General features: G+C 43.6%; 1 protein-coding gene across 1 annotated transcript; it reads right to left on the bottom strand.

The window, feature by feature from the left end:
• Window positions 1-22,577: 22,577 nt before the first annotated feature.
• Window positions 22,578-457,567, bottom strand: MYO7A (myosin VIIA). The gene is made up of 49 exons (XM_069203910.1): window positions 457,306-457,567; window positions 414,908-415,021; window positions 407,796-407,948; window positions 394,938-395,122; window positions 363,545-363,666; window positions 358,225-358,367; window positions 350,412-350,525; window positions 348,502-348,655; window positions 345,190-345,266; window positions 343,341-343,460; window positions 342,456-342,598; window positions 336,446-336,656; window positions 334,603-334,738; window positions 324,087-324,193; window positions 320,972-321,028; window positions 310,744-310,881; window positions 298,173-298,331; window positions 296,441-296,533; window positions 286,442-286,536; window positions 280,367-280,451; window positions 272,954-273,172; window positions 270,512-270,619; window positions 267,384-267,593; window positions 264,818-265,027; window positions 256,166-256,342; window positions 255,986-256,075; window positions 247,716-247,843; window positions 247,045-247,171; window positions 241,165-241,284; window positions 222,464-222,637; window positions 214,218-214,445; window positions 209,265-209,435; window positions 175,576-175,693; window positions 162,144-162,270; window positions 146,571-146,740; window positions 103,120-103,310; window positions 99,305-99,429; window positions 80,249-80,406; window positions 75,659-75,812; window positions 70,727-70,882; window positions 63,608-63,713; window positions 60,204-60,317; window positions 57,087-57,174; window positions 47,579-47,685; window positions 43,536-43,721; window positions 35,420-35,536; window positions 34,455-34,538; window positions 26,511-26,630; window positions 22,578-23,613 (listed from the first exon to the last, which is right to left on the bottom strand). The coding sequence occupies exons 1-49, from the start codon at window positions 457,408-457,410 to the stop codon at window positions 23,524-23,526; spliced, it is 6,684 nt and encodes a 2,227-aa protein (XP_069060011.1). The 5' UTR covers window positions 457,411-457,567; the 3' UTR covers window positions 22,578-23,523.
• Between the last annotated feature and the right edge of the window lie 40,120 nt (window positions 457,568-497,687).

Raw genomic sequence — 497,687 nt, 5'->3', positions numbered from 1 at the left:
TGCGTCGTTTTTTCGACGCAAATTAGACGCAAAACTAACTCCATATTTATACTTTGGCGTTAGACGCGTCTAGCGCCAAAGTTCATGGAGTTAGCGTCATTTTTTGGCGTGAACACCTTCCTTGCGTTAATGAGATGCAAGGTAGGCGTTCCCGTCTTAAAAAATGACTCCCAGGCATGTGCGTGGTATTTATACTCCCGGGCAAAAATGACGCCCGGGAGTGGGCGGGGCAAAAAACCCCGCATTTGCGCCTCTTTTTAACGCCTGGGTCAGGGCAGGTGTTAAGGGACCTGTGGGCTCAGAATGAGCCCAGAGGTGCCCTCCCCTGCCCCCAGGGACACCCCCTGCCACCCTTGCCCACCCCAGGAGGACACCCAAGGATGGAGGGACCCATCCCAGGGAAGAAAAGGTAAGTTGTGGTAAGTATTTTTTTTATTTTTTTTTGTGGCATAGGGGGGCCTGATTTGTGCCCCCCTACATGCCACTATGCCCAATGACCATGCCCAGGGGACATAAGTCACCTGGGCATGGCCATTGGGCAAGGGGGCATGACTCCTGTCTTTGCTAAGACAGGAGTCATGTTAATGGCGTCTGGGCGCCCAAAAAAAATGGCGCAAATCGGGTTAAGACGATTTTTTTGCCTCAGCCTGACTTGCCCCATTTTGGGACGCCCAAACGCCATTTTTCCCTACGCCGGCGCTGCCTGGTGTACGTCGTTTTTTTTCACGCACACCTGGCAGCGCCGGTCGGCTAACGCCGGCTAACGCCATTCAATAAATACGGCGCCCGCATGGCGCTTCAGAATGGCGTTAGCCGGCGCTAATTTTTTTGTCGCAAAACTGCGTTAGCGCAGTTTTGCGTCAAAAAGTATAAATATGGGCCTTTATTTTTATGACAATATGCCAAAAGTATCTCAGTGAGTACCCTAAGTATGAGGATAATATATATACACACGATATATGTACACAAACCACAATTATGCAGATAATAGCAAAAGGAAGTAAGGCAAGCAATGTAAAATTACAGTAGATTGCAATAGGAGCACATAGGTATAGGGGCAACACAAACCATATACTCCAAAAGTGGAATGCGAACCACGAATGGACCCCAAACCTATGTGAGCTTGTAGAGGGTCACCGGGACTGTAAGAAAACAGTGAGGGTTAGAAAAATAGCCCACCCCAAGACCCTGAAAGGTAGGTGTAATGTGCACCTACTACCCCCAGAGAGCACAGAAGTCGTGATAGGGGGATTCTGCAGGAAGAACAAACACCAGCAATGCAACAACATTGGATTTCCGGACCGGAGTACCTGTAAGACAAGGGCACCAAGTCCAATAGTCGCGACAGTGTCGAGAGTGGGCAGGAGCCCAGGAAATGCCAGCTGAGGGTGCAAGGAAGCTGCCACCTGTTGGAAGAAGCTTGGAGTTCTGCAAGAACGATGAGGACTAAGAACTTCCCCCTTTGGAGGACGGATGTCCGACGCCGTGAAGAAGCTTGCAGAGGTGTTCCCACGCAGAAAGACCGCAAACAAGCCTTGCTAGCTGCAAGGGTCGCGGTTAGGGTTTTTGGGTGCTGCTGTGGCCCAGGAGGGACCAGGATGTCGCCACTTGGATGAGGAGACTGAGGGGGCGCCCAGCAACGTAGGGAGCCCTCACAGAAGCAGGCAGCACCCGCAGAAGTACCTGAACAAGCACTTGGAAGAAAAGTGAACCGGAGTCCACCCAAAGTCACAAAAGGGAGTCCCACGACGCAGGAGGACAACTCAGAAGGTTGTGCACTGCAGGTTAGAGTGTCGGGACCCAGGCTTGGCTGTGCACGAAGGAAATCCTGGAAGAGTGCACAGGAGCCGGAGCAGCTGCAATTCACACGGTACCCAGCAATGCAGTCTAGCGTGGGGAGGCAAGGACTTACCTCCACCAAACTTGGACTGAAGAGTCACTGGACTGTGGGAGTCACTTGGACAGAGTTGCTGAGTTCCAGGGACCATGCTCGTTGTGCTGAGAGGGGACCCAGAGGACCGGTGATGCAGTCTTTTGTTGCCTGCGGTTGCAGGGGGAAGATTCCGTCGACCCACAGGAGATTTCTTCAGTGCTCCTGGTGCAGAGAGGAGGCTGGCTACCCCCAGAGCATGCACCACCTGGAAACAGTTGAGAAAGCTGGCAGGATGAAGCGATACAAGGTTGCTAGTGGTCGTCTTGCTACTTTGTGCGGTTTTGAAGGCGTCCTGAGCAGTCAGCGGTCGATCCTTTGGCAGAAGGTGAAGAGGGAGATGGTGAGAGAGACCCTAAATAGCCAGAAAAGGAAGTTTGGCTACCTAGGAAGGAGGATTGGCTACCAAGAGAGGTAAGAGCCTATCAGAAGGAGCCTCTGACGTCACCTGCTGGCACTGGCCACTCAGAGCAGTCCAGTGTGCCACAAACACCTCTCTTTCCAAGATGGCAGAGGTCTGGGACACACTGGAGGAGCTCTGGGCACCTCCCCTGGGAGGTGCAGGTCAGGGGAGTGGTCACTCCCCTTTCCTTTGTCCAGTTTGGCGCCAGAGCAGGGCTGGGGGATCCCTGAACCGGTGTAGACTGGTTTATGCAGAGATGGGCACCATCTGTGCCCATCAAAGCATTTACAGAGGCTGGGGGAGGCTACTCCTCGCCAGCCTTCACACCTATTTCCAAAGGGAGAGGGTGTTACACCCTCTCTCAGAGGAAGTCCTTTGTTCTGCCTTCCTCGGCCAGGGCTGCCTGGACCCCAGGAGGGCAGAAACCTGTCTGAGGGGTTGGCAGCAGCAGCAGCTGCAGTGGAGACCCCGGAAAGGCAGTTTGGCAGTACCTGGGTTCTGTGCTAAAGACCCGGGGGATCATGGAATTGTCCCCCCCAATGCCAGAATGGCATTGGGGTGACAATTCCATGATCTTAGACATGTTACATGGCCATGTTCGGAGTTACCATTGTGACGCTGTACATAGGTAGTGACCTATGTACAGTACATGCGTGTAATGGTGTCCCCGCACTCACAAAGTCCGGGGAATTTGCCCTGAACGATGTGGGGGCACCTTGGCTAGTGCCAGGGTGCCCTCACACTAAGTAACTTTGCACCCAACCTTCACCAGGTGAAGGTTAGACATTCAGGTAACTTATAAGTTACTTAAGTGCAGTGGTAAATGGCTGTGAAATAACGTGGATGTTATTTCACTCAGACTGCACTGGCAGGCCTGTGTAAGAATTGTCAGAGCTCCCTATGGGTGGCAAAAGAAATGCTGCAGCCCATAGGGATCTCCTAGAACCCCAATACCCTGGGTACCTAAGTACCATATACTAGGGAATTATATGGGTGTACCAGTATGCCAATGTGAATTGGTAAATTTAGTCACTAGCCTGTTAGTGACAAATTTGGAAAGCAGAGAGAGCATAACCACTGAGGTTATGGTTAGCAGAGCCTCAGTGAGACAGTTAGGCATCACACAGGGAACACATACAGGGCACATACTTATGTGCAGGGTCCCAGTGACACACAGACTAAAACAACATATATACAGTGAAATATGGGGGTAACATGCCAGGCAAGATGGTACTTTCCTACATATGGGCATTTCATTTTAGTAATTAATGTGCTAACTTAGTGACTGGCTTTTTTATTTTTTTGCAATATCATTTGCCATCTTACCCTGGTTAATAGATTTTGCACTGTAAGGATAGTACACTAGCATTAGCTATGGTTTTCACTAAAACGTTTCAGAGAACTCATTGGGTTCTTGTGACTGCAACAGGGAAGTTATCCTTTCCACTGCAGATGTTATGTCCATCACCTGTGTATGACAAACATTAGTTTCACATCAGTGTGCAAATATGTCAACCTAAAGTGCACTTCTCTTTCCTCGGTTTGCACCGGCAGTCAGATATCTTAGTACCACCCTCCTGTATTTGTGAGGGAGCCTTTAAAACATTAAAGGGGCTTCCAGTGGGTGATGTCACAAAGGCCATAAACTCAAAACCCAAGCAGATGTCATCAAACAAATCAAAAGTCTAGAATGCTTCATGCTGGGCAGATGCAGGACTGGGTAAAGAGAACAGCTCTAGGCCTTCCAAGGGCTCTTTGGAGGGCTCTTTACTGCTTTAGTAATCGCCAATTCATCAATCATAATGAATTGTCTTACGAGTACAAAAATGTATCAAAGAGCTTTACCCATCATTTTTGTCTCAGTTGTGTGGCTTGTGGGTGTATTTGAAGTGACAAAATGATGAATTTCCAATCACATTTAATGCAGGATTTAACACCTAAGAAGTGTTGCTATCTTGGCCTATTATAACGAGAGTTAACACAATACAGGGAGTGCAGAATTATTAGGCAAATTAGTATTTTGACCACATCATCCTCTTTATGCATGTTGTCTTAATCCAAGCTGTATAGGCTCGAAAGCCTACTATCAATTAAGCATATTAGGTGATGTGCATCTCTGTAATGAGAAGGGGTGTGGTCTAATGACATCAACACCCTATATCAGGTGTGCATAATTATTAGGCAACTTCCTTTCCTTTGGCAAAATGGGTCAAAAGAAGGACTTGACAGGCTCAGAAAAGTCAAAAATAGTGAGATATCTTGCAGAGGGATGCAGCACTCTTAAAATTGCAAAGCTTCTGAAGCGTGATCATCGAACAATCAAGCGTTTCATTCAAAATAGTCAACAGGGTCGCAAGAAGCGTGTGGAAAAACCAAGGCGCAAAATAACTGCCCATGAACTGAGAAAAGTCAAGCGTGCAGCTGCCACGATGCCACTTGCCACCAGTTTGGCCATATTTCAGAGCTGCAACATCACTGGAGTGCTCAAAAGCACAAGGTGTGAAATACTCAGAGACATGGCCAAGGTAAGAAAGGCTGAAAGACGACCACCACTGAACAAGACACACAAGCTGAAACGTCAAGACTGGGCCAAGAAATATCTCAAGACTGATTTTTCTAAGGTTTTATGGACTGATGAAATGAGAGTGAGTCTTGATGGGCCAGATGGATGGGCCCGTGGCTGGATTGGTAAAGGGCAGAGAGCTCCAGTCCGACTCAGACGCCAGCAAGGTGGAGGTGGAGTACTGGTTTGGGCTGGTATCATCAAAGATGAGCTTGTGGGGCCTTTTCGGGTTGAGGATGGAGTCAAGCTCAACTCCCAGTCCTACTGCCAGTTCCTGGAAGACACCTTCTTCAAGCAGTGGTACAGGAAGAAGTCTGCATCCTTCAAGAAAAACATGATTTTCATGCAGGACAATGCTCCATCACACGCGTCCAAGTACTCCACAGCGTGTCTGGCAAGAAAGGGTATAAAAGAAGGAAATCTAATGACATGGCCTCCTTGTTCACCTGATCTGAACCCCATTGAGAACCTGTGGTCCATCATCAAATGTGAGATTTACAAGGAGGGAAAACAGTACACCTCTCTGAACAGTGTCTGGGAGGCTGTGGTTGCTGCTGCACGCAATTTTGATGGTGAACAGATCAAAACACTGACAGAATCCATGGATGGCAGGCTTTTGAGTGTCCTTGCAAAGAAAGGTGGCTATATTGGTCACTGATTTGTTTTTGTTTTGTTTTTGAATGTCAGAAATGTATATTTGTGAATTTTGAGATGGTATATTGGTTTCACTGGTAATAATAAATAATTGAAATGGGTATATATTTGTTTTTTGTTAAGTTGCCTAATAATTATGCACAGTAATAGTCACCTGCACACACAGATATCCCCCTAACATAGCTAAAACTAAAAACAAACTAAAAGCTACTTCCAAAAATATTCAGCTTTGATATTAATGAGTTTTTTGGGTTCATTGAGAACATGGTTGTTGTTCAATAATAAAATTAATCCTCAAAAATACAACTTGCCTAATAATTCTGCACTCCCTGTAGTTGCAGAATACTGGAACTCGAACAGCAGTGTGCAGAATGTATATTTGCTGCCAGTGACACACTGGCTGTTGAATGTCATTTCAGTTTGCGATTTCTTTTACAGCAAAATAATATACTTGTGTGAATCCTCACCTAAAGCACCATGAAACGAGCCAACCACATAATCTAATCTCTGAAACAATGGTATCCTTAACTCTCGTTTCTCATTATTTGTCAATATTAATTGTTGTCTGTGAAACGCCTCATCTAAGTGCTGACCCCGAATGTCACAGTGGCTTACTTGGTAACAGATACACGCTAACGAGGAACATTTGTGAAGGAATAGATGAAGCATATGTAGGAATAAAGCCGATCTGGAAGGAAAGCCATGGAGCATTTAATAGTCTTTGCAAATAAATGTTTTGCGGATAAACGGTTTCTTTTAATAGTGTTGCGCTATTTTATACCTGTTCTTGCTGCAAAACTAGTTTCAATTATGCTGCTGAGTTGGAAGGGTGGATAGAGAATTGGGGTAAAGTATGAACACTTAAGTAATTCATGAAAATTCAAAAACAGTTTGCGTATAGATCTCGGGTTTAGGCGTCAAACTCACTGCTATCTTGACAGATTTGTGTATCAATTTCTCAGATTTCTGGATGAAATTAGACATAGTCCCTTTGCAACTTAGACAGAATATATGTAGAAACACTTTGGGGCATATTTACAAGAAAGTGGCGCATCAGCTATGATGCCCCACTTTTCTTACGCTCCACCCTAACGTCACCATGGTAGCGCCGTATTAACAATATGGCGTACAATGGCGCACGTTAGCACAACAGTTGCAACATTTTTGATGCTGTTGTGGCGCATTGGTCGACTAGTGCCAAAAATGATGGTGCTAGCCCAGCAATGCCTTAGGCATAGGTTAAAAATGACGGCAAAAATGGTACAGTGAATTTTTTTAAATTTCACTGCGTCATTTTTCCGGGTCTCCTAAAGGGGGAACGCCCCCCTTGCATATATTATGGCTAGTACAGGCCTAAGGTGGCGCAAAGGGTTACAAAGTGGCACAATGCATGCATTGCGCCTCTTTGTAAATATGGCGTGGGGAAAAGGCTTGCTTGATGCCGCCTTAGTATTTAAAAAAAATTATGCTAGGGCGGCACAAGGAGGGTCTAGGGGCTTGTATGTATGTTTGTTTCTCCAAGTTGAAGGTCCACACATTGGGATGACCCTGGTCAGACTATCCAAAAGTGCCAATAACAAGGACGGCGTGGCTTCAATGGTCGGTGTATCACCCTATGGCAGGCTATAACACTTTGAACATCAAGATCAAGCATCCTAATTAAAAAAATCGAATGGGCTTATATTCTTAGGCCCGTATTTATACTTTTTTTGCGCCGCATTTGCATAATTTTTTTACGCAAGAACGGCGCAAACTTGCAAAATACAATTGTATTTTGTAGGTTTGCGCCATTTTTGCGTCAAAAAGCGGCGCAAATGCAGTGCTAAAAAAGTATAAATACGGGCCTAAGACTCCTCCAAGACTTCTCCTTCTTTACCTTAGCTCTCAACAGATTCTCCCTTCTTTCACAGCTCCTGCTGTTCAGCTTTGATAGTCAATGCTGGTAGAACAGCCACAGTTGACACACTTGGACAACAGAAGCTGAGAAAAGAGTGGGCAGTCTCTGCACCCCCTCATGCTCTCTCAGATCCTCCAAATTGCTTTTCTTTATTGGACAAAGCACAGAAGAGATAGGGATGTGGATAACTAGCCCTCCCCTCATTCTTCAACTCCAATGGCACTATTAAACAAAGGAGGCGATATGGGAGAAGCCTGCTATATTCCCTCACCAGCAGCCTCTTATTCAGTCATTCTCTGCACTGTTTACATAATTAACATATCCTGTAGAGTCGGGAGAGAGGGGAAAGTCAGAGGCTGTAGATTGGGGCATTGTAACATTGACTGCAGCATCCCTATGCCAGTGTTTTTATCCTACGTCTTCTCCATGTCAACATTCCAATATGCTGGATTCTGCAGTAGGGCTTTCATGTTGTCTATTCCTTGTCTGGTGCAGAGTGAAAAATAAATAAATGCAAAAAAATGGGGAAGAGAAGCGCTCTTGCTTCCAACGGTAAACACAATGGAGTTGGCAACAGGTGTACATGTGCATTGACTTTAAATATTGAGCAGTGTTGGCCACTCCTTGAAGGTATGTACAGCCATCTGTGAGCATTTACATAATATTTGTCCCTCTACAAATCACATATGTGTAATTATTATTTCTTCTATAGAACTCATGGGCGTTGGTCAATTTAGTCACTTTAAAAGTAAAATCTGCTTATTCTGTAATTTCCTTTGATTTATTTTTATTTTACTTATGAAGCTCTAGTGCTCTAACTTTTAATTGGGTAAGCATGTAGGAGAGCAGCAAGATGTTTCTTGCTCCTGTTATTACCACCATCTCATTAATTAGTTTTGTTCTCCCTTTTTCATAGTGTGGGTGGCAAGTACTTCTGCCTAATGCTTAATGTACACCCTTACTGGTCCTGATGAAGGCCGCTCACCTAATTAAAAAGACATACTGTCATAGAAGAGGTATGGGATTTCACCGGGAAAAAAAATACGATTGATTAAAAAAGGGCAGAACTTTTCAGGATTAATGGAAAACCAAACGTAGTCTTCATTAGAATTAAGCAATACAGACTTTCAAATGAAGCAGAGAAGTAATGAAGACTTTCAATGAACAAATGATAGAACAAGGTATTCGGTAAGAGCAGCTTGGTAGTGCTTGCTAACTCACCGATAATGGGCATAAAAAAAACAAGTGGTAAATGGAGAATAATGCAAAACCTTAGAAGAATAAATAAAATAAATCCCATGTTGTTCAGTAGTGCCAAATCCTGCAGTAATATTGTTCCAGATTTTAACATAAGCAGAACGGTATACAGACATCAACTTCTCCCATGTGTTCTTCTCCATCCTTGAGGATAGCCAATTTCCTTTTGCATTCCTGTTCCAAAAATAAGTTTTCGTTTTGTGTCAAATCCCACAGGGATATACTGAAAGTCGTTTGGTTTTTAGTCAGATTCTAAAGAAAGATCCGGAGAATCTATAACTGCCATGTAACGCAGGCATGGTTTAATGTATTGATGACCTATTGTTGGCATCAAAGGCATGAGAGCACTGTAACCTAGACACAGCTGTACTTCTGAAGCATTTAGCTGACAATGGTCACACAGTGTATTCCACAAAGATGCAATACTATAAAAGAAAAGTGTTTTGCCTCGGTCATCACTTTGAGAAAGGAGCAAGGAAAGACTTAAAAGAACACATTTCTCTAATTGTGAAGATAGGTACTCCAGTCTCCCAGAAGCAGGTCAGGATGTTCCTGGGAATTGTTGATTACTGTTGTCAGTGGATTACAAACCTTGGCCCGTATTTATACTTTTTTAGCGCCGCATTTGCGTCATTTTTTGACGCAAAAACGGCGCAAACTTGCAAAATACCATTGTATTTTGTAGGTTTGCGCCGTTTTGCGTCAAAAAGCGGCGCAAATGCGGCGCTAAAAAAAGTATAAATACGGGCCCTTGTGTTTACTGCAAAAACTTCTAATAAGGTTAACTCACAGTGATATCAAGGATCTGGTACCATTTGATGATGAATGTACGAAGGCCTTTTGAGATTTAAGAGAACAATTATGTAAAGCACCAGCTCTTGGAGTGCTTGATTATGATATAGATTTTTGTTTCATTTACCATGAGAGAGGCACTGTCAGTTCTGACCCAAACACATGGGATAGTCATGAGGCTAATAGTGTACCTGTCAGCCGTGCTGGATCCCGTAGCTGTTCCTGGTTGTGTGAAATCAGTTGCAGCTGTCTGCACTGAAATTGAACAAAGTGAAGGAATTGTGATGGGACAAATGTTAATTGTGTTTGCTCCACATTCAATTGAAGTTTTGCTGACCTGCACCTGAACTCAGCACATGACAAACAGATGCCTTACTATATATGAGCAAGTAATACTGAACGTTTCTATCAGAAGACGGAGGCCCGTATTTATACTTTTTGACGCTAAACTGCGCTAACGCAGTTTAGCGTCAAAAAGTTTAGCGCCGGCTAACGCCATTCTGAAGCGCCATGCGGGCGCCGTATTTATTGAATGGCGTTAGCCGGCGCTAGCAGACCGGCGCTGCCTGGTGTGCGTGGAAAAAAAACACGTACACCAGGCAGCGCCGGCGTTGGGGAAAATGGCGTTAGGGCGTCTTAAAATGGTGCAAGTCAGGTTGACGCAAAAAAATCGCCTCCACCCGATTTGCGCCATTTTTAACGACGCCCAGACGCCATTTACATGACTCCTGTCTTAGTAAAGACAGGAGTCATGCCCCCTTGCCCAATGGCCATGCCCACGGGACTTATGTCCCCTGGGCATGGTCATTGGGCATTGAGGCATGTAGGGGGGCACAAATCAGGCCCCCCGATGCCAAAAAAAAAAAAAAAAAAAAATTATACTTACCTGAACTTACCTGAATGTCCCTGGGATGGGTCCCTCCATCCTTGGGTGTCCTCCTCGGGTGGGCAAGGGTGGCAGGGGGGGGTCCCTGGGGGCATGGGAGGGCAGCTGTGGGCTCATTTTGAGCCCACAGGTCCCTTAACGCCTGCCCTGACCCAGGCGTTAAAAAGAGGCGCAAATGCGGGGTTTTTTGCCCCGCCCACTCCCGGGCGTGATTTTTGCCCGGGAGTATAAATACGACGCATTTGTGTCGCAGTCATTTTTTTGGACGGGAACGCCTACCTTGCATCTCATTAACGCAAGGAAGTCGTTCACGCAAAAAAATGACGCTCTTTCCTCATACTTTGGCGCTAGACGCGTCTAACGCCAAAGTATAAATATGGCGTTAGTTTTGCGCCGAATTTGCGTCGAAAAAAACGACGCAAATTTGGCGCAAACGGAGTATAAATATGCCCCGTAGTGTTCTGAATCCTGCAAAACTGCTTCCTGTCCGACAGCAATGAAGACAGATGGAAATTCTGACAATAATAATAATAATAATAATGATGATGATGATGATGGAGAACCAGAGCATGGCTGTGTGAGTGTAACAGAATTATGTACCAAACCAAGAGCAGACATCAGAGAAATTCCTCTTAAAATGACTGATCTGATTTTGTTTTAGAGACAATCATGTAGCATTAAAGGCTGCCTATGCCATGTGTTCCGTTTCCGAAATTGTTGAAGCATGATACCTGCCTTATGTAGCTTCAGCACAAGTGGCACAGTTGATTGCTTTGATAACAGCTTGTTGCCTTGCAAATAATCTGAATGTGACGATTTCTAAAGACAGCCAGTATGGTTTTGGAGTGGTCCACGATTTTAGGCGGTTGTAGTCAAAAAGAGGTCATATGTTACCATCTGGGACACCCATCAGGAACAGTTTCTATATTTTGTTTTGTTGGAAATAAGCAGTGTGAAAGAAATTGCAGTTGTCAAGTCTGCTGCCCATAAGGTTGCAAATGATTTAGTCACACTGGGTCATAATTATGAAGACCAGGTGGCAAGATACTGTGCGCTTGGCAATGAAAACTTCAGTTCAAATGAGCAGATTGAAATACAAAAAACATATTAAAATGAATCTAATGAAAGTTGTAATGATAATGTAAACTGTTTCTTGCTGAGCCAAACATAGGCTGCTTGAAGTGAATTGAGGGAAATCCTGGAGGAGCTACCAGAGGATGAAAGACAGAGGTGGGAAAGAGCAGGATGCTAATGAATCTATCATGATATTTGGGTCACTTCCAAACATGAATATATTCTCCCAGATCCTATGTTGAATTGCATGGCCAGATATTTACAAGGTCTAAGGCATGTGGGGAGAGATGCTATGACCAGAGCTTTAAAAACAGTACTGGCCCAATCCAAATACATAGTAATGTTGCAGAAGATTTGTACCAGAGACGTCTCATTTTGTCCGAAAAATAGTCGGGGAAGCATCATATTGGCAAATCAGAGGGCCCATTTTAGTGACTCCAGAAAGAATTTATTGAGATGCCAGTTCAAAATGGGCTTAAGCATATTCTCATGACTGTTTGCCTATTCTCTAAATGAGTTGAGGTCTATCCCACCTAGAGAAAAGATAGCATGACAGTTGCAAAACTAATGTTAAGGGTATCCATTCCCCGTTTTGGCCTACCGACCTCTATTGGGACTGTGGGACTCATTTTAAAAATGGGAGACTCAATGTAATATGTAAAGCTCTTCAGATTGATCAAAGGTTCAATTGTATCAATAATCTGGTCTAGTGGAGAGAGTCAATGGGACCATCAGAAACAAACTAGCTAAAGTTTTTGCATCTACTAGTCTGGAATGGAATGGCTATAGGCTCGTCCTCTTATTCTGATGAGTGTTAGTAGTACCCCAGACAAAAAGATTGGTCTTTCACCCCATAAAGTGCTAATGGCAGAGCAATGGCGTTGGCCCACATTCCTACCCTTTTGTCTATTGCTAATGATATCATGCTGGATTATTGCAAAGGTCTAGCTGATGCGTTAAAATCTAGTTCTTGACAGGTAAATTTGGCAACACCATTGTCAAGAACTCAGTCACCAAATTCAGCCAGGTGAATTGTTTGTTGTGAAGAAGCATAGCCGCAAGAATTGTCCTGAAGAAAGTTGGAAGGGACCTTATCAGGTCATACTTGTGACTAACACTGCTATGAAGTGCACTGGAATTCTGCAGTGGATCCACTCCACTCACAAGAAGAGTAAAGGCAGCAGATGAAGAGTTGATGACAGCAACCAGAGTCAGAGTCAAGGTCAAGTTTGCAACGTGGATGCAGAGGGGGGAGAATAATGTTTTTAAATTAGTGCAGAGAAGATCCTGGTGAATGTAGCAGTGGCCACTTTCAGTTTGAGGGTCAGCCTAAAGAGCTGTTGCAGTCATGAGTGGTAGGAGAAGAAGTAGTCTGTGATTCGTCCAGTGAAAAGTTCTTAGCTGAAATTTCAAGTATTGAGAACCGCCAGTGGGAGAAAGTGTTAAACGGTGAGTCAAGCTGCTGATGCAGATCAAAGAGAAAGGTCACACGTGAGAGAAGATTCAGAAATAGTCACAAGTGAAGATGTAAGAATTGAAACAATGAAGGCAGTAAAAATCTTACCTGTGAAAGAAACCACTGGCAAAATGAAAAGTAAGAATCCAATTAAAGAAGAACCAGATGTAGTTGAAATAGATTCAGAGGACAATGATTGTGAATCACCTGTTTCTAAAAAACAAACAAACAAAACGTATGTTTCAACTGAAGGGGTGTATCTTGCAACTGTGGCTGAAGAACAGCTAGATACAAAGATCTATAGTCCAATAAACTGAAAAGGAGTTGGAAGAAGAAGAGCCACCTGGAACATTTGACAAATGTTACTAGTGGTGAAATAAGTTTGAACTTTGAAAAAATCCAGATGAAGAAATAAAGCTTTGAAAAGTTGAATGAATGAACTGAAACAAAAAGCTTTTGAATTTTGATTTATTATTATTATTAAAAAGAAACAAAGAAGAAAGAAAATCCATTGTTTTGAGAAAAAAAAAAGGTTTCTTTAATTGGCTTTTAGGTGTTATCACGTCCTTTTAATTTTTGTGTTTGATCTCAATAGAAATGGCCTACAGCAGATGCAGTAAAACATTTAGGCCCATATTTATACTTTAGCGCAGGTTTGCGTCAAAAAGATTAACGCTGGCTACCGCCAATCCAACGTGCCAGCCAGGCGTCATATTTAAGGAATGACGGTAGCCGGCGTGCGGGCCTGGTTAGCATCAAAATAAATGACGCTAGCCGGGCAGCGGAGGCATAGGGAGGAGTGGGGGTTGGGCATCAAAGAATGGTGCAAGTCAGGTTAGCGTAAAAAATATTGACTCTAGCCTGACTAGCGTAATTTTTTCAACGCACAAACCCCATGGACATGACTCCTGTCTTAGCAAAGAAATAAGCAGTGTTCTTCAGTCTTCTGTCCCCTGGGCCTGGCCATTGGGCACAGTGGCATGTAGGGGGGCCCAAGTTAGGCCCCCCTATGCCACTTAAAAAAAATAATTAAAATATTTACCTGGATTTACCGTAGATGGGTCCCCCATCCATGGGTGTCCTCCAGGGTTGGGTGAGGGTGGCAAGGGTGTCCCTGGGTGCAGGGAAGGGCACCCATGGACCGCTTCCATGGAGTTCCACCATGGAAAGGAGCCCACAGGTCCCCTAAAGCCTGCCCTGACCCAGGCGTTAAATAATGACGCTAAACAGGATTAATGCCATTATTTAAGGCCCGCCTCCTCCCGTGCGTCATTTTTGCGCTGGAGGATAAATAAGGCGCAAATGCGTTAGAGTCATTTTTTGCCCAGGAAAGCCTACCTTGCATCTCATTGACGCAAGGTAGGTTTCCACAGTAAAAAAATGACGTTAACTTCATAACTTTGATGCTAGACGGGTCTAGTGTGAAAGTATAAATATATGGAGTTAACTTTGCGCCGGATTTGCGTAAAAAAAAAAGACAAATCCGTATAAATATGCCCCTAAGTGTTGTCTTTTTTATATTGATACTAATAGTCTTAATTGGTCTACTGTTGTGTCAGTGACATATGTCTCCATAGAGGTCAAATAAACCTCAATACAAAATGAGTTTGAATCTAATACACTGACATATAGGGAAAATTTTGTGGATTTGGACATAATGCATATATCATAGTGTTGGGTGAATATATTGATACCAAGGGGGTAACAATTGCACAATATGTACTTTTCTTCCTTCTTCTGCAGGTGAAGCTGCTTCTTACAGCTACCCAGCTACCAATGTCTTATGTTCTCTCATGCAATGTGCTTGTTTGCTATCTTAAATAACCAGGAGTTTCTATCACCATACTTGTTGGATTTCAACATTTCAGTGGAGAGTCTTCCTGTTTCTAAAGAAAATGCGAGTAAACTACCTTATAGTAAAGTTTTGAACACTATTGCACAAAGTAACCATAAAACTAAAAGGATTAAACAGAAGTATTTGTGCAGTGAGTGTAAAGAATTACATGAGTTTGTTAAAGAATATAATGAGAGGAGAATGAAAAGTTGTGGGGAGAGTGAGTGTGAAAGACATTATGTTGTAGGTGTTGATTTCTTGGTCGGTGAACAGAATATTGTGAGAGGAATCTATTATGTGTGTGACAAGAATGCTTATTTCAACCTGCCTTGTGGGTGGGTTCCCGCTACTTAGATTTAGTATTTCCTAGAGTCTATCAAATGAATGAAATGATTAAAAGAGTGAATCATGGTTTGGGACAGATAATTCAAGTTACATTAGAAGCTATGATTCCATCTAGGAGTGTCTACCACTGATGTGAAAATTAGATTATTCAGGCTCAGTGTGTCTACGTGGGTCTTTATGGGGCTAGGATTTGCGGCTACGGTAACACTGACGCCTTACAGGAAAAAAAAATGTATTTGTAGATGGATTTCGAGTTTGCGTTTTATTCTGCACACGGAACTTAAAAATCTGGATACTAGTGAGCTGGTCTTGCTGGTTCTGTTTTGTATTAAGGATTAGGATCTGGTCTAATCATGAGGCTAAGATAAATAGTGAAATCATTTTGGATTGCTTGGATTTAGACAAAGGATCTGCCATCCCATGGTTATCATATGTAGGTAAAATGTGTGATGTCTTAACTATGTCAATTCTGTTTGATCCCCCAGAAAGAATCAAGAACTCTGAGAAGTAAAAGACCAAACTATTGCTGTTAGACCACTATGACGTCCAGATACCTGAAGGCAAATTGAACAAAAGCAGTAAAATTGTATTTTGATTTCCATGAATTTAAATACAATGTTTTGTAGTTCACCGTTCCTTTGTCACAAAGGGAAAGACCTCATCTTTTCTATTGTAGGGCTGGTACTGTGGAGAGGCTTCTAAATTCGCTCAGGCGGCGGTGTCAGGAATAGTCTGGCCCTGCGATGATCACGCTGAGCAAACAATAATACATTTTATATTTTTTAGACTTTATTTTAAAGCTTTTTTGAAACAGTTGTATGATGGAATAACGCAAGTAAAAACATTGCATGCCTTTAAAACACATTTTTTATCCAGCATTTTTTAGCACACTAATGCTTTTACCTCAATTGCCATTACCACGCATTATTAGTCTAACTAAAGTAAGTATTAGTAAGGTAAGTAAATATATAGATATGTATATATATATGTATATACATATATAGATACATATATTTAATTTTGATCTTTTTTGGGGGAGAACCCCCAAACCACCATACTTACCTTAAATGCATGGTAAAGCCATGCATGGTAAAGGCCTATACGTGGTAAAAACTAGTGTGGTAATAAATGCGTGGTAAAGGCACTGCAATGTAAAAATGGCATTGTTAAGACTGTTTGCCTTCTGAAACCAACTTTAAAACATTTAGGTTTTAGGAAGAGTGAAGGTGCACTGTTTTACCTCCTTCTGTTAAATGCATATGACGTGTGCCAAGGGGTCTGTGCCTTTTTAAAAGCTGCTGTATGGTTGAGAAGATCCATGGAGGGTAAGAGGATGTACTATCCCTTTTGTAAGGCATTGGGAGCCCGTTTGTTCATTTTATTGGCTTACTGGCATGGGTGCCTTTCAGGTTGGGTGGTTGCTGCCATTTGGAAGAATCTTATTCTTTGTATTTTTAGATGTATTATTTATCAGTCTTTCTAACCCTTTGCTGTTCATTTATTCATGTGTCATTTATGGCTATCATGTGCTGAATATAGAAGTTTTGACTGCCTTATCTTGTGGACCGGCTTGCTTCTAATATTGCTGAAACCTCAACACAGAATAATTCTGAGCTAACAGCAATGTGTGCAGTGATAAAGCAAAACCACCTAGGGGCATATTTATACTCTGTTTGCGCCGGAATTGCGTCGTTTTTTTTTTACGCAAATCCGACGCAAAGCTAACTCCATATTTATACTTTGGCGTTAGACCCGTCTAGCGCCAAAGATTTTGGAGTTTGCGTCATTTTTTAGCGTGAACACCTACCTTGCGTTAATGATATGCAAGGTAGGCGTTCCCGTCTAAAAAATGACTCCAAGGCATGTGCGCCTTATTTAAACTCCCGTGCAAAAATGGCGCACAGGAGTGGGCGGGTAAAAAAAAATGACGTCCAGCCGCTTTTGCGTCATTTCTTAACGCCTGGTCAGGGACACCCCCTGCCACCCTTGCCCACCCCAGGAGGACGCCCAAGGATGGAGGGACCCATCCCAGGGAATTTAAGGTAAGTTCAGGTAAGTATTTTTTTTAAACTTTTATTGTGGCATAGGGGGGCCTGATTTGTGCCCCCCTACATGCCACTATGCCCAATGACCATGCCCAGGGGGCAGAAGTCCCCTGGGCATGGCCATTGGGCAAGGGGGCATGACTCCACCCTCCATGTCAATGGAGGGTGGGAGTAAAAAAAAATGGTGCAACTCGGGTTGAGGCAGATTTTTTGCGTCAGACTGACTTGCCCCATTTTTTGACGCCCAAGCTCCATTTTCCCCTACGCCGGCGCTGCCTGGTGTGGGTCTTTTTTTTTGACGCACACCAGCCAGCTCCGCCGGCTAACGTTATTCTATAAATAAGGCGCCCGCATGGCGCTTTGGAATGGCGTATGCAGATGATACAATAGACAGTGAACTTCGTGTTGCAGTTCATAAATTGTTTGATCGTGTACGTCGTTTTAGAGTTATAACAAAAGTTTTTCGTCTTGTCCAGGGCATAGCTGCAGATATTACAATGACCACACCTGTAAAAACCAGACGGTGGTGCGGGTAACCAACTCTCATTGGTGACCATTGGTAAATAGCTGTGACACAATTTATCTCTCAAAGTGCGGCCCCTACGGTGAATCATCTCAGGCTTATTCCTGAGGCCTCGTTTGAGGGTTTTGTCAGATAACAAAATGTGCCAGTTGTTGTTTAAAATCTACATTGGCAGCACAATCAGACCACTGAGAGAAAGACTGCAAGAACACATCCGGGCGATCAAAAACAACAGCAGTGACTACCCTTTTGCAGTCCATTACAACCAGGCACACCCTTTACACGAAAAACCAGACATAAAAATCCATGGCATTGCCACTTTGGGCAAATGTCCGAGGGGGGGTAATAGAACTCTCCTCCTGAGACAGCTTGAGAGTAGATGGATTGTCAGATTACGCACAGTGGAGGAGGGGTTAAACTCTCATAAAGATCTGCATGTATTTCTTTAGACTATCAACCGTTGGTTAATATAATGAATTTGTAAGAACAAAGTTTCTTTCTTTTCTAATATGCATTATGTTCCTGCATGTTTCTTCCCCTTTTTCTAAATTAATTTGCCGCAATCTACAGATTCGTAACAAATCACATCTTGTCGGAAGAATCATTTGATCAAGTTTGTGTTAATCTACCTGTTTTTTCTGTTACGCAAATGTAATGTTTGTAAATCCTGACGATTTATTTCATGTTTCCAATGAAAACGAATAATGGGATGCATCACATGCTACCATACAAATCGCCACGGGGGTGCATGTCTCTTTCCTTTCCTCTCACTGGTCATTTTTCACTTGTTGGCATGCCACGATCATTACTATTTCTAAAGGCCTACCCCTCTCTACTTGCATGCCCCTTTTCGTTACAACCCCTACTACTCCTCCCAAGATGGCGGACCACGCTATTTCAGGGTTCTTAGTCCATTTTTGTTGTGTACTCTCCATCTCCGGTTGCGGTCGGGATTTAAAATCCCAGCAACGGGTCGGCGTTCGCTTCAGATGCGACGCGATCCATAAACAGGAGTGACGGGAGACCGGTAACAGGTAATGGGGCTTCTGCCCATACCTTTTTAGTTTTCTTCATTTCTGATTTATTCTTAACAAAGATACATGCACTGTGACTGACGCTAGCGATTGCTTGCGTCACTGTCCATTCTAACACTGCTCCTCCTGGGACATTTAGTTTATTTATAAACTGCATAATGCGTTCGGGTCGCGCACCGTTCACTCTCCGTTAGACGCACTGTTAACTCCCAGAAAGACGCGCCACCACTATATTAATATGCCTTGACGGCTTTCTTCACCGGTGCTAGTTATGTTAATACCGGTAGATCAACTAGTAATCTATGACCAATTTCCATTCAAATGGTACTGAGACCCGGCCATGTAGCTTACAATATCTGCGAAATACTAACACATGGGCACAACTCGTTATGACTTGTTAGCTGAATATTGGCATTCACCATATAGTACATAACCATAAATCTGCGCAACTATAAAGTTATCTGCATTCATTAATCAGCTTTCGATACACAAGATGCAACTTAATCCTAGCCTCACTGCTTATTGCTGCTTACATGGCTCGTCGATCGTTTTGTAGATGTTCCTTTTCTCTAAAAAGAGAGAAAATATTTCCTTTTCCTTTTTTTTTCTCAGACGTATCATGGTCTACGGACTCCCCCTTTTAACGCATACCACACACATATCTGGTCTATATTCATGACCACTGGAGTATAATATACATTACCAATACCTCTAATCTACGAAAGGTATGCTCGTTTCTCTATCTTTCTTGTTCTTTCTTCTTTGTGCATGGTTTTATATGTAGACGAGTCGATTTCTTGTATACCACATGGGTGATTTCCTTCATTCACAGAGCAATTAACATTTCTCACTCACTTGATGTATGACACCCTCTTTTTGGACGTATGTTATTTACTGTTCTTTGGGACATTCTTGCTCATTCCTTGTCTGACGATCACTGCTTGGACTAGCGCACGGCATAGGTGTTTGTTTTCAGGTGTCTTACCACACATATGGGAAATAGAAGGAGATATCTCCCTTCGTTTTTAGTATAGCTTATGTTTTTTCACAATCACGCATCTCTGGCACGTGGTCTCTCTCTTAGACCCATTAATATTTGTTCTGTTCTATGACTGGCATCACTATTTGTTTTGCCAACAATCCATAGACAATTTTTGTTACTCACACATCATATTTGAATATGTTTACAGCCTTGAAAAAGTCCAGTGTGACGAAACACGTGTCAGCTGTTTTCTTTCACCAATTCTCTTGCTACAATCACCAAGGAATAAATGGCTTTTACTGTGACCTTGAGATGTGCCGTGGTTTTCTGTTTTACTTAAATGGACTGTGACCTACATAGGTTACGACCCTCACACCTTGTGGCTGGGTGTGGTACCACTGGAGCACTCTTCCTCACGAATAATGACTCAATCAGCATAAACTTCAACCATCCATTGTGGCAGACATATTGAAAGTGCGCACCATTCTTACACAGCCACATCTGTTGATCTTTCTGTTGAGGAAATGAGATGAGATGGAAGATGTCAAAGACATCCACTAGTGTTTATAACTAGCTAAAACTGATGGAATAATCAAATTGCAAGAAGTGCAAAGTGATGCAGACTCTATTATAACAGTTATATTAATGTTGGTTTGTAGTGATTATAAAACATAATTAGGGGGGGAGGTTGTCAGAGCTTTTGTGCCTTTCATATTTTTGTGCATTATTAACAACATGCTGAATGTGGATTTACTCTTGGTTTTACATATAATCACTGATATTGTGCTATCTTTGAAACAATTATGCTATGACTTTGAAACAATTTGCAATGACATGTCGAAGTGTGTTTTTCCAGCATATGTTAACCAGGCCTCAATTTAGGGCCAGCCACCATCTTGTTCAAAATGGATGTCTTACCCCGGTGCATTTCACTGACCATTTTTTCTACAGCATGCAATCAATCGGTGGCATGTTTGTTTCTTTCCTTTGACAGTGTCCTTGCTGTTCTTGAAAACTTTTCAGCATGGTCACAATACTGTATCTTACCTGAAGAACTTTCCACTAGCTCACTTTACCCCATTCATTCATAATAGTTTGCTGTTGTTCATGTATCTACTTTGTTTTGCCATCTTCGGATGACATCAGCATAGAGTGGGCAGAGTCAATATTCATGTAGTGGGATAGAGCTTAGGTGCTAAGGCAATATGGTGTTCTATAAAATTGTGCTCTGATTTGATGAGAGTGTAACACTTTTGCTCACTCCATGTTGATTTTACAGTTTATATTTTTTCCTATGTAGAAAAACAGTTTATAAACTCAAACTCCCGATTTTGGGGGCTGTGGGGATCGAAAAGACTTTCCAATGCTGCTCATTTGGGACTTATGATTTTTATGTCTCTACTTTATTCTCTATGCCTTGTTTACTGAGAGCCTTTTTGGCATTGACTTTTGCATTTATGATTTCTCTACATTTCTGAACTGCAACTTTTGAATTTTTGTAATAAATCTTGTAAATGCATCCTGATCTAGAACTCATTTATTGAGTGGGCCCTTTTCTTATTTGTCTGTATGTTTGATGTGTAGCAATGTGTGCCTTAATTTAGGGACACATTGCCTCATGAAATTGATGCTTACATTGCCTCGAATCTGTCAATCCTTGGGTGAGCTGCTGGGGTGTACAGGTTTTGGGGTTTCATGCGTCCATGCATGTACGAGTCAATGGTTCACAATAAATTTTTGAGCCACCCGTGCTGTGCACAGCAGCTTTTAAAATGCCAGTTCTGTTAGGGGGTTATCTGGAAAATGGGTATAAATTCAGTAACCAATATCTCAATATCTTTGGGGGCTGCTTACCCCCAAAAATTGTGGCCTCGGGAGGGTAGTATATTTCCAGCTAAGTGGTTGAATTAGAGCCTAATATTTGAATTATAGGAAGGAGACAAAGGAGAGGATATTTTAGATAGAAGGGGGTGGGGATCACCTGAAGGACAACTTTGAAAATATTATGGCCCAGAATCTCAAAGGTGTCACAGAATGCAGCGCAACAGCCAAAAATGCTGGGCTGTGTTGCGTGACAGGGAGAGAGCAGGAGAGCGCCATACTCTCCCCCTTCCCCCCTGCGCCGGTGCTGATTCCAGCCGCCGTGCACCAGGAACACACCTTAGCACCATTGTGCTAGGGTGCATGTCTGAGACAACCGTAGGTTTTGTACAAGAAGGGTAACTTTCCTGTACAAAATACTACGGCTAGGCAAGTGAAAAACCTTTTCCTACTTTGTAAGTGTGCTGTATAGTGCAGCACACATACAAAGTCGGACAAGAAAGGAGAAATCAAACAATGTCTCCTTCTAACGGCGGCTTTTCAGCAGCATTATCTTGGTTCTAAACCATGTCTACTAATGTTAGATAGGGTTTAGCGTCCAAATGCGTGGATGGTTAAATGGGATCGCCTATGTACCACCCATGTAAAGCACCTTTGACGCAAAGTAATGCAAAGCAACGTTTCATGCTGCTTTGTGTTACTTTCCAGCACAAAAGAAGTTTTGCACTGGAAAGTGAAATAGGAAAAAAAAAATTTGTGCCAGTTAGCGTCACTTTCGTGACATTGACCTAGCGCAAAATGTTTGAGAATCTCTCCCTTCAACTTCACTCAATGTAATGTATAACTTTCCCTTTCTGCGTCAAAATCATAACCTACCTAGGGAAACAGACCCCAGATAGCTCGATGATATTTAGCAGCCAAAGTACAAAATGTTTCTTTTAGTTTCTAGAAATGCACATATTTAATAGTGTACATGTTGATAATCCTAAATGCAGTGTATTACAAACAGAATGCAATCCTGTATTTTGTACTAGTGTGTATTTGATGTTGATTCGCAGGACAAAACGTGTAAACACATGTATTATTTTTCACTCATAGTATTTAATCAGAAATAATTTGTGTCAGATACCATCATCTGATGACAGAAGATGACAATCAGAAACAGGGCCAGAGAACCAGTGTGTAAATTGAAGCAACCTTTTATCCAAAATGTTTACTTTAATGCTATCACACCAAGGAAGCACAGCATTCAGGAGAAACAGGAGCAGAAGACATCTTTCGAGTGAATTTCGTGCAGTCCTTCTCCTTCCTGGACACACTCAAGGATCATTACTCCATGATAAGGCTCCAATCAGCCTTTTAAATTAAATAAATAAACACGTAAGTTGAGAATTTTTGCGCCTACGGTAAGTATCCGAAATATTTTCCTGGGATGTTATGTGTTTCTCATGATCTCTTCATAATGTGACCCTATGTTTTCTTTTTGCAATAAAAATGATGGATTTTAAAACACTTTTAGCAGCTTGTACAATCATTGTTCAGTTGTGTCCATATGTAAACTCTTCTCAACTTCCAGTTCAAGTTGATAGAGGCAGCTTCCACAAACCATTGCTTGTAGTACCCCATTGATGCTTGCAGAATGTCACAATTCTTCTTTAACCATCCAAAATCCTCAACCTCCCGAACAAAGCAAGGTAGTTCCACACGAACTTGGCCAAAACAGCTGGCCTAATTCTTTTGCTGATTACACTTCTTGTTTCTGTTTGTAAAGCTCAACTTGCCAAGAACATTTCCTTGTGATGCAACGTGAGGGTTCACAGCCAGTGTCACAGGTAATCGTCTTCACTGGAGGGAGAAGTGAGAGCCGGCTCATCAATGTCTGAGTCGGATGAGCTGCTGGATGGAGACCGGCTCGTTTTCCAGACCTGTGGGGAGAAGGTCTTTCCCCAGCTGCATGGATAGCCTACCGACCGTGACTGGCGTATCAGATCCACTGCCAAGTGCCAGTAGTTCTTATTCTGGTCAGTTCACTTGCTACTTCTTGCACTCCTCTGTTTACTCATTGTTGTCAACATCTGACTTATGTAGGAGGTCAGCAGGTCATCCATCTTGTAGCCCTGAAATATAAATGGTAAGGTCTAGATGAGATGAGATCCATCTGCAATTGGGGGATAGAACATCTTTGTCTTTCCAGGAACAGAATACAAATAAGGTTCATTTTATATAGTATACGGGTCACATCCACATGCAGAAAACATTATGCACAGGGAAAAGGCCTGTGTAAATAAAAAGCTCTTCTCATGAGTAAGGACAAACCCACTGCCACATTCAGTACCAAACTGAACAATTTGTGTTGCAACAACCATTGCTCTGTTTGCACAACCAGGCACACCAAATGTCAGTTTTAAAGATAGACCATAATGCCTTCAGATAAAGCATAGGAATTAACTAAAGAGAAGAGATTTGGGAACTTTATGAAGTTAGGAAGAGAGTAAAGAGATCCAAACAATAATTGAATTACGTTATTCGTCAAACAGAGCTTAAACCTTACAGTCTTCAAAGGTTGTGATGGGAGAAGATAATGTTACAAAATTCAGTATTAAACCACTATCTCTTCATATTGTTTTCACAACTGAGTAAAGATGGAATGCCTTTTTTCCATCTTGAGTGCTAAGTTGGCAAATTTTCTCACATCTGCCTTCCACCAAAGAAATGAGTGATAAAAGCTTTCAAAAACATAGTTGTTTGTAAACCTGTACCCATAATATATCTGGTTGTCCACTCAGGTTGATATTGTTCAGTCTTCCTGCAACCCTGGAGGCCAGATAGCCGACATATTGGCACACTATGAACTCTTTGTCCCTTACAGTCAATTTCCCACAATCTTTTGGAGTGAGAAACTGTTTGGCTGTAAGCAAGTTAGTAGCATGCAAGGGGATGAGAGGATGCAAATAGTACAGAATTCTATTCCACACCATATGCCCTGCCCAACATTAGCCAGTAATGCAGCATCATTTTGCTCATGTTTGGACTGCAGATATTAAAATGAAATCATCTAAAAAATATAACTGGAGTTTATTCCTTCTTGGCATCAAAAACCCTCAGATCAATAGTAGATATTCTGCATTGGAGAAAGGCTGCTTCTCCCTAGCCCAAGTCTTCCTCGCCCTTCAAGTCCCAGACAAATATCCTATTTGAAACATCCCCACCAGCCTCTATGATGTCAGTTATTGGATCAGAGGCAAGACTGATTTGCATATGGTTGGTTCTTGTTTATAATGGCCCAGACAAGCTACAATAATGAAATGCAATTTGCATAGTAGAGTAACTGACAGTGGTTCAGAATGATTGAAGTATATTCAACCATTTAATTTGGTTTGGTTTTATTGGAATGCTCGAAGCTCTATAACTGGTGGCTATGCTAGTGAGACAGACTGTACTTCAGAATTAGGTCAGGATGTACACATTGTGTCTACAGGTGAGTGTGCATCTAAAAAAATCTCATTTTAACTTGGCTTCCAAACTATGGTCCATTTCTGTCTTCAGACTCGGCTAACAATAACGTAGGTAGAATTAGGGGTTGGGAGGGATGCATCTTCTCACTCAGACAGGTGGTAGAACCAACACCTTTTCAGTGCGGCATGCTTCATCATGGGATTTTCCTGTCATTTCAGCTTTACTGTCAACCTGTCTGGTAATGTTGGACAATGGTTATTGGACGCCTCTATTTTTGGCAGGGGTCGATCAACAACCTCCGTTGGTGCCGCCCAGCCACAAGATTAAAATAGGAGAGTAAGAGCCAAAATATAAATATGGAGTTAAGTTTGACGCAATGACTCGAATCCGGCGCAAACAGAGTATAAATATGCCCCTGAGAGTTTCTGTGCTGCGTGGTGCTAAGAAGAGAGAGAAGGTTACATATCTACAGACATGGGGGGTCATTCTGACCTTGGCGGTCCATGACCGCCATGGCGGAGTGCGGCGGAAGCACCGCCAACAGGCTGGCGGTGCTTCCTGGGCGATTCTGACCGCGGCGGTAAAGCAGCGGTCGGAAAAGGGGAGCCGGCGGTTTCCCGCCGGTTTCCCGCTGGCCCAGGGAACCCGCCATGGCGGCGCTGCTTGCCTTATTCTAAGGTCCGTGAGAGGAATTCTTGTCACCAACCTATGTAAATCAAAGCTAGGGCACTGTTGTTTCGGTCATGGATTGCATGCCCTTTCATACAGTATGGAGCGTTTTTCAGGACTGGAAATAGGCCCTTTGCTCAAGCAGGTTAATGTGCTACATACATTTGGACATAGTTAGAAGGCCAATCACCAATGGCGGTGAACAGCTCCGGCCCAAATGGGAGAAGTACACTGCACTCCAACTTGAGAACAGGGGACAAAAATGCAGAGTAAATGCATCCCAGGAGAGGCATGGCCCCTGGAATTGTGCTATCATCTTCCCAGCCACTAAGGCCCATATTTACAAGGCCCTTGGCTACCGTAGCGCAACTTTTTGTATGTAGCACATGCTGGCTGTCAAGCTGGCCTAATATTCTGAAGTAATGTCCACTTGGTCAACAAAGTAACCATTTGTGTGGAAAAATACCAAGAGAAAATCTGGGGTTTTTGACCTGTGATTTCAGTATGAGCTGGCTCAGCCGGACCACATCTAAGTGGTGAACCTTGGTCAGCAAACTCAGGAAAACACTAACATATGGTCATATTATGAAGGCTTATTTTCAAAGAGGAGGAATATAAACCCTGCAATACATCATGATACAAGCAAACTCAATGTATCAGCGTTCAAAACCGGAATTTCTATGGGGAACAAAAATATTTCGAATTCTGTCGCGTAGGTATGGCAGGTGACTGTGAATCTCTTTAAAATACATGAGTTCTGTTTGATTGAAGCACCCTCCTGTCACGTACTCCACTTTCTGGGGTGTGAGGTTAGCATTCAAGTGGAAGAACTTTGAAGGGGTTCTTTTCCCTGCATCAGTCTGTGAACCTAGATTTTCCTAGCTCTTACCAGTGACGTTTCGCACAATAGTTTGCTTCCTCTCACCAGGTTACCAATAGTGATGTGGAAGTAGGTGTTCCCACTGCTCCAGTTGGAAATCTTTGTGAAGGGGTGAGTTGTGAGAATATCCTGCAAGTATAGTGAGAAGAACAACGAGTTAAATATGAGAGAGATCAAGATATTATTAATTGTATCTGTGTCTGACTAGGAAGTTGGCACGACACAAAGAAGGCAACAACCCTGTTCAGAACGCTTTACTTCCCTGAATAACCACAGGTGCCAGGATGCCATAGTGGGTAATAGTGCACTTCACACACACACACACAACTTGCTCTTTTAGAGTGTGACAGGAATGACATGCAACTTCAGAGTCTACTACAAAAATCCCAGGTTTGAAACAAATCATTTGCTCAGAGTGCACCAAAGAGAACATGATGAGTATTCTACTAAACATCACAAACAAACAACCAAACAAAGCATTTACCTTCACCATAACTAATTAAGGTTATTAAAATAAGTCATCGGTGTCTGCCACTTTAAAGCAAGTAACAGGAAAGATAATGCTCTGACCTAGTTTTGGCTCTTTTGGACATATATGTTTCAGTGTGAGCTGTCTTAACACTCTCAAGTCAGCGCATGCAGATAGGTTGCGTTGTATTCGAGAGTTAGAGCGGCATTTCTTTTGCACATGGTGGCACTAAAGGGTGGAGCATGAACAAGAGGACGTTTTTGGTGACCCTCCATAAGTTTACACACATATTTATATACTCCTTCCGTCTCACTTCTCATACTACCTTGGAAAATAGGGAAATAGCTGCACTGTGGATAAGAGTGGGTCTAGAGTATATTGCAACACTCACACTTCTTAGATTCACCTTTTCAAGATGGTGGCCTTTTTTAACTATATAGTTAAGATAAGTGATTCATAAGGAGGGGGGTCACAGGCACGATTCAAAGAGAGGGCCGCATAATGCGGCTACACTGAACGGCACATCTAAAATAAACCACAACATTGGTTAACTGGGTAGTACCTACATCACAGACATGGTGAGTGGATTGAGTACGGCACTGTAAGATTAGCTAGCGCAGTGGGTGATGCATTATAGATTATTACGAGTGAGGTGCACTTTGCAGATTACCACATGCTGATCACCTCACACATTCACCTCGGGTGCTAATGTATCACAGTAAAAATTTTGGCATTGTTCTGTGGCAGCGACTTAGGGGTTAAGGTGTGCGTTTGTATGCACACACAGCATGGAGTATTTCAATCACAGTGTTTTGGCTATAGAGACGCACATTCAAATCGCATCAAATCAAATCAATCTTTATTCGGATATTACTCCATAAAAGATATACAGTCCCTTTAAAAAGATAATATACAATAAAATACTTCAAAACATTGAAAATGAATAAATGAAATCCTTCTTTACAGCTAATTATTGTGCCATTATTCATTCTCATAACAGAGGGTTTCTGGATGCATCAACTTTTTCCTCTGTTCTATAGCATATAAGGTACATTTTATCACTGCATCACATTTCTTTTTAGTGTCCAATTTACAAAAATAGTTAAAAGCTTCTCTACAATAAAATAATTTATTAGTAACAAATAAAGGTTTTAAGAAATATTTCCTAATTTCAATCATACAAGCTACAAGATATAATAAAGTGCATCGTAGATTGTACAAATCGTCCCACACAGGGACACTTCAGTAGACTTTTACTCTATATCCTCATCTTTGGGAAAGCTACTAGAAAGTGCAATGTCCTATCTGTCCTGGATACTTACAACTGTCAATAAATAGTTTTGCATTGTATCATTAGCTTCAGTCATGTAAGTGCTACTGTCGATTTCCTACATTCTCTATTTACTCTATCACTGTCCCTCCATTCCATTAATTGGTTTTTCAATTCTTTTTTTACTAAATTGAAGAATAATACCCGGATTGTTTAAGTGTGAATCTAGGTTTATGCTTTTCAACAGATCTTTTAAATGCACAAACCATGGGATTGTATCCCAATGTTCAAATGTAAGGCAGTCTTTTATGATCTTTTTAGTAAATCGAATCCCTTCTTTAGACCAAATGCCATGCCAAGCCAGTAAGGCACTGGTATATATTAAATCTTCCACATAGGGGCAATCCAATTCCCTATGTACCATATAAGTAGATGTAGAGTTTGGGACTGCTAGTAGTCTACAGAGGAATTTATTCTCTAATGCTTGGAATGACTGTATCTCGGGCATTAGGCCCCAAAGGGCAGAACCATACGTAATGCTATTGATTGTCTTACTTTTATAAATTTGTAGCATTTCCCTAAGGGGGTTGTTACTAATTTATTTTTTAGAATCTAAAAACAGCCTCTGTTGCCCTGATGTACTTCATCTTAGTTATTTCTAGGTGTTGTTTCCAGTGGCCCTTATTAGAATACTGCACACCCAGATATGTAAATCTATTTACCATTTCGCATTTATGGCCATTAATACAATACGTTTTCTTTCTGGCATTTCCCTGGCCACAAATCATTACAACTGTTTTGTTCAGATTCAGATAAATATCTCTACCCTCCATAAATTCTACAAAAACCCTCAATCAGCCGCTGCAGCCCATTTGCGGTTTATGACAGCAGTACCGCATAGTCGGCATATAAGAGGACTGGAACAGGACATTCCCCTACTTTGGGTGTATCGTCTGCCATGTTTTTTAAGTAGGCATCTACCCCATTGATATAGAGGGAAAATAGAAGGGGAGCTAAAACGCAGCCTTGGCATATACCTCTCCCAATCCTAAAACCTGGGGTACATTCACCATTTCTTCCATATCTCACTCGCGCTGCTAGATTGTTGTACAATTGTGCCAAAAAACTAATTATATCTAGGGGTGCACCCAGATCAATTAAAACTTTCCACAACTTTGCATGGTTCACTAAATCAAAAGCACTGCTATGATCTGAAAAGCAGAGAAACATATGACATTTTTTTGCTATTGTGTATTTACTTATTATTAAGTTAAGATTTATACACTGTTCCATGGTACCAACCTTAGGTCTAAATCTCAATTGGGCCTCCGTAAGTATATGATTATCGGTTCCCCAAGACTCTAATCTTTCTAGGAGTACTCTCCTTAGTAGTTTGACTGAAGAGTCTAAAAGGGGAATAGGTCCGTAGCATTTGGGGTCACCTCTATTTCCTTATTTTCTATTTTTTTGAAGATGGGAACAATTATACTTTCAGTCCATGATGTTAAAATATATCCCCTTGTCACACTCAGGAAAACCTGGGTCAAAATAGAGCACCATAGATCCAGATATGTCAAGTAAGCATCTACTGGCACCCCATCAGGGCCCGGTGCCTTCCCTTTTGAACATCTTCCCATGGCAGATCTCGCTTCCTCTAGACTGATCGCTTTAAAAAAGGGAGGCTTAATCTCAATTATCCCAGTATTCAAGGAATGCATACTCATGTAATCTGGATTGAATATTATGCCAAAATGGGAGAGCCAATCCGCTGATGAAACATGTACAGTAATCTCAAGTGCATCTCTATTTTTAGGAATTTGTTGATTAATGGTTTTCCAAAATAAGGTGCCATCTCTCAATGTCACTGCTTGCTCAAGGATATCCCATGCCATAACTCTCAATTGTGCCTTCCTGGTCTCCAATGCATGTTTATAGCTGGAGCGTTTATTGATTACTTCTTCCCTGTTTCTTGGTTGGGCCTGCAGGGCTCGCTTAAGTTCCTGGCTTGCTAATGAGCAATTATGATCAAACTTTACAAATTTTACTCTCTTTTCATTCCCAGATGTTGCTTTTAGGCTCTCTGAAATGGCATTACTGAGTTGGTTAAAAGACACTAAAATCTCAAGTGGGCTTTGATTAAATTCTGTAGATGTTAAGATTTCTTGTCTATATTGGGTCACAATTTTTGTCATCAAGTCTGTTTCATTTATCCCAGTCCATTTTATGGCAATTCCATTTTCCCTTTTTATTCCTATATTCCTTGCTAATCGTTCTCCTATGTTATAGGGTTTGGCTAATCTCATAGTAAGAAGCAAAGGATGATGGTCACTATATATAGTTGGCTTAATCTCAATCATAGCTACATTGTTCCTAGAAATTAGTATGTGATCAATAGTTGAAAACTGTCCTCTTCCTATAAACTTTGGATGCTTCACTCCCTTGGCCCCCTCTTGTTCCACCAGTTCTAGGTCGTATCTAGATATCATTTCATTCAATACAATTCCCTAATTATTAAGTAAAAAATGAGATTGGGCGTTTCCCCCATCATCAATAAATCCACATATGTTTTCTATAGTAGTCTGGTACGTCCCGATGTTAAAATCTCTAGCCCATACTAATATATATGTTGATGTTATATCATTTAAAAATAGCTGTAGATCATCCTGTAGGGTCGATGCCACTACTTTTTTGGTATCATCAAATTTATTATTGTAATAATTAATTATTACAATTCCTATGATGCCGTTTATCCGGAAGTATAGAAACTGATAATAAGGGGAGTCAAGGAAGGATTCCGCCAATATAAATGAAATCAATATTGCTAACCCTCCCTTGGCTCTCCCACTAGGTGAGGTGGTAGCTGGTGTAATAAATGCGGAATATCCTTCAATATGGAATGATCCAGTATGCCATGTCTCTTGTAGACAGATAATATATGACAAATGTATTACAGTCTGCCATTCCTTATCAGCCAGTTTAGATCTCACCCCAGCTATGTTCCACAACATAAGAATAATTGAGTCCCCTATTCATATCCTCCTGCTGTCAATCCAGATCCTTCATGTTACTCAAGGTGGTAAATCGACTGAAACACTGTAAGTTATCATGCCTATCCAGTTTACTAGGTACTTTCCTTGTATCCCCTGTGTATCTTGCACCTAGAATATTCAGCGTTCTATAAAAGTATCCTAGAGGAACAGCCATAATCTCCCTTCTCATACTTTTGCAAGTTCAATGTCTTTTTTCTAAATCTAGTAATAATTTACTCACAAAGAGAGGATCACGGAAATTAACCACTATACAATCTCCCTCTTCTTCATCCAAGTATCCCACCCACTGGACTCGCCTTGCATATAAACTTTCACTAAATAGTATATCTGGAGTACATATATTCATCAACATCCAATGTACTACTTTATTACGTAATTCTGGCCAGGTTTCAACGATATTTGATCCCAATTTGGGAACGTTTTTTAAAATGATAGTATATGGAGCTGAATCTGGGGTAGTCGTAAAACCTCTTTCACAGGTCTATCTCTATTCACACTCTGCCATTTATGGTTTACAATTAATTGCCTCGCTTGGTTAGTAATATGTGCTTTGAGTTCAGATGGTTCCCTCTGTGCGGGGTAACAGCATTCTGTGCCTCTTCTATTAGAGTCCACATTCTCTGTCATTGTATTATTCCTTGTACCTATATCCACTTCATTTTCATTTGGGGTAATATCGCAGCCAAAGGACAAGTTTTCAGCATCACTGAGTTAACGCTTACTTCTATCTTACTTTTACGTTCTTTTATCGCCTTAATTTCTGACAATACCTTGGACTCTATATTGTCTAATTGCTGTGTAATTTCTTAAACAAAGTTTCCAAACTTTTTAATACAGGCCCATCGTGGCCTAATGATGCAACTGATGGGTGACCTCCATGCATTTCCGTAGTTATTTTGCCACCTTTGGGAGTCTGTGGTGGTGGTATGGAATGAGATTTAGTTATCTGTCTACTTCTCTTCTTCTTCGGTGGCGGAGAGGTTGGATCTTCTATATTATTCAAAGGTTCAATTTCTACTATTGTGTCTATGGGTGCTAATGGGCCTAAAGAAGACCTAGGGACCGCCCCAAAAAGACTTTCCTTTGGGGATTCTAGTTCAATAATCAAGTCTGCAGCCTCAGTACTCACTTCTATGATAAGCTCATGTGCAACATTTTTGGTTGCCACTAAACGTGCTTCAGAATTAATGATCTCTTTATTGAGTTTCCCCATTGCATCTGTAAGATAGTTAGTGATCATATTAGTGGTATTAGAAGTGTTAGTACTTATATCGTTCCCCACTTCCTTTTCCCCATTGTAGATATGCGATATACTTGCTATATCAAGTAATCTTCACTAAACTAGACAGGAATTATACAAATCCTCAAGCCAAATGAAAAAAAACAACAAAGTTTGCCCAGCCCAGCCTCCTCTGGGCTCTGATGGGCCCGCTACTGGCCCAGTCCTAGCCTGGGCAGCGTCCTTTTCACCATGCCTCCAGGTGCACAAAGACAGCTGGGCGGCTCTAGTGTCGCTAAGGAGTCTAGGGCTTCTGGTTCAGGCTCCCCCAAAGCAAGGAGAAAGTTTGTTCTGTGGAGCCGGTTTGCAGCGTCCTTTTCACCGTGCCTCCGGGCACATAATGGCAGCCGGAGGCTCTAGTGTCGCTAAGGTGTCTGAGGCTTGTGGTTCAGGCTCCCCCCAAGCAAGGAGAAGGTTTGTCCCGCTGAGTGGGTTTGCTGCATCCTTTTCACCGTGCCTCCGGCGCAAAATGGCAGCTGGCGGCTCTAGTGTCGCTAAGAAGTCTGGGGCTTGTGGTTCAGGCTCCCCCAAGCAAGAAGAAAGTTCGTCCAGCAGAGCGGGTTTGCCGCGTCCTTTTCACTGCGCCTCCGGGTGCAAAATCGCAGCTGGCGGCTCTAGTGCCGCTAAGGAGTATGGGGCTTGTGGTTCAGGCTTCCCCCAAGCAAGGAGAAAGTTCGTCCCGCGGAGCGGGTTTACAGCGTACTTTTCACCGCGCCTCCGGGCGCAAAATGGCAGTCAGTGGCTCCAGTGCCGCTAAGGAGTCTGGGGCGTGTGGTTCAGGCTCCCCCCAACCAAGGAGAAAGTTTGTCCCGTGGAGCGGGTTTGCAGCGTCCTTTTCACCAAGCCTCCGGGTGCAAAATGGCAGCAGGCGGCTCTAGTGCCGCTAAGGATTCTGGGAATTGTGGTTCAGGCTCCCTCAAGCAAGGAGAAAGTTTGTCCCGCAGAGCGGGTCTGCAGCGTCCTTTTCACTGCCACTCAAGAGCAGGTGTTAAAAGGGGACTTCAATTTTTTTAGAATGGACTTCTATGTACTCTGTAGGAGGAGCGCCAGTATTTTGGCGCTACTCCTGCAGAGTGCATCAATAGCGTAAAGAAAAATGACACTATTGCCCCCTACCCTGCGCCATGGTGCACCGTATTTTAAATACGCTGCACACATGGTGGCGGTAGGGGGGTGCTAAGGGGCGCAGCGCCACTTTCCATAAATCTGCCCCTATTTATGGGGAATTGGCGTACGGCAGCGCTGCAAGGCTTCTTTATGAAATACAGTGCATTCCTATTTTTCCCCCTGTCCTGGCACATGGGGGATTTCAATCACTGTGTTTTTGATTATCGAGAGTGGTTGTTTTTATCGTTCTTTCGTAATAGTGTTTTTTTGGTGGTTTCTTTAGCATACTATTTTCCAAACACTTTTTGCTCTTGATATATGACTCATTTTTTCGTTTCCACTTATTTCCCTGGACAAAGGGCAAATGCAGCCCGAAATCCATTAGGGACATTGGAATGTAAACCCAGAAATTGAAGATTTCAACAAGAATTACATTTTGAAATTATATCATAATTTTTGTCAGTTGACCTCCATATTTGCAATCAACAACTACAAATCCATTAAAAATATTTAAGAAAATATCCTTCATTATTTTTAATTGAAGGACAACAAGAAAATTGTACGTAACACAAACGTTTTAAACAAAAATCGTTTTTGTACTTGTGCCCATTTGAGATAAAGCTTAAAGAGACGATATGATATTGCACTGTGGGATTTTACCCAGTAATTGGAGAAGCTAATTTTAAAGCTATTACAGCAGTAAACATATGAGTATGAAATTAAGTTTTCAAGATGTTGTGAATACATCTGGTAGATGCTGCTTTAAATCCTGCCTTACCTTGGTTTTTGGATCAATTAGGCTGACCCCGTGCTTGTTGACAGCAATTATCAGGATCTCTGGAAAATTTGGCTCCGTTGTTTGCTGTGAAAAATTAAAGAAGAATGTTTTATGTACTTGGGGAACTAAAACACTGCACTTAGAAACCCTGCCAAGTTTCAGCACACAAAGTTAATTATATTTTCCTTGAGAAAACACAATTAACTTCTCCAGGTTTGTCAGATCACTGCAGGCCTAACTATGCTGCAAGATATTCAACCATCCGAGTTAGATTTAGGGGAACATTTATCAAAGGGTAGCATCACTTTTGCACCACACAATGGGGTGCAAAAGCAATGCAACCCTTAAAATGTGATTTATCAAGCCACGTTGCGTGGCCCTGACTGGCTTGACAAATCCAGAGCAATGCAATGATGCGCAAATTGCTGCATTGCATCACTCTGCCCTAAGGAGAGTTTCTATGGATGCTGTGTGGGTGTTCCCACGCATCACCCATGGATTGTGACGCATTCCCAGATTGACCATAGATGGTAGACCTGGGAATGTGCCAAAACTGCTACGCCTCCCCAGGTAAGGCGTAATGAGGAGAAATGTGTTGCTCTATGTGTGCTGCAAAATGCTTCAGGGAATTGTTTTTGTGCAGGAAGGTTCCCCGTCCTGCACAAAAACAATCCTGCTTACAACGCAGGCCCTCTTGCATGATGGTGCACCAGCGCAGGGAAAAGGCAGGAATGAGCTGTACAATGTTAAATAGAGCACTATAGTGCCCTTTCCCAGTCACAAAGAGCAGCAAGGTCGCTTGCTGTGCTGCATGACTTCTTAATAAATGTGCTCCATGATATGGGAGAGAGTTCATGCATGTTTGTCCAATTTTCACTGATGCAACAATTACACTTCATTTTACAATTTTAGAATTTTACAATCTACAACTTAAGAACAAATCCTGCTGTGTGCCATTGCCCTACCTTAACTTCAAAGAATGCAGATCCAAATGTAGGCCACTTGAAGATAATCTTCAGGAAGGCAAGCTTGGCTTCCTCTCTACTTTTCCCAGCATGCTTATTGAAATACGCCACAATGGACTAGAAAGGAAAACACACATTATTTACAAAATAAGGGCACACATGATATTGTACTCTAAATATCCCAGCTTGTGTAACTTTGTAACATGACAGAGTCACTCTGTCTTGAAAATGTCTTCTTTTGATGGCTACTGCATGAGAATAAGCATTCTAGAAAACACACCATATCACCTCCAAACATATGTGCCTCATGTCTGTCTTTTGTGGTTGAGAATCACATTATCCTGCTTTTACTTAACACCTTTTCCACTCCCAACACTTGCCAGGAAGTAATAATTCCATAACCACATGTAGACTTTGTTATTCTACAAAACAAAAAATCATTTTAGTGGTAGATATGTACTTGTATTCAGTTACCCTCACATTAGATTGCCTAACCTGACAATTATTTTCTTTAGATATGATGCATTACAAATAATGATATCCTTGATAAAACATTTATCCAAGCCCTTGTCATCTCAAACCTTAAAGAACAGAGCTGGTACTGGCTCCCTTTCCTTCTGACGTATGATGTATCTTTCAAAGAAATCTAGTGGCTGGATCTTCAGCATCCCTCGGCACACAACTCACAGGAAGCACCAATGCTTGCAAGGTGATGTAGACTAGTGATGAAGTTGCCAATCGTGGAACCTGGAGGCCTGGAATCTAATCCTGCCTTCAGTCGTAAAAAACCTTGAAATCATGGAGAAATCACTGGATGTCAGGGTGTCTCAAAATGTGAAATATTTAGAAAATACAACTGCACAGTCCTCCATCTAGTAGAGCACTGTCTAATATTGTCCCAATGAGAAGTTCTTGTCTGCTCCCCTGTAACCTGGCCTAAACCAGACAGTATTCAGAATTGGTTCTATGTACTATATATCATATTTGAGATGCTTTTTGCAGCAGAAAATGTCTTCCCTGCTATCTTCACACATTGGTTTGGGTCACAAGCAATCTGTAGCTACTGACCTATCAACTTCTTCTGGCTTCTCGTCTCAGGCCAAAATGTAGTTGTTTGTCCACTCTCTATCCTAAGCCTGTGTCACTGTTTTATTATAAAGAATAAATATTAAATGTAATTGTGGAATATCAACTAATTTACTCTCGAGTGACTACTAATCCTAAATACCCAAAATATTTGTCAACTGAAATGGCATTTTTCCAGTACCTAATGATAAGCCCAATTAAATCCACTCTATAGTAGAAGTCACCCCTTCAACAAAGCCAGGAGGAGGAAAAGATGCAGGAACTATCCAGATCATATGAATGGCTTTCAGCAGTCAGTGGAGAAAACAGATGGAATATATGCAAAATCTGTAATTTAACGAAGGTGAGGAGAGATAATTGTACTACAGAGTGATGGGATAGTCAGCTAGAACTGTGTAAGCTGCGGAGAGAATCAAGCGGAGGCAGAGTAAAACATGTGCAGTCTTGGGTCTCTTTTAGTTAGTCTTTCAATCTCTGCCTTTGTCATCACAAAGATTCTTAAAAATGTCAGCCTGACAAGTTCTGGCCTCAGAACATTTTGATGCTCTTCTGCACTTAAGACTGTCTGGTACATACCCAATGAGTTGCCTTGATACTTCGCTGGTTTTATGTGATTGTGTTTCTGAACACTTGGGTATTGTGTGGCCACCTGATTTCAAGGCTTTTTCAAATCTTTCTGTGAGCTTGTTGGGAATCCTCTGTGAAGTATTTTGGAGTAGCCCATCTGTTCCATCAATGGGGCTTTATTTATCTCCCTTGATTGTTTGCAGGAGTGGGAAGATTTCCCGTAAAAGAAATGTAGATTTTCAGCATTGCGTATTTGTACAAGCAATAGTTTTGTGTTTAATCTGATTCACAGAGTTCTTGCTTTTTGTGACATGAGTGCGGAATCACCTTTTTTGTTGTAGTAGAAAAGTCAGAGTGAAGTTCATCAGGTTCTGTCCCTTCCAGTAGCAGGGTCGTTTATCTGTTTAGGCAGATGAAGGTTTCTTTCACCAGTGGAACATGAAGTCTATGAGTCATTCAGTGATGTTTACCTGGTTCCCCAATGTGTTACTTAGTGGGATATGGACATGGTGTAATCAGCAGCATAGAAGCAAAACTGGCAAATTCAAGTATGTATGACAGTGGCAGCATATAACTATTGACACGTAAGAGTGGGAGTGGGGGGCATGTGTCGCACCACATGCACAATTTATATTGATGATTCCTTGAGTCTAAATCATGCATGTTTTCTTTGGATGAAAAATAAGATCCAGCCTAAGACGGGGCAACATCCCATCATTTGTCCATTGAGTGTTTGAGATCTCAAAAGTGGTATAGTCTAGTTAGATATTAAGGCATATTAGAGCAGCTAGTCTGCATTCACTAAACATGATGCCCAGTCTTTGTAGTTTGTCCCCTTCTGGGGCCTGAATCTTGGTTTTAGGTCTTGTAGGTGATGACTGTGCTTCACATTCTTTTAGAATTGCTTGCTCACCTGTTTTACTTGGATTTGACTTGAATAAGACAGTACCATTTTAGCTAATCACAAGTGTTTCCCTTAGATAGGGGTGGTTAAGGCATAATTATAGGTTTGGGAGAAAATCCTTTGGAGAGAGATACAATGATGAGGCTTCAGAATGTGGCCATCAGTGTAGAGGAGAATGTATTCATGTTGGCTGCTAGGCTTTGTTACCCCCAATATTCAAGGGTATTTGTCTTTTGGGCAATGATAATAACGTGGTCCATGCTCACTACTTCAAAGGACTCGATGAAAGCTTAGATGGTGTTGGTGGAAGAATACAGTGATAGTTCATGGTTGAGTGAGATGGAATGCCAGATGTCCAAGACGTCTTCCAAGCTCTTGAGACGTGGAAGGCTTAGAGATTCCAGGCCAGTAGGCATGAACATACTGATGGTTTTTTTGTCTGGTGCCTCAGTTATGGGCTTAGTTATAGATTTTTTACTCTTTTGATTGCTTTATGATAGCCCCTCCAGCATCTCGTGTAGGGTTCCTTTTCAATCCATGACTTGCACCACTCAATCAATCAATCAATCTAATGCTACTAGCAATCAATCTAATGCCACTAATGCTTCAAGTTGTGGTAGTTTGATTTCAGTTTGCCCACTGTTCCATGAATCATGGCCCAGACTTACAAAAACTATACGCAATACAGTGGAGCAACTAAGGTTGCTGTGCGGCATTGTGTGAAAGGTAGAGAGAACAGCGCCATATCTACTAAGATATGGCATTGTTTTCCTCTCCCCCTACATTGGTACACTTTAGTCTGCCATATGCCAACGCACACACCCTTATGCAATAGTGCAAGGGTTTGTGTGTTATGTACGGAATAGTTTTTGTACTGGAAGGGGACTCTTTCAGCATATAACTATCTAACACTTTCCTGCTTTGTATGTGTGCTGCACAATGTAGCTTGTATGCAGAGTAGGAAAATTGAGGGGAGATTAAAAGACTTCTCTTCATTACACCTGCCTCGAGAAGGCATAAGCTTTTTACACACATCCTTGTCTACAAATGTAGACAATGCCTTTGATGAAAACTAATGCAAACTAGCGCATAGCGTCAGTAAATCTGGGCCTTCCCGTTTTGGTTTTCAGCTCAGTTTTTTCTTTCCTCAATTTAAGAGGGCCCAAACTTTCAAGTGATAGTTATTCTGTGGTGCATATTATGATCTAACGTAATATGCAGGTCAATTCTGATTATGCTCTATTTTTTATTAGGTACTACCATGCTTACTTCCTTGTAGTACCTGCCCGTTATGGATGTGGTTTCTTCCTTGTCACACATGAAATAAATACAGTAACTTTATGGAAAATGCTGGCTTCCTAATGAGTACCATATGGATACGTTGTTGCTAGAAATACGGGAAAGGTGACGTGGTATAGAACTATGTTAATCTCTACATTGAATCTGCAAGACCCCAAGTCATGCCCAATACACAAAGGCCCTGATTCTAACTCTGGCGGGCGGCGGAGGCCGCCCGCCAGAGTTCCCCCCTCCAGAATACCGCACCGCGGTCGTAAGACCGCTGCGGTGATTCTGGGTTTTCCACTGGGCTGGCGGGCGACAGCCAAAAGGCCGCCCGCCAGCCTAGTGGAAAACAACCTTCCCACGAGGACGCCGGCTCAGAATTGAGCCGGCTGAGTGGGAAGGTGCGACGGGGGCAGTGGCACCCGTCGCGAATTTCAGTGTCTGCAAAGCAGACACTGAAATTCTTTGTGGGGCCCTCTTACGGGGGCCCCTGCAGTGCTCATGCCATTGGCATGGGCACTGCAGGGGCCCCCAGGGGCCCCACGACACCCCATACCGCCATCCTGTTCCTGGCGGCAGAGCCGCCAGGAACAGGATGGCAGTATGGGGTGTCAGAATCCCCATGGCGGCGCAGCGAGCTGCGCCGCCATGGAGGATTCTTTAGGGCAGCGGAAAACCGGCGGGAGACCGCCGGTTTTCCACTTCTGACCGCGGCAAAACCGCCGCGGTCAGAATGCCCTGCGGGGCACCGCCAGCTTGTTGGCGGTGCTCCCGCCAACCCTGGCCCCGGCGGTCCATGACCGCCGGGGTCAGAATGACCCCCAAAATGTCTTTTTAATGCAAAGGTTGCGTCACCCATTGCTTCAACTCGAGATCTTCCTAATTGCTCAGCACTGAGACAACATCCACATTCATGCTAAAGTCACCATGGATATTACAGCCTCAAAGAAATATAATGTTTTGGCCTGTGCCAGATATCTAATTCTATGTTATCCAATTTGAGGGAAACGAAGGATTAGAGAAGACCTTAGCTTCCCGAGGGTATATTGGATTAGGCTCACTAATTGTTTGAGCAGTAGAGTAAAAAACCTACACTGTCATAGCTACTCTGCAACAACACCCGCTAGGGTCTTTTTTAGGATCGCTCTCCCTTAGATTGAAAGTGACATGCTTCATCATTGAGTTCCTCATCCAGAATGACGGTACATAAGGATGGGCTCGGCCTTCCTCAGGTAGCTCCTGATATTGCTAGGGATCAAATATAGAAATAAAAAACCCCAGCGAAAAGAACTGGTCATATATTTTATTCATTGGTTTCCCTAGTAAGATTAGTCATACAAAATGTACCAGGAGGATGTGGGGAACGGATTAGTATCCTAGCGCCAGAGGGTCTACATGATATGGACGTACTATGCCACAGTGGTCAGTCAGCCTTTATTGGAACCAAAATGGATTCCTATCAATCATTCATGAATCCACTTGTGATTCACAATTTGTAATGTTTATGAGTCAGTGCACGCACACTTGTGCATACATACATATATTCCTGAGTCAGCATGCACAAACTCATGCATACATACATTTATTCCTTTGTTGGTAACCAGGTATAAATCTGTAAGGCAGGGATGAAAGACGCATAATTATTGTCTTCTTTTTCATGTTGTTAAAAGCACACCATGCGAGTTAAACACACAATAGTGGAACATTCTGTGTTCACATAGAAAAGTTTCACTCAGTGATGTGGTGGAATGTGGCAACACAATAAATAGGCAGCATTTCCATTTGTATTTAAAAAAATAGTGGTGGATACTCAAGACTTAAAATCCACATTGTTGAACTTAAAAATAATATCCTCAGATCCAGCCTCAAAAGTACCTAGATACCACGCTGTGGGAGCAGTTTCACAACAGATTTAAGCACTTGTTGAGACATAAGATGCTAGCGAAGTCAGAACATGAATAAGGAATAACAGTCACCCTGGCCAGTGCTTTTCCTTAGGTAATTATATTTCTAAAGTTCATCCCTAGCGATATCAAGAGCTCCATCAATCTGAATGAGAGACTCAATGATGAAGCACGTCACAATCTGTGGGTGAGAGTGCGTAAATAAAACCGTAGAAGGGTGTTGTTGCAGAGTAGTTATAACCGCATAGTGTTTTTACTCTACTGCTCAAACATTAGTGCTCCTTATCCAGTATACTGCACAGATATCGAATTCAACAGACCTGCAAACTCGTCTTAAAAATCTCTTAAGAGACTGAAGGTCTGTATGTACATGGTCACTAAGATCAACTCCATCTGTGCCATGACTGTTATCTTGAATACGATTGCCTCAAAAGATAATATTTAGGTTTTGTTTAATCTCTGTTGATACCCCCTTCCTATTTACTACGATCTCTACTCCTCCTGCATTTCCTGATTCTTTTGACAGATCGCAAATTTGGCTAGTACTATGGCATTCTCAACCATATTGGAATAGTGTATCAGCCTGACATGGCTAACACATCTATTCATCTCTGCCACCCCACCCCAGTGCCAATACATTTTAGCTTGTTCATGTGTTTTACAGCTAGTGGGTTCAAAAAGTTGCCATTTTGGTTTACACAAATTCAGTATTCTTGTCCTTATCTTACAGTGTACCTCTTCTGATCTCTACATAAAGGCACCCTCTTCTAGTCTTATCATCATATGAACAACAAATACCTATTGTAACACATTCACCACCAACATTCAAACCCATGAATGCTGTCCTACAGGACAGAAGGGTCAACAGTCTCTAATGTCAATGACACAACTAATGGGATTAAGTCCCTGACAGGTCATGAAGTACGCGCACCAAGACATACTTGGTCCCCTAATTGGTATAATATCCACCTATATGGGATCCAGCAAGGCATTTATTGAAATAAAATAGTCAAGCTGTTACTCTGTAGTAACTTTAATCAAGGTGCTTTGCTGTGTAAAACACAACTGATCCACATTACAAATTAGCTACCTGTAGGAATTACATATTTTCCTTAATTATGATGTGATTACAGGCTCCTTGAGTGAGAGGTAGCTCAGCCTTTTACTAAAATTGATAATAATTGATGAAGTCCATAACCTGAGTATAGACCCATGATCTCAGAGTCACTTAGGTGAATTCAACCTGGGAGCCTCACCATTTTTCCATTCCTGCTGTGTCTTCCATGTTTTTCACTGTTTTTCTATCTTCTTCCACCTGGGGGTGGTTGCAGTCTAATTGCATTAAAAAAAAGCTTGACTTATTTCGGTGAATGCGTTTGGTTTTGGACCCCATGCCTGCTGGCCTGTCCTGAACTGTACTTGCCCCACTTTTTGCTTCTGACTTTCTTTTAGGTACTCAGATGCAAGTAGGGGTGCCCAGGTTTTACTTCTTTGCTGATACTGACAGATAATCTCCAGGGTTCCTCCTAGTGCTTAATTTGAGTCGGTGGTTGGGGGTAATGGCCACTGGCAGATATTTTCTCCGGATCTGCACTTATTTTCCTGCCCAGATTTAGACTCAGAACAAGAGAGAAAAACAAACAAGAGGGAAAGAAGCTGTAGGAAAAAGGCAGAAAAAACATGACAGAAGGGAGACAGGAGGGATGATGAGGAACCTGCAACTGAGATAAAGGGTCAGTGAGTGTCTGGTGACAGGTTACAGAAGCATAAGTGGAGTAAAGAGGTTGCAGCCTTGGTATTCACTGCATTGACATTCAGTACAGTCGGCCGTGGGCTTCTGAGCAAATCTTTGAGCCCGACACTTACTCTTTCACAAATTAAGCACTGGGCCTCTCCCCCTCCATGCTTAACCCACTCTAGCCCCCTCTGTCCTATCTGCTGCTGCTGCCGGCAAGCCAGATGTGTGTGTCATGCAGCACTGGTGTGAAGTTCTCCTGCTTGGAGTTCATCACAGCAGCTTGGCAATACATGACCTGGGGATGTTTGACATTTTACAAAGCATAAACACAGAGTTAAGTCTAAGCACCAGCTCTCATGAAACAAGAGTTCCATCTGGTGAATTGCACGTGGGTTACAAGAGGCTTTGTATCATAATAGCAGAGGGGGCTCAGGGCCTTATACTGACACATTCCTAGGCGCAAATGTAATCATTGATTCAATCATTGCATATAATCTTAATGTTATAGAAAAAAATAAAAGGGAAGGTTGAAAACAACATGACAGAGACACTCTACAGATTTACAATGCATGGAAAGAGTTTCACACACATCAATCGCAAACATTTCCTTTGACTTAGAACAGTTACACTTACTCGCTTCCAGTCATCTGGGGTAAGCTGCCGAAGAAGATCCTGAGGCACTAACTCCTTCAACATCTTTGGGATGTTTGGGAAATAGGACTTGTCATCTTCAAACTTTACCCTGTAGATCAGAGCTCCTAGCTGGAGCACATCTTCCCGGGAGCATTTGTGGTAACCTCGTAGGTATTTCGGTAATTCCTGGACAGATGAATACAGAATTAAGAAGCACCCACAGATCCGCTGCAGAGGCGAGCACCACCCAAAGAACCAGATTGAATAAACTAAAATTGTTAAAACCTAGCAGGACCTCTGGTTTTAGTATAAATGTATTTATCACTGTATGTTGTGGTTTCTGCAGACTGCTATAAGTACCAAAATTATTGTAAGACAGAAAAATACAGATATGTCAGATGTTTATTTGATGTTTAGTCGTAAGAAATCAAAAAAGTTAAAAATATGGCAAGTTAGAAAAACACAGATATGCCAGAATATGTCAGATATTTGATGTTTATTCGTAAGAAATCAAGAAAGTCAGAAAGCAAATACATTTTACCAAGGGCATAACAACATATTTCAACTTGCACAAGGCAACTATCCACACATGTTCTTCACACAGTGCTTAATTCTTACCTCTGTTTGCTGGTGTTGTGCCCTGGAACATATTGTCGAGCCACAGGAGTTATTTCTATAGGACTTACAGATCAGACACACGTGGCTACAATAGCAGAGCCTATGCCATGTTGGAGCAGTGCTAGTCTACAAGTTTAACCCAGTTTCCTAACACCCACTAGAGCCAGAACTGTATCACCCATCATGGCCTAAACAAAACGTGGGCTCCATACAGAATCTCACCAGCTACATCTGCTAAAACATGTACAGTCACTTCTCGACTCCGAAATCTATCTTAATGTTTGTTAGCACTGCAAAAGTGTATACATCTGTCTCCCTAGTATATATTGCTCAAACCACCCCCGCAAACAGTCCAAAACTATGCAGCTCACTTATTGTTCAGATTGAAATGACAATAGTCCCATCACACCAGCCCTGAAATTCCTTCATTGACTTCCAATACAAAAATAACCTTCAAAACATTTAACATTGTACAGAAGGTACTCTATAGATGGTTACCAAACTAACCTGTGTGTTGAACTGACTAGGAACCACTAGCCACTCCCTATTTTTAACCCAACAATTTAGACACAAGAAATATCAGGGTCGAACTCTTAAAGTCAATGAATCCTCAGTCTGCAAATATCTACTACTACAGCTGAGACTGGAAAACAAACCCCTCAAATTCAGAAGGTCATTAAAGACCTACTACTTCATCTTGGCTTATGAATAATTATATCTTCTTCACAATAGCGTTCTACAGTTGGACCCTTAAGCCGGGCCTGGCCCGGAACCCAAGTCTGTCTTTGGCTAATTCACACAGGCTCTTAGACCACTTGCTCTTTTTTAAAGCTTTGTGATCATATGTGACATCTGTGCATCTCCTGGCATATTACATAGCTTCCGGAGGACTGACTGGTTCTCCAGTAGGAAGTTCTTGCAAATCTTTAAAAATTCATATATCCTGTTCCCCTGACTGGATTTGTCATTTTGATGCAATTTTACTCATTACATTTTTCTTTATTTTTAAAAAAATTGTTGTGGGATTTTATTGTGTTGTGTTTGACTTTTAAAGTGTTTTGTTACTACTGAATACTTTACATATTTTCAAAGGTAAGCCTACCTGCTGTGTACCTGGACCACTCAGAGGGTTGAGTACAGATTTAAATTATTTAAACTGTGCTCTATCTTTGCATGTTTGTGACCTTATTTAATGTGGTGGACTCACCCATCCATCCAAATTAATATTTCACTTTCTTACAGTAGGAAATTATCTCTAACCTTGAGTAAGATCGTAACTGCCTTTAATCCAGTGAGCTCTCAAGTGATTGCTTGACTCTGAATCCATGAGTAGGCTATTGAACGGTTCCTGACTATCTCTAGTCCTGAGTGAGCTATACCTATACCTGACTGAGATTCTGAAAGTCTCTAAACTTGAGTGAGCCTTGAGTGGTATCCTGACTGTACCTTAAGCCTGGATGAACTCTAAATAATGCCTAGACTTTTGGTCACTTCAGACATGGCAGGGCTGTTTGGCAATACACTCTTAATTCATCTTTTGTGGCAGTGCACCACAGAGTTAATACCACAAAAGTAAACCGTGAGTGTTGTCTCAGCAGTACAGGGTGAGTGTAGTCATAGGACAGTGTTCTGCATCATAGTCAAGGAAATGATGTCATAGCTCACTTAGGGACATATTTACAAACCCCTGGCGCCAACAGAGCGTATGTTTTTGTGACGCTCCTGCACTGTGCACTGCGCCATATCTACAAGGCATTGCTAAGCCACTGTTTGTGGCTTAACACCGCCGTGTGAACATGGGCCCCTTTGATTCAGTTTTCTGTGGCAGAGGGGTGAGAAATAGGTGTTGCTTTGGGCATTCCACCTCAACACCCACCGCTTTTGACTCCTTCCCAGATTTACAAGGAATCGTAAATCTGAGGCCCAGGGGTGGTGTTAGCATGGCACAACAAGGAGAAATGCTTTTATTTCTCCTTGTTTTTGCTTTTTGAATGTGTGCTGCATTCTGCAGCACACACAGAAAGAGCAAAAATCCAGATGAATGATTGTTTATGTACAGGAAGGTGCCCCTTACTGCGCATAAACAATCATTCAATAATGACGATTTGCTACTTCTATGTGTGCTGCATTCTGCAGCACATATAGAAGTGCCAAATCGCCATTGTAGATTGTTTATGTGCAGGAAGGGACACCTTCCTGCACATAAACAATCATTGCCTTCAACGCAGACACCCTTGCACCATTGTGCAAGGATGCCTGCATTGGCGCTAGCAGCTAAATTTAGCGCCACCCTTAGGGGAAACAAATGGGTGCACCATACTTTTGTAAATACGGTGCATCCTTGCATTTCAGAACTGACGCAGTATGGCACTGCTATTGTTGGTGCAGCACGGCGCTGCACCCGTTCCTTGTAAATGTGACGCTAAGTGCTGTTAAGGAGTGCAGATTGACTTACTTTGCACCAGTGCTGTGTGAATTCTGTCACAACAGTGCAATGTGCAGTGTGAGTGCTGCCACAGCTAAGAAAGTGCTGTCACAACATGGTAAGCACTGTCACATAAACGCAGATTGAATGTTAAGCCTGTCGATGGGGCTGACAAGATGCTCTGAAAATAAATTCCAGTCCTTCCCTTTCTTTTCAAAGTAAGCACAATCCTCTCATCGCTCCAGCCAAAATAGCCAAGGACAAAGAACAAAGCAAAAGGGCAAGCTGGTTCACCGGGGAACTGCACTCCACCAAATGTAAAGACCACACCACCTTTAGGACCACTCTCAACCAGTACCACCGCCTCCTGAAAGGAACCAAGAAGAACGCACTAGCAGATCGCATCAAAGCCAGCACAAACCACAGCAAAGAACTCTTCATCATCATGAAGGAGTTCACCAATCCCGCAACCACTGAGAATTACATCACTCCCTTCCAGGAACTGTGTGACAAACCTGTGGTCTTCTTCCAGGACAAGATCTCGACCAACTACGAAACCTCTGAATGCCAACGCTCTGCTGCAGATAGCATCAACCAGCTGACATCCATGAGCACAAACTGTTGAGCCAACAGCAGAGGATGCTCCTTCTTGCAACTGCCAGCCAAGGCATGGAACAGCCTCACCCTGCACCTCATAACTGCACCATCACTCCAGCAATTCAGAAGAGAACTAAAGACCTGGTTGTTCGAATGATCCACGCAGCAACATAGAGCTCCAGCACCTCGAGACCCTCACAAAGTGATTTGCCGTGCTCTATAAATATTTGATTGATTGAATTAATTGAATGTTTGAGATGGAGATGCACTGTAATCCTGTTACTATAACCTGGAAGCAATTTTCCACACTGACAAGCACATTTCTATTAGGTGAATGTTATGAAGTATTGAACACCAAAGTTATATTATTTATTTTTCTGCAGCTCTTCCTTTAAAACAATACCTGATAATAGTGGAAAATGGAATCTGCCATAGAATCCTTTCCAGGCACTGTATTTGTCCAGAGTTTCTTCATAAAGAATACCTGGTAGGTGAGGGAAGGCACTATACCTGCAAAAGAGAACACAACTCAGCACAGGTGGTCGTATTATAACACAGTATTAGGTGAAAGTAATGCAGCTAAAGGGCTTAAACCATGGATGTAAGAAATAATGACAATTTCAACATCACTGTATTTACTACTCATTTCTGATTTGAAATATTTAAATCCACCTGTGCTCTGTAAATTCCACATGTAGAACAAGTATTCACAAATGAAATAGGTTTTGCCTTGTCAAGCCATCTCTTCCAAATCCCAGGCAATGACAAAAACATTTGTTTTGGGTTTCAGAGAGGTTAACTAAGCATGTTCACTAACCAATCTGTTACATATATCTACTTTCAATGGTTCTTTTTTGTGGCTACTTTTGTGTCTTGGTAGTCTCATACCATGGCTGCCCGCCATAAACCAGTGATTACCACCACTGTGTCATGACAAGTATACCTGGAAGAGGGGGGAGCCATGGGGCTAGGCAAAGTGATGTGTGGGGAATATATGGGGAGAGTAATCAAGAAGCAGTGCAAGAGAGGGCTAAAATTCCTGCCTGAACATCAAGGGGAAACAGCAGACATCAGATGTTCCAAGAAGGTGGCCAGGCAGGCACAATGAAGTCAGTGGCATTCATTTCCCTTCACAAGTGCATCTTTACAGACAGGGAGAGACAGTGCAGGCTGTGCTGCACACCGTCTCTGCTGGAGGTAGGATACCCTTTTCAGGTCTCCCAACAGTGGGTTGTATGGTATGCTCAGTGAAGTGCCAAATGCACATTTCTCTATTTCTTATCAGTAGATTTCACTTCAATTTGAAGCTTCAATTTGGAGCATCAGTAAGGCAAAACCTAAAAAGTACATCAGAGATTTATTTAATATAAGTTTGTATGCAGTGCTAACGGGGCCATCTTATAGTCACTTCAGAGTGCTGACTTGTGTCTGATTAAGGGCAATACATCAGGATAGTTAGAGTCTAACTGAGTATGAGCAGATTCTCCATCCAATATTATTGCCATTTTGAAAAGTAAAAAAACAAATTTTTTCTATCATCAATTTCAGCAATCACCTTATGCATCTTGGAGTTGAAAGCTCTATGTCTCAAGACTCATGTGGACCCACTTTTGTATTTTGATCTCTTAAGATTCTTTGTTTAATCAGGTTGAAGGTCACCAATCAGAGCTCAGTTCGGGCAGGGGACTAGAATGAAGACAGATTCTGAAGGTAGCTTTGGTCTTTCTCCTGTACACCTATTGTACACAGCACAGAATCTCAAGTTTAATCCTTGACTCCACAATGAGGGAGTGCACGAATTTTCATTTCATAGAAAGCTGAAAGTTGATACTCTTTACAACTGCATTGATCTGGAGAGAAAAGCTGGCATCTTTGTTGAAGGACCTCCTATGTATACAAGCCATTCATTTAGACAAGATTCAAGAACAGTTTCACCCAGAATCTAGAACTCAGTGTTATGCATACTGAGAGAAATTAAGTTATCTTCATTCATTGTTAGATGTGATGCATCTGGTGACACTGATGCTTGCCTGACTGCAAGGATCATTCTACAAGCAGGTATAAATATGGGTATTATTTGTTATTGTCTCAGTACTGGTGTCACAATGCATGTAGAAGCTAAACTCTATACTGCTCTACAAGTTATCTTAGGAGCGGGTGAATCTAGAGATCGAACCCTCCCTGAAGGCTATGTGGTTGGAGAGGATGAGGTGAAACCATATTATGGCACTTTCATTCACTCCTGTCCAATCTTTAATCCTTTTGAGGAGAGTGGTGTGGTCAACTGTGCCAAAAATATCTAGAATATACAGATGGCTAGCTTGCATTCATCTAAGGAGGTTAAGACTTCCTCTCTGGTGTCTGAAAAGTGGCTTCATTGAGTGTTCTTGTTAATCAGATAATTGATTATCTTCCACTTATCTATGTTATCCATATGAATACAGCATGTGTTTTAAAGTGGTTTCACAGACCAACAAAAAATGGGATTGATATGTCTGTCTTCTCATTCAGAACCAAGGCTCAAATGTATACTTTTTCATGCAAAACTGCGCTAATGTAGTTTTGCATGAAAAAATATACCGCCGGCTAGCGCCATTCCAAGATGCCGGCCGGGCATCTTATTTATGGAATGGCGCAATCCGGCGCAAAGGGCGGGCTAACGTCAAGGAAAATGATGTTAGCCGGGTGGGGGTGGCGGTATGGGAGAAGGGGGTTTTGCACCAAACAATAACGTAAGGCTGGTTAGAGTCACAAAAGATGACTCTAACCATCCTAGCATAATTTCTTGATGCTAAACCTACCATACCACATGACTCCTGTCTTATAAAAGACAGGAGTCATGCCCACCACCCCAATGGATAGCACAGGGGACAAGGGTCCCCTGGGCATGGTAATTGCACCCATTGCCATGCATGGGGGCCCATTTTCGGGCCCCCAATGGCACTTTAAAAAATAAAGCAAAATACTTACCTCTACTTACCTGGGATGGGTTCCCCAATCCTCCGCTGTTCCTCTGTTGTGGGTGGGGGTGTCCCTGGGGCCTGGGGAGGGCACCTGTGGGCTTATTCCATGGTGTTCCACCATGGAAATAGGCCCACAGGTCCCCGAACGCCTGCCCTGACCCAGGTGTTAAATAATGGCGCTAAGCAAGCTCAGCGCCATTATTTAGGACACACTTAAAAAAGGTAAATGAAATACCCTTACAGAGGATAGACACTAGTTAAGTCTGGAAAAAAGACACCTACATTCTAGTTCCAACCTCCCCACTTGACTAAACTATAATTGTCTGCCAAAATTAGGTTAGGTTCTGATTTAATCAACAGGATATGTGGTTTCCCAGCAATTTGTTAACCACTGTTGTATCCTTTATAGGCTAAGTGCCTGATTTAGAGTTCGGCAGTGGGGGTTACTCGATATCCCCCACTGCCATTCGCCATAGTATGATCCCATAATAGCCTATGGAGATCGTATTATGGTGGACGGGATATCCGTCATGTTTGTGATGGAGTAACCCGTCCACCAAACTCTAAATCAGGCCCTAAATATCCTAGTTTAATGTTAGACACATCACCAGACACATCACCAGACTTCTATGTAATTCTCCTACTCCCAGACCATGTAAAGTTTCTAGGATTACCATGGTCCATCAATGAAGTCCTGGAATCTTCTTCGTCATTTGAAATTATTGTTTCTATCAGGCAGACCCATAAAACAGTAGAAAATATTATCTCTAATACATCCAATTGCCTAATCATAATTATTCCAGAAAAGAGAAGGCTAAAATCATCATAGAGCAAACAATGAAATACAAAACTCCAACAAGTTAAAAAATTAGTTAATCTTTTTGCCCTATATATATTTAATGTTAAAACCAAGTCAATAAAAGCTGTAATTGTGTTAATTTGTGCTCTTGAATCTCAACAATCAATTCAAACAACATCCATTTAGCATTCCTGAAGATGTGACCAATTGCCTTTTGTGACAGACACTTAGGAGTCACTTGGAATGTTCTACAGTGATTCCACATATGTCTTCACTGATGGATTTGACTTAACATGTTTGCAATAAAGTACAGATCTGAGAGGAAAAAATCTAAGATTTTTCTTATATACATTTCGTTTTACTCAGAAATTGAAGTAGTGGGTCTCATGAGATGTAACAACTTTCTATACAATTGAGTCTAAATAACATTTGACTGCTGACTGTGTGAAAAAGAAAACCAAGGTAGCAGGCCTTTTCTATCTATGCATCCAGAATCTAGAACAATATTACCCTATCCTTATGGACCACCACAACGCTGTTCCAGTTTACAACAGATTTAAAGACACACCTCCTTAAAGAACATTACAATGGATTAGCAGTCCACAAACTAGTTACTGCTCCTATCACTTGTTGACTTTAAGCTTGTTGTTGTATTGTCTAAGCATTTTGTACATTTTCCTTTTTCTCCTTGGGCTCTACCCATCACCCTATAGCCTTTCTTTACTTCTTTTCCTTCTTTTAACTTCTATCCATTTCTGTGGATGGGTGGCCTAAAGTTAAGAGTCTTGTTGGCTTACTTACTTCCTTCACACATGCAGCCTCTGCTTTATCTACTAATGGGGATTTTTTATTTTGGAATGACAAATGTGTTCCCCCAATAGGTTTACAGAACCACCTTCTCAAGATGTGCCACAAGGGACACATGGGAATGTCTGCATTGGAAAATCAAATACAAAGGGGCATATTTATGAAAAGTGGCGCTGCACTAAGTGCAGTGCCACTTTTCTTTGGGCCCCCCCTAACGCCACCATGGTAGCGCCTTATTTATAATACGGTGCACCATGGCGGTAGTTAGGGTGACTAACGTAATAATTTGTGGTGCTAGTCCGGCGCTTTGCAGGACTATCGTCACAAATTATGACGCTAATCCTGCAAAGCACCCAGAAGCCCATTGTAATCAATGGGAGCCTCCTTTTAACACATGCACGGGTGTTAAAAAATGCCGATAAAAATGGTGCAAAGGAATCTCTTCATCTGGCAATGGTATTCCCTTTGTCCCAGCAGGTCGCAAGAGGTTATGGTCATATAAAATCACGGCACACACTATCATTGGGGTTTCCCCTCTTGTGTTGATTTAACAAAGAAGACAACCTACATCACTGGTATTGTGTAAGCATTTTAAACATTTGCTTTCTTTTCCCTTTTCTCATTATGCTCTACCCTTCTCCCTATAGCCTTTCTTTCCTTTCCTCCTTTTACCTTCTACCATTTTAGGTAAAGCCAAGTGCTTGAGCTTATAATATTTAGGGATTAACCTTCAGGGTTTTTTCAGTTGGGAGATTCATTGTATGTGAGTTAAGTAGGTGGGAAGACGCTGAATAAGGTGCTCCTGATTTCCACCTTCTACTGCGTGTGATTCTGCTTACCTTTGCTTCAACACTTGTCTTTGACAATGTACATTCTCCGCTGCCTTTTAGCTAGGCTTTCACTACAGAAATAACATATATTTAACATGAAGACAAATCTGTCCCTAGCTTAGACCAAGATAGATATCAAATAAAAGAGACCACTAGAAAATTAAAACTGAGGTATTCTAAGGATTAAAATGTGAAAGAATGCTAACACATATGTGGATTGAAAGTTCAAAGTGTTCAGTAAGAAATATACACGATTTAAGAATTTTAGCGAGAAACTTCTGTTCAATATTTGTTGGCTGTCTCCAGTTTGCTTTTAGTTTGAAAACCTCTGATATATTACTACAGGTTGCATGGGAGCTCACCACATCTGGCAATCCAGATGGTTGTTTCCTACGGTGGAGCAGGATGGGACTCTGCTTTCACAAATACAGAAGATGGTGCTACCATCAATTTTTGGCAGATGCCCAGTTACCATCCAACTCTATATGAACCTGTAATTATTTTTTGTAAATCTATGGAGGCCCCAATTTCACATAAATTAAGTAGTTATCGCCTTACCAACAGTTTATATTGAAAGTATTGGTATTTGTATGCAGACTCAATAGGATTTTATACATGATTCAAAAAGGCACACACCTTCACCTCCTAATGCTAAAAGTTTAGGGAAGGGCATGTATGGAATGGAGAGGCTACCGAGCTTGTGGAATTAGACACCTAAAGTATTTTAAGATGACCCATCCTGCCATTCGCAATGTGCATTTTGTTGTACACAGATTCATTCCTCAATGTGTTCAGAATGCTTAATTTGAAAACACAAAATATAATTCCGTGATTGAATCTCAAAGGCAAATATTTTTCCACGTAAAGAAGTGTAAAAATGAGATTGACAGTTAACATTTACATATGAAATGTGTAAGATTTTGCATGCTGCAATAGTTCTCATCTTCAAAATGCAACCAGTTCTATGCTTGGAATGTAATTTATTTTGCAAATTATTTAGTAACCAAATCAAAAATATGCCATATGGATATATATCTAGGCAGCTCTCAAAATACTAGTTAGAGAAAATATCAGAATAACAGACATTCAGAAAGAGGTGTTAGGCCCCATGTGGACAATTCTACTATGAGAGAAAACCTGACACAGCAAAGTATTTAAGCGTTCTCTCTCGGTTTTCCCGGGAGGAGGTTTGTTTCTTCAAACTTGGTTCATTTTATTAACAAATTATAATAGCTGAACTTTATTGAAGGGCACAGATATATGGTTTGCCTATGGTTGAAGAAGGGAGTGTGTAAGATTGCTCTGCACCACGAATCAGACCAGTACTTCATTTGTGACAGTGCTGGCAGGTGGTGGCCACCAGAACTTAATTTGAATAGCTGGGGCTTAACTTTCAACATTAGATGTTGACAAAAAACAAGAGAATACAAAATGCACAACTGTTCTGAATATATTCTTTTCACAAAGCTATTCTTGTGCATCCCATAATCATAAACAATGTTTTTGCAAAATTCTTATTTCCTTATAAAATATATATACATTTTATATATATATATATATATATATATATATACATTTTATATATATATATATATATATATATATATATATATATAATGTGTATATATTCTCATATATATATATATATATATATATATATATATATATATATATATATACAGGGAGTGCAGAATTATTAGGCAAATGAGTATTTTGACCACATCATCCTCTTTATGCATGTTGTCTTACTCCAAGCTGTATAGGCTCGAAAGCCTACTACCATTTAAGCATATTAGGTGATGTGCATCTCTGTAATGAGAAGGGGTGTGGTCTAATGACATCAACACCCTATATCAGGTGTGCATAATTATTATGCAACTTCCTTTCCTTTGGCAAAATGGGTCAAAAGAAGGACTTGACAGGCTCAGAAAAGTCAAAAATAGTGAGATATCTTGCAGAGGGATGCAGCACTCTTAAAATTGCAAAGCTTCTGAAGCGTGATCATCGAACAATCAAGCGTTACATTCAAAATAGTCAACAGGGTCGCAAGAAGCGTGTGGAAAAACCAAGGCGCAAAATAACTGCCCATGAACTGAGAAAAGTCAAGCGTGCAGCTGCCACGATGCCACTTGCCACCAGTTTGGCCATATTTCAGAGCTGCAACATCACTGGAGTGCCCAAAAGCACAAGGTGTGCAATACTCAGAGACATGGCCAAGGTAAGAAAGGCTGAAAGACGACCACCACTGAACAAGACACACAAGCTGAAACGTCAAGACTGGGCCAAGAAATATCTCAAGACTGATTTTTCTAAGGTTTTATGGACTGATGAAATGAGAGTGAGTCTTGATGGGCTAGATGGATGGGCCCGTGGCTGGATTGGTAAAGGGCAGAGAGCTCCAGTCCGACTCGGACGCCAGCAAGGTGGAGGTGGAGTACTGGTTTGGGCTGGTATCATCAAAGATGAGCTTGTGGGGCCTTTTCGGGTTGAGGATGGAGTCAAGCTCAACTCCCAGTCCTACTGCCAGTTCCTGGAAGACACCTTCTTCAAGCAGTGGTACAGGAAGAAGTCTGCATCCTTCAAGAAAAACATGATTTTCATGCAGGACAATGCTCCATCACACGCGTCCAAGTACTCCACAGCGTGGCTGGCAAGAAAGGGTATAAAAGAAGGAAATCTAATGACATGGCCTCCTTGTTCACCTGATCTGAACCCCATTGAGAACCTGTGGTCCATCATCAAATGTGAGATTTACAAGGAGGGAAAACAGTACACCTCTCTGAACAGTGTCTGGGAGGCTGTGGTTGCTGCTGCACGCAATGTTGATGGTGAACAGATCAAAACACTGACAGAATCCATGGATGGCAGGCTTTTGAGTGTCCTTGCAAAGAAAGGTGGCTATATTGGTCACTGATTTGTTTTTGTTTTGTTTTTGAATGTCAGAAATGTATATTTGTGAATGTTGAGATGTTATATTGGTTTCACTGGTAATAATAAATAATTGAAATGGGTATATATATTTTTTTTGTTAAGTTGCCTAATAATTATGCACAGTAATAGTCACCTGCACACACAGATCTCCCCCTAACATAGCTAAAACTAAAAACAAACTAAAAACTACTTCCAAAAATATTCAGCTTTGATATTAATGAGTTTTTTGGGTTCATTGAGAACATGGTTGTTGTTCAATAATAAAATTAATCCTCAAAAATACAACTTGCCTAATAATTCTGCACTCCCTGTATATATATGCTTGTCCAACACTCCGGGTTGGAGAACATAGACAGACTGGTCTGTCAAATGAAAACAAGTAGGTGCTCATCACGACGATGCACTGAATAGTGAAAAAACAATGTGTCACGAACCACAATCAGGCATGAAAACAACAAATACAGATAGTTGGCATGAATACATGGGTCAGATCCAAGTGCAGAACTTCATGGAAACAATAAAAAAGATGATCAAATGTTCCCTTATGTTATAATCGGGGTTTCCTTGACCCAAATAAAATCATCGTTTCGATCCCAAATATTATGACTTTGCTGGGGGTCTTCATCAGGACCAAAGATGTCAGGTAAACACAAACCCATAATTAATCTGGGTTTAAACTTTCTCATATATCTCAGTTTGGGAATGCTTTGTGTCTGAGTCCACAGAGCAGGAGGTCACTACTGCACACTCATCAATGTAGCATGCCCTATGGGATCAGATGCAACGTAAAAGGACAGCAAGGCAGAAAAAGTAGAAAGGAGGAGAAAGATAGGAATACTGTGACAAAGGAAGGATGCAGGGATGAAAGGAAATTTACAAGAGTGAGGTAAACAGACAGGATGTGCTTGATGGTGGAAGAAAGGGCCTTTAGGTGGAATCAATTAGAGGGAGTCTTGGTATTTGTAGTCTAATAGTGTGCTTGTGAAAAAGTATCCTTTTGAGTGTGTTTCCTATTTTTAGGAATTCATAAAGATTTCCTTCACTATGCACGTAAATTTAGTGATGTGCATGGGGGAAGTTAAACACTGCAGAAGTACGCATGGTGGGAATGCACATTTAAATATCCATTCCTATGTTGATTTTTCTGAACAAAAGAAATATTTTTCCATGTGGAGAAAGCATTTCCCAAACACATCCTGCATTTTAAAGAAGTAGTTTTACATATGTTTCCATAGTAGGCAACTACATGAAAAACATTAGTGAATACCCATACACTTACAAATATTTGCAAATGGACAATCTATGGCCCCTTTCATGGACCTTACCCTAATTTTCCCTCCTCTTCAGTTCCAGGCATGATGATTTTCTGCTTAATGTTTGTTTGAATTTGGATGTCTCTGCAAGTAGGTTGAAAGCCGGCCTCTATTGTAGTGGTTGTGCCTAAACTCTAACCTTATTCACCTTCCTCCAGGGACTATAGTATTTTCACAAATAGATGAATAAGGACCAAAACAAACAGTTCATGACATTGCTCCCACCCATGGCACTGTAAAACAGCTGTCTTGAATATAAATCAATTACCATCTTTTGCCGGTCGCGCTTTCTTTATCCAGTCTGTGAGGTGTCTCACAAAGTCGAAGAAGAAGTCTCCTTCTGGCACACTAATCACCTGACAAAAAAAAAATTGTTTAGAATATAAAAGGCAGGGTTTGAGTTACAAAGTAATATTTTTTTTAGTTCATTTAATGCAGTAAAATATAGTTTGAAAGAATAACTGATATGTCTGCTGTAGGAGATCCAAAGAAAAATCAGATGCTGTTTTAGATTAAAGCGATTCATGGTCCTCAGTTACACTGAATTAAAAAATATGTGCTTTCCCAGTGCAGGTGTGAACTTTCAAGTTTGGGCTTGAACAGGAGAATGAGCAGTTGTGAAAATTAGAGTATCAGCTGGAAAGCACCACTCCTTTCATTGCCAGCGACCAAAACGTCTTTATGAGCAAGCAGGCCCCTTTTAGGTGGGTAGAGTGTATGCGGGGGTTCTCAGGGTTCCTGGAAACCTCAACGTCCATGCCACTTACTGTGCACCACTTCATATGTGGAGCACAGACACTGGACCCCTTGAAGGAATAGGCATCACCCTTATGCAAATGAGGGAACATCCCCTTGACATCATGTGGGTGCAAAATATGCGCCTTGATGAACGGTATTACAGAAAGGGCCAGTCTCTGGGACCCAGAACAACAAAAAAACAGATGCAAATTCATGTTACACCCCTGAGGCATCGCCTTAACCCAGCCTCAGGACCTGTTTGCATAAAACAGCAAACATTATATTTTGCGTGCAGCGCACATAGAAAAATGCATTTCCCCAGGTCTCCTACTTTTCTTTTGCATTGTATTAGAAAGATGCTACATTAAAGACTTGCCCTAATATATTAAAAATATTCGAAATATGGTGTATGCATAATTAGGCCATGCAGACTTTGCACAGATTTTAAGTAGATATTGCAACCAGGGCCGGACTCGAAACCTAAATCAGCCCTGGCAAAATGCACAAAAATTGTCCCACGCTGCAAGAGTCCGTGGCTAGAATCGGACTAAGTGGAATGGTTGAGTTATGGTGGGCCATCCTGCTCCTACAGCAGTCCCCGAGCCTGCAAACAACTGGAAATTCCCAGAGTGGATAAAAACCAAGGCCCTTATTTATACTTTTTTAGCGCCGCATTTGTGCCGCTTTTTGATGCAAAAGCGGCGCAAATTTACAAAATACAATTGTATTTTGTACGTTTGCGCCGCTTTTGCGTCAAAAAATTACGCAAATGCGGCGCTAAAAAAGTAGAAATATGGGCCCAAGTTCCTTCCCTGACTGTGACACTGCACTCTTTTTATAACTGCACCAAATCTGCAAAAGGAAGTAGTGGACTCCTAGTGATGCATCAAATAAATGGTTTTGTTTGGCGCCACTGAATTTATTGGTAGTACAGTACCTATCACTTAAACAGATTTATGTAGGTGGGATTAGAATATTTTTATGTTAAAAGCAAAAGGGCTTATTTAGAGTTCGGTTAACACACCACTCCACCACATTTGGAGTACCCTGTCTGCCAAACGTGTGGTTCCCCACTCACTTTAGAGTTGGCGGTATCTCCTTGGCTAGTGGAAACCTTTGACAAAGAACTTCATTGAAATTGGCCCCTTGGTCAAAGTATCTCGGACAATCCATCCTATTTAGGGAAGATGTTTCAAAATATTATTTTCCTGTTTGGGACCACCAAGAAAGGCTTGCGGTCCCGAACATAAATAAATGACACCCACAGGTTCAGAGAAATTTTCGAGAGCGCCAGGAGAAATATATTTTTAGTTTTTTAAATAAAAACCCTCTGACTTTGGTAGTTTGTTTTTGAAAAACAAAAAAAACTTTGCTATTCTGGAGCACCGAATGTGGTGGGCCTACATTAATGGTTAAGTGCCGTTAGGCGAGCTGCTGTGATGGCATATCCTCTGAAGGCACCTAGGTCTCCACCTGCCTGGTGGAGAACTCAAACTAGGGTGGGCTGTAGTTTGCCAGGGCGACAGAGACCATTCCTTTGCTGCTCCGGTGAAATGAAGTACAAACCCTCCATGTACCCTGTGGGCTGTATTCAAATTAATGTGGTTAAATGTTACCTATTGAAATAAAAATATCAACAATAAAAACGCGCTATACATAGTAATGTTATGTTAACACAAAGCACCAAGCAATTGACTGCTTACAAATTACAAACTGACAAATTCAAAACCTGAAAAGGCAAACCTGTTTACATGAAATAGCCAAAGCATCAGCAAGTTTGAGCTCTCGCCTTAAACAAAAGTCATAAAACATTAAAACTTCAAATGAACAGAAGAAGATATTGAAAACTGAAAATTAAACAAACACAATTGAATGTGGAATTTTTAAATAAGGCACATTTGAAAAAAAGAAACATTCTTACATGGCCTAAATAAGTGTCAAAATATTTCTAGCTGGCTAGTCCACTAAAAATCCCTTATACACAAGGGACCCTTATTGCTGTTTTGACTCCATAACGGTATGTAATCACAGTTTCTCCAATAATACAAAAAGTCATGACACTGTCACAACAATCAAGGACTGTTCCATAATAGGTTTCAATATAAGTAAACAATTTGAGATTAATACTTGTAAGATTTGGTATGAACAAATGCATAGCGGGGTGGTCTCTACCGTAATTAACATTTGATTACCACTTTATCCTCAGCTCTCAATACTGGTTACATTTTAAGATCTCAGGCCAGGATCTCTCTTCAGTCTTCATTTGCAATAGTCAGCATCCCCGGTTACCTCTCACTTTTCCTCCTTTCCTCTTTGGTGCCTACTTTTCACCTTTATACGGCCCTCTGGAAGGATATGACCAGATATTTAGGACTGACATGTCTTCCTATCTGACCACACCAGATTCACTACATTTGGCCCACCATCCAAGGCTAAGGTTGAATCTTTTCCTTGGGTTGATAATTACCTTCTATAGTCTAATTTTGATATATCTAAAGCATTGTCTCTTGAGTTCAGATTTACAGTGAAAGATGAGTGAACTTCTACTTGCATGCTGTGTTCGTATTGCACAGTCGGTATGGTATATTTTTGCTTTTGACATAATCCCAATAAAGCACAATTATATTCTAAACCATAAGTCTCTTACCTTATCAGAGATTTTCACAAAGAGGCTAAAGCCCTCTGGTGACTTCAGTAGCAGCCTGGTAGCGATGTCCTGGCAGAAGTCTTTGGCTTTCGTACTGGACTCTACTTCAAAAGCCTAAGAAAATATATGTGGAGTTATCAGTGTCGATTGTCAATAATGTTCTATCACTTCCAATCAAGAAATTTGAGGCAGGTAACCAAACCATTAAGCAGCAAGACTATGCCCCGTGACAAAGTTTGGCTGTATCACAAAGGAATGTCCTCATGATGTCAAGCGGCAGACACAGTTCACAAGTCCTTGTATTAATATTGTTCAAATGTAGTTGTTGCATCTCCACACATTTCTGGAATGCAAGTTACATTTATGTGTTTACAAAAGGTATTGCATGACTAAGGCTGATTTGCATATGGCTGGTTCTTGCCTGAGGTGTTATGGTGGACAAAAATAAGTACTTAGATGAGACTCTGGGATATTACCAGCAGCTAAGATTAATTCAAGTATTGTTTCGTCTGATGTGGAGAGTCAGTCTACATAGCATATGGAAGCTAAGTGTTTTGATGCGTTTTATGTATCCATGAGGAGCTGCTTGCATGCAAAGAGTTTAACAGCAAGCACTGGGAATATTGGCTAGACTTGTTATGACTGTGTGGAGATGCTTTGTATCACTTGGTCCTATTGTGAAACTTGGTCCCTCAGGCCTGGAAGATTCATAGCAGTTCTGAATGTCCTGCAACAGAAGTAGCCTTTTATCACTGGTAGAACTGTCAGTTAAAAGGTGTCTTGGGAGGACTTATAAGATATTGGTTTCTGTGAAAGAAACTCACCCTTTCCAAGAGGACTGCATCAATGGAAACCAGTTCAGAGGTAAACAAAAATAAATAATGCTTGAAAGCTACTGCTGCTAATAGAATACCAATCTACATATCTGATGGCTGACACAGTCTCGAAAAAGACAGTGAGAGAGAGCGAGGAAGCAAGAGGGAAAGAGCGACTGAGAGAGAGAGATAAAGGATCAGCTTGCTGTGCTGCTCTCTAGCGAGAGGCTTTTGATAACAGATTATTTTCTTAACACTGAATGTACAATACTTTCTATTGACTAGATGAGTAAAGAGTTACAGAGTTTTTATCCCAAAAAGAGTATTGTTATCAATACTTTTTAACACTTTTGATTTATATCCAACTAGAGGTATTCATTTCCTCAAAGTATGTATGTCCACATTTTTCTCCTTAACCATTTTCTTTATTTTTACCTATTTCTTTAAATTCTAATGATATCTTTTACTTACATTTGGTTTCTTACTCCATTGTTAGTTGGATAATTGGATAATTACAAGACCATTCAGCACACAGCACAACATTTACTTCTTCTTATTGGCACACAGACTGAAGATGGCATTATAGCCAAATAGTCAAGTAGAGACCTGAAGCAGTGACCAATAGTGCGCGAGAGACCGACTTAATGAGAAAGCACTCCATGGGAATGCAGATGGGGTCCTCTAAAGTGATACATTGTAATGGGATCCCTTTGGGCTGATCACCTTTGAATGAGGATAAGCAGAGTTCTTTGGTGTACATAGCAGTATGAGATAAAAAGGAATGTGGCCGACAGAAGCCGTTTTGGTTTGGGATCAGATGAAAGGGGTAGATGTGTGCAAACATGTTGGAGATGCTAACAACAGGTATGACTGGCAGTGGGTTACTCTCTTCCCATAGACATTGTTCACAAATCCAAACATAAGACAGAATCAGTTCCCCTGCACTAGACACATATAACAACATTGTGGCAAAGCCCTGATCAGGGTCATCCTGGTAGTTCTTTCACTGTTCTCATTGTTTATGCTTTTGAGGGTACCTATAGACCTTATATATTGGCAATTCTAGGATTGGGTGCCAATCTCATCATCTATTGAACGACGTCTCATCAGCTTTCTAGTTCTGTAAAGCGTGCCTCTTAGAAAGAACTAGACCCAGCCCTGAAAATGCCTGTTCTTATCTATTCTAATCTAAATGTTTAGGAGGGCATCTGGGGGTGATGGCAGTCCGTGGTTTCCAACAAGCACAAAAAGCCTGAATTACACATCCATTCCAATGTTTGCAGAAAAAACCTCCCTCTAGAGTATGTCTGTTCCACTATTGTCAGTACATATTTTACCTACCAGTAACCTCAACGATTGTGTTTCACCGAAATGGTCAATTTATGGTTTGTTCTTGAACGACACTCTTACAGGACTTTTTTATTCATTTTTCTTTCCCACTGTTAATTCATTACTCGCAGTTTTTCCTATAACAAACCTGTATCCTTATGTCCTCTGCTCCTTGTAGTCTACTTATGTTCTTTAGACATATTTTTTCTGTGTTCAGACAAAAACTTTCTATTTTATTGTTAATAATTGTTATCTTTGGTTTATGTGTTGCAGGTTTCACGCTGTATGCTTTTGTGATGTTTGCTTGTATTGTTATCTTAGGGTCTCATCACACAAGAGCACATCACACATGATTAAAGAAGCTCTGATGGTAGATCATCCGTTGGATGTGTAAAAACATGAAAAGAGCTAACTTTATAACTGGCTGCACCATCAGAGCAAGAAAGCAGGAAAAAGTTACTTTTAACGGGAGTATAAGTAAAAATGCCCCAACACGGCAAAAAAACAGCTGCCACCAAATATCAGTTTCCCCATCGCCTTGTGGGGGGTGGCAGCTACCATTCACTGTGGAACCAGCAGAGCATAGCTCTCTCTCTCTCTGCTAAGGTAGTAAAAACCGCCTGTATTTATACTTTTTTAGCGCCGCATTTGCGTCGTTTTTTGACGCAAAAACGGCGCAAACTTGCAAAATGCCATTGTATTTTGTAGGTTTGCGCCGTTTTGCGTCAAAAAGCGGCGCAAATGCGGCGCTAAAAAAAGTAAAAATACGGGCCGAAGTCTCTCCCATTGGTTTCCAGATGAGAGGCCACTAAGCAGAAAAATATAATGTAAGTCAGAATGCACAACAGAGGCAGATTGTTGGAGCTGACTCCCCATAAGAGACCTACTTCCCAACATATGGTGCTTTATGTTAAGGCTACGAGGAATTAGAAATTAATTGTATTGCACAACGTCAGTGTTGGCAGCATAACCATATATCATAAAAAGGCACTGCAATAAAAATAAGATAAACAAATATAACACAATTCATGAAAAAAATACAATAGCATCAGAATGATGATGAATAATGATGTTAAATGGTCATAGAATATGTTATACAAAACCTGCAGTGATGTCACAAGTTAATTCATTCAGAGCATGATGGTGACTGTATTAATAGCGATAGCATCTCATATAAAAAACGTAAATCATAAAATTAGGCAGACATCACCACTTTCAAACACAAATAGTTTAACCAATAAAAGTAAACACTAAGGTTACCTCGTCTGTGTCATCAGGGAAGTAAACCTTATGGAATATTTGTGTAGTTTTGTGCTGGATAGCTTCAACCTCGACCAGATGGGGTGGATATTTCCTTGAACCATTTCTAAAATATAATTGGACAGACAAAAATGTTAACAGAAACTATGTGCCACATTCCACTCAAGTATTCATGGATTGAAATAGTATATTTGAGTATTTTTTAGACTTGAGAGCAATGCAAAACGTTTGCCTGAATTGGAAACAATGCAACAGGAATTGGTCACTCAAATAAATTGATTCCAACTAAAAATAAAAGTTTGCCTGGAGGGCAGGGCCAGCTCTAGAGCGGTGAGACTGGTGCCAACGCACCGGGCGTGGACTTCAAGTGGGGGTGCTGTGTTCGCAAGTATCATGGTTTTAAAAGCACCTGCTGCCATGATCATTGCCTCCAGCAACTTTCAACAATTAAAATGTCAAGGTAACTATGATGACTAATGGAGCTTCTGGAGAGAGACTGAGTTTAGTCTAGTGGAAGTTTTAACTCATCATAAGGTAGCGCAGAGGGTTAATATGCCTACTGCAAAGAACGTATATCATGCAGATCACAAAGTGCATATAATGTAAATAGGTCAGTGGTTACCGCTTTTGTTGGAGATATCCTTGCGTTACTTGCAGTTTATAAGGTAAAACCCTAGCATAAAACATTGAGCTAGAAGCTGTCATCGAAGATCTGCGTGGAAACTGCAAGGTATACATTAGAGTGTTATGATTTGTTCCCCAGTCTTTCATTATCCAAATGTTGCAAAAAGGGTTAATTTGGGTAGAGATCTTATTTTTTAGGAAAGGCAACTCCCAACTATAATTGGCACTTTTAAAATTCTGAGTTTGTGCTTCTCCAGATCCAGCACTCTTAAACTATACTACCTACCAGTAAAGATGACATGACTCCTACAACTTGTAGTCCTCTGTCTTATGTAACATTTCCAATAGACTGATTTACACATGTATGATTGATTGTCTCTGTGTAATGTGTGCTCTGACACCCTACACTGGTATGAGTGGCTCTACAAAAATAATTAAATGCATCTGAGCGAGAGTGGTTATAGAGACTTGAGGACACTATTAAAGGGAGGTAGTGAGCAAATCCGTGGTGAAGGTGGTCATTGGGGGGTGCCAACAAACATTGTCTCACCAGACATCAACAGCGCTAAAGCTGGCCCTGCTGGAGTGTTCGAAACATTGCTTTATTCTTCATGGCAGCTATATATTCAGATATATTTAGTTCATTTATTAGTGTTTTTTGTCTAGTGCTGATTTGGCCACAGAGAAGTGGACTTGCTTCATCAATAGCAAGGTAGTTCTATGGTACCAGCAGAAGATGCCTTCAAGATTAAAAGTATGAATGAAGAGTGCAAGAAAGGCACAGGGCCTGGTGTTTACCCTTTGTCTTTCAGGGTTAAGGCAGTCAGGCCCTGGCTATGTTTCTGCATTGAGCAGCACCTGTACTTAAATGTGCAGGGCCTATTAGGCACTGTATGCTTGCTCTTGTTTTGCTTGAAGGACAGCCTTCTTGGTCCTCTCTGCAGTGGTGCAATATTTTCCAGGGGAAAGTGCTGGTACTTGCACTTTCATTTTATGATGTGCTAACACTTAATGTTCTGTTTGGCGCATCCAACTGGCTGGCCTGACAACCCTTGCTTCAGAGTTTCTGTGTTCAGCATGTTGTGTTTGACTCAGGTATTTTCATTGCTGCATGGGTGGGTGGCATCCAACTGATGGAATGTGGTCTTTTGATTGGCCTTGGTGGTAGTCAATTTTCTTACGCTGCTGAGAGAGCCATCTGTGTCCTCCCAGTTGGGTCTCTGACTTCCAGTTTATGGGTAGAGATTCATGCCCTTCTATTGCCTTGTAACAGTACCTTCTTAGATTGTCTTTGCAGGCTGGATGTTTGTCTCCTAGGTTTCCTTTTACTTGTTTTCATGTCTTATAGCAAGAGGACTATACCCGCTCCTTTCCCTGCTCTCTGAGACTCACAGTCCAAATCCCAGCCTTTTGTGTTCAGCTCTCACCTTCTTATGCTTGTGAGTCACCCAGACCTACCTGGGGCAGCCCTGGAGCTCGCTTGCCCCTAGGGTTCTGTAACTCCTTCAGTTTCTTTTTACCCAGCTATATGTTGGACTAAATAGTCTCAAAGGGTGATTTTTGATAGTTTGGGGCTGATTAGGAGTTTGGCAGATGGAAACAACCGCCTGCCAAATTCCCGATGGGGTGGTCACCACTGTGCTGGCAACCTCCCCGCAGGCCCCATTACGACTTTTCCACTGGGCTGACCAGCCCAGTGAGAAAGGTGCACAGTATTGTCACTGGCTCATAATAGAGCCGGCGGCAACACTGCCACACGCGGGGAGCACTAGCACCCTTGAAGTGCACATTGTCTGCTGTGCACAGGCATGGGCAGTGCAGGGGCCCCTCTGTGGTCACCTGCATTCGTTCTACGCAAGCTTTTTCATGGGGATCAAACCACTTTGCTGAGCTTTGGTTCATCCACTGAGTGGAGGTTGCACCACCGCCAATGTGGCAGTCCGCCAGCCACTTAACGACCGTGGCGGTCGCACCATTGTCAGCCGGCCATCACCGCTAGATTACGACTAAACGTCGGTCTAGAGGTTTGGCGGTGCTGGCGATACTAATCTGCCAGGGCAGCGCTGCAAGCACCCTGCCATGGGGGTTACTAGTACCTTCACTGCCGACGATAACATTGCGGTAGCCCCGCCTTGAAAAGGCTGGCGGAGACCAGGTGAGGGGGCCCTATGGGTCCCCTTGCACTGCAGACAGTGAAAAGAGCGATGGGTGCTAGTGCACCCTACGCACCGCAGCATTACCACTGGCTCAATTATGAGCCGGCATCAAAGATGTGGGCTGTTTACCGCTGGACCCATGGGGAAACCCGTAATGTGGCCCGCGGGAAGGGGACCGCACTGGCGGTAACCTGACAACGGTAGTTTGGTGGACGGCCTTTTCCGTCCGCCAGCTTGTAATGACCCCCAATGTCTTTGGTCCCTTGGAACTTAGGGCCCCGGGACCTGACTTCAATATGAGAGTGGTAAAACTGGTCATGTTGCGGACACCTGTGCATCAGCAACAGAGGCAGTGACCTCCTCTTATGGAAGTTACCTTTCAGCATTGCCAGACCACAAAAGAGGAACCCTCATGTGTCCAGTTACTCAGAAGTTGTTGGGGGCCAGAGTCACTGACCCTGGAGAAACACTTCTGGTGCCTTAAGAGCCAACTGGAGTCCAAAATGCCTTAAGTTCATTTTTCCAGTGGAGTAATGTGGCTCCTCCTTTCCGGTATTCTTTTCTATCATAGCTCTCAGGTAGTGAGTTCTCAACTGTCTCTCCCTTGTCCAGAGCTTTTAAGTGGTGGTGGTACATTCTGGAAGGTAAGCACTTCTCCTCAACCACTGTGTTGCACATCATCACTCTGCCCTTTCTTCAACCATACTGCACAGCATTCTGGGACATTAAACAACATGGCTTGAAAGGGTCTATGGGAAGATCTTCCTGGAGTGCTCCAGCTTCGCCCACAACACAGCTGCCTGATTCCTTTCCACCAAAACTTAAAAGGGGAGCATCTCCTGCATTTGGCACCAAAGGTCTGACCTTCCTCATTTCCTCATTTGTTCTTGGGAGCTTTGGCTTGTCCAGGCCAGGCATGGTGTTAAGAGGTAATTAGCACATGCAGATTTCTTTCCCACCCCTTCGTTTTGCAGAAACTAGGCTGAGCACTGTTAAATGGATCTTGTGTTGGGGGGACAACATTGATCATCTTACTAGCCTGCAGCTTAATTAAATTGGCCCCTTTGGGGTTAGGAAGGTATAGGCCTGTAGTCTCCTTATAAGCTGAGCCAGGGAAATATACAGTTCTCCAACTGACAGTGGATCTGCACTCAGGTACATGTTTACCCTAATACCGCCACCAGACCAGAATCTCGAATCCCTTGTAGAGCAAAACTGGGCTGTGGTGCTTCATTTGTAGGGTATAATTCAATAATGTACCCACTCTTTTGGATAAAGCACTAATATACCTACACAATGAATGCCCATTCACATTATAAGTCCAACAAAAGGTCAGCATCATTGCCTGATGGGTTCTATGTGCGACAGGCTACCTTTGCACAGATACTGAGCGGAGATAGATAGTCTCACAAACTCAGCCCGCACATGTTTGCTCATATTCTCATTTGTAACAAGACCAGGACCTCTCCCCTTACCTACGCAGCAGATTAGCACTCTCAGTTCATTTCCACAGAATGCCCTATGAATGAGACTAAGTTGGTGAGACTCACTCACTGTAGAAGTCCAAAATCAGTTTGTCAAAAAGCAACACATCCAGGGGTATTGAATGGGCTGAACCCATTTCCTACAGTATCTACACACATTTTGATAGTATATGCATCGCCTACAGCCAGAGTGGTGGTAATACAATAGTGTGTTTCAGTGTCCTCATTATGTCAATATAAACATGCATAGACAATAGGGAAAAATTATGTCAGGGAGAGAGAGTAGGACAGTATCAGTATAATTTTTTAACAGTATTTGTGTGCCGTGGACCTGGCCTCATGAACACTGGCACACTTTATAATTAACAAGGTAATGGTGCAAGGAGATTGGTAGGGCACATGACGAAGGCTTAGAACGAGAAAGGGGTAGCCATTCCTAGGAAATACAGATGGGACAGAAGGTAGAGATTATTAGTCTTTAAATGGGGGGTTCTAAAGAGGTCAGCCTCCAGGAATTTTTAGATGGGCAGCAGGTAAGGATCAAGGTTTATTGCCTCTGCTAGTGCTGGCACTGACAAGAAAAGGCTTGCTTGAGAGTTTGTTTCAGTTGGAGTTCAGGATATCTAGGAATTCTGTTTTCCATCTCGAATTTCTTGCCTCTCTAGTAGTTTGACGCTTTGTCTTCAGTTAAGTGGATGAACCAACGTTCAGATTGTTGCATCAATGTAAAGTGAATTAAGTTCCTGTAAAATGAGAGTAATGTGTTCCGCCTTTTCTCATAAAAGTGTCCAAATCTTTGTGTATGGATAAAACATGTAAGGATTTCCTAATGGTGATTTGCAATACATTCTTATTTCTCGAAAGGCTTATATGCACTCAGTAATGTGGCTATCAACATGGCACTTAAAATCACATTTCAGTATGTGCGCAGTGTGTCATGCTTGATTATGGATATGTGTGTGGATTTTAATGTGTTCCTGTTGGATTTCTGCCTCTGCTAGTTTTGTGCTTCAAGTGTAATTATTTGCTTGGCTCTTTGTGTGCATCACTGTCATCTTGAGAGTGTTGCAGTTAACATGGTCAGTTCAACACTGGATGGTGTCTAGTATGTTGTTTGTCTTGGTGCCAAGCATGCCTGCATCTTTTCTTGTTTGTGAGTAGCTAAGTGTGCTTGAGTAGCATTGTTTTTTTATTCCACTGCTACTCTTGTCAGTATAGTACTTTTTTGTTCTTTGACAAAGATTTCAATTTTTCTGTGTAGTGTAATAATTCTTCTGCACCTTTCTTATATGTTTTATGACTGTATTGAGAGTATATGATTCTTTACATACTTTTTCTACCTTAGTTTCAGGCTGTGGCATTTCAATGCTTGCTCCTTATACCCTTGACATGACACATAGGTCGTCATTATGACCCTGGGAGCCCGTAGACCGCCAGGGTGGAGGTGGCGGCCGCACCGCTGCGGCCCTGGTGGTGCAGACTGCCATATTATGAGTATGATGGTTTGATCACAGCCAAACCACCACAACGCCGCTGGTCCCGCTGGTACAGTTGGACAGGCGCGGCCAGCAGCATGCCTAATGCCGCCAGCCACATTACGAGGATGAACACGGCTTTTCAAGGTGGTCGCCCTGCCACTAAAACCCTGGCGGTAAATGCACCCAGTGACAGGCATCCCCATTCCTGTTGCCGGCACACACACCCCCCCCCACACATCCACACACTAGCTGACTACCACCCCCACTCGTTCACATGCATACATACACACCCACTCAACCGCACGCATCCATCCAGTCACCCCCATCCACCCTCTGCATCAAACACACACGTACACACCAGACACTTGCACACAACATCCCCCTACCCCTCCACCCTCTTTTGGAGGGGACATCTACCTGTCTCGGCGAGGTGGTCATCCGGGAGGGGAGGGCTCTCGGCATTTTCCACCGCCAACATCGCACCGCCGTTCAGGAAACTGCAGTGCCACATTACGTATCATAATATGGAGGACAGAGTCATGTTGGCGTAGTGGTGCTGGCGGTGGAAAACTCTCTCTTTGGCCGTCTTCCCAGACTAACGGTGTCAGATTTCCACCCGTAAATGGCGTAAATTTGACAGTATTCGTAATATGGGGGTCTTCGGGTGCCCGCGACCTCGCCGGTCTGTGAGAAAGACCTTCGAAGTCGTAATGAGGTCCATAGTGTTTGAGGAAATGGTACTGATTGAAGCATTGCACCAGCAGAAAGTCAAACTTTTCCAATGCTCAGGAAGGCCTATGAACTACTAATGATCATTTAAACACTGATAACTAAACTTCCCACTGAATTCTGTCAAATATTGTGAGGCATATGGTAGCCCTATCATTTTAGATTTCTGCAGTTTACTGGTCGTTGATTCTATGATCCGTCGGTTAGAACTTTTAGCTAATTGCAACCCAACAATAGTCTCACGACTTCATTTGTTTGTATGCATGCCTCTCTGATATGGCGGAACAGTGGCATGTTGGTGCATTAGAAAACACTGTAATTAATAAATACATTTGGAAGTTAATACGGAAATTGAAAGTTATAATTGTACTGCAGAGCCTTTTGTTACATTGATTTTTATCTTTTTAGTTAAATAAAATACACTAATCAAATATATAACACACAAAAGGTGAACTATAATTAAGGTTCATGAAGTAAAAAGTGTATGCCATGTGTGTCATCTAGGTGAGCAGAAATCGTATTGGGTATCAGACTTTTTTGCTAAAGACTTTACAATACCCAACAAGCTTAAAGCCCTACTGATATGGAACTGCCTCATTTAACTATTGCATTTCACCATCCATTCATAGGAAGACTGTCTTTATGTACCTCAGTGCTTTCTGTATTCGCTGCATGCAATCGTTGGCAAGTGGGTGCTGCTTCCGGGACTGAAGAAACCTCTGAATATGAGGCAGGAGAACGTTGCTCGGTGGGAAGAGTCCACTGCACAACCACAGCAACTCCCAGCCCTTCTCTTCACTGTACCTGTGATAAAAATAGTATGTGACATTGAAAAAGTGTGGGGCTCTTTACAAAGAATATAATGAATGACACAAAGTGAAAAACACTGGGGCAAGCCAGAGGGGCAGAAAAAATAGTTATTATTGTGTTAGAACAATTTTTTGTCATGTTCCAGAAAATAGGTCAGATAATGAAAAGATAGGTTTGGTTTAGCATGTATCATGTGCAACAAATGTGTGCAGTGTCTGCAGGTTTAAAGAAACACTGAGATAAACAGGTAATTAGGCTTGGGCGAAATTTAAACTAATGAGGCAAAGTCCACAAGATTCCTGAATTTCGCTTTATGTGACATTCACATTTTTTTTTAAATGTAACTTAAATATTATTTTAATTTTATGCCATTGCACATAGTTTCTCCTGGAGAAGACTCGCTCTTGCAGATGATGTCTTTCTTAGACACATTTTCTGAATAAAGCAGTTTCTTGGCGAAATCCTGCATGACATCTTTATGCAAGGTATGCCCTTGCTTTATAAAGATCAAATGAGATACCATTTTATTTGCAAATTATGGAATTTCAAACACCACTTCATGTAATCTGAGGAGTAGTTGGTCATCTGTAAAACTGGAAAACATTCAGGGGCATAGTTATAGGCCCCTAGCACCACCTTGCATCACATTAACGTAATTTACTTTGACGTTAATGTGGCCCAACGAGGCCAAAATACCCGCACCGGATTTACAGAGTGGTGCAATGCATGCACTGCGCCACTCAGTAACCCTTTGCGACACATTATGTCTACGCCAGGCATAATATATGTAAAGGGGGCGTTCCCCCATTAGGGGAGCCAGAAAAATGGCATAAGGAAATCTTTGAGATATCCTTGCGCCATTTTTACAGCACTTTTAACGCTGCTCGAGCAGGCGTTAAAAGCGGGGTTTCCATTCTTCAATATTTTGGCACTACTCTTGTAGAGTACATCAATAGCATCATAAAAAAAAAACACTATTGCGCACTACCCTGCGCCATGCTGCGCCGTATTGTAAATATGGTGCCGGTAGGGGGTGCTAAGGAGCAAAGGAAAAGTGGTGCTGCACTCTTTTATTAAACATTCTCTTATATTGAGGAGGTACCCGAGCCAATTTTATTTTTGATTTTGCCTCTCTCCAGCTGTTTCTTAGTAACCTAAGATTTTGGTACTGAGATATAAATAACTTTTATATGGCTAAATGGTCCCATGTAGGACCCCGCCAAACATTGCAGTGCCAGTCTGACACGAAGCAGAGCCCGATGATGATGCATGAGGGCTATTGCTTCTGAATGAGTGTGTGCCTGTGTAGAGAGGTTTGAATAACCTTCACCTTCTGGAACAGTGCACTCATTATTTTTATACTGTACATTGGGAGAACATGCACTGAATCAGTCAATCTCCCAGTCCCCCCTCTCCTTTTTTTCCTGGTTTTAAAGTGCCTGTCACTCAAGGTTCTGAAAGCAGCTCTGTTTTTGGATCACAATTCTTATTCTAGTGCACAAGAACTATGGAGCTTTCACAAAAACTGCCATATCTAATGCCATGTTGACTCAAGAGCTGCCATACTGCTATCTTACATTGTTATACCCAGCCTTGCTCTCCCTGCCTTTTTGCCTCTGAAATAGTTAACCACCTTTTCATGTCTGGCACTTTTAAGTGAAGATTCTTAAATAACTAGCTCAGTGTCTGGTGGATTATAGTTCCTGTATCTTTTTCAATGTATTTTTTCATTCTTCTCATAAAAAAAGCTCCACACTCTCTGAGTTTCGGTTTCTGTCACATTTACTCTCATTTGATTTACTAGATGACTGAAACCTATAAATATCATGCAAATTAGGGTTCGGCCAACATTAGATGCTCCTTGCTATGGAGGGGACATGCCTTTGATGTGCACAGCATTATTGCACTTTGCTTAATTTGCTAAAGAAACATGTGCAGACTTTACGTAGGTGTGCTTTATACTATCACTTTAACAATCAGGATCTTGGAGAAACGTTACTACTGCAGCCAATTCATAAAAAAGGCACTTAAAAATAACAAGGAACATATAGGCGTCTCACTCTTTTGGAAAGTGCGGTTAAAGTTTTTAAAAATATATTTATGAACAAACTGACTGCCTGAGTAAAAGAGAAATGCATTCTTCCGACTAACCAAACTAGGTCCATAAAAAATAATTTAATAGCAGATAATATATTTGCACCCACTAACTTCACATATTCATGTCAAGTAAAAACAAATGCTCCATTTTTTATTCATATATTTTGCATATATATATATATATATATATATATATATATATATATATATATATATATATATATATAGTTAAAATATGATTTCGACTATTTTTGGCTGAAAAGAATGAGATTTGTTAAAACTAGAATCAGGACCCACAAATCTACCACTTCTGCTGAATAGTTCATCTATTTGTTACTTGGCAAGAAAATGACAATTAGGGAAAGATTTATTTTGATCATTTATTGATTTCAAGTTGACTAGGTCTAATGGAAAACATAGGTAATCCATTGATGTAGAATTGCTGTTGAAGCTTGAGGAACTTTGGACTTTATGATCTGGGAAGGAGAAAGATTATACCATGTGTTCACTAAAGCAATCCTTACAGGACTTAGAGGGTCTGAGTAATCTTAATGAAAAACCTCTATAATAAACTGGGAATATACAAGGGACAATTCAGAAAGGCATCCATGTGTATGTGAAGTAGGACCCCTGAAGTATTACGCTTCTGAAATGTCACCAAAACATCTAAAATGGGAATAAAATGTGATATTCAAGTAATATTAATATACAACTAACACACACAGAAAGGACTGTGCCCTCTATGCACCTTTAATAATATGGAGTTACACATTCTGGGGCTGATTTATGAAGGTATTTTTCTGTTGTATGAGTGTTCATAAATTAGTAAATGCCTTTGTGGACTTGGATCCATATTGTACAAGATGCATCAAAGTTCTGTTTTGAGGAGAATGCGAATAACATTTCTGAAAGGGTGGTCAAGATCGTTTTGTTGGTTGCAATAAACTGGATACAAATATTTTTTGTCTGTAAAGGAAAAACAGCCAGGCAGTTTGCTAATGATAAGTACAATAATCTCAACATGTGGTTTGTTGACAATTCAATATTGTAATAACCTCTTGGCTCAGCCTACCTGAAGTTGCTTCAATCAAACTGAGGAGGATACAGAACTTCACAGCTCGTAGAATAGCCTGTTTGAGAAAGTTCAATCATGTTTCACAAGCCAAAACCCATCTCCACTAGCGGACCATCAAAAAGAGAACAAACTTCAAGTCACTTTGCCATATGCCGAAGGTTTTCTATGCAACATAGAAATCCTGTATGTAAAAAAGCTTCAGTCACTACACATGTGGTAGGAGCCTCTGTTTGAATTCTTTGGTTTTGTTCTTTGTCTCCTCACGCCAGACAGTGCTGATTAAGAGGTTCCGCTTGTCTCCTCGTTGATTCTTTGCTATGGAATACTTTCTTAATCAAATTCCAATCTATTTTTCCAGTCTCAAATTCAGTAAGGCTCCTAAAACATATTAATTCTGTTAGGACTTATTTCTTTTCAGTTTCTTAGCCTTCGACAACGTTGGACCCCATTAAGTTTTTTAATCTGCATCTTATCTGATAGTTCATTAATGCTAAGTTGCTTATGTGGGTGGATTTGTGCTTTATAAGAATAAATACAATCAAATCTAATCATATAAAATCATATTAGTGTGCTTATCCTTACAAAAAAGTAGGGATAGTTAATATATAAAATACAATAAATATTTGTATCTTATATCATTATCTCTTGTAATGGGTTGCACATGTATCTTTAAATGTATATGTAAAATGGAATAAAAAATCTGTACACAGCAGGTAGCCACCCACAGATTTCAGAAAAAGAGTGATGGAGGTTGACAAATGGAGGAATTTTATGTTATCTGCCAAATACAGTTTAAACAAGTGACAAGTGATGCAGAAAGGACAGGAGAAAGGCACAGATTTTTTATGCCAGTAGATAGAATGTTTACGCTGCATTGTATTTTATCATACTTAAGTATATTGCAGTTATTTCCAGAGAACTAAGAATAACTCTTTGAACCGGAGTAAACAACATTGATCTGGGCACTGCCTGCTTTATTTAAGTGACTTTGGGGACTTAGACCATCAATGCTTTCTGGTGCTGGTCAGTGCCCCTGCTTATTTTGACAAGTTTATTTACAAAGAAGTGTTAATTGTTTGAGTCTAAGCTGTTGGAATATATTTATTGACTGACATAGAGGTAGGTGTAAGGAGTAAGACAGGATTTTTATTTGCCTCTAAAGATTTTCTAGGCATCCTTTGTCTTCATTGTGAAGACAGTGTTAAGTATTCTGTGTTTAGGGTGTTGAAGTGTTGGAATTGTGTTGCATAAGATCACCTTCATCATTTTTGCTGCAGAGAATGAGGGTGTGCTTGTACCACTCACTATGTATTATAAACATGGCTACCTTGTGGAAGAAAGAGGTGGTGAAAGCATGAGTTTTCTGGCATGTAGGGATTAAAGAGTTAACTCTTTAGCTTGATGTTATGTGCAGCAGCTACCCATCTCTGAAATGCTCTGCCTCTGCAAACAGTCTGTTGCGTATTGTGGTTCAAAATAGCAAGAGAAAGTAACCAATACACTATGAAGTACACAGGGGCGAATCAGTCTGATAGGCATGCATATGCTACAAGAACATGGATGCTAGTCACAGTCAGATAAACCGCTATCAGCCTTACTTTATGTGGTTGTCGGTGAGCTGCTTCAGGATTTGGCTGAAGATCTCATCCTTCAGAGGCTCTGCTTTCAAGGCACCTTCAAATATTTGGTCTGTGAGCTCATTTACGGATCGCATCCTCTTTGAAGGATAATCCCCCATATACTTCAGTATAGGTTCAAAGTTAGTTAAGTAATAGCCACAAAACAAGAAGCACAGTATACCTAAACTTCAACATGGATATGTTTCATCATAATTAAATGTTCAAGCTAAGATTTAGCTGAAAGTTTACAGACCACTGCACATACATCCAATTTTGTCTCAATTAAATTTTGTAAAGCAGGAAGCCTCTTCCTATACATATTTAACTACTTTTTCATGCATATTTAAACACTTTGCTTTATACTTGATGTGCAGTGGTTTTCAAATGACACCTATACTTGGTCGAACCTCTTGTAGTCCATGGGAGTCCTCTTGGGGTTTTTAATGCCTCAAACAATGTGAATTTCATGGTTTGTGAACTTTGAACAAAGGTTGTTGAATAATTCAGTTAGAGTAGTTTTTTTGCAGGAGAAGAATTATAAAAAACAACCTTGAATGGAAAGATTTTGCTGCACTAAATGATTTCACACAAAACTGATACTATGGTTGAATGCCAATATATTGACTAAAGAAACATGGTACTACAGAAATATCTTCACTAAAAAAATCGAGGACCAAAATATCAAGAAAGTAAATGCATATAGTTAGGTGTAGATTTCCTATTTTTAACTACAAAGTGACGTTACAGTTAGGAATTGTAATCATATCTTAATTTAGAGTAAACAAAACCTAGTAATTCATTGAAAAAAAAAAAAAAACAGCCTGGTTTAAAACTCAACAGGTGGGTTACTCAATCACAACCGTGACGGATATCATGTCTGCCAAAATCTAAATCCCATAGAAGATAATGGGATTTAGATTTTGGCAGACGGGATTCTGTCACCGCTGTGATGGAGTAACCCAGCCGGTGAGTTCTAAATCAGGCCCAAAGTATTTGAACATGAATCTCTTAAAAAACTACTGAACAGTTTTACTTCAAATGTTTTAAAAAAACTAACTTTCTGGACAAAGATCTAGCTTTCTGTTAAATTTCATTAATATCCATTCAGCTGTATTGGCTGTAACGCAGTTCAATTTTCCATAAGAAATTAACATCGCCAAAACACGGTTTGAGCCCCCCCACTTTTTTATCAGCACCCAGTTGACAGATCACTTCTCATTATGAGTGCCCTAATAATTCTGAAGGGGGCGTTAATAAGAGAACAAGAACTGGCAAAAATAATATTTCTATCTTTAATAATGTGACAACTCATGTAAACACAGACATTCACAAATTTGTTTACAAGTATGGTATGATTGTTAAAGACAGCCCTGTTGATGTTGAAAGTCCTGGAAAAAGGATAGCTTTCTTTAAAGAATGCATGTAGGGGATATTAAATTGAATGTGAAAATTAGCATGATGATTTAATGTACTTTTCAGATGTAAATAGTTTTTGATGTAATCTAATGGAAGCACTTATGTAATGCAGAATGATACACCAAACATCCAAAGGTATGAGGTGAGAAAGACACACTCGTCAGGGTGCAGCCAAAGACCATTCTATGCACAATTTAGAGAATGGATAACAATAGGTTAAAGTCAGACGTGCTCTACGACAAACCTAAAAAGCACTATAGAGTTTGTTCTTATCAGCAATGTTCAGTTCTAGACATGGCTAGCCTATCTAGTTAGCTTTCTTAAGGGTTGCTGTGAGTTGCAGAGTAGTTATATCTCAGTCCTTCTCACTGTGAAACTCTGTGCCCCCAAATGTACAGAGAGTTGAGATCCACATGCTGTTATTAAAAACACAGGCTCTTATTTACTAAAGTATGGCACAGGGGCAAGCATGTTGCAACATGATGCAAAAACAGCATCACATCTCTAAACATCTTAAATGCTCACAGGTGCAGTACTAAATTAGATTGCATTCTCTGTGTGGCTGCTCAGCCATTAGTAAATATAGGCTTTACCCACTCATCCTTTAGTGTCACATTGTGTAATGAAGTCTGCTATACAAGCCACAGGATCCAACAGCAATTTTGATGATGAATGAGTCACTCTGGAACAATGAGACGTAATGATATAATATGCCACCAATTTTCCCCACCCTCACAATGAGACATTTACTAGTGGCTAGTAACCACAGAGTCTCTGTGCTGCCTCAAGTACTGCACACCTTTTCTATATACTTAGCCAAGCTTAAAATCAATGAGTGATTGGATACTAAGCTGGCAAATGGACTGTTCATACATTGTGATGTAGTTTTCTTGAAGAAGTGAATCTTCAACTTTTTCCTGAACTGGAACACTGTAAGAATGATCCTAATGTATAGAGGAATGTTGGTCCAGATCTTGCCTTGCGTTTTCATTTTCACACTTCTTAGACTCCTGTCTTATGGTGTTCTGGCTGTGGGTGTGCCAAGAACTACAGACAAGGTGAGCTTATCTGTAATATAAGCAGGAGTGCTGGTTGTGATGGCTTTGCAAATGATGCAGCTGGTTTTGAACACAGTGCAGGCCGCCAAGGGGAGGCATTGGTGTTCCTGGTGATATTTCTGCAGCCTTGGATGAGGCATACTGCAGTGTGCCCTCAAGGGGTGCCAGTGTTCAGTCCAGTGACCATGGAGCAGAGTGTTACCACCATTCAGATTGAGAGTACCAGGACTTGAACAGACGTTCTGAAGGCACTTTCTGCCAAAAATGGTTCACATTCTTTAAAAGTGAGGGCTAGTACCAGGCTGTCTTTGTGTTTTTTGGCAATGCATTCCTTGAGGGTGAAGTTGATGTCCAAGGTGAATTCAAGTGATAGGCATTCAGTGGAAGTTGGCGTTCGAATCTGTCAAGGTTCATGTCATTGAGCCAAGTTTGCACTGTTTCTTGTTCGTTGCTCCTGGCTAATAACAGAAATTCTGTCTAGGTTGGGTTGATCTTCAGGTAGGTGCTTGATATCTAGGTCTAGGTGATGTGCAGGCAGTGTTTGAGGTGTCAGATGCCTTCTTGTTAAATTTGATTTGTCAAGTAAGATGAGAATCCTCTGATATGAGTCTCTAGATTGTTGCACCGTGGGGTCTTCAATGATGCCCTGCAAGGGCTGAAAAGCACCTGCATTTGCTTATTTTACCATTCATAGGTGAAGTCTAAGAGCTCGGGATCCACTGTCACTATTTGAGTGCGGCCATGACTAATTCCAATGTGTCTGACCCCATTTTCTAACGCATAGCGAACTAAATAACAATGGAATGATGACCTACCCAGAGAAATTCAAAGAACACTTCCACTTATAACTTTTTTACTCGGTGAATTAAGTTTCTCAAGGTCTTTTATAAGTTCTGTTACTCACAGACATTACTATTTATGCATGTGTATGCACAAGCATCAATGTAATACACAACGTTTTTGCACTTTAACACACTGGAGTTATTTATCAGCAGCAAAAATATTCTTCCCATAAAGAAACCTGCAACCCTAAATCACCCACCAGTTTTGGGGATGCTCTCTATATATTCCCACCCTGGAAATACATTTACTTCTCTGTTTTTGAAACAGCAAACATATACTGTGTGAGAATGTGCTTCCTGTGAGCACATTTCCTGGCACATAGCTTTAGACCATGCTGTCATAATATTCCAAGTGCAAATCACGTCCTCTGGGTACAAAGTTTGAACTTACACGCACAACACAAGCCACTTGCGTACCTAAGGGCAACATAAGAAAGCACATGCTTTTATGTAACCTTTTAAATGCTGTCTCTCCACTGAGTTTAGAACAATACCTTTAAATTGTACTGATGTTCATGCAACAATTTAAACCAATGAATTGCAGTTGGAAACCACTGAGCCTAGATGTCTGCCACCCATTTGCTAACCAAAATTTGTATACTGCCCTTCAAATCTTCCTCTTTGTATTGCTGCATCAAAGGGGCCATCCAGTGTAGAGAAAAAAACTTCTCTTTACCGCATCTCTAACAATCACCACCAAGAGGTGTTCTAGAATGTTGCTTTGTTTGATGATCTCTGCTTGAGTTTTGAGACATACTGTGCCTTTATTCATTGGATGACCCCTTTTAACGCCATAAAACCTGCACCATCACACATGCTGACAAAAGCATGTGTGTCAATGAGCCTCTAGACTACAGTCCTGCTTCTCTTAATTACTCCTAAAACAGTGTCCTGCCGATGCTGTTGGAAGAGGTTCACAACCACCACCAGCTCTGTGTCACAGACATGAGGTGTAGAACAAACTAGCTCCTTAACATCAGGCAGGATGGTGCAAGCAGTTCAACTATGGGCCATAAGATGTAGAACAAACTAGCTCCTTAACGTCAGGCAGGATGGTGCAAACAGTTCAGCTATGTGCCATGTAGTGGGAACCTCAGTGACAGTCCATGCTTGCAGACAACATAAGTGCAATGGAAAATACGAACACATTTCTAAGATAAGATGGGTTAGTATAGAATCCTCCCATCCCCCACTTTGCACTCGGCCATGGATGACTGTCATAGATTCCCTTTAAAACAGCACTCAAAGGATATCGATAAATGCCATGCAAGCCTCCTGGGACAGCTCTTCACTGCTCAGGACCTTCTTCAGGAGGGCCTGCTTGATTGGGTCTCGAGTGTAGGACCAAAGCTTGTCTTTTCCTCGATTCTTGGTTATCATCACTCGACTCAGAGTATGCTTAGGAGGGGGCCTGGAGGGAATAACAGAAGAATTAAAGAGATGCTTATGTACTTGGATACACTGAACAATCGAAGGATCAAATCCTAGTTCTCCATTCTTTGACAATGGGAAACTAAAAGTATCTCTAGCTGCATCATTACACATTTGTTAAATAAAATATAATTTATTACATTACAAGGACTGGAGGGATTTTCATTTTGCTATCATTTTGTTAGACACTTGCTTTCATACTCATCATCCCAGCATTAGAAGACTGACATTGCTCTCTTAAATGAGGTGCGAAAGGCCTTAGGCATTTGAAAGTCTTCAGCTAAGTGGGCAGCAGGAATTTGTAAAGGGACCATCGTGTGAATGATGTCACAACAGATCTCGAAACCTGATCTGACATCATCAAACAAAGCAACATTCTAGAATGTCTGTTGTTGCCGATTGTTAAAGTTGCAGGACTGGGCAAAGAGAACTGTGGGTTTCTGTACATTGGATGGCCCCTTTAAAATTTTAACAGAATGGTGTACAGTGGAGATGGATGTCTGGCAAAAGTAGATTTCAGGTGTGATTTGCTACTCAAGAGCACAAGCATCACAAAAGCAAATGTCGTATTATAACACAATTGTTATGTTATGGTACCTTCTACTGATTTGTAAAGAGCACTAATCACCCAAGAGGGTATCCAGTTGCTTGGGAAGGTTTGTAGGTTTGTGGTTCCCAAAGTGCTTATACAAGGAGCCTGGTCTTCAGCTTTTGGCAGAATTCAAGAAGTGAGGAGGAGGCTCTGATGTGTTGGGTGAGGTTGTTCTATCTCTTGACTGACATGTAGGAGAATGAGCGCCCTCCAGTTTTGTTTTTGTGGATGTGGGCAATATGTGTGAGTGACAGTGAGACAGTGCATAGATGTCTGGCGGATCGTGACAATTATGTAACATGGTGCTTAATTTTACAATGGTGCAACTTCACCCCAGATGGAAAAACACTACATAGGTGTTTAACTGTGGTTCTTGTGGTGATTAATCTGAAAATCTGGATAACAGAAAGTTTGTTGCTCTTTGTGGCATTGAGAAAAAAGCAGGTTCATTTAGAATCCATTTAGTTGTAGGAATCTTTCAGCTACCCATGACAAGCAGAATCGTGTGGTTAATTGTGCTAAATGCTGCGCTGATGGATGAGGTCGATAAGGACTCACACGCTTGTCCCTCTTCCATTGGTTGTTTAAAGCCATTATCCAAGGTCATTCATTAAATATTTTGGTAGATATGGTACTACAGGCTGAGGAGTGTTAACAAAGGCTTGAGCAGATTACTTTTGTGTCAATTTCAGGGTTGGGGGGGTGTTAACGCTGAACTTTAATAATGAATATTCATGTATTTTGAGTGTTGGATTTGCGTAGAAAATGTATTAACGTAGACAAAAAGAATGCACGCACTTGAAGGTGCACCCACCAGAATGGCCGTCAATGGTACTTATTAATGGCTTATTAATATGACATTTTGAGCTTATGTTTAATTAATGTAGTAATATGTCATATTAAGGGATATACATTATGTTTCAGCTTTATTAATTGTAGGCATTAACTTAGCAAGGTCTTGGTCTTGCTGCACGGCCTCATGTCAAGCTGCATTTCTTAATCAAGTGATAAAATGTATACTTAGAGAATTAAATTGTGATTTTCCATTGTGCTGACCAAGTGCTCGTAGCTGAAGTTCGTTCTCATGAGAACTGCTTGCTAGAAGATGATGTACTTGCTAGTGAAACAATGTTTAATGTAGTATGTGAAAGACTGACCTTTCCAGGAAAAAACAATGGATGCACTGACTGGAGTATAAGTTGCAACAGTATTGATACCTGACAAGCCAAACGATGGGAATGAGAGAAGAGGAGCCAATCAGCGACATGTGAATCATGTACTAGTAAAAATTGTAGATTTGAGGTTTTAGTTTTATTGGACTAAAAGCCAACATTCGACTCTTTGACCAATAAGGATGTGGAAGTGGTTTTAGGGAATCTAACTTAGCCGGACTGCACCGAGAGAAGATAGGCCATTATTTACTTGACCGTCTTGAGAAGAGACATGCTTAACTTTACTGCTTGAAAAGACATTGCTTTTTTTGAACCTTAATGCTGAATCCTGATGCCTTCCTGACTGAACTGATGTCCTATTGACGAAGTCTGTCACAGCTTGCTGAATCATATTGAGGACAGGTATAAAATTACGTTACTGAATGTTATGTCTATTTGCTTTTGTTTGTAGGTACCAACCGCTATTTTGATAGAGCCATAGTTAGATGTTTTTGCAAATTTGTGTGACTAAATTGTTTTGCATGAAGCCCAAACATGCTATTCTAATATTATGTTACTTAGGGTTCTCACTGATGAGGTTTGCTACACGTAATAACAGTTGATGTCTTTTCTTTGCTGAATCTAAATGTATGTTATTTCGTTTGCACAGTTATTCCTGCTATTAATTTGTACTCTAACCTTAGAATGTGTAGTAGCTCAAGCTTTGATTAGATTGCGATTCTTTTGCCGCTTTGGTCAGGCAGTGTTGTTTTTGTATGTTTATCATCTGATTTTGAGACTAAGTTGCGTCACATTAGCATTGTTAATATGTTGAAATAAACATTGTAACTTTTACATAAAGGTGTGGTTATTCATGACTGAAAGGTCATGGTGTGTGGAAATTACTGACTCCTATTGATTATTGATGTTATTGATTGCTAAGGTTATTGATCTGTATTAGTACGGGGTTCATGGTGGGAAAAAACTCGAAGCGCAGTCAAAAGGTCCATGGGCCCAATAGCGTCTCCCTTGTAAGTTTACTTAATAAGGTCTGATGTGCTAACAGAGGTGGTAGCAGAGAATGGGTTGTCTCCTTAAGAGCCCATCATAGAGGCCCGGTACATGGTCTGTTTCCTTAAAAGCCGATCATACGGTCCAGAAATAGCTAGTAGAGTATTTGGCCCCAGAGATAGTAACCGAGGAATAAAAGGTGTTCCCAGAGATGATAGTGGGTAAGGATTAATATCCTACAGAGACTAAAATAATTCGTACAGTTGGAGAAACTGGTGAAAGTTGTGATTTTTCTAGATTTGATTTATACAAAGCGGAAAGAAAATGTGCCCTAAATATCTAAAATGATTTCCCCAGAAACTTATAGCATGCCAATTACGTTTTGAGGATGTCCTCGTGTGTTCTAGTGACTGTGTAAATGAAGTAGGTTTTGCGCTTGCACAGCTCATGCAAATCGCAGGTGAATTGTGATATTTGTGAGGATTTAAGGAGTTTGCGTACTCCAAATGAAGTTGTAGAAGGAGTGTGTGTACACTGAAGTGTGAGGGTACGGGAGTCGTCGAACTTCACGTGTGTGGTGCTTTGTGGTCAAAAATTGTCCATGGGTTGGTGGTATACAGACCCTGTGAGGAAATGAATAACTTTTGACATTCCAAATTTGGGGGCCTCAATGGAAGCCTGAGAGGCTCTTCTGCATGCTCCTCAAACCACTGACCTAGCAATTTCAGGCACTGACCAGGAAGCAGAAGGAGTATCAAGTTGCCACTAAGAGACTTAGCTTGAGAACTTCATGGTTGGGCAGCAGATTCTTTGTCTACAGTAGCAAGTGATCAGGATTTTGAACCGCACCAAGGTGGGTCTAAAATCTGACAAAGGTAGTGATCCAGTCCTTGTGCTTTGGCAAAGCCAAACAAGAAGATCCCATAGTTACATATAGCATTCTCAGTTGAATCATCTACATCAGGACTTTCAGACCCACTTGTCACCAAAACAGTACACTGCTTGCATTGATCTTTGATTGTGCTTTGACCTTCAGGTGCACCAAGAGCACATATCCATAAGCAAGTGCCAATTTTGTGAACACTCAATGAGTCATGCTAAGGGTGGGAAAACGTTATTGAACACTTCATACAACCAGGTGATGCTTAAGGGACCGGTGCCACATCCCCTGGACTTAAGTGTGAAGTTACCTTTCCTAAGGAGATGTAGCACCTAACTCACATGCTAACTAGGTTATGTTGATGTTGGTACAGTCCTTGAAAACCAAGACATTTTGTAACATCTTTCTATTTCTATTTCAATGAATGGCTCCTTGTAATAAACCATTTTTTATACTTGCTGAGGCGTATTACCTCAGAACTCAAGCAACCAAGGCAAAATAAAGGGCTAGAAAGCTTTTTCAAATTATAACCATATCAAAACTCAGGAAAGAGAAATATTATGAATTTGTTGAATATTTCTGAAACAAAATAAACATAACTAGAAGGCACTTATCCCTTTCTTTGAAATCTTCCACTATCATTATATCAACTACATATTAATGACCCTTTTTAAACAAACTGAAGGCTTCTCTAAGAGAGAAATAGGACACATATTATGTAGCTGACCCGCTACTGTCTAATCATACAAATTAAATCAGATAAAGATTGCTATAAGCCTGGTTTGAAAACATAAACTTATCCCTCACAAATGATATGGTACATAACTTCCTAAACATTGGACATATCAATTCCTTGGCCTTAAAAGACGCCTTGATTACCACCGCTTTATCATTAGCATGCCATTTATAACTAAACTATTGGTAAACCGTGTTGCTTCCAGCAGGAGGAACTGACACTTCAGAGGGTGGTAGCAGTGACTGATATTCCTTGGAAATGTCTGCTGGAATTAATATTGACTACAAACCATATTAGATGTATATTATGCCTTTGATACAGAGGGCCATAACATCTTCCTGTTCACTGTGAAAGAAGACCTTGTAGTTGATGATGTAGTAGCAAAATGATTCAAACCCTCCTTTACAATTAGGGGCTTATTTACAAGCCCCTCTGAGACGCCGGAACGTCACCATTAATAGTGAATCCCCTACTCTAGCAGATTGAATGAGGATTGCCACTGGGTCTAATGGGCTGGTAAGATGAGTTTCATTAGAACGTAATAATTTTCAATGAGCCTTTTTATTTGCATGCCCCGATAAAAGTTAATGGGAGCGCTTTATGGTAGAACCGTGTCACAGTTTAGGCTTTTAGGAAATGGCTGCCAAATGAGATGAGTACAGTGAGGGAGACAAAGAAAGAGAATGGTGCAAATCGGTAAAAAAAAGAACAGAGAAAAAATCAAAAATAATGAGAGAAGGGTAAGAAAAATAATATTGAGAAGAGAAAAGAAAGCTAGGTAGATGGAAAGGGGAAGAAGAGGAAAATGAAGGTGTGAAGTGAAATGAAATTAGGATGAAAGGAAGGGAAGCAGAATATGTAGAAGGATAGAAGAAAAGTTTCAAGGAAGGGTAAAAGGGAGAAAGGTGAAAACTAGGCTGAAAGAAAGGAAGAACAAAAACAAGGAAGAGTAAAAGACGAGTAAAAGAAAATAATCCTGAAAAGAAGTCAGAAAGTGAAACAATGGCTTATGGAAGAAAGAAAGGTTGGGGAGTCAAATAGAGAATGGATGGATGAGGGATGAACTTGTGGCTTTGTGAAAGGATGCATGAATGAAACAATCAAAAGATGGAGGGAATGATGAGAGGATGGTGGGATAGCAGACAGAAGAAAGGATACACAATTGAGAAGAACTCTTCTATAGAATGTTCAGAATATTTGCTTCACTGGTTTGATGACATTAGATGTATTGTTCAAAGTGGAGTGTGTTTTAAATTCTGGCTACATCCCACAACAATCTCTTATCTTGCCTCCATATAACAAACTTCTGCTTTTTTTGCAACACTCACAGTAAACCCAATGTCCGTCTTAACATACCCTTAGCCAGAAAGAGATGCATCTTCCATGAGGCTTTCTCTATTGAGTCCCCAAGTAATAGGACTCTCTTCCGTCAGAACTCACAACCACACTTCTAGCTTTTGGAAGTTTTTTTGTTCAAACAATTTCTTAATATTGTGTCAGCTCTATTGTTAATGACTACTTTTTCATTGATTGTTTTTTTGTAGGCTTGGTGTTCAGTCAGCCATCAGCAATTGCAAAGTTCAAGCAACAAAAATAAACAAATATGTAAGTAAGTAAATAAATATGTGGATGGGATCATACTTTGATCACTCATTCAAGAAATCCTGCTATACCAACTTACATGGAGGATGAAAATTACACATCTGAAACAGTTTTCTTCCTAATCCCAACTTCTGATTCAATGAAATATTGATACATGACATCTGGTAAACTGGTTTCCAGCCCTCGATTGTTGAATAACCCAGATTCTCAGGTTTTGTTTGGATAATAAAATCAACCTAGGAGAATCTAAAATTCAGATTGTAGTGATGTGATTTTAACTGCTTTATTTAAAACAAAATCTGGCCACTCTGAAAGCTGCGTTTTTTATGTTGCAGCCATTTAGTCTGTACTGTTCGTAAAAGAGATCACAGTATGCCTTTCCTGCCATCCCTAAAACGGCTGCTGGCAAGATGGCCAACTGGCCTGCTTTACCAAAAGGCCCTAGACCTATACACCCCAACATAATAATCACAAAAACTGACTATCCGTGGAGGCTCATGCAAGGTTAGAAGTAAAAGAAACCATACCCTACAAATCTAAAGCTTCAACTAGCGATTAAAGAGTATTTCACAAGGTTATGCATCAAAGTTATGGAACTCATTGGTCCTCTCTTTCTAGCATTTTAAGTGTACCTTTAAAGCACACATCAACATAAAATACCTGGGTTATCCTACATGCCTCATGCATCTTTACCACTGATTTATAGTTTGTCAAACTTGCTTTTGAGACTCTAAAAAATAAATGTGACCACTGATCATACGTGAGGTTTTTGCAAAAAACACCATTTGAATATAGTGACAGAGCTTTCATATTTGGCATGAAATTTACATGTGTTAAGAGAACTATAACATATGTTGAAATTAATATGATGCACTAAAATTACTGAAATTAATATAAAACTTTCTGAGGCTGGTCACACCCTGGCCACAATAATCAGAAAATAATCACCATTCTCCACTTGGCTTGTTGGATATTTAGATTTAGGTTGGCAATTAGAAATGAGCTAGCTACGGGTACAGACTGAGTTTTTATAAGCCCCATTTCTTGATTTGGTTGAGATCTAGGCTGTGGTAGTATGGTGTGGTCTTGAAAGGGGATATTTGGGGCTAGGCTGGAAGGTAGATTGAGTCTACCAAGGGCATACATATTGTAGTTATTAGATCTGTTTGTTGGTGAGTTTGTCTTAAATGTAAGACTGTTGGGGCTATTCACAAAAATAAATTGCACATATGAGCACAGCCGGCTTTAGGGGGGTGGAACTGGTGTGGGCGCACTGGGCACTGAGTTGGAGGGGGAGTACTGACCTGGGGGGGTAGCGGAGTAGGGGGCTGTGTTTAGCAATAACTTACAATTTAAAAGCACCTGAAACACAGTTCCATCTGCGTCCAGCTGTCAGGCAACAATAAAATGTCAAGATAGCTCTTGTGATTCATTTTTTTGAGAGGGAGATTGAGTTTTGTCCAGTGCCAGTTTTGACTCGCCATATAGTAGCACAGAGGGTTAATATGCCTGCTGAAAAGAACAGATCTATATTTTATGTAGATAGCCGAGTGGATTAGTGAAGCCAGTCTTTACCAGCACTTTAAAACACATGAAAAGTATGTGAGAGAGGAGCTATGGAGAGATGAGGGGCACTTTTGCCGGGTGGTAGTGCGGGAATCTGAGGAGGAGGCCCTGGGGTGGGGGGTGCCAAAATAGATCGTTGCACATGGTGCCACCAGCACTAAAGCGGGCCCTGCTTGTGAGTCATTTACACATGTAATTTTCTGTTACACTTTTGAGTAACCTTACTATTTTAGCTATTCAGACAAAAAAATCAAAGTGTAACATTACTCAAAAGTGTAGACTCACGTCTCCACCGACTGACAAAAGGTGTGGAGCCAAACTTAGAAGTATATTTAACTACTGCCAAAAAGGAAACAGTAGTAAGTCCAGCACCACACATGACCATCCCCTGGTATTGCAACACCCTCCCATAGAAAATAATGGAGGTAATGTCCTAAATTAAATTATTTTAACTAGGTAAATATATAAATAAGTATAATTTAATTTTATGCTGAGCTGAAGTCATTTACTACTGTTTGGGTCCACCTTTTGTCTCTAGTAACGTTAGACGTGCAGTATACAAACAGCAATAAACTTTTTCTGGGTGGTGCATGTCCCATCCTAAACCCCTCTCTACCCACACATACTCCTCATTATTCCTCCTAAACTTCTCATAAACTCCTCCCATTTGCTAGTAAGTAAACCCCTCTTTTCAGCCATTCCGCCTGGTCCATAACCTACTTACTACTAAGTAGTGCATTTACATGTATGAGGATCTCCTCATAGAAAAGGTAGGAGAAGTGGAGGTGGGGATCTACACTTGTGGGGTAGTGAATAGCCTTTTCCGGCACATTAGTAGTGCTATTGTAATACTACTAAAGTACTACACAATGCACTTTGTGAATAAGTACCAATATCTTCACACATTTCTAAATACACAATTTCATATCTAGGCTATATCACATGAGGTCTGGGCTTATGATGTTCTCATTTAGGAGCTGCATTCTGAGGTGCATTTTCTTATGTCGATGTAGTTGTCTATGTGGTGAGTTCTGAATATTTGCCTTGGAAATGTTATTTCTGGACACATTTGTGTCATTTACCATGATAAACTGCCAACCTTGAACAAGTGAAACATTTTAATGGTATTTTCGCCTGTCAGGCAGCTTCATCAGCAATGTCTAAGGAGACTTTTAAATCGGACCCAATATTACTTGTTTGGGCTGTGTAGTATCACAGCACAAAATTAGGCGGTAATACTGTTCCACTCAGCTTGAGGGTCATAAATTGTCTCAGTCTTTGTGCACCAAACGTCTCACACAGCATAGTCTTGTACCACAATCTCCTCATGCTGCATGTTCAAGTGTGTTAAAATTATCTATTCTCTTTTCAGTGCATGTTATATTAATTTCACAGCATGTCATATCCACTTTTGTGCATGTAATATAAAAGTCAAGAAACCACTCATTTTAAAGCATGTTATTATCATTTCAATGCATATCATATTAATTTAAACATGGGTTATATTTATTTCAACTCATGCCTTATATTTTTTATTGGATGGCACATTTATCTCATTGTGTTTCAAATTATCTTCAAGGATTCTCTTATTCATTTTCACATACATCATACTTATTTTTACCCAGGTCATATTCATTTAAACATGTGTTCTATTCATTTCAATCATTGTCAAGTGTACGTTACATTCACTTCAAAATGTGTCATATTCATTTAAATGAATGCCATATTTGTTTCAGCAAATGTTATATTTCAGTATAATTCTTATTATTCTTAAGGCATGCCAGATCCTTTCTCACTGAGGTCTTATTACTTTTAGTGTATGCCATATTCATTTCACCGAGTGTCATATTCATATAAGTGTAAGTTTAATGCCTGCTATATTCCTTTAAAGCGGGGCGAAACTCATTTCAATATGCACCATAATCAATTCAAAGTATCTCATATATATTTCAATATGGGTAACACTGATTTCAAAACATGTCATATTCATTTAATCATAGAGCATATTGAATTCATTTAGCAATGGACATATTTATTATAAAGTATTTCATATACTTTTTATGCATCTTATATTAATCTCAACACAACATACTAATTTAAAGGTGTGTTATGCTACTCTCAATACACCCCAAACTGATTTCAGTTCATGTCACATAAATAGTAATGGAAGTCATTTTTACACTTTTTCATACCCAGTTCAGCAAATTGCATATTCATTTGAATATATGCCATATTCATTTCAATGTGGCCAATATTAATTTCAACATATATTGTATTAAAGTTCACACATGCTATAGTTATTTTAAAGTGTGTCATATTTATTTTAATATGAGTCATAATCATTTCAAAATGGGCCATATTCATTTCAACACCAGACATATTCATTACAATGTGTTAATGTTCATTTCAGGTGTATCATATTCTTTCCAAATTGTATTGTATTAATTTCAAAATATGATATATTTATTCTAACATGTCATAGTAATTTCACTGAAAGTTATATTAATTTAAGCACATCATGTTTATTTAAACGTGTCATATATCTCTTAATGCATGCCAGTCACTTCAGCGAACATCATTCTTTTAATGCAAGTCATTTTAATTTTAGTACTTGCTATATTCCTTTCAGTTAGGGCCATAATCACTACAGTGCAGTTGACATGGGCAATTGAAGGGGGAAAATCCTAAACTGTTGAGGTGGTCCGTTTCCCTTCAGGGTATGGACTTTACAGTGGAACACAGACCTAGAACTGACCATGCCAATACAGACAGACTTTCCAGGTTTTTCCACGTAGACAATGAATACTCTCTTTGGAAGAGTTAGTCTCATTCCCTTTCATTTGGGAGGGGAAGTTTCTGTACGAAAGTTGTGTACGGAAGTGCCCCTTTTGACATGGTCACTGTAAGGAAATGCCTCCTTGGCATGGTTGCCCCCTGACTTTTTGCCTTTGCTGATGCTATGTTTACAATTGAAAGTGTGCTGAGGCCTGCTAACCAGGCCCCAGCACCAGTGTTCTTTCCCTAACCTGTACTTTTGTATCCACAATTGGCAGACCCTGGCATCCAGATAAGTCCCTTGTAACTGGTACTTCTAGTACCAAGGGCCCTGATGCCAAGGAAGGTCTCTAAGGGCTGCAGCATGTCTTATGCCACCCTGGAGACCTCTCACTCAGCACAGACACACTGCTTGCCAGCTTGTGTGTGCTAGTGAGGACAAAACGAGTAAGTCGACATGGCACTCCCCTCAGGGTGCCATGCCAGCCTCTCACTGCCTATGCAGTATAGGTAAGACACCCCTCTAGCAGGCCTTACAGCCCTAAGGCAGGGTGCACTATACCATAGGTGAGGGTACCAGTGCATGAGCATGGTACCCCTACAGTGTCTAAACAAAACCTTAGACATTGTAAGTGCAGGGTAGCCATAAGAGTATATGGTCTGGGAGTCTGTCAAACACGAACTCCACAGCACCATAATGGCTACACTGAAAACTGGGAAGTTTGGTATCAAACTTCTCAGCACAATAAATGCACACTGATGCCAGTGTACATTTTATTGTAAAATACACCACAGAGGGCACCTTAGAGGTGCCCCCTGAAACTTAACCGACTATCTGTGTAGGCTGACTAGTTTTAGCAGCCTGCCACAAACCGAGACATGTTGCTGGCCCCATGGGGAGAGTGCCTTTGTCACTCTGAGGCCAGTAACAAAGCCTGCACTGGGTGGAGATGCTAACACCTCCCCCAGGCAGGAATTGTCACACCTGGCGGTGAGCCTCAAAGGCTCACCTCCTTTGTGCCAACCCAGCAGGACACTCCAGCTAGTGGAGTTGCCCGCCCCCTCCGGCCAGGCCCCACTTTTGGCGGCAAGGCCGGAGAAAATAATGAGAAAAACAAGGAGGAGTCACTGGCCAGTCAGGACAGCCCCTAAGGTGTCCTGAGCTGAAGTGACTCTAACTTTTAGAAATCCTCCATCTTGCAGATGGAGGATTCCCCCAATAGGGTTAGGATTGTGACCCCCTCCCCTTGGGAGGAGGCACAAAGAGGGTGTACCCACCCTCAGGGCTAGTAGCCATTGGCTACTAACCCCCCAGACCTAAACACGCCCTTAAATTTAGTATTTAAGGGCTACCCTGAACCCTAGAAGATTAGATTCCTGCAACTACAAGAAGAAGGACTGCCCAGCTGAAAACCCCTGCAGCGGAAGACCAGAAGACGACAACTGCCTTGGCTCCAGAAACTCACCGGCCTGTCTCCTGCCTTCCAAAGATCCTGCTTCAGCGACGCCTTCCAAAGGGACCAGCGACCTCGACATCCTCTGAGGACTGCCCCTGCTTCGAAAAGACAAGAAACTCCCGAGGACAGCGGACCTGCTCCAAGAAAAGCTGCAACTTTGTTTCCAGCAACTTTAAAGAACCCTGCAAGCTCCCCGCAAGAAGCGTGAGACTTGCAACACTGCACCCGGCGACCCCGACTCGGCTGGTGGCGATCCAACACCTCAGGAGGGACCCCAGGACTACTCTGATACTGTGAGTACCAAAACCTGTCCCCCCTGAGCCCCCACAGCGCCGCCTGCAGAGGGAATCCCGAGGCTTCCCCTGACCGCGACTCTCTGAAACCTAAGTCCCGACGCCTGGAAAAGACCCTGCACCCGCAGCCCCCAGGACCTGAAGGACCGGACTTTCACTGCAGAAGTGACCCCCAGGAGTCCCTCTCCCTTGCCCAAGTGGAGGTTTCCCCGAGGAAGCCCCCCCTTGCCTGCCTGCAGCGCTGAAGAGATCCCTTGATCTCTCATTGACTTCCATTGCGAACCCGACGCTTGTTCTAACACTGCACCCGGCCGCCCCCGCGCCGCTGAGGGTGAAATTTCTGTGTGGGCTGGTGTCCCCCCCGGTGCCCTACAAAACCCCCCTGGTCTGCCCTCCGAAGACGCGGGTACTTACCTGCTGGCAGACTGGAACCGGGGCACCCCCTTCTCTCCATTGAAGCCTATGCGTTTTGGGCACCACTTTGAACTCTGCACCTGACCGGCCCTGAGCTGCTGGTGTGGTGACTTTGGGGTTGCTCTGAACCCCCAACGGTGGGCTACCTTGGACCAAGAACTGAACCCTGTAAGTGACTTACTTACCTGGTAAAACTAACAAAAACTTACCTCCCCCAGGAACTGTGAAAATTGCACTGTGTCCACTTTTAAAACAGCTATTTGTCAATAACTTGAAAAGTATACATGCAATTTTGATGATTTGAAGTTCCTAAAGTACTTACCTGCAATACCTTTCGAATGAGATATTACATGTAGAATTTGAACCTGTGGTTCTTAAAATAAACTAAGAAAAGATATTTTTCTATACAAAAACCTATTGGCTGGATTTGTCTCTGAGTGTGTGTACCTCATTTATTGTCTATGTGTATGTACAACAAATGCTTAACACTACTCCTTGGATAAGCCTACTGCTCGACCACACTACCACAAAATAGAGCATTAGTATTATCTATTTTTACCACTATTTTACCTCTAAGGGGAACCCTTGGACTCTGTGCATGCTATTCCTTACTTTGAAATAGCACATACAGAGCCAACTTCCTACAGTCACCTCAACCTTTTGCCACTGGTACTGAGGTTTTTCGACAGAAGGTGCACTGGATTCCTGCTAACCAGCTCCCCAGTGCCAGTGCTCTTTCCCTAAAAGAAAGTAGAAGGTCTAATTGTGTACAACTGGCACACACTTTAGCAACCCTCTAAGTCCCTACTAAAGGGTACACCTGGTACCTATGGCCTGGGTACTAAAGTGGGCCCCTAAGGGCTGCAGCATGTATTGTGCCACCCTAAGGGACCCCCCTACATGCAGCCTGCCATTGGAGACTGTGGGCCTGATTACAACCTTGGAGGAAGTGTTAATCCGTCCCAAAAGTGACGGTAAAGAGACGGATATACCACCAGCCGTATTACGAGTCCATTATATCCTATGGAACTCGTAATACGGCTGGTGGTATATCCGTCACATTTGGGACGGATTAACACCTCCTCCAAAGTTGTAATCAGGCCCTGTGTGTCTTGGTGCAAACCATGAGTTAAAACACAACATGGCACACTTATATATGTACCATGCTCAACTCACTACAGCTAACATGTGTAGGTCACACCTACAGCAGGCCTTAGAGCCCTAAGGCAGGGTGCATTATATTTTATTTAGGGACTTATCTGCATAAGCAGATATGCCCCTGTGATGTCTAGTTCAGTTACTAGATATTGCAGCTGAACAGGGAAGCCATCTTAAGTTACATTTTGGGCACTGGTCATTACGAGTTACCTAGCTAAATAATGACCACTGAAACCTATGGTGTTTGGTATCAAACAACTCTTCTTAATAAATCCATACTGATGCCAGTATTGGATTTATTATAATGTGCACCCGAAGGGCACCTTAGAGGTTCCCCCTTGAAAACTCACTAGTCCTCTAGTGTGCTGGCTGACTGATATCGATCAGCCTGCCATCACAGGCGAATTTCTGACGGCATGGAGGTGAGAGCCTGTACTCTCAGAGGCCAGACACAGTGCCTGCTCTGCGGGAAGGTGTTATCACATCCCCCAGCAGGATAGCCAGTGAATCAACACATCAAGGCCAGGGACTTTAAAGTCACTGCTGCCTTTCATATGTGATCCCGGCTTCCCCCTGACCTGGAAGATGCCACCCCTTGCCCAGAGGACAATTTAGAACCAGGACAGGCAGGAAAGTAGATATGCAAGTACACTACCAGGTTAGTTACATCCCTAAGCTGGGCTACCTGATGTGCTCCATGAAGGAAGGGTTCCACCATCTTGTTTTTGGTGGGATTAGGAATTCTGGGACAGGGTTATGCCCACTCCCCACAGGAAGTTGTCATGTAGGGGGTAAGTATCCCATTGACTACTACTCTTAGGCACCAAAATTCAGTATCTTCGTGACCCCCTGACAAAAGGACTTTAGATTCATCTGCCTGAAGAAGAAGAAGGACAAAGAAGAGCTGGCTAATGCAAGAAGTGTGGAGCAGCTTGGACTTTTGGTGCTGAACCCTGCCTACCTACTGCTGTCCCGACAATCGCCTGGACCTGTCTTTTCCTGCAGCTGTGCATCTCCCAAAAGCCTCAGAGGGATGTCAGCACTTCGTAAACCAGCCAGCATTTGACTCTGTGTGTTCAACAAATGCTAGCACTACCCTCTGATAAGTCCAAACTGCTTGCCCACACTACCACAATAGAGATCATTTAGTGTTTTTACTGTAACCTCTTTCAACCAGTAACCTGCACTATTTGCGCATTGTATCCCTACATTGGTACACTACACAGCTAGCCAGCTTCCTACAACATACATTATTAATTCTACTGTTTATCATATTTGTTTTGCTACATCGAATATTGATTCTGTCATCTGTAATATTGGTTTTGAAATATGCTATATTCAGTCTGGTTTGTGTTATATTCTGTTTGCTGTGTGCTATGTGTTTCAGGGGGTGTCATATTTGTAGAGTTGCAATTTGGACATGAGCATCTTCCCCTAATAGGGCTTCTGCTGAAACAGCAGGAGCACGCTAGGCAAAAATGATCATTGACAGCTTTCTTTTGTTTTTTTGGAACTCAAGTAATTTTTTTAACTAAAGTCACTAAATGAATTTGTTCTTAAAAAAAACCTACATATCAATGTCCATGATGATTCCAGGAGTTCTCCTGGAGAACAGTGGCTGTTTTTGTTTCTGATCAGACTGATATGTCAGCCCAGGCGAGAAAAAAAGCAGTGTCGGAAGTCCAGTTCTAAATAGGATAGTGTTGGAGGCAGCACGTTCTGGTTGGCTGAGGAGAGGCACTATCCAAGCAGAACCTACCACGTCCGTCAGATGTGGGTGATTACACCCACTGTCTAACCTGTGCTCACCCTTGGGTAGCTTGGCACAGAGACATCAGGCTTATCACAGAGGCAACTTGTAAAGCTTTGGCACAGCACTTCCACACAGAAATTACACTGAGTGCTGCAAAAGAGACTTCATGCAATGTGTATGTAAATAAAGTTTAAATTCAGCACACATCAAGTAACACAACATGAACATCATGTATATCTGGACATCAATCACATTTAGAAATATAACTAGTAGTAATAGGCCAAACTGTGTTAATACAACATCAGCAGTATGTACACTTGAGAAAAATAATACTTTCCCTCTCAGCACCCACATGCAGTGCAACCACGTTGGCAGCACAAGACCCAACCCAGTGACCATCCCAATTCAATATCAAACAGTTATAGGATGCATCCCGGTTCCCAACGATAGCAGCACTTTTGAAATGGCTCTGCAGCGAGGCTGCACCAGTAAACTTCAATCTTAACCACGATAGTAAACCAAGTGCATGGCAACGCTGCCGCATGGTGTTGTCAAGCCCTGACAATCACTCCCACACACTCACTGTGCACCGCTACGAGGTGCCACAGATATCAGTCAAGCTAGCATACACACTCTCGCACACACTTACTGTCAGCACCCTAATGCCATGCTCTTATGCCTTGCAGGTGAGATATACATGAGTTTGCAGACCCCTCTTGCACCCAAACCTTCCTCCTCCCTCCAAACAGTTCCTGCCCCCCTCAGATTTACAGGCGAAGCATCCTTTCCCCAGATAGTTGGCCACTCGCGGCCCGTGATTACACTTAGTCAGGATCCCAGGGCAAAGTTCTGGGGAAAAAAGAGAGAATGGCTGATCAGGCAACAGTCGGCAACTGGAGCTTTGGTCCCGACTCGGGAAGTTCACTCGGGAGACTCCAAACCTGCCTTCCGGAGCGGGCCCCAGTCTGAAAGTGCAGTGAAAAGGTCGCCTTGGGGCACACACTGTTCACAGTGGTTCCCAGTAAAATCAGATACTTCAATTTACCAATTCTGCACCTCCCAGGACACGAGGCACCACGTCTGGGGCGCAATGGCCTGGGCCGCCCCATGCGTCCTGGTTGTACATGAAGAGTTTACCAACCTCCATGCTCCCCGGGTATGGGCACAAGTTCTGGTGCGTGATTACCTGAGTTGCACCGGAAGGTTCTGAATGCACACGCAAAGTGATCAATGCACGGCCTCCCTGAAATGAAGCATGCTGACTTGAGTTGCACCAGACAATTCCTATTGTACAGGAAAAGTTGCCAATGCAGTGCCTCTCTGGAATGAGTCACAACATCTGGTGCACGATGACTTGAGCCGCACCAGACAAATCCTATCACATACAGAGATGCCAGTTCAGCGGTACCACATGAGGCAGAATGCGGCACTGGTCTTGGTAGGCCCCCACCTCCGAGGGTGGCAACTAGTGACAGAAAGCGCACACAATGAGCATGCAGTCAGGGGATGCACGGGAGAAATGTGGCACGCTTGACAAAAAAGTGGGCCATGCGGGGTGTGCAACCGGTGACTCTGCACACTACCAACGAAACACTTATGCGTGCCGTAGCCCAATGATGAACGGCCACACTACTTGAAGGCAGGCAGTAATTTGAAGGCACCGCACCAGGCAAATCCGGTCTCCAGGTGCAAATCCGGTCTCCAGGTGCAATACTTAGTTCTACGCTCACACCGCTGCTCCCAGGTGGAATCCAGCAGATGATGTAGACGCGTAGGAGGGCACCACTCTCCAGATGACATAGGTAGAAGGTGTAGGTCCCTCACAGGAGGTCTTGTCTATGAGGCCCCCACACAGACCAGAAGGCAAGCTAACATGCCCTTGGAGAGCACACTTCAAAGTGCCACACAGCAGCAAGCAATGTACCCAGGCCAGCCACAATGCAAGAAGGGCTCATGGTCCCTTCCTAGGCAGTAAATACTCCTGTGCACAACAGATTCCTCTAGCGGTGTGCACCAGTAGGGGAACCTGTTGTCCACAGGTCTCTATCCCACAATCCTGCAAGTGTATTTCTAAATTGCTGAATTGTGGTACCACTGTTTTTACTGAAGTGTGCGTTTGAACTGGGGGCAGTTCAAAGGGTTTCTCTTCGAACCACAGATAGCTCCCCTAAATTTCAGACCTATCTGCCATGGGGCCACAGAATGCAGACCTAAATCTTCAGTGGTGCCATGATCCGGTCCGAGAGGCCAGGTGTCAAAACCACTCCCTACAATCTATCCAGCCAGGCCCTCAAATGGCAGAGTTCTGTCATTTCAGCTGCCCAGGTTTTATAGCTGTCGCTGGGGAATACACAGATGTGTTTTCCCACAACCCCCAGTGGAATGAAACTTGAATTAAAAAGGCACACAAAAAGGATTTTAAAACATGGAAATGCCCACTTTCAAGAAGTGGCATTTCCAAGGTATTACTAACAAAGCCACCTTTACCATTGAAAAGCGTTTGTCCTTGTGAATCCAATGATAGTAAATATTATGAAGCTGCTCCACTGCAATCCACTATTGTAGCTAGGATTAATTTCAAACTTTCTCCATATTAACCTAGGGGCAGAGCAGCTCTCAACGGTAGTGAAAACATGCATGGGTGTTCTTCACTCTCTGAGCAATGTGCCCTGGTGCACACACAAGTCTGTGGGGGGGGGGGGTAGGTGGGGGGCTGGACACAAGCCTTTACAACACCACAAAGGTGCAAGTTCGCACATACAGTCAAGTTGCGGCAGGCTCACTATTCATATGAAAACACCAATGTGCAAGTGTGCACATACAAGAAGGCACCAATTCCTAGCAGATGTAGGAAGGGTGTGTGCACTTTCACAGTGTACTTACAGTGGGAAAGTGCTGAGGGCCCTCAAAGAGAATTAGCAAAGCCTCATAGAAAAAGCAAAAATGTTTGGGGAACCACTTCCTCAGCACATCGGGCCTAACAAATAGATACCATAGAGTCAGCTACTTTGCTGTGGTTAGCGGGCTCACCACATAGGTGTGTTTGAAGGTGGAGCCGGCTGAGTCTCTACCACCATAAAAACAGCAATTCTACCATATTTAAATGTGGTGGAAAAACTGTGAGATCAGCTGACGTGGCATTCACTGATATTTGGTGAAAGCTCTGATGCAACTCATCTATTAATAAAGGCCTATGTTTCTGCATCGTGTTTCTCCTTCACAAAGTCTAATTTTCACAACATTAGGGAGCATGTATTTATAATTATTTTTAATAAAACACTGTAGTTCACATTTGAATGAATCAAATGTAAAATTATAATATTGATAAGAGGCTCCTTTCTTCTTTCAAGTGCCTGATATTATCTAGCATACTATGGCAGAATTTCTAAACCCCATCCATCGGCTCTTCTACCAATAAATGTGTATTACAATACAACATACAAATATTTTCATATTTTCCTAAGTAAGTCATTGCTTTTATGCTTTTTACCTGAAATAGTCATAAGAAAACTCCTCTAGTGTATATGGCTTCACTTTTTCTTCACTCTCTGACAACGGCTGCTGGGATGTTCTGACCACATCTTGACGCTGGTCCGGTGTCATTGTGACCAAGGCCTGATGATCAAAGATTTGTCAAAGATTAAAGCACTGCTGCATGATAATGAATAGGCTCTTTGATATATACTATATGTAACATATACAGACATAGCTTTCTGAATGCCACACAATCCAGAAAATGGTTGAATTACATTAGGAGGCTCTAGTGACCTTACAGAGAACAAAGTCAGATGTAAGAGTAATTTGAGTTAGCTGAAATTGGCTCAGCAAATAAGAATGCTGGCACTAACTACTCTTGTTTGTCTTGATTCTTAGGGGCATATTTATGAGAGGCTTGTGCCACAGCTGAGTCACTTTCAGTAATGCAACAGTGGCACAAGCCTTTCAACCATATCTATGAGAGCACGCAGAGCCACTTAGCATGGCTTTGAATCGCCTCATAGATATGGAGTAAGACAAGGCAGTGCAAAATGCTGCGTTGCCTTACTCAGCTTTAACAAGGCGTTCCATGGGTGTTGCGGTTGGTGTTCCCATGCAACACCCATGGATTCTGAAGCATCCCTAGATTTACAAGAGCTTGTAAACCTGGGTTTGGGCCGAAACCATAAGCCTCCCCAGGGGAGGCACAATGAGGAGAAATATCTTTATTTAACCTCGTATTTTCCTCTTTTTATGTGTGCTGCATAGAGGAAAATGCCTCCCAGGGTTGTTTTTGTGCAGGAAGGTGCCTCTTCCTGCACAAACACAATCTTGCATGTAACGCAGACACCCTTGCACTATGGTGCAAGGGTGCGTGCGTTGGGGTTAGGGAGCCAAAACTGCGCAATCGCATAGACATGACACATTCCTACCCTTTCTCTTTGATGCAGGGCAGCAAGGTGACTTGCCGTGCTGCCCTGCGTCAAAAGCCTATAAATGTGGGCCTAAGTTTATTGTGAGAGTTAAGGAGGTACAAACACCTGACAGGGTAGATGGCCTCATAGCCGCACATCTTGAATGCCAATTCCTTCAAGCAATTATTTATTTCCAAAGCATTTATATCAACTTTCAGAAAACGTTTTATAATTATTTATCATAGGTAACACATTTAGCTTATTTTATATGTATTTAAAACATGCATATTTTACAGACTTCTTCAGGAAACATATTTTTCGAAATTTCTTCTCATATTTTCACGTACACTGCAGAAGGAAAGTGACACAATCGATGTTGCATCTATTTTCGTATATCTGTTTTAATGTACACCATTGTGCTGTTTATAGTACATAGATATAATGTACCAATACCATAACTACTGGCTGTGCAATGCTGCTCCATGCCCAAACACATGCAAAAAGGCTTTGCAAAGGCACATGTTAGGAGGATTTTGAGGCCAACTGAAGTATTTTGGAGACTTTCACCCTATTGCCTATTTCTGTTACTCAATCCTAGCCACTGACTAGAAATAGCAGCAGCTGCCTTAAATCACACCAGTGGAAGTTAAAATTACAAGCTTCCTCATTTGATAACGAGTATACTCACAGGTACCACACCTCCAGTAAACATTAATGGGATTTAAAATGTGTTTTGTTCGCCTCTCTGGACAGGGTCTTATTCATTGACTGCACTAAAAAAGAAATCTGCATACATGTGAGAATGAATGCTAAATTGCAACCCTGGGTCTGGGGGGGAAGAGGATACGTCAAATACTATGCTAGATGAATGAGAAGAAAACAAACCTGCAAGGTTTGTACGCAGACTGGTTTGGCACAAGGCTCTTTTTGGATAAAGAAAATTGCGTTTGAAATGATTGAGAAAGTTTGAAACAACAAATGAAATTAGAGAAGTGTGTTGTGAGTCTGATGGGGAGGTTCCAGGAGGAATGATGTATAGGTTTATAGGACATCTAAACAGCAGTGTTCATGTTCTTGTTGATGGATGCCTATATAAAGGGGTTTGCAATCACCCCTCCCCCTTCCTATTCTGCATTCTCTAGTACATATACTCAAGGCACAGAATAAGCGGTCACAAGGTGTTAAATATACTAGCTCCAAAGTCATTCAAAATTATTGGGAGTCATTCAAGAGCTATTCAAGAGGCTTCTACAGCTCTGCCAGCCCTGCCCCTCTCCTTGCATCTTCAAATACATCTCCCTCCAAGTATACTAATCAGATCTCCAAGTAGATTAATCAGAGCTCCACAGGAAAAGTTTCTACTAAAAATAAATGTGGATCTTACTGTGCAGTGCTTTCTATACCATAAGATGTATTCGGAACACGAACCCAGTACAGATGGCTGCCTCGTGCCCATGGAATAGTACCTAGCTGCACTCTAGATGGACCTCATAGGAATCCAACAAAAGTTCTGAACTAGGCCACAGCCCTGGAAGCACCTCACACAAAACTAATGGTTTTGAATCTGGTGCATGCTTGCAGAACCTGGAGCTGGCATAAGCTGTTTATGCACTTTTAGGTGAGTCAATCGATTTGCAAAGTAGTCAGGCTGTTGTCACAAGTTCGCCTAAGTGTGGTAGGAATGGGGTATAGTTTTGGCACGAGGACAATTGTGAAATCACGTATTTTGTATTTCGATGCACAGTGATTAATGCTCAATAAATGGCAACTAAAAAAAATACTGAGTTTAGTTTATTTAGATTGTCTATTTCCCTGTTGAGTGTAATAATTACCACTCGTCAATATCCGCCCATCCTCAAAATGCTTTTGAACTTGCATGCATGGACGTCGTTTAGGGGTCGCAGCTGAGACCCCTGGCTTGCCCCGTGCGACCCCTGGCACTGTCACCGCGACCCCTGGCCTCAGAGGTGGCAAAATGAAAGCCTGCAAAACAGGGGCAGCTCGTTCTCATGGACGTCGGTGAGAACCCACTTTCCTGGTTTTCTGTCAATGTTTACTACCCGAATGTTGAATGATGCTATTCACTATTAGTGTAATAAAAAAGCTGAGTCGAAATAGGTGGAAACGACCCTATCTGGCAGCTAAGGTAAGTAAATTTAAATGTATGTTGCATGGGTGAGAGTGTGTTTATGTGAAAGAGAGTGTGTGGATTTGTGTTTATGTGTAAGCATGTGTGAGTGTGAATCAAAGTAAAGGTCGAATGGTGTTGCGTGTTATGTCACTTCCGCTACCCCTGACATTTTGGTGAATTAGCGCCCATGCGTGCATGTCTGTCTGCTGTCGGAGATCTCCCACGCTTCTGGGTTCACAGCAGTTTTATATGGATGGTACCCAGTATAAGATCCACCTGGACAGTTAGTATCCAGCCTCTCAGGCGATGTTTTATAAGTATTTGTAAAGTGCAGCAGCTGCCACTGGGACCAGAATCTAAACATTAAAGTGCTACCTTCCTGATATACATTTCTTTGTGCTACACCTTTGCCTCCTCCTTTTCTTGCTGGATTAACCTATCTTTTCATTGAGTTGAGATCAGCATAACTGAATTGCTTTGTAAACAAAGGGGTACACTTATAACACTACTTTCTACAATTTGACTAGATCCTCTTGCCGACATATTTATTAAATATTTGCCTTCTTTGGTTTTGCTTTGCATATGGTTCATAAAAGAATGCATGCTTCAAGTTCATTCATGTAATACTATTTAACATCAAAGATTGCATTTGTATTTTTTTTTTTTTTTTTTTTACAAAAGGGGGCACTAGTTTGTTCCTATTATCAGCAGCAACCCCCCCCCCCCTTTATGAGGACCTGCTACACAATTATCAATAAGCAGTAACTGCATATGTTTACTTACCACAACCTCCATTGCTGGCATAGTGACTGAAGGCAAGACATACACACACTCAGTTGGAAAATCTCCCTTCTGCTTCGTCCTTTCATTCATCCCAGTGGCCCAGCCAGAGGACATGACGTGTTCTCCAGTATCGTGGTCTAGGATAATCAGGTCCCCTTTCAGGAAGCTGAGAAAACCGGAGTCTTCTCCCACTGCAAGTATGGAAACAAGGATATCAGGTTCTATGATCCTAGCAGATACAGATTATTCATGTCACTTGTGGCGTTATACTATCAGAGCATCACTGTCAGAATATCTCCTCAAAGGATTTAATAATAGAAAACTGAAACCAAATGGGATATTTTTGAAAAAGATATTTAAGACACAGTGTTTATGAGAGACGTCATGAATCACTTATATAGCCCATATAGCAAAAAAGATAATCAGTACTCAATACAGCATGCTATATTTAGACTCAGAAACTGATTGTTGTTGATATTATCCTTGTACGGGTTGACAAAACAGAGTTGTGGATGGATGGGTCTGCCGATTCAATCCAGGACATATTTAAAGAACAAAAGCAGTTTAAGATTCTTGACAAGGAATGTGACTTCGGAGTTTTTAGGAGGCAAAGATACTGCTCCAAGAACAGGTGATTTGTCAAACGTTATTAGAAAAAAATGTGCAAACTGATGGAAAACATTTAGGGCCATATTTATGGCCAAGTTGAGCGGCGCAGCAAGTAACCTTGCTGCCCTGCCTGACAAGGAAAGGGCAGGAATGCACCATATTTAAAACAATATGGTGCATTTGTTAGGGCATCAGACCTTATTAAGTAAGCTTACAAGGCAGTCGTATAGGCCGATGGACCTTTTGACTGCATTTTGAGTAGTTTCCTCCATGTAACCCTATACCAGTACAAATCAATTACAACAACAATCAATGACATCAGTAATCAATAGGAGTCAGTAATTTCCACACACCATGACCTCTCAGCCATGAATAACCACAACTTTATGTAAAAGTTAGAATGTTTATTTCCCTATATTAACAATGCTAGTGTCACATAACTTAATCTCAATATCAATTGATAAACATACAGAAATAACACTGGCTGACCAAAGCGGCGAAAGAATCACAATCTAATCAAAGCTTGAGCTACCACACATTATAAGGTTACAGTACAAATGAATAACACGAATAACTGCGCAAACAAAATAGCATACATTTAGATTCAGCAAAGAAAAGACATCAACTGTTATTACGTGTAGCAAACCTCATCAGTGAGAACCCTAACTAACATCAAATTAGAATAGCATGTTTGGGCTTCATGCAAAACAATTTAGTCACACAAATTTGGAAAAATATCTAACTATGGCTCTATAAAAATAGCGGTTGGTACCAAGAAACAAAAGGAAGTAAACATAACCATCAATAACATTGTCTTATACCTTGCCTCAATATGGTTCAGCAAGTTGTGACATTCTTCGTTAACAGGACATCAGTTCTGTCAGCAAGACATTAGAATTCAGCATCAAAGTTCAGAAAAAGCAAAATCTCTTCATGCAGTTCAGAAAGGCATAATTGAAAAGTGGGCTCACTGGGCAGTTCCAAAGAATAGAGCTAATAGTGTATCTTCTCTCAGTGCAGTCCGACTAAGTTAGATTTCCTAAAACTACCTCCCACGTCCTTATTGGTCAATGAATCGCATGTTTACACTTAGTACAATGAAAATAAAACCCCTAATCTAAAGTTTTACTAGTACACAGTTCACATGTCGATGATTGGCTCCTCTTCTCCCGTTCCCATCGTTCGGCTTGCCAGGTATCAATATTGTTGCAGCTTGTACTGCAGTCAGTGCATTCATTGTCTTCTCCTGGGAAGGTCACTTTTACACATACTACATTATACAATGTTTCTCTAGCTAGTACAGCATCTTCTAGCAAGCAGTTTCTCATGAGAACGAACTTCAGCTACGAGCACTTGGTCAGTAAAGTGGAAAATCACAATTGAATTCTATCAGTCGCCTAAGAAATGCAGCTTGACATGAGGCCGTGCAACTAGGCCCAAGGCCTTGCTAAGTTAAGGCCTATGATTAATAAAGCTAATGCATAACCCTTAATATGACATATTACTACTTTAATCAAACATAAGCTCAACATTTCATATTAATAAGCCATTAATAAGTACACTTCGTGAACAAATGGCGGCCACTCAACTGGGTGCAACTTCAAATGTGTGCTTTATTTTTCTCTAAGTTAATTCATTTTCTATGCAAACCCAACACTCAGAATACATGAATATTCATTAGTAAAATTCAGCGTTAACACGTTCCTGCCTTTCTCCCTGAGCTAGTGCAGTTTTGACAGCCTAGAGCCAACACATGCACCTTTGCGCCATGGTGCAAGGGTGCCTCTGTTGTAAGGAGGAATATATTTGTGCAGTAAGGGGCACCTTCTTACACAAGAACAAACCCCTGAGGCATATTCCTCTTTCTATGTTTGCTGCAAAATGCAGCAAACATAGAAAGAGGAAGTAACAAGGAGAAATAACGATTTTTCTCCTCGTTACTCCTCCCCTGGGAAGGTGTAGCATTTTGGCGCATTCCCAGGTTTACCAATTCTGGCAAATCTGATGATGTGTCAAATCCATGGGAGTTGCGTGGGAACACACACGCCACGCCAATGGAACACCTTCCCAGGGCAGAGTAACGCAACACAGCAATTTGTGCTGCGTTACTCCCGGGTTACACCTTAAGGTGGCCTTGCGTGGCTTCATAAATCTGCCTTAAGAATTGCGTAGTGCATGCACCACATTGCATGGTGCAAGCACAATTCAACTAGGGCCATAAATATGGCCCTGAATGTGTATGGGCCAGATTCACAAATATTGGTGTTTCAATTAGCGTGATATACATAGATAGTACTCCTTCTGGAGTGCAGCCAGTAGTCGTGGTTTACTCCAGGAATTCAGATTTTGACAAAACAGAATTGTGGCGGGAAGGGTCAATTGACATCAATACAGAAAAAATTTAAGAACAGAAACAGCTTAGGCTTCTTGAGTTTTTAAAAGACATCAAATACTATTCCATTCGCAGATAAAATGACAAATGTGGCTACAACGAAAGGTGCAAGTTCATGGGAAACCATTTAATGTTTATAGGCCCTTACATAAATATTGTATCAATAAAAGTGTTTTACTCTTGCAATACTCCTGGCTTATCCATGAATTTCTGAAGTAAGCCAGTCCTTCTGGCTTACTCCGGGAATTCAGATGTCTTACACTAATAAGTCATAGCAAAATGTTTGCATATCAAGCCCTGCGTTTTTCGATGGCATAGTTGCAGTGGAGAGCCATAATATTTACAGTGAGCACATTTCCCATGAAACTGTTCTGGCATAACATATGCAGGCTGTGGTATTGATGAAATCCTACTCTGACAAGTGTGAACAGAAGAAAAAAAACTGAGGAATGTACAACCAACTTATCTGCGATGTCTGCATTTTGAGCGCAATATGACAAGCGTGTGATGGATCAGTGAAAGAAAATACATTTTTTGCAACATTAATCCAACTTTTACTCTGTGGACTTCAGGTATTTGACCTCTGAAGAAGGCAGAGGGATTCAGGTGCTACCACTGTCTTGACCTTCAGTTTCTCTGGCACTGCCCTCCTATCCTTAGTCTCAAGGGTCATGAAGTATGCAGCACAAAATTAAGCATTCTTGTTTACTGTACTTTACGCTCTTTGCCCTAAGGCCTTAGCGCAAAAGAGAGGCTGCTGAGGGGGCAACCTGGTCGGATGATAAGAGGGCCGAAGGGTACGCAATGTTGATTCCTCTACCTATGGCATTTTAAAGAATCAATTCTGTGCCTCCTGTGACTTTATCAACTTGTTTGTGAAAGAGAAAGCAAACTTGGGTTAAGCTAACATCTCCAGACCTTGGATAGTATACCACTCTCCCTGGTCTGAGGATCAGTGAATACACAGGAGTTGTGCACGCAAGTCTCAGCACTTTACAGTCCAGATGGGGAAGTCCACCCAGCACTATTCATTCGCCCCCCACCCGAGAATAGAGAATTGCTGCCTATGACATGACTATGGCATTTAAATAATTCCCTGTTTTGCTTTCTGTTATAATTCTTGATTGGAAACATATTTCATAGCTGTCAGCTTGCCTCATGTAACATATGGCCACAATGAATCAGGAATTCCTGTACAGACAACAGCACTTTAGATGCCAGGAATGTTGCATCAGATATTCTATTTAAGCAATATTATCCAAGGGGGGCACTTCTAGGTAGTTATTGAGCACATGGAGTCAGAGGGCCCTAGGAGAACCAGGTCCCCACTAACCTGGTCAACAACTATCTGGGAGTGATTTCATCTCTGGATAATATTACTATTGTAAATCAGACTCTTAACATCTATGGTGAAATTCACAAATGTGTGTTTAATATCTGTTGGAATCTTTTGTGACATGGCTCCGCAGGTTTTGTCCTATTAAAATGATTGGGAGTAAATATCCGTTTTTGAGTATCATAGAAAGGAATATATAATAATGGGGATAACAAATTTTAGTCACAATGTGGATCATTGATTGGAAGTACCATACTCATTTTGGGAATTGTGTTTTGTTTTAACTTAATACAATACTGTGAAAAATTGTTATCCTCTGCCGCAATTTGAAGAATCAGTCTTGAAGAGAAATGTGTTGTCTCTCATAAAGTATTCGAGAAAATTATGGTTAGTGCTCCAGAAATGGGGATAAGTGTTCACCAAATTCTAAAATATGTGCCTCATCCATGTAAGGAAAAAGTTTGACAAGCTGAGTAAAAGCTATATTCCCAACAATAACAGCAATGTGTCAGTTGTTTTCCCATGTTGTACTACAGCCAGATCACAGAGTTCTAATGAACAATTAGAGTGATAACATTACATATACATGACAAAAGTAAGGCACTCCCGAACACCATGTTGCTGGAATAGGAGTTATTGAATTTACGACCTTTCCAGCAGTTCATGCTGATATGAAAACAGCCGATTAAAAAATGTTTTGTCGCAGAACTACGGGTTTTTAGACATTTTTGGCCTTTATACTTATCACTATGAATCTCCTGGGTAGATATCAACCAGCTAGGGGCAAATGCAAATGCAGCATTTTGGTACTGTACGTGTTTGCGATTTCTAATTAAATGTATAGGCCTACAAGATGCTCATGTAAACTTCTCAAATACTTTCTGGGTAGATATAGTCTGGGTAGGAAGCAATCGGTCATATATTTTTATATGTATATATATGTATATATATGTATATATATATGGAAAATTTCACTTACCCAGTGTACATCTGTTCGTGGCATTAGTGGCTGCAGATTCACATGCTGTGCACATCCCGCCATCTGGTGTTGGGCTCGGAGTGTTACAAGTTGTTTTTCTTTGAAGAAGTCTTTTCGAGTCACGAGACCGAGGGACTCCTCCCATTTCGACTCCATTGCGCATGGGCGTCGACTCCATCTTAGATTGTTTTGCCCGCAGAGGGTGAGGTAGGAGTTGTGTATGCTAGTAATAGTGCCCATGCAATGGAGTGAATGTGTATGTACATAATAAAGTTATAAGTAATATATTTACAAATGTACAAATGTTTAAGATCTACTTCTAAACGGCTACAGGCTCCCGGGGAGGCGGGTGGGCGCATGTGAATCTGCAGCCACTAATGCCTCGAACAGATGTACACTGGGTAAGTGACATTTTCCGTTCGATGGCATGTGTAGCTGCAGATACACATGCTGTGCATAGACTAGTAAGCAGTTATCTCCCCAAAAGCGGTGGTTCAGCCTGTAGGAGTTGAAGTAGTTTGAAATAATGTTCTTAGTACAGCTTGACCTACTGTTGCTTGTTGTGCAGTTAGCACATCTACACAGTAGTGCTTGGTAAATGTATGAGGCGTAGACCATGTTGCTGCCCTACATATTTCGTTCATTGGAATATTTCCTAGAAAGGCCATGGTAGCACCTTTCTTTCTGGTTGAGTGTGCCTTTGGTGTAATAGGCAGTTCTCTTTTAGCTTTAAGATAGCAGGTTTGAATGCACTTAACTATCCATCTAGCAATGCCTTGTTTTGAAATTGGATTTCCTGTATGAGGTTTTTGAAAGGCCATAAATAGTTGTTTTGTCTTTCTAATTAGTTTTGTTCTGTCAATGTAGTACATTAGTGCTCTTTTGATGTCTAATGTATGTAGTGCTCTTTCAGCTACAGAATCTGGCTGTGGGAAGAACACTGGTAATTCTACCGTTTGATTCAAGTGGAACGGTGAGATTACTTTTGGTAAAAATTTAGGATTGGTCCGTAGAACAACATTATTTTTGTGTATTTGAATAAATGGTTCTTGAATGGTAAATGCTTGAATTTCACTCACTCTTCTTAGAGATGTGATGGCAATTAAAAATGCAACTTTCCACGTTAAGTATTGCATTTCACAAGAGTGCATGGGCTCAAAAGGTGGACCCATGAGTCGTGTTAGGACGATGTTGAGGTTCCATGAACGAACTGGTGGTGTTCTTGGTGGTATAATTCTCTTTAGGCCTTCCATAAACGCTTTTATGACTGGTATCCTAAACAATGAAATTGAGTGCGTAATTTGTAGGTAAGCTGAAATTGCCGTAAGATGTATTTTAATGGAAGAGAAAGCTAGGTTAGATTTTTGAAAATGTAGTAAGTATCCTACTATCTCTTTTGCAGATGTGTGTAAAGGTTGAATTTGATTATTATGGCAGTAATAAACAAATCTTTTCCACTTATTTGCATAGCAGTGTTTAGTGGTAGGTTTTCTAGCTTGTTTTATGACCTCCAAACATTCCTGTGTGAGGTCTAAGTGCCCGAATTCTAGGATTTCAGGAGCCAAATTGCTAGATTCAACGATGCTGGATTTGGATGTCTGATTTGTTGTTTGTGTTGTGTTAACAGATCTGGCCTGTTTGGCAGTTTGACATGAGGTACTACTGAAAGGTCTAGTAGTGTTGTGTACCAAGGTTGCCTTGCCCATGTTGGTGCTATTAGTATGAGTTTGAGTTTGTTTTGACTCAACTTGTTTACTAGATATGGAAGAAGTGGGAGAGGGGGAAAAGCGTACGCAAATATCCCTGACCAGTTCATCCATAGTGCATTGCCCTGAGACTGATGTTGTGGGTACCTGGATGCGAAGTTTTGGCATTTTGAGTTTTCTTTTCTTGCAAATAGATCTATTTGTGGCGTTCCCCACATTCTGAAGTAAGTGTTCAGTATTTGGGGGTGAATTTCCCATTCGTGGATCTTTTGGTGATTCAGAGAGAGATTGTCTGCTAACTGATTCTGAATCCCTGGAATAAATTGTGCTATTAGGCGAATGTGGTTGTGAATCGCCCAATGCCATATTTTTTGTGTTAGGAGACACAACTGTGTCGAGTGTGTTCCTCCCTGTTTGTTTAGGTAATACATTGTTGTCATGTTGTCTGTTTTGACAAGAGTGTATTTGTGGGTTATTATGGGTTGAAATGCTTTCAGCGCTAGAAACACAGCTAACAGTTCTAAGTGGTTTATATGAAACTGTCTTTGCTGAATGTTCCATTGTCCTTGGATGCTGTGCTGATTGAGGTGTGCTCCCCACCCTGTCATGGATGCATCTGTTGTTATTACGTATTGTGGCACTGGGTCTTGAAAAGGCCGCCCTTGGTTTAAATTTATACTGTTCCACCATTGAAGCGAGATGTATGTTTGGCGGTCTATCAACACCAGATCTAGAAGTTGACCCTGTGCCTGAGACCACTGTGATGCTAGGCACTGTTGTAAGGGCCGCATGTGCAACCTTGCGTTTGGGACAATGGCTATGCATGAGGACATCATGCCTAGGAGTTTCATTACTAATTTGACCTGTATCTTTTGGTTTGGATACATGGCTTGTATTACATTGTGAAATGTTTGGACTCTTTGTGGACTTGGAGTGGCAATTCCTTTTACTGTGTTGATTGTTGCTCCTAGGTATTGCTGTGTTTGACACAGCAGGAGGTGTGACTTTGAGTAATTGATTGAGAAACCTAGTTTGTGTAGGGTTTCTATGACATAATTTGTGTGTTGTGAACACTGTATTTGCGTGTTGGTTTTGATTAACCAATCGTCTAGGTACGGGAACACATGTATTTGCTGCCTTCTGATATGTGCAGCCACTACTGCTAGACATTTTGTAAAAACTCTTGGCGCAGTCGTTATTCCGAATGGCAACACTTTGAATTGGTAATGTATCCCTTGGAATACAAACCTTAGATACTTTCTGTGTGAAGGATGTATTGGTATATGGAAATATGCATCCGTTAGATCCAGTGTTGTCATGTAGTCTTGTTGTTTGAGCAGTGGGATTACTTCTTGTAATGTAACCATGTGAAAGTGGTCTGATTTGATGTATGTATTTAATATTCTGAGATCTAGTATAGGTCTTAGAGTTTTGTCCTTTTTGGGTATCAGAAAGTACAGTGAGTAAACTCCTGTGTTTAGTTCTTATTTTGGTACTAATTCTATTGCTTCTTTTTGGAGCAATGCTTGAACTTCTAATCCTAGAAGATTTATATGTTGTTTTGACATACTGTGTGTTTTCGGTGGGACTGTTGGAGGGAATTCTATGCAATAACCATGCTGGATAATTGCTAGTACCCAAGTATCTGTTGTTATCTCCTCCCAATGTTTGTAAAATTGGCTTAGTCTTCCCCCCACAGGTGTTATGTGATGGGGATATGTGACTTGTAAGTCACTGCTTATTTTGAGGACTTTTGGGGCTTTGGAATTTTCCTCTATTTTTTTGGAATTGTCCCCTTCTATATTGCCCCCGAAAACTTCCCCGCTGATATTGGCTTTGGTAAGTGGGCTTTGTTTGAGATGTTGTGGTTTCTGTAGGTTGTCCTCGAAACCCTCCCCTAAAAGGTGTTTTGCGAAATGTGCCTCTGCTCTGCGGGGAGTAGAGTGCGCCCATGGCTTTTGCCGTATCAGTGTCTTTCTTGAGTTTATCAATAGCAGTGTCGACATCCGCCCCAAACAACTGCTGTTCATTAAATGGCATATTTAGCACGGCTTGTTGAATTTCCGGCTTGAAACCTGACGTGCGCAGCCATGCTTGCCTTCTTATTGTTATTGCAGTATTTACTGTCCTTGCAGCCGTATCTGCTGCATCCATTGAAGACCGTATCTGATTATTAGAGATACTTTGTCCTTCTTCCACCACTTGTTGTGCTCTTTTTTGGAACTCCTTGGGTAAGTGTTCTATCAAATGTTGCATCTCATCCCAGTGAGCTCTATCATATCTTGCCAAAAGTGCTTGTGAATTGGCAATGCGCCATTGGTTTGCTGCTTGTGCTGCAACCCTTTTGCCCGCAGCATCAAATTTGCGACTCTCTTTGTCTGGAGGTGGTGCGTCCCCCGAGGTATGAGAGTTTGCTCTCTTACGAGCTGCCCCGACAACTACTGAGTCCGGAGTTAACTGGGTTGTAACATAAACAGGATCTGTTGGCGGTGGCTTGTACTTTTTCTCCACCCTTGGAGTTATGGCTCGGCCTTTAACAGGATCCTGAAAGATTTGTTTTGAATGTTTTAGCATTCCTGGGAGCATAGGTAGTCTTTGGTATTGGCTATGAGTGGAGGATAGCGTGTTAAACAAAAAGTCATCCTCAATTGGTTCGGAATGCAAGGTGACGTTATGGAAAGCAGCTGCCCTTGCGATCACCTGTGTGTAAGATGTACTGTCCTCAGGAGGGGACGGCCTGGCAGGGTACGAGTCTGGGCTGTTGTCCGATACTGGAGCATCGTAAAGGTCCCATGCATCGGGATCATCTTGACTCATGGCAGTATGAGTCGGGGAGTGCATGAGTGGTGGAGTTGCTACTGGTGATGTGTGCACTGATGGTGGTGGAGACGGTGGTGGAGTTGTTTTGTTTTCCACCTTTGCCTGTGGCTCCTTGTCCTTTTTTTGAAAGGCAAGTTTTCTTTTTATTTTAATTGGGGGAAGAGTGGTTATCTTCCCTGTGTCTTGATGAATGTGGAGCCTTCTTTGAGTATAGTCTGGCTCTACAGCTCGAAGTTCCTCTCCACATCTATGTTTTTGCATTTGGTAGGACAATCCGTGTTCCTCTGTATAGGAACCTGTTTTCGGCTCCGAGGCTGGATGTTTCGGAACCAAAATTTTTTCGGATGTCTTTTTAGGCTCCGAAGAAACCTTTGTAATTTTCGGCGTGGAGGTTTCTCTGTGCCGAATTTGTTCGGTGCGGCTGTCACGGTGCCGAAATTTCTCTGAGCCGATGTCTCGGGTCCGAGATTGCTGTGTGGCGGTATCTCGACCGGAGTCGAATGACTTCGACACCAGTGTGCCCTTTTTCGGTGCCTTGGCTCGGTCACCTATTTTTTGGGTTAAGCCATGGCCTGTTGGCGGTGGCGTCCCCTGGGCTTTTGTTGACTTCTCGTGAGTCTTATGTTTTGACGTCTTACTCACGGTTTTCGGCATTTCTTCGGCCTACAGCTCTTCCGAGTCCGACTCGTGGATAGAGAAAGCTTCCTCTTCCTCTTCGAAAACCTCTTGTCCTGTCGGCGTCGACGCCATCTGCAGTCTTCTGGCTCTTCGGTCTCTTAACGTTTTTCTGGACCGAAACGCTCGACAGGCCTCACAAGTATCTTCCTTGTGCTCTGGGGACAAGCACAAGTTACAGACCAGATGCTGATCCGTATATGGATACTTGTTATGGCATTTTGGACAGAAGCGGAATGGGGTCCGTTCCATCAGCCTTGAAGTCGCACGTGGCCGGGCCGACCAGGCCCCGACGGGCGATCGAAAAAACCCCGAAGGGCCACCGGAGCTCTTCAAAATTTGGTGTCGATCTGTTGTAGCTAACCCGATACCGAACGCAAACAATACCGACGTTTTTTCCGAGATTCTAACTAACTTTCCGACCCGAAACACGGAGCGAAAAGGAACACGTCCGAACCCGATGGCGGAAAAAAAAACAATCTAAGATGGAGTCGACGCCCATGCGCAATGGAGTCGAAATGGGAGGAGTCCCTCGGTCTCGTGACTCGAATAGACTTCTTCGAAGAAAAACAACTTGTAACACTCCGAGCCCAACACCAGATGGCGGGATGTGCACAGCATGTGTATCTGCAGCTACACATGCCATCGAACATATATATATATATATATATATATATATATACAGGGAGTGCAGAATTATTAGGCAAGTTGTATTTTTGAGGATTAATTTTATTATTGAACAACAACCATGTTCTCAATGAACCCAAAAAACTCATTAATATCAAAACTGAATATTTTTGGAAGTAGTCTTTAGTTTGTTTTTAGTTTTAGCTATGTTAGGGGGATATCTGTGTGTGCAGGTGACTATCACTGTGCATAATTATTAGGCAACTTAACAAAAAAAAATATATACCCATTTCAATTATTTATCATTACCAGTGAAACCAATATAACATCTCAACATTCACAAATATACATTTCTGACATTCAAAAACAAAACAAAAACAAATCAGTGACCAATATAGCCACCTATCTTTGCAAGGACACTCAAAAGCCTGCCATCCATGGATTCTGTCAGTGTTTTGATCTGTTCACCATCAACATTGCGTGCAGCAGCAACCACAGCCTCCCAGACACTGTTCAGAGAGGTGTACTGTTTTCCCTCCTTGTAAATCTCACATTTGATGATGGACCACAGGTTCTCAATGGGGTTCAGATCAGGTGAACAAGGAGGCCATGCCATTAGATTTCCTTCTTTTATACCCTTTCTTGCCAGCCACGCTGTGGAGTACTTGGACGCGTGTGATGGAGCATTGTCCTGCATGAAAATCATGTTTTTCTTGAAGGATGCAGACTTCTTCCTGTACCACTGCTTGAAGAAGGTGTCTTCCAGGAACTGGCAGTAGGACTGGGAGTTGACCTTGACTCCATCCTCAACCCGAAAAGGCCCCACAAGCTCATCTTTGATGATACCAGCCCAAACCAGTACTCCACCTCCACCTTGCTGGCGTCTGAGTCGGACTGGAGCTCTCTGCCCTTTACCAATCCAGCCACGGGCCCATCCATCTGACCCATCAAGACTCACTCTCATTTCATCAGTCCATAAAACCTTAGAAAAATCAGTCTTGAGATATTTCTTGGCCCAGTCTTGACGTTTCAGCTTGTGTGTCTTGTTCAGTGGTGGTCGTCTTTCAGCCTTTCTTACCTTGGCCATGTCTCTGAGTATTGCACACCTTATGCTTTTGGGCACTCCAGTGATGTTGCAGCTCTGAAATATGGCCAAACTGGTGGCAAGTGGCATCGTGGCAGCTGCACGCTTGACTTTTCTCAGTTCATGGGCAGTTATTTTGCGCCTTGGTTTTTCCACACGCTTCTTGCGACCCTGTTGACTATTTTGAATGAAACGCTTGATTGTTCGATGATCACGCTTCAGAAGCTTTGCAATTTTAAGAGTGCTGCATCCCTCTGCAAGATATCTCACTATTTTTGACTTTTCTGAGCCTGTCAAGTCCTTCTTTTGACCCATTTTGCCAAAGGAAAGGAAGTTGCCTAATAATTATTGTAGGAAGTTGGCTCTGTATGTGCTATTTCAAAGTAAGGAATAGCATGCACAGAGTCCAAGGGTTCCCCTTAGAGGTAAAATAGTGGTAAAAATAGATAATACTAATGCTCTATTTTGTGGTAGTGTGGTCGAGCAGTAGGCTTATCCAAGGAGTAGTGTTAAGCATTTGTTGTACATACACATAGACAATAAATGAGGTACACACACTCGGAGACAAATCCAGCCAATAGGTTTTTATATAGAAAAATATCTTTCCTTAGTTTATTTTAAGAACCACAGGTTCAAATTCTACATGTAATATCTCATTCGAAAGGTATTGCAGGTAAGTACTTTAGGAACTTCAAATCATCAAAATTGCATGTATACTTTTCAAGTTATTCACAAATAGCTGTTTTAAAAGTGGACACTTAGTGCAATTTTCACAGTTCCTAGGGGAGGTAAGGATTTGTTAGGTTAACCAGGTAAGTAAGACACTTACAGGGCTTAGTTCTTGGTCCAAGGTAGCCCACCGTTGGGGGTTCAGAGCAACCCCAAAGTCACCACACCAGCAGCTCAGGGCCGGTCAGGTGCAGAGTTCAAAGTGGTGCCCAAAACACATAGGCTAGAATGGAGAGAAGGGGGTGCCCCGGTTCCGGTCTGCTTGCAGGTAAGTACCCGCGTCTTCGGAGGGCAGACCAGGGGGGTTTTGTAGGGCACCGGGGGGGACACAAGTCCACACAGAAATTTCACCCTCAGCGGCGCGGGGGCGGCCGGGTGCAGTGTAGAAACAAGCGTCGGGTTCGCAGTGTTAGTCTATGAGAGATCTCGGGATCTCTTCAGCGCTGCAGGCAGGCAAGGGGGGGATTCCTCGGGGAAACCTCCACTTGGGCAAGGGAGAGGGACTCCTGGGGGTCACTTCTCCAGTGAAAGTCCGGTCCTTCAGGTCCTGGGGGCTGCGGGTGCAGGGTCTCTCCCAGGTGTCGGGACTTTGGATTCAAAGAGTCGCGGTCAGGGGAAGCCTCGGGATTCCCTCTGCAGGCGGCGCTGTGGGGGCTCAGGGGGGACAGGTTTTGGTACTCACAGTATCAGAGTAGTCCTGGGGTCCCTCCTGAGGTGTTGGATCGCCACCAGCCGAGTCGGGGTCGCCGGGTGCAGTGTTGCAAGTCTCACGCTTCTTGCGGGGAGCTTGCAGGGTTCTTTAAAGCTGCTGGAAACAAAGTTGCAGCTTTTCTTGGAGCAGGTCCGCTGTCCTCGGGAGTTTCTTGTCTTTTCGAAGTAGGGGCAGTCCTCAGAGGATGTCGAGGTCGCTGGTCCCTTTGGAAGGCGTCGCTGGAGCAGGATCTTTGGAAGGCAGGAGACAGGCCGGTGAGTTTCTGGAGCCAAGGCAGTTGTCGTCTTCTGGTCTTCCTCTGCAGGGGTTTTCAGCTAGGCAGTCCTTCTTCTTGTAGTTGCAGGAATCTAATTTTCTAGGGTTCAGGGTAGCCCTTAAATACTAAATTTAAGGGCGTGTTTAGGTCTGGGGGGTTAGTAGCCAATGGCTACTAGCCCTGAGGGTGGGTACACCCTCTTTGTGCCTCCTCCCAAGGGGAGGGGGACACAATCCTAACCCTATTGGGGGAATCCTCCATCTGCAAGATGGAGGATTTCTAAAAGTTAGAGTCACCTCAGCTCAGGACACCTTAGGGGCTGTCCTGACTGGCCAGTGACTCCTCCTTGTTATTCTCATTATTTTCTCCGGCCTTGCCGCCAAAAGTGGGGCCTGGCCGGAGGGGGCGGGCAACTCCACTAGCTGGAGTGTCCTGCTGGGTTGGCACAAAGGAGGTGAGCCTTTGAGGCTCACCGCCAGGTGTGACAATTCCTGCCTGGGAGAGGTGTTAGCATCTCCACCCAGTGCAGGCTTTGTTACTGGCCTCAGAGTGACAAAGGCACTCTCCCCATGGGGCCAGCAACATGTCTCGGTTTGTGGCAGGCTGCTAAAACTAGTCAGCCTACACAGATAGTCGGTTAAGTTTCAGGGGGCACCTCTAAGGTGCCCTCTGTGGTGTATTTTACAATAACATGTACACTGGCATCAGTGTGCATTTATTGTGCTGAGAAGTTTGATACCAAACTTCCCAGTTTTCAGTGTAGCCATTATGGTGCTGTGGAGTTCGTGTTTGACAGACTCCCAGACCATATACTCTTATGGCTACCCTGCACTTACAATGTCTAAGGTTTTGTTTAGACACTGTAGGGGTACCATGCTCATGCACTGGTACCCTCACCTATGGTATAGTGCACCCTGCCTTAGGGCTGTAAGGCCTGCTAGAGGGGTGTCTTACCTATACTGCATAGGCAGTGAGAGGCTGGCATGGCACCCTGAGGGGAGTGCCATGTCGACTTACTCGTTTTGTCCTCACTAGCACACACAAGCTGGCAAGCAGTGTGTCTGTGCTGAGTGAGGGGTCTCCAGGGTGGCATAAGACATGCTGCAGCCCTTAGAGACCTTCCTTGGCATCAGGGCCCTTGGTACTAGAAGTACCAGTTACAAGGGACTTATCTGGATGCCAGGGTCTGCCAATTGTGGATACAAAAGTACAGGTTAGGGAAAGAACACTGGTGCTGGGGCCTGGTTAGCAGGCCGCAGCACACTTTCAATTGTAAACATAGCATCAGCAAAGGCAAAAAGTCAGGGGGCAACCATGCCAAGGAGGCATTTCCTTACACAACCCCCCCCCAAACGAAAGAGGATGAGACTAACCTTTCCCAAGAGAGTCTTCATTTTCTAAGTGGAAGAACCTGGAAAGGCCATCTGCATTGGCATGGGCAGTCCCAGGTCTGTGTTCCACTATAAAGTCCATTCCCTGTAGGGAGATGGACCACCTCAACAGTTTAGGATTTTCACCTTTCATTTGCATCAGCCATTTGAGAGGTCTGTGGTCAGTTTGAACTAGGAAGTGAGTCCCAAAGAGGTATGGTCTCAGCTTCTTCAGGGACCAAACCACAGCAAAGGCCTCCCTCTCAATGGCACTCCAACGCTGCTCCCTGGGGAGTAACCTCCTGCTAATGAAAGCAACAGGCTGGTCAAGGCCATCATCATTTGTTTGGGACAAAACTGCCCCTATCCCATGTTCAGAGGCATCAGTCTGCACAATGAACTGCTTAGAATAATCTGGAGCTTTGAGAACTGGTGCTGAGCACATTGCCTGTTTCAGGGTGTCAAAGGCCTGTTGGCATTCCACAGTCCAGTTTACTTTCTTGGGCATTTTCTTGGAGGTGAGTTCAGTGAGGGCTGTCACAATGGATCCATATCCCTTCACAAACCTCCTGTAATACCCAGTCAAGCCAAGGAATGCCCTGACTTGAGTCTGGGTTTTTGGAGCTACCCAGTCCAGAATAGTCTGGATCTTGGGTTGGAGTGGCTGAACTTGGCCTCCACCTACAAGGTGGCCCAAGTAAACCACAGTTCCCTGCCCTATCTGGCATTTGGATGCCTTGATAGAGAGGCCTGCAGATTGCAGAGCCTTCAAAACCTTCCTCAGGTGGACCAGGTGATCCTGCCAGGTGGAGCTAAAGACAGCAATATCATCAAGATAAGCTGTGCTAAAGGACTCCAAGCCAGCAAGGACTTGATTCACCAACCTTTGGAAGGTGGCAGGGGCATTCTTTAAACCAAAGGGCATAACAGTAAACTGATAATGCCCATCAGGTGTGGAGAATGCTGTCTTTTCTTTTGCTCCAGGTGCCATTTTTATTTGCCAGTACCCTGCTGTCAAGTCAAAGGTACTTAGAAATTTGGCAGCACCTAATTTATCAATGAGCTCATCAGCTCTTGGAATTGGATGGGCATCTGTCTTGGTGACAGAATTGAGCCCTCTGTAGTCCACACAAAACCTCATCTCTTTCTTTCCATCTTTGGTGTGAGGTTTGGGGACTAAGACCACTGGGCTAGCCCAGGGGCTGTCAGAGCGCTCAATTACTCCCAATTCCAGCATCTTGTGGACTTCCACCTTGATGCTTTCCTTAACATGGTCAGACTGTCTAAAGATTTTGTTCTTGACAGGCATGCTGTCTCCTGTGTCCACATCATGGGTACACAGGTGTGTCTGACCAGGGGTTAAGGAGAAGAGTTCAGGAAACTGTTGTAGGACTCTCCTACAATCAGCTTGCTGTTGGCCAGAGAGGGTGTCTGAGGAGATCACTCCATCTACTGTACCATCTTTTGGGTCTGATGACAGAAGATCAGGGAGAGGTTCACTCTCTGCCTCCTGATCCTCATCTGTTACCATCAACAGATTGACATCAGCCCTGTCGTGGAAGAGCTTAAGGCGGTTTACATGGATCACCCTCTTGGGGCTCCTGCTTGTGCCCAGGTCCACCAAGTAGGTGACCTGACTCTTCCTCTCTAGTACTGGGTAAGGGCCACTCCATTTGTCCTGGAGTGCCCTGGGAGCCACAGGCTCCAGAACCCAGACTTTCTGCCCTGGTTGGAACTCAACCAGTGCAGCCTTTTGGTCATACCAAAACTTCTGGAGCTGTTGGCTGGCCTCAAGGTTTTTGGTTGCCTTTTCCATGTACTCTGCCATTCTAGAGCGAAGGCCAAGTACATAGTCCACTATGTCCTGTTTAGGCTCATGGAGAGGTCTCTCCCAGCCTTCTTTAACAAGGGCAAGTGGTCCCCTTACAGGATGACCAAACAGAAGTTCAAAGGGTGAGAATCCTACTCCCTTCTGTGGCACCTCTCTGTAAGCGAAAAGCAGACATGGCAAGAGGACATCCCATCTCCTTTTGAGCTTTTCTGGGAGCCCCATGATCATGCCTTTTAATGTCTTGTTGAATCTCTCAACCAAGCCATTAGTTTGTGGATGGTATGGTGTAGTGAATTTATAAGTCACTCCACACTCATTCCACATGTGCTTTAGGTATGCTGACATGAAGTTGGTACCTCTGTCAGACACCACCTCCTTAGGGAAACCCACTCTGGTAAAGATACCAATGAGGGCCTTGGCTACTGCAGGGGCAGTAGTCGACCTAAGGGGAATAGCTTCAGGATACCTGGTAGCATGATCCACTACTACCAGGATATACATATTTCCTGAGGCTGTGGGAGGTTCCAGTGGACCAACTATGTCCACACCCACTCTTTCAAAGGGAACCCCCACCACTGGAAGTGGAATGAGGGGGGCCTTTGAATGCCCACCTGTCTTACCACTGGCTTGACAGGTGGGGCAGGAGAGGCAAAACTCCTTAACCATGTTGGACATATTGGGCCAGTAGAAGTGGTTGACTAACCTCTCCCACGTCTTGGTTTGTCCCAAATGTCCAGCAAGGGGAATGTCATGGGCCAATGTTAGGATGAACTCTCTGAACAGCTGAGGCACTACCACTCTCCTAGTGGCACCAGGTTTGGGGTCTCTGGCCTCAGTGTACAGGAGTCCATCTTCCCAATAGACCCTATGCGTTCCATTTTTCTTGCCTTTGGACTCTTCAGCAGCTTGCTGCCTAAGGCCTTCAAGAGAGGGACAGGTTTCTTGTCCCTTACACAGCTCCTCCCTGGAGGGTCCCCCTGGGCCTAAGAGCTCAACCTGGTAAGGTTCAAGCTCCAAAGGCTCAGTTCCCTCAGAGGGCAGAACTTCTTCCTGAGAAGAGAGGTTCCCTTTCTTTTGCTGTGTTGCAGTTGGTTTCCCAACTGACTTTCCTGTTCTCTTGGTAGGCTGGGCCATTTTTCCAGACTCCAGCTCTACTTTTTCACCCTGTGCCTTGCATTGTGCTCTTGTTTTCACACACACCAGTTCAGGGATACCCAGCATTGCTGCATGGGTTTTTAGTTCTACCTCAGCCCATGCTGAGGACTCCAGGTCATTTCCAAGCAGACAGTCCACTGGGATATTTGAGGAGACCACCACCTGTTTCAGGCCATTGACCCCTCCCCATTCTAAAGTAACCATTGCCATGGGATGTACTTTTCTCTGATTGTCAGCGTTGGTGACTGTGTAAGTTTTTCCAGTCAGGTATTGGCCAGGGGAAACCAGTTTCTCTGTCACCATGGTGACACTGGCACCTGTATCCCTCAGGCCCTCTATTCTAGTCCCATTAATTAAGAGTTGCTGTCTGTATTTTTGCATGTTAGGCGGCCAGACAGCTAGTGTGGCTAAATCCACCCCACCCTCAGAAACTAGAGTAGCTTCAGTGTGGACCCTGATTTGCTCTGGGCACACTGTTGATCCCACTTGGAGACTAGCCATACCAGTGTTACCTGGATGGGAGTTTGGAGTGGAACCTTTCTTGGGACAGGCCTTGTCTCCAGTTTGGTGTCCATGCTGTTTACAGCTATGACACCAGGCCTTTTTGGGATCAAAGTTTTTACCCTTGTACCCATTGTTTTGTGAAGAGGCTCTGGGCCCACCCTCCTGTGCAGGTTTTTGGGGGCCTGTAGAAGACTCTTTACTATTTTTAGTTTTGGTTGTCTCATCACCCTTCTGCTGGGGGGTCTTTGTGACCCCTTTCTTTTGGTCACCCCCTGTTGAAGTCTTGGACACCCTTGTCTTGACCCAATGGTCCGCCTTCTTTCCCAATTCTTGGGGAGAAATTGGTCCTAGGTCTACCAGATGCTGATGCAGTTTATCATTGAAACAATTACTTAACAGGTGTTCTTTCACAAATAAATTGTACAGCCCATCATAATTACTTACACCACTGCCTTGAATCCAACCATCTAGTGTTTTCACTGAGTAGTCAACAAAGTCAACCCAGGTCTGGCTCGAGGATTTTTGAGCCCCCCTGAACCTAATCCTGTACTCCTCAGTGGAGAATCCAAAGCCCTCAATCAGGGTACCCTTCATGAGGTCATAAGATTCTGCATCTTGTCCAGAGAGTGTGAGGAGTCTATCCCTACACTTTCCTGTGAACATTTCCCAAAGGAGAGCACCCCAGTGAGATCTGTTCACTTTTCTGGTTACACAAGCCCTCTCAAAAGCTGTGAACCATTTGGTGATGTCATCACCATCTTCATATTTAGTTACAATCCCTTTGGGGATTTTCAACATGTCAGGAGAATCTCTGACCCTATTTATGTTGCTGCCACCATTGATGGGTCCTAGGCCCATCTCTTGTCTTTCCCTTTCTATGGCTAGGATCTGTCTTTCCAAAGCCAATCTTTTGGCCATCCTGGCTAACTGGATGTCCTCTTCACTGGGGCTATCCTCAGTGATTTCAGAGGTGTTGGTCTCTCCTGTGAGGGAACCAGCATCTCTGACTATTATTTTAGGAGTCAGGGTTTGAGGGACCCTGTTCTCCCTAGATAGGACTGGTAGGGGGGAATTGTCCTCCAAGTCACTATCCTCTTCCTCTGAGTTGCCACCCTCAGAGGGGTTGGCCTTTTCAAACTGCCAAAAGCTCCTGGAGCTGTATTTTGGTAGGTTTGGGGCCCATTGTTATTTTCTTTAGTTTACAGAGTGACCTTAGCTCTCTCATCTGTAGATGGAGGTAAGGTGTGGTGTCGAGTTCCACCACATTCACATCTGTGCTAGACATTATGCTTCTAAAAGTTGGAATACTTTTTAAGAAACTAAAACTGATTCTAGAATCTAATTCAAACTTTTAACAAACTTTTAAACTCTAAAAGAAATGCTAAACAGGATCTAACACAAGGCCCTAGCAGGTCTTTTAAGAATTTAGAAAACTTTTCAAATTGCAAAAAGGAATTTCTAATGACAATTTTGGAATTTGTCGTGTGATCAGGTATTGGCTGAGTAGTCCAGCAAATGCAAAGTCTTGTACCCCACCGCTGATCCACCAATGTAGGAAGTTGGCTCTGTATGTGCTATTTCAAAGTAAGGAATAGCATGCACAGAGTCCAAGGGTTCCCCTTAGAGGTAAAATAGTGGTAAAAATAGATAATACTAATGCTCTATTTTGTGGTAGTGTGGTCGAGCAGTAGGCTTATCCAAGGAGTAGTGTTAAGCATTTGTTGTACATACACATAGACAATAAATGAGGTACACACACTCGGAGACAAATCCAGCCAATAGGTTTTTATATAGAAAAATATCTTTCCTTAGTTTATTTTAAGAACCACAGGTTCAAATTCTACATGTAATATCTCATTCGAAAGGTATTGCAGGTAAGTACTTTAGGAACTTCAAATCATCAAAATTGCATGTATACTTTTCAAGTTATTCACAAATAGCTGTTTTAAAAGTGGACACTTAGTGCAATTTTCACAGTTCCTAGGGGAGGTAAGGATTTGTTAGGTTAACCAGGTAAGTAAGACACTTACAGGGCTTAGTTCTTGGTCCAAGGTAGCCCACCGTTGGGGGTTCAGAGCAACCCCAAAGTCACCACACCAGCAGCTCAGGGCCGGTCAGGTGCAGAGTTCAAAGTGGTGCCCAAAACACATAGGCTAGAATGGAGAGAAGGGGGTGCCCCGGTTCCGGTCTGCTTGCAGGTAAGTACCCGCGTCTTCGGAGGGCAGACCAGGGGGGTTTTGTAGGGCACCGGGGGGGACACAAGTCCACACAGAAATTTCACCCTCAGCGGCGCGGGGGCGGCCGGGTGCAGTGTAGAAACAAGCGTCGGGTTCGCATTGTTAGTCTATGAGAGATCTCGGGATCTCTTCAGCGCTGCAGGCAGGCAAGGGGGGGATTCCTCGGGGAAACCTCCACTTGGGCAAGGGAGAGGGACTCCTGGGGGTCACTTCTCCAGTGAAAGTCCGGTCCTTCAGGTCCTGGGGGCTGCGGGTGCAGGGTCTCTCCCAGGTGTCGGGACTTTGGATTCAAAGAGTCGCGGTCAGGGGAAGCCTCGGGATTCCCTCTGCAGGCGGCGCTGTGGGGGCTCAGGGGGGACAGGTTTTGGTACTCACAGTATCAGAGTAGTCCTGGGGTCCCTCCTGAGGTGTTGGATCGCCACCAGCCGAGTCGGGGTCGCCGGGTGCAGTGTTGCAAGTCTCACGCTTCTTGCGGGGAGCTTGCAGGGTTCTTTAAAGCTGCTGGAAACAAAGTTGCAGCTTTTCTTGGAGCAGGTCCGCTGTCCTCGGGAGTTTCTTGTCTTTTCGAAGTAGGGGCAGTCCTCAGAGGATGTCGAGGTCGCTGGTCCCTTTGGAAGGCGTCGCTGGAGCAGGATCTTTGGAAGGCAGGAGACAGGCCGGTGAGTTTCTGGAGCCAAGGCAGTTGTCGTCTTCTGGTCTTCCTCTGCAGGGGTTTTCAGCTAGGCAGTCCTTCTTCTTGTAGTTGCAGGAATCTAATTTTCTAGGGTTCAGGGTAGCCCTTAAATACTAAATTTAAGGGCGTGTTTAGGTCTGGGGGGTTAGTAGCCAATGGCTACTAGCCCTGAGGGTGGGTACACCCTCTTTGTGCCTCCTCCCAAGGGGAGGGGGACACAATCCTAACCCTATTGGGGGAATCCTCCATCTGCAAGATGGAGGATTTCTAAAAGTTAGAGTCACCTCAGCTCAGGACACCTTAGGGGCTGTCCTGACTGGCCAGTGACTCCTCCTTGTTATTCTCATTATTTTCTCCGGCCTTGCCGCCAAAAGTGGGGCCTGGCCGGAGGGGGCGGGCAACTCCACTAGCTGGAGTGTCCTGCTGGGTTGGCACAAAGGAGGTGAGCCTTTGAGGCTCACCGCCAGGTGTGACAATTCCTGCCTGGGAGAGGTGTTAGCATCTCCACCCAGTGCAGGCTTTGTTACTGGCCTCAGAGTGACAAAGGCACTCTCCCCATGGGGCCAGCAACATGTCTCGGTTTGTGGCAGGCTGCTAAAACTAGTCAGCCTACACAGATAGTCGGTTAAGTTTCAGGGGGCACCTCTAAGGTGCCCTCTGTGGTGTATTTTACAATAACATGTACACTGGCATCAGTGTGCATTTATTGTGCTGAGAAGTTTGATACCAAACTTCCCAGTTTTCAGTGTAGCCATTATGGTGCTGTGGAGTTCGTGTTTGACAGACTCCCAGACCATATACTCTTATGGCTACCCTGCACTTACAATGTCTAAGGTTTTGTTTAGACACTGTAGGGGTACCATGCTCATGCACTGGTACCCTCACCTATGGTATAGTGCACCCTGCCTTAGGGCTGTAAGGCCTGCTAGAGGGGTGTCTTACCTATACTGCATAGGCAGTGAGAGGCTGGCATGGCACCCTGAGGGGAGTGCCATGTCGACTTACTCGTTTTGTCCTCACTAGCACACACAAGCTGGCAAGCAGTGTGTCTGTGCTGAGTGAGGGGTCTCCAGGGTGGCATAAGACATGCTGCAGCCCTTAGAGACCTTCCTTGGCATCAGGGCCCTTGGTACTAGAAGTACCAGTTACAAGGGACTTATCTGGATGCCAGGGTCTGCCAATTGTGGATACAAAAGTACAGGTTAGGGAAAGAACACTGGTGCTGGGGCCTGGTTAGCAGGCCGCAGCACACTTTCAATTGTAAACATAGCATCAGCAAAGGCAAAAAGTCAGGGGGCAACCATGCCAAGGAGGCATTTCCTTACACAACCCCCCCCCAAACGAAAGAGGATGAGACTAACCTTTCCCAAGAGAGTCTTCATTTTCTAAGTGGAAGAACCTGGAAAGGCCATCTGCATTGGCATGGGCAGTCCCAGGTCTGTGTTCCACTATAAAGTCCATTCCCTGTAGGGAGATGGACCACCTCAACAGTTTAGGATTTTCACCTTTCATTTGCATCAGCCATTTGAGAGGTCTGTGGTCAGTTTGAACTAGGAAGTGAGTCCCAAAGAGGTATGGTCTCAGCTTCTTCAGGGACCAAACCACAGCAAAGGCCTCCCTCTCAATGGCACTCCAACGCTGCTCCCTGGGGAGTAACCTCCTGCTAATGAAAGCAACAGGCTGGTCAAGGCCATCATCATTTGTTTGGGACAAAACTGCCCCTATCCCATGTTCAGAGGCATCAGTCTGCACAATGAACTGCTTAGAATAATCTGGAGCTTTGAGAACTGGTGCTGAGCACATTGCCTGTTTCAGGGTGTCAAAGGCCTGTTGGCATTCCACAGTCCAGTTTACTTTCTTGGGCATTTTCTTGGAGGTGAGTTCAGTGAGGGCTGTCACAATGGATCCATATCCCTTCACAAACCTCCTGTAATACCCAGTCAAGCCAAGGAATGCCCTGACTTGAGTCTGGGTTTTTGGAGCTACCCAGTCCAGAATAGTCTGGATCTTGGGTTGGAGTGGCTGAACTTGGCCTCCACCTACAAGGTGGCCCAAGTAAACCACAGTTCCCTGCCCTATCTGGCATTTGGATGCCTTGATAGAGAGGCCTGCAGATTGCAGAGCCTTCAAAACCTTCCTCAGGTGGACCAGGTGATCCTGCCAGGTGGAGCTAAAGACAGCAATATCATCAAGATAAGCTGTGCTAAAGGACTCCAAGCCAGCAAGGACTTGATTCACCAACCTTTGGAAGGTGGCAGGGGCATTCTTTAAACCAAAGGGCATAACAGTAAACTGATAATGCCCATCAGGTGTGGAGAATGCTGTCTTTTCTTTTGCTCCAGGTGCCATTTTTATTTGCCAGTACCCTGCTGTCAAGTCAAAGGTACTTAGAAATTTGGCAGCACCTAATTTATCAATGAGCTCATCAGCTCTTGGAATTGGATGGGCATCTGTCTTGGTGACAGAATTGAGCCCTCTGTAGTCCACACAAAACCTCATCTCTTTCTTTCCATCTTTGGTGTGAGGTTTGGGGACTAAGACCACTGGGCTAGCCCAGGGGCTGTCAGAGCGCTCAATTACTCCCAATTCCAGCATCTTGTGGACTTCCACCTTGATGCTTTCCTTAACATGGTCAGACTGTCTAAAGATTTTGTTCTTGACAGGCATGCTGTCTCCTGTGTCCACATCATGGGTACACAGGTGTGTCTGACCAGGGGTTAAGGAGAAGAGTTCAGGAAACTGTTGTAGGACTCTCCTACAATCAGCTTGCTGTTGGCCAGAGAGGGTGTCTGAGGAGATCACTCCATCTACTGTACCATCTTTTGGGTCTGATGACAGAAGATCAGGGAGAGGTTCACTCTCTGCCTCCTGATCCTCATCTGTTACCATCAACAGATTGACATCAGCCCTGTCGTGGAAGAGCTTAAGGCGGTTTACATGGATCACCCTCTTGGGGCTCCTGCTTGTGCCCAGGTCCACCAAGTAGGTGACCTGACTCTTCCTCTCTAGTACTGGGTAAGGGCCACTCCATTTGTCCTGGAGTGCCCTGGGAGCCACAGGCTCCAGAACCCAGACTTTCTGCCCTGGTTGGAACTCAACCAGTGCAGCCTTTTGGTCATACCAAAACTTCTGGAGCTGTTGGCTGGCCTCAAGGTTTTTGGTTGCCTTTTCCATGTACTCTGCCATTCTAGAGCGAAGGCCAAGTACATAGTCCACTATGTCCTGTTTAGGCTCATGGAGAGGTCTCTCCCAGCCTTCTTTAACAAGGGCAAGTGGTCCCCTTACAGGATGACCAAACAGAAGTTCAAAGGGTGAGAATCCTACTCCCTTCTGTGGCACCTCTCTGTAAGCGAAAAGCAGACATGGCAAGAGGACATCCCATCTCCTTTTGAGCTTTTCTGGGAGCCCCATGATCATGCCTTTTAATGTCTTGTTGAATCTCTCAACCAAGCCATTAGTTTGTGGATGGTATGGTGTAGTGAATTTATAAGTCACTCCACACTCATTCCACATGTGCTTTAGGTATGCTGACATGAAGTTGGTACCTCTGTCAGACACCACCTCCTTAGGGAAACCCACTCTGGTAAAGATACCAATGAGGGCCTTGGCTACTGCAGGGGCAGTAGTCGACCTAAGGGGAATAGCTTCAGGATACCTGGTAGCATGATCCACTACTACCAGGATATACATATTTCCTGAGGCTGTGGGAGGTTCCAGTGGACCAACTATGTCCACACCCACTCTTTCAAAGGGAACCCCCACCACTGGAAGTGGAATGAGGGGGGCCTTTGAATGCCCACCTGTCTTACCACTGGCTTGACAGGTGGGGCAGGAGAGGCAAAACTCCTTAACCATGTTGGACATATTGGGCCAGTAGAAGTGGTTGACTAACCTCTCCCACGTCTTGGTTTGTCCCAAATGTCCAGCAAGGGGAATGTCATGGGCCAATGTTAGGATGAACTCTCTGAACAGCTGAGGCACTACCACTCTCCTAGTGGCACCAGGTTTGGGGTCTCTGGCCTCAGTGTACAGGAGTCCATCTTCCCAATAGACCCTATGCGTTCCATTTTTCTTGCCTTTGGACTCTTCAGCAGCTTGCTGCCTAAGGCCTTCAAGAGAGGGACAGGTTTCTTGTCCCTTACACAGCTCCTCCCTGGAGGGTCCCCCTGGGCCTAAGAGCTCAACCTGGTAAGGTTCAAGCTCCAAAGGCTCAGTTCCCTCAGAGGGCAGAACTTCTTCCTGAGAAGAGAGGTTCCCTTTCTTTTGCTGTGTTGCAGTTGGTTTCCCAACTGACTTTCCTGTTCTCTTGGTAGGCTGGGCCATTTTTCCAGACTCCAGCTCTACTTTTTCACCCTGTGCCTTGCATTGTGCTCTTGTTTTCACACACACCAGTTCAGGGATACCCAGCATTGCTGCATGGGTTTTTAGTTCTACCTCAGCCCATGCTGAGGACTCCAGGTCATTTCCAAGCAGACAGTCCACTGGGATATTTGAGGAGACCACCACCTGTTTCAGGCCATTGACCCCTCCCCATTCTAAAGTAACCATTGCCATGGGATGTACTTTTCTCTGATTGTCAGCGTTGGTGACTGTGTAAGTTTTTCCAGTCAGGTATTGGCCAGGGGAAACCAGTTTCTCTGTCACCATGGTGACACTGGCACCTGTATCCCTCAGGCCCTCTATTCTAGTCCCATTAATTAAGAGTTGCTGTCTGTATTTTTGCATGTTAGGCGGCCAGACAGCTAGTGTGGCTAAATCCACCCCACCCTCAGAAACTAGAGTAGCTTCAGTGTGGACCCTGATTTGCTCTGGGCACACTGTTGATCCCACTTGGAGACTAGCCATACCAGTGTTACCTGGATGGGAGTTTGGAGTGGAACCTTTCTTGGGACAGGCCTTGTCTCCAGTTTGGTGTCCATGCTGTTTACAGCTATGACACCAGGCCTTTTTGGGATCAAAGTTTTTACCCTTGTACCCATTGTTTTGTGAAGAGGCTCTGGGCCCACCCTCCTGTGCAGGTTTTTGGGGGCCTGTAGAAGACTCTTTACTATTTTTAGTTTTGGTTGTCTCATCACCCTTCTGCTGGGGGGTCTTTGTGACCCCTTTCTTTTGGTCACCCCCTGTTGAAGTCTTGGACACCCTTGTCTTGACCCAATGGTCCGCCTTCTTTCCCAATTCTTGGGGAGAAATTGGTCCTAGGTCTACCAGATGCTGATGCAGTTTATCATTGAAACAATTACTTAACAGGTGTTCTTTCACAAATAAATTGTACAGCCCATCATAATTACTTACACCACTGCCTTGAATCCAACCATCTAGTGTTTTCACTGAGTAGTCAACAAAGTCAACCCAGGTCTGGCTCGAGGATTTTTGAGCCCCCCTGAACCTAATCCTGTACTCCTCAGTGGAGAATCCAAAGCCCTCAATCAGGGTACCCTTCATGAGGTCATAAGATTCTGCATCTTGTCCAGAGAGTGTGAGGAGTCTATCCCTACACTTTCCTGTGAACATTTCCCAAAGGAGAGCACCCCAGTGAGATCTGTTCACTTTTCTGGTTACACAAGCCCTCTCAAAAGCTGTGAACCATTTGGTGATGTCATCACCATCTTCATATTTAGTTACAATCCCTTTGGGGATTTTCAACATGTCAGGAGAATCTCTGACCCTATTTATGTTGCTGCCACCATTGATGGGTCCTAGGCCCATCTCTTGTCTTTCCCTTTCTATGGCTAGGATCTGTCTTTCCAAAGCCAATCTTTTGGCCATCCTGGCTAACTGGATGTCCTCTTCACTGGGGCTATCCTCAGTGATTTCAGAGGTGTTGGTCTCTCCTGTGAGGGAACCAGCATCTCTGACTATTATTTTAGGAGTCAGGGTTTGAGGGACCCTGTTCTCCCTAGATAGGACTGGTAGGGGGGAATTGTCCTCCAAGTCACTATCCTCTTCCTCTGAGTTGCCACCCTCAGAGGGGTTGGCCTTTTCAAACTGCCAAAAGCTCCTGGAGCTGTATTTTGGTAGGTTTGGGGCCCATTGTTATTTTCTTTAGTTTACAGAGTGACCTTAGCTCTCTCATCTGTAGATGGAGGTAAGGTGTGGTGTCGAGTTCCACCACATTCACATCTGTGCTAGACATTATGCTTCTAAAAGTTGGAATACTTTTTAAGAAACTAAAACTGATTCTAGAATCTAATTCAAACTTTTAACAAACTTTTAAACTCTAAAAGAAATGCTAAACAGGATCTAACACAAGGCCCTAGCAGGTCTTTTAAGAATTTAGAAAACTTTTCAAATTGCAAAAAGGAATTTCTAATGACAATTTTGGAATTTGTCGTGTGATCAGGTATTGGCTGAGTAGTCCAGCAAATGCAAAGTCTTGTACCCCACCGCTGATCCACCAATGTAGGAAGTTGGCTCTGTATGTGCTATTTCAAAGTAAGGAATAGCATGCACAGAGTCCAAGGGTTCCCCTTAGAGGTAAAATAGTGGTAAAAATAGATAATACTAATGCTCTATTTTGTGGTAGTGTGGTCGAGCAGTAGGCTTATCCAAGGAGTAGTGTTAAGCATTTGTTGTACATACACATAGACAATAAATGAGGTACACACACTCGGAGACAAATCCAGCCAATAGGTTTTTATATAGAAAAATATCTTTCCTTAGTTTATTTTAAGAACCACAGGTTCAAATTCTACATGTAATATCTCATTCGAAAGGTATTGCAGGTAAGTACTTTAGGAACTTCAAATCATCAAAATTGCATGTATACTTTTCAAGTTATTCACAAATAGCTGTTTTAAAAGTGGACACTTAGTGCAATTTTCACAGTTCCTAGGGGAGGTAAGTATTTGTTAGGTTAACCAGGTAAGTAAGACACTTACAGGGCTTAGTTCTTGGTCCAAGGTAGCCCACCGTTGGGGGTTCAGAGCAACCCCAAAGTCACCACACCAGCAGCTCAGGGCCGGTCAGGTGCAGAGTTCAAAGTGGTGCCCAAAACACATAGGCTAGAATGGAGAGAAGGGGGTGCCCCGGTTCCGGTCTGCTTGCAGGTAAGTACCCGCGTCTTCGGAGGGCAGACCAGGGGGGTTTTGTAGGGCACCGGGGGGGACACAAGTCCACACAGAAATTTCACCCTCAGCGGCGCGGGGGCGGCCGGGTGCAGTGTAGAAACAAGCGTCGGGTTCGCAGTGTTAGTCTATGAGAGATCTCGGGATCTCTTCAGCGCTGCAGGCAGGCAAGGGGGGGATTCCTCGGGGAAACCTCCACTTGGGCAAGGGAGAGGGACTCCTGGGGGTCACTTCTCCAGTGAAAGTTCGGTCCTTCAGGTCCTGGGGGCTGCGGGTGCAGGGTCTCTCCCAGGTGTCGGGACTTTGGATTCAAAGAGTCGCGGTCAGGGGAAGCCTCGGGATTCCCTCTGCAGGCGGCGCTGTGGGGGCTCAGGGGGGACAGGTTTTGGTACTCACAGTATCAGAGTAGTCCTGGGGTCCCTCCTGAGGTGTTGGATCGCCACCAGCCGAGTCGGGGTCGCCGGGTGCAGTGTTGCAAGTCTCACGCTTCTTGCGGGGAGCTTGCAGGGTTCTTTAAAGCTGCTGGAAACAAAGTTGCAGCTTTTCTTGGAGCAGGTCCGCTGTCCTCGGGAGTTTCTTGTCTTTTCGAAGTAGGGGCAGTCCTCAGAGGATGTCGAGGTCGCTGGTCCCTTTGGAAGGCGTCGCTGGAGCAGGATCTTTGGAAGGCAGGAGACAGGCCGGTGAGTTTCTGGAGCCAAGGCAGTTGTCGTCTTCTGGTCTTCCTCTGCAGGGGTTTTCAGCTAGGCAGTCCTTCTTCTTGTAGTTGCAGGAATCTAATTTTCTAGGGTTCAGGGTAGCCCTTAAATACTAAATTTAAGGGCGTGTTTAGGTCTGGGGGGTTAGTAGCCAATGGCTACTAGCCCTGAGGGTGGGTACACCCTCTTTGTGCCTCCTCCCAAGGGGAGGGGGACACAATCCTAACCCTATTGGGGGAATCCTCCATCTGCAAGATGGAGGATTTCTAAAAGTTAGAGTCACCTCAGCTCAGGACACCTTAGGGGCTGTCCTGACTGGCCAGTGACTCCTCCTTGTTATTCTCATTATTTTCTCCGGCCTTGCCGCCAAAAGTGGGGCCTGGCCGGAGGGGGCGGGCAACTCCACTAGCTGGAGTGTCCTGCTGGGTTGGCACAAAGGAGGTGAGCCTTTGAGGCTCACCGCCAGGTGTGACAATTCCTGCCTGGGAGAGGTGTTAGCATCTCCACCCAGTGCAGGCTTTGTTACTGGCCTCAGAGTGACAAAGGCACTCTCCCCATGGGGCCAGCAACATGTCTCGGTTTGTGGCAGGCTGCTAAAACTAGTCAGCCTACACAGATAGTCGGTTAAGTTTCAGGGGGCACCTCTAAGGTGCCCTCTGTGGTGTATTTTACAATAACATGTACACTGGCATCAGTGTGCATTTATTGTGCTGAGAAGTTTGATACCAAACTTCCCAGTTTTCAGTGTAGCCATTATGGTGCTGTGGAGTTCGTGTTTGACAGACTCCCAGACCATATACTCTTATGGCTACCCTGCACTTACAATGTCTAAGGTTTTGTTTAGACACTGTAGGGGTACCATGCTCATGCACTGGTACCCTCACCTATGGTATAGTGCACCCTGCCTTAGGGCTGTAAGGCCTGCTAGAGGGGTGTCTTACCTATACTGCATAGGCAGTGAGAGGCTGGCATGGCACCCTGAGGGGAGTGCCATGTCGACTTACTCGTTTTGTCCTCACTAGCACACACAAGCTGGCAAGCAGTGTGTCTGTGCTGAGTGAGGGGTCTCCAGGGTGGCATAAGACATGCTGCAGCCCTTAGAGACCTTCCTTGGCATCAGGGCCCTTGGTACTAGAAGTACCAGTTACAAGGGACTTATCTGGATGCCAGGGTCTGCCAATTGTGGATACAAAAGTACAGGTTAGGGAAAGAACACTGGTGCTGGGGCCTGGTTAGCAGGCCGCAGCACACTTTCAATTGTAAACATAGCATCAGCAAAGGCAAAAAGTCAGGGGGCAACCATGCCAAGGAGGCATTTCCTTACAATTATGCACACCTGATATAGGGTGTTGATGTCATTAGACCACACCCCTTCTCATTACAGAGATGCACATCACCTAATATGCTTAATTGGTAGTAGGCTTTCGAGCCTATACAGCTTGGAGTAAGACAACATGCATAAAGAGGATGATGTGGTCAAAATACTCATTTGCCTAATAATTCTGCACTCCCTGTATATATATATGGAAAATGTCACTTACCCAGTGTACATCTGCTCATGCCATTAGTCGCTGCAGATTCACATGCTGTGCACATCCCGCCATCTGGTGTTGGGCTCGGAGTGTTACAAGTTGTTTTTCTTCGAAGAAGTCTTTTTTCGAGTCACGAGACCGAGGGACTCCTCCCATTTCGACTCCATTGCGCAGGGGCGTCGACTCCATCTTAGATTGTTTTCCCCGCAGAGGGTGAGGTAGGAGTTGTGTATGCTAGTAATAGTGCCCATGCAATGGAGTGAATACGTATGTACATAATGAAGTTTAAAGTAATATATTTACAAATTTACAAATGTTCAAGAACAACTTCTAAACGGCTACAGGCTCCCGGGGAGGCGGTTGGGCGCATGTGAATCTGCAGCGACTAATGCCACGAACAGATGTACACTGGGTAAGTGACATTTTCCGTTCGATGGCATGTGTAGCTGCAGATACACATGCTGTGCATAGACTAGTAAGCAGTTATCTCCCCAAAAGCGGTGGTTCAGCCTGTAGGAGTTGAAGTTGTTTGAAATAATGTTCGTAGTACAGCTTGACCTACTGTGGCCTGTTGTGCAGTTAACACATCTACACAGTAGTGTTTGGTAAATGTATGAGGCGTAGACCATGTTGCTGCCTTACATATTTCGGTCATTGGAATATTTCCTAGAAAGGCCATGGTAGCACCTTTCTTTCTGGTTGAGTGTGCCTTTGGTGTAATAGGCAGTTCTCTTTTAGCTTTAAGATAGCAGGTTTGAATGCACTTAACTATCCATCTAGCAATGCCTTGTTTTGAAATTGGATTTCCTGTATGAGGTTTTTGAAAGGCGATAAATAGTTGTTTTGTCTTTCGAATTAGTTTTGTTCTGTCAATGTAGTACATTAGCGCTCTTTTGATGTCTAATGTATGTAGTGCTCTTTCAGCTACAGAATCTGGCTGTGGGAAGAACACTGGTAATTCTACCGTTTGATTCAAGTGGAACGGTGAGATCACTTTTGGTAAAAAATTTGGATTTGTCCGTAGAACTACTTTATGCTTGTGTATTTGAATAAATGGTTCTTGTATGGTAAATGCTTGAATTTCACTCACTCTTCTTAGAGATATGATGGCAATCAGAAATGCAACTTTCCATGTTAAGTATTGCATTTCACAAGAGTGCATGGGCTCAAAAGGTGGACCCATGAGTCGTGTTAAGACAATGTTGAGGTTCCATGAAGGAACTGGTGGTGTTCGTGGTGGTATAATTCTCTTTAGGCCTTCCATAAATGCTTTTATGACTGGTATCCTAAATAATGAAGTTGAGTGCGTAATTTGCAGGTAGGCTGAAATTGCGGTAAGATGTATCTTTATTGAAGAGAAAGCTAGCTTTGACTTTTGCAATTGTAGTAAGTATCCTACTATATCTTTGGCAGATGCGTGTAAGGGTTGAATTTGATTATTATGGCAGTAATAAACAAATCTTTTCCACTTATTTGCATAGCAGTGTCTAGTGGTAGGTTTCCTAGCTTGTCTTATGACCTCCATACATTTTTGTGTGAGGTCTAAGTGTCCGAATTCTAGGATTTCAGGAGCCAAATTGCTAGATTCAGCGATGCTGGATTTGGATGTCTGATTTGTTGTTTGTGTTGTGTTAACAGATCTGGTCTGTTTGGTAGTTTGACATGAGGTACTACTGAGAGGTCTAGTAGTGTTGTGTATCAAGGTTGTCTTGCCCATGTCGGTGCTATTAGTATGAGTTTGAGTTTGTTTTGACTCAATTTGTTTACTAGATATGGAAGGAGTGGGAGAGGGGGAAAAGCGTAAGCAAATATCCCTGACCAGCTCATCCATAACGCATTGCCCTGAGACTGATCTTGTGGGTACCTGGATGCGAAGTTTTGGCATTTTGAGTTTTCCTTTGTTGCAAATAGATCTATTTGTGGTGTTCCCCACATTTGGAAGTAAGTGTTTAGTATTTGGGGTGAATCTCCCATTCTTGGATCTGTTGGTGATCCTGAGAGAGATTGTCTGCTAACTGGTTCTGAATTCCTGGAATAAATTGTGCTATTAGGCGAATGTGGTTGTGAATCGCCCAATGCCATATTTTCTGTGTTAGGAGACACAACTGTGTCGAGTGTGTGCCTCCCTGTTTGTTTAGGTAATACATTGTTGTCATGTTGTCTGTTTTGACAAGAATGTGTTTGTGGCTTATTTTGGGTTGAAATGCTTTGAGCGCTAGAAATACCGCTAACAGTTCTAAGTGATTTATGTGAAACTGTTTTTGCAGTATGTCCCATTGTCCTTGGATGCTGTGTTGATTGAGGTGTGCTCCCCGCCCTATCATGGAAGCATCTGTTATTACGTATTGTGGCACTGGGTCTTGGAAAGGCCGCCCTTGGTTTAAATTTATACTGTTCCACCATTGAAGCGAGATGTATGTTTGGCGGTCTATCAACACCAGATCTAGAAGCTGACCCTGTGCATGTTACCATTGTGATGCTAGGCACTGTTGTAAGGGCCGCATGTGCAACCTTGCGTTTGGGACAATGGCTATGCATGAAGACATCATGCCTAGTAGTTTCATCACCAGTTTGACTTATATCTTTTGATTTGGATACATGGTCTGTATTACATTGTGAAATGTGTGAACTCTTTGTGGACTTGGAGTGGCAATCCCTTTTGCTGTGTTGATTGTTGCTCCTAAGTATTGCTGTGTTTGACACGGCAGAAGGTGTGACTTTGTGTAGTTGATTGAGAAACCTAGTTTGGGGAGGATTTCTATGACATATTTTGTGTGTTGTGAACGCCGTCTTAGCGTGTTGGTTTTGATTAACCAATCGTCTAGGTACGGGAACACATGTATTTGCTGCCTTCTGATACGTGCAGCTACTACTGCTAGGCATTTTGTAAAAACTCTTGGTGCAGTTGTTATTCAGAATGGCAACACTTTGAATTGGTAATGTATCCCTTGGAATACAAACCTTAGGTACTTTCTGTGTGAAGGATGTATTGGTATATGGAAATATGCATCCTTTAGGTCTAGTGTTGTCATGTAGTCTTGTTGTTTGAGCAGTGGGATTACGTCTTGTAATATAACCATGTGAAAGTGATCTGATTTGATGTAGGTATTTAATGTTCTGAGATCTAGCATAGGTCTCAGACTCTTGTCTTTTTTGGGTATCAGAAAGTACAGGGAGTAAACTCCTGTGTTTATTTGTTGTTTTGGTACTAACTCTATTGCTTCTTTCTGTAGCAATGCCTGAACTTCTAGTCCTAGAAGATCTATATGTTGTTTTGACATATTGTGTGTTTTCGGTGGGATGTTTGGAGGGAATTTGAGAGATTCTATGCAATAACCATGCTGGATAATTGCTAAGACCCAAGTGTCTGTTCTTATTTCCTCCCATTGTTTCTAAAACTTGGTTAGTCTCCCCCCCACAGGTGTTATGTGTTGGGGATTTGTGATCTTGAAGTCACTGCTTGTTTGGAAGAGTTTTGGGACTTTGGAACTTTCCTCTATTCTTTTGAAATTGTCCCCCTCTACATTGTCCCCGAAAACCTCCCCGCTGATACTGGCTCTGGTAAGTGGGCTTTGTTTGTGAGGTTGTGGCTTCTGTGGTTTGCCCTCGAAACCCCCCTCAAAATTGTGTCTTTCGAAATGTGCCTCTGCTCTGTGGGGAGTAGAGTCCGCCCATGGCTTTGGCCGTGTCAGTGTCTTTCTTAAGTTTTTCGATCGCAGTGTCCACCTCCGGCCCAAACAACTGCTGTCCGTTGAATGGCATATTCAGTACAGCTTGCTGTATCTCTGGTTTAAATCCTGATGTACGCAGCCATGCATGTCTCCTTATTGTTACTGCTGTGTTGACAGTTCTAGCAGCTGTGTCTGCAGCATCCATTGCTGACCGTATCTGATTATTGGAGATACTCTGTCCTTTTTCTACTACTTGCTGCGCTCTTTTTTGGAACTCCTTGGGTAAATGTTCAATAAGGTGTTGCATCTCATCCCAATGGGCCCTATCATATCTGGCTAGCAAAGCTTGCGAATTTGCAATACGCCACTGGTTTGCTGCCTGTGCCGCCACCCTTTTGCCTGCAGCATCGAATTTTCGACTTTCTTTATCTGGAGGTGGTGCATCTCCTGAAGTATGAGAGTTGGCTCTTTTGCGCGCTGCTCCCACTACAACAGAGTCTGGTGTTAGCTGTTGTGTAATGTACACTGGGTCTGTTGGTGGCGGTTTATATTTTTTATCTACTCTTGGAGTAATGGCTCTCCCTTTAACAGGCTCCTCAAACACTTGTTTGGAGTGTTTTAGCATTCCGGGTAGCATAGGAAGACTCTGATATTGGCTGTGTGTGGACGACAGTGTATTAAAAAGAAAGTCGTCTTCAATGGGCTCTGAATGAAGGCTGACATTATGAAATGCCGCTGCTCTTGACACCACCTGTGCGTAGCCTGTACTATCCTCTGGTGGCGATGGTTTAGCTGGATAGCATTCTGGACTATTGTCTGACACTGGTGCGTCATAAAGGTCCCATGCGTCAGGGTCATCTTGACTCATTCCTGTATGAGTTGGGGATTGCATCATTGGTGGAGCGGCTACTGGTGATGGTTGCGGAGAGTGATGTGGGGATGGTGGCGGTGTTACTTGTTTAGCCACCTTTGCGTGTGGCTGTTTGTCCTTGTCTTGGAAGGCAAGCTTGCGTTTCATTTTGACTGGAGGAAGAGTGCTGATCTTCCCTGTATCTTTTTTAATAAAGAGCTGTCTTTGTGTGTGATCTGGCTCTATTGTCTCTAATTCCTTTCCAAATCTATGTGTCTTCATTTGTGTGGACAGTCCTTGTTCCTCAGTGTAGGAACTTGTTTTCGGTTCCGAGGCCGGATATTTCAGTACCGAAACCTTTTCGGCTGCTTTTTTCGGCTCCGACGAAACCTTCTTTACTTTCGGCGTTGTGCTCTCTCGGTGCCGACCCGTTTCAGTGCCGCTGTCTTGGTGCCGAATCTTCTCTGAGCCACTATCTCGGGCCCGAGATTGCTGTGTGCCGGTATCTCGACCGGAGTCGGATGACTTCGACACCAGCTCGCCCTTTTTCGGTGCCGATGAACGGTCACCTATTTTTCGGGTTAAGCCATGGCCTGTTGGTGGTGGCGTCCCCTGGGCTTTAGCGCTTTTCTCGTGAGTTCTTGGTTTCGACGTCTTACTCACGGTTTTAGGCGTTTCCTCAGGATCGATCTCCTCAGAGTCCGACTCCTGGGTGGAGAATGTTTCTTCCTCCTCCTGGAAACGCTCTTGTCCTGTCGGCACCGACGCCATTTGCAGTCTTCTTGCTCTTCGGTCCCTGAGTGTCTTCCTGGACCGAAACGCTCGACAGGCTTCACAATTATCCTCCTTGTGTTCTGGTGACAAACACAAGTTACAGACCAGATGTTGATCTGTATATGGATACTTGTTATGGCATTTTGGACAGAAGCGGAATGGGGTCCGTTCCATCAGCCTTGAAGAGACACGTGGCCGGGCCAACCAGGCCCCGACGGGGATAGAAAAAAACCCTGAAGGGCCACCGGAGCTCTTCTTAATTCGGTGTCGATCTGTTGTAACTAACCCGATACCGAACGATTTTTCCGAGATTCTAACTAACTTTCCGACCCGAAACACGGAGCGAAAAGGAACACGTCCGAACCCGATGGCGGAAAAAAAACAATCTAAGATGGAGTCGACGCCCATGCGCAATGGAGTCGAAATGGGAGGAGTCCCTCGGTTTCGTGACTCGAAAAAAGACTTCTTCGAAGAAAAACAACTTGTAACACTCCGAGCCCAACACCAGATGGCGGGATGTGCACAGCATGTGTATCTGCAGCTACACATGCCATCGAACATATATATATATATATATATGGAAAATGTCACTTACCCAGTGTACATCTGTTCGTGGCATGTTGCGCTGCAGATTCACATGCTGTGCACTGTTCCTGCCTCAATATTTTTTGTGGAGGCGTCTAGTGGCGTAATCTGATTAGCCTGGCAGTAACAAACAAATCTTTTCCATTTGTTAGCGTAACAATGTCTGGTTGTGGGTTTCCTTGCTTGTTTAATGACTTCCATACATTCTTTAGAAAGGTTTAGATATCCAAATTCTAAGACTTCAGGAGCCAGATTGCTAGGTTGAGCGATGCTGGATTCGGGTGTCTGATCTGTTGTTTGTGTTGTGTTAACAGATCTGGTCTGTTTGGTAATTTGATGTGAGGTTCCACAGATAGGTCCAACAGTACCACGGCTGGCGAGCCCATGTTGGTGCTATAAATATTAGTTTGAGTTTGTTTTGACTCAGTTTGTTGACCAGATAAGGAATGAGCGGGAGAGGGGGAAAAGCATAAGCAAATATCCCTGACCAGCTGATCCATACAGCATTGCCCTTGGACTGAGGGTGTGGGTACCTGTACGCGAAGTTTTGGCATTTTGCGTTCTCTTTTGTTGCAAATAGATCTATGTTTGGTGTCCCCCAGTGGTAGAAGTGATCTTGTACAATCTGGGGATGTATTTCCCACTCGTGAGTTTGTTGTTGATCTCGATTGAGATTGTTGGCCAACTGATTTTGAATGCCTGGTATGTATTGTGGTATTAGGCGAATGTTGTTGTGAATTGCCCAATGCCAAATTTTCTGTGCTAAGAGACACAGCTGTGACGAGTGTGTCCCCCCTGTTTGTTTAGATAATACATTGTTGTCATATTGTCTGTTTTGACAAGAATGTGTTTGTGGGCTATAAGTGGCTGAAACGCTTTTAATGCTAGAAATACTGCTAGCAGTTCCAAGTGATTTATGTGAAGTAGTTTTTGTTGATTGTCCCATTGACCTTGTATGCTGTGATTGTTGAGGTGTGCTCCCCACCCAATCATGGAAGCGTCTGTTGTGATAATGGCGTGAGGCACTGGGTCTTGAAAAGTCCGCCCTTTGTTTAAATTTACCGGTTTCTACCATTGAAGCGAAGAGTGTGTTTGGCTGTCTATCAACACTAGATCTTGGAGTTGACCCTGTGCCTGCGTCCATTGCTTTGCTAGGCACTGCTGTAAGGGCCGCATGTGTAGTCTTGCGTTTGGGACAATAGCTATGCATGAGGACATCATGCCTAGTAGTTTCATCACAAACCTTACCGTGTATTGTTGGTTTGGTTGTATGCTTGATCTTACATTCTGAAACGACTGAACTCTTTGTGGATTTGGAGTGGCAATTGCTTTTTGTGTGTTGAGTGTTGCTCCCAAGTATTGTCGTATTTGGGATGGTTGTAGATGTGATTTTTGATAATTTATAAGAAACCCTAGTTTGTGTAGAGTATCTATGACGTATTGCGTGTGAAATTGACATTGTTGCTGAGTGTTGGCTTTTATGAGCCAATCGCCCAAATATGGGAATACGTGCATGTGCTGCCTCCTTATATGAGCTGCTATTACGGCTAGGCATTTTGTAAATACTCTGGGGGCTGTTGTTATTCCGAACTGTAGCACTTTGAATTGATAATGCTTGCCTTGTATTACAAACCTGAGGTATTTCCTGTGAGATGGATGGATGGGTATGTGAAAATACGCATCCTTGAGATCCAGTTTTGTCATGAATTCCCCTTTTTTTAGTAAGGGAACTACGTCCTGAAGTGTTACCATGTGGAAATGATCTGATTTGATGAAGAGATTCAGTGTTCTGAGATCTAAAATAGGCCTTAGTGTTTTGTCCTTTTTTGGAATAAGAAAGTACAGGGAGTAAACGTCTGTTCCCTTCTGGTGATAGGGTACTAGCTCTATGGCTTGTTTTTGTAGCAGTGCTTGGACCTCTATTTGTAATAGGTCTAAGTGTTGTGGAGACAATCTGTGCGGTTTTGGTGGAACATCTGGAGGGAATGTTGTGAATTCTATGCAATAACCATGTTGGATAATTGATAGGACCCACGTGTCTGTGGTAATGTGTGTCCAATTGTGGTAGTATTTGGTAAGCCTCCCCCCCACTGGTGACAAGTGTTGGGGAAGTGTGACATTGAAGTCATTGTTTGCTAGGGCTTGGTTTGGAGGGCTGGAATTTCCCTCTTCCTCTTGGGAATTGTCCTCTGTAGGAACCACAAAACCCCCCTCTTTGGTATTGCGACTGGTAGGTGGGTTTTGTTTGGGAGGTGGATGGTTCAGATGTCTGTTGTCGAAACCCCCCTCTAAACTGTGGTTTCCTAAATGTGCCTCTGTATTGTGAGGAGTAGAGCGCGCCCATGGCTTTGGCCGTGTCCGTGTCTTTTTTCATTTTCTCGATCGCGGTATCCACCTCCGGCCCAAACAACTGATGCTGATTAAACGGCATATTTAGTACCGCCTGTTGTATTTCTGGTTTAAATCCAGAACTTCACAGCCATGCATGCCTTCGAATTGTTACAGCTGTGTTGACAGTTTGTGCAGCTGTATCTGTAGAGTCTAGGGCAGACCGTATTTGGTTATTTGAAATGGCCTGTCCCTCTTCAACCACTTGTTGGGCCCGTTTTTGGTGTTCCTTGGGCAAATGCTGGATGATGTTTTGCATTTCATCCCAGTGTGCCCTGTCGTAGCGTGCAAGTAGGGCTTGCAAGTTTGCAATTCGCCATTGATTGGCTGCTTGTGATGCCACTCTTTTCCCCGCTGCGTCGAACTTTCGACTCTCTTTATCAGGGGGTGGGGCATCCCCTGATGATTGCAAATTCGCTCTTTTTCTTGCAGCCCCCACAACCACTGAGTCCGGAGGGAGCTGTTGAGTTATAAACACTGGGTCTGACGGGAGGTTTATATTTCTTTTCGACCCTTGGCGTGATGGCCCTCCCTTTTACAGGCTCTTGGAAGACCTGTTGTGCGTGCTTGAGCATACCCGGTAGCATTGGCAGGCTTTGGTAGGATGCGTGAGTGAATGCCAGAGTGTTGAACAGGAAGTCATCTTCCACCGGTTCCGAGTGCATTGTTACGTTGTGGAACATAGCTGCCCTGGCTAGTACTTGCGAATATACTGTACTGTCCTCTGGTGGTCAAGGCTTGGTCGGATAACCCTCTGGGCTGTTGTCCGATATAGGTGGGTCGTATAGATCCCAGGGATCTGCATCATCTTGAGTCATCCCAGTATGTGTGGGTGACTGCGCCGCCATTGGTGTACCCACTGGTGACAAGTGTGGTGATTGCAGTGGGGATGGTTGTGGTGAGAAAAGTGGTGGTGATGACTTGTCTCTAACCACTTTGGCTTTGGGCTGCATTCCAATGTCTTGAAAAGCTAGTTTTCTTTTCGATTTGAGTGGAGGGATGGTTTGTATCTTCCCTGTGTCATTCTGGATTTCTAACCTTGGTTGTGTTTGGTCATGTTCTTCTAAATCCAGATCTTGCTCAAATCTGTGCTTTTCTTTGAGCTGCATAGAAAGACCTTGCTCCTCAGTGTGGGAAGAGCGTTTCGGCTCCGAATCCTTTTTTTTCGGTACCGAAATTCCCAACGACAATGTCTTTTTTGGTTCCGATGAGCTTTTTCGAGGTTTGCTCGACTCGATGCCGAATTTTTTCGGTGCCGGATTCTCGGCCGGAGTCCGAAGTCTTCGGCAAATCTTTGGCCTTTTTCGGTGCCGATGTCATTTGGTCACCTTCCTTACTGTGGGTTGAGCCATGGCCTGCTGGCGGTGGCGTCCCCGTGGCCTTGAGTTTTTTGGTGTGACCCTGGGTGTGGGACGGGGCAGGTGTACTCACTGTTTGCTGCGCCGTCAAGGGTCGATCACTGTCAGATTCATCCGAGTCCGTTTCTTGGATTGAAATTATCTCTTCCTCCTCGACGTCGAGATGTTGTTTCGGCTTCGACGCCATTTGTAGTCGTCTTGTGCGTCGATCCCTTAAGGTCTTCTTGGATCGAAACACTCGGCAAGCTTCACAAGTATCCTCTCTGTGTTCGGGCGACAAACACAGGTTACAGACCCGGTGCTGGTCTGTATAAGGATACTTGTTGTGACACTTAGGACAGAAACGGAAGGGGGTCCGGTCCATTAGTGTTGGACGACGGGTGTGGTCGGGCCGACCAGGCCTCGATGAAGAGCAGGAGCCCCGAAGGGCCGCCAAAGCGGTCTTGATGTCGGTGCCGATACACTAAAACTAATCCGGTACCGAACGAGAATACAGACGAATTTTTTATTCTTTTCCAACTTTCCCGATTCGAAATACGGAGCGAAGAGGAACACGTCCGAACCCAAAGGCGGAAAGAAAACAATCTAAGATGGAGTAGACGCCCATGCGCAATGGAGCCGAAAGGGAGGAGTCACTCGGTCCAGTGTCTTGAAAAGACTTCTTCGAAGAAAAACAACTTGTAACACTCCGAGCCCAACAGTAGATGGCAGGAACAGTGCACAGCATGTGCATCTGCAGCTACACATGCCTTCGAACATATATATATAATAATGCATTTTTTGACTTGCCTGTTTCTTTGGGGTAGTTTGACAGATCTTAAAGAAACTTTCCAAAAAAAGTGTACCAGTGATTCTTGTAGCACATGGAAAGTTTCAGGATGATCCATTAACGCGGGGGGCTGGAAAAAGGGGGGTCAGAAAACCTGTATTCCTGATGTTAATTCCCATAGAAGTTTTGAATACGTCTACAGCCCAGAGCACTGGATGGAATTACACCAAATCTGCCAGAAAGCTAGATTTTGTTCCGCAGATTGTGCTTTTGGTTATTTGGTGCAAATTCGTTAACTAGTTTTTGAGATATTAAAGGGCAATAAATTTGTATATCTAGGGCCGCATATCCGTTGCAATCGCAGTGAATTTGCAGACGCATGCGCCAACAAGAAGGCTGTGATTGGCTGGCTCTAACCTGACCAGAAAGGTGTGGCCGCCATTTTAGGTTATGGGACATGATCCCCTGGGCTGAAAAATAATAAAACGTGGCAGAAGGGGTCAGTGTGAAGGTATTCTGACCTCAGGGGTGTGATATAGGGGTCTTTGAGGGTCAAATTATGATCTTAAAGTGATTTCTTTACATGACGTGCCATATTCGTGAATACGTCGCAATGCTCAGTGCGCACCCCCCCATGTAACGTTGCAATGAATTTGTAAATATTGGCGAATTTTTTTTAAAAAAATCTCATTTATACACTAAATCATGCACGAATAGAAGCACTCAGACACTCATTCACCCACTCACAGACCCACTCAGTTAGTCACCCACTTCCAGACTCACTCAGAACTCACGCACCCACTCACAGACCCACTCAGACATTCAAGCACCCACTCAGACAGTGCCATACCCACTCACAGACCCACTCAAACCATCACACAGCCACTCATAGACCCACTCAGACCCTCACGCACCCACTCGAAGACCCACTCACACACTAAGGCACCCACTCACAGACATACTCAGACACTCAAGCACCAACTCACAGACCCACTCAGACACTGACTCATCCACTCACAGACCCACTCAGTCACTGAAGCACCCACTCACATATCCACTCAGACCATCACACACTCACATATCCACTCAGACCATCACACACCTACTCACAGAACCACTCAGATCTCATGCACACATTCTCACACCCAGACAGAGACTACCACACTCTCACACCTATTATCACACCCAGAGAGACAGACTCTTCAGCCATGCGAGGTGTGGGATTGGGTGGTTATGTGGTTGGGTGTTTATAAGGGGTTGGCCGCAGGCCAGGTCCTGCGGCCAACCCCCGCCGTGTGTGAAGGTGGTTGGATTAACATATAGTAATTAAATTTACTTTACGTTAAAAAAAAACATAAAAAATTCACTGAAAAAACAAAGGGTACAGGGATATTATAGTTAGGAAATTTAATTAAAAAAACATAGAAATGTACTTTAAAAACCAAAGGTTTTGGGCATTTAACGCGGGGAGCGGGCCTTTAATAGCCGGTAGAGCCGGCTACGGCAGGTTCTAAGGCTATATTAACGCCCTAACGTAACTATAACTCATGCCCTCGCCATGCCCTGCTAATTACCCCGGATATTACAGCACTCATGACCTCATGACAACTTCTATAACTCCATTAAATATAAATGAAACATTAGCAGTCAAATTATCAAAGAAAAAAATGTGCATGACAGGGGCGCGAGTTATAGTTACCTTAAGACAGGAGTTATAGTTACTTGAAATAACTCTAACTGCTGAATTTCTATGGTTCTGAACGAGTAAATGCAGAACCTAACTATAACGTCCCTGCAATTTTTTTTACAATTTTTTTAAGTGAATATAAATATATATCTAGGCCTACCAGCATGCAAAGTTCTGTTGTCCAACAATCTATGTCTGGCTGAAGGATGTCTTGGAGCAAAGAAGTGATGTTGAAATTAAAATGCTTGGTACACACCTGTGAACTATTCTGCTCTTGGTAACAACACAGGAACAGAGCAATATTATGTGAATAACAGTCTTTACACAAAAATAAAAAAGCAATCCCATTCTCTTCAGTTATGGTAGGTTGCTAACTTGCTCACCTGGATTTGGGTTGTCTTGCAGCGTGACTACATATTTGGACCTTTTCCTTAGTCCTTCAAGAAAGGTTACAACCAGGTCACGAATATCCTCTGCATTGTTGGAAGTGAAAGTATACTCATCTGCCTTAATGGTAGCCAAGGTGAAGCTCTGTCCTTGCAGTTTACCACCCCTGAAGAAAAAGAATAGTGAGGGCATGTCTGTACACAATACTTACTCTAAACAATATGTATCAAGAAAATAAAATGGTCACAATTCAAAAAGTGTATTCCATGAGTGTTACTTCCCCAAACTTAATTGTGATTTATGTGTTTTATGACCCACATACTCTCAGATACAAGAGCATAAACCAGGAAATAATAAGATGTAGTGCCAGTGCCTAAGCTTTTAAAAAAAAAACTTTATGTTTCAGTTTTATCAAATACATCACAGTAGGTATTTGAGCATGATTTACATCTCACAGGAGGTGAAGCATGAGAAAGCACATATCCAACCACCCATCACTCACTCGTAGTATCAGTGTCCCTCATAACATGTTCCATTCGCTGGGCATCTGTAATGTCCCCCCCCCCCCACTGGATCAGCATCTTTGTCCACATTGTTATCAGGGTCGTCACTGTCTTTTGTTGCTATCAGCGTCTGGGTCTAGAAGTTTCTCATAGAGGCCTCACCAGATTATGGGTATCTCATCTACTTTTTTCATCTCTCCTACTGAGCTTCATATGGGTTCCTCTGCTAGTGACCATGTCCATATGCCAGTTATCAAGCTCAAGAGCCCTCTGACCCATCCAAGTGATGGCGACTCTGCGTCTCTCTAGCACCGGTGCTAATTGCAAGAATTTATATGCCATTTTGTGAACTTTCGGTCTTTTATTATTACCCAATAATGTGTGTTCTATTCTTGGGTGCGTAGCACGTTTTAAGTCATCCACCACCTGGTTCCAATAACTCTTCACCCCCCAGCAGCCCCAGGCCAAGTGTAGAAAGCCCGCCCCTCTAGCACCACAATGTGGACAGCTGCCTGGTCAGGTAGGAATTATGCGATGGAGGTTTCTGGGTGTTAAATAGATCCTGTACAGGAAACTATAGTGCACCAACCTAAAGTGGGTGTTGCCAGAGACTGTGCGAGTAAGTTTGCAGACACATGCCCAGTCCCTCATTTTCCAGGTCAGCATCTCAGGCTGTACGTGTCCATAGCTGCCTTCCTGCTGCATCAGCCCTCATAGCTTATATAATGATGTGAGCAGATGCCTGCCAGCCCAGCAAGACAGAAGGATCCCCAGACCAGTGCCTGAACCTTAACATAGCAGTACTCCATCACACCCAATGGACAGTGATTACTGCCCACCTCTTGGAATGTGTTTATCACCCACATAGCTGCACCTGGAACAGAAAGCAACCAAGTACCTTATTGCTTAGTTATTTTTACCTTGCTGAGCCACGACATGGTGCAGGCACATACACAAAGACATTCCTTAATTTGCATGTAGCCATGCTCCCATACAAATAATGATAGGTCAACTATTCATTGCATTGGCGCTAATAATGCTTGGCCTCATTTAAAGGGGAACAGTAACAGAGCATCTGCCAAAAACTGGCAGATGCTGGGTCAGGCCCACACTCGCTTTCACCAATTCATTAAGAGCCAGGGATTGGCTTTGTTTCTGACAGAAGAGCCACAGCATACTCTGCAGCCAAAAACTCTCTGCCTACAGTCCAGCCATTAGAGCACCCCATTGAAGTGCAACAAAAAAAAGGCAGACTTTCCAGCACTGCTTTTGTCTGCCTTGAGCTGTTTATGATGCATCACAGTCCCAAGCAGAAAAATAACATAAATATCCTCCATGTACTGGTATACAAATCCTAGTGCGTCAGGGGCATTTATCTTTTGTTTCTCAGAACAAACCGCATTTGTGGGGTTTATTTCTTAAAAAAAAAAATGTAGACTGCTTGCCAGACGGCACTGGATGTCACAGAAGGGGCGCACTTTGTGTCTGCAGGAGCACCTTTGCGAAAATTTCCAGCTCGAGCAGTAGGGAACTCTAAGTATGGCTTGTCATCCAATGCCGGGCTGCAGAGGTGGTGCCTTCACTGCCACAGCAGTAAGGAAGTTGTAGTAGGAGGGCAGTGTCGTCACACAGGATTGTGGAGCCATTTAGGTAGGAAATAAGGGCCACATGTACGAAGATCAGGTTTTGCGACTCGCAAATTGCGAGACTTAGCGACTCGCAATTTGCGAGTCGCAAAACCTGATGTACAACAGTGTCAATGACACTGTTTACGATTCATGAATATTCATGAGGTAGGTCGCCATTCGCGACCTCATTGGGAATGGCGCACTCACAGGGATGGTGGCCTGCTGGGGACAGCAGACCACCATGTTTGTGACTGCTTTTTAAATAAAGCTGTTTTTTTTTTTTTTAAATGCAGCCCGTCTTCCTTAAAGGTAAACGGAATGCATTTCAAAAACAAAAATGAAAAGTTTTCTTTTCATTTTTTCAGAGCAGGCAGTGGTCCCAGGGACCACTGCCTGCTCTGAAAATTTTTTTTTGCATGCATTCACAAAGGGGAAGGGGTCCCATGGGAACCCTTCCCTTTTGCCAATGGGTTAGCACCAATTTGAGACTGGTGCTAACTGCAATTGTTTTGTGACCGCATACGCAGTCACAAAACAATTATATATCAGACTGCGACTCGCAATTAGGAAGGGAACGCCCCTTCCTAATTGCGACTCGCAAACCCTTTTTGCGATTCGGTAAGTAGATTACTGAGTCGCAAAAATGGGTCTGTACATAACAAAATGATTTTTTCTCGTTGCAAACTGTTTGCGATGAGAAAAAAGGTACATACATATGTCCCTAAATTCTTTATTTCATATCAGGCCCTTAGGTTACAGCAGCAGCCGGATAGCTTCTGTTAGAGCTTCATCCTCTCTCTAACTGTAATCAACTTCCAAGCTTCCCCCAGCACACAAACATCAACATTCCATGCATCATCCCATTCTCAAAGTATCCACACCTAAACATTCTAAGACATACCCCCCTGCACATGTATGCACAGACACATCATATCATATGATCTTCTTTTCTTACACATAGGACAAAGGTCAAACCGATGCAACAATGACCCATAAGGAGGGTTCTCTGGCGTCGCTTCTTATCTCACTGAGATTCTAAGACACACTCCAAGCACCCTCCCTCTGAGTTCTTTGTGCAAGCTTGCTCTCAGAACATGCCTTCGTGCACCACATACATATGCTTAAAAGTATGGTGTGTGGTTATTCCTCGTGCAACTCAAGCACACCCTGCACTACAGCACTTCGAAAGGTGACTGCAGTTTAGCTTGCAGTGCCATGTACGCACTACTTAATACAATACTTGCCCAAGATCACACTGTTGCGCAAACACACTGACAAAATTGTTCCACCACAGCCAAGCCATCCACACTTAGACATTTACTTCACTGCCTCATCACCCCACTGTAAATGTAAACTCACTGAAATATAGACCTGCAGCACCTTCTTTCTGATTCAATATTCAATGCAGCTTAAAGCAGGTTTATGGCTTTGTTTCTCCCTGCAGTTATGAAGACAGTGTGCTGACAGGACCAGATCACGTTCTTTGCTACTGGTCCTCAATATGTGTCCACTGCTCACTGGCCAGAGGAGCTCAGTAGCTCATCTGACTAGTGTCCTTGCTCACCCTTCTCACTGGGCTACTCTTCCTTAGCAGCCATGCTGACACCAATTGTTGGATTTGACAGTGAGCGGCCCCAGACTATCCCCGTCTGTTTACAAGGCCTTTCTACAACTTTAGACATCCTCTTTCAGGAATAGCTCCCAACGGCCACAAGAGCCCTGCTGCATCTCCGCGCAGGTCCTTGTTCACAATTTGCCATCTAAATTTTGTAGAGTCTTAACCCAAAAGTCTGCAGCCATTCAGGTAGGACATACGTTCTATATCTATTTTAGGGTCTCAGATTACAGTAAGCTGGCAGGTAATGTCATGGCCCCATTGTCTGTCCAAATGTAATCAGCCCCCAAGCTTCATCAAGTACACAGACCACAACGTTTCATGCATCATTACATTCTCAAGGCATCCATACTCAACATTCTACAGCATGCCCACTCAGTCCATGCATACACGGACACATCACATCTTTACACTGGCCGGCACTACTAATGACATCCTAAGTTTGGAATGAGAACTACAAAAGTAGAGAAGCATATGCAGGAAAATTTGTGACCCATTTGCATAATTCAAAATTGCTTCTGGAACGGACAATCAAGCACAAACACCCACTGTACTCCTTAGGCAATTTCAGTTATTCAGTCTTAGGTGTACATAACAGATGTTTATTGTGGTCTCAGTGTGCTTAACTCACAATGGTATACTTTATTATTCATAAAAAGCAGTAATGCAAATGTTGATGATCTTTAAGGGGTGCATACAAATACAAATACAAAATTGTTCAATTAGCAATATCAGTACAAATATATTCAGTATATATGAGGTGTGCATATACAATAAATTATCTGAGCCTCGTTTCCTTAGTTAGAACAAATCAGTTAACAAACAGATTATATGAAATTCGGACCATTCCCAGATAAATACAATAATGTAAGCCAGTAGGAGACAGGATTAGTCTTTCTCCTCCAGATAGGTCTTCAATTAAATTTTAAGAAGAGGGAGGTGTCACAGCTTGACTCTTGCAGGTTAAAGTATTTACTGCTGATTTTTTCACGTGTACCTTGTTGCGATGAACTTGTGGGTATTGCTGGAGGAGAGCCATCTAATGGGTGTGTGGTGGATGATTAGGCCTGCGCACTGCTCAAGCACACAAGTCCTAATTAATTTCCACATCAGACAAACATTACTGTAGTAGATTTAGTTAAGGATTGCCTTGAAGCCCAATTGTAGGTGACCTTCTGTGATAACTCGGCCCAAGGAAAACTTTCATGGACTGACAGTAGGTTGGTGAAGAGTTTACTGAGTCTATTCCATCTGTGCACTAGTATAACTGTGATACAACTATATCTTGTGTCAGAAGCTTCCTCTTTTCAAATTGTAGTAGGAAGTGGAATTATGAAAGGGAGTAGAGATGGAAATGAGCTGACTTTGCTGCAGCTTTCACCAGGGGCCCGAAGGAGAGGATGCTGTCCAAAATCCCCACTAGATTCCTTACAAACTCAACAGTAGAAAGGGCAGACCCTAAACAGCTGAGATAGGTGAAAGGCAGCACTTATGGACTTTGAGCAGCCGAGGAGCAAAACTTTGCTCTGATTGACATTCAGGCAAAACACGTTGACCTCAATGTAGGACTGGACCATCCTCAAACAAACCTGAGCTGGGTCCTGAATCATCAGCATACAGCTGACACCATAGGCCACAGTCCTAAAAACAAAATAGGTCAGGGAAAGTAGAAATCATTTGAATGGAAGGGGGGGGGGGTTGCTAACCCCTGTTGGACACTCTAGGCTGCTAATGTGACAGAGGAGCAAAAGGTGCCAAAATGCTCCCAGTGGGTCTGTCAGACAGAAATGATTTAATAATTATCTAATCTACTGCAGGGCAGTGCCCCACATGCCTAGCAACCTGTTCAGTCAGTGGAACACTGTGTTGTATGATTTTAAGAACCGCATATTGGTCTAGAAGAGTCAGCACAGCAAGTCTCCTGTGGTCTCTTAGTTCAAGGTCACCAAAGCTTTGGTGCCCATGGAAAGTCAGAAAGTAGACTTAAGATGAGATAACAGTGGGTTATTTTCTAGATTGTTCCAGATAGCATTGCAGCTGATCATTGATTTTTGCTTCTATGGTTTTATCAAAGAAAGGTAGGGAGGATATAGGTCTGAATTTCAGTTGAATAGATAGATCTAAAGGAATAATTTATTTTTTAGTAAACACAAAATAATTATTTGCTGAATGGCTTGTGCCCCAATGCCCCTCTGTAGGGATGCCTTAGTTAGCATGCGAAGATCTTCTGTCAAGTCAGAAGCATCTAGTAGGGATGGGATCTAATCCTGATCTGGAAGGTCTCATTTTGCTTATTTGCTTTAGGGTGCTTGTACTTAATAACATTGTGAAAGTAGAGAAAAGTAGACTTGGCAAGCAGACTAGTGGGCGGCGTGGACGAAACTATGGTATGTACAGAATCTTGAGATAATCTGGCATTGATGTCACATGTTTTTAATGAAAAGCCTGTGAGTTACATAGATGTTGAGAAGGAGGAATGTATTTGTTTTCACTAGTTGAAGTATTAATTTTCCAGCTATCCTGGGTCTATTGTCAGCAGGTCTCTGATGTGGTTTCAAACACACCCATATGGAATACTCAGCTCCTACAAAATGTCAAATTTCCCTAATTTAGGGGTTGTCTCCAGGGCGCACAAAAAAGACAAGAGTTTTGCCATGCTGCTGACTTCCAGTTATGTTTTTTGCATGAAGTGGCTACTGCCATGCAAGGGAAAAATTCCGACTGCAGTAGCAAATATGAGCATCTTTAAGCTTGGTGCACTGGCTGCCATTGGCATTGGAAATGTGCTGCCTTTGTCACAACTGTGGTATAGTAGCTGGGCTGCCAAATTCTACATCCCTGTCTTAGGACCTGAATCAGAGTTTTGTAAATAGATAACTCTGCCACCAATATGATGAATACTATGCCACAAACATGACGAATATCCCATGCTCCATAATACAAGTGCCATAGGATATGATGAACTGGGAATACGGTGGATGTGATAGAGTAACCCATCCACCAAACTCTAAATCAGGCTCCTAGTCTTCTGACATTGAATGATTTACCTCTAACCCCACTTTCACTGCCACATTCTGATAATATTCACGTACCATGATCAGTAAACTGCCCCTCGTGTGTCCATCAAATCTTCAACTGATATTCATAGAAGACACATTTCATCTAGACTTTGGCCCACACAATTGCCTTTTTCTCTGCTGGATCACTTAATTACCTAGTTTACTGCCTAACATACATTTTGGAGACCCTAGACTGACCCTCAGAATAATAAGACTCAGATCCTTTAGATGCTGTGGTCCCACTTAACCAAATTTCTAAACCCACTGACCACAGAACCAAATGGGCCAATAAAAAATACTTTTAGGCTTGAACAGATGTGTGCAACCTACTACAGCTCTCTCTCCTGTGCACCAATGCAGTGTGGTCCCAATGTATGCAAGGACTGCAGTGGGCATTACCAGTAGACAACTCCACTTCTCCCGACAGTGAGTGGAACTCTAGTTTGATAAAATCAGGCACAAACTTAACCGTGAACTGAGAAGCATTGTTTTACACCCAAAGTTACTGGTACCAAGAACCCAGAGCAAAAGAAGCAAATTATGAAAAAACTATGGCAGCTATGTCTCTCACAGGAGCTATAATGCCTGCCAAGTAGAATAGTGAAAACAGGATTTCTCCTGTTAAGGAGGCAATTGAATATACAAACCTAGGCAGAGGGAGAAGCTGGTCCTGTATTTTCACACTATAAAAAGTAAGATGTAGCAAAGGGTTGCCTGTCTTCTAAAGCAGACTCACTTACTAACCTGAATCAAGTAATAAATGGAACAAAGAAGAGGGACAAAGAGGTCATGATACAAACGCAATCACAAATCCTAGAAATAGCGGCCACAAATGATACAACAAGCAAAGATCTTCATTGGTCAGTAAGAACACAACTTTCCTTTATGTATAATAATCTCCCAGCATTATTCTTCATCTTTCATTCTTGCTCTTTGTTTGGTATTACCTTTAGTAACTATATGCAAAAGTGTGCTCATGAGCTCAGATTTCTGCATTGCTCTGGGCATTGATAACCTAGTGTGAGAAACTGGGGCTGATTGCAGAGGCCCCATAACTTTTTGCCCCCATTTTCCACTTTATGCTGGTGTTTTCCTGACTCTGATGGTGCCCTGGGTACTGCTAACCAGTCCCAGGGCCTGTGCTCTGTGTAAAATGGATATGCAAATTAGGCTAATTATAATTGGCTAAGTTAACCTACCTATAAGTCCCTAGTATATGGTAGGGCATGTAGGTTTAGGGGCCACAGCATAGGTGGTGCACACCTAGGTGCATTGCTGAGGTGCCCAGTGTCATTTTAAAAGCAAGCCTGCCTTGCTGGCTGCTTTTAAATTAAAGTTATATGCAAATTCGACTTTGGAATTAAAGGTACTTCCAAAGTCTTAAACTACCTTATTTTTACATATAAGTCACCCCTAAGGTGTGCCCTATGTGCCCCTAGGGCTGGGTGCCATGTAACTATAAGCAGGGACTTTATAAAAGTAGATTTATAAGCCCTGGTGAGGTAAAAACAGCCAAATTCGTTTTTCCCTCATTGAAGTAAATGGCCTTCATAGGCTAGAATGGGCAGACTTTATTTAAAATTTTAAAGTCTCCTTAAATGTTACATACCAAGAATTTGGTATCAAATTGATTGTTATAATAAATCCCACAACTTCCAGTTGTTGGATTTAATATAACTAGTGCAGGTAAAAAGTTTAGACTTTACCTAAAAAGTTGCCAATTTCAGCTCTGCATTGTTTTTGCTGCTGTGCTCTGATTGGCCAGCCTGCAGCAGCTTCTGCCAGGCTACTTTAATGAGGTGTGAAGTGGCCTGACTTCACACAAAGGAATGTGCTTGGGGGAGAGAATCTCCCCTCAGCAGATGGTGAGGCAGGAAGGGGGAGGGCTGCCAAACTGGTCTTCAAAGGCAGAGAAGGACATTTGCAGCACCCAGCAACACCCCCACATCCTGCAACCCCAGACAGCTAGGTGCCCCCTTGATTAGATTAGGAGAGGGCAGGAGAGGGGTGTGTTTATGATTTTTAGCCACACCAGTGGGTGGGCTCAGCCAGATCTCTCCTCCAAAAATCAGATTCATCCATTTTGGATTTTTAGAGACTGTTGCCTTCTGGGATGGATTTTTGCCACACTTCCCAGGAAGTGGTCATCACAGGGGGACGACCCTGTCCCTGATTGGAGAACCAGGGCCCCCCTGCTTTTCACCCAGGAGCAAGGATAAAACTGGCAGACCTGCACCCACGCCTGAGATCCCCACCAAATTTCAAGAAGAAAGAACTACAAGGAGAAGAAGGACTGCCCTGCTGGACCCCTGGCCTGCACCTGGACCCTGCACTCAGAAAGACTGCACCAGCTGCACACTTGGGCTTCACCACAAGAAGGACTTTGCCTGGCTTCCACTGGTTCAAGGAGGGACTCCCTGTTTGCTACAGGTGAAAAATTGCTAACCAGAGTCCCCTGCACCAACTCCTGAAAGAAGCGACCAGCTGACCACTGCCCAGTGGCCAAAAAGGAGTTTGCGCCAGGTGCATTCTGGGAGTTGAAGTCCGCACCCCCAAGGACCATCACAGAACTTCTGGACCCTTGGGGTGAGCTGTGGACCCCAAAAGAACCTTGAAAGAACATCTGGGTGAAGCCCCAGAAGTTTGGAAAAGATTGGAGAATTTTTGAAAAAAAGCTCCATAAAGTGACCGACCCGACGCGGAAATTCTAGCCGGCTTGCCTCAACCGCGACCCGGCCTGACTTCGTGGTTCGTCCCGGTAAAGAAAAACATCCAAAAAAGAGACTAAGTCCGAACGTAAAAAGTTGACCGGGACCTCCCAGCCATCGTATCCGAGAAGGGCTCCATGGACGTCGGATCAAGATCCAGGTTTACCCCGGTCGAAGGATTTTCATCTCGAAAAAACGACTAAGTCCGAAGGTAAAAATCACCACCGAGGAAACCGACTTCGCGTATCCGGACAAGGGCTCCAGGAGGTCGGATTCAACTGGCAGGTTCGTCCCGGTGAAGAAAAACTTCAAAATAAAGACTAAGTCAGAAGGTAACTTTTTAACCGAGGCCTCCCGCGACTTGTAGCCGAGCAGGGCTCCATCGCGGTCGGCCTGAAAGTTTGACTTTGCCCCGGTCCTGGTGCAACCAGATGACCCGATTGGCGCTTTTTGTTTCTAAGCGCTAGAAAATAATAATACTTTAAAAATTCATATCTCCGGTTCCCCTGAACCGATTTTAATCGTTTTTGTGTCATTTTAAAGATAAAAATATAAGCTATTTTTATAAATTGGTTTTGGATTTTTAAACTGTTTCCTGTGTTTTATTTAATTACTGTTTTGTGATATTTGAATGCTTTACACTTTGTCTCCTAAGTTAAGCCTTGACGCTCGATGCCAAGCTACCAAGGGTAGAGCTGGGATTAATTTACTGAGACCTAACTGTACTTACGTGGAGGTTTGTGGCTTGTTGCTAGGTGTAGGTACCTACCTGCCCTACCAATAACCCATTTTCCAACATAATTGGAAGCAGCGACGGGATCCTGTACTTGTGTTCAATATCACGTTACAGTTTTAGATAAAACAAATTAAAAATCCTTTAAATTGTCCTAGTGCAAAAATTGTTTTTAATTTTTAATTTTAAATTAATTTGGATTAATTTCAATTATTGAATTTTTGTAATTTTTCTAAATTCTTGTTACCAATTTTTGCAAAAAGTTTTTGTTGACACAAAACTAGGGAACCATGGAGCTTGATCTGGCTAGCCTACCCACACTGACAGTAGTCCAGCTTAGGGGGTTGTGTATTGAGAGGGGGTTGCCTGCAACCCCTGATCTCAGGAAGCAAATCCTGATTAAATCCCTGACAGCATGGGCTGAGGCACAAGAGGTAGAGACAGAGGAAGCTCCAGAGGAGGAAGAAAAAGAGGAAGATGCTAACTCTAACCACTCAGGGGAGGGAAGGCATCAGACCCCAAGTGAGGAAGAGGAGGAACGGTCCTCACTGGATACAGTCACTAGGGGCAGACCCAAAGCTAGTGGTAGGAAGAGGGTCCTTTCAGGAGGAGAGAACCCATCCATCAGGGAAAGAGAGCTGGAAGCCCAGCTAGCCTACATAGCTTTGGAAGCAGAGAAGCTGGCCCTAGAAAAGAAAAAGTGGGCATACAAAGAAAAAAGAGATGGAAGCAGCGCTAAAGAAGCTGAGGTGTCCATGGGTGGGGGAGTTTGCCCCAGATTACCCAAGGGGGTGGTCCCTGCTTATGTAGAGGGGGATGACATAGATAAGTGGTTGGAGGCCTTTGAGAGGGCACTCCAAATGAGAAGGGTTAGGCCTCAATACTGGGGTTCCCTTTTGTGGGAGTTGGTCCCCAACTCAGGGAGGGATAGGCTTCTGACCTTAAGGGGGGAGGAGGCAGATTCATACCCTAGTATGAAAAGGTGCTTAGCCAAGAAGTTTGGTCTGACCCCAGAGCAATATAGAATGAAGTTCAGGGACACCCAGAAGGTCAGTACCCAGTCTTGGGTTGACTTTGTAGACACCTCACTAAAGGCACTGGAGGGCTGGATTATTGGCAACAAAGTAAATACTTATGAGGGGTTATACAATCTGATCATGAGAGAGCACATCTTGACCAATTGTATCCAAGAAAGGTTACGCCAGCATCTAGTGGACTCTAAGCTGACCAACCCTAGAGAGCTAGGGGAGGCAGCTGATGAGTGGTTGAGAACCAGGGTGGTTGTCAAGTCCCAGGGGGGAGACTCCAAGAAGGGGGGGACAGGTCCCCAAAAACCTAAGGAGGGAGGTGGTAAGCCCACCACAGAGACTCCCTCTGTACCCCAGAACCCTAAGAAGGAGGAGAGTAAATCCCACTCCCAATCTGACATGCAGAGACAGGGAGACCCAGGGTTAAAAAAGCTCTTGGACAGTAGGGCTTGCTTTGACTGTCAGCAGACAGGTCACTTCAGAGGAGATGCAGCCTGTCCAAGGAAGGTGGTTAGCACTGGGCTGTCCAGTGTAGCCATAGAGGAGGATTCCTCAGATGATGAAGTCCTCCTAGCATTTAGCTGGGAGACAGGACCAGATGGTAAGCTGGTGATCCCTGAGGGTGGGAGTAGACACTTCCACCACATTCAAGTGAATGGGATCCCTACCACTGGCCTGAGAGACACCTGTGCCAGTCACACTATAGTGAGTGACCGGTTAGTGACCCCAGACATGTATGTCCCAGGAAAGACAAAGAAAGTCAGGATAGCCACAGGGGAGGTCACCTCCAAACCTGTAGCCATAGTGCCCCTAGAGAGGGAGGGTATCCTTGACTGGATTAGGGTGGTAGTCAGTGCTGACCTTCCCCTAGATTGTATCCTGGGCAATGACCTCCCAGAGGTGAGTCTGGTCACAGATGGGGTGGTCGCCCAGGGCGCCCCCCCAACCCAAAGTCCTGGGGAGTCAGTCCCTACAGTTAGGAGACAGGGGTCCCCAAGAAAAGGAAAGAAGAAAAGAAAGGGGAGGCCACTCTTAAAGAGAGTTCCAGGGAGCCAAGGGCCTTCTGCCCCAGTAAGGGGGGAGCCCAGAGTTGGCACTGGTGAGGCCTCACCTGACCCCAAGGAAGTCCTGAGTAGTCAGGCAGCTGTCCAGATGCAAGGTGTTGCCCCTGCACTGACAGAAGGGAGAGTGGAAGGAGGGTGTCTGCCACAGGAGGTGGTAGCCCCCCACTCTAGACAGCAAGAGGGGTGCCAGGACCCCAAAGATGCCCCTAAAGCAGCTCAGCCACCTGTCAGTGGAGAGCTTAGGGTGTGGTTCTGGGTACTGACAGCTGTCAGTAGCCTCTGCTGGGTGCTAGCCTTCCTGGCAGCACTGTACTTGGCCTGGGAGGCAGACCCCAAGGCCAATAGCAAAGTAGGCCCCCTGACCCTGTTGGTCATGGTGGGGTTGCTCAAGTGTTGGGTGACCTCTTTGGGTAAGCTAGGTGTTGCCCTAGCAAAGTTAGGAGTAGGGGAGGTGGGCACCTCACTACCCAAGTTGGCAGAGAGAGAGGAGGAAGACCCCCCTAGAGGGAAGTTTCAGTTTGAAATGGGTCCTTTCATTGTTGGGGTGGGTTCACTACCCAGAGGGAGAGACCCTGACAGGAGGATGTAAGGCAGAGTAGGCCCTGCAAAGGAACAGCCAGTTTTCTTCACTGTCTTCCTCGCCTAACAAGCCAGGAAGACTCTCCCAGGGTTGGGCTGAGTCTCCTGGGCGTGTGGGCTGGGGGGGGGTTGTGTGAGAAACTGGGGCTGATTGCAGAGGCCCCATAACTTTTTGCCCCCATTTTCCACTTTATGCTGGTGTTTTCCTGACTCTGATGGTGCCCTGGGTACTGCTAACCAGTCCCAGGGCCTGTGCTCTGTGTAAAATGGATATGCAAATTAGGCTAATTATAATTGGCTAAGTTAACCTACCTATAAGTCCCTAGTATATGGTAGGGCATGTAGGTTTAGGGGCCACAGCATAGGTGGTGCACACCTAGGTGCATTGCTGAGGTGCCCAGTGTCATTTTAAAAGCAAGCCTGCCTTGCTGGCTGCTTTTAAATTAAAGTTATATGCAAATTCGACTTTGGAATTAAAGGTACTTCCAAAGTCTTAAACTACCTTATTTTTACATATAAGTCACCCCTAAGGTGTGCCCTATGCGCCCCTAGGGCTGGGTGCCATGTAACTATAAGCAGGGACTTTATAAAAGTAGATTTATAAGCCCTGGTGAGGTAAAAACAGCCAAATTCGTTTTTCCCTCATTGAAGTAAATGGCCTTCATAGGCTAGAATGGGCAGACTTTATTTAAAATTTTAAAGTCTCCTTAAATGTTACATACCAAGAATTTGGTATCAAATTGATTGTTATAATAAATCCCACAACTTCCAGTTGTTGGATTTAATATAACTAGTGCAGGTAAAAAGTTTAGACTTTACCTAAAAAGTTGCCAATTTCAGCTCTGCATTGTTTTTGCTGCTGTGCTCTGATTGGCCAGCCTGCAGCAGCTTCTGCCAGGCTACTTTAATGAGGTGTGAAGTGGCCTGACTTCACACAAAGGAATGTGCTTGGGGGAGAGAATCTCCCCTCAGCAGATGGTGAGGCAGGAAGGGGGAGGGCTGCCAAACTGGTCTTCAAAGGCAGAGAAGGACATTTGCAGCACCCAGCAACACCCCCACATCCTGCAACCCCAGACAGCTAGGTGCCCCCTTGATTAGATTAGGAGAGGGCAGGAGAGGGGTGTGTTTATGATTTTTAGCCACACCAGTGGGTGGGCTCAGCCAGATCTCTCCTCCAAAAATCAGATTCATCCATTTTGGATTTTTAGAGACTGTTGCCTTCTGGGATGGATTTTTGCCACACTTCCCAGGAAGTGGTCATCACAGGGGGACGACCCTGTCCCTGATTGGAGAACCAGGGCCCCCCTGCTTTTCACCCAGGAGCAAGGATAAAACTGGCAGACCTGCACCCACGCCTGAGATCCCCACCAAATTTCAAGAAGAAAGAACTACAAGGAGAAGAAGGACTGCCCTGCTGGACCCCTGGCCTGCACCTGGACCCTGCACTCAGAAAGACTGCACCAGCTGCACACTTGGGCTTCACCACAAGAAGGACTTTGCCTGGCTTCCACTGGTTCAAGGAGGGACTCCCTGTTTGCTACAGGTGAAAAATTGCTAACCAGAGTCCCCTGCACCAACTCCTGAAAGAAGCGACCAGCTGACCACTGCCCAGTGGCCAAAAAGGAGTTTGCGCCAGGTGCATTCTGGGAGTTGAAGTCCGCACCCCCAAGGACCATCACAGAACTTCTGGACCCTTGGGGTGAGCTGTGGACCCCAAAAGAACCTTGAAAGAACATCTGGGTGAAGCCCCAGAAGTTTGGAAAAGATTGGAGAATTTTTGAAAAAAAGCTCCATAAAGTGACCGACCCGACGCGGAAATTCTAGCCGGCTTGCCTCAACCGCGACCCGGCCTGACTTCGTGGTTCGTCCCGGTAAAGAAAAACATCCAAAAAAGAGACTAAGTCCGAACGTAAAAAGTTGACCGGGACCTCCCAGCCATCGTATCCGAGAAGGGCTCCATGGACGTCGGATCAAGATCCAGGTTTACCCCGGTCGAAGGATTTTCATCTCGAAAAAACGACTAAGTCCGAAGGTAAAAATCACCACCGAGGAAACCGACTTCGCGTATCCGGACAAGGGCTCCAGGAGGTCGGATTCAACTGGCAGGTTCGTCCCGGTGAAGAAAAACTTCAAAATAAAGACTAAGTCAGAAGGTAACTTTTTAACCGAGGCCTCCCGCGACTTGTAGCCGAGCAGGGCTCCATCGCGGTCGGCCTGAAAGTTTGACTTTGCCCCGGTCCTGGTGCAACCAGATGACCCGATTGGCGCTTTTTGTTTCTAAGCGCTAGAAAATAATAATACTTTAAAAATTCATATCTCCGGTTCCCCTGAACCGATTTTAATCGTTTTTGTGTCATTTTAAAGATAAAAATATAAGCTATTTTTATAAATTGGTTTTGGATTTTTAAACTGTTTCCTGTGTTTTATTTAATTACTGTTTTGTGATATTTGAATGCTTTACACTTTGTCTCCTAAGTTAAGCCTTGACGCTCGATGCCAAGCTACCAAGGGTAGAGCTGGGATTAATTTACTGAGACCTAACTGTACTTACGTGGAGGTTTGTGGCTTGTTGCTAGGTGTAGGTACCTACCTGCCCTACCAATAACCCATTTTCCAACACCTAGGAATTTGCAAGGAAAGGACAACACATACCTGCTACTGGAGACTGCAGTGATTTCAGGGAAAGACAGCTCAAGAAGAACTTGCTCCTGCTCATCAACAAAATAGACCCCTGTCCAGTTAACAGCAACAATGACATCATTTTTGGGCAGACTGGGTCCTGTAAGAGAGCAACAAATGTAGTTATTAGGGATGAGCCATAGTCAGCTAATGTAAACTAAAGCATGTTTAAATTGTCAATAAACTAAAGCATGTTTAAATTGCCAAGAGATATTTTCAAATGATGCAGGTTTGTTAGCCATTATATACAAAAACTCGATAGCATACACAAATAAAGCATATAATCGTATTGTTCTGGGCAGTAACCTCTGGGGAGAACCAAAGAGATTCTAATCTGCCCTACTGTAGAATTAACAGGTTTGGTTAATAAAACATTGTGTGACCTAGATGCAATGTAGGGTGCAGACGATTGAACCTGATTTCAGAATTTCTAAAGTTGGAAACACAGAATCAATATTTGGGGATTTTTGAGAGTGCAAATCCCATGTATTACTGTGGAAAAATGATGATATGGCCTATTTTACTGAGTACTAAGAATAAGATTGGTATTAAAAACACAAGTGGTTCAACAGGAGGGGTGCAGGTGGTTCAGCCATATGTTAGGCTTTTTCTCCACGTTCAGGAGAACTCAAATATTCATATTTGTATCTTGTTATCTCTGCGAGTATGTGTTCCAGTGACTATCTAAGAGTACTGATCTTGCTATCCACAGGATTCAGTGAAAAAAGTAGAACTAAGAAATCAAGGTGTCACTCTGTTACTTTATACAAACAATATAAGTGGTGTCTGGTGGAAGTCAAGGAATGTATACATAGACATGGACTGAGGCCAGTTGAATAGCGTAGGCATTAGGGATAACAGGATTTAGAATGTGATAGCTGCAGGGATCAAATCTATTGTGTAAATACTGTTGTCCTGGGAAAGATCTAATGCAAGAGCATCTGCGGGGTGACCAAAACATAGACTTAGAATGCTGTGCACAGTCAAATGCTCTTTTTAGTGATGTGACCAGCAATAAGACAGCTGATCATACATCTGACCTGTGTTGAAGAAACAACCTTTTTATACACACCTGTTTGTTTATTTATTAGGTTTATTTTTAAATATACGTTATATAAAAATAACACAGAAGAGAAAAAACATATGTATTCATGTATCACCAGTACACTTGACTGTTGCACATGCCCCGGGATGTCTGGATCACGGTTCCGGATGAACCACAGGAGCATGAGGTAATACAAAGATTGTGGAGCCTAGTGGACTGAAGGCACCTCATTATGCACCTTTGTGGGGAAACAGCCTTTACCACGACGGACGAACCACGCGCTGCAGTTACTATGCGGCTGTTACAACGAATGTGTTTTTACAGCATATGTCGTTATAACAACATGCCTTAGGGAAGGCGGCGTTGGACATTAAAGTCCAGCACTTTTCATAATGTTGCACAGACTGGAGTTGGAATAGTAAATTATACTGCTCCAAAGTTCAGCGCTTTCCCTGAGGTATGTCGTTGTAGTGCTATGCGTAGTATAGGAATGGAAATGCATGGTAAAGACACATTAGTTGTACAGACTGCTGAGTAACAGCATGCATTGTTGTGACATACAACCACCTTTATGAGGCCCTGCTTATGGTTGAGAGGGGGGACACATTGAGCCAGAGTTACAAAAAAACTGGGGCACCAGTACTGATGCGCCAGTTTGCTTGCGTCGCCCCTGCCCCACCTAACGGCACCATGTGTGCAAAGTATTTATAATACGGCGCACCATGGAGGTGGTTAGGCCAATAGTGTCAGAATATTTGATGCTACTGTGGCGCTTTGACGCTAGTGGAGCAAAGTGCAAGGAGGCCCGTAGGTTAATATGGGTGCATTGTTTTAACACCTGCTCTGAGCAGGCGTTAAAAATGACAACAAAATAGTGCAGTGATATCTTGTAGATTTCACTGCCCCATTTTTGCGGGCCTCCTAACACCGGAATACACCCCTTGCATACATTACGCAGGCATAATGTAGCGCAAGGCATCGCAAGGTGGCGCAATGCATGCATTGCATCACTTTGTAAATATGGCGTGGTGAAAGTTGCCTTCTTGAGGCACATTAGCATTAAAAAATGACACTAGTGTGGCGCAAAGAGGTGCTAGGGCCTTGTAAATCTGGCCCATTATGCGCTAAACAGAGATTCAGAGCAGACTGTGGGAGGAAATTGACTGAATCTGAGGTGTAGAGCCTGTGAAAGGTCCATTTTGTGTTGCCTACCACCCGATTTAAACTCATACAATTTAACTACCTGCATCAAACCTACCTGAACCCTCTCAGATGATACAAAATATACTCCAGTTCTTCCAGCGGTGGTGGATGTGGCTGGGTTCTTAGTGGGGTTTCTGCATATGACCTGAGTCTGTGGGGGCTGATAGACTACTGGACAGGAGTGGTTGGTACTCTGTCACACATGATAGGGGTGTACTGCCACAAATGGCAAAAGTCTGTCAACGGGGAGTACTTCCTTAGGGAAATAAGATATGAAAGATGCTGACCCAAATGTTAGCACTTGGGGTAGTACTGGTGAGATCCGGGTCGCTATTAGTTGGCGGCCACACCAACCGCCAAAGATCTCAGCTTGAAGACGGGACTTACTGCAGGGAGCATTGGTGGACAAAAATCACATTTGCAGGAACAAGCATGCAGCAGAAGACATGGTAACATGGGGTGAAATGGTTATGAAAATAGCAGATTCCTTAGCTGATAACATGGTGAAGGATGCAAAGGGGCAACTGGTTGGAGTAGTAGGTGAGCAGATGGTCAAATTGAGGATGGACTGGCGGGGGTGCACTGCTCAATAGTCAAAGAGAAATTGCACTGCATGGAAATCGACTGCACTAAAGACACCGTTATGTTTTGTTATCTGTATTTACAGGTAACCCCTGAGAAAATGCATTTAAGTATCAAGATCTATCCAGAGAAGTGAACCATTGCTCTGAGAACATATCCTCTAGTCAATGCTTTATCAGTTTCTGAGTTATGGACAGGCTTTGGTTTCTGCTTTTAATGGGATCACTGTTGTTTCATGGTGATTGATATAGCACAGTCAATCCAGCTCGTTTGCCCTCACTTTCCAAGAAATCGCATTACTCCTCACGTGATTTATGTCAGTAGGTCCCTTAATGTTTCCATCATAGAAGCCATGCCCAATTTTCTCTGGTTGTTTGGTCTGGTTACCTATTTTAGAAGCTTTGTCTGAGTTAATTTAATTCTTAACCTTAAATGACTCTATCTTTCCATGCCAGAATTTCCCCTGCACTATGTCCTTCCTCATATATTTGTTGGCCAGCCGTCTAATAGGTCCAGGGTTGTCCTTTGCCACCTCGCACTTTTGATAATTTGATGTATTAATCTGTGTGTGTGATACAGATTCTGCTTCTGCTAATCTAGCATGAAGAGATTTTTATTGTCTTTCCTTACTTTTATTATCTGTTCTTAATATGAGATCATCTGACCTCTGATTCTGCCCTTGAAGGCATCTCAAACATTGTTGAGATCCTTTATCTACATAATAATCTGTCTTCTCATCTTACCTAAAAAATCTGAATCAGCCATAAGTGGCTTATCAAAATTTCATCTAGTTGTTATCTTCTCCAATTTGGTGGTTACTATCATCAGGCATAAGGCTCTATAGTTGAAAAGCAATTGGGTATGAAATTTATGATTGCTTTATTCAAAGATTTAGGTCCTCATTATGACATTAGTGGTAAATCCCGCTTATTGCTGCGGTGACGGCCGCCAACATACACTGGCGTGAGACACACACACCAAACCAACAGAATACTGCCACAAACACATATCCGCCAGCCCAAAGGTTAGTATTAAAGTGGCGGTACGAACACCCATACCGTTACACCAAGAAAACAACGCCCACCATATTATGACCCACGAATCACCATGGCACACATTCAATGGTGGTAAACCATTGGCGGTGCACACCGGCGTGCTCAGAATGGCCACCCAAATACAAAACAACACATTGGTCAAAACAAAAATCACACACCTGACATTCATACACACACCACACACACCCACCCACAGCACTATAAAACACACACTCACATTACCCACAACCCTTTACAAACACCAAAAATTGCCACAAGACAGACACGAAAATCACAGACACAACTACACACACACACACACCACAACCACCCATTCATCTGTCACGCACCCCCCATCCCACACCCCACCACATTACTCAACACCCTCTGCACAAAACACAACACCCATATCCCCACTAAGGTATCCCTGTTTCACCGATGAGGAGTTGCGGGTCATGGTGGACGAATTAGTCAGGGTGGAGCCACAGCTGTTTGGAGCACAGGTACAGCAAACATCCATTGCCAGGAAGATGGAGCTATGGCGGAGGCTCGTGGACAGGGTGAACGCTGTGGGACAGCATCCAAGAACAAGGGACGACATCAGGAAGAGGTGGAACGACCTACGGGGGAAGGTACGTTCCGTGGCAGCAAGGCACCAGCTCGCCATCCAGAGGACTGGCGGTGGACCCCCACCTCCTGCCCCACAGCTCACAGCATGGGAGGAGCAAGTATTGGCAATACTGTATCCTGAGGGACTCATTGGAATAGTCAGAGGACTGGACACTGGAATCACCCCCCATACCTGCATGCCATCTCACCCCCTCACCCTGACTCCCATCACTCCACTACATACCACACAGTGCACCTCCACATATGACTAACCCCAATGCCAAGCCCTGCATGCCATACCAGTGCATGGACAGCCCTCCCAGCCCTGCATGTGCATCCATTACAAAAGCATGCGCAGCATGGAGAACTAACAATCACACAATACATCACCATACACAAGCAAAGGTGGCAGGGCAACAGCAACGATAGAGGAGAAGCTGGGGATGTACAATATGTCACAGACATGAAGCATAATACATCACTTACATCCCCACAGGTGCCCCAGCCAATCCCAGCAGCGAGGAGGTGCCACAACTATCCAGTCCCCCAAAAGAAGACGCCCCTAGTGATGACAGTAACTCTGGACTTCAGGATCTGGATGAACTACCTGGCCCATCAGGGACCACTAGTCAGTCGGCCATCCCAGCCCACTCACAGTCCACCACAGAGCCTCCCCCATCAGTATCCAACACCACAGCACCCACCCAACGTGCCCACACCTCTATCCCCAGGACACGTCAATCAGCAGTGTGCCCACCTGTACAGGGGCCCCAGTCCACACCTCATCCCCAAGACAATCAGGGACCTAGGGTCAGTGGCAGTGGGCAGACTGTTCAGGGGGACACAGGAACAGAGGAACAGGGACACTGGGAGGACAGCTATGCGCAAGGGGGAGGACAGACCCAGGGAACTGACTCTCCAGGAGGCACTCACTAATGTCCTGGGGTCTTAACAACAATCCCAGGATAAGATGGGTCCGATCCTTACCAAAATACAAGAGAACAAGCGGCTGCAGGAGGTACACAATTAGGAGATCAGGGAAGATTTGCAGGCCCTCAACACCACCATGGTCTCCATAGCAGGGGTGCTTGCAGATATGGCCAACATCATGAGGGAATGGACAGCACACCAGCGGGCCCCTACGACTAGCCAGTCTACTGACCAGCCTTCCACTTTTGCTGCAGCTAGTGGACAGGAGGCCGTGCCACAGGACCCACAGGCCACCAGCACCCCACCCCTGGAGAAGGTGAACTACTACGCAAACGTTCCCTGCGACCCAGACAGAACCCAGAGACACTTGCCAAGACCAAGACCACCGCCAGAAAACAAGACTCTCCTGATTGTCCCCCTTGTGTCCGACACTGTCCCCTTGTCCACTCTGAACTGCTTTTGCTCCCCTCTCTATGGCTCCTTGGACACTGGACCTGTGCTACAAACAGACTGTACCAATGCCCTGGACTTACCTCTACCATCACCCCATTCCATTGCACCTCACCGTTTCTAATTTGCACTACAATAAACACCCTTGAAAACAACATGAGTGAAAGCGTTTTATGTTATGAAAATGTGCAATTATGGAAACAGTCACATCTAGTGCAAATGATCTGAACACTGTGATATCATACAAATGTAGACCTGTAGCTGTCTGTAGTCATCACATCAGTACACAGTTGTGATAACACCCACATCTTCAAAATGAGAAGACATAGGTGACAGTCAGTTGAGATGCAAAGGAAGTGAATGCCATCCTGCTACAGCCACACAGAAAACATCAATAGTCAGAGGAATGGTCAGTTACACTGTCTCACCTGTGTGTCATTGGAAGTATTGACCTATAACTGATGTTCTGCTGTCCACATTCTCATCCTCTGCCTTCTCATCCTGACTGCCCTTAGGGTCCACTGCTGCCACAGGGATATTTCCAATCTCCTCCTCCTGCATATAAGGCACATGTTGTCTGAGGGCCAGGTTGTGCAACATGCAGCATTCTACTACTATCTGGCAGACCTTCTCGGGTGAGTAGCACAGGGATCCACCTGTCAGATGGAGGCATCTGATCCTGGGCTTCAGGAGACCGAAGGTCTTTTCAATAATTCTTCTGGTTCACCCATGTGCATCGTTATACCGATTCTCAGCCCCTGTACTGCCATTCCTCACAGGGGTCATGAGCCACATTAGGTTTGGGTAGCTAGAGTCACCTGCAAGTATTGAGCGACAGTCATTAGCCTTACACAATGGTATGGGGTTAACTCCTGAAGGCATACACTGACATTCATTGGGAGGGGACTCAGGCTCATCTATTAGCCACACACCGTGCCTCTGTAGATGAGCCATCACATTTGGGATGCTGCTATTCCTCAGGACGAAGGTGTCATGCACCAACCCAGGATATTTGGCAGTGACGTTGGAGATGTATTGGTCAGCCAGGCACACCTGTTGCACATTGAGTGAGTGAAAACTCTTCCGATTCCTGAACGTCTGTTCATTGTGGCGGTGAGGGGGTGAGACAAACGCTATATGTGTTCCGTCAGTCGCCCCAACAATATTAGGTATATGTCCCACTGCATAGAATACTGCCTTCACAGTGGCCAAATCTTCCTCCTTGGGGAAAGCAATGTAGTTGCACATGTGTTTGAGCAGGGCAGCCAAAACCCTTGCCAGCACGATTGAGAACATTGGCTGTGACATTCCTGCTGTCAAGCCCACTGTCACTTGGAAAGAACCAGTTGCCACGAAATGGAGCACAGACAGAACTTGCACAAGAAGGGGGATCCCAGTGGGATGACGGATAGCTGATATCAGATCAGCCTCCAATTGAGCACACAGCTCTGTGATTGTGGCCCTGTCCAGTTTATAGGCCAGTATTATGTGCCTGTCCTTCAGTGTAGCCAAGACCACAAGGGGTCTGTACAGGGGGTCTTGTCTCCTCCTCCTATTCATCCGCAGTGGTAGGTATTAAAGGGACACAAGAGTGAGTAAGGTGTCACAATTTGAACAATGGAACTGCCACCTCAGTGTACATTGAGCATTAATGTGCTGGCACAATGGGAATGGCAATGTATGTGCAAATCATAGCAATGGCGCAGTTCTCGATTATCTGAATGTTGTCCACCACCATAAAATGGCGAACGCCTGCCCTGTATGTACGGACAGGTGGAAGTGAGGTAACTCCGCCGACGTTGTGCATCATGGCGGAATAAGGTCTTGCACCGCCGTGCTATTCGTCATTGGCTAATATGGGGCTCTATGGTGTACAGTGGCCAATGGGGATCACTGGCGGCAGTGACGGTGTACACCGCCGTGGACGTGACTGCCATTTTGTATCTATGACCTCACTTGATTCCTGACTTTCCACAGGACAAAAACTACACTGCGTGTGCTGCTGTGACCTGTGTTTGGATCCTATCACGGCCCATGTGACTGGGGAAAGGGCCCCTGCCTTCACTTCGGAGGAGTTGAAGTGCTTGTTGGATGGGTTCCTACCCCAGTATGGACAGCTATATGGGCCTTCAGACCAACAGGTGAGTACATCATGGGCACGATGCATGTGACAAGGTTGCATGGAGATGTTGTGCAAGCATCGTGTCATTTGGTGGGGTGGTATGTCTGGTGGTAGTGTACATGGTGGGCGACGGGTGATGTGTGTGCCGATGGAGGTGGAAATGGGATTTGTGGGCCATATGTTTGACAGGCTGGATTGTATGTGTAATGGTGTCCTCCTGTCTGTATTACCTCTGCAGGTCAGCACCCATCAGAAGAATGGATTGTGGCATGCCATCGCCAAGGACGTGTGGACCCTGGGGGTCTACAGCAGGCGGAGCACACACTGTAGGAAAAGGTGGGAGGACCTGAGACGCTGGGCCCGGAAGACCACAGAGGCCCAGCTGGGGATGGCCTCCCAACCCTGGGCCTCCCAATGAGGGCGGGGTGCCTGTCGGAAACTGACCCCCGGTGGCCTGCATACTGGCGGTGGCCTACCCAGAGCTGGATGGGCGCTTGAGGGCAGCACAGCAGCCACAAGGGGGTGAGTACAGTGGGTGTTACACCTATAATTGGTAGGTGGCATGGGATCCCAGTGGTGGGTGTCAGTAAGTGAGTGCCCCTTAATGCCGGGTCAGACATTGCAGCGTGATCCAGCTTAAGGGTAATGGGTGTATTGCAAAATCTGGTAACCTAGCTAGGTTGCATTCCACGACAGACAGGGCTTAGGGGGTCCAAGGAGGGGTGTAGTTGGTGTTTGGCTCTCATTTTGCCGTGGTACCTAGCCAATGGAATGCCAGTGCGATGCATAGTACTCAATCCTGATCCCTGTGTGTGACCGTAATGTGTATGCCATCTGTGGTGCTGGTGCTGTAATTGACCCAGTGTTCCCTTTCTCTCCCCCCCCCCCCTTTTTTCTTCTGTCATTCTGTCCATGTGTGCATTAGCATCATCTGGCAGAGGAGCAGGGGCACCGGTGACAGAGGGAGCTGCATCCCACAGGACCCAGGAGGCAGAGCCCACTGAACCCGAGGGAACCAGTGGGATGGAGGGTGAGGGGAGCACCACGGCGGAGACAGGAGGTGACATCACTGACTCTGATTCCTCGTCCGATGGAAGCTCCCTGGTGGTGGCGGACACCTCTGGGAACACCCCACCTACAGCCGCCACCCCTGATCCAGCACTGCCCTCCCAGTAGCCCCTCACTGAGTTGCCCGTGCCTGCTCACCCAGGAGGGTGGGCATCTCTTTCGCCCCAGGCACCTCAGGCCCTGCCCCAGTGAGCCCTGCTGCCCTCACTGAAGCTACTGACCTCCTGAGATCAATCTCTGTAGAGCAGTAAACCATTGTGAATGCCATCCAGGGGCTGGCATCCCAGATGCAGCAATGCAATGCATTCCTGGATGGCATCCATGGTGGATTGGCAGCCCAGCAGAGATAGCAGCCATTGTCCCTGTTCCTACCATCCCCCCACCAACTACCACTTCCCAGTCCCAGTCTCCTCAACCCCAACTCATCCCGTACACACATACAGACGAGCATGCACACAAAACATCACACAAGAGTGGCACAGACAAACACAGGCAGCACACTTCAGGCCACAAGCACTCACACAAACAACAGACAGTTGCACACACAATAACATACACTGCCTCCACTGTCTAACCCTCCTCCTCCCTCACAGTCCCATCCGCACTCACACCTGCATGCACTGCATCAATAATCACCATCACCACACCAAGCAGCACACACACCTCACTTGCAGACACCTCCACAACATCCATCCAAGTGTCCCCTGTGTCCTCTCCCACCCTGTCTGCCCCCTTCTTAGAGACACAAACACACACACTCACCCAACAGCCATCCACCTCACATCAGCACACTGCCCATGCACCTGCACCCAAGTCCAGCAGATGTACACCTCCAACAACCACTCCCTCAACCTTCACTCCCATTCCTACTCCCTCCTCCCTCATCCCGCCCCACCATCCCTAATAAGCTTTTCCTTGCCAACTTGACATCTCGCCCCCTCCCTGCACCCCCCTGTCTGCCCGTAACAGCAGGGTCCCAACGACCCAGCCCAGCACCTCAGGCAAACAGTCCATGGGGACAGTGGAGGCACCTCCTAGTCGTGGAGGCAAGAAAGCGAAGGATCCCACCCCACCACCCAAGAAAGGGAAGGATCCCACTCCACCACCCAAGAAAGGGAATTATCCCACTCCACCACCCAAGAAAGGGAAGGATGCCACTCTACCACCCAGGAAAGGGAAGGATCCCACTCCACCAACTAAGAGAGGCAAAAGGCCCCCTCCAACAGCAGTGGCCAAGGAGCCCTCACCTCCAGTTGGGACACAGCAGCCCTCACCTCCAGCTGGAACACAGCAGCCCTCACCTCCAGCTGGGACACAGCAGCCCTCACCTCCAGCAGAGGGCATGTAGGACACCCTCCAGGGACAGTTGTACAAGGAGCCCCCTCCAGAACCAGTGGGCAAGTTCCCCACCTCAGAGACTGTGGCCTTGCACTCCCCAGCAAAGGAAAATGGGCATGGAGCCCCCTCCAGAACCAGTGTGCAAGTTCCCCACCTCAGAGACTGTGACCTTGCACTCCCCAGCATAGGAAAATGGGCATGAAGCCCCCTCCAGAACTGGTGGGCAAGTTCCCCATCTTAGAAACTGTGACCTTGCACTCCCCAGCATAGGAAAATGGGCATGGAGCCCCCTCCAGAACCAGTGGGCAAGTTCCCCACCTCAGAGACTGTGACCTTGCACTCCCCAGCATAGGACAATGGGCATGGAGCCCCCTCCAGAACCAGTAGGCAAGTTCCCCATCTCAGTGACTGTGGCCTTGCACTCCCAAGCATGGGAAAATGGGAATGGAGCCCCCTCCAGAACCAGTGGGCAAGTTCCCAACTTCAGCTGAGGTGCCTCCCCCTCCTCTTCCCCCTGAGGTGCCTGCCCTTTTCCATCATGATGCCCCTGCACAGTGTAGTGCGGATATTATCAGAAAACAAGTTGGGGCTCGGACTGTGGCCATGTGGGCCTTTTGTACTTTGGACTGGCCATTGGCCCTTTCTGAACATTTACTCCAATTTATTTTATCACATTGACAATATGGTGGCTTTGGCATCAAAATACAATATCAGTTATGCCTATATGTTGTCCTTGCATTATTATGACGTGTGTCCTGTGACACTGGTTTTCCTCTGCAGCTGGTTGTGTCTATGGTGTGTGTGAATAGTGTGTGTTGTGCGTGTGTGTGTGTGTGTCATGCTCCTTTTCTTCCCACCCTCCCTTGTGTGCTAGGTGGCTGTACGCACCGTTGTCATCTTCGTCAGCGTTGGTGTTCCAGGAGGAGCAAGGCGTAGAAGAGCATCAGGAAGACATGAAGTTCCGGTTCCAAGCAGCGTTTATCTTGTCTGTGTCTCTGATGGTGAGTCTTTCGTCTTGTGTGCAGTGTTTCCGCCAGGCTTTTGATGGCGTTGGTACCACCCCTGAAATCGTGGTGATTTGCTATGTCATAACATGGATGGCCGGTACCTTGTCTTCCGCCTGGCTGATGATGGCTGCCGCCGTGATCAGTGCTGTCAATGCCCTGGTGGCTGATGTGGTACATAGGCTGTCTATGAGAGTTATCACCGCCATGGTCATAATTTGGCGGTAATTACCACCAGTCTGTTGACAGTATTACCGCCACTTTAACAGTCGCCGCCATTGTCATAATGAGGGCCTTAGAACTAAGAAGCAGTCTATCTTAGATACCAACTGAAAGCATGTGAAAGGCACAGTAACAAGACACAAATGTCCCGCCATATCACAATTACTTTACAAGGCACGTGTTTGGTGTTATATGTTTTCTGCAACATAAGATTTATGCAAGTAATTTTGATGGTTTATGATGCCCATAAAGTAATGATTATATCCGTTTCTAAAGTAATTGTGTTAACTATGGGACCTTTATGTCTGTATATTAAGCAAGGCAATGTTGTGCTTCAGAATACTTGGATTGCTATCTCTATGCTGGATTGAGGGTGATGTTTTGGAGATGTTCTCTGACTTGGTTATCAGGTCTACATAGGTCACTGTAATAACTTTGAGCAATGGTACCTTGTTGATGTGAATGAGGACAACACTCCCAATGGTGATCCAAGTGATAAGAATTTAAGGATCAAAATGGCAAGATTGTGGGCTGACTGGACAAACAACATATAAACTTTCTTTAATATCTTCCTGCTTAAAGATGCTTATAGCTGTCCAACAGCTGCTGCTAAATGCATTTCTGTGTACAAGACATATATGTTTGTATATGTTATATATTTATGTATGTTGATATATGTCATGTAGAGGTTATGTTTGATACTCCTCTGTTTTCATTAACACAATTTAAAATACGTAAATAAATGTATGTTGATACTTTAGTAAATAAAATCTTCTGTCAGACCTTTTACATGTCATTTTAATTAATTTCATGTGCTGAATGTTGGTTCTTGAGTAACTGGTGTCAAAAAAACGAATGTGGCCAGAATAATTATAGACTAACAGACGAAGGGCCAGATGGCCAGCAGACCGTTTGCGACTGGTAAAAGGCTTCTGGCCATGTACCATCCCTATTTTTTGAGTCGGTAACTTGTTACCAACTCGCAAAATAGGGATTGCAAGTCGCTATTAGGATGGGGCGTGCCAAGGGCGTTCCTTCCTAATACCGAATCGCACTGGCATGTAGGAATGTTTTGCGACCATGAATGCAGTCGCAAAATATTCTCAGTTGCCACCAATTTCAAATTGGTGGTAAGTCATTTGCAGACGGGAAGGAGTTCCAAGGGACTCCTTCCCCTTTGAGAATGGTAGCGAAAACATTTTTTAAGAGCAGGCAGTGGTCCCATGGACCACAGCTTACTCTTGAAAAATTAAAGAAAACTTTGTAATTTTATTTTTTTAAATGCATTCAATTTTCCTTTTAGGAAAATTGGCTGCATATAAAAAAAAATGATTGCTTTATTTAAAAGCAATCACAGACATGGTGGTCTGCTGACCCCAGCAGGCCACCATCCCTGTGATTGTGGCCATTACCAAATGGATTGAAAACTGCGACCTGCCTCACGAATATTAATGAGGCAGGTCTCTTGCGACCCATTTGGGAATCGCAAACAGTGTTACACACACTGTTGTACATCCCAGTTTGCGATTTCCTAATAGCGAATCGCAAGGATTCGGTATTAGGAAACTGAAAAACACTTTTTTATACATCTAACCCCTAAGTGAGGAACTCAGATAAATGTTGTATATTTAAGTGATTAAACCAGATTCCTGGGACTGTACTGGGTAGCCCTGCTGTTATTTCTTTTTAAATTGTAATATAGACTGAAGTGATTTAAATTTAAAAAGTCCTAAAAACATGACTTTTGTCAACATTTATAAGCCAAAAAACAAAAAGAAATATGAAAATATGCATTTACCTGAAAATTTAAAGGCCTCATAAAACCTAGAAAATAGCAAAGGCCACTTAAAGCGTGCAAAATCAACAACATCTTCCTTGACCTTCTGAGGGTCTGTTCTCTTCTGTGTATAAATGCCCTGTGGGTAAAAAGAAGAAATATATTTGAAAGGGAAACATCCTGAAGCTGGCAGAATGAAATGCTGCACTGAACGTGTAGACTTCTCTTTTGTCTACAGCTGAAAAGCTGTCAAACCGTGTTAATATTTTGTGGTGTATAATATAGAATTTGAACAAATCCACTACTGTGTGCATTAGAATAGCCCCATATGGTTGGCTAAATGTTACACTCTAAATGCTGGATCTGGGACATCTGGATCTGAGTCCTGATTTCCCCACTTGACAAAATTGTGTGGTCCTGAAACTATCACTCTCTAAGTCCATTTCAGTTTTCTTCAAGAAAAGATATGATTCTAGCTGTGTTTCCCTTCACACTGCCCACTTTACAAGAATGTTTATTCATTCTTTATGTTTTACTCCACATTCAAGCACGGGCAGATGTGCACTGAGCTCATCTATTTGATAACCTCTAATGCAATCGTCAAGAAAAACATCAGTCGTAACCCACCACCGTAAGTATTTTGCTACTGCTTTGTTTTTTCATGTGTGAACCACATAAACTCCTCTAGCTTGCCTCATACATACAGGCCACACTTGATCCTTCCCCAAATCCAACAATAAAAATTCTAGTTATGGTTGTGTTGGCAATGGGATCATCTAGTGGTTTTCTCGGTTAAATATTTTTGCTATTGTACTTTAGCATTCATATACAGTTTACTATCCTTAGGCGGGTTGCTGAAGCCCTTCCCCTACAAGTGCAACATATAACATGTACAGGGTGTGTGGTTGGACATGTATTTGTTGTCTTAGTATTGAGCCCATGTGGTAAGTGTTTCCAAGTCCTGTTTTATAACCGCTGAGGTTCAGGTATCGTTTTATGGTACGCAGTGCTTAGGACTGTGGTGAATAAAAGAAGTGTAAAGGACAGAAGTGACTTACATTTTGAGATAGGCTGGGAGTATTAGCTAAGGAATGTGACTTTTACAATTAGTTTTTTTTATCATGCAGCACCTTTACCACACAATCTTTACTACACAGTTAAGTACCACACAGCCTATTTTACAATGCAGTGCTTTATCATGCATGCAAGTTACCATATTTTTTTTAATGACATAGCACACACAAATACAAAAGAGCACACACAGACACACACACATGCTCAGGTGTCAAGGGTTGATAATTAGATTGGGTGAAAGGATAGTAAGGGTTTATTATGTTTAAAGGATGATGGACATAAGTAAATACTGTCAATGAATTTTAGGTTTAAGGGATCACTAAGAGTAAAGGGTGGTAAAAGGTTTTTAGGTTCAGGGGTTGGTGGGGTTTAGGGGGTGCTAAGCGGGTTTAAGGTAAAGCTAGGAGTAGAGGGTGGTAAGGGGTTTTAAGGTTTAAGGAGCAGGTCGGCTATAAAGGGCTAGCAATAGGTTTAAGGGATGGATAGAGATACAGAGTGGTATGGGATTGGGGGAGGGAGAGCTTTAAAAATAAATATATATATGTCCTTACATATTACATCACTCATGGCATATTTATTTTAAAGGGGAGGTGGCTGCCCTCCCTAACTCCCATCCCGCAGGGCCTTGTGTATTTTAAAGGGGGGGGGGTGCGTGGGCTGCTCCCCAAGCCTCGTTGGGCCTCGCTGATCCTATCCACGAGGGCCTTTTTAATATTAAAGAGGAGGCCGTTTTTGGCCATTGGAACACCATCCCCAGGGTCCCAATGGGTTAATTAAGGGGAGTACATTTTGGCCCCATGGACCCCATCCCTAGGGACTCTATTTTAAAAAGGTGTATGCCCGGGTGCCCACCTGGAGCACCCATCAAACACCACGTTGAGGGACGTGGCGTGAGGTCCTGGGCCCTCTTGGCCCCAGGCAGCACCCTGCATGGTGTGGGAGCTGGGATTGCTCCTACCCTCAGGGAGCAACTATTTATGCTGCTTTCTCTAGGCGGGAGAAATCTGTTGATCTGTTTCCATGCCCGCATCATTGCAGGCAGGGAAACAGAAGTCTGTCCCCGGACAACGGGAACATTTTTAATGCTCCCGCCTGCTGGAAGCAAACTATCTATTGGTTCCCATTTGGCCGGAGTTTGACAAATGCTCCTGCCAGGTGGGAGCAAACCTGCCCTGCCTGCCCGCCTGCCCTGGTGCAAGCAGGGAAAGTGCTGTATCCCTCGGGAGTGGCTGGGTGGGTTGCCCTGGGCTGTGCGGTCCACCCTCCTGTTAAAAAGTGACGGCCCTGGACGATGGGTTCCCCAGGACCTTTTAAAAGCTTGGGAAATTGAGCATGGGGCCCCCTCCTCTTAAAAAAAATACATTGGGCCCCCGTGGAATGGCCAAATACAGCTTGGGGAGGAAGGCTGAGCGTTCCCTCTGTATAATTAGCAAGTCGTATCCCAGAAGATGGGGTACCTGGGGCTTAATACAGCTCAGGGAAGGGGGCCACGTACCTCCCTCCCCATTTTTATAAATTGAGCCCTGAGGGATGTGTTCCTCAGGGCCCAATACACCTCAGAGAGAGGGGCTGCCCCCTCCCCTCTTAAGTAAACATTGCAGCCCCTGGTTGCCATTTTTGCAGGATCACAGCAAGAAGTATCTTTTTTTTTCAATTTTGGACACAGGTGGGAAGGGGTCACTCTGAGTCCCCTCCATGGGGTATAAGTTGGCAGGGTATCCGTACCCAGCATATATATCACTTTTTTGAAAGTTAAGGACAGGGGACAAAGTCCCTGAGTCCTGTAATGGCCGCCAGCAACATTTTTCTGATGTTGTGGGCAGCCAATCATAGTGTTCGCCCCCGAGGAGTCAATATCCCACAGAAGCCAATTGGCCCAAGGGAAAAAAAAAGCTTTCTGGGCCAATCAGAATGCCCCATATATAAACTGAAACTCCCGCAAGACTCTCGCAAGCCTCTCACAGACCCACCGCCCAGATTTGCAAATATTTTTTAAACCTAAATTCCTCAATAACTACTGAACAGATTTACACCAAATCACAAAAAGCACAATCTGCGTAAGAAGATCTAGCTTCCTGCCAAATTTAGTGTAATTCCGTTCGCCAGCATATCTCAGCAATTTTTGCAGTAGTAGTTCTTAAAGAAGTCTATGAAAAATGCATTGGGATTTCGCATTTTGGGACCCCCCTTTTTCCTCACCCTCCACTTGACGGATCATCCTGAAACTTTCCATGAACAAACTAGTCAAAAGGTAGCATCTTTTTGAAAGGTTTTGTGGAGACTTGTCAAAGGGGGCCCAAGTTATTAGCAACCCAATAAACGCATTTCCTATGGAAATGTTGACTTAACTATAACTACCCAGAGCCATATATATAAATATATAAAAAACAGTGGCAGTTGCTACTGTGCATTTATAGATAAGACCATCCTCCCATAGGAAATGGATTTTTTTGTTTGCTAATAACCTTGGCGCAGTTTGACGAATTAGCACTATGTTTCCCCCCCCCAAAAAAAAGGTTAATCGACTTCAGCTCCTTTCTGAAAAGTTTCGGGGTGATCCTACAAGCAGGACTCTGAGAAAAAGCAGAGGTCCCAAAACTTGTTTTCTCCTTTCCATAGGAACATTTAACAGTGATACAGCAAAAACGGTTGAACGGAATTCCAAGAAATGTGGTAGAATGTTAGATCCTGGTCCAGAAAGCGTGCCTTTTGCAATCTGTTGTAAATCCGTTTAGGGGTTTTGTGAAATTAAGATAAAAAATGTATGCATATAAAGTGGCACAGTACTTCTGCAAAGAATCCGTAGAATCCCACAGATCCGCTAGGCCAAAACAGGCAATCTCATTGGCTTGCTGCAGACAGAGGAAAATGTTGTGGCCGCAAACTTGGGAAACTGTGATTCTTTCCTGTGTTCCAGAATTAATAAAAAAACAAGGGGGTAGGGCAGCGGTTAAAAAATAAGAAAAATATTTGTTCGGGAGTTTCAAGTATCCACGTTTGGAGAGTGTTCACTGCCTACGAGGGGGATGGGCGGCCAGGCCCTGCGCAGATCCATAAGGCGTTGGGTGCAGCAACGCGCATGGCCAAGGGCCATGTGCGTTGTGGAATTGGAGCATTGTGAAAGACTGGGTGCAGGACCTGGCCACAAGCGCAGCATGGAGTTGGCATAGTAAGGTATGATAATAAAACAGTACTTTACATTTAAAAAGTAGAAATTCACTGAAAAAATAAATGTTAATGTGCCTTTCCCTAATTTTATACGGATTTTGGATAAGGTTCCTGCATACAACATATGCTAGGAGCCTGTATGCGGGAACAAGCAGAACTCCAATATGGTGCCAGCTGAGGATTCTACCGCATACTTAGTCCAGCCAATGGAGAGAGGCATCCCTGCTGGGATACTCAGCGTCACTGTGGTAGGACACGGTGGTATGCAGACTGCGTCGTCGTAAGGTAAGGAGAATATCTTACAACCTCAGAACACCAGGTAAGATCCCCACCTCCCACACATCCTTCAATGAGAGTAGGAGGTAGGATATATTCTCCTATTCAGTTCAGAGGCACACTAATAAGGCAGAGGTAGACACTGTTGGCCACAGCCCATATGAAAGCTATGAGGTGGGAGATAGCTGCTCTTGGGTACACCCTATAACATTTCTAGGAGGTAGGGAGAATCGCTCCCTGATTTTACCCATACTAAAAGGTGTGGAAGACACACAGAGAAAAGACAACTTTCTGTGTAAAATAAATCTACAGAGTGAGGACAACCACCACTATTAAATAACATGAACATTCAGACTAAACTGGTTTCAGAGCAACATACTACAACCCTCAGGGTAACAATACCTATAACCATCACCAAGCAAGGAATCAAGAGATCTGCAAGAACACCTAAGCCACGAAACACTACTACTAATGCACCAACAAGAGAACTACAAACACAGAGCTCACCTAAGGACTCATCAGTAACTATCCTCAGAACAGCACATTCCAAGTGGAGGAATTCTACAAAGTCACTCACCAAGAGGAGACTCAAGACAAAAGGATGGAAGGCATGATTGCTTGGATGCCTGATCGCCCCTTTCCCATCCAAACCCCATGCCGACCCAGTAGCATCAACCCAGCCACCCCACATTCAGCCCTACCAGCATGTAGATCTGAACCCCCTTCTTCACAGATGACCATGAATTATTAACACATCAGCACTCCAACACCTCTACTTTTATCCTCCTTGCCTTCATTTCTCCTCTAGTACCCACCATCACCCCTTCATTGACAACAAGAAAACAAAGAATCAGCAATTAAATTAGCCATTGTTCAACAGGAGATTCATAAACAAGAACTGCTTCAATATAGTTGATCTTCTCTGAGAACCAAAGCCAGAATGCATTCATCACAGAACCATGACTCAGCAACAAGTCTGCGCCCATCTGCCACTAAGCTACCCCACCTGTATATGTGTTACCAGCAAAAATCATACTGGCAAAGTGGGAACAGACATGAAAGTCATTCAAAAGAAATCAATAAAGGCATCCCTGCATCTGTGATGTCAACAGAACAGACTGAGAATACCTGTTAGTTAGATGTCATCCCACCCTAGATATCACCTGGTCCTTACTCATAATGCCTTCCTGCCAAGAAACATTTAAAGATATATTACCGTGCACAGTACCAGGTCCCTACTGAAACACCCTAACTTATATTTCCTGGGAGACCTTAGTATCTGGGAGCAATTTTCATTACTTTCAGTCTAGAGGCATTCAACTGCCAGCAAATTGTATCAGGCCACCCTCATGCTGCTGGTCATATATTGGAAATCATATTCCCCCCTTTGGACAAGGCATGTATAACTGATAAGTCCCTGATCAACTGGTGTGACCACCCTATCATCTCTTTTAAAATTTTCATGCCAGACAGGAACAATTTATGCCAAAGGCAACACTCAACACCACCACCAGATATAGACAATGGAAGAAACTGGACCTACCAGCTCTTTAATGCCACCTAGAAACCACTTCAATCAATGTGGATCCATAACATGTATCCTTCTTTTACACATTGATTTTTTTCATGACTGGTCTACCTGATGCCATTAAAAACCTCTTCCTGGACTGGACAACTCTAAGAGAAAAACACGTGGAATAACGACAAATTTAAACAAATGAAAACAGAACTCAGTGCTCTATGACAAAAGTTATGGAAATCAAGGAATGAAACAGACAAGGTTCTTCTGTGTGATATAACAATATACAAAGCAGCTATGAGGACCACCAAAATATGCCACTAATCCACTCATGTCATGGAGGCAGATTGCTCATCAAAGAAACTCTAAAAGATCCTTGAAGATTCTGTAAACCTAAAGTGCCAGAATTTACAGACCCCATCAACACATCCTTCTATGACAAAAATGCCACAAAATTCATATCAAGAATAGGGAAACTTACCATAAGAACAAAACAGCCAATGTATGGATGACTTGAATCTGCCTATCCTAGCCCTCTGTACAATGCTCTCAGACATCATCAATGCAACTTGATCATCAGGATTATCCTTTGGGTTGTGTTGCTTGAAAAATCTCTAAAGACATCCTTCAAAAAACTTGTGCAGAAGAAGTAACTAGAAACATTCTAAAAAATCATTGGGGCTTAGACACTTCTTCCGGAACTAAAAAACCTTATACATCAAACCATTCATCCAGAAGATTAATCTTAACATGTTTAACCCAGCAAACGACTGGTCACTATCCAGTGGCCCATTTCTGGGAAAACTATTTAGAAGAACAGTGTTTTTACAACTCTACCATTGTACTATAGCTAATAACCTGATGTTAGATCAGCAATCTGACTTCAGACCTGGTAGCATATCCACCCAGATATCTATTTGGGATGGTCTATAACTTACTGCGGACAAAATTCGGTTGCAGCTCTGCTACACATTAATCTATCAGCAGCACTTGACACAGTCTACCAACTGACTCTTCTACACAGGCGTAACGATATCAGAATGTGAGCAAATGCACTACAGGGAGTGCAGAATTATTAGGCAAATGAGTATTTTGACCACATCATCCTCTTTATGCATGTTGTCTTACTCCAAGCTGTATAGGCTCGAAAGCCTACTACCAATTAAGCATATTAGGTGATGTGCATCTCTGTAATGAGAAGGGGTGTGGTCTAATGACATCAACACCCTATATCAGGTGTGCATAATTATTAGGCAACTTCCTTTCCTTTGGCAAAATGGGTCAAAAGAAGGACTTGACAGGCTCCAAAAAGTCAAAAATAGTGAGATATCTTGCAGAGGGATGCAGCACTCTTAAAATTGCAAAGCTTCTGAAGCGTGATCATCGAACAATCAAGCGTTTCATTCAAAATAGTCAACAGGGTCGCAAGAAGCGTGTGGAAAAACCAAGGCGCAAAATAACTGCCCATGAACTGAGAAAAGTCAAGCGTGCAGCTGCCACGATGCCACTTGCCACCAGTTTGGCCATATTTCAGAGCTGCAACATCACTGGAGTGCCCAAAAGCACAAGGTGTGCAATACTCAGAGACATGGCCAAGGTAAGAAAGGCTGAAAGACGACCACCACTGAACAAGACACACAAGCTGAAACGTCAAGACTGGGCCAATAAATATCTCAAGACTGATTTTTCTAAGGTTTTATGGACTGATGAAATGAGAGTGAGTCTTGATGGGCCAGATGGATGGGCCCGTGGCTGGATTGGTAAAGGGCAGAGAGCTCCAGTCCGACTCAGACGCCAGCAAGGTGGAGGTGGAGTACTGGTTTGTGCTGGTATCATCAAAGATGAGCTTGTGGGGCCTTTTCGGGTTGAGGATGGAGTCAAGCTCAACTCCCAGTCCTACTGCCAGTTCCTGGAAGACACCTTCTTCAAGCAGTGGTACAGGAAGAAGTCTGCATCCTTCAAGAAAAACATGATTTTCATGCAGGACAATGCTCCATCACACGCGTCCAAGTACTCCACAGCGTGGCTGGCAAGAAAGGGTATAAAAGAAGGAAATCTAATGACATGGCCTCCTTGTTCACCTGATCTGAAACCCATTGAGAACCTGTGGTCCATCATCAAATGTGAGATTTACAAGGAGGGAAAACAGTACACCTCTCTGAACAGTGTCTGGGAGGCTGTGGTTGCTGCTGCACGCAATGTTGATGGTGAACAGATCAAAACACTGACAGAATCCATGGATGGCAGGCTTTTGAGTGTCCTTGCAAAGAAAGGTGGCTATATTGGTCACTGATTTGTTTTTGTTTTGTTTTTGAATGTCAGAAATGTATATTTGTGAATGTTGAGATGTTATATTGGTTTCACTGGTAATAATAAATAATTGAAATGGGTATATATTTTTTTTTTGTTAAGTTGCCTAATAATTATGCACAGTAATAGTCACCTACACACACAGATATCCCCCTAACATAGCTAAAACTAAAAACAAACTAAAAACTACTTCCAAAAATATTCAGCTTTAATATTAATGAGTTTTTTGGGTTCATTGAGAACATGGTTGTTGTTCAATAATAAAATTAATCCTCAAAAATACAACTTGCCTAATAATTCTGCACTCCCTGTATAATGAATTGTTTCCTACCTCAAGAAAAAGCTTGAAATTTCCACCCCCTTGCACATCAGTTCCTCCCACCCTTCACTGTGGAGTTCCCCAAGGTCCATTTTCCCCATTCTCTCATTCAACATGTACCTCTCTCCTTCATCGGACCTGAGCCAATCCTTCAATTTCTCATGCCACAAGTATGTGGATCACACTAGTAATACTTAAACTTTATTTTGGACGAATAACCATATAAGTACAATAAAATAAAAACATATATAAAATTGACCATGCAGATACGTACGACTACAATCACACAAACATAGCCATCAAATAAAGCAGCCTAGATTCCACCGGAGCCTCTAGAAAGTTTTTGAGGTAGATTAAAAGGGTCCACCATGCCAGCTCGAATGTCCAGGCCAGCTTCAAGTATTTTAGAGTCCTGTAGGCAAGCTACTGACATGATGCTCTTAATCTATTAATTAACCAATTAATATGTAGACAGTTCTAAAACAATATAAAATATAAACCCTAAATCGGCTTCATGATACAAACACTAACCATACTTAAGCCCAATTACCATAAAACCCAACCCTCCAACCAAGAACAAAGGCAAATAAAAGCTTCTTTCATGTGACTTATTGCTGCTTTCATGTGACTTATTACTCAATGACATTCAGTCGTTAATATCAGGAGTAGATAGTTGGCATTCTTACAACTATCACATTGGCACCTCTGAGCGCTATAATGTGCACTTATACCATTTATACCTCTTCCGAGCAAAACAGATTAGAAGTTCCCCAAAGGCAACCCTTTTGATCTTATTTTTCATGTCCACTCCAAGAAACGTGCTACCCCAAAAACTATTATTTCCTTCTTATCACTTTTCAGGATTCTCCATGCCTCCCAGTAATGCCTCATTGTCCTCCAGCTTTGCACAGAGGGGTTATATATTTCTTCCTTGGCAGTGAATATCTGGGGGAGAATAACAAGACATTATCTACTGATTCTATTTCCTGTGGACAGTACGGGCAGTGCGCTGGGGAGCAACCTAGTTGATCTCCTTTTGTTCTAAATGATCTTAATGGTAATGTGCCACTTCTAAAATGTAAATATAGAAGCTTAGCAGCAAGGGGTTAAATTATATCCATATATAGTTCAAAGTTTGGTGAGCATTTATGGCTCAAGAACTGTCCAGTTAGGCTCCCCTCGTTGTAGTCAGACCAGACTCGCACCATGACATATTCCCAATACACTTTTTTTTTTAGTTCCAGGGTAACATTTTTAGCCATTTCCACTGGAGAATTCCATTTTCAGTACCTCACACTGATTCTTAACATGATTCAACCATGGAGATTGGACATGTCTATCCCATGACATTAGATCTATCAAAGACTCCCTGTAGGGCGCTAGCTATGTTGTTGACCAAATGAGAGGTCTTAGAAAGGCCACCTTATGAATACAATTCAGAGCTAGGTCCAACCTCAATGGGACAAGAGGAGTGCTCAGCAGTAAGTTGAAAAGGCCCCTGATAAATTTATTCTCAACTGTAGTGAGTATGGTTGGGTCAACATATCCTCAAATCTCCGCCCATTAATGGCTGTTGCCACCGCAGTAGCTCTATAGATTTCCAAAGCTGGTGACACTGCGCCACCAGCGATGGCCTTATATTTCCTGTCAATTAGCTATGCTCTCTGAATGAGGGCTGGTTTACTCTTCCCCATTTGCGACCCCCAGGTCAAGGTGTCAGTCACTCATGCCCAAATAGTCAAAGTGTTTGACCTGTTCTATTGGGGAACCCTCAATCATCATTCTGCCTCTAAAGGACTGGTGTGGATTAATTCCCATATATTTTGTATTTGACGGATTAATTTCTAGGCCCCTGATTTTACAAAAGGCGGCAAAAGCATCCAGTTCTCTCTGTAGACTCACAGGGGTTCTTAAGATTAGTAGAGTATCGTCCGCAAACATTAGAATCTGGATACTCCAGCAATCCTTGGTGCATCATGTTTGCAATCAGAAAATCATTTAACTGCCCTGTTAATACATAAACTAAAATGTGCCATCCCTTTTTTAATCCCCATTTAATTGGGATCTGTTAAATCTCCTCCACTGTTCCACCTCACCCTTGCATAAGTATTGGTATGCAGTGCTCTTAGAATCCAAAGAAGTTCTCCAGGTAGCTCATATGCATCTAAGACCCTCCAAAGATTGTCTCTCGGTACCAGGTCAAATGCTGACCTTAGATCTATAAAGGCGACATAAAGATGATCCCTCTTCAAGGTGACATGTTTCCAGCATAGCACCTTGAAGCGGAAAACCTGGTCGAGGTTATTGACTTTTTTTCTAAAGCCCGCCTGAGCGCCCTCAAGGATATGATTATCAGAAATCCATGTTTGTAATAGGGCCAGGACTAGCCTACAGAACATTTTCTACGTATTATTGAGGAGACTTACGGGTCTATAGTCAGAAAGCAGGCCTCTGCTCCCCTTTCTATAGATTGGTATTAGAACAGCACCATATCAGGATGAAGGGATATTATTACCCCTTATGATAGCATTGCCCAGATGATTAAGGTAAGGGAGCCAGACTTCTGGGTGTGACAGGTAAAGATCATTGGGGATACCATCCAGACCGGGGGCTATCTCTCTTTTCATTTGTTTCAGGGCATTTGTCGTTTCAGCTAGGGAGAAACATAGGGACTCCCTATCTATGTTATCCCCAGCCCCTACATTACTAGTTGTCACTGCATGGTCTGTAGCTAATACCTTTGCCTTGTCCTCATCCTGAGGTTTCCCTGATCCCACTCACTATAGAGAACTCCAAAATGGGCAACCCACTGATCTGGCTGTATTACTGCCTCTAGGTGATTATCGATTGCACCTGTGCCAGCTGCCAGTATTTTCCAAAAAGGCTTTGGGTTACCATTCTCAAGGGTATTCAAAAGTTCTAGCCACTGTGCCCATTCCCAGCTTCTTTTAGCTTTTGTTAATGTGGTTTTATAACTTTTCCTAGCAGAAAATATTTCTAAATGTCTACCTTTCTTTACAGAGTCCAATAGCCGATGCTTGGGAAGGTGACATTCTTTACTAAACCAGGTGTGCACATTTTTTTTATGGCACTCTCTCTTCCCAGTTTTAACAGAAAATGGCCTTACTTGTTCGACTAAATGGCAGTGCACAGTTACAAAATCCAACTTTGCCATTCCTAATATTTCTATTGATGACAAGTTTTCCACGAAGATCTAATATATTTGCATCTGTACTGCAGAACTGGTAGCTATTTCCTGCTCATTTAAAATTTCTCCTATTGTTTGCTGTCTCCACAGGGCTTTTGAAACTTAAAGATGGCAAATTTGCACACTTGAAGATGGTGGATAACACTTTGACACCCAGGGCTTGATGGTCACTATCTGGTGTAGGGACAATTATCATGTCAACTAGAAAGGGCTATAGAGCCTGGTCCAACAATATATAATCGATTTTACTAGTTATGGACCCTCTTTTGAAAGTTGGGCACAGAGTGAAATCTGATCTAGTATTTCCATTAACCATTCTTAAACCCTGTTCTACCATTAAATCAGCTAACTGCTCGGCCACCATAGTCCAATTAGTTGCAACTTGATCAGGGGCCCTTGATCTTACATGTGAATAAAAGATTTGCCGCAACTTATATTGATCTTTCTTTTCAGTTATTATTAATCTAGTATTACAGTCACCAGTGACAATTTTCAATGTGCTCAGATTTAAATGATTCAACATATCTGAGAGGTAATCCACAATGGGGGTTTGAATACATGGGGGAACAGATCTAACATACGTATTAACAATAGCAATATATCTAGCCCCCTGTGGTGTGCTTATTTTTATCTCTACTCCCAGCAAGTCCCTGCTATTTGATGGAATAACTTTTGTTATTGGAAAGAGATCCATCCTTAACCATATCAATGAACCCCCTGACCCGTTCCCCAAAGCAGATAGAACCACATTGGCAAAAAATATCACAAAGCCACTTCTATATACCGGAGACACCTGCCACATTTCCTGGAAGAGAAAGATATGATGTTGATCAATGAACTCCCCCATTCTGGATCAGTAAGCTTTGCTCGAATTCCATCCAAGTTCCATGATAATAATCTAAGAGAATCATCACTCTCCTCCTTCTCTATTTTACACTGGCTAGAGGGGCGTTCCTTCCTCACTGTTCCAGATGAATTATTAACAGCAGTTGCCAAACTCCAGTAGGTTTCTCCACCATCCCAACTATCAACAAGTTCATGAATGGATGATGACTTAGTAACATTATGAATTCCTCTCCACTTACTGTTTGCTCAGGTTGCTATACTCCCCATATTCCCTTGTAGTCAGTCAATATCTTATAAATTTGAATACTCGTCAGAATTGAGTGTACTTTGTTGAGAACCCAGGAATTTGAGGGCCACTGTTGATATGTTGTCTATTTGAGAGTCTGGTACATTAAGCTTGAGTCTTAAATTTGTCTTTACATCTGGCCTAAACCTTAGCTCCAGGGCAATTAAGCCTTCTACCAGATTATGGGGGTCATTCCGACCCTGGCGGTCCATGACCGCCAGGGCCGGGGACCGCGGAAGGACCGCCAACAGGCGGGCGGTGCTTCCAGGGCCATTCTGACCGCGGCGGTAAAGCCGCGGTCAGAAAAGGGGAACCGGCGGTTTCCCGCCGGTTTTCCCCTGGCCCAGGGAATCCTCCATGGCGGCGATGCTTGCAGCGCCGCCATGGGGATTCCGACCCCCTTCCCGCCAGCCTGTTTCTGGCGGTTTACACCGCCAGAACCAGGATGGCGGGAACGGGTGTCGTGGGGCCCCCTAACAGGGCCCCATGAAGATTTTCACTGTCTGCTTTGCAGACAGTGAAAATCGCGACGGGTGCTACTGCACCCGTCGCACCCCTGCAACACCGCCGGCTCCATTCGGAGCCGGCTTCTATGTTGCAGGGGCTTTCCCGCTGGGCCGGCGGGCGGCCTTTTGGCGGTGGCCCGCCGGCCCAGCGGGAAAGTTGGAATGGCCGACGCGGTCTTTTGACCGCAGGGCGGTCATTCGGCGGTAACCGCATGGAGGGCGGCGACCGCCGCCCGCTGCGGTCAGAATGACCGCCTATGTTTCTTTAGTTTCAGTCCTATGTGATCATATTGAGTGTTGCTATCACTATCGTGCGTTGCGTACTGGATGACTTCCCTAATTATTGATCTGCAGCCTCTGGTGTATCTCAACCAGTGTATCACTTTATTGACCCATGACTTGTTAGTTTCCCAGGCTCCTCAATGAATTTTAGGGACATTTATCTATCATATAGATATCATGCAACTTGCTCCTGGCAATGTTAGTTTGAGCTATACTAGTGTTCATATGGGGGTTTTGGCCTCTTTATTTGAATACTGAATGGTTGTCTAGGGGTCAATTACACTTAGGTACACACTTCCCTTCTACCAGGTCTCCTCTAACACCATTATTACAGGAGATCAATTCTACTCTGCGATCATTCTTCCTAGTTGATTCATCTATTTTACCGTCCAGGGAAGTGGAACTCAAAGCAGTAGCTTTTATGATTGGTTTTCCCTTATTCACTTTTAAAACCTTACTAATATCTGCTAGCATGGTTGATAACCTTTCTAATTTCACATTTAGCACCTTAGCCAACCTACTCAATCAATCACCCAAACATGAAATCTCCCCCCTTAGTGTGTTTAGTTGTGCTGTTGTTTCTATTCCCCCCTCACTTGCAGTATTCTTAGAATGCTCATCATCTGCCTGCTCACATGCTGTATTATTTTCTAAAGATTCTAAAACTGCATATTGAATTGTGCATTCAATACTAGTTGAGAAGGTGGTGGGTTCATGATTTTTCACTAAATGGGGATTATGTAGAGGAATTGATAAATTACTCTCACAGGTGTTTGCCATGCCAGGAAAAAATGTTTTAGTCTTTCTACTAGCATCTATTAGATGTGTTTTATTGAAATACGATCTAATCCCCTTCTGTGTAGTCTGCCTCCCCCCTTTCTTGATTGAGCATCTCTTTCCTCCGTTGCTAATAAACCCTCAACTTCTTCAATTAAATCATCAATTTCGCTCAGAGTATAATTCTCTGAGGAGTGCTTGGGGATTTTTCTCACACCATCAGCCCCCTGTGGATTGCCTGTGGCTTTGCGTTTTCCCATAATAAAAGGGTTAACCAACTCTAAGTAAAACAGTATTAGGAGGTCTTGGCCTTTCTATACCTCTCCGTAAGGTCCTGCTCATTATAATTATTATTTTTAATACACAATAAAAGAGCAATAGTGCAACTTAAACAATTACACAGTCAGTAATACTGTACAACTTTTAGATTCTTGCTTGGGAGCTGTGGGCATCAGACAATCTAATCATAACGTCAATCTCTATTCCGTGAATTGAAATTATCCAGCAGTCAGCTTTACAGATCCAGTCAAGCCCTCACTGGCATGGATACTCAGACCTGTATTTTCAAAAGCAACAAGCAAAGCAAAGTTATCGGGCAAGTCTCAGTCCGAGGGCCCCTTGACTCGAGGATTGGGGAGGGGGGGTGTCCACTAAACAGATCACCTCATTCCCTAATTGCAATGCACCAAAGGCACACAAAGGCAAAAGCTGTAGAAAAAAACGTGCCTGAACAACTATAAGGCAGACAGTTATCGCTTGAAAATAGCAGCAAAGCCCAGTTCTAGGCACACTGACCGGGCATAGTATCCAAAAATAAAAAATAAAATAAAATGGCCAAGAGAGGTGGCCCTGCTTCTTCCTGTTGCTGAAGGGCGCAGGATGGGCCCGCCTTTGGCCCTGGCTTTGCCCGGGTGCGTCCAAAGCATGACCAGCGCCGCAGGAGTAATCCAGGTGGTCCTCCTGAGCAGTGGATATCTGGAACAGGTAGGCTCCCAGGCCTCCAGCAGTGTTCTTGATGTCTAAACACTAAAATCATCCTAAAAATGGATTGCCCGGAAGACCTGCAGGAATCTGGACTGGATGACTTCATTTGTGACATAAAAACCTGGATGCGCTTTCAACAATGGAGCAAAAATCAACCTATGGACATATGACCATTTGAAATTCGTGCTCCTCCAACCACTTCAAAAAGGTGTTGAAATTAGTAGAGTAGGGATCATGGATTAAACCCTTTCCCTGATAAAGTGCCAGAACTCAGGGACCCCTTGAACAAAGTCATTACAAGCACCTTTCATAAAATGAAAAACTTGCACTGGATCTTCCAATACCGTGGATATCAACAAAAGTGCAGACCATTCTCACACTTTTCATATCAAAGCTCAAATATTTGAATGTCTTCTATCCTGGTTTCTCACATTCATTATAGGTCACCTACAACAAAAGCAGAATGCTATAGCAAAACTACACCTGCACCCTAGGAAGCGAATCTCACCAAACCTACAATGACTCCACTCACTAAAAGTAGTGAGAGTATCAGTTTTCAAAGCACAAGCATTGCACACAGAGATTTCCATGGAAAAAGACCACTATACCTTCAACTAAAAGGTAAATTGTACAGACAAAAGAAACATCTTGTATCAGGCTTGACCTTCGGATTGTCTTACAATAAAGATTCCATTGGAGGGTCTTCTCTTTTGGTCCAAGCATCAAACGTTTGGAACTACCTAGAAGCCAAGATGTGCTGTATCTAAGAACACTTAACATTCATGAGAGAGGTGAAAAACAGTTTGCTCCTAAGATAGATACTCCCAACCCCAACACCCTGAACGACCATAATTCAGTAGAAAATAGCTATTGCTGGCTTCAGCCTTTAGCCAAACTCACTCCAAATGGGATGATCACCCCACAATAGCTACCTCCCTTGTGGCCTTCTGCTCTGTTAATCACTGAGGGGTGTCATATCATATTGGGACCAGGGTAGGCTACGGGATAAACAACCATTCCTTTTTAGCACACCTAAATAGACCTAAAGTAACTATAACTCATGCCCCTGCCATATACAGTGTTGTCATAAATGATGTCATTTCAGATATCACTAGGAAACTAGAGAGTTCATCTCTCGTGCAAAGACTAGAGGGGACTGACAACCAGACACCCCTGACTTCCCCATTGTAATCGTCCAGTTTTGTTCTTTTACAAGAAGAATGTTTGATACAACCTAACAACCTCTGGGTACCAGTTCTTATTGATTGTAGAGCGTTGAATGTTTACAGGAATATTTAGTGGACCTCACTTCACCATATTCCAACTAACAAAAAAGATGTACCAGTGGCTGTTGAATCTGTGTATGGAATTCTAGTGGCCTATTACTTAGTTGTAGAGGAAATTAAACCATTACTTCTCAGGATAGCTGTCTACTATGAGAACACTATTTTTGATTTGATATCTTCTCCTAGTTGTCCTATTATTTTGGCCATCAGTTGGTTAGCCAAACACAATCCATGCATCAAGCAGTCAGCAAAGACATTGTTTGTGAGATCTGGGCTTTGTATAGCCCATTGCACTGCTACCCAGTGCTTTTCTGAACATCTAGGAAATCCGTATGCTGAAAATATTCACTTTGTAGCTCTGATTAAAGAAATCCCTGGTAAATACAAATAATTACTTGATGTCTTTCAAGAATTTTCTACTAAAGAGTTGCCCTCTCATCAACCTTTTGATTGTGCTATCGACCTCCCCGACACCATCGTTCCCAAAGGACAAATCTTTTTCTTGCCACCTCCTGAAAGACAAGTCCTTAGAAATTACCTAGATGCTAATCTGGCTAATGATTGATTGCTCCTTCCAAGCCACCTTCTGGTGCTAAGAAAGGAACCTCTGAACTTTGACCCTATATTAATTACAGGGGTTTAAACAAGATAACTATTAAGGATCATTATCCTTTATCACTTATTTTTGACATTCTAAGTCATTCAAGGAGCGAAGGTTTTCACATAACGTGACCTAAGAGGAGCTTCCCTTCTCATTTGCATTAAATCTGGAAGTGAGTGGAAAATTGCCTTCCTGACTCCATTTGGGCATTTTGAATATTGAGTAATACCTTTTGGCTTATGTAACAATCTTGCTGTATTTAAATGATTTATGAATTCTAAATTCTCCGATCTGATTTGTCAATCTATGATAGTCTACATAGATGTTTTTTTTCCCAAGAAACCTATTCAACACACATTTCATGTTAGATAGGTTTTACAATGTTGTAGGGAGAACACGTTATAGCCAAACCCGAAAAATGTTTGTTAGAAAAAGAGTCTGTCAATTTTTGAAGGCTGTTCTTTTTTCTAAAGGAATTGTCATAGATTCTACAAAGGCGGAAGCGATTCTACACTAGCCCATTTTTTCTTCTGTAAAAGAGACACAGGGTGAGAGTTACAAACATTTTGCACTGAGTTAGCATCATGAATGTGATGCTAACCAGCACAAATGTTTTTTTACTAATTTATTTTCCAGAGCAAAGTACCTTAAAAGTAACGCAAAGCAGTGCGAAGCAATGCTTTGCATTACTTAGACCAATAGGGCATTACATGGGCGTTCCCATAAAACCACCCATGCCTTCTGATGCAAAACCCTATCTACAAACAATAGTAGACAGAGTTTTGCACCAAAAGTGAACGCCTTTTAAATGCAGGTGTTAAAAGGATAAATGTTTTCATTTCTCCTTTCTTTTCTGACTTTGCATGCATGCTGCACAGTGCAGCACACATACAAGGTGGGAAAAGTTTTAAAGTGTGCCTAAGCATAGTATTTTGTACTGGAAGCCACCCTTCCAGTACAAAACCCATGCTAGACTTATTCACATACCCTAGCAGTATGGCGCAAAGGTGTGTGCATGGCGCACAGCAGCTAAAATCAGTACCGGTGCTAGAGAGAGGGGAGGACAGAGCAATATCTCTGTAGATATGGTGCTCTCCTGCTCCCTCCCTGTCGCACAGTATTTTTCAATGCTGCACTGCACTGCGTGACTATTTGGTAAATCTGGGTAACAGAGCTTTCTCGGTTTGGCAAATTACTATTGTAAACTTATTAAAAACTTCTCTCAGCTCGTCACACCTACAACTGATCTATTAAGAAAAAACAAGGCTTTACCACTGGAACAAAGATGCAACTTTTACCTTTGAGAAACTCATCAAAGCCCCCATTCTACAACAACCGGATGCCTCAAAGCCTTCCACTGTAGAAACTGACGGCTGTGGTCTAGTCTTGGGAGTGGCGTTAGTTCAACAAAGTCAGTATGGAAAGGAAGATCCTATTGCTTTCATGTCCAAGAAATTCTCTCCAGCCAAAATAAACGATTCCATATTAGAAAAATAACTCTTGGCCATGAGGATAAACTTCTTAGAATGGAGACATTTTTTACTGGGAGCTTAACAGAGTTGTTGTTCAGGCAGACCATAGAAATCCTCAGGCACTGCAACAAGCCAAATTCAGAAGTAGCTGAAAAGCCCGCAGGTCATTTTTCTTTCGACAGTTTGATTTTCTACTCACATATATTCCTGGACCTGAAAATCGTGTTATTGCAGAATCCTGGTCTAGATGTTATCCAGAGACTGACAACTTTGAGACAATGGAAAGGATTAATGAACCTTAGGCTTTTCTCAATAATATAACATCCACCTTTGTAAAATCAGTCCGCCTAGTATCAAGTTATTTAAAAATAAATACATTGAAATAACTTAAACCTCATTTGCAGATAAGACATGACAATGGATTGATTTTTTGTTCAATTTAAACATTTTTTCTAACTAAGCCATCTCAAAGATTTGTTTTGCAACTATGCCATGATGTCCTAATCTCAGGACACCAAGGTCAACATGTAGTGAAGGATTGGTCAGAAGAAGGTTTTGGAGGCCTTCACTCCCTCAAGACGTCATAAGATTCATAAAAACCTGTGAAGTTTGTGCTCAAAGCAAATGCAAAACACAAAAAAGGGATTACTCGTCTCCTGAGGTACCTACTAGACCTTGGGGAATTATCTTGACTGATGTTATTGTAGATCTACCTTTGTCTGACATCATGGTAGCCATAGAATCATTCACTAAACTGGGCCATTTTTCTGCTCTTCATAAACTGTCAACTGCTTCCGAAATGGCTAACATTTTTTATGCACACATATTTTGACTCCATGGACTGCCTCAAAAGATCATTTCTGATTGTGATCCTCAATATGCTTCTAAGTTTTGGAAATCCTGGTCCACAAATTAGGCATTCAAAGGTCCTTGACCTATGGATTTCATCCTCAGACTAATGGCCAAACTAAAAGACTGAATACAACTCTTGAAGAGTTTCTTAGATATTATAAATCTGCTACTCAGGACAACTGGAAATCCCTCCCACCTGCAGCCAAATTGGCAGCTAACTATTCAGTCCACCCTTCCATAGGGTACTCTCCTTTGATAGGGTTTCACCTTTGCACCTTCCCTGAACCCCCTGATACTTTAGATCCTGCAGTACACGATCCATTGCAAAGGACAACAAAAGTTAAAAAGACTCTACTTCACAACTTACAAATTGCTAAAGATAAACAAAGGTCCCAGGTTAACAAACATAGATGGCCAGCTCCAGCTTATAATGTGGGTGAAAAAGTCTGGTTATCATCCATCAACTTACCATGTTCTATCTGTTGGCCTAAGCTCTCTCCCCCACATTACGGACCCTTTGAAATTTCTAAAGCTATAAACCCAGTTACTGTATGTTTGAAACTTCCTTCTTTACACATCTTTTCATGTATCTCATCTTAAACCTTACCTTTGTTGAATGGGTTCTCATGTTAAGAAAAAAACTGATCCTATTCTACTTGCTGGACAGCCTGAATATGAAGTTCAGGAAATCTGTGAATCACATTATTTTAGAAAGAAACTTTAGTATCTTACTGAATAGAAGGGCTATAACTAAGGCTCCCAGTTTTCCATTTTTACTGAATTTTGTACATAAATACAGACAGAAAACACTGTGTTTCCTGTCAGTATTTATTTTGTAAAGTGGAAAAATATAGAAAACTGGGCTTCTTTTGATTGACTCTTAATTATGTAATTCATGAATTCCATGTTAAAAACTGTGCACACTGATATCATCAGGAGTTAAAACAACCAATATGAGAGTTCGTTAAATGACTGGATTTTGGAACATATGTTTGTGCTATAATGCTAATATTTTTATGTACATCTAATTTTGTATTATATTTGGGCTGTTTAATTTACTAAAACCCGGCATTCAACAAAGAATGACTGCACATTTATTGGTTAAATAAATGTGATAATATATGAGTTATACGAGTTACTACTTAATTTTTTCAAAAGCACTTAATAAGTATGGATAAATACCAATAAGATTCTCAAAAAATAAATATGAATAAATACAGAAGTAAATGTAAAAAAAAAAGTAAAATAAAACTAGGAGCCCTAGCTATAAGACATGTGAACCAGCTGACCAGGTCCATGCTCTCCATTTGATTAAACAATTCTATTCCAAAAGTCCTTTTAGACTAGTACCTCATAAGGGGAGGCAGAGTATAAAGTATTCTCCTTATCTTACCCTGCCACGAGTTCTCATGCGGCTGTGCCAAGTTTACATAGTGCCGCGAGTCCCCCTGTGGCGGCGCTGAGTATCCCATCAGGGATCCCCCTCTCCACATGCTGGACTGATGATGCAGTAGCGTCCAAGTTAGTGACATCTTGGATTTCTGCAAGTTTCCGCATACACGCTCATGGCATACACTGTATGCAGAAACCTTAATCAAAATCAGCATAAAAGTAAGGAAAGGCACAGCTTGAGTAATTAGTGATATTCAGAAACCTACATTATTCCTTTATTGGCATACCTGTTTTGATCACTGCTCTTTCCCAATCTAAGATAACCAAACCTTTTTGTTGTTCTACACTATTTAAGGGAGTTCATTGTGTGGGCCAGTTGTGTCACAATTGTTCATTATTTTGCTCACTGTCTGGACTCCATGGACTTTTTTCCATTTTTCAGTCCCTGTATTTGCTAGTTCCTGTCCTTACTTAAGTTTTTTTCTGGTGTTCAGCTTTTTCCCTTTTTGTTGTGTCATTTTCTGGAGCATTGCTGGATAGCTTGTTTTCATTCTGGCAATGTCTCTGAAGATAAGCAGCCATTTCCCCAGAGGAAGAAGCTGATGTGAGCATCACCTAGACAACCAGCCTTTGACAGCTGTTTAGTTTCTGGCCCTATGAACTTTCTTGGCCTTAACAGGCACAAACAGGTAATGCCCTTTATCATGTAATGCCCGCATTGGCAGTGGTCAGCAAAAGGCCAGAATACTGATCCAAGGCAATCATTTCAAGACCACCATCAATAGTCAACTACAGGAGACTCTGAGCAATGTTCAACAGCTATGGAGAAGTAATCTTCTTTGGAAGTGATCATTGTGAAGCCCTAACAAATGACTTATACTAAACCACTGCAATATGATAGTGAGAAAAATAAAATTGGAACTATCACAATAGCGTGCAATTGAAACAAACTCTCATGCTAGTTAATTCAACTAGCCTCTCTGTCAGTCTTTTATAGGCATTTAGGGGGTCATTCCTACATTGGCGGGCGGCGGGTGCCGCCTGCCAAGCGGGAACCCCCAATTGGCCGCTCCGCGGTCAAAAGATCGCGGAGGCCATTCAGACTTTCCCGCTGGACCGGCGGGCCCTCGCCAAGGGAGCGCCCGCCGGCCCAGCGGGAAAGGCCCTGCAACATTGAAGCCGGCTCCGAATGGAGCCGGCTGTGTTGCAGGGGTGCGACGGGTGCAGTTGCACCCGTCGCGATTTTCACTGTCTGCTATGCAGACAGTGAAAATCATGCTGGGGCCCTGTTGGGGGGCCCCTGCACTGCCCATGCCAGTGGCATGGGCAGTGCAGGGGCCCCCAGGGGCCCCACGACACCCATTCCCGCCATCCTGTTTCTGGTGGTGAAAACCGCCAGAAACAGGCTGGCGGGAAGGGGGTCGGAATCCCCATGGCGGCGCTGCTTGCAGCGCCGCCATGGAGGATTCTCCCAGCCGGGGGTAATCCGGCGGGAAACCGCCGGACCCGGCTTTACAGCCGCGGTCGGAATGCCAGATGAAGCACCGCCAGCCTGTTGGCGGTGCTTCCGGCGACCTCCACCCTGGCGGTCATAGACCGCCAGGGTTGGAATGAGGGCCTTAGTTACTTAAAAGTTACAAAAAATACCTATATTATGCTTTGACAGTCATTGGCAAAGCTGTTGGTTTTGGTGTTCATACAAGCATAATGCTTTTAAACACCTTCCTGGCGCCATAGTCCCACATTAAAAGTAACACTGCTACAAAGTACTCCTGGGAAAATGTAACACTGACAGCTTCTATTATTTTGTGATTTGCAAATTCCTCTCATGCAAAGGAATCTTCACATGTGCAAGGCAAATTGTCTTTATTTTTCTGAATATTAGAAGATGTTTCCAATTGCAAAGCTATACAGTATAACAATCGTTTAGCTGCAACTTATCAATGCTTGTACATAGGTATTGTCACATAATGCATTACGTTTGACAATCATCATAATAAAGCTAGACATAACAAACTGACGTACTGATTAGAGTCGTCCACAGGTTGATAACCTAAATACCACTGAATGATGTACATGTTCCATACTATGATCAGAAAAACCAAACAATAACAAAGCTACAATTAACTAGGTGTGCAGCTAGGGTATGCCAAAAGATGCATGAGTTGGATTTACAAACTACAATCGGGCCAGAGCCGGCACAGCGGACGGGTCACCCATGAGACCCCAGTACAGACAGGGGGGGAACTACCCCGCCCGACACCACACTACACTGCTTTCCGACCGAGTATGCTCTCAATCCCCTCAAGAAATGCTGTCCAGTTTGGGAGGGTCAGATGAGGGGCCAGCCGGGGCATGTGACGATATTAATATTTGTTGTTCTGCCAGAACTCCATTGCGTAGGTCTGCGAGCCATCTTGACACTGGTGGGGTCGTGGCAGATTTCCAGCACATTGCTAAATGTCTTTTTGCTAGTATGAGCGCTAAGTCTAAGATTTTGTTTGCTGGTTTGTTCTTAGTGGTTCTGCGTGTTACGCCGAGCATAAAATGTGCCATGTCGCGACGCATGTTCCCCCCGTAAGCGTCTCGGTTATAGTTTCCCAATAATCAACCACTTGGGGGCAGGACCAGACCATGTGTAGAAAATCAGCATTCCCATTGAGGCATCTCGGGCACCTATCCACTGCAGATGGATAGATCCTCACCAACCTCGCAGGGGTGAGGTATGTGCGATGTAGATAATTAAACTGAATGTATTTGTAGTGGGCATTCATTGAAATCATTTTCGGGCCCATGAGGGCTTGTTCCCATTGTGAATCTGTGAGTTCCCTTTGGAGCGTTTCCTCTCAGTATGCACGGAGCAATGTAAGGGGACATTTATCATCTATGTGTAGCGCTTTGTAGATGTTTGTGATCGCCTTCGTCTCACCCCCATGTGTCAGCAGTGTCTGGAGCAATACCGATGTATCAGGCTCCCTGGGCATAGCGCCCCAGTAGATTGCCGCAAGGCGAGTCAATGCCAGATAAGTAAGAAAGGTGCCCGGAGACACACTGAAATAATTCACTGAGCTAGTAAACTGGATCAGCATATGGTCCTCAAAGAGGTCGCCCCACTCCACTATTCCTGCAACTTCCCAGGCAGTCGCCATTGGTTTATGCAGAGTATTAGCACAACCCGGCAGTGCCCACAGAGATAGTTGTGGTGCATAGGGGAATACCTGCCTCAATTTATGCGTGTACCTGAGCCAGCACTTCTTGGCATTTCTCATTAATAAATTACTATAATCGAGTGGCGTGTCACGGTTTGGAATCATTAACCAGCTTAACAGTCTATCTGTGCCTCCTTGTTTGTATGTGGGGCATAGTTCGTACAAGTTTTGCCCTGCTAGCCAACGCATAGGCCATTGGAGTTGGGTCGCTACGAAATAATGCTGAAAATTTGGGGCACCCAGGCCTCCCTCCAACATAGGTGCATAAAGCTGGTTTAATGTTACCCGGCTTCTACCTTTACCTAAGGTAACACAACTCAGCAAACCATTTATTTGGGAGGAAAATTGGGAGAGCCGAGAAGTGGTATAGCAATCTTGGGAGCACCAGCATCTTAGAGATGGCTAGTCTGCCCAATGGGGAGAGCGGGAGGGAAGCCCAGAATTGTAGCAAAGACCTCGCTCCTGTCAGTACACTAACTATATTTGCTTCTATTAAATCTTTTTCCTCGTGGTATATCCTGACCCTGAGGTATTTGATAGTGTTGCAAGCCTACGACAGGGAAGTGTTAGGTAATTGTTCGCATTGAGCCGTAGTCAGAGGCGTAAGAAGGAACAAACAGGACTTCGCCCAATTTACCCTGAGGCCGGACACCTTGCCAAACCCCTGCAGCAATGCCATAAACTGGGGCACGACCGCAACAGAATCGCGAAGGTATACCAGCGCCTCATCCGCGTATAGCGAGACGACGTGCCATACCCCTCCCATGTACAGTCCCTAATCAGGCGCTCTCATTCTCAGGGCTTGCGCCCAAGGGCTCCATTGCTAGCGCAAAAAGAAGTGGTGACAGGGGGCATCCCTGTTGTGTCCCATGTCCAATATCGAAGGGTTTAGAGATCACAGCACCCGTCCTCACTCGGGCTAAAGGTGCCTGATATACAGAGTTATCCATTTCAGGAAATTAGGCCCGAAGCCCATCTTTTGCAATACCCTCAGCAGATAGACTCACCCCAGTGTATCGAATGCTTTTTCTATATCCAGTGAGGCCACCACAGTGTCCCTCTCCCTCACTCTCGCCCAGTCCATAATAGAGAATAATCAGCAAAGGTTGAGGAAAGTGCTTCCGCCCGGAATGAATCCATTCTGGTCAGAATGAACTAAGCCAGGGATTATGGGCATAAGTCTGTCCACTAACATACAGCTCTTGTAATCAGAGTTAAGTAAAGATAGCGGCCGGTATAACTCCAACAGTAAGGGGTCTCTGCCTGGTTTGGGGAGGACTACCAACGTCACCTCCCTCAAGGAGGCCGGGAGGATCCCCTTAGCGTACGCTGCATTGTACATTGCCAGCAGTTTTGGGGCTAATATTGCCTGATATGTAGCATAAAATTCAATCGGCCACCCATCCGTGCCTGGTGTCTTCCCCCGCGCTATGCCTTTAATGACCTCCTCAATTTCTGTAAACTGTAAGGAAGCCTCCAATGCCTCCCTATCTGCAGGGGACACTCTAGGTAAGTGGAGGGAGCCCAGAAACTCCTCCGCCGCAACGCACTCCCCCGACTCCGAGGCTATGTAAAGTGTGGAATAATATTCATAAAATGCTGCATTCATTTCCTCCTGTGTGTTCAGTAGTTGGTCATTCCCACCCCGCAACACAGTGATTGGTGTTTGGGGGCGCTCTGACCGAAGGAGCCAAGCCAGCAGTTTGCCTGCCTTATCTCCCTCTGCATGTTTATGTGCTTGGTAGTCACTGTAATGCAGCCAGGCCAACCTGTCTAGTGCCTGTTGGTGAGCGATCCGTGTAGTCGCCAATGATGCGGCTGCCCTCGCATCTGTAAGTAGAAGTTGCTCATAATGTTGCAACTCGGATTCTAGGTCCCGGAGCTCCCAACGCAGGAGCAGCGCCGCCCTGTAATTCTTTTTTATTGCGTGATCTCTCAATACCACCTTAAAGGCGTCCCATTCAATCCCCATGTCCAACGCCGTGTTTGCATTAAGCTCATAGTAAGATTCAATATGCCCTCTCAAGTTCTCCCTATAAGCAGCGTCATACAGTGCCGTTACGGGGAGGCTCCAAGTTGGAATACTCGGAGGGGCGCGGCTCCATCGTATCCCCACCTGCAAAGCCGAATGGTTGGATAACACACGCCCGAGATCCTCCACGCTGGTGACCTTCAGCAATGCTTCGCGGTTGCAGTGAACCAGGTCGATCCTAGTGTGCAGGACATGCAAACCAGAGTAATACGAGTACACTCGCCTAGTTGGGTGCAGACTACGCCACGCATCATGTAGTTGGTTGTTTGTGGCCCATAGGCGTAAGTGGTGTTCAAGCACAATTGACTGGACTCCCTGCACAGAGGGGCGAGATCTATCTAATTCAATGCAAGGAGTGCCATTAAAATCACCTCCCCAGTAACATGGTGCCACCGGGTTAAGGAGAAGGGATATGGACAGCGTCTGTAAAAATGCATTCTGATTAGAGTTAGGGGCATATAATGAAATTAGGGAAAGCTGTGTTCCGTCTAGGGTCCCTTTCAATATGGCAAAACGCCGATCCGGGTCTATCTTGGTATGTAGTATCACCAACGGCACCCCAGGGGCCACTCATATTAAAGCCCCTCTGGCATATCTGGAGTACGTGGTCCCTATCATGGTCCCATGCGATCGTTTATGCATTTGTCCCAGGTACGGAGCCATGAGATGTGTCTCCTGAAGCAAAGCCACATGTACCTTGTGGCGACAGAAGAACTGGTAGACCTTGTGTTGTTTATTAAATCCTGCTAGCCCCCTAACATTCCATGTTATGAAACTGTATTGTCATTGAACTGAAAGTGTATACTGTGAGTCATGTCTGGGGGGGCGCGCGTACAGGCAATCCAGAGAGCCAACAACATCCCCACTGCGCACTACCACCTACCCAGCCCCCCCCACCCACCTTGGAACCCACCCTGCACACCCCAGCAAACCCATTTATAAACCTTTGAACTAACCTGCTAAGAAAACGTAAATATAACAATGAACTACCCTTCCCAGGCTGAGTCAATAACTGGTGGTCAGCCAATAGCACTGAAATGCTGATACCCAACGGAAACATTATTATTCATGTATGATTACACCAAGGTGTAAGGGGGGGAACATAGGCAGTATGGGCAAATAATAATAACTTGGTGTACTAGAGAAAAGGAGAAAGGCACATTAGACTTGCACAGACCTTAGTGGAGATAACATTGACAAGCCTGCCGTATATGCAATATTAGTTCTGGACAGGGAGTTCACCGCTGACCAGGTGCGGCTCGCCCTACAGCATGTCCTCTGCAGTCTGTGGTGTCACCGTCAGGCTCCCGCCCAAGATTGCCTGGAACTGTTCCACATCCAGTTCCGGGGGTTCCTATCCTGCTGCTCCACACTTCCCACTGACGACGCTGGGGAGCCCACGTGCAGTTCCACCTCTGCGTGTGCCCGCTCTCTCTCCATGGAAGCTTGTTCCCCGGTAGGGGCCGCGCATGCGCGCCGGGACCCACTGGCCCCCCCTTGTCCTGTGCCTCATTGATTGTGGAGGTAATTTTGTTGGCACTGGAGCTATGCCACTGCCTTCTAGCCATGCCCAGGCCTCCTCCGGTGTGGCACAGAAGATGGTGTTAGTGTCCGTTATGATCCGGAGGGTCACCGGAAATTGCAATGCGTATCTAACATTATGCTCCCTCAGCGTGTGCTTCACCATAAGGAAAGGGGTACGCTTACGTTGCACCTCTAGAGTATAATCAGGGTGAATGTGTACCTGCGCACTGGCGATTCCCCTGAGGCCACCAGCGCCAGCCTTCTGCAGGATGTGATCTCTGTCCCTTTAATTAAAGAGTCGAACCACCACCGGGCGAGGGGGGCCCTATGCGCTCTCTTCACTGAGAATAAGGACAAATGTTTACCTTGCAGGACTGTTTGGGACAGCCATTGCTCCATGTACAGGTCCATGCTGGGGCCCTCCTCTTGTTTCGGCAGACCCACCACACAGATATTGTTGCGATGGGACCGCCCCTCCTGGTCCTCGAGAAGTTGATGTAAGTGCAGAACCTCTTTTTGCAAGTCCTTGATGTGCTGGGTAGCGTTCGCCAGGGAGGGTCGCAACTGTGCTTTTAGTGGTTGCAACTCGGTCCTTCAATTACTTATGCTCCTCCCGCAGATGGCCCACATCAATATGCAGGGCATCAATCTTAGGTTCCAGTGTGAACTTAATACTCTGCACTGCATTAAGAATGTCCTCAAACTTCTTTGTGTGCGCCGCTAGGATAGCTGTCACCAATAGATCCGGGGGGGGGGGGCCATGCTCTCTCTGCGCCGCCGACATGCGTGGACCCGGACCCGCCATGCCAGGCCTGTCCAATTTGTTTCGCCCCATCTCGGAGAATTTCGAAGTCATAAACCACCATCCACTCCATCTGTGGTGCAAGACGCGCACTCCACAAGCCATTCAGCAAGGTATGGCTTTGCGAGGACGTACGATGCCCACCATGCAGTGATCCAAGGCGCACACCCCCATCGACCACAGGTTCGTCCGGTCGGGAAGATCGCTCTCCCCCTCGTAGGAAGCAGCGCACCGGCACTTCTGGCTCCAGTGCCGGGCACAATACAAGGGGCGGGGGGGAGCCAGACCGCAGCAAAGTCCTCCAATCAGCCCTACTGGTGCCGCATCTCTTCCCACCTACAGCCTCCGGCCGCAGGCCACACCTTCGGCCCGCACGTGCCCCTCTGCTGGTTGTTAGCACGGCGCAATCCAGCACCCGGGCAGGCCACCACCTCCGCCCGGCAGGCCTCGCGATCGCCACTCATGGCCGCGCACCGCCGGCTAAAGTCCCAGTCCAGCGATCCCCATAACTTCAGGGGTTCCCGCGACCCCGCACCCAGCGGTCGGCACCTCCACACAGGTGCCGCGGCAGTTCAGTGCTCGGCCCGGCAACTCACGATGTCCGGCCCGGCAACCCACGACATCCAGCCCGAGACCTTTCTCGGATCTGGATCTTCTGGGTGGTGGTCCCACACTGCAGGAGCGGCAGCGCAGTGGTCTCAGGCCACAGGAGTCATGCTCTGTGTGGAAATCTGATCAGCCTGTCACGATCTGTGCAGGATTATAATCGGGCCTGGCGCGGAGACTGATTTAGATGTCCGCTCCGCCCGCCATCTTGACCACGCCCCCATGTGCAAGACAAATAGTTAACATTTATGCACACACACACATACTGTGCCACAGTGCCTTAAATGGTGTTCCCCGCTAGAAAATGATTCCCACCCCATCAATTTTAAAACTTTTCCCTCTCCACTCCTCTAATGAATACAGATTTACATTTGCCATTGAGAGGATTAAATGTCCAAACATATTTGGGATGGAAATGTACATTTCAAATGTTTGAGAACACCCACAAATTCAAGCATGTTGGCTGATCACCTACTTTCTAAGTTATACCTGCCCTAGAAAATCTACTCCACATTCTGTGACCTGATCTGCTGACAGACAATATTACACCATACTGATATAATATTCTGTGAATAAATTGCCTTGGCAGTGCAAATCCACATATTATGTTGAAAAAACAAGCCATTTGTGCCCCAAATTCCAATTTAGGTGCACAAATGACTATGTCAATTGGGCCTGATATGAAGATATACATGTTGCATAACTTAAAAACTGTACAGTCTTTACAAGAGGCCCAAACAATGTCCAGATTTCCTCCACTTTCTGAGGTACTGATACGGTGTCAGCAATTCAGTCTATCTGTAACTCTAGGTGGAGAAAATCTGTGCCATTACAAGATGAACACTTAGGGTCTCCTTAAAATAAGGGATTTTTTGGGGAACAGATAATTCTAAAACTGATTTCCCATGTAATTCCTCACTTTCCTCTGGATTTTCACACAGAAATTGTGGCTGCTTTCAAATAAACATATCAGCAGAAACACTATAGATCTAATGATTTTGATGGGGGCAGTACTTTTTTTACTGGCTTCATTAGAATTAACAAGTCATCCATAATTAGAGCAATTATGAGGCCCTACAACTTGGAGCTGCTCTTAGGATGAACATATTTGCCATATGTCAGAATATTCCAGTGATCCGAATGTGTACACATGTAACATGTTCTTTGTAAACTTCTGTGATACATTTTCAGCTGGGAGGAGCAGCAAACCAAAAAAGAAAAGACTTGGGGCCGGATTTAGTACTAAGCGGATGGGTTATTCTGTCACAAAGTGACGGATATCCCGTCCCCTGAAATCTAAATCCCATTAGATTTCCCTCGTGGCGGAGTAACCCATCCACCAAGTTCTAAATCAGGCCCTAGGTATTAACCCCATTAAATTTTTTTACTTGTACATAGTCTATACCTAGGCTGCCTGTGTCCACAGATCACTGATGTCCTCCATTCCACACAGATAACTGAAATCTTAATGAAAGTGAGTGTAAACAGTTTACTTGCTGTGTAGTGGGACAAGGAATGGGACAGGCTTCCTTATCTTGCATTAACACAAAATAGAGATCTCTTATTTATACATTATTTGCACATGCAATCATGGTAGAAAAGGCACCGGAACACAGTGTCAAATCCACCTACTAAAAGTCCATGCATCGTAATCATTCTAAAAGCACCATATGTATAGTAATCCCATATATATTAATGCATCTACCTGCTGAAATGGCTACTCTACAAATGTAGGTTAACAAGTGCTTTCATCCCAAACTATCAAACCTCATTCAAGAACAGTGCCTTATCTTGTTTGTCTTCAAGAGTGTCCAGATCAACTTGATCTCACAGGCTCACTGTCAGGATCAGGCCAAGAAGGGCAACACCCACGTGGAGGGTCAGCACCAGCAGCAGCCTGTCTTTAAGGGTGCAAAGCCACACCCATCCTCTTGGGTGACATAAAGAGTGTCTATCCGCCTGAGCAAAGGACACCCCGACAGACACTGTTTATTTTCAGGTCAGGCAGCCAGGAGCTAGACCTGCTAAATGTACAAGCGGCCTGTCTGCCTGAGCTGAACTTTGCCGGGCTGAAGATGTTACAGCCCAGTGGCATGACCTCCTCAGCAGGGCAAAGAGCCACAAGACCCTCCCACTGATGATGAGGGGGAGCATTAATGATAACCCCAGACCTGGGCGCTTCAGTTTTGAGCCCTTAAGCACCCAGGGCCGAGTGTCTATCATTGATGCCTCATCAGAGTGAGGTGGGGTGGAGTCAGCAGTCTCACTGACCCCATCCCACTCTGTGATGAGGTATGGACTGCCTTGTCCCTTCATTGGCTACATGGAGATGTAAGTGTGCATGGAGATGGGTGAGAGTATGTGTACGAGTGTGTGACCTGCCCGCCCCCCCTTCCATTTGAACTACCCGTCGCCACTAATCAGCACGATTCCTGTGTTGAAAACTAGAGATAGAAATTTCTGTCAGGCGTACTATCAGTGGAAGGAACAGCTAAAGGGGAGGTTAGTGCCCACGTTTCCTAAGTAACAGGGAATTGGATATTCAGTTTACCAGAGAAGGACTTTTGTATTTTTTCCAGGTTGCACATCCCTGTCCGAGTGTTTAATAGGTAGATTCAGACCAGAAAAACATGGCTGACAACATCATTGTGTTTCTACTCATCAGGTCCTGTGTGCTGATCTTTGCTTTGGTTGTACTCTTCTGTTTCCCTGTGATTTATTGTTGTCCTCGGCAAGCTCATTAGGCGGTCTTTGCCCAATGGTTCATCCTACTACTTTACTGGTAGCTTCTCAAGAGTCCAGAAGCTTAGGCATGAGGGTGGGTTGCTCAGTACACTCAGTGGTATTCATCCTGCTTACTTATAGCATCACTGTTAAATACACCATATATTTGTACAATATGTATGATAGAACCATGTTCTTGAGCTATGTTTGGTGTGTTATAGGAGTGCTCCACTATCATAATTTCTTAGCTTGGACGACAAGGAGGGTCTTCCCTATCACAAGCACAATCTGGAGATCTCTCCCTGTTTTGTCACCTCCTTTCCCTCTGATACACCTTACACTTACGCCTTGTAAAGCTTTGGGAGAGTTCATTGCAAGGGGTGGATGTATGTCAAATCTCTATTACATTCCAGCAGTGAATTCCTGACACCACAAAAGAAGGTATACTTTAACTATTCTACTACGGACTATGACGTGAACAAAAAGGGTAAAGGAGTCACACTGATTTAAAAAATCACATTCACTTTCAGAATCCCTCAAGTCTTATCTACTCTCAACATAATCTATGACCTGCCACCAAGAAAAAGCACACTGTTTGTAATTCCAAATATTGATTTCATGACTACCACATCAAAGTGTCCAATGTGAAGATATTTCTAATGGATTACGATCTTTACTGGGACAGCACAAAGAGGAAGCTGATCTTCACCCTCACTAATTCCATTAAAGTAATTGACCTAAAAATCACTGCACTAAAACTAGACAATTTAATATCAGAGGCACTATAGTTAAGTGGCAAATCTTTCTACTGGACATTTGGTTTGACGTCCCATGATCCATTTCATCCTAGTGTCAAAACAATAATCACGACTTCACCTACGAAGTCGGTCAAAGGTTCTGGCCCAACGTCCTCTAGTAATAATACAAAACATGCAGTACAATAGTAAGACAATTCGTATTTGGAGGCCCTGTGAAATTCGCAGTAAAAGCCTCCCCAGCTGGTATGCAGGGATTTCAACTTCACTGCTGCGTGATAAAAAACAACTATGACTAAATGAAAAACGGAAACATTTCTGGCAAAATTACATTTGCTCTGGTGTGTTTCCTCCTCATAATAATGTTTAGGGTGGGTATGGGTTTTCGTCTCCTTAGCCTTGTGGGCCACTTAACAAGTTGGCTTATAAACTAGCTTTTTGACTTCATGGGCAATTCAATATTTTTAGAAAACCTGATCATTCATTGGAACACTTTTGAAAGTTATGGTAATGCAAGGAGTTTCCTTGGCTATTTTCTCTTCTGAGTCCATTAGCCTGTTTAGCTACTGCTGCTAAACCAGATCAAAAATGTTTGAGGAGGAGGGCAGTATTTGCACCGAGGTTAATTACGTCCGGCCGTTGGAGGTGGAGAGCAGTCGGAGTTCGTTGCCTTTGGACCAACACTTTTTTCAGTGCCCCACACTCCTGTTACAATAATACAACAAAAGGCCTGACACATTCCCTCTAACACAGCACAACCAGGTGTACTATCTTTCCCAGAGAACATATCTACTTTTACTACTTGTTGACCTACAGTTGAGCTAGTCATCTATCCGTATTTGCAGTTCTACATAACCCAATGTATAGGTAATCAAGCAGCCATGCACCTCATGCACTTACCTTTTTATGGGCAGCTATTATTAGTTGAGCCCATTTTTCCACATTTTTTGAGGCAGTGATTTCTCGGTCGGGGATGTAAGAAGGGATTAAGTTCAGCAGTCTCTCCAGCACCATCTCTGACCCATAGTCCACATAGTACTGCTGGGAGGCTAGCTCTGCCAAATCTTCTTCCTAGGGCGATACAGAAACATTGAGCTGAGTAGAACAATTTGATGTTCTTAGTGTTGCAAATTACAAAACTCTTTTACTTACATAGAAATACTAGTACATCCTACAGCCAGTAGGCATTACCAATCAAAATGAGAAGGGATGTAGTTGCCAGACAACCAAAATGGGCACTCAGACCCATAGTAATTTAGAGTGTTTTAGCAGGTTGTTGGGTTTGTAGGAGGATAGGGTCGAAGTTAATTAAGTAACGATTATTAATTAATTAATAATGTTTAAGTAAGTATGTAATTGATATTAATTATGTATAATAATGTATACTGATTTATTTTACTTATATTTTAGGTGTGAGTTGCTACATTTGTAGGGGTACTGGGAGGGAAGTTAATTAGGAAATAATTAACAATTAATTTTAAATGTATTACTAATTATTGCATTGATTGGTAATTGTGTAACCTGCGTAATGATCTAATATTGCAGTTATATTTTTGGAGTGGGCTGCTGGGTATGTCGGGGTATTGGGTAAGAAGCTAATTAAGTAATAATCAACTAACAATTAATTATTAAATTTTTTGTATTTTTATTTTAAATTTGTATGCAATAATAGTTTATTTTAGTTATATTTTAGTTGCTGGTTGCTAGGTTTGTAGGGGTACGGGGTGGGAAGTAAATTAAGTAATAATTAAAAGGTAATAATTATTAATGTATAATTAAATATTTAATTAATAAATAATTACGTAAATTATATATTTTAGTTATATTTTAGCTGTTATTAATTGTTAATTAATAATGTAATTGTTCATCAATTAATACATTGTGTTATACTTGTTTAAGTATAACACAGTGTGGGTTGCTAGGTTTGTCGGGGTATAGGATGGAAAGGTAATTAAGTAATAATTAAATAACCGTTATTTTTTAATTTTAACCATTACCCTCCAACCAGCCAACCCTGCACCAAGCACAGCCAGTGGCCAGGGCCTGCAGCCAACCCCCATTGCCAGCCAACCCTGCACCATGCACAGCCGAATGGTCTGTCTCTCTTGGTGTGAGAGGGTGTGTCTGGGAGTGAGAGGGTGTGTCTGGGTGTGAGAGTGTCTGTCTGGGTGTGAGAGTTTGTGCCTGAGGGCCTGAGTGGTTCTGTGAGTGGATGTGCAATGGTCTGAGTGGGTCTGTGAGTGGGTGCGTCAGTGTCTCAGTGTGTCTGTGAGTTGATGCGAGACTGAGTACGTTTTTGAGTGGGTGTGTGAGTGTTTGACTAGGTTTGTGAGTAGGTGCATAAGTGTGCGGTTGGGTCTGTGAGTGGGTGTATGAGTGTCTGAGTGGGTCTTTGAGTGGGTGCATGAGTGTGAGTGGGTCTGTGAGAGGGCCTGTGACTCTCTGAGTGGTTCTGTGAGTTTACGCATGAGTGGGTTTGTCACTGTCTGAGTGGGTCTATGAGTGACTGCATGAATATGTGAGTGGGTGTACCAGTGTCTGAGTGGGTCTGTGAGTGGGTGCATAAATGTGTGAGTGAGTATGTGAATGCATATCGTTTTTTATTTTTTATCTGCAGGGTTCGCGACTCCATCACGATGTTACATGGGGGCCGCACTGAGCACCGCGATGGAGTCGTGACTCCATGTTCATGGCCAAAAAAGGTTTATCTTTTTTTAAGTAATAAGAGGTCCCTCAGACATTCATTAATAACCCCCAGGGGGTCAGAGTACATCTACCCTGACCCCTTTTATTGTTTTTAGCCCCTATTTTCATCCCCCGGGACCGTGCACCAGTTGATAAAATGGCAGCCGCAAATTTTTGCACAGGTTGAGGCCAACTAATCACAGTATTGCTTCTGTCGTGTGGTTCTGCGGTGCTCCGGGCAGAAGTTGCAACAGATCCGCATCCCTATAGATACAATTTCTTTTCTCCACTTAATTACAAGGAAACCACTGAACAGATTTACACCAAATCACAAAAAGGTTGCTTTCTGGACCAGGACCTAGCTTTCTGCCAAATTTGATGTAATTCCATCCAATGGTTCGGGCACTATCTCTGTTCAAAATCCCTATGGAAAAATGAATAGGGAAAAATAGTTTTTGGACCCCACCTTTTTCTCAGCCCCTGCTTGGTGGATCGCCCTGAAACTTAACAGACAGCAGCTGACGTAAGCATTGCATTCCTTTGGAAATTTTTGTGAAGATTCATCAAACGGCGCCAAAGGTATTAGCAAAACAAAAACTCTTTTTCTATCGAAACTAAGTCCTAACTATAACTACCTAGTGGTGACCACCACTAGGTAATTTATACACACATGCACACACATATGTATGTTTATAAAAGTATGTATTTAAATATTGTATTAAGTATTAGTGAGATTTATTTAATTAACATTATATGGTATATACCAAAAGAGTTTTTGGCAGTAGTAATTTGTGTAGTTGTGTGCAGTAGCCTCATATGGGTGAGGTATGATCCCCTAGTGCATTGGGGATGGTAAGCGGAAGTAGCCTATGCTGTCTGATTTGTGGAAGACAGGCACTGTGCTGTGCAAGATCTTCCAGCTGGGCAAAAGTGGAGGGTTCCTCCTCTGAACCTGGGCCTATTGGGCCTACTGAAGTTTTAAGGAGCGGGCCCCAAAATAGAGACAAAAAACAAACTAGGGCAACAGAATGCACACAATTAAGAAGAGGCTCTCAAAGTGCTGAAAGCAGGTGAAGAACAGTTATTTTTCTCCAGGTTGACTTTGGTTATGTAGATAACCCTTAAAGTTCCTGTTCTGAAGTTAAAACCATATAGCTGAGACAGTATGGTTTATAGTTACTTACACATAGCTTAATGGAAGGGTGACAACTCTGTATACTCAGTGTTGCTACTCCCATTGTGAATTTGTAAGAGAAAATTATGAATACAGTACATGGCCATGGTGGGTGCAAATCATGCTTACACATGTCCGAGCTCAGCATGTAGTTTGAATGGTAGATAGGCACAGCTGAGATACCCAGGGAGTGTCAGAGTAGTCCTTAGTTAAATGCAATGAAAAAAGGTGAACTTCCACACAGCTGTACCACTCTGGGTATTCACAAATGCTTTGTAATGTATCCTCCACAAATATCTACACATTTCACATAAACCTAAACAGCTCTGGTGTTAGACGTGCAAATGAGAATGTGGTTGGAAGGTTATCCCTTTTACACAAGGCATATGTAGGACATGAACAGAATTGTAAAACATTTTCATAGTTAAGGAAAAAAGTGCATAATATGAAAAAATGTCAGTAGCTGCTAATCATGTGTGTGTATACCATATGCCATGGACACCAACCATATATGTAAGGGTAGGAAAATAATCATACGTATTACAGGTATTCAAAGGTTTAGACTGCCTGTAGATTCAAATAATATTTGAAAACTTTACATGAGGTGAAGTTGAGCCTGTCAGAGCCTCTGCAGGTGATGATTTCCTGTAGGCAGATATCATGTCCATGACTGTTGGGACAACTGCCTGGCTGGAATTATTTGGTAATGGGAGAACACTGACTTGAATGGGGCAGTTAATCTGCTATTATTCAGAAATGACCTTAGCCAGGAGTGGACCAAGGGTGCACACCTCTAAAGTCCCAATCTCAAGGGGCAGACGTTTTAGTTGTAGGGTAGTGCAGCATGTGGTGGCTGAGCAGCGGGGTTTGAACAGCTGCCTCTACAAACACAGAGCAGGAACAATTTCCCACTACTGTGCAGGCTTTAATAGTGGCCACACTTCCTTAGCCTTTTGTAACTTTGCAAAGTTTAACAAAATATGGTATGTTGTGTTGACTATGCAATTTTGCAGTTCTGCATACCTTACCAAACATGCAAGGTACATGACAAACGACAATTTGCACATATACCTTAACAGATACACAATTTATACATGTGTAGGACCTGTTGTAATGGCTAAGTGGACTAATACATCTACTGCAGAGTTCTATGTATGACCTTGTGGTTGCAGGTTTGAATCCTGTGGATATATTGCATTACGCCCTGCTGTCTGCAGTTTTATACTAGGTCCTGTAGTATTTGTGAATGTCCTTTGAGTGCGTGATGCAAGTTGGAATATGAGTGTGTGAGGATTCTGCCACAGGCTATTGGAAGCCTCAGATGACTACGGGCTAAGTAAGGAACAACATTTTCTTATGGGGCACTGCTTCTGTATTTATACTTTAAACCTATTGAATAAATCATCTTGAAATAACCTCCTCTGAATGACATTAAAGGATGCTCAAATGGGCGCTTTACAAATTCTTACATTATATTGAAGTTAAATATTTGTGAACACCTGAAATACTTGGCAGTTTGCATTAGAGTAAACTACATGGGTGAAGGCTTTTTTTATACTTTGCAAATTAGTTCTTATGTGTTGACTAAAAGAACCAAATTGTTAAAATCAAGAGCTGAAATTGCTACATTGAGACTAAGGGTTGTCAAAGAGGTGACTTCAGCCACCATAAAGGTATTTATTGTAATTTTTCTTTCAGCCCACTTTTGGGTGTATGGATAAATCCAAATGGTGCAAACCTGCTACAAACACATAAGTGAAACTGATGGCATATGCTACGTGAAAACAGATGCAGGCAAATCCCCAGCTATCATGTTACATGGTAGGAACATCATTTTTGTGTTGACGGATTAATGCATTTGTATCCAAATGTGACTGGTTTTTCTATGGTCTCTTTGATGCCATTATATTATCCTTAACAGGTTTCTTGTTGCATTTGTAGCAATCCAGGTATTAGTCATTGGGCACGCTAAGTTTTAAAATAAAAGAACTCACCCTATCACACCTGTACTCTCCAAACTTCACACCACGCACTATCTGTTGATAAATGAGGTTTGTGGCAACATTGTCTTCAGTCGGGTTGTGCCATGGCGTGAAGATCTCCTTTCTGAAAAAGAGGCGCCAAGGGGCATTTCTCTCCTGAGCCCCCTGCTCCTTGGCGTACTGCTCACATTGGGACACGGCATCCATCACATGGTCATTACCGCTGCCAAGAGAAGAGACCTGGAATAACATTATGTAACAGGAAACAAAGAATTACTCTAGTAATTAATATTGATTTAAAAATTAATTGATGACATAAATCCTTGATTATAATCCTCAAGGAAGAGCCTCAACCACTGCACATTTTTAAGTATCTTTGAGCCTCTGAACTGTGACCACATAAACCAAAGCATTTGTTGGAGAGAATATAAGGAGAACTGTCTCTCTGTTTGAAATGAGACACACATTGACCTGTTCTTCTGAAGCTTGAACTAGTCTAAGGCTGCATCCATTAAATGATGTGATAACATTACCTCCTTGGACTCTTGTGCTTTTTCATAAAGACAGACTCCTCACCCAGGTGCAATTGCTCTGGTTCAAGTGCATTAAGGAGTTTTTTGGGCTGTCAATATGTAGCTTTATTAATGTGAAGTGATGGGTGACCAGTCATTTGAAAACAAACCCTGCCTAAATGTGCTAACCTTGTGGCTGTTGATTATATGTTGCTAGTACACTTACTTGCTTTCACCTCCACTTATGGTGGGCTTTTGAGTGCAAGACATGTGTGTAAGGCAGGCCCCGGCAGCCCCTGCATTGCAGGGGGCACCCAAACCCTTCAAGGGTCTCCCAGACATTCAGGAGGACCCCATTCAGCCCAAAGCTGATGTATCAGTGAGATATGAGATACTCAGGGGTCACTTTTCACACTCTGCACGGGGTCCCCATAATTTTGCTTCATGCCACTGGTACCAGCGGGAAATTAGGTAAATAACATAAGTCATTCCTCACTGGAATATCTAGTGGTTATTGGCCCAGAAAGGTAGGGGGTGATGATTCAATGAGTAGGTAATAACAAGAGTGATGGTAGGTGTTTTTTGTGCAGTATTCCTCACCCTTATTTTGGATGGAGTTAGGATGTATGTGAGTCGAAGACACCTTTCTGCGTGCCTTACACCTTTTATTATGACTTTTTATTAGGTGACAGGATGGAATGTGCACCAGGGATGGCACCATCAGAAAAGGACTGATACGTGCAACACATGTTCCCACAATCAGTACTTTTCATACCACAGAAACACTATGAAACCTTGAACATAGCCAAACACCTTTGTATTCTCTGTACCTAATAAGAAAGGTTTGAGCCAGCAAACACAGTGGGCCCAATAAATGCAGCCATATACTGGAGTGCCGTCTATCCAACTCTCTAAGACTTGCTGGTGCACATAAAGGAAGAGCAGTAACAGTCCTTTCCATGTATTTCCTGTGCAATTCAGAACTTCTCAGGGATCACACTGGATGGTTGACCTGCAGCATGATTTAGGCCTCCAGGACCACAGGGGGGTAGTCAACAACACAACATCCCTGTTTCCTAGATGCACAAGAACAGAGAGAAAGTTCCTGTCCGCAAGTCCATATACCTTACTCTTTCCAAAGTGGATGCGAACGGTGACAGCTACCTCTGACAGAGGGCCAGATTTCTTCTTCAGTGATGATGAGGATGAAGACTTTCTCAAGTCAAGTGTTCTCATTCATTCTGATGACATCAGAGGACAAACTTACTTCAAGAGCTAAGCTGGAGTGACTGTCCTTGCAGGAAGGTACCCTCTTTTCGGCATCGTTACCCCCACTTTTTGCCTCCTCTCAGTATGTTTTGACTGTTTTATTTGGGATCCTGCTAACCAGGACTCCTGTGATTGTGCTATTTCCCTCTAAATTTGGTTGCTTATGACTTTGCACACCCCACAAGTCCCTAGAATATGATACTTAGGTACCCAGGGCATTGGGACACCGAGGGTTCACCATGGGCTGGAGCATGTATTGTGCCACCCATGGGAGGCCATGCAAAATGTGTCTGCAGGCCTGCCATTGCAGCCTGTGTGAAAAAGTGCATGCACCCTTTCACTATAGGTCACTGCACCAGGTCACTGTAAGTCACCCCTATGGTAGGTCCTTGTAGCCCAGAGGGTAGGGTGCAGGTACTTGTGTGTGAGGGCACCCTTGCAGAGCCCCTACAAACTCCAGCTCCATTACACTGGACTTCATAAGTGCAGGGAAGCCATTTTACCTGTGTACTGGACACTACCTGTGTCCAGCTACATAATGATAACTCCGAACCTGGGCATGTTTGGTATCAAACATGTTGGAATCATACCCCAATATACTGTTGCCAGTATTGGTTGTATGATTCCATGCACTCTGGGGGCTCATTAGAGGACCCCCAGTATTGCTCCGACCAGTCTTCCGGGGTTTTCCGGCAAGCCTGCGCTGCTGCCACCCCTCAGACAGCTTTCTGCCCTCCTGCTGCTTGACCAGTTCAGGCAGAGGAAGGCAGAACAAAGGATTTTCTGTGGGAGAGGGAGATAACACCCTATCCCTTGGAAATAGGCGTTACATGGCTTGGAAGGAGTAGCTTCCCCAAGCCAATGGTATGCTCTGAAGGGCACATTTGGTGCCCTCCTTGCATAAACCGGTTTGCACCAGTCCAGGGACCCCTGGTCCCTGCTCTGGCATGAAAGTGGATAAAGGAATGGGGATTGACCACTCCCCTTTCCATTGCCACCCTAGGGGTGGTACCCAGAGCACCTCCAGGTGGCCACTTGACTCTACCATCTTGAATCCAAAGTGGGCAGGGGCCCCTGGGAGCATCGGAGTGTCCAGGTCAGGTAAGTGACGTCACAGCCCCCTCCCGATACGTTGTCACCCTGCTAGGTGACCAATCCCCCTTCCTGGGCTTTTTAGGGTCTCCCTCTTGGGTGAGTCCTCAGCTTTGATGTGCAAGATTCCAGCAGGACGCCTCTGCATACGTTAACTTCATCTTCTGGCCACTGTGACTACAACTGGACTCTCCAGGAACCGACAATCTGCAACTTCAGCGACGACTTCGCTCTGCAACATTGTTTCTCCGGCTCCTTTCAGCAACTGCAACTTTTCCACGGCTGAGCATCCTCTGAGGGCGACGAGTCTTCAGCTTGCACAAGAAGTAAGAAGGAATCTCCTTTGGAGTGAAGGAGTCACTCCCCTGTATCCATAGGTGGTTGTCCGGAATGGTCCCCTTTGTCCTCTCTACCAGCTGTCCAACTTCGGGGATGGTAGGCCCTTGCCTCTCCTTGCAGGACAGTACCTCTGTGCACCCAGACTGCAGCTACCAAGGCTTGTTTGGTCCTCCTCCAATGGATCTTCAGGTTCTGTGCAGCCCTGCCCCCAGCACTCCCTCCTGCAAAGCACAGTCTCCTGCCTGCTGCTCCAGCGACGTGGGACTCCTCTTCAGGTGTGCTGAGCAGGCCTCACTGCGATTCCTATGCCTGCTGCCAGTGTGTTGCCTGTGGGGGCTGCCTCCTCTTCTAGTGACTCTCCCAGCTACTGAGGGTCAACCCAGACTCCTCTTCTTGCGTCGAGATCCATGGACCTTGCTTGTCCTCTTCAGCCTCGCAAACCTTTTTCTCTGTATCTTGCATTTGCCAATGCTTGCTGGTGATTTTCCAGCACCACTAACCGACTGCATCACAGCTGCCGACGTGGGACGTCATTCCATCACTTCTGGGACTCCTCTTCAGCCTCTGTGCTGCACTGCTGACCTTCTTCATCCACCGTCGACCTGAACCTGCATCCACAGAAGAGTGGGTAGTGCTCCTGCCACCAGCGTCCACTCCACCATGTACTGGACTTGGTCCCGTTCCTTTGCAGGTCTTCTTCTGTCAGGATCCACCCTTTGGGTTTTCCCAGTCTTGGTTGGGTCTTGCACAATTCTTTTCCAAAGCCCTCCTATTGGTTTTGGGGAAAACCCAGTACTTAACTCAGATCTCTGGGGACACTCTGGTACTCACCTTTTGGGGTTCCTAGTTCCTCCTGCTCCCTTCTACTGATTCCACCACCTTGGGTGGGAGACTGCCTTTCACATTCCACTTTTTTAGTATATGGTTTGGCCCTCCCATAGGGCCCTCACTATTTGCTATTGCTCTTACCAATGCCTATTGCTTTCTATGCTATTTATTGATTGCTAATGTGTATATAATAGTGTGTTTACTTACCTTCAGTTGGGGGATTGCCTATTCTGTATTCTAGTATTTGTGTCACTATAATAAGTACCTTTATTTTGTAACATTGTGTGGTTCTTTCATGTCTGTAAGTGCTGTGTGACAATAGTGGTATTGCATAAGCTTTGCATGTCTCCCAGATAAGTCTTGGCTGCTCATCCACAGCTACCTCTAGAGAGCCCTGGCTTCCTGGGCCCTATGTACACTTCACTAATAGGGGATACCTGGACCTGGTAAGGTGATAACACCATAGGTGCTCACCACACACCAGGCCAGCTTCCTACAGTCCTGTCTATGAGTTCCTTGCGGCGAGGCCAGCCTTGAATTGGGTCTCTCCTCGGCTAGGACTTCAGACAGTTGTTGTACCCAGCCTGTGAGAGATATCTTTCTGAGCAGATGAGTTTATTTCTATTTGAATAACAATCAAAGCTGCAATGATGTCCAGGAAGTCCTTCTCCAAATGTGTGGTCTGATCTGAGAATGGAAGCATCACCCCCTCACTGTCCTAATAACATGCACATGGACCACTCTTGAGTGGCTCACACACCAAAGCTACACTTCCACCAAGACTCCATCTTACACCCCAGTTCTGAACTAATGACCCTCACACGACCCCAGATCCGCTGAAAGTGAGAAGGCATCATGAATACTATAAATGTCCGCGAGAAGTCTCTACAGAACTTGCTGAAAGTATGAGGGAAAGAAAGGAAGCCTAAAATGCTTTTGGCAATGGTCAATTTATACTCAACCTAATCAATAACAAAATAATACCTATATCTTTTGGAGTGCTGCAAGTGAGAAGTGTTATATTACCCACCTTGGTGATACTCAACAATCAACCAGAAAGTACTCTGATGACACTGGAACTGACTTAAAACAGCAGTGAAAAACATCACCTAAAATTCATTTGGGCATGGCTATGCCTCTAATGATGGCCATATAGATGCTGGTTTAAGCTCTGTGTACAGATAGATGCCTGTGCAGATTTTGAATAATGGACTTTCCTCAATAATATAGACTGTCTGAAAACTTACAAAGGGTACAGTCACTAAATACAATGCTGTGCTTGCTTAAATAGCTGTGTTGAGAAAGGCCAAACTTGCGTGTTGTATAAGCAGATCCTTAAAAAACAGACAGAGTAGTGCAAACACAAGTAACTAGGGGCCACATGTAGGACGCTTTTTGCACGTCGCAAAGCACAAACCCAGTTTTGCTATTCGGTAACCTGGTTACCGAATCGCAAAACGGGTTTGCGACTCGCAATTAGGAAGGGGTGTTCCCTTCCTAATTGCGACTCGCAGTACAATGTAGGATTGTTTTGTGACCGCGATCGCGGTCGCAAACCAATCGCAGTTTGCACCCATTTCAAATGGGTGCTAACACTTTCGCAAAAGGGAAGTGGTCCCCATGGGACCCCTTCCCCGTTGTGAATGTCACTGTAAATATTTTTTCAGAGCAGGCAGTGGTCCTACGAAAAACGTTTCATGTTTTGTTTTTGTAATGCATCTCGTTTTCCTTTAAGGAAATGCATTACAAAAATAAAAAACTGCTTTATTGAAAAGCAGTCACAGACATGGTGGTCTGCTGCCCGCAGCAGGCCACCATGCCTGTGAGGGCCGCCATTCGCAAGGGGGTCGCTAATTGCGACCCACCTCATGATTATTCATGAGGTGGGCATTTGCGACCACCTTGCGAATCACAGATGGTGTCAAGGACACCATCCTACATTCGGATTTGCGACTCGCAAATTGCGAGTCACTCTGACTCGCAATTTGGGGGTCGCAAATCCAAAATTTCGTACATGTGGCCCTATATGTTTAAAGGAAAACAGGCCAGATGAAAAAAAGGATTTTACAGTCACAAATGCTCTAATTGTGAAATGTACAAAACCAAAATTGCGTTTTGGTAACAAGTTACGGAAACTAAATTTGGGTTTGGAGTACATACTGAATCGCTTTTGGGAAGGATTGGGTGCCCCTTCCAAATAGCGATTTGCAATGAGATGTATTAATCTTTAGTCACTGAAATTCGCTCATAATACATTAATATTTTAACAACTACAACAAGGCTGGTAGTGTTAAGCCATTTCCATAAGGGAATGTAGAAACGTTTTCTAGGAGAAGGCAGTGGTTGGTCCCAAAGACCACGGCTTAGTCGGAAAAAAAAAGGCAGTAAAACTGTACTTTTATTTTAAATGCATCCCAATTTCTTTAAGGTAAACTCACTGTGTTTAAAAAAATAGGATTGTTTTTTTAAAGCAATAACAGATATGGTAGTCTTTTGATCACAGCAGATCTCCAACTCTCTGATGGCAGCGAATCATAGTGGGTCACAATTTGCAACCTGCCTTATTAATAATAATAATGAGGAAGGTCAAATTGTGAGCCACTACAATTCTGCTTTTTGTGACCCGACCTATTGGTACAAAGGTCCGTTTGCAAAATACCACTGGATTTGCTCAAATTTGGTGCACAAATTGTGAGCACTTGTAGCGAATGCAATGTTCGTACATCTGGCCTACGGTGCAGAAGCTTAATTTTGTATGTAATGATTGTACTAGGGGTAAATGTCTACCTCAAATGTCAGTTATCACAACATTTTGGGAACAATACCAGGCCCCACTTCCTATCATCACTATGAACTTTACACTGTGGGTGGAAGTAGTGAAAAGTAGAAAAGCAAGAACGCTTGCTAGTCTTTGACAGTGTACTGGAGGTCATACTGCAAACGTGTGTAGTACAGTACAAAAAGAGAAAGACAGGTGGGAGTGGGGAAGACATGGAAGAAAGCAGAAGACAGGTTTTTAAAAAGTGGATAGCAGATTGATGGGAAGAAGTGAATAAGAAATGGTATTCTACCAGAGTATTGTCTAAAGAAAACAGTGGGGCCAAAATATCATGAAGGTAAGTTTATGTAGGTAAGCACGGAATTACTATACTTAACTTCACATCTTTGTACTTTTACATAGATGTGGAGATAAGAATAGTTTATCTATGTTTATCTTACCTTCTTGATGTCGATATTTGGCCACAATATTTGTGTCCTTGATATTCTGTCACACAACCTGACAAATACAAGGTCCTTTACATTTTACGCTTTGGTGTGTTGCTCTGCCCTCCTTTTCCCCCCACCTCCTAGCAGTATTTCTATGTAAGGTACAAATGCAATCAAAGTCCTACTGACATTACTAGGCTATTTCACAATGAGAACAAGTCTAGTTTTGGTGTAGTGATCGATAACTTAAGTTTAGCTCTCATGGTGTAATGTGATAATGGACTTTTTGTTGGCAAACTGGTAGTTAGAGATAGCGGAATCCAATTCAGAACTGGAATAGATGTTTTAGCTTGCTTCACATATCCCTACAGGTAAAAATCAGAAGTATACTTCTGTAGGTTTCCTCCTTAGCTTGGATATGTTTTTGGGGATTCACAAAGAGCCCTATGTGTAACCCTGGAAATCTACAACAGAGATAGATGTTCAGGAGCACTATTACTGAACTCATGCAAATATTCTACTAAATCTAGTAGAAATGTTTGTTTACCCATTCCGCTGGGTACATTTTTAATCAAAACTAGCAACCACTCCTCTCTCCAGCCCATGAAATATGGGAGTGTTCTTTTACTTTTCCAATCCTATCGAAGTATTTACTTCTGCCTTCATCAGGAGTAATTTTACGTGTGTTTCCAGTGCAGGAAACTGACTGCAAAATGCATGTGAAAACCCAGAAACGTAAGCATGCGTGGGTGTTCATAGCAATTTGACAGCCCCCTCCCCATAGTGTTACCTTTCCTCCCTTTAACTATAAACATATGACAGTGGAAAGTCTACTCTACTGATGGGTATTGTGACAATTGTTGGTGTTCATTACACTTCATAACTCCACTAATCCTGAATAAGTAAATCACAGAGTGGAATGTCAAATCACAAATGGCTACTTTAGACCAATATCCCCATTCAATACTTGCACACCAATCTAAGTTTGACTGCTAAAAGAGCATAGCTTACCTTATCAAAAAGTGCTATATAAAGGGAGAACCCAAACCGGTCCATCAGGCTGATCTTGTCTGCCAGTGAGTTACAGAGCTCTTTGGCTGTTGTTGCTGAATCTGTGAGGAGCGTCTTCGTTGTTCCATCCATGAAGGTAACAGGCAGCATGATTGGCTTCTTGGATTTTGTAGCCTGCAACATAATAAAAGTGAATGCGTTAGTAAATGCTCTATTTCATCAGGATTTTGCAGATTAGAATTAATTATTAATGCAAACTGAGCTTCAAAGTTGCACTTAAATCATCACTAAAATACAATAAAGCAAAAGGTAATAAGCCATATCCCAGGCTAAAGGTTTGGATTCTCTTTATAGGGCCATAGGGTGAAGGCACTTCGCAAGTTTATTGGAGGTTTATTGAGCTAAGATTCCCAGTTCTTTATTGCATGGCATTGAATTGATCGATGTCTGGAATTGGGGCTTTTTAAACAGGATGGAAGGGAGAGTCCTCAGAAGTTTGGCTTCAGTTAATCCACTTCACTCAGTGGCAGCTTTACGATTAGAGTTTGGGTGAGAAGTGCTTCTTTTCAGACTTACAGGGGTGGTGTGCTGGATTGTGTGCCTAGCAAAGGGGGACCATGATTCGCTAAGGTACTGGCTATGTAAAGGCATTTTAGATGGTCCAAACAAGAACTCAGTCTATAGAAACTTCATTGCTGCAGTAGATCTACTTCAACTAGACTCCTCTTTGATCTTTAGTTCAACTAGGCAGCAACTAAAAGTTTGTCTAAAACACGCTACTTGGACGTCGAGTTTTCGACTGGATAGGGAGGCCTGCTTTTTAAAGAGGGGCCATCATCCCGCTATCGAGCATAATAAAGCATAACCTTATATTTCTTGGAATCTGCCACATGGAGTGAGCTGTTTCTGGATTCTTTTCTTCAATTATATCATAGAAGATGTCATGATTAATGTAATATGTGGGGTAATTAGCAGTGCATGGTGAGGGTGCAAATTATAGTTCCCTTAGGGCACGAGTTATAGTTTCTTGAGCTAAGTATAACTATAACTACTGAATTTCTATGGTTTTGTGTGTGTAAACTCAGAACCTAACTATAACATGCATGTAACCATTGTTATTTTAGTGAATATCTAAGTTTTTTATTATAAAGTAATATTTAATTAGCATATGTTAATCCAACAGCCGCCCATAGAGGGAAGTTGGCTGCACGCAGCCAATGACATGCTGCGTGTGGTTTTTGGCCATGAGTGTGGGGCGGTTGGCCACTGTGGGTCTGTGAGTGGGTGTGTGAGTGCCCGTATGGGTGTGTGACTGGGTGTAATAGTGTATGGGTTTGTGAGTGGATGTGTAGGTGTGTAAGTGGGTGTGTGAGGGGTTGTATTAGTGGCTGTGTGGGTCTGTGAGTGGATGTGTGAGTGTTTTTTTGGGTTTGTGAGTGGTTATGTGAGTGGCTGTATTGGTGTGTGAGTGGGTGTGTGAGTGGCTGTGTGGGTGTGTGAGTGGGTGTGTGGGCCTGTGAGTGGGTGTGTGAGTGAGTGTGTGAGTGGGTGTGTGAGTGTTTCTGTTGTTCTTTGAGTAGGTTTGCAACTAGGTGTAGGAGTGGTTTTGTGGGTCTGTGACTGGGTGTCTGAGCGTGTGAATGGGTGCATGAGTGAGTGTGTGAGGGGGCATGGTTAACACGGCCAAGATGGCAGAAGCTCCATAAAGAAGCTCCACATAACTATACCGTTATCCAGTAAAAATCCTGACCAAACCTGGCCATCCACCATCTTAACCTGCCTCATCATCCTCCCACTGCTGTCCCCTACTGCCAGATCTTTTGTTACAGTGACGTGTTACGGTGGGGACCCGGCCAAGACCTGCACCCATGTGGAAGAGGGCTGATAGCGACTGCTGTCTTAGCGCTGCCCGGAGGTGTGGCGGAGCACTGATCGGAGGCCTTAACTATTCCCTACCTGCTTGACTACGTGTCTCTGGAGGCGGCTACTCTGAAGGCTGCCGGGATTAACAGTCCTGATAAGAGATGCTGATAGGCTCAGTTCCACCACTAGAGCTTCTCCTTCCAATGGTAGAGCAGACTGCGCCAGGGAGCTATGCAGGTGATTTGGCTGCCGCTTATTGCAGACACCCATATCAGGTTAGCCAGGGTACTGTGGTGCTGCTGTTCTTCTGACTTTCTTTCCCCCCTGGGTGCAGTGACTGCTGTGAGCCCTGAGATTGTATTGAGCCTAGGTTCAGTCACTGGCAGAGAGACGGATCGGGTCACCTTATGTGCCTGATCCTGAGTGGGACTCCTCTTACCACCCTCTGGTACCTTTGGTTAGCAACTGCCAGTGGCATGGACCTGCACGCTACTTCTAAACTGCACTGCCATGACGACCGGGGCCATGCCCGCGAGTGGGGGTTCAGGGGTCTGATCGGGCCTTGGTCCTCACCGCTAGCTGTCAGCGCGATCGTCTGCAAGCCATAACTGTTGGGCACATTGCCCTTGGACCTCCACGCACCACTCTGAACCACCTCCATCTGTCCTTGACCCTAGCGTTTGGGGCATTTGGACCGGGGACCGAATCAGGTCTAGTCTCTGCCGCCACGTACAGTTTCTGAGAGACCCCCTGGACTTTCCCTGCTTGCGGGCCTGCTGTTGCAGCGTTTGATAGCCAGCTGTGTTGAGAGCAGTAGCTGCTTGGAAAATCGACTGGCCCTGGCTGCCATCTTGGACCATCGCACAATCTGTTGCACTTCCTGAGTGCTGAGATGCTGTCTTGGCCCTGGTGAGGTCTTGGTCCAAGTGAGCTCACCTCCCTAATCCCCCCCTACGTTGGCCCACTAATCTCATTTGGGGCTCCATGTGTGTACCCTCCCAGGCACAGGGCCTGATTACCCTTCCTTACTGAAAGCAGCGTACCCTGGACACGCCTGCCCATATTCATTATTAGAGTCTAATGGATTGCGTCCTCACGGTGAGGCCTCGTGTCATTCTCCTGCCCTCCCTGCCATGGCACTGGGGGGTGGCCCCGCTTAAGTGTCTAACTTGAACTCTCTGAGACATCGCCCACTGGCTGCCTTGGTGTGGCCATCCAGAGCGAGGACCGGTTTCTCTTTCTATGGACATTGACTATGTGGTTACGGCCATTACAATATAACTCTTTACATAATTGGGCTTGTGACACGTGCCCTGCCTACCCTGTACCATGCCAGTGTGAGAACAGGCAGACCTACTGGACTGGGCTACTTCTATATATACTCACCAAAAATGGGAGGCCAACGCCCTACTGCTCAAGGCACACCACTGCGCCTGTTGTTGGTCCCTGCTGTGTCTAAGGATGCTTCCCTGTCAGAACCTCTTGTCTGCTCCATGTTATTGGAGGACAAATTGGACAAATTGGACACCTTACTGGAGGCTATTGAGTGCACTTGTACGTCCTTGGAGGCCAACATCGACAATGTAGTAGCAGACCCTACGAAGCTACATGCAGATGACCATAAGCTTGTGGAGAGGGTTTGCTTGGTTGACCAGACCCTTACAGACCTACAGCCGAAATCCCAATGCATGGACTTCTCCATATCGTCAATACTGGAACATGTTGGCGTACTGGAGCGGTGAGCTGAAGAAGTGGAGGGACGTGGAGGAAATATATAGGAGCAATAATATCTGTATTGTGGGCCTCCTGGAGGGGGAGAGGGTCGAGATGCGATGCAATATGTGGAACAGTGGTTGTGGAAACCGCTTCCCCTGCATACTTTTTAGCAATATTTCTCCATTGAGTGAGCACACTGTGTTCCTACAAGGAAACCTCCACCTGTGTCCAGTTCTCATCCAATGGTACTCAGACTGCTGCATTTTTGTAACAGAGACAGATCCTGCATGAAGTCAGAAAACTTACTGAGACCAAAGTGGGTAACACATACATTATGTTTTTCCCTGATTATACCTTCGCAGTCCAGAGGCAATTAAATTCCTTTCTGGCGGTGAAACAGTGCTTCTTTTCCCGGTGCATCTTTGTGTGGTCAGCAATGGAACTGTGCACTTCTTTGATTCATCTGACAACAATTGGCGCTGGCTGGAGACTTATTGCCCTCAGATTACTAAAGCATCACAATCGGACACCTTAATGAACTTGGTGCAGGCCAATGGCCGCCGCTACCAGCACCGCCCTGGATTGAGTCGGTACATGGCCCTAAAGTCTACCCCTGACTTAGAATAGATTATTACGGAACGTCGACGAGTGCTAAAAACATGCTGCTGCCCTCACAGAGGGGACACAACACTCAAGCCCTGAAGAAGACTTGCTCTGTTCTTCCAGTGACGAAAGCTCGACTGAAACCTGGCCCTCTCATGTGAACTCTGAGCCCCCCAGATGTGACTTCGCTACAGCAGATTTAACATACTACTCGCCCTGTCTAATCTTCTGTTATTCCACACACTGCAATGCTTGGCCTATGTATACCTAATCTTGTTTTTTTCACCCTGTGGGATACTTTTGGACTGTCCCCTCATGGTGAAATGCCTTACCGTTTTGGCTGATTGAAAGGTTTGGTTCTGATGGCTCTTATCGTGATTGATAATTATGCTGTGTTGGTACTTCCTAATGCTTGTAATCTGGGGATAAGTTGCATCTTGTGTTTCTGCTTCCTCCCTCACATAGAAAGTTTGACTATTTCCTAAAGGCCAGTTTATTGGTTTGGCTGGGCGCTTGGTTGGTGCACTGCTCGTATGGTTATTGTTTCTGTTTTCATTACTATGTTCTACTGCCTCAAGTTCTACAAGCTGCAAAACCCGCTCGCTTCCACCCCTATAATTGGTGAGTTTTCACCCTTGCACACATATGCAATCTTAACTCCACTACTTATATCTAGTCACTACCCTACCTGTCCACAACCACGTGGCGTCCATTAAAGAGCTAACTTGGAATGGCCAAGGTATCTATACCCCGTACGCTGTTATGTCATCTACTCTTACCTTACACGCCATGCTATTAATATTGCACTACTACAAGAGTCTCATTCAACGCACCAAGAAGCAGTTGAGTTACAGCGGTGCAGGTGTGGGCAAATCTTCACCACTGATTTTTCCTCATATGCTCGTGGTACACTACTGTGGGTTAAACCAGGGAAAACGTTTATGTCAGATGAGGTGGTCGTGGACTCAGAGGGCAGAAATTTTCTTGTAAGGGTAGACTGGATGGCCATCATGTCCTGATAGGTAGCATATAAGTCCCAAGCACTGATCAAGTGACTTTGTTGAACTCCCTCTCAGGGGTTCTATTGTGGTGGAATGGACTCCCATGGCTGTTGGGAGGAGATTTTAATAGCGTACTTGACACTACTCTAGATCGATCGTTCCCTCTGCTGCCTCACATGAATGTCTCCTCCAGTGCTCAGGCACTAAACAAATGGCTATGGAACTGGGGACTAATCAGCATTCGGTGCAATTGCAACATGACTACTAAAGTATACTCCTTTTACTCTGCACCCCACTCCTTACACGTCAGGCTCGATAGACTAGTGAGAACATTATGGCTCACCGCCTGTGTCACACGTGAACTATCTAGGTCGTACCCATTCCGACTATAAACCCCAATATCTAAAGTTCACATGGGATGCAGGCACCCTCCTATCCCCATGTGGCGCCTTCAGCCAACAGCGCTGGAGGACCCACCCTTTCGTTCTTCTGTTGTTAGTTATTGAGATTTTTTTTTTATCTCAACACAGACACCACTGCGGCAAGATCCACTGAGTAAAAGGTATTTAAGATGGCATTGTGGGGACACTGCCTGGGACTACTTCGGAACACATGCAGACAGCTAGATACTGGCATTTTACACATTGAGCATCAGCTCTTATACTTAAAAAAGATATCTGTAACAGACCCAACGGGCAATCTTGAATTGGTGGAGGCACAGCACAAATGTTCGGCTCTATTAGAGTGCTTAAGATGTCATAACAATGCTGCCTACTCACCTAAAACACATGCTACGGCCAATTTTCTCATCTTAATACTGCGCTTTTTTGCTGGTCCACTACTCTATACTGAGCGCGAAATCCGTAGCAAATTAATGCACCACTATACCTCTCTTTATCAATCAGTCACCACGACTACCCCTGATAATATCATCACTTTCCTAACTGCTGTGCCCCTCCCCTGCATTACACAGGACCAAAAGGCAGAATTAGATGACCCTACCACACCTTTTGACATATGTGAGGCGATACGAACATTAGTGACAGGCAGGACCCCAGGTCAAGACAGCCTACCTGATGAATTTTATAAAGCATATACTTCACTGTTGATACTCTGGTTATAGTCACTATATGCAGATGGGTTAGAAACCTCCTGCCTCCCAGCCTCTCTCTGCAAAGCACTACTCATCTCTTTGCCAAAACCGGGCAAAGATCCGAGGCCCTGAATTTATACCGGTCGTTAGTGCTTCTGATTATAAAATTCTGGCAAAAATTTGGGCAGATGCTTGGCTCCATTAGTTCTGAAAGTAGTGCACCCGGATCAAATGGTGTGTCCCAGCCCGAGCCACTTAACTTAGACTGCGGCAGTTTCGCAGCATTCTGAAATATGTCTCAGTTACATGGCCCGTGCAGGCTATTTGGTCTTAGATTTGGAAAGAGCATATGACTTTTTGGAATGGCCCTTTTTGTTTGCGGTGTTCCTCAATATGGCTTAGTAGACAGTTTTTTAAAACTCATCCATTTATTAATACACACTGCCTTTGGCCAGGGTGAAGACCGGCTCCCTTATTTCCGATCCCATCTCCATAGGCTGGGGCACACGCCAGGGATGCCCACTCTCTCCACTGCTCTTTTTTCTGGTGGTGGAACCTTTAGCAGCTCACCTTTGTGCGCATGGTGGCGAGTCGGGAATACCCCTGGGAGATGGCATCCACTCTGCCTCTCTATATGCTGATGATCTGCTTATATATTTGAGAGACATTTCCTTTATCCCAGAGGTGATTGCCCTCACTCTTAGCTGCTTTGCTGCCCTCTCTGGCCTTAGAGTCAGCCGGGCTAAATCCTGCCTTTTCCCACTATCTCCGACCACTACGGACCAGGCCTTCAACCTGCTTGCAACCCCCCCTGCCTGGCAGCCCAATTCGTTTAGATACCTGGGAATTCAAATTTATCATTCACCTGCAGATTTATTAGATGGTAACTTGACACGTACTGTCAACTGCTCCGTGCCCAGATGACCTTCTTTTTGTGGGAGGTAAAGTGGCCTTGCTGAGGATGGTTGTACTTCCCCACCTCCTGTACTATTTTGTGAATCTGCCCTAGTACATTCACGCCTCCTTTTTCCGCTCCTTCAAAAGAGTGATTAGGAACTTTATATGGAATACCTACAGACGTAGTGTGGTACTCAATAAGCGCTACCAACCCACCGACCGCGGGGGATTGGCAGTCCTCAATTTTGAGCACTACTCTTTAGCGTCCCAGCCTCAATGGGTGATGAAGTGGGTTGCTGCCTCACAGCTGACGGATACCACTACACTGCTACTGGCCTATTTTCCAGCTGCTTCACCCCTGTGCTCGGCTGCTGCCACCCAAGCCTACACTCCTGTTGGTGGCACATCACTGTTTTAGGTGTAGCAAATCGCACCCTATACATGAGCTTTAGCAATCTTACGCACACCACGCAGGCAGCACTTCACCACCGCTGTGGAATTATCCACTTGGGCTGAGGTGGGAATTTAGTCGGTAGGATATCTCTAAAAAGGCAGGAAGCTATTGACATACGAGTCGCTGATGGACGGAGGTGTCCCCCCTGGCCAATGTCTCCTGCATGTATCCCTAACTGGGACAAAAATGATGGATATGACCTGTGAACGTCCTATACACCTCACTATACAGTACCTCCATATTTTAGGTCAGGGTAGACGTTTGGTGCGCTGGCTGGAAGAATCCATGGGTACACATACATCACCAACACTGGCAACCACCCATGGGTGGTGGGAGGGAAACCTTGACCACCACTGCACAGACTAGGAATGGACCGCCCTGTTAGAGGGTCGAATATATTGTACACAGTGTCTACTTCACTTCTGCCATCATAAACAGATATTTTGACTGCACTGATGCGGCCTGTCACCACTGCAGGTGGGTAAATGCAGATATTATACTTATGCTCTGGGCTTGCTCTCGCTTACAGGGTTATTGGCGAGGAGTAATTAGTCGCCTAATCCACTGTATGGATAGAGTTCTCTTGAACACATGGGAAGTATGAGTAGTAGGGCTGTATCGTAGGAGCAAGAAGCTCAGGATTACATCCAAATTTATAGATTTGGGGTTACTATTAGCCAAAAGACTGATCACACGCAGATGTAAATCACCTGACCCACCACACCTCACAGCTGGGGTGCAATCAATCACTAACTGGGCGTGGGCTGAATGTGTTGCCTTACACAGAGAAGACGCCCTGGGACTTCGTAGACACCTAATAGCTAGCATCTGGGATGCCATTATGGCTGAACTACACACTGATATACCTGATGCTTCCCAATCGCCAGATGCCTAGAGGCCCTGTGATAGAGAGGTGGGGGATGTGATACGAGTCATGCAGCCTTCTAATATGACTTTCCCAGCCATGCTTGCTGCGGAACCGCACACTCCAGCTGGACATTGACTCCAAAGATAGGGTTTTTTTCAATGGAAGATCTAGGAACATAATTTTGCAACTGGGTGTACAGTACTGATTGATGGAGGGAGGGTCGTAGAGTTCGGGGTATTAGAATAGTTAATATTAAAGTTACTCTTGTTCAATGTTCCAATTGCCTCTGGTTGGGTCCCTCAACTGTTTATATCTGATATTGTGCAATATTGTTTCATGTGTGCAATGTATGCCCTTACTTGCTGATCCCTTTCATTTGCATAGCTGCCCCTATGTTTGTGATTGCCTGTATGCCTTCTGCCTGTTTCTCCACAGCTGATTCTACAGGTAGTAAGTGAGATGCTTTAGGCCTTGCAGTATGCAGTTAACAATGCAGTGTGTCCTGACAATTACTTTTTGCCAATGTATAATGGATCTCTGTAACCTGATACTGTTATTGTATAAAATGTCTGTAATTGGTAAAACACAACAAAAGCAAAAACAGCAAATAAAAAATAATGAGTGAGTGGGTCTGTCAACGAGTATATTTGTATTTTAATTGGAGTCTGGGTCCGCAGATCCATCATGGATTTAAATAGGGGATACCTTGAGCATCGCGGAGGATCCGCGGATCCTTGAGAGCCTCATAAAAAACATTTATGGACAATTTTGTGCCCATGAGGGCTCCTGCACAGACCTCTTCATCAGTCCTATGGGGTCAGGATACCTCTATTCTGACCCCTTATATCCTATTTCATCTTTATTTCCCCCCACCCCAGAGGACCAAATGCTGATACAGAAAATGGAAGCTGCAACTTTCCTCTCAGGTTGCGGGCCAGCCAATCATGGCATTTTTGTTGGCACGTGGATCCGCGATACATACATAATTTTTCCTTAATAACTCCAAAACTACTGAATAGATTTGCACCAAATTACAAACAGAGATCTTTCTGCCAAGCTCTAGCTTTCTGCCAAATGTAGTGTAATTCCGTCCAGCGGTTCGGGCTGTATTGGTATCGAAAATCCCTATGGGAAATTGAATGGGGATAACGTGTTTTGGGACCCCCCTTTTTTCTCGGCCTCTGTTTGACAAATCATCCTGAAAATTTTCACACAGCAGCTGCATTGACTGGTACACCAGTTTTGAAAACCCCATGAAGATTCATAAAACCGCACCAAAGCAAACGAAAAAACACTTTCCCACCTGCGACCGCTAGTAGATTATATATGTATATATAAATATAGTATAGCCAGTGCTTCTTAGAGGCGCAAGAGAAAGAGAGAGAGATAGCTGTGTGTGTTTATAAATATATATATATATATATATATATATATACATATATATATATATATAGCTATACCCTTTTATAGTACTCACTCACAGTATATCACTTCTACTATTTGAAATCACAGCATTCATAACACTTATAACATCTCAAATACCATAATTTGTGGAAATACTATACATGGTACAGTGGCGAGTTATAGTTAATGTCATGTGCCACATGAGTTGACAAAACTGAATATGGAGGTGCGCACGTTATGGTAGTTTAATGGTGGTGCATAAATTAGTATAAATTGAAGATATAATTATAACTTACAATTTCTAATTTTAGTGAAGTTTGAGTTGTTTTTATATTGTTGTAAGAAATAATGTTTTCCTAACTATAACTAAGCTTTAACGTTTGTGTTTTTTACTTTGAACTAAAGTGCTGATGCCACCAAGCAAGTAAAGCAAGTGAGCTGAACCCTGCATACAACAGTTTCCTTGTCTCTTCCATCTATGCATCTATGCATCTACCTATTCATTCTTTCGCCTATTCACCTACTATTCCCACTATTTTATCTTTACGTTCTGTCACCCATTCTTTTTTTCATCCATCATTCAGTCTTTTTCCATTCCATCCATTCATTCATTCATCCACCGAAACTGCCATTCATCTATCCATCCAATCTGCCATCCATCCACTCGTCTATCCATCCACTCTGCCATTCATCCATCTAATCTGCCACCCATCGATCCACCCACTCTGCCATTCACCCACTCAGCCATCTATCCATCCACTCTGACATCTATCCAAAAACTCTGCCATTCATCCATCCATCCACTTTGCCATATATCCACTCTGCCATCCATTTGTCAACTCTACCATGTAGGCATCCATCCACTCTTCCATCCATCCACCCTGACATTGATCCAACCTCCATCCACTCTGCCATCCATTCACTCACCTTTTCATCCAATAATCAAGCCACTCCTTTAATCTGCCACCCTTTTGCCTGACCATCCATCCATCATACATCCATGCCTTTACTTTGCCATCCTTTCACATGTCCATCCACCTATCCATCAATCCCATTACTCTGCCATCCTTTCACCTGTTCATCCACCTCTCCATTCACTCATTCATCCATACATAGCTTTACTAAGCCACCCTCTCACCTGTCCATGCACCTATCCACCCACTCATCCTTCCATCCACCCATTTACTGTGCCATCCTTTCACCTGTCCATACATCTATTATTCACCCATGCTTTCAACCACTCATTTATTCACCTACTCATTCATCCATACTTCCTTCTTTTCAACCTACCTTCCAATATTACTTCATTCTTTCCCTGTTCTATTTACCCAGCTGTCATTTTTCCTTGCTCCTGCTTGCTCTTGTATTGACTCTGTATTCCAGTGTTAATGATGAGCTTTTGTCTGCTGAGTTGCAGACAGAAGAGGCCCATAAAGGACCCTACCTCTGCTGTAGCTACTAAAGCGGGGGTTCACCACACCCCTGGGTACGGGTTTTCCAGGAGTAGTGTCTCATTATGCTGCGTACATGCTAGGGCTGTGCCCAGAACTCCTCACAAGGGGAGAAAACCTGAGCCATCTCTGGTTCAGGCAGAGATAGAGAGAGAGAGAGAGAGAGAGAGAGAGAGATTGTTTTGTGTCCAAACCTCCAGCAAGTGATGTAAAGTACAATGATTTGCCCAATAGGAATTGTTGCCAAATTGGCTAGTGAGTCCTCCCCTCCCACAAGCACAAACATGGCATAGAAGTGAAACCGGTCACTCAGTTCACAGATCATTACTGAACTGGAAAGAAGTCAGAAGAAAGACTGCCCTGCTGTGCTCTGGACTCAACATAGAGATGCTGCACGGAAGTTTGGCCTGCACCTGCTGCACCCGCGGGACCCGCAAAGAGGACTGATCCTTCTATGCCCACTCGTGGAAAAGAGCTCAGTTTGTGTCAGGGCAGAAGATGTGACTCCAAGGACTAGATAGATAACCACCTGTTAAGCTTCAAGGCCACAAAAAACAAAGGAAACCTGCACCCCTCAAAGAGGCCAGCTTCCTAGGAAAGTCTGACTGCTGCTGGATGGCAAAGTGCCTTCTGGGAGACCAAGCCTGGACTCTAACAAGGTGCCCTCGAGTACTTTGGGCCCATGACTGAAATAAGAGTGGGCTCTGGTTCCCCCAAAAGAAAGATTTACTTACCTGCAAGGAACCTCTGAGCCCACTGTAACCTGGAGACCAGTTGAGCAGTGGTCACTGGACCTGCAATGGACTCCATTGGTGCATCGTGGGAGATCAAGTCCAGAGGTCGGACACAACACCCGGCGTTCGTGGATACCAAGGTGGCCCTAGGAACACTTACCACATCTCTTCTGCGTCTTCAGAATATTCAGCATCCTGTATCCTGAACATCAGGACCATTTCTTTGCTGGTCCACGGTAAAGGATAAAGATACAGAGAGGACCGTGAAACTCCTGGAACTAACAGTAACTGTCCCCCGGGAAATCAAAGGCCTCTGTGACTGGCTCCCAGCCTGTTGTGGCACGTTCAAGCGGAGATTAATAGCCATGCTAGCCAGTTCAAGAACCACTAAACCATTTACAACAATTTGATGCAACCTTTTTAAAGTGAACTACAGTGATGTAATTACCATTGAAAAATCATATCTCCTGTTTCCCTCGAAAGATTTTTGTTGTTAAGGTTTCTATTTAAAAGATAAGATAAAGATAAAAATACAACCTATTTTATAAATTAGTGTCAATATTTTATTGGGGTGTGTTTCTTACTTTTTTACTGTTTGAGTACTTCTCAAAGCTTTGCACTTGTTCCTTCGACTAAGCCTGACAGTTCTGTGCCACAGCTAGTCAGGACTTAGCTAAGGGTTTTGTTACAGAACATAACTAGACCTGATAGAGATTCTAACAATATTACATGGTGAGGTCTCAGAACCACTCCACATAATAGTCCAGTTTTGTTCTGCGTGGGTATGTATGTATGTAAATGTAAATATATATATATATATATATATATATATATATATATATATATATATATATATATATATATATATATTAAAATATTCCCCCATGGTGGTCACCACTTGCTAGTTATAGTTAGGATCGTGTTTCAATAGGATGTATTTTTGTATTGCTAATAACTTACTAACTTTGAACCAGCTTGACGAATCTCCACAAAAGTTTCCAAAAAAGTGCTACTTTTTGACTAGTTTGTGCATAGAAAGTTTTGGGGTGATCCGTCGAGCAGAGGCCAAGAAAAAGGGGTGGTGCCAAAACACATTTTCCCCTTTCATTTTTCCATAGGAACTTTAGACACCGCTACAGACCAAACAGCTAAACAGACTTACACCAAATTTTACAGAAAGCTAGATCTTGGTCCAGAAAAAGTGTTTTTTGTGTTTCTGTGTAAATCTGTTCAGTAGTTTTGTAGAAATTAAGGATGAAAAAACGATAGCATATATCACGCCAGAGGATCCGCAGATCTGAGTGTCTGCCACCACCACCACAACCAGGAAGTAATGGCAGCCATCTTAGGGCTGGGGACTTGGTCCCAAGTCCCAAGAAAAATGCAAGAAAAAAAGATAAGGGGGCTGGGTACAGATAAATTGACAGCAAATTTGCAGAGGATCCACGTATCCACAGCAAGATTTTTTTTAAAAAGCTCTGGCTCCCACGCATTTCAAAACCCCCAACATCCCATTTAGGTGGGTTCTAACACAGCTTCACTAGTGTTGTAAAGAACATCTAGAGATGACATTCTGACACCTGAAGGCCATCATGATGGAATCACAGCTGTAAGAATGAAAGCATTTTCTTTAAAAATTAACATAATGCTGGAGGGGGGGAAGGGAGTTCATCTTATCCCAGAAATTATGGTTAATGCTCAAGAAAGCTAAAATGAGGATACATTTTCTTTTAATTCTCAACTATCTTCCTCATCAATGTCAGTAAAATTGTCTAGTGGGCTGAGTGAAACTTGTATTTCCTAAACCCGGAGCAGCCTGTCAGTTGATTTTCCGATTTTCTACTGCATCTTCACCACTGTTTTCTAATGAACAACTAGAGCAACAACATTCGGAATTTGTAACAAAATGTGGCATTCATGAATTCCATCTTAATGGAATAAAAACTGCAAAAATAAATATTGGTTAGTGGTCTTGCCAGCTAAAATTAGGAAATTTTTGTGAGTTCTCAGATACCTTCCTCATCCACGTCAGAAAAAAATTCTGACATGCACAGTAAAAACAAAACTTCCAACACCAGCAGCGGTCTGCCAGTTAACTCACTAGTGATTAATATTGACTTCACCACAGAGTTCCAATGAACATATAGAGCGATAATATTGTGCATTCAAAACAAAAGTGAGGCACTCCTGCACACCGATTTGTTGGAACAGGAGCTGTTGAATTTAAAGCTTCTCCTGAATAGCAGGCTCAATAAATGATCAATGAGATGTTAATGCAGGTATGAAACCAGAGGATTAAAATTGAGTGTGGAGGTACAGGTTTTATGTGATTTATGGCATAATATATTTTTTAAAGGGCTAAAAAGGGAGAAATCTGCGTAAGTACAGCATTCCGTTTCTATATCTGTTCTCTCACCATATCCATCTTTCCAGTCACATAACAGCTCCATAATAAAAAAAAAGTTAACATTTTGGTAAACGAACTTTGTGCACATCAGGGGTTGGCTGTCCATGCATAGTTGATCGCGTGGTATGGCCGTGAAGCACCCCTCACTACACACACATTGCACAGTGGTGGTGGTGTACCCACAGAAGTCCTTGTGCATAGGGTGTTGGGAACTCACAGGAGGTTGGGTTCTGGGCCAATTTAGAATATGATAAAAAAGCCCAGAAACAAATTGATTTTTTTTTTAGCTTATGACCTCACATATTCCATCACTCATGACATGTTAAATGACATCATTGATGGCATGACTCATTTAGATTTAAGAACCAACGCATTGTTAAAATTACTAATCATTACTAGGATCCCTCAAGGTAATATGTGAGTAAATTATGTCATAATCAGTGCATGATGTGGGTACAAGTTATATTTAACTGACTTAACAGTAACTGGCACGTTTCAGCGGCTCTGTTGCCAGGCCCTATGCCCAACCCTAACAGGTAGCCACCCCCCAACAGGTAGTACACGGCCAGCCCATTACAGACAACCACTACCACTTTTTTTTAATGGTTTTCCAAATCTGCAGAGACTTTCATGGCCCTCTGTGCTCCTGCAGGACTCTTGAGGGAGTAAGGAGGTTGTGCTGGCTGCTGCAAGAGAGTTGCATGACGGAACAATGCATTCCATAGCAATGCATGCCATTACTATGCATTTGTTACAACAAGAATGCCACTACCATGCATAACCTATACCACGCATGCCTTTACAACAAAATACTTGTAAAAGCATGCATGTTAAAGGCATATGCATGGTAAAGGTTTTCCCTGACCCCTGCCCTGAGTCCTAAACACGACGCCGGTGTGACCCCCACAGCCCTTCTCAAAACTACCACAAACCTCCCTAAGCCCTAAAACCAGACCTCAACGCGACCCCACCACCTCCGGCCTCCAGCCCTTCTAAAAACTACCCGACCCCTGCCCTAAGCCCTAAAACTGAACTCGAGCACAACACCCCCTCCGGCCCCAGCGCTTCTAAAAACTACCCAACTCATGCCCTGAACCCTAAAACAGTACCCCCTTCCCCCGCCCTGAGCCCTAAAACCGTCTCCCCCACCCATCCGCCACAAGCCCGAAAACCATCGCCCTACCATAAAACTATACCCCGCTCCAAGCTCTAAAACCGATCCTGTCTCCCGCCCCCTGCCTCCTGCCCTGAGCCCTAAAACCGTCCATCCCGCCACGCTCCAAGTCCGAAAAGCGGCCCTCCTGCCCCTGCCCTAAAACTGTCCTCCTGCTTCAAGCCCTAAAACTGTCCCCACCCCCTGACCCCTACTGTGAGCCCTAAAATGGTCCCCTCACCCCAAGCCCAAAAACCAGCCCCCTGACCCTTGACCTAAAACTGTACCCCCGCTCCAAGCCCTAAAACAGTCCCCACCCATCCCTAAAACCATCCTCGCCCCCCTCCTAAAACCGTACCCCACTCCCCCTAAGCCCCAAAACAGTACCCATGCGCTCCCCCGCCAATCCCCCTTACCACCCTCTCCAAGACGAAGAGCCAGTTCCTCCGAGGTGCTGCGCAGGTCATTCAGAGGAAAAAGAATAATCTCTCTGTTTCCTTCAACAACGCAATAGCCTTTACCTCCATTACCATGCATAGCCCTCAAAATGCATACCTTTACACCAATAATTTGCTGTAATGGTATGCGTGGTAAAGGCTCTTTGCGGTAATGACGCATGCGTTGTAAAGCATGAGTGGTAAAAGCTATTTGGGGTAACATCTGTGTTGTAATGGCTGTTTCCCCTGAGTGGGAACAGCAACCAAAAATGTCTTTCTTTTTTAACTTAGCCCAGGCCTCCCAAGGTCCGTGGGTAAGGGTACGCCACATTGTCCCTTAATACCTAATTTTTATCATTTTCAGGACACATGTCCAGTAATGGTGGCCACAATATTTCTCTTCATGTTGCAACCAGCCAATCAGAGTGTGACAGCAAAAAAAAGACCCAATCAGCCAAACAGATTGCTCTATTATTTGATGTTGCATGCCCGTGGGACTCCCACAAGACTCCCATGAAGGCAATCGTCCAGATATCTATACATTTTGAAGCTCCATTTTTCAAAAACTACTGAAAAGATTTCCACTGAATCACAAACAGCATGCTTTCTGGGTAAAGGTCTAGCCTTCTGCCAAGATTGGTGTAGTTCTGATCAGCAGCTTTGGCAGTAGCACTGCTCAAAAATCTCTATTTAAATTGCATGGAGATTATGCAGTTCCCACATGATGGATCAATATGGAACTTTCTGGGACGCGGCTAATGCATATGAGTTTTTTTAAAGGCTTTGAGAAGATTCGTCAAATGGCACCAAAGTTATTAGCAAAAAAAATATCCACTTTCTATGGTAAATAGGTCCTAATATAACTACAAAGTGGCGCTGTATATGTAATATGTGGCATTATGAATGTATATATATGCTTACTTGAATAGCCTGAATAGTGTAGCCATGATTCCCCAAAGCTTTGTGGTGCCTCTGTTCCAGCATTACTTTTTGCAGATGACACCATTTTGGTGTCATAGATGCAGAAGGGTCTCCAAATATTACTTGATAGCTTTTTAATATTGTGCTGCAAAGTGCCTAGAAATCAACTTTAGCAAGACCAAATACATGGCTATTAAACCCCAAAAGATCTTTAAGAGAAACCTTACATATTGAAAGCAAAAACTAGAGCATTTAACAAGCTTTATCTATGTGGGTGTAACACTTGATTCTTCACTATCATGGCTTCTGCACATAAATAAAAAAACGGTCCTTGCCGACAACTCAATGTCTATCATTAATAAACATCAATCCTCTACATCTAGAACGATCACTCCAGCCCTTGAGGTCTATAAGCAAAAGCCCCATGCAGCAGCCCTGTATGGTGCTGAGCTGTAGGGAATAGACAGCCCTAACCAGCTTACATTAAGTGAAAATAAGTGAATAAGGGGGCTATTGGGCCTCCCTGTGTCTACACTACTGATACCCATTTTCCAAGAAACGAAATATTAAACAAATGGAGCATATAGTAGTCTTTAGACCTATGCTTTATTGGATAAGACTATGGACAACTAGGAACAGGCATATTACTGAAAAGGACTCATGGAAATTTTGGAACTGGATAGGTCAGTGACCTTCCCCTAGCTTCGACATGTTCAGGCCTGACTTTGCAAACTTGGTCTTCTTCCCTATTCGAGCGATCCCCAAACACTAACATCAAATTCAAAAACACAATTGAAGCAGGTATACTGCGCATATGTCTTGAACACCCTTCATCAAAACCCCATACTGGACAGGCTGACCACACAGTTCCTTACTGTTAAGCCAAAGCCAAACTTTGAAGAGTATTTAGATGTTGTCCAACACCATTTGGCTTATTAGATATTAATATAAAATATTAGATATGAAATTCCACTTTGAATCTCTTCAAATCAAAACTTTTAGTGCAAGGTGGGAACTGTATAATAATGCTGATGAAGATTCAACTTGCACTTAATGCACTTTGGGTACTACCAAAAACCTTGCACATATTTTAATATTCTGTACAGCATATTGCAAGTTCAGAGGGAAATGGATTTACCCAATCTGCTAACACTGGGTTTAGGAACACTTAGAAGCATTAGGAGTTGTAAAATATGATACAACCTCGTACGTAGTCTTTGGCCGGAGTAGATATTTATTAGCGGTAGGATTTGCACAGGCAAAATATGGGTCTGAAATTTTCAACTGTTATGATTATACGAATTCATGGTTTAACTTGTTTCTCTTTTTTATGTACACTGACTGTACTTTTTTTATAAAGAGTGAGTATGCACTACATTGATTTTAGCCTTGTGTGATGTAGAAGCTGTAAATACGCTTTTAATGGTTTTTAACTGAAATAAAAGCTACAATAGCAAACTGTAACATACATATTGTGGCAGTATTATGGTACTTGATGTTTTGGCCACAAGATTTGGCAGGGTGAAATTTAACTTCTCACTGTTCTGATTTACTAGTGACCCTTCCTTACATGTAAGTACTGAGGCCAAAATAGTGAATGCACTGTACTTTCCTTTGAATACAAATGAGTCAGTCCTTGCAGCTTGCCTGACAAAATTCCCACAGTAGCAATATGGAAATACAAGGTCACATCCTATACCTGTAATTCGAGCCAGCTAGGAGGCTGTGTTCTGGTTCCATTAGCGAAGGTCCTTCTCAGCCTTTCTTCACAGTAAGGAGCATATCCTGGAGGTCCTCCATTGATGAAGTTTCTCAGATACTATTGGAAACATGTAGAAACTCTGTTACGGCACATATGCATAAATTGAGATGGAATCTAGGTAACCCACTAACTAAGTGTGGTCACTGAAATTTGTATAACATGCATGATAATCATGTCTTCATTTTATGGGAATGGCATGACATATCAAATTTATAGAGACTAGTTGAGCTAAGCAGTAACATGATGGGGTAGTCATCATTTCAATGATGAAAAGCAGAGCACAAAGCCTCTGAAAAAAGCCTTTAATTTCTTAATCACACAGCAAATTGGAGATTCTGCAAAATTCCTATAGGACCCTTGCCCTCAGTTTAAATTCTGTTGGGATACACAGAAAATCACTTTTTCCAACCCAATTAATCATACTTTCACTGTCTGCTCTAAGTTCCCAATCATATGCAGGCAGCTATTGACCCTAAATCAGGGCACTTACCAACTCCTACCTTAAACCTCCAGGAAAACACAGAATGATGGTTTAGACAGATGTTCCAGCCTGGGAGAAGCAGGGAGCCTTAGAAATACCTGTCTGCTAACAAACAAGCTTATATAACATTAGCAGTGATGAGAAGGAGATCTGGAGCGACTTAGGAAATATCAGATAAACCTGCATAGATTTTGTCAGGGCTGAAAAAGTGCAATAGGTTTTACAAATCCAATGCATGTAGCTTTGTAATTTTAAGGTATTTTTGGGAAGTGTCCTAAAAGTCGATTTTGTAAATGATGGATAACAAGCCTTAACTAAAAAGACTTTGAAATCTCACAACTCAGATTAATCAGTAAGTATTAGGAGGCAAATATAATGAACTTCAGAAATAAAACTGTAGGATAAATTGATTAGGAAGAAATCATATGCACAGATCACAGGTGCGTCTCCAGAAATGACTAGGTCACCCCCAGCTCCTTAAAAGCTGAGGCACTGAATGTTTTTTTTTCAAACTAGTTGTAATATCTACACTAACACATACAGATACACATTGGTGGTGCTACAGACACTACAACTTGCAAAGATGGAATGGCAGCATGGTTTCATTTAAGCAGGCACAGAATGCACTCTCAAGCTTCCATGGGTGAGGGGACAATTGAGGTTGCTTGACTCATTCTCGTAGTATGCAGCAATGCAACTGCACCATGAGATGCAATGGTCTGATGATGGGATTCATTGAGAGAAATCCCTCTTTTCAAGCATGTCTGGAAATTACAATTTACCCAGGGCCTTCATGACGGAGAAAGGAATGCCACATTGAGCCCCTTACCTCAAAAGATATATGTGGGTGATTTGTCACTGAGTGGTATGTTTAGTATTTGGAGGAACGTCCTTTGAAGCAGATATGCCCTTGTGGTTCCTTAGGCTGTTTTTCAACATGACGAAGGATATTACTTAGAGAGTGGATGCCAGACGTTGGGTGGCTTGTTTTTTTTAAGACAGATTTGTGACGTTTCATATAATATTTGGGCTTAGAATGGGACAATTCTTCAAGTATGCAAGGGTAGCCCATCCTGCAGTTGTGGGCCCTATATTTGTTTTATTGGGAATCAGGAGATAGCTTAGCCTTCTGGGTTGCAGGCCTGTGCCCCCGTCACGTAGTGACTTTTAACCTACTTAGCCTACTCTGTTTTAGCACATTTATTTAACTATTTCTTCCAAAATGGCTGCTATGTTTATAGTTAGGAAGATGTTTTGATTTCCTGTTATCAGTGCCACTCTGTGAAGGCGTCACTATCAGCGTCAAAGGCAAGGGACATATGTAGGTATTCACATCATGTACCTTCGCACTTATGTGTGACAGCAACATAATGTACTTTTCAGGTAATTGTTTATATAATGGCCGCCCCAAGCATGCCTTCTTATCTATTGTTTGGGAACATACCTGCGTCAGGGGTCCTACCAAATCTGTATAAACACATCTCACATAGACATGGTTATCAGAGGGATTCCTACCAGATGCCATCAATGCTGTCTGTGCTACACGTCGCCTTGATGCCGACCCAGCCTTCGTGTCCCCACAGAGTCTGATCTAGAGACCTCATTCCAAGGTATCAAGGGTTGGGGGGCTCTTCTCATGGATATGGTACTGGCAGATTAGGTTCAACACACTGAGCTCTCTTTAGGTTAGAGAATAGGTTCAGCAGGCTAGGATATTAGGGCTTATTACACATCACGTGTTATTCCAAGATGGTGGGGGTCTTTATATTCATGACCCTCGTTTTTACAATTCTGTTCCTTGCATTGTTCATCATCCTAATCATTGCAGCCCATGCATTTTACATTAGATTGCAGTCTAGTTAATAAAACATATTGAAAACTTTACTGCATCTCCTTCATTGCCTGTGTGTGACTGAGACTTGCTGCTTATGTGAGAAAAGGGTAATCTCCGTTTAACCACAACTCCCCTGAGATGTTGCACTCAAAGTCCATGCGCAAAGGCTGCCACAAATCACCTTTTAATGTTTGGCTTTTGGTGAGGTACGGCTTGTGAGCTGGGAGTGTTGGGCCGACAGTTGCGACTTCTTGTAGGAATGGCCTAGTTGCCTAAAAACAAAAGTGCTGTCATCCCTAAACCAGCAGTCTTGCCTAGAACAAGAGTCCAAACTGAAGTAGCATGGTGGACAAAATAATAATGGGTTGGAATGGTACCCCCAAGCAATTTCCAATAGTTAGACCTATTGCAAGCATTCCTCTCATCACTTTTTGTATATCAGACACCACCCTAAGTGGCAAGGGTATGCCCAGACGTGGGACCTGTGTTCAGTGTGTCACTGGCACCAAGCTATCTAACTGATGAGCCTCAATCAGGGTGAAACTGGTCTTGGGTTGCTTGTGTTCCAGTTTAGGGAGGACCTGGCTTGGCATTCCGGGATAAACCGTTCCTATTGGGGGGGAGTAAAGACTGTAGGGAGTGAGCCATGTGGAGATTCCAGCCCGAGTGCGGAGATTCCGCCACAAGAGCAGAGACTCCGCACTCGTAACTTTTCTACACGTTAAGTCCCTTTGTGAATCAGGCCCTGAATTGCAAATGGGTGAGTCCGATCTGAGGTGGCACGGCAGGCAAAAAAACACGTTGGAATGCTATCCCAAGTGATTGCCAGTGGTTGGACTTATTGCAGGCATTCCTACCATCACCTTTCCTGTAACTTATGGTCCGTTGGGCCGTTTCTCAACATGATGAAAGTTATGACTGATCTTAAAGGTGGCGGGTGACTCGTTTTTGAATGGCAGATTTTTGATGTTTCATGAAATGTTTGGGCTGCTAATGAGACAGCCCTTGCAGTACTTGAGGGTAGCCCACCATTCCAGAGAAATATGGAATACCTTCTCAGAGGCCCGCCATGGCATGATATAACCAATCGAGCCCTAGATCTGGCTGCAATACTTTTTAGATGGGGTGGCACAGAGAGAGCACTTGAGAAATGAGCTGAGGACTGCCTGGAACCATTGACTTCAGTGGACTGTAGGAAGGCATATGAGCAAGTTAAACCTGTATCCCCTAATGCCCAATTTAAGATAATACAATTGCATGCTCTACACAAAACCTATTGTACCCTCATAAAGCTCACATTTATACTCTGATAAAGTGTTTGCTTGTGGTAGGTGTGGATCAAAGTGGTTTCCTGCATATAGCCTGAACATGCCCCTAAACTGGGGAATTCTTGGGGGATGTGGTGAAGAGTTCGAGTAATTCCACTGGTTCAAGCCTTGAGAAAACCATAAAGCAATGCTTACTAGGACTATTTCCTGATAAGGAGGGTTATAAAATGAAAACAAATATGCTATTATTAGGAATTGTCCTGGGTAAGAGTTGTATAACAACACATCTGGCGTGCATGTAGCCCCAAAAGAGGCACAATAGAAAAAGGACATGCTGGATTGGGAAGTGACAGATGAACAGAATTTGAAAGCAACAAGGAGGAAAGATAGACTAACAAAAGACTTGGCTGAATGGGCTGAAATGTTGACCAGAATACTGGACTGTCTGAATAATAGACCCCCTTGAAGGAGAGTTAGAGCAAGACGGATTGCAGTAGTGCTGAAAACGTTGGGATGGTAATAATGGGAGGATTTATTGCTTCACTTGATATGATTGATAGGTGTAGGCTCTGTAAAAGGTGAGCAGCCCTTATTGTAGAAACTATAGAATTCAATCATGTGGATGAAAATCAATAAACAAAATTATAGAAAAAACACACAGAACACCATTCTGTGATCCTGTTAGGATGCAGAATGGGTTCATGAGACGCCCTAAGGAAGGAGGAAGTATGAAAGCTTTCTTGTCACTGCAACACCTACGGAGCTTCACTGTTCCCTCTGGAAGCATACCTACTTTTTATCATTGGCTATATGCGTTTTAGTTAACAAACAATACATGTCATGAATTCTTCATAAATGTACAATGGGAAGTACAGAGAGAGTTATGTAAATTAAGTATGTAACACAAATATTGGCTCTTTGTTAAAAGTGCCTCATGTGAAATTGTTTGCAGTGTGTCTTAGTATGCCTTATAAGGTCACCATTCGCAATGCCAATGACTAGTTCTGACACTAGTTTATACCACTCTTCTTTTAAAGTACAGATTGCAATTTGTACAGAATGGGATCCTACTTATAGTTTCAATATTGTTGAAGCCAAAGATATTACTTAACTATGGGATTTACTTTCTAACAGAGCTCAGAGATAGGTGTGCAAAGATACCCAATTATTACAAAATACTAACCATAACAAAAAGCCATTGGCGTTCCCAAACCTTATTTAAATTGCTGTCAAACTTTAGCCACAAACTATTGGCCACATTAAACAAACTGCACCAGTGTAGTGCAACTTTGTACTGAAATTTGAACACACCAAGCCTAAAAAAAGATATTTAATATAAATTCACAGTGTAACAATTTTGCACCAATCAGTCAGTACATTTCTAAGTTCACTTTATCCAATGAGGCCCTATCAGATCCTTTTATCCATTGTATTCTACTGCATGCTTCCAGATGCAGCCTCTGATTAAAGTTTGACAATGAAATATGACTTTTTGTCTTCATTCCATTGCCCACTGGGGCTGCCCAGTAACCCCTTCACCAGAGCATAAGCAAGGTGCTCCCCACCTCTCTTTCCACTTGGTGAAGATCCTGGTTAATGCCCAGCCCTAATAAAATTGGGGTACCAAAAAAAACATCTCTTGGGTCTTGCTTTACCTCTTATAATTCCTAAAAATGTTTAGAATTTTTCCATCTGGGCTCGCCATTAATTCTTATAGACATAGACACCAGGAGGCTAGCATGGAGACCCTCACACATCAAACGCCTGCTTTCAAGTGACCAATCTTTAAACATGAACACAACAAATCAACACATTGGGATTCCTTACAGCTTCAGTCACAGATACCAGTTTGAGATTCATCAGACAAAAGTGCACTGTTCTAGTGATGTGTGTGATACATCACAAAATTTGATATTTGATATTTTTTTATTTAAAAAAACAGTGAAATAATTGTTCTCCATTCCTTATTTAGCACATTTGTCAGATGCACAACTTTAATAAAATACTATTTTCTATAGCCAAATGTGTTATCATGGCAACTGATGCCCTTCATTTTTATATACATATGTTTTAAGTATTGGAACAGACAAATAATTCACCCACTAGAGGATGCAATCGTAAAGTTGATTACATAATCAACAATATCATTTCCAGTTACATTAGTTTTATGTTATTATACAAACCTGAACCTATTTTTATTTTTCACTATGCAGTCCCTCCCACTCATACTTTACCTTTACAAACTTTTCCGAGGGAGCAAAACACCCCACACAGAGAGACATGAGGATCCAGCCTCGTGCATGGCTGCTCTTTGATGGATTCTGAGTAAGCTGTTTGGAAATTTGGCAGTAGATTTCATCCCTGCAAGAAAAGGTACAGCTTGATCCATAACTCAAGTAATCTAGTAAGGAATGAATTGGTAAACCAATCATCTATTTCTATGAATCGTGATGCATTTGTGCACATCAGCAGCCATTTTGGAATAGAACATCAATTGCAAGATTGTGAGCTATGCATGTGCATGCGTCTTGACATATGCATTTGCATGCTAACGGTAAAGAGCACTGGCCAAGCAAATAGCTCAACCTTTTAGAGCTAAGAAATATAGCGTTTGACAATGCTTGTTCTAGTAGGAATTAGCCAAGTTCATTGCAAGCATTCAATGTTTTGCACTGATTTTTTTCGCCTTGGTTTGAAGCTACTTTTTACCAACCCAATGCAGTGCCCAATGCCACACAGCCACTTTTTGTTCACACTACAGATATAACAAACACTGTAACTCTACATCTTAAAATAAGGCACTGTGATTCTGCTACCCACCATGACAATGTGAAGATGAAGCCTTCAGAACAGAAGAATTCAAATCAGAATGTGTTCAGAGTTTGCATTCACCATAAATTCTAACCTGAGTGCCGGCCGAAGGATGCCATTACCAATAATGAAATGCAGCTTCTCAAGGTTGGAGGTTGGCCGGTCTTCTAGCATGCTGTTTCCCTGCAGGGTGGACTCGCCATCATGAAGTCGCTTTGTTACCTGGCCCCAAGAGGCGAGAAGAGAAGGGAAACAAGACTACATGAAAGAGAAGCATAAAAAGAGGATTCTAAGAAAAACTCAGCACTCAGATGTTTCGCAACAAAGGAGAGAACAGTTTGTGTTGTGGACATGAACCGAGAAGGAGGATCCAGAAATGAAGAGGAGGAAGGCAGGGATTTTGCCACCGGGCACTACTATAGAAAATATACCTTTTTACGCAGTGGGTAAATTTGTAACAGCCTTGTTACAACTTCTCTGTTATTTCATGTGGTAATGCCACATGCGTTAACAATCCACAAAACTCAGAACCTCATCTGGGCACAAACTTTCGGCAATGCAATTCATTTAGAGAAGGCAGGACTGTGCATGTGTTTTAGTTGTGACACTTACCCCTGCATGTCTGGCACAGGATTTACTTTTTTCTCATCTCTTTTTCTGTACAACCAAGAAAGTACAGATGTTCTCATGTGTGAAAAAATGGCACCAAAGGCACCTTCTTACACTTCCGTGTCAGTGTAATACTACCATGAGAAGTCATCTGTGAGACTTTCAAACATTTATTCACGTAATACATTGGTACATTATTCTGAGCTAGTTCAAGAAAAGGTAGCACAACCAAGCATTTTTAGATTGCAATGAGAATGTGAGACCAGTATGTGGCTTGGTTTGCGTATCTTTATTATTTTAATTTAGCTCCAATGTGACCTTATAAAGTTTTGGACATTTCTGTCTGGTGTCTTTTTAATGAACTACCAACCATGAAACAAATGTGTTTATTGCTAGAAGGCGGCTCCTGTCACCTGTTGAATCGATAAGCTGTTTGAACATACATATGAAGGCAGAAAACCTATCAACTGGATAAACAACACATGTAAACAACACACCAAGTGAACTCTGCCAACTCCCTTTGCTTTATTACATGTAGGAAGTGGGTGGGTAGGCATATGAACAAAGAATATTAACCCAATAGCTTTTTCATTGCTATAACTCTGTCAGCTAAACTACAGAACATAGCTTTCATTAAATAAAGTCTTTGGAGATGTGGTCTAATGGCCAGAGCTGCAGACTTTAAAACTGGGGAACCAGATTCGAGTCTGGACGTTGGCTCAACATCTTGTGATTCTGAGCAGATCACATTATTGCACCCAACCCACCCACCCAAAAAAATCTACGCTTGTTTAATGTAGTTTAGTGGACTTATAAATAAAGTACTCTAATGCCCCTGGGCCAAGTTTGCACTTTATAAAACTGCAAAAAAATTGCCAGAGTTATATCACAATTTTACAAAAAGAGATGGAACACAACTCACATAATTCGAGATGGGTAGTCCCTTAATCTGCAAACTGACCATTCCCATTGATAGGTCTGCTCACTTCTCAGTTCCTTTTCACATTCTCACCATGTTCAATCCAACTTGTCCTAAGCCTGTAATCTGCAAAAAGGCCCCATTGCCCCATAACAAAACTCAGCCGTCAAACGATGCTGGAACACATTCTTCCAAAACTTTGCAATATTACTCCTTCTGCAGATGTTAATCTGATGTTCTCTGAATATATCTGTGCTGTTTCCAAATCAGTTGATCTTCTGATCCATCTACAGTTCACAGAATTGCAGGCTCAGAGCATGCAACCATAGTTTTCAGAGTCTATCGCTCAGGCAATAAGAATTATCAAGATAACTACCAATTAATGGAGGAATCAGAAACAGCCACAACACTGATCCAGATTGGGAGCTCTTAGTAAACAATTTAAACTCATTTTGTCAGCTCGATCCTACTACACTCCCCCCAAAAAAAGTCACACCAAATGCCACCATATCTCTCTCTTTGCACCTCATAAAAGTTTCAATTGCAGTAGAAATGAATACAAGGGTCTACATGAAAGCAAAATGCAAGGAGGTTTGCTGCCATTTAACAGAGAAAATCCACTCAATCAGGGTCAATTTCAATTTGACTTTCCTACCTTTGAATTCTCCTCCTAAATCTCCACACATTTGGGCATACTTCACCCTTATTACTCCAGAAGAGCTAACTGATTCTATCAAGAGCCTAGAACCCACCAATTATGTATGTGACCCTATTGCAGCCAAAATATTCAAAGGCAATTGCTCCATATTTAAAGACACGGTGGTAGCTAAAAATATCTTCCCTTCTTCATTGCATCTTGCTGTCATCACAAATAAATTGCCCAGAACCATCATCAAAAGTGCAAAACTAGATCCAGCACTAAAGGGGACTATTTGTCAATTTATTGCAAGTTTGTTGCAAACCAAGTCAGTTCTTTTCTTTCTGACAATCCTCTGCTGAAAATCAGTTTGGTTTTAGACCCAGCTAAAGAATAAAAAATAACACTCTAGAGTGCTTATTTACAAGCCACCAGCGCCACTGGAGCGACACTTTAAGCGTGCCCTTTTCCACATTTACAAGGCAGCGCCAAGCCACTTTGCGTGGTTTAAAGCCGCCTTGTAAATATGGCCCGACGCAGTTTTCTGTGTAAGAGGGGTGTGCAATGTGTGTTGCTGTGGGCGTTTCCATGCAACACCCATTGTTTTTGACACTGCCCCAGATTTACAAAAAATCGTAAACCTGAGGCAGCGCGAAAAACTAACACCACCCTGTGGCGCAACAAGGAGATAAACTTTTATTTCTCCTCATTTTTGCTTTTCCTATGTGTGCTGCATTCTGCTGCACACATAGAAGGAGCAAAACGCCATTAATGTTTGTTTATGTGCAGGAAGGTGTGCCTTCCTGCACATAAACAATCAATAATGGCAATTTGCTACATCTATGTGTGTTACTGCACATAAATAATAATTCCATGCAATGCTGACACCGTTGCACTATGATGCAGGGGTGCCTGTGTTGGCGCTAGGCAGCTCCTTTGAGCACCAGTGCAGGGGAAGAGGACAGAAATGCACCGTATCTTGTAAATATGGTGCATTTCTGCCCTTTCCCGGTGGCGCAGGGCACTTGACAAGGGTGACGCAAGACTAATTTTACTGACCGAACCCTCATTTGCCTTTCATATGATTGACTATAAAACACTTATTCAAGTACTCAATCATCTTGTGGAATAATGAAGCAAGGTTGTAGGTTGGTTCAAATCTTTCCTAACTGATAGATCCTGGCTGTTAGGGACTACTGCTCCTCAATTACCAACACGTGCTATGCCGTTCCAACAGCTCCATCCCAGCGCCGCCCAGATCCACATTAGCCCGATCCAACATAACTCTGATGTTGCCATTCACCAATATGCAGGCAAGATTCAGTTTTATCCAAAATCCTTCACACACTGATGATTTATTTCTGATGCTGGTCTCCAATGTTCTTTACATTTTTTAATTACTATAATGGTCACCCTCCTCCTCATCATGATATAAACCAGTTAACTTAGAACGTTTCATTGTAAATCATCAAATACCAATGAATATGCTATATAAGTGTTACAATAAAATAAAATATAAATTAAACAAAAATCACAAACTAGCTATCTGAGTTCACAATAAAACAATGATATCTCCTTTGTCCAGTAGCCAGAGCAGGTACTCTAGGATCAGTGGTTCTTACCATTCTGTCCGTCTGGCCGGACATGTATTCATGCATTGGAACAGGTTGTTGCTTATCTGCATATCTGGAATGAGCACTAGTAAATTTATAACCTCAACCAGGAGGTGAGGTAAGCGTTTTGTCAAGACTGTGCCAGAACATTTTCTGAAGGGGTTAAAGTTTACCTGTTTTGAAGACATTTGGAAAGGCGAATATGGGGAAACCAATGCTAATAAAAAAGGAGCTATTTCTTGACTGTGGAGGGTGAATGTGATTTCTAGGCCAAGGTAGGCCAAACACCTACAATGACAAATTTACTTCAAGAACTGAACCTGGTCAAAATGTGTGTGGCCCAATTCCCCCTTGCCTCGCCAAGGGAATCTTGAAAAAAAATCACATCACCCCCTTGTGACTCAACATGGAGGGCTAGGGAATGTGCCACCAGTCCCTGTGCCCCCTTTGTAGGACATGTGACAGCTGATTTGGTTCTGCATGCTCTACACAATACGGTGGGACACAGAGGAAAGGATCAGCTGCCAGGCACTCTGGCACCCTGAGGCCAATTGGTAACAAGGAGCAAAAGCCCGTTGACTCTTATTAGTGGTGTGCAGCATCATATGGGCTAGGAAAGAGGCAGTTGTGGCCAAACCCACCTCTGCTCTTAGGCAAGTTGGAGGAGACTGATTGTTGCACCATCCAGCACTTATTTTTAAAGTCCCCCATCCCTTGGGTAAAAGACTAAGGCCCAGATTTATGGTGGCCTAGCGCCATTCCAACACCACATTAGCATAATTTTTTTTACGCTAATGTGGCGTTGGAAGGACAGAAATGTCGTGGCATATTTACAAAGTGGCGCAATGCTTGATTTGAGCCAGTTTGTAACCCCTTCACCACATTATGACTGGGCCAGGCATAAAGTATGGAAGGGGTGCGTTCCGGCGCTTGGGGGCCGTAAAAATCGCGCACAGAAATCTATAAGATTCCTTTGTGCCATTTTTATCTGCATTTTTTAAAACCTGCTAAGTGCAGGCATTAAAAAGGGGCTCCCATTGTGTTCAATGGGCCTCTGGGTGCTTTGCAGGATTAGTGTCATAATTGATTATGCTAGTCCTGCAAAGCACCGGACTAGCGTTAAAAATGATGGCGCTAGTCAACCTGACTACTGCCATGGTGCGCCGTATTTTAAATACGGCGCGCACATGGCGGCATTAGGGAGGGTGCTATGTGGCGCAAGAAAGGTGGCGCTGCAGTAGGTGCAACGCCACTTTTCATAAATCTGGGCCTAAGGGGCTTGGGGTTACTCTTTCTTGCCTTTGTGCAAAGATAGGGGGAAAGGAATTTAAATCATCTTCCTTGTGAAAGGCAAGTGAGCAGAGGGGCATTTCCCCCACTTCTCTAGGGCCAAGAGGAAGGTGGGCAGATTGTTGGGCCCTTGCACTTAGGCAATGCAGGGTGTGGGAGTGGGGCATTTGCCCCCCTCTCTCATGGGCTATGTGAGGGCATTTGTGTAAAGCCCCCTTGTCCTTGGACAAGGCAAAGCAGGGAGGGCAGCATTTTTCTCTGCCCCACTCCTTAGGTAAGGCAGGGGAGGAAATGAATTAGCTTCCCTCACCCTCGGGCAAGTCATGGGGGCTGTGACAAGGAGAGTTAGGGGTTGAAGACCTTTTTGATGTTCTTCTCTCCTCTGCCACTCAAAGAGTCCAGGGAGAGATAGTCATAGGTGGGCAGCGTCCGCTCCCACTTATGAGCAAGCAGTGTAGCGTTACTAACCCACCATACTGCTACTTTTCTCTTATTCACTGTGTTCTTCTCAACGCTCTTGACCATTGGTAGGAAAACCCTTGTGAGTATTCAGTGGGTTACTCCAGACTGTCCAGTCTGGGCTCCCATTGCCTGCAATCTATGAGGTTGTGGGAACATATGCATACTTTCAAATGTTTTTACGGAACATTCACTCTTTGGCTTATATATCTGAAAGGGTTAATGGAGTTTCACAAAACTAATAAAAAGGAATAAATGATAGAAAGGCAGATGTGCCAGAAATGTTTGGTGACCATTCACCATTTGTTCAGTGGTTTCAGGCTTACCCACACGCACACATTGAAAACACCTAGGGAAATTCCCATTTTATTTGCAAATGAAACATGAGTTTGCACTTCCCCTTATAACGTCTGAACTGTTTGACCAATCTGCACCAAACCTGGCAACCTCTTGATGTCTTGCTAAGCTTTTGATCTTCCAAATTTGGTACAGAATGATCAGATGGTGGGGGGGGGGACAAAGTTATTAAGGATGCAAAGTGGGTTTTATTATGAGATGAGGTGTCACCCTTAACTACTGAGGTGTGCCTGCATCTCTGTAATAAAAAAAAACCTACCTTCCCACAATAAGGGTACAGAGTACATCACAACAATATCGACCACACACACAAAACAGAAAAGCACAGACAGACTAATTTCAACTGCACCTTCTACATAAGATCAAACCATCCATACTGAGCACCTCTCTCCAGACTTTGGTCCAACTCATACATATAGGCACATGCTTACACAACTACACAGTAACCAAAAGGAAAATAGTATTTCAGACTGCCACATGAAACTAACAAATAAGATATAACATTACTGTACCTTACATTGGTTACAGAATATGACACACAAATTTTCAAAAATACAGTTTAATTTAAAAGTACTGGACAACCAGAGATCTACCCTACTTGTCAGAGACGCTTATCATCATAGATGGATTCCAATGAAAAAGGAGACAGAGGAGACCCAGGCAAAATTTAAAGTATGCCTGCATAATTTGCATCATTTTAGAGAATTTCAAACTACACTTTGAAATTCCTAAAATTACACAGTTATGCTAGGTGTATAATTATGGTGCTGTTCACTGCAACGTTATAGCATGGGAGTGCTTCACGCAAGGACACATTTCATGCTAAAATATAGCGCTAAAAGAGAGTTTCACATTTTGCGTAATTACACGTCATTTTCCTGAAATTTCATTTAGGTGCATGAAAAGCAAATTACGTGAATTATGCATAACCCTAGAGTGGGAAATGGCTTCAAGCCCCAAATCCAAAACTTTTGCCTGCTGCAGTAAGGAAAAGGGACACAGGTAGACCATGTCAATCTAAAATCCAAACTTTTGCATGTCCTAACATTTAGACCTGCACCCTCCTCCTGAAATTCAGGAGGGAAATGAAAACACTGCACACTGGGCAACATTTACTCATAACTCCAAAACAAATGTAAAGGTAATATATCCCTGCCTGTTAAGACATTAACTACATGTGTCAGGAATTGTGGATACCCACAACTAATAGCCCCTTAATTGTACCCATAACCCTCCCTGTACCTCTGATACACGTGCCTACCTCCCTAATAACAAAAGCCCCATTTTACTGTATCCCACCCCAGCCTCTAAGTACAGGGGTCCATCACATCCTCTAGAGATCAGATTCAAGAGATTTTATTTCTTGATTTATTTCATATTTGTAAATAGCACAACTCAACCCAGACAGAGTATCAGTGCACTTTACAAGTAAAACAATGATGTAGAGTAGGAGCCTTCCAAAAAAAAAAAATGAAACTAAAAACACTAAAACAATTAGATGCTACAAAAAAGCACAGTTGTTCAAAAGGGAGTAGAGAGGTAGACCAGAGGAGTAGCACTGAATGGACAAACTGAATAATGTTAAGGAGCTGAAAGGAAGGTTACAAGTGAGGGGAAGGGCAGGATGGAGGACAAAGGGGAGGGAGAAGGAGTACACAGAAGTGACAGAGGACATAGGATAGGTTAACAATGAAAATGAAAGGATAGCAGGCGGTGGGGCACATAGCAGGCAGGATGAGACATGATCACAAAGGGATTGGGTCAGGAACAGGAAGTGTAAGTGAATGATAACAATGTGTGAGACATCCCAGAGGCTATAAGGGAGAATGAAGATCCCAATGTACTATTCTGGGCTGAAAGGAGTGGGAAACTGGGACAGAGAGCAGTTTCCAGTTTATATCTGATTGAAAAGGGAAATATGATTACATGGGCAGGAGTTGAGCATTTCCAGTTGTGTTGGATTTGGTGAACTATTCTTGCTGTAGAATTCATTAAATCAAAATATGAGCACCTCTTAGAAACCGCCAACCACAGACCTAACAGTGGGCACAACTAACACTGTCATGCTCACACACATCTCAATACAGGAATTTGACAAGGTAGAGCAAATAGGCATCCATAACTTCTAAGAATGCACTGACTGAAGAGATGTGGCTGTGATTGAAGAGATGTGGCTCTTTTTGGAAGATTGGGTCCTGCATCAACATTTTTAAGTATAACACACATTTTCTACTTCACTGACCTGCTGGGTGACTAGGAGATGCTACTTGTGAAGAAAATATACACCAGAGTGGTACAATTCTGTTATCTTGTTCATGCTAGTTTAGCCTTTATTAATAGACACAACGATTTATTGCATTAGAGAGATACTGGGGAGATAGATGGATTCTGTTCATGCACTGTCTGACGAGCCAGAGCTGATGATCAACTACTGTTTGATGAAAATATTGGACATAAATCTGGAAAACAGTTTTTCTCACCTCCTCTGTCAGTTTGGACTTTTTTTTGAGTGTCAGAGAGACCAGTTTATGCCGCACACTGTTCTTCTTGTGTGCATCTAAAAGAGCGCTCTGAAAAGAAAGAAATTGAAGGACTTATCCTCTGTCAGCTACACAAGGAGGTTGTTTTACAAAGTGAAACATATAAGGTTTGATACTAACCTCCCCTTCCCCTTGCAGAGCCTGCAGCTCTTTTTTATAGGTTTTCTTCCCCAGAGTTTCATAGATTTTCGTCATTACTGGAATCTTCTCGCTTCCGTCACTCATAGCTGTATGATATTTTGGTTCTGGCAAATCTCCCATGAAACGTAGAATAGTAATCCAGACAGCAAGAGCAGCCTAAAAATACAGATGAAGCAGAGACTGAAAACCATTCTGGCAACAGAAGAGCAAATGTACTGATGTGTGCTGCACAGTTCACAATATCAAAATTTCAGATAGCATGATTGCACGATTCACTGAGAGCCTCGGGCACTACGCCTATTCATTGCTTTAAGGTAATTCAGATTATTAGCTTTAATCTTTCCTATTGTGCTACTGAAAAGACAAATTGGATGCTGTAACTCCTCAGAGGACATGGGTGTATACAAGCAGACTGTAGTAGCAGAACAGCGGACATCAACCAGCACAGAGCTAAAAACATTACCTATATCAATTCAGTATTGCTCACAGAATAACTTTTGGTACTTTTCTGAAGAAGAGATCCACTCATTTGGGACCAAATGTACCAAGCCCTAATGCAGTCTCAAAGCCTGTCATTCATAAATCGTAGACTTTGTGGTAAGTTGTAATGCACAAAGGACTTCTTTCGAGTGGAACATGACTTTCCGGCTCACAAATCGCCGTTTGCGACTCATTGAGTTTTGGTAGAAGGGTGAGGAGTGAAAAGGACGTCTCCTGCTTCCTACAGAACTGCAATATAGGCCCTCATTCTGACCTTGGCGGGCGGCGGAGGCCGCCCGCCAAAGTCCCGCCGGCAGCATACCGCTGCGCGGTCAAAAGACCGCCGCGGTTATTCTGAGTTTCCCGCTGGGCTGGCGTGCGACCGCCAGAAGGCCGCCCGCCAGCCCAGTGGGAAACACCCTTCCATGAGGATGCCGGCTCCGAATGGAGCCGGCGGAGTGGAAGGGGTGCGACGGGTGCAGTAGCACCCGTCGCGATTTTCAGTGTCTGCATGGCAGACACTGAAAATCTTTGTGGGGCCCTGTTACGGGGGCCCCTGCAGTGCCCATGCCATTGGCATGGGCACTGCAGGGGCCCCCAGGGGCCCCATGACACCCCATACCGCCATCCTCTTCCTGGCGGCCAAAACCGCCAGGAACAGGATGGCGGTATGGGGCTCGGAATCCCCATGGCGGCGCAGCTTGAGGATTCCCCAGGGCAGCGGGAAACCGGCGGTGCACCGCCGGTTTTCCGTTTCTGACCGCGGCTGTACTGCCGCGGTCAGAATGCCCATGGGAGCACCGCCAGCCTGTTGGCGGTGCTCCTGCGGTCGTTGGCCCTGGCGGTTTTTACCGCCAGGGTCAGAATGACCCCCATAATGTGGTAATGGTTTGCAACTACAGTTGAAAAATGTTGACCTGATATAGATTCTCTAAGTGGGATGGTGTCCCGTTTGCCAAGTGGAAGCTGATTCTTGTGGAACAGCTTTTACATTGTGAATGTTAGCGTGTGGCATCAGGAAAGCTAACAGTGGTGCCAGGGAAAACTGCATGCTCTCACTGATGTCACTCACTTAAAGCTAACTTTTATTCTTGAAGCAGCTCCTGTCCCTACTGCTTCACAAAAATAGCGGCATTCAACAAATGTGAATACACGGACAGATGTCTGCGAGCTCTCGCAGTCCTCCTTTCCTGTATTAACAGCAAGTCACAAATGGACTCCAGCCTCATAAATACTAGGGAGGCATGGGTTTTGTGACTCCCTGTGAATGGACATTTTGCAATGCGACTGATTAGTACATCAGGTATAGAGCAAAATGAAGGGGGCTGCACAGCAGATGGTGTGCAAAAACAACCTACTGTTTTGCAACCCACCTTAGGGCCCATAGTTCAGTCTTCACCAAACCTGCCAATTTGGCTTCTTCCTGTGTAATCTGTGTCACTGAGAATATGCAGGTGTTCTGTAGTGTTCCACTGATTCCTACAGAATAAATTAACTATATTTAGAGCAGTGTGTGTCTCTACTTTGATCACTATGCACAAGGAAAGCAAACTATGTCTTAGAAGGACTATTCGCATCATGAAGGAAAAAAAGCAAAAATGTACTTGGTCATGGTTTATAAGCAACAGAAAATGGAAGTCTGATCATGCTCCTAGTGGGGGACTCCAAGCCCTAGGAAGGCCCAGCAGAGGGATGGGGCTCCAGTCCAGACACAAGGCGCATGGATCATTCCTACTGTGCAGGATAGCATGCACCAGGATCATTCATCACACACCTGGTGGGGGACTCCAAGCCCCTGGAAGACCTGGGAGAGGGGTGCGACTCCCCAGCCAGCCCAGACAGCGCCACAAAGCTCCTGGATCATTCCTGCTGTGTGGGACATCATGCACCTACTGGGGACTCCAAACCCTAGGAAGCCCCAGGAGAGGAGCGGGACTCCAGCCCAGAAAGTACTACAATATGCCTGGATCATAACGGCTGTATGGAAAGTGAGCGGGATGCGCCCGGACAAAACCCAGGTCAAAGGCAGGCCTGTCTTTACCAGTCATAGGCCAGAAGAGGCAGGGCTGTCCCTTGCCCTTTGGTTTATTACTCATGCCTGGGTATATAATTTTGCTTTGGAACTGGGTGCATATTAGTCTGCATTCATGTGGTGGCTCTGAGTGCCATTTTTTGTCCTTAAAAGAGTTCTACTTGCTTTTCTTAGCAAATGGCCAGTGTTGGGTTATTTAACCCCAATTTGATCAGTTCTTTGACCTACTGTTTCCAAGATTATGGCCATAAGGAAAGCCATTGAAGCCCCCAAAGGCCCGAGCAGTGGAAAAACACAGAGTGAGTACTTGTATTGTTATAGATATTGATGATTTGATAGAGGAAGTTGAAACAATTATAAGTCAGGAGAAATCTAGCAAATCTGCATCTGGGAAGTCAAGGGTACCTGATATTTTTTTGATGAAAGGCTCAGATAAACATGTTCATAAGGTACTGACTGCAGTACAAACTGCTGACTTCTCTCTGGTAGTAGTAGCGGTAAGGGCTCATTAGCACAGAAACACACTTTTTCTGCGGTAAACACAAATTTTACTGACTCACAAGCAGATGATCTATGTGAAGCAACATGCCGCCAAAGTAGAGACTTTTAGTGCTTGAAGCAACTTGCAGACAAAGTGGAGACTTTAAGTGCTGAAATATTAGATGCAAACAAAGTGGTCAATGTATTAGTGGTTAACAGCCCTGCACAATCAAAGTCAAGCAATTCCAAAGTTTAATTCTGGCCCAATTAACAAGGCCAAGTTGTGTTTGCCAGAAGAACAGTCACCCAAGCCCTCGTAAGCAGCAAGCTGGACTACGGCAATGCCCCCTATGCAGGAACCACGGGCAAACTCCAGAAGAGGCTGCAACGCATCCAGAACGCCTCCGCACGCCTCATCCTGGACACCTCCCGCCACTGCCACATCACAGACCACGTGAAAAGCCAGCACTGGCTCCCAGTCAAAAAGAGAATCACCTTCAAACTCCTCAACCACGCTCACAAAGCACTGCACAACACCGGACCAGAATATCTCAACAGATGACTCTTCTTCTACACCCCGACCCCGCATCTCCGCTCCGCCGATCTCGCCCTTGCAACCGTCCCACGCATCCAGAGAACTACAACCGGCGGTAGATCTTTCTCGCACAATGCCGCCAAAACGTGGAACACTCTTCCCACTCACCTGCGCCAGACCAAAGACCACCTTACCTTCAGGAAACTTCTCAAGACCTGGCTGTTCGAGCAGTAGCAGCACCGCCCCCTTCCCTCTCACCTCCTCAGCGCCTTGAGACCCTCATGGGTGAGTAGTGCGCTTTACAAATTCCTGATTGATTGATTTGCCTAATGTCACTGGTGAAAGTCATTTGTATAATTCAACAGTCCCAACCAAAAGAGATTCTCAGTCTGGGTCTAGAAACAAACTACACATACGAATCGATTTTACTAGATATTTAATTTACCATATATTAATTACTAGGCCCGATTTTGCCTCAATGAAAAATAAAGTGAGACCCAGAACTACCCACTGGAAGGCCGTAGGCACATTTCAGTAGGAAGGCATATGGAAAATGAGCATACCCCTATATCTCTAACAAACTATCTTCGCTTTAGGGAGGTTTTGTCTATATGGTCCATGTTCCAAAGCTTCCCAGTAGGTCACATGAGGAAGTAGCATCTTAGATAAATAAGGCTATCTTCTGTTACTCCTGGATTTGTTCTGATATTGTAATGGCCAAATGCCATCCATCTATGGCTATGATTATATTCAAATGATTCTTTAAAAAAGCCTCTTATGCGGATAAATTGGTGTCTTTGGATACCTGTTCTGCATCTAGCTCCAACATTCATATTCAAATGCAATACCGCCCAGTAGCGGTGGCTCCAAAAGATTGGCATTCCACAACTTTCCACCCACTTCAACAGGGAAACAGTAGCAGTGCCATTGAAAATTACTTTTCACAAATAGAGTGACACATCTCCCCAGCTCTCCCAGAGGCAAGCACCTGGGATGCTGCAGATTTAACCTCAACAGACCCACACTTTAATGAGATTCCTGTTCTAGCCAGTAATTCTACTCTAGGTGTTGGATCCTCAAAGGGCACTCAAAGAGAACAGGTCTGGATTGATAAGGCCAATATCAAACCTTTGCCATGGAATGTAGCCGGCTTTAATTCTAAAATGACTGACTTGGGGGAATTTATTGACCAGCCTGATACACGCCTCTTCCAGGTTTCATTAACTTTAGTTTAGAAATATCTCAACAAGGGAGTAGGCCATCCCGCAGGAGGATTATTTCCCAGGCTGCACGTTTATGCAAATGAGTACTGATTCAAGGGGTATCATAGGCTTATCATTGTTTACTGATAGAGGGGAAGAAATTAAACTTTTTATTATCTATAGCTCACTCAGAAACATTCTAAGTCAGATTGTCATAGCCGACCACCATCAGGGATGAAACACTTTGGAGATCTATATTCCTTGAAGCAAAATATAGCCCCTGTAGAAAATCTTTTTGAGGCAACTACTTCAGAAGAAAATCTTGAGTTCAGTTTGCTAAATATGTATATGACAATAGGTTTGGTTCAGTGCAGCAAAGGACCAGGCCCTGAGAAAATCCATTGGGATAATTTCCATTCTGAGTCTATTGAAGTCTCAAATGCAATAGTGTCAGGGGCTGATCTCTCAGACAGTTGTAGGGGCCCAATAATTGTCCCCGTCTATAAAAAGGAGAAAAAGTAGGACCCTGCTCACTGCTGCCCTAGTAGCATAATCGAGATTCTGAAAAAAATATTTTGCAGACAATTGCACAGTAAGTTTCATGACTGGGTGTTAGTGGATTTTATCCTTACCCATTTACAAGCAATATGTAAGCATACAAGTAAGTATGACAGATCAAATATTCAACTTTCCCCTTATTTACTTACAAGTAAGTATGACAGATCAAATATTTAACTGTCCCCTTATTTACTGGAAAAAAGGTCAAAATAGAATGTGGGGATCTGTGTTTTGCCTTTGTCGATCTACGGGCAGCATTTGACATGATTCCCAGGGCTAAGCTATGGACAGTATTAAAGGAAATTGGTGTCCCAGGTAAAATCTTGGACACTCTCATTAGACTCCAGAAAAACACTATGGCCAAGTTAGACGGGTGAAGGATGAGCACCCCACTGACCGCATTTCAACTAACTAAGGGGTTAAACAAGGATGAGTTTTAGTACCAACCCTCTCTCACTTTACATTAATAGTGCCATTGACTATCTTAATACCTGTAATAATTATTCTCCTAAAATGGCTACTCTCGTATGTGCTGACAATACGATGCTCGTATTCAAAACTATAATGGGTCTCAATCCCTTCTAGATCAATCTGTGAGCTACTGTGATGTTCGAGGTCTTAAATTAAACTTTGAGAAAGCCAAGTATATAATCCTTATAAGTTGCAGCAGCATTTATTGCCTGTGAGACAGTGATAGAAAGAGTACCTCATTTTGACTATCTTGTGGTGAAAATCTCGAAAAAGGATGTTGTTTTGTCCTGATACCAACAAATTTCTAAGAGCCAGATAGTACTCCCAATATTGTACATCAACTGTACTAAAGCACTTTAAATCAACAACTGCTAGATTAATATCACAAGCACTGGAGGTCTACCAAAGCAAATACCAAAGCGGCAGCAACCTATGGTGCTGATCTATGGGACTTCGGTAATGTTGTTGGTCTTTCCTATGCTGAGAATACATTTCTAAAAACTCTGAGAAATCTACCTTGTATTACCACCACACCACCCCTTCACTTAGATATGGGTTTTAAAGCTATTGCAGATGTACTTAAGCTCAGACCACTCTTATACTGGTGCATAACTGGGTATACAGAGGAATTAGCCATCTATAGAAAGTGCTTACAAAAGCTTGTAGTTATTGACTATCATTGCACAACAATGTGGCTTAAGCATGTGGAATCTTGGTTTATGATGCCTGGACTCCAAGAATTGTGGGTTGAACCTACCACAATTACTAGGGGTTCTTGTAGTCTTCTAAATTCATGCTTTTGGTCGTATGTGAAGGAGTCCTGGAGTCAGTCAGTGAAAGCCAGATGTATCACTAATCATTTTTTGGACATTAAATATGTTCCAAAGTTTAAAACGTTTTGAGATTAAATTACTCCTTATTCGGTCAAACATAAAATGAGATGTGGAATTCTGCCTCTTAGAGGTTTTACAAGTAATTGGTCAGCTTCCACCTCTCCATTGCTCCCTCACTGTTGTCCAGGATGTGTTTCATAGACAGGAACTGAGGCATATTATCTCTTCTTCTGTCCATTATACATGGTCCAACAAAAAAGCTGTTTGCTGCAAGCTGTACAGCATAAACAGGCCTTGCGGTTGTTGAAATCTGACACAAAAGGTGCAATCGCTTTTAGTGTGGCTTGTTTTTTTACAAACAGTTTGGTACATAGAAAACAAAATGTTATTATGTTGTAAATTAAACTTTAGATCAACTGATATGGGATGAATTACTTCCTACAGAATGGCAGTCCATTGCCCAGGCAACTGGGATGGCTCCACAGTTTATTTAATTCTGTGGTTTGTCATGTCCCTATCCTGGCAGTGTAGATACCTACACAGTACACATTCCACCATTATATGAGACTACAGCCTTACACAATTACTTACCCAGGGGTGTTATCACTCCAGGCCATTTTCAGTAGCCTGGGTTTTCAGGGTGTAGGATTAATGGGTCTGAAAACTCCAGACTTTGTAATCCCAGGCTCAGAAACACTGGACCCAGAGCTGTTCACAGTGCTGTGGGAACAGCACTGGTTGTTGTGCCTGGGCCAGTCCGCCCTCCTCATGCACAACAGGGGGCATCAAATGCCTCTACCATCACCTACTTATCCTTCCTCATGCCTTCGTCACCTGCACCATAGCCCTTTAAACAGCGCCCATGCACATTTACTACCTGCTCCTATAGATGGCAAATGGAATGAGAGATGGGTTTGCTATTTTTTCTGAAAGGGGGGAAAACATGAAAAAATTTACCTGGTATTTCCGTATGTGTTAATCCCAATTGCAGGGGAAATAACTGGTAAACACCGTATTTAGATTTGTAGAGATTGGCATATTTCAACCCTTTACCTCACCTAAAGCCGGGAAACTCGTAATGAGGGCCACTGTTTCAAACACTCTAAGACCCTTGTCCAAGATCTTGCAATTGAATCCCCACATTGGTAGGACTTCTCTGCTTCCTGCACAGGCATGAATGGGTCAAGATCTGATCAAAATACACCATTATCACCGATCTCTTGTCATAATGGAAATGTAGTCTTCGTATTCCCAAAGAACAGGTATATATGTACTCTCCTAAAAAGACATAGCTGAAGTGCTGCTATGGTCACAAAATAAATCCAACCCCACCCTGATCTGGTCAGTTACAGTTAGCTGCACAATGGGTCTTTTGCAACGGCAATAAGAAAACCATGGCAGAACAAGTCCTGTCTTGTCAATGATAAACTTCAAAATATGAATAATCAACTACTGTGCCAAGTCATGTCTGTTATGTAGAAAACGTAAAAAAATAGAATGAATTTATAAGGGAAATCAGGTCTATCAGTAAATGAATCTCCAATAAATGCCTGAAATCAACATTAGCTGTGGTGTAAAAACACATTTTGGAGAACATCATTCACTACATGCTCCAGTAACAAACCTTCCATCCACCCAGGAAAATCACGTGAGATGTAACACTGAAGGACATAATGATCCAATGTAGTGAGCAAGTCCAGGCAGTTGTGCAGTTTTACAATCATAACTGAACTGCAGATGTTCAAGAGTGGTGCTGCAATCCTATGACAGGCTCTTACAAAATAATACATTATGATGAAGTGACATGCAGATCTTCTGTTACATAATTAGACCATATGTTACCAAACTGCCAAGTGATGACACCAGGAGCACAGCTGTCAATAATGGAGTTGGTGCAGTGACACAAGGGTCAGATGGTGAAAGGGGCCTAGTGGACCCCAAATATAGCTGTATGTTACTACAAAATTTGGGGATAGCCTAGTTCTTTCTTGCATCACGGACCATGGCACCTTTGCTACACGAAAGGATCACGCTGCTTACCAGCTGGTCCCCCTCATCCTCATGGTAAAGCACTGGCTGCTTCAGGGGCCGGCGGATGTATGTGTGTGTGGTTGTGCCCTGGAAATATGTGGCTGCAAACTTGGCAAACTTATACTCCGAGAGATCTTCTTCCTCTTCTTCTGGCATTGGCAAGGCTGCATCGAGATCATCCTCTTCCATGTCCCGCTGGCTCTGTGTGCGTTCCAGATCCTGCAATGCAAGTCAATAGAGGTGAACTGTCTGCCAATTTCTACACTTCCAGATTTTCATGATCAACATAACATTGCGTTATGGGCAGGAAAAGGGAAGGTACCACTGTATCTGTGGAGATCACCACACACATTTTCTGAATACCCAGAAGACAAAGAATTGTGGGTATTCATTAACAACATTTTGTATAGCCCTTACAACTCTCTCTCTCCAAACATGTTAATCACCGTCCTGCCACCTGTTTTCTCCTGCTCCGTGCGCTGCACACATGACACTTCTCCCATTCTCTGTACATCCAGCAGTGGTCCAGGAGACCTTTATGAGTCAACTGGACCCCTACAAGCTCTCTTTTTGGGCTTTCTCTAGAGACTTGTTACAAGGTTCCAGACATGAAAATGCTGCAGCCAGTTTGTGCTAGGTCTGCCACAACATGTCTCTTCAGCTGCTGAGCTAGATTCTCTGCACTAGCTGGCACTTGCTGAAAAGATTAACTTTAAATCACTGTGTCGTGTACATAGGGCTTACTATGATTTGGGGCTCAGATATTTCTAGTAGAAATTTGGGGCCAGATGTAGCAAACAGTTTGTACGTCGCAAACAGCGAATTTCGCTGTTTGCGACGTGCAAACTGCAGTTTGCAATGCACAAAACCCCTTTTGCGATTCGGTAATCGCAAAATGGGTTTGCGAGTCACAATTAGGAAGGGGAGCCCTAATTGTGAGTAGCAGTGCAATGTCAGATTGCTTTGTGACCACGAACGCGGTCGCAAAGCATTCGCAGTTTGCACCCATTTGAAATGGGTGGTAACCCATTCGCAAAAGGGAAGGGGTCCCAATGGGACCCCTTCCCCTTTGTGAATGGAACTGCAAAAAATCTTTCAGAGCAGGCAAAAAATGAAAAGTTTCATTTTTTAGTTTTGTAATGCATCTCGTTTTCCTTTAAGGAAAACGGGCTGCATTACAAAAAAAAAAAAACTGCTTTATTTAAAAGCAGTCACAGACATGGTGGTCTGCGGTCTCCAGCAGGTCACCATCGCTGTTAGTGCCACGAGTCTCAAGGGGGTCGTAAATTGCGACCTACCTCATTAATATTAATGAGGTGGGCCTTTGCGACCCCCTTGCGAGTCGCAGATGGTGTCAGGGACACCATCCTACATTCTAATTTGCGACTCGCAGATTGCGAGTCGCTCTGACTCGCAATTTGCAAATTGTAAATTGGAATATACCTACATCTGGCCCATAGTCACTACTCTCCAAGTAGAAATCTTAGATCCAGTGAAAACCCCTTAGTGGTGGCTCCCAGCTTCAAATAGGACATTGGAGGTAAGTCTATTTCTGTCACAGCTGTCAAACTGTAGAACTCACTTCCAGTCATATTACAGGAATTGTAGGATTAACTATGCTGCCATAAGGAATTAAACACCTGCCTCTACTCACAATAGATTCTGATCACTGACTCCTTTGAAGGTCTAAGATCTAGCATCAGGATGCCTAGACAGGTATTAAAGTGCTCAAACAATCTTGTAACATAACGTATGTTTGCAGGGAGTCAAAAGAAATGCATACACCCATATCTCAAAGAGGTTTCTTCACCTAGAAAAATATCTTCCAGAATTAAAAAAATAAATTCCATGTACCAGTTCATATCCACTATTTTTACCCCCCTGAAACTGACAAACTCTACTGGTAGGTATAGGCCAACAGAAGAAGGTATACGAAACTACAATTTGAGTAAATTTCCATGCGAGTTTTGATAATGTCCTAAAATATGGCAATCTATATAACCTGTTTAGGAATGGGAAAATGTATATAAGAATTGGCTGAACAGAAGATATAACATGTCCTGGACATTATTCCTCAAATTGAAAAAATATTAATGGTAAACTAACTCTTAGGAAGTTTTAATGCATGAAACACAAACAGCCAACATCTACAATTACACTTATTTACTGCTTTCATGTAAGGCCTGATTTATAATAGTGCAACTGAGTTAGTGCTAAGGTTGTATGACAAGTGTAACATTTTCATGAAGCCTAAATTGGATGCATTCTATAAAAACATTTGCATTTAAAAGAGGTTTCTATTTGCCACCCTACATAAATTTAATTTTGCACCAATACTTCTTAGTCTATACTTAAAGTTTTTTGGTACACTCTCACATTGTTATCATGTATGTAAACCAGCCTTACAATGATGTATAAGAGAAATATAAAATATGAGTGATTAAAGCATATCAATTGTAAGTCCAACTTTAGTTTACTTACAAATGTATATTGCGGTGACAATACAATTCCTGAAAATGTATCAAACGCAGTTAATCAGGAGAGTGAACCAAAAACCATCAAACTCATTCTATACCTCAAATCCAGTTGGTGCCTGGCCCTCCTGACCTGGCAAGGAGGAAGTTGTTCCCAGAAATCCAAACATCTTGTCCACCATTTCAGAGTCATTAACTGGCTCATTTCGAGCTTTTTCCATCTTGTCCAATAGTTCCTTCTTCCGACGGGCTTCTTCTTTCTCTCTCACTTGTCGCTCAGCATCCTCCAGTGCCAGCTGGGCAAGGCGCTCCTGTAGAAGAAATTAAAAAATTATGCCATTAATAATATGCTGAAAATGTTTCTGTAGTTGTACACCCATTGCTAAGTAGTTATTCATTGCAACTAATTATTACCATGGTCAATTGTTATGTGACTTCTTACACCCCCAAAACAGAAACCTCAGCTTCTAATTTCTTTGCTGATTAACTTACATGTCTATAGTAGTGCTTCCACAACTTTTTAGAACAATGACTCACTTTTTAACATACTGTACGATACAGCCTTCTACTCTACTGCATGGGAGACCACACCAATTTATAAGAGTTTCCTCAACTGTATGCTACGCAACTACACTATAACCCACTGCACACCACTCTACTCTATGGCACACTAATACACTATTATACTTTACGCATCATAATACTTTAACTATAGCTCATGACTACATCATGCAGTGTGTTCAGAAAATCATCTCAATTGAGATGTGATAAGTGTTTTTATGAAAGCCATGATTTCACATGTTATAAGTAATGTCACATGCAAGGGTCTAACCAATGCATTGAGAAGGCATGAGTTATAGTTAATGTAGTATGATGACTGAGGTGAGAACATGGTGTACAAAGCTGAATGACTTATACTAATTTCAGGGTGGTGTGGTAAGTTAAAATGTAAATTATAAGTAACACTGTGAATGAAGGTGGGTGACATAGTTATGTGATTGTTTTGTGTGAATTGTAAATTAACGTTACAACCATAACTTTAGAATGTCTATTGTCTGTGTGGTTTAAGTATGGTTTGTATGGAAAGAATAAATAACGTTTCCCTAGCAATAACATATCTGTAGTCTTTGCTTTTTGTATCTATCTATCTATCCATCATTTATTTATTTTATTTTGAGATATTAAAGGCAATTTAAATTTGTATATCTCTGGCCGTGAAGGCTTCACGTACAATGACAAGCTTCTGCAGGGAAATACACAGCTCTGATTGTCTGCCAACACTTCAAACCAGGAAGTGTTTTCAGCCGAGTCCCACTAAAAAATGTAAAAAAGGAAAAGGGGACAGGGTAGAGACACCCTGACTCCTTAGGTCTGGTGGTGGGGTCCTAGAGGAACCCCCAAGGAGCTAAAAAGCATTTTTTTGCCACGATTCATGGTAGATCCAGGGAAAATTAAAAGAAAAAACAAGCTCAGGCTCCTGTGTTTCTTTTCTAAAGAGCCCCTGGATGGGCCTCGTCCAAAGGGCATTGACTTATATATGCGAGGTGGGGCAGAGGGGTGGACAAGCACCTCCCTGGGGCTTTGATGAAATGAAATGGGGGGGGGAATGCTCAGTACCCCACAGCCCCGGAGACCACCACCTCCCCGGGGCAAATTTAAAAACAAATAGGGGGTCTGTTTCAGATTCACCTGCAGCCCCAGGGACCGCCAACTCCCTGAGGCATTAATTACATCATGTGCAAGGGGCCACGTGCCCCCACAGCAGCCCAGGTGAGCCAGCTGGCACGGTGGGGCCTTCAGGCTCCCCCCACGATTCCCAACATTGAGAATGGGTGCCATGGGTGGTACCCAGGTCACACGGCTGTGCCCCGGGGATGGGATCCCTGGGGCTGAGATTGCCCTGCAGGGTGGTGGTGGAGGGGAGAGGCCTGCGCAGCCTCCTCTACCGAAAAAAATAATAATTAGGCCACGCCGCGGGGGATGGGGTTCCCAGGTCCAAAATCGGGGTGGGGGGCTGCGGGCACTCTGCCCCCCAAAAGTTTTTAAATAATTAGACCACGCCGCATGGGGGGCCACATGGCCCCCTCACCCCCAAAAAATGAAATATTTACGCAATGCCCAAGGGGATGGAATCCCCGGGCTGAGATTGGCCTGCAGGGGGGAGGGGATGAGGCCCCTCTCTCCCCCCATAAAATTAAATATTTAGGCTGGGCCCTGGGGGGTAGGGTCCCTGTGGCCGAGATCAGCCTCCCCCAATGAATTAAATATTTGTGCCGGTCCTCGAGGGATGGGGTTCCCGGGCCGGGGCTGAGATCAGGCAGGGCGCATGGCCCTCCTCCCCCCCAAAAAACATACTTAGGCTGGGCCCCAGGGAAAGGGTCCCCGGGGTCCAGATCGGTCGGGTAGAGGGGTTTGTGCGGATTGGGTTATTATAGAGTTGCTCACAAGGACTGGCCGCAAACCTGGCCCTGTGGCCAATACCCGCTGCACACAGCCAAAGCCAAGACCGTGCGCAGCCCATGGTCAGTGGTTATAGGGGTTGTCTTCAAGCTCTGCGGCCAACCACTCCCACACATGGTGGTGGTTGGATTAATGTATAGTAATGAAAATGACTTTATGTTAAAAAAAAATAGAAATTCACTGAAAAAACACAAAGGTTACAAGGATGTTATAGTTAGGAAATAGAATTAAAACAACCGTAGAAATTCACTGAAAAACCCAAAGGTTACAGGGATGCTATAGTTAGGTTCTGAATTTACTCGTACAAAACCATAGAAATTCAGCAGTTATAGTTAGAGTTCCTTCAAGTAACTGTAACTCGTGCCCTTGCCATGCACTGTTAATTTCCCCAGATAGTCAGCATTCATGACAACTTTTATAACGCCCTTAAAACTATAAATGAAACATTAGCGGTAAATTATTCAATATAAAAACTGTGCATGAATTTCACCTGGTATACGTTACTGACTTAAGTGTAACCTGCTCTGCTATAGATTTGATATATCATCATTGATGTAACATGTGAGGTCATAAGAAGTGTATCATATGGTTTTTAAGTGTACTGACAAAATATTATTTTTTTGTTTTACATTGAGCATGTGCAGTGCATTGTAAATTCAGAAACTGCATTTCCTACAGCTACTATATAATTGGCGAACTTTTTATGAGAGTTCAATTAAATTAACATTTTTCTTTTATTAAAAGAGTAAATAAAGAATCTTGCATTTACCTGGTGTTTCTTTTCAGCTTCTTGTTTAGCTTTCTTGGCACTCATCTCTTTTTTAAAGCGTTCTTCCTCAGCAAGTCGCATCTTTTCTGCTTCCAGGCGACGGCGATACTGGGAACATGTTTAACTTGGTTAATGATTGGTTATAAACCTCCTTGCAAAGACATATGAGAGGGATTCATGAGATCAAAAAGAGCATTCAGTAAGATTTTCTTAGACCAGGGTCTACATTCATGTATAGAGATCAGATTCCATAGTATGTAAATTGGCAATGATTACTGCTTGGTGGAAGACGTATATAAGTCTTGGAGGAGGTCTGTAAACTGTGACACCAGAAATGAAGCTGGTTTCTACTGAATCGGGCAGGTAGGTCTGGTCTTGCATGGAGGTGTGCCATATGAAAGGCAAGCCTCGCCCTGTTGGAATGCTGGTTTTCAATACATATTTGATTAAACAGAGCTGGTAGTGGAAGGGTGCACAGACGGATGTGTCAATTAGCCCAGTTGGAATGTTGGGTCCCCAGGGGGCCTCACCCATCACCTGGAAGAGGCCTCAGATAGGGGCATGACACATGAACCGAAAATCACTGGACAAGTTGCAAAATAGGTTGCTCTGATTGTTTTTCCTATCATCTAACCACCCATGCAGGGACTAATTACTTTATGGAGCAGCCTTTTGTTCACAAACTACCACCATGCTGCAACATTTACCGTCAATGCAGCTACCTGTAAAGGGGATGCTGGTATTATGCAAACAAACAGGTCTGGCTGCATTTGTAGAATTGCAAACACTATTTATGTGACAAATGATGTTAGAAATTGATTTTATGGCTTAATTTGGAGCTCACTATACCTTATCAGTATGCTGTTATAACATTTTTAGATATTGCTAGACCACATATCTCTGTGCTTTAGAAAGTACAGAGATGGGCTTTAAGAATGAAACATCCATACAGCTGGCAGCTGGCAGTATTCACCTACAATGGAAAGGAATACTGCTTATAACACTGCCCTTGGCATGCTAAGTCCTCTCTGTCTGTCAGAGTACATTAGTGTGAAATGTACACATTTTGAGATTAGCACAACCTAGAGCTATATGTAGAGACTTCATGCAATAAAAGACAGATCTGTCTTAATCTGCCCATGCCCTGCAGAGGCCAGATTGCTGTGGTATACTGTGGTCATTCACGCTTTGGCCCTGCTGGATGCCTCACTCTCTCTTACAAGGAACTGCCCTTCTGTACAATGTGCCAGTTACGTGAGTGTGTCACTCCAAGACCCTTTAACATTCTCAAGAAAGGATGAAGAAGGAGGACCATAAAAGGCAAGTATCATTTTTGAGGTCTGCCTATATCCCATCTGCCCTCCTGGAAAACTGCTGCTTATATGTTTATAGTGAAAATGTGCATTGTGCAGTGCCATTTTCATATTTTTTAATTGTTGCTGTCACACATAATTAAAACTTTTATTACATCATAATATAAAATAAAGATTGCAAATTATTTTCTCATTACAGGAATAATTTATTCCAAGGCGCTAATAACACCAACTTTCCCTGTGCCAAATACTTAAAACTATCCAACTATGTTATGTGAAGCTTCTCACTGAGAAACAAGATTAGTTTCAAACCCTTCATCAATAACATGCATGGTATAACAGGATGACTGACACACCGTCTACGTAAAAGTGAAATGAGTAGCATAGTCTGTAGATTATAAAAACTCAAGCAAGTAACAAGTCTATTGATATTCATGTGACCAAGGAAATAAAATAAAATAATTACACAGTGATTGGTTAGTTCTTCTGATTTAAACTTTCTGCAGAAAGTATAAAATGTTCCCAAAACAGATTGAGGAAAAGGCTTGTTTTACAGAGGGAAGGTAGAGGTGGGGGAAACTCATTGTATGCTTTACTGCATTCATCTCATATTTGGATATATGCCCCTATTTAAAGACCCAATTCACAAAGATTTTGCTGTGACTCTACTCCTGAATCCCAGGAGTAAGACAGAAGTGCTCATGGCTTTTTCCTGAAATTAATGAGTAAGCCAGTAGTACTATAATACTAAGCCACACTTACTTGTACACCAATCTGTGTGAATCAGCCCACAGTGCCCTCCTGTTAAATATCAGTGCCTTCGCATTCAAACGGAAAGAGGTACAGGAAAGCAGAGCCTCAGGGTACCTACTATGTTAAAGCAGTTTCAAGCATGAAAGATGCCTCGCTTCCAAGCTTCCTCCAATACAATAAAATGAGGGGGATATAATTCAACCTGCTTGACATGAGCACCAACTCCTATAGCGGATCACTGGGTAAAAAATATATTTCTCCACATATTTCCTGAGAGGCAGATGACATTTGCTGTTTGACAGTAAAATGCCACTAAATAATCTAGACATGCTTGTAAATATGCAAGAAACTACCCAGTGGGCTAGTACCTGCTTACCTCTCCTTTCAGGCGTTTATACAGCCTGCGTGCTATCATGCCTCTGGCATAGGCTTGGATGGTATAGACAGCCCAGAGTCGGTGTCGGAAGGCCTTCCGTACCAGGAATCCTCTGCATCGCGCCTGGAACTCGCAGATCCTTTTACGAGCCACGTGGTACTGCTTATGGAGTTTGCGGGAACGGTAAAGCGCCTGCAGCCTCAAAAAGCCAATTTTCATCTGTATAAAAGAAAACAGTTTAACTATTATTATTGTATTTATTCACTTGTAGCTAGGGCTTTATGCAATGAGATCCAAGACTTAGGAGTCATCAGTGTAATGTACCAAGAAGCAAATATTGGTCAAGCCAGGAGTGGCAAAGAGGGATAAATGATAAAGTATAAGCAAAATGTTACATACAAAGGTACAAACAAAATAGAGGATAGACTTCTCTACAACAAGACTGGAAGAAATGTCAAGATTGTTACAAAAATGTACAAAGAAATCAATGTCACAATTCAAAGTAAGCAGGACACAAGGTGTGAAAAAACCTTGTGAAAGAATGGAAAAATCAAAGTTGTAAGACATACAAGTTGAATTAAGAGTGATAGAAACAGCAGAAGGATAAGTGGGAAAGCACAGGACAGGTAAGGACAAGGAGAATGTATTTGGGTTCTCATTTCTCTGTTTGAACAAAGGAGGAGGGCATTGGGGTGTTCACAGCTGGACTCAGGTTCTCCCTGAAGCTTTTTGAGTCACACTCCCAATTCAACATGGAACTTCACCATGGCACATACACATTTTCCACTGCCACAAAGGATGGTTGTATTGGTATTTTAAGAATTGCCCCTTGCCCCTACATTAGCTTAGAAGCAAGAAAGGGATGTATTGGGTATCAGTACTTCTAAATGACTTGAGAAAGCAATAAGGGGCATATTTATGAAAAGTAGTGCTGCACTTAGTGCAGCGCCACTTTTCTTGCGCCCCTTAGCACCCCTAATGCCACCATGTGTGCAGTATTTAAAATACCGCGCACCATGGCGCTAGTCAGGGGGACCAGCGCCATACTTTTTGACGCAAGTCCGGCGCTTTGCAGGATTAGCATCAAAAACTATGACGCTAATCCTGCAAAGCACCCTGAGGCCCATTGAACACAATGGGAGCCTCTTTTTAACGCCTGCGTTCAGCAGGCGGTAAAAAAAATCAGATTAAAATGACGTAAAGAAATCTCATAGATTTCTTTCTACCATTGTTTGGGCCCCTAGTGCTGGAACGCACCCCCCCATGCATAAATTTTGCCTGCTGCAAATATAATGCGGCGCAAAGGGTTACAAAGTGGCGCAATGCAAGCATAGAGCCACTTTGTAAATATTGCGTTGCGTTTTTGGCCTTCCAACGCCACATTAGCGTAAAAAAATGACGCTAATGTGGCATTGGAACGGTGCTAGGCCCACATAAATCTGGGCCTAAGAATCAGTTGGTATTTGCTTGCCATTGCCTTTAATCAGTTCTTCATCATGCATCATTGCACACAACAAAGGTTCTTTTCAAAGGAAAAAATAAACATGCTGTTCAAAAAATTACATATTCCTCACACCACCAAGCATTTTCTTCTCATTACATTTGCCCACATGCAAGAGAAAGTGAAAGAGAGAGAATATGATGGACAGAAAAGACGAAGCGAGAGAAAGAGGAAGAGCGAGGCGGAGGAAAAAGGGATAGCTCAACCATTTCCAGCCTTTGGTTTTCTTCATTTTTCAACATTTGCAATTACTTGGATGGGCTCACATTTTGTGGATGGTGACATTGACTCATTAGTGTTAAGATTATTTTGACAATGGTCTTTAAGTAGTCCTTTTGTTAGGCTGGCAGATGCAGATACAACATGAAAATAGAGACAAGTGGGAGATTGTTGATGTATTTTCTGTGCTGGCATGATAATATGTTAATTGCTAATTAGTGTAAGAAGCTGGTACATAGTTTGACACAGTGAATGACACTGTATCAATCACTAAATGCCCTTGCATGTTTATTTACTGTCATAATTACATGTTGTTGTAGACATGACATGAGCGCATGTAGGCTTCCTTAAAGATGGAACAAAAAGTTGTTTTTTGTAGAACCCTCCCCCCATTATATCTAACCACCCTACTTCATTCACTGTTTTGGGTTCCAACTTTTCACCATACAGTGTTTCAGGGATTCCTTCCAGTATTGGTACATATTATCTCAGCTGCAGAAAGTATTGGGTGGCAGGTATAACATGAATATCCACTATGCAATAATTTGCTGTTCACGCTTAATAGGTTCACACATATACCACAAGCTTTAGAATCTAAATGGTTTGATAACACTCATCTGTGAGAGTACAATTTAAATCTATACTGCAATTCTGCCCTACTCTAGGCTTCCATATTGATGTAGCCAAAGGTGTTGCCTCACTGAGGGATTTTCTTTCTTGAACAGCTGGGCGCAACACACACACAGATAAACAAATGTTACCACACACATTCCATTCCAATGTTTGTTTAGGTGGTGCAAGTTATCCATAAAGTTTAGTCAAGTTATTGAGCTATCCGTAGAGAGGTTTATAGTTATAAAATCCAGACAGCTCCTTAAGCCACACATCTGTCTTTCATAATTTCCCTGCAAGTCACAGGCTAATTAATCTCTGCCTGAATGCCACAAATGGTAAATCATGCAGTGTTTTCTAACGCAAACACTGAACTGTTGCAACAATAGTTTGTGTGTGTATATGACCATCAACCAATTGCAAATTGTCAGCTTTTAACTGCTGTTCATTTAAGGGAATACTGTTACTAGGACAAAAATGGCAAAAGGTGACTTTGTATGTAGAACATTTTTGTGCCTGGAGCGGATTACAAGAACAATGTATGAGAGAATTCTAAGTTGTTTCATATTTGGACAATATTTGGTACCTCAAGGCCACCAACCCTAAAAAAATGATTGCTCATCATCCTAAAGTCGAAGTCGTTCCCAAAACATTGGGGGTCACTGGAAAACAGTTGTATCACTATATATCCCTATGAATAGGGAGAGACTATGTTTTACTCGTCACAAAAGCTGAGAGCAGCCCATTTCAATGACACCACACATGTATGCTTGCAGTCCCCAATAGGCTTCCTCACCTTTGAAACTTAAAGTCAATGAGGAAATGGAACATAATGAACAAGCTCTTCAATTCCTTCTGAACTCCGGGGTGAGCTGTCAAAATGTGAAGTGACCTAGCACTCTGGAGCACACTACTCCCCTTGGGGCATAATTAGACTAATTACATATAGTTAGTCCCTTCTTTAACGGTACAGAGAATCAAAATTGATCAGCAATTGTGAATAAAGTATTCGTGGTGCTTTTGAAGCACTCTGTTTGGTTTCCTGCTGTGTAGTGGGTATCTCCAGATGTAGGGTCCTTATTTACTGTGACTGCAGACTACTGTTACACCACACTCACGATGCACAAGGATGTCTAAACCTATCTCGAGTTGCTTGGTAACTTATACAGAGAGGGTGTGACCAATCAGTCCATCCCATACTGCTCCTTTTGATAAGAAGATGTGCTGATTTGCATAAGGTTGGCTACTTTGATTGACACAGACAAGCTAGGAAATCCTGGACATGTTGCACTGAGGTGTTCCTAGTGGTTGAGAAGCAATAGATGATGTGTTTCCATGTGGTGTTCAGTTCTGCTCCACATATTTCAGCTAATCCATTCTTTTCTTTTTGATATCTTAGAAGGCTGTTTCCCATTATTTTTCCTTACTACGTTAAAGTATATAAACTCTGTCTCCGCTTTTCTAAAGATCAGCTTTAAGCTCAAACCAAGTAGGGCAAATCTAGCAGGTTGGTGACTTTAGATAATTAATGTTTTACCTCCATGAGACTAATCTGTTCCTGAAGTATGTTCGGTCAGGCTGAAAGGGATTATGAAGTTGCCTGGATGCCTTCGGCCCTTACAGAGTAATGATAATGCATCAAGCTCCATTACTAAATGGTTTCTTCTCAAAATAAAATAAGAGAAGAAAGGAAAAGAGTGAACTTGTTCCCACTGTTATAATGGCAAAGGGACACAGGTGTATTGTGAAATGGATATTTGCATTAATCCCACACCAGTCTCCCCATAAACTACTATATTTCTGGGTGTTTGATTAGGAAAACAAAACACAGCCAGGAAATAATATACTACACCCCATGTCACATGAAGTTAGTTCGACTGACGGAGAAGAACACATAATAAATGAATGGCCATACTACAAAAGTAGGGGCGAATATGTATAGCTTTAAAGTGGTCCAATATGTTCTAAATCACATTGTGTTCAAAATGCTCTATATATGACCAAACATCCAACATCTGGCCTCTAAATAAACAAATAAGGATCTTGTTGCAAATATTGTAACTGTGCACAAAACTATAATTATAAAATCAAAATACATGCCACAAAATGTGGTTAGTAAGTTATTCATTATACTGTACCTTTTTTTAAACTAAAATAATGCACATCTGGCCAAACATGGCTAGCTATGTTTCATTTCGTAAAGTGGTCAAAAGAGTCTGCAAATGTGCCTTAACTGTGACACAAACCAAACCTTAAAATATTGAACTCAGAATAGCACTAAATGTAACATTTAACATGTTGTAATGTTCTAATTATGTAGTAAATAGGGCACATTAGGAAATTTGGCAAGATATAGTCTTCCATCACAGTATACTTTGTGGTACCTTCCTGTGAAGCTATATTTTGGTAGATTTATTCTCAAAGAATTTACGGCACATTGCTGGACTTTTTAGGAGCATTATGGCATCCAATTTTATGTATTTGCCTAATGGAGAGCATTTCATGGGATCGTTTCCATGGTCCAGAATCTTAGGGGATTGTTGTGCGGAACAACATTTAAGGTTAGGAATGTGTACTCTTGTTAAGACGCTTGCTCAAACTTGGGGATATCAATGTTGATTTGTTAAGCTTGACAATGCTTTTAGCCACTAGAAATCTGGAACCATATATTAACATTTACAGTGAAGAAAGACAGTGAATTCTGGTACTCTCCTCTTCCGAAGTCATATGAATTTTCACATTAAGAAGGTGATCGGCCAAGCATATCCATTAGTTACTCCATTGGTCATTTCATATGTCAACTTAACCGGAAGATAATTTTTCTGGTCTACAATATTCACTCTCATTCAAGTCCTAATGAGCAGATCATTTACAACTTACATTTTTAAGGATCCTCAATACCGTACATTGATCATACTATTGAAATGAATACTTGTACCAGACTTTTTCTGGTCACTGTACACCTGTTCAGTGTTCTTAGCCAATACTGATTATCTATACTCTTACTTTTCCCAATGCTACTAGGTGCAAGCATGTATCTATATAAAAGTAAATCAGAGCTCTTTGTACTATCAGTTAAAATCAGTGACTTGGTAACAGATGTACAAGCCGAAATGCCTTCTGTTTGAATTCTAATTGTATGAGTCATGTTATTCTTCACAACTTATTTACTTAAAGCCTGGTTTAGGGGTGCACTACTACCACTTCCCAGTGACTCCTTTGCTCATCTATTGAGGAAGATGAAAAAAACAGACTGATAGTATGGAAATACTTCAACTTTACATTGATCAATCTGGGGGTATAAACATACAACACATATGGCAGTATCAGCAATGACTGCACATGATGGTTGCATGTTTTTGGAATTCACCTGCTTGAAATAATAGAGATATACAACAAAGCTTTTCATTCTTGTAAAGCCTTTATTCTGTATTGCATGCAGGCTTACTGCACGTCACAAGTTTTTATAATTTAAAATTATTTCATTAAATGTTATTCACCTAATTTGCTATTTCTAACAGGTTGCATCAATTATTTGAACTAATCTCAAAGATTTTTCTTTTTTGTCACTACTGTTATGCCATTTAAATATTTAAGTTGTGTTTTGATAGGAAATACATGCTGTGTCCTCTCACTGTTCCTCCTTCCGCCTGCCCTTCTCTCTAAAACCTCCACCAACAGTTTTATTGACTATGCCATACAAGGCTTTCTTCGAAACACTGTTCCAGTAGGCTGTATGCATCTTTCCACCAGTACTTGTGCAGTCATGGTTTACCTGACACATGTGCTCTTCTTCCAAATGTTCAGGCTTATGTGGCACGTGGATGTCAATATGCAGTCCCATGTTGAGATCTGGTAGCTGTCACCATTGGAGACCAAATTAATTTTGTTTCCAGCTCTATGCTCAGACCTACACCAAATGCCACATCACAGCTGTCTGTTTAACCAGACTGCCCAGTAAGGCACTGGACTACTTTGGCCAGTCTTCATCTGCTCTGTGATTTTTTTTATGAATTAATTTTCTTTTACTTTTATTTGGTGGATTACATTTCCTCTGAGCTAACTTAGGTAAAATTACATTCTATGACTTCAATTAGGTGGACCGAAAGACAACCCTTGTGTGAAGGGCAGGCTTAAAAAGTATGTACCTTTTCCTTTAAGCACCCTTTTCCGGTGTTTAGACAGAATATCAAAACCAAAATTATTGTGGGCCAAAATATTGTATTAAGAATACCGAGGACATAAAAAATCATGAAGGTAAGATTCTATAGGTAAGTAAAGATTTACTTTATATAACTCCTCATATATGTACCTTGACAATATATATGTCTTCTAGATTTGTAGATGTGGAGTTAAGAAAATGAAGGGCCAGATTTATGGAAAGTGGTCCTGCACCCAGTGCAGCGCCACTTCCCTTGCGCCCCTTAGCGCCCCCCATAGTGGTAGTAAGGAACTAGCACCAAAATGTTTGATGCTAGTTCGGAACCTTGCAGGATTGAAGTCTACTCTGAGCAGGCTTTAAAAGTGCCGAAAAGAATGATGCAAAGAAATCCCTTAGATTTCTTTGCACTATTTTTTTGCCCCCCCCTGCGGGGGAATGCCCCCTTTGCATATATTATGCCTGGCGCACGCATTATGTAGTGTAAAGGGTTACAAAGTGGTGCGATGCATGCATTCCGCCACTTTGTCAATTTGGCGCTGTGATTTTGGCCCCGTTGGGCAACATTAGGAGTTTAAAAAATGACGCTAATGTAGCGCAAGGAGGCGCTAAGGGCTCTTAGATCTGCCCCTAAATATTTTGGTCCTTGAAATTTTTGACACAATATTAGGTCCACACGATATTTGTGGTTCAGATATTCCCTCAATGATTCCCCCCTTTATCATTAATACCAAAAACACAAAGTACAGTTGAATAGGATGGTTATTAGCAATATCCCTTACAGATGACTGTATTTCTTTAAAAAAATGTTTCTTGCGCATTGTATCATAAAACATCAAATTAAGCCTGATACAAGAGAGTAAAGGATGGGAGGAAGGCAGAGGTGAAAGATACCCTTAAATACTGGAAGTGCTGTACTTACTACAGTGTAGTTCCTTCTGCAGTTGTGCCCCCGCCAGTATCTTTGAATCAGCAAGACAGATTTTCTAACTTTCAAAAAATTGGACCTGTAAAATTTGATGGCAAACAATTATTTTTTATAATTTCAAGCTGTACACAAAGTAGGAAGCTATAAAACAGTATATTTCTATTTCATATACCATTAAATTCACAATGCTCCTATTCTGTTTCATTATCATACTTTACCATGTCATTCTCAAACATAGGGGTCTATTGAGTGTTTGGTGGAGGGAGGCAGAAGCGCTTGCCAATTTTCAGTCACCTTCTTGCAAATTTAAGGTATATATTCCACTAAATAGATGGTGGGATGGTGGGGTCACTCCACCCTGCGAGCGATCCTCCCATCACCTGCTTGATTAGAATGTGGCAGTGTTACCTGCTGCTTGATTCTGACATGGCCAAGTGTCTGACATGGCCAAGTGGAGATGAAGGATGGTGGTGGGGTAATGATGGGCTCATCCTCTTCTGAAGACGTGATACCCATCCGTTGATCGAGCCCTAGGATCAGGGAATTTCTGGGATTCAGGCACTGCCAGGCTGCACACACTCTCCAAGGCTGGGTTCAGGGATTCACCCAGAATTTCCCCCTGTCTTCCCAAGTACATTTTACAAGCTGGGGAATCCCAAGAGACACCTAGGACCCATCACCACTACGTGTGTATGGTATGCGAGAATGAGGTCATTCTCTGGATTAGCCTTTTACCATGGGGTATTTTTGCTCATCAGGGAAGATAATCATATTAATTACTGGGGCCACAATCCTGAAAATCCAGGGGCCCAAGGCTATCCACCAGCAAGTAGTTTTGCCAGGCAGACAAATCAAGGGAAATGGACATCTGTATGATGGTGCCTTCACTACCATGCAGGTGTTTACCTATGTAAATAGGAGGTAAGGCCACCAGCAGTCTGAAAACTAGAGGGATGGTGGTGGGTTTCAGATCTGGGTGGAGATGGCGCCTCCACCAATATCTAAATGAGAAATTAAATGTTTTCAAAATGGCCTTTCCCTGCAGTGACAGTCTGCTGTAGCTGTGCCTCACTTGAAATGAGATATTAATGCACATCACCCTTTCAGCACCTGGACTTTTGAACTGGTTGTGTTTTCTTCTGATTCATTTAAAACTTCCAACAACTCTACATCTCATTATTTTGGACCAGGTTAATAAAAAAAGTTTGTTCATTTTAGTTGTTAGACTTTTCATCCTTGGCGTGGTCTCCCTTAACTTTTTGCCTCTGTTCCCCAGGTTATTGATGTGTGCTGGACTCTGATTTTACTGTTTTTGTTACTCTGGGCACTTTACCGCTGCTAACCAGTGCTAAAGTGCAAGTGCTCCTGTTTAAAATGTGTACGTAATTGGTTCTCCATGATTGGCATATTTGTTTTACTGTTAAGTCCCTAGTAAAGTGCACTAGAGGTGCCCAGGGCCTGTAAATCAAATGTTACTAGAGGGCCTGCAGCACTGGTTGTGCCACCCACACAAGTAACCCTGTAATCATGTCTCAGACCGGTCACTGCAGTGTCTATGTGTGTATTTGCACACTGTAAATTCGACTTGGCAAGTGTACCCAAAATCTTCCCTTTTCTTACATGTAAGGTACCCCTAAGGTAGGCCCTAGGTAGCCCCAAGGGCAGGGTGCAGTGTATGGATAAGGTAGGACATATAGTAATGTGGTTTATATGTCCTGACAGTGAAATACTGCCAACTTCGTTTTTCACTGTTGCAAGGCCTGTCTCTCTCATAGGGTAATATGGGGGCTACCTTTAAATATGATTAAAGTGTAGATTCCCCTAGAGAGAAGATGGACATGTGGAGTTTGGGGTCCCTGAACTCACAATTTAAAAATACATCTTTTAGTAAAGTTGATTTTGAGATTGTGCATTTGAAAATGCCACTTTTAGAAAGTGAGCATTTTCTTGCTTAAACCATTCTGTGACTCTGCCTTGTTTGTGGATTCCCTGTCTGGGTCGGTTTGACAGTTGGGTTGTTTTTCACCTCACACTAGACAGTGACACAAAGGGAGCTGGGGTGTAACCTGCATTTCCTGATTAGCCATCTCTGCAATTAGGAGGGAGGGGTGGAGTGGTCACTCTCATCTGAAAGGACTGTGCCTGCCTCTGACAAGGCAGACTCCAACCCCCTGGGGTGTGTCTGAGGCCTTGCCTGGGAAAGGCAGGATTTCACAAGTAGGTGTGAGTCCCCTTTGAAGAAAGGTGACTTCAAAGACTAAAATGGGTATAAGAAGGGCACCCAAATCTACAGACTTGAGAAACACTTCTGGAACCAAGAGGAACCTCTGCCTGGAGAAGAGCTGATAGCTGAGGAAGAAGTGCTGCCCTGCTTGTGACTGTGCTTTGTGGAGCTTTCCTGCAGTGCTGCTTCTGCCAAAGTAAGAGGGCAAAGACTGGACTTTGTGTGCCTTCCATCTTGTGAAGAAATCTCCAAGGGCTTGATTTAGAACTTGCCTCCTGTTGCTTGAAGTCTCAGGGACAGCAAAGACTTCTCTCTGCCAGCACATGGAGTCTCTGGAGAGACTCCTGCTCTGACAAGTGGTGCCCTATCCAGTCCCTAGGCCCTTGAAAGAAAAGCTGGTGGAAATCCAAGGAAATCGACTTCGGACGACTCCGGACCGACGCCACTGCTGAATCCGGTAACGCCGCCTGCAGCTGACGCTGTGACCTTCGCTGGAACACGACGCTCTTCGCAGGCCCGACGCCGCTGCAGCCCCGCTGAAGTCCGCGGCTCCGTGGAAGTCGCCGCCCCACGTCGTGGCCGACACCGCTCGAAGCGCGTGGATTCAACGTTTCGCACAGACGCCGCGATCCCCGTCTTCGCGCATCGGCTTGTTTTCACTCTTCACCAAAGGTACTGTACTTGGGGGTCTACACGACTCCGTGTCCGGCGCCGCTGGTGTCGGCTTGTTGGGAACGACTCCGTCACGATGCCGTGTTAACATCTCATCGAAGCATTTTTGTTTCTAAACGCTATTTTTGAGTTTAATCTTTAAAAATTCATAACTTGACTTGTGTATGTCGGATTTTTTTTTTTGTCGTTTGGTCTTGTTTTGTTTAGATAAATATTTCCTATTTTTCTAAACTGGTGTTGTGTCATTTTGTAGTGTTTTCATTGAGTTACTGTGTGTGTTGGTACAAATACTTTACACCTAGCACTCTGAAGTTAAGCTTACTGCTCTGCCAAGCTACCAAGGGGGTAAGCAGGGGTTAGCTGAGGGTGATTCTCTTTTACCCTGACTAGAGTGAGGGTCCTTGCTTGAACAGGGGGTAACCTGACTGTCAACCAAAGACCCCATTTCTAACATTAGTGATATGAGAAAACCTTCTGCTATGGACCTAATGCACCAAGCATTTACCGTACCTAAGTTGGATAGGTGTGCAAGATTACCACTTTGCCTATATTCAGAATCCTGATTGAGATAATCAGGTTTGGTGGTGTTTTCTGAAAGCACAGCACATCAGTGAACATTCTGCCAGTTTGGTGGATTTTCTACATTTGCTAATTTAGTGTGGGGATGAGATGGTAGGCACTTATGTTATGGTGTACCTGAGAAGGTATGTGAACACACACAGACTCATAGGTTTGTGGGTAGGTGTGTACCTTTTATAGGCAGTATCTCACCCTGGAAGCAGGCAAATTTACTTCTGTCAAAGACATGAGTAAATGCATTTACAAGTTGGAAATGGAAGAATAACAACCCCATACTTAATAGATTTTATCAAAGTGGGTCATAAAAAATATAGATTCTCTATGGAGAAACAAAAAAATGCATGTTCGTTTGAGATTATTGCATACAGATGTATCCACAAGTACACATTTTATACATTGTGGTACTCAAACAAACTAACAATTGTTATGGATTTCCTTGAGTACTCCAGAGATATTTGTCAATAACACAAAAGTCAACCATTTGCTCGAAATGTAAGTGCATTGCTACTGTAGTATTTAACACACTGGTACTACTTAGTATTCTTTATTTCTAAAGTTATGTTTGTGGTCCTGCAGAAAACCTAAAAGAAAGGTATCCGGAAAGTTATTCTTCCCTTTAATTGTTCAAGTGGCATTTATGCGCTCTACACTGGAAGCTCGCTGCTTTTAGTGGCAAGCATTGTCACAACTCAAAATTAATAACATTACAGTAAAGCATCACTGTCATTTTCTTATTACAAGCCATTAATTATGTCACAGCTAGACTGTAATAAGAAAACTGGTGAGTGGTTTAAATACATTGATTGCAAGCTTTTATCTGCTACATACCCACACTCATATCACCAATCAAATAGTTGTGTCATTAACTTTGATCAGAGTTTTACATTAATTTCACATCACATGAAAACAGACATGCTAAAGCTCTAGAAAATGCTACCTTTCCTAACATTTGAAAGTAGAGCAATTTGGGTCAGATTATGTTAGATACTACTTCACCTTCATGCAGCAGCCTTTATTTTCAAAGTGACAGCATGGCTTACTGGAAAGGGAACTCTCTCAGCTTAGTCATCTGGTAAAACTGGTATACAAATTGCATTGTTGCAACGCACTGCCTATGTATAATCTAATTTTTCAGGGGGGTATTCTCATGCAAATAGTCTCCGTTACCAGTGAAGCAGTTGCTGCAGTGAGTACATATGTGACAAAGGATCACAGACATGTATATGATATGAAGTGTCACATAGTGCGTAGTTGCTGTCCTCCCAGCTTTAGCTCTTTGAAAAGATGCACTCCATTAAGAGGTGTTGGAAAACAGGGTTTATTGATTAAAATCTTAACCTCTGGGCACAGGAGCAGCAGGACAGCAACAGACCAACAGTCCTCTCCACACCAATTACACCCCAGAAAGAACATTCATTTATGGGAAAACCAGTGGCACGAGTTGTTACAACGTTATGTAAATCCAAACCCTTACTTTATCATGGTCAGTCAACTACTTTCCTTTAGCTGACTTGACCCTAAAATGGAAAAGTCCTAGAAAAACACACGTATTACAAAAAACATTAGTATTAAAGCTACTGCTACAGTGGCAGACATTCAGTAATTTTCCATCTCTCCAATTTCATAGTCATAGTACCTATTCTGTTTTTAAATGTCTATTTGCAAAGAGCCCAGTCACCTTTAATCATCGATGAAAGCTAATGGGCTCTGTCTAAAGCTTGTTGGTAAACTACCTGTTCTACATTTACTTAAAACTTTTCTATAGTACATCACGGAGTAAAACTGCTATTTGTTTATTCAAAAAGGAAACCTTTCTTGTTAGTCAATCTTGGAGCATTCTATAACTCAACAAATGTTATTCTCAGAAATGAATGAAACCAAATAGGTGTCTTGGTATATACTGATTTGAATTCCATGAAAAGATTAAGGGCCTTATTTAGAGGTTGGTGGAGTGGTCCTTTCCATACTGCCAAACTCACAAGTGTGCCTATTTAGGGTGGGACTACCGGCATTAACTTTCCCTGCTTTAGTCGGCCAGAAGGAGAACGGCTAACGTAGGCAGGAAAAACAAGGAATAACCCGCCTTGCAGGGAGAAGGTTCTCTGCCCAATCAGGCCATTATATTTTTTCACCAACGTCCACTTTGGAAGTTGGTGGAAAACATGAAATAATGCTGAGCAGGCCAAAACAATTTAGCTGTCCACTTTGAATTCTGCTGTGCCTACAGTGCAACTGCGTAATTGGTGACTGCACCGTAAACACAGAGATACCCACCGGGCATGCAAGGATCTCTAAATATGGTAGGCAGACCTCTGTTGGGGGAGTAGCTTGCTGGACCTCTCTAAATCCAACAGATTGGCAGACAATCTACTAGGGTTTTATTAACCACATACATCTAACAAATATGTCTATAGTTGTCTCACTTTCCCACAAATTCTTTTTTTCTCGGAATCCAGTTTTGTTTCCATTGTATTGAAGGATCTATACTTTCAAAATTAACTCGTTTTTTGTGATGTGCACACTGGTATAACAGATACTGTTTTGGGGAGCAAACACATCTGTCATAAAAAAGGTCATTATAGTTCTCCACTTACCTATCTTTAAAACCCCGAACAACTTTCTGGATGAGGATAACCTTGTCGGTGATAGCTTTATCCCTCTCAATCTCCAGAAGCATATCATGATGGTCCTGAGCAGAAAACAATATGTTAATTCATTAATAGATTTTTCACTGTTTTCTTGAAAATCCAAATGGAGAGTTGATGAACTTGTTTATAATATTTAGAATTCGATATGATTTGTATAAAAAATATACTCAGACATCATTTACACACAAATTAAAAATGTATTTTAACCAATTTCTAGTTATTTTAGTTGTTTTGAAGACACTGAACCAGGGTCCACATTTACTTGTAGCTAATGCTAGCAATTGCTACTCCCATGCTGCTGTTTGCCCTCCCTTTGCACTAAATTGAGAACTAAGTACTGTTCTTAAAAAGTCTCAGTCCCATTATTGGTCTCTTAAAGGTTCCAGTTTCCGTACTGAAGTTTTAAAAGTGTGGGCCTGATTACAACCCTGAGTCAACCCCCCCACCCAGCCAGCTTTTACATGGTGGTAGCACCGCCATGTAAAGGCTGGTGGAGACGGGTGCAGGGGGCCCCATGGGGCCCCTGCACTGCCCATACCCATGAACTTAGCATGGGCAGTGCGGGGGCCCCAATCGCTGGTGCACCCTATGCACTGCAGCATTGCCGCCGGCTCAATTATGAGCCGGCATCAATGTTGTGGGCTGTTTCTAGCTGGCCCAGTAGGAAACTCCTAATGGGGCCCGCAGGAAGGTGGCTGCACTGGCAGCAACCTGACCGCGGGACTTCGGCTTGACGGTGAAAACCGTCCGCCAAAGTCAAAATGACCCACTATGGGCCTCATTCCGACCCGGACGGGCGGCGGACGCCGCCCGCCGGGCGGAAACCGCCCAAACACCGCCCCGCGGTCAGAAGACCGCGGGGGGCATTTCAACTTTCCCGCTGGGCCGGCGGGCGATTTGCAAAAGATCGCCCGCCGGCCCAGCGGGAAAGCGCCTTCCACGAGGATGCCGGCTCCGAATGGAGCCGGCGGAGTGGAAGGTGTGCGACGGGTGCTGTGGCACCCGTCGCGCTTTTCAGTGTCTGCTAAGCAGACACTGAAAAGCAATGTGGGGCCCTGTTAGGGGGCCCCTGCAGTGCCCATGCCATTGGCATGGGCACTGCAGGGGCCCCCAGGGGCCCCACGACACCCGTTCCCGCCAGCCAGGTTCTGGCGGTGTAAACCGCCAGAACCAGGCTGGCGGGAAGGGGGTCGGAATCCCCATGGCGGCGCAGCATGCTGCGCCGCCATGGAGGATTCCCATGGGCAGCGGGAAACCGGCGGGAGACCGCTGGTTTCCCTTTTCTGACCGCGGCGTTACCGCCGCGGTCAGAATGCCCATGAATGCACCGCCAGCCTGTTGGCGGTGCATTCGCTGCCCTCGGCCCTGGCGGATTCAATCCGCCAGGGTCAGAATGAGGGCCTATGTCTTTAGCGATTACTAGCTGTAGTAGCATGCTTTTAAGCCTTTTAGCAGAGTATGTTAACACGCAGTGACTGTGACATTTCAATCTAGTTTGAAATATGCAATGGACATTCACTGGAGAGAAAGGCTGTATGATGCCACCTCCTGTGGTGGTCTAAGATTCAAAAGACATGTGTGGTTAGTTGGTCAACAGCTATGAGTATGTTGTGATGGTAGCTGTGGACTGCTCTACTACTGTAGGGTAAGTATACATGCAGTAGCTTTATAAAATACTTTTAACATGTTAGTGATTCATACACAGACTATGCTATGCACTTTTTGAATGCAGCCATTACTCGATAATATAGGGAGGTTCCTCTTCAAAGAGCACATACACTGATGAATGTCGTGATTAGGTCACTAAAGTGAATGTGAATGCGTTTTTTTATGTTTCCCTGCTGTTCCCTAAGAGTGGCAGCACTTAAAAAGCCTAGTAGTTGTGGGATAACTACAGGCTTCCTATAGCAAAGGGAAGAGAGAGTGTGGGATAGGTCTGACTACCAGAATGCACAGACTTTGAGGAATTTCTACACATCTCTAGGAGTGGGCTCCTGTGGAAGGTTCTGCCAGGGAGGTTCTGGGAGCCCAAGAGTAGCCAGATAGTAGGACAGATAGATGCAGCGTACATCATTAGATCCCTTTTTCAAGTAGTTATACTGCCCCAGTGTCATCCTGGTACTGCAAACACTGAGTTGGACAGAGTGGCCCAGGACCCAATGGAGTCACCGTGGCTTTATCTCTAGGAGGAGAGCAGTAAGCGTCATGCAATCTGTAGCACCCCATAGAACCACCAACCCTATGGCTAGGCCTCAGTGCTGCACAGTCTCCTATCTATGTTCTGAGTGTGTGTGGTTATTGGAAAATTCTGCATCGTGGACATTGTATACTTTACACTCTAGGCCTTATTAGCCCACTCTTTCTCACTGCCTGAGGAAGCATCACTCCTGGTTCATCATAGAGGGACAGGAAACCATGCCAAGACTTGAGGCCCTCCTTCAACACATGGACAGTGAGGTGTAGCAAGTGGTTATAGAAGTTTTCACTTGCAACTGAAAAGGCACCAGGAGCTCATGAAGCAATATTTCATACACTGCTTATAGAACAGCTTTGTGCAGATCTAATCGCGCAGCAGCAGTCTGTAAAAGGGGAACAGATTTACATACCAGCAAGTGTCTATTTTGTGCTCTTACTGCTGTGTGCAAGAGAAACCGTGCCAGAAGGGCCAATGAGGGGTGATTGACGAGGGGCACTGGAAGAGTAGCCCTTTCCTCCACCTAACCACGTCACATCCAAACACTGGGGTAGGGAGGTGAAAAGGTGGATAAAGTATGTGCATCAACAACAAACACATGCTGGTGCAATAGCATTCAGTTGTTGCAGTATTCCCTAAAGAACTGACAGCCGAAAAGACACATTCCTAATACAAATCTACAGTTGCTTAAAATGCAATACAATTAAATAAAAGGGGATTTATAGTGACATTTCACCTGAGAATCAAGACACAGGTAATGCAGCCTTCACTGCCTGGGAACGTACCAACTCTTAAATTCAGGGTTTGCAAGCATCAGCTCAGAACAGCAGCAATCCGTGAAGGTGGAGTTGTGAGGCAAGTATCAGTGTGTCTTGATAGTTATGAAAACTGTTGCTTCATTTAGGACCATGATTAGTAATTGCATGATGCATAGCTGCCAAGGTTTCATATTGCATTTGTGTGGCATTTTCATAATTCCAGTGTAATTATGAGTGACATTTCAATGACTATGAGTGACACTTTCTTGCAAGCAAAATCAAGCAATTAGGACGAGGGAATCATATAAATATTGTAATATATAGAAAATCCTATTGTACTCTTATCCCATTGTACACCGGCGCCATCTTGTGGTCTTTGATAAACACTACTCGGAGCTTACCTAGCAAGGTGAGAAACTGGAACAAGAAGGTTTTACCGCACCTCAGGACTTGTGTGACAATCTCAGGCATTGAGGTAATGCGGGAAAATGACCAAAAATGCGTTATTCTAACGCGAAATGCGTGACACTTGGCAGGGCTGATGATAAACAACATATTACGAACAATATAGGTCTGCATTGGAATGACTACTAGGAATTATGGAAAGGGATTTTGCTTTAAATATGTTTTTACACATGCAGAACGAAATCAATGGGAGCATAAAAACACACTGCTTGCCAAAAAAACAAGAAGATGATGAATTTATCAACGCCTTAGTGGACTGGCCCCAAAACATCTTTGAGAATCGTTATAAATGTTTAGTGAAAATTGAAAAAGCGGTGTCCACTTCCTGCTTTTACTAATAAGAAGTTTCAGGGCTCAGTCACAAAAGTAAGAGTAATTAGGGATACCCGGTATTAATACTTCCAATACTCATAAATGCATTTGTGAATTGGCCCCCTTTTTTCTGAATACTCCGCCAGAGGGATGTGTTCCATAAGCATATGCGTCAATATCACCTTAAAGAGAAATTTGGTGACAAAAATTGGGAGAATTTTACTCCCTGCAAGCTTGCCGTAGAGTGGAAGAAGTTTTAAGAGTGAAAAAGCTTGAAAAACCTCTTAAAAGGCATTTACATCCATCCAAAGCATTAAAGATGTTTTGCGCCACCCACGCCATATCACTCACTCTCTCCCAAACCTCGCCGAAGCTTGAATGTCAACCACTGCCATAGTGACAAACACAGATTTGGTCATACACTGCCTCCTGTTCTTTCCTAACCTCGTGCGTTTCCTAGTCTTTCAGCCCTGTTCAGTGTCGCTTTCCTCTCCCTGGAGTTTATCCGTTTCCACAGCTGTCCAAACAGGAAACACAGAACTCGAATGTACCACTTTCCAAACCGGAAACTGCAAGAGGGTGTTACATAAAGCAAAACACAGACTCCAATCGTGTGGCCAGGAAAAAAGAAGAGCCAATAATTCACACACCTTCCTAAAAAAAAGTTTACCACCCCTTGTTTTCTCTTTTACTTTTAAATTGCTGAACTACCAAGGTTCACAGTTTAACCTGGAACCGCTGTCAAAAGCATGCTTCCTGCGATATTTAAACAGTTCCCCTTTCTTTCTCAAAAGAGCTTAAAACCTCTCTTTTCTGTGCCCACAACCTCGTTTTTCTCTTCTGGCAACTCCTCTCCTCTATCCCTGAACTCCTCTTTCCCCGTCTTGCCATCGCAAGCTCTTCTACAAAGATGCACATTGGGATGACCTAGATTACAAAGTTGTGCGACACAAGTTCGTCCGTTCTCATACGTCATCACCTCATAGCCCATAAAGCTGATTAGTTGCTTATTTATTTTCCATTTGCTTCTATGTTAACTTTCTCGCAGCTCCAGGGCCACATTTATACGTTTTGATGGCGATATTTTTGCCAAAAGACAAACATATTTATATGAGGGTAAGGAAGAGAAATTGCCAGTGGAGCTTCCCTTATCTGATCGATTTCGCAGCTTAATTTCTGAAACACACCCAGGCACATGGGTCTAGGAACACCTGGGAAGTTCATGGGTTAACAGCAACACCTGCAACCATTGAGACTTGCTCTACACAATTAGGCACTTCTAGTCCTGGGGTGGGACCAATCATTCCTCCACAAACGCTGTCGACAATGATTGCCCTCGATAAGGGGGTGGGTAGGCCAAGGGAATTGAGTCCTTGAATCAGGGTCTAAGGAGAGATAGGATGCGTATTGCAGAAATTTGTCCTTCCTCCTTGTCCGCCAAGTAAAAACGCTGAAAGATGATGGTGTTTTGGCAGACATCTTGCTGGGATGAAGGGAGGGACACCTCCTCCTGTTTTATGTAATCTCTGCCAGAGCCCTGCAATAGATTGGTAGCTGGGAGGTGGGTGGCAGTACCTTGGTGCGGTGGATCTTGAAAGATGATGGTGTTTTGGCAGACATCTTGCTGGGATGAAGGGAGGGACACCTCCTCCTGTTTTATGTAATCTCTGCCAGAGCCCTGCAATAGATTGGTAGCTGGGAGGTGGGTGGCAGTACCTTGGTGCGGTGGATCTTGAAAGATGATGGTGTTTTGGCAGACATCTTGCTGGGATGAAGGGAGGGACACCTCCTCCTGTTTTATGTAATCTCTGCCAGAGCCCTGCAATAGATTGGTAGCTGGGAGGTGGGTGGCAGTACCTTGGTGCGGTGGATCTTGGGCTGGCTTTTCCAAAACGTAAATATGGGCAGTACTCTTCTACCTCTGAGAACTTCTTGAAAGGATTCAATCCCTCTCCAGTCAGTGAGGTTTGAAAGTCAGATCCTGCACAAACTCTTAAACTTAGGGCAGAGGAGCAGTGTGTGTTATTTATGTTATTTTGGCATTTACATTACACAACATTTGTCTTAACACACAGCAGAGTGCATACTTGTACTGTCAAAGATGCTCTATAGGACCATGTAGAATGTCCCTCATAGGGGATGAAAATGCAGCTAGGGAAGGGAAGGCCTGATAGATAAGTGACCTTAAACTGCAATCACCAAATAAATAGGCAGAGAAGCAAGTTGGGGGTAGGTTAATCAAGAGGAGGGTTATTATGGTCTGAAGTGTCTGGTTGTGGAAGTAATATATTGCGATGTGATCATTCAGGAGCAACATGGTTTATCACGTTTTCCTATAAATCTGGGCATCATGCCCAAATAAACAGATGTCTGGGGTCAAGATGATGTTCAAAAGAATTTGGGGATATTAGGAGAAGCCACTTTACTTGCCGTACAGGCCAGAACCTTAGTTCACCACTGCATGAGTGAAATGTCTACACCTAGGAGACAGAGGAAAGTATAGCTTTCAATCAAAATGGAATTTTTCTCATGCGACATAGGGAGAAGAGAAATGGCAGGCTTTTGAGAAATGTACTGTACATTCTCTTGGTTTCACCTCACAAACGTCAGGTTATCTTTATTCCATGAGCATGGCCTTACTGCACCTACCCTCATTCAACTCTTGCTCCACTAGGGGCAGGAGATAACTTGACCAGAAGCCTAAGCTGAGGGATCCTTCGGCTTAACACTTACAAGATGCATACACCCACTATGCATTTTGCAGACTTCTGAACTCTTTGGCAACTCTCAAAAGCCTTGACTAAGTCTGAGCCCCACACGTAGATGCCATCCTTCTCTCTTTTATCTTCTCTTCCCTCAATAAAATGAGTTGAACCCCTTGAAGCTTAAATGGTATGTTGCTTAAACCTGACGATGTCTGCTGGCCCAAATAAAGGATTAAATAAAATAGAAAACCCCAAAGCATGTTTTTGATGGGAATTCATTCTGAAAATTCTTAACATGCCTTCGTTTGTACATACGAGGAGTTTGAACACATAAAAAACCGACAATATCTATGTGTTCCTGCACTTGAAAGGCCTTGTAGAACAGCTGAATTTTTCTCCCCACATAGATTTTCTTTGAAAAAGGGAGCTTGTCAAGAAGTGTGATTTTCTATCTTCACTCTCACAACTGACACTGTGTGATGCCCTGGTTGGTTAGGTCTGCCAACCACTTATAGACAGCGTAGGTTCTCCAAAGCATCAAAATAAATGTTTTTGATATATTTAGCTATGTAATTAGATTTGGATATTGGCCCTCAAAGAAGGGTACCACAAAGTGGCATGTGGAAGAGAGCTCAGTCCCAAATTTACTGTGCCTATGTCTGATGTTGCGCCCCTAATGACTCTAAATCTTTGTAAGTCCTTCTCATTCCTAGTATTTCTACAGTCTGGAGATATCTGGTTGCTTCTGCTTTAGTGACATTTTGCTACCATAGAACCCTGTAAACCAGACAATCATGTCAAAATTCCCACGTATCAAACATGTTGTGCAAGGTGTTGTGGTCAACCGTGCAAAGACCTCTGATGTCCACAGCTTAAATTATTTACTTTTGTTCTTTGTCTCCTTCATTCTGGTCTGGGGTTCTACAATTTTGAGCTTGACTTCTTTCTGAACAGTCTATCTACTCTGTGCTTCAGCACCTAGTTTAGCCATTGAATAAATCAGTTCTGGTATTTCCACACCCAGAATTCACAATGCAGTGTTCATCCCTGAAGGAGCCAGAAGAGAAATGACACTTTTTTAACTTCAAAAAAGACAAAATACAAAAAAAAATCAAACACTTAATTCACCAGGAAATGAAAAGCGGTAAAGTGTACCTTACTACAATGCACTTCTTGGAAACATATGGTTTTCCCAGTGGTCCTTGGGTTGATGTCAATCATCAAATTAACCGACGTTTCGACACTTGGCCTCCACGGTGGATGCTCGACCCTGGCAGGAGGCTGGGTGCTTAACTCTTGCAGACCTCTACCCTAGTGAGACCTTTATAACCTTCGAGGAGGCACGGGATACCTTTGGGTTGAACCAGGGACAGTTCTTAACATATGCCAGTATCCTTAATATAGCTCGAGAGATATGGCCCACTCACCCGGAGGCCCGCCCTCTTCAGTACTGCTTTATGTACTCATGGAATACGGAGGGGGGCAGACATCTTATATCACACATATAGAAGGCCATAGTGGCAGATACGCCCAAGCCTGTTTTGCGGGCTTGAGTGGCGTGGGACGGCGAACTGAACGCACCGTTGGAAGAGGTAAAGTTGAAGGCTATATGTGCTTTGCTCCGTCAGGGGACCTGTAACGCTAGATTCAAACATACATTTTAATTACATACATGGCACATATGTCACTCCGGCCTTCCTCCATAGAATTGATCCTACCAGAGATGAAAGTTGCCAACGCTGCAATGCGCGACCAGCAACCTTCCTAAACTTATTATGGGATTGTCACATAGTACAAACCTTCTGGGAGGTTGTGGTCCAAAATTTAAGAGAATTGGGGGGGGGGGGGGTGCGAGTCGAGCGAACCCCGTGCAGTGCCTTCTGGGGGATGTTAAGAGAAAAAAAGGTAAATGGAATGGAAATTATGCAGTTGATACTGGTGTTGGCAAGGTGGAGGGTGGTGATTACCTGGATGAGTGCGCGGGGGCCCAGGTAACGAAGTGGCGTAAAGACATCAAGGAATGGGCATTGGCAGAAGAAATACACTTACGGCAGGTTAGAAGGGATGAACACGTTGAGGAGGATATACAGACATGGCAAGGGATGCTTATAAGAATTGCTGAACTTGAGAAACGGGGCAGAATGTATTTTTCGGTACTCAGGAATAGTGGTGGGACAGGCTAGGCTATGAGAAACAGTATTCGCACCGTCACTGGGAACGCAATGATTATCTATGATGCAAACCTATTGTACCTTTTGACTTTGGGATACGGACTAACTCAGAGTTGGAATATCATGAAGTAGTGTGGAGGGGGACCGCCCGATGTGTGCAAATGTGGTTATGGTGCAATGTTTAGAATGTACAGAGAGTTAAAAAATGGAAAATTAAAGATTAAAAAAAAAAAATCATCAAATTAACCATGTACACAGCTTACTTTGTACAGACTAATATTACGAAACTGGCTATGAAGATCACATTCCCTATAAACATCCATACTTATCTGGTAATGCTAAATGCAAAAGCATTGCTTCTGTTTCTCTTTTTGAGAAATGCAATAAAGTATTCTGTAATTTTGTTAAACAACAGATTATTTACACAATTCCCAATACATCTTAATTGCAAAATTAGCTTCTAATTAGTTGATTTTAGAAATATAGTACATGTCAGTACAGGGAAAGTAAATCGCTGTTTGGAATTTAAGGGAGTGGTTTGCTGAAGGTGGTTTATTGATGGAAGAATTACTGACCAGTTATAATTTAAAGCACAGCTATATGGATCGAACTACTTCTCAGCACTTGGTTGAGAAAAGTTGAAGACTACATTTTCTGGCTAACCAAGGAAATGGTGCATTAGGCAAGATCTGACTTGCCTTCTGTAAAGATCCTAGTGCAAACTGACAGGGAGTGTATTTGAGAGTGTTGGGGTCATAAATGTAAAACATTATTCACACTTGTGATTGAACTGAAAACTTGGTACAGGGTAGCAATTTGATCGTTCTGACCTGGTTGCCCCTCTGGGCATACACAGACATTGTTCCTGTTAACGGTCCTGGGGCAGGCTCAAAAATTCACTGGTGTGACAGAAAGAAGGTCTGACAGGTTTGATGAGCATATGAAACAGAGGAATGACAGCAGCTGGTCTTAGAAGGTTTAGAGAGCTAAGCACTCTGTGTTGACATCTAAATGTAGCCTGCATCTCACATAATTTAATTGTTTGAGTTTGATAAATGAATTCAATTGAGTTGAGTAATAGTGCCAACATTTTCAGTGGCATAATTAAATGGAAAAACTGTGGTTCAAAGAACTATCTAAAAAGTTATCATTATACTCCTGTAGCCAGAAGTTACTAGAAAGAGAAATGGAACAAATGTTGACAAGTTGGCAGTTTTTATACCCTTCTACTACAAGCTGTGTATGCTCTTAAAAATTTAAAACTCAGATGTTGTTCTTAGGCACATTTTTCTCTTAAAATTATGAATTCTACATCACAGTAAATTGACCGAGAGTCTCACCTTAAGAAATATTTTTGTTTTACCAATTTGCCAGTCATCATCTCTTCCTAACACCGCTTCAGCTATCCGCTGGCATGTACCACGAAGGTCCCCCTGGTGAAGAAGATACCTGGAAATTAGCCGAGGCAGCTTCGTGCAACATGATTCACATATTGTAACTAGCTAGGCACAAAGATAATTAAGAGCAGTGACACATTGGTTGTTCAGTTTAGAAATACAAAGAAGTTTTCTACCATGTCACGACTGAATGACTGCTGTACTGTTCATTTCAAAATGACCATCAGCAGGAGATTGACACCGCGCCCATATGTGTCAAAGGGAACAGTGTAATGGGCAACCAGAAGGATTAGTTCAAGCTTGACAAACAGAAGTAAAGTGCCTGGGCAAAAGGTAGTAGGAAGAGGAGGGTTTATGTGGTTGGCTATGATGAAATCAATGAGTCAGGCTAAATAAGCTTTTTAATGCCCTATTGAATCCGCACAAGGGATTTACTACTGTCCATTAAAACTTATCATATATTCACTATTGTATATACTTTGCATTCTCATTTACTAACGGTCAAGCAACCCAATGCTCAAAAACGCATATTTCATCACAAAATCCCCATGAGGGGCAATCACAAATTAGCCCTGGGCACAATGTAGTGCAGTAACAACAGAAGCAATATAGCAACTACCCAGTTGAAAATAATATTCAAGATTATCACTGAAAGGATTAGTCTGAAAATCTCCATGCACCACACAAAAACACTACATGTTTTACAGACTGTATTCAACACTAAAACGCCAAACAATGCAATATGGGATCAACAACCCAAAAACTATTGGCACAGTTCTACCACATCACCACCATCCTATATTTGGTCCTCTTCATCTGCTTTAAATTTCCTGGAGACGTCAAGAGATTCAGAACCTTGCAAACAACACCTAAGTGTCTATTTTGTGTGCAGAACATCCCCGTACATAAGTATCAAAGAGTTATTCATATCTTTCACTTACATCATTGAACTAGTAAAGATATTCCTTCTTCAGCGTGCAGTTCCTAGTTCCTAAAACATTCACACACTTAATACTACTTTTCAAACAAATATACTTCAGTCTTGAGAGGGCTTCGCAGTCTACAATCTTTTTTCAAACCTTCATCATCCCAGAGAAATCCAGAAAAAGGAGAGTAATCTATGACAGCATACTCTATGTCCAGCAGAATTGGTTCATCCAAATCCCAAATTCTCAAAAAGATAAATATAAAATAGCTACCATGTTGTGCGCCTCACAGATCCTCTTTGTTACCCTACAATAGATACTGGATGGACTGTAACCACTTTTCTGCATATTTTCATGAGACCGCTGGGCAGAAAATACCTTTGAATCTACTGTTTAGTACATACGTGTTGGTGTGGACCTTTTGAACGAGAGCTAGTGTATAATATGATGCACATACACAAAGACACACTACCTCAGGTTGAAGGGGAATACAGAACACAATCAAGGACACAGAGTTTAGATGGAACTTCTTGATTCTGAACTAGAGAGGCCCTACGTGTAGCCACTGGGGCACAGGAGAAAACACATTTGTGCCCTTTCCCATGTTTGTGAAAACTCATCACAGTAAACAATACTGCATTGTTGTTGCGGTCCTGGAAAAGTTGCAGATCAAGCACACAAAGCAATTACAAAAACATACATACTTCTGACAGAATTACAGCAAAACAGTGAGCAACACAGTATGTTACCTGCTTGTATGCTGGCTTCACTCCTGGAAGTAATACCCGGTACCTATCCACAAATTCAACAAATGTGTACCGTATTGGATATCCAGCTCTCCGGATCCGAATGGTCTCCATCATTCCTGAGTACCGCAGCTGCCGAACACACAATTCCCGATCGAACAGCTAATGGGGAAAACACTTAAATCAGTAAATTGCTGGAAGATATGCTGAACCTTTAGCCCAAGTGGGCAGCTTGATTCTTTTTGAGAGCATAACTGGAAGAAAAGAGCCTTAGAGAAGACAAGCATTTTAGCAGTGCGCGACACAGGTGTAACATGCCACATTCCCACTTACTTATGATCCCTAAATAGAATTTTCTCAATATATGTTAAGTGTTATGTTAAATACCTTCCAACTCATAATTCTGACCTGTGCATAAACAGTGGTTTACGCAAGAGTCAGAATACACCGGCTGACTCACAACCAGGCCTATTGTGGATCCTACCACTGCGTCTCATAATTTAGTCCAGTTTAGCTCAAATGTGTGGCAAAACTATCACAAAGCCAATATAAACCAATAAGGTATTAACACTAACAGGATAATCATTAAATCCAGATATAGAATGCAATCAAGATATATATTATATCCATTACTACATTGTGTGGGTGAAATATTGGCATACAAAAATATTGCAGCCACAATATCGACCTTACCAGTATAGCAAAGGTAAGGCGAGGTTACTGGAGGTGAAGTGAAGAATAGTAATTAAATGCTCACTTGATGAACAGATGTAAGGTAAAGGCTGTAGATACAATATTTTTTGTAGGTCGATATTTCAACCACAATATAGTGATATACAACCCCACTGGAAATATGCTATCAGGAAAATCTAGCAAAATAACACATTTTATTGCTGAACAATAGTGAACTAAATATAGATGTGATTCTGTATGAAACACTCAAGCACAAAGAATAGAGACCCCCAAACAGAAGTGAGAGAACACTGCCTTCAGTTTTATGACACTATATCAAGGGCAATATTATTGACCCAAAATGGTATCTCATACAGCAATTTGTTTACCACTATATTGTTATGGTAAGCACTTTATTACTAATTTACTGCCACATCACCTAAATACCTTTATTAACTATTATAGTCACTTATTACACTTAACTATACTTACCTTGAAATAAAGTGGTTAGGTAGATGTAGTGCATACAATATTTTATGCAATATAATGCATGTGATACAGTGGAGTATACCATGCTTTCACTTGCAAAACTGATCTTAGCGCTAGTCCTTTGCTAATCTTTGAAGGCAGATCGTAGAAGCACAATGTTTACATGTGATTTAGGTTTAGCAGGACTCTGCAAAGTCTGGGAGGAAGGTGTGAATACTCCTAACAGCAGCAGCTCTTCTATAGTCTGCAACACTTGCAGAAAGAGAAGAACTGCTTGTTATTCAAAGAAATTATTAAAGGGAAAAGAAAAAAGGCAGTGTGGGTGAGATCAAGACTACATTGATGTTATTGCTCTAAATGAATAAATATGTATTAGAGATCTTTATCAATGAAAGCTAATTTATAAGATTGAAGGGGCTGCTTGTTTTGCTGTGTTAGAGGAATGTAAACATAAATTCTAACATTAGTAAGGTCTTTGGATGTGCACTTTACCTCTACTAAACGGCGATAAGATGTCTGTGGATATCCTGAAAACATATGTTGTGCATTGGAACTCTGGTTGGCCTATTTCAATTTCCTTTAGTTCCATTGTAGATGATACCTAAAATGCACCTATCAAACACACAAAATGTATTGGGAAGAATGTTTGCAATAAGTCTAACCACCAGCAATTGCTCGGGTACCATTCCAACCCATTGATCTTTTGTTCACCATGTCACCTCAGTTTGGAACCAGCAATATGCAAATCAGTCAACCTTGCTCCAAGAGAAATAGTTTAGCCATACTGCCAGGCCAGTTCCCCCTTGAACTGGAACACAAGCAAACCAAGACCAATTTCACCCTGACTGGGGCTCTGCTGTAGGGTGTCGATCTGTTTCAGTGATACCGTGCGCAAGGGACCCATGTCTGAACGTACCCTTGGAAAGCGTTTTCCAACCCGTGGGTCGTTGCAACGTGATTTTCAGTGGATCGGGAAAGTCCAAGCAGTGAATAAAGATGCCTTTAAATTCTGTGTCTATCTTGTATAATTTGCCAGTGCTTCAAAGACAGAGGTCAAATGTCAGGCTATGTCTTCTGACAAAATGCTTATTCTTTTACCATGGGTATTGGTGTTTACTTTTCTTTCCCTGATTACAAAGTGAAAGTCATTTTAAAAGTCAGTTATGTGATAATCTTGCAGAAGTACAGGGCGTGTGAAAGGAAAGGGTATAGGACGTCATTTTTGTAACACACAGCAAAATGTAAAAACTTGTAAATTAACTTTATGCATTCAGCAGTTAGGAAAGCAAAAATGAAGCAAATTGTTTTGTAATTCTGAAAAGTGCTGGACATTTTAATAAGATCAAAACAAATCAAGACATTTACATGTTGACGGAAAAAATAATAAATCATAGCTGCCAAGTTTTCAGATGGCTTACGTGTGACATTTCCATTGTTTCAGTGTACGTATGAGTGTCATTCAACGACCTAACAGTGACAGTTTCTTGTGAGTAAAACCAAGCAACAAAAGTCAATGTGAACAGATATGTATCAGAAAGTACTCTCTTTTGAGCAACAACAAACATTGAAACTGCTGCAAAGCACCTGAAATGGAAAGTCACTAATCTACTGCCCCTCTGTAAGCTGATGATACTGTAAATCAAGTGTATAACTACAGGGTGATGATATCCTGTTCTCATCCGGCAGCCACAATTGTCACCCAGTGCCTCGGCATTGGGGAGGCCCCCAGGACGTATCTTACCATTGGCAAGTACACTCAGAAGCTCTTACACTCCATAGATCTTTAGGAAAAGTCTGTTAATAACACACAGAAAGCTTAGAAGCTGCATGCCAGAGGCACTAAAAAATAATTAAATATGCAATTAGGCATTCTGTGTTACACATCTGATATATTAATCTGAACAACAATAACTTTTATTTATTGCATGTCAAATATGCACGCTACAGACAGTATATGTAATATATCCAATAAATTATGGCTTTACCAGGGCTGGCTCTTTGCTCATATTCTCGAATCCCTCTTTTGTTAATGTAAAAATAAAAATAAAAATAACACCTGCCTTTTACAGTACTTCAAAGCATTACACCCGAGGCAGTAAGCACTGCATTATTTGTAAACTTACAGATTTAAACATTGTGTTGTTGTCACTTGAAGTTGCAAATAGCAAAGCCTCCTTCCAATAGGGCTTCGAAGCTGCAAGACCGAGATTGTAGGCGCTGTATGAATGCTATGCTGTATAGGGAGGCACATAAAAGGATATGTTCACGCAACCCTTCATTATTATGGCAAGGGATGTAGTGAGCTCAAATGAAACTGGACACACAAATGGTTCTGGATGCCCCTATGTCCCCACCCAACCATGGGATTTCAGGCTCCAAACAGTGCCCCTTTACTCACTATAATTCTTGCACCTTGGCCCTCTGTTAGGAGATTCTACCCCAGATAAATGCTTGTAAGTGTGGGAGCCGGGTGGACAAAACGTGCATGTTCTTCCTTCTTATGCTCCTTCCGTGCGGCACCAAAGATCACAACCTCCTCTGTCGGACGTGGAGAAAAGGCACCACTCTTGCAGCGTCCTGGCGGGCACTAAAAAAAAAAAAATGAAGCTGCTGCCCACTGCTGTAGTGTCGTTTGTCATTCTAAAAATTGGGTCATGGTTCTAAAAAGTTTGGGAAGCACTGTTATTGGCCACTGAGGGTGTTACATCAAAGACACAGAGTGCACCTACAACATGGAAGGCTAAATGTCATATGTTTGCTGCAGTGTATATTTATGCCACCCAACTATATCAAAAATATATGTCTGCCAAGAGCACCCTGCTCTCTGGTTGTGCTGCTTTAAAGACACTCCAGCAGCACATGGCAAGGAAAAGGACCTTCAACACATGTTAAAATCTATTTTTATATATTAATAATAAGCAACCCTATAAGTACTTGTCAACCCAAAATGTATGGTACCTAGGATATAAAAAAAAAAGTGGCACAGTGTATATGTAAAATGAGTGCCCTTACAGTGACTGAAGAACTAAAAGGTATTTCAATGTGAGATTCAACTTAATTTTTTATGTGACACGTCTAGGTGGCAAAATTCCTCCAACTGCTACAGGATACATCTAGCACCTCAATCACCACCTCCTCCGAACATTCCTGGACCTGTGAAGACTCCACCTGAAGAAGAAGCCCATGCTCCAAAAAGACTCCTGGTTCCTGATGGAAGAAGAAGACTCACTCAAGGACTGAAGGAAGTCTGATTCACCTTGGCACACAGGGACCATAACTGTCCTCCAAGTGGTTGGCATCCAGTTTGCCTGCTTCAGGGACACAAAAAGCAGAATGACTCCTGACTCCAAGAGGGCCCAGTGAACACGGGATACTGCACCCTGCAGGAGACCTGGCTGGAGAGAGACCTGGTGATTACAACCCTGCACTGAGTAGGTAGGCAATGCAGAACTGAATGTTAGGAACTTTCCAAGCATTTGGAGGAAAGTGGGATTTAGGTCTTTTTTCCAGCGCCAGATGACCAGAAGAAGGTGCTGTAGCATGCTCAGGAATATTACTCTGTAGGCGGACTAGAAAACCAGATTTGTCCCACAATTAACATTTTGTCATGTTGAAGAAAGGTTCAGACGGAGCTTGTGGTAAAGGAATCAGGCCTCGTGAAGTCTCACTCAGCTATCCCTGCAATACCCAGCTTTGCCCCGGATTATGACTTCCAAAAAAGTGAATTTGTCCGAAGGTAAAAACAGAGAACTCAGGCTAAGCAACAAATCTTTGGTGGCCATGAAACTCAGCTTTGTCCTGCTCAGAGCTTTTGGATTCAAAACCCATGGCCTCAACGGGAGCTTGAGAACAACGTATCTGACTTTGAGAGACCTCCACCAGCTATAGCCCTTGCACCTTGCCCAGTTGGAAGATTTTGACTACTGTTTTAAAGAGTCAGTCCCAAGGTAAAATCCTTGACTGGGATGCCCTGTGTGGCATATCAGCCTCCACTGCATCCTGGTAGGCCCGAAATCATGCCTAGATCCTAGTAAATTGTGAACTGTCATTTTTCAATGGTGCTTTACTTCACCAAAGGCCTTTATTGCTGTAAAATGTTTAAAAAAATATATAATTTTAACAATCTTGGTGTCCTTTTGCTCATTAAATGCATCTCTTTTTTTCTAGATTAGGTTGGAGAATTTTATTATCTTGTTTTCTTTATTTAAAACTGCTGGTACCACTTGACTTAACAAAACATTCTGACCCCGGCGGTCGGCGGGAGCACCGCCGACAGACCGGCGGTGCCCCGCAGGGCATTCTGACCGCGGCGGTTCGGCCGCGGTCAGACTAGGAAAACCGGCGGTCTCCCGCCGGTTTTCCGCTGCCCTACAGAATCCTCCATGGCGGCGGAGCGCGCTCCGCCGCCATGGAGGATTCTGACACCCCCTACCGCCATCCTGTTCCTGGCGGGTCTCCCGCCAGGAACAGGATGGCGGTAGGGGGTGCCGCGGGGCCCCTGGGGCCCCTGCAGAGCCCATGCCAATGGCATGGGCACTGCAGGGGCCCCCGTAAGAGGGCCCCAAAAGGAATTTCAGTGTCTGCCTAGCAGACACTGAAATTTGCGACGGGTGCTACTGCACCCGTCGCACTCCAGCAACTCCGCCGGCTCCATTCGGAGCCGGCTTCATCGTTGCTGGGTCTTTCCCGCTGTGCTGGCGGGTGGCCTTTTGGCGGTCGCCCGCCAGCACAGCAGGAAAGCCAGAATGGCCGCCGCGGTCTTGTGACCGCGGTGCGGTCATTTGGCGGTAACCGCATGGCGGGCGGCGACCGCCGCCCGCCGCGGTTAGAATCACCGCCACAGTGTTCAGAGGATTGCTTGCTGCTTGTGTGAGAGCCACCAGGGGTTGAGCAGATATTCTCTCAAAAATGTGCTTTGATATAAATATACTGTGTTTAGTAGGTTAGAAGGAGTCATCCTACCTCAAATTAATAACCCAATAGATGGCAGCAGTATATATGGGTCTGTTCCTTCATTGAAAGTGACCTAATTTGAGCTGTGTGTTAATATTAGCACTGTTTGATGAGTGCTGAGGTTAGTATCCTACAATATATATGACTGGTAACAAATGTTCCCTTAAGAGAGGTTTTTAGTTATTTTTGAGGCTATCTTAATAATTTTAGACTTATTGTAGGATTCCTTGCCCATAGCTATATCACTTCCTATGATGCCGGATGTGCCAAATGTGCCTAAACTCAGGTAGAACCCAAACTAAAAAAGGAAATACTACTCAGGTAAGGACTCTACAAATGAAATCAGATTTCAGTTGGGTCAGATTGTACAAATTGCCTCTTCCCCGGCTCCTAGGGTTTCGGTGCATTGGTGTCACTGACAAAACCCTCTGGCCCCAAAAAAACACATTTAAAAATTAAAATTGAACAATCAAGTCTAACAACGGCCTCTAGGATATGCCACTCTCTAAACTAATGTTGCTTTCCCTCCCAAGCTAGAGCCTCACCTTCCTGCCAAAAATAATTTAACAGGGTAGGACTCATTATAAAATATATTTAACAAGTATCTACAATAGGTCACCCATGGTGTAGTGCATAGAGTATCAACAACGAGCGCCACCAAGTTTAGCTCTTTGGCTAGTAACAAATGGTTGCATTAATTTTACAACTTAAAAAAATTATAATATTTCTGATGTGAATTTGCCAGAAGGATAACATAAGCTGCCATAGCACCCTCTTTAGTTCCTCCTCCTTGATGGGAGTCGATTCCCGCAAGACAGGACAACACCATAGGGAATGCCTGCATAAATAACATTTCATTTGATTACCTTAATTTTCTGAAATAAGACTTTCCTTTCTTTTTTAATAAAGCCTCCTCTCTACCTTTAACCATCTGTCCTGTATGAGTCCTGAAAAAGAGACAAGGACTGAGTGAGCTTGGTCCTGATGGAAACCTCAGGTTAGTGTTTTTAACATCTTTGTGATTCAGGTGAAGTGGTACTCCTGGGCCATGAGCTTGCTGGCCTGTCAAACTGACAAACCAGCAAACTAGATGATCCTGAAGGGGTACAATGCATGGACCATGATTTTACTCAAACAGCATGAATCATCTGGTATGAGGTGTGGAAGTGCTAGGAATTTCAAGGCCCTCTTCCTGTTTAGGAACTGCTAATGCAAGCAGTTCGATCATCAGTTGTGGCAGTCAACAACAGCCTGAAAGCACAGTGGTGGGACAACATAGCATGTGTTTGTGATGTGCCATGGAAATAGATACTGAATCTCTAAATCCACCTATTCCATGTGCTCACTAAATCTCAGGCATCAAAACGAGAATGTATACATCTGTACGCTAAACAGAAATTGCAGCCTTATCTTGTCCTTTGAGCCCGGCAACACTACAGTTCCAGAGTGCAGCATATCCTAATTCACCGGTCTCCAGCCTTGGAGAATGACAAACCTCTATTCTAGGTGCACCTGGGAATTCAAGACGTCTTGGAGCAGTGAGTGCATCACAACTCATCTGGAGTGAGGTCCATGGATCCTCCTTGTTCCTGAGTGATTATTATGGAAGCGGGTCAGATAACGAGATGAGCCAACATGGCACTAGGGTTATTTGCTCATGCTCAATCTGCCTGCTCATTGATTTGGCAGACATTTGTTGCAACCCCACAGGGCTTTTTTCTGAAGTGATATTTCATACAGTCCTTGATTCGTAAAGACAATCAAGTAACCAAGCTCGCTGTTACTTTGGGCTCAGGATCCAGTCTCACGCACTGGTGGATTTGAGGCGTATGAGCAGCGCTTAGGTAGAATACAATGTAATTTCTGTGAGTGTGGCCTGCCTACTGGGGTTGTTGAATTGGGTGGGCCAAACTTTGCCACCCACCTTGCTTCAATGGATATGATGCAGGTGTTTTCCTAATGTAACTAAAGCATCAAGTGGTAGCACACTGTCACTTACAAACAGCACATGTTCTGTTGAAATGGCCACTAAGGCCCATATTTATACTTTTTTAGCGCCGCATTTGCGCCGCTTTTTAACGCAAAAGCGGCGCAAACTTACAACTTAATTGTATTTTGTAAGTTTGCCCCGCTTTTGCGTTAAAAAGCAGCGCAAATGTGGCGCTAAAAAAGTATAAATATGGGCCTAAATTTGCACAGACATACAATTTTACTAGTAAACTTATATTGCACACAAACGAAAATATGTGGAAATCAGGTTTCAGTGAATATTTATCATTGTCCAGCACCAAAAAACGTGTCTCGATTTGTATTGATCCGTTAAAAAATTGTTTCCATCACACTTCAGAATTACAAAAAAATGTGCCTCATTTTTGCTTTTCGAACTGCTAAATGTGTACGGGTCCTTTCCAGGTATTTACATTTTGTTGAGTGTTACAGAAATGACATCCTACAGCATTTCCTCTCACACTCTCTGTGCCCCAGCAAGACTGCCACACATTTCTCTTTACTTTGCTTTCTCTGACTGCAAAGTGAGAGTTTGTAAAGACCAATCCCCATGTAAAAAAAATAAGCAGAAATTTGTCAGAAAACATAGCCTAACATTTGACCTGAGTCATTGAAGCACAGCAAAAAATACATATTTTAAAGGCATCTGTATTTATTGCTTGGACTTACACAACTCACCAAAAATTGTGGTGCGAACACTCTAGTGGGTCACCACCCACAGTTTGTTAAACACTCATTAGAGACTAGTGGGTCTACAGGATTCATTATGGGATATTCCCTTAGTGTCGTGAGCATTTCAGGCTCAGCATTCAGCACAGTGGCAGAAATTCTGTTGAATTTTCTTTTGACAAATGTGTTCTTCCTGATGGCTGACCTGTGAGAAGATCAGGTAGGGGGACTTAGGTGCTTCTCTAATTTAAACTTGATGTGCACCTCTTTTCCAAAAAGGTTATTCTAGGATATAGGTTGCACTTTCATCCTAAAGTACAACTGTTGTGCCACATTAAACAAAATGTTGCTTTTACTTCTTCCTTTCCTGATCTTTCCATGGTGGAGACCTTTTTATTGCACTCACTGGCAGTGCCCTGGGTTTTGTCTATATATGTGATGCACACTGATTCATGTTGTGTGGTGTCCTACTTGAGGCGTTTCAGTTTTCTCAGCAGGAAAGGAAGCATTTATCAGCAACTCTCAGCCATAGCCTCTAGATTGTAATTACACCAACCTATTTTGCTAACTGTGTATTACACCCAGATTTGTTGTGAAGCGTCATCTGTGGTGTGGCTATGCCATAACCACTACACCAAGGTGTCTTTACATGATATCTGCAATGTGGCCACCTGGGCTTTCTGTGACATATGTATTCTGTTGCAAACTTTGGGGGGGGGGTACACAGAGAGATACTTGAGACTGATATCTTGGGTCTGGTGACACACTAGGCTTTAGTTATGTTTGCGCTATGATAAACATAGGGGGAGCTTCTGAGCACCAGAATGGTGTCAGTGTGGTTGCTGGGGATCCACTCACCACCTCGCCACTCACCCTTCTCCTGATCATGCTTGTCACTGTTCAACATGGGAGAAGCACCACCGGGTTACTTACTGGTGATCTTCACTAAACCTAGTCCACTGTTTCCACGTAACAATCCTGGATAACCCCCTTCAGACATGTGGGTTGGAGCCACTGTCCAAGGGAAGTATTGTTTGGCACAGACAGGCGCTTTGATGGGGAAGAGTTGTTTTTATAAGCAGAGGAGAGGGAGGCGACTGCTTAAAAAATATGTAAAATAATACTTGTAGCTGCTCATGAGAAATGTAGTGCAACCTCACTTTGCCTTTGACAGCACAGCTATCAAACAGGCATACTTCCTTCATTATACGGATGGAGCTTTGGGTTTGTCCCTTTCAACAACTGGCTTTCTTCGACCAGCTTCTTTTCAGCCATTGGCTCGCATCCTGGCTCAGTCCAGCTGAGTATTCATCTCTCACCTAATGCTACTGGCTGCTAGTGCATGAACTGCATGAGGGACCACTCTACAACTACATTCCTCTCTGTCCACTCCTGCTGGTTTCCTACTATGCATCCCGCTTTTGTGTGATAACACTGCATGCATCAGTACAGTAAACCCAACACATTGCCGTTGCAAGTGGTCATCTCGCTAAGAATAAGAATTACTCTGGGAAGGATGAACTAGCCTGGTGCAATGAGTATGATCAGCAGATAGTCAAAGCATTCAGTTACAGAACAATCCCTTTTCCATGCATTTTTTAACTGGTCAAGTTTCAGAACAAGCATCCCTTAAGTGTGATTGGATTTGCTTCTGGAAACGGAGTCACATTTAATTTTGTTATGGGCACTTTTTTCTTTATCATGCATGGGACTGTACCCCTTGGGCTTGATTCGGCGGAGAACTTACCTCGTTCATGGCTTCGCTGCCCCAGTGCCCAGCACACACCAAATGGCAGAGTCAAGGAATGCTCTCTTCTACACAAAGTGAGCCAGAGACACGTTTGTAGTACACATACACGTGATAGATCTGGTGACAGAACAGTGAATTACCCAGACCTATAAACAACTGGCAGATGCGCAACATCTGCTTCATGGCTGTCAAGTGGCCCCGTTTCACGTGTGACACCAATACCTAGTTCTGGTGTGCTAGTCGACAGCATGTTTCATTCGAGGGTGTTTAAACTTATACTTGCAACATTAAAAGGGCAACTACAAGTCCCAGAATTCAACAGATATTGGCTAAAAGGCCAGGACTGGGTGAAGATGTCCACAGGACATGGAATGACATGGCGGCTACGGTACTTAGGACGGTAACAAAATGACTATTTATTTAATTAAATTAGAGGTTTTTGTAAAGTGCTACAAACTTCCAGGTGAATATCAGTTAGAAATACAAACCAAAGCCCTTTGTGCTGAAATCAAACAATCTGTCTCTTCAATCCTTACGTTTGTGGGTACATATTTGGGGTTTCCCTTGAAACCTCATGCATGACGCCAAAACTCTTCCCACTTTAAAGCGCACACACTACCAACCTTAAACAGGGGAGCACTTAGAGGCCTTACCTAGGGTATGAGGCGCTATACGAATGCTACACAATACAATTATAGAATGAGGCCCAAATTTAAGCAAAGTGGCGCTGCATTATATGCAGCGCCAATTTTCCTTGCACCCATCAGTGCCCCCCTGTCCGCGCCGTATTAAACATACGGCGCATCATGGCACAGGTTAGGGACAACAGCATCAACATTTCTGACGCTATTGTAGTACATTGCAAGATGAGCGCCAAAAATGTTGGCGCCTATCCTGCAAGGTACATAGGGGCCCAGGAAGAATAATGCTGTGCCCCCTTTTAACGCCTGCTCTGAGCAGGTGTTAAAAATAGCCGCAAAAAATTGCAATTTTTGCGGTCACCCTAATGGGGGAACGCCCCCATGCATACATTATGACGGGTGCAGGCATAATGTGGTGCAAGGGGTTACAAAGTGGCACAATGCAGGCAGCGAATTTGGCATTGTGAGCCACATTAGCGCAAAGAGGCACTAGGCCTTCTTAAATATGGGCCTAAGTATCTAAGTATTTAGAAAATAATATATATATGTATGTGTTCTATATATGTGTGCATTATTTATATATATATACACACATACATATATATATATATATATATATATATATATACACACATACATATATATATATATATATATATATATATATATACACATATATATATTTATATATATATAGTGAAAGAGAGAGAAAGAGAATGAGAGGCAGTCAGAGACATTTTATGCATGGGAAAAGTGGGCTTTGGTCCAGGGCCCCAGCTGTTCAGGGGCCCCCTGACAGAGCCAGCTCTGTTTCTGCAGACAGTCTGGCACCAATGACATTGAACAATTCTTAAACAAATTGTTTTAAATACTGTTTTCTTTTAATTTAGTTTTAATGTGAGTGGTGTGTGAGAGTCTACTATAGACACTTTGTTGAGAAATGTGTGTTTATGTTTCATGCAACAACCCTAAAAAAGTTGCTTTTAAAGCAAAACAGGACATTATATATGAGATACGGGCGTGTCTCAGAAACTATTTGCACTTATATTAGTCAGTTGCTTGCTGTGTTACACTAGTGAAAACACACATCACTATCCCTGAATGTAAAATAAACACATTTAGATTTTGGACCAGTGTGCCTGTGCACTGTCAGTGACCTGGCCAAAGAGGGCATGAAAGAGATGAAATCGGTTCATAACTTCAAGGCTGTTCCCAACAGTGGCCCCCTAATTACGTTTGGCCAGGGGCCCCAAAATACTTAAGATGTTCCTGGAGGCAGCGAGTCAGAGAAAAGATAAGGTCGCTGATTTATTCGAGAAAACCCCTTCCTTTTCCAAAACAGATTAAAGCGCCATTGATGAAGAGCAGCCATTAAACTGAATAAAGCGCTTACCATGGGCTTCTTGTACTCGTTGGGCTTGATGCAGCGCACGAAGAAGGGCTGGCAGACGCCGAGGGTTCGCATCAGCAGCTCCAGGGACCGCTTGAACTGGCTGCTGAGGGTGGGCGAGCGCTTCCTAGTCTCCGCTCCCTAGAACGGTGCAAGCAGAGAGAGGGCTCAGGAAGTGGACGGAAGATAACAGGCGCGAGACTCTTCCTCTGCCGCTGGCCTGCGCGCGCCTGGTCCCTGGGACCAGCACAGCCCTGCCCTGGACAGGATGAGGGTCAGAGGTCACACGCACTGCGCTCTGCCCTCCTCTGTGCCTCCCCAGGACAGATGAACCACGCGTGGACGAGGCAAGCGTTTCCGACTTCAGTTCACACCCAACCTCGGATTTTAGTTTTCATGCACTTTAAATCGATTGAAAACAGATGTATCAACAAATATCCTCACGTGCAAATAATGATCGAGATTTACATAAAATGCTCTTGCTGCTGCACCACTAATATGATATGTTGCGGTCTGTAATCCCAGTACATAACAAACAACTTTCCATAACTTCCTTATAACAGTCGACTTGTGACGCCTGTAATCGCCTATATTAAGAGAGCCAAGCAGCTACTCGACTATAACTTGCTACAGTTGAGTTTATCATCAGCAAAGGTGAAAGTTAGGCCATGGCGTATCATTGCAGCTAAAGCTTAAGAAAATGGAAACTGGCTTTTCCGTTCTGGGAGTTGTTTCTGTAAAATGAATAGAGATCAGCAGAAAGGAAAGTTTTATGGCAACCTGTGTTATTTCCACGCAGCGCCTTGTAGGAAAGAAACAGTCTTCCTGCATATTAATACTCAATGTGATCTATAGCCCCTTTTTAATCTGCGTTACATTATACCCATTCCAATTTACTTTTCCACTTCGTGTCTGCAACCATATCTCTTTCATATAAAGGACGAGCACACCAAGGATTCAAGTCGTTTTTTGGAAGGGTGATAGTGTGACCATGTATTATAAGGTATAAGATATCCTCTGCCTTACTTTACTGGGGTTTTGCAAGTCACCTCAGAGTTCATGACCTTATAAAGGAACTTAACCTTCTCCCTTATTCTTCTATATCCTCACAGAACACCTCAGCGACTTGCAACATCCTTATAATGAAAAAGTATGTCGGTCATAATAGGAGGCTTGGTAGAAATAAGGCTGTAGCAACAGAGAGGCACTACAGTTCAGTGGCGGCATGTAATTTTGGGAGGGGGGCGGGCCGCACACTCACACTCATTCATTCACACATGCATGCACATCCATTCACAACACTCATCAATATTCAAACATACACGCATGCATCAAACATTCATTTAAAAAACACACACACACACCTACACACACACACACACTAACCTTCAGCCTCAGAGGTCCCAGGAGGGTTGGGACTGCTGCCTTCCCTCACTGGCTTACCCTAGGTCAGCCAGTGAGGGAAGGCAGCAGTCCCAACTTCGTCACAGAGTGGGATGGGGTCAGTGAGACTGCTGACCCCACCCCACTCTGTGATGAAGTGTCACTGATTGACACTAGCCCTGGTGCTTCAGGGCTTAAACCTGAAGTGCCCAGGTCGAAGTCAATGGGCGACGCTTCCCCTCATCACCGAGGGGAAGGGCTTCAAGGCACCTTTGCTGAGCTGAGGAGGTCGCGCCCATAGGAGCTGTGACCTCTTCAGCCCAGCAAAGTTCAGCTCAGACAGCCAGGAATCTGCGCAAATCGCAAATCATGGCTGCCTGATCTGAACATGAAGAGTGTCTGTCAGGCTGACCCTTGCTCAGCCTGACAGGCACTCTTCATGAGGGGCAAAAGGTGGGGGGGCGTGGCCCCTCCGCCCTAAATTACGGGCCGCGGCTGCAACAGATGTGGCAGAAATAGGAGAATGAGGTGAAGGTGACTGAGTCATTTCACTTTTTGGAAGAGTCACGGAAAAGGAAGTAACTTGGCTAGATCTGCTAGGGTGAGATAAGTCCTGGGAGAATTATTTGCAGAGTGATGTGCGCTGGAAGAGAGATCTCCATGGGAGGATGCACCCCAACGGAGATCTGCAATTGGTGAAGTTACAAGGGCATAGCGGGCTCTTAGGTGAATGAAAATGCAAATCCTGCAATTATGTCATATCTCTAATACCCTGAAGCAGTCACTATGTTTTATCAGTTCAAACTACTCTAGGGTAAAGACTTAAACAAATAACTAAATCAAATTTTCTTCTTTAACTACTAAAGCCAGGCCTTTTTTATCCAAGAGAAAGCACTGTTTTGTATTGCTTTCTAACAATTTTCCAGCCCAAAACAAGTTTTGCACTGGAAAGTTATTATCAAATAAACATTTTGCACCAGTCACTTTTGCTGTGCAAACCTGGCGCAAAATGTTAGTAAATGTGCACCCCCCAATATTTAAATATACACACTCTACAGATACAGCCCTAGTACCACCTACCTTAAGTCCCATCATTACTTTAACAGGTAATAATGGGTAAACTGTGATGAGAGCTTAGATCTGTTTAGCTACCACCCATTCCAGTAGCTTGTCTGGAAACATCAGATTTGAAACATAGCTACATAGGCTGGCAGAAGAGTTTGATTAGATGAGAGGTGAGGTCTTATGGGTCCTACCCACCCAGAAACAAAGTTATAGTTAGTCACTGCTATGGCTGGCTCCCAGATACTTTAACAACATAGACAGGGAATTCTGAGCAAGGGCTTCTGGTTCTTTATCAATATTTCTCGCAGCTGGGGGAACGAACTTGCATGTGGTATTGAAGGGAGAGTGAAAAAAGGAAGGGGGTGTTAGGACACGATAAAGAACTGTGGGTGTGAAGGGTTGACAATTAGAGAGATAGTGTGGAGAAGAGTGTGGATCCTAGAGATAACAACCACTGGCAAAGCCAATGCGCTTACCTGTAAAAGGCAGAGTTACTGGCAATTTACATCATTGGCATGCAAACATGTGTGACAAGATACCTGTGCACACGTGGCTAGCAATCGTAAGATTGCAATTTCAAGATGGCCACTGATGTGGATGTATGTATTAGGGAGCATGGCAGTCTTTTTTATTTACTTTTATAACATGGTGGACAAACATGATAGAATAGAAAATTATTTTATGAAAAAATATGAAAAGCAAGTGCACGTAAATTGAACAAAAGAAGTAAGTGTCCTGGTAGCCCTGTGCATCTTTAACAAGACAAAAGGATGATGGACGGAGTGCTAAAACATTCCAAACAGTCACCCCTAGTCACAGATCTGGGTTTAATCCAAGTTTCTTTTGCTGACCATGCCACCCCAGTTTAGACCCAGCCATATGCAAATCAGTCTTGACCCTGTTCCCCATGGGAACAGTCCAGCCTGAACTGCCAGGATAGGTCGTCCCTGGTCTGCAAACAAGCATCCTGAGACCGGTTTCAGGGTATCACCCTTCATCAGCCAGGCTAGCTTGAATCCAGTGGCACAATGAGCATGGGGCCCACGTCTGGGCTTACCCTTCCCACTTAGGGCAACTTTAGCAACACAAAAGGATGATGGACGGAGTTGTGTTGCTAAAGTTGCCCTAAGTGTGAAGGGTATGCCCAGACCTGGCTGATGAAGGGTGATAATCTGAAACCGGTCCCAGGATTATTTTCCCTTGTAGTTTTAGTTGTACAGATGAAGACACAATGTTTGTGAATTTTTGGAATGAGGCCTGTGTACCTGCCTTGTATTTCCCATATGAGCACAAAGAGAGGCAGATTACAAAGGTAAATCTATATGTATAGATTTCCTACTAGTAAATTAACAATGACACGTTTGAGTAACTTCACAACTTTGATCTAATCACAAAATCTGAGTGCATAGTTATCCAAAAATGTAGACTTACATGTCTCCGGTGAAGCCAAATTTACGAGTATAAAGTTACTATTAACGAAAATGAACAGTACTGACACTGCAGCACCCTCCCACAGAAAATAATGGTGCTATGGATTTAAACAAAACCTCACAGTAATAATGTTAAATTAAATTAAATTAAATTAAATTATTTAAAGCAGTTGCAAATAGAAATAATTTTAATTTAATGATTAAGTAATTATCTAAAAATAAAATATATTTCCTTTTTTAAACATATTGACTAACATTGGGTGATTTAAAAAATAATATAACAATAGATTTTAAGTGAAACATAATCAAATCACTTTTAATTAATTCAATACATTGCTTTATATATTTTTTACATCATATGTAAATTGCTTTTTTAATTTAAAATTCAGAATAATAATATTAATTTAATCTAATTCCAATATTTAAATATTGAATTCAGAATTAAGTTAATATTGCTGCAGCTGTTAAGTTAATATTGCTGCAGCTGTTTTTATTTTGTTCTACATTTAAAATAAGCATATACAATTAATTTACATTATTATTTAACATTAAAAAAATGTTACTTTTTTAATTTAATAAACTGTTTACCCCGTTACCCTGTTTCCCCCATACTTTACCATAGGAACATGTTTGCCCTGGTGCCTTATAAATAACATCAAGGGCTAGGGTTGGAATGGTCATTAAAAACAAAGAAACATTAAATTCTCAAAGTAAGGAAAGCTATAAGGAATCTTTCACCAAATTTCCTGTAAACCCAAGCCCAGCCTAGAGTAAAAGAAAGACACTGTGCCTTGGCCAGTTGCATTAAACAATCTGGATCTGACACCTTTAAAGTAAATAATTAGACATCTCACTGCCTGAACCCCAACTGAGTCAGCAGATATGTACTCTTTGGCTGGCCTCTGTGGTAACATACAGATGTGCAGAGCAAATCATGCACAGAAGAGACCATGCACACCAGATCTGAGGTTCGTAACCTGTGGTTTGCAGACCCCTGGGGGTCCCAAACGCATACTAAAGAGGGGGGCTTTTACTGTTTAGAAATTAAATTGTATTAACAGATTAATAAGGTACATATACATAAAAAAACAAAATTGAAAACAGAAAGTTTTAAAATGTAATTGGAAATTAAATATTAAGTCGGTATCCTTATCTTGATTTGTGGGAGCAGTGTAAGTACAGCCAGTGGAATTTAGTATGGATGACTGGAGGCCTCAAGTGAAGCAATCACATGGACATATAAAAAGAGAGCATGTATTAAGAGCAAAACGTAAGAGTGATATGCAGTAGAATCTAGAATATTCCTTTGTCTTTTAGAAATAAAACTACATTTTGAAGGTTCCCATTAGAATTAAAATTTCAATGTTTGCATAATTATTGGTATATTAAATACAATAGACATGATTCAAAGGTTACTAACACTTTTCAGTAATTTACACTTTTGAGTAAGTTTACTATTTTTAGGCTATTCACAAAATCAGAGTGTAAATTTACTCCAAAAGTGGAACTTACATGTCTCCACTAAATGAAAGGGCTTGGGGCTTTACACTTTTAAGTAATTTACAATTTTGATAAAGTTGACTACTTTTTGGCTGCTCACAAAATCTGAGTGTAAGTTACACTTTTGGAGTAAAGTTACACTCGGATTTTGTGAATATGCAAAATGAGTAAACTTACTTAAAATATAAATTACTCCAAACTATATAGCCCCTCCACACTTCAGTTTGGTGAAGACATATTAGTTACATTTTTGAAGTATATTTGTATATCCAATTTACACTCTGATTTTGTGAATAGCCAAAAAGTAGTAAACATCTTCAAAAGTGTAAATCACAGTGTAAGTTATTTTAGTGAATCAGACCCAAAGTTAACAACTTGTGTATTTGTTTGATATATATTTGTTTCTGTAGTTTTGTGTATTGGTATGAGGTTCACATTGTATAAATTGCTTATACAGAGTCCCCGGTTTCCAGTAGTGATTCAGTGGGGGCAAAAGGTTACAAACCGTTGCACAAGATTATGAGGATGGGAGAACTACTGCTCACTAACACATGCGCAGCTGCACAGCTTTACATGTCTTCTCAATCACTGCTTGTCAAAATAGAAGAAAGCTGGGAGGTGGCTGGTAAAATAATAATATGTTAGAAGGTGAAAGGAGATGCTGATGGTAGGAAGGGAAGGCAGGAGGGCAGCTGTTTTTGCTGCGCATGTGAAGAGTCCTTTCAAGTCAGCGGTGAAAGGATACAACTCGTCCATTCATAGAACTGTGAGACCGTAATGCTCCTGAGTGGGACAAACACAAGAATAGGTATGAAAGGCATTAAATCAAGAAACATATGAGACAGACAACAGAGCCATCCATTTATGAGCATGGAGCTGACTTAAGGCCTGCTTTAAATATTTGCTATGTATTGGGCCCAATGAGTCTGCCACATAAAGCTGTATGTATGTGGCAGAGACCTAAAAATAAATATCACTTTTAATAGGTGTATTTTTAGGACTCTGCCACATAAAGCTGTCTGTGTGAGGCAGAGACCTAAAAATAAATACCACTTTTAATAGGTGGATTTTTAGGATTTTACAGAAGTACTTCTGCCTCTTCTTCCCTGAGACATTCGGCGTTGTTGTGACATTTCATAGAAACAAGAGCTTAGATTTAGATTCTGTGCCTAGATGCACAGTACAGGTAGATTTATATGTAGCATATACATGAAGATATTTAATTTACCACCAATTAAATCCATAGTAAAGTAAAGATAAGTTGCTTCCTGGTCTGCTTCACACCATGCTCCCTCCCAATGGCAAGATGGAAAACCAGGAACTCCCTCTCAGTCCTCAACAGTGCTACAAAGATGCTTCCACCACAAGCCAGTGCTTCAGATAACATTTAATGTAATCAATAAATACACATTCAATTATTTGTATCCTCTATACAAAAAAAGTCACCTATTTTAAATTCCCTGCGAGCAGAAGTGCATTCATGACCAACTTCCACTTTTACCAGTCGAACATGTAGTGCCTAAAGATATTATAGACATCCTAAGGATGGAATAGACAATGCTGTGATTGCATTGGTCTCTGCCATCCTAACCCCTTGCTGTGCCCCTTTACAAGCCTGGATACAAAGCCTATGGAAGAAAAAGATGAATGTGTCTCTAAAGAACATTTTCCTGAAGCTTGCTACATACTTCAGTAATGAATCCTGAATTGACGTGGACAGGATTCAAACTCGTCACATGCAGATCACAGCAGATGTCAGCAGAGAACCTTCAACTCTGGGAGCCATCTGTCTATTGAGATGTTTCTTAACATGCATTTTTTAGAGCACAGCCTTCAGAAGGTGTGTCATCTTCTACACAGGAACTATTCAATCATTCAATCTGGGTGTTCTGTATTTAACTTTTTGTGCCTCTTCCAATAACTCAAGGCCCTTAAATGCCACACCATGACTTGAAATGCCCTTTTGTTTTGCATTTCGTTGTTTTCTCCTGAGTAAAGAGATAATTGTTGTGGAAATACCGAGAAAGCAGAATACAGTGCGATAAGGCCGTGCCAGATTTTATTTTTGCATCCCAAGGTCGATGACACGGCCTGACCACAGAAATATGGATCAAACAAACAGGTCTTGTGATTTATTAGCCACCAGAGGATTCCAGTGCCCTGAAGCCTGGGGAGAACATGAGAGGAACTTACTCAGTGATATGTATAGTTGAGAAACATGACCCATTAGCCCTCTGAGAAGAAAGTAATTTTTCATATTACTTCGTACAGATAATCACACAATAAGGGTGCCCCATTCCAATGTAGTGAGTAAGGTGTAGTGCTAAAGCAAACGTGGTTTAAAAATGACAGAGAGACACAGGAGTATGATTAATAGGATTAATAGTAATGTGATAGATAATCTCCACCTTTAAAATAGTCTATGTCATTTGCAATTTCATTTGTCACATCAAGGTTTAGGTCCTAAGCAATGCATTTGGTGTGTGAGTTATGGTTTGCATGGCTGTTGTACAAGTCATGATTTGTGAACCTAACCATAACTGGTGAATTTCAGTGGATTTTCGGTCTTAATTTGTAATCACATGCTGTAACTGCGATATTTAGGTGGGTGTCAGTTTTTTCAAATGTGCTTTAAAGTCTTAAAACCAATTCTGCAGTTTCGGGTCCTCCGCTATGGTGGAAGTGCGTCGCCACCCCCGCCAGCATCAGAAGCTGCAAACCTTTCACAACAAAAGGAGAATAAACTGTGTTTATTATTCTTTTGTTGTGAAAGGGACTGGTCATTGGGGGTGACGAGCAGTGAGGGGAGTGCACTGTGCACTCCCCTAAGAGCGCATGTGTGGTTGGCCGACCGTCTCAGGCCGGCCAACCACACATGCGCAGTATGCTCTCTCTAGCCTGGCACTGTGTTGCTGGGCTCGAGAGAGCAGGCACAGGCTCCCATTCTGCATGGGAGCACCCTGTCTGGGCGCTCTCAGCCAATCCTAACGCTGGATTGGCTGCAGGGCAGGCTGAGAGCCTGTGCCTGCCTGCTAAGAGATGATGGAGGATCGGCGATGCAGAGCAGAGGTAAGTTATTAAAAACATTTATTTTATCAATCTCCCCCCCGCGTCCCGCCGACTGCAATTCTAACCTCAAATTCACATTATCTGCTTCTTCAATTAATTTCTTGGGTTTTTTGATGATATTCAACATCCAACCTCTATTAAATATTTCCTTCCTTGCTGTACACAGCCTTTGGCTATGCGAAGAGGGGGTTGGTTGCTTGCAGGGCCTGGCTTTGGGGTCCTGCACAAAATCCCTATGGGTGGCCATCCTTGCTGCACACAGTCTTTGTCTGTGCACAGCCCTGTGGACAACCTTCTCAATTGTACATGGCTTTAACCATGCACAGTGTGGTTTGGCTGAAAAGACTAACTTAGGGCAAGGCCCTTTTCACAGCATGCTAGAGACTATTAACCCACCTCATGTGGCCATCTATCCCTGCACATGGTGTTTGAACATGCCCAGTGAGGATTGGCAACAGGGACTGGCCTTCAGCTAGGCTTTTGGCCAACCCCACCAAGAGCAGCCAACCCCCAGTTCTGAAAAAGGGGGATACCCCCAAAGATAACTTTGCAGTACCTGGGCATTAATAGAAAGAAGTTCTTTTATTGAGTTTTGTGGGGTTCCTCTGAAGAACCATTTTATTTTTGTTTTGTGGTTTTGGGTTGTTATGATTTTTGTGTTGTTTTTTATGGGATTTTTTGTGAACTTGAGAGTATGTGCCACTCATAGGCTTCTAACATTGTTTCCTCATTAATAGAAATTTCTGTAATGTTTTTTATTAAATTACATTCCCAATCCTGGGAATTTTCTCCCTGAACAAAATGTTAGTTTTGTACTCAATCCAATAAAGTTCAAAGATGGCAAGTTGGGGATTGTTCCATTTTATTTCCTGCAACACCTCTCACAGCACAATTTCGGGTCTCTCTGAGGCCTGACTAGCTGTTGTTATTGTTTCTTTTTGTGCTCTTCCAGGAAGTGTACATTTTCCTTCTCATTCTTCGACTTGAGGTGTCATCTCATAGTTGAGGTCAGAAGAACTAGAGTTCTTTCTGCCCCTGCTTAGTTTCTGGTCACGTAGCTTGAAAGTGACGCTCCTCACAGTGAGTTTATTTAGTCCAGGTGGATGAGAAAAGAATTCCTACAAGACTGAATCCTTGGTCTGCTTCACCACTGCCTGACTCTCATAAGCCCAAACTACTTATTCTTTATCTGAAGATGCAGAAGAGAACCCTTGGTACTCTTCTTGCACTCGCTCTACCATGACTATCTTAAAAAAATAGAGATATAACAGTAGCACCTACTCAGGTCTCCTGCACATTATGAATGGTGCACATACCTCCTGCTGCTAAGGATAGGCATTTTTGAGTTCCCATTGGGTAATATGAATTAGACATTTTGTAGCATACTCATTTTCTCATATAATCTTCCAATAAATACATCTGAAGGTTATGCGATCATCTAGCCATGAATGGGCTTTTGCTATCTTTTAAGTAATCTCAAAATTGAGTTTTGTTCAGTATACTTATTAAAACATGGTTTCATTGCTATGATATGGTATGGCATAAAGGAACTATGTTTTAATAAGTAAAGTTAAAACACCAGTAAGAGGAGCACTCTCTTGACAACCACTAGATTACAAAACTTTTGTTGCCGCTTACAGAATTCAGTTCAAATTCAAGTAACTACCATAACATACTCATCATACTGAAAGAAGTAAGACATAGCAGAAAGAGTAAAGATACAAGCACAAGCCTGGACTGTGCTATTTACAGACGACACAAAACAGAGGATCTCAGTTGTTTACCTTTTGAGAGGGGGATGAAGACTGACCAAAAGCGCTGGATGAATAGCCACAGAGAAACTACAAATACAAAAAGGAGGAAGGGTCGAGAGAGGGAGGGAAAAGAGAAAAAGGAAGCGATGAAGACCAAGCATCAACAAGAAAGGATCCTTGAGATCTTGAGTGTGAGATTACAATTTAGGTCAAAGAAAAGATATACCTGTTTGTAAGAGTTTATCAGCATTCACAAATGCAAATATCTAAGCCTGGTTTATCTAAAAAAAAAAAAGAGCCTTCATCCTCTCTGGCAAAACAAATCTAATGGACAGTGAGAAAAGTACTGCAGTTTTCATAAATTGCCTTTAGTTTCTGTAAAGTCTTTGGTAAACTTGGCAGTGACTCACATTATGAAAGTAGCCTTCTGCAAGTCCTAACTTGATAGGACTTCTTCTCATGATGCATTTGTGATCACCATTAAGAATCCTGGATGCCGGTCAAGGTGCTTGTTTTCCTAAACGAAGGCTTTTTTATTGGCCACCCGTCTCCTCATTTACATCCCTCACTGATCTAACTTTATATCAATGTACTGTGTCTATTAGATATTTATGTTATAAATATGACCCATACACTTTAGCAGTCTCCTGAAATATCTCGGAAACATGTTAGAGAGAAATAAATGGAACATATTTCAGTGGAAGTGAGTCTAGCACATTTTGTCACATAAGAACTTAAGCTGTACATGCTTCAGCACATCAATTATGCTATCACGCCTTCTTAGCTATCAATTTTCCATGAAGTCCTTGCTCACCATGTGTGTCAGTTCTCTTCATGAGAGTATGACAAATGCTTGCCACCTGATCTCATGTGCCATTTTTGTGGGGTGCATTTTGAGGCATTTGTAATCTTGCAACACATGGTCAGCTATAGAATTAGGGCCAGAATTTCAAAGATTTTGTTTGAGGTTTGCGTCACTTTTCTGATGCACGCCCAACACAAAGTCCTTTGTAGTATTTACATAGCAGCACAGATGGCCATTTGTGTTGCTTTGTTAAAAAAACAGTAACACAACACAGCACATTGCTCTGCCTTGCATTACTTAGCATTAGGTAAGTGTTCCATGGATTATGCATAAGGATGCCCATGCATCCAGCAATGGATTTGAACACGAAGTCACATCTACAGAGACTTTATTTCTCCTTGTATTTCCTTTTTGCATGTGTGCTGCATCCTGCAGCACACATACAAAGAGGATATAGCCCCAAAGGAAAGGTTTTGTGCAGGAGGCTGTTGCTTCCTGCATAAAAACTATCCTGACCTTAACACAGACACCCTTGCACTATGGCGCAAAGATGCCTGTATTGGTGCTAAGCAGCCACCAGTGCGGGAGTGCATGAAAACAGCAGAACTGTGCCATTTCTTTGAAGATATGGTACAGTTCTGCTCTCTCCCATTCACGCAACGCAGAGCAGCAAACTTCACTTGCTGTATTTTGGTGTGTGAAATCTTTGAAAATATGCCCCTTCTTTTTGAAAGAAGTTCTCATATATATGATTGGAGCAAATAGCAACTACATTAGATGCTGATGGATTGTTTAAAGTATACAAAAAAGTGATGGTTGGACTGCTTAAATTAATCTCAGTCACTGGTAATTGCTTGGGGCCACATCCCACTCCATCATTATTTTGTACACTATGTCACCTCAGTTTGGACCCATCTACATGCAAATCAGTCTTGACCCTTCTCTAATCAGCGTAGTCCAGGCCGAACTGCCAAGCAAGGTCCCTCCTGAACTGAACACAAGCAACCCACAATGGGTTTCGCCTATAGTTATGGGGCCATCAGTGGTTATATAGCTTGGTCCCAATGACACAGTGCACACGGGACCCACGTCTGGGCATACTCGTCCAACTTAGGGCAACACACCGATTTATACAAAAAAGTGATGGAAGGAAAGCTTAAATTAATCTCAGCCACTGGTAATTACTCAGGGCTGCATCCCAATCCATTATTATTTTGCGCACCATGTCACCTCAGTTTGGACCCAGCTATATACAAATCAGTCTTGGCCGTGCTCCTATTGGCCCAAACTGCCAAGCCAGGTCCTCCATGAACCAGAACATAAGCAACCCAGGACCAGTTTTGCCCTAGTTATGGGCTCATCAGCCAGTACAGCTGATTAATCAGTATTTGAGTACTGTGTCTTATGACCCAATTTTTTTTCTATGAACTTTGTTCACCTCTTAGCACCCGGATGTGATGGTCAAGAGAATAATGGCTCCAAAATAAATAATTACATATATAAATAAATGTATTTGTAACATAATGCTCACATTGTACTGATACTTTTTACCACCACATACACTTGCAGATCTGCCCCATAATTATAAAACAAATAGACTGTATCTACTCGTTGTGGCTAGCACAACTTTCTAGATACTGACTGAGCACTTTGGGACCCATATAAAGGGGAAAGGATATGAATCAATTAAACAATCAATGTTCATTGTATTATGATTAAGGCCGGTCCTTTCCCTCGGGCAATGCGAGAGTCAAGACAGTCTGGGATATTGCCAATCCTATGTAACAACGGAACAAACTAGCATCTCTTAGCCAACCTGTGTAGGTGTCTTAGGAGAAAGAATAACTAGAAAACGATTGACGAGTCTGTTTGGAGTGACAGTTACTTAAATATTATATAAAATGGATTAGTCTAATTTGAGCTCAATAAACAATGTTAACATTTTGCACACTAAACTTACTATCACTTTTTGAATTTAATGTCTTCTGGATAGTTTACAGTTTTCTCCTAATTATTTTGTATGGGCAAATGATTTGATTCAATTATGCAGTCAGACTACAAACTAATGTGTAGTAGTGTCAACTAGCGAGAATCAAAACAATATTCTTAATATTTTGAGGAGTTATTACTTTTTCTATAAAGTATGCAACATGCAAATGATGGCAACGTCCTAGGTCCACTTTAGTGTTCTACCACTGAGTATGGTTTGGAAATACATTACTTAACTGGTTTAACAACAAGTGAATTTATCCATTTACATCACACTGCACTAACACTATAAAACACTTCTTATAATTGAGACTCTGCAGTTCTCATTGCAAACATTGGTGGGCTTGTTACCATTGCAACATCGGCCTGGAAGATCTGCTTGATAAATTTGTTCTTAGAGGAGTGAACGAGCTGGATGACGTCTCCATGTAGCGTGTCCCTGTTTTTCTCCAAGAACCCTGTGGAAACACAGAAGACATAGATCAAAAATTAAACTCAAACTCAAAGCTAGCTTTTCTTTATTAGCCTATTAGGATATGTCCTTAAACCTAATTTAATTGTGTCAAATATTCAGTTCCATCAACATAGCAGCATCTGGTGGCACGTTCTTGCCCCATTCATATTTCCTCTGTGATTACTTCTCTAACCTCATGTGTCCATAAATATGACTTACAAATTAGAGACTGCTTTGCAAACACTCTTAATCTAGGAAATAGGACAGTGGATCAAATGATATCAGCAGGGGTATTTATGAGTTACACTATTCACAATTCAAAATTTCTCTTTTATGCCCAAGATACCATTGCACAAATGAATTATTTAAGGGCTTGCTCTTGGGTCAGAAGACCAATGTCCTATCTGTATTTTTGTATTCTAGTTCAAAACAATGTAAGAAAATTCAGGTATTTTCTCTTAATTTACTGGCACAAAGTCCTACTCCTTGTCTATTTTTTACACTCGTCTCCACTTACGTCTCACCTTTGCAGGCATCCCAAATACATATCTTTGCACCTGACTGCTAATGTGTCTCCTAGGTAGTTAGTCCCTACAGTGTTGTAGTTGGACTCTCGCTTCCTAGCAGAACTGCTGGTTTAGGGATGATACCACTTTTGTTTGTAGGTGACTGAGTCACTCCCCGAACAAGTCGCAACTGTCAGCCCAACCCTCCCGGCTCACAAGCAGTACCTCACCAAAACCCAAACAGTAAAAGGTGATTTTAGGCAGCCTTACGCGTGGACTCTCAATAAGACCTCTCAGGGAAGTCCTTGAGGAACAAAAGTTACCCTTTTCTCTCATTAGCTCCCTTGTGCTCTATTTGCTTTCTGTATCAGCAATAACATTTATTCACATTTATCGATTAAGTTGTATAGTACTCTGTAGTCACAATAATTATACACTAACACAAAAGTCAAACAATGGAATTCAAGAACATAATAAAAAAGATCTTATTATTGTTTCCCTCTGTAGGAAGCACTGTAATAAAAAAATACCTTCTGCTGCTTTTATTGGTTTCCTCTGTAGGAAGAGTTGTAATTAGAAAATATCTTCTGCTGTGAATAATTCGTGGATCAGCTATAATAAAACCCATTATTAAATCCACTGCGACGGCATTAACAAGCCAGGCGGAGAAATCACCCTCATCCAGAGAGACTCCATCAAAAGCACCACCGCCACGGACGACACTGTCCCAGCAATGGAACACCTCAACTTCACTATCCAAACAGGTGAGAAATCCACCATTAGGGGAACCCTTGCATACCCTCCACTGGGACCTGGAACCATCTTCTGCAACCTTATCACTGATTTCATCGTCCCCTCGCCACTGTCTCCAAGGGCTGCATGTTCCTGGGCAACCTCAGCTTCCACCTCAATGACATAACCGACCTTAACTCTGCCAACCTTCTCAACAGCCTTACCAACAACAAAATCACCAACTCATTCATGAACCCAGGCACATCGCAGATCACACACTTGACCCCATATTCACCACCAGTGACCACATCAAATACAGCCACACCACAGAACCCACATGGATCGATCACTCAATAGTCCACTTCATCATCACAAACCCCATGCCCCCCACCCTGAAGCAACCCAACACCACCTGTGGCAGCTGGAACAAGGCCTCAGACCTTACCCTAAACCTGCCCAAGCACCATAATAATGTTAACCAGGACATCAGAAGCTCCAACACCTGGATCACTGACTGCTCACATTGACGCCCGCATCAAGATCAAGAAACACAGAAGCTCCACCAAGCAAGCCAGCTGGTACACTGAGGACCTCAGGACAGCCAGTCGCCACTGTAAGCACCTTGAGAGAAGGTAGCATAACAACAAAGACCCAGCTGACAGGAGTGCCTACAAAATAGCACTCAACCTACACCACTACCAACTCCAAGAGATGAAAAAAAGCCCTGACATTGCGCTTTGAAGCTAACCCCAACAAGAGTAAGGAGTTCTTCAGCATAGTCAAGGAATTCACCAACCAAGGAACGTAGACAAGCAACATCTCTCTCTCTCAGAACCTATGTGACAGCTTCATAGATTTCTTCCACAACAAAATCTCCAAAATCTACAGAAACATCAACCCCCAACTCAAGCCCGAAGACTTTTATAATAGTCATTCCTCCACACACGACCATCCCAAGGCTAACCATCTGTAACCACGTCACCACTCAGTACACCATCACCAGCATGAAGTCCATCCACTCAGGGGCTCCCTCCGAACAATGCCCCCCTCCACGCCTTCAACCTAGGAGCATCCAGGAATGGCATTGAACTGTCCACCTTACTCAACACCTTACTGGATTATGCCACCTTCCCAGAAGACTGGGAGTATGCAGAAATCAACCCCTTGCTGATGAAACCTTCAGTGAACCCCATCAAACTCAGCAACTACAGATCCGTCTCCCAACTCCCGTTCCTGGCCAAAGTCATCAAACAATCCATCAACCAACAACTCATCACGTATTCTGGAACACAAGCACCTCCTGGACAACTCCCATTCTGGATTCCACAGCAACCACAGCACTGAGACAGCCCTGGTTGTGGCCACATATGACTTCCTGGCCCTCTTCGACAAAGAAGAGACAGTGTCCTTATCGTCCTCGATCTATCAACAGCCTTTGATACTGTCCCCCACCACACGCTCATCACCAGACTTTAAGACATAGGCATCCAACGACCTGCCCTCAGATGGATTGCCTCCTTCCTCACTGACAGAACACAATGGGCCCACATTCCACCCTTCACCCTGAACCCAAACCAATCACCTGGGGAGACCCTCAAGGCTCATCACTCACCCCCACCCTCTTTAACATCTACATTTCCCTCCTTGCCAACATAGTCAGAACCCATGGACTTAACCTTATATCGTACATTGAAAACACGCAACTCATCCTCTCCCTCTCCTAAAACTCCACCGCCGCCACAACCAACTTCTATCAATGTATGACAGTGCCAATTGGATGAGGAATAACTGCCTCAAGTTTAACACAGACAAGATGGTAGTCTTGATCTTCGGCAGCATCAACTCCTCCTGGGACACTTCCTGGTTGTCCACAGAACTGCAGCCCACTCCAACCCCAGCTGAGCATGCCAGGAATCTCAGTATCATCCTGGACAGAAAACTTACCTTGAGGTCCCAAGTCAACTCAGTGTCATCCTCCTGCTTCTTCGTCCTGCATATCTTATGTATGATTTTGAAGTGGCTTCCCCAAAACGTGAAACGCACCATCACACAAGCCCTCATCACTAGTTGACTGGACTACAGAAACATCCTCTACATAGGAATCAAGGCTCACCTAGTTCAAAGACTACAGAGCATCCAGAATGCTGCAGTAAGACTCAGCCTGGATCTCCCTTGTCACACCCACATCACCCCCCTCACAAAACTCAACTGGGTTACGTTTCGGAAGACATGCCAGTTCATGCTCCTCACTCATGCCTTCAGGGCCAAAAGATCAATCACAATTACCAGCCAGTTAAACAACCTCCTTACAATACACCAGACCACAAGATTTCCTTCTCAAAATAAATTCCCTTTCCTCTAGCCTACATCCCTTTTTCTGGAGTATTTCGTAATTTGTACATGGTAAATGCCATAGAAAGAGCAGATCGAAGTTTTCAGAGAGACTGAACAGGAACCAAAATCCAAAGTACAAACTGTTGCTTAAAAAAATAAGGCACAAAGCAGTAATACATTTCTTCATCTTCATGCAGTAACTACATTGAACAGAGATAAGGGGGCCTTGTGTCCCTCAAACTGTGATACTTTATGAGGAAGTTACAATATTCTATAGCATGACGATGCATACAATAATAGACTTATTTAAGATTAAAAAGCTCCATTGGTTTAGAACATATGTGGATTATGTAAATGGTACCTGCAGTCAATGTAAAATTCTTCTAGTTGTCTTCTATGTATCCACCCCCAACATCACTGACTAAATGAATTATTGTTACCAAATTCAATGTTACTCATGTATCAACGACAGAAGGTTGGATGATAGACCTCTGTCAGTTGTCAGTGGGTATTTAAAGTACTACACAATCATATGCCCTAAATGTACATGAACAATGCCCATTACATAGCTAATCTAACATTTGTTTTAGGAGTAGCTGAAACTTTCACAATAGGCACTGTTTTGCTGCAACTCTCTTAAGGCAAACATGTGAAATGACTGTAGCATCCTCCCAGCCCGTGAGCATTTACATGACCACACCACACACAGAGTTCATTAACAGATGTCTTTATTCCTCAGCACATGACCTCACACTGTCGAATCACGTCAGAACTGTTAATAACCAAACCCTAACACTTCCCAACAATTGCACACTTCCTCTCTTGAGTCTACCTAGAACCACGATGATCTTAGTCCACATATTCTTACAACACTACATCTCTCTCCTTGTTAAATAAAAAGTGTAAACAACAGTTACATTATATTTCTTCAATGAGTCTTTGAGTCATTCACATTGGTCGGACAGACCAAGTGGTATGAGGTAGTTGAGAGACTCTGGTTGGGCACAGATGGCACCAGTTCTAATGTTGGATCTGGACTGTTAGGTGGGATCGCCTTGTTCATGATTGCAGGAGGTGACAAATGCAGAGGTGTGTGCCCAACATTTGATGAGTCCCGTGTGATGGTCTGTGCGGGAATGGGTGCTGTCACCACATGTCCTTTGCTCGTCACCACCCTCTGAGGATCAACAGCAAATGGAGCATCTGTTTTCCTCATTTTTTCTGTTTGAGCAGGCCCAGTCATCTTCATTCAAGACTGTTTCCTGAGCTCGTTGGCGCCGGTCAGCACATGTTGTCGTCTTGCACCTTTGAGAAATGTCAGTGACAAGAAACTTGCCAGCATTCAAAGTTTAGTCCACTGTCCACTGTGGCAGGTCGGTTCCGATGGCTCTCCTGAATAACAAGGTGGCAGGACTCTCACCAGTTGTTGGATATTTATTGGAACAATAAGCACGTAGGGCTTGACACAGGGCCTGGTTTAACTGGATTCCCTTTATTGACGCTCGTTGAATTACCCTTTTGAGAGTACTCATGAATTGTTCGATAATGCCTCTGGCCACAGGGGGTGTACTACTTAAATTCTTTGCTATTGAACAGCGGACCATCGTCAGATTTATTAATGGCGGGGATACCGCATGCTGCAAAGATGTAATTCAGCCAGTGGTGTAACAAAGGGCCCGGCAGCCCCACGGTGAAGGGGGACCCAAGCTCCAGGGGGCCCCCTCAGCACAGTGCTCTGACTTGAGAGCTCCTGAGTGAGTTCATATGGGGGCCCCTCCATGTGCTTTGCAGAGGGGCCCCCTCAAGTTTTGTTATTCTACTGCATCCAGTCACTCGATGTCCTTGTCATTGGTTGCTGATGATAACTACTAAAGGAAAGCATGAATACTCATCAGTGATTACCATGAGATGATGTCTGTTACTTAAGGGTCCTAAAAAAGTCCGCTGGGACTCTTTCCCAAACCTGGTCAGGTTGCTTTGGGGAAAGGCAGTTGCAAAGATGGCATTCTTCTAGCTCCTTCTCAACTCGCTCGTCTAAGAGCGGGAACCACACTTGGACTCTTAAGGTTCTTTTGGTGGCTACAATGCGATGATGTCCTTCACTGGCCACTTCAATGACTTGCTGTTGGTGGCTTTCAGAAATGACAATTCTCAGGCCTCTCAATACAACACCTTCCTTGGTTACAGACAGTTCATCGTGTACATGTTTGAATTTCTGAAATTCAACATCGTCAGCAAAAAGTCAAGTATTCCTCCTCCACAACTGAGGTGAAATGATGTCTTTGAGGATTAGCATGTTTTTATTGGCATTAGTAGCAGCAATAATTTGTTCAGTGGATAGGGCTACTGGCGTACTTGGCCTCAACATGAAGGTAATGTACTTTTCCTAGTTTTGGATGTCGCACTGTGGCATTGCATTGGTACTTGTGAAAAGTAATCAGCTTGGTCTTGATCTTTATAAATTGCATAGGTGTACTCTTTCAGTCGCAACTCCCACCTCTCAATGCAAGGGGGCGTCTTGGCTTTCAGATTTCCAAGAATAGTGATCAGTGCTTGGTGGACTGTAATGATAGTGAAACTCTTTCTATTTAGATAAACATGAAAATGTTTGCAGGCCCACACCACAGCCAGACTCTCTTTCTCTGGCTGGGAATAGGCACGTCCCATGCCAGACAGGCTTTGACTGGCATAGGCTATGATGTGTCTCTGAGCATTCAGCTGACCAGTATGTTGAGCAGGAATTTGTTTTGTCAAGTGTCTAAGTGGGGCACTCACTGTAGCAAAGTCTTAAATGCACTTTGAGCAATAATTGGCCATGTCCAACAAATATCGCAGCATGGTGAAATCCTGAGAGGGAGCACATAGCTGACAGGGCTTGCACTTTATCTGGGTCAAGAATCACCCCCTCCCCATCTGAGAATATGTACCCAAAGAATTTAAGTCCCATATTTATACTTTTTTAGTGCCACATTTGCGTCATTTTTTGACGCAAAACTGGCGCAAACTTGCAAAATACAATTGTATTTTGTATGTTTTTGCCGTTTTTGCATCACAAAGCGGCGCAAATGCGGTGCTAAAAAAGTATAAATATGTGCCTAAGTTTGGTTTTGTGAAACTCACACTTTGCCACGTTCAGAGCGATACCTGCATCAGCAAGTAACTGGCACACTTGTGGAAGAGCCTTATGCTCCTCTTGTGTTGTTTCAAATACCAGTATGTCATCACTGTAATAAAAAGCATTCACGACAGGTTGAATTATTCGACATATAACATCCTGAAATATTTCAGTAGCTGACGTCACTCCAAAACTCAACCTTTTGTAACTGAACAAACCAAAATGAGTCAAAAAAGTAGTGATGTACCTGCGTTTTCTTCCAACTCGATTTGATGGTATCCCTTGCTCAGGTCAAGAGGGGAGAAGACTATGGCCCCATTCAGTTGCATCATCATTTCCGTTTTGTGTGGAACAAGATGTCGTTCTCTCTTGATTGCTTTGTTGGCCTGGTGCATATCAACACAGATGTGCACTGCACCTCCAGTCCCCTTTTTTGGCACCACCACTACGGGCAAAACCCATGGCGTAGGACTGGTGGAGTGCTCAATTATGTCATGCTTTAAGAGCTTTTCTAGTTCTTTCTCAACAGTTTCTAGCAAGCGGAAAGCAAATCAACGGTATAGCTGGGCAACAAGGCAAATATCCCCATTAATGTGAAGTCACACTTTCATTGATTTCAATCTTCGTAGGCCATGAAACAATGACGGAAACTGACTTATAATTTCAGATTGACTGAAGGTTGTAATTGAGACATATCATTCCCATGTCAGCAGTAGTGGCAAAAATAAATAGGCATGCACTAGACAACGTTCCTTGAAGAACGTGAATTGGCGCTTGCACTGACACTGCTTTATGCTGCATTCTCATTATAAATTACCCTTGACTCCGCAACGGTTTGGAGGCAGCCCATGTGTAAACCTTTGTTTTTGACAGATCAAAGCGTGACATAGGAGACAGACTATTAAACTTCTCAACTGGCATGGTGGTAATCGACTCACCACTGTCTATGACAAAGGTTATGGGGCAACTGTTAACTTTTATTGTAGTCTTGGTGCAGTGTCCAAATGATTTCAGTTGTTTCATTTGATAGTTTGCCTCTGCCTTTTGTTCTTCCATGCAAGTGGCCAAACCGACATGCTCCCTTTGTTCTTTGGTCGACATCATCATGGCATATCCATCTTCTTCATTGGCGCTTGATAATTACCTTGTGGAGCCTGTTTAGGATGAGCTTGATGAGGATCGACGTTGTCCTTTCTTCTATGTGTCACAACTGGTGCTGCCTTTTGGCCTTATGGGCGCAGCTTAAATGCTTCAGGAACCTTCTGGCATTAATTTTCTCTTCTCACTGAGACGTATGTAGTTTCTTTTTTGTTTTGCACACGATTATGAAGGGGTTTTCTTTCCCACAACCTTTGCATGTCTGTCTCATGGCTGGCCATTTACCTTCATGGGGAAATGAAAATGCACATCAGAAACACAACTTTTTCTTCTTTGAAGATATTGACTTGTGCTCGTCTACCCAGTACTTGTGCTTGCTTTTCATGATCAACGCTGATTCACTTTTCACCGTTACAGCTTCCATATCAGCAGCTTGCCAGTCTGCTCGTTCATCGTCCCTTGCAGCCGTTAGTATTTTCTCCAAACTGAGCATCTCTCTCAACACGTGTCTGAAAGAATCTGAAAGACATCCATCGATGACTCTGAGGCGTATGACTTCTTCATCTTTAAATTCACTAAACTTGCCGTGCTTGTCACAAACTCATCATTCGTTTCACCAGCTTGCTGTCTCACATGAATAAAAATGTACCTTTCATAGTCAACATTCAGCATCTGATTGAAATTGAAACCCAATGCTTATTTGATCTGATGGTAAGATATTTTATCGCCTGTGATATTTTCTTTTCAGCACTTCTGTTACTCTGTCACAAGCTTCTTTAAATACTTAATGATTTTTTTATCATCTACTTCTTCGAGGACATCTATGAAGTAATCGAAGTTCTTGATCCACGCGTTCCATCTGGCAACAATACTTTGCTTTTTGGCGGTGTTGAATGGTGGGGTTCAGAAACACAGCTGTGTCGTACTTCACATTTTCTTCTACTACTGTTGAGAGAACATGCTGTTCAGATGGCTGCTGCTGTTCACGGGGACCTGTACAAGTGCAGGGTTTTTATTCTCACTTAACTCATCACACACAACCTGAAATTGTGTATTGTCATCTTCTTTCTAGACATTGGATATCTATTCCATTTCTTGTACTAGATTCTTGTTGCATTTCGCTTTTTGCATTGTACCTGGTTCTCAATGTCTTTAGGGTTCCGTCTTGTATCAATGATGACTCTGCGTTATGGCCCAGCGGAGTATTTCTTCCTTCAGCCTTACCAATGGATTCTGGTGCGCTTTGCGAACGCTCTCCTCTGCAGGGCCTTCTTCTTCTTTGCGAGTTGTATATGGGCTGGAGCGGAGCTTTGACTCCACACATGCCAGCTTTGAATTGCTTCTTGTCGATTTGGGCGCACGTGGCACACATGAGCAGTTTGCTGTATCTTGCCAACTCTCAGGGACAGCAGTCTTATTTCTTGGAGGCACATATAGCTTAATCGTCACTAGTGTAGCACCTTCCACAGCTCGGGAGCATGTAAATGACCACACCACACACGGAGCTTGTTAACAGGTGTCTATATTCTGCAGCATACGACCACACACTGTTGGATCATTTCAAAACCATTAATAACTACAGCCTAACACCTTACAACAGTTCCGCATTTTCTCTATTGAGTCTGCCTAGAACCGCAAGGGTCATAGCTCACATAATCTCACAACACTACAATTACCGCTCCCGACAATGGTGGCCAAGCCAAAGTTTAAAAGAAGAAGCTAACACTATATGTCATTTACTTAGAAGAATGATTTAAATAAGCTGATACTTGTGACTACATCATAATTTTAAAAATCAAATATTTTCTCTACAGATCCCAACATTACAGAAATAGTCAAATTGTCAATTAAAATGGAATTTGTGTGCATTTTAAAATTTTGCCCAAACTCTATAGACTGGTCAAAATCTATAGATATTTGGATCAAGATGATTAATGTTCCAATTATTAGACCTGTGGCTGGCAGAACTAGCATGCCACTGCCTTGTTCACCTGCTTCCCACACAGTGCAGTTTGAAAAGGAAGCACATTCTTTAAAATATATATAGAGCAGGCTTTAGCTCCACCTATAGGAGAATAGCTCTTTCAACTCGTGCTATAAACTGTTTGGACTATCAATCAACTATTTTACGTCTCAAAACAACAGAAGCTCATCACAGAAATTCTTTATCTCATAGATGTATTGTATACAGAAAACAATAGTATTTCTTTTTTTTTCTCTCCAACAGACCTTTTTAATATTTTATTCAGGACTATTAGTGCAAGTCAGATCTACTGCCTTTGAAGATGCTTGGTTATATACAATTCCCATTGCAGGAAAATATTAAGCGCTTAGGTGCAGAACCCATAGTTTTTTTTTTTAAATAGGCAGAAAATGACACAAATACCGGACTGTCTTTTGACACACCTTCTGCATTAATCTGTTATTTCGCTCTTCATTTAAACTACATTTTTCTGCATTTCAGCATGTATGTCTTTAGATTAGAAGAAGTATACCAAGCTTTCTTTAAATCTGCCTTTTTTGGCTACTGTAAAAAATGTATTTCCAATACAAAAAAGAAAGGAACTTTCCAATACTTGGTGTAATGATAATGTTGGCAGATGTGATACGTGTGCTTATGTCACATACCTCTTGTTTCATAGTAGACAATTCCAGCAAAATGGTTAATGCCAAATTGTGTTTCATAGTTGTTCTTTGGAGGGATGTAGTTTGTGTTCAGTTTGTGCTGAGAATTCAGCTTGTTCAGCATAGTGGTGTCTGTACCCTAAATGACAAAAATCAGAGAATTTTCGATGTTCATTATGATTCATTAACACAGAATGTGTTGTCATGAATAACTGAAGACATAATATATGCATCTGCAATAGATAAAACAACAAATAGCAAATTAAGTTGAAAATTATGCGAGAAAAGAAGGTTTTTTTGAGATTGTGCCAGTGATGTACTCATGTTTACTGTGAGCAAAGATTTTGTTTGAGCTGGTGTTACAGTGTTATAGCGCATACGTTTCAAGGGCAGGATGAGCAGAAGGTCTATTGAGCCACCTTCTTGAATGTCAAAGGTGAGGGTGACACCTCCCAGTACCCATGTTACCATCCTGCATAGATTAGTACACGTCAAAGGTTGCAAACGTCCTAAAGACGGTCCCAGTTACGAGGAAAAATACACAAAGGGTCAAAAGCCTCCTTGCAAATCTTGCAGCTCTTGATTGAAGATGAAGATTAATACTAAAGTTCATAGCAAGGCTTCAAAATCCCCCTGACACCAGGGAAGAGGAAGGAGCCAAGCAACAGCATCCAGAAGTAAATCCAGTAGAGGTTCTAGCAAAACAAGCAAAACTCAGGGGCAAAAATCTTGCCAAGTGGGCGAAGAACAGGACAAAATATAGGGGAAATTGTAGAAGCCTTCTGTTATGGGATTCAAACAGGAATGAACATCTCGGGAAACAATCTACTTTGTCTTAGATTGGAAACCACAGTTAGAATTCTCTGGATAGACCACTATTTGAGAAAGAACAGTTTGTAAGACTTATAAATGCCTCTTTCTTGCAATTAATGATGTTGGTTAGGCTCACAAAGAAGCCCAAGCTTAACATCCTCTGACCAGCACCGAACTCTGCAGTCATGACACCACTCTTTTCACCCAGCGCTCCATGCGGCTTGCAAAACCACCTTTTGGGTGACCACGAGCGTAGAAACAGCAATGCAGTCTAGGCAGTGAGTAGGCCCTGTCTCTGGAATTTAGCAAAATGCTGCCTGACTGCATGAGAAATGCAACCTTCTCTTCTGGGCACTTGCAAGAGCTGGTACTCAGGACAGATGTAACAATAAGGGTAAAAGATGTCCTATAGGAGGGAAAGATCAGATTTTGTTTTATGTTCAGGGGTAAGATGTTGAAATTTACAGGCTTGCTGTGGAATTTACTGTCTCACATCCCTGCCAGCACAGTGACATTGTACAAATTCTCTGAAGGTTTGTGACCTAGCTGCTTCATGGACACGTTGCTTGTTGTTCCAGGAAATTTCTGTTGTCAAGCCAGAAACATAAAGTCTCCTATTACATGAGCACTCTATGGGTGAAAGTTATTTTGTGCACTTAACATTTGCACACTCACAAACACTGCACTGTAAATGTATGAACACACAGCAATCACATTCTCACCATATTCGTGCGGACTGGGAAAAACTTTTAAGACTTTGGCCCTATGTTTCAGAGGATTTTGGGAGTATGACTTCATAAATGCAAGTGGCATATACATTTCTTATTCTACCTTGGAATGCTTGTAAAAATGTTTTATTTCACTGTAATCATGAACACATTTTGTATGTGACATCTAAACCCATATTGAAGATTAATCATTCAACCTATCCGATTATTATAATGGCGGAAGTCAACAACAATGAAATTGATTGGCGGAAGTAGCAAAATCAAAGTGACCTAAAATACTTCCTGCATTCAACCTCACAACTCACCTTTGGGAACTTGCTTTCCTCGTCGATGAGCGAGATGATGTTCATGGGCTTGATGGCGATCATATCCAAGGCGTCTTGATTATCGGTGAATTCAATGTGCTGCCAGTTAATGTTTTCCAGGTTGTACTCTTCCTGCTCCAGTTTGAACACGTGACGTACAAAGAACTGCTGCAAGTTCTCGTTGGCAAAGTTTATGCACAGCTGCTCGAAACTAGGAATGAAAAAAACAGAGACCACTGTAAGTCAATGTAAGATACCGGCAGAGTTGCTCTCAAGTGGTCTTACCACTCAACTGTTGCCATGTGTGCTGTTAGCATCAGCTGTCAGATGGTAGTAAATTAACACTCCCTCAAGAGTACCACTTTCCTGCCTCTATTAGTGCTATATCTACAAAAAGAGTGTACACTGAAGGAGTACTGACAGGAATCCTTTGACACTTTTCTGCTTTTACCTGCTGGTATATAGTGACAACTTTAGCAACAGAAAAGGGTGATGGATGGAATGCTGAAAATGTTCAAACACTCACCCCCAGTCACAGATCTGAGTTTAATCCATCGTTATTTTGCTCACCATGCCACTCCAGTTTAGACCCAGCCATATGCAAATCAGTCTTGACCCTGAACCCCATGGGAACAGTGCAGCCCAAATGGCCTGTTGTGTTGGTTTATAGTGACGTTCTTAGTAGTAGCAACTGGTTCTGGTCCAGACATGACATAATACTAGGTCAATATGATTCTGGTTTATCCTTAAATTCTACTAGTTTTGGTTGGTTGTTATTTTCTGTAAAGGTTAAAACCTATAGTGAATTAACCCCTGGTATAAGTGTATTAACTGTCATGACCGTATTAACTACTGGTAACCCAGAGGAGTGGTTTTCATCAGCCACCTGATTGTGCCCATTTTACAGACAGCCATATTTAGCACTTTCCATTAGTGTTGAGATTACCAGCCTTTCTGGAATGACATTTTTGAGAACTATAAAAGTGATATAATACATTTCAGAGATAATTTCACCTTTACTACATGAAAGTTTGAAATGTGTTGCGAACTTCTGGTTAGGTAATGAATTTTCAGTTTGTCTTCTTTTAGCCACATTATGAAACAGCAATTTGATGAACATTTTCAAATCCCCAAATTGTGAATTTTATTTACAAATGCAGATTAACATTTTTAAAGATATGGACACTTAGGACTTGATCCTACACGCATTTTTAAAAGCAAAACGATACTCCTAATTTTTGAATGGGAATTGCAAATATTGAATTGTCACCATTATTTTCACGGGAGGTCTCACCTTCAAACATGAATTTATGGGTACTCAGATGCCACTTGCAGACAGTGTGTCACTCTGGAAATTTTTACAAATGTATTCATATCAAGGGCAGAAGGAAGTGTGTTTCTCGTGTCAAAGGCAGAAGGACTACACGCTTATTTACTGAAGGCGCGCGTGAAGGGTTTCCACCATGTGGTAAAATACTACAGGAAACCTACAACTTTGGTGAGTTTATACAAGTATTCCTGAAAATATTTTAACAATTCCAGGATGTCAAAAATGTTCTCCCAACTGTAGGAGTAATACTCTGACAACAAACGTACAACCTTTACTTCCAGTCTTTTGTGAACTGGGCTTATTAACAACTCACGCCAGAGCTGAAATCCTATACTAAATGCCAAATGTGGGTGTGGGCCGGGTGCAGTTTTAATACCCTGGATGGCAAGTCATCAGTTAAGAGATTACTAATTTCTAAACGATGAATACTGGGGCAATTGCTGAGACGTGTCATGTTTATTAAAGTTACAAAAATCCAACAGTGTTGTAAACACCACACTCTTCTGATTTTAAAATATGTTCCTACAGAATGATCAGGTTCAGCCAAATCTAAAGTGTCTTGACGACACTGGTTCTGGGGGCAGCAAATATCCAAAATTGTTATCTACTTATTCTTCAGACTAATTCACGTTGTGAACTGGGTGGTGAAATATAGATTTTGTATTGCTTGGTGGCATCATGAATTCACCCCAGAGATTATGTTGTGTTTTGGTCAAATGTACAATGCCCACTCTGTCATTATTTGACGTTGTGGGACAAACAGGTGTCTCGGGTGCCTTCTGTGACATTTCATTGCAAACTGGATTCTGGAAGTTCTTGTCGTGCGATGTTTGTGTTAAGGTTGTTCTGGAGCATGGATACCCCTGGTGTGAGGTTGTTTGATGGATTATCTATTGCACACAGAAATGAAAAGATACCAACCCTCATGCAACTGATAGCCAGTCTACAGTTCTCGGCTTATGAAGCACAACAGCAGTTATCTGCTAACTGGTTTCACACATGGGAAGACCAATATGCCTTTACCTTCATACATGGGACGACCATGAGTGAACTAGGAATCCTACTTATGTATGAAGTGCACATCTACCACTCATGGGGCCACTGATTGTAGACATATCTTCATAAGTGGACAAATCATCAATCCATGGCTGTAATTACAGTTTAATGACTTTTCTATGACCATTAATAGATTGTGAGACTGGCTCACAGAGTTTACATCAGCATGACACAACCTTGCTGAGTGAGTCACTCACCAAATTAGTAGTACGGGAAAAGAAGATGAACTGTACATGTTTAATGTTTTTGAACATAAACAAGTTAAAAAAGAAGACAAACCCTTCAAAATAGCTTAAACAGTGTAGTACAAGTTAAAGATTCCTTACAGGGTAACAACCCTTGCACCGATGGGGGGAGCAGAAGAAGGAGCACATAGAAGCCCGAAAGAAACAGAAAATAAACATGGAAAAAGTAAAGAAAAGCCACTGAGAATGACAAACACAAGAACAGGGAGGAAAGCCATCAAATTAGAGGCAGGAGATGGAGACTAAGCCCGCTCTATCTGAGTCTATGTTAAGAAGGAGAGGTCTATTTGTCAACTATAGGTGATTCCTAAAAATAGGACGGAGAGAGACTGCAGGGGTGGTTGGGGGATGGGGCCAAAGAAGAAAGTCAGAAACAAGGATATAAGCCATCCTCCATAAAGAAAGGAAGCAAGAAAAGAAGAAGATCGAGCTATCAAGGTGTCACTCATTGAGCGTGAACTCAGTAACAAAACAACATGGCTACATGCTATACCAGTGATCGTGATTCACAAATGTAAACTTATACTTTTGCCTAAGGTTACAGCTGTTTGCTATTCACAAAGGTATTTTACTAGTAGTATCTTTATGACAGCGGAGTCTCTGCACATAGAAAGACAGGGTATTCCTCACTTTTTATGTGCGTGGACTACGTGGTCGTAAAGATACTGCTAGTAAAATACCTTTCTGAACAGCAAACAATTGTAAACTTACACAAAAGTGTACATGTTTATGCAAGGTTATGATTGTTGGACAGTCCTATCTTGTTATGTGTGGCAACGCCACAGTTATAAAGATACTACTAGTAAAATACTTTGTGAATCAAGCCCAGTATATTTAACAACGAGATTGACCAGAGGAACTAAGAACTCATTGAGTCAGCACTCTATGTAAACAAATATCCATAATAACATTTGTGAGGGATACATTCAAATGTAGAAGATGACTACTACAATGCATCCTAGTCCTCTGGTAGGTTCCAGCAAAGAATACCTTTCTAGATAACGCTATGATGTCAAGACACTGCTTTTCTAGCCCTGGGCTTTCATTTAACAGAACAGTGCATTGTGGGAGCTATAGCTTAATTTTGCTTCAACTACATAAATCAGACTAAGACATCTGAAACAGTGATTTATTAAAAGAAAGTTGGGGCTGGAAACATGGTGCCCTCCAGCAAAGATTTATCTGGCAACCCTAACAATAAATCTCATAACATCAATCTGAAATATATAAATATCTTGTTTTTTCATAGTGCTTCAAATCACATGTCTGCCGTATCTAAGACCTGACCATATAAATCTATATAATAGTACTCATTTTAACAACCTCAGCAATGTAGAAGACTTAATCGGTTTGCCAGGATTCAAGCTCATGACATGCAGATCACAGTAGGTGTTATCAATTGACAATAACCTACTAAGCCGTCTTGTCAGCATAGCATAGATGAGTGATAGGGAGGGCACACAGGATGCCCAAACACACAGAGAAAACCTGGAGCCACAACCCATAGCACATCAATGCATATGGTAATGCGAGACAGGTAAACCAAGTCTAAACACATTTGCTCTTACTCCAATCACAATATTGAAAAATGACATTTCAATTCAGAATTTTCATTGAAAACTGCAGTTTCTACCTTGGAATCCTTGTGAGTCACACAGCAAAGAGGGCACAAACTGGGCATTTGTCTCTTCATGAGTGTCACAAGTGTCTTATAGCTATAAGCATCTGGGAATGTAGAGCTCCAACAATTTTGTTTTCCAAAAAGCTACCTTGACCTCCCAGGCAAGAAAGCAGAGAAGGTACAATCAGTTACATGCGAGAGACCAATAATGGTGAATGCCACAACGCTGCTATGGGTTCCTCAAGGTCTGAAAAGTGACATGTCTTTGTAAATCTACATCTCTGTGCCAGAATGCCCACCCTCATTATTTCACAATACCTGAAGTGTGTTGTTACTCTTCTCCAACAATCATATCTGCAAAACCCTATTCTCCTCCAGCCACTGCCCCTTCACTAAACACCCCCAACTGTATGGCCATCATCTACCAACCAACATACAATACAAGAAGTCCCTAAGGAGTCTAGCCTAGACTTGGGCAACAGTAGTAGAGGACGCAAATGTCTAGGCTTGCTCTTACTGAGCTCACCTGACACAACCAGTAAACACACCAATGAAACACTGTAAGCACAACCACTCACCGATACTCCTGCCCAATAGTGCCCCTGGGCATCAGACACCTCTAATGCCTGCATATGTGTCCTAATCACTGCACTCTGAAATGAAAAACATTCTCCCAGTGGTCAGGGTTGGCATCAGGAGTGGCCAAGATGCTGGCAGACAATTCAGCCTTCGGATTGGCTCCAGAGCATGTTCTGCACCTTTCTCTCTCCACAAGGAAACATTTTCAAAGTGGAGTCATTCTTTTGACCTGGCTTATTCCTGCTGAAAAGTCCACCAAGAAAGGTGGATTTTCCAAATTAACAAGTGTAGTTTCACTAGATCCTGATTTCTGTTTTAGATGCAGAAATAGATTTTTTTAATCCTTAGATAATGCCTATAGGTATTCAACACATTGTGGCTAAGGGCCTATGTATACATTAGAAACTGTTACAACATATGGCTCAATTACTGCCATATAAAGCACTTCTGCCTCAAAGCCATGAAAACCCTCCAAAGAAGCAGAGTAACTGTCATCAAGGAAAATTGAAGATACATATAGAGGACTTCATATTTTACCTCTAGGATAGAGGAGATAGTACGGCTGAGATTTGAAAAAAGATGTGACATACTGAGATGACAGCCCTTTGGCACAATTTTCACATCAACCCAGCATATTAAGATCAACATGCCATGGAATGTTCAGGTTGTGCAAGCCATTCATTTTCTGTAGGAGGAGGGTGTTAACTGAGTATAAAGTCCTGCTTCCCACAACTCATGTGTGTGAATTCTTAAACACTATCAGCCAGTCTGAGTCTGTCTCCCTTACCTCTTTATGCTTCTGTTGCAGTTTAGTTCATCTAGCACAGCCTAGCTTAGAAAGGCACACAGCCAATGTTAGCTTTTATTCATTTTGTGACTCCCTAGTAGTTTATGTAAACCACTGTTGCTCCCAGGGTCCATGTTCCAATACCATTAATGAACATTCCAGAGGGCATTGTCATTGGCACACTTGCCCTTTACCCTGATTATGTGCCCTCGCCTTAGGAAGACATAGCTTGGGTGGTAGGCAATTGTCCCAAGTTATTGCTCTCTAAAATATTCTTTACTGCTTTAATACTAATTTAGTAGTGTGCTTCTTTAAAATTCATAGTCTTCCTCATACCATAAGTGAATTATTATCAAGAGTAATAATATGTCATGTCACCGCTGTCATCTTACCTGTTCACCGTGAAGTTCTCAAAGCCAAAGATATCAAGTAGACCAATTGACCTCCGGACACCTTTGGGCTCAAGTGAGAGTGGTCTGTAGATGGCAGCGTTGATCTTGTCCACGATCCACACAAAGAGGCGCCCATATATCCCCTAAAGTATTAAGAGCGACATGTTGTCATACTGAGAAACTAGCAGTCGAGGCTTATATTTCACTGTGCACTTGCCTTCTACTCCTCACCATGACTACCTTCTGAGGGCTTCTATTGAAGAGGATGCTTACTATGAGCTGCGGTAAGTGATACTTACAGGCAATTGTTTACAGGGTCATGCTGGGGCCTGTACACCAGCTGCAGTGTTCAGGTGCTGAATACTGCGTGCAAGACATATAAACAATACCACTCAAATGTGTAATATTGTCATAAGGTTTACAAGGAGGTCCCTTGCTATATCAGAAAGTATTACAAACTATAACAGAATACTATATGATTATAAAGTATTACAGAATATAATAGAAAACCACAGAGCTAAAATGAACTGGCACAACAAACAGACAATAACTACAAAAAAGATACTATTGGAATGATTTTGCATAGCATAAATTTCGAACTTGCACAAAATTATTTAAAAAAAATAGACAAACAGAATTTTTCTTGCTGATGTCCTGCGAATTATAAGTAATTGCATACAACTACGTTTTGTTCGTGACGTTACAGGTGACAAAATAATGGTATGAAAGCTCATGTACTTTAGAATTAGGCAGGATGATTCTGGGGCCAAAAAAGGGCCATCCTATCTTACAGTACACTGTATCAACCAATGGTTGTTCCAGTGCATATCAGCCAAGGCGTGACCTGGAGCAGCCCGACCAATGCAGTTACTTCTGAGGTCCCACCTTAACAAACGCATCCCGAACGTCCAGCGCTTGCTCCATGCTGAGAGGGGTGGAGACTGTTTCCCCTCGAGTGATGATGGTGCGACTGGTCAGGCAGTTCATGAGGTCCTGAGGGTTAACCTGTAAATAAACGTAAGCAGCACAGACATCAGAGGAGGATGTTTGGGTACAACATGGCAGCATCGCAACCACCACAACTTGAAAACACATAATTGAAAAGAGTTGATATGTTAGTCCGTTGTTCAGTTTTGTGGACCCATTCCAAATTACAGCTGATTACTGCCCATTAAATTGGAAATATGACCACCGATTTCCATGACAGCTCAGGTGCAGCTCACTGCAAGAATCAACATGGACAGATCACTAAACTAACCAGTCCCCTTTGGCGATAGTTGTAGATTATACACATACCCTCTGTGGCACGCCATGGTTGCGACTATGTAAAAGTATCCACGTAGTGTGTCTGACGTCCTCTACACAGCTCCAGGTATCATACAGAACTGGCAAAAATTGAAATTGGCCTTCTGCCATGCCAGGTAACCCCTTTGTGAGGCAAGGACAACAATTTCACCAGCATCAGTTCTAGGTGTGACAAAGCACACTGCCAGAGCTTTGAAAGGGAGCTCCTGGCTGCTGGTGCTTGTCTTCATCTTTGGAGGACCTAATGGTGGGTACTGACTGGGTCAACCAGATGACTCGGCACTGTGGGGTTTACTTTACACTATAAATCATCATTTTGTACTGGCCCCTTCCCGTGGAAGCAGTGCTTCCATGAGTGCTGTGACTGGGTCAGAGTGATTGTATGTCACAATATGAAGGACAAAAATGTCCACCTGCACATATAAAGATTGCAAACATATTGACAATCACTAAAGCATGAAGGTACCCAGGCAGGAAGTGCAGACTTCCTTTGTAATTTCACATCTACTTTCCTGGAGGATAAACTGTAATTTAATATCTTGGAGATGATAAAAATGCAAATCGATATTAAAAGGGCAACCCCACACATTTGCAGGGGTGAAAAGCATTACTGAGAAGCGGTGTGTAGGTTACGCTTGGTCCTCTTATGTGGCAGTGTCCTCCACAGCACTGCGGGGTTAGGGTAACTCAGTCCACCCTGGTAAATCGAGGGATGTTTGATGGATTGCATGAACATGGACAGGTTACCTTGGTGCACAGTGTGACAGTAGGATTGGCCAGGTTGATGGACAGGTGATTTTAAAGTCTGCTTGGGCTAAAATGCTCTGAGCTGTGTGAGAGAGAAATATTGGGGTGCCTATAATGCTGAAGCCTCTGTGAAAGGCGTGCTCAGAACCTTAAGGGTGTGCTTCCCTGGAGGCAAGGCTAGAAGGGGGCTCTCCCATCGTTTTAGACAGACTCAGGAGCAGCAAAAAAATTAAGATAGCTAGTTAGCAGACCTTTCCCAAGCCACGTCTGGGTACACCCCTGGGCAGGACTGCTGTTCTATAACTTCGGAGGAGGCTTGGAACTGCCAGCTACATGTCTTGGAACCACCAGCAACATGTCCCCGTAAAGTGATGCCTCCATACTGGGTGTAGGAGCTAGGTGACAGGCAGAGGACCACAGACCAGACATGAAAGGTATGCTGTGAGCCTGTGCAGCTACACTGACAGGATCTATTTACTATTACATTGAGTGGCAGCAACTACACGAGTGGGCAGACCACCAACCGCCTTGATATACCAGCCGCCAGTCCCTGGAATGTTAGTGGATCTTCTGCAGTTTGCATCCTTATTTGAAATGGCCTGCCTTTGTGAAAACGTGCCCACTGCACTAAATATATACACCTGAAGAATAAATGATATTACACTGTAGTGTACACACTTACCTCGAGTAATGATGCAGCTGTAGTTAATGACGTAGAGTAAACCACCTCACACGCATCCAGGTTGTCGTAGCTGCGTGCTGTATGGAAATGCGTAAACAATAAAACCTGTAAGCATCCTTGAGCAGGTAGTACAACATTACACAAAATACAACAGACACAACATTGTGCACACTTTAGATTTATTTCAGTCATGATTGCCTCTGGCATTAGCTAACTTCACTGGGCCTACACGCAAGGAATCATGTTTAAATCCTTGATCTCTGATTATAAGGAAAATACAGCAGATTTTTAAATCCTTATCCACGGATTATATCGAAAATACAGCAGGTTTTTGAATCCTTATGCACGGATTCTATCGGAAATACAGCAGATTTGAAAAAATGGCTATTCTGCCCAAAACAAAAAAAAATATATCAAATTGGGATTTTGTTATGCTTTTTACAGCACAAAACAGTAAAAATGCTAGTGGATATCAGAAGTCAATGAGGACCATTGGACTTGGAAGTCGCTTTGATAGAAGGGTGGCACGAGAGGAACAGTTTTACACATTTAAATCTAACGGTTGCCAATTTTCGTCGTATGATGTGTTTTAATAGATAGATGCTCTGTCTCGCTCCAGATACATTGTATAAAGTCTCACCACAGATTTTGCCTTTTTACCCCCGTTATACAGGGAATCACTCCAGGGATTGGAAACAGGTTTTGGGAATGCAGAAACTTAATACATTTCTAACGCTCAGTTGTGAGCTATATGAGTAGCAAAATTGGTATTACTACCCAAGGAGCTCTAAAGACTGTTTATTTCAGAAATAAATATTAAGATATTCAACTGAGTTATGCAATCCCATACCTGTAAGGAGATGTAGACATGGGATAATCTTAATATTCAGAGACGGTCTCCCTGTGCTGTTTCTTTGTTTCTCCATCCCTGTAGAATCCAGTGTAAAGCCAAGGGGCATGTGTCTTGGGTTAAGTTTACATTCACTGAATGGAGCAGGAAGGATGCTTTGTGCTCATCCATCCTGTACCTTGCTAATTCGAGCAAGACTGACTGGAGCCTGGAAGGAGCGACATTGAGCAATGACTGTAGCCAAAGGCATAGCCAACAACTGAACAGATGGGTTGCTTTCCTATACCCCACATACATGTCATGTTTTTCTAGAAGACCCTGATTGAGCAACACTGCAAGAGATTATCTGGACTGCAATACACAGACTCTGAGTGACAGTTCCCATAGAGCTATGGTTGCCATAGTGCTGTGGCAAAGGCATTTTTACACGAACGCCTCCCTCAGAGTGTCTGACCGACTCTGATTTTGAGAGGTCTGTTGATTGAGTGAAGCTGGCCCCTCTATCATAATCAGTGTTCACGTTTTACTTGAAAGGCCTTTACACACCTGTGAGAAGGAAGTCCACAACTAGAGGCAGAATCGTTGGCTGTCATCCCTGGAGGGGTAGGGACTATACCCCATGAATGAGAGTAGTACTTGTAGTGGCTGCATCCTAAGTTAGAAGATGCTCTGCTACCTGCCATGTGGAGAATCTGCCTCATTCAGACTGGAACAGCATCCTCCCTACAGGAATTTAGTAAGGGGAAAAACAAGGCTTTTCAACTGAGCCCAACAAGAACGCAGCGCCTGGATACCCTCTTGGGTGATTAGTCGCTCTTTACAAATCCGAGTAGATAAATTGATTGAGAACAAAAGTGAAGCATCCCTGCTCCCTGCAATGAGGCAGTTTGATGAGACTGTAGCAGCCAAATCAGTAGGCCTAAGATACTGCCCAGCACAAGTGAGGATTGCAGCAATGAGCTGCACTGATAAAAAGGGTGAGGGCACGTGTGCCTCCACAACTGCTTCTTCAAGACCAAGTCTTGCTAATGAGAGGTATGAGGACCCTTGTGCTCCTGTCACAATGACCGTATTTGTCTTCTCCATGTGGCGCGGATGAGCATGACCTCTATGTACCTCTATGATCTCTTTGTGCCTTTAGTGTCCAAGGAGTGCTGACGGGCAGTATGAGGGGATGCGTTTCTTCTTCAATGAGATATACCTTCAGTCCCCCAGTGGTGCTGATGGCAATTGTAAGGGCCTGTGTGCCTCTGTAACCACTGGGCACCATTTTGTCCCACCGAGGAATGATGGCCAAAAGCATGAGGACCTGTGCGCCTCTGTAACTGAACCAGAGATTCCCACAGCAACATGGAGCCCTCAGCAGCATAACCATATCTATTCATCTCTGTTTACGATGATTGTATCTCCTTTATTTTGGGTGGCCCAACTTTGGCGGTATGGCACATATGCTTCCGCCCAGTCACTGTCCAACTTTTCAACCATCAAATTTGCAACTCAATCTATTGATGGTCGCTGCTTGAATCAGGTGCAGTTTTTGGAAGCTTTGTACAAGACACCCCCTTTACCCACCAATTAAGTGAGATATCGAACTGTCTGACTGTAGTTGACAAAATCTGGCATGGATCAGTCTGTCGCCTTTCATTTAAAGATGTATGATTATATTTCTGTATGGATCTCAGGCAGTCTTTTAGAAGTCATTGATTGAGTCACATAGTATCTGCAAAACTCGAATGAGAGTGAAGATTATCCCATAAGATTTCCTAAAGTGACTTTGTAAAGTTACTAATAATATTTCTTCAAAATACAAGTCTACTTCTTTTACTAAAAACAGTAGCACTACTTTAACAACATCTTCTTTGTAAGAGATAATGTGCTAGCTGAACTAAGCACACCCTGCGTTCCAAGAGTAAACCTTTACTGTTCTACCTCTCTACAATCTAAGGTCAAAGCCCACAGAGGAGGGTCTTGGTAATTCTGTGAGCTTGCAGTTGTATCCTGCACCTGTGATTCCAAGGACAATGGAAAGCCTGTTTCAGTGATTGCTTGATTGCCCTTAGTCTCACAAATGTCAGAGGGTGGGCATACACCAGGGAAGCCTATGCTCTTAGCTGTAGTGTTTGACCCCCAACTAAGAGGATCTAGAATTAGTACTAAGCAATGCCATATATGAATGTTCAGTAGTACCAAAAACTGTAATAAGCAAACAGTTATAATGCTCCATTTTTATTTACATGATAATTTAATGCATTCAAGGCCTAAAGAGCAGATGGTTGCTGCACTTCCTCGGTGCTATGATATGTTACTCAATTTGCACTACCTGGGAATGCAGAGAAAGTCTTTGCTGTACACATGAGCATGGTCAACATAAAGGGACTTTCCTGAGTACAAAAGCATTTCATGAGTACACATGATGGTGGCTGCCAGACCCAAGACAACAGACCTGCAGCTTCCAGCCTTACCTTCATACCGCAGATTCCCCATGTGCAATATGGCCGCCAGGAGCCTGGAGATCTCCCAGTTCTCGGTGTCAGTGAACATCAGGACTTTCATGGCGGAGCGTATGTTAGCGTACTCCTTGGTGTCATCCCTGCCATCACAGGTGGTGCACTGACCCTGTCAATCATACACACAATACATGCCTGATTAACAGCTACAGATATTGCATGCACAAGAAAGCAGTGCACTTTGACCCTGACTGTAATAAGCATGTTAACCCTGTTTTAGTAGCAAAATCCTGTTTGCTCCAAAAAAAGAGCTGTTTTCTGGCTGAAATTTGTGGGGTTTTGCACCCACAATTTGTAGCAGGCAAAAGCCTGATTCGAATTGTGGGTGCACCCTGTGCATGTTGTAAATGGGAATAGCATGCACAGTTTGGGTGTTATACCCCATTACTGCATAACTGGGTGGATACTACACACCAGCTACTAATTTACAAACTCTGAAATGGCATAAACCTGATGATTTGCTGTTTACAACTACAAACTGGGGAATATGAGGATTAGGTCCACTGCAGGTGTAACTACACTGGGTGTCTGTGGGATATTGACAGTGTGTGTGTGGAAGGCAGTGAAAGAGGCAGTCTTTGTGGGGTCTTTAGGGAATCGTGGGGGCTGCCTCGCAGTGTTTTCAGTGTGTTTGTCCAATTAATAGCCTGTTTTCTGTTGTGGTAATCCAAGTTGACTTTGAACTGGACTACTAATGTAAGAATTAATTGAAATACATTGTAGGTCTTCGCAGTGATGTGCAGAGTTGGCGATGTGTTCACGTGCATCTATACCCTTGTGTGTACATTTGCATCTTCGTATGAGCACCTGCATATGTGTGTTTCCATAGGCCTGAGCATGAATATGTGCGCCCACATGGGTGATAGGTGAACCACAAATGTTTAGATAGCAGCAAAATAAGATTTCAGATTAAAGCGCACAACCTAATTCTGAACTCAAGTACAGACTATGAATTTGAAAGAAGCACTAACATTCTCATGCATTAACTTGGGGCGTGCAATGTGGCTCCATGGGTACTGCATCCTTGCACAATTATCAAGACAGCAGCATGGGATAAAATGGTGTACAATTAAAGTCAGATAAAACCACTTACAAAGTCAGTGCTTATCCTAAAAATGTGCCATGGTAGCAGCCCTTGTGGAACAATGATGGGCATTCCACCATTATCTAAAACAATGGCCCCAGATTTTCTGACATTTTGCCCTGGTTTTGCTAACTAGACACAAAATGTAACGCTGGGATTTACTATCCAACGCAAACCAAGATTTGTTTTGATAGTTTCACAAAATAACTCAAATTGCGCTGTAAGCTGCTTTGTGTTACTTTGTTCCAAGGCGGCAATACATGGGTGTTCCATAGGGGTTAACATACAAGTACCCATTCGTAGATAGGGATTTACACCACAATTCTACAACTTCTCGAGGCAGGCGTAACGAGGAGAAATGCTTTCATTTCAGCTACATTTCCTACTTTGCATATGTGCTGCATTGTACAGCACACATACAACACAGGAAATATGTTAACTGATATTTTTTGTTCTGGAAAGGTCCCCTTCTAGTACAAAAACTCTTCATATTAGAACACACACACCCTTGCACTGTGGCCCATGGTTGTCAGCGAAGGCGCATGGAAGCCTAAAGTGCTCCAGCACAGGGAGCGAGGAGAACAGCACCATACTTAGTAGATATGGGAGTGGTTCACTCTCTCCCTTTCATGCTGCAGTGCAGCAACTTTAGTTACTGCACCGCAGTGCACGAATGTTTCATAAATCTGGCCCGAGGTCTGCCAAAAACAGTACCAGAAAACTTCCCAGACCAGTACCTTGTTCCCATGCTGCACTAACCCCAAGGCCAAGGTTCTCTTACCATCGCCAAGTAGTTGTAGTCGGACGCCTTCCCCAGAGCCAGCTTCTTCTTCTGGTCCGGGGTCATTCCTTGCAGCATACAGTAAAACACATGATAATTCCGCTCATCCTGCGCCTGAATAGTTAGATGGAGACAAATAATTCTGTATTTGCTCAGAAGAAGAGGCCATCTGTTATTACACCTATATACACCCATTCATATTTCAAAACGTTTCTTCTGCTTGTGTGCAAACTGAAGTGCAAATAGAAGTTTATTGTTTAATCCTTGGGGGACTCACTTTTAAGTTTCTACATTTGCTTCTGCACTCTCAAGAACAAGGGAAGTGAAGTCTATCATTTAGGGTCTGATTGTTCTTGGCCAACCTCGCTCCTAAGGTGAGGGCCACCTTATTTAGCACCAGCTGGAACCAGCTTCCATTGGTGCAGCACCGGGGCCCAGAGGCCTGAGGGGCCTACTAAACCCCAGTTATTGCTGTATTTCACAGGTCAAAAGCGGCCATGGTTCCCATTTCCTGCCGTGCACTAGGGCCCATTACACACCGGTTAGAATGACCGTCCCACAAGTACAGGAGATTTTTTTTACACCCAATCCTGCCTCAGGGCCACCTCATAACTTCCCATCTGTTACTAGGGCAAAGCAATCCACCACATCAGCTCGTGCGATAATGGTGCTGTCACTGGCTGCATTGCCATCTTCTCTATAGGGACCCTAGAACATCAGAGAAACCCCTTCATTTTGCAGTGCAAAAACAACTTGTGCGTGGTGTAATTTCCAAAGTGTTTTGACTATGGGATGGAAGGTGGCAGGGCAACAGGCTTTAGCACCTTGGGGTTAGTGATCCATCACACTGTAGTGACCCATCTTTTTGTGCAAAATTTCCATAAACCTGTGTTGGAGACGACATGGTCTGGCAAGTAAATGAGGCTGAAAGTTGGATGTGGGACCATGGTGGAGAGCAAGGGCCTCAGTGAGGCTTTGGTGAAGCAGGAGTAATGCCGTAAGCTGGCGGTCTTCCAACCCCACCAAACCTTCTACTCACCTGGGCCATTTAGAGTCGGGGGAATCACTGAGGTGCTGATAGTGGAGTTTCTGTTGGACCTGCCAAAGTAACCTCCGACCCAGCAGTACATCTGCCACAGGACCACTAGGTCATATCAGTGGTCAACACGATCTATAAAGGGGGAGTGGGGATCATTTAATATCATTTAATATCCATACAAAAGTACTCCATGGGACAGTTGGTGGATACAGGCAGAGAAAATACAGAATGCCCCCCTTGTGCAGGGGGAAAAAACTCCTTGGTTGTTGGGGCAATTAATTTTTTTTGTTTAGAGAAACAAAAAGTTTGCCTAACAGGTGCATTAAAATGCCACTTGATGTGGCATATCTAGAACTGAAATGTAAGGTGGGCAAGCAAGGGGCCAGGGCTAAAGCTGGTGAGGGTGTGTGTGTGTATCTGCATATGTGTATTTGTGTGAGGGTGCCCATGTTAGTGTGCATGTCTAATAAAGGGCCACCAGGATAAGAGTATTGCCCCCCAGTGCATATCCTTTGAAGTCCCAGACTTTGCTTTCGTACTCTTGCTGGCAGTGTTTTAGGATGCCCCAGAGTGACCGTAAGGCAGCATATTAACACTATATAATACTTGCATAAACAAACAAACAAACAAACAAACATTGGCACCATTCAATAGCCAATCCCTAAGCCGTCCCACCTTCAGCTACTACTTTCCAGCAATGTAGTAAGCACAGCCTAGGATAGGAGACAGGTTTGCAGACACCTAATTTTCAAACCTGAGCTTCTCATTGGCCATTGAAGGGCCAGTGGATAGGTACCTTATTGGAGGATACCAAGCTGCCACTCACTGACATTCATCTCAACAAATCCTGGTGAGGAAGATGGCAAGCTTAAGTTTAGTGCACCTTAACTCTGACCACAATTGTCAGCAATTCCCAGGAAAGAGTGGTGGCTTTTGTAGGTGCAACTGGGATGACTGAGAAGAAGCAAATTAAGAACAGTGAGCGTTTACAAACATTTCAAGCTGTATAAGATGTCATTACAGATCTAGAAACAAAAGAAGATACAATTCTGCTTTCGGAGAAGGGTTTCAATCTGCCTTTGTGAGTAAAAACAAATGTGAATTCAGCAGAAAAAAATAAAGGTATGCTGATTCCTGCAGCAGGCATCATTTCGGTAGATCAGTGGATCCCAACCTGTGGTCCGAGGACCCCTGGGGGTACGCGGTGCCTCCTCTGGGGGTCCGTGACTGCTCAGAATATGCAATGATACCAACAGATTAGGTCCCCAAAATTCAGTAATGACTCAATGGTGCGCGTCCCCAGGTTCCAATAATGATTTAGTGGGGTCCCTGGGTTCCAGTACTAATAAATTGGGGGTCCACAGAAGTCAAAAGGTTGGGAACCACTGTGGCAGATGTTTAGCGGTACATGTCAGTCCAGGTTATTGCACTGAATTTGGAGCCCGTCCCTGAATATCTGATAAAAATGGTGACCTTCCCAAACCATACTACCCATCAAAAATCCCTCCTCCTCTACAGGCAGAACCTACAGAATGTAACAGGCATATGGGAGTCTTACTTGATTTTAGTACCTGCCTTGGCCTTGGCCTTTCTGACTCTTGGGACTAGTGGTGGTAAAAGACGTTTAGGGTTCCTTAAGGACATCTGCTATCACAGGACACAAATAATTGATGCCTGTGCCCAGGCTTAGATCGGTTGGGCCAAGGCTAGTGTGGCCACCTCACTCCATGTCATCATTGATATTGGGGTCGATCAGCTCTGAAATGTTCAACTGCCTATTTATAAAAGTGCAAAGAGGACCCAGTACTTTCTATTGGAACTGTATATGAATATACAACTTTATTCACATTTTAGATCTTTTGAGGCCCCATCATATAGCCATTTAAGTGCATGTGATATACCACTTCAGGGGTACTACTTCTTGTACTCATAAATGACCATATGAATTAGCCCCACTGGCTTCAATCGCGAACTTTAAATCTATAAACAAATGATACCAGATGTGTTCTTTAGTTCTATGGCAGCAACCCAAGCCTGCAACACTCAGAATGCATTCGGTTGGCACATGAAACTGGAAATAATGTCTGTGATGGCATGAAAAGAGGTGGCCACCCTTGACGAAGCCATGCAATTCTCGGAACCCTCTCTTAAACCACTGGCTGCTTTGTGCAAGGAGTTATGAACAAGCGCTTGGGAGAGCTGGCCTCTACAGAATAGCTCCAGTGAGTCAAAGCATCAGCGGTCGTTGAATATGGGGGTTTATTTATCAGAGCCTCTCACTTGGATGACAGCGCCTGAGTTAGGATTTCTGACCATAATTTGCACCAGTCCCCACATTTCAGAGCTCAGGAAACATCTGCAAGTGGTACCCACAAAGCTGTCTCTGGATAATGAGACTGATACACACATAGATGCCGATGGGAGACTTCGACTCTCAGGCCCGTCTAGTGCGCCCAGTACCCTGCTTGATGCAACACTTCACTATAGATCTCCAGCTCTGTTGTTGAACCTGCTACATGATTCCACCTTCAGTGTAGAGACATTTTATTAATTATTTGAATTATTTTGTCCTACTCAGAAGGTGACAGTGAATTCCTCAACCTTTTTGTGGACAATCTCTACTGTATATGCTATCAAGAAGCCTCCAATACTTTAGTGTTGTGGTTTCTTGTTTAGAGCAACATCTTTTTTTTCTGGGTTATGCTTGATTTCTTTTCAGGTTGTGTAACACTAGTGCTTTTTCATCATCCTTCTGACCCCCTTCCACTTGTCCAGAAGACTGTCTTTTGAAACGTCTACATAGGGAGCCACCACCCGCTGCATTAGCCCCTCATCTCCGTCCTCATCTACCCAGCCATTACGAATGCAGCCTGGGACGAGATGGACTCAAAGTCAGGGTAATGAAGATTAACGGTCAGCAATGTGTTCATTATTTATATTGATGGCCCCTTGGGCTCTGGACCTCAGTACTGGCTACAGGGCAGAATGAATTGGAAAGTCCAGAGACAGCACCAGCAGAGCTGCTCCTGCTGACAATCGTGGGATGTGAGAACCTGTGGGAATCTTTGAAAAGCAAAGCTTCCCAGAATGCCTATGCTGTGCATCCGTATCTTCCTTGGCAACCAGCAAATTGCAAAGCCCTACACCATGCAGGAACGATTTGGTTCAGGCACTTAAGAGGTGAATATATATAACACAAGTAATTTGGTGTCAATCTTTTCCAGGTCACTGGCAGACAGTCCCTTGCCGTATTTAACAGCCATAGTGAGTATTCAGCTGGAGCACGGACTCTACCTTGGTTCCCATCCGCCCCTTCCTCTTGCGTGGTGGCACCATTGGCTGCCTGCTCAACAAACTTTCAGGGTTGTGAAGGGTGTCACGGCAGCAGAGAGATCAAAAACAGAGGCAGGGATCTCTAAACGGTTCTCCATTAGGGGCCGGAAGCCATGGCCTTCGTCCCACCCCGGGGGACCAGAGGATCATCCGCCAGGATCTAATGATTGCGTAAAAGCCTTCACTTGTGTCTAAATTGCAGGGTCAGACTCCACTATAGAGCTATCTGGCAGTGCCCTAAGGGCTGGTTGGACAGATCAGTGTGTTGGCTGTTTTTGGCTGTTTATGGACCTCTTTTATGGTTTGGCGGACAGTGTTTTTATTTTACTGTTGACTTTTCTGATACTACCACAAACATCGCCTCCAGCAAGCACAAATAAATGCAAGCAGTCTCCCATACCCTGCCTGACAGCAATACAGCTTGCCTTTCAAAGTTTAAAACTGCCCTGATTTGCAAATGTGGGCCACCTTTTTAGGTAGCTAATTAGCTAAAGGTGGCAATTTTTTATTTGGTAGCCAGGCCTATTTTCTGTCCCAGTCACACCCTGCTAAATTGCCAAGTACAGAACACAGAAACCCCAGAGGCTGTTGAGATCAGGCAGCCGAGGATAAAAAGGTCTTGTTGTGGTTGAGTTTCCTTGCTCTTTTTAGCCCTTAACTGAGGAATAAACTCCCAGTGACTCTTCATCAAAACAAAAATCACTTGGATTTTAGGAAAGATGTCAATACATTTATTTTTAGGTAGGTGCCACTTAGTTAAACTGACTCTCTCCCGACACTAAGGCCCTCATTACGGGTTGAAGTATGTCACTGGAGTCATAACTCCAAAAGAAGTTTCTTCAATTGCAATTACAAGTCTACCTGGGATGGGGATTGGGTCTGTAAACTCTGGACCCAATAATTTAGTATCTAGAGATGCCGGGTGTGTCTTTGCTGCTGCAGGGGCAAGGGTAGTTATTCCACATTCTGGCAAATAATCTGGAATAGCCAGAATTTGGTGCGAGATACAGCCCTTCGACCGAGATTCTGGTCTTCCTAGTATTCCTGCACCAAATTCCGGCTAATTTGGAATGGGGGCTGTTAGACCTGACATGCTTTAGGGTGGTCACCCCTAACTTTTTGCCTGCCTCCCTACACTTTTTGGACTTTGTTTTTGCTGGCTCTTAGACTCTGTGCACTTTACCACTGCTAGCCAGTGCTAAAGTACATATGCTCTCTCCCTTTAAACATGGTAACCTTGGATCATACCCAATTGGACTATTTAATATACTTATAAGTCCCTAGTAATGTGCACTGTATGTGCCTAGGGCCTGTAGATTAAATGCTACTAGTGGGCCTGCAGCACTGGTTGTGCCACCCACTCAAGTAGCCCCTTTACCTTGTCCCAGGCCTGCCATTGCAAGGCCTGTGTGTGCAGTTTCACTGCCACTTCGACTTGGCATTCAAAAGTACTTGCCAAGCCTCAAGCTCCCCTTTTTCTACACATAAGTCACCTCTAATGTGTGCCCTAGGTAACCCCTAGAGCAGGGTGCTGTGTGGGTAAAAGGCAGGACATGTACCTGTGTAGTTACATGTCCTGGTAGTGTACAAATCCTAAATTCGTTTTTACACTACTGTGAGGCCTGCTCCCTTCATAGGCTAACATTGGGGCTGCCCTCACACATTGTTGAAGTGACAGGTGCTGATCTGCAGGGAGTAGGAAGGTCATATTTAGTATGGCCAGAATGGTAATACAAAATCCTGCTGACTGGTGAAGTTGGATTTAATATTACTATTTTAGAAATGCCACTTTTAGAAAGTGAGCATTTCTCTGCACTTAAATCTTTCTGTGCCTTACAATCCACGTCTGGCTAGGTTTAGTTGACAGCTCCTTGTGCATTCAATCAGACACACCCCGAACACAGGGTACTCAGCCTCACTTGCATACATCTGCATTTGGAATGGGTCTTCCTGGGCTGGGAGGGTGGAGGGCCTGCTCTGACACAAAGGACTGCCACACCCCCTACTGGGACCCTGGCAGACAGGATTGAACTGAAAGGGGACCTGGTGCACTTCTAAGCCACTCTTTGAAGTCTCCCTCACTTCAAAGGCACATTTGGGTGTAAAACAGGGCCTTTGCCCTACCACCTCAGACACTTGCTGGAGAAGAAACCTGAACCAGAACCTGCATCCTGCCAAGAAGAACTGCCTGGCTGCTCAAAGGACTCACCTGTCTGCTTTCTACAAAGGACTGCTGCCTTGCTGTTGGCCTGCTGCCTGGCTGCCAAAGTGCTCTCCAAGGGCTTGGATAGAGCTTGCCTCCTGTCCCCTGAAGTCTCAGGACCAAAAAGACTTCTCTTTTTCATTTGGACTCCTCGTGCGCTGAAAATTTCGGCGCACAGCTTGCTCCGCGGTGAGAAAATCGCTGCACGCCGACGCGGCCCGACGTGACGCCTACGGGCCGACCGGAACTTCGACGCATGGCCTCGCATGGACAACGCCGCCCGGCTTCCAGAGAGGAAATCGACGCAACCGCCTGCCGTGTGAAAGAAAATTCCACGCACAGCCTCCCGGAACGACGTGCAGCCAGATAACAAGCCGAGGAATCCACGCACAGACCCTGGGACATCTGGTAATCCCGCAAACCATAGAAGGAGTCGGCCCGCGTGCCGGAAAATGACGCACGTCTTCCCCGAGTGAAAAATACCTATGCAGGTCCGTGTGTGAAGGGGCGAAACCGACGCGCACACCATTTTTCTTCCCGCAGAACGACGCATGTCTCCCCGCGTGGAAAATAACGACGCGAGTCCGTGTGTGAAGGGGCGAAACCGGCGCACACACCATTTTTCCACGCATCTCCTCCTCTGCGGAGATTTGCCACTCCAAACCAGGTACTGTGTGCTTGAAAGAGACTTTGTTTGCTTTTTAAAGACTTAAAACACTTAATATCACTTTTCAGTGATATTCCTACAAATTCTTATTGCATCTTTTATTGTGTTGATCTACAAATATCCAGATAAATAGTCTATATTTTTCTAAACACTGTGTGGTGTATTTTTGTGGTGCTATATGGTGTTATTGTATGATTTATTGCACAAATACTTTACACATTGCCTTCTAAGTTAAGCCTGACTGCTCGTGCCAAGCTACCAGAGGGTGGGCACAGGATAATTTGGATTGTGTGTGACTTACCCTGACTAGAGTGAGGGTTCTTGCTTGGACAGAGGGCAACCTGACTGCCAACCAAAAACCCCATTTCTAACAGGGGCCAATAAGGTAAACACTGTGCCTTACACACAAACACATCAAAGCACACTGACACAAGTCAACCTTTGGGCCAGAACCTGACCAGGCTCAGGCAAACAGGTGAATATGGATGGTTGCCTGGTTCTGCCTCAGTTGGCTCAGCACACAAATGTGAACACCATATTTACACTAACTGGCAAAAAAAAGTGATCTTACCTGTCTACAGACTCTAGACTTCTCCAGCAGATACTGCTCAATCTTTGCCCCTTCAATGGCTCCTTTTTTGTTGAAATGGATATCGATGTATTTACCAAAGCGGCTGGAGTTATCATTACGGATAGTCTTTGCGTTGCCAAAAGCTGAAAAAAACACATGCCAAACAGACACGGCTGACCATCATCTGAGTGAACAAATTTCTGTTTTAGTTTAACTTAAATAGCAATTACTAAAGAAGTCAGGTAATCCTAAATTTAAAGGCCCTGGTAAGTAGTCAAAAAGCCATTTTTTTCAATATGACATTAAAGCTACACATTTTGAGCACGGCATGTTAAGTTTCAGAAAACTAGAAGTCAATAAGTTACCCAGTGTTGTGTGGATAGGGCCAGTGTGATGAATTAAAAAGGGAAATTTTCATTAACATGAAACCACTGCACCGTTAGGCCAAGCAGACAATTCATCTTTGTGTATAAATTCCACAGATTGTGAATGGGGATCTGGGGAGTTATGTTTGTGCCCTTGAGTTAAGCATAGTTAGGTGGAAAATGTTAAGAATTGGATCAGCAGTCTCCTACTTTACAGTCACATCACTCATGCCCTGATTTCCCTCTGACACTTCAAGTGATCTTACATGACTTGTGAAGTGGTTTATCACAAGACTCTCGCAATACGCTTTATATCAGGTGGCACATGCAGTCACGCACCACGGAGGAGTGTGCATATTAAATATTGAAGTCAGACGATTGATGGTACTAAATATCGAGGAGAAAATAGCAAAAAAATGGGACGGTACATCTAGGTTTTCTATATGTAACCCCACATACATACCTAGGTGGTGCATGTGTCTTCAATAGTAAATCTGTACTTCCCTATATGCACCTACCTTTTGATATTTTGTCCCTCGATATTCTATTCTTGATATTCCTGTATGTTGATATTCTTCATGTCCATAATCAGAAGTACAGTCACTCAGAGCTATTTTAAGTTGTACTTAAAAACCTCTGCCAGCAGCCTTTGCCATATCCCTGTAATTCCACATTTTGTGACCAGCTTCTCTTTATGTAAATGGCAGCATGTCCGACCTTCCCCAAAGCTGGACTGGCCAGATGGGACATAGGGAAACTCCCCGGTAGGCTGAGGACCAGGGGACGTATTTTTATGGGCAGATGAACCAAAGGAATATCTTCTGTCCAGCAAGCAAACAGCTTTCAGGGAACATACTTTTCTTAAAGAAAACCGAATAATTTTCTCTCTCTGCAACTCCTCCTGGAGGTGGTCTTACTCAGTCACTATATTCATTCTGCACTAGCAGGCTAGAATAAACGCAGTTTACAGCGCTTCGAGTTTAGCTCCCAGTCCACTGCTGGCCTCCACGCCTTCCCCATCCCTCAGTACATCTTTTAATTCCTTCTCCTGTCCTCGCTCCATAACTAGACACCAGCCCACATTGTCCCTATATCAGCACTGGCCATTTGCGCACCAGACCAAGTCCCCTGTTTGCCTTCTATTACCTGTGATGCCCCAAAATCCCACGATTGTGGGCCACCAGCCTGGTATCAATGAAAGAACAAAAGGTCTGCAAAGTTGTTGTGTTTAGCTTCCTGTTTTCATTCATAAGGCACATTTTGAGCCATCCTGATTGCTGCTGCAACATTAAAACTGCTTCATACATGTCACGCTCAGGGTTACCCTCAAGCGTGTGCACTGATTTACATGAGGAGGCCTGAACAAAACAACTCGTGTGTGCAATTGCTTCATTTATCTGACTCCTGTTTGTTTGGCTGACAATGCCATGGTGCATATATCCTAGTATTTAAATTATGCAGTCTCCTTAATCACTCAAGAAAAAAAGCATATTGAACAGGCCATGTAGATTGTTTGGAAAGCAGAAAGACCTCATTTGGGGGAAATTATTTGATAACATTTGTTTAACATTACTCTCTCCATTTGATATTTCTCCTTGAGTTAAAACTCCATAGATAGGGTTAATATTGACTGGCAATGAACTGGCATCTGTGCATAAGCCCCATTGAGAGAGTAATGTATTCCCAAATAATGAAGCCTCCTTGTTTTTGTCTGAAGTTGTTCCTTACAAAGTGGGAAACCTCTGGAGAGCCATTTCTGTATAGCAGTTGCCATCACTAGCAAATATCATAATACAGCTGACAAAAAACAGCCATCACTGAGGCTGTGTCAAAATCTGAAATGCAGGAATTTGCTAGGTTATTCTCAACAAGCATTGGCAACACTGTGCTTAAACACAGAGTCACAAATTCAATTCATATGTGTTCGGTGTACAAGTTCTGTTTTGCAAATTAAAGCCAACCAGGTTGCCTTTGCCAATGCTGGGAAAAGTAGCAAAAATGTTGTTTTCTTTACAGCATGCATATGGAAGATAAAGAAATGAATGTGTCAGACAGTGTGATGATCATGTGTACTCTTCAAATGTAATACACTCCCTTGTGCATTCCAGTGGAAGCACTCCCTAGATGATGGAACAATTCACCAAGTAGCGAATAGCATGAGGTGCGAGAGAAATAGTTCTCTGTGTGGAGCCAAAGCACATTCTATGTGTATTTTAAAGAATAGGTCACCCACACAACTTCACTTTCGATCCACACCTAAGCTCTGCAGGCTCCCTCGCCTTCCTCTTCTAAGATGGACCTCACATACCCAGCATGGAGAACTGAGAAAGGGTAAGAACGTCTGCCTCCAACTTCAACAGAGGAATAGAAAAAAGTATTTTTCTTAAAAACATAGGCTTATTTGACATTATTTAATGAACATATTTTTGACATATTACATGGACACAGATAAGGTTTATGAAAGATTCCGACAAATGACAAGCAATGAAATAAAAGACGAATGTTTAATAGATGGCTCAGTAAGTGAATCTAAATTTCGAGAATGGAAGGTAGCTACTGTAGTATACTACTGTGGTTCACACACACCCGCATACACACAACCTCACACACACACACATACACACACACACAGGCGCACGCACACACCGTCAGAAGACATTCAATACCACCAGCACCCTAATGCTTTTGTTCAAACAAATGAAGAACATGCCTATTTCACACAGCAATGCAGTTATCATGGTCTTTTTGGATTGATTACAGGGTGAAATAAGTGTGACAGGAGAAGAAATCAGAGGGATGCTTTCAAACAGAGGGTCACATCACCGAAAGTACCATACTAGCTCATGTCTAAGGTCCGAAATTCCTAATGGCATTGACAAACACTATGGGCATTTAAGTGTGACTTCATATACCATGGGGCAGATTTATTAACACCTTGCACCATTCTAAAGTCAAACAAAATGATGTAAACCTGAAGCAAAGTGTTGATTTGTAAATTACTTTCCAGTGGAAAACGTCTTTCAGTGGCAGTCGCAGCTCGCTGGAGGGAGAAGGGCCGGGCAGCTCGGCACGTGACAGAGGGATGGGGGAGAGTGACCAAAAAAAAAAAATAATAATAAAAAACAAAAACTTACCTTTTTTACCACGCCACCACCATGCCGCTCCTCAGCTGCAGGCACACGCTCAGGCTCCCAGCCTGCCCTGCGTGCAATCCTACTGCTGCTTTCATGCTGTCAGCAGCATGAAAGCAGTGGTAGGATTGGACGGATCGCTCAGCCAGGGCGCTCCGAGGCAGAGTGGGCGCCTCTGCCTGCTCTCTCCAACCTGGCACTGCATTGCCGAGTTGGAGAGAGGCTAGTGCGCATGTATGTTTGGCTGGCCCGAGACGACAGTGCTGTGCACTCCCCCTCTTTCCCTGTCAAACCTGTAGCCCGCCTCTTTTGCAGTAAAAACATAATAAATGTAGGCCCATATTTATGTAAAATGACGCACAACTGTGCTAACGCAGTTGTGTGTCTTTTTATTTAGCACGAGCTAACACCATTCCTTAAAGCCATCCGTACACCATATTTATGTAATGACGCAGAATGGCGCTAAGGAACGGCTAGCGTCAAATAAAAAGATGCCAGCCGGGGGGGATGACATTATAGGGAATGGCGCTAGTGGGTCAGAAATGACGTTAGGCTGGTTAGTGGCAAAAATTCTGCCGCTAATCAGTCTAGCATAATTTTCAGATGCACAAGCAGCCACAAAAATTACTCCTGTCAAAGTTGAGACAGGAGTTATGCCCACCATCCCAATGCCCAACACAGGAAAACAGTGTCTCCTGGGCAAGCCCTAAATACCCAGTGCCAGGCAGAGGGCCCCATGTCAGGGGCTCCCAATGGCACTTATGAAAAAATATATATATACTCATCTAAACTTACCTGGGATGGGGTCCCCTCTCCTGTAGTGTCCCTGTGGTGTGGCTGGTGGTGTTTGCGGGGTTTGGGTTGGGCATATTTGTGCCCATTCCATGGTGCTTAGCCATGGAAATGGGCCTATCTGCACCCTAACGCCTGCTCTGACACTGGCGTTAAATAATGGCGCTAAACGGGCTTTGCACCATCATTTAGGCCCACCTCCACCATGCGCATCGATTTTTGCACCTGAATGTAAATATGACGCTATGGGGTTAGCGTTGTGTATAGGATGGGAGCGCCCACCTTGCATCTCATTGACGCAAGATAGTTATACTCATCCTAAACATGGCACTAACTCCAATATTTTGACGCTAGGTGGGTCTAGCATCTTTTAAATATGGAGTTATGATAGTGCCACTTTAGCGGCAAAATAAATGGCACTAATGCGACGCTAACCATCCATAAATATGGGCAATAGTTTATTATGTTTTTACTGTAAAAGCTTTGCAGCTGCTGCTGCTGGCGAGGGAGCCGCCCCTGCTCAGTGGAAAGTTACCTAAAGGTAACACGAAGTAGAACTTTGCTCTGCTTTACATCAAGGGACACCCCATGGGTGGTACACGGGCATTCCCATGATACTACTCATGGGTTTTGATGCAATGCAATATCTACTAACAATTGTAGACAGCTATATGTGTCACAAAACACATCCTCAAGGCAGGAGTTAAGTTGGAGAAATGTTTTTATTTCTCCAAACTTTTCAAACTTTACATGTGTGCTCTACTGTAGAGCACACATGCAATGTTTAAACCGTGTTAAAGTAGCTCTCACCATAGTTTTTTATGCTGCGAGGATACCCTTCCAATACAAACCTAAGATAAATATAACACACACACTTTTGCACTTCAATTTGCTATAAAAACAAGTTAAATGCCCCATGTCTCTTTCTAGATATTTTGAGTTTCCTGGAAGGAAGTTCTAGTTTTCTCCCATGAGCTCCCTTGTTTCAGCTGACCCTTCAGTAAATCGGGTTTTCCTTCATTATTTCCTCACCTTCGAGGATGGGATTGGCTTCCAGCACCTGTTGCTCTATCCAGGAGTGCTGACCGCTGATGGCCGCCAGGAACTGCAGGATGAGTTTAGTGCTTTCCGTCTTCCCGGCACCGGACTCCCCACTGGTGAAATGGAACAGAAACAAATTAACTTCTTCGCAGCAAGGCGTATCCATCCTAAGATAGCACTGCTGAGCTGTCACTATGTTACCAAGTGTCTGTGCAGTGGTGAATGATCACCTAAGTCAATCAGTTTCTAACCCCTGATGGTCAATCAATGTCCACAAAAATGCCTGTTAAAATATTTCAGTGGACTGTAGATAAAATTGAGCAAAGTCTCAACTGTTCATCCTTCTCTCCAGTGTTTCAGTACGTTTCCATATACATCTCTGTGAATCCATGCTCATTATTTCACAAATAATTACATCACTTAATAGGCGGCACCCATCTGAGTTCAAAATCGAAAATTGACATTTTTGTACAGCTATTTCTGTATTTGCAGCTAAGAAAATTCAGGCTCATCTGGTGCAAGTGTAGTGAGTCTACTTAAACACAATTTTATATTATGCATTTTGAGCAGCATGGTGTCATTTTAATCTGATTACAGTGGGCCCGATAGACAAAAAAACTTTGCACATGTAAGTGGAACGTGTGAGCACAGAGTGGAATGTGTTATCTTCTCCACTAGATCCTGATTCACTAAAGCAATATCTGCGATATTTCTCTAAGAAGATTGTAAAAGTCTGCAAATTGTGTGGATTCAAAGGCAGTAATTGTTTGGACAGGGGGCTGGGGAAGCAAGCATGCTATGGGTTCTAGTGCAAACAAGGAAAATGATCCCCACAATGCAGGTCAGTAGTTGCTACAGTGCAGCAATCTGGGCCCTGGTGCCACTGCAGCTGCTGCACCATTGATAGCCACGCTGCTGTACAGAGTAATAGGAGTAGGCAACTTGGTGACCACCACAAACACATAACTCTCTAGGGCCCATATTTAAACTTTTTTAGCGCTGCATTTGCGTCGTTTTTTGACGCAAAATCAGCGCAAACTTACAAAATACACTTGTATTGTGTACGTTTGGGCCGCTTTTGCGTCAAATAATGACACAAATGCGGCGCTAGAAAAGTACAAATATGGGACTAGGTGCTCACAAATAATTGCAATATTCTTTCCTGGTCTACTAAACCCACGTCTAAATCTAGTACGTGTAGGTGGTGGGGTAGCTTTGCGAATGTGCTCTTTGCATTCTTATTTATTAAAGTGTTATAAGGAATATGTTTGTGTGTAAAAGAACTGGTATCAAGTGCACTTTCACTTTGGTTTTCTCTAACTCTCTCTGCCAGTGTCCCCCCATATCTACTTAATTTCCCCATTCCGGTCCTTTTAATCAGTTTCTGTCTGTTAATCTCTTTGTCTGTCTCACTCTTTCTGTTTCTTTTTACCTCTTTACTCTCTCTGTTTCGAATACTCCTGTGCATGCAGTGGTGGAGGGCGCAGGAACCAACTCCCAACTCCTTTCTACCCCCTCAATGGCACCTCCTTGGGTTGCACTTCCACCTGGGCATTCTCTTCGAGGACCACTTCTGATGTGTTCTGCTTTCTTCCATTTCACCTGAATAAGTCCATTCCTGTTGCAGGAACACAATCTGCACCCCTAAATGATGAACATTTTGTGCTCTGCTTGCCCCAGCTTAGTGATCTTGCTTGTGCTGCTGAGGAGCACCCCAGTTGTAAGTGACAAGCATGCAACCTTAGACAGGGTTGTCCATCCTCTCGTGCCCCGGTATTCCACCATGATGCACTAGTGCAGTACAAATGAGCGAGGAGATGCTGTGGGCGCTTGTCAAGATTGACCGTGCTAAGGCTTCACCTACTGAAGCCCAAGATCTCAAAACTCACCACTTTACTGTGACGGCCTTCATGAAACTACAAATTTGTCATATTGGGGAATCATCACCCTTTATTATTTAGAAATTATTTAAAATGGAAGGGAAGAAAACAAAGAAGATAAACTGATGTTAATGCCTAATAAATGTAATGAAACAATGCAAATCATTGAGTCCCACCCCCAGGACCTGCTCCAACGAACCCCCGCCATCACAGGAGTTCTGCAACTCACTGGCAACCCACTTCCGTCGAAAGATAGAAGAAATCCACAATAGCTTCAAACCCCAGACCCACCAGCTGACTACAAACACCCAAGAACCCAACGCTCCAAGCAACACCCACCTCCTCGACACCTAGACCCCCGTCAACATAGAGGACACCGCCACCACCATGATCTCCATCCACTCCGGATCACCATCGGACCCCTGCCCACACCATATCTTCAATAAGGCAAACATCATCATCGCCCCCCACCTCTGCAAAACCATCAACAGCTCCTTCGAGTCAGCCACCTTCCCAGAAAGATGGAAGCATGCAGAAATCAACGCCCTGCTGAAGAAACCAAAGGCAGACCCAGATGACCCCAAGAACTACCAGACGATCTCCTTCCCCCCCTTCCCAGCCAAGGTCATCGAAAAAATCATAAACAGCCAACTATACCGGTTCCTGGAACCTCCGACACCTCCCAATCCGGATTCCGCAGAAACCACAGCACCGAGACTGCACTCATTGCTGCCACAGACGACATTAGGACCATGCTCGACGAAGGAGAAACAGCAGCACTCATCCTCCTGGACCTCTCTGCAGCTTTCGACACGGTATGTCATTACACTCTCCGCACACGCCTCCACAACGCTGGAATCTGCGACAAGGAACCCAGAGAGTCCGCCTCCCACCGTTCCTGTCAGAAGCCTCCAGAATCATCTGTGGCATTCCCCAAGGATCTTCGCTCAGCCCCATGCTCTTTAACGTTTACATGGCCCCCCTCGCCAACATCGCATGAACCCACCACATCAACATAGTTTCCTACGCAGACGAAACTCATCTCATCCTCTCCCTCACAAAAGACCCTACAACTGCAAAGAACGACCTCCACAACGGACTTCACGCCATCGCCAGCTGGATGGAATCAAGCCACCTCAAGTTAAACACACACAAGACAGAAATCCTCATCTTTGGCACCAACCCCTCAACTTGGAATGACTCCTGGTGGCCCGCTTACCTAGGAACCGTGCCCTCACCCACCACCCACTCACACAACCTAGGCTTCATCTTGGACTCCACACTCAGCATGACTCAGCAGGTCAATACCATCTCCTCTTCCTGCTACAACTCTCTCCGCATGCTCTGCAAAATCTTCAAGTGGATTCCCGCCGAAACCAGGAAAACTGTCACCCACGCCCTGGTCAGCAGCCGATTGGACTACGGAAACGCCCTATATGCAGGAATAACAACCAAACTCCTAACAAAGCTGCAAAGAATCCAGAACGCATCTGCCCGCCTCATTCTGGACATCCCACGCCGCGACCACATTTCCCCCCACCTCAGAGACCTTCACTGGCTACCAGTATCAAAGAGGATCATCTTCAAACTCCTCATCCACGCACACAAGGCCCTCCACGACACAGGCCCAGCCTACCTCAACGACCGACTCACCTTCCACACCCCCACCCGCAATCTTCGCTCCGCCAGCCTCGCCTCCATCCCCCGCAGCTGCCGCACCACCGCCGGAGGAAGATCCTTCTCTCACCTAGCCGCCAAGACCTGGAACTCCCTACCGCTCCACCTTCTTGGGTCTGACCTCTTGACATTCAGGAAACGCCTCAAGACATGGCTCTTCGACCAGTAGCTCCCCCCCCAGCGCCTTGAGACCCTAACGGGTGATTAGTGCGCTCTATAAATCCTTGATTGATTGATTGATTGATATTTTTGTGGGGCCACAAATATTCAAAACACACATTTGTATGAGTATAGGTGCAGTAGTGGAATAAGAGGGTGTAGATGGGACCACCAACTAGTAGCTAAGCCTACAAGGAGCACGTATAACAGCAAATCAAAAGCAAGGGCCTCTTAAGGTCTGGTATAAAATGAAGTCGGGCAAGGTTTTGTTGAGATTTTGCGGACACCTGTAGCATTGAAGGAGTATAACCTGGCTGCGCCATTATCCTTCCTAAAACGTGAAGAGGAAGGGGTGGTTATTTTTCTTTTCGTAGCGTGTAAAACGAATTGTTGAAGTGGTGCACTGAAATATATTAGTAAAAGTGCACAATGAAAATTAATGTTTATATAAGCTATAGTCATATTCGTTTGTAAGAATGTCAATGTTATAATATTTTAGAACTGTTATTCTTTATAATCATTTCATGTTCAACAAGTTAGACATTTAAATATATATGAACTAAAAGTATATTTGTGTTCATTTTAGTTGGTCGGAGTGAAGGCCACATTCTTTTTGTATGTCTTAATTTTCAACGTGCAAGCTTGTTTTTCCAAAGCTGCAGGTGCTGAAGTTAACAAGGAGCTTGTTGTGCACGAGAGATAAAAGGGTCTGAAAAAATGCTACCAGATGAAAGGAGTATCCTGGCACTGGCAGCTGTAGCTTTTGAGATTCCAGAATGCAAGGGAGTATCAAGGTCAGGAGTCGAAGGCTTTGGAAGAAGAAATTGCTAATTATAACTGCCTTAGAATTTTTGTTTTTCAAATGAGAGTTTTTGTCATGATGTCATCACACCTGGAAAAACCAAGATTTAAGAGTAGTTTAGCTACTGAGAGATTCAGACTCTCTCTCCCCCTTGATCAGAGCAGACCTTTTTGAGGTACAGGCCGTATAAGTTCTATGTGGCTTTATGCCAACGCTCCTCCCTTAGAAAGAACCTTTTACTGGAATTCTGTTTGCTAACCTTTCTCAGATATCCCTGTAGTAGTAGAATAGCTTAGGAGCTAGATTCAATGGTTACACAAGAGAACTTAATTTTGGAATCCAGACATCAAGTACTTTTCCTGATTGTCCGCATTGATGCTTTTGAAGTCTTGGTCTTTTATATGTTGCTTTGATTTAATATTGTGTGATGCTTTAATTCTCCATTGGTGATTTTGTATCTCTATACTATGGTTTTGAGACTCACTTATGTAACTTTGGCTTTGAGTCTGTAATAAACTTTAATTTGGGCTCTGAGGTGTGACTATTGAGATGCACTGTAATTGACTTGAATGATTGGGTACAATTATCTCTTCACCCCTCGGAACAGATAAGAAAAGATACATTGGACCCCAGATGAAAAGATAGGGCCCCAGGCTCCATCAGATGGTAGCAAATGAGGATAGTTCTCTTTCTGACTTGAGGAGGACCGGAATTAGGCTCTAGAACAGTTAGTCCCCAGAACCCAAACTCTAGTGTCTATGCTCAGAGTTAGAGAATTGGCGAAGTTGTGGAAGATCGGAAGAGAGTTGTATTAGCAGCAGAAGAGTGAGTATTAATAGAGTTGCAGAGTGCAGCGGTTTACTTTTAGCTTCTGATGATTGTGAAAGTGGATGGTGTTTCGCGGAGATGTTTGCGTGTTGAGTGAACGTGGTGATTTCTAGAGACATTGAAATAGTTACCGGGTCTGACGTGGCCTACGATCCTGGGATAGTTTAAAAGGTGTAGAAGACACTGTTTATATTGTCTGCTGCATGGTTGTGTTCATTGTGAGATGCTGTCAAAGTCAATGAGGGACTTACTTTGTGTGAGTGTGAGACAAACTGGTATAGTGGATCTTAATGCGCAGAGAGAAACTGTACTGATTTAGATGTTATCCCGAAGGTCGAGGTCTCATCAGAAGTGATTGTAAATTTTCTTGTGTGATTGAAACTGTTCATTCCTTAGTGAAGCTGACAAAGTTTATGGTACTGTATTTTCTATGCGTGTGATGTTTCCCAGCAAGTGTGTGTGCAGTTTGTAAAGGAGGGGGAGCTGCTGCGATGAGCGGGATCTACGTCACAGTGTGCTGCACTGGTATGGGTTGGTTGATGTGGTACTGAGCTCCTATTGGTGGGCAACGTCATAAGGTGCTGTGCTGCGATTGGTGGTTGTGCCGAAGCAAAGAATTGTGGATACTGCATTAATTTTAATCAAATTGGAATATTGTGAAAAGTTTAAAACATGAAATATTTTAAAGTTATACAAGATATGTTTAGAGGATATGGTCATATTCCTAGTAGGGAGGGAGAAGTGGTGCCTCTGGAAGGTACTCCATGTCATTTTATGGCGATTAGTGTAGGGCTTCATAAGTATGTTTGGCTTGGTCAGTGGTACAAGATCACAGAAAAGGATGGTCCATTGAGATTCCCCCAAAAAGGCACATTTAATTTGAGAATTATTGAAAACTTGAGGCGAGTGTTATATGAAATGAAGCCACTTCCTAGACCCTCATAATGTGAAGCCCTTAATGCTTGGGAACATGCTGCTCATGCATGTAGGAAAGTACCATCTTGCCTGGCATGTTACCCCCATTTTTCACTGTATATATGTTGTTTTAGTCTATGTGTTTCACTGTCCTAGGATGTCAGAGGACACTAAAGATTTTTGCAAGTCTTGTGTGACCTGCCAAGCCAGTGGCAAGACTGGTGGCACCCCAGAGGCTCCCCTTATTCCACTACCTATGATTGGGGTGCCCTTTGAAAGGGTAGGGGTTGACATAGTTGGCCCCCTTGACCCTCCTACTGCTTCAGGCAATAGGTTTATCTTGGTGGTTGTGGACCATGCCACAAGATATCCTGAAGCAATTCCTCTAAGGACCACTACAGCTCCTGCAGTGGCAAAGGTCCTTCTGGGAATCTTTTCCAGGGTGGGTTTTCCTAAAGAGGTAGTATCAGACAGGGGTAGCAACTTCATGTCTGCATACTTGAAAGCAATGTGGAAGGAGTGTGGTGTTACCTACAAGTTCACCACTCCTTATCACCCACAGACTAATGGACTGGTAGAGAGGTTTAATAAAACTCTCAAAGGTATGATAATGGGACTCCCTGAAAAACTAAGGAGGAGATGGGATGTCCTGTTACCTTGCCTCATTTCTGCTTACAGGGAGGTAGCCCAGAAAGGAATGGGCTTCACCCCCTTTGAACTCCTCCTTGGACACCCTTCAAGAGGTCCACTCACTCTTTTGAAGGAGGGTTGGGAACAACCTTTAAAAGCTCCCAAACAGGACATATTGGACTATATACTTGGCCTAAGATCCAGAATGGCTGAGTACATGAAAAAGGCCAGTAAAAACCTTCAGGCCAGCCAGGAGCTGTAAAAGCAATGGCATGACCAGAAGGCTGTTCTGATCCAGTATCAACCAGGACAGAAGGTGTGGGTATTGGAGCCTGTGGCCCCAAGAGCACTCCAGGACAAATGGAGTGGACCCCATCTCATTGTTGAAAAGAAGGATGAGGTTACCTATCTGGTAGACCTGGGCACTGCCAGGAGTCCCCTTAGGGTGATTCATGTCAACCGCCTAAAACCCTACTATGACAGGGCTGATCTCACCCTGCTCATGGCAACAGATGAGGGACAGGAAGAAGAGAGTGACTCTCTCCCTGATCTCTTTTCCAACACTGAAACTGATGCTTTAGTGGAGGGAGTAGTTTTGGCAGATTGTCTGACTGCAGACTAGAAAGTCAACTGCATCAATCGCCTTGGACAATTTTCTGACCTCTTTTCAATTGTGCCAGGCACAACATGTGAACACACAATTGATACTGGGGACAGCATGCCTGTCAAGAGTAAGATTTATAGGCAGCCTGACCATGTCAGGGACTGCATAAAACAAGAGGTACAGAAGATGTTGGATCTGGGAGTGATTGAGCCTTCTGAAAGCCCATGGGCTAGCCCTGTGGTGCTTGTACCAAAACCTCACACCAAAGATGGAAAGAGGGAGATTAGGTTTTGTGTAGACTACAGAGGTCTCAATCAGGTAACAAACACTGATGCTCACCCTATACCCAGGGCAGATGAGCTCATTGATACACTGGCATCTGCCAAGTATCTTAGCACCTTTGATTTGACTGCATGGTATTGGCAGATCAAATTGGCAGAAGATGCTAAACCCAAAACTGCATTTTCAACTATAGGAGGGCACTACCAATTCACAGTGATGCCCTTTGGTTTGAAAAATGCACCTGCCACTTTTCAGAGGTTGGTGAACACAGTCCTGCAAGGGTTGGAGGCTTTTAGTGCAGCATATCTAGATGATATTGCTGTCTTTAGCTCCACCTGGGATGAGCACCTGGTCCACCTTTGGAAAGTTTTGGAGGCCCTGCAAAAGGCAGGCCTCACTATCAAGGCCTCAAAGTGCCAGATAGGGCAGGGTAAGGTGGTTTATCTGAGACACCTGGTAGGCGGAGAACAGATTGCACCACTGCAGGGGAAAATCCAGACAATCATGGGTTGGGTTCCCCCTACAACTCAGACCCAGGTGAGAGCCTTCTTAGGCCTCACAGGGTATTACAGGAGATTCATTAAAAACTATGGGTCCATAGCAGCAGCCCCTCTTAATGATCTCACAAGTAAGAAAATGCATAAAAAGGTATTATGGACAGCTAGCTGTCAGAAAGCTTTTGAGGAGCTCAAACAGGCCATGTGCTCTGCACTTGTCCTAAAAAGCCCATGTTACTCCAAGAAATTCATTGTTCAAACTGATGCATCTGAATTAGGGGTAGGGGCAGTCTTATCACAACTGAATTCTGAGGGCCAGGATCACCCAGTTGCTTTTATCAGCAGAAGGTTGACCCCTAGAGAAAAGCTTTGGTCTGCCATAGAGAGGGAGGCCTTTGCTGTGGTCTGGGCACTGAAAAGGCTGAGGCCATACCTGTTTGGCACTCACTTTATTGTTCAGACAGACCACAAACCTCTACTTTGGCTAAAACAAATGAAAGGTGAAAACCCTAAATTGTTGAGGTGGTCCATATCTCTACAGGGAATGGACTATACAGTGGAACACAAACCTGGGAGTACCCACTCCAATGCAGATGGACTCTCCAGATATTTCCACTTAGACAATGAAGACTCATCAGGTCATGGCTAGTCTTATTGTCCTTCGTTTGGGGGTGGGGGGGTTGTGTAGGAAAGTACCATCTTGCCTGGCATGTTACCCCCATATTTCACTGTATATATGTTGTTTTAGTCTATGTGTCACTGGGACCCTGCCAGACAGGGCCCCAGTGCTCATAAGTATGTGCCCTGTATGTGTTCACTGTGTGATGCCTAACTGTCTTACTGAGGCTCTGCTAACCAGAACCTCAGTGGTTATGCTCTCTCTGCTTTCCAAATTTGTCACTAACAGGATAATGACTAGATTTACCAATTCACATTGGCATACTGGTACACCCATATAATTCCCTTGTATATTGTACTGAGGTACTCAGGGTATTGGGGTTCCAGGAGATCCCTATGGGCTGCAGCATTTCTTTTGCCACCCATAGGGAGCTCTGACAATTCTTACACAGGCCTGCCACTGCAGACTGCATGAAATAACGTCCACGTTATTTCACAGCCATTTACTACTGCACATAAGTAACTTATAAGTCACCTATATGTCTAACCTTCACATGGTGAAGGTTGGGTGCAAAGTTACTTAGTGTGTGGGCACCCTGGCACTACCCAAGGTGCCCCCACATCGTTCAGGGCAAATTCCCCGGACTTTGTGAGTGCGGGGACACCATTACACACGTGCACTATACATAGGTCACTACCTATGTATAGCGTCACAATGGTAACTCCGAACATGGTCATGTGCCCATCTCTGCATAAGCCAGTCTACACCGGTTCAGGGATCCCCCAGCCCTGCTCTGGTGCGAAACTGGACAAAGGAAAGGGGAGTGACCATTCCCCTGACCAGTACCTCCCAGGGGAGGTGCCCAGAGCTCTTCCAGTGTGTCCCAGACCTCTGCCATCTTGGAAACAGAGGTGTTGGGGGCACACTGGACTGCTCTGAGTGGCCAGTGCCAGCAGGTGACGTCAGAGGCTCCTTCTGATAGGCTCTTACCTCTCTTGGTAGCCAATCCTCCTTCCTTAGTAGCCAAACCTCCTTTTCTGGCTATTTAGGGTCTCTGCTTTGGGGAATTCTTTAGATAATGAATGCAAGAGCTCACCAGAGTTTCTCTGCATCTCCCTCTTCAACTTGTACCAAAGGAGCGACTGCTGACTGCTCCAGGACTCCTGCAAAACCGCAACAAAGTAGCAAGACGACTACCAGCAACATTGTGGCGCCTAATCCTGCCGGCTTTCTCGACTGTTTCCAGGTGGTGCATGCTCTGGGGGTAGCCTGCCTTCACCCTGCACCAGAAGCTCCGAAGAAATCTCCTGTGGGTCAACGGAATCTTCCCCCTGCTAACGCAGGCACCAAAAGACTGCAACACTGGTCCTCTGGGTCCCCTCTCATCCTGACGAGCGTGGTCCCTGGAGCACAGCAACTCTGTCCAAGTGACTCCCACAGTCCAGTGAGTCTTCAGTCCAAGTTTGGTGGAGGTAAGTCCTTGCCTCCCCAAGCTAGACTGCAAAGTTGTGTACCTCGTGATTTGCAGCTGCTCCGGCTCCTCTGCACTCTTCCAGGATTTCCTTTGTGTACAGCCAAGCCTGGGTCCCAAGCACTCCGTCCTGCAGTGCACAACCATCTGAGTTGTCCTCCGGCGTCGTAGGACTCCCTTTTGTGGCTTTGCGTGGACTCCGGTTCACTTTACTTCCAAGTGCCTGTTGGGGTACTTCTGTGGGTGCTGCCTGCTTTTGTGAGGGCTCTCCGAGTTGCTGAGTGCCCCCTCTGTCTCCTCCTCCAAAAGGCGACATCCTGGTCCCTCCTGGGCCCCTGCAGCACCCAAAAAACTAGCAAGGCATGTTTGCGGTCTTTCGGCGTGGGAACACCTCTGCAAGCTTCATTGCGACATGGGACATCCGTCTTCCACAGGAAAAGTTCCTAGTCCTCTTCTTTCTTGCAGAACTCCAAGCTTCTTCCAACCGGTGGCAGCTTCCTTGCACCTTCAGCTGGCATTTCCTGGTCTCTTGCCCCCTCTCGACACTGTTGCGATTATTGGACTTGGTCCCCTTGTCTTACAGGTACTCAGGCCCGGAAATCTGTTGTCAGTGCACTGCTGGTGTGTGTTCTCCCTGCAGAATCCCCCTATCATGACTTCTGTGCTCTCTGGGGGTAGTAGGTGCAATTTACTCCTACTTTTCAGGGTCTTGGGGTGGGGTATTTTTCTAACCCTCACTGTTTTCTTACAGTCCCAGCAACCCTCTACAAGCTCACATAGGTATTGGGTCCATTTGTGGTTCGCATTCCACTTTTGGAGTTTATGGTTTGTGTTGCCCCTATACCTATGTGCTCCTATTGCAACCTATTGTAATTCTACACTGTTTGCATTACTTTTCTTGCTACCACTTAACTAATTTTGGTTTGTGTACATATAACTTGTGTATATAACTTACCTTCTTACTGAGGGTACTCACTGAGATACTTTTGGCATATTGTAATAAAAATAAAGTACCTTTATGTTTAGTAACTCTGTGTATTGTTTTCTTATGATATTGTGCATATGATATAAGTGGTATAGTAGGAGCTTTACATGTCTCCTAGTTCAGCTTAAGCTGCTTTGCCATAGCTACCTTCTATCAGTCTAAGCTGCTAGAAACACCTCTTCTACGCTAATAAGGGATAAATGGACCTGGCACAAGTTGTAAGTACCTCTGGTACCCACTACAAGCCAGGCCAGCCTCCTACAATGCAAGATAAAAAGAAAAATATCAGGGCAGAGTGAAGAAAGCTATGCACATTTATGCAGATGCTAGATGGGATGCCGAAGATGAGCTTGCATTCATGTGACAGATATTACTAAGCAAGCAGGACAAGTTCATGATAGGTTGGCAGAATTGGCTCAGAAATATAAGGTTGACTTAAATAAAACCAAGGCTTTGCAAAGGCGCTATCGAGTGTGTTTCAGTGAGAAAGACATTGCTGATATGAGAACTCCAGGATTAAAAACTCAGATTAAAGAACTGATTCAGAACATTAGGAGATGGAATGAATTAGATAAGTGGGAGACCAAATTGGTGAAAAAGAAAGAGGTGAAGAAACCTTCCACTGAACCGCCACCCACAGGAGCAGAGGGAGGTGTTACGACCTTCCCCTGAAGAGAAGGGTCTGGTGGCGGTTATATTCATGTGACGTGGAGCTGAAGTGATCTTGCATCATTTACCACTGATTTCCCAAAATTGCGAGAGAAGCCAGTTGAATGGTATCAACAGGTTGAAAAGTTTGTGAAAATTTCATAGGTGTTGTGGATTGTTTTGAATACATTCTATGACATTGTCATTCAGAATGATTTGTGGACTGAGTGCAAAATAGCCGTTTGATGGCCTGAGTCAGAACTGACTAGGAATGTAGTGACTAAGGGTTCTTGGCCATTATTGATTGTTAGACCTGTCAACTCTTGGCGTGGTTTCCCCTGTCTTTTGGCTTCTGACCTCCTGTTTTTGATGTTGTACTGAATTTCGTTTTTGCTGGCTTTAGGACTCTGGGCACTATGCTAATTCTGACCAGTGCTAAAGTGCAAGTGCTCTCTGTCTAAATGTTATTGGTGATTGGTTTATCCATGATTGGCATATTTTATTTACTAGTAAGTCCCTAGTATAATGCACCATCTGTGCCCAGGGCTTGTAAATCAAATACTACTAGTCAGCATTTGCCGCAAGTGGGAAGGGTGGGTCCCATGCTTGCTAAGACACCAGATTTAAGCTAGCCTGGCTGATGAGGGGTGATTCCCCGAAGCTGGTCTCAGGATGCTTGTTTCTGGTCATGGCAGGGCCTGGCCCGGCAGTTCGGGCTGGACTGTTCCCTGGGGGAGCAGGGTCAAGACTATTTGCATATGGCTGGGTCCAAACTGGAATGACATGGCAAGCAAAAAAACTGATGGATTAAACCCAGATCTGTGACTGTGGTGAATGTTTGATTTGTTTGATATTCCGTCCAACATCTGTTGTTTTTGCACTGGGGGGCCTGCAGCACTGATTGTGCGACCCACATGAGTGACCCTGTAAACATGTCTCAGACCTGCCACTGAAGTGTCTGTGTGTGCAGTTTTAAACTGCCATTTCATGCCACTTGTCAGGCCCAAACCTTCCCTTTTGCTACATGTAAGTCACCCCTAAGGTAGGCCCAAGGCAGCCCCATGGGAAGGGTGCATTGTATTTAAAAGGTAGGGCATGTACTGGTGTGTTTTACATGTTCTGATAGTGAAATACTGCTAAATTCGGTTTTCACTATTGCAAGGCCTATCTTTCCCATAGGGTAAAATAGGGATTGTCTTGAAATATATTTTAAGTGTAATTTTCCATTGGGAGCAGATGGAGATATGGCGTTTGGGTTCTCTGGACTCACAATTTAATAATACATCTTTTGGTGCTGTTGGTTTTTAAACTGTAAGTTTGAAAATGCCACTTTTAGCAAGTGGGCATTTTCTTGCTTAGCCATTCTGTACCTCTGCCTATCTGTGGACTACACATCTGGCTCAGGATGACAGTGGGTTGTTTGTGAATTCACTCTAGACAGTCACATAAGGGGAGCTGAGGTGCGCCCTGCATATCCTGATGGGTCTTCCTGGGCTACAGTGGTGGGAGGAGCTGACACTTGACCTGAATAGGGCTGTGCTTGTCCTTACAGAAAGCAGTCAACAACCCCCTGGGAGTGTGCCTGGGGGCCGGGACAGGGTCTTGTGCACCACAAAGGCTTCTCTTTGAAGTTGGCCTACTTTAAAGCCAGAAATGAGTATAAGTATTGGACCTCTGAACCCACTAAGTTAGAATCCTTCTAGACTGAGGGCATTCAGCCAGGAAGAAGAGCTGGATGCTGTAGGATGGACTGCCACTCTGCCTGTTTCTTTGCTGTGCTGGCCTGCTGCTTCTGTCCTGGGAGATGAAAGGACTGGACTCTTCATTCTACATCCTTCATCCAAAGGTTCTCTTAGGGCTGGGACTTAGCTTGCCTCCTGTTAAGACGCATCAGGGACATCAAAGACTTCATCTGCCAGCACCTGGGCTCGCCTGCTGAGGGTCCTGACTTGCCAAGGGGTGCCAAATCCAGTTGCTGGGCCCTTGGGAGTGATTTCTGGTACAACCAAGAAGAAACCAAGTACATCGACTCCAGAGTGACTTCAGAAGTGGTGCCACAGTCTGACTCCACACCGCTGCCTGCACCAGAGCCGTGATCCCATTGAGTGCAACAACTGCGCCTGATGCCGCAGGCCCGATGTGACTGCAGCGCCTCCTAAGTCCCACCACAGCATGAGTCCCAAGTGCCGTGTCACTGACGCCCTTGACACCCGACTCCCCTGTCGCACCTGTGGCCCCATGGTGTGATCGCGACACCATTAAGTCAATGTCCTGCTTCTTGACCCGCTAGATTCATTGTTTCCTCGTTTTTCAAGGTACTGTACCTGGGGTCTGTGCTACACCGTGACCGGCCTGCATTCCCTCGCGAGTGGTGGCGGACTGTTGGGAATGACTCTGTCAAGACATTGTGATAGCCCCAGTTGGAGTTATTGTGTTTCTAAGCACTATACTAAGATTTAATCATTGAAAATTCATATCCTTACTTGTGTATGTTAGATTTTTGCCATTTTGGTCTTTTTTTATTTAGATAAATATTGGCTATTTTTCTAAATTGGTGTGGAGTACTTTCGAGGTGTTTTCACTGTATTACTGTGTGTGTGTGTGTGTGGTGTGCAAATACTTTACACATTGCCTCTGAGATAAGCCTGTTTGCTCGAGCCAAGCTACAAAGGGGGTGAGCAGGGGTTATCTTAGCTGTGTGGCTCCCTTACCCTGACTTGAGTGAGGGTCCCAATTTGGACAGGGTACAGACCATTGCCAACTAGAGACCCCATTTATAACAGTGATGAAGAAATATCAGGAGGTCATGACATTCCTGAAAGAGGGAAGGTACCTCCTCAAGATGTTGATTGGGTCAAGATTGATAGAACAACTCAAGACCTAAAGGAGTCGATCTATGTTTACTATAAAAGGCTGATACAAGCATTCAAACAGTATAGTGGTGTGGAGACTTTGGAGGCAAAGGATGTGGGACACTTTGGGCCGAGTTTTGTGACAGGATTGAGGTTAGAGATAAGTCTCATGATTCAGCAGCATTTAATCTGTTGGCAGAATAAGTCTATTGGTGAGATTTTGCGTTATGCTAATTATTGCCATGATGAAATAGAAATGAAGTAGAAAAAGTTGAAGGAAAAGTTGATGCTTGCCCAAATAAAAGCTGCTCAAAGAAGTAGCCAGATGCCCATGGCTGTAAACAATGGCGGTGCAATGCAATGTGTTTATCAACAGCCACAGAATCCAATACAAGGTAGAGGTCGAAGAAACCCATTAGACCCTAGTACAGGGATGGATGTAAATAGTCTAAAAACGTCAACTCCTTTTCACCTCTGCAATAAGCTGGGACATTGGAAGTGGGAATATCATTTGAATCAAGCAAATCAGGTCCAAAAATGCAGGATTTGTGCAGTCTCAGAATACCAATCTTAACCAGATTCAGGGTGTCCAAAGACCCAAGAGCCACATTTTTAATATGCCCCAAGCTCCGGTGATGCAAGTACCATAACCCCTGATGCTGCAGCAGATTGCTGTTGGATCGATTCAGAATATGAATCAGGGCATGAGAATGAATGCAAATGGGTACAGGATAATAATCTGTTTTAACAGTTCCCTTTGTTTGACACAGGTGAATGAAATGGCTCTGACCCTTCAGCCTGTTGGTGCATGTGAGGGGAGGAAGACTGCATACTTGGCGCAGCCTTAGAGGAAGCCCAGAATGGACCATTCGTAGATAGTGAAATGGATGGCCATCCTGTGTCATTTTTGGTTGGCACTGGTGCTACCCATTCTTCCCTGGGAACAGTAGAAGTCCCAAACCTACTCCTCTCTGGAAAAACAGTCCAAGTTGGTGTGGAGTATAAACAAATGACAGCTCAAGTAACTGCTCCAGTAACAGTAAAAATAGGATGCTTTGAAGACAAACACAAGTTTATAATATGTGACCGCAGTCCAGTGAATCTCTTGGGAAGAGATTTACTGTCAAAATTGAACTGTGTTATCTATTGTACTCTAGCAACAATAGAAGTTCATACCAAGATGAGGATTCTGTCCTTAAGTTGATAAAAAGTAAAACCCATTGCATCTTATTGTTAACAGTTGACATTTTGCCTCTAGGTTTGAGAGAAACAGTTAGACTTGAAATGTGGGACTTGTCAGGAAAACATATCAGACTGATAAAAGATGTAGAACATGTCCAGATTATAGTTAGACCAAATGTTGAATTTCCAAAACCCCCAACGTATAGTTTGACTCCTGAAACAATTGCTGGAATAACTCCTGTAATCTAATACATAATACAGCAGAGACTTCTGAAGCAGATCATCAAAAGTCTTTGTAAATCTCCCAAAATGGGTCTTTAGAAACCATATGGAAAATGCAGAATTGTACAGGACCTTAGGAAAATAAACAAAATGTTGTCCCTTGCCCTGTGGTACCGGACCCAGCTGTAATATTGTTTCAGATTCAATGTGAGGCTGAGTGGTTCACTGTCATTGATTTGGTCAGGCCTTCTTTTGAATACTGTTGCATGAGGATAGTCAATTCCTCTTTGCATTCCGGCTCGGAATCAGGGTTTTGGCATGGTGCCGAGTTCCACAGCGGTATTCTGAGTCACCACTGATTTTCAATCAGATCTTAAAGAAAAGTTTGGAATCTTTAGTTATGCCATGCAATTCGGTCCTGTTTCAATATATCAATGACCTCATGGTGGCATTGAATGCACAAGAAGCTTGTAAATAGGATACCATTGCATTACTGAACCCCTTGGCTGAGAATAAACATAATTTACCCCCCAGGAAAGTTGTAATATTGTCAAAAACAAGTCCAATGCCTTGGACACCACATTGAGAAAGGAGTGAGAAAGGTGTCACAAGAGAGAATCTCAGCAATACTGAGAATTGGTCCGCCAACTACACAAAGGTAAGTCAAGATGTTTTTGGGAATGGTGGGCTACTGTCGGCAGTGGATACCCAATGTTTCCCTGGTGGCTAAATCTTCACAGAGGCTGACACACAAGGATGTGTCTGATCCAGTACTCTGGGACATTGATTGTATTGTCATGTTTCTAGAGCTGATAGTATGTCTCTGTCAATATCTGTTTATAACAAATCTTTTGAACTTTTCTGCAGGTAGAGGGAGGGCTGGCCTCCCTCAGTGCTGACTCAAACACTTGGAAATGCTAAGAAACCTGTGGTATATTTTTCTGCCACATTAGATCCTGTTGCTTCTGCATTGCTTGGATGTTTAAAATCAGTAGATGTGGTTAGCACTAGCATAGAGAAGTGTGAAAATATTGATGTGGGCCACCCACTAACTGTGTACTACGTCCCTCATTCAGTACAGCTTTTATTGACTAGAACTAGAATGCAGCACCTGACAAGTAGTCGACTTAACAAGTATGAGCAAAAAACGTGACAGTCAAACATTGCAGGATTTTGAATCCTGCTACTCTGCTGCCAATAGTGGATCAAGGAACTACTGAAGATTGTGAAGGTGACCACGATTGTCTTGATGTCACTGAACTATGTGCCAAACGGAGACCAGACATATGAGGTGAATCATTATCTGAATCTGATTATGTTCTGTTGATTGTTCATGGGGGCGTGGCTTAGATGGTGGACATGTCTTTCTAACGCTTCATCTCCCTGCCTGCCAACCATCACTCAACAAGGCCTGAAGTCTTTTGGGCCAGTAAACTAAAGCCTTCGCTCCTCAACTACAATACCTTCCTGATACCAGTGAGCTGTTTTCATCCCCGGAGGGCCATATTCAGGCATGCTGCCAGCTATCGGGCATGTGGACCTCTCATCATCATCAGTGGGGCAGGCGGCTCGTGTCCTCACTCTCTCCGCTGCCCCCAGCACGTCATAGCCGTGCTTACACCTGGGGCTCCCGGTAGTGGTGGACACCCTGTTGATCACCTGGCTGCCACCCGCTGCCTACTGCCAGCATAGCGTACATCCGTCACGGTGCGGGTATTGGGTGCGTGGGGGATACGGACCGTCAAACCCATGCCTGGACGACTTTGACAAGGCGGCTGACCCTGGGAAGAGGTACCGGAGACCCAGACAGGCACGCAGACATTGCAAGTGGCCCGGACTCGACGCCCTCACCCTGGAATGTGCTCTGAATAACCCTGTTGGGACTCACAGAGGCCCCGTTGAGACCAGCATCGCAGAGGGTCCCGTCCCCCTCCTGAGATCGGGGGGTGGCATCCAGGGCCTCCTCTTCTTTATAATCCTTCTCTCGGGCATCTCCCCAGTGGAAAGTGCCCACGTGCTCCCCGCCTTGGTGCTCGGATAGGAGCTCACCGGTTGAGCACACAGTGGAACGAGAGGCCTGATGGGGGCTACATGCCCTCCAGTGGCAGTACTGTAGTGAACAACTAGGGCCCAACGGAAAGTTGGGGCCTCGGCCCCCTCCTGGTGATCGTCAGGTGAGAGCCGCTGCCACCGGTGAGCGCCCCCTCCCGGGCCCCTTCTCTTCCTTAAGTTCTCCTGGCTGGACCCGCCATCCGGTCCGTGCTCCGGAATGTGGCAAGTGGGGTGCTTGGGGGTGCTGACTCTGCCAAGGGAGGGAGACCCCCACATCGGCGCCACAATCGAGGTGTGTAGTGGTGACTGACACGGCTCCACTTACGTGTTCTGCCCGAACTACCAGAGCGCAATGCCCCCCTCTGCTAAACAACCACTCTGCTCTCCACATTCGCAGCCGCAACACACTGGTCTGATGGGAGCCCTGGATTTGCACCACCTGGGTACTCAATCCTGAAAAGCCCCCAACTTACCCACCAGTTGTTGCCACCTAGGGACCCACCCATATATTCCGCTCATCTCCTACTCGACAAGTACTCCCTGACTGGTCAACGCACGATCAGTCAACAATGGGAGGTTTTGCATTCTAACTCCACGTCCCGACCCCCATCAATATCGGGACAGATGTCCAAATGTCCAAGCAACCTTCCTCCCACTGACAAAGCCTCTCCACATACATCAAACTAGACAAGCTGCTAGAGGCCATCGAACAATCCAGAGCCTCTTGGGAAGCCAGATTTGGCTCGCTGATGGCAGAGTTGGGCTTTCTGCAAGATGACAACTGCAAACTAGCATATAAAATAACGACCAGCGAAAAGACACTGGCCACTTTAAAGCCCCTGACAGCACAGCAGACCATCAGGCAGTAATACGCGACCTAAAGGGAAGAGTAGCGTAATTGGAAGGTAGAGCTGATGACTTATAAGGTTGGTCCTGCAGGCGTAACAAAAGTGTCTTGGGACTCCTGGAGGGGCAGAGGGTACAGCCCCTCTCAAATACTAAGAAACCTGGTTCAAATCCTTCACCCCAGCCACAGAACTCTCCTCCTTTTACTCCCTGGAGCAGGCACACAGAGTGTCGACCTGACGCCCACCACCTGGGGCAACCTCCCCACCCCCATGTTAGAAAAACTACTGCACTACAATGAGAGGGATGCTATCCTTCAGGCGGCCAGACAGGCGGGCCCCTTGCAAGTGGACAGCGCAACGATTACACTTTTCCCAGATTAAACATGTGTGGTGCGGTGCCAATGCTCCTCCTTTCTTGAAGTAAAAAAGCAACTGCGCCACCTGGGCATGCAGTATTCATTATTATGTCCGGCGTGACTCAAAGTAATGAAAGAAGGTACAACTACCTTCTTCACGAGCCCCCAGGAGGCCTGGGACTGAACTGAGTGCCACTGGAGCACAATGACACCCAAGCCTTCTCAGCCTTCCCCCACCCTGCCCACCTCCCAGGGTCAACACTGGGGAAAACCAAAGTGGACGTCCTCAGCCCACCCATCAATGACCGCGTTGCCCAATCTCTAATAGATCATTGCAGACAGCAGAAGAGCCCTGCAGGTGGCAGAGGAGCTGGGACCCCCACCATTTGCCACTGACAATGAAAAAGGACCACATATCTTCTCCTCCAATGAAGACACTGAATAATCATAGGACTCCTTCAGAGCGTCACAATCCCCCTCAGTGACACCACAAACAGCAGACACCATAATACAGATTTACTCTTCTAATGGTTAACTCCTCCTGTTAAAGTACAGTGTGTCAAGAGCGATTATTCCCCCCCTTTTTATCCCCCTCTCTTTTTCCCCTCTCCTCTGGTACCACCCATCCTCCGCCACAGCACTCTCCGCCCACCCCCTCCCTCTCCTCTTGGGCTCCCGCATTTGCAAATCTGCTGGGTGTAACTCAGAAGGGAAGATGCCAGAGCATCCACCATTTCCGCCCCAAAGGCCTGAGTCGCTCACTAGAGCAGGAGACATGGGCAACTCAGCAACAGCACAGGACCCACTATTGGACACTCCCGCAGTACACTAGAGTAAACACACACTTCATTTTGGACGTGTCACCTATTGTGACAGGTCCCCGAGTTGAGGTTATTCTACCCCCACGTCTGGTTGATACTCCTCCCCTACCCCACCTCAACATCTCCACAGAACAGCTTATCCAGCAAAACCTAATGAACTCCAACAATTACACTTAGGAGACATCGAACAGCAGCCACCACCCCCCCTCCAAGTCACGGCACACCTCCCCATGCATAAACCATACCTCCAGGACCCCAGATTCCTCATGTTAAACATCTAAGGCATGCACACCGCCAGGAAGAGATACGGGGTCTATTCCTAAATCAAGCAACATCAGGCTCAAATAGTATTACTGCAAGAGACACGCAAAACGCACTTATAGCTGGAGTGCCTACGGAAACGATGGTGAGGGAAAATCTACGCCTTGACTCACTCCGCATTTGCCAGATGAGCCATGATATGCGTCTGTCCTGGTGTCCCTTTCAAGAACTAAGTTCTGCCTTTGATAAAGAAGGCCGGTACATCCTCTTGTAGGGCCGTCTTGACTGCCAACCTCTTCCCATTGGTAGTGTGTATGCCCCTGTCACCAGCCAAGGTCCCTTCTGGGTCTTACTCTCCACTGAACTAGCTGACAAAACCCATCCTCCATGGGTTCTGTGAGGAGATTACGATTGTGTACTTGACCTTACTCTAGATAGATCACATCCCCCATTTCCTCGATCCCCCCCACAAGCACAATTACGCCATTTCCACGCATGGTGGCAACATTAGTCTCTGATAGATGCATGGCGCATGTTGAACCCCTCTGATCGCCTTTATTCTTTTCATTCAGCGGTGCACAACCTTTATGTGAGGCTTGATAGAGTCCTTTGTTCTCCTGCACTTCTACTTTGCCTCCAGCGCTCGGACTATCTTGGGCGCGTCATGTTTGATCATGACGCCCACATCCTAGATGTCTGCTGGACCACTCCACCCCCTCCTGTCCCCATGTGGAAGCTCCCCAAGGACTGCCTGGATGACCCTGTGTTTCAGCAAGAACAACAAGAACACATCAGACATTACTTTATAGAGAACTTAGGACACCTTCACGGCAGCAACCGGAGGGGTCTGCACTCAAAAGATAGTAGGAGTCCAGCAGGCTCTAGAGAATGACATAGACAAAACAGAATGCAAACTAGCCGATCTTAGCAAAGCAGCAGATGTCTGCCCAAAGCTCGCACCCCAACTTGCAGAGATAAAAAACAACTATGCAATGCTTCTAGAAGACCTACGCCGCAACAACTTCATGGCTTATGCCTCCAAAGTGCACAGGGCAGGTGATAAAACTGGCAGACTCCTAGCTTGGCTGGCCCAACAGGAAGCTATAGCTAGCCCTCCCCTAATCACAGAGATAGTGAACCCCTGAAGGTGTCACAGTGCACACTCAACCAGACATCCTACAGGCCTTTGCAGCCTACTACTCTGCACTATATAAACCAACTGCCACCCCTCCTGCAGTATTGCCAGAGATCTTTCTCACACATACCCACCTCAAAATTATTCAGGCCCCTATCAAACTCACCCTCGATGAGGCCATCACAGCTACGGATGTCCCACAGGCATTTCGGGATCTCGCCCGTAACAAAACCCCAGGCCTGGATGGCATACTGATAGACTACTACAGCACCTTCTTGTCATTGCTCAGACCTCGTCTTGTGAATTTATATGAGAAAGCACACTATACGGGGAGCTCCCCTGTACACAACAAGATTCCTTGCTGGTTTCCATCCTTAAGCCAGATAGAACTGACTTGGCCTCATGCAGGCCTATAGCCATACTAGGCTCAGATTGTAAAATAGTTGGCAAAATCCTAGCGGATAGCTACTCCCAAATCATTCCGGGCCTCATGCACGCTGACCAAAATGTATTCGTACTGGGGCGTAACACCTGCCATAACATTCATCACCTGTTCCATATACAGTATCAGATTCAGGACCACTACCCTCATTCAGCCTGCCTTTTTCTAGATTTAGAAAAGCCTTTCGACATCCTGACCTGGCCCTATCTTTCTGAGGTGCTGCATTGGGTGGGAATTGGACCCATGCTACTGGAATATATAAGACTCTTAGTCACCAGCCCATTTGCCCAAGTTGTCTGGCAAAACTTGTTTTGCCACATTTACTTTATTACTTTACAGACCTCCCACTCGTACCTCCCCATTCCATTTTTGCAGAACTAAACACCCTCCTCATTCCCCTAATCTGGGGCCACGGCCGTCGACGGGTTGCTCTTGCCAACCTATAATTGCCAGCCGACTGGGGGGGGCCTATGGACTCCTTCCTTTGAGGCTTACTTCCTAGCAGCACAGCTTTATTGGCTCTCTAGATGGACAGCAGGTGGCAGTCTTGGGGAAACCATAGGCACCCAGGTGCCAATCACAATTCCAGTGCTGAGAGGATTCCTCCTATAAAGGCCACAACCTCTGCGTACATGGCCATTACAAGTGGTGGTGGCTCGGCAATGTGTGGTCTGGATACACAGATTGTCCAGCAACACCCCATTATATACTCCGTTGTTACCTCTTATTGGGCTGCCCCATCAACATGGATACAACACTGCCAGAGAACTAAAAATATGGTCGGACAAGTTGATCCACACAGTAGGCAGTCTATTCCTAGGAGGTCATCTCATCCCTTTTACACAGTTGGCAGAGGAGTATGGCCTTCCATCTGGACAATTTCTTCTTCATAGGAGGCTGCACCCCTACAGCAATGGGAGGGCGACTTCGGGAGGGCGCTCGCAGATAAAGAATGGCCCACAGTGCTGCGGTCCTCCAAGATTGTCTCACATAACTCACATTTTAAAAGCATACAGCTCTGTATACTGCACAGGGCATAGCTTACCCCAGTATGCACACACTGTCTATTTCCAATTGCAGCATCAAATTGCCCCCGCTGCCAGGCACAAAGGGCAGATTTCCTCCACATGTTCTGGTCTTGCCCATCCCTTCAAAGCTACTGGCATTTAGTTCACTCCACGCTGCAAACAGTCACAGAACCTACAGACTTCCACACATGGGAAGCCAGCTCCCTAGGCAAATTCCAATGCACTAAAAAACAGCAAGTGCGGACCCAATCTGCATCATTAGCACTTCTTTTCGCAAAGCGCACCCTAACGATGCACTGGTGCTCGCCCACTACCCCTCTGATATCTGCTTGGCATGGCACAGAATGCAAGTGAGGGGTGGTGGAGGAAGACGTTCTCCGATATGAGGAGGTACACCGTATCCGCAAACACCCGATTTCCTCCAGTGGGCCACACTGCTTACACACTTCTGTCAGGTGACAACGCATGCTACCCCCCCTCTTTTCCACAGGAATAACCTCAGCGACCCAGTCTGCCCCACCTGTAACTTAACTGGGGCACCCTGTTCCGTGACTTGTTATTCAAACCTACACGATTCCTACACTAACTGGTCACCAAACAAGCTTCTTTTGCCTCCTGTCCCATGGCTATGGTTGCCTCTCTCCTTAACTCCTTGTCATCCCGAGTTCCACTCTACCCTCCCCTACTTAGTTTGTTGTTGCTCTCTAAGGAACAAAATATCATCAGTTAACTTTAGATTACAAGGACCTAGTGTATACACCCTACAAACCACTATGCTCCCCATCTGGTGTACATAGAACTCATCTCGAAATTCATCTAGGTCCTAGTGCTATGTTAATAGCTTTCTCGGTGTTCTCATTTTGCGTGTTTGTAATTGGAAATAGAAAATTCAATACAAATATTTTAATAAAAAAAATAAAAATGTTGATGGTTCATGCTTGAGAGACTATGGCTGAAGTTTGAGAGCAGACTATGCTGTTTGTAGTTTTCTTTGAAGTTGTCGAAGATTCATGGCTTAAAGGAATATGTTCTGCCCAAGTCGTTGAATTGATTGCTCTTACTAGGGCATGTTGTGTCTCTGATCAATTGAGAGAGACAATCTTTACTGATGGTCAATACGGCTTTGGCATCATTCATGACTTTGGACTGCAGTGGTCTCAGCAAGGTTTTATGACGTCCCCTGGTTCTCCGATCTGGAACGGCGAACAAGTGAAAAACCACCTTGACGCACTACAATTGCCTGAACAAGTTGCAGTGGTCAAGTCACCTACACATCACTCTGGAGATGATCATGTGACTTTGGGCAATAGGTATGCCAACGAAGTTGCTAGATACTGTGCTCACAATTTCTGTACATTTTATGGTGAATTCACAAACGAGTGAATGGATGAGACTAACTTTAACCTTTGTTGACAACAGCGGATACTTGGGATGAGGTGAAGAGGCTCCAAAAGGAAGTATCTGAAGAGGAATAGCAAGGTTGGGTCAGGGCATGAAGTGTTAAAAGAGATTATGACATTTCGGTTTCAATTGATGGAAGAACAGTGTTGCCAAATAGCTTGCTACCTCCTAGGGCTTGACATTTTCATGGTCCTGTTCATATTTGTAGGGGTGCTAGGGTGAGATTGTTCAGACAGACTTGGTTCAATCCTAAATTTAGGTTGATGGCTGAAGCATTGTGCCACCAATGTGTTGTGTGTCAACAGCACAATGTTGGAAAGAGAACTGCAGTTACATTGAGTCACATAGGAAGGACAGGAGGACCTTTTAACAGGATACAGATGGATTTAATTGAGATGCATGTCTGCAACAGAGTGAGGTATGTTTTGGTTATTTTGTGTATCTTTTCCTATTGGATTGAGGCTTACCCAGCTAGGCGAAATGATAATCTTACTGTAGCCAAACTGCTGTTGAGGGAACCCATACCTAGGTTTGGCTTTCCGACCTCTTTGGAATCAGATCGAGGAACTCATTTAAAAAATGAGGTTCTGAAATTGTTGTGTGCAGCATTGTAAATGGAACAGAGACTGCACTGCAGGTATAACCCTGAGGCTTCAGGTCTTGTTGAGTACGTGAATGGCATGCTGAAATCAGGAATGGAAAAAGTGTGAGTTTTGAAATCCTTGAAATGGCCTGATGCTTTGCCCCTTGGGTTGATGCTTCCTTGGAGTGTACCTGATCGAAAGACTGGACTGCCCCCAAGGAAATCCTGATGGGAAGGGGGATTAAAGTGCCAGCAATTCCTGCAAATGCACTTGTGAATATATCAGATGATATGGTCCTAGACTATTGCAAAGGACTAGCTGATATGGTGTGTTCTCTGTCTCATCAGGTTGGATCGACTACAGCTTCTCCACTACAGGAACAGTGCCATGTCCTTAGTCCCGGCAATTGGGCCTTGGTGAAGAAAAACATCAGAAAAACGTGACTGGGACCTCTGTGGCATGGACCATAGCAGGTGATCCTAGTGACCACGAATGGTGTGAAGTGTGGAGGTCTTCCCAATTGGATCCATGCTTCCCATACTTGCAGAGTTGAGTGTCCCCTTGGTATGACAGCACCTGTCCCAGAGGAACCAGTGGTGCGAGAAAGACAACTGGAACAGGTCAGCCAAGCTGTTGGGGACCAAGCAGCCAGAAGTAGCACTCAATCCAGTTGGAGAGGGTCTTGAATAGTCACGACTGACTCTGAAGCTGAAACAGTAGACACTTGTTCTGTGGTGAGTGAGTCAGATTCAGAATCAGACCCCGGAGAAGGAACAAGTGCTGGAAGGAAGCAAGTGGAAGCTGAAGACCATTGGGGCAGAAGAAAAAGAATGAGGAAAAGTGAATCTGTCTAGAGTGTGTTCCACCGGCGATTGCTGAGGAAACTGAGAACTCTTATCTCAGCGGAAGTGAAGACGAAGGTGTGGCATTGGGAAAGTTAAAAAGAACAAGAGTGCCTAGCCATAGGTATTCTTCACCTGAGTGGGCCTACATTGCAAATGATGCGGATCAAGTATTGGAGTCAAAATACAGGGTCAGGTGAACCTCTATGAACTGGAAATAGTGATTGAACTATACCTTGAACTTTCATTGTCATCTATAAGTTTGGTTTGCATGCACATGGGAGACATTTATATTGATTGGGATTGAGAGTTTGGAAGATTTCCTAGGCCCCAGTAGAAGAAAGAGGGTTGTCATTTAGAAGAAAACGGAGTAGGGCTTGGGAGGTCTGATGAAGGTTTTATACTGTTGATAAATGAACTTTTGAACTTTCTTTTGCTGCTTGTATTGGTGAAATAACAAAGAAACATTTTGCCGCTGCCATATTTGCTTAATAATATATTGGATTCTAAAGATGTGATGGAGCTAAACAAGAGAAATAGATGTAAATACACAGTAAGTGCTTTATTGCTCATTTCCTTTGTAATACTAATAATTTTGCTAGTATGAGTGTTTTCCCTTTCCAGTCCTATAGAAGAGGAGATATTTTCTAGTGATTCCCCCAACATTATTAATCATAAAAAAAGTAGTAAGTTAGATGAGAAAGCATCACACTTAGATGCATATAGGGGAGATTATTCTGCAAATGTATATTTCTGCTTATTACATGACATGTAGAGACTATGGAAGCAAGGGATTGCTACTTATGCACTCAATTGCCTGCTTCTGTTTTAGAAGGCATTCCCTATTGTCATATTAATGTGACTTATGGAATTTCATGTAGTCTTTTGTTGAGTATGTTTTATGGGACAGGACATTATCAGAATTATTTTTCAAACTACGATTTAGTTTTTATAGCGATCTCTATTATTGATCATTTGAACAGATTAAAACAAAAATAATCACAAGATTTTTCAAACCTGTTTCCACTCTAGAAACAGTTTATGCACATTGACACAATTTAACTTTCATATTATCAGATGTTGAGAAGAAATGCCTGAATTTAGTTGAGGACAGGGGAAGAGGGTTGGAAGCTAGCTCACAGTTAGATGAGCATTTCCGGAGTCAAAATAAGTGGACAAAGGATGAAATAGAACATCAGTTAGCTGGAAACTTAGCTGCCTTAGCTCTAGATTGGGAACACAAAGAAAGATTGTGCATCTGGATGGAAAGACCTGAGATTGATAATGTGTTTGTGGGAAAGAGTGAATGAGAGCACACTTTTGAAGTTCGAAGGAACTATGGGCCAGATTTAGAAGAAAGTGGTGGATCAGCTTGAATGCGCCACATTTCTTGTGCCCCCACTCTGCCCTAATGACACCATGTATGCACCATATTTACAATACGAAGCACCATGACACACGTTAGGACAATAGAGTCTGAATTGTTGGCGCTATTGTGGTACTTTGCAGGATTAAGTTAATTATGGCGCTAATCCTGCAAAGTAAAGAAAGGACCATTGAAAGTAAAGGGTGCACATGTTAGTGCCTGCTTTGATTAGGTATTAAACATGATGCAAAAATTTGCACAGTGAAATGTTGTAAATTTCACTGTGCCATTTGTACAGGCCTCCCTGCAGGGGAACACCTCCCCTTGCATACATTATGCCTGCTGCAGGCACAATGTGGCGCAACGGATTGCAAGGTGGCGCAATGCAAGCATTGCACCACTTTGTAAATATGGCAAAGAAGAATGGCTTCCTTAACGCCACATTAGCGTAAAATATGATGCTAGTGTGGCGCTAAGAGGCACTAGGGCCTTGTAAATTTGGCCCTATACGTTGTATTTGGATGGAGAGGACGCTGCTATTGCTACAGTTTATTTTGTTGGTGGAAAACATGCTTACTGTAGATTGCCAAAAGGATAGTATGGAACGTCTTACTTGGGGATTGTTTTTTGAAAAAATAATCATGTGGAGCATTTTGACTATCCTGTTTGGACTCAAGGTTCTAGATCTAAATGAGGCGTGAGTGCAGGAGAAGTGGTCGGAGACATTTTTGGTGCTTTAATCCCATCTGTGGGAGTGATTTTGAATGATTTGAAGATTGGAAGGCTGTCTACTACAGTGGATAAACTAGTGACTAGTACCGCTGGTGTGTTACTGGTCATAAACTCTGAGATGATAACGATCAGATCAATGGTTTTACAAAATCGTCTTGCATTAGACGTGTTGCTCGCAAAAGAGGACGGAGTCTGTTGGATGTTTAAGTTCCAACAATGTTGGAACTTTATTCTGGATAAAGGTAAGGATTTGCAGAAGTATATCCAGAGTATTTCAGGGTTGACAAAAGAAATGAAAAAAGATGAAAGCAACTGGTGCATGGGAAGCGATTGGAAATTGATTTTCTGCTATAGGCAGATGGTTTGGAAATTTGGGAAGTGGAATTGTAAGGTTTGTGTTGACACCATTGTTGATTATTTCCATAGTGGGAACATTTCTGTTCAATGGATACAAAATGTTCCAAGGAATGAGGATTCAGCAAAGGTTAAAAAAAAAAAGAGGGCAGAGGTTGATTTGGAAGATAGTCAGTATGAATACTATTACATGAAACATTTGGAAGAATCCAGACGCACGCTGATCAATATGACCAGGCTTTATAGAGTCTCATTCAAGAATGAAGTGGGTTTGTGATGACTGTATATGTCATCAGAAGGAGGGTTGAAGGAGCATAACCTGGCTGAGTCATTGTGTTTCCTAAAACGGTAAGAAGAAGGGGTGGTTATTTTTCTTTTTGTAATGTGAAAAACGAAATGTTAAACGGCATCTACTGAAATATATTAGTAAAAGTGCACAATGAAAGTTAACATTTATTTAAGCTATATTTATCTTTGTTTGCAAGAATGTCAATATTATAGTATTTTAGAACTGTTAATATTTATAATTATTTTATACTCAACAAATTAAACATTTAAATATATTTGAACTAAAAGTATATTTGGGCTCATTTTAGTTGGTCGAGTAAAGGCCACATTCTTTTTGTATGTTCCAATCTTCAACGTGCAAGCTTGTATTTCCAAAGCTGCAGGTGGTGAAGTTAACAAGGAGCTTGTTGAACACGAGAGATAAGAGGGTCTGAGAGAACGCTACTGCATGAAAGGAGTATCCTGGCATTGGCAGCTACAGCTTTTGAGATTCCTGAATGTGAGTGTGTATCAAGGTCGGGAGTCAAAGGCTTTGGAAGACTAAGGCCCATATTTATATTATTTTAGCGCCGCATTTCCGTCATTTTTTGACGCAGAAACGACGCAAACCTGCAAAATACAATTGTATTTTGTAAGTTTGCGCCGTTTTTGAGTCAAAAAGCAGCGCAAATGCGGCGCTAAAAAAGTATAAATATGGGCCTAAATTATTAATTATAACTGCCTTGCAGTTTTGTTTTTCAAATTAGAGTTTTTGTCATGATGTCATCACACCTGGAAAAAACAAGATTGAAGAGTAGTTTAGCTGTTGAAAGATTCAGACTCTCTCTCCCCCTTGATCAGAGCAGACCTTTTTGAGGTACAGACCTCATACATTCTATGTGGCTTTATGCCAACGCACCTCCCTTAGAAAGAACCTTTTACTGGAGTTCTGTTTGCTAACCTATGTCAGATATTCCTTTACTAGTAGAATAGTTTAGGAGCTAGATTCAATGGTTAGGCAAGAGAACTTAATTTTGGAGTCCAGACATCAAGTACTTTTCCTGATTTTCTGCACTGTTGCTATTGAAGCTTTGACATTAGATGTTGCTTCGATTTAATATTGTGTGATGCCTTAATTCTCCATTGGTAAATTTTGTATCTCTGTACTGTGGTTCTGAGACTCACTTATGTAACTTTGGCTTCAGATCTGTAATAGACCTGTTTAAACGTTAATTTCAACTCTGAGGTTTAATGTATGACTATTGAGGTGCACTGTAATTGATTTGAATGATTGGGTAAAATGATCTCTTCACCCCTCGGAACAGAGAAGAAAAGATTAATTTGATCCCAGATGATATTACTTTCCTGCACCCATTGCTATTCCTACTGCCAGGACAGGAGTGTACAGTCAGTTTTTACTGAAGCAGTGTAATTTAGAGCTCCACCCCTTTACATGCAATCTATATTCTCAACCTGCATTTAACTGCATTATTATGTGTGCATTTTATTAATCGAAAGAGGTAAATGACTATTTTTACTTTAATGAGAGCCACATGTATATCTAGCTTAATTATTATCAATATATTCACATTACATAGAAAATGTATTTCTTCCTTAAATGTAACCAATGTATTTAACTATGCTAACTGTAACAGTTTGCAAGCCATTTTAAATCTAACGCTAGCCTAACTTGTAACCAGGCTCATGTTGAACCCGTTGTATGTTCATAAATGTTTTTGCAAGTTTTTGGTTCATTTCCCTCTGCAGGTGTCTTATCATTGCATTTGTTAGCTAGACTAGGCTTATTGTTTCCTGTATTATACTGATAGGTAGCCGCAACCTAGTGAGAAGTTGGCGTCGGACATGGAGGTTGAGATGGTGGGAGAGGAGCCTCCTGTACTAGGCAGATCAGACAGATATGACATCCAGGGCCCCACAGATGGATACCACTTTGTCCAGCTCCGGGAAATAAAAGAGTTTATCTGCTCTCAGAGAACAACCATTCCTGATGGGTTTGCTTGATGGGAACTGATATTGAGAGTCTTCTGAGAGTTTATTTCCTGCTTTAATAAAGTGTTCATTAGTATAGTTGAGCAGGCCTTGTCCTCACTTTGCTGAGAGAAGACTTCTTCTCTACTCTGCTGATTTCCCCGCCCAGAGTGTTGAGCTTCAAACTTGAACACTTGCACTTCTCCCCTTAACCTTAAACGTGGTTCATCTGATGCTGACACTTCCTTCCTCATAGAAATCCCCTTGCCACTTTTGATGCTTTATTTAGTATAGAGATGCTCTTTTATGAAACACTTATCTACAACTTTTTCCTCATGACATACACATTCTGACTGCTTGATCATTTTAATACGTATGCTTTGATGATACATTTACCATACTTTTGCTACCCAGTTTGGCTTGTGATCTGAGTAATTTGTGAATAAAACCCTTATGATTTAGACATTACCCTCTTTGTTTGACTGTAATTTAAATTACTTGCTGCTGAGAGATCCGTTCTTACTCTTCAAGTCAACAATCCAAGGTCCATTCGACCAGTGAAGCATTTTCTTTGACGACTTCACTAAGATTTGAGGATCTGTGCTCTGTCATTACAATAATCATCAACTGTGGCTCCCACTTTCAGAACTCACCTGATTATACAGCACTGGTCCTTATTGTTGCGTTGCATATTGAAATAACAGTTGTCTGCTATGGCAAAGATGTGCGGTGGCATTTCCCCAATCTTCTTATTGGTGTACAGCCGAATCTGGTCTGGGGTATAGATTGGCAGGAGCTGATAGGGGTTCACTGCAACCAAGATAGAGCCAGTGTATGTCTGCAAGAGAGATCAATGGAAATGTGAAGTGCACGTGTTTACAGCTTGGGCTCATGAGTACAATTGTGCTTCATTCGCCACGGGGTTAGCACCAAACAGTACCTGTTGCTATCACTGTGGCTGTAAAAGAAATTCCTTACGCTCATCCACCAAAACATAGTCATACTATGCAATTAAACTGTCTAAATGTTTAATGGGTACCATAACTTTGAAAAATGACTAATGGACTCATATGTTCACAGCCAACTATTTACCTTGCTGATCCTCAGCCGCAAAAACAAGGTAGAGATTATAACTGCAAACGATCATCCACTAGGTACAGAAATGCATTGTGGGTGTCATCACTCTTATCAGCTGATTTAAAAAATGCTGACCAAACAAACAGTACTGAGTCAGCTGTGAAAATACTTATAATCCAACAGCAATAACTTTATATCTTCAGGGAATTCATGAAACAATAGTGTATATCTCGACAACTACAAAACAGTTTAACAAACAGTACACAGAATTTTATAATGAAATATGGAAGGGTGCAATGGGATGGAGTAGACTTTCATTGTGTGTATGTCATGCTGCAGGTACCATGCTTGCGACCATTTGTCAAAGCAGGGTGTGCCACAGCCCGTCAGGCAAAGCGGAAATGTTTGATGCTTTGTCACAGGGAAGAAAAGGATGGGAGATGTTCAAATACTTGTAGATGTACTGCTTGCACATGCCATGGAAGACTACTTCTTGTGATAGTGCTAATGATGAAATGGCTCAATGAAGAACATCACCATAACTTGAAAACAAATGCCATGATAAATCTGAAAAGGTGTTGTACTTACCCGCCCACCACAGTTAGTCTTAGGGTGACAGGCAGAAGGAAATTGGGAGAATACATGTTGTGTTACTAAATATTCCACTAACTCTTTCAATTATATGAAGAATTTGAACCATTTCAGACTGACAAGTTTTATAAAAACCTAAAATTCCAGTCTATCTAGGCAAACAACCCAATGCACAGCTCGATTGCCCATAGCTCAAGCCTGGTGGGCATTTGAGCTGTGCTCCGGGTTTTTTCTTAGAAATCCTAGAGCAGGCCTCGAAAAATCATAGGTAAAACAACAGTAATATACACACGGTTCCAAAACATAAAAAAGATTCTCTTGAAAAGACGGTATACCAGAAAAAGCAATTTGTTTTAGAGCAAGAGCCCTCACTCACCAGCCGGTGACATGCTTCATCATTGCTCTAAAACAAATTGCTTTTTCTGGTATAACGTCTTTTCAAGAGAACCTTTTTTATGTTTTGGAACCGTGTGTATATTACTGTTGTTTTACCTATACTTGGGAGACCTACACACGGGACCAGGAGTGCCTCTCTCTTTTTCCTCCGAACCTCCCTTTTTGCCCCCCCGCTGTGATTGTTTCTCGAAAAATCATAAACATTTTACTAGACCTGCAGGTCGAGTACCTTGAATAATCTATTTGCCCATAACTGTATTGTACTTGATCTATAAACCGGTCTCAAATTGTGTGATCTTAGGCAAATATTTTGGTTTACAGAGTTACCTTCTTTTTCATTGTCACATCAGTATACCTTCAAATATGTGACCTCAGCATTTCTGCTGTACAAGAAACGTATTTGTTTGAATAAATAGACTACATGATTGCTCCATGTCTAAAAAGAATGTAGCCCACATATATAGGGGACACATGATCCATTACTTGTCTCTTAGTTTACTAATAGCATTGCTACCAGGACAGGAGTGTTTCTAGGATTATGTGTAAACACTCACTTTTAATAAATATATTACTAAGGCATGAAGTGGTCTCATACTGTCATTTACAGACAGAAATTTCCAAGAAATGTCCAAAAACGTTCCCACTAACTTGCAGCTTCACTGATAAAACTATATAATGTATTTACAATCAGTGAAAATAGGGTTTCAGAAAACATATTTATTCTGTGCACATCACCAAGTACAGTGTTCTGATTTGTTTTCATCCTATTAAAATATTTTTTTCATCACACAGAAGTACAAACAATGGGCTTTTACAAATACTGAAATATATTTTGAAATGCTTGTACAGTTGACTTAGCTATTTAAATGTTATATGTTAGGAAGAACCTGACAAAATCCTGGATCTCTGCAGTCAGAAGGAAAATTAATTGCAAGACAAGCTGACTTTTGACCTCTGACTCTGAATACAGAGTACATGTGAGGAGAGCACTAAAGGCTCTTTATTGCTCCTTAAGTTTCTGACTGAACAGAACACCTGTTCTTTGTCAACTCACCAGAAGGGGCAAGTAGGCCCTAAAAATTGCTCGACCTGATAAAATGTGACTCAGCATAGTGAGTGGGTGAGTGGGCGAGTAGCTTTTTCAAGGCCTGTAACTGTTTGTTCACAATCTAGTGAGGCTAAGGCTGGAAACCTCTCCCAGTAGCATATCAAGAGCAATAATGGATGTTCCAATTAAACCAAAAGTTTGGAAGAAAATAGTTGTGTTTTAGACAGGCAAATTGGTATTTAAAGAGGCAGCTCAATTACTGGACCTCTAAATAAGGGCACAATTGTAACACTGATAGATACCCTATTTCTTTTTTGATGAGAAATGGGATATCGATCACAGCTCATCTGTCATAATCATCAGAGCTGTATTCATTTTGTGAATATTAAAACAATATTACGTTTTCAACACACTTTTATACCAACTACTTGTGCCATCTTATTGTCAATGTGGTCAACAGCTTTCAAGAACAAGCACACATTCAAGCAATCATTGTATCAACAGAAGATCAACTCTAAGGAAACCATATGGATTAAATATTTATGAACACAGCTGACTCACGAAGCACGTCCAAGCATTTGTGTCACATGTATAAAGAAATATTGATTGCTGGTGCGAGGTGAAACGTTGTTTTCTTTTATACTGCAATAGCTGTAGTGACACAAACTAAATAACAACTTTATGCCCTATCACTGAAGGTGTAATAGAAAGTCAAATGGGACAACATAAATTAAACATCTATAAAAGACAGATTACAGCATTAATTTCCAGAAATCAAACAACTGTTATATAAATGTAGTTGTGTGTTATATAAACTCTCCAGTGTAGAAAGTGGTCTATACTGCAGTTCCTGGAAATGGCAGACACTACAAACATAACTTGGTTTTATAAATTTTGATCAAACATATCTTCCACATTATGCACAGGGAGTAAACCACTATATCAATTGATAATGTCTACATTTAGAGACAGAACAAGCGCACTCAAACTCTCCGGTTCTCTTTAAGAGTGGCCAGTTAAAATTCACATTATTTCAATGCCTTTGAAGTACCATTATCAAGAGTGATGGTAAATCTGAGGGTGGTGAAATAGCGGGATTACAACTGTTTGGGGAATAACATGCAGGAATCAGTGTTTCTCTGTTGATCCTCATGTTTTCCCCATCAGTTTCACATTGAGGGCCTGATTCACAAACACAGTCGTGAAGGAGGCTCCACAGTCTTGGTGGAGGCTCTGCAGTTGTGTCAGGATCTCTGCAATGAGAAACTGCAGTACAGAGAACTCACTACGTGTGCGGAGATCCCACCATGAATGTGGAGGCCCTCAGCGAATTGGGTTCTAAACTTTCAGTGCTTTCAGCATCTGGAATTTCTGTGTGGAAAAAGTGAAACTTATAATTTCAATGGTCTCAGTAGCTCCAGTTACCTGCTCCATTGGAATTTATAGGCAGCGTATAATGAGGACCTTAGAGTGTTAAAGAAAGCTATAGCTGTTTCTGCATATTTACAGACGTGGTACAACAAATTTAATTCTGTGATCAAGATAGTTTCTAGTCATGGTGGATTTATATCTATAATATATAACGAAGGGCAGACTACACCAATTGCTTACAGGTCACGTGTATTCAATAGCAGAGGAGCATTTTGCTATAGTGAAGAACATTTTTGTTGCAGTACATCATGCAATCGTTAATAGTGAGACATTGCACAGGAAAGTCTCATCACTACCAACTCTGGTTGCAACAAACACAGCTAGCATTCCTAATTTCAGAGCAATACATGTCACAGGGGTGCAAAATTCTTCACGACAGATAAGTTTAGATACCCAGTTTGAGTATGAGACTTAACTGTATAAATCGATGGACTAAGTGTTCCACTTCCAGCTTTACAGAAACCAAACTCTTCAGTTCTACCTTTAATTGTGTTCAAGGTTATAATGACGATTTAATCCATTGGGAATCTAATTGTTACAATGATTTAAGAGGGAAAACTATAAGAGCAAAATAGCTCTGAGCACCGACTGCTGCATTCAAAAGGCAGCTTTCCTTGGTGGACAGGCTGCACATGCTGGTCCACCAGATTAATACAATCCACTCCAAAGTAAATTCCACTGATGATTGAAACATGAAACTGGCTATATAAATATCCAAAACAGCAATAGTTAGTCACAAATTAAAACTAACCTGAAACAATCTCAGTGATAGAGCATTCACACAATAAGACAACCCTGCCTCCAGGCGTTCCGGTGAGGTAGAATTACTTACTGGGACAAGATGCACTCCCAATGGTAAAATCTACAAGGCACTTCCCTTGTATACAAAGACAGCTGGAATACAGAACACCTTTTTTGAAAATCTAACTACCCAATAAGACTTAAACTTAAATTATTCAATAAACAGTGTCAGTTTGAGTTCAGGTTCACTAACCTTGGGTCAGTAGTTATAAACAAGACCTGACAAAATATTTCAATTCCAAATTGCATCCTAATCCATGCAAAAAAATTATCCTATCATTTAACCTGAACATGCCTCTTGGTCTACAAAATTGCAAATTACATTCCAGTTGAGAGACTGCCCATTCGGTATGCAGCTCAAAATGCGACTGATTCCATTCTTTTTTAACATTCAGCACATGGAAACCAGCAAGAAATCCTATACAATCTATGAAATTTAGACATGGTCGTCTTGGTTTTCATATTTTATTAAATGTCTTGCTTTTTATTTGTCTTTAAATCACCATCTTACTCAACAGAGCTATATAAATTCTCTGCTGTTTCTTGTTTATGTGTTTTGAGCCTTTGACCAAATCATGCTGAGTCCTGACTGAAGTGATTCATTTCTGACATAGGTATCTAGGTGTGTGTATCTCTCTCTCTCTCTCTCTATATATATATATATATATATATATGTATATATATATATATATATATATAGAAATATATATATAAATATTTATATTACCTATTACCTAGTTGCAGTCGCCACTAGGTAGTTATAGTTAAGACCTAGTTTCTATAGAAAGCATTTTTTGCTCACTTCAATGTCTCTCTGGAAAGATTTGGGGTGATCTGTCAAGGGGGGCCGAAAAAAAGGGGGGGGTCCCAAAACACTTTTTCCCCATGCATTTTTCCATAGAGATTTTGAACAGGAATAGCGCCTGAACCACTGGACGGAATTACGCCAAATTTGTCCGAAAAGTAGCTCTTGGTCCAGAAAGCACCCTTTTTGGGGTAAATCCATTCAGTAGTTTTTGAGAAATTAAAAAACAACAAATTTGTATATTTAGGGATGCCAAGGCTCTGCAAAACCTCTTGTTTGTCAAACAGCTCTCACTTGCTGGAAACTGAGGTTTCCTCTGTCTCCCAGACAGAGGAAACTATTGCTCTCACAGAGAGGGAGCTGCATGTTAGGCAGCTCGCCCTTTGTGACAGAAATGCTGGCTCTTGCAGGAGGTGGAGAGCCAGCTGAGATCGTGGGGGCCTTCTGTCTCCCCCTGTGGTCCCCAACCATTTTGACTGGGTGCCCTGAGTGTCACCCAGATGGCATGGCTGGGCCCCAGAGGATGGGGTCCCCAGGGTCAAGATCGACCTGTGGAGGGGGACAACACGGCCCCACCACATCCCCACAAAAATTATATGTTTGGGCCAGGGCCCAGGGGATGGGATTCCCAGGGCCGAAATCAGCCTGGAGAGGGGGTACGCATGGACATGCAGCCAACTCCCACTGCACAAGCACAAAGGCCGTGCGGAACGTGGGGTGAGGTGGTTAAGGTTGGATTAATGTATAAAAATGAAAATTACTTTACGTTTAAAAACAACAGAAATTCACTGAAAAAAACAAAGGTCACAGGGACGTTATAGTTAGGCAACAGAATTAGAAAAAACATAGAAATTCACTTAAAAAACACAGGTTACAGCGACATTATACTTATGCTTACATTTTAAACATAAAAAAACCATAGAAATTCACCTGTTATAGTTATAGTTATCTCAAGTAACTATGGGGGTCATTATGACTGCAGCGGTAGGTGGTAATGTGGCGGTAGTACCGCCAAAAGGCTGACGGTACATACCGCCACATTATGACATTAGCGGGTTTGCTGCAGCTAACCCGACAATTTACCATTCCTACCAGCATGGCAGTAGCAGCCACCAGGCCGGAATAACAATCTCCAGTCCGGCAGCCGCTATTGTACCGCCGGCGGTATTTTGAGCCTGTCTACCGCCATGGTTTTCGTGGCATTGACTACGAAATAGTCCTTCCCTGTCACTGGTAGGAGGCTCAACCACCCCCCCAAACACTCCCCAGATGCCCCCTCCTCCATCCAGGCTTCCCCTTCTGATTCCCCACCTCCCCATACACGCACACACTCACAGACAAGCACCACGCATACACCCACTCACTCACACTGGCAGACACACATTCATTCATGCATACATCCATTCATTCTCACACACATGCATACACACATTCACACTGACATGCAGACACGCATTCACATTTCCATTTTTACACACATTCACACAAATGCATACACCCAAGCAAACAACACTACACACACAGACGCAGTCACGGACACACTCACACACACACACACACACACAACACCCCCCGCCTGTCAGAAGCCCAACTTGCCTGCATCCAGGTGGTCTTCCGGCAGGGAACGGGACGGGGCGCTGCTACCGCCAGCAGAACACCGCCAGGCCATATTATGTGTCATGATACGGCTGGCGGCGATCTACTGGCATGGCGGTGCTGGTGGTAGCAGTGCCACCTTACCACCATCCGCCAGTATGGCCACAGCTGGATTTGCGCCCTTCTTGTGGCGGAGGTCCGGCTGTGGTCATAATCTGGCGAACGGATGGTAGCCGCGGTGATGGCCTTTTAGCGGCCATCACCGCGGCGGTAGGTGGATTATACTGCTAGTGTCTTAATGTGGGCCTATATCTTGTGCCCTAAGGTAACTACAATATAACTCGCACCCTCGCCATGCACTGCTAATTACCCCACAAATTATGGCACTCATGTCTTCTTTGATAACATCATTGATAATATCAATGTAATATTTGCAGTAACATTTTTGATGAAAAAACTGACGGGCGCAAGTTATAGTTACTTGAGATAACTCTAAGAATAACAGGTGAATTTCTACGGTTTGTACTTTTAAAATACACAGCACCTGGATACCTTCATGGGTGATTAGCCACGCCATGGAAATCCAAGTATTATTATATATACATATATATTCAGCATTTATAGTTATAGTTATCTCAAGTAAATATAACTCATGCCCTAAGGTACCTATAACTCATGCCCCCGCCATGCACAGTTTTCTCATCAATACTTTCACCGCAAATGTTGCAGTGATACTATCAATGATGTCATAGAAGATGTCACAAGTGAGGTAATATGTGCAGTAATTAGCAAGGGCATAAGTTATAGTTACTTTAGGACATAAAGTTATATTTACTTGAGATAACTATAGCTGCTGAATTTCTATGGTTTTGTTTGTAAAATCTGAACCAACTATAACGTCCCAGTAACCTTTGTTTTTTGTCAATGCATTTCAACTGCTCTTCATGCTATTTCCTAACTATAACGTCATTGTAAGCTTTCATTTTTTAGTGAATTTCACTGTTTTTTTAATATAAATTGTGCTATAATGTTTTTGTGGGTCTGTGTGCAGGTGTGTGAGTGGATGTATGGTTGTGTAACTGAGTGTGTGAGTGGTTTGTGAGTGTGTAAGTGGGTGTGTGGGTGTCTGAGTGGGTGTGGGAGTGTGTGAGTGGCTGTGTGGGTCTTTGAGTGGGTGTGCGAGTGGTTTGGTGGGTCTGTGAATGGGTGTGTTAGTGGCTGTATGAGTGTGTGAGTTGGTGTGTGAGTAGTTGTGTAGGTATGTAAGTGGGTGTGTGAGTGAGTAGGTGTTTGGGTCTGTTTGTGGGTGTATGTGTTTTTTAATTGGGGTCTGGGTCTACCACAGAGCTGACTAGAGGCTGCACTGAGCGCCCAAGTGATCCGCAGTTCCTTGTGTGCTCACTCAAAAAAATACATTTTCTGGTTCCTCATAGACACATCTATCAGTCCCAAGGAGTCAGGGCACCTCTACCGTGACCCCTTCTATCACTTTTTAATTGTATTTTCCTCCTTGGGAACCGAGTCCTAATGCACAAAATGGCAGCTTCAACCTTCTTCTCATGTTGCCGCCAGCCAATCATGGCATTGCTGTTGGCACGCGGATCTGTGGATTCACATTGGTGAATCCACAGTGGATCTGCGTTTCTAGATATATATAAATCTTCTTACTTTAATAACTCAAAAACAAAAAAGCACTCTTTTTGGACCAAGATCTAGCTTTCTGCCAAATTTGATGTAATTCTGTTCAGCGGTTTGGGCTGTAGTCGTATCTGAAACCCTGTTGGAAATTGCATGGGGAAAACATGCTTTGGACCCCCCCCCTTTCTTTCAACCCCTGTCTGACACATCACCCTAAACCATTTCAGACTGCAGCCGAAATGACTGGCAAACTAGTTTGGAAAATGTCATGAAGATTCGTCAAACAGCGCCAAAGTTATTACCAACGCGAAAAGCGCTATTCCTATGGAACCTATGTCCTAACTATAACTACCTACTGGTGAAATCCAGTAGGTAATTTATATATCAGCAACATTTGCAAAATTGATATGAGAAAAACACTTTTTAGTGCCTCAGAGATTGCGATGAACAATTATGCCCATATTTATACTTCTTTAGCACCGCATTTGCGTCATTTTTTGACGCAAAAGCGGTGCAAACTTACAAAATTCAATTGTATTTTGTAAGTTTGCGCCGCTTTTGCATCAAAAAGCGGCACAAATGTGCCACAAAAAAAGTTTAAATATGGGCCTTAGTGTACTCAATAAAATAACTCTTCTAATTTTACCTTGTTGCACATATTTAACTCTCTACATCCTAGTATCGGTTAAATACCATAAGTTAAAACAAATGCTCATAAAGAATGCTGTGGCAAAAACCATACATACAGATGCACATCCTATTGCATGGTATTTTTTACCATTGTTGGGGAGGGGTTGGAGGGAGGGGCATCATAACCCCTTCAAGGCTTTGCCTTTTGTGTGTCATGGCCCCTCCCCACACTCAACAATAGCAATATACAGCATACTACACTCTGCACGCACACACGCATACACACAGCGCTCCCTGAAGGTGGCAACTAATATTATTTTTAAACATTAGTGTAGGCTTTAAAATGTAACATTATTAAACACCATTACATTAGAAAATCAGACAGTTATATTAAATACCTGTATTATGTGTACCAACTGTTGTATCTTATTTAACCAAGGTACTTTTTCAAATTTAGAAATTAGGCCCATATTAATTCTTTTTTAGCGACCCATTTGCAGCATTTTTTTACGCAAAACTGGCGCAATCTTATAAAATACAATTATATTTCGTAAGTTTGTGCCGCTTCGCGTAAATAAATGACGCAAATGCTGCGCTAAAAAAGTATAAATATGGGCCTTAGTGTTTGTGTCTCTGACTTTGAAACTGCACACTCTGCTGTTTGCACCAGTTCACACTTTTGTTTGCTATCAGGGCTATATTATCAAAAGTGACCAGCAGTGCAACAGGTGTGGGCATCTTATTTTATTTTTTCACCCCTTATGGCACTTTGGCACTACAAAACGGTCAGCAGCTGCTTACACGGCCCCCTTATGTAAAACAGATGCCCTTATTTGTACTTTTTTAGCACCCCATTTGCGTCATTTTTGTACGCAAAAGTGGGGCAAACTTACAAAATACAATTATATTTTGTAAGTTGCCGCCGCTTTTGCGTCAATAAATGACGGTAATGCGACGCAAAAAAAGTATAAATGAGGGCCAGAGTGCGCCATCACTACATGTGCGGCAGCGGAACCTCAAAGAGGTGCTCCCTCATTCGCATGTGGATGGGGACCATGCAATTAAGGAAACACATTCCATTTGCACCAACTTGTATTACTAATGTGGGTTAGAGACAAAGGAGCTGTTGGGGGATACATTGCCTATGTGCCACACTGCATAGGTACACACTCAGTGCACCCCCAGACCCTCCAGAGGGTGCCCCCTAAAAGGAGGTCCAATGGAACCCCCGAGATATCTCCCTGCAGGAAGGTGCAGTCACTCATGTCACCCATCTGCATGGTGATATCGCTCATCCTTTGAACTGAAGGCCTCATGGCTGCCTGCACTGTGAAAGGTGGACTGGTAGCTTTAAACAGTCGGCCAGGCACAAGCGTGCGCCTGCGCAGGGGGAAGCGCATATGTTGCGATAGGGCGCACAGTTCTGGTCAGCCAGTGGCGCACCGGAGCAGCCCAGGGCAGTGCACCATATTGATAATATGGGCCCTGGTTAATGGTATCTACTAAACAGCTCTGGTCACATAGCCTTTGGAAAAAAAAATGACTTCATTTGTTCAACAGCAGACCTGTTCTACTTTTGTACCTGCAGTGATAAGAGCCAAAACATCACATACATGTCTCATGGGGCCATTCAAGATGGATAGGCTTTGCAGGTTAAGGTTTTGTGTACTGCTCACAAGGCTTTCGACTCCAACAGTCCTCCTGTCAATAATGCCTTGATGTCCCAGATGCTACCTCGATTGCAACTGCAACCATCAAAGTGTCGAATGTTAAGGCTCCTTGAGTTCCCTTGAGCCGGGCGGGAGGCAGACACTTCTAGGTGCAGACCTCTGCCAGATGACATGAAATACCTGTTCAGTTATCTACAGTGTCTAGGCACATGACATTCTATAAACATCTCAATGCCTTGGGGCTGGATTACAAAAGCATTTAGGAGTACAGGGATGTATTACAGGAGTTCTCTTTTACATACTCCTGCATGCCTTACTGAATCCGCCCCAAAACCTCCAACTCCCTCCAAGTGAGAGCGCTCAGTGGGCAAAGCCCTTTCTGTTTCTCCTAATTGTATACGACTATTCCCTGAATAGGCTTTTTAAGCCTTTTCAGGGCCAGTTCACAAAAGCATTTAAGAGTCTGTATAATACTATTACAGGAGTACTGCATTATCTACTCAAAAATGCCTTTGTGAATACAGTGCTTAATTTGAGCTTGTTATTTCCGGTGCTGGGCACCGGCACTTATTTTTGAGGGCTGGCGCTTAATTCTTTACCTCAAGCATTTACTGTGAACAAAAGACACATATGGGAAAGACGGAGGAAGGGAAAAACGAAAAAGCGTCACAATGGGAGAAAGCAGAAAGCTGCAAGAGTGAGCCAAAGTGGCAGGGAGTGGCTGTAAATGGATTGAAGAGGCCCGAGATGGCTTCAGGATTACGCTGCCTCACTATTCCGTAATCGCACATTTAATTGCAGCAGCTTAAGAAGAGGACTTTGGGCACAGGCACGTTTTTATTTACAAATTAAGCACTGGAATAGACCCCCTTCTATTCAAAGTTTAACCCACTCCATTCTGTTCAGCAGTTCAATCTATGCACCAGGACAACATAGATGATAATAGTCTACTCTAAAAACTACTCAAACTTAATAACTCGAATACTCACCATAGAGAGCTCGGGCGCTTTCATTCATTCACCCTATGGTACCCTCGGTTCCCATTAAAGTACTGGATCAAAGTGAGCATGTGGTACAGTGCACCCATGCTCAGGGATCCATATTCCCTCTTAAGAGTTTGAAAGAGATGGATATTTTTCCATCATTACCTGCTCTGATCAAGGCCTCAGGCCTGGACAGCTCCTGTTGTGACAATCTTTTCCTGTATGTCTTTGCACTCTGTTAGCACTAAAGGCATGCTCCACCGTGCCTTAACAACTCAAAGACCCACACTAACCACTGCCAGGGCACTGATCTCTAGCGCTTTGCAGTGAAGATGGCAACTTTACCCAATATTTCTTTGCTTCACGCTTGACCATGTTGAATGAACCATCTTTGTACTTAGTGCTGGCCGTAGAATTAACGTACTTTAAAGTTTTTTGTTTGGTTAGTAAAAAATTACACAATCATCAAAGTAACAACACATTTTCCTGCAAGATATCTGACACAGATAGTAAATGGCCCTAACAATTATACAAAATAAGAAAGTTTAATAAAATGTCAAACTATATTAATCATTATGAATTGAATAAATCCCTTAAAATATTAATCGACAGGGCAATAAAAATAGCTAGTGCACTTTCTGCAAGAGTAATTCGCACATGTCCATAAGTGAATATCCCCAAAAAGAGCTTCATGCATCTATAACTGCTCTTGTTTCCCACTGAAGCACACAAATGTTTCCCCTAGCTCACTTTCACTGTCCACAGAACTATTATCAAGCAATTCAAGGATTCACTATTGGAATGCATGCAATGTTCGATACAGCTGCTTACGTTAATGTACTTACATAGATAAGATGATCCCGATAGCGAATGAGCAAATTCCGCAAAATTCCAGCCTCATTCAGGTCACCAAGGCGGATCATGTCCTCTACCCCATGAATTGAGGTTGGATGCATAGGCTTGATATGATTGGCATTGGCAGGGGAAATCCAGTGTTCCTGTAAAAAAAATCTTAATATAAAGTATCCTTCAGGAAATTAAGAACTCAGAGCAAGCGTAGTGCGGAGCCTCGAGATTTCTTTGGCTAGCCTTCCACATTTATGAACTATTTTTGCAAACAAATTGTCCATCTTTATTTTATTTCCCTTGAACTCCCAATGGGGTCAGCGTTTTAGTTGGTGGTGGCAGATTCCCAAGTGATAAGTGATCCATCAATTGCTTGGCTATTGCCTAAGATACTGTGAGGAACATTAGCTCCAAGTACTCACACTTTAAAAAATATTTTCATATATAATCTTATTGCTTGCCTTCATCAATTTCAATCTGCATGTGTAATCCTAACTGTTTACATCATTGTGTTTTGGAATATCCACTTATTCGGGTTTTTTTCTGTTTCGTTACACATATGGTACACAGTCCACAAGTATTCAGATATTCTCATGCACATTTGCTTATAGTGAGAGGCAGCAGCCCCACCCCCACGAAATAGTCAAGTAGACTCATGTGTCCTGCTCAGGATCACTTACAAAAGTTGTACCATATTCTATCTAGTATTCCGCAATAGGGGGCATATTTATGAGCGGTTTGCACCATGCTTGCACGTGGTTTTGAATTGCTTACCAAAAATGGAGTAAGCCAAGGCTGCACAAATCGCTGTGCTGCCTTGCTCTGCACAAGGAAGGTGATCCATAGTTGTTGCGTGGGTGTTCCCACGCAATTCCCATGGTTCTTGACACATTTCCAGATTTTCCAAACCTGGTAAACCTGGGAACGTGCCAAAAAGATACACCTACCCAGGGGAGGCGTAACAAGGAAAAATTAATTTTATTTCTCCTTGTTTTTTTCCTCCTTGTTTTTCCTCTTTCTAAGTGTGCTGCATTCTGCGCACACATAGAAAGAGAAAAACTCCTCCCAGGATTGTTTCTTTGCAGGAAGGTGCCCCTTCCTGCAAAGAAACAATCCTGCATGCAACGCAGACACCCTTGACCCATGGTGCAAGGGTGCATGCATTGATGCTGGGCTGCCAAAATGGCACCAGTGCAGGGGGAAAGGACTGGAATGTGCCGTATTAGATCAATACGATGCATTCCTGCCCTTTCCCTGTGACTCGAGGCAACACAGCAAGGTGACTTGATGCGCTGCCCTGTGCCACAAAACCCATAAACATGGGCCTAGGTTTATTTTGCATCCCTCTGCTTTCATCTGCTCACAATGCATAGCTTTCAGGTGTTGCCCATTTCTCCACCTTGCGCTTCCGCCTTCTTCTACGATGGGTAGCTTCTGTCGAGGTTGTGTGTCGGAACAACGCAGGTCTTTAGCACGCCTGCCTTAAGAACGTGGACGAAACCACGAATGTGTCTCTGCAACGCATTCTTTTACCACGCAACTCATTACAACGACTTGCCTTGGGGAAAGTGCTGGACTTTGGAATAGTATAGTTTACCATTCCAACTCCAGTCAGCGCCACAGTAGGGAAAGTGTTGCACTTAAAGTCCAACATCAGTCCAACAACACTTTCCCTAAAGCAAGTCATTGTAATGACTTGAGTGCTACAGGAATACGTTGTAAAGACGCATTCGTGGTTCAGGCCGCGTTGTAAAGGCACAACGTGACTCAAGCAGCTTGTTAAGGCTGTTTCCCTTCTGGCGACTGCCAGTACATGCCTTTCGCCTTCTGTGACAGTACCAGATGTAGATCTAACAAACTCACCATGTACTCTTATTTAAACTTCTTTTCAGTCTGTCTGTGGTAATATCATGAATCAGTAATTTGATTACAGCACCTGCTTTGCACAGTATTTCTCAAATTCAGCTTTTAATTTGGCATAACATGTAGAAACTGTGACGCAAACAGGAGCACAGTGTAAATTTCGAATTGTGCAAGACATCACGCAGTCACCCTTATACTATGGTGCAAGAGAGTGTAAAGGCGCAAATCAGCCAAAATCGCACTAGCACAGGGGAGAGAGGAGGACAGCACCACATCTTAGTGGACATGGCACTCTTCTGCTCTCTTCATTTGATGCAACGCTGCACAGACCCGGTGGTTAAAGCACTGAGTTGTGTCAATGTTCTCATGGGTTTTTCCATATGCTGGTTGTAACTTGCACAGCTTACCCCTAGTGCAATGTATTATAACTCCATATTTAAAAATCCTAATGCCACAAAACTTTGAATTAGAGAAAAAGGTGAACTGAGAGCACTGACTACTCACGTACCACACAAGCGCCTCACATCCAGTGCCTCTTAAAGAGTGCTTAGCCACGGTTGTCACAGAAAACCTCAGTTATCATTTGTAGTTGTGCAATATAGTCTTATAAATATTTCTCTTATGATAACAGCGGATGAATAGAAGTGACAAGTACAAAGAGATTCTGATTTACAAAACATCAGAGTAAAACTTGGAAAAAGTGTGGCACGGTGTGCTTTAAGGTTGAGGGACGGCAGGACCACAGTTGCGGTATCAGATGCTTCTGTTCACCTTCCGGTCCGGCCCGCCTCTCTTGAGCCTCCTCCTGCTTAGGGTCATATCCATCTGACATGCTTGGATAACCCGCATGGCATCCCAGGGGTTCTGAAGACTATGGCTCTCATTACAACCCTGGCGGTCAAAGACCGCCAGGGTTGAAGTGGCGATCGTACCGCCAACAAGCTGGCAGTACAAATCGCCATATTTTGACCACGGCGGTAGCGCCACGGTCACACCTCCAGGACCGGCGGTTTTCTGCCATGGTTGTCGCGGCGGTTTGAATCCGCCAGGGCAGCGCTGCTTCCTGTACTGCTTCCAGCGCTGCTCTGGCGATTTTGACTCCCCTTCCCGCCAGCCTTTCCATGGTGGTAGAGACCGCCATGGAAAGGCTGGGCGGGAAGGGGAGTCGCGCGGCCCGCAAACTCAACGCAGGCAAAACAGAAGTGGTACTCTTCAGCAGAGACACCTTGCTCTGGAACTGCCCCTGGAGGACAGCAGATCTCGGTCCCACCACCTGCCTAGCCTCCCGAGCCTAGATCCTAGGCATAATAATTGAGAACCAACTCACTTTGACCAGCTAAGTCAATGCACTTGCTGCATCCAGTTTCCACTCCCTCAAAATCTGCAAGAAAATCTTCAAATGGCTCTCAATCAACATGCGCAGACCCATCGCTCATGCCCTCATCATCAGCAAGCTGGACTACGGCAATGTACTCCATGATGGTATCACTGCCCAACTGTCCAGAAGACTTCAGACCATCCAAATGCAGCAGCCAGACTCACACTCTTGCTTCCTCCCCTCACCTCAAAGACCTTCACTGGCTCCCCATTCACAAGCGTGCACTCTTCAAGCTCCTTACTGATACAAAGGCCTATACAATGTAGGCCTGTCAACCTCACAGCCACATCAACGTCTTCACACTGACCAGACACCTCCGTTCGGCTGGACTCCTGCTCACACACATCCCCTGCACACAGAGAGCCCGAAGTCACGCATTCTCTTGACTCGCTCCCAACACCTGGAACACCCTGCCCATCCACATAACAGCCTACCCATCAGTGCTTGAGTGCCACAAAAAACCGAAGACATGGCTCTTTTCCTAGGCCCCAGACCTGGCCATTTCTGCCCCTGGTTTTCATCAACAGGATACCCTGTGCTCTGCAAGTACGTATGACAAAACCTAACATAACATAACGTGGATCAACTCCAGGGACCTGTATTTAACTTCATAATTATGGGTTGAATCCTGACAGGTCTACTCATCCTTCCGTGGTCAATAAATTAAGTAACAATAAACCTTGGCTATTCCAGCAGCAAGACAACCAAGGGTGATTGTGCGTTCTACAAACACACATTTTGTAAGAGAGAGAGTAGGTGAGTGAGCAAGCAGCACTATAGTGCAGAATGTGAATTTGGCTGCCAAAAACTTCTTACCCCTCCATAAAAACGGGCAAATCAAAGACTAGACAAAATATTCCTCCACATCATTTTCGAGCACCACCTAATGCCACCATGAGGCTTTCCTCACAAATAGGCCAGGGGTGGAAGAGTAAATCAGCCCAGTGTTACGGTAGGTGCAAGTGAGTTTGGCTAGATTTCGGAATTGTATGAGTTGGAACTGAATGTAGGCGGACATCTTTGCCATCTAAGTTTTCCAGCCTATATTTTGGGTTGCCTTTAATTATGATCACATCTTCACATAGAAGCCCTGTCTATGTCACTAGCTTACCTACTTTTGTTGCAGTCATTTTTCCGTCTCTCATAGCCACATTGCTTATACCCCAAATAACATGGTATGTTGTGCTCCAACATTAACCTTTTCACACCTATTTCAATTGTAGCTCAAACGATAGCACACATTTGACCATGTGCAATGTCCACATCTCGGAACATTCTAAAAAAACAAATAAGTACCTATCTTTGCAGGCCGCATATTAAAACCAGCAGTGGAGAGGAGTACACCACACACAGAGACACATAAAATGAAATAGACACTCACACAATGAAAGCGTTGAAGTTCTGCTAAATACAGAGGTCCTTGCTTAGAAGTGGGAAGAAATTAGACATCTGCTGCAAATTGACCGAAGTCTTTTATCTCCCACCTCACAGTTCCTATGCCTCATTTCTAGAGGGGGACCGCTGTGTTACTGAATGAGAGGGTCTTAGCTGGAAATTCTATTGCAGAGGCCAGTGCTTAATTTGTAATTTGTAAAATAAATAAATAAATAAAGTACCGTGGCCCAGAGTTTTGCTCAGAAGCCCGTGGCTGGCACTAGTGAATGTCAGTGTGCTGAATACCCAAACTGCATAGTCTTGATTCCACCTCGTGCCTCTTTAATCCACCACCAAACACTCCTGCCTCTTTATCTCACTCTTGCAGGGATTTTTTCATCCCTGCTTTCTCCCTTTTTTCATTGCTTTTCCATCTTTCTCTTCATTCTTCTTTCCACCTTAAGTGTTTTTCTCTCTCTTACTATGGGTCAAAGTCCGATGAGGAAAAATAGGTCCTTGTCCCCAAAAATGAGTGTTGGTTGGTCCCACCTACAACCACCCGCTCATAGAAACACTGTCACTTGCCAATGCTTAATTTGAGCCAGTGGTTTTTGCTGCAGGCAGAAGCGCCTATTTTCGAGCACCGACTCTTATTTTTCTGCCTCAAGGATTTTCTGTGAGCAAAAGACACATATAGGAAGGCAGAGGAAGAAAAAAACGAATACACATCACAAAGGGAGAAAGCAGAAATCTGCAAGAGTGAGGTGAAGGGGCAGGGAGTGGCTGTAAATGAATTTAAGAGGCCCAAGATGGCTTCAGGGTTATGCAGCCTCAGTATTCTGCGCTCTCACATTTAATTGCAGCAGCCTCGTGTTTCAGAGGAGCGTTGGGCATCAGCAGGTTTTTATTTGACAATTAAGCACTGTTAGTGGCCATTAGCAGCCAAGCATTTCAGTGTCAAAAAGCTCACCCTACATAGGGCTGACGATGATTTCACCTATACATGACCACGAAGAAGGGCATAGTGATCCCAAACAGGACAAAAAAGATATGTCCCTGAAACACAGCGAGAAAACTCCCTTTGCACTAGGGACAATTATTTTTGTTTGTTTGGCATAAACAACCCCCAGCTTTGGGGATTTGTTCCTGAAAGAAAATGCCAAACAGGTCACCGTGATGTAGGGGGCCAATGCAGCATTACATTTTTGCTGAAAGTGTTCCTGCCATGTTGGAGTTATCACTTGTAACCAAAGTTCCTCATTACTATGCAGAAAACTTTAAAAATGGCAGTGTGGGCGCTTTGGAGCCAGCAGTTGCTTGGTGGAGACCTTGCTAAGGTTTGAAAGAGCTCTATACTCTTTGAATAGTTTATGGGCCCACCAAAAAAATGGTTACATATATCATCTATGTAGTTGGAACAAAACATGGGGAACAAGATGTATTTTCTAACAGATTCACACACGCAAGCCAGTATCTCCTTTTCAGCATCAAATAATTCTTTTTTAATCACTGTTGAAACGTTCAAATATTTCATATAATGCCATATTTTTATATTCTACTAAACACGTGTTTTTAAAAAATGGACAACTTGTTCCCTTAGTCATCAAAGTTTAATAGTGCTGTCAAGACCCCTGCTATCTCCATTTGCAACGTTACCAAAACCCCAATTAAAGATATACCTGAACTCGTTCACATATTTACTGGACCTGGTAAACACCAACACAATGGGGTGAGGTATTTATTGTGTCTGATCAATGCCTTCTACTCACCGGATTGGTCCAGAAATGTGGACTGATCTGTGTAATTTAGTGCTCACTGCACTGAATTTCACATGACTCTGGAATTATCAGCTATTTACCCATAATAATTTTCAGCAGATTTGACCTACTGAAGTAAACCTGGGGAAAATTGTGGGGATGATATATTTACTGCACCTAGGCATGTAGATCTTTGCAGGGCTTGGAATTCCAATCCCTGAGCAAACAGGAGTTGCACAGGGGTTTAGGTTTTTCCCCATATTCTTAATTAGGGCCTAATTTATTTATAAAAGTCTGACTTTACACTAACACTCAGCTGTGTCACATCCTTCTCTTGGTGTGCACCCTGAATATTGACCCCAGAATATCAATAGGACACAATATCGAGGAAAGAATATCGAAAAAAATATTGACAGGTACCTAACTCCACAAATATGTACCTATGCAGTACTTATAACTTCAAGGTACGTGGATGCGGAGTAAGGAATAGTAAATCTATACTTCCCTATATGCACTTACATTTTGAAATGTTATCCCTTCATATTTTGCCCTTGATATTCTTCTATTATGATATTCTGGGGGTCGATATTCAGTGGTACAATCCTCCTGTTGACTATCACAGGGATCCTATACTACACCTTCCAGATCCGTGAAGGTTTAGTGTAACACTGAAGAGTGCTGCATTCCATTTAGCTGGTTTCATGGTTTGCTCCCATCGAGAGTTTTCTTCCATACTCACATTGCCTTCATCATCGAGTACTTGGATCTGCCCTGAGTCACACAGTTTGACCACAGCTCCGACAGGAACATCGAACTCACGGCCAGTTTTAAGATCCAGCCAGACATAATCCCCCTACAAAAACAATCAGAAGAAAGAGAAGGACAAGAGTACTGTGAGCATATAGTGATACTTATTACTGTATTTTATTGCCACTGTAGCAACAATATGATCAATGCTACATAGTATAGGAGGACATACGGACAATATGCATGATGTATACATAATACTTTTAAACGCACACAAGCTCTTGCAATATAAATGTGTCAAAGGCACATTAAAGAAAATCTAAAGCGTAGAAAATAAAAAATAGAACTAAGAGTGAAAGGTTTTCTATAATCCTTTGCATTTCCTATTAGTATATGAGATAAAGTACTCCTTACCATGTGTTACAGGGATCATGCAAGCCATTCTGCAGTTTGCGTGACCATAAGAGGACGAAGGCAAAAGGGCGACTTCAAATATAAAGTCCTAGAACTCGTAACTTGCAAAATTATTTTAGCCGAGGTTGCTTTATTCCATATAATACAGGATTACACAATCACCTTACCCAAAACTCTTCATCTTATAAAAAAGGTACTATGGTTTCATCTATATTAGATTCATTTGAAATGTATCCTATAGAAATAAACGTGCTAATACACTGTTTATACTTTCAGATAAATGCAATTTTTAAGTTTAATATATTTTATGGTTCATTCCAATCCACTTTCAACAGTCCATCTACCTTGGAATGAGTATTTATGTGCAGAAAGATTACTAGAGTTATGTTTTGAACTTCAGCACTGCAACAAATATACACTTTAATAAAATTGACCCCTTAGTTGCTTAAAGACTGAAATTTGAGGGGAAAAAAACTCAGTTGAAAGAACTGAAAAGGCAGTTCTCCTCAGTGCTCTGTCTATCTTGGCGCCTGCTGGCTGGGCGTGGTATTAAGACGTTAATATTCAACTGTAAGTAATTTTTGTAAAAGCCCTCTGATTACTTTATTTGATTGCAACCGAGGAGGGATTTAACAGATAAACTGTAAAAAATAATAGTTTTTTTGTTTTTAAACTAATGCAGCCTGGCCATATATGTACATTTAAAAAACGTTACTGCATGCCTATAAACAAATTGAGAACCCAGGGTCCAAACTCTGGAAATTTCACATTGATGCAAAACCCCCCCAATAAAAACAAGCATTGGCTCAGCCAATAGTTCTCGCCTATGCAACAGCTATTGTTTTTGCAAATGAATTTTAGCCACTCTATACACCAGCGTGGCTGCTGTTCAGCATGGGTGAAGGTTAGTGGTGTAGAGAAGTGAGGTGTGGAGTGGAGTGGCATAGAGTGGAGTAGGGTGGAGTAGGGTAGCATAGCATGGAGTTGGGTGTTGTGGAGTGTCTTAGAGTGTCGTGGAGTACAGTGGAGTGTTGTGGAGTAGAGTGGAGTGTTGTAGAGTTAAGTGTTGTGCATTGGAATAGAGTGGACTAGACTCTAGTGGAGTGGAGTAGAGAAGAATCAAGGAGCAGAGTGGAGTAATGTGTCGTAGAGTGGAGAAACGTGCCATGGAGTGGTGAAGAGGGAGTTGCTTAGAGTGTTGTGGTGTAAAGTGTGTTAGAGTGTCGTACAGTGTAATGGAGGGGAGTGGAGTTTCATAGAGTAGAGTAGTCTGAAGTAAAGTGTTGTAGGGAAAAATGAAGTAAAGTTTCATAGAGTCGAGCAGAGTAGAGTGAAGTAAAGTATCGTAGAGTGGAGTGGCACAGAGTGTTGTATAGTGGAGGGGCGTAGAGTGTAGAGGTGTAGAGTGGAGGGGCAAAGAGTGGAGGGGGAAAGATTGGAGTGGAGGGCTGTAGTGGGGCTTAGAGTGGCATAGAGTGGAGTATAAGTGGTGTGGTAATGCTTTGCCATTACAGACAACACATTTTCAATTTAAAAGACCATTACATTTGCACACACAATCAGTTGTCCTGATAAGGCTATCCAGTGCACAAATGATAATGTGTGGAAATGGCATCACCTAGTGTATTGATTTGTCTTGATATTATTAAAATATATTTGTTTCTACCACACTGCAGAGCTACAAAAAAGTGCTCCTTATCTGCTTTCCTAATTCTGATTTATTCAAAATATGTGCACAGTTCATTTACAGACATTTAAATGTGTGCTAGAAGAAAAAGCCTTTCCTTTCACATCCCCAGGTTGTCAGATAAATCTCTCATTTTTAAGTCAGAGAAATAAATGTAGACACCAAGCTCCCTCAGTAAACAGAGCATGATATTTCACCTCTCTCTCAGAATGCACAGCAAATGTGACATGATAAGAACAACATTTAAAGGTTTGTTTACACCAAGTAAACACTCATGGAAGAATACAGTAAACAGGGTATGCTCCACTGGAGGGACAAAGGCATGCTAGACAGGCTAAAATAAATAAAGCAGGCAAATAGAAAGAAAGTGAATGTGAGTTACAAAGCCAATGGTGAGCAATGGGCAGAATGCATTCCCAGGGAAGTTTTCAGAAAGTCCCCAAAATGATTTTGCAAACCAGACAGCTGTGCTGTCTGGTAGGCTTCGACCTAAATAAAGGAGGGGGGCAGGATATCCGAGTCATATGTAACAAAGGGATTTTCTACTGGTTTTTCTTACCACTTGATAATAAACAGCATGATTGTCCACATCCAATATCTATTGTTTCAAATTTGAAAAGAGAACAGGCCTTGGTCAGCTCTGAAACAAACATTAATACCTATTTAAGAGTTTTGAGGCACATGTTGTTGGATCAGCTGAACACACCCACACTTTTACATGTGTGTGGCATACCTAGAAGGGAATATTCAAGCTCTACATTCCAAACTGTCAAAAATATGGTCACATTCGCTCTTTTCTCATATACAAATACTTTTCACTTTTTCAACATTTAAAGTGTGTACCTTTAAGTGATGTTATTTTGGCACAACAGCAATTTTGCAATAAAGTTATATATTACTGTTTTATATGTATGACAGGATGTAAACTCCTATGCTCTATATTTTTATTACATATGGGTTGTGTCATCAGAACACTTCTGTAACATGAAAATGAGGCATCTAGTTTTTTTTTAAATAATCCATTAAAGGTAGTAATGCTGCTACACCCCAACAACATTCACTCATTGTGAAGGAATTCTGATGCATAGAAGCCCAACCACTGTGTGTGTCAGTGGGACAAGTTTGTAAAGCTACCTTTTTTGGAGCACAGAATCAGTGCCCAGGAACCCTTACTCCAGCTTTCAATCATTTGTTTCATGCATGGAAGACAATTGAGCAAACAAAGCAAGCCAAGAGCTCTTCTGACAAAGGTCAGTTCGAACAACAGAGGACAACTATGATTTAGATGCTTAGAGGCCCCATATCATGAGTGACACCTTCAACTAACCCTGCCCCTTTAATTTGCAGCACGTTGCACACATTTAGTTCTCAGGCGACGCTCCTCCGTAAGGGCGGAGGAGCGTCGCTCCCCCACCAGCAGTGCAGCTGTAAATCTTTTCCCAAAAAATGATAGTAAACTGTGTTTATTATTGTTTTTTGGGAAAAGGGGTGGGGCCACGGGGTGACGAGCAATGAACTCTCCCCTCAGAGCGCATGTGTGTTGGGCCGGCCAAACACACATGCGCACAGGGCTCTCTCCACAATCACAGTTGCTGGGCTGGAGAGAGCCTGCACAGGCTCCCAGCCTGCCTGGGAGAGCCCAGACAGGGTGCTCCCAGCCAATCCTAGCACTGCTCTAAGGAGACATAGGTGAAGAGCAGTGCGCGGCTGTAAGGTAAGTGTTTTTTCTAATTTTTAAAATGATTTTTAATTTAATCCTCCCCACGTGCCGCCCCGCCCCTTCTGCTGTGCGTGAGCCACAACTGATAGTTCTGCTGTTAACACTGAATGCATGAATGCGTGAACTCAAAATCCGCAAGCATGCAAAGTGATGTTGGCTAAAGTCAGCACTGCCTGAAGGTGTCACACATGACATTGGGTCACTAGAGAGTTACAAGAGGAACAAGGCCCACATATTACACGTTACAGAACATCCCCATACTTTACATTAATAATGATATTGCAAGTCACTTTGGAGTTCACTGATCAAGATAAACCTCTATATGGTCATATAACTCATTGGGTAGTTGCAACATCCTTAGTATGTGCAGCAGGGGTACATTATCACTTTTATGTTAAAACACAGCACATTCCATAAGGTTATAAATGCAGAATTTCATTCGAGCACTTAGTCAAACATCTGATATGAGCGCTTTTTCACAAGAGCAGTGGGTCTTATCGGATTGACTTGGGCTTTCCAGGTATCACCCAGGGGGAAGGATATACAAGGAAGAGTATCAACATTTAGCTTGGCACCAGCAAGATGACATCTCGATACAACAACAGAAAGCAATGAAAATGGGGCTGAGCATACACGAAGAATGTGTTGTCTTCTTGGACGAAGGAGGTAAATAACTACAGATAGGAATACAAACTATTTCATTGGATATATAAGTGACATTCAGTTACAAGGTAAGGATTTTGTAGAGCTCATGTCTACTTTCACAAACAGTATTACATATTTTTGATATCTAAAGCTACAACATACTTGTAAATTGGATGTCCATCCGGAAGAATGAGATACATCACTATATGCTGGAATGCACTTTTTGGGAACCCTTTAGACCTGGCTGCTAATGTAAATTAAGGAGTAAACAGAATTTGTAGCAAACCTTATGATGCATAAAGAGCATGGAACATTGGGATGCCAGAAAGTAAGCCTCTGGTTCTCCTACAGCTAAGTCCACATTTTTCTTTACATTTGAGATATAATTTAAAATTTGAAAGCAACTGTAGGAAAGTACCATCTTGCCTGGCATGTTACCCCCATTTTTCACTGTATATATGTTGTTTTAGTTGTATGTGTCACTGGGACCCTGTTCACCAGGGCCCCAGTGCTCATAAGTGTGCCTGAATGTGTTACCTGTGTAGTGACTAACTGTCTCACTGAGGCTCTGCTAATCAGAACCTCAGTGGTTATGCTCTCTCATTTCTTTCTAAATTGTCACTAACAGGCTAGTGACCAACTTTACCTATTCACATTGGCTTACTGGAACACCCTTCTAATTCCCTAGTATATGGTACTGAGGTACCCAGGGTATTGGGGTTCCAGGAGATCACTATGGGCTGCAGCATTTCTTTTGCCACCCATAGGGAGCTCTGACAATTCTTACACAGGCCTGCCACTGCAGCCTGAGTGAAATAACGTCCACGTTATTTCACAGCCATTTTACACTGCACTTAAGTAACTTATAAGTCACCTATATGTCTAACCTTTACCTGGTAAAGGTTAGGTGCAAAGTTACTTAGTGTGAGGGCACCCTGGCACTAGCCAAGGTGCCCCCACATTGTTCAGAGCCAATTCCCTGAACTTTGTGAGTGCGGGGACACCATTACACGCGTGCACTACATATAGGTCAATACCTATATGTAGCTTCACAATGGTAACTCTGAATATGGCCATGTAACATGTCTAAGATCATGGAATTGCCTCCTCTATGCCATCCTGGCATTGTTGGCACAATTCGATGATCCCAGTGGTCTGTAGCACAGACCCTGGTACTGCCAAACTGCCTTTCCTGGGGTTTCACTGCAGCTGCTGCTGCTGCCAACCCCTCAGACAGGTTTCTGCCCCCCTGGGGTCAAGCCAGGCTTGTCCCAGGATGGCAGCACAAAGGACTTCCTCTGAGAGAGGGTGTTACACCCTCTCCCTTTGGAAAATGGTGTGAAGGCAGGGGAGGGGTAGCCTCCCCCAGCCTCTGGAAATGCTTTCTTGGGCACAGATGTGCCCAATTCTGCATAAGCCAGTCTACACCGGTTCAGGGACCCCTTAGCCCCTGCTCTGGCGCGAAACTGGACTAAGGAAAGGGGAGTGACCACTCCCCTGACCTGCACCTCCCCTGGGAGGTGTCCGGAGCTCCTCCAGTGTGCTCCAGACCTATGCCATCTTGGAAACAGAGGTGCTGCTGGCACACTGGACTGCTCTGAGTGGCCAGTGCCACCAGGTGACGTCAGAGACTCCTTCTGATAGGCTCCTTCAGGTGTTAGTAGCCTATCCTCTCTCCTAAGTAGCCAAACCCTCTTTTCTGGCTATTTAGGGTCTCTGTCTCTGGGGAAACTTTAGATAACGAATGCAAGAGCTCATCCGAGTTCCTCTGCATCTCTCTCTTCACCTTCTGATAAGGAATCGACTGCTGACCGCGCTGGAAGCCTGCAAAACTGCAACAAAGTAGCTAAGACGACTACTGCAACTCTGTAACGCTGATCCTGCCGCCTTCTCAACTGTTTTCCTGCTTGTGCATGCTGTGGGGGTAGTCTGCCTCCTCTCTGCACCAGAAGCTCCGAAGAAATCTCCCGTGGGTCGACGGAATCTTCCCCCTGCAACCGCAGGCACCAAAAAGCTGCATTACCGGTCCCTTGGGTCTCCTCTCAGCACGACGAGCAAGGTCCCTCGAATCCAGCAACTCTGTCCAAGTGACCCCCACAGTCCAGTGACTCTTCAGTCCAAGTTTGGTGGAGGTAAGTCCTTGCCTCACCTCGCTAGACTGCATTGCTGGGAACCGCGACTTTTGCAGCTACTCCGGCCCCTGTGCACTTCCGGCGGAAATCCTTTGTGCACAGCCAAGCCTGGGTCCACGGCACTCTAACCTGCATTGCACGACTTTCTAAGTTGGTCTCCGGCGACGTGGGACTCCTTTGTGCAACTTCGGCGAGCACCGTTTCACGCATCCTCGTAGTGCCTGTTTCTGGCACTTCTCCGGGTGCTACCTGCTTCAGAGAGGGCTCCTTGTCTTGCTCGACGTCTCCTCTCTCTTCTGGTCCAATTTGCGACCTCCTGGTCCCTCCTGGGCCACAGCAGCGTCCAAAAACGCTAACCGCACGATTTGCAGCTAGTAAGGCTTGTTGGCGTTCTTTTGGCGGGAAAACACTTCTGCACAACTCTCCAAGGCGAGAGGGATCCGTCCACCAAAGGGGAAGTCTCTAGCCCTTTTTGTTCCTGCAGAAACCTCAGCTTCTTCTGTCCAGTAGAAGCTTCTTTGCATCCACAGCTGGCATTTCCTGGGCATATGCCCATCTCCGACTTGCTTGTGACTTTTGGACTTGGTCCCCTTGTTCCACAGGTACCCTAGATTGGAAATCCACAGTTGTTGCATTGTTGGTTTGTGTCTTTCCTGCATTATTCCTCTATCACGACTTCTTTGTCTTTTGGGGAACTTCAGTGCACTTTGCACTCACTTTTCAGGGTCTTGGGGAGGGCTAATTTTCTAACTCTCACTATTTTCTAATAGTCCCAGCGACCCTCTACAAGGTCACATAGGTTTGGGGTCCATTTGTGGTTCGCATTCCACTTTTGGAGTATATGGTTTGTGTTGCCCCTATCCCTATGTGTCCCCATTGCATCCTATTGTAACTATACATTGTTTGCACTGTTTTCTAAGACTATACTGCATATTTTTGGTATTGTGTACATATAACTTGTGTATATTTGCTATCCTCTCACAGAGGGTACACTCTAAGATACTTTGGCATATTGTCATAAAAATAAAGTACCTTTATTTTTAGTATAACTGTGTATTGTGTTTTCTTATGATATTGTGCAAGGGACACTTGTGGTACTGTAGTAGCTTCACACGTCTCCTAGTTCAGCCTAAGCTGCTCTGCTAAGCTACCATTATCTATCAGCCTAAGCTGCTAGACACCCTATACACTAATAAGGGATAACTGGGCCTGGTGCAAGGTGCAAGTACCCCTTGGTACTCACTACAAGCCAGTCCAGCCTCCTACATTGGTTGTGCAGCGGTGGGATAAGTGCTTTGAGACTACTTACCACTCTTGTCATTGTACTTTTCATAAGAGAAAAATATACAAAACAAGTTCAGTGTGTGTACACATTGCTAAAAAGTTTTGCATTTCCTCTTTTCACTCTTTTCTAAAGTGCTGAAAAGTACTTCTAAACTTTCAAAAAGTTCTTAAAAGTTTTCAAAGTTTTTTTTCTGTCTTTCTAAAAAGTTCTGAAAACTTTTTTCTCTTTTGCTATCACTTTAACTCTCTCTAAAAATGTCTGGCCCTCTTTGTGCCTCCTCCCAAGGGGAGGGGGTCACAATCCTAACCCTATTGGGGGGAATCCTCCATCTGCAAGATGGAGGATTTCTAAAAGTTAGAGTCACCTCAGCTCAGGACACCTTAGGGGCTGTCCTGACTGGCCAGTGACTCCTCCTTGTTGCTTTCTTTGTTCCCTCCAGCCTTGCCGCCAAAAGTTGGGGCCGTGGCCGGAGGGGGCGGGCAACTCCACTAAGCTGGAGTGCCCTGCTGGGCTGTGACAAAGGGGTGAGCCTTTGAGGCTCACCGCCAGGTGTTACAGCTCCTGCCTGGGGGAGGTGTTAGCATCTCCACCCAGTGCAGGCTTTGTTACTGGCCTCAGAGTGACAAAGGCACTCTCCCCATGGGGCCAGCAACATGTCTCTAGTGTGGCAGGCTGCTGGAACTAGTCAGCCTACACAGACAGTCGGTTAGGTTTCAGGGGGCACCTCTAAGGTGCCCTCTGGGGTGTATTTTGCAATAAAATGTACACTGGCATCAGTGTGCATTTATTGTGCTGAGAAGTTTGATACCAAACTTCCCAGTTTTCAGTGTAGCCATTATGGTGCTGTGGAGTTCGTGTTTGACAAACTCCCAGACCATATACTCTTATGGCTACCCTGCACTTACAATGTCTAAGGTTTTGTTTAGACACTGTAGGGGTACCATGCTCATGCACTGGTACCCTCACCTATGGTATAGTGCACCCTGCCTTAGGGCTGTAAGGCCTGCTAGAGGGGTGACTGACCTATACTTGCATAGGCAGTGAGAGGCTGGCATGGCACCCTGAGGGGAGTGCCATGTCGACTTACTCGTTTTGTTCTCACTAGCACACACAAGCTGGCAAGCAGTGTGTCTGTGCTGAGTGAGAGGTCTCCAGGGTGGCATAAGACATGCTGCAGCCCTTAGAGACCTTCCTTGGCATCAGGGCCCTTGGTACTAGAAGTACCAGTTACAAGGGACTTATCTGGATGCCAGGGTCTGCCAATTGTGGATACAAAAGTACAGGTTAGGGAAAGAACACTGGTGCTGGGGCCTGGTTAGCAGGCCTCAGCACACTTTCAATTGTAAACATAGCATCAGCAAAGGCAAAAAGTCAGGGGGCAACCATGCCAAGGAGGCATTTCCTTACAATGTTGATCTGTCCAAACTTGCATATGATCACCTTAGCTGGAAAGGAGCAAGGAGTCTCTGTATAGAGAGAGGTTTGAGTGTAGGGAAGAATCCTTCCTTGGAACTGTTAATTAACATGCTTAGAGAACAGGATAAGGTCATAAGTGCCCCATCTGTTGAAAAAGTAGCTAATGGTTCTCAATCCGATCCAGGGACTCCCCCAGGAAAAGGTTCAGGAAAGAAACTTCTTAGCCTGCCCATTACTAGACAGTCTAGCATAGTTGGTACTGAGGTGGAGTCACATCATACAGATGATGTGCTCTCACATTACACTGTCAGCCAAGCTGTTAGGGTGGCCTCTGGAAGGGACAGGTCTCCTTCTGTTCATTCCCATCACACCTCTGTATCTAGAAATGTCCCTCCCACCAGCCCTGAAGACAGATTGTTAGAAAGGGAACTCAATAAGTTGAGGGTGGAACAAACCAGACTGAAGCTTAAAAAGCAACAGCTGGATTTGGATAGACAGTCCTTAGAAATAGAGAGGGAAAGACAGAAATTGGGTTTTGAAACCCATGGTGGCAGCAGCAGTATTCCCCATAGTCATCCTGTAAAAGAGCATGATTCCAGGAATCTGCATAAGATAGTTCCCCCTTATAAGGAGGGGGATGACATGAACAAGTGGTTTGCTGCACTTGAGAGGGCATGTGTTGTATAGGATGTCCCTCAAAGGCAGTGGGCTGCTATCCTATGGCTATCATTTAGTGGAAAAGGTAGGGATAGGCTCCTTACAGTAAAAGAAAATGATGCTAATAATTTCAAAGTTCTTAAGAATGCACTCCTGGATGGTTATGGCTTAACCACTGAACAATACAGGATAAAGTTCAGAGAGACCAAAAAGGAGTCTTCACAAGACTGGGTTGATTTCATTGACCATTCAGTGAAGGCCTTGGAGGGGTGGTTAAATGGCAGTAAAGTGACTGACTTTGAAAGCCTGTGTAACTTGATCCTGAGAGAGCATATTCTTAATAATTGTGTGTCTGATTTGTTGCACCAGTACTTGGTGGACTCTGATCTGACCTCTCCCCAAGAATTGGGAAAGAAGGCAGACAAATGGGTCAGAACAAGAGTGAACAGAAAAGTTCATACAGGGGGTGACAAAGATGGCAACAAAAAGAAGGATGGTAAGTCTTCAGACAAGGGTGGGGACAAATCTAAAAATGAGTCTTCATCAGGCCCACAAAAACACTCTGGTGGGGGTGGTGGATCCAAATCCTCCTTTAATCAGAACAAGGAAAAGAAACCATGGTGCTATTTTTGTAAAGTAAAAGGCCATTGGGCAACAGATTCCAGTTGTCCAAAGAAAAGCACCAAGCCTCCTACCACTACAACCCCTACTGCTACACCTAGTGTCCATACTAATAGCAGTGGTGGTGGGAGCAAACCTACTAATAGCCAATCCAAGGGAGTAGCTGGGCTCACTTTTGGTAATTTAGTTGGGGTTGGCCTTGTTAGGGAGGCCACAGAGGCTGTGTTAGTCTCTGAGGGGGCTATTGATTTAGCCACCTTAGCTGCTTGTCCCCTTAATATGGATAAGTACAAGCAGCTACCCCTAATAAATTGTGTTGAGGTTCAGGCCTACAGGGACACTGGTGCCAGTGTGACTATGGTCATAGAGAAACTGGTCCACCCTGAACAACACCTACTTGGTCACCAGTACCAAGTAACCGATGCTCACAACAACACACTTAGCCACCCCATGGCTGTTGTTAATGTCAACTGGGGGGGGGTTACGGGTCCAAAGAAAGTTGTGGTAGCCACAGATTTACCTGTAGACTGTCTACTAGGAAATGATTTGGAGACATCAGCTTGGTCAGATGTGGAGTTGGAGGCCCATGCAGCAATGCTGGGCATCCCAGGGCATATTTTTGCTTTAACCAGGGCTCAGGCCAAAAAGCAAAAAGGACAGGGAAGCTTGGATCCTGGAACAATGGACCAAGTGCTCCCTAAAGCTAGGGCTAGTAGAAGCAAACCACTTCCTACTATCCCTCCCTCTACAGTGGATTCAACTTCAGAGGAAGAAGAATTCCCTCCCTGTGCAGAACCTACACCAGAGGAGCTGGAAGCAGATACTGCTGAGCTTTTGGGTGAAGGGGGGCCTGCCAGAGAGGAGCTGAGTGTGGCACAGCAAACCTGTCCCACATTAGAGGGTCTAAGACAGCAAGCTGTCAAACAGGCTAATGGGGATGTCAGTGACTCTCACAGAGTTTACTGGGAGGACAACCTTTTGTACACTGAGCATAGGGATCCTAAACCTGGAGCTGCCAGGAGATTAGCGATTCCTCAGGAGTACAGAAAGTTCCTCCTAACTCTGGCACACGACATTCCCCTAGCTGGGCATCTGGGACAAATGAAAACTTGGGACAGGCTTGTTCCCCTGTTTCATTGGCCTAGGATGTCTGAGGACACAAAAGATTTTTGTAAGTCCTGTGAAACCTGTCAAGCCAGTGGCAAGACAGGTGGCACTCCAAAGGCACCCCTTATTCCACTGCCTGTGGTTGGGGTTCCCTTTGAAAGGGTAGGGGTTGACATAGTTGGCCCCCTTGACCCTCCTACTGCTTCAGGCAATAGATTCATCTTGGTGGTAGTGGACCATGCCACAAGATACCCTGAAGCTATTCCTTTAAGGACCACTACAGCTCCTGCAGTGGCAAAGGCCCTCCTGGGAATATTTTCCAGGGTGGGCTTCCCAAAGGAAGTAGTATCAGACAGAGGAAGCAATTTCATGTCTGCATACTTAAAGGCCATGTGGAAGGAGTGTGGTGTAACTTATAAGTTCACAACACCCTATCATCCACAAACAAATGGACTGGTGGAGAGATTTAACAAAACTCTCAAAGGCATGATTATGGGTCTCCCTGAAAAACTCCGCAGGAGATGGGATATCCTTCTACCATGCCTCCTTTTTGCCTACAGGGAAGTACCCCAGAAAGGAGTGGGCTTCAGCCCCTTTGAACTTCTTTTTGGACACCCTGTTAGGGGTCCACTCACACTTGTAAAGGAGGGTTGGAAACAACCTTTAAAAGCTCCTAAGCAGGATATTGTGGACTATGTACTTGGCCTCAGATCAAGGATGGCTGAGTATATGAAAAAGGCCAGTAAGAACCTTCAGGCCAGCCAAGAGCTCCAGAAGCAATGGCATGATCAGAAGGCTGTTTTGGTTCAGTACCAACCAGGGCAGAAAGTGTGGGTCTTGGAGCCTGTAGCCCCAAGAGCACTCCAAGATAAATGGAGTGGTCCCCACACAATTGTTGAGAAAAAGGGTGAAGTCACCTATCTAGTTGACTTAGGCACTGCAAGGAGTCCCCTTAGGGTACTCCATGTAAACCGCCTGAAACCCTACTATGACAGGGCTGATCTCACCCTGCTCATGGCAACTGATGAGGGACAGGAAGAAGACAGTGATCCTCTACCTGATCTCTTCTCTTCCACAGAACAAGATGCTCTTGTGGAAGGTGTAGTTTTGGCTGATTGTCTTACTGCTGAGCAGAAAGACAATTGCATAAATCTCCTAGATCAATTCTCTGAACTCTTCTCTACTTTGCCAGTTACCACTTCTTGGTGTGAGCACACTATAGATACTGGAGACAGTTTACCTGTCAAAAGTAAGATCTATAGGCAGCCTGACCATGTCAGGGACTGCATAAAGCAAGAGGTCCAGAAAATGTTAGAACTAGGAGTGGTTGAGCACTCTGAAAGTCCATGGGCTTCTCCTGTGGTACTTGTACCAAAACCTCATTCCAAAGATGGAAAGAAGGAAATGCGGTTTTGTGTAGACTATAGAGGTCTCAACCTTGTAACCAAAACTGATGCTCACCCTATACCCAGGGCAGATGAGCTCATAGATACACTGGCATCTGCCAAGTATCTAAGCACTTTTGACTTGACTGCAGGGTATTGGCAGATCAAATTGTCAGAAGATGCTAAACCTAAAACAGCATTTTCAACCATTGGAGGACATTACCAGTTCACTGTAATGCCTTTTGGTTTGAAAAATGCACCTGCCACTTTTCAGAGGTTGGTGAACACAGTCCTGCAAGGGCTGGAAGCTTTCAGTGCAGCATATCTGGACGATATAGCTGTCTTTAGCTCCAGCTGGGATGAGCACCTGGTCCACCTATGGAAAGTTTTGGAGGCCCTGCAAAAGGCAAGCCTCACTATCAAGGCTTCAAAGTGCCAGATAGGGCAGGGTAAGGTGGTTTATCTGGGACACCTTGTTGGTGGGGAACAGATTGCACCACTTCAGGGGAAAATCCAGACTATCATAGACTGGGTTCCCCCTACCACACAGACCCAGGTGAGAGCCTTCCTAGGCCTCACTGGGTATTACAGGAGGTTCATTAAGAACTATGGCTCCTTTGCAGCCCCTCTTAATGACCTCACTTCCAAGAAGATGCCTAAAAAGGTATTATGGACAGCAAACTGTCAGAAAGCTTTTGAGGAGCTGAAGCAGGCCATGTGCTCTGCACCTGTCCTGAAAAGCCCTTGTTACTCTAAAAAATTCTATGTCCAGACTGATGCATCTGAATTAGGAGTAGGGGCAGTCCTATCACAACTAAATTCTGAGGGCCAGGATCAACCTGTTGCTTTTATTAGTAGGAGGTTGACCCCTAGAGAGAAGCATTGGTTTGCCATAGAGAGGGAGTCCTTTGCTGTGGTCTGGGCTCTGAAGAAGTTGAGGCCATACCTGTTTGGCACTCACTTCATTGTTCAGACAGACCACAAACCTCTACTTTGGCTAAAACAAATGAAAGGTGAAAATCCTAAATTGTTGAGGTGGTCCATATCCCTACAGGGAATGGACTATACAGTGGAACATAGACCTGGGAGTAGCCACTCCAATGCAGATGGACTCTCCAGATATTTCCACTTAGACAATGAAGACTCATCAGGTCATGGCTAGTCTTATTGTCCTTCGTTTGGGGGGGGTTGTGTAGGAAAGTACCATCTTGCCTGGCATGTTACACCCATTTTTCACTGTATATATGTTGTTTTAGTTGTATGTGTCACTGGGACCCTGTTCACCAGGGCCCCAGTGCTCATAAGTGTGCCTGAATGTGTTACCTGTGTAGTGACTAACTGTCTCACTGAGGCTCTGCTAATCAGAACCTCAGTGGTTATGCTCTCTCATTTCTTTCTAAATTGTCACTAACAGGCTAGTGACCAACTTTACCAATTCACATTGGCCTACTGGAACACCCTTCTAATTCCCTAGTATATGGTACTGAGGTACCCAGGGTATTGGGGTTCCAGGAGATCCCTATGGGCTGCAGCATTTCTTTTGCCACCCATAGGGAGCTCTGACAATTCTTACACAGGCCTGCCACTGCAGCCTGAGTGAAATAACGTCCACGTTATTTCACAGCCATTTTACACTGCACTTAAGTAACTTATAAGTCACCTATATGTCTAACCTTTACCTGGTAAAGGTTAGGTGCAAAGTTACTTAGTGTGAGGGCACCCTGGCACTAGCCAAGGTGCCCCCACATTGTTCAGAGCCAATTCCCTGAACTTTGTGAGTGCGGGGACACCATTACACGCGTGCACTACATATAGGTCAATACCTATATGTAGCTTCACAATGGTAACTCTGAATATGGCCATGTAACATGTCTAAGATCATGGAATTGCCCCCTCTATGCCATCCTGGCATTGTTGGCACAATTCGATGATCCCAGTGGTCTGTTGCACAGACCCTGGTACTGCCAAACTGCCTTTCCAGGGGTTTCACTGCAGCTGTTGCTGCTGCCAACCCCTCAGACAGGTTTCTGCCCCCCTGGGGTCAAGCCAGGCTTGTCCCAGGATGGCAGAACAAAGGACTTCCTCTGAGAGAGGGTGTTACACCCTCTCCCTTTGGAAAATGGTGTGAAGGCAGGGGAGGGGTAGCCTCCCCCAGCCTCTGGAAATGCTTTCTTGGGCACAGATGTGCCCAATTCTGCATAAGCCAGTCTACACCGGTTCAGGGACCCCTTAGCCCCTGCTCTGGTGCAAAACTGGACAAAGGAAAGGGGAGTGACCACTCCCCTGACCTGCACCTCCCCTGGGAGGTGTCCAGAGCTCCTCCAGTGTGCTCCAGACCTCTGCCATCTTGGAAACAGAGGTGCTGCTGGCACACTGGACTGCTCTGAGTGGCCAGTGCCACCAGGTGACGTCAGAGACTCCTTCTGATAGGCTCCTTCAGGTGTTAGTAGCCTATCCTCTCTCCTAAGTAGCCAAACCCTCTTTTCTGGCTATTTAGGGTCTCTGTCTCTGGGGAAACTTTAGATAACGAATGCAAGAGCTCATCCGAGTTCCTCTGCATCTCTCTCTTCACCTTCTGATAAGGAATCGACTGCTGACCGCGCTGGAAGCCTGCAAAACTGCAACAAAGTAGCTAAGACGACTACTGCAACTCTGTAACGCTGATCCTGCCGCCTTCTCAACTGTTTTCCTGCTTGTGCATGCTGTGGGGGTAGTCTGCCTCCTCTCTGCACCAGAAGCTCCGAAGAAATCTCCCGTGGGTCGACGGAATCTTCCCCCTGCAACCGCAGGCACCAAAAAGCTGCATTACCGGTCCCTTGGGTCTCCTCTCAGCACGACGAGCGAGGTCCCTCGAATCCAGCAACTCTGTCCAAGTGACCCCCACAGTCCAGTGACTCTTCAGTCCAAGTTTGGTGGAGGTAAGTCCTTGCCTCACCTCGCTAGACTGCATTGCTGGGAACCGCGACTTTTGCAGCTACTCCGGCCCCTGTGCACTTCCGGCGGAAATCCTTTGTACACAGCCAAGCCTGGGTCCACGGCACTCTAACCTGCATTGCACGACTTTCTAAGTTGGTCTCCGGCGACGTGGGACTCCTTTGTGCAACTTCGGTGAGCACCATTTCACGCATCCTCGTAGTGCCTGTTTCTGGCACTTCTCTGGGTGCTACCTGCTTCAGAGAGGGCTCCTTGTCTTGCTCGACGTCCCCTCTCTCTTCTGGTCCAATTTGCGACCTCCTGGTCCCTCCTGGGCCACAGCAGCGTCCAAAAACGCTAACCGCACGATTTGCAGCTAGTAAGGCTTGTTGGCGTTCTTTTGGCGGGAAAACACTTCTGCACAACTCTCCAAGGCGAGAGGGATCCGTCCACCAAAGGGGAAGTCTCTAGCCCTTTTTGTTCCTGCAGAAACCTCAGCTTCTTCTGTCCAGTAGAAGCTTCTTTGCATCCACAGCTGGCATTTCCTGGGCATATGCCCATCTCCGACTTGCTTGTGACTTTTGGACTTGGTTCCCTTGTTCCACAGGTACCCTAGATTGGAAATCCACAGTTGTTGCATTGTTGGTTTGTGTCTTTCCTGCATTATTCCTCTATCACGACTTCTTTGTCTTTTGGGGAACTTCAGTGCACTTTGCACTCACTTTTCAGGGTCTTGGGGAGGGCTAATTTTCTAACTCTCACTATTTTCTAATAGTCCCAGCGACCCTCTACAAGGTCACATAGGTTTGGGGTCCATTCGTGGTTCGCATTCCACTTTTGGAGTATATGGTTTGTGTTGCCCCTATCCCTATGTGTCCCCATTGCATCCTATTGTAACTATACATTGTTTGCACTGTTTTCTAAGACTATACTGCATATTTTTGGTATTGTGTACATATAACTTGTGTATATTTGCTATCCTCTCACTGAGGGTACACTCTAAGATACTTTGGCATATTGTCATAAAAATAAAGTACCTTTATTTTTAGTATAACTGTGTATTGTGTTTTCTTATGATATTGTGCAAGGGACACTTGTGGTACTGTAGTAGCTTCACACGTCTCCTAGTTCAGCCTAAGCTGCTCTGCTAAGCTACCATTATCTATCAGCCTAAGCTGCTAGACATCCTATACACTAATAAGGGATAACTGGGCATGGTGCAAGGTGCAAGTACCCCTTGGTACTCACTACAAGCCAGTCCAGCCTCCTACAGCAACTATTATTCATAAAATGTGAACTGTGATCAGGAAAGCTGACGAAGGATGCCTTCATGTCAAACTTTCATCTCAGTTCATATTTTAGTATTTTATGTGAGCCTGAGAAGTGTAGCACGTGTACAAATGGAAAATCTGGCTGTACTTCAAATAGGGATAGGTGGGGTTATAGGATGCCGCTTTCGCAAATTAAATTATAGAGAAAAGCTGCAACGTTTATCACATTTCTAAAGTCTTGTGAGACACACACACACATTCCTCCTCATCCACTCACCCATAGAGGAGAACTCATGCCATTAAGACAAAATGAAGGGAATTTTAGGTATTACAGCATCAAGGAAACATTGGCAGCAATGCTCCTCTCCTGACTCGATCAGGCATTTGACTATAAAGAGTGAATTGTATTGCAGTCCATTGCTTTCTTGTAGGGAAAACAATAGGATTGCCCACCAAGAAGGCACTTAACTACACAATGATATTAAAATAAACTGACTGTAAAAAAAAAAAGTATCATAGAAAATATAATTCATATGCTGGATCAACAAAACATACACATTAACCCAAGCCAAACATCCCTAAACAAGTGACATAAACTACATTTAATAAGCCTGACATGATCACAACAAAAGGTAGCGGCAATACTCAAGTAGAGAGTAAGAACACAGAACATGGAGTAAGCAGGTACTACTTTCTTGCTTGAAGAAGGCAAGATTTGAGTAACCTGATTTGAGGTGATTAAGCATTCACAATACACTACCTGCAACTTTGTTTATAAAAACTGTGTATACAGTTTACAGTTTCCTTTTGGGGAAATAGAAAGCACATTTACAAAGAGCACATATGATACGGATAGCTCCATTTTAAACTCATGAATTCATGAAAATATTATATGGCACACAATGTAAATCGTAATCCAGTTCCTAATTCTGAAAAGCATGTCAGCTTGTTTTAGGACTTCAAGTTCAAATAAATTGCACAGGCTTGATCAGCATCTGAATCTGCCAATCAAAAGGCAGCTTGTTATAAAAAACGTATTTCTAGGCTTTAGAATGTCTTTGCAGGTACCCAGGATAGGCCCAAGGAAATCGCCAGCTCTAAGGAAGCGAATCGTGCGAATCGAACTTAAGTGCAAGACTTCTCTTCTGACACTATTTACAGAAAGCCAGTGGTTTCTCATCCAGGCGTGCAGACAGTCCTCAGTTGTATTCATATGTAGGTCAGCAGGATCTGGGTATCATCGGTGTACATTCGACACTGCAGATGGTGCCCTCAAGTAAGATGGAGCAAAGGGGCCGTAGATAGAGGCCCTTAGGTATGTCCCGGACCACCAGCATGACAGCAGAACTAAACTGCCCAATTGAACTGCTTGTTTCTGTCCTCAGAAAGTGAAAGAATCAACTCCATGGGTTGTTCGCTAATGTCAAACCAGTGGTCCATGCGGCTCATCAGTAGCCTGTGCTGCAGACAGATCTAAACTCCCTGGGGAGGCGTTCGTTTCTGGCGCTGCCTCAGGTTTACGTTTCTTTGTAAATGTGAGGCAGTATCAAAAAGCAATAGGTGTTGCGTGGGTACTCCCACACCAACACCCATTGCACACCCCTTTGCCACATAAAACTGCGTCGGGCGGCCCATATTTACGAGGACACGTTAAGCCACAAAAAGTGGCTTAACGTCGCCTTGTGAATATGGAGCAGGGCACAGGGCCACCGGAGCGTCACAAAAAGTGACGCTCTGGTGGCACAAGGGGCTTGTAAATGAGCCCCACTGTGTTTTGGGAGCCAGCTCTATCTCATTTGTTTGTCTCTAGCCTTTCAAACACACAAATGCCATGAGTTCTCTTCGGTTTCATTGTATGCAAATTTAGCCTAGGTGGTTATCTTGAAAATTAGACAAGGACTGTTCTGTAAATCAATCGTGGATAACGCTGAATTAAGAAAGTTTTATGCTACTTAGTACAAATGAATTGAGCAAGACAACTAGTTTTAGCCCAGCTTTGATTTTTGAGTCACCTACTTTGAAATAATTTAACGACTTCCTTAGTTCTACTGCTCACACCTTTCAAAAGCGTCCAACAGACTATTTTCTACTTGCATTGCATTGCCACCCTTTTAGCACGGAGTGGCCCTGATTCACATGTAAATACCTTGTGTTCTAAGTGAACATTTACATTTTGTATTTCCATAAAGATGAATTACTCATGCATAATATTACATCAGAACAGTTTGAATATTTTGTGTGATCCAATCCAGGATCGGCTTGCAGCGCCTTTAGGGGGTGGGGAGGCGCGTGGTGAAAAATTAATTAAATTTTCTAGAAACGCTTACCTGAATCATTGCCGCTGCCACTGCGCCTTCACTGCAGCCCCAGGCGCTGCCTCCCATTCTGCCCTGCGGCCAATCTCAGCGCTGCTGTCTTGTTGCTGGCAGCGTGACAGCAGAGTTCGGATTGGTTGGAGCGCCAAGCCAGGGCGCTCCAAGGCAGAGTGGGAGTCTGCCTACTCTCTCCAGTCCGGCAACACAGTGCCAGGTTGAGAGAGCCTAGTGCGCATGTGTGTTTGTCCAGCCCGAGACGGCTGGCCAAACATACATGCGCACTGAGCGCTTCCCCTATGTCCCTGTCATCGCCTCTGGTCCCGCCCCTTTTACAAGAAAACAATAATAAACACAGCTTATTATTGTTTTCTTGTAAACGTTTTGCAGCTGCTGCTGCTGACGGGGGGGCGACGCTCCTCTGCCTTAGCGGAGGAGCCATCCCGTTCAAATCTGTTCACAGAGCCAGAGAGTCAGTATCGCAAGAGGGGATGTCATGAAAAGTTGTTAAGAGCAATCACAATTTATTTTTTTGCAAGGCCCATTCCCACTCTGAATATGAACATTTACTATTGTAAGGGGCAGAAGTAAATCTCTGTTAAATGTAGGCTGGGGCTGAAACAACCCCAAAGTTGATGGGGTTAGGTGAAAGGTTTCTCCACACTGAAACTATTTACCCATGGAGAAAACATAGTGGTCAAGTGCAAATTGGCTTTTTCTAAGCAAGTACACATGCTTACGAATGTCAGTACTCTTTAAAAGCAGATTCCCACACAAAATAGGAGTAAAGCTTCTGGAGCAAATATATTATTTTTTAAATAATTCAGAACTTTGGGGATAATGTATAAAGTAATCCACAAATACCTTTCTTTTGTGAGGACTCATTGCACATTCTCCTCACACTGTTTACTGATTCTGAGGGTTTCTCCACCTAAATGTAAGGCTTTTCACATGGGTACACTGAATTTTAGTTTCGTTTTAAGATGAGTTTTCCTTAAATAATAAACTCTGTCAAAGTTCTTAGTGTTATATGCAATAAATCATAGAATTCATCAATGTCACTGAAAACAGCACTGCAAACCAGTGGTGGCTAGTGACCTATGAAAGTGGTAGGACATAATCCTTGGCTTGAATTTCACTCACACTCACCTGCATTCAGTTGTACTCTCTCACACATTTTCATTCTCTTGCTCTCATTCACACTTGCAATCACTTTTACTTACTCTGACTCATGTAATCTTACTCATTTTCACTCTGATCCACTCTGACTCTGTCGTTCTCATTCAGCCTTAATCAGTCCCACTAATTCTCTCATTCTGAGTCGCTCAATCTCACTGTGAATCACTAATTTTAAAATAGTTTCATTCAGTCTCCCTCTGACTCACTTGGTTTAACTGATTGACTCAGTTCCACTCATTCTGATTCGCTCATTCTCACTCTGACTCACTAATACTCAGTTTCACTCCTTCTCACTCAGTTTCACTCATTCTCACTCATATTGACTGACTCAATCTCAGTCGTGTGGAGCCAGTCTCACTCATTCACACTCAGTCTCCTTTTGGCTCACTCAGTCTCACTGGTTCACTCAGTCTCACTCATTCTGATTCACTTAATCTCAGTCTGACTCACTCATACTTACTCAGTTTCACATATTCTCACTCAAACCACTTATTCACATGCACCCTGACTCACTCAATCTCAGATACTTGCAGTCAGTCTCATTCATTTGCAATCAGTCTCACTCACTCAGTCTCCCTCTGACTCACGCGATTTTACTCATTCACTCAGTCATTCCCATTCACTTAGTCTCACTCATACTACCTCCGTTTCACTCATTCTCCCTCATTCTCACTCAGTCAGTCTCACTCTGACTCACTCATTCACAGTCAGCCTCACTTGTGGGCTATTCAGGAAGGTGTGCAATATACATAGAGTGCCTGGTAATTGCATGTGAATTTTTTGCGAGGAACATAAAACATATGTTTCACGAAAATAGTTCTTTCAGGAATGCTTGAGTATCAAAGAAAACGTTGGTGAACACAAGAACAGAGGATCACAAACACTAAAACTGTGACTGAGAAAACTTCTAGTATGCACCTTCTTGTCTGCATTTTCCATTGTTTTTAAACATATGCATTATTTCATTATATTTCTATGGTCATTTGACTTTTTTCTTTAAAGTAATGCATGACAACATATCATTCCTGTATTTTTCAGTCTCATTACGACAGTATTACCTGTCTGGCAAGCCCTGTTGCCACCAATACAGAGCCCAAAATATATAACACTAGTACAACCCACAACATATACACACTCATAGAATATGCGGCTAAGGATCACTCCTTTTGAGCCATTGGCATGGGTGGACAAGTCCTTCTAAGGCATTACCTTGCTGGTAGGCCATCTTCCTAGGGGACCAGCCCATGGTATACTGCAGATGTATACATACCTTTGACTTGCATTATAATGTTGGAGATGGAAAAATAAAATAGTTGCCTATATTGCTAGGAAATAAATAAAGAAAATGTTGTCTCAACCTTCCCTACTATTCACATCGTTATGTTGCCCATCTTGGTGTTTGGACCGCCTCTTGTTCTGTTGGCATACCTCCTCCCAGACTCTCCATCTACTGCGCCTCTCTCCGTCTCGCCTCTTCTCCAGAGTCAGGCGAGATGCAGCGCTGGATGGTTCCTCAGCAGAGGAGGCATGCCAAACCTTGCGCCCCGCCTGCCCTAGAGAGGGCCGAGTGGTCACTTCTAGAGAAGTCAACGTTTCCCTCGCCCGGAGAGTAGACATCACCACACGTGTGATGTATGTCCTTCCTAATAGGCAGGGCACATTGAGAGTCTAAAAGTGTTAACATCCACAAACAAGAAAACATGTATGTGATGGTGATATCCTGCATGTGTTGCCGCGTGGGCTCAGATAGGCCTTGCCCCTGTTCTGGTGCAGAGGGAGTTCCTCAGGGCTTTGTGCAGGATTTGAGACCTCTACAGACTAGTACCATCATCCATACACTGCTGTCAGTACCGATATGGCAAGAGAAGGATATTGTCTTCAATCGACAATACTTTTACCAGTCACCATAATTATAGTAAAGACAGGGGAGGGTGCAATGCAGCTCGTATGTTTTTTTATGCACCAGTGCAAGGGGGTTACAGGAAAAAACATTGAAGACTGCACAGCAAGGAATGAATGCCCACCAGGTGGCCTGAGCGGCTGGCTCACTATCCTGAAGGGGTTAATTTAGAATTTGGTGGTCACGGTAGACTGTCGCAAACACCAATCTGATGGATCCCCCACTTCATTGAGAGATGGGAAGACCATCAGCTTTCGGGGTCAATGTTGACAGAAATCTACCTCTGATGGCCTGACATAGTAGAGGCTGTCGGAGTAAAGCCATCACAACACCCACTCTATTTGAGTGGACAGTCTGATGTTTTTTTTCTTCTATCACCGCCAGTAGAAACCTGATGGTCAGGGACAAAAACAATGAGCGACCCCCAGCCCCTCTGAGAAAATTCTCAGGGTGTGGGGCTCATTAGCTGTTTGATTTTCAAAAACAACACCCCTCTTTGGGAGTTTGTTTTAAAAAACATAAGTTAAAGGTTTGGTGGTCGGACACCAAAAACATTGGCGGCCACCCACCTTACTGTTTGTATTTTGACAGGAACCACCATGATAGAGGTTTCTAGCAAGGTGCAGAGATCACCTGTTGGTCAATGGTGATTTGGCAGATGTTAGTCCATCAGGATGATGGACCTAAGGTCCTTCGCCACTGTGACCAACCGAGTGCTGTCCATCAAACTTTAAATCTGGCCCTAAATGTATCGAGAACCTCACCTGCCTGGGGCGGCGGAGATGAGAGGTATTGAAGCTGAAGCCATCATGACATTTTGCAGCATGCTTCTGCTCAAATGTGCAGCTAGGCCTCCATTCCTTCACCTAAGGAGCATGCAGCATGCCAGTATATGTTTATAAGTACAACCCAGAGGGTTAGTGCACCTGCTGAAGAGGTCTGTGTATTACTCTGCAGGTCCATTTTGCCTCTTTAGCCTTCCATCGACCTGTGCAAACACTGATTATTGCCATCGGGAGATAGGTTCGCAGTGTACACTACTCAAATCATTGATATTTATTTAATTCTATTGTCTTTGGTTGCTTTAGAGCCAAGATCACAGTATATACAAGAAAGTCAGACGAATCACCCCCACAGAATGGATTACCTTCATACATGTATAAAACATGAATTAATTTTTGTTCTTTATTGTTTTGCATTGGAGGTTCAGTGAAGGGGGTGATCTTGTGTAAGCTTGATTATACAGTTTGCAGGAGATTCCTCTGGTGGTTCTTCTGAGTTCAGGTGTTACTGCTTCTGATTTCATGTTTTTGGTTGTTTGTGCACAACCTGATCCACATTGTGGCAGTATGCCACAAAGTGCTTCAGTGCCATGGAACTGGTACCAGGTGCTATAGTAATGAGTTTAACATATTGGCAATGCTTCTTGTACTGTCTAACACAGAAACAAATTGTTTATTTCACAACAAACTAAAATCAGGAACAGAAATCTTAATGAAATTGGCACAGGAATCTGTGCAGTCTAGAAGTGACAGGTATGAATTCAAAAGAGATGACTTTATCTTTCATCCTTCTGAAGTCAACAAAGCAAGTATCAATAACTTTGGAAGTGCCAACACCTGTGGATTACAATGCATGTTTCGTGGCAAGGATGTGGCAGCAACCGCTGTCTAAATACAAATGAGAAAATACTCATCACTTGCCTGTCAGTCAAGCCTATAAACTGAAATTTCTTGTACTTCTTTAAAGATGTCACTGCAGTGGGCATTTATAATGTGTGGTGAAGAATAACATATAGAATTATAGATGATTAATAGTGAATTACAGAAATGTTTTTGGCCAAGAGGGGCTGAGTAACATCAAGTTGACAAGAGAGGTGCCTGAGTTGTCTATGATCTCACTAAGAACCCCAATAGCATTAAGTATCCACTGGATGGTGGAGGTGTCACTGTCTTGGTCATTTGTGACCTTTCAGCAGCCTTTGATACTGTCAACCATCCAATGTTGCTTTCCAGACTCCAGCACGTGAGTGAAACCGACAGCCCTCAAATAGCTCAGGGGATATCAGGTAGCATCACTGACCACTTCCAATCTGGATTTAAAGCACTGAAGAGGGCCGTCCCTCAAGGCTAATGCCTCTGGCCTACAGTGTTCAATGTTTATGTGGCCCCACTTACATTGAGCTCAGGTGGTTACTGTAGGAGGCTGGCCTGGCTTGTAGTGGGTACCAAGGGGTACTTACACTCTGTACGAGGTCCAGTTATCCCTTATTAGTGTAGAAGAGGTGTTTTTAGCAGCTTAGGCTGATAGAAGGTAGCTATAGCAGAGCAGCTTAGGCTGAACTAGGAGACATGCAAAACTCCTACTATACCACTGGTGTCATATGCACAATATCATAAGAAAACACAATACACAGATATACTAAAAATAAAGATACTTTATTTTTATGACAATATGCCAAAAGTATCTCAGTGAGTACCCTCAGTATGAGGATGCCAAATATACACAAGATATATGTACACAATACCAGAAATATGCAGTAATAGCAAAAGGAAGTAATGCAAGCAGTGTATAGTTACAATAGATTGCAATAGAAACACATTGGTATAGGGGCAACACAAACCATATATTCCAAAAGTGGAATGCGTAATAACGTATGGACCCCAAACCTATGTGAGCTTGTAGAGGGTCGCTGGGACTGTAAGAAAACAGTGAGGGTTAGAAAAATAGCTCACCCCAAGACCCTGAAAAGTAGGTGTAAAGTGCACCTTTATTCCCCAGAGAGCACAGAAGTCGTGATAGGGGAATTCTGCAAGAAAGAACAACACCGCAATGCAACCAAAGTGGATTTCCGGACAAGAGTACCTGTGGAACAAGGGGACCAAGTCCAAGAGTCGCGACAAAGTCGAGATTGGGCAGATGCCCAGGAAATGCCAGCTGAGGGTGCAAAGAAGCTGCCACCAGATGGTAGAAGCTGTGGATTCTGCAAGAACGAAGAGGACTAGGAACTTCCCCTTTGGAGGATGGATGTCCCACGTCATGAAGAAGCTTACAGAGGTATTCCCACGCAGAAAGACCGCAAACAAGCCTTGCTAGCTGCAAGGGTCGCGGTTAGAGTTTTTGGATGCTGCTGTGGCCCAGGAGGGACCAGGATGTCGCCACTTCAGTGAGGAGACAGAGGGGTCGCCCAGCAAGACAGGGAGCCCTCACAGAAGCAGGCAGCACCCGCAGAAGTGCTGGAACAGGCACTACGAAGAAGAGTGAAGCGGAGCTCACCCGAAGTCACAAAAGGAGATCCCACGACGCCGGAGGACAACTCAGGAGGTTGTGCACTGCAGGTTAGAGTGTCGGGGACCCAGGCTTGGCTGTGCACGAAGGAAATCCTGGAAGAGTGCACAGGAGCCGGAGAAGCTGCAAATCATGCGATACCCAGCAATGCAGTCTAGCGTGGGGAGGCAAGGACTTACCTCCACCAAACTTGGACTGAAGAGTCACTGGACTGTGGGAGTCACTTGGACAGAGCTGCTGAGTTCCAGGGGCCACGCTCGTCGTGCTGAGAGGGGACCCAGAGGACCGGTGATGCAGTCTTTTGTTGCCTGTGGTTGCACGGGGAAGATTCCGTCGACCCACAGCAGATTTCTTCGGAGTTTCTAGTGCAGAGAGGAGGCAGGCTACCCCCACAGCATGCACCACCAGGAAAACAGTCGAGAAGGCGGCAGGATCAGCGATACAAGGTTGCAGTAGTCGTCTTTGCTACTTTGTTGTGGTTTTGCAGGAGTCCTGAGCAGTCAGCGGTCGATTCCTTGGCAGAAGGTGAATAGAGAGATGCAGAGGAACTCTGAAGAGCTCTTGCATTCGTTTTCTAAAGAATTCCCCAAAGCAGAGAGCCTAAATAGCCAGAAAAGGAGGTTTGGCTAACTAGGAAGGAGGATAGGCTAGCAACACAGGTAAGAGCCTATCAGAAGGAGTCTCTGACGTCACCTGCTGGTACTGGCCACTCAGAGTGCAAGCAGCACCTCTGTTTCCAAGATGGCAGAGGTCTGGAGCACACTTCCTTTGTCCAGTTTCGCGCCAGAGCAGGGCTGGGGGATCCCTGAACCGGTGTAGACTGGCTTATGCAGAGATGGGCACCATCTGTGCCCATCAAAGCATTTCCAGAGGCTGGGGGAGGCTACTCCTCCCCAGCCCTGACACCTTTTTCCACAGGGAAACAAGGTAGTTTGGCAGTACCCGGGTCTGTGCTAGAGACTTGGGGGATCATGGAATTGTCTCCCCAATGCCAGAATTCCATGATCTTAGACATGTTACATGGCCATGTTCGGAGTTACCATTGTGACGCTATACATAGGTAGTGACCTATGTATAGTGCACGCGTGTAATGGTGTCCCCGCACTCACAAAGTCCGGGGAATTTGCCCTGAACGATGTGGGGGCACCTTGGCTAGTGCCTGGGTGCCCACACACTAAGTAACTTAGCACCCAACCTTTACCAGGTAAAGGTTAGACATATTGGTGACTTATAAGTTACTTAAGTGCAGTGGTAAATGGCTGTGAAATAACGTGGACGTTATTTCACTCAGGCTGCAGTGGCAGGCCTGTGTAAGAATTGTCAGAGCTCCCTATGGGTGGCAACAGAAATGCTACATCCCATAGGGATCTCCTGGAACCCCAATACCCTGGGTACCTCAGTACCATATACTAGGGAATTATAAGGGTGTTCCAGTATGCCAGTGTGAATTGGTGAAATTGGTCACTAGCCTGTTAGTGACAATTTGGAAAGCAGAGAGAGCATAACCACTGAGGTTCTGGTTAGCAGAGCCTCAGTGAGACAGTTAGTCATCACACAGGGAACACATACAGGGCACACTGCCCTGGCTGGCAGGGTCCCAGTGACACATACACTAAAACAACATATATACAGTGAAATATGGGGGTAACATGCCAGGCAAGATGGTACTTTCCTACAGTTACTCAAAAATAATTTCAACCTGCGAATGTAGGCAACTCAATAACAAAACTTACTTTGTCTCAGTCTCAAACTGGGGGCATACAGCACAACCACATAAAGTATAAATCATTATATCGATTGATCTCACTTCATCATGGTTTCCCTCGCTTTGGTTGAAACTGGCCAGAGAGCACTAAGCTTTGCAAGTGCCATGCACACACCTGCAAACCACAAATCCCCACACTCTGGGCTTACAGATAACAAGTGCCACACTTGCACCTACTCCACACTCATCTGCTTTGGATACCCTCACTCACTCACATGCACAAATTAGCACCTGAAGCAGTACCCAGGTGTTCATACCAACCCTTCTGATATCACAGGGTCAACAAGTTTTGTTTAATGAAAACAAAATAATTTGTTACATACAGGGAGTGCAGAATTATTAGGCAAGTTGTATTTTTGAGGATTAATTTTATTATTGAACAACAACCATGTTCTCAATGAACCCAAAAAACTCATTAATATCAAAGCTGAATATTTTTGGAAGTAGTTTTTAGTTTGTTTTTAGTTTTAGCTATGTTAGGGGGATATCTGTGTGTGCAGGTGACTATTACTGTGCATAATTATTAGGCAACTTAACAAAAAAAAATATATACCCATTTCAATTATTTATTATTACCAGTGAAACCAATATAACATCTCAACATTCACAAATATACATTTCTGACATTCAAAAACAAAACAAAAACAAATCAGTGACCAATATAGCCACCTTTCTTTGCAAGGACACTCAAAAGCCTGCCATCCATGGATTCTGTCAGTGTTTTGATCTGTTCACCATCAACATTGCGTGCAGCAGCAACCACAGCCTCCCAGACACTGTTCAGAGAGGTGTACTGTTTTCCCTCCTTGTAAATCTCACATTTGATGATGGACCACAGGTTCTCAATGGGGTTCAGATCAGGTGAACAAGGAGGCCATGTCATTAGATTTCCTTCTTTTATACCCTTTCTTGCCAGCCACGCTGTGGAGTACTTGGACGCGTGTGATGGAGCATTGTCCTGCATGAAAATCATGTTTTTCTTGAAGGATGCAGACTTCTTCCTGTACCACTGCTTGAAGAAGGTGTCTTCCAGGAACTGGCAGTAGGACTGGGAGTTGAGCTTGACTCCATCCTCAACCCGAAAAGGCCCCACAAGCTCATCTTTGATGATACCAGCCCAAACCAGTACTCCACCTCCACCTTGCTGGCGTCTGAGTCGGACTGGAGCTCTCTGCCCTTTACCAATCCAGCCACGGGCCCATCCATCTGGCCCATCAAGACTCACTCTCATTTCATCAGTCCATAAAACCTTAGAAAAATCAGTCTTGAGATATTTCTTGGCCCAGTCTTGACGTTTCAGCTTGTGTGTCTTGTTCAGTGGTGGTCGTCTTTCAGCCTTTCTTACCTTGGCCATGTCTCTGAGTATTGCACACCTTGTGCTTTTGGGCACTCCAGTGATGTTGCAGCTCTTAAATATGGCCAAACTGGTGGCAAGTGGCATCGTGGCAGCTGCACGCTTGACTTTTCTCAGTTCATGGGCAGTTATTTTGCGCCTTGGTTTTTCCACACGCTTCTTGCGACCCTGTTGACTATTTTGAATGAAACGCTTCATTGTTCGATGATCACGCTTCAGAAGCTTTGCAATTTTAAGAGTGCTGCATCCCTCTGCAAGATATCTCACTATTTTTGACTTTTCTGAGCCTGTCAAGTCCTTCTTTTGACCCATTTTGCCAAAGGAAAGGAAGTTGCCTAATAATTATGCACACCTGATATAGGGTGTTGATGTCATTAGACCACACCCCTTCTCATTACAGAGATGCACATCACCTAATATGCTTAATTGGTAGTAGGCTTTCGAGCCTATACAGCTTGGAGTAAGACAACATGCATAAAGAGGATGATGTGGTCAAAATACTCATTTGCCTAATAATTCTGCACTCCCTGTAGTGAGGGTCCTACAGGAGTCTCAGGGAAAACACGTGGCCAGATTTAGAAAAGTCTTTGAAAACAACACAAAGTAAAATATCACTTGCGGAGGCAGATGCTAAACACAGCAAAGCTGCTTAAACATCCAGACTGGGCAAGCACTGTTTGTATTGTGGTCCTGCACGCCTTAAAGCTAGTCAACACTCAAAAACAAGACCTGGCATACCTGGTGAGGATGCCCAATGTACCTCCAAATGGCAATAATGGCTGCAAATGCGGTTTGGAATGAATCACACACAGGTCCTATCGAAACCCAAAAAGTGTCCATCAAGCCAACATGAATTTACTAAGACAGTGTGCTGTTCCTGAAATGTACTGCAGCTCTTCCTGCCTTATCGAGAATAGCCACCAAACCAAAATAGAGCCAGAAAAGCACTGCTGTAGGAAAATGCACAACCCTGTCATATTTGTTATTAAGTAGGTCTTTTGGAAAACTTAATTGTTCAGGGTGACCTCCATAAGCTCTAAGACTGCCATCTCTCCTCCTTCCCAACACTTCTAGACAGCTCTGGTCTAAACCAATGACTCTCTTTCAGTGGCCTTCTGTTACTTTTCTGACCATGGACTAGGATGAGATGAAAAGTTACAAGAACAATCCTTCCAGGGGCGGCCCCTCAACGAGAGCGGAGGAGCGACGCCCTGGTAAAAAAAATGCCCCCAGAAAATAAAAATAAAATGGTAATAAGCTTTCTTTATTACCATTTTATTTTTCAGCTCCCCGTCCTGAGCCGAGTGTCAGGACGTGGTGGGGCAATTGCTGCCAGGTGGCAGCATGGAGCTGTGCACTTGTTTAAAGTGTGCATGTCCCTATGGCCGACCGTCTTGCGACAGCCAGACTGACATGCGCACTTTAAACTTTAGAAAAAGCACAGGCCTCAAGCGCTCTTGTGGGCGCTGAGAGAGGTCGCCTCCCACCAATCCTGACGTTTTTTTCATGCTGGTTACCAGCATGAAAACAGTGCCAGGATTGGCTAGTACAGTTTACTGGGTCCTGTCGCCCATTGGACCCAGGAGAGGAGAGACGATGAGAGGAGGATGGCCGTCCTAAGGTAAGTGCAGTTTTTTATTTTATTATTTTTGTAACCCCGCTAATACCCTCGTATTGTAAATAGTTCACATCCTAGTAAAGACGCTCCCAAACCATGATCATATTAATGTGGTAGAGGCAGTGCTTAATTTCAGCTGGCGGTTGCAGGTGGGGCCCACTGGCACTCATTCTTTGGAGACCGGCACGTATTTTTTCTCAAGGGGATTTGATTAAAAAAAGAGAGAGAGAAATGTGGGAAAAAAGGAAGAGAAAAACAGAAATACTGTGACAAAGGGAGAAAGCAGGGATGAAAAATAACCTGCATGGGTGAGATAAGAAGGCAGGCAGTGACTGGTGGTGGATTGAAGAGGCATGAGGTGGAATCAAGAGTAGGAGGACTTTGAGTTCAGAAAAAATCGACCTTCGATGGCGCCGGCTGCGACTTCTGAACAAAACTTTGGGCAGCGGCACTTAATATTTCAGAAATTAAGCACTGAGTAGTGGGACATCTTTGATGCTGTAAAATTATCTTCACTTTTCCGTAAATCAAGGACTCAGTGGTACAGCATCACTAGCTCGTTACCATGACGATATGTCACTTTCTTCAGAGAGTACAGAAAAATCACCCAGCCAGACTCCTAGACATTCATGTAACCGTGCGTCTCTTCAGTTGTCTGCCAATGGAGGTGGACTGTCAGGAGAAGACCCTCTTGTTACTACTCTAACCATGGGCACCATGCATGATAAACTAGGCACGGGGCATGGCATCCAGGCACAGAATACCGCAAGGCACCACAGAGTACCACGAAGGTTGGTAATTATGTTGATGACCATTCAAGTGCCATGAGACAGTTCACCATGGATGTGCTCTGTGCAATCAGTCTAGGAGAACAAAGCCAGACCAGAAGCAATCATAAACCTCCTGCAAAACTGAGCAGTGGAAGTAAATCGTACACACGGGTGAAAAACTGACAAGGAGAATGCAACAGAGGAGGTCCTCTTAAAATTAGTTACTAGAGGTAAGGAGGCAAATAGACACAACAGTCAGAGACTGCAAGAGTGAGGTTCAGGAATAACTTCAGGGCAAAGGCTGTTAAAGTTGTTAATGTGTAGAACAAACCCGCCTGAACTAAACAGAAGTGAAGCCGGTCTGGAGCAAGCACAAATGATTGACAGAAGCAGATAGAGAATTGTAAACTGTCAGACACGGATGGCAGGGTGGAGTGAAAGGGCTGGCTTTGAACTGGTTTCAGTCCTTTACTGGGCACAGTCAAATGATATTCAGACCTCCCACCAAATCCGCAGGCAAATTCATGTTCCCCAGAGTTCCCCAGAGTTCCCCAGAGTTCCCCAGAGCTCCTTTGTAAGTTCTACATTATTCAACAAATCTAGCTGCCCCTGCTGGTATGATCAATGTTTCTCATCTGACATGTAAGTGTAAAGTGGACGACAAAACAGCTTGTTCTCAGGCAGGATGACATCAGGGATGCGCTTGCATCATCTTTCATTCTGTACTCAAGCCCATGGCAGACTGGATGCCCACAAACTGTCTGAAGTTAAACTCAGGTAAAACTGGGGTCGTGGTGTTAGAAGGTCCACCTTCTACCTGGTCCTTGGAATGGTGGGCAGATATATTAGGCCAATGGCCAGCGCTAACTAGGACATTTAAAAGTACATGAGTCATGTTTTATGGCGAACTGTCATTCCAGACACTGGTAGGGAAAGTCACTTCTTGTGTTTATCATTTGAAGGGTCTAAGGAAAATTCTTCAATTTCTTTGAAAGAAGGTGCACTAATCCATCCTTCAAGCAGCAATAGGTGATCCACTTGCTGTACCAATGGCCTATACCTTGGTCTTCCTGACTATACTACCCAACAACTGCAGCTGGAACAGAACAATGATGCCTGTCTGATACTCAACTCACACAGTCATGTCTCTATTTCCTGGAAACCTGAGGACTGGTTATTGGCTCCCAATAAACAAGCATATTATCTTCAAAGGTCTCTGAATTTGCTTAAAGGCCCATCATGATTTAAGTCCTCTACTTGTTTGACACCTATTTTTCTGGTGTTCACCTTCTGGGACCCTGAACTCTTCTTCAGTCTCTCTATTACAGGTACCTAAGGTAAGAAATCCTGCCAGGGAGACAGAACCTTTGTTTATCTGTTAATTGAAGCTTGGCACTCTCTGTCTTCAGAATTGAGATGTTTGCCATTGTGTCTGAAGTTTAGGAAAAGTCTCAGGATGTGCATATTTAAGCTGTAAAGGCTTAGGGGCAAGTTATGGTCTGGCTTGAAAAGCAGCTGTGGCCAGACAATTATGTACCACCAGGAAGGGGGGCTTTACCTCCACTCACATGTTGGGAGCCAGGAGTACATGTTTTGACTGAACAGAAGCTGTGTGCTTCCACATAAAAATGGATTGCTCTCCACACAGATGAGATCATTTTCTTTAGTTATCCAGCAGCCCGAGCTTGGCCTTTTATGGCACACACATGACATTGGAATGCTGTTGTAATGGTTTAGATAACTAGATAATTTATGGCGTTTCTTTTTGGCAGCAGCACAGATGGGAGGAGGGCAGTCATTTACATACATAGATTTTTAGGTCTAGGTTGACAGTGCATTCACAAGACACACCTATTGGCATTGCCAATGCTTGTTTTGATCTGTTATCGGTGTTGGACGTCGACATGGCAATCCCATGCTCTACAAAAACTGTAAATAAACAAATGATAAATACATTTGGAGGCATGTAACATGCCTGTGTCCAATTTTAGGACACAAGGGTCAGAGTCATGGCAGATTGTTAGACTAACTACTAATGTTGTAAATATTCCCATTTAGATTCGCAAAACCTAATTCCCAAATGAATTTCAGGAATGTACGCAGGTTTTCAGGAGTACTCCTTGAAATCTGGGACAGTCACTGGTTTCGGCGAATGCTATTGGAAAACTTTTGTGAATTTCGACAGAGGACCATATGTACTTTTCTCTGTGCTGGGAAAATAGTTTTCCCTATTAAAAAAAAGTGCTCCTCCCACAAAGTCTCACCAATTTGAGAGTGGTTCCTACCCAGCGGCACCCTTATATTCTTAACAGGAGTAAATCTGTGAGTGGGCCATAAACACCTGTGAAAATACACACAAATTCACGTTGTGGGAGATGCTTAACTTTCCAGGAGATCACTACCATAGACGGCCCACTCAGAGTAGGATCTACACATGAATAGAGTTTTTCCATCTTGGGGCAAAATTATGCATTTGTAAATCCCCTTACAAGAGGGGCGTTGGTTTAGCAAACTCCTTGCCTGGATTTGAACTAGCAAAATAAGCCATTTGTGCTTCTAAGTGCAACTTACACAGACAAACGACTTAGAGACAGGGCCCTTAAAATGACATTATTCATGTAGAGTGAAATCTGCCATGTTTCCAGCCCTCATGGACCAACCTTGAACACTCTTGCATTAGGGTAGCTATGTTAAAGGCATACAGAAAACCAGGTAGCACAAACCATGTATTTGTAAAGTGCATGTTCACCTTTTGGAGCACCTTAGTGCTGAAAATGTTTTTTTTTGTTATCCAACTAAATGGTAATTTGTTTTATCGACCTCGAAATGATGAAAGGCCGTGTAGACCAGCCAGGATTTGAGCCTGTAGCCATGAGTTCCAACACAGCCTTAGGGAGCACATGCATTAGCCCACTCAGCTATCAGACCCAGCTAAGCTTAAACAGCGCTGATATCCTGATAAATGTTAACAGCCATTGGCAAAGCCAATAGGTCCTCCTTTGGAAAGCTGGTGCGATGGCTAATTTTTTGTTTTTGCCTGGACTCGTGCTTGCGAAATCTACTGTTAATAAAAAAACTTAAAAGGGGCTTAGAACCAGACCCTTACTTACCTGAACTTTCCATTGGCTTAGTCCATCGTCGCTCTGATGTACATGCCTCTGATTGGCCAGCACGTCATCCTGCTTCACTTCCTTTTGTCTTTGTCTTCTTTGCCAATCATGCTGTCGGGTTGCCTGTGGACCAAGTACTCCTTCCAGTCACTTCCCGTTGGACACTGGCCAGTGTCCTTCCTCTCTGGGTACGACACTGAAGGTGCTTCTTTTTTCTTTCTTCGCTGACATCTTCTTTCTTCTCTGCCCTCCTTTCTTCTTCCACGCTTGCTGTCTTCTCTGTCTTCTTTTTTTGCTGCTGTCTTCTTACTTCTTCACACCATGCCATCGCAAAAATGAAAAAGTATCGAACAACAAGTGCACCTTGATGCTAGATGGAAGTGTGCTGCAGTTTGTTTTATAAAACAATATAGCTGTTTGTGCAGCTAAGTGCGAGCTCTGCAGACAGCTCAACTCGGAAACACAAAGCAGCAACCAGCAGGAGGAAATGAGTCTCTGTGGCAAGCTCCATTCATTTGACATTACATAGGCTACAATCTAATCCCTGGGAGAAACGAGTTTGACACAGAGCCGATCTTATTTTTGGTCATAAATACGTTCTTGTTTTCGGTGGCAGGAAATCTATCAGTGAAACATTTAGCAGGGCGGTAATTTTATCGTCAGTGATGCTGTGGCGTACTCCGGCAGAGAGATTTTTAAATGCGTGCCTACTTTCGGGTTACAGGAATGGTGAAGGGTACTTACTTTCAGGGTCAGATCCTCCGCAATGGCAGAAGAGTGTCGCCCCGCTGGCTGCGAGCCAGCAGATGAAAAATAAAATAATATTTTACTATTGTTTTATTTACCAATCAATCAATCAGAACGTCCTGACGTTGAGATGGAGGAAGTACGTAACAGGTGCCTTCCCCATGGCCACTTCTGTCCTGACTGGGTGGGCCAAAGGTCATGTGTGGGTGGGCCTGCCCCCCCCCCCGCTAGAACCGGGCCTGTTTGTAGGTGAGCGCAGGAGCAGTGTGGCACAGCATGTGTTTACAGATATACTGTTGGAGAGACAGACCTGGACACGTGTCATTTCCGGTGTTATAGGCTCTTCCTACCATTTCCAACAACTTACATTGCATAAAGATGTGTGAAGCAAATTTCCTCTATATCTCTTGGGAATAAATAGAAGGGATGCTCAAATAATGTAGGCTTGCATCGCAATTCTGTGGCTACTGCGTGAGCTCGGCGCACTCAATGAATGCTTGTTGCGCGTGATTCATTATTCACTGGGGGCCGCACCCCTTTTCGTGCAGCGGGGATGCAGTCATTCTTTCAGTAAATAATGCTCCCTATTTCCAGGTGCGCACAAGGTGCATATGTGAGGTCTCCCAGGGTTGAGCAGGCAGTAGACTGCCGAGCAGTAATCCCTGGGGCCCTTGTCTCATTGGGAGAGAGTGACAACACCACGAGTCCGTTCACTGTGTGTGTAAAAGGCCGCTTTATTGGAACAGGTGCCCCTGACAAATACCCCACCTAGGCCTTTGCCTTACAAAACTAAAACCTCACTAGACATCGAATGAACCTATCCCATGTCCCTCCCCCTCCCCTACCCCACCCTCCCCCTCCCTACTCTCGTCCTGTCTTTTCCTTCTCCTCTCGTCTCCTTAATTTCCCCCGGCATACCCGCTTCTTTTTGAACCTGTCCGCTAATGAGCAGTCTCCTGCCTGTCCATCTCTAACTAATGCTCCTTCCCCCTATAATACCAGAATTGCCAGGTTGTAACAGCGAGTTGAACTCAGACTGGAGTTTGTGCCCGACTTTGCGCAAAGTTTGGGGTCGGCGTTTCAAATGTGATTAATGCCCCATCCATATGTTAGGCTTATTACCCGAGTTATTGGAGTTTAGCATTGTGCAGCAAACAGCTCGTTGAGTGGGTGTGTTCGACATGAGTTTGTGTCCGCGTGTGTGATACAGATTTATTTATGAACGCTCTCGTGTGCTGAATAAAGTCTGCGCCTTACAACGGATACACAAGAGAAGGACAGACTGCCTTCTCGGGATAAGCAATGCATTATAATACGTTAAAAAGAGCTTTCAGGCTGTCAGTGGGGGGGGGGGGGGGACACGACAGCAGGGCTCCGATGCCAATTTGCAAACCGTCCGGGTAACTTCACGGTGAGGCCTGTCTCACTTCTGGCTTTGTCACGTCATCGCTCACAGGCAGTTTACTGGGTACAGGCGAGGTTCCCTTTTGTGCCCGCTTTTTAGGTTTCGCCTGCGCGCGCTTGTTCACCCCATTGATCAGGACTCGACGCTCTCCTGTAAACACAATGGGTTGCCATTCACGACCATGGAATTTCTGCACATCCGGTACAAATAAAACATTGGAAAATCATATTTCTGCATGTCAGTGATGTAACGAAACTTGAGGACCGCTACCTGCAAAGTAGATGCCGGGGGGGGGGCTCTTCCGAGCTCACTCAGGAACTTGCAGGCCAGGCTACTGTACTGAGGGGTGGGGAGACCTGGAGCTGGGGGCACCTGCGCATCGCGGGCGCTGCGTGGTCTTTGCTACGCCACTGCCGCTTTTTCAGATGCAAATTTTGTGGATCATGAGTAAAATGCAGTGATGGTACGGGCTACACGCCATAGTTTGACTTACACATGTTAAATGTTTGAGAATCCAAGCGCTATATTCTTGTCATAGCACTGCTAATTTATACGGACAACATGGACCGTGCCTGGGGTGTTTTACTATGAAGTTGCACATAGTTTCTATGTGACAACCTTGATGAAAAGCCTAGTTACCAGCTGGTGCCGGATAATAGTATGGTAACTCAGTGGGTTCATGTGCCTGCCGTGCAGTCCCCATCAATACCTCAAAGTAAATGATTAATGTTACAGATAAAAGTTTGCTAGTATCGCACAATCAATCCCTACATCTCTTGCGCTGTCGTAAAACAGACTTTTCTGCAGAACTGCGTTAGTGTCACTTTCAGCTGGAAATGCAGATATATAAACATGTAAAAAGGGTGGCTGCAATCTCATGGACTTCACAGAATGTGGAAATAACGTATCATGCTTGTTTCTGACCCTTGTGGAGGTAATTGCTCCCCTCAGCCAATGTTCTTTGTTTCCACCCCAACCGTTAATAGTTGTTTATGTTGTTGTTTATTAATTAAACTTACATCACAATATAAACAACTATTAATGGTTCATCAAATTTTAAACAAACATTGTCATAACATTTTAGCTAATATTTATAATCCAGTAAGATAGCAAGATAGAATGCAAAACAAAAGACAGGGGAGAAACCTATTGGCTTTGCCGATGATTGTTTTTATTTGTTAATGTAGTTTATGCCAAAAAATGCAAACAATAAAAAGAAGACATGCTGCAGGCTAAACGTAGCGGCCATATGCTTTTAAATAACTTTTTTTAATTGAAAACTACATTAACTATTGCATAGAATCTAAAAAGAATAGTACATGCGCTTTTTAAGCAGACGTGAGTGCTTAGCGTGGGAGTACAATGAGCAAACCCTTTCTAACTTAATGCACATCACAGGAAAATAAAGTTGTTATTGATGCAAGAAAGGGACTATGAGCTTCAATTACTGTATCCAAAATACATAGGGTTATTAAAGTATTAAAATGAAAGAAAATGAAAAGACAACAGCATTGACAAAGTATTGGCACACCAGGCCTGACAACGAAGTGCATTTCTTTTTATGGTAATGTGCACGTGTAATCAGGTAAAAGGCCATCACTCACAGTGCAAGGGAACCAATTGCTGAAACAGCTTATCTATTGCCCCAGGGACTATGTAGGATGAATCAAAATGTGAATGACAGCTGAAGAGACCAGTGGATCAAGAAAGCCAACCCAAAGCCCCACAAAGTACTTTTCACATCGTTTTTTTTAATTACATGAGGCTAGGGAAAATTCTTAAGCTGTCTTAGGCCAGACTTAAACACGTGTTTCCCGGTAAATAATAAAGTTGGTTGAATATTAGTTGTTTGAGGTGAATATTTTCTAAAAATGCTAAGAGATGGGAATACCCTGGCAATAGCATCCATCTAACGCAGAGTATTGAAGTACCCCAGGTCCTTGAATGAGTTGCTCATTAAGTCCATGTGTCATGTCTGGACAGAGTCAGTTTTTACAGTCTGCAAGAACATGTGACAGCATAAAGGAGACAGAGAGGGTGCTTTTTGAGCACTGAGCATTTCTATGACATTTTTGCATTTGTGGCTAACAATGCAGTAATCACTGCCATCCACTACAAATCTTTGATGCCACAATGACTGCAGCACCGACTGAACCAGGAGTCATGTCTATCACCAAGGAAGGGACAGGAGTAGCAACAACAGCTGTCACTACAGCAGGGACCACAGCTGCTGCAGTACCACTGACCACAGCAGTGACCACTACCGACACCATAGCAGTGAGGACAACAGCAGCAACAGATGCCAGCAGGACAGAGACAACAACATCAAGGACAACTGCATGGACCACATAGGTAGCCACAGCAAGAACGCCAGGTGTCACAACAGCAGAAACTACAGCACCAACAAGGCTATCACCAAAGCAGGAACAACAACCCCAGCACCTGACATCAAGGTAGGGACAAAAACAGTTGTAAGTCTTGAGAATTAAAAAAAAAGCAATAGGTGGAAAGCGTGGAAGCCTGAATTCCTCTCAACTAGTGATATTTACTCTTGTCCTCATTCCTGTGCATCATTTTTTTGTTCACTTTGCCACTACAGAAGCCAGTCATACACAAATCACAATAGTACAAACCATCAGCTTTTATGCAGCATCGGCAGCATCGTAACAGGACTGCAAACCAATAAAGGTGAACAATAGCACTTTATGTCCATAGAAATCACAGCAATAGAAATTGGATCTTCACGGCTGCCAAACTAGAAAATAAGCAAAGCGCAACACCATAAGCCTTGACAAATACCTTAACATGCAAGCCCATGTCAGTTCATCCATGCGCAGTGCGCTTCTCCTGTAAGCTTCCTCAAGAAGGTTGAACGGTTCATCCCACCTCCAAACTTCAAGATCATAACGCGATCCTTGGTCATACCAAAACTAGACTACGGAAGTGCTACTCTAACGGGCAAGCCAAAACCACAACTTGCACCACTCAAGACGACCCTAAATGCAACAGAGAAACTCATACAGGAACAAGGCATTTGGACCACATCACACCCTCTCTCATGTCACTCCAATTGCTTCCAATGGAAGCCAGGAGCCTACTTAAGGTACCATGCTTGACACACAAAGCACTCCACTATGGCATCCCGCAAGTACCGAGCTTGCAATCTCATCATCTCAGGAGGCATCTGCTCCCAATGCAGCTCAAGATCCTCCGTACTGAACCACCAAGATTGAAAAAAATAACCTATTCCTGCATTTTCTCTGTGAAGAATCTGTAACTCTCTTATACCAGAGATCCATACAAACCCATCTGCCATTGCTTTCCAATAAGAGAGTTCAAAAGAATGTCATGAAACAGGTTCCTCCCTTGATGATCCAGCCAAGGTATCCTGACCGACGTCAACCCTGACTCAACGCGCCCGCCAGAATTGACACCTGACCCGCTAGACTTTTCCGGTTGCCACTCCTGGTCATCTTACTGCAGTAAGTACTGTTGCTGGCACACCAGCAGAAAAATGAACATTGACCTGAGCAGTGAACTTTATGTTTTTATGTTTTTGGCTCTGTTATGTTATTTTTAAGTTATGTATTATTCTTATGCCTTATGACTTGATTTTAGTTGTCTCCTGCCTAAAACTGCCTCTCTTTCAACAGAAGTACAATATCACTTCACTTCATGCCACACAATGCCACTCCATGTCACACAATGCCACTCTACTCCACACAATGCCACTCCATTCCACAACATACAATGCCACTCCACTCCGCTCCACACAGTGCCGTTCGACTCCAAGCCACACAATGCCACACCACTCCATACCACACAAGGGCCCTCCACTCCAGTCTACACAGTGCCACTCCACCTCACTCGTCTACTCAAAGCCACTTCACTCCACTCCACTTAAGGCCACTATACTCCACTCAATTTTATTTGTACTAATATAGTCCTTACTAGCTCTGATGATGCATTGAAGCACTTTGACGCAAGTCACTCCACTCAGTGTCTCTCTACTTATTGCCACTCCACACCACTTCACACCACACAACGCACTCCACTTCACTCCACACAATGCCACCTCCCTCATTACCACTCCACTCCACTCTAAGCCACACAATGCCACTACACGCCACACAATGCTATTCCACTCCACACAGTGCCACTCCGCTTCACGTTACACAATGCAACTCCACTTCACAGAATTTCACTCTTTCACTACACAAGGCCACTCCACTCGTCACACATTGTAACTCCATGCCGTACAGTGCCATGTCACACAATGCCACTCCATGCCACACAATGCTATTCCACTCCACTCCACTCCACTCCATCGTAGCCAATACATCTCACACAGGTCAGGCCTATTGGCTTTGCCAATGCTTTTTTGAAGTAGTTCATATCTTTAGAAAGTTGCGGGCTACGACCAACATTGATGGACAACCGTTTCAGACAATGCCTAAAGCTCGCTGAGTCACAGTAGACAATGGCTGAAAGCGGGAAGGCAAAAAGCCTATTTCTGCAACTGTCCACATGTATGTGTAGGGTGTGTCTTGTGTGTTGTGTGGTGACATGCGCTCTCAACACCAAGCTAAAGCTGTTTGTAGGTGGGACCTAAAATGGAGACTACTAAACCCAGGGCCAGAAAGGCCATTCTGCCACTCTCGCATTTCACCAAGAGGCAGCAGAGTAGGGGGTGCTTTCTGGGTAGGATAGGCTATCCTGACACACATTTTCTCCCATGCCCCCATCCTGGACATCGCCCCCTGCAGCGTGAGGCTGGTTTAAATATTTGTGCCAGAGCTGATTTCGGTTTCCCGCCCACCCTAAACCAGATATAGCACAGATGAACTTGTACAGTTTTGCCACTAAACTGCCCAATTTCCGACAGTGTGATTCAGCAGAGAAATATGCAAAATAGATACCAACAATAGATCTCAATATTTAGTATATAAAGATAGAAATGCGTTTATGAAATTTTTCATAAAATATTTTTAAAATAGCGTTCCTGACCACAGGAGAAGGTAGCATTAGGGTTAAGGCAAGATTCACGCGCTTCATGTTATTGATATATACGTCATTGATTAACGTGGTCACTTTTAAATGCATGCACACATGTAACCATCATTATAGTATTCACAGCTGTCTTGTCAGCTCATCATTAATGCACACTCCACTCAATGTCCAGCAATACGTACACATTTTAATTCCATTTAAACTGTCGTATGTTTTAGGACCACGGTATTCTCTTATTGAACCAGACAGATACATTAAATATATATTATAACGTATTGTTTACCTATTATTTTTTGTACTTTTAAAGCTCCAGGCCAAAGAACGATGTACTTAAGTGGCCACTGCGAAACTACATAGTGCAGAACTAGTGCACTGCAATCTTGCAGCAAACTGATCAAAAACGAACATTTGCACCAAGAAAAAAGCAGAAAATCTAGGTTTTGCCATAGTGTCGACAATCTTTATGAACAGATGTTGCAGAAATGCCCTTGTTCCCACTCAAACCTTATACCAACGACAGCTTACATGATATCTCACAGAGCCTTAATCTATGAAACATGATGTGGGAACCTCGACTCTAAATCAAACATTGTGTTGCTGTAGGTGTAAATTACGACTGAAAAATGTTTTATGGTTAAGGCCCAATGAGCACATAGGCAACACTGCCAGGGAATCTCACCGGTAGTAGAGTGCTTGGCTTCACCGCTTGATTGACATTCCGGAGCAACGCCCATTTGCCTTGGTCCTTCTCTAACTCCTCGTCGACTCCACGCCGTTGATACATGGTGAAGCGTGGAGAGCCGCAATCATCAACTCTGTTGAACTTTCTGGAATCCACACGAAGGCCACAACCATATCCACCTCAAGCCACACTTTGGACCAATGTCTGGTGAGGTAACCCTACCTCGTTGAGGTGCTTGGAAGCTTCATCCCCTGATCTGCCACATCATTCCAGGACTGGAGTAGTGGTACTCCCCAGCATGCACAAAATACCCAGGTACACGCAAAGGTTTCACCACCTTGCACGTTGACGCGTCACAGTCCACTGGGAAGGCAGGTGGACCTTTTCCAAGTTACAGAACAACTTCTCCCCCTCTGTCTTCATCTCTGTCCAAGGTCTGACTCAGCTTCAGCCTGGACGTGTCTGTCCTGCCAGGATACTTATTAATCTGCATATGAAGTCAGCCCCATGTAGCACATGGCTTTTCATTAACCTAATGCCTCCTCTCACAAACCAGCAGGGCCCTGGAATCCAAAACCTGGCGCTGGCTGCCCGGCCGTCAAACGGAGACTGATATCCAGTTCTATGGCAACTCAACTGTAAATAATTCATTGATTCATCGCCTTTCTTGAGGAAACCTGTTCCAAGAAGTATTACTAATTTATCACTAAGATGCCTTGAGGCCAAAAGTCAAATAAGTTACATTACTTGCGGGGGGATTCCTGGATACCCGGGGAGTTCCGGGCAGTATTAGTACTTATTTTTTTAAGGAGGAAAACTCTTCACTTATTAAAGGCGGAGACAGAAGCAAGCATGGTCTGCAGGGGAGTCAAAAGGGGCATGGACTACTGACGACTCACAAGCACATACGTTTAACGGGAAGTGCAACGCAGCGAATGGAGGTCATTACGTGCTTGGTAGACAGTAAGGTCCATATTTAAGAAGAAGTGGCGCATCACAGCTGATGCGCCACTTTTTCTGCGCCCTCCTACCAGCACCTAACGACACCATGGTTGTGCCGTATTTATAATACAGCAGACCATGGCTATTGTGGCACTTTGCTACAGTAACGTCAAAAATGTTGACGCTAGTGTAGCAAAGTGCAAGGAGGCCCATAGGTTTCTATGGAAGCGCCATTTTAATGCCTGCCCTGAGGAGGCGTTAAAAGTGACACCAAAAATGGCGCAGTTAAATCTGTTGAATTTCACTGTGCAATTTTTACGGGCCCCTAGCGCCGGAACACCTACCTTGCATACATTATGCTTGGCGCAGACATAATGTGGCCCAAGGGGTTACAAAGTGGCCCAATGCATGCATTGCACCACTTTGTAAATATGGCGTGGGAAAAAAGCCACTTTAGCGCCGCCTCAGCATAAAAAAAATGATGTTATGACCGCGCTATGGTGGCACTAGGGGTTCTTAAATATGCCCCTAAGTGCAGGGCCCCAAAGTTGTTCTTAGGAGCTCAGCGCTGGTGCTGCTGAATGCCTCTGTTGCTCAAAAGATACTTGCTCCTAATTCCACACCATGACACTTTCTTTCACCATCCTACACTTCCTTTGTCTTCATTACACTCTTGCATGTCACTTTTTCATCCCTTTTCTCCCCTTCTCACTGTTTTCCTATTGTTCTCCTTCTCCTTCTTTTTCCCTTTTCTATCTTTTACAAGGTTAAAGTCTGATAATGAAATTAAGTTGTGCCCTCCAAAATTAGTGCTGATGCCCACCGTCTTCAACAACTGGCACAAATTAAGCCCAGGTGTAGGTGACCTCATAGATACAACGGGACCCTGATTATGAGTTGTGTGGAGCAGAATCACTACACAGAATTCCACTTCCCACAGTTATAAGTAGGGGTGCGCAAAAATTCTGCTCCGCTGGCGGAGTTCGCTGAGTTTTGCCCACTCCGCGTTCAGCTTGGAGAGCGGAGTCTCAGCCAAAAGTCCACCAACCGCCACTTGGTGGAGTTTTTTCTCGTCCATGGCTTGCAAGTGAGAATCTGCGTCTCCTAGCATGATTTTCAGGTGCTAGAACACCTCCTGGTGAGATTGCACAGCAAGCCATGACTGTTCACGTTGAGAAAGCTGCCGCTTGAATAGAAAGTCTACTCAAATGGAAAAAAAGAAGCAGCGCCCTCTAGTGCATCACGTGGTGCCACACATGCTGATGTTACAGCGCAGAAGAAGCTCCCGGTGCTAAAAATCAGCACAAGCAGTGCAACATGCCTGATTCTAGCCACTCGCGAAACTCCAAGGAATCTCGCTGAGTTCTTGTGTAACTCCACAAGTTTCAGTCACCCCTAGATATATATGGGGGCCAAGATATGATTGTACCAGCTGCACAACGCGGCTGGAAATTGCATTGGGAAGGGCTACGATGCAGCCCAGCCTACCCAGTTCCTGCCCAAAGCTCTGCCAAGGCATTGAGGAGTGTGCAATGCACCCCACTTCCAGGCAACATATTGCCCTTCACTTTCCTACCCTCCAAAGCCCGTCCGTCCAATGTCTGCTTCCTCGCACACATTTACCGGCAGCCCAGTGCTGATCATAGTATTGGTCATTAATTTGTACGTTAAACCTCAAGGAATCGAGAATTCTGTGCCGCCAAAATCTACCTTATAAATCCAGGCTGCAGATATTCTCCACTCAGTGGGCTTCACCTCATAACAGGAGAAAATATATGCATAAATATGGAGTGATAAGGCAAATTCCAGCTACATGGAGTTTCAGCACTCACTTCCTCCTCCCTCATAAGCAAATCAGCGTCTTTAAGTTTCTCGGGGATCCCCCTTACCACCTTCTGAGGGGAAGCTCTGGTACAGCACTAACTGTGTGCCATCTCTATATAGAGTACAATTAGCGTGTCTCCTGACAGCTCATTTGTCTCTGTGCATGTGTCTTCAATAGAAAGTGGGTGCAGAGGCAAACTGTTTGTTCATGTGCATATGAGGGAACACCGACTCATGATTGTGCTGATGCAAAATGTGCGTCAGTGGCACCCATAATATAGAAGGGGTATCACAAGCATCTGCTGCCCCTTCTATAGTACCAAAATGTCCTGCGGGTCTAAGATGCAGGTGCAAATAAAAATGCGCTCCTCCCAGGCTCTTAGTATAATATGGCCCTAGGAGTCCTCTTCTATTGGCTGAAGTTATGTGAGCCAGAGGACTGAGGGGTAAATACTGTAACAGGGTCTACTGTTTCCCACAAACATTATCATAAAGTGTCTTATTACGATCCGTTAACAACATGCTCCATTAAAGGCAGGGAGAGATCATCTGTAAGATCTCAACCCCAGATGCTGATTATATATTAATGAAAGTAGGAGTGGTCATGGCACCTTATGGTCCCATGACATCCAATTGTTTCCTCACATTGACTTACCTTTTTAGGTTGAAATTGCAAGCACTTTTCGACCTGTTGTAAGTATTCTGTGGGCTTTTATCCATGCCCATCTCACTCCCATCACTTTCACTCGTTCATGGGCTTGCCATTCAAAAATCCCTTGATGTCATTGGTAAATGCTTTAAGTTTGTCCTGCTATGGGGCAGTTTTGTTACCGCCCTGCAGACTGACCCTGTTACGTGGATTATTGTACAATTGGCAATATAATTCAGCGTGGGTGAACTATTTTTTTCTTTTGTCTCTTCCCTTTGCGCTCTATGGGGGCCATGCCACTCACAGCACAGAATAGTGCAAACTCCATCAGCGCATTGAAGCGCTGGTCACATTGTTCACACTGTTACCTAATTAGAGTCATTTCTTTTGGCTCTCATCTTCATGCTCCATAGCTTTCACAAAAACACTTGCAATTGATAAATGTTTTACGTAAAAAAACACAGAAATGCTCAAAGCGGCTCTCCCACACAGCGGAAGAGCCGATACTACAATATTCACTGCACTCGGGAAACTCGCCTTATAATACTTTGCAGGCCATTACTTTTAGAAAACATTTTGGCCCATAACTAAGCCTGTGGTGGTCCTAGGACAAGGGGACCACTACCAATATGTTCATGACAATGTGCTCTTTCCGTCTGCATCATCCCTCTGTCCCGAGACTAGGTTAGTGGGAGCGCCAAAATAATAACCCCTCCCACCAATCATTGTCTGTTTAAGCTCTCTCATGGCTGGAACTTTTGTTTTATAGCTGGGAGTAGTTTGTGTTTTGAGGGCCTTGTTTGTAATATAATTGCAGTAGGCCTGTTAGCTCATAAAATGTGTAAGGCACTATGGTTGTAACTTTTATTTTACAGCTGGAAGTAGTTTGTGTTTTAAAGGCCTTGTTTGTAATTTCATTGCGGTAGGCCTGTTAGCCCTATAAATGTGTATTGCGCTATGCCGTCTAGGGGCTAAATATATGGTTACAATGCATTACTTTCTGATATTTTCTGTTCATGTGATTATGCCCTCTGGGGGCTAACTATATGGTTATATGACCATGTTTCTTACAAATGCTATTTTCATTGTGGTGTCCTCTAGGGGCTATTCTGAGCATTACAGTCTAATGCCAAAAGTGTATTTCTGATAAAGGATTTCATTGGGTGTACATGATAACTGTATATGTTTTATTCATCTCTCCTTATTGCAATTATGACCATGATTCAGGGCAGTTTAACATCCTTATTACACTATGAATGTTTGAACACTCTTGATATGTTTAAGTGACCCTTCTAGTTTATTTCTCTCGTTACTCCTCCGTGGCTGTCTTGTGTCTTTTTTTTTTGGAATTGTGTTATCCAGCCAGCAGCTCTGATGGTGGGGTGGTGAAAGTGGTATGCTATTGGAATTAGCATGGCAGATTAAAATTAGGATGCTAAATTATAACATTTTCATTTTTGGCTGCAGATACAGGAAAAAGTTAAATGGAAGTGCTTTAGTTAAATGCTGGGCCACTGGAATTATGTGGCAGGAAAATACAAAATTATGAGGCAGGGGTTACCAATTTATGAGGCAAAAAAGTCCAGTTATCAATTTACAATGCCAATAGCTCTAACTCAAGCAAATGTGAGACCTATTGCATTGCAAATGCTTGTTACATCTAGCTACAAAGAGGTTAAGCTATCTGTCAGAAATACGTTTTGTTATTTTTTTTTAAATATACCTAGAGTGGCATCATGGGAATATTACATTTTCACCACATGCTGTTGGCTATTTGGTGTGTCATTCCACTTCATGTGAAGCGCTTCCACCGTAATACATGAGTACAATTTTACATCTGAAAAATACACTAAATCTTCACACATTCAATTCTTTATTTTATACATTCAGTGCAACAACATCACTACCACCACCATTAACACATTACAATTACCTCCATCCTTATCGGTGTCTCCATCTTCATTACTGCCACCACTACCATCACTACCATTAGCATTACCACCGTAATTACAAGACCATTACCTCTTCCTCCACCACCAGTACCACCACTACTACTATTATGACCACCATCATTACACTGTAGGGGCACACTTCCTGTATAAAACCTATGCTAGACTCAAGCATTTACTTGTACACTATTGTGCAAAGGTGTGTGCATGGCGCTAGCCAGCCATGAAGTGTGCCAGTGCTTGGGAAGTCAGTAGCAGCACCATATCTTAGTAGGTATGGTGCTTTCCTGCTCTCTTTCCTTTATGCAGTGCAGCTCATGCGCAGCACAGCAACTTTGGTAAGAGGATTGCATGAAAAAATAGTACATTTGGCACCCCTAGACCCTGCTAACAATCTTCCCTAGGGAAGAAGGAACTATCACAAGCTTTCCCTCTATTGTCTTGCTGGTGCACCTGGAGGGAAGACTAGACGGAAACTGCTGCTACTTACTCTACAAGGCCTAGGTATGCCCCAACCATTTGCAGGAGACCAGATCACTCAAGGGCACACCAGCAAATATATGGTCTCAAAGGATGGTCGCTCCGCCCAGCATCTGCCCTCCTGTAGTGCTGGAAACACAGGGACCCCCATTTCTCATGATGTTGTGTATGAACTTCATTCACTTTCTCTTCATCATCTGAGCAGAGACTTACTATTCTGACCTACTCAGCAAGAAAGATGTTTCTGTTTTTATCTGGTCCCAGGAGGAGTTCCCCTTATTTGTGCCCAATCTTCTGCTTTCCTGTCCTCTCGTTAGCCGCCTGAAACACGCCTCATTCTTTTAACAGGGCTTATTTGACTTGCCATCTTCAACATCTTTGGGCCTTACCCCACCCTAAATGCTTCATCTCTCATTGGGCAGAGGTCATTGATGCACCAATGACCGTTTGTGTAGTTTAATTGGCTCAGTCAATACTGTTTGTCTCAAACTGTACACTTCACCTCAGTTTCACCTCATGCACCTGGGACAATATACCTTCCCGAAAGAGCCCAGTTGTGATCACCAGTGTGCTCAAATACTGGGGAAAGGAGTGCATTTCTGAGGACAAAATGTACTTTAATATAGTTTATTCAAGTGTTGTGCTCACCTCTGCACTCCCACAGGTGGAGACAATAAACCCTGTTCGTTTGCTCTGTACATGCTTTCGCTTCTTGGTTTGTCCCAGGCCTCGCCTTGCCCTGCTGGTGCTCCACAGATGGGTACAGAGTCAGGATTTGTCTTCTGTTTCTGGAATCTACTGTTTCTTTTGGAGTGAATCCATCTCCTTATGGACAATAAATTTGCTAGTCAGGAATAGTCTTCCTCACTCATTTAATAGCTAGAATTTCTGTTAATTTTACACGACTCGGGATGTCTTATACCTTGCTGAATTATTAAAGCTATACCAGGAGAGTGGTGCAGAGGAATCCCTTCTTTGCCACTGAGTCCCCAGAAACATTCTTCTCTTTGCTTCAAATATTTCTCAAATCCTAATTAATCAAGTAATTTCCCCACATGCATCACTTGCCTTGTAGCTTTCCATTATGTCAGGCATCTTTCTTGCCCTCCTTTCACACTGTGAAATCCTAAGCTCAGCATATGGAGTGTTTTTTAACCTTTCCTGGTTGTCTTTAGCTGATGTCACATTCCATGAGACAGAATCACTTTTTCATAGCTCACCCATAAAAACAGATCTGCCCTTTCCTAATTTATAGACTTGGACCACTGAGAAATCAAAGTGAAGATTTGGAAATCAGGCTCCTTGAATCAACACCTTTCTCCATTAACATTTATGATCCTCCAAGTATCTCTAGCCACCATTTCACAAGCCTTATTGGTTTGGTTTTGCCAAAACAGGCAAAGAATTATTGAAATGCACATCTACTGCGTTCAATAGCCTCAAGCTGGGGGTTTCTAAGAACTGCTAAAGGTAAAGGCTCTAGGAGCAGGTGAAACAACACTGGATATAGAGGACCATTGCCATTTGCTCCTGTTCAGCCAGGAGGGTCCAGCTCTGCTTCCAGTAGTTAGCACAGTGCTGTTGTCCTGTAATAAAGGACCGCAGTAGGTCTTCCATAACTACCCAGATGTCCAAGCGCTTCAAACTCCAGCTCTAAGTTGTACATTTGATTCAATCAAAAACCTTTTCAGATTCATTCAATAAGCCCAACATTTGCTGATCCTTTCACTGATCTAATACTATTAAGTCAACTATTGCTCATACATCAGAATGACCATGTTCATTGTTAATGAGTCCCTTGGCTTCTGATGCAAGAAATGATGACAATTCTTTAAATTGTCCATAGAGGGATCGTCCTATACTCCCTGGACAAGAGGGTGGTGATGTTAAGACCAAACCGTATCCTGAGATCACAAGGTTTCCATACAGTCGCTGGAAACAAAGACAATCTTGGTGTCCTCCAAGAAACCTTAGCCCTGCTGCTCCTCCGCCACAGACACCTCAATCCACTGACCCCTCGTGACACTGAACAATACTGAAAGCTCATTACTAGCTATCATTCTGAAGATACATTTTTCCTATACAATTTCTAAACACCCAGTCAAATTGTCCTGATCAACATAGACTGCATCAGGATACTGCATTAATCACCAAGGGGAATAACCTCCTTCCTCTTTTGTATTAGGGTTGACAAAATGCAAATGCACCCACACTTCAACCTACATGATTTGGTGTAATTTAGTAAAAATTTCCTGTCACGCCCACTTCTCAGTTTTATAATGTGGCTTCAGGACCATGTGCTTGATAAACTGTTGTATGCAGATTGGCTTTGAAATTGTAGGTGGTGGATTAATTTAATTAAACAATACTTTTGCAACAAGACCTGGTCCTCCTTGATGATCTGATAACATCTCAACTCCTTAATTCCTCCATAACACAAGTTCTATATTTGCCAGTGTGGGCATGAATTAGGTACCAGAGCCAATCCTTTTATCAATGCATCTCTGATTCTAATGCTCATCTGAAACTAAGTACTTCTCCTAGTGCATCAATGCAAATTAAGGCCATCAGGGAAATGGCTTGCTCAGCCACTCATCACAGATCAAAGTTCTTTACACCACCACATGCCTGATCTCATGCCATACCATCCATATCGCTCAACTCATCAACACGTCTATGGAATTTCAATTTGGATAAAATTGTTGCAACATATTTGGGAGCGATGAGCAAAATTAAAGGACAGGTTAAAATAGGAAAGACAATGTTATTCTCTTTCAAATCTATTTTTTACATTATTTAAAATATTTGTTTTAGTTTCTTATTTTAGCCATAATTTTATATAGTATGGACCTGAACATTAAAGGCAACACAGGGCAGAACGTCGACAAGCAGATAAAAATACAAGATATTCTATGCTGCATTAGTAGAGATAACATAATCAGCTAAACATATAAATCATTATTAAGTATAACAGTAAGACCACCCCACAATAAATATAGAAATGGTCCTGTTTCAAGACAGAGAATAGATAAGGGTGTGAGGAACTGAATTTGTTAGAGGTAGTGGCCGATTGTAAAGAGTAAAAAGAGGTGCGAGTTAGGGGCAATGGGTTCAGAACCAGATAAACTAGCACAAAGAGCAAGTGCACTGAGTTCACAGGGGAGGGCGTGGCATCACAAGAAGAAGTTAACATATGGATGAGACTGGGGAATTACAAGCTAACAGGATGCTAACCAAACTAGCTAGCCCAAAGGGATGTGGTAAAGCCTAAATTACATTTTGCCGGTTTACTTTAAACAGCCTTGCACTTACACAGAGGACAAAAAAGTTATATGTGTGCCATCAATGTCTGGGCTGAGCGTTCAGGAGTTGGAGGGTGATAGAATTTAACCGGAGGCTAGCAGTTACGACCATCGTAAGCGGGAAGGGGCAGCTCTATGAGTTACGCCATCAGAGTAAGCCATTGAGGTTTGGATGCAGGCATTGCAAATAAGAAGATAAAGTGTATTATTGCACCACCAACTTTCACGACAAGCAGCAGCGACCATTCCATTAGGGTAGAGGATCGTTGCCCCCTGATGCCAGTGACACATAAGGAGAAAAATAAAATGGTAATAAAGTGAATCACAAAAGGTGAAAAATAAAATGGCAATAAAGTGAATTTTACTATTTTATTACTTTTCCCTTACCCCGGCCCGATCAGTGTTTGGCGGTGGGCCATTGTTGCCGACTGGCAGCAGGGGCCTGGTGCTCACTCCCTCAGTTTACAGTGCGCATGGCACTTTGTTCGGCCGTCTTGTGATGGCCAGCATGACATGCACAGTGTAAACCTCTCCACGCAGCTAGATAGCTTGGTGGAGACAAGGCACAGGCCCCCAGTGCTTGCAGGAGCATCGGAAAAACCTTCTCCAGACAATCCTGGTGCTGCTATTATGCTGTTAAAATTATCAGCAGCTTTTAGATTGGCGTGGAGAACTTCTGCAGCCTGCAGAACAGCGCCAACGCACTTAAGCAGGAGGACAGGAAGTGAGCCGGTGCATGCAGTGGGTGAGAACATGAGTACATTCTTATTCTATTCTTTTTAATCCACTGATGCACTGTAAGACTCACACTGTCTTCAGTCTCAACATCAGAGTTCTCAGTCGTTGTTCGTTATAAACTATGGCCCATATTTATGGATTTTGTTGCAAAACATCGCTAATGCAGTTTTGCGTCAAAATCCATAGTGCCTGGTATCTCCATTCCTAAGTGCCAGCTGGGTGCCATTTTTATGGAATGGTGCACGGTGGCGCAAAGGAGAGGCTAGTGTCTAAAGAAAAGATGCGAGCTAGGGGATGGGGGTGGGGGAGGGGGTGTGGGGAGGGTAAAATGCGCTAGTGTGCCAGAAATGACGCTAGGCTGGTTAGCTACAATAAATATGCATTTAACCAGCCTAGCGTCATTTTCTGATGCACTACCACCCAAACATGACTCCTGTCTTATTAAAGACTGGAGTCATGCCCGCCACCCCAGTGGCAAGCCTAGGGGACCAGTGTCCCCTGGGCAAGGCCATAATACCCAGTATCAGAAAGGGGGCTCCATGTAAGGGCCCCCTTATGGCACAGTAAAAAATAAAAAAAATAAAACGTACCTTTACTTACCCAGGATGGGGTCCCTCATCCTATGGCATCCCTCTGGTGTGGGTGGGGGTGTTCCTGGGGCTTGTGGTGGGCATCTGTGGGCCCATTCCATGGTGTTTAGCCATGGAAAGGGATCCACAGGTCCCCTAACGCCTGGTCAGACCCAGGCGTTAAATAATTGTGCTAAGCAGGCTTAGCGCCATTGTTTTGTTCTGCCTACTTCGTGCACGTCATTTTTGCGCTGGAGTATAAATAAGGCGGTAGGGGGTTAGCATGATATTGTGGACAGGAACGCCTACCTTGCATCTAATTAGTGCAAGGTGGTTTGCCGCATCCACAATATGACGCTAACCCCTATATTTTAAAGCTAGATGGGTCTAGAGTCAAAATATAAATATGGAGTTAAGTTTGCCCTGTTTTAGCGCCAAAATAAATTACGCTAAAATGGCGCAAACCAATTATAAATATGCCCCTAAGTTCATAACGAGCCATGACTAACAGCTTTGGCGTTGACCAGGAACTGCCGGTCAGTTGCTGCCCTCCCCAATATTTGGGGGCGCCAGTTGCCACTGATGACAAGAAAACCTTTGCAATTAGTACAGGCTACTGTGATTTAACGTTCCAAAGTTAATATATTTTTCTTCAAGCATTTCAGTGTTCTGCTGCAGCTGAGGCTAACTACAGAACTTGTAAATAGATTATGTGCTATATTACTCAAGAGTAATTTTTACTGCACTGATTTACCTCTAAGGGAGTATGTGGGTCTATTTGTGTAAGATTTGCAGTCAGAGAGCCCATGACCAAGAGACGGTGAGTCGGGTCCAGAATCACCAGAAATCGCCCAAGTTCGAATGCCGGGTACTCTCGAGCCCACCTCCTGGCATGAACCATCAGACATAAAGGTGAACATGAAATAACATTGTGAATAAATTATGATAGTATAAATTACATGCCACACCCCCACTTTGAACCATACCACACATAACACTGAGTGAGCACGTGAACCCGCTACTCGTTTAAGGGATCGTGGCCCCTAAGGGAAATACGAAATTTCCTTCTTTCCCTCAATCCTTCTTTCAGTCTTGATCCCTTGTTTCCTGCCTTTTAACATCCCTTAACTTACGTTTTATCTTCCATTCCTGCCCAATATCATTCTTTCTGTGTTCTTCAGTCATTCATTAGTCACTCATTATTTCTTCTCTCCATCGATCCATTCATCTCCCCTTCCTTCTTTCTTTAAATGTAGCCATCTAACCATCAGTTCATCCATCTCTCCATCCATTTATTTTTCGTCCATCCATCCATTCATCCTTTTCTCCCCTAACTTCATGCTCTTTCTGAGGCCCCTGCCCATCATGCTATCCTCTTGGAGTAGTATGTATGAGTTACTGCTCGATCAAATTTAAAGGAGTTGAAAACAAAAAAATGTAAAGGCTCTATATTAATTAGCCTAGACAGAGTAGGAGCTACATACATAAGGATTGGGGTTTGGAAGGAAGAATCTGAGCAATGAAGATCATAGGTAAGCAATCTAACCATGACTTTATCATTCCTTTCCTTATCCTGTTCCCTACTCATTGAGGATACACCCAAACAGCAAGTATTTATTGTGGTCATACAAACCCTGGCAAAGGCATGTTGAGCCAAAGTGATGCAACACCACGCCGTTTAATGCACTACCCAGAAGCATAAACTCAACACAAAGAAGCAGTTCATGTTGCTGTATCCCTGACCAAATGCAGGTGCCAAAAGCTACCGCCAAAGAATAGACCACTTCAGGCATATGTGCACAGCAAACATGGCGGAAGTGACCCATGTAGCAGCCCTGCAGACGTCATAAATGAAGGTCTCGCCTGCCATTACACCCAAGAGACCATCATACCTCCAGGAGAGGGACGCTGAACCTGATGTGGAAGAGCCACACCGTAAGCCAGTGAAATCAAGCAATTCATCCTGCGGTTCTGAGTTGCAGATAAGAACTTGCAGCCATTAGAAACCACACCAAAGTTTATATCTAGGATGTTGCGAGATTGGAACTCAACAGAACAGAAGAGATACGTCCACAATTTATGGACCATGTCTAGCAAGTGCAAACGAGTCTCAGCCGCAAGGAATGAGGGGGGAATGAAAGGAGAAACAGCTCTTGATTATGATGGAATGAAGAATAAACCTTTGTGAGAATCGAAGAGCTCAAATGCAACACCACACTATTAAGGAAAATCATCACCTAAAGGTTTAGCTGAAGATGATCTTACCCAGTCATCGTGTAGGGTTAATGGAAACCAAAAATACTGCAGAATATTGCAGAAACCAAATGCAAGGGCACAAATGGACAAGACCAATGGCAAGTCCTGTGGAGTGGACAGAGCCCAAATGTGGAGGCTAGCAAGGGAAACGTCCTCAGCAAGAGCCTCATTGAGGTAAAACCATCAAACGTGGCAGAAGAAAGCCCATTGTGAAAGGACAGGGGCCAATAGCAAACACAGTTTACAAAATCTGAACAACCAGTTGAGGATCGCACTAGAGTGGTGAGATGAGATGAGGCAAGTACCATCCCGAATGATGGTTATACACTTGTTGAGTGGAAGGAAATCAGGTTCCTTGGGGGAAAGGAGCATCAGAAGGAAGAGCCTGAGGCATCAATGACTGGCCCAATCAAATTCCATTTCCTGAGCTGCTTGCAAAGGTAAAAGTTCCTGTCCACAAAGGCAATGTTGAAAAACAAAGGGAACTGGAGGTAGAGCCTGTTCCAGGCACACCCTATCCGGTGGAGCAAGGGAAACAGTGGATGTCTGGACAAAAATGGAAGCATCACCAGCTCATCATTTTGCAAGATATTATTTGAGATATAAATGGAATAGGCATGGGAGGTGCACAGCTCCCATGACAATGGTCTTCCACTCGAGAAAGTGAAAAAGATCTCTGGCAAAGATTGGTTTGACTGGCAAACCAGTCAACCAACATTGTGCGAAGCCATTAGCAGACCTGCCATAAGCAAGAGGAAACAGTGACAATTCTTGGCAGTCGAGGGTGGGGGTTGGGGATGAAGATGCAACCCAGTCTGTTGACCCTGGTGCTTTCCACCCTGCAACAGTCCACTGCCGAGAAGGGGAAAACACACATGCCTATCACTAAATCTGGAAGACATGACCATTCAACATATGAAAGCCCATACCAAACTAGTAAGCGTAGATAAGCCTCCATCACTTCATTGTCTGAACGGACCACTACTGCTCAACCCCTGAGATCCTGAGCAAACACCAGAAGAGATTTTTGTACCAGTACTAGGATCTTCAAATTGAAAGAGTGTTTAAGTTTGTGAAATCCCAAATGACCATGAGCCGATGTTTCACTCAACAGCGCCCCCTGTTGAGGCCACTGTCATCCGTCCTCAACATCACCGGATAGGGAGGAAAAAAGGACGGACTGACAAATCAATCACCACTGAAGCAGAGTGTGGATTATCACTATCACTCTGCAATTTGTGATGGACTGTTCCCATGAGGATGAAAATGAAATGTAAGTGTCAGACCTTCCACCCTTCCAGCCTAGGAAGACCCATTCAGTATGCAGATGAATGCAGATGTGACTGAGTGTCCTGTGTTTGTGGTTGTCTGGGTGAAATGCACAAGGGAGCTGTCAACCAGCACAGACCAGACGTTGATTGGAGACTGGCTGTAAGGCACAGATGGTTTTAAGTGCAGAGAAATGCTCAGTTTCTGAAAGGGGCATTTCTAAAATAGTAAAATAAAATTCAACCGCACCAATAAGCAGAATTTTCTATTACCATTCTGGCCATACTAAATAGAAAAAGGGATGTTTAAGGCTTAGCAAGTACTTTTGAATGTCAAGTCGAAGTGGCCGTGAAACTGCATACACAGTCCTCGCAATTGCAGGCCTGAGACATGGTTAAGGGACTACTTATGTGGCTGGCACAGTGCTGCAGGTCCACTAGTAGCATTTAATTTACAGGCCCTGGGCACATGTTGTACACTTTACTAGGGACTTATAAATAAATCAATTATGCCAATTGGGGATGAACCAATGAGGGTGATCACAGGGGCCAGAAACTGCCCCAATCATAGAGGCTGATAGCCTCTTTCAGGGCCAACCACTTGCATTGGCCCTGAGGTCACAGAGTACATACAAGGCCACAACTGGGAGGCAAGGTAGAAAACTGGATACCACATCCCGAGCCACAATGACCAGAACTCAGGCATCTGAAATTGCATAACTGTAGGGCGAGGCTCAAGCAACCTCCTACTGGAACCTCAAATCTCAGGAATGCGAGATATGCAGGAATGCACCTCATTGCTTGGGTGGATCGTCAACCTAATGATGAAGGCAACTACCCCTCCCTGAGAATCCTGTGCCTGAAACCAGGACATATTTGAAGTAGTGCCATATCTATTCTTTCTGGTTTGATTATAACGCTTCCTATTTAGATGTCTGACTGAGCAGAGGTATCTAGTAGGTCTGTAAAACTTGATGAGATTGTGGAGGTAGGTGGAGCCAAAGCTGTGTAAGGCATTCTATGTGTGTGTGTGGGGGTGGAGTTTGAAAAGTGCTCGTTTGTGGACTGGGAGCCAGTGGAGGTCTTTGAGTTACAGGGTGGTGTGCTTGCAGGAGGTGGTCTAACTGTGTGGCTCACTGCTGAGTTTTTTTATTGTCTGGAATTTTCTGATCATTGTGTGTTGATTGCGACATAGAGTGTGTTGCTGTAGTCAAGTGTGCTGGTGATGAAGGCCTGGGGTAACGGTTCTGTGTGTGTTGATAGGACGCCACTTTGTGGAAACAGGAGGAATCGATTGTGTTCATTTGACCGTTCATGGCGAGCTGGTTGTCAACTACTATACCAAGGCTCTTTGCATGGGTGCTGGGTTGGTTCGGGTTCAGTAGGCCACTAGTGAGGTTTCACTGAGTGGTGTCTTTTCAGAAGATTACTTCTTCTGTCTAGTCTGTGGTGAGCTTGAGAAAGTTAGTTTTTACCCATCTGGCAACTTCAGTCATGCAGGCATAGAAGTTGGCCTGGGTGTTCAGTGGGTTTCTTTTGGAGAGGAAGAGCATCTGGGTGTTGTCTGTGTAGGATATGACATTGATTCTGTGGACAAAGATGACGCTAGTGAGTGGGGCCATGTCGGCATTGAACAGAGTGGGACTGAGTGATAATCCTTGTGGTTCCTTGTGGAACTCTGCAGATGAGGTTAGCAGTGCCCTAGGTAAAGGGAGTCAGTCTGATTTATTGGGTGCGGTCTGGTGAAATTAGGTGTTCCAGTGGAACGCGAGTCCATGAATGCCAGCTCTGTGGAGGTCTTGGTGGGGACAGGGTGGGACACAGGGTCAAAGGAAGCGGATAGGTTCAGTAGGATAAGGGCAGCAGTGTCTCCTCTGTTCATGTTAGTCAGATGTCTTCCAACTTTCCCAAATTTCCGTGATGGCAATGAGGGTGGTTTCAGTGCTGTGGTTTGGCCTGAATTTGGATTAAGTGGTGTTGAGGAGGTGGTTGTCACTGAGGTGGGCGGATAGTCGTTTGTTCATGGGAAAAATTGCCCCACATCTGCATGTATTTATACACAGGCAAAGCAGAGCCCATACTAGACCCAGGACCCAGGGTTCATGGCTGCATTGAATGCATATTCTGGAGGCCATCAGTGACAACCAGAACACTGCTTGTAAAGCATAGCCCTCAACAGACACAGGGTAGAAGCAAGAAAGAAAAACAAAATCTAAATTAGGGTTACCTGAAGGAATCCCAGCAGGCCCAGGAAGCAGAAGAAGCAAATCCACAGGTCCAGGCACCACAGAGGGGCCAAGAATGAGTGAGGCCTTAAGAAGGAGAAAAATCAGTCCTCCTGGAACAGAAGGGGGAGTTGATCCAGACCGTCGCCCCATCTGCATAGCACAGAACTTGCACCCCGTCCAGGAAGGAACAAAAAGTAAAAGCTACCAATGAAAGATTCAAGATGGCCCCAGAAAGAAAGCACAACACAGCCAAGCTAGTCCTGCAGAGATGCCAGATGCCAGGGATGAAGGCTAGTCCCCCACTGCTGAACCTTCCATCCGGACCCAGGACTTCTAAAAACGCATCTAAAAGGAAACAAGCATTTGCCATGTAATGGGTCTCACATTTGCTTGAGTTAGAGCTAGTGGTGTTGTAAATTCATAACTGGACTTTTCTTGCCATATAAATTGGTCAACCCTGCCTCATAATTTGGTCTTTTCCTGTCACATAATTCCAGTGGCCCTACATATAACTAAAGCACTTCCATTTACCTTCTTCCTCTATCTGCAGCCAAAAATGAAAATGTGCCACTTAGCATCCTAATTTAAATCTGCCATGCTAATTCCAATAGAATACCACTTTTCCCACCCCACCATCAGAGTTGCTGGCTGGCTAACACAAATTCCAAAACAAGGCAGCCACGGAGAAGTAACAAGAGAAATAAACTGGAAGGGTGCCCAAACATATTAAGAATGTTCAAACACTCATAGTGTAATACGGAGGTTAAGTTGGTCTGAAGCATGATCATATTTGCAATAAGGAGAGATTCATAAAACATATACAATTATCATATAAACCAATAAATACCTTTATCAGAAATAAACGTTTGGCATTACACAGTAATGCTCAGAAGAGCCCCTAGAGAACACCACAGTGAAAATAGCATTTGTAAGAAACATGGTCATGTTATCAAATAGTTAGCCCTAGAGAGCATAACCACATGAAAAGAAAATGACTGAAAGTATTGCAGTCTAACTACATATGTACCCCCTAGAGGACATAGATCATTACACATTTTCAGGGCTAGCAGGCCTACTGCAATGATATTACAAACAAGACCCTTAAAACACAAACTACTCTCAGCTGTAAAACAAAAGTTGCAGCCATGAGAGAGGTTAAAAAGTCATTGAATTGAGGAAGGAGTTATTATTTTGGGGTCCCCACTAACCTAGTGTGGAGATCCAGAGATGACCTAGACAGAAGAGCAGGTTGTAGTGAACGTTTTGAAGATGGTCCCATTGTCCTAGGACCACCACAGGCTGAGTTATGGGCAAAAATGTTTTGTAAAAAAGGGCCCTGCATTGCATAAAGGGATAACTGAGTGCAGCAAATATTGTAGTATGTTGAATATCATGCTCAGAACAGCCCAGGAGAATACCACAATAAAAATATAATTTCTAAGAAACATGGTCAGGTAACCATATAATTAGCCCCCAAAAGGACATAGCCACAGAAAAACAGATTAACACAAAGTAATGTAGAGCAACCATATACTCAGCCCTCGGAGAATGTATTGTCTTATACATTTTCAAGCCTAGCAGGCCTACTGCAATACTAAAAATCCTAGAACACAAACTACTCTAAGCTGTGAGAGAGCTAAAAAAGTTACTAAATGGAGGAGGGGTTATTATTTTAGGGTCCCCACTAAAACCCAGCGATGACCTAAACAGAAAGAGTGTGTCACGCTGAACGTTTTGGTGGCAGTCCCATTGTCCTAGGACCACCACAGGCTAGGTTATGGGCAAACATGTTTTGAAAAAGAATGCTTGCAAAGCATTATGGGGCGACTTTTTCTGAGTGCAGTGGATATTGTAGAATTGGCTCTTCCCCTATGCCGAAAGCCACATTGAGGATTTCTGTGTTTTTTTAGTAAAGCATTTATCAATTATAAGTGTTTTAGGGAAAGCTATGGAGCGTGAAGGGGAGAGCCAAAAGAAATGACTCTGATTAGGTAACAGTGTGAACAATGTGACCAGCGGTTCAATACCGCTGATGAAGTTTGCGCTTTGAGCGCCATGGCTGCCATGGAGCACGAAGGAGAAAGACCACAAAAAAAAAATAGTTCACCCACGCTGAAGTATATCAGCAATGATGCACTTATCCATCTAACAGGGTCAGTCTGCAAGGCGGAAACATAACCGTCCGAAGGTGGGACAAACGTAAAGCAATTACCAATGACATCAAGGGATTTTTTTAAAGCAAACCCACGAATGAGTGAAAGTGATGGGAGTGAGATGGGTGTGGTTAAAAGCCCACAATACTTGCGCTCGACCTATAAATGGGGAGGTCGATGATAAAGGAGCCACCACATTGTCACCACAAAACAGCGCTAGCACCCAGCAAATGAAGGAGCACTGACACAGTAGCAGGCATTGGTGCTCTCCAGAACAGGCACAGAAAAAAAACAGGAAGTGATGGTGGTCCTGACTCCATTCATGACTTTGACATTTAAATGGGGTTTGGTAAAGAGTATGGGCAAAAATTATGAATTTTAAAAGAAATGGCACGAGGAAGGAGATGACGAAGTAATGTTACACTCCTGCTTCTCTTGTCCTTGTTTTTGTTCTTCTAAGTAGACCATTGAAACTCTACCGCATTTGTGGACGAGTTACACTACACATTGTTACTATTTCAGCAGCTCTGACTACCCGCATCCTGGCCTTCGTGACAGTACACCATGGAGGAAGTCCCCGCCAGACGCCCCGCCCCCTGGCCGCTGAGTGACGTCACTGTGATGCTCTGATATCCTCTGCACAACAGCTGTGAATCGCAGCAACACCATACTTTGGCTTCTGTGCTTCTTGTCACCAACACAATGATGACTGCCAAGACGGCCTTTAATAATTCATTGATGAATGAAGCGTGATATCATGCTGTAACATCGATACCATGGCAACTGCAAACACAGCAGCACCCTCGCGCCTTCCGATATGAGCGTCATCACTGCAGAGGGGCTGTTCTGCCGTTCTGTGATGCTTTGTTCACCAGAGGAGCCTTGCCAAGGTATTACGTGGCACACGTTGTTCAGTGAAGTGTACGGCACACACAGAAAAAGACAGTTTCATCTTCTAATGCATACGACGAATTAACATCCAGAGGGCATTTTTGGAGTGTAAGGATGCAGAACACCTATCAAAAGCTGGCAGATGTCCCACCCACCCTATCCAGAGCACAAAGGAGGACCAGCCAAGGCTCTAAATACTAGCTGCTTGTAAATTGTGATATGTACTTATTGAGGGCAAAATGCAAAGAATTTACCAGTGTTTGCCAGGATATCGGGTTTTGATGCAGGGAGTACCAAAATACGCGTGTTGTTTCCCAACAACTTGTAATGTAGTGGTATTTATCACACCTGGTAAATTTCGACTCAGCGGGGTTGGATTTTATCAGGTGCGATAAATATCCCAACAATCACTGGCCCTCCATGATGAGGGCCTAAATAAGGCAGAAAACATATCTGCAAAATTTTAGCAGCTCTCCCCCACCTGCCAAAGTCTAAATAACCCCTAAGGTCACAAGGATGTTACATACCATAGGTGTCCCGGCAACAGTGTCACACCTTATACCTTGCAAAAAGATGATTGTGCATGAGTGATGTGTTGTAATGTGACACCGGTTTCACTAAACAAATATGATCATGGGATAGGTGCGTATAAATGGGTAGAAAAGAAACATATTGAAAGGCATATGATTCTCTTAGCAGATATCTGGCATTGATTTACTAGTATTTACTAGTGATAAGAGCCACTTACAACCATGTTTTTCATTTTGATGTTGAAATTAAAAGTTTTCATTAATCTGGGCATGTATTTTTTTTCCAACAGAGTTTTCAAAATTCCATTTACTGGTGTCGAGAAATCCACCAGTATTGGAAACTTTCTGTTATCAAAAGTTTAAGTTGGTAGTGAAAATACTGGGGGGTGGAGGGAGTGAGCTGGGAGTAGTTCCCTTTGGAAAAATTACGAACAGTCACAAAAGTCATGACTTTCTGAGTATTGACAGATATTTCCAATGGTTTTTACATCCTAAATGTGCACTTCACTTTAGTCCTAAAAGTGGTGCAGTAAAAGTGCAAGGTGAATGCGAAAAAGACCCGTAAAGCACCATGTTTCATGGAGGTGTTGCAAAAGGACTGGTGGTCACGATGAACTCCACAGTGTTTGTAGACTGTGCATTCACCCTGGAGTGGCCTTCTCGGTGCTACTGACATAGAAAGATTTATTGTTACCCAACTCAATGTTAAAAATGTTATCAACATCAGAAGGATGAAAGGTTGAGTTGACTGCTGGGATTTACACCTGTTACTATGGGATCAAACACAGGTCACTGGAGCAGATTAATTGATCCACTGATCCCGGACCTGTCTATTGCTATAGAGAGACAGCTCGGCTGCCTGAGGCCCTCACTATGAACATTCTGAAAATCTGTACATAGGGAGTATGTGTGATGGGGAGACGGATGATCAGATTTATTAAGATTTTGCTTCGTGATTGCTCCTCTCTAGCAGCACATCAAGGATACAAAATGCAAGTAGATATTTTCAAAGCCATGCAAGGGGTTACTTTTCATTCTGGGAGGTGGAGCATGGGCGTTCCCGTTCACCCACTCATCCACCCATGGATTTCACTCAATCCCGGAGTTACAAAAGTTTGCAAACCTGAAATTACATGAAATTGCTGTGCCTCCCAGAGGATGGCGTACTGAGAAGAAAAAAAACATGTTTTCTCCTCTTTATTTCCTCTTTCTATGTATGCTTCATTCTGCAGCACACATAGAAAGAAGAAAATGCCTGGAGGGATGGTTTTGTGCAGGAAGGTATGCCTTCCTGCTCAAAATCAATTCTCCCTGTAATGCAGGCACCCTTGCATCATGGTGTAAAGGTGCCTGCATTGGTCCTAGACTGTCTAAAATGTGCAAGCACTATGAAAGAGCAGAAGTGCACCAAATCTTAGTGGAAAGGGTGCATTTCTGCTCTATCCCATTCACGCAGTGCTCCTCAGTCTCCTGGGGACTCATTTACAAGCTGAACATATAGAACGAGGAAATCACCTCTATGGATTGTTTTTCCATCCTGCCAACAACGCAGACACCCTTGTACCATGGTGCAAGGGTGCCTGCGTTGGTGCTAGGTGGCATTTTCTGCCCCGGCAGTGGCTGAAAGGACAGGAATGCACAGTATCTCCTAGATAGGGTGCATTCCTACCCTTCCGATTTGGCGTAGGGCAGCACAGCAAAAAGACTTGCAGTGCTGCCCTACGCCAAATCTTTGTAAATGAGGCCCTTGGTGTGTAGTGCACAGGCTGCACGATCAGAGGGACATAGACAGAATCAGGAGGTGTTGGAGGCAGGGTGAAAGAGCTGGGACTGGTAGGATGCTGTAAGAGTGGTGTTTGATTGATGACCATCTATCTGCAAGGGGTGGTGTATGTGCATTTAAAAGTTCCATTCCTCAGCACACTGGTCTGCTATTAAGCCATCCCTGGTCCTTAGGTTTCAGAACAGTAACCCCGGATCGGTGCGGTGTGTTGCAGAAAGATCCTGTCATAGGGCACGATAACGAGGCAGCACCCCTAGAGACCCAACGATGGGACAGCATCGTTCCTGGGGACATTTTAGAATTACACTGGCAACATTTGCTAAATTCCAAAAAAATTCATATTACTCAAAATTTCTCAACATTTTACATCAAGCAATTTCTTGTAATTTTCACCTATGGGATATTTATTTGTTCATTCAGAAAATGTCTTGCTGAGAAACTTTTTCTGCTCAACGCGTCTCCTGCTTATATTTCATATAATGTTTCAGTCAAATCATGCCCTTACATGAAAAAGTCATGTGAGACACCAGTAAAAACATTTCATGGTAAAAGAGTAATTTTGCATAATTTTGTGAAATTGCCATGTAATTTCACAAAATTATTCAAAAGAATTTTAAAAAAATTGCACACCCCCTAGAGACACAGCAGCAAGCGGGAAGATTCTTTGTGGCCAACAAGTTTCTCACTGTGTTAGGAGCTAGCTCGGAGTGCAGGTGTGATGGGAAATATAATATGAATCCACCAGCACCCCAGCAGAATAGTAAATCAGTAACACACTTTATGCTGCTAGCTCTAGCAACCCACTAATGAAGTCTACTGTGAACCTGAGATCCATAGCCAAGTAAAGGGCCAAACTAGCGCACCGCTAGGTACAGATACACAGGGGCATATTTTAGAGCCCCTAGCACCACCATAGCATCATTTTCTGGACACTAAGGCGGCACTAAAGTGGCTTTTCTGCCGTGCCATATTTTCAAAGTGGTGCAATGCATACATTGCGCCAAGCATAATGTATGCAATAGTGGCGTTCCAGCGCTAGGAAGCCCATAAAAATGGCACAGTGAAATTTAAAAGATTTCACTGCGCCATTTTTGGTGTCATTGTTAACGCCTACTCAGAGCAGTTGCTGAAATGATGCTCCCATAGTAACCTACGGGCCTTCTTGCACTTTGCTGCACTAGCATCAAAAACCTGCACAGATAACAAATATACACAATGAGGGTGAATACCCAAACAGAAGCACCTTAATCACAAGGGGAATATTAAGGAGGATACTGGGGCTTTTGGCTTGACCATTTTGATCTTTGGGAAAAAACTAGCCCATGTTTGGCAAGAAACAGTTCTGGATTACTAACCCTATAAGAAACAAAGGTCACATGGGTTACTCTGGACAATACCAGTGTAAAGAGGCCAGAAACATTAACAACATTGCCTGTTGTGGCTCCTGCAACACTTCTGTTCACATGGCCTTGTGATTTTGAACCATCAGAGCAGAAGAAGAACACTTTGCAAGACGAATCAGGCAGATCATCAGCCCCCCGCCTGCCCACCTATCCCACACTCCACAGACAAGTGCAATAGCCTTTTCTTCAGTGAAAAAATAAAGAAAATCTGACATCACAACTACAACACCAAGCCAGCTTCTCCTCTTATGCCCACCCCATCTCTTACAATCCCACAACGGCCATCCTTCAAAGCCCTGCCTCTCTTAGATTTTTCCGACATACTCAACTCCCTTAAAGCCTTTTCTTGTGAAGATGATGTCTTACTGTTGCACTTAATCAAAGGTCTTTCTAGCAAAGCTCTCCCACTACTGCTCACCACTGTCAGTGCCTCTCTCACTCAAGGCATCTTCCCAGAAGGTTCCCTCACTTCTAAAGAAACCTACATTAGACTTTAATGACTTTGCCAAATACTGCCTAGCCTTCATCAGCAAGATTAATGAAAGAGCAGTCTATTCTCAACTCCAATATCAAATCAATGCTAACTATATCTTGCATGACTACCAGTCTGGCTTCAGATCATGCTTCAGCATGGAGTCCACTACCTTACACATCATAGATGATGCCCTCTGTTAGACTTGGCATCCTTGGCGTGGTCTCCCCTAACTTTTTGCCTCTGCTTCCCAGGTCTGTTTTTGCTGTTTTGTTTGCTCTGGACACTGTACCACTGCTGACCACTGCTAAAGTGTTCCCTGTGTAAATTAAATGTGTAATTGGCTTTCCATGATTGGTATATTTGATTTACTAGTAAGTCCCTAGTAAAGTGACCTAGAGGTACATAGGGCCTGTAAATCAAATGCTACTAGTGGGCCTGCAGCACTGGTTGTGCCACTCACATGAGTAGCCCTATAAACATGGCTCAGACCCGCAACTGCAGGGTCTGCGTGTACAGTTTTAAACTGCCAATTCAACCTGGCAATTGTACGCACTTGCCAGGCCTAAACATTCAGTTTTTCTACATGTAAGACACCCTTAAGGTAGGTCCTACGTAGCCCCATGGGCAGGGTGCTGTGTATAATAAAGATGGGACATGTACTGGTGTGGTTTACATGTGCTAACAGTGAAATACTACTAAACTCAGCTTTCACTGTTGCAAGGCCTATCTCTCTTCGATGTTAAGATGGGTTCTGCCTTTAAATATCATTAAAGTTCAGATTATGTTTGGGAGTAGATAGAAATATGGGGTTGGGGTCTCTGAACTTACAATTTAAAAATACATCTTTTGGTGAAGGTTTGTTTTAGATTATTAGTTTGAAAATGCCACTTTTAGTAAGTGGGCATTTTCTTGCTTAAACTGTGCCTGCCCTCACACAATGCCGTCTCCAACCCCCTGATGTGAGTGTGGAGGCTGGCCTGGGCAAGGTAGTATCTTGCATACAAGAGAGACGTCCCTTTGAAGTTTGCCAAAGCCAAAGGCAGAATGGGGGTATAAGTATTGGACTCAAAACCCCTGAAAATAAGATTACTTCTGGAACCAATAGGAACCTCTGCCAAGAAGAGCTGGAGAGCTGGAGGAGGAGTACTGCCTCTTTACCTGTGACTGTGCTTTCCTGGGTTGGCCTGCAGTAACTGCTTCTGCCTGAGAGAGGAGAAAGACTGACTTTTGTGTGACTTCCCACTGGTGAAGAATCTCCAAAGCCTTGAACTGAGCTTGCCTCCTGTTGTTGAAGTCTCAGGGACATCAAAGACTTCTCTCTGCCAGCACCTGGACTCTCTGCTGAGACTCCTGCCAAGTGGTGCCCTAACCTGTTTCTGGGCCCTTGAAAGGTGAAGCTAGTGGGAAAGGACAGAAATCTATGCACAGACCGCCATGCAGGGAACTTTTTGACACACCATCTGCGACGCGGCTGATAAAAGATGCGCCTCCGGCCTCGTGGTTGAAATTGACGCTCTGCATGCATCGTGACTGGAAGATTGACGCATCGCGGCTGGAGAAACGATGTACAACACCTGCGTGTGGCTGCTCATAATGACGCAAACCCCATGCTGCGCGGTTTCCTGACACCCTGCAACCGTATTTCGAACGCAACATCATTGGGTGTGAAAAATCGATGCAAAGCCTGCCCGGACCCGAGGCGCCCATCTGGAAATCGGCACATAGTTCTCTTGCAGGGGAGAAAAACGAAACATTGCCGATTGGAGAAGAAACAACGAATGGCATCACTTGTGAGTAAGGAATCTACGCAACACTGACTTTTCCGATGCACGCTCGCCCGTGCAGCTTTATTTTTGATGCAAACCAGGTACTTTTGTGTAACAACAGCGTTCTCACTGTTTTCAATGGATTAAGACTTTTATTCTTTTTAAAATTCATATCTTGACTTGTGTATGTTGGATTTTTGTTGTTTTGGTCTTGTTTGATTTAGATAAATATTACCTATTTTTCTAAACTGGTGTGGTGTCCATTTTGTAGTGTTTTCACTTTATTACTATGTGTTGGTACAAATACTTTACACATTGATTCTGGGGTTAAGCCTTTCTGCTCGTGCTAAGCTACCAATGGGATAAGCGGGGTTAACAAGGTGTGTTTCTCCTTTACCCTAACTAGAGTGAGGGTCCTTGCTTGGACAGAGTGCAAACTGACTGCCAACTAGAATCCCCCATTTCTAGCACTGGTGATCAGCAGTTGGGATTGGACTTGTATTTGTACTTGACATACAGTGATTAAGTGTACACTATTGTTTTCAGTGCAGACCATTACGTGACCGCAAGCTATTTGTCTTTGTGAATTTGCTTTTTGTCTTTTTGGACTTCTTCCTGCTTCCATATTTTTGGTGATCGTTTCTTGATTTTTTGAACTTCTCATTGGGAACTCTTTTTTTAGGTCGAGCTTAGCGTTCGACATGTTGTATACTTTTAAGTATACTTATAACATGGGCTAAAGCAAATTTAAGTGATTTCATTTGTTGGTTCCAATGTCCTTCAAAAATCCTTGCTGGCTACTGGTCAGTTCAGCTTCTTTGTCCTGCCGTTTTCTCTTTGGGAGCAGCACCAACCACTGTATAATTACGCTATGTCCTGTTTATCTCTTCTGTTGGGGACTTTTTCTCTTTGGGAGCAGCACCACTTAGTATTTGCCTTAGACCAACAAATGAAATCGCTTGAATTTATTAACAAAGGAAAGTTGATTCAACCAACGAAGGGCCCTGGTTACACAATAATGAAAAAGTTGCTTGCAGTTGACGATTGCTATCTGAATCGGAACGCTTCAAGGACGTACACAGGCTACGGAGCAGAACGTTTTAAAACGCTGGTACATGGGACGCAGTCGCCGCCACAAATAGACTCAGTCGAAATATGTTGGGACTGCTTTATTTTCAAAGTGACTGAGTACATGCTGACCACTTAAATTGTGTTACAAGCGACAACCGTATTATCGGCGCTCGCAGTAACAGAATAGTGAAACAATCCAAGCCCAAGATGGCCACTGTCCCAGGTAAAATAGCCCTGGCAGTGCTGACCAGAAGTGACACATTCTTCGTAAAAGATGGTGCTGGAGTCTCTGCGTTACCTTCGAGGCTCTCTGCAAGATCTTAATCAGTTGTTGCTGCAGCGCGCCAGTTTCTTTGAAGATGTCACAAACGTGCAGCAGGGCTGGGAAACCACCAAATCGATGAAGGTTAGAAGTGGTTATTTTGTTTGGATGGATCTTTGACTCTGGAGTGATTTCCAAAGCCTGAGCAACTTTTGTAGAGAGGCGCAATATTTCAGCGCAGAACCGCTCCATGCCGTATAGTTTCATTAAAAGAACTAGAGTGCCAGGTTTCTTGTTTTACTAGAAGGCCCCAAGAGAACAAATCTCGCCCTCCAGGGCTGTCTAAAGCGGGCCTTTGTCTAGAACCCTCATTGTAGTCTCAGTAAACATACTGGTGAAATGCCACACAGGTTTTCGCAAAGCCTCACTACAATTTAAAGAATGCCACACGTTACTTACTGCGGGAACTCAGGTATGTTGTGTGAATCAGTTGTTATGTTTTTTTTAAAGTATACTCGTGAGCCAGGGCCAGGCCTCTTACCCTGACTAGGGTGGGAGGGGAGGTGATGGCCGAGATAGACCCTTCAGCACCCTATCAAACCTGCGCAGCTTTAAAGGGCAGAATATTCACGTTTTTAGAAAAGCAGACCTCAACACTCAGAACATGTTTCGCGTTTATAAACTTAGACGCATTTCTATTCTTCATTCATGTGTTTCAAGGGAATTTGAAGGAACACAAGGGAAGTAGAACAAAGCAAGACGGAGCAGGGGAACGCTGTATATGTAATCACACTACCTCGGGAGGTCAGCATCAAACTGAAGAAGAAAGAAGGGGTGATCCGTCATCCTTCCATCAGTCTGGTTTACGGTGGTGCTGAGTAGTAGCTGGGAAGTGTAGCACTTCATGCATCTTTACAGAAAAGTCCGAAGGGTAGCCTCTGTTGTGCTCGGGGAATGGAAGGAGATAATTGTCCTCAGGGTGCGAAGACATCTTTTGGAGTCCCGCTGGAGTCAGGGTGGATTTTTCTTTCTCTCACTCACAGTACTTGCAAGAATTTTAAGAAAAATCATTTTGCAGACGCTGTTTGATATGTTCTGCCTAGCTGCTGATGCTTGGTCGTAATAAATCTCTGACAGCTAGGCATACTTGGGACACACTACCTTTATATTGAAATGGATTGTAATTGGCCCTCCAGTACCCGTTCACTTTTATCGGCACGCATTTATACCATACACCTGCCCCCGATCCTCCCCCATGCATTAGTTAGTGCACACCCTTGGCCTGTGTGGTGCACTGTCTGTGCCAGTTGTGCCCCTCTCTGACACGGAAGAGCATGACTACAGGAGTCACATTGCATCCTGATAGCCACCATCCGCTGGAAGACTGTGACTGACTGTTTGACGTCCTGCAATGCAGCTGCTTGCTTACACCCAGAACTGGTTGCCGACTGGCAACGTCCACCTTCTTCTCGTACTAACAGTAGAGTGCAGTAGGAATCCGTTCTTACCAGTGCTAGTGGTTGTCTCTTGCAAGCTGTTTTAAAAGATGTTGTAGAAATGAAATCGGCCTTGTTTTCGTTAATGGTGAATGCTGCACAGGGTTTCCCCTTTGCTTAGGTTTGTTGCTGTCATGAACAGGAGCAGTAACTATTTTCAATGGTGGAGAGTATGTTGTTACCTTAGTGTCCAGTCTTCTACTATGATGTCCTTGTAATCCCAAGGTGGGCCTCGTTCCAATTGACTTTTTGTTTTGGAGGTAATATCACACCACTTAGCAGATTCTGTGGTATTTCCCAAGTACAATATTACCTCTGCATTCCGAATGTTGCAGGTCGTAGTGTGGAATAACATAGTACTACTGCACATTTTCCTCCAGCCTGAGCTCCAAAACCCCGAACCTTGGTTCCTCCGCGCCCTCACAAACACATCGTCTTGTGTCTTTTTTGGGGGGAATTGTGCTACCCAGCCAACAACTTTGATGGTGGGGTGGTGAAAGTGGTATTCTATTGGAATTAGCGGGACAGATTTAAATTAGAATGTTAAATGGCGACATTTTCATTTTTGCTGCAGACAGATGAAGAAGGTAAATGGAAGTGCTTTAGTTATATGCAGGGCCACTGGAATTATCTGGCAGGAAAAGACGCATTTATGAGGCATGGTTGAACAATTTATGTGGCAAGAAAAGTGCAGTTATGAATTTATAATGCCAATAGCTCCTACTGAAGCAAATGTGAGACCTATTGCATTACAAATGCTTGTCTGCCTTGGAACGTTGCAATTTTAATTTGCCATCATGTCCCAATCTGGATATGCACCAGCTTGAGCTGTTTTTGAGTTAGGGAAATTGGAAAGTTGCTCAGTTAAAACAATTCTGCAAGGATCGTGCCTGTCCCATTAAGAGCTCCACCAGGAAGGAGGAGCTGCAAAAACACCGAGGACCTGGGTGACAGTCAAGGAGCCTGAGGGGCACACAGAGGACGAGGATGAGGAGGTGCAGAGTATACACAATGGTGTAGTGGGTGGACCTGTTATGCATGGGGGCAGGGTCTCTAGGGCAGGTAGCAGTGTGTCACCCAAGGGTCTGACTCCTGAAGAGTTGCTGGACAGACAGGCACAGAGGCCTCACCAGTTGGAGTTAGAGAAGCTGAGGATGGTCATAGAAGAGAAGAAGATCCTACTGGCTCATGAGTTTAGTTTGAGGGAACTAGATCATAGAAGCCAGGCTTGTAGAGATGGTGGCAGCAGTACCACAGTGCAGCCTGAAAGGAGGGTGCACATTCCTAAAGACCTAGTGAAGGATTGCAAGAGGGAGGATGACATATACTTGTGGTTTAAGGGGTATGCGTCTGCTCTCACACATGAATCTGGCCCCTGAAGCACATTGGGGGGCGGGTCTGTGGAAGCACTTTGAGGTAGAGGGGAGGGATACTCTGACATCCTTAGGGGATCCTCGAGGCTCATTTACTATTATGAAGGATGTCCTACTCACAAGGTATGGTCTCAACCCTGAGCAGTATAAGGACAAGTTCAGGCCCTACAAAAAGAAAGAGTCTCACACTTGGTTGGAGTGTGTAGATTCTTTTTGCAGGTCACTGGATGGTTGGGTGAAAGGCAGTAAGGTAACAACCTTTGAGGGGCTGTACATGCTTCGGAGCATTTGTGTAGTCTTTGTTTTCCTGAGCTGCGCCAGCACCTGATTGACAGCAAGCTGACTGATCCCAGGAAGCTTGCGCAGGAAGCGGACCGTTGGGAGAGCATCAGGGTCCAAATGAGGTATGGGGGAGACCATGCCACATCAGAAGAAATGAGGAGGCTAAGGGTAAACAGGGGGAGCTCTCTAAAGGACCCAACCTAGTTCCCAGGGCAAGGATTCCCAGCCCCCAGTGGAGAAGAAAACATGGGTCTCTACAGGGAAACCTGCAGAGAAGGGTCGTCGCAAGTGCTTTGCATGTGATCAGGAGGGTCACATGAGGAGGCACCTCAAGTGTCCCAAGTAGACACCGGCACCCACTGGTGCTCAGGCACAGTGTTCGCCCAGTGTAGCGCTTGGGGAGGAGTTCGATCCAGGTGGGTGGGAGCCAGCTGAGATGACTCTTGTCTCACTAGGAGACAGTGAGATGTTCCAGAGAACCCTAGTGCCTGAGAACACTAAAAAGTACAGGCAGTGGATGACCATCAATGGACAGAGGATGGAGGCTCTGAGACATAGCAGCCAATATGACTACAGTGAGGAGTCAGCTGGTGTCTGAAGAGCAGGTAGATCCCCGTGTTCTTCACCAAGTAGTTGCAGTGGACAACTCAGAGCACCTGTGCAGAGTGGCGCAGGTTCCCTTTGAATGGGGAGGGCTTCTCAGGTTCCTTGAAAGTAGCCATGAGTCCAACCATTCCTACAGATTGTTTGCTTGACAATGACCTTGGAAGGAGGTGGAACGCAGGGCACACTTGGAGATGTTGGGTCTGCCTGGATAGGTGTGTGTGTCTACCCGGTCCATGGCAGCCTGTCAAGGTGATCAGGAGATCCTGGAGCCTGAAAGAGGAGCCCAGGTGTCTGCCAGAAGGAGGAAGGGCAAAGGGTGCGGGAAACCGGCTCGAAAACGTCCCGAGGTCCAGGAGGAGTCTGAACGTGAGGGGGAGGCCCTGGAGACTACGGGGGAACAGGTGGCTGAATTGGGGGAAGCCCCTGAGCTGTCACAGTGGCAACAGGAAGGGGGACCCACAAGGGAGGAATTCTATGAGGCACAGAATGTATGCCCACTCTGGAATCTCCCTGGAAGCGGAAGTGTGTGAGGCAGTGATGCGATGCAACGGAAACTGGGAAGCGTGGCTGGCTGCTCATGCAAGCCTTCCCAGTCCCTCCTCAACACTCGGCCCCAGGCCTCCCTGGCCCCCAGGCCTCCCTGGCCCCTTGGCCTCTCGACCTCTCGGACCCTCGGCTCAGTGTGCAGGCACACTGTTGGGGCACCACGGCCTCTTGCCTGTTGCCCCCCGGCCTCGTCGGCAGCAGCAGTGGCAGCGGCGGTGAGGTGAGGCAGTAACGTGGCCGCAGTGAGGCAGCGACGTGGTCGCAACGGTTTCGAGCTCTCCGACCCCGCCCAACCCCTCCGGCCTTCCAGACAGGTTGGGGGCGACCAGAAACCCCACTGCTGGAGTACAGCAGAGCAGTGAGGCGGCTCGGCTCCTGGGCTCACTGACTCTTTAGGCTGGTGAGCCTTGAGCCTGGAGCCTGTGTCCTGGGCCTGATCTAGTGGCCCAGAGAAAAGTGAAGAGGTGAAGCAGCGGCAAGCAGTGGTAAGCAGCAGAGGGGGGCAACCCATAGCCTGTGAGTTGGTGAGGAGGCGGTTGTGGTGGCATTGCTGAAGTGACGAAGAAAGGGAGGTGGCGTCAGGCGGCATCAGGTACCTCGGGGAGCTCCTGGAACCTGTGGGGGGCATTAAGAGCGGATTTGTTAAGCTCCACTACCAATACCATAAACTGTCATGGGCCATGGCTGTGCCATCTATTCTCTAGTACTGCCACGGTGACCTCCGCTGCCACCAGTATCAGCATCAAGAGCTGCATTAAGATCTGCACTAAGACCTGCATCAGAGCTGACGCCCTCCAACTCAGAAATGTACAGCTCACAGTCCAGTTTGTGGTCTGGCCCTGGATACAATTGGGCTACCATCGTCAAAGTTAAACGCACTGCCTGCCTGGCACGTACTCCAGCAATTGGAGAATACTCTGGAATAAAGTCAAACACTATTGGAGAAGATCTAGAGAACAATCTCACTCACGGACTTCCTATACAGCTGAAGGGCACCCAGAGTGGATTACACGCCTGCGTGGCAGACAGACTGATTAATTGGGAGAAGGAGGACTATGCGGTCGGGCAAAGCGCAAAACACTGCCACTAATCAACGCTCGATCCAAACCAAGAGGAAAAGGAAAAGAGAACAGTTATTGGAAGAAGCAATGGCTAAAAGGAGAGTGAGCAGTGATGTGATTTTGATCGCCTTAGCCCACGCAAGGGGCAGGTCCCAAATAACAAAACTAGCAGGAGTCTGGCTGAGCAAAGAACTAACATGGAAAAAATGAGCTGGGGAGAACTAGAGAATTGGAAAACTGGGCCCATCCTAGAGGAGGGAGCTAGTCATGCTGCCCCACTCAATCATCGTAAGATAACTGACTACTTTTCTGTTGCAAACATATATGGTGAAAGTAGGAGTGCCCCACTGGCCACAATCCAACAAAACGCAAGGGGCGATAAGCCATTCACACAAACCCTGCAAACCCAAGGGAGCCCCGGAAAGAAGGCCAGGGAAGAGCTACCATTCCCCTTTCCTCTTTCACCAACAGTTGTTATTACTGACAGACAGCTTTTGACTGGAGAAGCAGCGCTCATAGCCCCAGTAGCCCCAACTCCCGCAATAGAAGTCCCCCATGCCCCTAAGCAAGCAATGAGGAACACTTATTCAGGTCTTGACAAGCATTGTCGGACGTCTAGCCCAGCTAATCTATCCATTCCGGACTCAGAGATGGTAGCAACCACAGAAACCCGAGAACAAGACTCCCAGCAAGGTGGTTTAATGTGTCTCAGCCCCAAGCTCCACTCCTTCCCGGGATATGGACTTGAAGGTGAGGAGCAGGAGCACTGGGATACAAAATCTGGTACCCCAAACAGGTTGGCAGAGTAAAAGAAAAAGAAAACTTCACAGAACGAACCCTTTAAAGCAAATATAACTGAAGGAGCCCTAAGAGGGGACCAAAAGGCCAACTTACAATCACAATCCTCGGCGGTAATCAAGGCAAAGGAAATGTGGGCCGCAATCCTTAACTCAATGCAAGCAACAGTTATGGCGCTACAGTCTAATTCAAATAAAATGGACATTCAGATAGATCTGCTAAATACTTTGGTGGTATTTGTCTCTGGAATAGACAGTAAATTGGAAGAATTAAATGCCCTGATAAACGCCCAAACTAAACAAACCAATGAGTACTTGTAAAGCGGTGGTAGACAAACTATCCCAACTATCGTTGATCCTGGAAGGAATTTTAAAAGAAGTTCGCACTGCCCGAAATGATGAACGCACACAATTTAACCCTCTTGCTACCTTGTTAACATTACCGCCCCCTGTGCAAGAAGTAGAGGATAGGCCTAATTCCCCACAAGTGATATCATCTCCGTTCATAGCAGATAAAAGGGACTTAGCAGAAAGTAATATCACATCAAGCCCTAGTACGGAAACCATGGAGATGCTGGTTCTCTCAGAAGTTGCCAGCAACATCAGGAATTCGGAGGACCCCAAAACTCGGATTCTATCAAAAAGAGAACAGAAACACGCAACAAAGGGAAGGAAGTCGGCATGGTCTTAGCATCTAACCAACATAAACCCAACTGAAATTACTCCTACAGAATCAAGTAAGGAGAGCATAACCTTAAGTGGAAGGCAAAATAAGAACACTGTTACCTATGTAAATGCAAGTGTTGACCTAAACGCAGAAGTAAAGAAACCTCTCAACCTAGTAGCTGCTACTCGACCCATAGCAAGTAGCAACCACATGGATGAAAGAGTAAGCCCCTTAAGGGATCAGCAGAGTGCAAAATTTAAAAATAACACGCCAGGAGATCTTAGCCAACTATCACAGGCCGACATAAGCAGCAAGAGAAATGAACAATGTACTAGACAGAGTGAACCCAGCCATGTGAAACAGAATCGGCACATGGAACAAGATTGATTCACTCAAATTCATATGAATAGTTATGAATTGAACTACAAGCTACTTTGGATTCTGGAATTCATCTCAAGATCCTCCACAGGTGTTCTTAACCGCTCCACTGTTTTAAAACTAATAAAGGTACTTCTAGACCTTAAACATGTGTCTATGGGCGACATTGGTGCTATGAAATTCATCCAAGCAAGAGGCAACCAGCTTACCGACCCAACGCTTGTTATCTTTTAAGCACCGGACCTCCCCAGATTATGGAGAGGAAGGATTGCTGAAAGCCTGGGGTATTGAGGTGGTCATCGATCAAGGTGAGAGATGCCCGTCCCCACTATTAGAATTTCAACACACGGAAATGCCCAAGGGCGCGTGCTCACTTTTGCATGGAGCACAGGCTGTCACCCATCCCAGCACAGCCACTGAAGAATCGACTAACGAAATAAAAGGAGCTTTGTTCCCTTTAAGATTTCAAATATGGAAGGAAGAAGGGAGGAAGAGACTAGTATCCAGTTGAAAATCTCAGTCTGACTGGAAATGGTTACCACTGGCATTATCCACAGGAGTGACTGGTAAAAGCTGAATAGTTAAGGAAAAATCACCACAAGGGGCATTAAACATCTGCTCGTGGAACATAGGTGGTCTACTGGCAAAACTGGAAGATCCAGCAATAATCCAATTCTTTAGCTCATTTGATATTATACTTCTACAGGAGTCCTGGTCTAGGGAATCAATACCATTAATTGGTTTTACGGAATATGTGAGACCAGCCACGAAAACCAGCAGAACTGGTAGGACGAAGGGAGGCCTAACGATCTACGTCAGCATGAGCTTTCTTGCGAAGATCACAGAGCTTAAGGAGAATGGTCTACCATTTCAATTAGTGAGGCTTGATGGATGGGGAAAGAATATGCAGGAACCTTTGATTTTAGTCAATTTATATGTTAATCCAAAAAAGAAAACAGTTGAAGCTAACAATATATGAAATCACTTGGTAAAAATAAAAAGAACAGTACAGTCAGCATATTGGCTAATCTCGGGTGATTTTAATCTTTTTCTATTTCATAATCCCGGTGAAGACCATATTCAAACAGTAGGAAAAGTTCCCAGTCAAACTCTCCCAGTTAAGAGTAGGAAAGATAATTTAGGGGAGAAGTTTATACGCATCCGTGAATCTGTAGGCCTTTTTGCGTTAAATGACTGGAAGCCGGGCGATATCCCGCCTGCATGGACAAGATCTTCCGGGAAAAAGGTTTCCCACCTAGATTACACATTGGCAAATCCTGCATTGCACACATTATTAGTGACTGATTTTAGAATCATGGACCATGTGGAAAGTGACCACATGCAGCAGATAATTAGGATTCGATCTTCACCACACAAGCCAGAGAAAATGGCTTTTCTGAAATGGGTGATCGGCACTGTAAATCTAAAGTGACCGAAATGGTCATCTAATAACATAGAAAGGCAAGCAGAAGAGGCTCTATTGAAGCTAGAATTTATGACTACGGACCTGGCAAATTTGATAACAGTCTGGGAGAATCTCGTTGTTGATCTCTTAAACCAGGATTCATCAGGAAATGTAAGAAAGGGAGTACAACTGAAGCACCCTAGCCACCTACATATACCGCAGCCAGTTCGTAGGAGGAAAGCAGAAGTAGGCAGACTGCTAAGAAAACTGTGCAAGTTTCCAGAAAATCCATCACTACTGTCCGCCCTGTGCGAGCAAAGGAAAATGCTTAAAAGGGAATTGTGGTAGTTTAAAAAAACATCAGCAGGAGATGCTTTGGGCCAAGCTACATTGTGCGTCTAAAACATCTGATTCAAAAAGATTCTGGAAACTTGTTAACTCTATTGATAAGGGTCCAAAGGCTGCTGACAACGCCAATATAACAGAGAAAGCTGGGGTGTGCCATTTAAAGTCACATCTAAAGGAGTCGTCTGCTAAGGAAGGGGCGCTGACTCAGGGGGGCCCCAGTATTCTGGAACCCAATGTCTTGAATACTCTGAAGATCACAGCATCAGAATTAACAAAAATCATCAGGAAGTCGCAAACTAACTGTGCATCTGGCCTAAACGATTTACCGCAAGCATTGTTTAAACAAGCAACAGAAAGATGGGCTGACTTCCTAGCTGTAATGTTTAATTATGTGCCGTTAACAGGAATTGTTCCGCCAACTTGGAGAGGCTCAATAATCCACCCCATATATAAGGGAGGGAATGCTGCTTTGCCAAGCAATTACAGATTAATCGCCCTTTTAGATGTTAATCTTAAGTACTTTTCGACTTGCCTACTACAACATTTAGAGGCATGGATCGCAGACCATAACATATTGCCCTTAAACCAAAGCGGTTTTACCAAGTATCAGGGGACACAAATGAATCTTATGGCATTGGGACTGATCATCAACAGAGCAAAAGCAACTGGGACTCCCACATGTCTAGGCTTTGTTGATTTTAAAGCTGCTTTTGATTGCGTACCCCGTTGCAAGTTATGGGCCAAACTACAGCAATGGGGGTTACCAGCAAGCACTTTAAATGCCATCAAACTGCTTTACTCTGACACATGGGTGAAGGTTAAACTAGGGCGAGGAACACATCTATCTAGGGCAGTTAAATCAACAGTTGGTGTTTAACAAGGTTGTGTATTAACGCCAACTCTTTTTAATGCTGTATATAGCAGATCTTTCGGCCAAGTTAAATGATCAATCAGGCCATCCCCTCTCTCCAGGTGGCCATCAACTATCTAACATGCTATATGCAGATGACCTATTATTGCTTTGCAACACTAAAATAGGCATGCAAAAATTGATAAACAACCTAGAAGAGTACGCAAGAACAAATGAACTAGAAATTAACCATAGTAAATCTAAAATGATAGCTCTTATCCGTAGACCCAGTAGTCAACATAAATGGTATCTGAATGGGACGACCTTAGAGAAAGTAAACTCGTATAGATACCTAGGAGTCATGATAGATGCTAGAGGCAATTATGCGCCTCAAAAAGAAGCGATAAAAAATAAGGGGCATGCACTTGCTCACGTTTTTGGCACACTTACAAATTCTATCCGTGGCCACAAATTGAATCCACTGACAGCCATAATGAGAGCAAAATTACTCCCAACCCTCGCCTATGGGACTGAAATAATGATGGGGACGGAAGAAGCTCTTTTGGATAAACTTTTGGTAAAGGTGTAAAAGCGTATCTTTCAGCTACCAGGACATGATTCCTCAGCCCAAATCAGATTGGAATATATGTTAGTTAAGCAGACATTGGCTCGACCTGCGGCATATATTAAATGTTGTTACAAACTGCGCCGTGCCTCAAAAGGGACATTGGCTAATCTAGCTTGGCAGGAAATTAATCTAGAAAGAGGTAATAGTAACCATAAAAAGTATTTGGAAAAAAGTCTAACCCTTTTGAATTTAGGAGATGTATGGGATCAGTCGCTTCCTACTCTGCTTTTAATAAATCAGTGAATCAATCAAGTAAATTATGTAGTTGGCTAGAAGACAGGGAATTCTTGGCTAAAAGGTCGCACAGTTGGCTGATTCTTAATTCATATAAAGTTCCCAAAGAATCACCATTGCTGGCTGCCCCCATTCATTGAAAATCAAACAGCGTTTTCTAAAGCTAAGGCTGGGTGAAGTGCCAGCGTTAGACCTCATGCCAAAATGGAAGAAGGGGCCGTTAGTAGACACCCATGAGTGCCGCTTATGTCATCTGGCAATAGAAAACCTAGTACATGTGGTCTGCATTTGTCCAGCTTTGGCTACTGAAAGAAGACATTTATTGAAAAAAGAACTAAACGAATTAGGAGTCAGAATATGCAGACATGCCTTAATTGAAGCATTTAATCCAAGAAACACCATACTGAATATTAGGCTTATCCAATTTTTTGAAATTTTTACCTCTAAAATTTCCTGTACTAATACAAGCCAGCAGATTGGAATGGTCCCAGCGGAAACAAAAGGTACATACTATGAACAAAAAAATTATGAAATCCGAAAGTTCTGTACTAGTAATTGGAGATAAGTGGGGGCAAATCCGCAGAATGTATTACATTTTCTTTCTAGTCTCATTAGTAATATTGCATCACTAATGTTTTATCATATAACTTTTGTTTTTTACTTAATCTTATGTTGAAGGAATATTCTTTTTTATGGTTTTAATTAACTAATAAAAAAACGATCTACCTACTCTGGAGGGTTTGCGGCAGCAGGCTGCAGAGCAGGTGTCTGGCAAGAAGACTGCATCACATTTGATTTACTGGGACGATGGCCTCCTATATAGTGAGCCTATGGTTCCTGAGCCTGGGTCAGCCCGTGTGCTGGTGGTACCCCAGTGCTTCAGAGTCTTCCTACTGGGTATGGCTCATGATGTGCCTTTAGCTGGTCATTTGGGGCAGGACAAGAACTTTGAGCGGCTTGTCACCCACTTTTACCGGCCCCCAAAAGTGCAGGCACTCAGATGCTAACTGTAGGTCTTGCCAAACTTGTCAGGCAAGTGGCAAGAGTGTGGGGAAATGCAAGGCTCCCCTCCAACCTTTTCCTGTGGTTAGTACCCCCTTTGGAAAGGTTGGTATTGACTTTACGGGCCTCTGGATCCCAAGACAGCCATGGGCAACAGGTTTATCCTGGTCTTGGTGGACCATGCCACCAGGTACCCAGAAGCCATTCCTCTGAGGTCAATCACCTCCCCTCTGGTGGGTCGTGCTTTGACAGGGTTTTTACCCGCATGGGGTTCCCCAAGGAAGTGGTATCTGATAGGGTTACCAACTTCATATTGACCTATATGAAGTCTCTGTGAAGGGATTGTGGGGTAAAGTATAAGTTCACCACTCCTTACCACCCCCCAAAGCAATGGTCTGGTTGGAAGGTTCAACCCCACCTTGAAGGGCATGATCATGGGCCTATCAGAGCCCTTGGGGCTTAAGTGGGACGTCCTGTTACCACGCCTTCTGTTCGCCTACACAGAGGTGCCTCAAAAAGGGCATGGATTTAGTCCTTTTGAGCTATTGTATGGCCACCCTGTCAGGGGACCTTTGAGTCTGGTAAAGGAGGCTTTGGAGAAAGCCCCCAGTAGCCCCCCCCCCCAAGATGTATTCAGTTACATGCTGGCTCTTAGAAACCAGACTGACTGCTTCAGGGGTCTCGCACTGGAGAACCTGGAGACAAGCCAGGAGTACATGAAATGCTGGTTTGACCAGAATGCCACTCTGGTCGAGTTTCAGCCTGGTCAGAAAGTGTGGGTGATGGCGCCAGTGGAGCCTAGGGTGCTCCAGGACAAGTGGACTGGGTCATTTGAGGTGGTAGAGTGCAAGAGTGAAGTCACCTACCTAGTGGACTTGCGGACTCCCAGGAACCCCTTGAGGGTCCTGCATGTGAACCGCCTTAAGCCACACTTTGAGCAAACTGAGTTAACAATGCTCCTGGCAACAGATGATGGGTTGGAGGAAAAGAGTGAACCTCTTCCTGACCTCCTTTTTCCTAAGGAGAAAGATGGGTTTGTGGAAGGTATGAACCACTCCTCTTTATTGACCCCAGAACAACAGAGGAACTGTCGCCAGGTGTTGGGTCAGTTTGCCTCCCTGTTCTCCTTGATCCCAGAGGTCACACACTTGTGTACACAAGATGTGAACACTGGGGACAGTCCTCCTGTTAAACATAAAGTTTACAGAGTGACTGACAAGGTTATGGCTAACATTAAAGATGAAGTTTCTAGGATGTTAGCATTAGGGGTTATTGAGCCTTCCAGTAGCCCTTGGGCCTGCCCTGTGTTTTTGGTCCCAAAGGCTGCTGCTCCTGGTGCCACTACAGAACTCCGGTTCTGTGTGGAATTCCAGGGACTCAATGCAGTCACCAAGACTGACGCGCACCCCATCCACCAAACTGATGAGCACATTGATCGGTTAGGGGCTGCCAAATACCTTAGTACATTTGATCTTACCTTTGGGTATTGGCAGATTGCCTTAACTGAGGGGGCCAAAGAGAGGTCAGAACAGCACTACCAGTTTAAAGTGATGCCCTTTGGGATGCAAAATGCCCCTGCCACCTTTCAGAGGTTGGTCAACCAGGTGTTGGCTTGACTGGATGATTTCAGTGCAGCCTACCTGGATGACATTGCTGTGTTCAGTTCCACTTACTTAGGAGGAACACTTGCGGCATCTCTGCAAAGTATTGGAGGTCCTGCAGAAGGAAGGCCTCACTATTAAGGCAAGCAAGTGCCAAATAGGGCAGGGGTCGGTGGTGTACTTGGGACACCAGGTGGCACCCCTACAGCCAAAAATTGACACCATTCTGGCTTGGGAGCCCCCCTCGCCTAAACCCAGACTGAAGTGAGAGTCTTTTTAGGTCTCACTGGATAGTATAGGAGGTTTGTGAAGGGGTATGGCACTATTGTTGTTCCCTTGACTGAGATGACTTCCAAAAAGCAGCCCAGAAATGTAATCTGGACTGAGTTTTGCCAGACAGCGTTTGATACCCTGAAAGCAGCCATGTGCACAGCACCTGTGTTGAACGCACCTGATTTCTCCAAGGAGTTTGTTGTGCAAACTGACACCTCAGAGCATGGTATAGGAGCAGTGTTGTCACAGCTAAATGAAGAGGGCCTAGATCAACCTGTAACCTTCATCAGTAG

Source organism: Pleurodeles waltl, chromosome 8 (genome assembly GCF_031143425.1).
Source record: "Pleurodeles waltl isolate 20211129_DDA chromosome 8, aPleWal1.hap1.20221129, whole genome shotgun sequence".
NCBI lineage: Eukaryota > Metazoa > Chordata > Amphibia > Caudata > Salamandridae > Pleurodeles > Pleurodeles waltl.
This window is presented reverse-complemented; position numbering and strand designations above follow the sequence as displayed.

Coding starts and splice junctions, on each gene's coding strand:
- MYO7A (XM_069203910.1), bottom strand. CDS start 457,410: ATGTATCAACGGCGTGGAGTCGACGAGGAGTTAGAGAAGGACCAAGGC. Junction 265,028..267,383: donor AGGCACCAACTGGATTTGAG/GTATAGAATGAG, acceptor CTTGCATTGCAG/GATCTGGAACGCACACAGAG. Junction 60,318..63,607: donor TCCCTGATGACACAGACGAG/GTAACCTTAGTG, acceptor ATATTTTCTTAG/GCTTTTGAAGTAGAGTCCAG.